At 43.0% G+C, this 487500-nt stretch overlaps 1 protein-coding gene across 5 annotated transcripts; it reads right to left on the bottom strand.

The window, feature by feature from the left end:
• Positions 1 to 168016: 168016 nt before the first annotated feature.
• On the bottom strand, positions 168017 to 486399 carry CLEC16A (C-type lectin domain containing 16A). Of its 5 annotated transcripts, none has more exons than XM_056536467.1 (24): positions 486164 to 486395; positions 470605 to 470733; positions 468664 to 468797; positions 465930 to 466078; positions 447593 to 447698; positions 429030 to 429153; positions 423507 to 423681; positions 413487 to 413540; positions 397706 to 397819; positions 379446 to 379674; positions 371717 to 371834; positions 370891 to 370991; positions 366039 to 366161; positions 359481 to 359590; positions 354720 to 354779; positions 349759 to 349809; positions 345513 to 345641; positions 324005 to 324125; positions 285630 to 285781; positions 284019 to 284223; positions 264074 to 264238; positions 197504 to 197659; positions 189345 to 189444; positions 169920 to 170055 (listed from the first exon to the last, which is right to left on the bottom strand). In XM_056536467.1, exons 1-23 carry the CDS (start codon positions 486238 to 486240, stop codon positions 189368 to 189370), a joined length of 2859 nt encoding a protein of 952 aa, XP_056392442.1. In that variant the 5' UTR covers positions 486241 to 486395; the 3' UTR covers positions 169920 to 170055; positions 189345 to 189367. The 5 variants fall into 5 exon arrangements, with proteins under 5 accessions (XP_056392438.1, XP_056392439.1, XP_056392440.1 ...); XM_056536468.1 differs by lacking the exon at positions 169920 to 170055 and adding an exon at positions 186782 to 186918; XM_056536463.1 differs by lacking the exon at positions 189345 to 189444 and having other exon boundaries at positions 168017 to 170055; positions 486164 to 486394.
• Positions 486400 to 487500: the final 1101 nt, after the last annotated feature.

Raw genomic sequence — 487500 nt, 5'->3', positions numbered from 1 at the left:
CCTTTAGCAAGAATGCACTCCTTTAAGGTAGTAAATGGTAAAGAGGTGAAGGGGGGAAATAAATATCATAAAAGTCCCTATTGTTTTTTTTTTATTTATTTTTATTACCAAACACAATTGACTTTATACAAACAACAGAATAACTCTGTAGACATAAAGCAGAATAACTCGTTAGACATAAGGCAATCTTGCTTGGTTAATCTTGACATCATTGTTGAAACATATGGACCATTTATAACTTAATAACAGTAGAAAAAAAATCTTTTTAAAGCTTTTTTTTCTACACATGAATGCATTTATTGTAAAGCCATTATTTTAGAACCTTACTTATGTTTTAAATCTTTGGATTTAAGATGTCACAGGGGGTTTATAACATACTGTATTGTATTGGACATTGTTCATCTAATTACTTCCAGGAACACTACACTGAAGGATTCTGACCTAATGTGACCCTTCTAACCGGGGATTCACTCCACTGGGAATTTATTCCTCAAAGATGTATGTTTAAAGGGAAGAGTATGGGGAGGAGTATTTTACTGGATGTCTTATCATCTTGACAAATTACCTCAAGTACAACAATGACCATATATATATTTTACTGACAAATTGGTGGTTTCTGCATTCTCAAAAGATGTACAGACTGGTTATATCTGCAGAGCATTTCCAGTCATGAAGGATATGAACATCAATGAACATTAACCATTGAAAAGTAAAAAAAAAAAACATCCAATCAACATAGATTTTACTTGGTATACGAAAAACATTACATTATTCATGCCTAAGTGTTGGGGTAGGTTTTCCTTTGTAGAGCCTATATTAATACATGCATATAAGCCAAATTGTAAATTGGAAGGTTCTATTTACTTTAAGGAGCATTTTAATGACAAAGATACAAACATAGTGTGCCAGAGTTCAGGATGTTTTATGACAGTTTATCTGTTGCCCAGTAATAGAGTAATGGCTACAAAAAGACAGGTTTTAGTGCCCAAGAAGCAATGACTTGACTTTTCTTATACACACGCCCATTGCTTTTATTGTTTCCATTTTTCTACTTCAGTATGTGATTACTCCATTGTATTTTCTGTATTGATGTGGTAAAGTGTTTATTTTCTGTAGTGCTGCGGGATACACAGCTTGGTTTTGGCATTAAAGGAGTATTCCAGGTTTTTGAAACTTTAAAGCTATGTGTCCCTGTTGTAACGTTATGTATGTTGTACACGTACATGTATTACCAGATAGTCTTCGAATTACTGTCGTCTTGATCTTCCCTGGCTTCCTATGTGACTCTGGATAACAGCTGATCACAGAGGACATGGGATCTTCTCATCTTCCCTGACAAGCCAGCCCTAATACATGTGCGGCCTATCTCTACATCCTGGTGTGCCTGCGATAAATGCGTCCCTGCTCTCTGCAGACTGTGCTGAGATCATGTGACAGCAGGGGACATGTAAAATACAGGGATTATTGGATGTACAGATGGGCCGAGCGTGTCATCAGGGGGCTGGCTTGTCAGGGAAGATAAGAAGAAGCCAAACCACTGTAAACAGCTATTGTCCCAGAAAAGGCTCAAGTTTACAGTAATTCCAAGAGCAGAAGAATGCAGAACCTATGGGGGCATGAAAATCCCCCCCAAAAATGATCCATCACAGACTGGTTATACATTCCCGTATACAACTGATAAGGATGACCATTATGATTTTGATTACTGATCAATATATATATATATATATATATATATTTTTTTTTTTTTTTTTTTTTTTTTTTTTTTAAATAGATATATGCTAATATGCTGCAGAAAAACACTATTTGCCTTTTGAGACATATCAGCTTTTGACTAAGATGAAGACCTTTGGATGAGGCCAGAAGACGCAAGATAAAGAAGAGGTTGGAAGTTGGAAGACAAAACATCTGAAGAAAGATAGACTGTGCAGAAGGATGAATACATCCTGAATTTTCTGGTAGAATAGTGAAATTCCAACATAAGTGACCTATGGCTAAGAAAGAAATGAATGCTTAATATGCTAATATATACAGACGCAATACTCAAATAACAAATCAAAATATAACATGATGATTTTGACGTGATAACTAACCTCTCCTTTTTGTCAAATGTAAAAACCAATGTTCCGTATAATAAACACAACTCCTTGGGACAGCTCCTTAGCCAGTATGCTGAGGAGATATATACCAACATTTTGTCTGGTGTTTATTCCTTGTGTCGACACTACACCGGCAGTCACGCACATTTTAAGGCCTAACCAGCAGCCAACCTTAACATTTGGTGTCAGAAGTGGGATCTGATCCCTGGACCACAATCGGGGGAAGAGCCAATTCTGGTGGACCGACACTCCCAGCCGTCCAGGGTGACCCAGAACTGTCCAAAATTTAGGAGCCCGATTAGCTCCACAAGAACACGGTAAGTCTGCTGATTTCTTTATGAAACTTTAGCTTATCTGTGTCCTTTGGGCAGTTTTGCGGGAGCTTGGGAGATGGCTTTTGTCGACCCTCTAGGACTAGCCCTTAGCGACAGGAAATCTCCCCGCTGTGTGGTCTCAATTTCACGGAGGCGTTTTAGTCGCAGGTGACTGACTGCTGCTGCTTAAATCTAAGTCCACAGTTTAGCAAATCGGGAGAAGTTGTGAGAAAACCAGTGAAATGTTCTTTTTGCCAACCTGAACATTGAAAATGCACTTCTTAGTAATCTTTCTGTTTGATTAATGATCTTTAAGAAATCTAGTAGACATTTTCGATTCGGAAAAATTTTTTGCTTGGATTTTTATTTTTTATTTTTTAATCTACTCAGTGGATACGGTCAAGGGAATTAAAAAGTGCCATAGATTTTGTATTATTTTTTTTTTATCTCTGGTATGTTGAGTGATCTGTATCCCTGATAACTTTGGTTTTTCTGTATGTCTGATAGATTGTATCAGTCAAGTAGCTTTTGTGGGTATCATACTGCTGGTAACTTTTGTGGTGTATAAAAGTTATCTGATATCAGTTGAACTGTACCAGTCCAGTATCTGTATCAGAGGATAACTTTTGCGTTAATCGTACTGCTGGTAACTTTTGTGGTGTATGTACCAGTTCATTATTTCTTTTTTGTATCCTTGATATCTTTTTAGTGTACTGCTGATACTTTTGTGTTGTACCTGAGCTAAAAATTGACTGTGTTATATTTTGTGATGTATCAGCCAGTATCTTTTTGTACCAGAAGATAACTTTGATTAGTATCAGGAGACAAATTTTTGTTGTACCTATACACACCCTTTTTGTTTGTGCTGAGTACCAATTTTTGTATGGCCGATACTCTGAGAGATCTTGTTAACAGGGTAATAAAAAACAAAAAAATAGCCTTCAAAAAATTCAAATCTGATGGGTCAGCTATAACATTTAAACAGTACAAAGAGCTTAATAAAATCTGTAAAAATGTAATAAAAACAGCAAAAAATCAAAACGAGAGGCAGGTGGCCAAAGAAAGCAAAACTAATCCTAAATATTTTTTCAGATATATAAATGCAAAAAAAAAACAAGGACAGAGCATGTAGGACCCCTTAATAATGATAATGGGGAGGTTGTCACGGGCGATCAAGAGAAGGCGGAGCTACTGAATGGGTTCTTTAGTTCTGTATACACTATGGAAAAAGGAGCTGACATTGGCCAGGTCAGTGCTGGTAACACATCATGTAATGTACTGAACTGGCTTAATGTAGAGATGGTACAAGGTAAGTTAAGTAATATAAATGTAAGCAAATCTTCAGGGCCAGATGGATTGCACCCAAGAGTTCTTAGAGAGGTAAGTTCAGTAATATCTGTACCCCTGTTTATGATATTTAGAGATTCACTGGTGTCTGGTATTGTGCCAAGGGACTGGCGTAAGGCGAATGTGGTGCCAATCTTCAAAAAGGGCTCTAGGTCTTCCCCAGGAAACTATAGACCGGTAAGTTTAACGTGCATTGTGGGTAAATTGTTTGAAGGACTTATAAGGGATTACATACAGGAATACATAGGGGATAATTGTATTATAAGTGATAACCAGCATGGGTTTACTAAAGATAGAAGTTGTCAAACCAATCTAATTTGCTTTTATGAAGAGGTGAGTAGAAGCCTTGACAGAGGAATGGCTGTGGATATAGTGTTTCTGGATTTTGCTAAGGCATTTGATACTGTCCCTCATAGACGTCTGACAGGTAAGTTAAGGTCTTTGGGTTTGGAAATTTTAGTTTGTAACTGGATTGAACACTGGCTTATGGATCGTACCCAGAGAGTGGTGGTCAATGATTCGTACTCTGATTGGTCCCCGGTAATTAGTGGTGTACCCAAAGGTTCAGTACTGGGCCCGCTGTTGTTTAATTTATTTATCAATGATATAGAGGATGGTATTAACAGCTCTGTTTCTATCTTTGCAGATGACACCAAGCTTTGTAGCACGGTACAGTCTATAGAGGATGTGCATAAGTTACAAGATGACTTGGATAGACTAAGTGTCTGGGCATCCACTTGGCAAATGAGGTTCAATGTGGATAAATGTAAAGTTATGCATCTGGGTACTAATAACCTGCATGCATCGTATGTCTTAGGGGGATTAAACTGGCAGAGTCACTGGTAGAGAAGGATCTGGGTGTACTTGTAGATCACAGACTACAGAATAGCATGCAATGTCAGGCTGCTGCTTCCAAGGCCGGCAGGATATTGTCATGTATAAAAAGAGGCATGGACTCAAGGGACAGGGACATAATACTCCCCCTTTATAAAGCATTGGTACGGCCTCACCTGGAATATGCTGTTCAGTTTTGGTCGCCTGTACATAAAAGGGACACTGTGGAGCTGGAAAGGGTGCAGAGACGCGCGACTAAACTAATATGGGGTATGGAACATCTTAGCTATGAGGAGCGATTAAAGGAGTTACAATTGTTAAGTCTTGAGAAGAGACGTTTAAGGGGGATATGATAAACGTATATAAGTATATTAATGGCCCATACAAAAAATATGGAGCAAAACTGTTCCAGGTTAAACCCCCCCAAAGGAGGAGGGGGCACTCCCTCCGTCTGGAGAAGAAAAAGTTTAGTCTCAAGGGGCGACACGCCTTCTTTACCATGAGAACTGTGAACTTATGGAACAGTCTACCTCAGGAACTGGTCACAGCAGGAAAAATTAACAGCTTTAAAACAGGATTAGATAAATTCCTGGAACAAAATAACATTAATGCTTATGAAGAAATATAAAATCCCATCCCTTCCCCAATATCGCGCCACACCCCTACCCCTTAATTCCCTGGTTGAACTTGATGGACATATGTCTTTTTTCGACCATACTAACTATGTAACTATGTAATTACACAGTCCTCACTACTCCCAAAAAATTTTAAACATTGAAATTGTTTAACTTTGTTAGATGTGAACAGTCTGCAATCATTATTTAAAAGCCAGACTTAGATGAAAAGGTAGAGCTGTATATAAATGTGTCCGTTAATTGAGCACTAATGTTTTATCTATGAAGAAATGGGTGACTGAGCTGTGCCAAGGGAAGGATGTATGAGTGTGCAAAGATGAAAAGTATGAAAAGTGTATACAAGTTTCAAAACTGTGTCTGTGTTGTAAACTAAGTTGTTGAGTAGGATTGATTGTCTCATTGTCTCCAAAAGAAATGTTCCTTGGTGGCTTTGGATATGGTAGTTTGAGTGGACAAATGGCTGTGTGCATTGTGTTGAGGAAGTTGGTGGGTTTGGTCAGGGAGTTGATGGTGTGTGCAAGTGGTGAGACAGGTGAGGTAGGAGCGGATTGTTGTAAGTAGCTTGATAGGATTAGAGAGAGAGAAACAAACTAGAGACTCAACGTTTTGATGGAAAAGCATTTGACGAATGAAGGAAAAGCATGTGGGAACTCCGGTGAAAAACATTTTTTTTTTTTTTTTTTAAATCAACTGTTGCCAGAAAGTTAAACAGATTTGTAAATAAATCAACTGGTGCCAGAAAGTTAAACAGATTTGTAAATTATTTCTATTAAAGAATCTTAATCCTTCCAGTACTTCTTAGCTGCTGAATGCTACAGAGGAAATTTTTTTCTTTTTGGAACACAGAGCTCTCTGCTGACATCATGACCACAGTGCTCTCTGCTGACATCTCTGTCCATTTTAAGAACTGTCCAGAGTATGAAAAAAATCCCCATAGAAAACATATGCTGCTCTGGACAGTTCCTAAAATGCAAGAGATGTCAGCAGAGAGCACTGTGGTCATGATGTCAGCGGAGAGCACTGTGTTCCAAAAAGAAAATAATTTCCTCTGTAGTATTCAGCAGCTAATAAGTACTGGAAGGATTAAGATTTTTTTATTTACAAATCTGTTTAACTTTCTGGCACCAGTTGATTAAAAAAAAAAAGTTTTCCACCTGAGTACCCCTTTAACCCTTTAAGGACCAAGGGCGTACAGGTACGCCTTTGCTCCCTGGTACTTAAGGATCAAGGGCGTACCTGTACACCCGTGGGAATTTCGGTCCCCGTGCCTGGCGGGGACCGGGTCGGGGTGACTGCTGATATCTATCCCCACATCTATCTATCAGACCCCCACATGTCGGCAAATTCACACTTGCGAATTCACAGTGAATTCACACTTGCGATTTGCGGCTATTCGGGGTCAAACGGGTCTATAGTGACCAGGTGACCCGGAAAATAAAGGGGATTGCGGATGTCCTAGACACCCACGATCCCCTTGAAGCAATAGGAGTGAGGTGGCAGAGGTGCCACCCCTCCTATCTCTGCTATTGGTGGTCTAGACGCGACCACCAGTAGCAGATCGGGGGCGGAGGGGTTTACTTTCGGTTTCCCCGTTCTGCCCACCCACAATAGGCGGGGCAGGACGGGGAAACCGACAGGGACCGGCGCCAAAGATCCACTTACCCATCGGCGACGGCAGCGGGCGACGATCAGCAGCGGGCGACGATCGGCGGAAGAAGAGGACGGCGACGCAGCTCCCTGGATCCGACAGAAGCCGGTGAGTTACTTAGCAACATCTGGAGGGCTACAGTCTGAGACCACGTGGTCTCTAAACTGTAACCCTCCAGATGTTGCAAAACTACAACTCCCAGAATGCCAAGAGAGCTGTTTAGGCATGCTGGGAGTTCCAGTTTTGCAACAGCTGGAGGTCTACAGTTTGAGACCACTGCACAGTGATCTCTATACAGTGCACCTCCAGATCTTGCAAAACTACAACTGATAGCATGCCCACACAGCAGTTTGCTGTCTGGGCATGCTGGGAGTTGTAGTTTTGCAACATCTGGAGGTCCACAGTTTGGAGACCACTGTGCAGTGGTCTCTAAACTGTAGCTCTCCAGATGTTGCAAAACTGCAACTCCCAGCATGCCTAAACAGCAAACAGCTGTCTCTGCATGCTGGGAGTTGTAGTTGCGTACCTCCAGCTGTTGCATAACTACATCTCCCAGCATGCCTTTCGGCGATCAGTACATGCTGGGAGTTGAAGTTTTGCAACAGCTGGAGGCACACTGGTTCGAAAATACTGAGTTAGGTAACAGAACCTAATTGAAAGTTTTCCAACCAGTGTGCCTCCAGCTGTTGCAAAAGTACAACTCCCAGCATGCACGGTCTGTCAGTACATGCTGGGAGTTGTAGTTTTGAAACAGCTGGAGGTTTGCCCCCCCATGTGAACGTACAGGGTACATTCACACTGGCTGTCTTACAGTAAGTTTACTACTTCAAGTATGAGCTGCGGCAAATTTTTCGCCGCAGCGCAAACTCCTAGCGGTAAATTCACTGTAAACCTCTGCCAGTGTGAACGTACCCTAAAAACACTACACTACACTACACTAACACATAATAAAGGGTAAAACACTACATATACACCCCCTTACACTGTCCCCCCAATAAAAAAAAAAAACGTATTGTACGGCAGTGTTTCCAAAACAGAGCCTCCAGCTGTTGCAAAACAACAACTCACAGCATTTCCGGACAGCCACTGACTGTCCAGGCATGCTGGGAGTTTAGCAACAGCTGGAGGCACCCTGTTTGTGAATTACTGGCATAGAATACCCCTATGTTCACCCCTGTGCAATCCCTAATTTAGTCCTCAAATGCGCATGGCGCTCTCTCAATTCAGAGCCCTGTCGTATTTCAAGGAAACAGTTTAGTGCCACATATGGGGTATCTCCGTACTCGGGAGAAATTGCACTACTAATTTTGGGGGCTTTTTTTCCTTTTACCCCTTATGAAAAAGAAAAGTTGGGGTCTACACCATCCTGTTAGTGTAAAAAAAAAAATTTTTTTACACTTACATGCTGGTGTTGTCCTTTACATTTTATTTTCACGATAGGTAAAAGGAAAAAAAGACCCCCAAAATTTGTAATGCAATTTACCCCATATGTGGGCGTAAAATGTTCTGCGGACGCACAACAAGGCTCAGGAGTGAGAGCACACCATGTACATTTGAGGCCTAAATTGGGGATTTGCACAGGGGTGGCTGATTTTACAGCGGTTCTGACATAAACCCAAAATAATTAATACCCACATGTGACCCCATTTTGGAAACGACACCCCTCACGGAACGTAACAAGGGGTATAGTGAGCCTTAACACCCCACAGGTGTTTGACAAATTTTCATTAAAGTTGGATGGGAAAATGGAAAAAAAAACATTTTTTCACTAAAATGCTGGTGTCACCCTAAATTTTGACAAGGGGAAAAAAAAAAGCCCCCCAAAATTTGTAACCCCATTTCTTCTGAGTAAGAACATACCCCATATGTGGATGTAAAGTGCTCTATGGGTGCACTACAATGCTCAGAAGAGAAGGAGCGCCATTAGGATTTTGAAGAGAAAATTTGTCCGGAATTGAAGGCCACTTGTGTTTACAAAGCCCACATGGTACCAGAACAATGAACCCCCCCCCCCACATGTGACCCCATTTTGGAAACTACACCCCTCATGTAATGTAATAAGGGGTACAGTGAGCATTTACGCCCCACAGATGTCTGACATATTTTTGTAACAGTGATCCGTGAAAATGAAAAATGTTATTTTCCATTTGCACAGCCACTGTTCCAAAGATCTGTCAAACGCCAGTGGGGCGTAAATGCTCACTGCACCACTTATTAAATTCTGTGAGGGGTGTAGTTTCCAAAATAGGGTCACATGTGGGGGGGTCCACTGTTCTGGCACCACGGGGGGCTTTGTAAATGCACATGGCCCCTGACTACCATTCCAAACGAATTCTCTTTCCAAAAGCTCAATGGTGCTCCTCCTCTTCTGAGCATTGTAGTTCGCCCGTAGTGCACTTCAGGCCAACTTATGGGGTACCTTCATACTTAGAAGAGATGGGGTTACAAATTTTGGGGGGTATTTTATGCTATTAACCCTTGCAAAAATGTGAAATTTTGGGGGGAAACACACATTTTAGTGAAAAAAATTTTTTTTTTACATATGCAAAAGTCGTGAAACACCTGTGGGGTATTAAGGCTCACTTTATTCCTTATTACGTTCCCCAAGGGGTCTAGTTTCCAAAATGGTATGTCATGTGTTTTTTTTTGCTGTTCTGGCACCATAGGGGCTTCCGAAATGCAACATGCCCCCCAAAAACCATTTCTGAAAAATGTACTCTCCAAAATCCCCTTGTCGCTCCTTCGCTTCTGAGCCCTCTACTGCGCCCGCCGAACACTTTACATAGACATATGAGGTATGTCCTTACTCGAGAGAAATTGGGCTACAAACATAAGCATACATTTTCTCCTTTTACCCCTTATAAATATTCAGAAATTGGGTTTACAAGAACATGCGAGTGTAAAAAATGAAGATTTTTCTCCTTCACTTTGCTGCTATTCCTGTGAAACACCTAAAGGGTTAAAACACTTACTAAATGTCAATTTGAATACTTTGGGGGTGCAGTTTTTATAATGTGGGGTATTTCTAATATGAAGACCCTTCAAATCCACTTCAAACCTGAACTGGTCCCTGAAAAATAGTGAGTTTGAAAATTTTGTGAAAAATTGGAAAATTGCTGCTGAACTTTGAAGCCCTCTGATGTCTTCCAAAAGTAAAAACATGTCAATTTTATGATTCAAACATAAAGTAGACATATTGGAAATGTGAATTACAAAAAATTATTTTGAATATCCATTTTCCTTACAAGCAGAGAGCTTCAAAGATTTTTCATCAAATTTGGGGATTTTTCACCAAGAAAGGATGCAAGTTACCACAAAATTTTACCACTATGTTAAAGTAGAATGTGTCACGAAAAAACAATCTCGGAATCAGAATGATAACTAAAAGCATTCCAGAGTTATTAATGTTTAAAGTGACAGTGGTCAGATGTGCAAAAAAACGCTCTGGTCCTAAGGTGTAAAATGGCCTGGTTCTATTGTGAAACTTAAGGGGTTAAGGCAGTTGAAAGTTTGACATATGCTGATGGTTGATGGACAAAAGTATTCATATACAGCAGTGTTATATACAGTATTCATATACAGTTATAAGCTAAAAGGCAAAGGGAAAAGTGACTGCATGTTTAAGAGGATAGGAAACAGGTTAAAGTGTTTATGTAAGTGATACTTTGGTACAAGAATGTACCATGGATCAATGAATGGAGATGAATGAATGGAGTGGTTTCCCCCAATGGTAGGGGTAAAAGTGAAGATGATGATGATGAGGAGAAGGAGGAGTGTTTATTGATATGGAATGCTGATGGTGTGGTAGCTCTCTAGGAAAGCTGTGTGTATGTAGTTACATGATGATGTTCATAGGATGGTTGTAATGATATAAAGTATGTTGCATATGTGTGATGTGTATTAATAAATCAGGAATATATGGAATATGACCAGTAAATATTTTCTCTGTGAAGCTGTTTGTTGTAATGGATCCTTTTTTAGATTGGTGTAGAGCAAAAGAAAAGTCCATGTGGTATTAATGGAACCTATTTGATGATATTTCATTAATTTCCTAATAAGTTTTGTTTTCACAGTTGCACAGGATGGATGCCAAAAAATGAAGTTTATCAGTAAATGCGATTAATTGTCTCATTATGTTACAGGAGTAACAAGAGAAGAAGTTTGGCCAAGAAAAATAAAATAAAATATAAAATAAATTTAAAAAAGCGATCACTATTTAATTGATAAGTATTCTTTTAAGCATGTAAATTCAACTAATGGTTTATCTGATTATAAACAATGCGCATTGAAGGTAATTTTTTTTCTTGATGTAAAGTAAGGCTGGGTTCACACTACGTTTTCTCCCATACGGGAGCGCATACGGCAGGGGGGAGCTAAAAGCTCGCGCTCCCGTATGTCACCGTATGCGCTCCTGTATGTCATTCATTTCAATGAGCCGACCGGAGTGAAACGTTCGGTCCGGTCGGCTCATTTTTGCGCCGTATGCGCTTTTACAACCGGACCTAAAACCGTGGTTGACCACAGTTTTAGGTCCGGTTGTAAAAGCGCATACGGCGCAAAAATGAGCCGACCGGACCGAACGTTTCACTCCGGTCGGCTCATTGAAATGAATGACATACGGGAGCGCATACGGTGACATACGGGAGCGCGAGCTTTTAGCTCCCCCCTGCCGTATGCGCTCCCGGATGGGAGAAAACGTAGTGTGAACCCCGCCTAACACAGAAATCCAGTCAGATACTAGACGTTCAAGGGTTGTTGAAGACTGACCAAACAGATTCAAAGAAGCGGTGACCAGTGACATAGAGGAGTGGGAGGAGAAAGGTGGGGCTTATAGGGAGAATGACAGCCGCCTCTCCTGAAACACAAAAAATACATTAGACTTGAAGGAAATATACATATATATATATATATATATATATATATATATATATATTTACTGTTTAAAATTGAGTGTGTTTATAGTACCTGCATACACAATGTGATATACCTATACATTCTACATTTCATTTATTTGAATAATATCAATTTTGGGTGGATAACTTTATAATGATAATTTAGTATAATCTAAAGATGCTGAAAAAGGGGAAAAAAAACTGGCTATACATTCACTTATACAACCTACATAACATGACCTCAGGGGCATATAGCTTAAAAGTTCCAAAAACCTGGAATTTCCCTTAACCCCTTAAGGACTGGGCCATTTTTCATTTTTGCACTTTCGTTATTACCTCCTCACCTTATAAAAATCATAACACTTTCAATTTTCCACCTACAGACCCCTATAAGGGCTTATTTTTTGCACCACCAATTTAAATTTGTAATGACATCAATCATTTTACCACAAAATCTACGGAAAACCAGAAAAAAAATATTTGTGGGACAAAATTGAAAAAAAAAAGCCATTTTGTAAATTCTGAGGGCCTTTGGGGTTCTCATTGGCAGACAGGGTCCCATGGGGTTCACTGCAGGGTCTCATGGGTAGCATCCTTAAAGGCACAATAATGAGAAAACACATGTACATACAAAATTAATTAAAAAAATATATTATCTGGCATTGTAACGCTCACATAATCGTTGTCACTATAAAACCTTGTGCTGACAAGCTGCCCGAGACAGCACCTGGGACACCACACCTGCTTGTCTTCAGTGCACAGAGCCCTGCTTGTCCTCAGTGCACACAGCCCTGCTTGTCCTCAGTATACAGAGCCCTGCTTGTCCTCAGTGTACAGAGCCCTGCTTATCCTCAGTGTACAGAGCCCTGCTTGTCCTCAGTGTACAGAGCCCTGCTTGTCCTCAGTGTACAGAGCCCTGCTTGTCCTCACTGCACAGAGCCCTGCTTGTCCTCACTGCACAGAGCCCTGCTTGTCCTCACTGCGCAGAGCTCTGCTTGTCCTCAGTGTACAGAGCCCTGCTTGTCCTCAGTGCACAGAGCCTTGCTTGTCCTCAGTATACAGAGCCCTGCTTGTCCTCACTGCACAGAGCCCTGCTTGTCCTCCGTGCACAGAACCCTGCTTGTCCTCAGTGCACAGAATCCTGATTGTCCTCTGTGCACTGAGGACAAGCAGGGTTCTGTGCAGTGAGGACAAGCAGGGCTCTGTATACTGAGGACAAGTAGGGCTCTGTGCACTGAGGACAAGCAGGGCTCTGTGCACTGAGGACAAGCAGGGCTCTGTAAACTGAGCCCTGCTTGTCCTCAGTGTACAGAGCCCTGATTGTCCTCAGTACACAGAGCCCTGCTTGTCCTCAGTGCACAGAGCCCTGCTTGTCCTCAGTGCACAGAGCCCTGCTTGTCCTCAGTGTACAGAGGCCTGCTTGTCCTCAGTGTACAGAGCCCTGCTTGTCCTCAGTGTACAGAGCCCTGCTTGTCCCCAGTGTACAGAGTCCTGCTTGTCCTCACTGCACAGAGCCCTGCTTGTCCTGCCCTTCCTGTATTTGGTCTCCTCACAGAGACACAAATGCAAAAGCAGCAGGACAAAAAAATACACTTTTTTTTTAACCAATGTATATTACAAATATACATATAATGTTATTTTCTACATTATATGTAAAGTCTTTGCTAATGACAGATGCACTTTAACCCCTTCCTGACCTATGACATACCAGTACCCAGGGCGTGGAAGTCAAGTTACAGTCTCAAATTAGAAGTTGAACCAGAAAGGTCTGCCCCCTGTTGCCGGGGGGACGGAAGTCAGGGATTCACCGCTGACGAACTTCCTGTCAGCAGCTATCTTGCCAAAGCCCAATATAAAAGGAGCAGCGCAGCTGAACCTCTGCAGTCTGCAGGAAGTTGGTGAGCAGAGCAAGATGGCAGAGGCACGAGAGACCACGAGGCCCGTGAGTCCCAAGATGGCGCCCAGCACCAGAAATTGGCAGCAGCCGTAGCTCAAGTGGACCAGCTGCAGAAGCTGTCGCTGGACAGAATGGAGGCATGTCTGAAGGTCCCGCTGCTGGAGGACAACGAGCAGTGGCCAGCGAATCCTGAGGGTGGAACTCCCACATCATCCAGAGGGGCATCACCAGTGAGACTGTCGCCTCATCATCGGTCCTGGGGGTCCTGGGCAGAGCTGCATACAGAAGAGTCTGACATAAGTACTCCGGCAGAAGTCGCCTTTTCTACTCCCACTAGTCAGTCTAGCCCAGAGTCCACCCCCCAGGCCTAGAAGTCCACAGTACGCCCATGATCACCCCCACTTCCCGAGTGGGTATTCAGCGATGAGCCGCAACTTATCTGGTACATGCACCATTACCTACTCCCTCTGCACAGAAAAGAGCATCCCCCAGTCCCAGCAGCAGTGTCCGAGAGGGCCATACAGGAGGCCCATAAGGCACCAAACATCTGGGACATGTATACATCCGGATGCTGGATCATCCGCAGCACGGAGAGCCACCCCTAGAATGGCGCAAAGCTACAGTGATCAGGTTTGACAAAGTCAGGGGGTTTGGCACACTCATGGACTGCCATCATGGTGGTACTATTCTGGTGAACCGAAGTGCAGTAAAAAGGGACTATGTCCCTACCCAGCTTCACTCTCTGGAGAGCGGGGAGATTGTGGAGTTTACACCGGTCCAGATTGAACGAGGCGAATGGGCGGCAGCTGTAACCAGGCCTAAGAATCCTACACAATCCTCCCCTTTGTGTACTTTACCTCTGAGGATTGGAATGCTGTTCCGTTTGGTTTGCTGTCCCCCAAGATGAAGGGCGAGAACAAGCAAATAGAAGAGTTCCTGCCAGAGGTTCCTGCGATGGCACCTCAGTACATATCAGGAGCCAGAAAGATGTCGGCAGATGTGCCCAGGCCTACTCCTAGCGTTAAGGAAGTTTGGCCTACCCAACAGGCACCAACCAAAGTGCCTCGGCCTACTCCTGCTGAGGAGGAGGTTTGGCCAGCCCAACAAGGCATCCACAATTTGTCCCCAGTGGCGCAAGCTGCTGCGGTCCAGATGGTGGTAACAGTGAGCCCCATCATCACTGATTCAAAGTTATCACAGGTGTCATGGAACACAAGAGTTAATCCCATGGAGGGGGCACAGTCCCATGGTCCCCTTTATATGTCTCAGCCCAGAAAGCACTCTGATAGGCGAGACTGTTATGGAAAGTTTCCTGGATAAAGTCACATGTCCATTTTTTTCCCCCCTACTATGAAGTCGCGAGACTAAAACAGTTTTTTCAGGTTCTATCATAATGTTCAAAAAATGCACCTGACGGATTTTCCAAGAACTACACCTGCAAAATACGTAAGCTTATGTGCCCAGTTTAGGCCAAGATCCTTTACTACAAACTCTTAAGTACCTGGAACTGTAGAGCGGTACTATAACTCATACCATAGAGTAATATATTGTTTTGTTGTCTATTGCACAAATGTATGTACTATCTGCTGTTGATAAGAAGTTGATTTGCTGGGGTCACATTGTAATAAAGTGTACATAAAATGTTACACAAATGTCTATAGTATCTAATGTTTTCTTATAGCTATGGCAGTCATGCAGGAGGTATCCTGTAAAAAAAGAAAAAAATATATATACAGTATATACCTCATTGCCATAAAATGCACTTGTTAGTTAGTTAGTGTACATAACACTTATGTACTGTTTATAATAGTCAATAGTAGAAACGTGCTATTACGTCAGGATTGTCTAGTCATGAAAAATGTTTATCTACTGCATAATTTCGTATACAGATAAAAAGTAGGTATAAGTACAACCGTATAGTAGTGGGTAACGTACATATTGCATTTTGTTTACAGGAAGTAGTGTACAGTACTAAGATGGGACTGTTAGCTTATAGCCATTATACCTATACTCAGTCCATATTAGTCTATAAGATGTGTCATGTCTAATGCTTATAGTTTCCTGTCCACTGTGCACAGGATTTTTCTGAATGGCCACAGAAAGTATCTGATAGCCTGAACCAGCATGTAAGGTGGAAACATTGTATATATGCTGTTGTTATGCACTCTAAAATATGTAAAGTCAGTGCAATTGTTAATCCATTGTTACGGGCAAAAGTAGCACAACAAGCTGATGGGCCCCATTAGCACAGGCATCTGGGTAGAAAGCATCAAGCAGCCCGATCCAACCCAATGCAGTTACAAGGACAATTACCCTACACAAACCATTTGTTGACTACACCCTGGTTCAAAAACCCTGTTTACAGGAGTATGTCAGGACATTAATTTGTAATTCCACATGAACTTGGTCCCTGGTACCAGCCCTGTGAAGGACATTGGCACAATGCCCCAGGAACTGTTTTGTTTATTCCTACTATTGCATGGCCTCCAGTGGTCTCTTCATGTCATCCGCCTTCCAGGACAATACATCAAGGACAGCTTCTTGTAAGAGGGGGAGTTTGTGGTGGCCCAGTACAAGAGATGTCATCCTGTACACATTCCCATCCTGTGTGGCAGCTACCCTTTCAGTGTTCCCCTGGGTCCACATCCCTCCTCAGGACTCTAAAGTGTTAAATGCTCTTATGTCATATGCTGGTTAATCTTTTAAGGCGTTTGTCTCTTTAAATATTGTTTCTAAGGCCTCTGTTACTAAGGAAGGTGCAAGTGAACAGGTGACTTGCTGGTGACCTATGAGATTCCTCCAAATTGCTCTCATATATAGCTGGGAGGAATCAGCTTAGTTGAGTTCTTAGCTGAGGTACAGTCAAGTGAAAACCTGAGAGTTGTCTGGCGTTCCTAAGGGGGAGACCAAGGCCTAAACACACAGCCACGCAGCTACTACCAGTAACCCCTGCAGGTGAAATTCAAAGCCTGGTGGTAAGTAGTGTTGAGCGGCAAAGGCCATATTCGAATTCGCGAATATTCGCGAATATATGGACGAATATTCGTCATATATTCGCGAATATTCGCATATTCGTTATATTCTCGTTTTATTTTCGCATATGCGTAAATTCGCGTATGCGAAAATTAACATATGTGAAAATTAGCATATAGAAAATTATCATACTCAAAAATTCGCATATGCGAATTTTCGCACGCCAGTCTCACACAGTAGTATTACAGCCTTCTTTACACCACACAAGCTGGAAGCAGAGAGGGATGATCACTGTGATGTGTACTGTGAAGAAAAAAAAAAACAAAAAAAAAAAAAAAAAAAAAACGAATATTCGTAATTACGAATATATAGCGCTCTATTCGCGAAATTCGCGAATTCGCGAATATGCGATATTCGCGAATAATATTCGAATTGCGAATATTCGCGAGCAACACTAGGGGTAAGCACAAATACAGGGGATCAGTCTAGTCATGATAGTCAAGTCTGTCAAGTCACTAAAGTCAGCGTGGATTGCACAAGTCAGTCCAAGTCCAAAACAAGTCCCAGTAAGCTAATAAGCTCCCTAAAGTTCACTGAGCATCTCCTTGGGCCTGAACGGAGCTGTAAAGGCTTTTAGATCTGTCTGCCTCAGTAAAGTGCCGTTATTCCGTAACCTTGCATCGGTGTGATTATTCACCCCGCACCTGGCCCAGGAGCCAGCGGCCATACCTCGGGTGGTGTAGAGGATAACCACGCCCTGGCATCATGAACACAAAGGGTTAATGCTATCTTCCCTAAGGGTTAATAACATCTGCCCTTCCAACACCCTCACCACATACCCTCACAGCATTTCCTATTTGGGGGCATTATTACCTAACTGGGGGCATTGCCTATGTGGGGGTAATATTACCTAACTTGGGGCATTACCTATGTGGGGGCATTATTACCTAACTGGGGGCATTATTACCTACAGTAACTGGGGGCATTATTACTCAATTGGGGGCATTACCCACCTGGGGGCATGACATACATGGGGGAACAATCTACTGGGGTCACCATATACTGATGGCATTACCTACCTGAGTGCGCAACCTATTGTCAAGTTGATTAAAATGATTCCAACAATGCAAAGGAGAATAAGACAAGGATGATTTATTCCGGCACAGGAGCAAAATCAACAAAGATGTAACACGCTACAGCATGGAGCAGGGGGAGAGTGGGGCAAGTGCAGAGACTGACAACGTTTCACGTCAAATGACGCTTCTTCCGTCATGGCCCCACTCTCCCCCTGCTCCATGCTGTAGCGTGTTACATCTTTGTTGATTTTGCTCCAGTGCCGGAATAAATCATCCTTGTTACAGAAGTCTTATGGGTGAGTTGCTGTGTCTTATTCTCCTTTGCATTGTTGGACTCATGTTACCTTCATTCATGACACTGAGCACCCCCCTCGACCTGTATTCATAAACCGCTACAGTACCTCTTGGCTAGCTACGCTACTTACTGAATGCTTTAAGCCTTGCAGTGCCTGGTCCATCTCCGTTGTTTTGCAATTTGATTAAAATGATTCTGACTGCCGATCAATATATATAGATTAATACTTATATGCCATTTCTAATGCTGAAAAAAGATATCTGTTACCTACTCTTAAACTATACACCATGTTCCTGGGCTTGCAATCTGCTCGTGACTAAGAAACCTTGGAATGACGCCAAAAGGCCCAAGATGAGGCGAACGAAGACAAAGTATTTGAGGAAGATACGGATCCGGGTTTTTACAGTCAAAGAGTGAAAAGAGCCGCATGAGTGAACTTTGGCCGAGAAAAAAATAGATGCCTAAAATATGCTAATCTATACAGAGATAAAGCTCAAATAACCAATCAAAATGTAACATGCTGATTTTGACGTCATAACTAAACCTCCTCCTTTGTCAAATGTAAAAACCAAATGTACCTCCTGAATTAAACAGAAACTCTTTAAGAACTCTCTGGGAACATTTTCTGAGTTTCCTGCTGAGGAAAGAGTTTTAATACCAACATCCTGTCTGGTGTGAATCTCTTGCGCCGGCCATATGCAGCAGCGGTCACTCACATTTTAATGCCTCACCTCAGGCCATCCCTGACACTATTAGGGACCACTACCTACTGGGGTCACTTTCTACTGGGGGCACTACTCAGCTGGGAGACACTACCTAATGGAGGCATTACCTGTCACCTATCTACTAGGGGCATTACCTACCACATACCAGGGGCATAAACTACCACCTACCTAATGGGAGCATTAACTAATATTGAAAGGAAAATTACTTACCCATCACCATCCAATCCCCCTACCCTTTCCCCCAACACACCAACCTACTCCCTAGGACACCAAGGGGAGCATTATTGGAGGCACTGAGAGTAGGGCATTGGGCGGGAGGGGCCCAGACCTAAAGCTGTGTAAGGGGCCCCAAAATTTCTGATGGCAGCCCTGCTCTTTATGAGACTTACTCGGCTGCACTCAGCAATCTCTTGGAGTAACATTGAGAAGGATCGGAGCAGTGGGCAAGCATGCGCCATGCTGGACCATTACTTGTATACAAGGGCCTTCTGTTCTTGTCAAAGGAGTTACATGTCCATATCAAGCAATCAGATCACTTCTTTTATTATGCAGAGGGCATTTCTCCTCTGTAAAGGTTTTGATAAAAATCCTATATGCCCTGGCCTGACCTCTATATGACAGAACTGGCACAATACTCACCCAGTACCAATCACCTAGCACCCTCTACATGCAGGAATCTCCACACAGCCTTTGCTTTTACACTGAAGAGATGGGCACCACACAAATATATGCTTATTATGCTAGAATACACAAGAATTGGCCCAAAAATTTTTGGGAAAAGGATGTGAGAGCGAAGACTTATAAATATCCAAAAATGGGAGGGCATAGAGTGGCAAACAGGATTGAAGCAGGAAAACTTTGCAAGCCGGCTGCGCCTCTACTGCGCAAAAGGCTAACTTTGCATACTAGCAAAGAACAGTATCATAGAGAAAAACAATGTAGCATATAACCACGGGAATCAGGGTCAAAGCTGATCGAAGGTGCTACCTACTATGAGGCTTATGGTCAGAGAGTTAAAGAGAGAATTCAACTGACATTCAACAATGAACACAGCAGAGACGCAGGCACACTAAAACACTAGGGAAAAAGAGGAAGGAGAAATACCAAAAAAGGGAGAAGAAAAAGAGAAGGGAGACCAGGGGAAAACTGAGCGCGCAAGTCATTGGATTGAACTTGGGGAAGGGAAAACCAGACGACCACGGTGCGTCGCAGGACAAAGGAACTTACGAGAAGAGCGAGGGAGGAGGAATGCCTCATGCCACCGAGGCGCACAAAGGCTAAGCGGCTGTGCAAAAGTGAACAGAAGAACAAAATTCTGACCACGGCAACCAGGTAAAGGAACAACAGTCCACAGCACACGGAGCCACTGTCATCAATTCTTCCATTCGTTGGACCATAGCAAACCATTCATCCAAGGTGGGGGAGATGGAGGAACATCAATGTTAAGGAATGACAGTTTTAGCCACCTAAAGATGGTACCAAAGTAGAGAGCATTTATACTTCAACACGGCCGAGGGGAACATGAATAATAGAACAGCACCCGGGTCTCAGGGGACTTTAGTCGCTATCTTGAGGTTGGAGAATGAGACCAGAGCAGGTCAGGTCCACCAAATATGCATCATCATGCCCTCAGCAGAACCACATTGCCAGCACAAGTTTCACACAGAGGGGTACCAGCGATGGAAAGCTGTCGGCACCCGTTACAATCAAGAAAAAACCTTTAAGCTAGTTGGACCTATTTTAGTAAGTATAACATGATTATACTCCGCACTATAACCCAGTGCATTGGGTTTAGTGCGGGTGAACAGCCTGTCAGTTAATAAATTACTCGCCATGCCCCCATTAATGAACTATACACTGTGCCCCCATTAATGATATGTATATATATATGTATATATATATATATAAAACTCAACGTGTGTGTGTATGTATATATGTATATATGTATGTATAAAAGTAAAAAATAGAAGATGAGCACTCGGCACTGGGGTCCTGCTAGTGGAGATGAGACATAATGAACAGGAGCCTGTACTGTACACTGGGCGGTGCAAAGCAGCAATAGACAAAAATGATGTAGATGTAGAGAGAAAAATGACAGCACAGCACTCACCCTTAATAGTGGTTTATTCAGATCAAACGGTGCACATGAAGTGATGATCCACAGTACAGTAGGTTCCGGGGGGAGAACAGGAAAGAGGACTCACGGGAGTCCTTGCAGCAACGTTTCGCGGCAAAAACCGCTTGGTCACGCCTTACAGACCAGTGTGCACGGCCAGGTAATATCCTCTTACCTGGCCGTGTCAGAACTACGCCACGATGATTGACACTTGTGCAGACCAATAGGGCGTAAGTGATGCGTTGCTGACTGTCCAACACATCTTCGAATGGAGAATACGGGTGTCACTGTGGGCACAATGCATGTAACTTCAGCTGTTCGCAATGCGAAAGACTGATGGGCGCACGGCGCTAGCCCGTAATCGGGCCACGGCATAGCGATGCCGCTATGTAACCGCAACAGTGATCGGGGATGACTGATGCCACAGTGGGCATGAGTATGTGACCCTCCAGCTGTTGCAAGTATGACGTGCAGCGCTCATCTGTGTAGGACAGTCAAGGCGTTAACGGGGCAGGTGTGGATACACGTGATAAAAATAGGTACATGTTCTCCACTAATATAAACTAACATATGAATAACTGCAAACACATGTAAAACAAATGTATACACTTATTGCTCTGAAGTAGCAGCTTCTGTGTAGGTCCCGTCCTGTAAGACAAAAAAGACAGGAAGGGGAAACAAGGGAGGCAGACAGCATAATAATGCTAGGACCTAATAAAGCAAACAAAAAACGGGGATCCGGGTCTGCAGAAAATATTAAGTTCATTTCTTTCGTTGAAACCTGCCGGGCTGATTGCGTTCCGTTTAGAAATCCACTTGGCTTCCTTTTTTAATAGAATTGTTTTCCTGTTTTGGCCCGAGCGTGCTGACTTAACAGTCTCTAGTCCGAAAAAAGACAGGACCGATGGATCGCCTGCATGAGAGTCCCTTACGTGTTCAGACATCCTTGGCACTCCAGTGCCCAACCTGGTGAGTCTGAAATGTTCTCTAAAGCGATCAAACATGGATCTGGTGGTAGACCCTATATAGTACATTTGGCAAGGGCATTCAATACAGTAGACAACATGATTTGTCCTGCAGGTGATAAAGTCCGTGACATGGACCTGATTACCTCCTATTTGATAATTCTTTCCTGGGAGAAGAAATTTACAGAAGGAACAACTTCCACATCTATGGTTCCCAATTGGACTGGACTCACTGAGCCAAGTTCTTTTTGGTTCTTGATGTGTCTTATAGGTGCTGTGCACTAAGACATTTTTGATGGTGGTTGTTTTACGGAATGCTACCACTGGTTTATTCTCAGCAATCTCTTTCAGGCCGGGATCCTCTTCAATTAAATGCCAATGCCTGTGGATCGAATGTCTGATCTCATTGGCCATAGGGCTATATTTGAAAGAGAAGGCAAACTTTTTATGTTCTTCCTGTGGTCTGGATTGTGTTTTGTTGAACAGGGAATTCCTGTCAACCTTTTTAGCTCTTTCCAAAGCCACGTCCAGGGCCTTTTTAGGATAGCCTCTTGTAATCAAGTGTGATTTTAATGTGTCAGTTTGTGACAAGAAATCATCTTCCCTGCTGTTTATCCTCCTGAGCCGGAGGAACTGACTGTAGGGGACCGCTTCTTTTGTATGTGGCGGATGGAAGGAGTCATAATGTAGGTAAAACAGTGGCGCTGAGGGCTTCCTATAACCTTTTGTGGAAACCGATCCATCTTGTAGGGACACCACCACATCTAAAAAGGAGAGTTCTGTTTCACTGTATGTTGACGTGAAAAACATATTCATTTTATTACAATAGTTTAGGTAGCTCACAAATTGTTGGAACTCTGTCTCAGACCCATGCCAGATTATAAAGTCATCACCCACGTATCTTTTATACATTTTTAAGTGTCTTAAGTAAGGGTTACTTTCTGAGTATATCATTCTGGCTTCTAAGAAAGCAAGGTAGATGTTCGCAAACGTGCCCATGGCCGTTCCGGTGCACTGCTTGTACCAGACCCCATCAAATTGAAAATAATTATTTATCAAGACGAAACTGAGTGCCTCCGTTATGAAATCTGTAACTTGTTCTGTCTTGCCGGAAGCCAACAGCTGGAGGGTCACATACTCATGCCCACTGTGGCATCAGTCATCCCCGATCACTGTTGCGGTTACATAGCGGCATCGCTATGCCGTGGCCCGATTACGGGCTAGCGCCGTGCGCCCATCAGTCTTTCGCATTGAGAACAGCTGGAGTTACATGCATTGTGCCCACAGTGACACCCGTATTCTCCATTCGCAGATGTGTTGGACAGTCAGCAACGCATCACTTACGCCCTATTGGTCTGCACAAGTGTCAATCATCGTGGCGTAGTTCTGACACGGCCAGGTAAGAGGATATTACCTGGCCGTGCACACTGGTCTGTAAGGCGTGACCAAGCGTTTTTTGCCGCGAAACGTTGCTGCAATGACTCCCGTGAGTCCTCTTTCCTGTTCTCCTCCCCCCCCGAAATCTACCGTACTGTGGATTACCACATCATGTGCACCGTTTGATCTGAATAAACCACTATTAAGGGTGAGTGCTGCGCTGTTATTTTTCTCTCTACATCTATATATGTATGTATGTTCCACAAAAACTTTCAAACGGCTAAAGATATTGACATGAAACTTGGCACACATGTTACTTATATGTCAACAACAAACATAGGATAGGAAATTTAACCCTCACTCACCCCCATTTGCCACGGGCGGGGCTTATGTTTAAAGTCCCATGCAAGTCAATTGGAAATTTATGTTACTGCATAACTTCCAAACGGCTGGAGATATTTCGATAATACTTGGTCACATGTTACTTATATGTCCACTTAAAATATAGGATAGTTAATTTAACCCTTAACTACCCCCATTTGTGAGGGTCAGGTTGTTTTTTTTAAAGTCCCATGCAAATCAATGGGAAATGTATGTTCCCATCTAATTTCCGTTAGGCTGGAGCTATTTCATTACCTGGTATACATATTACGAGTCAGGATATGAGGATGGGATGGGAGTTCGGGATAGGAGGACGGGATATGAAGACGGGATAGGAGGTCGGGTAGGAGGTCGGGTAGGAGGTCGGGTAGGAGGTCGGGTAGGAGGTTGGGATAGGATGTCGGGATAGGAGGTCGGGATAGGAGGACAAGATAGGAGGACGGGATATGAGGACGGGATAGGAGGTCTGGATAGGAGGTCGAGATAGGAGGACCGGATAGGAAGTCGGGATAGGAGGTCAAGATAGGAGGTCGAGATAGGAGGATGGGATAGGAGGTCGGGATAGGAGGACGGGATAGGAGGTCACGATAGGAGGTCGAGATAGGAGGATGGGATAGGAGGTCAAGATAGGAGGTCAAGATAGGAGGATGGGATAGGAGGTCGGGAAAGGAGGTCGGGATAGGAGGACGGGATAGGAGGTCGAGATAGGAGGTCGGGAGAGGAGGTCGGGATAGGATGTCAGGATAGGAGGTCAGGATAGGAGGTCGGGATAGCAGGACGGGATAGGAGGAAGTGATAGGAGGTCTGGATAGGAAGTTGGGATAGGAGGTCGAGATAGGAGGACGGGATAGGAGGTCTGGATAGGAGGTCAGGATAGGAGGTTGAGATAGGAGGTCAAGATAGGAGGTCGAGATATGAGGACGGGAAAGGAGGTTGGGATAGGAGGTCAAGATAGAAGGTCAAGATATGAGGACGGGAAAGGAGGTCGGGATAGGAGGACGGGATAGGAGGTTGAGATAGGAGGTCGAGATAGGAGGTCGGGATAGGAGGTCGGGATAGGAGGTCAGGATAGGAGGTCGGGATAGCAGGACGGGATAGGAGGATGGGATAGGAGGTCGGGATAGCAGGTCGAGATAGGACGACGGGATAGGAGGTCGAGGACAGGATAGCAGGACGGGATAGGAGGACGGGATAGGAGGTCGGCATAGGAGGTCGGGATAGGAGGTCGGGATAGGAGGACAGGATAGGAGGACGGTATAGGAGGTCGAGATAGGAGGTCGGGATGTGGGGTCGGGATATGACAACAATATATGAGGACGGGATAGGAGGTCGAGATAGGAGGTCGGGATGTGGGGTCGGGATATGACAACAATATATGAGTACTGCATATGAAGTCAAAAGCTTCCTCCTTTGTTTATTTTCCTCCAGAAAAAGGATTAGGAAGGAAAAACCAGGCAACACCGGGTACTCAGCGTGTATATATATACAATAGAATCTCCCAATAGCAGACACTCACGGGGGGAAAAAAGTGTCCGCTATTGAGAGATGGAAAAAAGGCTCAAAAACCTTTCTCAATGACGAATACTGTTCTGTACTCATTCCAGAGTGTAATTACCTATAAAACACAGGAAAAAAAGTGATATTACAGTAGAATCTCCCCTTATCACCACCTGTACTGTTTCCCACCAATGCCACTTCATTCTTCCCCCCTTGAACCTTTCTGTGACACCTTAGTCTCCTGTGCCAAACCATCCCTCCTTACCCCCTGTGCCACATCATTTCCCCTTATCCCCCATGTGCCATTTCATTCCCCCTTTATTACTCTCTGTGCAAATTCATCACCTCCTCTTTACCACCCCCTGTGCCATTTCTTCCCCCTGTGTTATTTCATTCCCCCTTTATCCCCCTGTGCCAACTCATCCTCCCTTACCCTTTGTACCATGTCACTTTTCCCTTCTCCCCCTGTTGTTCTGCGCTGCACTTACTGAGAGCAGCAGCGGCTGCGGGCACTGACAGGTGATGTTAGTGTAATGTCCCAGTACAGAACATAGTCCTGTACTACACTTAGGACCTGTCAGGTTGAGTCCCTCAGTGATCTGGGGGCTCTCCTGCAGTGTCTCCCCTGCTGTTAGTATAATGGTATTTATTGTAATAGGTATATAGTCAGTAGGCTAATGTATAAACAGCATAAAGGACCTTTGGAGGACTAATGTAATTGTCTAAAGGACCTTTGAGATGTCACATGTTATGTTTATGTTACCCAGAGAGTCACCAGCTTAACACATGACCCGCAGCTTTATCTATGGGCTTCTAGTTCAACCCCCCCCCCCCCCCCCCCCCCTTTATAAGAAAGGGAGGTGCTGCAATCTCTTTTTTCTCTTTTGGCTCTTTCTACTGGGGTACAGTCATGTCCAGATGTCTCAGTGCTAGTGTCCAGCTACCTGCAAGGCCTCAAATCTACCGTCACTTCCAGTAAGTCAAGTTTATGTCTGCTTCATTACCTACAGTCCAGTCAAGCCTAAAGTCAATGATCTAAAGTCCATTACAAGTATAATTGGTCCCAGCAAGCTGTGAGGTCCTTCTGTGTTCCTGGCCACCTCTCTGGGATTCTGGCCGAGCTGTAGAGACTATAACAACTGTCTGATCTCAGTAAAGCCTCCATTAAACAATAACCTGGTCGTGGACTCTCATTTCGCTGCCTAGCCATTGTGATAGCGGAGATATTATTGGGTGGTTCCTGATACCCAGAAACCACACTGGCGTCATGAACATTAGGGGTTTATAACACCTTGCCCCTGGAGTTAATACCATATGCCCCATCCACCTACACCGCTACACCCCGTGGCCCCGCCATTCACCGTGGCTCACCACATTAGGAGTGTCACTCGTCAGTGCCCGCAGCCACCACTGCGCACAGCCTCTCAATGAGTGCAGGGCAGCGGACATCAGGAGAATGTCAAACCAGCTGAGAGCCCCTGCACCTGAGCCTGCTGGCCAGGTAAAAAGAACAACAGGGGGAGAAGGGAATGGGGAAAAGTAATGTGGCACAAGGGGCGAGGGGGAGATAATTTGGCAAAGAGCACAGGTGGAATAAAGTGGAACAGAGGGATAAAGGGGGATGAAATGGCACGAGTAGGATAAAAGGGGAAAGAAATGGCGCAGGGGTGGCAAAGAGCGGTGAAGAATTTTCACAGAGGGTAATAAAGGAAAAATTTTATAGCACAGGGGGGGGGGTCAAGGGGAAATTATGTGGCACAGGGTGTTATAAAGGGGGATGAGTTGGCAAGGGGTGATCATGAGGGGGGGGGGCGAATGATGTGGCTGGCGGACGTACAGGAGCAAGAGACCACTGTTTAAACAGCAGCCTTCTGCTTCTGTGCTGGGGCTGCTGCAGGGGGCTGCAGTGGGGTATTTGCTCTACCCCCCTGATGGCAGCCCAGTGTACAAGGTAGGGCTGCACATAGGCCTGGTTGTCCTTTACTGGGAGCGTTTTGTTCCCTGTTGGGTGTGTTTTATCCTCAATTGGGAGTGTTTTGTCCTCTTTTGGGAATATTTTGTCCCTTAATGGGTGTGTCCGCGTCCGCTATTGGGAATTTCCCCTATTCAGAGGGTGCAAAAACATATACAGAAAGGCACATACAGTGCAAAGGTAATACACACACATACAAACAGACATTTAGACACATATACATGTAGAGGCATATATACACCATGAAATATATACAGTGGTCCCTCAACATATGATATTAATTGGTTCCAGGAGAACCATCATATGTTGAAACCATCATATGTCGAGTACATATGTCTATGTAAAAATGGTAATTGGTTCTGGGGCCTTGGAACCATTGTATGTTGAATACATATCTCTATGGGAAACTGCCAATTGGTTCTGGGATGACCATTGTATGTGGAGTGTATGGGGAGTGTTTAACAAACCAGGGTGCCTCCAGCTGTTTCACAACTACAACTCCCAGCATGCATGTACAGCCATTGACTGACTGGGCATGCTGGGAGTTATAGTTTTGCATCAGCTGGAGGCACACTGATAGGGAAACATTGATGTATGGGGTGTATAGTGTGTATATGTATTGTATGTAATGTGTGACATCGTATACTGTACAGTTCTTTAAATACCTTCAGGGGGGACAGAATGTCCTCCATTATGATCCTGCCGACTACAGCTCTATAGGAAAGGAAGGGGAGGGCAGCCTGCAGCTCATTGGATGCCTGCAGCAAGATGCTGCAGGCTATTGGCTATGGCGGCACTGGGGGGGCGGGGCTTACACAGAGCTCACAGTGGAAGCCTGTATGAGTTAGCAGGACAGCATGTGAGTAACAGGAGGCAGAACGGGGCACACGGGGACATTAAACAACTATCTGTCAGTTGGTGAAGTTGTCAGCGCTGTCAGATAGCTGTTTGTACGATGGCCCCAACACACAGCAGCATCATATGTCGAGGCTGCCTTCAACATACGATGGGCTCTGAGAGGCCATCATATGTTGAAATGATCATATGTCGAGGCCATCATAAGTCGAGGGGTCACTGTACAGGCAGATGTATCCAACAGCCTTATACATACAGGTACATATATACACTATATATACATATATATATATATATATATATATATTAACTGAGTACCCGGCATTGTTTTTCCTTCCTAATCCTTGTTGTGGAGGAAAATCAACAGAGGAAGCTTTTGACTTCGTATCCCGTCCTCATATATTGTTGTTATCTCCCAACCCCATATTCCGTCCTCATATCCCGACCTCCCATCCCGACCTCCCATCCTTAAGTGGACATATAAGTAACATGTGACCAAGTACTATCGAAATATCTCCAGCTGTTTGAAAGTTCTGCAGTAACATATATTTCCCATAGATTTGTATGGGACTTTAAACAAAAACCCCGACCCTGGCAAATGGGGGTGATTAACGGTTAAATTACCTTAACCTTCCTATGTTTATTGTTTACATATAAGTAACATGTGGCCAAGATTCATGTTAATATCTTTAGCAGTTTGGATGTGATGCTGGAACATACATACATACACACATACACACACACATACATACACACACGTTGAGTTTTATATATATACTAGCTTAATACCCGCTTAATACCCGGTTTTTCCTTCCTAATCCTTGTTGTGGAGGAAAATAAACAAAGGAGGAAGCTTTTGACTTCATATCCCGTCCTCATATATTGTTGTCAAATCCCAACCCCATATCTCGTCCTCATATCCCGACCTCCTATCCCGTCATCATATCTTGACCTCATATCCAGTCCTCATGTCCCGTCCTCATATCCCGACCTCTTATCTTTACCTACTATCTCGACCTCCCATCCTGACCTCCTATCCCGACCTCCTATCTCGACCTCCTATTCAGACCTCCTTTCCCGACCTCCTATCCCATCCTCCTATTCAGTCCATCTATCCCAACCTCTCATCTCTACCTCCTATCTCAACCTCCTATCCCGTCCTCCTATCCCGTCCTCCTATCCCGTCCTCCTATCCCGACCTCCTATCCCGTCCTCCTATCCTGGTCCTCCTATCCCGACCTCCTATCCCGTCCTCCTATCCCGTCCTCCTATCCCGTCCTCCTAACCCGACCTCCTATCCTGTCCTCCTATCCCGTCTTCCTATCCCGACCTCCTATCCCGTCCTCCTAACCCGACCTCCTATGCCGACCTCCTATCCTGTCCTCCCATCCCGTCCTCATATCCCGACCTCCTATCCCATCCTCCTATCCCGACCTCATATCCCGTCCTCATATCCCGACCTGTAATCCGTTTACCAGGTATTGAAATATCTCCAGCCGTACGGAAGTTTTGTGGGAACATACATTTCCCATTGATTTGCATGGGACTTTAAACAAAAACCCTGACACTCACAAATGGGGGAAGTTAAGGGTTAAATTAACTATCCTATATTTTAAGTGGACAGATAAGTAACATGTGACCAAGTATTATCGAAATATCTCCAGACGTTTGGAAGTTAGGCAGTAACATATATTTCCCATTGACTAGTATGGGACTTTAAACATAAACCCCGCCCCTGGGAAATGGGGTGAGTAAGGGTTAAATTACACATCCTATGTTTGTTGTTGACATATAAGCAACAAGTGTGCCAAGTTTCATGTTAATATCTTTAGCCGTTTGGACGTGATTCTGGAACATATACACACACACGTTGAGTTTTATATATATACTAGCTGAGTACCCGCCATTGCCCGGTTTTCCTTCCTAATCCTTGTTGGGGAGGAAAATAAACAAAGGAGGAAGCTTTTGACTTCATATCCCGTCCTCATATATTGTTGTCATATCCCAACCCCACATCCCGACCTCCTATCCTGTCCTCCTATCTCGACCTCCTGTCCCGACCTCCTATACCGTCCTCCTATCTAGACCTCCTATCTCGACCTCCTATCCCATCCTCCTATCCCGTACTCCTATCCAGTCCTCCTATCCTGTCCACCAATATTGAGCTCCTATTCCGACCTCCTATCCCGTCCTCCTTTCTCGACCTCCTATCTCAATCTCCTATCTCGACCTCCTATCCCGACCTCCTTTCACATCCTCCTTTCCCATCCTCATATCTCGACCTCCTATCCAGACCTCTTATCCCATCCTCATATCCCGTCCTCCTATCCTGTCCTCCTATCCTGACCTCCTACCTGACCTCCTATCCCGACCTCCTATCCTGGCCTCCCATCCCGACCTTCAATCCCGTCCTCATATCCCGACCCATACCTCCTATCCCGTCCTCCTATCTCGACCTCCTGTCCCGACCTCCTATACCGTCCTCCTATCCCGTCCTCCTATCCCAACCTCCTATCCAGTCCTCCTATCCCATCCTCCTATCCCGTCCTCCTTTCCCGTCCTCCTATCTCGACCTCCTATCCCATCCTCCTATCCCATCCTCCTATCCACACCTCCTATCCTGTCCTCCAATCTCGTGCTCCTATCCCGACCTCCAATCCCGTCCTCCTTTCTCGACCTCCTACCTCAACCTCCTATCCCGACCTCCTATCCCGTCCTCCTTTCCCATCCTCCTTTCCCGTCCTAATATCTCGACCTGCTATCCAGACCTCCTATCCCGTCCTCATATCCTGTCCTCATATCCCGTCCTCCTATCCCGACCTCCTACCTGACCTCCTATCCCGACCCGTAACGTGTACCAGGTATTGAAATATCTCCAGCCGTACGGAAATTATATGGGAACATACATTTCCCATTGATTTGCATGGGACTTTAAACAAAGACCCCGACCCTCACAAATGGGGGTAGTTAAGGGTTAAATTAACTATCCTATATTTTAAGTGGACATATAAGTAACATGTGACCAAGTATTATGGAAATATCTCAAGCCCTTTTGGAAGTTATGCAGTAACATATATTTCCCATTGACTTGCATGGGACTTTAAACGTAAGCCCCGCCCGTGGCAAATGGGGGTGAGTAAGGGTTAAATCACCTATCCTGTTTTTGTTATTGACATATAAGTAACATGTGTGCCAAGTTTTATGTTAATATCTTTAGCCGTTTGGACGTGATGCTGGAACATACACACATACAAACACACATACACACACACACATTGTTTTTTTATATATATAGATATATACACACATCACACAGACACACTGACATACATATACTCACATATACACAAAAATACTTACAGTAAGGGCCCATTCGTCTGTGCACAGGCTGGCGTTTCTGCCCGGGACAGACATGGTGGGGCTTTTCACTTCCTTCTCTGCTCCTGTCTCCTCCATGTGGAAAGGAATTGGCGCTCCCTTCGTGCTGGGAGCGCACTGCACTCTCCATTAAATGCACATACGAATCCCCAGCAACTGATCCTCTTACTGCACCTGTCACCCTGAGTCTGCAGCCTACTTTTGTGAGGGCATTAAAGGGGCAGGTGCAGTAAAAGGGCAGGGGTTTAAATGGGTACTCCGCCCCTAGACATGTTATCATGCTAACATGTCTGATAGCAGGGTCCAGCTGTTGGGGATCCCCGCGATCTCCGCCGCTGAACCCGAGTCATGCGATGTACAGAGCAAACTCTACTCCGTGCCGGATGACTGGCAACCACAGCCTCCATATCCCATCCATTCATGTCTATGGAAAGAGGTGTGACAGCTGTGTACTAGCCGTCACGACCCCTCCGATAGACATGAATGAAAGGGGCGTGGTGGGACATTACAAACATGGAAGCCCCAGGCTTCCGTGTAAAAACTGCAGCGGCCGGACCCCCCGCATCAGACATGTTATTACCTAGGATAGAGGCCGAGTACCCCTTTTTGAGATTATGTGTGCATGTCCTTGACATGGAGGGAGCACGTCAGTCAGCACTTCCTGTGTATAGAGGATAAGATGTTCTGTACCGGAGTACCCCTTAAATAGAACTATTTACTTAATGTACTAATGCCCTTCTTCGACTCCTCTCTAACTTACAGAGGCAGAGCAAGAGGAGAAGCAGTACCCCACCAAACTACCTTGGAAGCATGGACTTATACAATACATGATGATTTGATGTGGAAATTAAAACAGTGAGAGCAATTTAATGTTACAGGTGTGTGATGTCCCAACAAAGGACATGGTCCTGCACTACCCTTAGGCCCTGTCAGGTTGAGACCCTAAGTGACCTGGGGGCTCCTTTGCATGGTCTCCCCCTGTTGGTTTTATAAAGGTGTGTGTATCACTTTAATGCCCAGACAGGATCCCTATGTATAGGTAGTATAGAGGACCTGTGGGAGGTCTCAAGGACCTGTGTAAGCTGTCACGTTATATTATGCAGTCACATGATTTGTTGTCACATGTTCTCCTAGAGAGCACCACCTTAAACTATGACCCGCAGCTTGACCAATGGGCTTTAGTCCAGCCCCCCACAATATAATTGCCATTACAATTCTCTCTTTTATACCATCAAGTCTTTGCTGAGCACAGCAACCACCAGAGATCTCAGTGCAAGTGATAGCTACAAGTCATTCCATTAAGTTTTAGGTCTAGGTCTGCGGAAACTAGTCAAGTCCTGCATATAGTCAAGTCAAGTCTAATTTCAAGTCAAGTTAAATACAAGTATATTGGTCCAGCAAGCTGCGAGGTCCTATGGGTCCTAGCCACCTCTCTGGGAATTCTGGCCTCTGCTGTGAAGATAATTACACCTGTCTTCTACTCAGTAAAGCCTCCATTTGACCATAATTGGTTGTGGACTCTCATTTCACTTCTAGCAATTGGCATAGCGGAGAATCTGGGCGTGTGGTGTTCCGGAACCGAAAACCACACTGGCGTCACGAACACTAGGGGATAATACCATCCATCTCCGGGGTTAATACCTTCTGATCCCACCACTCACACCGCTATATCCGTGGTCCCGCCATTTCACCCGATGGTCCACCACAGGCGACACTTTTATTCTGGTTGAGTGTGGAAATAGTAGCAATGGAAGCAAAGTCACCATTGCTTAGATCATTTTTATTTCCACAGAAACATATGAAATCTGCAGCATAAAATCTGCAACTTCAAAATCTGCAACTTCAGATACTGTACGTGTGAATAGACCCTTGATCTCCTTCGGATCCATTCCTGGTGTTTGGCTAAGAAATTGTACAAAACTGAAAACATCCTTAGAACATGTTCACATGACAGAATTTCCATGCGGAATTCTGCTGAAGAATTCCGTCAGAAATGTAACCACAATTTCAAGCCCATTATGTTTAATGGGATTCCGCTGTCCCATTCACACAGCAGAATTTTCACAATGGACATTCTGCATCGGAAATTCCCCATTCCGCAAACTTTAAAGAAATTATTTTAATTTTTGTGGAATTGCAGGAGGAATCCTATTGAATTCAATGGGGCTTGAATTTCGGCAGAATCCTGTGTCTAGAGAACACAGAATTCCGTCACAATTCCCTTCAGCAAGCTTTGCTGAATAAAATATGTACTATATATACAGTAGTTCCCTGGAGCCAGCAGAACTATGACATACCAAGCTCCGCCACATCTGTAGCATAGCCAACCAATGAAAATAGTGCAACTGTTCAAGTGATATTCTCATCTTCAAGATCACATTCTAAGTCGTAGTTTATGCAAAGTTGTACGCTTTCGCAAATACATGTCATTTCTTTCTTCTTTTCCTCTCACAAATGTTTACACGTATGTCTTAGTTACCAACCCTTGCTCTGCATGCCAGGAAAGCAAGGGGGTGACCAGCAGTGATGAGCGGCAGGGGCCATATTCGAATTTGTGATATTTAGCGAATATATGGATGAATTTTCGTCCCTTGTTCGGGAAATTCGCATATTCGCTATGTTCGTTCTCTTTTTTTTTTTCATGTGAAAATTCGTAATGAAATTCGCATTGTGCGCATGCGTGGTTATATCTTTCACCTAAAAGAAGGGAGGGATCAATGTCCAGTCTGGAAGTGCCAATATTCACATAAATTTGCATAAAAAATGTGCATAAAAATAAATAAGTAAACGAATATTCGTCATTACGAATTGATATCACTATATTCTAAATATTCGCAAAATCGCGATGTGCTGTTTTCACGGTAAAAATTTGCATTTCGAATATTCGTGCTCAACACTAGTGACCAGCAGGTGTGCATTGGCTCCCCCGCCCGGGCACCTTATATGTTTACAAACATACGACAGCTCCATGGTACAATACATGCCATCCTTGAGCTCTGCCATGATACTGTAGGGTATGGGAAGTGACAGGGAATGGCAGGGACGAGTATGTGTGGGGCAGGGGTAGGGGAAGCAGTTCAGCACAGCAGCTGTGTCTGCTGAGAGATGCTGGCCTGCAATGAGCTCAAACAGCCCCGTGAGAAAACCCCCTTTAAAGGGGTACTCCGGCCCTGAGACATCCTCCATCCAAAGTATATGGGATAAGATGTCTCACCGCGGGGGTCCTGCCACTGGGGACCCCCGCAATCTTGCATTTGCCACCCACCTGTTTGAGCTGCACACCGCGGTGCCAGCTCACAAACAGCCGGGTGGCGACCACGGGGCCGGAGAATCGTAACATCAAGACTCCGCCCCCGTGTGACGTCACCCCCTTCTATGCAAGTCTATGGGAGGGGGCGTGACGGACGTCACGCCCCCTCCCATAGACTTGTATAGCGGGGTGTGACGTCACACGAGGGCGGAGTTGTGACGATTCTCCGACCCAGTGGTCGCCACCCGGCTGTTTGTGAGCTGGCACCGCGGCGTGCAGCTCAAACAGGTGGGTGGCAAATACAAGATTGCAGGGGCCCATATATTTTGGATGGGGGATAAGATGTCTCAGGGACGGAGTACCCCTTTAATGCTCCCTTTTTGATCTGACGCCGGCAAGCTGGATAACAAATATGCCGGGTGAATGGGATCAAGACCTCTAAAGAGGTTGTGTCGACTTTTTGGGCCCTTGCCCTTCTTTGTTTCGGCTGAAATACACACATGTACTGTATGCCCTTAGATATAATGACAGGCAGGCACCTGCAGGAATCTTAGATCTCCGTGCCAGGGCTTCTCCTTTATTGTAGATTTGATTAAAGGACTGGTCTTGACCTGCGAGTCTCAACCGTTGTTGACAGCAACATTGTTATACAAGACTGTGCCCAGAAGTGCGCACTGTGTATGTTTACTTCTATCAGCCACTAAAGAAGTTCTATTATTACACTGGCCTAGGTAACGGAAATTGGGCTTGAATGTGGTTTGGCAGGAAGAAATAAAAGCATTGCCATGTTTTTTCTAAGAAAAAGTGACAATATTACACATAGTACATAATGGAACTATACTTTGCTTCTGTACAGAGAATATGATGCAATAGGTTTGTGCCAACTTCTGTTTTCTCTAGAATGATATTTTATATTAGTCAATGATTTATCTTTCTGGTGACATATTTATATAGAAACCGATAAGCAAAATGTGAATGACACTTTTCAACTTCTTCCTGTGAACTACCATCACTGAATGTGTTTTAATGGAGGGGGAGGGGTGATCTGTAAGTACCCATACTTATACCCCTACAAAGTCATAATATTACGTTGTGTGATAAAAACTGTTGTGCGAAGACTGCTCTACAAAAAAAACCTGAAAATCCTATGGTACTACACGTTTTGTACTACCGGTGCCAGTGCCAAGATAAGCTGTTTCTTTGGACATCAGGTGAAGCAGCTTCAGTTTTTCCCCAGTACATTGTGTCGACTATACAGGATCTTGAAGAAGCTCCTGTCTTGAACATATAAATTATCTACAGCTTCCAGCAAGGACTTGCTTTAGCTGTGTTAGTTGTCTGCTTTTTCTTCTTTAAAGGGGTACTCTGTTGCTAGAAATCTTATCCCCTATCAAAAGGATAGGGGATAAGATGTCTGTTGTCTGATCGCGGGGTCACATCACGCCACGCCCCCTCCATTCATGTCTATGGGCCGTCACGCCCCTTCCCACGTCACAAGGGGACGCACGACCACGGCTGCCCAAACCCGGTGTTCTGAATATAATGTTCACAATGTTGGGTGTCTGCACGGAGATGCACGGAGAGGGTCCCAGCGGCTGGATCCCCATGATCAGACATCTTATCCCCTATCCTGGGGATAGGGGATAAGATGTCTAGCAAAGGAGTACCCCTTTAATCTCCGTTTTATTATTATTTTGGGTGGACATTTTCCATGCTTCAGAATCAACTACCAGTTTTCCTCAGAGGTCCAAAGGATAGGATAAGATGTATGATCACGGGGGTCCCGCCACTGAGGACCCCCGCAATCTGTCATTGCGCACCCACCTTTGTGAGCTCTCCCTCATGCCCCCTCCCATAGACTTGCATTGAGGGGGTGGGGCGTGACATCACAACTCCACCCCATGTGACTTAACGCCCCACACCCTCAATGCAAGTCTAGGGGAGGGGTCATGACGGATACTCCGGCCCTGTGGTCGTCACGCTACACACTTGGAGCTTCCAGCGTGGGACCCCCGCTACACACTCGGAGCCTCCAGCGGCGGGAACCCTGTGATCATACATCTTATCCCCTATTCTTTGGATAGGGGATAAGATGAATTAGGGCCAGAGTGCCCCTTTAAGATGCAATATTTCCAATATACAATTGTAATGATGCTGGATGTGGATCCACTAACCTGTGTGGCTGATGACATGGGCCGTATCTGGGAGCGGAGTCTAAGGTACCACTGGTCCAGAGCCCGCCGCAAGGCAGTATGGGCTTACTGCGACAGGCAACATCCAGGTTGCTACCCCGATACGACTCGACCACAGAAGTAGCTGGGCAAGGCGAAGTACAGTAGGATGAGGCAGAGACGAAGTTGGACTTAGCAGAAGGTCAAGGCAGGCGGCAAAGGTTCATAGTCAAATAATGTAGCAGAAGGGTCAGAACAAGGGCTAGGCAAACAGACAAAGGGTATGCTTAATCTCAAGCAAATGGCACTGAAGATCCAGCAGTGAAGAGTGGGAGGTGCAGGGACTTATAGAATAGTGTCAGGTGTTGCACATAATTATGGGCATACTGGCCCTTTAAATTTCAGAGCTCCTGTGCGCGTGCGCTCTAGGAGACGGGGACATGCATGCCAGAGCTGAGAGGCAGTGAAGGAGGCAGCAGAGAACCATGGTAAGTGACGGGCTGGGATTCGCATGCGGGCATGTCCCGCAATGCAAATCCCAGACCCGTGGACAGCAGGGGATAGCAAGACAATGCGCTCACGGCCAGCGTATGTGACCGGAACGCAATGTGTTACAACAATGGTCGCCCTGGAACCAATTAATATTGTAACTTGAGGGGAGACAGTAATCACTGCCAGAGGTGCTTCAGCTAGGTACTGAGTAAAAGGTCTGAATACTTATGTCAATGAAATATTTTACTTTTTTCTTTTCATAACATTAGTAAAAATGTCAAGCATTCTCTTTTCCCTTTGTCATTATGGGGTATTAGTGCAGAATAAAATGGAAAAATGTTTCCATTTTATTGTAGCACAAGGCCACAACATAATAAAATGTGAAAAGGTAAAGGGGGCTGAAGACTTTTCAAATGCATTGTAGGCAACAAAGTATTTTTAAGTTTAAAGAGGTATTCCAGTTTTTTTTTTTTTTTTTTTTACTATGCTACAGGGGCTGTAAAGTTAGTGTAGTTCATAATATAGTGTCTGTACCTGTGTGTGACGGTGCTCTCGCAATTCTTCTGTCATTTTTGCCCCGATGTTTATTTTTAGCAGCATACAAAAATGATGTCTCAGGTTGTTCCAGGTTGCAGTGTGACCCAAGACATTACATCACTAGTCAGGTGTTCAGAGGGAGCCTGTCTTCTGCAATGGGTGGAGCGACAGCTGGGTGGGAGGGAGACCATTCTTCAAGGAATTGTAGTTTTGCAACAGCTGTAGGCACCCTGGTTAGAAAACACTGTTCTATTGCATGGAAGGGATCACAGGTGTGTTTCAATGGGTGGGGTTGCTGATGTGTGGGAGGAAGAAAAGTGACCTCACACTTACAAACAAGGAATCATGGGACTTGTAGTTGGAGGGTGGAAACTTCAACAGGAAATAGCCAGTTCACAAAAAGATAGCCAAAGCCTTATGGTAATCTCACAAAATAGCCATTCAGCCCCAAGACAAGCGCATATCCTTCCTAAGCATTTCCATTACTGTCTGGCAGGTACGTACTAAAATCTCCTTATGGTGGATAACCACTTTAATAGTTTACATTGGTGTCTCTTGTGTGACAGGTACTAAATACTCCATATATATATATATATATATATATATATATATATATATATATAGCACAGGAGAATTAGAGCAGCACGTCCCACAATGATGTGATAGCGGTGCAGGCAGCGAGTGGAGCCCCGGTCAAGGCAATTCAGACATCTAGGAAGGATGCCGCAGCACACGGAAGGTTCAAAAGTGTAAACAGTGGTTTATTCCATGATAATACAAGTTAGCAACGTTTCTGCTGCCAGTGCAGCCTTTGTCAAGCAACAAAATGGTGACCATACAAAATATTTATATGCAAATGGACAAACAAATCAATCAAATCAATTAATGTGAATACAGTGTAAAAAATACATTTATAATATAGGGTAATTAAAACCACTATAATATACATATTGTACAAGTGCTCTGCAGTGATTTAAAATCAATATACATATGCAAGGACTGCAAATAAAGTTATAAACAGTATAACATTGTAAATAATCTTAACAAGGTTACATGTGTACCTAATGATTAGAAACGGGGGCTGAGTGGTCACATGTTCCCGACTCGTCTCCATGCAAACCGCCGTTGCTGTGGGTAACAGCAGAGCTGTGGTGTGTGTTGGTGATCGCAGGACGCCAGGAGCGGCCGCGCGGCTCCACCGTGTCAGCTGACCAGGGTGTCACGTGACCGCTCCTACGTCCGAGCATGCGTATTGAAGAAAATGAGCATTGTACTGCCATGGTGGTTAAGGGAAAAGAGGGGAAATCTAATCTATCTAGCTGAAGTCTATCAGGGCAAAAGATAAAGGATCCTATGTGTATATATAGTGAATAGAAAATCAAGTGTATAGGCATAATACCCTAAGTATATCATCAGGAGGAGGGGTATATATAAAAAAGAAAGGGCAAGTTGAAAATAAGTAGAAGATAAATACATGTAAAATAATAAATAAAGAAATATGCAAAAATGGGAAAAATACAAAAATAGAAAAATAAAAAAATAAAATAAAAAATAGAAAAATAAAAAAGTAATAATAATGTAAATAAAAAATAAAACAGAAAGATATAGAAAAATAAATAAAATGGATAAATAAATAAAAAGATATGGATATAAAGAGTATTTAAATAAAGAAAGCAAAATAAAAATAAATAAATAATTTTTTTAAAAAAGAATATAAGTATAAATAAAAATAGTTTTGATTTTGGACTGTAATCTAGCCCGGCTCCATACATGGTTAACACGCACATCGGGCTATAAAGGCCCAACACCTCAGTCGCCCGTGCTCACCCCAATATTATGGGGGAGTCACTCTGGGGTACCCAACGGCGTCAACCGTGAAATTTAGGTCCCCAGTATCAGGCCTATGGAGGTGGGAATCCACCAAGGGCAGCCCCGCATTCTTTTTCTCACACACTGAGCACGGGTATGTTAGTGATTACTGTTATCTATAATAAGTATGAAGTACTCCATATATATGGATTTATTCCTTGCGCAAGTAAGAGGATAATAAATGAAAACAAAAATAATAAAGATAACAAATATTTAAATAAGAAGAATAAAAAAATAAAAATTAATGAAATACAGAAGTAAAAATAATAATGATAAGCAAATAAAATAAAAAAGAATGAAAAGAATAAGCAAATGAAAAAAGGGAAATATAAGATAAAAAACATAATAAGTGTGTGAATGTGTGAAGGGATGAAGGAAAATTGTGTGGACTAAATGGAATGTGCTCCAGTTATTACTTCACCATGGCAGAATTAGTCACCAATCAAATCATTATACAGTTTATTCAGAAAGGCGGCAACTGACAAGCAGGGACATTGATGACCACCCTCTGCCCGCGTATATCTGTAAGACAAGATGCGATGAAAAAGAATTAGGAATAAAATTATGTCATAGTAAATATGATTATTACATACATAAAGGTCACCTTTCCTACTATGGGGTTACATCGAGATATTCTATCATCATAATTATGCATTATAAATTTGAGGTGTAATGCTAAAGTCAACATTAAGTCCTTTAGGCCGAAGTGCCTGTGTCTCAAAAATCCATTTGAGTTCCAGTTTTCTCAGTTTGTTAATGCGGTCGCCCCCCCTCTTTAATGGGGGGATATGGTCCACAAGAGCAAACTTGAGATCCCATTCCGAGTGGCCTTTTTCTGTGCAGTGTTTAGACACCGGTAAGTCTAGTCGTTTTTTGCGAACAGTATATCGATGGTGATTGATGCGAGTTTTAAAATCCCATGTGGTCTCACCAACATAGATGAGACCACATGGGCACACCAAAATATAAATAACAAATGAGGAGGTACATGTTAGATAGTGTTTTAAGTGATAAACCTTGCCATTGTACGGGTGTACAAATTTAGGTCCCTTCAACATCTGTGGACAATTAATGCATTGGCAACAAGGATAAGATCCTTTATTCTGTACTGTTAAGTATCGTTGTGTAGAAGGTTGTCTCGATATGTCTGTCTTCACAAGTCTATCCCTGAGGTTGCTAGACCTCCTGTAGGACATCAGAGGAGGGCCGGCAAACTCAGGGATATCTGGAAAACTATCTTGTAGAATTTTCCAATGCCGATTAATGGTTTTAGCAATCTGGCTGGAGTGTGATCCAAATGTGGTCACACATGCAACTCTAGAATTGGATGTCTGATTCCTGGATCTGTAAATAAGATCCTGTCGTTTCATGTCCATCACTTTTTTCTTACTTTCTCTCAATAGTCGTGGGGGGTAGCCACGTTGTAGGAAATTTTTTGTCATTTGATCTAATGCTGCTTCTGTTTCATCCTCTCGCTCAATGATGCGTCGTGCCCGCAGCATTTGGCTTGTTGGCAGAGCACGCACCATGGGGCGAGGATGATTACTTTTGTAATGTAATGTAGAGTTGGTATCAGTGGGTTTAACATAAAGATTCGTAATGAGCTTGTGGTCTTGAATAGATACGAGTGTATCCAAAAAATTTACAGAATAACGTGAATGTGTTAAAGTAAATTTAATGTGCTCATTAATGGAATTCAAAAAGTGATGGAAAGAAAGCAAAGAGTCCTCAGTGCCCTTCCAGACCAGGAAGACATCGTCTATGTACCTCCACCACCCCAGCAAATTGTCGGAGTGGTGGGACACATAGACGAGGTCCTCCTCCAGCACCGCCATGTACACGTTGGCATACGTAGGTGCCACGTTCGTGCCCATGGCGGTGCCGGTGGTCTGGAGGTAAAAGGTGTCGTTAAACATAAAATAGTTATTACATAGGATGGTGTACAGTAACTCAATAATAAACTCAACTTGTGCTGGTGAATAATCTGATGCTATCATGGACCTGACAGCCTGTACACCCCCATCATGTGGGATGGAGGTGTACAGGCTGACCACATCCAGAGTGGCCACGAAAGCCCCCTCAGGGACATGTATATCTGCAATTTTACTAAGAAAATCAGAAGTATCTCGCAAATAAGATTTTGCAGACATGGCATATGGTCGCAAAACCTGATCTGCAAAGATTGAAAGGTTGCTGGTAATAGAGCCCCGCCCGGACACAATGGGTCGTCCGGGGGGGTTCTCTAAAGACTTATGTATTTTAGGTAAGAGATATAGCATAGGTATGACAGGATGTTCTATGTATAAAAAGTTGTATAATGTTTTATCAATCAAGCATTGATTCAAAGCACGGTCCAGCATAATCTTAACACCGGCAGAAATGCGTTTGCCCTTGGTGGATTCCCACCTCCATAGGCCTGATACTGGGGACCTAAATTTCACGGTTGACGCCGTTGGGTACCCCAGAGTGACTCCCCCATAATATTGGGGTGAGCACGGGCGACTGAGGTGTTGGGCCTTTATAGCCCGATGTGCGTGTTAACCATGTATGGAGCCGGGCTAGATTACAGTCCAAAATCAAAACTATTTTTATTTATACTTATATTCTTTTTAAAAAAAATTATTTATTTATTTTTATTTTACTTTCTTTATTTAAATACTCTTTATATCCATATCTTTTTATTTATTTATCCATTTTATTTATTTTTCTATATCTTTCTGTTTTATTTTTTATTTACATTATTATTACTTTTTTATTTTTCTATTTTTTATTTTATTTTTTTATTTTTTTATTTTTCTATTTTTGTATTTTTCCCATTTTTGCATATTTCTTTATTTATTATTTTACATGTATTTATCTTCTACTTATTTTCAACTTGCCCTTTCTTTTTTATATATACCCCTCCTCCTGATGATATACTTAGGGTATTATGCCTATACACTTGATTTTCTATTCACTATATATACACATAGGATCCTTTATCTTTTGCCCTGATAGACTTCAGCTAGATAGATTAGATTTCCCCTCTTTTCCCTTAACCACCATGGCAGTACAATGCTCATTTTCTTCAATACGCATGCTCGGACGTAGGAGCGGTCACGTGACACCCTGGTCAGCTGACACGGTGGAGCCGCGCGGCCGCTCCTGGCGTCCTGCGATCACCAACACACACCACAGCTCTGCTGTTACCCACAGCAACGGCGGTTTGCATGGAGACGAGTCGGGAACATGTGACCACTCAGCCCCCGTTTCTAATCATTAGGTACACATGTAACCTTGTTAAGATTATTTACAATGTTATACTGTTTATAACTTTATTTGCAGTCCTTGCATATGTATATTGATTTTAAATCACTGCAGAGCACTTGTACAATATGTATATTATAGTGGTTTTAATTACCCTATATCATAAATGTATTTTTTACACTGTATTCACATTAATTGATTTGATTGATTTGTTTGTCCATTTGCATATAAATATTTTGTATGGTCACCATTTTGTTGCTTGACAAAGGCTGCACTGGCAGCAGAAACGTTGCTAACTTGTATTATCATGGAATAAACCACTGTTTACACTTTTGAACCTTCCGTGTGCTGCGGCATCCTTCCTAGATATATATATATATATATATATATATGAAAATTATGCTAATCTATGACAGTGCTGAAGATTTGAGAAACCTTAAAATATTTAGCATGGTGAAGACTAAAACTGAGGAATTTAAGAAAGTAATAAATAGTAACAGTGACTTCAAAGAGTGTGGACTTTCACATGACCTTTCTGACTTTTCAGGTTGAGATTCTGATAGGATTACCTCCTCAGGACACATTTATACATGGCAGCTTTGTTTTCATATCAGAACCCTGAATAGTCTGCAATACATTTGTGCGTATTAATATATGGATTTATTCTAGACCAAACAGTGGATAAAATATAATTTCTGCATAATGCCTTTAAATGGTCACGATTTCTTATGCTGTATGTCTAATTTAACAAAAAGACATCACAAGTTATATCCGTGCAGGAATGGCCTCCATCTGTCTTGGTTCTATAATGGTGTATGCATATTAAATGACAACAACTTAAATGTTATTGTGTGAAAATGGTTGTGGCTATATTTACATGCGTGTCATGGCTTTTGCTTTCCCAGGAGCCTTTGACTCATATGAAAATTCAGTTATGATCCTTCTAACCCATAATGCATACAAGGGGTTTCTGTTTTCACTACAGGACAGACAGAAATGGAAATGTTTGGCCTAAACAGTCAGGGTTTTTGTTCAAATGTTTTTTTCATTGTGGTATGGGGTGTGATGCAAAGGGCAGATGGAATTACCCTTGGGGCACATGGCATTAACCCCTTGTATTTGTGACGCCAGGGCGCGGTTTATCCTCAATACCACCTGAAGTTATACCGCTGGATCCTGGGCTAGGCACAGGGGCAATAATGACTCTGACACCAAGTTATGGACAACGGTAACTTTACTGAGGTTAGACAGGTGGAAAAGTCTACACCGTTCAGCCAGGGCTTAAGGAGGTGACCAGTGACTTGCTGAGACTTGTAGTAGATGGGGTCAATTTAATGCAGGCCACGTTGACTTGACAAATGGTGACTGTGACTGGCTTGACTGATGACTGATAATACTGAGACTGTGGCTTACTTGTGTCTGCAGACTGGACTTGAGGTCTCCCATGACTCTGGACACACACTAGGATTTGACTTGACTTCAGCAGGAAGCAAGAGAGCAAGTAAAGAGAGTGAGCCAGCTCCACCCAGGGGTTATATGGGGGAGACTAGCAGGGAGCCCATAGGCCACCCTTGTGTCATCTGGTCACTTATACCACCTGGGTACCAATCACATGACAAATCACATGGTAATCTCCTTAAAGTTATAACACCTCTTTACACATTTTATAATACAACAATTAGTGAAACATATGTTCATGGGAAAACAAGTGCAAAGGAGGCCCAGGGGACACTGCAGGAGTCTGCCTGACAGGGCAGCAAGGGTACGGGGTAACATCACATCATGTTCAGTAATATGCTAATTTTGCTCAGTAACATCTTAATTGTGGTTGTATAAATGCGTATACATGAAAAGCATTGATGTTTCCTAAGGTGTTCCCTGGCCAAACCGTGTAAGTATGCCAAAGTCAGAAGTGGATCCATAAGGGATGAGAAGTGTAAGTCCTTCCTTTATATGTCCTATTCCTTTTGAATACATTTCTGGCTTTGGCTCAAAAACTGCAGTGGTAGATATAAAAAAAACTGCCAGAAAAAAACCAAGTGGAAACTTAGCCTAAATGGGGTCATACCTAGTAAAATTGAGACTTGACTGGATGGGTGGAGACAACTTGAGCACTTTGAAGGGGTACTCCGCCCCTAGAAAACGTATTCCCTATCCAAAGAATAGGGGATAAGATGTCTGATCACGGGGTTTCACAGCTGGGAGCCCCACGATCTCTGTGCTGCACCCAGCATTCATTTAGACCGCTGGGTGCAGGCGGCGGGGTCGGGATGCCACGACCACGCCCCTCGTGACGTCACATCAGGCCCCCCTCAATGCAAGTCTGGGAGGGTATAACAGATTTGCTAATTATTCTATTTAAAAATCTTAATCCTTCCAGTACTTATCAGCTGCTGTATGCTCCAAAGGGAGGTGTGTAGTTCTTTCCAGTCTGACCACAGTGCTCTCTGCTGACATCCCTGTCCATGTCAGGAACTGTCCAGAGCAGGAGAGATTTGCTCTGGGGATTTGCTCCTGGACAGTTCCTGACACGGACAGAGGTAACAGCAGAAAGCATTGTGGTCAGACTGGAAAGAACTACACAACTTCTTCTTGAGAATACAGCATTGGATAAGTACTAGAAGGCTCTATAGGGGAACTCCAGTACTCAACTTCTTATCCCCTATCTACAGAACACTGTTACAGAACACCAATTCTCCTCATGCATAGAGCATAGGTGGTCAATACGCCCCTGTCTATGGGAGATCCAGAGATACAGGAGCATTGTGGGTGGAGGTGGTCGCTCGGTACAAGATTGTGGGGGGGACCCAGCAATCAGACCCTCCATAATATCCTGTGGATAGGAAATAAGAAGTTAAATATCAGAGTTCCCCTTTAAGATGTTAAAATGAAAGACATTTAAAAATCTGTTTAACTTTCTGATAGAAGTTAATTTGAAAACTATTTTTTTCCTCTAAAGTACCCTGTAAGTAAAATATCCAATTTACCATTGAAAAATCGGTTTTGTTGGTCATGTAATGCAGTGACCTCCCCCAGGTCAAATATTACATACATATATGTGTGTAAATAAAAGCAAATCATTTAAATTAATAAAGACAATGTAGGAATACAGACCTCTAGATATAAATATAAAGTTAAATAATTAGATTAAATAGCTAGTTGTACTAAAAACAAGTTTATTAACGTAATGGTAGATCAATAGATAAGTCCAAGCAGGGCCCTTGCTATGGTCTACATACTATTAAAACACTCTGTACGTGAATACATAAAATAAATAAATGAATGAATGGATAGATATCAGCAGTTACAGCCACCCACAGTCCTGTGTAAATTCAACAAGGTATTGTTAATCCAATAGGTGGGGTTCAACAAGGTATTGTTAATCCAATAGGTGGGGTTCAACAAGGTATTGTTATATCCAGTATTGCTATAGATAGTTAGTAACAGATTTGCAGTTGTTCTGTAACAAAGTTTGGTGCTCTGCTCCGCTCACCGCACCGCTGTGTGAAGATCTCCGGAAAGGGAAAGTGTCAGGGCAGACTTCGCTTCTGTGGACTGGCACGGCTAGGCGTCCGGCCTGGGATGGTATAGATGTCCGTATGAAGGTCTTACTGTGTCCGGAGTGGCACAACCCTGCATCCGGCCATTAACCACGTTGGAAGGCTTACAGTGGTCCGGTGGTGAGTGGGAGCGACGTCCTCGTGTATCAAGCACTGGCAGGCGCATGTCTGGGCGGTGGGCCTCAAACTGGGGGGTTCCAGCAGTTGAGAATGGTGGATGTAGGTTCACTCCCACTCACCACCGGACCGCTGCAAGCCTTCCACCGTGGTTAATGGACAGATGCAGAGTTGTGCCACTTCGGACACAGTAAGACCTTCATACGGACATCTATACCATCCCAGGCCGGCCGCCTAGCCGTGCCAGTCCACAGAAGCAAAGTCTGCCCTGACACTTTCACTTTCCGGAGATCTTCACACAGCGGTGCGGTGAGCGGTGCAGAGAACCAAACCTTGTTACAAAATTTGTTACAAAACAACTGCAAATCTGTTACTAAGTATCTATAACAATACTGGATATAACAATACCTTGTTGAACCCCACCTATTGGATTAACAATACCTTGTTGAACCCCACCTATTGGATTAACAATACCTTGTTGAACCCCACCTATTGGATTAACAATACCTTGTTGAATTTACACAGGACTGTGGGTGGCTGTAACTGCTGATTTCTATCCATTCATTCATTTATTTATTTTATGTATTCACGTACAGAGTGTTTTAATTGTATGTAGACCATAGCAAGGGCCCTGCTTGGACTTATCTATTGATATACCATTACGTTAATAAACTTGTTTTTAGTACAACTAGCTATTTAATCTAATTATTTAACTTTATATTTATATCTAGAGGTCTGTATTCCTACATTGTCTTTATTGTATTTGTTTTGGCACGAAGGGTACGTGAAACACAGCACCTCGATATATATATATATAACCTTTTTATACATATTATATAGTGCAAGCCCCCCTAATTCCTGTTTTTTAATCATTTAAATTAGAGAATCCTATTGGGCTTTCCCTATAAATAAATAAATATATATATATATATATATATATATATGTATATATATATATATATATTCACTCATGCCTATCCTATCACATACAGTCTGTAATGTGGACAGTTTGTATATATATATATATATATATATATATATATATATATATATACATGTAAAATGTGTATAGCTTTACCCTTTGCAAACATGTAGGGTGAAAAATACTAAAGTAAAACAAAAATATTCTCATACATGTGCAGCAACACATTAAAGGACATCTGCAGCAAAAAACAACTTATCCCCTATCCACAGGATAGGAGATAAGTGTTCAATCGTGGTGGTGGTGGGGGGGGGGGAGAACACTGGGACCCCCCGCGATCTCCTGCACAAGGCCACAGCTCTGCCGTGGCTCTCCCGTGCAGGAGGCGTGCCGGCCACAGCGTGACGTCGCAGCCGACACGCCTCCCCATGTAGTTCTATGGGAGAGGCGGGGTTGCAGCGTTCGTGCCTCCCTGCCTCTCCCATAGAACTGTATGGAGAGGGGGCATGAAAGGGGCGTACCATCGACCTCAGGTCGACGCTACGTGCATTAGCCGCTCACATAGAGCGGCAATATGGGGCCCTGTTTGGGAAATCACGGGAGGTCCCAGCATTCGGACCCCCCCCCCCCCCCCCCCCCACACACACACACACAATCAAACACTTATCCCCCTATCCTGTGGATAGGGATAAGTTGTTTTTTGCTACAGGTGTCCTTTAAAGAATAATGAATAATATTACATAGGTCTACCTGCTTTTGTGTATAGCACAAACAACAGAGTACAGTATAACCGATAACAAGGTTTGCAGATATACAAACAGCATGAATTGCACAATACACAATGTGAACTCTATGTACACTTGGATTACAACAGATTTGTTGTGGGCTAAACTAAGTACAGAATCTCAGGGGTCCTCTGGCTTTTACACTTTAACTTGTATTTTAGGATCTATCCTTAAAGTAGTCTCTGTTAGCAACAGCTAATGGTTCCCAAAGCACTCTGCCAAAGGAGAAGACAGATAGTGTTCTCTCAATATGGACAATGGTTGGAGAGGGACCTCAGCATGCACTGGCGTTTTAGGGTCTATTCACATGGCAGAATTTCCGCTTGCGGAATTCTGCCTCAAATTAAAGCCCATAGACTTCTATGGGATTCCGCAATCCCATTCACACTTCTGAATTTCAACAGAGATTGAAACGGGGGGAGGGGGGGGGACGGGCAAGGGCCCAAATGCCAAGTGGAGAGGCCAGGGGTTTCTTATGCCCACCCCTGTGACAATATTATTTTAAGCACTGGTCAGGTATACAACCTGCTTCTCACATAAATAGAAGAAAGATCTCTAGGAGAGAATTACAACAGGAAGCGATAAGAAAGAGCGCAGAAGAAATTGGTGAAGATGAATAAGAAAAGGGAGGAGAACCACTTTAGGAAAAGGTGCAAATATGCAATGGGTTCAGTAGGGTATAGAAAAAAGGAATAGCTGGAAAAAAAGATGACGGTCTTATATAGAAATGTATATAGTTTAGTTACATGGGCCAAGAGGGCAATTATTTATTGTGGCCCCTAAAAAACTTAGTAAAGTAAAAGCTTAAAATTTGAATACATATGTGATCTTAATGCCCTGCAAAGCCTTGAACAGTTCTTTTATTTAGTTTGAACAAGACCAAAAGAAACGTACGGTATGACATCACCCGCTGAAATGTTCCCTTAAACCAGGCTTAAATGACATCCCAGAACTAGATAGTCTTCACTAGTAATAAGTGCTAACAGATGAAGATGCAAGATTTTCAAAGGAAAATGGCATTTTCTATAAGGAACATTTATCACCTGTCCATACATGATAAATACATGATCACTAGGTCCCACTGATGACCTCCTCATCATACAAGTGGTTGTGTTAGATCATATATATATATATATATATATATATATATATATATATATATTTATTAACCTATTGTTTATTTTATGTATCTACTATCCTAATATTGATTTATTTTATTACTGTATTCCTTGTAGATAGCAATAAAATCATTTAGATATCCAATCATGTACTTTACTGCAAATTCCCAGAACAATTGCTCTTCTTATCAATTTGTTTCACTTTGAAACTAGAGAAGAGAAATGTTACTCATTTAGTGATCGTCCACGACTGTTGTATCAATGATTACCTGGTCCCGCTGAACTTAACTTCCTGGTCCAGTCTGGACATACAGAAAATGTATGTATTAAGAAGTGCAATGTTACGCTCTTTACAGACAATACAGATTAAATGTGTAAGGAGGCATGGAAATTGGGTCACATAAATCCTCTCAGATTAGTTTCTATGAAGAAACTGCTAGAAGGTCTGAGGGAGGAGTCTCCCAAGTCCAACCCTCTCTCCCCAGAGGGCTGGAGTCCATTAGTCTGGCCCTAGCTAGAGTAATGCTAGGCCTTGTTCAATTTTCCAGTTTCCAGTTACAGAAGAATAGGCTCATGAAGCTCCGAAACGCACCTGAACAAAAATTATATCAGCATCTTCTATACAAGGTGTCTTTCTACCCCCTGAAAGTCTAATCTACATGCCCAATAAGTGTATACTCATGGCAAGTTAAAGAAAACAACTTTACATTCTCCCTTAGATTCCATATAAAAGTAAAGGCACAAACCAGCATTTAACGGCGAATGCCAACACTGAAAAGTCTACACGCACTATACCATGCAGTGCTGGCAACAGGAAGTGAGGAAGGCACCAAACCGAGTGTGCAGTTTGGTCGAGGTAAGCAGCGGGACGCCCTGCACACCGCCGCTTGATGAACTATGTGATCAACACATCTAAGGAATTTTATGTACTATACAGTACATTCTCTTTTAGCTAATAATAGCAACAAGGGCCCTGTGGGTAGTTATATTACCATTTATTTTCATTAAGCTCTTTTTTATCCAGTTGTAATATTAATCCATGTCTTACCAGATTTTCTTTTTTATCATATAAACATTTCAATTACTTCTTGCTAATTATGTGTCAGGCGAAGCCTTAAGGACAGGTGTGTGGTCAATTTATGTCATTTGTTTACATTTCTCACTCTGGGTACAAGTGGTTGCACCAAGTACTCGGATGCCTTTGATTATACTGTACATCATTAATACCTATCCGTGAGCGGTCCGTACTTTGCAATTCAGTTTCCAGATAACTAGCAGTCAATCCAGGTACTGTTGCTAAAGTTCACCTACTGTAAGTCAGCTCTGAGTTGGCCACCATGTTCTATTTAGAAGATTTTACTCAAGATTGTCTCCAGTCCACACCAAGAGGGCAATTACTGTTGGAGTATTTTTTGTCCCATGTTTACTTTGCATCTGCTGTATTTTTTTATTTTTTTTTTAGGTCTGAGTGCGCAATGCTTTTTGTTTTTTTTGTTACCTTTGTGTGTTGCAGGAAGCAGTGTAGTTCTCTGTACCCCTCTGGAAATGTAGTTTGTTACAGCCCGATAAGGAGGAAGTGCATGAAACAAGTAAAATGCAAAGCAAAAATCCATGTGGAAGCGAAAGCCCAACAGACACGGAACAGCACATGACAGAGCCGAAGGTACGCAAACAAACATAAATAGATTATTCAAAAATAACGGTCCCCAATGGAGTACCCCTTTAAGTATCCTATTCCTGATCCAATAGGGAAAATCATCTAGCCAGAAGAGGGAATAGCTGAGCAAGTATTATCAGCACACAGGACCTGCAGCTAATGCCCAACAACGCAAATCAGGCTGATGTCCAACATTAACCCTTTAGATGCCACGATCAAAGTCTAAAACAGAAGAAAACTAATCCCAGATAGCTAAGTCAATGGTGGCATCCCGATCAGCTGAAAGGAAAGCAGGAGGTCTTTTACCTAGCTCCCTGCTGTCCGATCAGCGCTTCCAATGCTCCAGGAAGCTATGGCAGGCTGGAGCAATAGAGCACCGATAACACTGGTCTATGCTGTGCAATTGTATAGCATTGAACAGTGTATGCAATCTAATGATTGCTTGTAATAGTCCCCTATGAGGACAAAAAGAATTATAAAAAAAAGGTTAAAAAAAGGTTAAAAAAATTCGAATTAACCCCTTCCCCAATAAAAGTTTGAATTATCCAACTTTTCCTATAAATAAAATAATGTAAACAAAAATAAACATAAACGTTGCCCATACGTAAATGTCCGAACTATTTAAATATAAGCCAGTGGCGTACATGTAAAAAAAAAAAAATACCAAAGTTCAGAATTGCTATTTTTCGTCACTTCAAGTATCATAAAAATTTGAATGAAAAGCGATCAAAAAGTCCTATCACAACAAAAATGGCACTGGTAAAAACTACAGATCACAGCACAAGAATGAGCCCTCACACATCCCCGTTAGAGAAAGAGAGGTTAGAGAAACTCCATTGTTACTTTCCCTGGGCCACTGGGAAATTGGTCCCTTTGTCTGCACATATGACAGACTTGTATGTTTATATAGATTATATAAGGTGCAAAAGTGTCTACAAAGTTTTGAAAAATAGATGAAACATGTGGTGCAAGTCATGTAAGCCACTTTTTTGGTGCAAATAAAAAAGTGCAGTGGGTCTAGGCCAATCCAAGTCTAGTATTTGGGTCAGAATGCCAAAAGTCTGCAAAGCGTGCAATGCTTTAACTAGCACACAGACACATGGGCTACATATGATCCATGACTAAACAGGATGATCCCTCAGTCTGTTTTTTCAATATCTCTTTTGTGTATAACATTCTGGAAAGTGACTTCTATAAATGACCATATTACTAATCTTAATTGCATAAATACTTAATGTATGTTAGTATATGGTCCCAATATTCCTCTCATCTCCCCCATATCTTCCTTGTCCCCCTTCTCTTTCTGCCCATACTCCATTTTTAACTGGAATACTTCTTTGATTTGTAATGGTCATCTTTTGGTACTGACATTCTGCGTATTGTTCATTTTGACTTTTCGATAAACTTTAAAGTAAAACAAAAAAAATAAACCTACAACCGAAGAATGACATTGCATGTAGAACAGGGAGCGTACACTCAACATCGCTGAATACTTGCCTTTTGGGAAATCACCTAATGAATCGGTATCATTGTGACATTTTATTATATGTTGGAGTAAAACACAAACAACTGTAACACCACAGATACGAAACAGGAAAGTTATATGATTACTCGGTAAAAAAGGTGAATTCCAGAATAAGTTTAGACTTGAGACCTTTAATGGGTCACTTCATTATGGTTTTTAGCATTAGTCAGTGTTGTCTTTTATGGTAGATACTAGTAGTATGTAGAAGTGGTAGTGCTATCCGTGTACAGCTGGTCATACAATGCCAGGAGGACTAAGCAGCACTAGTTATTGCTGAGGTATTAGCTATCCGCTTATATCCCTACTATAACGGTGGCACCAGTTTTGCCATAGGATATCATTCCTTTCTATGAGAGAAGAGAAGCAAAGCCCTGTTGGACACTGCAAATACTATAACGTGTAACATGTCACATCATAGTACCCCCAAGACTATCACCATATACTGTGTCTCCTATTAAAATCACAGCTTGAGCACAGTGTTACATAGTTACATAGTTAGGACGGTCGAAAAAAGACATATGTCCATCAAGTTCAACCAGGGAATTAAGGGGTAGGGGTGTGGCGCGATATTGATGCAACAAAGGGGACCTATGGATGGAGGGTGAATCCAATATTATTAACATTTGACCGCTAAGCGGTCACTAAGACCCTAAATTTCCCACCCAATATAAAACTTAACGTTTAATGAGCCAAGATTAAAATAACCTCACACATATTGATCCATAGTGCATTGATTGGCATGACACTGCATGCTATAGTAAGTGAAATGAAAAGATAGATTGTGGCTGCAGTCCACAATCTATAGTGTGAGACAATTAAAAATCTAACACATTGCCCGCCCGCCCGACGTTTCGCCACAGGCTGTGGCTTTATCAAGGGCTAAGAGGCAAATGGCGCGATATTGGGGAAGGGATGGGATTTTATATTTCTTCATAAGCATTAATGTTATTTTGTTCCATGAATGTATCTAATCCTGTTTTAAAGCTGTTAATTGTTCCTGCTGTGACCAGTTCCTGAGGTAGACCGTTCCATAAATTCACAGTCCTCACGGTAAAGAAGGATTGTCGCCCCTTGAGACTAAACTTTTTCTTCTCCAGACGGAGGGAGTGCCCCCTCGTCCTTTGGGGGGGTTTAACCTGGAACAGTTTTTCTCCATATTTTTTGTATGGGCCATTAATATACTTATATACGTTTATCATATCCCCCCTTAAACGTCTCTTCTCAAGACTTAACAATTGTAACTCCTTTAATCGCTCCTCATAGCTAAGATGTTCCATGCCCCATATTAGTTTAGTCGCGCGTCTCTGCACCCTTTCCAGCTCCGCAGTGTCCCTTTTATGTACAGGCGACCAAAACTGAACAGCATATTCCAGGTGAGGCCGTATCAATGCTTTATAAAGGGGGAGTATTATGTCCCTGTCCCTTGAGTCCATGCCTCTTTTGATACATGACAATATCCTGCTGGCTTTGGAAGCAGCAGCCTGACATTGCCTGCTATTCTGTAGTCTGTGATCTACAAGTACACCCAGATCCTTCTCTACCAGTGACTCTGACAGTTTAATCCCCCCTAAGACATACGATGCATGCAGGTTATTAGTACCCAGATGCATAACTTTACATTTATCCACATTGAACCTCATTTGCCAAGTGGATGCCCAGACACTTAGTCTATCCAAGTCATCCTGTAACTTATGCACATCCTCTATAGACTGTACCGTGCTACAAAGCTTGGTGTCATCTGCAAAGATAGAAACAGAGCTGTTAATACCATCCTCTATATCATTGATAAATAAATTAAACAACAGCGGGCCCAGTACAGAACCTTGGGGTACACCACTAATAACCGGGGACCAATCAGAGTACGAATCATTGACCACCACTCTCTGGGTACAATCCATGAGCCAGTGTTCAATCCAGTTACAAACTAAAATTTCCAAACCCAAAGACCTTAACTTACCTGTCAGACGTCTGTGAGGGACAGTATCAAACGCTTTAGCAAAATCCAGAAACACTATATCCACAGCCATTCCTCTGTCAAGGCTTCTACTCACCTCTTCATAAAAGCAAATTAGATTGCAACTAAGAATCTCAGGGGATGTGGTAGACCTTTCAGGTAAAGTGTTCATCTATAAAAGAAGGAAGATGAGATCTAGACATTGGTATTTCCAACGTGAACATGGAGATGCAGAGTCTAAGAAAGAACCAGAAAAGTCATAATTTATAAGTCCTCCATTATAAGTATGACAACGAATTGAAGCGGATAAGAAGGGCGGCATGTTTTCCAGACCACGCTCTCACATTGGATACATCTTCTTGTATCATGTTCCCTTGTCACTTCTGTGCTTACCCAATAGGAGGGTCCTATTATTAACACATTGTCCTTCTACAGACAGGTTATTCGGCATTGTACACATGTTTAGGGCAAACTTGCACCTCCAAGTTGGTTTGTAAGATCATTGCCTGGATTTACTGAGCTTAATTCTGTGTACCCTAACTGTGACACTAAAGGTACCTTGATATGCTACTGGTTCTGGATCTTCTTGACCAGTGACTGCATAGGGGATAAGATGTCTGATTGTGAGGATCCCACCGCTGGGATCTCCCTGCTGCACCCAGCGTTCATTTGGATAGGGGATAAGATGTCTAGGGGCGGAGTACCCGTTTAAACTCGCTAAATGAATCACCTAAAAAATTTTGAACATAGTGTGAAATAGTACGCCATTAATCTTTGCAGTAAACCAATGATTAAAAGTGATTCTTCTATTTGAGGAACAGTGCCCCAAAAAAAAGAACAGGAACTTCAATGTTTGAGAGAAAATGAAACTGGTGTTTGATGGTATGGACATTCATCTTTACTAACACGCCAACCTTGTGGTCTCTTATAAATTCATTTTAATGTAACTTTCATTTTACTAGAAATGATAACAATGACCTACCAGAAACAACGCTTCTTACTAATGAAAGTATTACACACTGTGAAGGATGATTAGACCCCAAAACCTCTCCAAATAGCAGGTACCCTAAAGAAAGTCAATGTCTGGTGCTAACTAGTGTTTTATCAAGGATGGTTCTGGAATCCGCTGCTCCAGCGATTCACAGGAGAAAAGGAAGGAAGGCTTTTGCAGCGCCTCGAGGATCAGAAATTCGTTTCGGCAAGAAATACAAGAGTCCCACCTGTTGTGTTCTTATTGTGCAAACAGTGATACACCGACGCCCTGACACACTGTATGCGCGCAGATACATACATATGCACCACTTGTAAATATATATAAATATATTGCACCCACCTTTATTTATATATATTTATACAACTTTTTCTATTTTTTAGTATTTTTTTTACTGTTTTACCATAATTTACGGCACTTAGACAGCATCACCATCTCTGTTCCTGTTTTTTCCATATACATAACTAGTGTTTTAAACTTATAGTTACTTTTCTGGCTCGTATTGGCAGAATTAACAATACCAATGATAAACATTAATATAATCTAAATATTTTACCCACAAATAAAAGTTAGTAAAATGTTATATTTCAAGACAGTCCGTTAGTTAAGCAGGACTGTCAGGGAGTCTACTGAAAAAAGGAGTACTTTTATGAGAAAGTTGTTAGAGTACCTCGAGGAGGACCTACAAAGGGGGTCATACAGAAAGGGGACCCGAGAGCCACATAGCTACTAACTAGAGGGAGAGGCTGCGTGTCCAGTGGGCGACCTATACTGGTGGGCAGAGACAAGAGACACTGAGAGAGGCCTGGAAGCAGAAAAACCAGCATCACCTCTGCAGATCATGCAATGTCCCAAGAGGCACCCACAGAACACTAGCCTGCCTTAAAAGAGGATTCTGAAACCTACTCTATTGGATGAATTCCAGTATAACACCATATTTTCTGCAATAAGGAGTGATTTAAAGGGGTACTCCGGTGGAAAACTGTATTTTTTGTTTTTTAATCAACTGGTGCCAGAAAGTTAAACGGATTTGTAAATTAGGGAGAAAAAAATATGTGGATGTGTGCAGCTCACAACTATTACGCACCGAGGTCAAACAGGGCAAGCAACTATACCTTAATTGCTAAAAAAGGGAAACCAGAAAAATGCAATGTAGCCCGGACCTTCTAGGTGAGTATAAAATGGATATACAAGGATCGTGCTTCAATAATAATTATCATTTATTTATAAAAGTAAAATTTCATCACTTCTCACAGGGCCCTTGTGAGAAGAGCATACATAATAAAAAGGCAACCTAACAAGATATTAGACAATAGTATTAGAATTAGAATTAAAATTGGAATTCTACACTTGGCATAGAGTATAAAGTAATAGAATAAAATAGCAAAGTAAGAGCTGTACCATACAAATATGTTAGAAAATTGCTCTTCTAGATGTTTAGGGTAAATATGTCCCTTTTTTTTGGATACAGTGACAAACAGTCTGTATTGATAGTAATTGTTACCGGTCTGTCGATTGTAGCTCAGGCGGTGGATGTTGCTCCCGCAATAGCTAAGTGTCCGTAGTGTATACAGTCCACTGTGTGGTGCCTCCGATCATAAGCCTGGTCCAGTAGGGTCTAAGCGTGGTGGCAGTCGCTGTCGGATAAGGCGCTGGCAGGCGCCAAAGATCGTGATGGTGTCCGGGGACTGCTGGCGCTGGCGTGCGCTAAAGTTGATATTCCTCACCGCTTCATTAGTTGGAAAGCAGGACCATATACTGGAAGGCTGGAGGTTCACCTCGTGGTGCCGGCGTCTGACGTCAGAGCCGGGATGGTTATAGCAGAATAGTTGCACCGGGATGATTGCGCCGGGATGGATCTGAACCGCTGGACCGGGTGAACAGCAAAGCGTGAGCACAAATGGTGGTACAGTTCATAGAATGTAACCGGCCATAGAATTTAGGCACAGCTTTGATACTACTATGCCAGTAGATAAAGACTAGACGCGTTTCAGGGTTGTATGGTATAACCCTTTCCTCAGTAGTCAAGATGTCTACTGAGGAAAGGGTTATACCATACAACCTTGAAACGCGTCTAGTCTTTATCTACTGGCATAGTAGTATCAAAGCTGTGCCTAAATTCTATGGCCGGTTACATTCTATGAACTGTACCACCATTTGTGCTCACGCTTTGCTGTTCACCCGGTCCAGCGGTTCAGATCCATCCCGGCGCAATCATCCCGGTGCAACTATTCTGCTATAACCATCCCGGCTCTGACGTCAGACGCCGGCACCACGAGGTGAACCTCCAGCCTTCCAGTATATGGTCCTGCTTTCCAACTAATGAAGCGGTGAGGAATATCAACTTTAGCGCACGCCAGCGCCAGCAGTCCCCGGACACCATCACGATCTTTGGCGCCTGCCAGCGCCTTATCCGACAGCGACTGCCACCACGCTTAGACCCTACTGGACCAGGCTTATGATCGGAGGCACCACACAGTGGACTGTATACACTACGGACACTTAGCTATTGCGGGAGCAACATCCACCGCCTGAGCTACAATCGACAGACCGGTAACAATTACTATCAATACAGACTGTTTGTCACTGTATCCAAAAAAAAGGGACATATTTACCCTAAACATCTAGAAGAGCAATTTTCTAACATATTTGTATGGTACAGCTCTTACTTTGCTATTTTATTCTATTACTTTATACTCTATGCCAAGTGTAGAATTCCAATTTTAATTCTAATTCTAATACTATTGTCTAATATCTTGTTAGGTTGACTTTTTATTATGTATGCTCTTCTCACAAGGGCCCTGTGAGAAGTGATGAAATTTTACTTTTATAAATAAATGATAATTATTATTGAAGCACGATCCTTGTATATCCATTTTATACTCACCTAGAAGGTCCGGGCTACATTGCATTTTTCGGATTTGTAAATTAATTCTACAAAAAAAATCCTAATTCTTCTAGTACTTATTAGCTGCTGAATACTACAGAGGGAATTATTTTCTTTTTGGGACACAGTGCTCTCTGCTGACATCTCTGTCCATTTTATGAACTGTCCAGAGTAGAAGAAAATCCCCATAGAAAACATATACTGCTCTGGACAGTTCATAAAATGTATTCAATCGGTCTGGATTCAAAGAGAACGCCGGCTCCATGTGGCGCAGGATACAAAAGGAATGGAGATCAGATAAAATCGAGGTAATTTATTTCCCAAGATGCAACGCGTTTTGCTGCGGGAAAGCAGCTTCATCAGGCATGTTGATGCCTGATGAAGCTGCTTTCCCGCAGTGAAACATGTTGCATCTTGGGAAATAAATTACCTCGATCTTATCTGATCTCTATTCCTTTTGTATCCTGCTCCACGTGGAGCCGGTGTTCTCCTTGAAGCCAGACCGATTGAATACCTTGCCTAGCCGGAGGGCTGCAGATACACTACCTCTTGATGCGCTTACCATTGTTGTGTATCACGTTACACAACCACATTTGGTGAGCTGCTGTCTTATTTCACTTTTATACTGCTCACTACTGATAATCACACCAAGAAACGCTCTCCTTTTTCTCCTAAAATGGACAGAGATGTCAGCAGAGTGTTTAACTTTCTGGCACCAGTTGATTAAAAAAAAAAAATTGGAGGACCCCTTTAACATTGCTGGGATTTGTTGTTCTTTGATTAAGAAGTTAAGAAGCATGTTTCTGAAAAGATTCTACTGTTTTTATAGTAGTTAATGGCACCAATAGTTCCTGGAAACATACCAGGAACTATTCCATGGCAACTGGACCCTGAATGTTATTGTATTACTGTAGCCATTTTGAATTTTGAAATGTGTTAGGACGTGTGTGCTAGTTGTCACTTACAATATTGGAGTGTGTGTTCATCTGGGTCACAGTAATGTGTGTTTAGTAGAAATTGTTTCACAGCCCTTTGTTGAACCCACCATAGATTATTATACTAGGGCCCATTTTTACATTATAACCCCAGCCAGGCCTGGTTTATAGTCCCAATTCTTATCAATAAAGGCAAACAAGATTCTAATTGCATTCTACTTGTATGTATTGCACTTTTTCCATGTCTGTATTTCTTGTATATGACCTATCACCTTTCAACCTCTGCCATGTTGTTTTCCTTTTTCTGAGTAGAATCTGAGCTTAGGCAGAGGTTTCCTGAGGTTTCCTGAGAAGATACCTCTTCATTGATCCAGAACAGGATTTGTACCAAGTTGACAACTACCAAGACACCAAAATATACAAAGGGTGTGTTCCATGTCATATTACAGGTAATGTTTGATGCTGAGGATTTTTGATAAAATAAAATGCATCTAGAACATTTTTTGAAAAGACAATGGATTATGCCTATAGTTCAGAAACTGTGGCACTTTGACCCATCACTGTCTTACATAAAAAATGTTTATTCCATATTTGTCTGGAAGTGGTTCCATGAACATTAGATAGTATCAGATCCCTGTAGCAGCCTCCCCCCTGTAGGTAGTAGAAGCCCCCCCCCCCTGTAGGGAGTAACCGCATCCCTGTAGGTAGTTGTGGTAGCCCCTCCTGTAGATAGTGGCACCCCCCCCCCCCCTCCTTCATATAGGTGATGACAGCCCCCACCCCTGTAGGTAGTATTAGCACCTTATCATTCCCCTACAAGTGCCGGAAAGTTACTCTGGATCTTAATTATGATTGTTGACTATGATCTGACAACTTCACCATGCAGTCTTTCATCATAAACAGTGATGATGTTATTTGTCTTAGGTGCCAGTATCAAATGCCTAGTGACTTTTTACTCAATACCCCCAGGGTTTTTTTGGATGCCAGGTGGATCCACACCCTCAATGACTCTTTACCCTGGTGTTTTCAAAGTCTTGCAATGTCCCATATGAGTGAGCCACATAGTCATGGTTTACACGATTTAGGAAGTTATCAACAACTAAGTCATCATTGGATCAGATGGTTGCCCAATGATTAATAAACCTGCATTTAATCTATCTAGCTGAGCTTTAATATTAAAACCTCATTCACAATAAAGCAATAACATCATGAGCCCTAAACAATGTTCTTCCTAATATGACACAAATATGATTTTTGTAGTCAAATTGTTACATTAGATTTGTTTGCATTATATCTCCATATTGTGGTTCTCAGCTCTTTAAGTATAACATGTAACAAGAGGTTAAAATTCTTTCCTTGAGTTGAGTAACAAAATCAATGTATATCACAGACTTCCACCTTCATATGTTGTATTACCACCATGAAACACTATTAAATTATACTGCCATATGCACATCCTTGCATTAACATCCATAATAAATGAGGAAAGCCTAACCACTAAAACTACTTTATATGTTGTCACTGCTGCATATAGATTTTTGTTTCAATGTAAAATTGGTATGAATATAAAATGAAGAAGAAACATTGATTTCTGCTTCATGGAGTCATTGACAGTCACTTAGGAGAAAGTTTTCACAGTATTACAGTTTCTTACATACTATCTTATGTGTCATGAACAAATATTTGCCTCTCATATTTTCTTTGTTATTTATTATAATAAGCAAACATAATACGTTATATATTTTATTGCCATTATTATTGTTATTATTATTGATGATGATGATGTTGATAATGATTTGGTACAGCCTCTCTACTGAGAGAAGAGTCTCTCTTCCAGCCTCTGAGAGGAGAGGAAGCGTTGTGATGTTTTCAGAGGAGAATAGCTATGAACAGCTTGGGATGATGCCAGCTTTTGCTAAGAATTAAGAGCCAGCTGGAGATTGACGCTTGGTCCTGCTAAGATTTTCTGTCCCAGGCATTTCCTAACTAGTCCTTATCTATGAGTAGGTTTTAGAGAAGTGAGCAGTATTCCTGTTCCAACAACATTAAACACTGCATGGCTCCATAATTGCATGCAACCAATAAGAGCATCCGAAAACACCACCAGCCAGCCAAACACAGGTGTGACCTGGGAAAACTACAAATCACACCTACCCTAGTACACCCCCATATTAATTTCCCAGCCTATAAATAGTGAGGAGTCAGAGGGGCGTGGCTTGCTCATGGGGACGCATTTCTCCTCGGCTCCGCTCTCTGACCCGCTCTAACGGCACTATCTTGGATCCGGCACCATTCTATTGCAGCCCTCCTGATGCCTAAACGACAGCTTACCTCTAAGTACTCCGACAGCGGCTCCATCGAGCAATACTTCAGCAGGTAGCGGACAGCAGGACGCGATTCTCCTCACAGCGCTCGGCTGCGCGCTCATGTCCTCCTTCTCCTGCAATATTCTGCACCTCCCGTGGCTCCCGATCTGACGACACAGACGAGGAGGGTGAGTGGGACATAAAATCTTATTTGAAAGCTCTGCCTACCAAGAAGAACTTTGATAATTGTGTTCACAGACTGGAGGCGAGCTATAAGAGGGAAATGGATTCTTTTAAGGGGGACATGCGGCAGCTAGGCCAGCATATTGAGGACATTGAGAAGCAGCAAGACGCATTATGTGACCGGGTAGATTACCATCAGCAGGTTTTTTTCGAGGTGTGCCCCGACCCGAAAAAGGTTGGGAAACACTGCTTTAAAGGGGTACTCCGGTGGTCAACGTGTTTTTCCTTTTTTGACTTACCCTATTTGTTTTGTTTCATTTCTATTCTTGTTGTTTAGGCGACTCTATTTCCGTTCTTTGTTGTCTTTTTATCCCCCACTTTGTTTTCCTATCTTTGTTTCTTTTTCCTGCTTCTTGCTGTGCTGAACACTACAAATCCCAGCATGCCATATGCCTTGCTGGTTTGGGGCGGCTCCTTTTTTTTGTTTGTTTGTTCCGCCCTTTACCCATCCTACTATTTTCCCGGGTCAGCCCCCATATACACAGCACACTAATATAATCAGCCTTGGTTGGGATACACTGTCATACACACACAAAAGGGACTACAACTCCCAGCATGTGTCATTCAGGAGTCTTCAGTCTGTGGTATAACACCAGTATGCTGCCTCTGTAGTCTCCTGGGGGTTGTAGTCCATCACACCTCTGTAGGGCATACACCAGTGTTTCCCAACCAGGGTGCCTCCAGGTGTTGCAAAACTACAACTGCCAGCAGGCCTTCACAGCCTTTGGGCATGCTAGGAGTTGTAGTTTTGCAACAACTGGAGGCACACTTATTGGGAAACAATAGTGTAACATGATGTGTATGCTAAATAGGCTAGAACAGTGTTTCCCAACCATTGTACCTCCAGCTGTTGCAAATCTACAACTCCCAGCATGCCCAAAGTCTGTCAGGGCATGCTGGGAGTTGTAGTTTTGCAACAGCTGGAGGCACACTGGTTTGTAAACACTAGCATACACACACACACAACAGGGACTACAACTCCCAGCATGTGTCATTCAGGAGTCTCCCCTTCACATATAGGGGGAGATTTATCAAAACCTGTGCAGAGGAAAACTTGCCCAGTTGCCCATAGTAACAATCATCTTGCTGCTTTCATTTTTATGAAGGCCTGTGAAAAATGAAAGAAGCAATCTGATTGGTTGCTATGGGCAACTGGGCAAGTTTTCCTCTGCACAGGTTTTGATAAATCTCCCCCATAGAGATCATTCCCAGTATGAGATTTATTCCCCTGCAGTCCATACATCCCCAGCCCGTGCACCTTCTCATCCTCCCCTTCAGATAACACTCTTATCTTCTCTGTGTTCTTTCTCCTGTGCAGACCTGCGTCTTAGAATACAGAGCAGGGGGGAGGGGAGGAGCTGTGTACTCAGCTGGATGAGATGAGGGGGCGTGGCTTATTCCTCCATGCAGACAGAGAAAAAAGAAGTGCTATGACATCTTGTCCACCACAGACTCAGAACTGTGGACAACGGTAAAAGAAAACCCTCTGAACTACAGAACTTCCTGCCCAACAAACAGGTAAGAAAAAGACATACATGCTGCCAAAACATATAACACATGTATATTGCAAAAAATAAATAAACTTACAAAGAAGATGCCATATAGTCAAAAAAAATTAACCACCGGAGTACCCCTTTAAGCTATAGTGGCTAGTGAGACAGACTCTGGATGGCAATCCTCTAGCCATTCCATAGGCCTCCCTATTGTTCCATCAGCGCTTCCTCTGGGCTGATACAATTGCATCAGGGAACAATCAGCTGACTTTACAGATTTGTTTTTTTAGGGGGCATTATATGCATGCCAATATTTTTAGAAATGCTAAATGAGGCTTTATGCATGAGACACAATTTATAGTTATAAATAAATATGAGTATACAACCTATGTGGCACTGTTATTACAGGGAATTCTATGGTGGTGTTATATATATATGAGCTAGTAGCATTGAGGACAGCAGCATGATACAGAATTTGAGGCAATGGCTGATCCATATCGTATACATTTGTCTGATTTGCACAATGATGTGCTACTACTTTTGTATGTGAAACAATGAATACCCTTATCATTGTTCACTCCATACTCAATGCTTTAGTTTTACACAGTCCAAACTAGTAGTACTACAGGGGCTCCTGTAACAGGTATTACCCTGAATCTGTAATTGATCTACTAACTGGGACCCTCTCATTTTTGGAAAACAATGCTCCCCAGTTGGCTGCTTTGTGGTCCTATCGAGCCACAACGTAGAGTTGGCACATGCCTGTGGTTTTCTCTTTTAAAGTCTAAGGAAGTGATCGGCCCATATGTCTTCATAAACAACATAGACATCAGTGAAGAGTACCATGCACAAGCCTTACCATCTGTCTAATATGTGGCTGCAGAAAGAGTTCATGTGGGGCCCAAGTACAGGGGAGTATGGAAGCCCCACAAAATATTTTGGTCACTATCCACTTAGTTTACCTCTTTATGTTACAGTTTTATTAGGAAGGATTTTTGTTTTATGAAGCTGAAGAAATGAACAGATTTTCCAGTGAAGACTTCTCTCGTTCTCTCTCTCTCTCTCCTTCTCTCTGATTCTCTCTCTCTCTCGTTCTCTCTCTCTCTCGTTCTCTCTCTCTCTCTCGTTCTCTCTCTCTCTCTCTCGTTCTCTCTCTCTCTCGTTCTCTCTCTCTCTCGTTCTCTCTCTCTCTCTCCTTCTCTCTGATTCTCTCTCTCTCTCTCTCTCTCTCTCTCTCTCTCGTTCGCTCTCTCGTTCTCTCTCTCTCTCTAGTTTTATGAGGACTAGTAGGAATATCACCCTTTTTCTATTCAGAGATGGGAATCTGCCAAGTCCTTACAAAGGAACACAATGTTCTGACATCTCAGTAACAAGCCTGTTACTGTAATGTAAACATGTAGACTATTACATTTCACACATTATTCACATGAAGCAGAAAAGACAAGTTACCAGGAAAGCGCTGTCTGCTCACCCAATACTGAAGTATATATCGGAACAGATAAGAAAGTCAATCATTTACTAAGCAGGGGCTGCAGAGACCTCTCGGGTAAATCGACTGTGTATCATCTGTGCTACACGTTCTTTGACTCCCGAAAGAAGGGACCAGATGACTTAAAAGGCTCAAAATAATTTATTTACAAAACTTCTATATGCACCCCTCCCAATCCCCAATTGTCTCAGAACACAGACTTTAAAAGGATGAGGCTTATGCAAATATAGCTTAAAGTGGGCATTTCTCAGGCATTTTCAGGTTGTTCCTGCATGCCAATTGGTCTTTTTAAATTCCGGGATTTATTTAAGGGAGATATATACTGCATAAAATGTTATCCCCTATATGCAGTATCTCCTGCACAGGCCCCCTGCTCTCCCTGGTACCATTGGCCAACATGCCCCATCCATAGCCCAGCTATATCCAGCTCTCCCATACAGATATATAGAGGGGGCATTCAGCAGCCACTTTGTGCGGGGGGTAAGCCCAGGTGTCCCGGGCAGGAGATTGCCAAAAAAGCCAAGTCAGAAGCAGACATGCCATGTGTCGAAGCAGCTCTACAGGAGTCCTGCAGACAAGGGGCCCACTGCTACCTTCAAGGGAACCTGCCACAATGAAGAATGTTATGTCATATATTGGCATTGTGGTGTCCCGGTACCGTATTGTATACGTTACCTATATAGAGGTCCCCATAGTCAGAGTCCCTAGGATATCGGGGTCCCTCTTTTGTAGTTTTCCCCTTGTCACCTCTCACTTAGTCGATGACTATATAGCAGATCTTATTAATATTAATATAAGTATAAGTATAAATATGTATGTGGTATGCCTCTGGGGTAGTGGTAGTGTAGTCAGGGTTTTGCTTTAGTATATCAGGGGTTAAGGTTAACCCTATAGTTAGTGACGCAAGGCTGAGGGCTAGTATGCTGAGGTAATTCTCCGGCCTATCGCCGCCCTTCCCACTAACGATAGGTGCATGCATAAATGACTGAAGGTCCACAAGGTAGCTGAACTTGAACTTGGATAAACTTTACTTAAAGGCTTGCGGTACATCCAATGAACAGTAACAGTCTCATCAATACAGTCTCTATACACTTCAGTGACTGGCAGTTGTTGCGGACCTTGACTTGTTTTATAAGTCTCTGAATTTTAGGGTTAATTGCGAAGATCTGTCCGGATTTAGGGGATAGATAAGGTCCGGTGATCTTGCAGAGTGCTTAGGGATTGATACACTCACAGTTTGGTAATGATCAGCCGTTGCCGCAAGGCTCAGGCCTAAACTCACTGATGACAGCAGCGCAGATCCTTCTCTCATCAAAGCCCGGGAACAAAAGAGCGAGCTATGGCCGCCACTCCCTTATATGGGCAGGGCCGTTCTAATTGGTCCGAATATCTCTCACTCACTGTTACAAGGAATTGTGGGCGTAATACGTCATAGGGACCTCCAAAGGTCCTTAACCCCTTCAGCCATTTTACACCTTAGGACCCAGCCATTTTTTGCACATCTGACCACTGTCATTTTAAACATTAATAACTCTGGAATGCTTTTAGTTATCATTCTGATTCCGAGATTGTTTTTTCATTACATATTCTACTTTAACATAGTGGTAACATTTTTTGGTAACTTGCATCCTTTCTTGGTGAAAAATCCCCATATTTGATGAAAAATTAGAAAATTTAGCATTTTTCTAACTTTGAAGCTCTCTGCTTGTAAGGAAAATGGATATTCCAAATCATTTTTTTTATTCACATATACAATATGTCCACTTTATGTTTGCATCATAAAATTGACGTGTTTTTACTTTTGGAAGACACCAGAGGGCTTCAAAGTTCAGCATCAATTTTCCAATTTTTCACAAAATTTCCCAAATCACAATTTTTCAGGGACCAGTTCAGGTTTGAAGTGGATTTGAAGGGTCTTCATCTTAGAAATACCCCACAAATGACCCCATTATAAAAACTGCACCTCCCAAAGTATTCAAAATAACATTCAGTCAGCGTTTTTTACACTTGCATGTTCTTGTAGACCCACTTTTTGAATTTTTACAAGGGGTAAAAGGAGAAAAGGTATACTTATATTTGTAGCCCAATTTCTCTCGAGTAAGCACATACCTCATATGTCTATGTAAAGTGTTCGGCGGGCGCAGCAGAGGGCTCAGAAGCGAAGGAGCGACAAGGTGATTTTGGAGAGTACGTTTTTCTGAAATGGTTTTTGGGGGGCATGTTGCATTTAGGAAGCCCCTATGGTGCCAAAACAGAAAAAAAAAAAAAAAAAAACACATGCCATACCATTTTGGAAACTAGACCCCTTGAGGTACGTAACAAGGAATAAAGTGAGCCTTAATACCCCACAGGTGTTTCACGACTTTTGCATATGTAAAAATATTTTTTTAAATATTTCACTAAAATGTGTTTCCCCCCCCAAATTTCACATTTTTGCAAGGGTTAATAGCAGAAAATACCCCCAAAAATTTGTAACCCCATCTCTTCTGAGTATGGAGGTGCCCCATAAGTTGACCTGAAGGACACTACGGGCGAACTACAATGCTCAGAAGAGAAGGAGTCATATTTGGCTTTTTGAGAGCAAATTTTGCTCGGGGGCATGTCGCATTTAGGAAGCCCCTATGGTGCCAGGACAGCAAAAAATACCCACATGGCCTACCATTTTGGAAACTAGACCCCTTGAGGAACGTAACAAGGAATAAAGTGAGCCTTAATACCCCACAGGGGTTTCACGACTTTTGCATACGTAAAATAAATAAAAAACTAGACCCCTTGAGGAACGTAACAAGGGGTACAGTGAGCATTTACCCCCCCACTGGTGTCTGTCAGATCTTTGGAACAGTGGGCTGTACAAAATTTTAAATTTGCACAGTCCACTGTTCCAAAGACCTGTCAGACACCTGTGGGGTGTAAATTCTCACTGGACTCCTCATTACATTCCGTGAGGGGTGTAGTTTCCGAAATGGGGTCACATGTGTTTTGTTTTTTTTTTGCGTTTCTCAAAACCGCTGTAGCAATCAGCCACCCCTGTGCAAATCCCCTCAAATGTACATGGTGCACTCTCCCTTCTGGGCCTTGTTGTGCGCCCCCAGAGCACTTTGCGCCCACATATGGGGTATCTCCGTAGTCGGGAGAAATTGCATTACAAAATTTAGGGGGCTTTTTTCCCTTTTACCTCTTGTCAAAATGAAAAGTATAGGGCAACACCAGCATGTTAGTGTAAAAAATTAATTTTTTTACACTAACATGCTGGTGTAGACCCCAACTTCACCTTTTCATAAGGGGTGAAAGGAGAAAAAGCCCCCCAAAATTTGTAAATTTGTTAGGCAATTTCTCCCGAGTACGGAGATACTCCATATGTGGCCCTAAAATGTTGCCTTGAAATACGACAGGGCTCCGAAGTGAGAGCGCCATGCGCATTTGAGGCGTGAATTAGGGATTTGCATAGGGGTGGACATAGGGGTATTCTACGCCAGTGATTCCCAAACAGGGTGCCTCCAGCTGTTGCAAAACTCCCAGCATGCTTGGACAGTCAAAGGCTGTCCGGCAATACTGGGAGTTGTTGTTTTGCAACAGCTGGAGGCTCCATTTTGAAAACAGTGGCGTACCAGACGGTTTTCATTTTTATTGGGGAGGGGAGGGGGGCTGTGTAGGGGTATGTGTATATGTACTGTTTTTAATTTTTTATTTTATTTTGCGTTAGTGTAGTGTAGTGTTTTTAGGGTACAGTTACACGGGCGGGGGATTACAGCGAGTTTCCCGCTGCGAGTTTGAGCTGCCGCGCAAAATTTGCTGCATCGCAAACTTGCAGCCTGATACTCACTGTAAGCCCCTGCCCATGTGAATGTAACCTGTACATTCACAGGGGGGGGAATCTCCAGCTCTTGCAAAACTACAACTCCCAGCATGCACAGTCTATCAGTGCATGCTGGTATTTATAGTTTTGCAACAGCTGGAGGCACACAGGTTGTTAAACACCTTTAGAGCCAGATGTTGCCGAACTACAACTCCCAGCATGCTTGGAGTTGTAGTTTTGCAACATCTGGAGGACTACAGTTTGCAGACCACTAATACAGTGGTTCCCAATCTGTGCCCTTCCAGATGTTGCAAAACTACAACTCCCAGTATGCCAAAACTGTCCAGGCATGCTGGGAGTTGTAGTTCTGCAACATCTGAAGCGCCAGATGTTACAGAACTACAACTCCCAGCTAGGGTTGCCACCTTTCCCTCAGAAAAATACCGGTCATGGGTGTGGCTATGTGGGGGTGGAGCTACAAAAGGGGAGGGGCCGGATTGCACAGGGGCTGAGGGATCAGGGGTTTAAGAAATGGCATGGGGGATGGGAGGGGGGTTTAAGAAATGGCATAGGGGATTGGAGGGATACAATATATATGCGGGGGGAATTTTCCTATATCGCACAAAAAAAATTACATTTAGAGAATACCTACCAAAACCCTATTTATGCCAGCGGCGGCGGTAGTGGTGGTGCGCGACAGCAACGCTGGCTCTCTCTGATGATGAGTGACGTCCCCCTGCACAATGTCAGATAAACAGGCTAATCAGACAGTATCACACATGACAGGATTAGATACACAGGCTCAGCAGACAGTATCACACATGACAGGATTAGATACACAGGCTCAGCAGACAGTATCACACATGACAGGATTAGATACACAGGCTCAGCAGACAGTATCACACATGACAGGATTAAATACACAGGCTCAGCAGACAGTTTCACACATGACAGGATTAGATACAGAGCGCAGCAGACAGTATCGCACATGACAGGATTAGATACACAGGCTCATATCCCACATGACAGATTTGGATATAAAGGCTCAGCAGACAGTATCACACATGACAGGATTAGATACAGAGCGCAGCAGATAGTTTCACACATTAAAACATTAAATCAGTGTTTCCCAACCAGGGTGCCTTCAGCTATTGCAAAACTACAACTCCCAGCATGCCCGGACAGCCAAAGGCTGTCTGGGCATGCTGGGAGTAATAGTTTTGCAACAGCTGGAGGCACCCTGGTTGGGAAACACTGCATTAAATACACAATTTTGCAGAGAGGTCTCACCAGTCTGTTGTCTTCACTTTCTCCTTTCCCCGGGTGGCTCCAGGTTAAGGAATGTCCGGGGTGGAGGAGGAATGGGGTGGGCAATTATTTATCCCATGGGGCCACATGAGAAACTAAAAATATTGTGGAGGGCCGGGTAGTTTTTCCCCAGATTAGGAGCATAGTTGTCCCCCAGATCAGGCAGCATAGTTGTCCCCCAGATTAGGAGCATAGTTGTCCTCCAAATTAGGAGCATAGTTGTCCCCCAGATTAGGAGCATAGTTGTCCCCCAGATTAGGAGCATAGTTGTCCCCCAGATTAGGAGAATACTTGTACCCCAGTTGTCCCCCAGATTAGGAGCATAGTTGTACCTCAGTTGTCCCCCAGATTAGGAGGATAGATGTCCCCCAGATTAGGAGCATAGTTGTCCCCCAGATTAGGAGCATAGTTGTCCCCCAGATTAGGAGAATACTTGTACCCCAGTTGTCCCCCAGATTAGGAGAATACTTGTACCCCAGTTTTCCCCCAGATTAGGAGCATAGTTGTACCCCAGTTGTCCCCCAGATTAGGAGCATAGTTGTACCCCAGTTGTCCCCCAGATTAGGCAGCATAGTTGTCCCCCAGATTAGGCAGCATAGTTGTCCCCCAGATTAGGAGCATAGTTGTCCCCCAGATTAGGCAGCATAGTTGTCCCCCAGATTAGGCAGCATAGTTGTCCCCCAGATTAGGCAGCATAGTTGTCCCCCAGATTAGGCAGCATAGTTGTCCCCCAGATTAGGCAGCATAGTTGTCCCCCAGATTAGGCAGCATAGTTGTCCCCCAGATTAGGCAGCATCGTTGTCCCCCAGATTAGGCAGCATAGTTGTCCCCCAGATTAGGAGCATAGTTGTCCCCCAGATTAGGAGCATAGTTGTCCCCCAGATTAGGAGCATAGTTGTACCCCAGTTGTCCCCCAGATTAGGAGCATAGTTGTACCCCAGTTGTCCCCCAGATTAGGAGCATAGTTGTACCCCAGTTGTCCCCCAGATTAGGCAGCATAGTTGTCCCCCAGATTAGGCAGCATAGTTGTCCCCCAAATTAGGCAGCATAGTTGTCCCCCAGATTAGGAGCATAGTTGTCCCCCAGATTAGGAGCATAGTTGTCCCCCAGATTAGGCAGCATAGTTGTCCCCCAGATTAGGCAGCATAGTTGTCCCCCAGATTAGGAGCATAGTTGTCCCCCAGATTAGGAGCATAGTTGTACCCCAGTTGTCCCCCAGATTAGGAGCATAGTTGTACCCCAGTTGTCCCCCAGATTAGGAGCATAGTTGTACCCCAGTTGTCCCCCAGATTAGGCAGCATAGTTGTCCCCCAGATTAGGCAGCATAGTTGTCCCCCAGATTAGGCAGCATAGTTGTCCCCCAGATTAGGCAGCATAGTTGTCCCCCAGATTAGGCAGCATAGTTGTCCCCCAGATTAGGCAGCATAGTTGTCCCCCAGATTAGGCAGCATAGTTGTCCCCCAGATTAGGCAGCATAGTTGTCCCCCAGATTAGGCAGTTTACCAACCCCCCCCCCCCCCCCCTACACATACACACACACACACATATATACACAGACACATAGAGACACAGACACATAGAGACACAGACACATATATACACAGACACATATATACACAGACACATATATACACAGACACATATATACAGACACATATATACACAGACACATATATACACAGACACATATATACACAGACACATATATACACACAGACACATATATACAGACACATATATACACAGACACATATATACACAGACACGACACATATATACAGACACATATATACACAGACACATATATACACACAGACACATGTATACACAGACACATGTATACACAGACACATGTAAACACAGACACATGTAAACACAGACACATGTAAACACAGACACTCACCCGCCCTGCGCAGCAGAGGGAGACAGGATACACGGCCTCTCCCCTCCCTGCTCTGCCTATGGAGGGTTGTAAGACTGCACGGGGCAGAGAGAAGGCGGGGGAGGGGGAGAGAGGAGACAGGAGGTGCACGCCCCCTCCCCAGCACTGTACAGTCTCTTCCTGTCATCGCACGGAGCTCTCCCTGTCACAGGCTGGTGGTGTCAGACCTGGGCATTGTACGGCCGGTCATGAAAGCAGTGCTCTTCTGGGGATGCTGCTCCGTCCGCCCCTGTCAGGGAATGAAAAATACCGGCCATTGCATGGCCGGTATTTTTCATCCAAACTTACCGGCACAGCCCGGAATGTAGATGAAAATACCGGCTGTGCCGGTAAAATACCGGCAGGGTGGCAACCCTACTCCCAGCATGCCTGGACAATAAGGGCATGCTGAGGATGTGTAGTTTTGCAACATCTGGAAGGGCACAGTGGTCCCAAAGCTGCGGACCTCCAGATGTTGCAAAACTGCAACTCCCAGCATGCCCAGACGCCAAGGGCTGTCTGGGCATGCTGGGAGTTGTAGTTTACAGGGTCCCAATACAGCAATGCATGTCGCTTTACGGCCACGTGCATTGCTGTAAAGGGCCCGACCGCGGCTGAAGAGGAACTCACCTGTCGCCGCCGTCTTCATCGCCGGGATCCGGGTCTTCAGGGACGAGGTAAGTACCGGGGCCGGGCCCCAGCATTCCCCCGTCCCCCGCCGCGTCCTCCGGTCTTCCTCCCGTCCTCTCCGGACTTCCAGGGGCCGGGCAGGGCGGGAGGAAGTAACCCCCCCTGCGATTGGTCGGTTAGCTAACCGACGGATCGCAGGGGATAGGAGGAGGTGGCAGGCTTGCCACCTCGCTCCTATACTTAAGCATGGTCCTGGCTGTCTGTGACAACCAAGATCATGCAAAATTACCGGGCGGTCGGGTCCCAGAGACCCGATCAGCCCGGTATCGCCACAGATCGCAGGGGCGATTTCCCTCGCGATTTGCGACGATCGCCGACATGGGGGGCCTACATGGCCCCCCTCAGCGTTTGCCCTGGATGCCTGCTGAAGCATTTCAGCAGGCATCCGCTTCCCATCTCTGCCCGGCGAGCGGCAAGGACCGGAATACGCCATGACATACGCATACGTCATGGGTCTTTAAAGCCCAGGGTGCGGAGATGTATGCTTACGTCATGGGTCCTTAAGGGGTTAAGGGGGTATTCCAGGCAAAACCTTTTTTTATATATATATCAACTGGCTCTGGAAAGTTAAACAGATTTGTAAATTACTTCTATTAAAAAATCTTAATCCTTCCAATAGTTATTAGCTTCTGAAGTTTTCTGTCTAACTGCTCAATGATGATGTCACGTCCCGGGAGTTGTGCATCAGAGAGCAGTTAGACAGAAAACAACAACTCAACTTCAGAAGCTAATAACTATTGGAAGGATTAAGATTTTTTAATAGAAGTAATTTACAAATCTGTTTAATTTTCCGGAGCCAGTTGATATATAAAAAAAAGTTTTGGCCTGGAATACCCCTTTAAGCTAAAACCATAGAGTTTACCTGATCACGTGACCCGCAGGTCCTGCTACGCTCCGTACAGGTAATTAACCACTTATATACATTTGTACAATTACATTTATAGAAATCTTGAGTAAACTGTAAGATAACTAATATCTAGATGAGAGGTGACAAGGAGTGGACTAAATTAGGAGGACCCCGACGTCCTAGGGACTCTGGCTATGGGGACCTATATACAGGTACCATATAGGATGCGGTATCGGGACACCACAAACCCCCTTACTTAAGATAAGTCGACCTCGACGCCTGTCCCCTAAGGCAGAGGGACTAGGACTAGACTAGGATGATACTTGCAAGTTTGCTATACATCCTAAGTAAACATAGAACACATTTACATTCTCTGATACCCTTACTAGTATCTGAACTAGACAATAGAAATATATCTAGACATTGGTACTATCTAGACATTAATGCTATCTAGACATTAAGGAAGCTGTCTAACCTTTAGTTTCTAGCTTCTTAGAAATTTTATTAAACTTACTATACAATTAGGCAGCTGATATCTAGTTACAAGCTCCTAAGACATTTTTATTAGCTCTCTACACATTTTATGAGGCTAAACTAGACATTAGTACAGCTCAATATACTTTTAGCGTCAAGCTGACTAGACATTTTTATTATCTCACACATTTTATTCACCAACAATAAGTTACCTGTTAGTACACGAAAGTTATACTGGCTAGCCGGAAGCTAGGTCACAGTAAGGTTGGCTGCTAGGGTCTATCGGCTACACGCTACTTACCCCTAGAGCACTTCACATAACCTACCTAGGTTACTTTAAGAATTACGTGTTTAATTCTATATTCGCAAGAGCACCTACTGGCCAAGTAGAGCATCTCACACACGTAATACAGAGAAAAGAAGTATGAGTGTACCTAACAGTGGCAGGAATTGCGCATCAATATGCTACAATTCCTAACTGTTACTTGAATGTGAGAAATATTTTGGTGTATGAACTAGAGAAACTTGAGGTAGTACATTTAAGTCAGTAATCTAGAGTACTGAAAAGTTATAGGCAGAGCATTGAAGTGGGTTATCAAAGGCACTATGTGTGCAGGTACTAAATGTGAGTCCTGGTACCTTATGGGTTGTTTGCCCTGGGTAGTCCTTTGAGACCGCCGCAACACCACCTCCGAGTTGTCAGGAGTCCCTTCACTTGGAGATTCTTCAAGAATTTCAGTCCCCGAGGGACCAGCTGGAGGGCTGGAAACAGAAGCAACATCTTCGATTGGACTGGGGGGGTTCTCTGAAGACCAATGGAGTAGGGGCATCAAGAACTGGAGCAGTCACAGGAGCAGGACTGATGTTTGGTGTAGCAACCAATGGTGGTATACAGGGAGCAACAGCTATTGGCAACAGGCTAGGTGGAACGGCTACTGGGAACTGTCTGGGTGGAGCAACCAGTGGCGGCTGGCTGGATGGAGCTGGAAACGGTATACCCCAATACATGGTAGGCTGTTGAGATGGGAACAAAGGAACGTCCATAGTGGGATGGATCCCTTCTCCCGACACTGGCCTTGTTGGAGGTGGCGTAGAAGTAGCAGGAGGAGTAGAATGAGATGGGCCAAGCATATCTTCTTTCAGGCACACTTTTATCCTACTTCTGTGGACCACCTGTGGCTCGAACCCGTCTTTCTGTACCCCGTACACGTCCATTTCGGGATTAGGGACTGCAGTAATGGTGTATGGTTCCGTTTCCCACAATGAGTCCAATTTATGGGTTCTAGGGAATTTTTGGAGCCACACTTTATCTCCAAGCTGTAAGGGCTGAGCTGAAGCATGTCGATTATAATCTTTCTGCTGGCGCTCATGAACTTCACCCATTTTCTTTTCAACAATGTCTTTGGCTTCCTCAATTCTTCGTTGATTCTCTGACACCCAACCTTGGGAAACCTGAGGGGAATTGTTGAAAGGTGCCTGCAGCCCGAAGGTCCGATCCTTTGGCAATTGGCTGTGTCACCCCATCATCAGGAAAAAAAAGGCGTATACCCCGTAGAGCAGTGGACAGTGTTGTTGTAAATTTCTGGGAGTTCAGGCAACAGCTGAGGCCACTCTTCGTGCTTTGAGACAGAGACAGCTCTTAGCATTTGGATGAACACTTGATTGATCCTCTCGCAGAGCCCATTCCCTTGGGGATGGTAGGTAGTCGTCCTGAGCTTCTTGCTGTCATGCAACTGGCAAAGTTCTTGGAACAACTGGGCTTTAAAGGTGGTTCCCCGATCCGTGAGGACCGATTCGGGACAACCCCAGAAGTTGGATCCAATGACGATAGAAGAGCTGAGCAGCGGTCTTGGCGGTAAGGTCCTTGACAGGGACCATGACCACCCACTTGGAATAATGATCCACCATGGTTAGAGCATGACAATAGCCAGATCGAGTGGGGGCCAGCTTCACATGATCCAAGGCAACAATCTGTTTCGGCCTCTCCGTACAGATGGGATGTAAAGGGGCCCTTGCGTCCCTTCGGGATTCTTGATCACATTGCACACGGAGCATTCGGCACACCATTTCTCGATGTCTCCCCGCATCCCAATCCAGTAAAATCTCCTTCTGACGGTGGCCTCTGTCTTATGGACCCCGAAGTGTCCGGATTGATAATGATAGGCATTCAGGACCATGGCTGCATCTCTTCTGGGAACCACAATCTGGTGTATGCGGTCTCTTGAGACTGGGTCCAGGGAATTTCGTAGACCAACCCCTTGTGCAGCAACAGGCGATTCCTCTGTCGTCACAGCCGCTTAAATTCAAAGTCCCCTTGGGGCTTGTGCACCCGAGTGGGCACTTTCTTGTGGAGGCAATAGTCTAGGAAGTCCTCGATAACCCGGCTTTCATCCTGAAGTGTCTTCCATGTAGACAAATCTTCAGGGACTTCAGGGACTGGGAGATTCAGGTCCGTCACCCGCCTGGGCAGTTAGAGCACTCTGGCTCATGAACCTTCGGTAGAAGGGAGGCATTTCCACATCTTCCCACACATCTTCAGCAGGAGGTGCTTCTCCCGGGGCCCTGCGAGAAAGTACATCCGAATTAACATGGGTTTTTTCCGCTGCGGTACTTAATGTTGAAATCATAGTTAGCCAACCGAACTAGGCCCAGCGCTGTTCAAGAGCTCCCAACTTAGCAGTGTTCAAATGAGCCAAGGGGTTGTTATCAGTGTAGACCGTGAAGGGAGTAGTAGCCAGATAGTCTTTAAACTTCTCAGTAATGGCCCAGACCAGGGCCAGGAGCTCCAGTTTGAAGGAGCTATAATTGGCGTCATTCTTTTCAGCACCTCGGCTGGCATAGGCAATCACCCTTTCCTTGTCATCTTGCACCTGAGATAAGACTGCCCCCAGACCTTCGAAGCTAGCATCTGTGTATAAACGGAATGGCAGGCTGTAGTCAGGATACGCCAAAATGGGGGGTTCCGTGAGGAGGTACTTCAGGGCTCGAAAGGCAACTTCTTGTTCTTCAGCCTACTGTATGGGGAGCCTCCCATTATAATTGTCCCGGGCAGTCCCTCTCAGTAACTCGGTTAAGGGTCCAACAATTTGAGCAAAATGGGGGATGAAGCGTCGGTAATAACCAGCAAATCCCAGGAAACTTTGGATGTCCTGGGTGTAGGCCACTCTTTCACAGCACTCACTTTGTCTGGATCAGGTTGGACTCCTTGAGCACTGACGACATGTCCCAGATAGTGTACTTGTGGCTTTAGCAAGTGACATTTGGAAGGTTTAACCTTGAGTCCATGTTGGATACGGACTTGGAACACTTCTTTCAGGTGATCCAGGTGTTCCTGATATGTCCGAGAATAGACGATGACGTCATCTAAATACAACAGAACACTCTGGAAGTTAAGATGCCCCAAGCATCGCTCCATTAAGTGTTAGAAAGTAGCCTGTGCATTGCACAGTCCAAAGGGCATACTTTTGAACTCGAAGAGACCCATGGGGGTCACAAAGGGGGTCTTCTCTCGATCCTCTTCCGCCATTGGCACCTGCCAGTAACCACTCGTCAGATCCAGTGTGGAAAAGTAGGCGGCAGACCCCAATGCAGTCAAGGATTCCTCAATACGGGGGAGATGATAGGCATCCTTATGAGTTATGCGTTCAACTTCCGGTAGTCCACGCAGAAGCGGATAGTCCCATCTTTTTTCTTCACCAAGACCAAAGGTGCAGCCCAAGGACTCTGGCTTTCCTGGATGACTTCAGCTTCTTTCATCTCCACGAGCATTTTTTTTATGGTCTGATACATCCCAGGAGCCACAGGGTGATGTCTCTCCTTAATGGGTGGACTGTCCCCAGTGAGAATCCTATGTTTGATCATGGTGGTCCTGCCAAAGTCTGTGGGGAACTTGCTGAAAGCTTCTTGATATTTCTTAGCTACCTGGATGACTCCTTCCACCTGTTCCTTGGGGGTATCTTCGCCTCCTATTTGTAGTTGGCTCCACCAAGGTTCCGCAGGATTCTGGTCAGGTCCTCGTTGAACCACTTGTGACTTCGAGACCACATCTCTGACGTCTAAATGGTGAAGGGTAGCCCCCATGGTATACTTCGGTAGTCGGACGGCAACTTGAGAGAGATTAATAAGTCACACCGGAACTTTCCCATTACATACTGTTACCAGGCTTCTAGCGGCTCGCACCAAGGGGCAATCTTCCAGTAGGATGGATTCCAAGAGCGCTTAATAATCTTGATTTTTCACCCCGGGTCGGGCACGACACCAAATAACTGTCTCTGTCTGTGGCTGTAGACTAACGGCTCGTATATCTTGAATCTTTACACGACAGATTTCTCCTTGAGGATTCACGAACTTCTGTTCTGCTTGGAGGATTTTGAGGTGGTGTTGGGCAGCTCGCCGGCCTGGGGGTGACAAGTGAGGGAGAGATGCATGCAGTGCACAGATAATATCATCAAAAGAGTGCCTCATAATATTCATGCCTAAGGTGAAATCAGCAGCCCCTGCTCAATGTCCTGTTTAATGTCTTGTAGGTCAGCTGTCCAAGGGCTAGAAGGTGTTGGCAGGGCAGACTGAGAAGGGACAGGTGGCTGGGGCGAGGGTCCCGGAGATTCTGTAGCGGGAACACTAGCCTCCTCTGTCTGAGGTCTTGATTCTATCACTTTAACCGCTAGTCTCTTAAAAGCTGGGAAAGCCATGTCGGGATTTTGCACAGCCAGCATCCTAAGTTGGGCCTTGTCCCATTTGTTCAGTGCCCCTTCTATAAAACGGTCCATCAGCACTCGGTTGCCCTGATCGGGTGTGATGCCGTCCAACTTCTGTACCGCCTCTAATGCGCTCTGTAAAACTACTGCATATGCTCGGAGAGTCTCACCTGGCTTCTGACGCCATTCATATAGTCTGAGGCGTACCTCCGAGGGAGAATGAGATTCAAACACTTGAGAAAGTCCTTCAAAAATCTGTCCCACTGTGGCTTTATCAGCCGCCGGCCAGGTGCGAAGTTCGTCCAAGGCGGGTCCCTGGAGCTGTCCCAGAAGCAGCTGTATCTGTTGATGAGGGGGTAATGCATAAAATCCAAAGAGGCTGTAGAACTTTTCTTTAAAGTCTCTCAATGTAAAAGGGTCACCATTGTAGGTGAGAAGCACAGGATTCCCCAAGAAGACAGGTGCAGCAACAGGGGCTCCCAACACATAGAGAGAGACTGGAGGTGGACTTGCTGGGTCCTGCCCTGCCTGTGATGGAGGTCTTGCTGGAATCACAGGTAGAGCACTTTGTGAGGTAGAAAGTGTTGGTGAAGGCGGCAACACCCTTCTGACTTGGGGTGGAGACCCCATTGGTGGTGCCACTGGAGCATCGCCCCCTTGCTGTTCAGATGGGGACTGTGGGGCTGCAGGTTCAGACATCTCTGTATTTGGTATGCTGGCCCTTTAAATAGATCTTGAATTCCTAGGTCCCAAGGAGATACGCAGTTGTTCTCTAATCTGGAACTTGAGAGCGTAGATTTCAAATTTGAGAGCGGTGACTTGAAACTCAATAGCTTTAAATTGAAATTTGAGTGCGTTGATAGGCAGCTGTAGTGACTCTATATAGGACTTCAATTGGGCAATCTGGTGTCTCAGAGTCCCGTACTGTTCCGGCTCCTTACAGCTTCCAACCAGTTGTCGCACTCTGCGCCTTTTTCCGCGCTGAACTCTCTCTCTTTGTTGGTTTCCGGCACTAGACTCCAACAAAATGGCCGCCGCGGCACTGAGGGCTTCGGTGGACGGGGTCTCTGGATCACGTGCGCAGAGAGGCCCCGCGCCTCCCCCTTACTTTACATGCGCACTTCCTCCACACAGCACCGTGTGCGCAACCCCTTACTCCGGAGTATAAGTCACAGTACATGAATAAAGTTTGTTTTCTGGGGGGGGAGTACACTTTCACTAGTGGTGACTGTAGTAGGCACACACCCGAATCCTGTTCGTGCGACGCCAAAAAAGCTTTGTGGTATGACTCTGGGGTAGTGGTAGTGTAGTCAGGGTTTTGCTTTAGTATATCAGGGGTTAAGGTTAACCCTATAGTTCGTGATGCCAGGCTGAGGGCTAGTATGCTGAGGTAATTCTCCGGCCTATCGCCGCCCTTCCCAGTAACAGAAGGTGCATGCATAAAATGACTGAAGGTCCACAAGGTAGCTGAACTTGAACTTGGATAAACTTTACTTAAAGGCTTGCGGTACATCCGATGAACAGTAACAGTCTCATCAATACAGTCTCTATACACTTCAGTGACTGGCAGTTGTTGCGGACCTTGACTTGTTTTATAAGTCTCTGAATTTTAGGGTTAATTGCGAAGATCTGTCCGGATTTAGGGGATAGATAAGGTCCAGTGATCTTGCAGAGTGCTTAGGGATTGATACACTCACGGTTTGGTAATGATCAGCCGTTGCCGCAAGGCTCAGGCCTAAACTCATTGATGACAGCAGCGCAGATCCTTTTCTCATCAAAGCCCGGGAACAAGAGAGCGAGCTATGGCTGCCACTCCCTTATATGGGCAGGGGCAGGGCCGTTCTAATTGGTCCGAATATCTGTCACTCACTGTTACAAGGAATTGTGGGCGCAATACGTCATAGGGACCTCCAAAGGTCCTTAAGCAAAAACCATAGAGTTTACCTGATCACGTGACCCACAGGTCCTGCTACGCTCCGTACAGGTACTTAACCACTTATATACATTTGTACAATTGCATTTATAGAAATCCTGAGTAAACTGTAAGATAACTAATATTTAGATGAGAGGTGACAAGGGGTGGACTAAATAAGAAGGACCCCGAAGTCCTAGGGACTCTGGCTACGGGGACCTATATACAGGTACCGTATAGGATGCGGTATCGGGACACCACATGTATATATTTAGTTATCTACCTGTTCGGAGCGTAGCAGGACCTGCTGGTCACGTGATTAGGTTAAAACTCTATGGTTTTGCTACAGGACCTTTGGAGGTTCCCGTGACGTGTTCACCCACAATGCACTGTAACGGTGAGTGACAGTCGTTACGGACCAATCCAAAACGGCCGGCCCCTGCCCATATAAGGGACCCGCGCCATCTTGATCCCTCTCTGCGGTTGCTGACTCTGGAAGAAGTAGGACCTCCGCAGCTTACAAGACGATTTGCTAGGCCAAAGACTTGTGGCCTAGGCCTCTAACATAGCGGATGGACTAAGCAATTCCCCACTACTCATCGCAAGATCACTGAACCTCTGCTATACAATTCTTCAGAGCTAAATTGGGCTTATCTGATCCCAACCGACTGTCAATCGCTGCTCAAGCTATATGTAAAGAGACTTTTATCTGGACTGTTACTATTACTTCATGTACAGAGATTCCTCAGTAAAAGTTCCTGCAAGTTTTCAGTTAAAAGCGGTTGTCGACAATCCTTTATTTCTGCATCACCTATTGCTCTTGGGAAGGGTGGCAATAGGCCTGTCAAGAAACACAGAATTTATCCCTCACCCTGGCGTCACGAGTGACAAGGATTAACACGCCCTTAACTGTCCTGAACAGCAACACCCTAAATACCCTACACCCTCACAAGACAGTGTCCTCTCATCCGCCACCACAGCATCATATAGAGCAGAAAAAGCTGAGCAGATTGATATATAGTGCTGTGAAACAGTATTTGCCCCTTTCTTGATTTCTCATTTTTTTTGAACATAACCCAAGTAAACACCACATGTAATTTTCAAGTGATCATTCCATGTATTATGAGGGAAAAAAGCTATCAAAACCTTCATGGCGCCATGTGAAAAATTAATTGCCCCCTAAACCTATTAACTGGTTGTGCCTCCCTCCGCAGCAACAACTTCAACCAAGTGTTTGTCATAACTGCCAATGAGTCTTTCATGAACCTCCTTTTAGACTGCCAATGAGTCTTTCATAGGAGAATGAACCTCCTTTTAAAGGTTATGCCTTTGACTAGGCCACTCCATAGTGTGTTTGGGTCATACTCCTGTGGCAGAATCCAAATACCCTTCAGATTTTGGTTACAAACTGATGGTCAAACATTCTCCTTCAAGATTTTTTGGTACAGAATTAATGGTTCCATCTATCGCAGCAAGTCGTCCCGGTCCTGAAGAAGCAAAGCAGCCCCAGACCATCACATGACCACCACCAGATTTGACTGTTTGAATGATGTTTCTCTGAAATGCTGTGTTTCTTTTACCCTAGATATAATGGGACACACACCTTCCAAAAAGTTCAACTTTTTTCTCCACATAATTTTTCCCGAAAGTCTTTTTTGGTAAAAGTGAGATGAGCCTTTATGTTAATTTAGGTCTGCAGTGTTTTTTTTGCCTTGAAACACTGCAATGGACTTTTTGCCAGTACCTTTGTTATGGTTGGATTATGAACCTTAACTGAGGCAAGTGAGGCCTGCAGTTCTTTACATGTTGTTGTGACCTCTTGGATGAGTCTACTTTGCACTCTTAGGATGTTCACACTACTGAATCTCCATTGGCGGAATTGTGATCAGAAATTCCGCTTAGAGATTCCGTCTAGTGGCTGCCACCGAAATACTTTGTCAGTAGGACCGCACAGTCCTGCTTTGTCACCATTGATGACAATGCAGTTCAGCGGAATTATGCGTGGACTGCGTTTCCATCAATGGTGAGGGTGTTGATCCGTGCGGTCCTACCACCAAAATCAGCGACTGACAGAATCTTAGAGTGAGGTTCTGTCTGTCTGAAGTTTCAAAGTGTTAATAGGTCCATAGAAGGCTTATTCACACCAATGTTAAAGGGGTACTCCGGTGAAAACCTTTTTTCTTTTAAATCAACTGGTGGCAGAAAGTTAAACATATTTGTAAATTACTTCTATTAAAAAATCTTAATCCTTCCTGTACTTATTAGCTGCTGAATACCACAGAGGAAATTCTTTTCTTTTTGGAATGCTCTCTGATGACATCACGAGCACAGTTCTCTCTGCTGACGTTATTGTAAAAATAATAACGCATTATTTCTTGTTGTCCTTAGTGGGATTTGAACCCAAGGCCCCAGCACTGCAAGACAGCAGTGCTAACCACTGAGCCACCATGCTGCCCTTAGCATACATCTGCTATGCATGGTTGCTAAAATAGACAGAGATGTCAGCAGAGAGCACTGTTCCAAAGCGCTGTTCCAAAAAGAAAGGAATTTCCTCTGTAGCATTCAGCAGCTAATAAGTACTGGAAGGATTAAGATTTTTTAATAGAAGTAATTTACAAATATGCTTGTAGTAAGAAACAGCGTTCGGCACAGCCAACCATGCAGCCTGATATTCGCTCTTGATGGAACAGGTGTGTATGTATGTCGCTGCTTGTGGGGTGCTCAGCCAGGACAGAGTCATGAAACAAACATTTGAGAGAGCATGGAAAATAAGCGGCACTCACCACAGACAGCTAGCGACAACTTCTTTATTTCTTAGGCGTGCAGTAAAACATGCAGGTGCAGGGAGACAAGGACGCCGGGGAATCCGGCTGACTGGTCACAGCCGTATCGTGCTTCCGCACTTCGTCAGACCATCTCATCCACTGGGAGCTCACCAGGAAAATACCTGCCGGGCTCCACCCATGGGCGGTCATTTCTGTTACATATAAGTGCAAGTGCAAAAATACAAAAACGTAGAAAACGTATAAAAACATTTAAAAACAGAAACTTAGCCGGGATTCGTATCACTGCACTAAGGACAGGATTAAAGAAATATACTTAGATCTAGTTTATCGTTCAAGCCGAGGTCTCCTTGTGCGTTCGTGCGCATTATCCATCGGGCCTCGGCTTGAACTAGCAATTTGCGCCTGTCTGAACCGTCTATACTATCAATTCTTTCAATACCAAAGAATTTGAATGATTTTGGGTCCCCTGAATGCATATTAATTACATGATCGATCACTCTTGGTGATCCTTTCCTCGATTTAATCGAGTATAGATGTTCCCAAAATCTGTGGTGCATTGGTCTGGTAGTGCTACCGACGTAAAATCGGCCGCAATCGCACACCAGGCCATACACCACAAATTTCGTCTTGCAACAAAAGAGATCCCTGCACTTAATATCCACACCTCCAATTGTAATAACTTTTTCACAAATCAAAGAAGGACACCATTTGCATGCTCCACACCTATAATTTCCTTTTGGGCTGCTAGATTGTAACCAATTTGGCTTAGATTTACTAGAGGAAAATTTACTTTTTGTAAGAACATCCCCCAAATTTTTGGCCCGTTTAAATGTAACTAGGGGCATTTCTTCACTAAAGCTGGAAAGGACAGAGTCTTTTTGAATTAAATACCAGTGTTTTGATACAGCCTTTTTAATAGCTGCACTCATTGGACTGAATCTAAATGAGAAGGAGAAGCGATCCGGTCTCTCTCTTCTCGATCCAGGTCCATGCAACAGCATATTCCTATTTTGGCTTGATGCCCTTTTTAAAGCTGTATCCAAGACTGGTTTGGGGTACCCCCTGTCCTCCAACCTAGTGAGTAAATCTTTTGCTTGAACTTTAAAATTTTCTTCAGAACTATTAATTCTTCTTAATCTCAGTAGCTGCCCATAAGGAATGGCTGATTTTGTGTGGTCTGGATGGTAACTAGAATAATGTAATAATGAGTTACCAGCTGTTATTTTTCTGAAACCAGACGTGGATAAACCCTCATCATTTAAGGTTACCAACACGTCTAAAAATTCAAGTTGAGTAGAACTAGTTTTAAAGGTGAAACTAAGGTTCATATCATTGACAATATTCAGGAACTGGACGAAATTCTCAAAATCATCTGTAGAACTTGACCACACAACAAAGATATCGTCCACAAAGCGGACGTATCCCTTTATGTGGTTTAGAAAAGGATTAATTTCCGAGAAGACAAAGGTCTTCTCGAAGCATGCCACAAACAGATTGGCGAGGGTGCAGGCTACCGGAGTGCCCATGGCCACCCCGCCAATCTGTCTGTACCATACATCATCAAACATGAAAGTGTTATTCTCTAACACAAAGAGTAAAGCATCACAAATAAAGTTGATGCACTGACTACTTTTACTGGATTTACTCAATAATTTCCTAATCCACTGTACACTTAAATTCTGGGGAATATTAGTGTAAAGGGATTCAATATCAATAGAGGCTAAGATGCACCCTCTTTGCCAACTCATATTATTCAGGACCGATAGAAACTCATTAGTATCTTTAACTAGATCTAAGTATATTTAATCCTGTCCTTAGTGCAGTGATACGAATCCCGGCTAAGTTTCTGTTTTTAAATGTTTTTATACGTTTTCTACGTTTTTGTATTTTTGCACTTGCACTTATATGTAACAGAAATGACGGCCCATGGGTGGAGCCCGGCAGGTATTTACCTGGTGAGCTCCCAGTGGATGAGATGGTCTGACGAAGTGCGGAAGCACGATACGGCTGTGACCAGTCAGCCGGATTCCCCGGCGTCCTTGTCTCCCTGCACCTGCATGTTTTACTGCACGCCTAAGAAATAAAGAAGTTGTCGCTAGCTGTCTGTGGTGAGTGCCGCTTATTTTCCATGCTCTCTCAAATGTTTAATTTACAAATATGTTTAACTTTCTGCCACCAGTTGATTTAAAAGGAAAAAGGTTTTCACCGGAGTACCCCTTTAAGGTCACACAGCGGAATTCCTGAGCGCAATTCCACACGCAGCAATTCTGTAGTGTGAACATACCATAGCGTAATTATTGGTAGGCCAGCCACTCCTGGGAAGGTTCACCAATGTACCATATTTTTCCTATTGGTAGATCATGTCTTGCTCCTTAGTTCAATGAAGAACTGGAGCTTTAGAAATGGCTTTGTAACCTTTTTACAGACTAATAGATTTCAATAACTATGTTTTTCATCTATTCCAGAATTTCCTTGGATTGTAGTATGATGTCTTGGTGTTTTGAGATCTTTTGGCCTACTTCCCTTTGACAGACAGGTTTTATTTAACCCCTTAAGCACTCAGCCCATTTTGACCTTAAAGGGGTATTCCAGGAATTTTTTTTATTTGACTATGCTACAAGGGCTAGAAAGTTAGTGCAGTTAATAATATAGTGTCTGTACCTGTGTGTGATGGTTTTCCCACAATTCTGTGATTTTCACTCCAATATTTATTTTTAACAGCATACAAAATGACTGTTGTCTCAGATTTTTCCCAGCTTGCAATGCAACCGAGACCTGACTCACTAGGCAGCTGATGGCAGGGAACCTGTCTGCTTCAATGGGTGGAGGGATCGCTTGGTGGGAGAGAGATCAATCTGCAACAGCTGTAGGCACTCTGATTTGAATGGGTGCCGCTCATTTATGTTTCAATGGGTGGGGTGGCTGATGTGTGGGAGGGACGAAGATGTAATTGTGGGATTTGTAGTCAAAAAAAGAAAAGTCAAACAGGAAATACCAGTTCACAAACAGCTAGCGCAGATCCTTACTAAGCATGTCCATTACTGTCTGCCAGGTACGTACTAAAATCAACCTATGGTGGATAACCCCTTTAAGGAGCCAAGCCAGTTTTCGTTTTTGCACTTTCGTTTTTTCCTCCTTCCCTTCTAAAAATCATAACGCGTTCAATTTTGCACCTACAGACCCATATGAGGGCTTAATTTTTGCGTCACCAATTGTACTTTGTAATGACATCTATCATTTAATAACAAAATCTACTGCAAAACCACCAAAAATATATGAGGGCTACTGTTTTGCGCCGTGGTCTGTAGTTTTATTGGTACCATTTTTATTTTGATGGGACTTTTTAATCGCTTTTTATAATTTTTTTTATGGTATATGAAGTGATCTAAAATGCACAGTTTTGGACTTTGGTATTTTTTACATGTACGCCATCAATCATGTGGTTTAACTAACCTTAAATTTTTATAATTCCGGCATTTACACATGCAGCGATACCACATATGATTATTTTTATTTTGTATTACATAATTTTATTTTAAAAATGGGAAAAGGGTGGTGAGTTAAACTTTTATTAGGGAAGGGGTTAATTCACTTTTAGTAATTTTTTTTTCACTTTTGTAATTTTTTAGTCCCCATAGGAGGCTATAACATGCAAACTGTAGATTGCATACACTGTTCAATGATATGCCAGAGCATAGCATTGATCAGTGTTATTGGTGCTCTGCTGCTCTAGCCTGTCATCGCTGGCTAGAGTCTCAGAGCACCAATCGGACGGCGAGGAGGCAGGTAAGGGACCTCCCGATGTCCTCTCAGCTGATCAAGAAACGCAATGCCGCAAATGCCCTAATCAGCTGCCCTGAGCTAACCGGCACCGTTAACCCCACACTTTAGATGCTGCGATCAACTTTGATCGCGGTGTCTAAAGTGTTAATGCCCGGCATTAACCCTTTAAATGCTGCAATCAAAGTTGAGAGCCTAGATTGAATTTTAGAAACACCTGCTAGTCCCTTAATTTGCATAACATTATGCTTGTTCTTCTTGGTGTTACATTTTCAGTGTTGAGGCAAAAAAGTAATCAGCCAACAATTGTGCAAGTTCTCCCACTTAAAAAGATGAGAGGCATGTAATTGTCATCATAGGTATACCTCAACTATGAGAGACATAATGAGAAAAAAAAATTCATAAAATCACATTGTCTGATTTTTTAAGAATTTATTTGCAAATTGGGTGGAAAATAAGTATTTGGTCAATAACAAAAGTTCATCTCAATACTTTGTTATATACCCTTTGTTGCCAATGACAGGAGTCAAATGTTTTCTGTAAGTCTTCACAATGTTTTCACACACTGTTGCTGGTATTTTAGCCCATTCCTCCATGCAGATCTCCTCTAGAGCAGGGATGTTTTGGGGTTGTCGCAGGGCAACACGGACTTTCAACTCCCTCCAAAGGCTTTCTATGGGTTGGAGATCTGGAGACTTGCTATGCCACTCCAGAACCTTGAAATGCTTCTTACAATGCCACTCCTTGGTTGCCCGGGCGGTGTGTTTGGGGTAATTGTCATGCTGAAAGACCCAGCCACGTTTCATCTTCAAAGCCCTTGCTGATGGAAGGAGGTTTTCACTCCAAAACCGAAGTGAAACGCTGATACGTTTCAAGCATAAGCTCTTAGCCATGACTATATGCTCGCAACGCGTCTGCGTTTCACTTCGATTTTCACTTCGAGTGACATGTCACCATTCACATCCACCACGTATTTTTTTTTTTATTGGATGAAGTAAACGTTAAGTTTTATTGTATGTGCACTTTGGGAGCTGGATTTTCCTTTTGTTTTCTGCCTGAATGCTACGGGGATAGGCGGATCCCTGCATCCGTGCTTCCATAATACCATCTGTCTGTGTCTGGAGTCTCCAAGCGGTGAGATGATCTATTTCCCTTCTTTACCTGCTACACTTCAATGTAGTATGATGTGAGGAGGGGACATTTCCCCTTTTGATAGACTTTTCAGTTGGAAGGAATGTTGGTTGTTACACAATATATTCGCTGGAATGACATGTGCGTCGTGATTGCCTCGATAAATATATTGTCACCTGAAATGTCAATGTCATTGTGCAATAGAATGCATCCCCTATGTGACTGAAACTCACCATACAGCCCTGTGTAGTCCTATAGGTTACTATTCTACAGTGTACAGTCACCGCGTTAGTGCACTAAATTACACCTTATAGTTTGGTCACCAACAGGTTACTAGAGATAAATGACAAAGGCTTGGAGCATTGACCTCCAGGCTGAGGTTTATTTTGGTCCTTTAAATGGGCAGGAGCACTTTCAGAATATTTAGTCTAGACAATAATGTAGTAAATTTGAGTAGCCGTATTAGTCCATTGATGCAGATGCAGAGATTTGCTTTGGACTTGATAAAGGGAGGAATCCTGCAAGCTTGTCTAGCCGGATGAGGCTTTTATTTTTCAAGGGATGTTTGCAGGTATTACTGCCATTCACCATTGACCACAGCATTTATGGATAAAAGACCAGAATTTGAATAATCTCTGAACCCAGCCAGCTTCTGAACCTGTTCCATTACAGAATTATACATTTATGGCAGCTATCTTTTATTCCCTGGACATATCAATATATATTTATATGGTGCGGTAACAAAGGGGTTAAATATGCACCAGAAGAAATGTTCATAAACCAGAAAGACTCTGAGAATTATGCCATTTGGGGCTGAAAGGGTGCAGGGGTGGACTCACTGGCTGCTCCGTTCAGACGCGGTACAAAGGCCCGGCCGGGTAAAGGGCCCACTGCCGCCTCTACTGGGGATCCAGGACACTTGTCAGGCTCATGCAGCTCATGCGCATACAGCTGAAATCCTTCTCTCAGTGTGAGCCGCACCTGGCCTACATACCTGGCTGCCTAACTACCTACCCATATAATTGGATACCTAACTACTTACCTTGCTACATAACTACCTACCTACATATCTAGCTATGTAACTTCCTAACCACCTAACTATATACCTGAATACCTACCTACATATCTGGCTGCCTAACTACCTACATACTTGGCTACCTAACTACCTACCTACCTACCTACATGTCTGGATACCTACCTACCTGGCTAGCTACCTACCTACATATCTGGCTAACTAACTACATAGTTAGCATCAGGGCCTATAGATGGGGAGATTTTGTAGAGGAGGGGACGGCACTGGAAAAATACAGAGTGTTTGTCCTGCAGATGTTGAGAAATGAGTTTTGGATGGAAGAAGTCATCATGCCGGTTTGATCCGGACAGAGAAGAAAAGGAAAGAGGATGCCGCCGATCAAAAAGATGTCTGTGAGTTCCCTAGATGTAACTGTAATCACTTATATGGAGTATATATCATGTGTACAGCTGGTTTCTACCTCAATATATTCCTGCATATAATCAATTATATGGTATATAAATCCTGTGCACAGCTGATATCTACTGCCATATGGCCCTTTATATAATCACATATATGGTATACAGATCCTGTGCACATAACTCTACATGGTCCTGTCCATGATCACTTATATGATATATATATATATATATATATATATATATATCCGGGGTACAGCTGGTATCTAATTCTATATAGTCCTGTATACTGTATAATCACTTATATGGTATACAGATTATTTGCACAGCTGGTATCTACCTCTATATAATCCTGTGTGTAATAGTTTACATGGTATACAGATCCTGTGTACAGCTGGTATCTATTACTATAGGGGCACTGTATGGGGTAATACTGGTCTGTGTATAGAGGTTTTATTCAGTACAGTATGGTGGTATTTTCCAGTTATTGTGTGGTGGTATATATTTCCTCTTTGTATACTGGTATTATTGGTCATGGAAAATTATCATCCCTATGTTATCGTAGTGGGATAGAGGTGTGGCAGAGGTGTGGCCAGGGGTGAGTCTCTCAGGGGGCCCTGAGTGTTGTCAGTCCACATCTGAAAGATTGCATTATTACTTTTTAGGGAGGGGGGTTCAAAGACTGTATAACTACTATGTACAGGGCACAAATTGGGCATTTTTATTGTGGGGTGGGGATGAGGGGGCCAATATTACTGTGTTAGTGCATATAGGGACCATATTACTGTTTTAGAGGATTATTACTGAGTGGAACCTAAATGGGGACACTGTTACTTTTTCGGGACACTGAGACGATTCTTATTACTATGTAGGGCAGTGTTTCCAAACCTTTTTCGGGTCGGGGCACACCTCGAGAAAAAAAAAAATTCCGCGGGGCACCGCTACCGAGGTTGACGAGCAAAAAAAAAAAAAGGGAAAATGGTAAAAAACGCAATGCACTATATCTATTTATCAGTGGGTATGTAGTTTAAAGTGCTGCTTTATACAGCAACTCACCAATGACGTCTTCTCTAATTTGCAATGTTGCCTTCTCTTCTCCATCTGGTCCTGGCCATCATCACGATTTCTTCCACACACAATTCTTCACACGTGGACACGGGTGACAAAGGGGTTTAGAGGGGTGTAGAGGAGTGTACAGAGGGTATGTAGAGGAGTGTACATGGGTCACAGGGGTGTAGAGGAGCGTACAGAGGGGTGTAGAGGAGCGTACATGGGTGACAGGGGTGTAGAGGAGTGTACATGGGTGACAGGGATGTAGAGGAGTGTACAGAGGGGTGTAGAGGAGCGTACATGGGTGACAGGGGTGTAGAGGAGCGTACATGGGTAACAGGGGTGTAGAGGAGCGTACATGGGTGATAGGGGTGTAGAGGAGTTTACATGGGTGACGGGTGTAGAGGAGTGTACATGGGTGACAGGGGTGTAGAGGAGTGTACAGAGGGGTGTAGAGGAGCGGACAGAGGGGTGTAGAGGAGTGGACAGATGGGTGTAGAGGAGTGTACATGGGTGACAGGGGTGTAGAGGAGTGGACAGAGGGGTGTTGAGGAGCGTACATGGGTGACAGGGGTGTAGGAGTGGACAGAGGGGTGTAGAGGAGCGTACATGGGTGACAGGGGTGTAGAGGAGTGTACAGAGGGGTGTAGAGGAGCGTACATGGGTGACAGGCGTGTAGAGAAGTGTACAGAGGGGTGTAGAGGAGCATACATGGGTGACAGGGATGTAGAGGAGTGTACAGAGGGGTGTAGAGGAGCCTACATGGGTGACAGGGGTGTTGAGGAGTGTACAGAGTGGTGTAGAGGAGCGTACATGGATGACAGGGGTGTAGAGGAGTGTACAGAGGGGTGTAGAGGAGCGTACATGGGTGACAGGGGTGTAGAGAAGCGGACATGGGTGACAGGGGTGTAGAGGAGTGGACAGAGGGGTGTAGAGGAGTGGATAAAGGGGTGTAGAAGAGTGTACATGGGTGACAGGGGTGTAGAGGAGTGGACAGAGAGTTGTAGAGGAGCGGACAGAGGGGTGCAGAGGAGCGGACAGAGGGGTGCAGAGGAGCGGACATGGGTGACAGGGGTGTAGAGGAGTGTACAGAGGGGTGTAAAGGAGCGTACATGAGTGACAAAGGGGTGTCGAGGAGTGTACAGAGGGGTGTAGAGGAGTGTACATGGGTGACAGGGGAGTAGAGGTGTGCACAGAGGGGTATAGAGGAGTGGACAGAGGGGTGTAGAGGAGTAGACAGAGGGGTGTAGAGGAGCGTACATGGGTGACAGGGGTGTAGAGGAGTGTACAGAGGGGTGTAAAGGAGTGGACAGAGGTTCAGGGGTGTAGAGGAGTGTAGACATGGGTGACGGGGGGTGGACATGGGTGACGGGGGGGTGGACATGGGTGACGGGGGGGTGGACATGGGTGACGGGGGGTGTGGACATGGGTGAAGGGGGGGTGGACATGGGTGAAGGGGGGTGGACATGGGTGACAAGGGGGGGCAGACTGGGTGACAAGGAGGGGCGGACTGGGTGACAAGGGGGGGGAGGACTGGCTGACAAGGGGGGGGCAGACTGGGTGACAAGGGGGGGTGGACTGGGTGACAAGGGGGTGCTGACTGGGTGACAGGGGGGGCGGACTGGGTGACGGGGGGCAGACTGGGTGACAGAGGGGGGGCGGACTGTGTGACGTGGGGGGCGGACTGGGTGACGGGGGGGGCGGACTGGGTGAGGGGGGGGCGGACAGGGTGACGGGGGGGCGGACTGGGTGACGGGGGGAATTGGGTGACGGGGGGGCGGATTGGGCGACGGGTGGGGGCGGACTGGGTGACAGGGGGGCGGACTGGGTGATGTGGGGGGGCGGACTGGGTGACGGGGGGCGGACTGGGTGATGGGGGGCGGACTGGGTGACGCAGGGGGCGGACTAGGTGACGGGGGGGCGGACTGGGTGACGGGAGGGCAGACAGGGTGACAGGGGGGCAGACTTGGTGACAGGGGGGGAGGACTGGGTGACAGGGGGGGCAGACTGGGTGACAGGGGGGGCGGACTGGGTGACGGGGGGGCGAACTGGGTGACGGGGGGGCGGACTGGGTGACGGGGGGGTGGACATGGGTGACCGGGGGGGTGGACATGGGTGACAGGGGGGGTGGACATGGGTGACAGGGGGGGTGGACATGAGTGACAAGGGGGTATAGGGTGGAACCGGGTGATGGGGGGTTGGACAGGGTTGAGAATGGGTAACAGAGGGGTGGAAAGGGTATGGTACCTTAAGCAAGCCAGTCCGCGCAGCTTGCAGGTCCACGGCAGGCACGGGAGTCCGGCACAGGTGAAGATCGTTCCGCCTCAGGGACCCATTTTCGGCTCACTGCGTCGCAAGGTAGAAGGGGGACGCAGGGGACGCAGTGGGGAGGGGGACGCTGTGTGCGCAGTGCGCACGCAGGCTTCCCTTCCCCCTTGCGCCGCCAGTCATAAGCGCGCAGGCTGGGGCGGGATATTTAAAAAAAAAATAAAATCACAGCAAAATCCCGCGGCACTGCGGTTGGGAATCACTGATGTAGGGTAATAAAAGCACTTTTGCTATGTGGTGCACTACCATCCAGGTTACAATATGGGTACTATCTTTATTACTGTACATACTTTATTTATTCATACATTTCCTGAACCTTTTCTGAAAACATTGACATTTTTTATGTAATTGACTTGCAGTTAAAAAGTAGTCACATCTGCCATCCCTCACCCATTAGATTCTGTTAAGGAAGTTTCCTTACATATATTTGAAAGTTTATGTGAGGCCCCGTTCAGTAAACCGCAGATCTCCACAGTACTGCCTACAGTACTTACTGCTACCAAAACTATTCCACACTTTTTGCACATTCAGTGTAGCAGTGTCAGCGTATACTACATTTTTTTCAGCACACCCCACAGATGCTTCAATAGATCAGGGAAATTTGGAAGCCAAGTGTACACCCTTAAACCATTTGACATAATCCCCAACCAGCATGACAAGGTGCATTATACTGCTGAAAGGTGCCTCTGCCATTAAGGAATGCAGTAGCCATGACATGGTGTTCTCCATATGCAGGTAGGTGCTATGTGTCAAAGTAATATCTATGTAAATGCCAGGATCCAAGGTGTTCCAGCAGAACATTAACCAGGGCATCATACTGCTTCCATGGCTTGTCTTCTTGCCATAAAGCATCCTGGTGCCATCTTTTTTCCAAGATAAGTGACAAACATGGATCCAGCCATTCACATATTGTAAAAGAAAACGTGATTCAGACCAGTCCATATTTTTATATCTAGATAATCCTGCCAGACACTGTACCCTCTGAATATAATTATAACACACACTGTGCCCCCTTAAGACAACAGCTTCACACAATGTGCACCTTAATTATGATAATGCCAGACACTGCACCCTCTGAATACAATACTGCCATATACTGTAGAACCTGAAACTGTCCCCTCTTCTCAGAAATTCCTTATAAAATACACAATACCCCATCAAATTCAATACACACTGTGTCCCACAAATGAATTATGTACTATGTTTCCACAAAAAAATTATGATATAATGTGCCTGCACAAATAAATTAATTATATACTGTGCCCTCACAGATTAATTATATACTGTGCCCCCACAAATAAATAAATACTATGCCCTCACAAGTAAACTTATTATATACTGTGCCCCCACAAATAAATGAATTATATAAGGTGCCCACACAAATAAAGGAATTATATACAATGCCCACACAAATAAAGGAATTATATACAGTGCCCGCACAAATAAATTAATTATATACTATGCCCACACAAATACATTAATTATATACTATGCCCACACAAATAAATGAATTATATACTATGCCCACACAAATAAATTAATTATTTATGGTGCCCACACAAATAAACGAATTATATACGGTGCCCACAGAAATGAACTAATTATATACTGTGCCCACACAAATTAACTAATTATATACTGCGCCCACACAAATTAACTAATTATATACTGCGCCCACACAAATTAACTAATTATATACTGTGCCCACACAAATGAACTTATTATATACTGCGCCCACACAAATAAATTAATTATATACTATGCCTGCACAAATGTACTAATTATCTACTATGCCTGCACAAATGTACTAATTATATACTGTGCCCACACAAAAAAAAATCATGTTCTACTTTGCCCTTGTAAATGAAATAGTTATAAACTGCAGGGATTGTATCCAGCAATGGAACCAAATTGTGGATCCAGATTTTCTCGCTGGTTTACCGACACATAACCAAAATCTGTCCCCTTCCTATCCCAGCTCAGCACCACCTATTTCAGACAGCTCCTCCTTGGTGCCTGTGCATCACTGAAGGTATGCCGTATGCCTGATCCTGATATTCCGTGTATGACTTGTGCCTATTTCTCCACACCCTTCTACCTGATGCCTGTATACCACTGACTCTCCTCTGCTTGGCCTGGACCATTGACCTGGGAGCTGTAATACTTGCCACAACCCCTCTGCTTGTTCCTAACTATGCTGTCTTGGCGCCTGACCATGACTTAAAGGGATACTTCGCTGGAAAACATTATTTTTTTTTTTTAAATCAATAGGTGCCAGAAAGTTAAAGGTGTCAGCAGAGAGCACTGTGGTCAGACAGAAAAGAAATTCAAAAGAAAAGAACTTCCTGGGGAGTATACAGCAGCTGATAAGTACTGGAAGGATTAAGATTTTTAAATAGAAGTAATTTACAAATCTGTTTAACTTCCTGGACCAGTAGATTTAAAAAAAATAATAAATTCCAGTGGAGTACCCCTTTAACAATCTTGCACAGTATCTTATGGTAGGCCAGCTGCTACTCATACTGAGACCACTCTTGGGAAGCAACCTAGTACCATCTAGAACCGGTTGGGTAGCACAGGGGGTCCACACTTATTAACTTATTCCAGCTTTTTATTAGCTACTGAATTTATGATATAATGAATATCTGTTGCAGGGTTATAATAACATAACTGTCGGCAAGCAGCCAATGCAGGTGTTAGATGTTAGACGCTTGCAGAAAAAATAGCCCAAGGTTACTAATTTGTAAAGTAAAGTTAGGAAATTCCTAACTAGCTGGATATAAATGTGCCCAGTGTTGTCAGTTTTAGTAGATTTGACAAGGTTGGACAAGAACCTTACCTTACATGACATTTTCGGGAGAACAAAAATCCCCTAGACATCTGATTGCTGGGACCGCCCGGACCCCCTGCAATCTCCATGCAGCATCTGGCATTCTAAAAAGTATGTTTAGAACGCTGGGTTTCCGCAGTGAGAGATGTGACGTCATGTCTATGGGAGGGGGCATGACGTCCGGGGATAAGATGTGTAGGAGCGGAGTACCCCTTTAAGATATTGCTAGTGATGGAATCGCAAAGTACATCTATGTTACACCTACATAGCAGATCTAATGCACTAGTTGTATGCACAGAGCAAACAACACAGTTGTGCTAAAAAGTTTGTATACCCTTGAAGAATAAGAATATATTTACCATTTTTAACCCCTTCGCCAATCAGTGATTTTGGCCATGTTTGTAACTCCTGATCTTTTAACAGCCATAACCCTTTTATTTCTATGAAGGGGGAGGCTTATTTTACCGTAAAATGTACTGTGAAAAATCTGTAAGAAATGTTATACTGACTTCTTCAGTAAAGTTCCAGTTGCATCAAAACCTGCTTTGGACTCTCATTTAATATATTCCATTTATGGATTGGTTGTTGGCTGTGCCCTACACCATACAACCATATCCTGGCGTCACAAACACTAGGGGTTAACAACATCTTGCCCCAGGGGTTAATACCATCTGGCCCCACCACCTACACCGCTACACCCTGTGGTCCCGCCATACACCATGGTTCACCACAAATTTGGCATCCACAAACAGGATACGGGTGTGTGCCTTAACCACTCCATCAAGTCAAGTGAAGTCAGGCAATCCATTAACAGTATGCAGGGGTTTGCCATAGGCAAGTTGCCGCAAGTCCTCCCCCCCAAGTATGAACTGTGTCCAAGTCAAAATCGCAGGCCATTGCGAAAAATTGTGCTCCAGCTAAATGTACGGGACTGCGCTGAAAAAGTAGAGGGGGAGGTGAAAATTACAGTATTGTCGGTGGTAAAGAAATCTGCAAAAGTTGGATTTTCAATGTGCAAAGTTAGGCCGGAGGCCATGTTGCGCGCCAAAATGTCTACAGTACCTCCAAGAGTTAACTTGCTGGTCAAGAAGCGCGCCAAAGGTTCCCACCAGAGCCAGCATCCCACCCCCGGGCATGGAAATAATGTTGTGGTGTCCAGCCCAAAATGAAACTTGAAAGGTCCACCCCTTGTTGTCAGGGGGCGGCTGAAGAGGATGCACCGCTGACTCACTTGTCCAAGGCCCCGCTGATGACGTCCTTCCGGCTGGCGACCATCTTGTCGGAGACCACTATAAAAGGCGATGTGAAGCTCGACCTCTTCGATCTACAGGAAGTGCTGGCAGTGAGCAGTAACATGGCAGAGTCACAGCGATCCATGTGCACCGGGAGTCCCAAAATGGAGCCGGAGGATTGGATTATTGCCGCCGCGGCGAAGATGTTCCAGATGAGTTATCAGAGCGTCTGCATTGACTGTCCCACGGGCCAGACGACGCCTGCATGAAGGTGCCGCTACACGAGGATGAAGGTGAGTGGGCTGCAACTACAGTGGAGGAGAGACTGGAAGATTCCAGAGGGCCGTCGCCCTTGAGATTGTCGCTTCACCACCGCAGCTGGGGTTCCTGGGCTGAGATCCCGACAGAATAGTCTGATGTGAGTACCCTGGCTGAAGCAGATTTTTCTACTCCCTCCTCCACTTCCAGCCCTAAGCCAGCACCCCAGGCCCCACAGCCCACAGTACGCCCTCAGAGGGACTATCTTCACCCAGAAAAGCATTCTCTAAAGAGCGAGGAGATTTTTGAATACACTCCAGTGAAAAGCTTGCGAAGGGATTGAGCAGCTGCTGTCACCTGAGCCAAGAATCTTACTCAGATCCCATTTGCCTATTTCCCCTCCGAAGATTGGGACGCAGATCTTTCCGGTCTACTTTCTCCAAGTGTCAAAGGAGCAGTCGTCCAGGAGGAGTTTCCTGATCCACCAGCGATGGATCCCAAGTATCTACCACAACGTTCCAGTACAGATGTGCCCAGGCCTATTCCTGTGAGCAAGGAGGTTTGGCCTGACCATCGGGCACCAACTAATGAACCCAGGCCTACTCCAGCTGTAAAGGAGGTGTGGCCTAACCAACGGGTACCCACGAAAGTGCCTGGGCCTATTCCTGCAGTGGCGGAGATTTGGTCAGAAGAACAGGCACCAACCAGTAAACCCTCTGTGGCGCAAGCCGCTGCAGTACAGGTGGTGGTTACTGTCAGCTCCACCATCACCAATTCCAGATTGTCCCATTTATCCTGGGACACCTATATTGACCACTGGGAGAGAAAGAAAGCTCTCTAAGTAATTCTGTGTACAAGGATTGTACCTGCTATGGGTATATGACTAACTATCTCTGTACACAAGAACATTCTTATTGTTACAGGTTTACTACAACAAAGCAACGTTCTAGAAGAGTGCCTGACAGACTTTCGTCAAGCCAGTTTATCCTGCAACGTTTTTGTAAGTCTTGTGCCAGGCTACGGCCGTGATTCTAAGCAGAGACTCCATAGTGTGTTGGGACTACTGAGCAATACATGAACTTTAATGTACATATGGGTAAAGTAATGTATTTTGTGCACCCTTTTGCACTCAAGAATAAAAGGTGGACTTAAAATGACCGGACCAGTTATTATGTTAGCTGTACTTAACCCTCATGTCTACAGGTATCAAAAGTGTCCACCCTCTTGAGAAAGGGAAACCGAAACAATCGTAGGGGTCGGGGCTCTGCTGCTTATGATGGGTAAGGCAACTCTCTTTATCTCACTTAACCTTTAGTGTACTTGTAGTCTGCATGCATCCATGGATAGTGTCTGAGTACTACTATATATATTTAACATTGTGCAGTAATATTGTGATAATTATCACTAGTCCATACACACATGCACTTTCGGCATTTTTCTGTATACTCGGGCATTTTATTTAATGTATATCGCACTATTGGCATTTTGATAGGGGTTATTTATGGCATGGAGTGCAGCCTATAGGAACTGAGAGTATACATCTAGACTCATTACTTGTCCTAATATATTTTATTATCCCATCATATTTGTCAGTAACCCCATTTTCTGTACTATTACTTGACCTCAGTTCCACTTCCAATTTTTTTATGCGTCTTTTCACATTGTTTTTTAATATGATTTAATAAAACATGATTTTATTTGTCAAGGTGTTGTCTGAACTCTTCTTTTTCTCTGTATACATGACTTTGTGAGTTCCCCTGTATTCATGCAGGAATTAGTGTACCCCCGAATGTATGCCAGCAAGGCAAGGGGTTATTACACGCATTATTTGCTGGAACCTGTATTAATTAGGTATCAAAGGTTATGCCTAATAAAATGTAATAAAGTGTAAATGGTTTACTGTACATGTGTACAGGATTGTTTAAAGGTGTTCTAGTGATGCCACATAGGTGTTGCCCCAGCCTCACTGGGGAGATGAGAAAACCACCTTCACACTAACGCCTTGCACAGCCAGATATCTAGACTGACCTAAATAGTGTACACACATAAATTCAGTACACATAAGTCTTAATCACAAAAGTCATGTACATCAGTCACAAACTTCAGTCAAATGTACCTTGGGGACTGTAGCATTCTTATATCAGTCCACACCACTTTTAGTCACTAAAATGTCATATAACTAATGTAATTTCTTCTTGTCTTTGCATGCCCAGGGTACTTTACTGGCCAGAAGGTATTCCTGTAGCTAACCAAATGCACGTACAAAAGTAAGGTAACAGAATGTCAAATGTTATCTAGAGTAAAGTGTTCTAGGGGTAAGTGTGTAATGCCGATAGACCCTAGTAGCTAAGGCATTGGGCAGAAAGCCTCTGGCAACCCAATCTGCAAACAGTGTCTAACAGCAAAAATAAACAGTGGTATAATTTCAAAGTGTATGTATAAGCATTGCCGTCACAATACTTACCAAGTCTAATAGTCAGTCAAATGTCTGTCACACTCAGATATATTATATCAAATGTCGCAGTACTCAAGTGTGATGTCATAGTCATAATAGAATTTCAAATATAGTCCAGTGTCCTAAAATGTTTTAGTCAGTCAGAAATGTATAGTCAGTTATGTCTGTTATATGCATAGTCACTAGTTGTGCATAGTCCATAGTCATAAGTATAAGTCATGTTGTTATAGTCATAGGTATATTCATAAGATAATGAATCCTTATCTTAAGCAAGTCCTAGAGTTATTATTTTCATCAGATTTGCGGGGCATGTATGGACATTATGTACAGAGACTCTTATAACCAGTTCATCAGTTTTCATATTCGTTTGATCAGCCTGGAATTGGACGTTGTATGTAATGCTTCAGGACTGCATACGGCCCAGTGGCCATTTTGCTCCTCTCCCTAAGGGAACAGACGTCGAGGGCAACTTATAATAAGTAAGGGGGTTTGTCGTGTCTCGGTACAGAACATGGTTCTGTACAGTTCCTAAAGTCCCCTCAGGTAGAGTCCCTCAAGTCCACAGGGCTCTCCTGCAGGATTCTCCTAGGTCATTATTATGATTTCTATTGTACATTAATTCTGTATGTTTATTTTAGGTATTGTAGAGTGAATATAAGCTATGTGTAAAGGTTCTTAAGATGTTTAAACTGTATAGGACCTTCCTAAGGTCATTTGATATGGTCATGTGATCACCTAATACCCAGAGTTCCTTTGCACTGCTCTGTGTAGTACACACACTACTATACATGGGGGTATGTGCAGAGCATTGCACTCTAGTGTATGTACAGATGTGAATAGCAGTGGTAGTGCAGACTCAGAGGCCCTGGGTCACTGACCGATGCAATGCTCTGTACATACCTGGCCTATGGGGCTAACTTTTTGCACCGTGGTCTGTAGTTTTTTTTTTTACGTGTACGACATTGACTGTGCAATTTAATTAACATTTTTTAATAGTTCAGACATTTACGCACATGACGATACCACATACTTTTTTATTTTATTTTTTTACATTATTTTAGTGAAAAATGTTTTGCGTAAAGATTTTTACACATTTTTTTTATAGCTCCCATAGGGTATGTGCAAACTGCAGAGCATTGCACCCTAGGGTCTGTTGAAGGCCCTAGGGTGCAATGCTCTGCAGTCTGCACGTACCCCCACCTGTATAGGAATGCACACACACATACACATAGGGGGTATGTGCAGAGCATTGCACCCTTGTCTGTAGTACAGACTAGGGTGCAATGCTCACATACAGCAGCGTGCACCCGTGTATTGAGTTTAGGTGAGTGAATGTTAGGGTCCCATCCTATATGAGGCCACCTCCACGTGGTGGATGGGGGGACACGTTTTGATCAAAAAGTGCGCTAAGAGCCTCAATTTTGTTGATCAAGTGTGCTGCTGCCATTTTCTTTTTTAACATGTCTTGCACTTGCCACAGCAGCGTGCACCCGTGTATTGGGTTTAGGTGCTGGCTACATTTTTGTTTTATTTAGTTTTTGCTCTGCAATGTGGGGGGAGTGGCTCCCTCTGTAGCCGTTCATCCCCTCCCCCTTTTTCACAGGAGGTGGTTTTATGTTGTTAGTGGATCCAGCATGTCGCCCAGCCTGAGTTGAGTGAATGTTAGGGTCCCATACTATATGAGGCCACCTCCACGTGGTGGATGGGGGGACACGTTTTGATCAAAAAGTGTGCTAAGAGCCTCCATTTTGTTGACCAAGTGTGCTGCTGCCATTTTCTTTTATAACATGTATTGTAAAGTGAATATAAACTATGTGTAAAGGTTATTAGGATGTTTAAACTGTATAGGACCTTCCTAAGGTCATTTGATATGGTCATGTGATCACCTAATACCCAGAGTTCCTTTGCACTGCTCTGTGTAGTACAAACACTACTATACATGGGGTATGTGCAGAGCATTGCACTCTAGTGTATGTTCAGATGTGAATAGCAGTGGTAGTGCAGACTCAGAGGCCCTGGGTCACTGACCAACGCAATGCTCTGTACATACCTGGCCTATGGGCTAATATTTTGCGCCGTGGTCTGTAGTTTTTTTTTTTTACGTGTACGTCATTGACTGTGCAATTTAATAAACATTTTTTAATAGTTCAGACATTTACACACATGACGATACCACATACCTTTTTTATTTTATTTTTTTACATTATTTTAGTGAAAAATGTTTTGTGTAAAGATTTTTACACTTTTTTTTATAGCTCCCATACGGTATGTGCAAACTGCAGAGCATTGCATCCTAGGGTCTGTTGAAGGCCCTAGGGTGCAATGCTCTGCAGTCTGCACGTACCCCCACCTGTATAGGAATGCACACACACATACACTTAGGGGGTATGTGCAGAGCATTGCACCCTTGTCTGTAGTACAGACTAGGGTGCAATGCTCTTCACATACCCCCATCTGTATAGGAATTTACACTCACACTGCTATACACATGGGAAGGTATGTGCAGACTGCAGAGCATTGCACCCTAAGGTCTGTAGAAGACACTAGGGTGTGGTTTTATGGGGTTAAAATTTGGAATGTACTCTGAACTTGGTATATTGGGGTCAAATTACGGGAAATTAAAATAAAAAGGGAAAATTTTGTACTGCAAGGAAGTGTGATACTCCCTGAAGCAGTTTTTAATGCAGAGGCCCGGATGATCGGGGCAAGTGTCACATAGAGTTGTGGTGTCCTTCCATATCCTCCTCTTGTGACACACTCTGCATCTGCATCGATCCTGGCACCTATAACTTCAGTTCCTTAGCAATTCCAGCCTACTCTTTCCCGGTCACCAAAGATCAGGGCCTTTAGGACTTCTTCTTGAAACTGTAGGAATGTCCCTGTGTTGCCAGCGTGCTGGGACAGTACAAAAGAGTTATACATGGCAACCTGTACCAAGTAGACTGCAACTTTTTTGTACCATACCTGTGTTTTGGGCATGGCCATGTATGGCTTGAGGACTTGATCAGAAAGATTAACTCCCCCCATATACTGATTGTAGTCCAGAATACAATCAGGCTTGAGGACCGTTGTTGTGGTACCACGCACAGGGACAGGGGAGCTGCCGGTAACATGAATTGTGGTCAGCATAAAGACATCCCTCTTATCCTTACACCTAAACAGCAATAGGTTTTCATGGGTAAGGGCACAGGACTCACCTCTGGGCATAGGTGTCTGAACAAAATCTAGAGGGAGGCCTCTCTGGTTCTTCCGCACGGTCCCACAAGCGGACGTGGATCTGGCGGCAAGGGATGTGAACAGAGGGATGCTGGTATAAATGTTGTCCACGTAAAGGTGGCAACCCTTATCCAGCAATGGGTGCACAAGGTCCCAAACGATTTTCCCGCTAACACCCAGAGTGGGGGAACATTCTGGGGGTTCAATACGGGAATCTAGTCCCTCATATACTCTAAACTTGTAAGTGTACCCGGAGGTACTCTGACAAAGTTTGTAGAGCTTCACACCATACCTTGCCCACTTTGAGGGAATATACTGGTGGAAGATGAGTCTTTCCTTAAAACTGATAAGAGACTCATCTACCGACAGCTCCCTGAAGGGTACGTAGGCCTCCAAAATGTGGCCCCAAAGTGATCTATGACCGGCCTCACTTTGTAAAGCCGGTCATAGGCGGGATCACTTTGGGGAGGACATGCTGCATTAAGAAGCATGCATAGACGCGTGAAACTACTGGCGTAGCCTCTGAGTGCTTCACTTCCAGCCCGATGTCCTCCCGTTGCCCCGGACCGCCGGACGTCTAGACACCAGTGTTGCGGTGAGTGCATATTATCGTTTCTTGTGTTTATTGCATTGCCACTACAGCTTTATTACATGCACCCCACTGGTGTAAAGCTATTCACAGGATTCCCAGATACCTCCACTCATGTATCCTCACAGTGTTAACGGCATATAACGTGGTGCCCTCCTCTTCATTCCATTGCTTTATCTGAGTAAAATAAAAAGACTTGCACTCCAGCACTTCCAATGTGGGTCTCGTGCATGAGAACGGGTCAAAGCTGCGCATAGAGGTAATAGAAGGATATAACACTGTGTTATAAATTGGCATCATGGGCTCAAAGGCTTAAGTTGATAAGACACAGGTGTATAGGGCAAACAACCGTCACGCCGGCAACTAAGTCTGGCCCAACGTTTCGGGGGCACGCCCCTTTAGTCATGCAGACTGAAAGGGGCACGGAGCATGTTATTACCTATGCTGCTATGAAATACCGCTGCTAAACCTTATGTCCTGCGAGACAACGTACCTGAAATTACTTGAATAAACGTGAAAGAAAGTCTTTCTGCTAAACCGTGAGTCACTATCATTTATGTGTACACTCACCTGAACTTTAGTTGCCGGCGTGACCGTTGCTTGCCACTTGTGTCTTATCAAGTATTTCTGAACAGAGATACTGGAGCTCTGCTGTATGGGCTGTGTTCATACACATATGTTACGGATATAACTCGGTTATATGTTGCTTTAGACTCAAAGGCTTAAGAAAATATCCTGTAATACCCCTTTAAATAAGATAGGGTTTTTTGCTTGACCAGTCATATTTTTTTAAATCATTGCCAAAATGTCACAATTTTTGCCAGGGTGTGCAATCTGTATTCTTTGAATGTGACCTTCTGATAATTCCTTGTAAACACATCCTTGCATTGTTATACACCTAAGAATTTCCCATGGGTTTTTTTTTTTTTTCTCAACTTCTTGGAAAAGGATAATACAAATAAAGATTGTGTTAACTGTACTGGGCGTGTGTGGATTGTCAGGAGAGATGTGAGAGACAAACTTCTAGTAGTACCTGTGTGTTAACAATAGCTGCTGTCATACGTTTCGTTTACATTTATGGCCATTTCAAGGGAGGAATTTGTAAGTCATCATAACTGGGTGTAGAATCCTTGTAGTTATATAATAGTAAGAAAACAAAGATTTTTTTTAGATTACGGTATTTACTTAGCAGCTCTATATTGCTCTATTACTCCGGAACAGTCCTATTCTTGTCAATGGGCTGGGTACGTTGGGTTAGGCTGGAATGACAGACACAGTGCAGCTCTTGTCCATGAGTTGTTTCTGGACAAAATAAGTATGCTTTTTTCTTATCTTGTACCTTTTTTATTTCTTATATTCATTTTATTTTGCTCACTTGTAATGTTTGATGAATACAAATGAGTGAAGCTAGAAATGCAGGTCAAAAAGAAGGCTGATCTGGATTTAAGATTACCGTATGTCCAGGAGCAGGGACACCAGTCAGAGGTAGAAGTCCATGGTCCAGTATACTTAGAGACGAAGTACAGACCATTCTGTTAACACTTACTAATGAAGATGGAGTAAGTGGCAATGCATACAGCAGGGCATCTGTGGACACGTGCTGCAAATAGTAACTGAACAGCAAGCCATACTTTGTATGTTTTATTACTACCTTTGACAGGAGTCCTTGCTCTTGTAAATACTTTTGATTCACTGAAAACAAAACACAAACAATTCAGACAAATCCAAATTTTAGGAGACGTTTGAAATGACTTAATTTAATTAGAATCGATTAGCTCATCTCTAATAATGACCTAACGCATTTAAAGCGCTTACATGCACCATCTGAGCTGCAACATGTGATCATCTGAAAATGCTGACAACTTGCCTTATATAGATCATTCACCTTAGCACTAAAGCTACTATAAAAAAACATCCCCAGATCATTCTGAATACCAAAATAGTTTCTTCACTGTGTTCTTCAGAAATATTAGTTATGCTGAAATATGCTGGGTTATACTTCCTTAGTAATGTGATAACAAAAAAAAAAAACGATAGCCAAACATTATTCATGCAAAACTGTGGCAAATGTGAAAGAAAGGGGAAGTCCTCACTACATTTAGAGGATGTTCTCTCAGTGTAACAAATATCCAAATCACAGATGGGACACAAAGCAATGTTTAACCCCTTAGGTTAAGTTTCTACTATATATATATTTTTTTTTGGCCTGCAATTTTTGGTTTGAAAAAACGCAAGAAAAAACGCATACACACACTACATTTTTATTATTGTCAGCTACATTTTAAGGTCCCTGCCCGACCACATAAATTGATCCCTGTTTTAAAAATGTATAAAATGTTGTTATAAAAAAGATACATTTCGTTAGATACAATTTATTCCATCACTACTGTATCTTTTTTTTTTTATTGTACCCCCCACGAAAGTCCCCAAAAAATAAAAACCGTCTGCAAAAAACACCAAAGTTAAAACCCACATTTAGTTTTTCTTGGCGTTTTTTCACTCCCATAGACTTCTATGGGAGAAAAACGCCACGATTTTTGCCAGTGGCTCAACATGCTGCGATTTTGGAAAACCGTCAAGGAGCTGAAAAACGCCAAAAGTATAATAAAAAAAAACGCCAAAGGGAAAAACGCCAAGTGGAATAAGAATGTTGCTTGGAGTTGTACTTTTGCAACAGCTGGAGGCACACTGGTTGGAAAACCTTCAGTTAAGTTCTGTTATCTAACTCAGTATTTTCCAACCAGTGTGCCTCCAGCTGTTGCAAAACTACAACTCCCAGCATGTTCTGATTGCCAAAGGGTATTCTGGGAGATGTAGTTATGCAACCCCAATAACATAAAGGATGGAAATGTAAAGTGTATGTTCACAAATGCCAGAAGCCTAGCAAATAAAATGGGGGAGCTTGAGGCCTTGATACTGGAGGAACATATTGATATAGTTGGGGTCACTGAGACATGGCTGGACTCCTCGCATGACTGGGCCGTCAATCTGCAGGGGTTTACATTGTTTCGCAAGGATAGAATGAACAGAAAAGGTGGTGGAGTCTGTCTGTATGTAAGAAGTGGTATGAAAGTCAGTGTGAACGATGCCATAGTATGTGATGATTCTGAGGATGTGGAATCATTGTGGGTAGAATTACAAAAGGAGGGAAATACTGAAAAAATAGTATTTGGTGTAATCTACAGACCCCCTAATATCACTGAAGAGATAGAAGTTCAGCTTCATAAACAAATAGAGAGGGCCGCCCGGGCAGGTACAGTGGTAATAATGGGAGATTTTAACTATCCAGATATAGATTGGGGTCCGGGGTTGGCTAAAACTACAAAGGGGCGACAATTCCTAAATTTATTGCAGGATAATTTTATGGGCCAGTTTGTGGAGGACCCAACAAGAAGTGATGCCTTGTTGGATCTGATCATTTCCAACAACGCAGAGCTGGTTGGTAATGTAACTGTGCGGGAAAACCTTGGTAATAGCGACCACAATATAGTTACTTTTGACTTAAAATGTAGAAAACAAAGACAGGCGGGGAAGGCAAAAACATATAACTTTAAAAAGGCAAATTTCCCTGGGCTGAGGGCTGCACTACAGGACATAGACTGGGGGGAGGTGTTGTCAAATACTGATACAGAAGGTAAATGGGACATCTTTAAATCAACTCTAAATAACTATACAGCTAAATATATACCAAAGGGGAACAAATATAAACGATTAAAACTAAATCCTACATGGCTGACACATGATGTTAAAAGAGCAATAAACAACAAAAAAATAGCCTTCAAAAAATACAAATCTGATGGGTCAGCTATAACATTTAAACAGTACAAGGAGCTTAATAAAATCTGTAAAAATGTAATAAAAATAGCAAAAATTCAAAATGAGAGACAGGTGGCCAAAGAAAGCAAAACTAATCCTAAATATTTTTTTAGACATATAAATGCAAAAAAAACAAGGACAGAGCATGTAGGACCCCTTAATAGTGATAATGGGGAGGTTGTCACAGGCGATCAAGAGAAGGCGGAGCTACTGAATGGGTTCTTTAGTTCTGTATACACTATGGAAGAAGGAGCTGACATTGGCCAGGTCAGTGCTGGTAACACATCATGTAATGTACTGAACTGGCTTAATGTAGATATGGTACAAGGTAAGTTAAGTGATATAAATGTAAGCAAATCCCCAGGACCGGATGGACTACACCCAAGAGTTCTTAGAGAGGTAAGTTCAGTAATATCTGTACCCCTGTTCATGATTTTTAGAGATTCTCTGGTGTCTGGTATTGTGCCAAGGGACTGGCGCAAGGCGAATGTGGTGCTAATCTTCAAAAAGGGCTCTAGGTCATCGCCAGGCAATTATAGACCGGTAAGTCTAACGTGCATTGTGGATAAATTGTTTGAAGGACTTATAAGGGATTACATACAGGAATACATAGGGGATAATTGTATTATAAGTGATAGCCAGCATGGGTTTACTAAGGATAGAAGTTGTCAAACCAATCTAATTTGCTTTTATGAAGAGGTGAGTAGAAGCCTTGACAGAGGAATGGCTGTGGATATAGTGTTTCTGGATTTTGCTAAAGCATTTGATACTGTCCCTCATAGACGTCTGACAGGTAAGTTAAGGTCTTTGGGTCTGGAAATTTTAGTTTGTAACTGGATTGAACACTGGCTCATGGATCGTACCCAGAGAGTGGTGGTCAATGATTCGTACTCTGATTGGTCCCCGGTTATTAGTGGTGTACCCCAAGGTTCTGTACTGGGCCCGCTGTTGTTTAATTTATTTATTAATGATATAGAGGATGGTATTAACAGCTCTGTTTCTATCTTTGCAGATGACACCAAGCTTTGTAGCACAGTACAGTCTATAGAGGATGTGTATAGGTTACAAGATGACTTGGATAGACTAAGTGTCTGGGCATCCACTTGGCAAATGAGGTTCAATGTGGATAAATGTAAAGTTATGCATCTGGGTACTAATAACCTGCATGCATCGTATGTCTTAGGGGGGATTAAACTGGCAGAGTCACTGGTAGAGAAGGATCTGGGTGTACTTGTAGATCACAGACTACAGAATAGCATGCAATGTCAGGCTGCTGCTTCCAAAGCCGGCAGGATATTGTCATGTATAAAAAGAGGCATGGACTCAAGGGACAGGGACATAATACTCCCCCTTTATAAAGCATTGGTACGGCCTTACCTGGAATATGCTGTTCAGTTTTGGGCACCTGTCCATAAAAGGGACACTGCGGAGTTGGAAAGGGTGCAGAGACGCGCCACTAAACTAATATGGGGAATGGAACATCTTAGCTATGAGGAGCGATTAAAGGAGTTACAATTGTTTAGTCTTGAGAAGAGACGTTTGAGGGGGGATATGATAAACGTATATAAGTATATTAATGGCCCATACAAAAAATATGGAGAAAAACTGTTCCAGGTTAAACCCCCCCAAAGGACGAGGGGGCACTCCCTCCGTCTAGAGAAGAAAAAGTTTAGTCTCAAGGGGCGACACGCCTTCTTTACCATGAGAACTGTGAACTTATGGAACAGTCTACCTCAGGAACTGGTCACAGCAGGAACAATTAACAGCTTTAAAACAGGATTAGATACATTCCTGGAACAAAATAAGATTAATGCTTATGAAGAAATATAAAATCTCATCCCTTCCTCAATATCGCGCCGCACCCCTACCCCTTAATTCCCTGGTTGAACTTGATGGACATATGTCTTTTTTCGACCGTACTAACTATGTAACTATGTAACTATGTAACTATGTAACAGCTCGAGGTACGCAACTAAATCTCCCAGCATGACGAGACAGCCGTTTGCTGTTCATGCATGCTGGGAGTTGTAGTTTTGCAAGATTTAGAGGGCCACAGTTTAGAGATCACTGCACAGTGATCTCCAAACTGTAGCCCTCCAGCTGTTGCAAAACTACAAATCCCAGCATGCCCATACAGCAAACAGCTTAGAAACCATGGTTAAGAAACCACCGCACAGTGATCTCACAACTATGGCCCTCCAGATGTTGTAAAACTACAAATCTCAGCATGCCCAGACAGCAAACAGCTAAGAAACCACGGTTTAGAAACCACTGCACAGTGATCTCACAACTATGGCCCTCCAGATGTTGCAAAACTACAAATCACAGCATGCCCAGGCAGTAAACTGCTGTTTGGGCATGCTGGGAGTTGTAGTTTTGCAAGATCTAGAGGGCCACAGTTTAGAGATCACTGCACAGTGATCTCCAAACTGTAGGTCTCCAGCTGTTGCAAAACTACAAATCCCAGCATGCCCATACAGCAAACAGCTGTCTGGGCATGCTGGGAGTTGTAGTTTTGCAACCTCTGGAGGGTTACAGTTTAGAGACCATTGTATAGTGGTCTCAAACTGTAGCCCTCCAGATTTTGCTAAGCAACTCACCGGCTTCCATAGTCTGCACCAGGGAACCAGCCGCACGTCACCGCTGCCCGCCAATGGTAAGTGACCTCCGGCACCTGTCACAGGACGGTTCCCCCGATCTGCCCGCACTACTGTGGGTGGGCAGAACGGGGGAACCAAACTTTAACCCCCCCCCCCCCGATCTGCTATTGGTCGATCGCTTCTGACGAGCAATAGCAGGATAGGAGGGATTCCCCTTATTTTCCGGGTCACCAGAGACCCGTATGACCCAGAATCGCCGCAGATCACCGGAGGACCCCCCTAGGCAATATACCGGGATGCCTGCTGAACGATATCAGCAGGCATCCCAGTCCAGTCCCTGCCCAGTGAGCGGCGGGGACTGGAAGAACGTAAGGCATACCTATACGCCCTGAGTCCTTAAGGACTTGGAAACGGGGGCATATGGATACGCTCTGCGTCCTTAAGGGGTTGATAGCTGAACATTCTGGATACATGAAATCTGATGACACCTGAATTCTTGATTTTTTTTTTTTTTGTGCATTCATTTTTAGTCCTGGCTTTTTTAAATCCATAACTCTTCAGATTGTCAATACATTGTCTATCTATAGGGTTTGTTGTTTGTAGGACTAATTGTACTTTGTACTGACATCACTTATTTTAACATAAAAGGAACAGTGAAGCAAAAAAAAATATTTGTGGGGTGAAATTAAAAAGAATACGTCATTATGCAACTTTTAGAGTGTTTAGTTTCTATGCAGTGCACTTTATGGTAAAGTAAGGCTGGGTTCACTCTGCGATTCTACTGTACAGGAGCCAGATATGGCTGGGGGGAGCGAAAACCGGGCACTCCAGTATCCCAGCCAGACCCGGCCCGTCTCTAATTCATTTCAATGAGCTGACCGGAGTCAAACGGTGACCCTGGTCGGCTCATTTTTGCCCCGTATTTGGTTTTGTGACCGAACCTACCACATACCACGGTTTTAGGTCCGGTCAGAAAACCAGATACAAAGTATATTCCTCTGAAAAGTCCATGAAGGCGGAAAATATGTCGGAAAAATTGATCTGACAACTGAGGAGCAGAAGGAAGTCCAGGCAGAAGTACAAAATGAGCCATCTTAGAGAAACAATCAACGACCACCCAAATGACCGGCCAACAGGAGGAGGACAGCAAATCAATGATGAAATCCATGGCAATGTGGGTCCACAGAGACTCAGGGATGGGTAGAGGCTGTAGGAGACCCGCCGGTTTGCTACAAGGCGTCTTGTCACAAGCACATATTGCGCAGGAATGGACATATTCAGCAACATCTCACTCCAGGTTCGGCCATCAGTAATGACTGGTGATGAGCAAAGTAGACTTCTGTATTCCTGGGTGACCGGTCAATAAGGAAGAATGTCCCCAGTTTAGAACCTTAATACTAAGGCGAGTTGGTACAAAAGTCTTTCCCAGAGGAACTTGCTGAAAACTGACTGGTGCTGCCTAAACCAATCGATCTGGAGGCACCATATGACGAGGTAAAGGTTCCTGACCCACCACATTGGAAGCTCAAGAGAGGGCATCGGCTCTGACGTTCTTGTGTGCAGGTCGAAAATGAATGAGAAATTTAAACTGGTAAAAGCAAAGTGACCACATGGCCTGCAGGGGGTTCAGACCTTGTGCGGACTGTAAGTAAAGAAGATTTTTATGGTCCGTATAGAAATTGATAGGATGAATTGTTCCCTCCAACAAGTGAGGCCATTCTTCCAGAGCGAGCTTAATAGCCAAGAGTTCCCAATCTCCAATGGTGTAATTCCTCTCAGCAGGAGAAAATGTTTAAGAGAAGAAGGCGCAAGTCACTGCTTTGCTATTGGAGGATTTTTGAGTCAAAACTGCTCTGGCTCCTACAGAAGAGACCACCACTTCAAGGTAGAATGACTTGTCCAGGTGCAGAGGCAAATGCCAACTTCAAACGAGAAAAAGCTTCCTCCGCAGTAGGCGGCCTGGACTTTGGATTGGCACCTTTCTTAGTAAGAGCCACAATCGGAGCTACCAGGGTGGAGGAATGCGGAATGAACTGCCGATAATAGTTGGCAAAGCCAAGGAAGCGTTGAATAACCCGCAGACCAGGCCAGGTTAGAACAGAAGATAGCTCATCAGAATCCATCCGAAGGCTTTGGTTAGAGACAATATAGCTGAGGAATGGCAAAGACGACTTCTCGGAGAGACATTTCTTGAGCTTGGCGTAGAGGCGGTTGCTCCGAAGGCATTGCAGGTCCTGATGCACATGAGTGTGCTGAACTTCCAAGTAGGGCGAGAAGACCAAGATGTCATCCAGATACACCACCACGCAAGTGTAAAGGAGATCTCGGAAAATGTCATTGAAAAATTCTTGAAAAATGGCCGGGGCATTACAGAGACCAAAAGGCATGACAAGGTACTCATAATGTCCATCACAGGTATTAAAAGCAGTCTTCCACTCGTCTCCTTCCCGGATTCTAATAAGGTTATAAGTCCAACTTTGTTAAAATCATGGCTCCCCGCAGGCGATCAAATAGTTCCGAGATCAGTGGGAGAGGGTACCGGTTCTTGATGGTGATCTTATTATGTCCCCAGTAATCTATAAGAGAGAACCGTCCTTCTTTTCCACAAATAAGAAACTGGCTCCGGCAGGAGAAATAGACTTTCGAATGAAGCCCCTCTGTAGGTTCTCGCTAATGCATTCAGACATGGCCTGCGTCTCAGGACCCAACAAAGGATAGATTCTTCCCCGAGGGGGTGAGGAACCTGGCAGAAGATAAATTGGACAATTGTAGGGTCGATGAGGAGGAAGACTCTCTGCATGCTTCTTGCAAAACACATCAGCGAAGTCTTGGTACAGGGTAGGCAGACTCGGCAGAGAGGGACAAGGAATAGGATGCTTCAGTTGAATAGTCAACAGACAGCGGTTCCGGCCATCCCGTCCCCAACAGGAGACTTCTCCGGAGTGCCAATCAAGAACCGGGGCGTGGCATTGCAGCCAAGGCAGACCAAGGGGAACCCAGGAAGAACAATGAGGAAGCACACAAAACTTAATCCACTCCTTGTGCATTGCACCCACTTGCATCTTCAGAGGTTCAGTGATAAACTTCCCAGTGGAATTTAGGCACTCCCCGTTGATAGTAGAGATGTACAGAGGCTTAGCAAACTGTGTGAGTGGAAGAAGATATTTATGGACCAGAGAGGCAAGTCCAAGTTCCCTGCTGAACCAGAGGGATGAGGAACCAGAGGAGGAGAAGAGCCGGACAGGCATGTATAAGCGAGGAGAGGGAGTATTCACACTTAGAGACGCCTCTCCCACGTGCCATAGGTGCGTGCATTTCCTGGTCGCTGAGGCTGAAGAGGGCAGTTATTGCAAAAATGCTCCGGGCTGGCACAGTACAGGCACAGATTCTCTTCCCGTCGGCGTGACCTCTCGAGGAGACAGATGAGCTCGATCTACCTGCATGGGCTCTTCAGCAGAAGGCAAAGAAGTAGGCAGAGCTGGCAACTGAAACACCAGAGCCAAACGGGGAAGACAACGTTCTTGACGGAGCTCCTTTTGTCTCACAGCAAATGCACATCAATGCAAGTAGTCAGCAGAATCAATTCAGACAGGGAAGATGGTGGTTCCCATGTGGTGAGGGCATCCTTTACCCTGCTAGAAATCCCTTCTTGAAGGTGGCACACAGGGCAGCATCATTCCAATCCAATTCGGAAGCTAGAGTACGGAATTGGACCGCGTAGTCACCAACAGAGGAATCCCCTTGACGGAGGTTTCTGCCATGGAAAAATGTGCTGGCTCCTCGAAGACACTGTGGAATTCCAAAAGAAAAGCTTGCAGATTGGTCTTCACTGGATCACCTTTGTCACAGAGAGGAGTAGCCCAGGCCAACGCCTTACTGGAAAGAAGGCTCACCACGAAAGCCACTTTTGCACTTTCAGAGGAAACTGATCAGACATGAGTTCCATGTGCATAGAGCACTGATTAATGAAGCCTCTGCAAAATTTAAGGTCCCCTTCATACTTGGTTGGCAGCGACAGGCGAAACTTGGGACCAAGGGATGCCCCAGAAGTTGCTATCCCCAGAGGAGCCCCTGTAGTGGATTGCCATGGTTGTTGCTGCTGCTGCTGTACGGAAAGGAGCAGCTGCATCATGGTGGACAGCTGATTCAGCTGCTGAGCCTGTTGAGCCAGCTGTTGTGACTGCTGAGCCACAATTGAGGGACATCCTCGACACTAGGCAGTGGTACCTTGGTGGAATCCATGGCCGGATCTTACTGTTACGACTGTAGGTTATCCGCTAACTTGTGAGGATGATGACGAGGGCCGTACCAGGGAGCGGAGTGTAAGGTGCCGCTGGTTTTCACCAGAGCCCGCCGCAAAGCGTGATGGACTTTCTGCGGCAGGCAGCACACAGGTCATTACCCCTGATGCCACTTGTCCACACAGGCTGCCAAGGTGTAACGTGGCACTGGAAGGATAAGGTAACACGTAGTCAGGACTGGCAGGAGGTAGTCAGGGCTGGCAGCACAGTAGCAAGGTCAGGTCACGTAGCAAGAGGTCAGAGGGCAGGTGGCACAGGAGCATAGTCAGGATACGTAGCAATAGGGTCAGATACATGGCAAGGCAAGACACAAACTAAATGCCTTCTCTAAGCTGATAAGGCACAAAGATCCGGCAAGGGTAAAAAGGAAGTGCTTGTACTTATAGGGTCATGGAGCTACAAGAACCAATTAAATGTGTTCTTTCCCTTTAAATTTCCCTGAGCCGACACGCGCGTGCCCTAGGAGGCAAGCAGGAAGCACGCGGGGACGACGGGGGAGGTAAGAAGCAGAGGGCTGAACCCGATCGCATCGCGGGATGCGAATCGCAGTACGGACCTGCCAGGCAGTGGAGGAGGAGTGCATTGGACGCCAGCATGTCTGACTGCGGCACCACTCCTAACAAATGTCATTCACCATGCTGTTTAATTAACATTATATTTTACTAGTCTGGACATTTCCACACATGGGGATATTACATATGTTTAGGTTTATTTTAGTTTACATTATTTTATTTGAAAAATAGGAAAAGAGGAGTGATTCATACTTTTATTGGGGGAAGTTATTCACATTTACCATTTCATTTTTTATTATTTTCTACACTTTTTGTTAGTCCCCATAGATGACTATAACCTGCAATCATTGGATTTCTAACACTATCCCATGCTGTGCTATTGCACAGAATTGATCAGAATTATCTACTGCTCTACCCTGCGAAGGCAGGCTGGAGCAGCAGAGAACAGATCAGATGGTACAGAGGCAAGTAGGAACCCTCCAGCCATCATGTAAGCTGACTGGGACCCTGCACTTACTTTGCAGTTGTCCCATCAGCAACACCCACACACAGTGACCAGCTTTAGGTCCCTTTAGGGATCTAAAAGGTTAATAGCCTAGCAGAAATTATCACCGCTGCGGTACTGAGCAGGATGATGTCACAATCTTGCTATAATGTCAGTCACCCCTTCCCAAGATGTTCGCGCACATTTGGGTTTAGGGTTAGGGCTTGGACTTCACCAAAGATAAACAATATCCTAAAACAAATGCCTTCCAACTTACTCATATATACATTTTCAGTTTGAGTGAGATCTAGAAAATGCTAGCCATGATAATCCTTAACACTCTTTGGCAAGATGCATTATCATCCTGAAAAATGACTTCACTTGTTATCACCAAATATATTTTTTCATAGAATAAGAAAAGCGCCCAAAATGTCCACAACTACCTGTGCATGGACTTTTAAGGTAACAATTGTTCTTTACCCAACATGTTATCCCACATCATAAATGATGAGGACAGGTGATTAATTCATTTAGACGCTATATGTTTCGCAAGTACAGCATCAGACAAATATTCCATCATCTCTTTATCCAGGCAGACTGGTGATTGATCACTGAATATCACTTTCATCCCCACTCCATGATTGTTCTCTATGTTTAGGTGTTAGGGCTCGTTTTGTTTTACTTCACAAACACCAACTCTTTCACTTTGAAGTCTTCCTTGGTCTACATGTATGTTTTCCCTGTATAACCTTCCCAATTCATTTATACTTGCACCAGTTCTTACAAACAGCTGACTGGGAACAACCAACTTCTGCCACACTCTAAAATAAAGGAAAACATTTCAAATGAACTGGTATCAGATGCCATTTACAATCTGTATAATCTTGTAGCCTTCTAGTATTTCTAAACTGCTGTATGCTCCAGAAGAATTTGTGTAGTTCTTTCCAGTCTGACCACAGTGCTCTCTGCTGCCAACTGATTTTGTGTTAAGAGCTGTCCAGAGTTTGAACAAATGCCCATAGCAAACCTCTACTGCTTCAGACAATTCCTGAGACAGACAGAGGTGTCAGCAGAGAGCACGGTGTCAAATTGGAAAGAACCACACAACTTCCTCCGGAGCATAAAGTAGCTAATAAATACTGAAAGGCTTAAGATTATGCTTAAATAGACGTAATTTACAAATCGGTCGATTTGAACATTTTTTCCCCCCTCCCGAGTACCCATTTAAAGGAATTTTACAATTCTTTCCCCTGTTTCAATTAACATCTCTTTTGTTGAAGCCATGGTTTCTTTTAGTGAGCTTAGATTCGACCTCAGTAAAGTCGTTAGGCATTTTTTTCTTTTATGTGAAGACTAATTTGCCTTGTATACTTATGCCAGGATTTTTTTTATATATGTAATTATTTTTACTTTATACTTGATCTGAAAAAAAAAATGTCATTAATTACAACAATTTCCTTTCATTAGTTTGAAGAATGGTTTCATGAAGCCAGAATGTTCAGCTATTAAACTTTGCTCTGTGTCATATTTGTGTATTTGCTATAAAATAAAATGGCCACCATCTTAGTAGGGTATTCCATGATAGTTTTGCCAGGGGTTTGTACAGACTACCAAGGATCAAGTGTAGCACCATTTTTGAAAGTACACAGTCTGGTTTATCTAATCCAGTAAATACCCTTTAAAAATAGAACAAAGGCTCTTGAGTAATATGAATTAACTTACTAACTATTGGAAAAACAACATATCTATATGAATACTCATCGAATGTAAACAGTCATCAATATGCAACATATTGAAAGTAGCTGCAATTATCTGGAAACTACCCAAGATTACATCTATTCCATAGAACTGAATACATAATGTCAGTGGTTTACAGTTACGATCGTATCAGTCATATATTTTAAGAAATCTTAAAGGCTATTTCTGCATTTGTCATTGTTATATTTTTATACAATAACTTTAAGGCTTCGTTCACCCTTTTTATTTTTTTAATTCAAATAGTCCAGAAATGCTCCCAATGCACATAATAAACATGTCCATAGCCAATGTTGGACAAATGATTTGTTTATTATGCTTTCTCGGGCAAAGGGACACAGTGAAAAATGTGACATGAGGGTACATTTTTATAACGAGAGTCAACATATATGTAGCAACAGTAAACAAATGCATACTTCAGAAAAGCAGAATGCATAAAACTAGGTATTAACATACAGAAGAGGCTATGCTGGTTGTATAAAACGTGAAAAGTCCAGATTAGATGATCATACAGTCTTTTTTTTTTTTTTTTTTTTTTTAACATAGCACAACTTTTTATAGAGAATTCATGCATGAGTTTTCTCACCAACTAACTTCTTACCATCTGCATAATGAGTACATCAGCCCCATTTGTACAATGCTGACTTACCGAGCATGTCCATCTTTTAGTAATATGGTGTTAGAATATATAATTCTGTGTTAAACGTTAATGTATCTTTGTAGAGTTAAATGATAAACTCCTGGCTGTCTGAAAGAGGAGGAGGTAACATGGTAGGCAGTGAGCTTTGAAGCCCCCTCTAGTGGTAGCTTCAGGCAGCAAGCGATTTATCACTTAACAGGGTAATCTAGGGAACTACAGTACACTTATCCTTTATCTACTGGGTAGGTAATAAGTGCCTGATCGCGAAAAGTCTGACTGCCGGGGCCCACTGCGATCTCCAAAATGTGGCCAGGCTACTCATCTGTCCTCTGAGAAGAGCATCCCCAACCTTACACGAGCAGCCATGTGACAGGAGCATGACTGAGACCAGGGTTGGGCTGAATACATCAACCATCGCTCGGCCAATCACTAGCTAAATCCAGACAGAAAAGGAGAGCACAGGAAACTGGGAGCAGCGTTACTGAAGGCTGTGGGGGAGCATGGAAGGTATATAAATTTTTTTTTTTTTATAACAGAAAGCCTGTGCATCTTTAGAAAAAAAAAAAGAAGAAATCTTTCCACAGTGCCCCATTAGCTAGTCATTGATCAGTGGCTCACTTGGTGACGCAGTTTGGGATTATTCGCATGTCCCTTTCCCTCTTCCACCTTGCATCCCCATTTTCTTTCGTTTCATTGTGACTACACTTCTGTATTATAATTTTTATATTAAAGGAATCGGCCACTTCATTTGTAAACCGATTTATGTTAAAGGAGTACTCTGCTCCTAGACATCTTATCCCCTATCCAAAGGATAGGGGATAAGATGTGTGATCGCGGGGGTCCCACCGCTCTGGACCCCTGCGATCTCGCACAGGCATCCACTGTACAGAGCGAACTTTGCTTTGTGCCGGATGACTAGCGATGGGGGGCAGAGGCTCGTGACACCACGGACACGCCCCGTTTGTGACATTACGACCACGGCCGTGACGTCACGAGCCTCCAGTGCTGCACCCGATGCTCTAAAAGAACGCTGGGTGCAGTATCTTATCCTTTGGATAGGGGATAAGATGTCTAGGGGCTGAGTACCCATTTAATGCGGGCCAATGCTTTTCTGTAGTCACCTTGCTTCACTAGCCTTCCACTAGCCATCTCCTGACACGACTTTCCACTTTGGTAGTATGGCTTTACTTTGGGGTGTTTCCTTCATTGGCAATTTGAAGTATTGTGCAATTTGTATTGTCTTCATCTCCACATTTGTACCTATCTTTATGATATGGTCACTAATCACATTCTATGAATTAAACCCTTTATTTTTATCTATTGTCATTGTCTTGTACTCATGATTTTTAAACCTTTCATGTCTCAAAAAGCTATGTAAAATTTATAAAACATTTGATATGAGAATGACCCTTTCCTACTATTTATTTCCCTCAAAATTTTATGTATGTTTGTTATTAATAAAAAAAAGTGGTTACAAAAATAATATATATACATTTTCAAAATATTTGTTATTATTCTAAGTAAAACAGATCAGACATCTTCCCTCTTGAAAATGATTGGTTTAAAGGGGTATTTCAGGAAAAAACTTTTTTACATATATCAACTGGCTCCAGAAACAGATTTGTAAATTTTTCTATTAAAAAATCTTTATCCTTTCAGTACTTATGAGCTTCTGAAGTTAAGGTTGTTCTTTTCTGTCTAAGTGCTCTCTGATGACACCTGTCTCGGGAACCGCCCAGTTCAGAAGAGGTTTGCTATTGGGATTTGCTTCTAAACTGGGTGTTTCCCGAGACAGGTGTCATCAGAGAGGACATAGACAGAAAAGAACAACCTTAACTTCAGAAGCTCATAAGTACTGAAAGGATTAAGATTTTTTTAATAGAAGTAATTTACAAATCTGTTTAACTTTCTGGAGCCAGTTGATATAAAGTTTTTTCCTGGATAACCCCTTTAAGTTACCATTTTATTGGAGATGTGTTATCTCTTTAGAAAACCAAGTCTAGGACCTATTAGTGTCAGACCCCCAAAATTATTTTATTCTTCTTCTGATTTTGATATATTATTATGTATGGCATCTTTGAAAAGAATATTATAAAAATGTAATAATGGGAAATCCCTTTTAATCCCTTTATTTTGGCATTTTTTTTCCTCCTAACCTTCAAAAGATCATAACTCTTTAATATTTTCATCCCCAGACCCAAATGAGGGCTTGCTTTTTGTGCGACCAGTTGTCCCTTATAATGACATCACTAATGTATTGCACAACCCACAAAATATTATTTGTGTGGGGAAATTGAAAAAAACCCTGCAATTTTGCAAATTTTGGAAGGTTTGGTTTTCAGGCTGTACTCTTTACAGTAAAACGGACATGTTTTCTTTATTCTGTGGGTCTATACGATTAAAATGATACCCATGATTACATACTTTTCTATTATTTTACCTCTTAAAAAAAAATCTCAAACTTTGTAACCAAATTAGTACGTTTAAAATTCCTCAATTTTGATGACCTATAACTTTAAAAAAAATTTCATATACGTGGCTGTATGAGGGCTGTAACGGTCCGAACTGGAGACTGGAGGTGGATCCACTGGACCAGAGGAGTGATGGCGTGAGCCGTACCCAGGGAACGGAATCTAAGGAGCTACTAGTCTTCACCAGGGCCCGCCGCAAAGCGGGATGGTCTTACTGCGGCAGGTAGCCCCCAGCTGGACCGCTCGAACAGACACTTCTCGATCTTAGCGTACAGCAAATTCTTTCTAAGGCGCGAAAGAACTAGACAAACATGGACCCGATGTTGATCCAGGTTGGTGGAGAAGATGAGGATGTCGTCAAGGTATACAACCACGCAGGTGTAGAGCAAGTCTCTAAAAATGTAATTGACAAATTCTTGGAATACCACAGGCGCGTTGCAAAGACCGAATGGCATCACCCGGAATTCAAAATGGCCATCCCGTGTGTTGAAAGCGGTCTTCCACTCGTCACCCTCTCGGATTCGGATCAGGTTGTAAGCTCCACGCAGGTCCAACTTGGTGAAAATCCTAGCCCCACGGAGACGGTCAAATAGCTCAGAGATCAAGGGGAGAGGATAACGATTCTTGATGGTAATCTTGTTTAGACCTCTGTAGTCTATGCAAGGACAGAGGGTGCCGTCCTTTTTGGTAACAAAGAAAAACCCAGCCCCAGCAGGAGAGGAAGATTTTCTTATAAAACCTCTCTGTAGATTTTCCCGAATGTAATCCGACATGGCAAGAGTCTCTGGTGGTGAGAGTGGGTAGATTCTACCCCGGGGTGGAGTAGTCACAGGCACCAAGTCGACAGGACAATCGTAGGGTCTATCCGGTGGAAGAACCTCTGCTTGCTTCTTGCAAAAAACATCAGCAAAGCAGTGGTAAGGCTCCGGAAGACCAGGTGGCGGAGGAACAGCGGGGTGTTGCTTGATAAAAACAGACTTGAGGCAACGGCCGGAGCAAGAGGAACCCCACCTCAGGATCTCTCTGGAGGACCAATCCAGGATGGGACAGTGACGCTGAAGCAATGGCAAGCCCAGGAGGAGTTCTGAGGAGCAGTATGGAAGGACCAAGAACTCCAAAGTCTCTGTATGCGAAAATCCGATATCCATCTGTAATGGCAAAGTGCGGTACTGCACAGTGGCAGAAAGTCTCTCACCGTTGACAGTAGAAATGAAACATGGCTTGGGCAAATGAACCACAGGGATCTGACACTTGTCAACCAGAGAGGCGTGGATGAAATTGCCGGCAGATCCGGAATGCGGTAGCAGAGAAGGTGGACTTGGCAGGTACGGTGAGCTGTACCGATAATGTAAGATGTGGAGAGGAGGAATTCACACCTAGCAACGCCTCTCCCACGTTCACTAGGTGCGTAGGGAAAATGCTCGGTACTGGCGCAGTACAGACACAGATTCTCATTTCTTCGACGACTCCGTTCTTGAGTGGTCAAGCGAGACCGATCCACCTGCATGGCCTCCACGGCGGGAGGCCCAGAGAAGGGTTGCGGTGGACACTGAAAAACCGGAGCCAGTTGAGGATAACGTCTTGGACGAGCTTTCTCCTTTTCATGTAGCAGTCCCTCTTTTCTCTCGAGGAAACGCTTGTCAATCCTAGTGGCCAGCAGTATACATTCACTAAGGGTAGATGGCATCACACGTGCCGCCAGGACATCCTTGATTTCACTGCATAGTCCCTTCTTAAACGTGGCACATAGAGTATCATCATTCCAATTCAACTCGGATTCAAGAGTACGGAATTGGATGGCGTAATCACCCACGGTAGAACCTCCTTGGGTCAGGTTCAGGAAAGCAGTCTCTGCAAAGGACACCCGGGCAGGTTCCTCGAATACACTGCGGAACTCTTGGCAAAAATTCCAGACGGAGATAGTGGCTGGATCAGAGCGGTCCCACAAAGGTGTAGCCCAGGCCAGGGCCTTCCCTGTTAACAGATTGAGAATGAAGGCCACCTTGGCACGTTCAGACGGGAACTGGTCGGCCATTAATTCAAGGTGGAGTGAGCATTGCGACAGGAACCCACGGCACTGCTTCGGATCTCCGCCATACTTGTCGGGCAAGGACAAGCGGATTCTGGAAGAGGAGACGGCTGCTGGCTGAGGTGGAGCAGCCGGCATAGGCGGAGGAGACGGCTGTTGCTGGACAGGCAGGAGCTGCTGCACCATGGCGGTCAACTGAGCCAGCTGTTGACCTTGCTGGGTGATCTGCTGCGTCTGTTGAGCCACTACGGTAGTGAGATCCGCAAGGCTAGGAGGAGGTACCTCAGTGGGTTCCATGGCCGGATCTTACTGTAACGGTCCGGACTGGAGACTGGAGGTGGATCCACTGGACCAGAGGAGTGATGGCGTGGGCCATACCCAGGGAACGGAATCTAAGGAGCTACTGGTCTTCACCAAGGCCTGCCGCAAAGCGGGATGGTCTTGCTGCGGCAGGCAGCCCCCAGGTCATTCCACCAGATAGCGACTCAACCCCTTTGGTTGCTGAGATATGCGCAGTACAGGAGGAACAGGCAGAAGCGAAGTCAGAAATAGCAAAGGTCAGGGCAAGCGGCACAGGATCAGAAGCGGTAGTCACTAGCAACAGGTCTAGGCAGGCGGCACGGGTTCAGAGGCGGTGGTCACAGGCAAGGGTCAGCAACAAGCAGGGAACACTTTAATGATATGGAACGCTTTCACTAGGCACGAGGCACAAGGCACAAAGATCCGGGGAGGGCAGGAAGGGGCTGGAGACCTTTATTGGAACAGTGAGGGCCAGGCACATCAATGGTGTGCTGGCCCTTTAAATCTCATGAAGCCGGCACGCGCGCGCGCGCGCCCTAAGGAGCGGGGCTGCGTGCGCCGGGAGGCAGAGGCAGCGCATGAGGACGGGGCCGCGGGTAAGTGGACACGGGATGCGGCGTGTGTGTGGGGACCGGCCGCCACACTAACCGCATCCCCGACGGAGGAGACAACGTAGACCGGGGCAGAGACAGCGAGCGCTCCGATCCAGAGGAGGGGACCGGAGCGCTCACTGTTACAAGTGCTTATTTTTTGCACTGTGATCTTTACTTTTTATTGATACCACATTTTCGTATATATATGAAACTTTTAAATCACTTTTAATGAATTTTCTTTGTAATAAAATGTGACAAAAAAGCATCAATTTTTAATTTTTTTTGTATTTTTTTATGTTTACGCCGTTCACTATAATGGATAATGAACATTATATTTTGGACATTTAGGCATGCGGTGATATCAAATATGCTTATTATTTTTTTTAAGCTTTTTGGGGGTAAAAAAGGAAAAAGGGACGATTTACACTTTTTAAGTCCCCATAGGGGACTATTTATTGCAATCATTTGATTGCTAATACTGCTCAGTGTTATGTATATGCATAGCACTGAACAGTGTTATCTGCTATCTTCTGTTCTGGTCTACTCGCTCTCAGACCTAAGCAGAAGACCCCTGGAGATGGTCGGAGGCAGGAGGCAGGAGGCAGGAGGGGACCTCCGTCCGCCATTTCAGATGATCAGATCCACGGGGAAGCGCCAAGGGCGATCCGATCATCCAAAATAATGCCCACATTGCTGCAGATGCTGTGATCTGTATTGATCACGGCATCTGAGGGGTTAATGGTGGACATCAGCACGATCGCTGATGTCCGCCATTATAGGTGGGTCCCTGGCTGCTGATAGCAGCTGGGACCTGCCGTGCATTATGCGAACACAGATTCGGTGCTTGCATCATGTACATAATGTAAATATACGTCATCGTGCTTTAAGTACTAGTGACATTAGGGGTTAATATACATTTCCATCGTTTGCAACTTTTTACTACTGTAGATGTACAGTGTATGGGTTATAGAAACTTATTGTGGGCTTGACTGGTTTTCTAGTATTCATTAAGTTTTCAAGTAGGAGGGAATGTAACAACTGTATATAACCACATCATTAGATTGGTCACAATAACAAGAGATGAGCGTAGGAGGCGGTGACATGTCCAGTCATGTGTATGAGTCAATCACTGCAATGTCTTGGCGATTGAAGAGTAAAACTAATACCTTGGAAGCCACCGACAGATTATGAGATTAGTATTCTTCTACTCTACGGGGAGTTAAGAAAATGCATCATTGTATTGTACAAGACATAGGAAATAATATGCTCCTCAAAATTAATATTGCAAAAAGTCTTGGAATTAATAGAAATCAAAGGATTGATAGGGAGTACTGAGGTTAACTGTCGGGCACTGTACCCAGAGTGCCTATAGATAGACAATTAATGTAAGGACCATAATCCTCAAGTTCTCTCTCGTGGGATGTGTGTGTGGGGGGGGGGAGGGAATGGAAATGGAGGGGTGGGAATGGGTAGAGGGATGTGGGCAGGAGAGGGAAGATGAAAGAAAAGAAAGAGGAATAAGATCGCTTGGCCACTAAGAAAGGGTGCAAAGATTATTTATTATAAATTATGGAATGGGTTAGTGGGTAGTAGTGACTGCATTGCCCTTGCGGCCAAATTCCCACTATCAAATAGACTTGGAGTAAATATATATATAATGATATTACACTACAAGTACAAATAACATACAATAAAACTATAAAAATGTAACAACATGTCCCCTTTAAAAAATAAAAATAAGCATTTTATAAAAACAATATCATTTCATAAATATCCAGACAGTCTTAAAAAGTGCTCAGTGCTTGTGGGGCAACCTGTAAAGAAAGTCTAGAGATGCTACATGTGTAGCAGTTGCTCTTATTGTGTTCCTGTGGGGAAAAAAATACTAGATACAGTCCCAATAGTTCAGCAGTAAATATAGAGTGCTACTATATAGCAATTTGTACTTATTGTATTCCTGTGGAGAAAAGTCCTATTCTCCTATGCAAGAGGATAGGGCAAGAAGCATGATATTGTTCTGCGATGTAATCCTGTGAAAGGTGTAATGATATAATCATATGGAGGGGCATTTACTAATCTTTTACTATGTAGTCTGGTTTTTACCCTGTTTTTTTCTACTTCATTTTTGACTATGTGCGACAAATTTACTAAATTGTTGCACAGCGTTAATAAATTTGGCACACATAGGCAAAAGTGGGAAATTTACTTCATGTAGTGGAAAAAATAGTCTGTTCCTTTTTCCTGCTGTCTGAATAGGTTTGGCTGCTAGGTTTCCCTCTGGATCTTTTGTTTTTGAGTTTTTTTTTTTTTAGCTTTTTCAGCACATCTAAATAATTCAATAACTAAATTGTAGTCATGGCTCAGAATAGTGGTAAACGGCGTTTAGTGTGTGTGTGTTTATTACATTTTTTTAACACAGTTTTTTCTCCCTAAATGTACTTACTCTTTTTTTTTTTTTTTTTTTGTTACTTCTACAGATCCGTGTATCCTGTGGACTCCTTCGGATTCGGTGGACTACTTCGACGACCAGCGTTTTTCTTTGCTTGATGTTAATAAAATGGTTAACGAGGGTTTGTGGGGGAGTGTTTTTTTGTAATAAATTTTTTTTTAAACCTGTTGTGTTTTTTTTTTTTTTTACTTTACTAGACAGGCTTAGTAGTGGAAGCTGTCTTATAGACGGAGTACAATACTAAGCCGGGCTTAGCATTAGCCACAAAAACATCTAGCGCTAACCCCTAATTATTACCCCGGTACCCAACACCACAGGGGTGCCGGGAAGAGCCGGTACCAACAGGCCCTGGGCCTAGGTAGTAACAGGCTGGCGTTATTTAATCTGGGGAGGGCCAGTAACAATGGTCCTCGCCCACCCTGGTAACGTAAGGCTGTTACTGTTTGGTTGGTATTTGGCTGAGAATAAAAATAGGGGGGACCCTATGTGTTTTTTTTTTAAATATTTAAATATTTATTTAAAAAAAAACGCATAGGGTCCCCCCCCCCCCTATTTTCATAGTTACTGGCCCTCCCCAGCCTAAATAACGCCAGCCTGTTACCGACTAGGCCCAGGAGCGCCATTTTTGACGCTCCAGGCCTGTTGGTACTGGCTCTTCCCGGCACCCCTGTGGCATTGGGTACCGGGGTTAATAATTGGGGGTTAGCGCTAGCTGTTTTTGTGGCTAACACTAAGCCCAGCTTAGTAATGGACTCCGTCTATAAGACAGCTTCCACTACTAAGCCTGTCTAGTAAAGTAAGGAAAAAACACAACAGGTTTTAAAAATTTTTTATTACAAAAACACTCCCCCACAAGCCCTCCATTTTATTAACCCCTTAAGGACTCAGCCCATTTGGCCTTAAGGACTCAGACAATTAAATTTTTACCTTTTCATTTTTTCCTCCTCGCCTTCTAAAAATCATAACTCTTTTATATTTTCATCCACAGACTAGTATGAGTGCTTGTTTTTTGCGCGACCAGTTGTCCTTTGTAATGACATAACTCATTATATCATAAAATGTATGGCGCAACCAAAAAACACTATTTTTGTGGGGAAATTAAAAAGAAAAACGCAATTTTGCTAATTTTGGAAGGTTTTGTTTTCACGCCGTACAATTTACGGTAAAAATGATGTGTGTTCTTAATTCTGAGGGTCAATACGATTAAAATGATACACATTATTACATACTTTTCTATTATTGTTGTGCTTAAAAAAAATCACAAACTTTTTAACCAAATTAGTCCGTTTATAATCCCTTTATTTTCATGACCTATAACTTTTTTATTTTTCCGTATAAGCGGCGTTGTGAGGGCTCATTTTTTGCGCCATGATCTGTACTTTTTTTTATGCCACATTTGCATATAAAAAACTTTTAATACATTTTTTATAATTTTTTTTTTATAAAATGTATTAAAAAAGTAGCAATTTTGGACTTTTTTTTTTTTTTTTTTACGTTCACGCCGTTCACCGTACAGGATCATTAACATTTTATTTTAATAGTTTGGACATTTACGCACGCGACAATACCAAATATGTCTATAAAATTTATTTTTTATGCTTTTTGGGGGTAAAATAGGAAAAAACGGACGTTTTACTTTTTTATTAGGGGAGGGGATTTTTCACTTTTTTTTTTTTACTTTAACTTTTACATTTTACATTTTAACATTTTTTTTTACACTTGAATAGTCCCCATAGGGGACTATTCATAGCAATACCATGATTGCTCATACTGATCTGTTCTATGTATAGGACATAGAACAGATCAGTGTTATCGGTCATCTTCTGTTCTGGTCTGCTCGATCACAGACCAGAGCAGAAGACGCCGGGAGCCGGAAGCAGGAAGGTGAGGGGACCTCCGTGCGGCGTTCTGAATGATCGGATCCCCGCAGCAGTGCTGCGGGCGATCCGATCGTTCATTTAAATCGAGCACTGCCGCAGATGCCGGGATCTGTATTGATCCCGGCACCTGAGGGGTTAATGGCGGACGCCCGCGAGATCGCGGGCGTCGGCCATTGCCGGCGGGTCCCTGGCTGCGATCAGCAGCCGGGATCAGCCGCACATGACACGGGCATCGCTCCGATGCCCGCGGTTATGCACGGGACGTAAATGTACGTCCTGGTGCGTTAAGTACCACCGCACCAGGACGTACATTTACGTCCTGCATCCTTAAGGGGTTAAAATCAAACAAAGAAAAACGCTGGTCATCGAAGTAGTCCACCGAATCCGAAGTAGTCCACAGGATACACGAATCTGAAATGAGAAGAAAAAAAAATGGGTTAGTACATTTATTATCACCTGCTCACACATCTCCCGCCCCGCACGACTACAACTGCCAGCATGCCCTTACAGTAAGGACATGCTGGGAGTTGTAGTTGTGTGGTGCAGGAGTTGTGTGGGCAAGTGATAAGCTTGTCCCCTGCCCCCAGTTGCAGGACTAAAACTCCCAGCATGCCCTTACAGTAAGGTGGGACGGAGGCCGGGCACAGTGTTTCCCAACCTGGGAGTTGTAGTCTTGCAACATCTGTAGGCACCCTGGTTGGGAAAACACTGTTTTAGGCAGGGTTTCCCAACCAGGGTACCTCCAGATGTTGCAAAACTACAATTCCCTGCATGCCTGGACAGCCAAAGGCTGTGTCCTGCCCGCGCTGCTCAGCTCCCGCTGCTACAAGACTACAACTCCCAGCGTGTCCTCACTGTAAGGGCATGCTGGGACTTGTAGTCTTGCAACAGCAGACAGATGGAAGTTGTGTGGCGCTGGCAGGTGAGAGGGGTGGGATGTAAATCACTGTAGTGTCCCGGTAGCGCAGTGAAGGTATCGGGGAGAAAGTATGTCGGAGCCCGGGCGGCAGTAGCTTTTCCTGCTCCATGTTGGAGCTGGAGTAAATTTAGTCAATTTTTACGGCCGTTGCGACAGTTTATTGCGCAACTGCGACTGTCTCAGTTAATAAATTCCTGACCACTGCAAGTCAAAAATGCAAACTAGCGTAAATCAAGCGGAAAAAAATATTTGACTTTCTAACTCTTACTAGAGAAAGTCGCAAGAAAAATAGGGTAGGCGCAATTGCGACAATTTTGCGCCAAAAATAGTCAGAAAAAAATGACTAAACCCCTTAGTAAATGCCCCTCATGGGGACTATGACATCGCTCACCCGTCCTGTAGTGTGGTTCGTTCCTGCTCGATCTGCGGCGCTACAAGCTGTACGAGGCGGCTGCCTGTAAGGTCAGACCATCTCTTCCAGCGAGCGTACGCGGAGAGTGGAGGGCTCTGTTCTCTCCTTGTGGAGGAGAGGCGTGTTTTTTGTGACGGGAAGCAAAAGCCAGCTCGTTCTGATAGTGTAGCAGATCCTCGGCTATCTGGATATGATGCTGGTGATCTGGGGATGTCGGGTTCTCAGGCTGTATGCTACTGAAGAAAGGGAAAGATCCCTGAAACACGTCTAACTATCAGAGTGAGCCAGCATTTGCTTCACGCCGCAACACACATGGAAGGCTTCAGAGAACACAATCCCTCCACTCTCCGTGTACACTCGCTGGGAGAGACAGTCTGCCCTTACAGGCAGCCGCCTCGTACAGCTTGTAGCGCCATGGATCGAGAACAAGAGAAGGAAGGAACGGACCACACTACAGGACGGGTGAGCGGTGACATAGTCCCCATATCATTACACCTCTCCCAGGATTACATCGCAGAACAATATCATGCTGCTTGCCCTATCCTCTTGCATAGGAGAACACAGCATTGTTTTGGAACTGTACAGAGGACTTTTCTCGACAGGAATACAATAAGTACAAATTGCTATATAGTAGCACTCTATATTTACTGCTGAACTATTGGGACTGTATCTAGTATTTTTTTCCCACAGGAACACAATAAGAACAACTGCTACACATGTAGCATCTCTAGACTTTCTTTACAGGTTGCCCCACAAGCACTGATCACTTTTTAAGACTGTCTGGATATTTATGAAATGATATTTATGGACATTTATCAACGGCTTTAGTCAGGTTTTCTTTACTATAATTGTCGCAAAATTGTCGCAACTGCGACTACGCGATTTTTCGTGCGACATTTTGACTGGAAAGCGAGAAAAGCAAGTTTTCCAAAAATGAACTACGTAGTAAAAAATTTTAAAATGGACTACGGGTAGTCAGGTATTTATTAACTGCGACAGTCGCAACTGCGCAAAAAAAAGTCTCAACAGCGTTAAAAATTGACTAAATTTACTCCAGCTCAAACATGGAGCAGAAAAAGCTACTACCAAAGTAAAAAAGAAAAAATTGCTTACGTGAAAGAAAATTATTAACAGGCTGAAACCAGTTGATAAATAAGTCGCACGTAAGCAAAAAAAAAGTAAGGAAAAAATTACTAAAAAAAAAAGAATACATAAGCAAACATGGATAAATGTCCCTCATTGTTTTTATAGAATGCTTTTTTTTTTTTTTTTTTTTTTTTTTAAAGGGGACATGTTTTTACATATTTATAGTTTTATAGTGTGTTATTTGTACTTGTAGTGTAATATCATTATATATATTTACTCCAAGTCTATTTGATGGTGGGAATTTGGCCACAAGGGAAATGCAGTCACTACTACCCACTAACCCATTCCATAGTTTATAATAAATAGTCTTCTCACCCTTTCTTAGTGGCCAAGCGATCTCTTATTCCTCTTTATTTTCTTTCATCTTCCCTCTCCTGCCCACATCCCTCTACCCATTCCCACCCCTCCATTTCCATTCCCTCCCCCCCCCCATCCCATGAGAGAGAACTTGAGGACTGTCACCCCTATGGTCATTACACAGATTGATAGATGTGTTAATGATATTCAAGAGATGAAAAAAAGAAAAAAATACATATTTAAAACACCTCGATTTACACAGAAATACACACAGTAACATGGTATTGATTAGATTATTAATGGTTGTCTGGGGAATTTTATGCCATGTTGAATCTCTGTATCATAAAGGGGGCATTCCGGCTTTATACATTTTATCCCCTATCTAAAGTACAGGGTGGGCCATTTATATGGATACACCTTAATAAAATGGGAATGGTTGGTGATATTAACTTCCTGTTTGTGGCACATTAGTATATGTGAGGGGGGAAACTTTTCAAGATGGGTGGTGACCATGGCGGCCATTTTCAAGTCGGACATTTTGAATCCAACTTTAGTTTTTTCAATAGAAAGAGGGTCATGTGACACATCAAACTTATCGGGAATTTCACAAGAAAACAATGATGTGCTTGGTTTTAACGTAACTTTATTCTTTCATGAGTTATTTACAAGTTTCTGACCACTTATAAAATGTGTTCAATGTGCTGCCCATTGTGTTGGATTGTTAATGCAACCCTCTTCTCCCACTCTTCACACACTGATAGCAACACCGCAGGAGAAATGCTAGCACAGGCTTCCAGTATCCATAGTTTCAGGTGCTGCAGAATGGGCAAAACAAAAATTGGAACAGGACCCTCAGTTTACTTAGATTTTGTTCAGTGACGAGGCAAACTTTTATGTGCATGGTGAAGTTAACAAACAAAACCACCGCTATTGGTCTGACACTAACCCACATTGGATAGATCCCTCCAAGACTGTTGGAACACAAACATTGATGGTATGGTGTGTTATATGGGGTACAAAGATAGTGGGGCCATTCTTCATCAATAGAAACTTCAAGGCCACTGGATATGTGAAATTGCTACATGATGATGTGTTTCCCTCTTTATGCACTGAAGCTGCCACGTTCCCCGAGTTTTTCCAGCAAGATGGTGACCACCACATTATGGGTGTCAGGTTCGAGCATTCCTAGATGAACAGTTTCCTGGAAAGTGGATTGGTCATCGTGGGCAAGTTGAAGGGCCCCCGAGGTCTCCCGATCTGACCCCCTTAGACTTTTATCTTTGGGGTCATCTGAAGGCAATTGTCTATGCTGTGAAGATACGAAATGTGCAGCACCTGAAACTACGGATACTGGAAGCCTGTGCTAGCATTTCTCCTGCGGTGTTGCTATCAGTGTGTGAAGAGTGGGAGAAGAGGGTTGCATTGACAATCAAACACAATGGGCAGCACATTGAGCACATTTTATAAGTGGTCAGAAACTTGTAAATAACTCATGAAAGAATAAAGTTATGTTAAAACCAAGAACATCATTGCTTTTCTTGTGAAATTCCCAATAAGTTTGATGTGTCACATGACCCTCTTCCTATTGAAAAAACAAAAGTTGGATTCAAAATGGCTGACTTCAAAATGGCCACCATGGTCACCACCCATCTTGAAAAGTCTCCACCCTCACATATACTAATGTGCCACAAACAGGAAGTTAATATCACCAACCATTCCCATTTTATTAAGGTGTATTCATATAAATGGCCCACCCTGTATAGTGGATAAGATGTATGATGGCAGAGGTCCCGCTGCTGAGGACACGGCCATGCCCCCTAGTGATGTCACACCATGCCCCTCCATTCATGTCTATGGGAGGGGGCGTGACAGCAGTCACGCCCCCCTTCCATAGACCTGAATGGAGGGTCGTGACGTCACTAGGGAGCTTGGCCATGATGTTACGTCCTCGAGGCAGCGCCTAGCACAGAATGTCGGAGGCTGCACAGAGATCGCGGGAGTCCCCAGCGGCGGGACCCCCGCGATCATACATTTTATCCCCTATACTTTGGATAGGGAATAAGATGTATAAAGTTGCAATACCCATTTGAGCTGTTAGTGTACCTATATGGGTTCGGCTCTTATACATTATGCCACCTGACATGATAATCACACATGTAGGATCTCAGTGACAGTCCTTAGTAAAGGCCTCTTCATGGCATTGCGCACATAGTCTTCAAACCAATCTCCAGCTATCATTGCATCTGAGATCAAATCAGGACTCATCGCTGAAGAGGACAGACCTTCATTCAGGCCTCCTTTAACGTTTTGCTCTGCACCATGATATTAGGTCACACCTGTGGCTGGATATCTGACTTAAAGCCCAATATCGTGGGTTAAAACAAAGAGGCTTGTTTACCACTAAAGCCGCTCCCAGATGCCACAGGTTGGAGCTAGGTGCTACTTCCAAGTTTTGCATAACCTTACAGCTTGCCCTTCTTGGTGTTGCACTTTAATGTTGAGAATTATAACGTTATAGGACAAAGGTAGCCACCTGACTCTTTTAATAAACTATTTGTGATTTGTACCACTAAAAATAACACTTAAAGGAGTTGTCCAAGATTAGACAGACATGATTGCTTACTTACCTAAACAGAATACTTGTCCACAGGTTGTGTATAATATCATACACAACCTGTGAACATGTTGTGGTGGTTTGTACAGAGGAAAGCACCTATGGTATTCTAGTTGGGCACAATCCCTAACATTTGGTTGCAAAAGGTGGTTGTAAATGACAACCTTAAAAGGGGTTCTCTCCACCATAAGGTGATTTTAGTAAATACCTGCCAGACCGTATGGACATGCTTAGGAAGGATCTGTGCTTGTCTTGGGGCTAAATGGCTATGTTGTTAGATTACCATAACGCTGTAGCTATCTTTTTGTGAACTGGGTATTTCCTGTTGGAGTTCGTTCTCTTAAACTACACATTCCGTAGTTCCTTGTTTGTAAGTGTGAGGCCACTTTCTCCCTCTCCCACATCAGCCAGCCCACTCATTGAAACACAAATGAGTTTCATTAATTCATTTCAAAAGACCAGTGTTTTTTAACCATAGTGCCTACAGCGCAGCTGTTGTAAAATGATCTCTCTCCCAGTAAGACCTGAGTAATTTTGTATGCTGTTAAAAATAATTATTGGGGTGAAAATCACTGAAGAATTGCAAGACCAAAATTGTACAGACACTATATTATGAACTACACTAACTTTACAGCCCCTGCAGCATAGTCAAATAAATAAAAATTACTAGAATACCCCTTTACATTTGTTACATCTACGTTACAAAGTTACATAGTTCATAAGGTTGAAAAAAAGAACAGAGCCCACGTTCAATATATATTCCTATTGTGTCTCTACTTTGTTGATCCAGAAGAAGACAAAAAAAACCCTTGTGATGCTGATACCAATTGCCCCATAACAGACCATAAATGACAAACTACCAGAGTCTGTTCCATGATGGGAGTAGTAGGAGGAGGGATGGCTCCTGCCTGGGAAGCGGGCAACATTGATCGCCATTCCCTGGCCGGCTGGCTCCAGTAAAAATACATTACTTTACTGTCATTTCAAATTCCACGTCGAGAGCTGTGATTGGCCAGTCCGTGCTGGCCAATCAGGGTTCCCGGCGAGGAATATGAAGTTACAGCTCAGAGACATTCTATTCTGCATCACTGGCCGGCTGGGGAGCAGAGCTTGTCGTCTGCTTCCCTGGTTTTATAAGTTAGGATTGCAGCGGGTCTCAGGAGTAAGACCTGATCCGATCAGACCCTAAGCTCCACTACTACTACCCCCAACATGGAACAGACTCTGTTCCATGATGGGAGTAGTAGTACAAACAGGGCCGGTTTTAGGCTTAGCGTGGCCCTAAGCAAAATCAAAAGAGGGGCCCCAAAAGTCGTAATTGTGCACTAACCAGATTTGCACATTTTTGGTCACTTCAAATATCTAAAAAGCAATAAAAAATTTCCAGCAAAACAAAAATTCCCCCACATTAGGCAGTAAGGTTCCCCCACAGTAGGTTGGCATTACAGTTCCCCCACATTAGGTGCAGTACAGTTCCTCCACATTAGGTTGGCAGTATAGTTCCCCCACATTAGGCGCAGTATAGTTTCCCACATTAGGTGCAGTTTAGTTCCCCCACATTAGGTGCAGTATAGCTCCCCACATTAGGTGCAGTACAGTTCCCCCACATTAGGCGCAGTACAGTTCCCCACATTACTGCACCTAATGTGGGGAACTGTATTGCACCTAATGTGGGGGGAACTATACTGCACCTAATATGGGAGCTATACTGCACCTAATGTGGGGGAACTGTACTGCACCTAATGTGGGGGAACTGTACTGCACCTAATGTGGGGGAACTGTACTGCACCTAATGTGGGGAACTGTACTGCACCTACAGTTCCTCACATTAGGTGCAGTACAGTTCCCCATATTAGGTGCAGTACAGTTCCCCATATTAGGTGCAGTATAGCTCCCCATATTAGGTGCAGTATAGTTCCCCCACATTAGGTGCAGTATAGTTCCCCCACATTAGGTGCAGTACAGTTCCCCCACATTAGGTGCAGTACAGTTCCCCCACATTAGGTGCAGTACAGTTCCCCCACATTAGGTGCAGTATAGCTCCTCACATTAGGTACAGTACAGTTCCCCCACATTAGGTGCCGTACAGTTCTCCACATTACTGCACCTAATGTGGGGAACTGTATTGCACCTAATGTGGGGGGAACTATACTGCATCTAATATGGGGAGCTATACTGCACCTAATGTGGGGGAACTGTACTGCACCTAATGTGGGGGAACTGTACTGCACCTAATGTGGGGGAACTGTACTGCACCTAATGTGGGGAACTGTACTGCACCTACAGTTCCTCACATTAGGTGCAGTACAGTTCCCCATATTAGGTGCAGTACAGTTCCCCATATTAGGTGCAGTATAGCTCCCCATATTAGGTGCAGTATAGTTCCCCCACATTAGGTGCAGTATAGTTCCCCCACATTAGGTGCAGTACAGTTCCCCCACATTAGGTGCAGTACAGTTCCCCCACATTAGGTGCAGTACAGTTCCCCCACATTAGGTGCAGTATAGCTCCTCACATTAGGTACAGTACAGTTCCCCCACATTAGGTGCCGTACAGTTCTCCACATTACTGCACCTAATGTGGGGAACTGTATTGCACCTAATGTGGGGGGAACTATACTGCATCTAATATGGGGAGCTATACTGCACCTAAAGTGGGGGAACTGTACTGCACCTAATGTGGGGAACTGTACTGCACCTACAGTTCCCCCCATTAGGTGCAGTACAGTTCCCCCACATTAGGTGCAGTATAGCTTCCCATATTAGGTGCAGTTTAGTTCCCCCACATTATGTGCAGTATAGCTCCCCACATTAGGTGCAGTATAGCTCCCCACATTAGGTGCAGTATAGCTCCCCACATTAGGTGCAGTACAGTTCCCCCACATTAGGTGCTGTACAGTTCCCCCACATTAGGTACAGTATAGCTCCCCATATTAGGTGCAGTATAGTTCCCCGACATTAGGTGCAGTATAGTTCCCCGACATTAGGTGCAGTATAGTTCCCCACATTAGGTGCAGTATAGTTCTCCACAGACATACATCCTTCAGCCATATACAGTGTATAGCTGGAGGCTGTATGTCTGTGTACTGCCCCACTTCAGTGTTCCGACCACCGGTCCAGGGTCAAAATATACTGCTATGGCCTAAAGACCATAGCAGTAGGTCCCGGGACCAGAGGAGTGGTGGTCGGAACACCGAAGATGACGTGCTGCCAGCTGGTGATGGTGACTTACCATGCTGGCGCGCGTCCTCTTTGATCCTCCGCTCCTCCGTTGCTATGGGCGCACGCACGGGACATCAGTGACGTCCCTGCAGGCACTACCTCCTGGCGGCCCCTGCGTTTTTAAAGTTAACACGGGGGCCGACGCAGAAAGGTAACAGAGACATGCTTGTGTCCCGAACAGATCTTTCGGGACACAGGGATGTCCAGAGTGTGATGGGGGTCCAGAATGTGATGGGGGCCCCCTCCAGCCGCAGATCCCCCCCTGGGCTTGATAAGGCCTATGCTGGGGGATGGGGGCCCTAAGCAATTGCCTGGTTTGCCCCGCCCTAATGCCGGCCCTTAGTAAAAGTGCTACTGCAGAGTCACCACAGCTGCCTGCAGACTCCTGCAGCAGGGGGAACTACTACTCCCATTATAGAACAGACTCCGTTCCAGACTAAGGGAGTCTGCAGGTGGCTGTGGGATGGCTTTTTCACTATTATAAAAATCATATACGGTTTTTATATTATGCAATTTTGCATACGGTTTTGTCAGTTTTTTTTCCCGTTTTCTATTTCAACACCGCAAAAAAAAATTATCACACAGTTAGCACTAACTACTGTGTAACTCAAACCTATGATCCTGCGGCAACACATCCCAACACTTACACTGTTTTCCGACTAATTTGAGGGGGGAAAAAATTGTTCACATACTAAAAATGTAGAAAAGTAAGCTGTGGATTTCTCTGGAACCAACCTACCCCACATTGCAAATAATCTGTGCTAATGGAATTGTAAAACAGTGTTTCTCAAGCGCAATCCTCAAGACCTTCCAACAGGTCATGTTTTCTGGATTTCCTTAGTCTTTCACAGGTTGATATAATTCTGGTGAATCAGACATGACCACAGTTATATCACCTGTGAAAGACTAATGAAATCCTGAAAACATGACCTGTTGGGGGGTCTTGAGAAACACTGTTGTAAAAGAAAATCAGCCACTTAGTGCTATAAATCAGCTGACAGACAGCTGAGGAAGGATCATACTGAAATGCTTCCTACAAGCTGTAAAACTACTATTATGATGAAATAAACCACATTGTTTTCACCCTATACAAGTGCCAAGACCTAAAAATATGAATAAATATAGTGGGGATCAAAAGTTTGGGCACCCCAGGTAAAAATTTGTATTAATGTGCATAAAGAAGCCAAGGAAAGACAGAAAATTCTCCAAAAGGCATCAAATTACAGATTAGACATTCTTATAATATGTCAACAAAAGTTAGATTTTATTTCCATCATTTACACTTTCAAAATAACAGAAAACAAAAAAATGGTGTCTGCAAAAGTTTGGGCACCCTGCAGAATTTATAGCATGCACTGCCCCCTTTGCAAAGCGGAGACCTGCCAGTGTTATGGATTGTTCTCAATCATAATCTGAGAAGACCAAGTGATGTCAATCTCAAAGGTTTTAAAATCCCAGACTCATCTGACCTTGCCCCAACAATCAGCATCATGAGTTCTTCTAAGCAGTTATCTAGAAATCTGAAACTGAAAATAGTTGACGCTCACAAAGCTGGAGAAGGCTATAAGAACATAGCAAAACATTTTCAGATGTCAATATCCTCTGTTCGAAATATAATTAAAAAATGGCAGTCATCGGGAACAGTGGAAGTTAAAGCAAGATCTGAAAGACCATGAAAAATATCACAGCTCGCAGGATTGTGAGAAAAACAATTCAAAACCCATGTTTGACTGCACAATCCCTCCAGAAAGATCTGGCAGACACTGGAGTTGTGGTACACTATTCCACTATAAAGAGATACTTGTACAAATATAGTCTTCATGGCAGAGTCATCAGAAGAAAACCTCTTCTACGTCCTAAAAAAAAAATCGTCCTACGTCCTAAAAAATCAGAGTTTGAACTTTGCAAATGAACATATAGACAAGCCTGATGCATTTTGGAAACAAGTTCTGTGGACCAATGAGGTTAAAATTGAACTTTTTGGCCGGAATGAGCAAAGGTACATTTGGAGAAGAAGGGGAACAGAATTTAATGAAAAGAACCTCTGTCCAACTGTTAAGCATGGGGGTGGATCAATCATGCTTTGGGGTTGTATTGCAGCCAGTGGCACAGGGAACATCTCACGAGTAGAAGGAAAAATGGATTCAATAAAATTTCAGCAAATTTTGGATGCTAATTTGATGCCATCTGTGAAAAAGCTGAAGTTAAAGAGAGGATGGCTTCTACAAATGGATAATGATCCTAAACACACCTCAAAATCCATGGGGGATTACATCAAGAGGCATAAACTGAAGGTTTTGCCATGGCCTTCACAATCTCCTGACCTCAACATAATTGAAAATCTATGGACAAACCTTAACCCCTTAAGGACCAGGCCATTTTACACCTCAGGACCAGAGCGTTTTTTGCACATCTGACCACTGTCACTTTAAACATTAATAACTCTGGAATGCTTTTAGTTATCATTCTGATTCCAAGATTGTTTTTTCGTGACATATTCTACTTTAACATAGCGGTAAAATTTTATGGTAACTTGCATCCTTTCTTGGTGAAAAATCCCAAAATTTTATGAAAAATTTGAAAAATTAGCATTTTTCTAACTTTGAAGCTCTCTGCTTGTAAGGAAAATGGATATTCCAAATAAAACAAATTTTTATTCACAAATACAATATATCTACTTTATGTTTGCATCATAAAATTTACGTGTTTTTACTTTTGGAAGACACCAGAGGGCTTCAAAGTTCAGCAGCAATTTTCCAATTTTTCACAAAATTTTCAAACTCACTATTTTTCAGGGACCAGTTCAGGTTTGAAGTGGATTTGAAGGGTCTTCCCATTAGAAATACCCCACAAATGACCCCATTATAAAAACTGCACCCCCCAAAGTATTCAAAATGACATTCAGTCAGCGTTTTAACCCTTTAGGTGTTTCACAGGAATAGCAGCAAAGTGAAGGAGAAAATTCACAATCTTCATTTTTTACACTCACATGTTCTTGTAGACCCAATTTTTTTATTTTTACAAGGGGTAAAAGGAGAAAATGTATACTTGTATTTGTAGCCCAATTTCTCTCGAGTAAGGACATACCTCATATGTCTATGTAAATTGTTCGGCGGGCGCAGTAGAGGGCTCAGAAGGGAAAGAGCGACAAGGGGATTTTGGAGAGTACGTTTTTCTGAAATGGTTTATGGGGGGCATGTTGCATTTAGGAAGCCCCTATGGTGCCAGAACAGCAAAAAACCCTCACATGGCATACCATTTTGGAAACTAGACCCCTTGAGGAACGTAACAAGGAATTAAGTGAGCCTTAATACCCCACAGGGGTTTCACGACTTTTGCATATATAAAAAAAAATAAAAAATTTTTCACTAAAATGTGTGTTTACCCCCAAATTTCACAATTTTGCAAGGGTTAATAGCAGAAAAGACCCCCCAAAATTTGTAACCCCATCTCTTCTGAGTATGGAAATACCCCATGTGTGGACGTCAAGTGCTCTGCTGGCGCACTACAATGATCAGAAGAGAAGGAGCGCCATTGAGCTTTTGGGAAAAAAATTTTTGGAATGGAAGTCAGGGGCCATGTGCGTTTACAAAGCCCCCCGTGGTGCCAGAACAGTGGAACCCCCCACATGTGACCCTATTTTGGAAACTACACCCCTCACAGAATTTAATAAGGGGTGCAGTGAGTATTTACACCGCACTGGCGTTTGACAGATCTTTGGAACAGTGGGCTGTGCAAATTAAAAATAAAATTTTTCATTTTCACGGACCACTGTTCCAAAAATCTGTCAGACACCTGTGGGGCGTAAATGCTCACTGTACCCCTTATTACATTCCGTGAGGGGTGTAGTTTCCAAAATGGGGTCACATGTGGGTATTTTTTTGGGGGGGGGTTATGTCAGAACCGCTGTAAAATCAGCCACCCCTGTGCAAATCACCAATTTAGACCTCAAATGTACATGGTGCGCTCTCACTCCTGAGCCTTGTTATGCGCCCACAGAGCATTTTACACCCACATATGGGGTATTTCTGTACTCAGGAGAAATTGTGTTACAAATTTTGGGGTCTTTTTTTCCTTTTAACGCTTGTGAAAATAAAAAGTAAAGGGCAACACCGGCATGTTAGTGTAATTTTTTTTTTTTTTTACACTAACAGGCTGGTGTAGCCCCAACTTTTCCTTTTCCTAAGGGGTAAAAGTAGAAAAAGCCCCCCAAAATTAGTAGTGCAATTTCTCACGAGTACGGAGATACCCCATATGTGGCCCTAAACTGTTGCCTTGAAATACGACAGGGCTCCAAAGTGAGAGAGCGCCATACGCATTTGAGGACTAAATTAGGGATTGCACAGGGGTGGACATAGGGGTATTCTATGTCAGTGATTCCCAAACAGGGTGCCTCCAGCTGTTGCTAAATTCCCAGCATGCCTGGACAGTCAGTGGCTGTCCGGAAATGCTGGGAGTTGTTGTTTTGCAACAGCTGGAGGCTCCTTTTGGAAACACTGCCATACAATACGTTTTTCATTTTTATTAGGAGGACAGTGTAAGGGGGTGTATATGTAGTGTTTTACTCTTTATTAGGTGTTAGCGTAGTGTAGTGTTTTTAGGGTACATTCGCACTGGCGGGTTACGGTGAGTTTCTCGCTAGAAGTTTGAGCTACGGCGAAAAATTTGCCGCAACCCAAACTTGAAGCAGGAAACTTACTGTAAGCCTGCGCGTGTGAATGTACCCTGTACGTTCACATGGGGGGGGGGGGGGGCAAACCTCCAGCTGTTTCAAAACTACAACTCCCAGCATGTACTGACAGACCGTGCATGCTGGGAGTTGTACTTTTGCAACAGCTGGAGGCACACTGGTTGGAAAACCTTCAGTTAGGTTCTGTTACCTCACTCAGTATTTTCTAAGCAGTGTGCCTCCAGCTGTTGCAAAACTACAACTCCCAGCATGTACTGATCGCCGAAGGGCATGCTGGGAGATGTAGTTATGCAATAGCTGGAGGTACGCAACTACAACTCCCAGCATGCCGAGACAGCTGATTGCTGTTTGGACATGCTGGGATTTGCAGTTTGCATCTGGAAGGCTACAGTTTTAGAGACTACTGCAAAGTGATCTCCAAACTGTGGTCCTCCAGCTGTTGCAAAACTACAATTCCCAGCATGCTCTGACAGCAAACAGTTGTTTGAGCATGCTAGGAGTTGTAGTTTTGCAAGATCTGGAAGGCTACAGTTTAGGGACCACTATATAGTGGTCTCAAACTGTAGCCCTCCAGCTGTTGCAAAACTACATATTCCAGCATGCCCAAACAGCTGTCTGGGCATGCTGGGAGTTGTAGTTTTGCAACATCTGGAGGGCTACAGTTAGAGACCACTGTATAATGGTCTCAAACTGTACCCTCCAGATGTTGCTAGGCAACTCACCGGCTTCCGTCGGATCCAGCCGCACGTCATCGCCGCCCGCCGATCTCCGTCGCCTGCAGCCTCCGACGCCCGCCCGGATCGGTAAGTGGATCTTCGGCGCCGGTCCCCGTCATTTCCCCGTCCTGCCCTGCCTATTGTGGGAGGGCAGGACGGGGAAAACGAAAGTAAACCCCCCGCCCCCAATCTGCTATTGGTGGTCGTGTCTAGACCACCAATAGCAGGGATAGGAGGGGTGGCACCCGTGCCACCTCACTCCTATCGCTTCAGGGGGATCGTGGGTGTCTTAGACACCCGCGATCCCCCTTACATTCCGGGTCACCGGGTCACTATAGACCCGTAATGACCCGGAATCGCGCAAATCGCAAGTGTGAATTCACTTGCGATTTGCCGCGATCGCCGACATGGGGGGGTCTGATGACCCCCCTGGGCATTTGCACGGGATGCCTGCTGAATGATTTCAGCAGGCATCCCGCTCCGATCCCCGCCCGGCGCACGGCGGGGACTAAAACTGCCCATGACGTAAATGTACGTCCCTGGTCCTTAAGACCCAGAGTGTCGGGACGTACCGTTACGTCATGGGTCCTGTAGGGGTTAAAAGAGCAGTATGTGACAGACAGCCCAGAAATCTCAAAGAACTGGAAGACTTTTGTAAGGAAGAATGGGGAAAGATACCTCAAACAAGAATTGAAAGACTCTTGGCTGGCTACAAAAAGCGTTTACAAGTTGTGATACTTGCCAAAGGGGGCAGTACAAGATATTAACTCTGCAGGGTACCTGTTTTCTGTTACTTTGAAGTGTAAATGATGGAAATAAATCTAACTTTTGTTGACATATTATAAGAATGTCTTGTCTGTAATTTGATGAGTTTTGGAGATTTTTCCATCTTTCCTTGGCTTCTTTATGCAAATTAATACAAATTTTTACCTGGGGTGCCCAAACTTTTGATCCCCACTGTACTGGCGCAACCAAGTATAAAAGAATCTGCATTTATTGGAAAAAAATTTAATATTGCACAAAACCCGAAAGGAGGAGCGTATCCCTCAGGATTCTTGAATGACGCTGTGTGTCTTTTTCACATGCAGCTAAAAAAGAATATATATATATATATGTCTAGGATAGTTGTATAGTTGTATGAGGCACTGTATAGAAAGATGCGATTAGGGTACGTTGTACCTACCTATATCTGCTAGACTTGATTGTGCTCTCAATCTGTTTCTTGTGTGTAGAGCGTATATGATGCTATATATAGATAATATGCATCTACAGACAAACAGATGAACAAGTATTAGTACTATTGTATGTTTGTGATGAAGAACTAAACAATAGGAGGGTGTTCACAATGTCTTACCCTGGTGTCTTGTAAATTCCATAAATCTATTGAAAATCCAGGTTCTATATATACCACAGGTGCAATAGATTTTTCAACTTCCGATGAGTTGTTCCCTTTCTATAACAGATACAGAGTTCTTTTTAGATATTGTGTATATACAGGGTGGGCCATTTCTATGGATACACCTTAATAAAATGGGAATGGTTGGTGATATTAACTTCCTGTTTGTGGCACATTAGTATATGTGAGGGGAGAAACTTTTCAAGATGGGTGGTGACCATGGTGGCCATTTTGAAGTCGGCCATTTTGAATCCAACTTTTGTTTTTTCAATAGGAAGAGGGTCATGTGACACATCAAAGTTATTGGGAATTTCACAAGAAAAACAATGATGTGCTTGGTTTTAACGTAACTTTATTCTTTAGTTATTTACAAGTTTCTGACCACTTATAAAATGTGTTCAATGTGCTGCCCATTGTGTTCGATTGTCAATGCAACCCTCTTCTCCCACTCTTCACACACTGATAGCAACACCGCAGGAGAAATGCTAGCACAGGCTTCACAGCATAGACAATTGCCTTCAGATGATCCCAAAGATAAAAGTCTAAGGGGGTCAGATCGGGAGACCTTGGGGGCCATTCAACTGGCCCACGACGACCAATCCACTTTCCAGGAAACTGTTCATCTAGGAATGCTCGGACCTGACACATTTGGTGCCCATCGCTGTACAAGATCACACAATTTGAATCAAGATAAAAGTCAAGAAAACACATGGTTATTAAAGGTTATTAAAGATTTATAAAAAATAAAAACTCAACAAAATCCATATTTCAACAACTTAAAGGGGTACTTTGCCCCTAGACATTTTATCCTCTATCCAAAGGATAGGGGATAAGATTTTAGATCGCCGCGGTCCCGCTGCTGGGGACCCCGGGGATCGCTGCTGCAACACCCCGCTATCATTACTGCGTAGAGCGAGATCGCTCTGCACGTAATGATGGGCAATGCAGGGGCCGGAGCATCGTTACGTCACGGCTCCGCCCCTCGTGACATCACGGCCCGCCCCCGTCAATACAAGTCTATGGGAAGGGGGAGTTGCGGTCTTCACACCCCCTGCCATAGACTTGCATTAAGGGGACGGCCCGTGATGTCATGAGGGGCGGAGCCATGACGTCACGCTGCTCCGGCCCCTGTATCGCCCGTCATTACGCACAGAGCGAACTCGCTCTGTGCAGTAATGATGGCAGGGTGCTGCAGCGGCGATCCCGGGGTCCCAGCAGCGGGACCGCGGCGATCTAACATCTTATCCCCTATCCTTTGGATAGGGGATAAGATGCCAGGGGCGGAGTACCCCTTTAAGCATAGCGGAACCAAAAGCTATTAAAACACTGCAGACTAACAACAACATAATTTTAAGACTGGCAGACAAAAGGAGACAGTACAGTGGTGTTAAATTATGATCAGTATCATAACGAGTGTATGCGGTTGCTAGAGGATACCCGCACTTATAAAAAAATGAATAAAAACCCTACGGATCAATATAAAAAAGAGCTGAAAGACCTACTAAAAATAGAACTTAATAAAGGAATAACTAAAAAGGAGGAGGAATTTTTAATGGTGGAAGACCCCAAAATCCTAAAATCCATAAAGACATGCAGGACCTGCCCAGAAAACAGATGTGCGATAAATTGACCGTTAAACATCATATGCCCAAAACTATGTGAATGTAATGCTGCAAGAATGCGTGGTAAAATTACCTGCATACTTAAAAGACATCACACATATCCTGGAGATATTAAATAAAATATCGTGATTATGCGGCACGATAAGGGAAGAGCGGCGGCCAAATTTTTTCTAAATTAATTAAATTAAAGGTATTTAGGATATTCTACACCACAATTATTTTAAATATATCAGGAGTTTTTTATTCAGACATGGGGTATGGCGATGGGGACCACATTCGCACCAAGTTATATTAATTTATATGTGGGACATTGGGAAAATTCAGTTATAGAATCCTGAAGGTAGGCTTGGTGCGAATTTGGTCCTATGGAAGTGTTTTATAGACAATATGTTGTTTTTATTTGGAAAGGAGGAGGAGAACTTTTAAATGTATTTTAGTAAATAAAGATAGCAATACCTTTATCAGGAAAACCAGCTGCCACCTACCAAGTTGGCTGGCAAACATTCTCCATAGTCAATTTATTCGAGCACGCTATAATTGCACCAAAGTGGAGGAATATGAACAAGAAGCAAACAATCTAAAGAAAAATTCCAAAACAGAGGATATGAAGAAGAACCACGTAATCAAATCAGTATGGGGGTGGCTACAATAGAAAGGGAAACACTAATCAAGAATAAAAATAAGGAGGAAAAAGAAGAAAAAATCTAACTACCTATTATAACAACATATTCAAGCCAAAGCTATCTACTCAAATGAATAGTCAGAAAACATTATGACATCCTGAAAAATGATAAAACAATAGGAGAAAAAATACCGAATGAACCATCATTTATAAAAAAAAAAAAAATAATGAATTTGGGGAAACTAATAGCACCCACAATAAAAGCTAAAAATAATCCTAACCAAAATAACATGTGTATCTTATCACCTCACAAGCAATTAAAAGGTTTTTTTTCCCTGCAGCAAATGCAAAACTGTCTGTACATTATAGGGAAAAACATGAATCCACCATGAAAGGCCCCATTTTTTGTGGGATAGAGAAAATTACACCACATTGGCGAGGTGGAAATTATATTGCCCGCATATTTGAGTTTAATACTGGAGCCCTACATGGCCTCAATACTGATTTAGAAATTTTTGGCTTCTTGGAAGATTAATATCAAAAGCGAAGCCTCTGGCCACAGCAATATAAGCAAGTGTATTTCAATACAGATGTGCAAAGAAACGTGGTAAAAAGAAACACTTACCGGAATGGGGCGGATAATGGAGATGTCACTCAAAATCTGCAATGCCTGTAAAAGAACGGAGAATCCAGGATGCACCCATCCCAGAAGAAGGAGGCAGATACTGCCTTTGAAACGCGTCAGAAGCTTTTTGGACAATTCACACTCCCAAAGTGACGTCACTAACGGCGACCAACTCGCCAAACGTGCAACGCAGAGAAGCCAGGTACGGTGGAGACACCACCGGCCAGGACAGTCTAGAGACTGGCTCCACCAAAGCAGTGCTCATTCTGACCAGACCCGCAAGGATCCGGATCCCTGTTCCCCACCACAGAAACACACTCAGCCTACCAAGGTAAATTACCTAACATCTGGATATAAGAAGGGTACTGTTCATATCAATATTATATATACACACAATATCTAAAAAGAGCTCTGTATCTGTTATAGAAAGGGAACAACTCATCGGACTTAAAGGGGTACTCCGGTGCTTACACATCTTATCCCCTATCCAAAGGATAGGTGATAAGATGCCTGATCGCGGGAGTCCCGCAGCTGGGGACGCCCGCGATCATGCACGCGGCACCCTGTTTGTTATCAGTCCCCGGAGCGTGTTCGCTCCGGGTCTGATTACGGTCGACCGCAGAGTCGGCGACGTGTGATGTCAAGCCTACGCCCCCCTGTGACATCGCGCTCCGCCCCTCAATGCAAGCCTACGGGAGGGGGCGTGATAGGTATCACGCCCCCTCCCATAGGCTTGCATTGAGGGGCGGAGCGTGACATCACACGGGGGCGTCACGTCACACGCCGCCGCCTCTGCGGTCGAGCGTAATCAGACCCAGAGCGAACACACTCCGGGGACTGATTACAAACGGGGTGCCGCGTGCATGATCGCGGGCGTCCCCGGCTGCGGGACTCCCGCGATCAGGCATCTTATCCCCTATCCTTGGAATAGGGGATAAGATGTGTAAGCACCGGAGTACCCCTTTAAATGTTGAAAAATCAATTACACCTGTGGTATATATAGAACCTGGCTTTTCAATACATTTATGGAATTTACAAGACACCAGGGTAAGACATTGTGAACACCCTCCTATTGTTTAGTGCTTCATCACAAACATACAATAGTACTAATACTTGTTCATCTGTTTGTCTGTAGATGCATATTATCTATATACAGTAATCCCCCGACCTACGATGGCCCGACATATGATAAAATCGACATACGATGGCCTCTCAGAGGCCATCGCATGTCGATGTCAGCATCGACATACGATGCTTTTATATGTCGGGGCCATCGCATTAACTGCTATCTGACAGCGCAAAATGCTTAAGCTGCTGTCGGATAGCAGTTTAAGCATCCCGGGCAGGTTCGCTCACCTATTCCCGCTGCTCCGGGTCCACTTCGCGATCCTCCGGTGTCTTGCGCATCTTCTCCAGGGTCCAGACCTCACTTTCCGGCGTCGTTATTACGTCACTACGCACGCCGCGCCGCCACAGCAGCGTAATAACGTCACCAGAAAGCGAGGCCCGGACCCTGCAGAAGATGCGCAAGACACCGGAGGATCGCGAAGAAGAAACCGGAGCAGCGGGACAGAATCGGGAGCCCCTGGAACAGCATCGGGAGCGGTGAGGACCTGGTCCGGAGCGGCGGGGACAGGTGAGTACAGCTTCCTATACTTTACATTGCACGGATCCCTCAACATACGATGGATTCGACAAACGATGGGTCGTTTGGAACGAATTACCATCGTATGTTGAGGGACCACTGTATAGTATCATATACGCTCTACACACAAGAAACAGATTGAGAGCACAATCAAGTCTAGCAGATATAGGTAGGTACAATGTACCCTAATCGCATCTTTCTATACAGTACCTCATACCTTCGTATACAGCAAACTATCCTAGACATATATATATATATATATATATATATATATATACATATATTCTTTTTTAGCTGCATGTGAAAAAGACACACAGCGTCATTCAAGAATCCTGAGGGATACACTCCTCCTTTCTGTTTTTGTGCAATATTACATTTTTTCCAATAAATACAGTTTCTTTTATACCTGGTTGCACCAGTATTTATTTATTCATATATATGGGATAATAGGGACCCATAACTATACAAGGCAGCAACAAGCACCTGTATATGAAAGTGTGTATGCAGTGGATGCGCTCTTACATAAATAGGTGTACAAATACATATATATATATATATATATATATATAGCTTTCTGATATACCGGTATTTACGGGTTACCCACACCAGGGGAGCGCTAGTAAAACATTCTATTACACAAGTGCCAAGACCTGGTTTTGTGCGGAGGTGTCGGTCACCACAGTACTCTGACCATAAATGAATTAGACTTTATCAATCAACTCAAGGAATTTCTCCCCACTAACAAGAGAGAGGGGATCTGATAAATCATTTTGCTCCCTTCCCGCTTCAGGAAGCTCTATTCCCAAAGGTCCAGTTCTTGATTTGCTGGGTTGTCCAGTGAAAATCTTATCCCCTATCCATAGGGGTGAGTGCAATGGTTAGACACCCCATGATCTCCAGATCCCTGCACTCAGATAGAGCGTGTATTTAGTATAGTGCAGTCTATGGAAGATGTTCATAACAAGCCAACTTGGATACAATGTTTGGGCACCACGTGGATTAGTCAACCCCCCTTTTTTTTTTCTTCTCTTAACATCAGCTGTGACAGAAAAAAGGGTCTGTCTACCTTTCTCTGTTTAAAAGGGGTACTCCGCCTCTAGACATTTTATCCCCTATCCAAAGGATAGGGGATAAGATGTCTGATCACGGGGGACCCCCACAATCTCCCCGCTGCACCTGGCATTCGTTTAGAGCGTTGTGTGCAGTGCTGGAGGCTCGCGACGTCACGGCCACGCCCCCTCAATGCAAGTCCCTTCCACAGACTTGCATTGAGGGGACATGACTTGTGACATCACAAGCATGGGGCGTGACAGTGATGTCACAAGCCTCCACCCCACATTGCCAGTCATCAAGGACGAAGTTTGCTCCGTGCACTGGATGTCTGGGGTGTCGCAGCTGAGATCGCTGGGGTCCCCAGCGGTGAGACCCCCGGGATCAGACATCTTATCCCCTATCCTTCAGATAGGAGATAAGATGTCTAGGGGCGGAGTACTCCTTTAATAGGTATGGCGGCCCCTTTCTCTTTTACAGTTGATTTGTAGAAATAGAAGGTCCAGTGCTCTCATGGCAGCTGTTCTAAATTCTAATCTGGTAGTGGAAAACAATACATCTAATACATAATATTCAAGGTGTATGAAATTGATTCTGCAGAAGAGTGATGGGGCCTAATATTGGATACAGAGTTTTCAGTTTTAGTCTTTAAACAAGCTTGCTCTGAATGAGAAATGAGAAAACCACTGAAAGCAAGAAACGGCAGATTTCTAAGGAAGGTGCAACATTTCCAATGTAATCTGTTATTCTAGCACCTGTCATTATCAAGATTGCCAGATAAGTGTACAGGGAAGTGATTGTGCTCCATTATCTACATTATTTGTCAGATTACTTCAGATATACAGTATATAAAGGCACCAGTTTAAGGTACCTCATCTATAACAGCCATATGCACAGCACCAGTCACCATACAATGGCACCCAGAAATGAGGATTGTACTGATCCATCCTTTATACACAACTTTCTTTATTAAATACAGATCCCTTGAATGTTTCATGAAATGAATATACAGTGATCCCTCAACTTACAATGGCCTCAACTGGAGATGAGCGAACTTACAGTAAATTTGATTCGTCACGAACTTCTCGGCTCGGCAGTTGATATCTTTTCCTGCATAAATGAGTTCAGCCTTCAGGTGCTCCGGTGGGCTGGAAAAGGTGGATACATTCCTAGGAAAGAGTCTCCTAGGACTGTATCCACCTTTTCCAGCCCACGGGAGCACCTGAAAGCTGAACTAATTTATGCAGGAAAAGTCATCAACTGCCGAGCCGAGAAGTTCGTGACGAATCGAATTTACTGTAAGTTCGCTCATCTCTAGCCTCAACATGCAATAGTTTCAACATACAATGGTCTTTTCTGGACCATTGTAAGTTCAAACCAGACTCAACATACAATGTACAGACTTTCCAGATTTGTGAAATGTGTCAATGGCTGGAAGAACTGACCAATCAGAATGGGCATTTAACTAGTAAAACCCCTCTATTCCTGAAGCGTATGCACTGACTGATGTCTGGTAGCGCCCCCTACAGTACAGGGAGGTATTACATGTTCTGTACACTTTACCTGTACCAGGGTTAGCTGCTCCTTTGGACACCAGGTGAGGGCGACTCCATGTTACTTTTTTAGGACATTGCATGTACTGTACAGGACCCTGAGAAAGATCCTGTCCTCTACATAGACCAGTGTTTCCCAAGCAGGGTGCCCCCAGCTGTTGCAAAACTACAACTCCCATCATGCCCGGACAGCCTTTGGCTGTCCGGGCATGCTGGGAGTTGTAGTTTTGCAACAGCTGGAGGCTCCCTGCTTGGGAAACACTGACATAGACAGTGATTACAGCTCCCAGCAGACCTTTCTTACTTTTATATGTAAGGATTTGCTTTATCTGTATTAGTTATCTACTTATTTTTCTTTAAATTTTCACTTTTTCCTATTTTTGGATGACATTTTGGTGCCTTTAGAACCAATCACCAGGTTTCCATAGAGTTATGGTTTCAACATACAATGGTTTCAACATACAATGGTCGTCCTGGAACCAATTCATATTGTAACTCGAGGGACCCCTGTACATTACTGAGATAAATTAGCCAAGGGAACCTACGTTCTTTGCACACCATGTGCATGCAAACAAAAGAACACACAGTCTGAAAATATACTTTTTTCTAATGTTTTCTAATGGATATATATATTATTGCAAAAGATAAAGGTATAAAATGTATAGACTTAAAACAAAAAAAAACCACAACAAATCATGAGACCAAACAATACATCAGCACTAAAGAGGTTGTATGCTTTTGGTTTTTATTTCAGTAAACAGCCCCGCTCTTGTCTACTACCTGTGCCTGGTATTTCAGCTCCACTCCATTCAATGGAATGCATTTAAAGGGGTACTCCGGTGGAAAACTAATTTTATAAAAATCAAATGGTGCCACAAAGTTAAACAGATTTGTAAATTACTTCTGTTAGGAAATCTTAATCCTTCCTGCCATTATCAGCTGCTGTATGCTCCAGAGGAAGTTGTATTTCTTACTGGAGTTCTTTTCAGTCTATACACAGTGCTCTCTGCTGACACCTCTGTCCAGATCAGGAACTGTCCAGAGAAGGAGGTTTGCTATGGGGATTTGCTTGTACTCTGGACAGTTCCTAGCATAGATAGAGGTGTCGGCAGAGAGCACTGTGGAGCATACAACAGCTGATAAGTACTGGAAGGATTAAGATTTTTAAATCAAAGTAATTGACAAATATTTTTAACCTTCTGACGCCAGTTGATTAAAAGAAATTCGTTTTCCACTGGAGTACCCCTTTAAGGTTAGGGTTACACGTGTCGTATCTTCCTGCTGCATATTTTCCTACCCATTAAAGTCAATGGGTAGGAAAATATGCAGCAAAATAAGGAACGTGCGCACCGACCCTTAAAGCTATGGACATTTTGCCATTGAAAAATGACTGATCTTTTAATGGTCAGTTTGAATCTTACATACAAAAGGCTCAAAAGCTCTTGACCTGGCCTCTCTTCTTGCCAAACTGACATTGGGTGTATGGAGAGAGTGCTGCACACTGGAAAGGACAGTTTCTGAGGCAACCCTTCCATTGTCCGAAGCATAAAAGGCCCTTTAGAAAGGCTAACAGACTGCAGATCTTCGTTATCTTCATCCAGTAAAAGAGCCTTAACCTCCACGGTTCCCAATAAATAATAAAGCACCCATGCATGATACTTTTTGGTCATCGCTGGATGGTCGCCTCCGCATTCTCCTGCCAAGAGTGCAGTTGAATCTTAAAGGGGTATTCCGGCTTTAGACAGTTTATCCCCTATCCAAAGGAGAAGTGACGTAATGCCACGCCTCCTCCCGTCATGTCACGTTACGTCACATAATGTGGGTGCTGCAGGGAGATCACAGGGGGTCCCAGTGGCTGGCCCCCCCGTGATCAGACATCTTATCCCCTATCCTTTGGATAGGGGATAAAATGTCTAAAGCCGGAATACCTATTTAAGTCATATTAGTTGGAACAGTATGCATCAATGACCCCTTTAAGACAAGATTCATCTATAGTGGTCTTTCTAAAGTAGTTCAGTAAAAAAAAAAAAAATTATACATTAAAAGGTACCTAATTGTGCTCCTGGTGGCAGCATATGTCCTAAATTTTTACATGTACTTTTGATCACATGACTTGCCCAGAGACTATCGCCATAAAAAGAAGGATTTGCCAGAAGTCCCATAGATTTGCACGGGACTTCCACCAAATAGTCTTGGAAAAAGTCACATGATCAAGAGTGGCCGTGGGAGCAAGATTAGAGGTGCCCTTAAAAATGTTAAAAATCACATTAAATTTAAGACTGCAAACCTCGTTCATTTTCAAATCCCAATATGCAGTTTACAACATGCTCCTAGTTTCAGACTTAAAGGGGTACTCCACCCCTGGCATCTTATCCCCTATCCAAAGGATAGGAGATAAGATGTCAGATCGCTGGGGTCCCGCTGCTGGGGACCCCGGGATCCCCGCTGCGGCACCCCTCTGTCATTACGGCACAGAGCAAGTTCGCTCTGTGCGTAATGACTGGCGATACAGGGGCCGGAGCAGCGTGATGTCATGGCTTCGCCACTCATGACATCACGGCCCGCCCCCTTAATGCAAGTCTATGGCAGGGGGCGTGACGACCCATAGACTTGTATTGATGGGGGCGGGCTGTGACGTCACGAGGGGCGGAGCCGTGACATAACGATGCTCCGGCCGCTGTATTGCCAGTCATTACGTGCAGAGCGATCTCGCTCTGCGCAGTAACGATAGGTGGGTGCTGCAGCGGCGATCCCCGGGGTCCCCAGCAGCGGGACCCCGGTGATCTGACATCTTATCCCCTATCCTTTGGATAGGGGATAAGATGTCTAGGGGCGGAGTACCCCTTTAACTCATATACCTCTTAGTAATACCTTTGGGATGGGATTTTTGTGTATTCAGGATTCTGTTGACTTCACTAGCTTTCATATACAGTGATCCCTTAAATTACAATGGCCTCATATTACAATAGTTTCAACATACAAGGGTCTTCTCTGGACCATTGTAACTTTAAACTAAACTCAGCATACAATGCCACAGACAGTCCAGATCTGTGAAACATGTCATGGCAGGAAGAACCGACCAATCAGAATGGGCATTTTACCGGGAAACTTCTGTATTACTGAAGTGCATGCACTGACTGGCTGTCTGGGAGGTACTACATGCTATCTACCTGTGGCAGGGCTAGCTGCTTCTTTGGACACCAGGTGAGGGTGGCTTTATTTTGCTTTTTTGGATATTGTGTGCACGGTAGACGACCATGAAGAAGTTCCTGTCCTCTACATAGACAGTGATTTACAGCTTCCAGCAGCTCTTTCTTACTTTTATATGCAAGGACTTGCTTTATCTGTATTACCTATTTTCTTATTTTCTTTATTCTTCTACTTTTCTTACTAGGTTTCCATTGAGTTATGAGCTCAACATACAAATGGTCATCCTGGAACCAGTTATTAACTTGAAGGACCACTGTACAAGCACAGATTTAATCCTTTATTGAATTCCAATTTTACAACCCATAAGATTTTTTCTAGTTTTCCCCTATGCTAAGAGGTGTGCCCCTTGCTGCAGTTTGACATACGTGCTCCCCTTATCCTCTATACTTCCTGTATGATCCTTCCCCTTTAAGACTGTATTCTGTGCAATTTCATCCCCCATCTTTAGCTTATGTGATCTTTGCCTCTCACCACATTCTGCTGTCTACATCCCCCCCTATCCCCTGCCTACACAGAGAAAGAAGGGGCACAGCAAAGAACCAGGGGTCAGCAGCATGCCTTTAGATTTACATAAGAAGCAGCAGAGCATTCAATCATGTGAAGGAGTTACACAACCGCATCAAAATGACAAGAAAGTTTGAATAAAGACTATTAAGAAAGTTATTTAATTGTGCATTTAGGAAATAATAAAACAAATAAAAAATACAGTGATCCCTCAATTTACAATGGCCTCCGGTTACAATACTTTCAACATACAATGGTCTTTTTTTGGACCATTGTAATTTGAAACCAGACTCAACATACAATGCTATGAACAGTCCAGATCTGTAAAACGTGTCAATGGCTGGAAGATCTGACCAATGAGAATGGGCATTCACTGGTAAAACCCCTGTATTACTGAAGTGCATGCATTGAATTCCTGTCTGGTAGCGCCTCCTACAGTACAGGGAGGTATTACATGTTCTGTACTCTTTACCTGTGCCAGGGTTAGCTGCTCCTTTGTACACCAGGTGGGAGCAGATCCATTTTGCTTTTTTATGACATTGCGTGTTCTGTACAGGACCCTGAAGAAGCTCCTGTCCTCTACATAGACAGTGATTTACAGCTACCAGCAGCTCTTGCTTTATTTGTATTCGATATCTACTTATTTTTCTTTATCATATCACAGAAAAAAAAATAAGTTATATGTTATTCAGTACCTCATCTTGACCATGTACATATAACTTTTATGTATCTAGCTTCTGTATTTCTATTAAAATCATCTTATATCAGATCACACTGAATTTTCCTCTTCTCACAGGAGGGGGCGTGTCCCTCTCTTGCCCTCACTGTACATGACTAAACTTCCTCCCTCACTGTGTGTCACTGAGCTGTCAGCTGTCCTCCTTATGTAATCTCCTTAAAGGAGTAGTCCAGCGTGCACTTTTCTTATTTTATCCGGTTCGGGCTGCAAAAAAAAAAAAAGAAAACAAACATTCTCTTGCCTGCCTATGCTCCCCCGGAGCTCCGGTACAGGTGTTCGGTCGCCGGGCTGTTTGCTTCTTACTTCCTGTTAGCACGGCATGTCACACAGAGCTGTGACATGTTACGTGCCGGGCTAACAGGAAGTAAGAAGGAAACAACCCGGCGACTGAACACCTGTATCAGAGCTCCGGGAGAGCATAGGCAGGCAAGAGAAAGTTTTTATTTTTTTTTATTTTTTGCAGCCCGGACCGGATAAAATAAGAAAAGTGCGCACTGGACTACTCCTTTAATACTGGGCTGGCACACTGTAACAAACCCCCTCTCCATCTCCTTACTACTAGGTTACATGTTTCTGTATAAGGCTGAACATGCTGTCACTTCTGCTCCTTCTCCTCTATGCTATGGATGGATCTGTGCACTGAATCCTTCTCCTTGATGCTGCTGAGAGCTGGGGAGGTGTGAGGGGGTGTGGCCTCCTCTCAGCCAATCACAGCAGCTCACACACTGCCAGCTCTCCCCAGCTCTCTGTGTTTGGAGATCTTCACACAGGGAGCGCACACATAAAACCTCCCCCTCACTATTCCGACGGAGATGCTGATGTTTCTAGCATCGGAAAGACCATAGTAACAGGTGGGGGACATTTTATGAGGACCTCTAGTGGACACTTTTATAGGAGCAGTTTTCTAAGGGAAACTGTGGGGAAAAAAAATAATGAAATAGTATTAGAGATACACTTATTTTCTATGGGTCTATTATTATTTTTAAATAAAAAGTTTTGGTGATAGTGGCCATTTAAACCAATTAGCAGGTTTCCATAGAATTCTGTTTTCACCATACAATGCAATCGCCCTGGAATCAATTAATATTGTGACTTAAGGGACCACTGAATTGGAAAGATGTCCATAGTCTTTTAGTACATGCCTTTTGGAACATTGATCAGATAAAAATTGTGAGACCATTAATACTGATCATTTAAATAACACACAATACTTGATAACCTTCTGGCTCTCTGAGGAACCAGAGCTTAGATGCAAAAGATACTTCTTAAACCCCTTAAGCCCCTGGATGAAGGCAGGAGAGGTCTGCGTGCTACAAAGCCTCCACTCAGTTCTAATCCTGCCTTGAGAAAACTATAAAGTAAATAGACACCAGTACCATTCTGTTCCAAACACTTGGCTGCTCACAAATGCAAAATAAATGTTATTAATGAAAGGTTTATTTTTACGCTAAGGTGGAGAGCCCTCCTCAACTCAAATCTCAGGTTACCTGACAGATCTTCCTAGCAGATCTGAAAAAATACCAATTCATATAGCAAACATTATTGTGTGCAGTGCCCATAACAAATCTGTCCCTGGTTGTAACATACACAAAGAAGTTTTATTACAATGATATTGTATCAGCAACTTTTTTTTCTTTTATGAGAGATTAGAAATTCTAAAGAAGTGGCCTGAAGCTCAAAATGCATCTCTTTGGGTAATACAGTAGTAGAAAGGCAACATGTTGGCCTTCCGAAAGTCTAGCCTATGATACACAACTTTATTTTCTAATGTTTTTGCCCTTACTTAGTTAGAAAGTAACAATCCAGCATCCTATCTAATGGTTGTGACACAAATGGAGAGTTCAGAAACATTTTAGGGTGCCGGTGGATTGGGGGTCCAATGAAAACACTGGGAACCTGACTTGACCCACTGGGAACCTGACTTACCCTGTTTCCCCGAAAATACACCCTACCCCGAAAATAAGCCCTAGCTGTATTATCGGGGCAGGCTGCAATATAAGCCCTACCCCGAAAATAAGACCTAGGCCAGGGCTCTTCAACCTGCGGACCTCCAGATGTTGCAAAACTACAACTCCCAGCATGCCCGGACAGCCGTTGGCTGTCCGGGTATGCTGGGAGTTGTAGTTTTGCAACATCTGGAGGTCTGCAGGTTGAAGACCACTGACCTAGGCAATGCCCGGGCTGCAAATATTAAAAAACAAACTTTAACTTACCTTTGTCCTCCGTTGCTAAGGAACCGGCCTCACTGTCCTCCGCTGCTCTTGCTGCTTCCTGGTGTTGTGATGTCTCAGAGCCTTCAGCCTATCACCGGCCGCAGCAATGTCCCGCCTCTGCCGATGATAGGCTGAGCGCATTGTCATGTAAGGAGTCGGCCGGCTTCTTACATGACAGTCGGCTCAGCCTATCATCGGCCGAGGCGGGACATTGCTGCGGCCGGTGATAGGCTGAAGGCTCTGTGACGTTCCCATCCCCAGGACCGCAGCAAGAACAGCAGAGGGACCATGAGGCCGGTTCCTTAGCAACGCGGGAACGGAGGACGAAGGTAAGTTAGTTTTTTATATTTGCAGCCCGGGCATAGGAATACAAAGTACAGCGCAGCGGCTGATAATTATTTGGCAGGGGGGAGAGAACGGTGACATACGATTAGTCCCCCGATGTGGGGTGCAGCGCTGGGCTGATTAATCGGTGGGGGGGGGGGGGGATGTTGGGGGGCAGAGCTGTACCCATCACATGATAATGATGGGGGGGGGGAGTAAATACCGTTAAATGTTGTTCAATGTACATACCGCACCATAAATAAGCCCTACCCTGAAAATAAGCCCTAGTGTGTTTTTGGTGACTAAAATTAATATAAGACTCGGTCTTATTTTCGGACAAACACGGTATTTGTGCCAAGAGCATATCCCTGGTTCACAGTCACGACCATATCTGCAGAGAATTTTGTTGAATACTGAATTCAGAAAGTGGGTGAAGCAGTGATGCAGATGGGATGGAATATTATCATTGCAAGGTGAGGCAAGACTACAATGGAGGGGAAGCTGCATTCTAAAATCTCACAAAATAAAGGTGGAGGGTGCTGAAAGATGGAGATGCTGAGATATGTAATGGGATTCTGCATAAAGGCAGTTGTCTGATACTGTATGATGTAGGCGGTATGCTGAGTGATTAGACTGGATGATGGAAGGTTATGGCTTTTGTGTCACATGACAGAAGGCAATACCCAATGAAGGATGGACAGTTGTATGATGGGATGTCACATGAGAAAAAGGCTGGGGCTGTTCATGAATCAGGATCCAAGTTAGCAGTAAAATGGTTTAGAATGTCATTTCCAGCAAACTTGAGTCACAAGATCTAATAGTTTTATTTTCTTGCATTAAACAAAAAATACAAGATTAAAAGAACAAAAGTAGAGAAACGCACAATTAAATAAAATGATAATTTACTTACCCATTATTAAGTTATCATAACCTAAAAAACTCCCCACAGTCGCATGTGTAAAAACTATATATGCAGTAATCTGGATGTAAATAGGCTCAAGGATTAAAGCTGAACTTGTTGGCGCCTTCATTTCTACATATGGTGAAGAATGTGGTTATATGTCCCTCTGCAATATTTCTGAAACAAATATCCATGAGTCTGTGTATATATAGACTATAAAATATACTTTCTGGTGGGAAAAGTGCGCACCTACTGAGACATTTCATATTCTGGGACACAGTGCTTTGTATCTGCCACACACTGACAAGCTACATTCTGTTAGATGGTGGTTGACACAGCATATCTTCTGACTATGAAGACTTAAATGGTCACTGTTGTTTTAAACAACTTTCCTTTATCTTAAAGCCCATGTGATTAGTAACATATTCGTAAAGCACTCCATTTAACAAAAATGACTCCTTACCCTAGAAAACTAAAGTCCTGATGTCTTGGCCACAAGGTGTCTCGATTCCCTAAAATCTGCTGTTTACTGCCTGTTGTTAGGCTCAGTCCATCTCTAGTAACAGACAGACCAGGATGGAACACAGGAAGTGGGGACAGGGCGTAGCTAGTGCTATGTGTAGGAGAAAGAGAGCAGGGGCTCTAGTGATGGAAAGTCCGGATCTCTAAAGTGAATTGGTTGATTTCAAGTCAGTCATTAAATTGAACCTATTAATTGTTTCATCAATCACAGTGGCAGCACTGGCAGGTGACACTGACTCTTAGACCCTAGTTCCAGACCCCCAGCACTGTAGACATCCTGCCATGTCACCTTCCACAGCAGCAGTAACCCCCCCCCCCCCCCCCTGAGGCAAGTGCTTGTTACCCATCTGTATCACTCTGGGTATAGAATTGGGAGCCTGGTGAGTGACTTTTTACACTGATGCTAATTATGGGATTCGGGAGTCCCGCCAAAGTGCTGAACCAGTCAACAGCCGCATACATTGGTCTCCCTGGCGCCACCTTGTCAGTGCTGAGTGCTCTCCATCTCCTAAGTCAGTCTTGAGTCAGATGGAGTATCCTCGTCCCCGCTAGTGTACTGTTTACTGTACTGAGGACTTGCTGCGCCCTGAGTACCAGCAATCCAATCTCTGATCCCATCTGTCTCCTCCAGATGATCCACACTTTTCGTGAAAAATAAATCAAGGGGTTTTCTTTCATCTCAGCAACAGCTCAGAGATTAGTGTAACCTCTTTCTTACTGTGCTGCTGTTTCTTTCATTTCTGCTCATATAGCACACCTCGCAAAGCCAGTGTATCAGTAACTCCTTCTCCCCCATATGTCATCTATAGTACTGTATTGTAAATCCTCCTCCAGCACAGTGTCAGCTTGTTCAGTTCAGTGCATTTTCACCAGCACTTAGTCGGCATAGCACTAAGGACTAGGTGCTGTAACTGGCCAGACAAATAAGGTAAAGAAAGAACATGTGTGTACTACTGGCATACAGTCACAGTTCTGGTTCTGCTCCCTAAAATGGTAAGAATGGGAAATAGTTGTGCACCCTGGAGGGGACTCTCAGGGAAGTTATACATTTTAACTATAAAGTCCAAGAAAACAGGACCTAAAAACCCCAAATTTAGAGAGGCAATATGCACTGAATGCAAACAGTATAAAGCTTTGTATATCAAGAAGCTGTATTATAGCATTTAGTACTGTGTAAAAAAAAAAGTTAACATAACAAATAATATGTAGTAAATACATAGATTTATTGATCAACTACCAAGATACCAACTACCAGTTGGTATTTATCTCTTTGCCAAACAGAATTTCACTTTTCAATATGCTTGTTTTTTCTTTGGTCCTGTCATAATGTGTGGTTGCTATCTGCCTTTAGGGAGAGTGAGCCTAGCCTTGGTTGGTCCCATAACCTTTTGCTATTGGGTGGCAAGAACCTGTGGAGGATTTTTATAGTGAAACTGGATTATTAGCAAACATATGGACGGAGTATTGCTCAAAGGAAATAAAAAGGGCAATAAACACTTTCTGTCAATACCTACTCTTATACAAAGTGTCCCAATCAGATACTGATCTATGATCCATAAGGCCCCCTCTCCTCTAGGCAGGTCACTGTAAGCTACCATAGGGTTTTACCAAACGATCATTCCTTGGCAGACACAATCATAGACATTGTGATACAAGTGACATATGGGCAGTGCTCTTGACGAACAAAGTAACTTGGAACTAAAACAGTATTTACTAAAAGTATAAAATAATCTGGGGGCGCATGCGCGCGGCTTACCGGAAGAGACGTGGGTGATGTAAGCTCCGCGCCAGTCTCACCTATCTAAGCCCTATTCAGCGCCCTAAAGGCTCCACACGCTGTGGCTTCAGTGCGAACTGGACCTGGTCATGCCCAGGAGGCAGCGGTCACGAAATAAGAACCTCTCTCAGCGTCTTTCTCAGTCCATTCCGGACTTTTTCAGAGCCTCCCCGAAACCCAATATGGCGGCGGCGGCGGCATCCTCCCCACACCGCTCTGATATGGCGTCCGATGAAGAGGGGGAGCCGGACCTGGCGCAGATGTCCCCGGCAGATATGTTCCGCCAGATCAAGCAAATGTTCCAGTCGGAGCTCAGAAAAGCTGTCTCAGACTTCGCAGCGCAACTTCAAGATCTGGGCCAGAGAGTCTCCGACAACGAAAACAAATTGGACGACTTAACGGAGGCCGCGGAGTCTGACCGTCGGGATATCGATCTACATGCGGCCAAGCTTGATGCTATCGACCTCAAACTTGAGGATCTGGAGAACCGCTCCCGCAGAGCCAACATTCGCATTCGGGGACTACCTGAGTCGGAGACTAACCTGAAATCTGCGGTCGATGCGATGTTCCAGGCCCTACTGCCGCAATACGAGCCTGAGCTTCTCCGTATGGATCGTGTCCACAGAGCCCTAGGTCGCCCGAGATCTTCTGAACTGCCGAGGGACGTGGTCCTCCGTCTGCACTACCCGGAGGTGAGAGATCCCCTGCTCTTCGCTGCCCGCAACCTGACAGCGCTACCTGGCATGCCCGCTGAAGTGCGCCTCTACTCGGACTTATCCCCGTCCACGCTAGAACGGCGCAGGACATTCCGCCACATCACGCTGGCCCTGGTCCGGGAGGGGGTGAAGTATAAATGGGGATTTCCATTCTCCCTCATCTGCCAACTTAAGGGGCGCCCCTACCAATTTCGCTCCCTGTCTGGGGCCCAAACTGCCCTCACTAAAGAGGGTATCCCCTGGACTGCCCCAGAACAGCCTCCTGCGACCGACTTGCCTCGAAGGGGCCCCCGACCCTCCAAGTCCTGGACCAGTGTCCCCTCGGCCCAGCGTAAATCACAGCGATGCCTGGGGATGGCCCCGGAAGGTTGACTCACCGTTGCAAGTGACCCCCTCTCACCTGGCACCCTGAAGCCACCGACCCTAGAAGGGCTGGTGTGACCGGACTGATGTGTCCTTCGTTTGGTTCGAGAGATGGAAGTAAGCGGAGCCGCTATATTATACGGCTTCGCTTTCCAGTTTGACTTTTTTCTGTTTGTTCAATGTTTTGTTTGTGGTTTGATGTTGTTCGTTTTTGTTAGTCAGTGGGTCCATGTGTTCTATGGTTGTTCTGTCTCTGCGTGTTTGTCCCGTCTCCGCATTGCCTGGTCTTCCGTCTTATGTGTAAGATAATTTCCCATAATGTCAGGGGATTTAATTCCCCCCCCAAACGGAGGAAAGCTTTCATCGATTATAGATGCTACCGCCCTGATATAATTTGCATTCAGGAGACTCACTTCTCCCAGTCCTCCTGCCCTAGCTTCCTCCATTCCCAGTACTCCCGGTTATATGTCTCCTCTTTTGTCTCCAAAAGCAGGGGAGTACTGATTTGTTTGAAAAATACGTTGCCATTCGAGGTGACCCGCGTTCATACAGACTCCGAAGGCAGGTATGTCTTGCTGTTGGGCACCCTGTACGGTAAGCAGATCTGTCTACTTAACTCTTATGCTCCTAACTCTTCTCCTATTTCATTCTTTCTTTCTCTCTGCTCTTTACTCCTATCATACTCTTATGATGTTCTGGTGTGGGCGGGCGATTTTAATTTTGTCTACGATGGCCTCTTGGATAGGTCCTCCCCTAGTCCCTTAGGTCGATCTAGAGCGTTGCAGAAAAGGTTGGTCTCGGCCTTCCATTCACTTCAACTCGCGGATGCATGGAGGGAGCACAATGGTCAGTCGAGGGGGTATTCTTACTATTCATCCTCCCAGAAAAATTACACTCGCATAGACTGGCTACTTCTCAACACCTCTACTTTACCGTGCCTCCTGTACGCGAGACACATTGCCTCTCCCTGGTCTGACCATGAGATGGTATGTGTAGAGCTGGATCTCATAGGTGGTCCTACCACACCTTTTACCTGGAGACTTAACGAGTCTATGTTGACTAACCAGACAGTTAAACGTTCTCTTACAGCAGATCTCACATCCTACTTCTCCACCAATGCCACCCCGAATTCAAACCCGATTTGGGTATGGTCTGCCCACAAAGCCTTCATTAGGGGACGGCTCATATCGCTAGCTTCATACATGAAAAGAGGTCGCTCCCACCTTCAACATACGCTACACAACAAGCTTTCTCGACTCACCCTGGCTCACCAGCGTGCCCCCTCTCTTTATCTCCACAATGCTATCCGGGATACCAGGTTGCGCCTGGATGCTGTCCTGTCCACCGGAGTGGAAAAAGCGCTTAGGTGGACTAAGGCCACATACTACCGCTATGCCAATAAGCCGGATAGGTTGCTTGCCAATATGCTCCGCAGCAAACAACGGCTTAATTATGTTCACACCATTCAGTTGCACCCTGGTTCCCGGTCTTCCCACCCCGACAAGATTTACCAGACTTTTCACTCTTACTACTCTAAACTTTATTCTATCCCTGACCAGTCGCCTACCTTTACTCCCAGTCTGAACTCTTTTCTTGACTCTACCTCCCTCCCCTCTCTCACTGACCCCGAGAGGGATCTCCTTAATTCTCCAATTTCACACGAAGATGTATCAGATACAATTGCGTCCCTGAAATTGGGAAAAGCCCCTGGCCCAGATGGCCTGTCTGCAATGTACTATAAGAAATTCTCTCCTATTCTAGTTCCCCACCTAGTTAACCTTTATAATAACCTCTTTCAGGCTCCCTCTTTACCCCCTGAATACTTAGATGCCCTTATAACGGTGATCCCCAAACCCCAGAAGGACCCATCCCTGGTCTCAAATTACCGCCCAATCTCCTTAATTAACCTGGATACGAAGATATTAACGTCTATCCTGGGACGCAGACTGAACACTATATTGCCCCGTGTTATTCACGCTGACCAAGTGGGCTTTATACCGGGGAGACAAGCGGCGGACAATATTAGAAAGGTGCTGGGGGTAGTACACTGGGCTTCCTCCACTTCTACTCCTGTTATGCTATTGGCCTTAGACATAGAAAAGGCCTTCGACTCAGTTCTCTGGCCATACCTTTGGGGGGTCCTCTCTAAAATGGGGTTCACTGGGCCGTTTGTACACCTTCTGCACCTGCTGTACTCTAATCCTACGGCTTTTCTCAAACTCCCTACCTCCTCCCCTTCCCCGATTTTTATTAAGAGGGGCACTCGCCAGGGATGCCCGTTGTCCCCTGCTCTCTTCGCCCTGGCGATGGAGCCCCTGGCGAGATCCCTACGAGCCTCCCCCACTGTACTGGGGGTCACGATTAAGGACTCTATCCATAAACTTTGTTTGTTTGCCGATGACCTCCTTCTATCCCTGACACACCCCCTATCATCTCTACCTAACCTGTTTCGCCTACTCACAGACTTCTCGTCTTGCTCGGGTCTCCGGATTAGTCCATCTAAGTCTGAAACACTCTATATACATGTTCCCCTCCATACACAAAAGTTGATCTCCCTTAACTTTAACTTTCCCCCTCCAATGCCTGCCCTGTCCTATCTAGGTGTTCGTATAACCCCGGCGGTTGCTTCCCTCTATGGTGCGAACTACCCGCCCCTATACAAATCTATTCGACATGATATCCGCACTTGGGACAGGCCATACTTATCATGGATCGGAAGAATAAACACGGTTAAAATGGTGATTCTGCCTAAACTACTATACCTGTTTCGCACTCTTCCGGTTCCGGTCTCGACTGCGGATCTCAGGTCCCTTCAGTCCGATGTCTTTAGATTTATATGGAAATCCAGGACCCCCCGCATAGCACGTAATGTAATGTACCTTCATAAGCGTTTAGGTGGTATGTCCGTTCCCAACTTTCAAAAATACTATTATGCTGCCAGACTAGGACAGATGGCCTGGTTCCTGACGGATGGCGATACCCCCATCTGGGTTCACCTCGAATCCTCTCTCATCTCTCCCCACTCCTTCTCTTCTCTAATGTGGTCTACTCAACCTGTCACTAAATACGTCCCTTACTCTGCTCTTCTCACTCTTCATTCCCTCTCCCTTTGGCGACTGGTCCGCTTTCGCTTTCACCTACAATCTTGCCCTCCTCCCCTCCTGCCCTTCCTCTGTAACCCTTTTTTTCCACCCGGTCTTGCTCATTCCTCATTCCGTTGGTGGACTTCACAGTCCCTGATTACTGCCCATCAATTCCATACTCGAGGGGTTCTGATGACAAAGGAAGTGTTTGCTCTACAATTTCGCCCCCCACCCTCAGAACTCTTCCGAATGCATCAGATCTTTTCATTCCTACACTCTAATTTCCCTGCACGCACCATACCACAGTTGACTAGGTTTGAACGTCTTATGCAATATAGTCCTTCTAGACGAGGACTTCTAGCCATAATATATGGAATACTAAATTCTCCCCCACCCGACACTAAACTGTCGTTCATGACCCAATGGGAGGCTGACTTCCATATGGAACTGTCTCTGGAAGACTGGAGGGAATGTTGCGATACCTTGAGTAGAGGGAGCTGGCAAGTGTCCCTTACTGAGACGTCACTGAAAATATTACATAGGACGTATTATGTTCCCACGAGAATACATTCCATCTTCCCCTGTGCCTCTCCCTTATGTTTTAGGGGCTGCGCAGATAGGGGAACCATGCTTCATATGTGGTGGACCTGTCCTCTCGTCAGAACATTCTGGACATCTGTTCTTTCTATTCTTCGTTCTGTTCTCTCTTTTCGCTGTCCCCTCCAACCTGCTTTTTGCCTCCTTAGCAGACGGCCGCGCAGGATGCCCAACAGCCAATTTAGACTAGCGCAATTCATACTGCTGGCTGCGCGGATCCATATAGCAACATGCTGGAAAAGCCCAGTCCTGTCTATTGATAGAGTAATTGATAGAGTTAATAATATTCTGATCTTTGAAAAAATTAACGCGGTTCGCGCCGACATAATGGCCTCCTACGAGAGAGTCTGGTCTCCTTGGATATCATCCTCCTATTGCCCGGAGATTCGCCATACTTTGTCTCTAACGTAATCACTGACAACACCCGTTCTGTTTTATTACCCTGCTGTCTGTTTTCATCCACACATGTCTGACCCATGGACTTGTTTATCCCCCTATTCCCTTTTATTCATTTGATTTTACCTTTTTGTTGATTCGGGCTGCGTCCCGATACTTTTGCTTTACTTTGGTATTGCTACCTTTATGCCTATTACAATAAAATTGGTTGTTTGATACTAAAAGTATAAAATAATCTAAGGCCTTGTTCCCATCACGTTTTGAGTCTCCATGTGATGTAAACACCAGAAAAAGTATGCATTAAGTGGAACAGTGCAGCATCTACCACTATAAGCATACAATGGGATATATTGCCTCTGTTGTTGGAAGTATAACTTTCAAAATGTGTGGGAAAATACTGTTACACGATCATCATGTGCGGGTAGAAAAACCACAACTGTATGCAGTAACAATGGCTGTATTGTGCAGCCACTGGTCACCAAATATATGTGTTTTGTCCACATGCAATGACTGTAATATAGTAAGGGGGAGCCCCTTCCATCAAAGGTAAATACAAGTTTAGCGCTGGGGAGCTAGGAGAGATAAAACGTTTGTAACAATAACACATTCACAAGAATCTTACTCTTTTCCACTAGCCCTAGTAACCTAGACTATGACTTTACACTGATAATACTAATATTGTCTTAATGAAAAGCCCTCGGAATTCATCTATATACAGTGTACCTGATTCATTATATGTACAGCATCTTTGACTTAAATGCTAGCTATAAGCCAGAAAAAATGTGATAGCCAGAAAAATAATACTCTATCCAAAAATTATCATAAGATGTATGATCGCAGGGGTCCCGCCGCGTGGGACCCGCGCAATCTTGGTGCAGCCCCCGGCATTCTGTGCCGGGCGCTGCCTCCGAGATGGGGATTTGACCTCATGGCTACGCCCCAAATGATGCCACGCCCCCTCCCATAGACATGAATGGAGGGGCATGATGTCACTAGGGGGCGTGGCCATGACATCACTTCCCCGTCTCGGAGGCCGCGCCTGGCACAGAACGCCGGGGGCTGCACCGAGATCACGGGGGTCCCCAGCAGCGGGGACCCCTGCAATCAAACATCTTATCCCCTATCTTTAGGATAAGGGATAAGTTGTATAAAGCCGGAATACCCCTTTAAAGGGGCTGTCCAAGAAAGATACAAATTAAACTATTTTCAGCAAATGTTATAAAATAAAATGAACATCCGTGGGCCGAAGCCCTGGTTGTATCTGCTTATCATGGTTAACTTCTTCTGCCGTGATGAAGTGACATAAGTCCATGTGACCACTGCAGCCATTCACTGACCTCAACAATGATGCCAGAATTTGATTGGCTGCAGCAGTCATGTTGGTGTATGTGACATCATCACTGCAGAAAACAATCTACATCTGGGACCACCAGAGTGTTGATGCTGGAGCAATGGAGTATTGAAGAGATAAGTCACCTTTATTATTGTATCTTATAACATTTACTGCAGTTAGTTATATTTATTAACTCTTGGACAACCCTTTTATTTATTGTCGGGCTTGTATCTATAGTAACTATATTACTGTACACTAAAAACCATAGAATTGAAATGAAGGAGGTGTTAGAACAAGCAACAAATAGCAATGAATGTACAAACATACTCTACAGACAACTGTAGAGACATAAAACTGAATAAACTTTAATTAGCTTTGCCTCCATTGTGTCTAATGTATATACTGTATTCCATGAGTTATTTTAGATGCAAAAATAATGTAATGCACCAGAGCACATGAAAGCTGCTACAAGATGGTTGTTATTGGCAGCAGTGAAAAAGCTACTTAGATATGTCAAAAAAGTCATAGGTGTGGGGTATAGTTAGCGCAGTGATCCCCAACCTGTGGCTCTCCAGCATTTGCGGAAATATAGCATTATTATAGCCATTATGCACTGGCACGCTGGCAGCTGTAGTGGCATATAGAGAGACACAAGTTGGTGATTGCTGGCCTAAAGAATATGGATATTTATTTCCCATTTAAACTGGTAAGATGTCTTCACATGGCCAGCCATTCTCCATTGAAGTCATTTGAGAGCATTTCTGTAGCAAGCACATACTTCAAGAAGAGTGACCACTATTAACCAGAAGCACCTATACCTCCACCTTTCGATCGCTCTTGACTTGTCCCTTAAGATATTCACTGGAAAGCCCTAAAGACAGCAGAACTTACTCTCTTTGCACTAATAGCTAACCTATTGAAGCTGCTGCAGGTGTCATACAAACAGATGGCAGCTAGTGCTGGGCGGTATGACCAAAACTGGATATCACAGTTTTTTTCCAAATTATGGCAGTTTCATGGTATTTAACTGTATATATTTTTTTCACTCATTCCCAATATCCCGGGCTGGGAAACTAATCATATATGACCCGCAGGCGTCATTGCTCTGCTTCTCCTCCTCCCCCCCCCCCCCCCCGAATGAATTATCAGCCGCAGCGCTCTGTCCCTCATATGTTACCCACAGTCGTTACTTCTCCTCCTGTGAGTGCTGCACATCCTCCCCAGGTCGGGAAATAAATTATTTGGAGAACGGAAGCTGTCACCTCCCCCTGCAAGCGCTGAAAGCCAGTGAGCCGCGGGCGCTGCAGAGCTTCTGATCCCTATCCCTTCTGATCAGAACAAAAGCCCTGCGCTTGCAGAAGCAGGGCTTCTGTTCTGATCAGAAGGTACAGGGATCAGAAGCTCTGCAATGCCCACGGCTCACTGGCTTTCAGTGCTTGCAGGGGAGGTGACAGCTTCCGTTCTCCAATCAGAACAGAAGTCCTGCGCCCACGGCTCACAAATCATTCATTTCCCGACATGGGGAGGATGTGCCCGACCAGTATATGCAAAAATTGATATCGTAAACAGAAAACACACCGGTATTCGGCATGAACAGTTATACCGCCCAGCACTAATGGCAGCTAAAAAAAAATGAAAAATTAGAAAACAGACAAAAACTCCCCCCCAAAAAAAACTGCTAAAAGATATAAATAATATCGGCACTGGCAGAGCAAATAAATTGTCTACAGTGCCAAACAGTGCAAAGATTTTTTTCTGTCTCCCATAAGTTAAATGCCATCAAAAAAGTGATTCCAATTTTGCCTTACGAAGAGACACTTCAGTTTACAAGGTGGAACACAAAATAACAGGGTTGTGAATGGGTTCTTTTTCACAATTTAAAGGGGTATTCTGGCATTAGTCTAAAAACTAGAAATCAGAAAATATATATATATGTGTGTGTGTGTGTACAGATACATACTTAAGGGAAAATCCTATTTAAGGCTGTAAGGGCACTCTTACATGTTGCAGTACCAGCCTGCCGCGGCAACAGCGTTTCTAAGTTGCAGGCAGCAACTGGACCTGCTACTGCTTAGTGCGCCAGGTCCAGGTGCCATTTACGATTAAAGGGGTATTCCGGGCTTATACATCTTATCCCCTATCCAAAGGATAGGGTATAAGATGTATGATCGCAGGGGCCCTGCCGCTAAAGAGACCCCCGTGATCTCGGTGCAGCCCCGGCATTCTGTGCCGGGCGCTGCTTCCGAGACGGGGACTTGACGTCACACTATGCCCCCTCCTTTCACGTCTATAGGAGTGTGACGGCCGTCTCACCCCCTCCCATAGACATGAATGGAAGGGACGTGGCGTGACATCACGTCCCCATCGGCAGGACCCCTGTGATCATACCTCTTATCCCCTATCCTTTGGATAGGGGATATGTATAAACCTGGAATACCCCTTTAAGAATCGAATGCGGCAGCTGCAGGACGATACCGCCACATGGAAGAGTGCCCTTATATTTTTCTTTCTATGTGACAATAGTCTGAACAGCTGTGGGTATGAAGTACACATCACATTGGAGCAGGTACACTAGGGGGCTGCTGATCTGCCTAATCCCCTATGTGTGAATATGAATGTAATTTAAGGTCAGCTGCATTTGCAATATGAGAGATCCTAACCCCCTTGCAACAGGAAATAAAAACTACATTTTGGGCCACAATTTAGTGAGTAATTATATTGAAAACTACTGAAAAAAACAGTTGTAATCTGTACCACATATTTTTCATAGACACCGGAATACCCCTTTAAGTATTATATGTCCTCCTTAGTTGCTTAAATCAAATAGTTGAAAGCAACATGAGACCGATGTGTGCAGCATATACAGTAGCAGGACAGTAGCTCTTTTTCCATGGATGTGCGCATTGAATGTTCAGAGACAGCTCGGAGGTGACAATGTTTCCATGGTTCTAGGGTTTTATCCATTAGTAATTCTCAGCCTTCGAGAACCCATCAGATTGAGTCCCAGTTTCCAATATAACATTGCTGACAATATGGCTTTACACTTTACATAGTAAAAATAGAAGTGAATTGGTTTTCATTCTTAATGCCCATCTTGTTCTTCTGCTGTACTGACATCAGCCGTGTCAGTCACGCTGAGCTCAGCATTTTCATCTCCTTTCTGGACCTCATCTCCAGGTTCTGTTGAAGCTTCCACGATAAAGCTAAATGTATGAATACTCTGCGGATCAACAGGCGGGACCAATGTAAGAGATTCCACGCTGAGTGCATCAGTATTATCATCAGATATTAGGGAGATGGTTGGCTGGGGTGCTGGAGTCAGGCTGGGAGCCAAGTTGGTAATTTCGCCGTCTGCCTTTAGCAATGAACTTTTCCGAGTTCTAGATCCAGTGTACTGAGTCTCATCGCCTGACTCCATCTGACTGTAAATGGTCACTGAAGGTTGGTCAGGAGTGGGAGAATCATCTGGTAAAATAAGAATACAATTATCAAAAAATTAAAAGATATGTGGCTTAATTTTAAACTCAGTAAAGTGAATGTATGAAGAAACAATGAAGCAACAACAATCGGTAAAATAAAAACATGAACAGTCTACAAAAGGGAAGAAAAACAACAAAAAGATTATACACAAGACTCTGTTCACACTATCATAACGGGTTCCATTCATACAAAGCCTTGATAGCTGTGTCAGGTCCATTTACCAATTTAGTTCTGCCTCATAAGAAAGAACCTGAATCAGCAGGATCTTCTTAGAGAGAACTAGTACCCCCCCCCCCCCCCCAGAGCTGTATCAACTACATATTTTTGGGGGGCAAGAACCCCTAAACAGCTGTCTGCAGATAGGAGTTTGGGTTTGTGAATATAGAGAGTCATATAGAAAGGAATCCATAGGTTAGACAATAACCAACGTACAAGTGTCACTATAGAGATAGTTTTATTCACCTTTAACACATAGAACAGAGGTCCCCAACCCAGTCTTGAAAGACCACCAACAGTCCAGGATGTGAATTTTTCCCTGTTCTGCTGAATGTTGGTGAGCCTTGAGAGCTGGATTGGACACCACTGGCATATAGAATTGTTTACATTCAAATGGATTCTGGTGAATTCAGACTGTGATTGGTTGACTGGGGTTAAGGACTTTTTTAGCCACAAGAATAGTAATGCAGACTGCACTATTCTTAAATACTATATACCCATATAAAAAAACTGACTGAATTTATTAACACACTGTAAACAGAGTCTAATATACCGTATATACTCGAGTATAAGCCGACCCGAGTATAAGCCGAGACCCCTAATTTCAACCCAAAATCCCAGGAAAAGTTATTGACTCGAGTATAAGCCTAGGGTGGGAAATACCTCATCCCCCCCTGTCATCATCCAGACCCGTCATTAACATCCTCATCATCATCCCCTTGTCATCATCCCACACATCCCCCCTTCATCATCCCCTTATCATCCCACACATCCCCCTTCATCATCCCCTTGTCATCATCCCACACATCCCCCCTTCATCATCCCCTTATCATCCCACACATCCCCCTTCATCATCCCCTTGTCATCATCCCACACATCCCCCCCTATCATCCCCTTATCATCCCGCACATCCCCCCTTCATCATCCCCTTATCATCCCACACATCCCCCCTTCATCATCCCCTTGTAATCATCCCCCCCCCCTTCATCATCCCCACCCCCCTTCATCATCCCCACACCCCCCCTTCATCATCCTCTTCTCATCATTCGCCCTCAGTGGTCTTCAACCTGCGGACCTCCAGAGGTTTCAAAACTACAACTCCCAGCAAGCCCGGGCAGCCATCGGCTGTCCGGGCTTGCTGGGAGTTGTAGTTTTGAAACCTCCGGAGGTCCGCAGGTTGAAGACCACTGCGGCCTTCAACATCATCCAGCCCCCTCTCACCCCCTTTAGTTCTGAGTACTCACCTCCGCTCGGCGCTGGTCCGGTCCTGCAGGGCTGTCCGGTGAGGAGGTGGTCCGGGCTGCTATCTTCACCGGGGGCGCCTCTTCTCCGCGCTTCCGGCCCGGAATAGATGCGTTGCCTTGACAATGACGCAAATGACGCACCTCTGCGTCGTTGTCACGGCAACGTGACTATTCTGAGGCCGGGCCCGAAGCGCTTAGAAGAGGCCTCCCCGGTGAAGATAGCAGCCCGGAACCACTATCCCACCGGACCACCTCCTCACCGGACAGTCCTGCAGGACCGGACCAGCGCCGAGCGGAGGTGAGTACTCAGAACTAAAGGGGGTGAGAGGGGGCTGGATGATGTTGAAGGCCGCAGTGGTCTTCAACCTGCGGACCTCCGGAGGTTTCAAAACTACAACTCCCAGCAAGCCCGGACAGCCGATGGCTGCCCGGGCTTGCTGGGAGTTGTAGTTTTGAAACCTCTGGAGGTCCGCAGGTTGAAGACCACTGCGGGTGGGGGAGTTCACTCGAGTATAAGCCGAGGGGGGTGTTTTCAGCACGAAAAATCGTGCTGAAAAACTCGGCTTATACTCGAGTATATACGGTAGTCAAAACTAGAGATCGGTAAGCTGTGCCCAGCAAACCTCCGAACTTTGTTGGTAAAAGCAGTTCCCCAGCTAGCCTGGCAATAATTATAGCAAAAGGGATGGCGTACTGACGCCAAAATGCATGATAGGATGAGGAAATAACACTGAGATGACGTCAGGGTAGCCCTGCATACCTTAAGGCTAGCATGACCCCAGGTTAGCCAATCATGAAGGTAGGTTTAAGAGACTGATAAAACCCTATGCACTACAGTGCAGCTGCCATTTTGAAGAAAAAAGGCTGAGCAGAGAGCAGTGCTCAGAGGAACTCACTGTATGACTACTGATCCTCGAAAGCCTTCACAAATACAATACAAAGCAAATCGAGAAAAGTACTGTGCAGTGGGCTTACATTAGACGGACCGAGACAGCACAGACACACAACAGGACACCTTTCCAGCAACCCAGCGCATTGCAAGTGCTGCAACTGGGAACTGTGAGTGGACCTGAGGAAGGCATCAGTGGATGCCGAAACGCATTGTCCCTGCTACACCAATAAAGTTTTTATTGTTACTGTGCTACTCGAGTCCTCCTTTTCCGACCGAATACGGAGCAGCGCCTCGCCGAACCGTTCCTTGCTCTCTATCGGGCACCACCCTTGGTAGCCCGATACCGGCAAAAGTGCAGCAGGCAGCAACCTCAATTATCTCCATCCCTCTCAAGCATGGCACAGTCCAACGCAGCTAACTTTGAGGTTGGTATATCACCTGGGTGTGGTGTAGGTTACACACCAGCGGATATACCTAATCAGGGAGCGCCCCTGTGTTTTTCACCCCTTCTCCTAAGCTTCTGACATTCGACAGTGACCTGTCACCTGCATTACAGTGTCCAGTTGCTGCACTACAAATTCCAGCAGTGTGACTACAGAACAAGCCCATGAAAGCAAAATATAATATAAAGCAAGCCAAGCAATGCACTGTGCAGTAAGCTGACCTCAGACAGGGACCTGTCACCTGCATTACTGTGTCCAGTAGCGGCACTACAAATCCCACCAGTGTGATTGCAGAACGAGCTCATAGAAAGCACAATACAATACAAAACTATACAAACAATACAAAACTAGCTGCCAAGTGACCTGTATTTTCAGTGTTTCATCAAACATAGAGCATTTCTACCTGATTTTTACATAAATACACATTAACCCCTTAAGGACCCAGGGTTTTTCCTCCTTACCTTTAAAACATCATAATTCTTTCAATGTTGCACCTAAAAATCCATATGATGACTTATTTTTTGCGCCACCAATTCTACTTCGTAATGACATCAGTCATTTTAGCCAAAATTCTACAGCAAAACGGAAAAAAATAATAGTTGTGCGACAAAATTGAAGAAAAAAAAACATGCCATTTTCAAATTTTGGGGGCTTCCGTTTCTATGCAGTACATTTTTCGGTAAAAATTACACCTTCTCTTTATTCTGTAGGTCCATACAATTAAAATGATACCCTATTTATATAAGTTTGATTTTGTCGTACTTCTGGATAAAATCATAACTACATACAGGAAAATGTATACGTTTACAATGGCCATTTTCTGACCCCTATAACTTTTTTATTTTTCCGCAAGCGGTATTAATCTGACTTTTTGATCACTTTTTTATAAATTTTTTCATGATATAAAAAGTGACAAAAAATACGCTATTTTGGACTTTGGAATTTTGACTGACATTGACCATGCGGTTTAATTAGCGATATATTTTTATAATTCGGACATTTCCGCATGCGGCAATACCACATATGTTTATTTGTATTTTTATTTACACTTTTTTTTTAATGGAAAAAGGGAGGTGATTCAAACTTTTAGGGAAGGGGTTAAATGATCTTTATTAACTTTTTTTTTTTTCACTTTTTTTTCCCCAATGTTATAGCCCCCATAGGGGGCTATAAAACTGCACACACTGATCTTTTACATTGAACATTTTTTATCTGATTCAATAACATTGATCAATGATTCTGATGCTTGACTGCTCATGCCTGGATCTCGGGCACGGAGCAGTCATTCGGTGATCGGACATGCAGGAGGAAGGTAGGGACCGAACAGCCCACTGAGCAAGCCAGGCGTAGTTTACTTTCACTATGCGACGATCAACTTTGAACGCTGCATCTAAAGGGTTAACCTTTATTTTCTGGGTTTAATAAAAAAAAAAAAATATATATATATATATAAAAACTAGCGTTTATAGCTGGATTAAACATTCTAGTGTTAAAGGGGTAATCCGCCCCTAGACATCTTATCCCCTTTCCAAAGGATAGGGGATAAGATGTCAGATCTCTGTGGTCCCGCTGCTGGGAACCCAGGGATCGTCGCTTCAGCACCCCGCTATCATTACTGCGCAGAGCGAGATCGCTCTGCACGTAATGACGGGCAATACAGGGGCCGGAGCATCGTTACGTCACGGCTCCGCCCCTCGTGATGTCACGGCCCGCCCCGTCAATACAAGTCTATGGGAGGGGGCGTGGCGGTCGTCACGCCCCCTGCCATAGACTTGCATTAAGGGGACGGGCCGTGATGTCATGAGGGGCGGAGCCATGATGTCACGCTGCTCCGGCCCCTGTATCGCCCGTCATTACAGACAGAGCGAACTCGCTCTGTGCAGTAATGATGGCGGGGTGCCGCAGCGCCGATCCCCGGCGTCCCCAGCAGCGGGACCGCGGCGATCTAACATCTTATCCCCTATCCTTTGGATAGGGGATAAGATGCCAGGGGCGGAGTACCCCTTTAATAGTCAAAGTTGACGGCCAGTTTTTAACCCCTTAACGACCACGGATGTAAATGTACGTCCTGGTTTGGCGGGACTTCCCGCACCAGGACGTACATTTACGTCCTGTGTATGCCCGCGAGCATTGGAAGGGTGCTCGCGTCATACACGGCAGGTTCCAGCTGCTAGCTGCAGCCGGGGACCCGCCAGTAATGGCCAACATCCACGATCGGGCGGATGTCCGCCATTATTAACCCCTCCGATGCCGTGATCAATACAGATCACGGCATCTGCGGCATTGCGGTACTTTGGATGATCTGATCGCCCGCAGCGCTGCCGCGGGGATCCGATCATCCAACATGACAGCCGGAGGTGCCCTTACCTAGCTCCGGCTGTCTCCCAGGGTCTTCTGCTCTGGTCTGCAATCGAGCAGACCAGAGCAGAAGATCACAAATAATACTGAGCAGTGCTGTGTCCTATGCATAGCACTGCACAGTATTAGCAATCAAAGGATTGCTATAGATAGTCCCCTATGGGGACATAAAAAGTGTAAAAAAAAAAGTTGAAAAATGTAAAAGTAAAAAAAGTGAAAAATCCCCTCCCCCAATAAAAATTAAAATTGTCAGTTTTTCCCATTTTACCCCCAAAAAAGCGTAATTTAAAAAAAAAAAAAAACATATTTGGTATCGCCGCGTGCGTAAATGTTCGAACTATCAAAATATAATGTTAATGATCCCGTACGGTGAATGGCGTAAGCGTAAAAACTTTAAAAAGTCCACAAATCGTATTGACCCACAGAATAAAGAACACCTATCATTTTTACCGTAAAGTGTACAGTGTGAAAACAAAACCCTCCAAAATTTCCTCGATAAAAATTTTTTTTTGGGGTTCGCCGTACATTTTATGGTAAAATGAGAGGTTTCATTACAAAGTACAATTGGTCATGCAAAAAACAAGCCCTTATATGGGTCTGTACATGGAAATATAAAGTTATGGATTTTAGAAGGCAAGGAGGAAAAAATGAAAATGCAAAAATAAAACTGGCCTGGTCCTTGACGTGAAAATGGGCTTGGTCATTAAGGGGTTAAATCACAAATGTGAGTCATATCACATATCACCTCAAAACATTAACAACCACCAAAACGTTTTCAATTAAAAAGTAAAAAAAAAATAAAAAAAAACTGGTACAGGAACAGTTGGACATTGTCCATGTCTTCCAGGGGTTGTGTGGTTTCGGAGGATAATACAGTCATTGTGGATGGCTAGTTCTCGGTCATTTCTGGAGGAGGAAGAGTCTGATGATATGATGTTAAGAAAGGTATCCGTGGATTCCTCATCGTCTACAGTTACGTGGTGCGGTGAAAATATCCTTCCTAGATGGCCTGTTTTATTATCTCTGTCTGTGCATACCCCCTTGTCCCCCATCACTAGTGCTGAGCAGAAGATTAGAAATAGCCAGGACGAGGAGTTGTGTCACAGTCAGCCTTTAGAGTGTTGCAAATGTTGCGGAGTTAGAAACAGTGGTCGAGCATAGCACTAGTGGTGGTGAGATTGAAAGGCATCAAGGTGAATAAGATCTGAGGAGGAGCAAGGAACCCATGATGGGGGCCATAAGGAGTTTAATGACGATATCAGCAATGAAGAGCAGAGCCAAAGTAGGGCCAGAGCATCTGTTAAATGCTCTAAACATAGGCCTGTTGGTCTGATCAGCTCTGGAGCAGGTGACCGAAATGCTGCTGCATCTGTAGGCTTAAGAAAAAAGCCATTTAGAGGAGGGGCACAGTTGGGTGTCGTGTACCTAACTCTTTATGGTATCCTGCCACGTTAAAATTCTTTTGTATCTTACCAGATGCAGAAAGCCAGTCACAGTGGAGTCTCTGCAGAAAGAAAGTAAAGCAGAACCAAGGTCCCAGTTTAGGAATTAGGGCTCTACGTAAGCAAATGGACCTGCATCACAAGGCCTGGTTATTATAAGTCCACCAATGCCTGCTGTCCACTGGCTACAACTAGAACTAGTGTCTCACCCCTTCTGATCGCTGGCTAGTACAACTACAACCTGTTCAATACTGCTTGCTGTCTGCTGGCTACTACTACTACAACCAGTTCACCACTACCTGCTGTCCTGTGACTACTATAACTACCACCAGTTCACCACTCTGCTGCTACTACCAGCCAGGCCTACACAAACACAACCCAACCATGATCCCAAAAAAGGGATAATTTTTTTCAGCTTTTTATACAAAAGCAATTTCTTCTTCACCATTTCTAGAAAACAATCCTGTTGCAACTTCCGTAAATAATTTTTGGATAACCCCTGACCCCAATTAAAGAATAAGTCTCGTAGTAAAAAAGGTATCTCCTATCAGGGATAACCGACTGCTCGGGCACCCAGCGATCTCCTGTATGGAGCCCCGGCTCTTCCACAGAGTGGAGCAACATGACCCTCGCCCCCTCCATATAGCTCTATGGAAGAGCCAAAAATTGCCGAACGGCTCGCCCATAGAGGTATATGGAGGGGGCGGGCAGCCCTCGCTTCAAGCGGGGCGTGACACGCCACTTTGGGGGAAAGCCATACAGGAGATTGCGGGGGCCCCTCATTTTTTACCATGAGATATGTCCTTTAAAGGGATATTTTTTCCGCCTTTAGACTCCCAAAAAGGAGATAATTTTTTGGGAATGTTTGGAAAAAGCTATTGCTTCTTTTTTACTTCTTAGCCACAAAACTAGTTGCAATTGCCAAAAAAGGGAATTTTTTTCAATGTTAACAAAAGCTATTTCTTCTTCTTCTTCACAATTTTGAGACAGCAATCCTGTTGCAACTCTGCAAACAGAAAGTAAGGCATAGCCAGGGCCTGAGCTTAGGAATCCCGACAGGCCATCACAAGGCCGGGCTACAGCTATCACTAGTCCACCATGCCTGCTGTCTGCTGGCTACAGATGAGGTTAGTTTACAAATACCTGCTGTGCGCTGACTACGGCTAACACTAGTCCATTACAAATTTTACTTTATTGATTGTTCAGAAACCACAAAAGGATATGTTTATACTAAGGCTATCCGTTTTGTTTCAAATATGTTCATTTATAGATTTACCAACAGGTTTTATTCTAGCATAGGAGCAACCTGAATGTTGACTGTGTGTGATATAAAAATAAATAACTGTACCCTACATAGGCTACATCCTTCCCCCTCACCACCCCGACATGGAGCCTACAAGCTGACTAGGAAAAATGACAGCAAACAGAACAAATAAAATATTCAAAACATTTTCATGTTCATTGGCAACCAAAAGTCTTAATATGTATTAGGCTGCACCTTGCAGTGTAACACAGTTAATTTCATAAACTCTCTTATGGGTACGTCCACGAGCTTACTGTAGGATTACTGCTTTCACCGATGACAGAGATACTCATCACATGCCATCCACTGGCATCAACATATCTAGTCTATATACTTTAACTAGTCAAGCAAACCGCCCTTTTTACTTTCAAGTAATCTCCATGGGCTTGTTAAATGAGAAATCATTTAACACCACACATCATATAAATCTAGTAATTATTTTATTGAGCCGCAATATAAAATTCCTGCCACTTTGGCTGATGCAGGGGAAGTATATTCTCTGATCTCCAAAGGCAAAATGCTGGAGGCTATATAGTGTCTTCTTTGTTTAATGAAGAGTCCTCTCTAGATTTTTAGAGAGCTATGAAGGTGTTTTTAGAATGTAATAAGCGACCCTAGTACAACCCTACTCAATAGCTAGTGTCAGGATAGCAGATTGTCAGGAGAAAGCATAACATAAAAGACAAAATGCATTTAAGGCTCTGTTCCCAGTTATGGGGTATACAATGAGTTTTTGAAGTCCTGTATATGCTACACATATGCAACTCTATGTCTATACAGATATACTGGGATATATACATTGCTTATGTGACCTAAAGGTATAGTTTACAATGCTTTTTAAAAGATAAAGTATACGGGTCAGACATGCCAAAATGACACATTTTTAAAATATGATTACATTTGGGTTAATAATGGTAATCTAAAGGCATGTAATAATATATACACTGCTGAGCCCTAACATTAAAACCACCTTTCTAATTGGTCCCCTTGTGCTCCCTGATGGTATCATGTGGTATCTGTCACCAAGACGCTAGCAGGAGATAAATTGCATTGTGGGACCTCTATGGATCACATGCTCATTGTAGGCACTTTGACAGTGGACAAGGCTTTGGTTGGTTCCCAAGACTGGTCTGAAGCCTCAAACAGTACACTGAGATGCACTGTTCTAAATCATAGCCAGTTCTGACACTTTTTTGTTAGCATTTTGCGCCACAGTATCTCTATTGTGGGATCAACTAGATGGGAAATCCTTTTCTGCCTTTAAGCATCAATGAGCCTTGGACACCCATGACCCTGTTGCTGGTTCAAAGGATATTCCTCCATTTGGTAGGTACTAACCACTACATGCTGGGAATACCCCACACAACTGGCCATTAAGGAAATTCTCTGATCTAGTTGTCTAGATTTTAAGATTTAGCAAGGTCCCTCGCATCCCTATAAAATTCATGCTTCCAACATGTTCACTAATAACTGACCGATCACTGGCTGCGTAATATATCCCACCCTAAAAGGCGCCATTGTAAGGACATATTCAATGTTATCCTCTTCACCTTTCTGTGGTTTTAATGTTAAGGCTGATCAGTGTACAGTGTGAAACAACTTTGTTTACTTCTAAATGCACCATAAAAAAAAAAAAAAAAAAAAAAAACTAAGCAAAACAAACACCACTTTAAGAATTTTTTTTTTTTTTTTGAAGACTTTAAAAAGCCATATTAATTATGTGCAGCCATGGACATTGGACTCTTTGATCTTTGTTTCTGCTGAAGTACACTGTAAACTAAATAGCTTTTGGCATAGTACTTAAGTCACACACAAGACAATAGCTGCAAGATAGCATTTCCAAGTACATTGGACTATTTTAGGCTTCCTGTGAATATAACCTGCCTTATCTACCTTTTTCTAGGTACTGCAACCATACATCTATAATAAACTCTCTATTCAATGGGTATCAGTATTTTTAAATACCTTTTGACATGCTACCCAGACATTTTAGATGCAAGCATAATGTAAAGCACCAGAGCCCATTAAAGTTGCTGCTATGGGCAGCAGTAAAAAAAGCTATTCAGACATGTCAAAAAAGTAATAGTTGGGGTATAGTTCAAAGTAGTGATCCCCACCCAACCTGTGGCTCTTGGTATTTACAATAACATAGCTCCCAGAATAGATTATTGAAGGTGGTGTCTGGTAGTAGACTCTTTGTCCGGTACTAAAGGTGGTGTCTAGTAGTAGACTCTTTGTCCGGTACTAAAGGTGGTGTTTAGTAGTAGAACTCTTTGTCAGGTATTGAAGGTGGTGTCTAGTAGTAGACTCTTTGTCCGGTACTAAAGGTGGTGTCTAGTAGTAGAACTCTTTGTCTGGTATTGAAGGTGGTGTCTAGTAGTAGACTCTTTGTCTGGTATTGAAGGTGGTGTCTAGTAGTAGAACTCTTTGTCCGGTACTGAAGGTGGTGTCTAGTAGCAGAACTCTTTGTCTGGTATTGAAGGCGATGTCTAGTAGTAGACTCTTTGTCTGGTATTGAAGGTGGTGTCTAGTAGTAGACTCTTTGGGGGAGATTTATCAAAACCTGTCCAGAAGAAAAGTTGCCCAGTTGCCCATAGCAACCAATCAGATCGCTTCTTTCATTTTTAACAAGGCCTCTGCAAAATGAAAGAAGCCATCTGATTGGTTGCTATGGGCAACTGGGCAACTTTTCCTTTGCACAGGTTTTGATAAATCTCCCCCTTTGTCTAGTAGTAGAACTCTTTGTCCAGTACTGAAGGTGGTGTCTAGTAGTAGACTCTTTGTCAGGTATTGAACTCTTTGTCTGGTATTGAAGGTGGTGTCTAGTAGTAGAACTCTTTGGTATTGAAGGTGGTGTCTAGTAGTAGATTCTAGGGAGGAGATTTCTCACTGAATTTAAAGTTTTTCCCTTTTTTTGGGCCTATGCCAGGCACACAAAATGTTGCACATGCACCTAAGCACTTTTTTGCGATTTTTGTGGGTACGCAGAGAGTATCAAACAGCCTTACCTAAGAGACTTTCAGTTTTCATTTTGCAGTGGTCACGAATGTCACACAGAGGCATTTAAAAAGGCGCAAACCCCTCCAAAAGGTTGCAAACCTAGGCAAGGTCAGAACTACCCTACAAATCTGCCTTTGGAGAGCACTCTTAAAAAGTCTCTTAAAATGGTGTTCTGAATCTATTGTTTTTTGCTTATGTGCACCAAATTTATCAAACATCCCCTGATAGCATGATAAATGTACAAAAGCAAAAACCAAAGCAAAAAAAATAAAAAATTCAAAACTCACTTACCAAAGACAACAATGATAAATCTCCCCCTATTTCCGGTATTAAAGGTGGTGTCTAGTAGTAGACACTTTGGTTGTTTTTGGCAACTGCACCACTGTACCTCTATACAGGTTTTGATAAATCTCCCCCAATCATATTGATTCTTTCATTTTTAAAAAGGTCTCTAAAACAAACAATCTGGTTGGTTTCTATGGGCAACTGCACCACTCTTCCTCTACACAGGTTTTGATATATCTCTCCCTTTGTCATATATTGCAGTTTATTTCATTAAACTGAAAAAATGGAAATGCTAATTATTTTAATTTTTTTATTTATTTTTACATCAAATTAAGAGATTATATATAGTGCAGGGTTCAGCCATCTGTCCAAGTGTTTGCCAGCTGAATGTTGGTGGCCCAGCAGTCATGGGAACCCTGGAGAGAAGGCAGAAGCAATGTGTACTGTTTTGTCTTCTCTGTTTTCCCATACACAGCTATTAATAAATACTGTGTACAGGAAAGAGTCCGTGGCAGCACCATTGCTTTTGTAGATCACAGTGGTGACAAGATTGCTGGGATTCTGGTAGTGGGAAGCTATTGTTAGAATTAAGTGGACCCAGCTCTGCGTAAAGCATCTCTAATACTGGGTTGAGTTCCACAGCAGTAAGGTAACAAAAATAAATTAAGAAGTTTTCCCAGTGGTCTTTTGTTAAAAGACCACCCCCCCCCCCCCTTAAGGACCAAGCATTTTTCTGTTTTTACACTTTCGTTTTTTCCTCATTACCTTTTAAAAATCATAACCCTTTAAATGTTGCACCTAAAAATCCATATGATGGCTTATTTTTTGCGCCACCAATTCTACTTTGTAATGATATCAGTCATTTTACACAAAAATTTACGGCGAAACAACAAACATTTAAGAAAAAACGCCATTTTGTAAATTTTGGGGGCTTCTGTTTCTATGCAGTACATTTTTCGGTAAAAATTACAATTTATCTCTATTCTGTAGGTCCATACGATTAAAATGATACCCTACTTATGTAGGTTTGATTTCGTCGTACTTCTGGAAAAAATCATAACTACATGCACGAAAATTTATACATTTAAAATTGTCCTCTTCTGACCCCTATAACTTTTTTATTTTTCCGAGTACAGGGTGGTTTGAGGGCTAATTTTTTGCGCCGTGATCTGAAGTTTTAATCGGTACCATTTTTATTTTGATCGGACTTCTTGATAGCTTTTTATTCCTTTTTTTATGGTATGAAAAGTGACCAAAAATACGCAATTTTGGACTTTGGAATTTTTTTGCGTGTAGGCCAGTTCGGACATTTACGCACGCGGCGATACCACATGTGTATTTTAATTATGGTTACATATGTTTAATATGGAATTTGGGAAAAGGGGGGTGATTTAAACTTTTAATAAGGAAGGGGTTAATGTGTGTGTTTTGAAACTTTTTTTTTTTTTTTTTTACACTTTTAGTCACCTTAGGGGACTTTTAGGAGGAATCATTAGATTCCTCATACAGATCATTGTGGTTTCATAAAACCACAATTATCTGTGTGCTCTGCGTTCGATTGTTAAAGCCTGGCCCTGCCTGGCTGTACCATTCAGAGCCCCCGAGCCACCGCAGCAGGAGAGGTAAGCCCTCAGGCTACCTCAGTAGTGGATCGCCCCCCCCGACGGGATACAGGCCCCTTTAGACGCCATTGTCAACTTTGACAGCAACGAACTAAAGGTTTAGTAGCCAGCCGCGGCGATCGCTGCATGTCTGCTATTAACGCCGGCCCCCAGCTACAAGAATCGGCTGGGGGCCGGCCGTTATGACGCGGGCTCGAGTCGGGATCCCGTGTCATACCCCGGTAACGCCCATTGGACGAGCATAGACGTCCATGGTCGTTATCAGGTTAAGTCGATAAAAATAAGAGAAAAAACAGCAAAATACACAAAAAATAACCTCCTCCCCCCACCCCCCCCAAAAAAACAGCCTCACACAAATAATGTACTATTAAGGGTGACGCTATGATTACCAGAATAATACATGTAAAAAATATTTACATATTTCTCATAATTATTTCAAACACTGAGCCTAAAGATTCTCCCTAGTTAGTTGCATTGTATTAAACTGGAAAACATCTTTCCTTTCGTAATTATTGCAGACATAAATTTAAAGCGTACCCGTCAGATCCAACAAAAAACATTTCTTTTTAATATATCGCTCAGTACCTAATCCTGACCATGTACATCAAATTTTTATGTGTATAGCACCTTTTTATTATTTTTTATTACACTTTTAAATTGGCTCACTAGTCTGAATTCCTCTGAAAGTGAGGGGGCGTGGCCTCACTGTGCAGGTCTCCGCCCCCTCCCTCAGTATGCTGTCTGCTCCCATCTCCCCTAGCATTAGCAAAACTACAACTCCCAGCTTGTCCTCACTGACAGTAGCGGGACACAAGCTGACAGTGGGAGGATTTTTCCTCCAGGTGTGAACCCTGTGATCACAGCTGTCAATCAACCAAGTGTGTCCATGACATAGGTGATGACGCATGGACACAGCAGGACTAGTATGTGTCCAAGCAGGAAGGGGGGGGGGGCAGTTGTTTGACTGGCTTTTTCATTATGAAATACTGAAAATTTTCTAATAAAAGCAATTGCAAAACCTATTGGTTATACATGCTTTACAACATATCAAAAGTTTTTGCACAGTGCCCATTTAAGTACGGTACAGTACAAGGGACTTCTTATTGGAACATCTTTCTGCATGCATACTGGGATGTTTTTTTTCCCCCCTCAGACCCAAGAATGGCTGATTTGCAAATTGCATATTAGCATTTGATGAGGCCCAAAAAAGATTGACAACACACTTCTAAAAGACATAGTCTGAAAAATAGTCCAAATATAAATAACAGCTCAAAAACTTTTTTGAAATGCCAGAAAAAAAAAATTAGAAAAATTGAGACTCATTTTGCTTGTAAAATTAGATGTTTCTTTTAGGCTCAGAAGGAGTGGGGGACATATATCAAAACCTGTGCAGAGGAAAAGTTGCCCAGTTGCCCATAGCAACCAATCAGATCGCTTCTTTCATTTTGAAAAGGGCCTTTGAGAAATAAAAGAAGCAATCTGATTGGTTTCTATGGGCAACTGGTCAACTTTTCCTCTACACAGTTTTTGATAAATCTCCCCCGGTGTGTGCACATAGCCAAAGCTAAACTGTAGTCCTCTAGGCCCAAAAGATCTATGGCCTGAAATGGTTAAATAAAAGATTATGTATTACTAGACTATCCTGCTAAAAGCTACAAACCTGCAAGTAGTTAAAGGCATATCAAATATTATATTCAGGATATATAAAATATTATATTCAGGGCATGGGTAATTCTGCAATACTTTGTCTTTACTCTGTGAGTAAAGACTGAATGGGCTCTAGAAAGTGTCCAACAGATCCCTTTAAATGTCTCTAAACACCCTCTAATGATGCTTCTTTCTATACTTGGTCAACACGTACATTTTCTCGGAAAGTAAACCACAGCATCACACCCTGGTCATATCAAAATAGTCCATGACCACAAGCTTTTTAAGTGGAAGTATAGGTCTGCATGTGGTTAATCAATGAGAATGAAATAGAGAAGTAGCAATTTCCTAACACAGAATTATTATTGAACTTGATCACTAGGAGTGTGAGCGTTCTCATAGGGGCTGCAGGGAGAGTTACATCTTGGCTGTAACCTTATGAATTGGTTAGCACTTTTCTGTATTTTGTAGTCTGTTGAGCATAGACTGCGGACAAACAGCCTATGTCTGCTAATGGGTGGGACTTAAAGGGTTCCTCACATGATGGTGGCAGGAGATCTGTTAAAAATTCACTGCAACTTCTGAGCCCGTGACTTGCTCCAAGACTATTGCGATCAGGAGAAGGATTTGCCGGAAGACAATAGACTTGCAAGTCCCATAGTCTTGAAGCAAGTCTTAGGCACATAAGTTTATTTTTCAAAGTCTTTCATCTATAGCAGGGGTCTCAAACTGGTGCAGATGTTGCAAAACGTCAACTCCCATCATGCCTGGACATGTCCAGACAGCCATTGGCTGCAACTAACGGCTGTCGGGCATGCTGGGAGTTGAATTTTTTGCAACATCTGGAGGGCCACCAGTTTGAGACCCCTGATCTATAGGATTAAATGAAGGGTTCTCATATGCCATGCTTTTATAAGTTTGGACGCTGCTGACTACGACTACATTGTTATAGGATTCAGATTTTGTAAGTCTTCATTGACAGTCAGCTGGTTGCTGGGTTTACTCCTAATTTTCTTTACTATCTTTCTATGTAATTCAGGAAATTTTATGTTTCTTTCTCCTGAGATACTGATATACTTACCTCTGTAGTTCACAAATTGTGGGCTGTTTTATTTTTGGATATATGCATAATAATTGGCTCTGGGTCTTTTTGTTCCTCTGATTCTGTTTATTCATAGACATATATTGGCATTTTGACATTGGTGGAGGTTGACTGGATTGAGCCATGTATATTCATTATTCTGGCATGGAGCCCACGCTTTTAGCCTCATATATGTCATATGTATGTATTTATGTACTGATAATTGTTGTAGTTGCCATTAGTTACAGACTGTATTAGGTCAAGTAAGGTTTCTCACTATATACTTACTGTCAGTTTATATTAGATCTGATTGAAATATTTCCCTTTACTTTGCATTTATTCAATGTAGGGAGATGTTCTTTGTGAGGCTATGTGCAGCTTAAGAGCTATGGCGCAGGCAGCGTGATCTGTGATAATAGCCGATGGAGATGAATTGCGCAAGCGCCATTATATTGATTGAATAGAGTTGGAGTGCAAATACAGAGCAGCTAGAGGAGTTGACCAGGACGGCTATAGATGACATCCTATGTTTACATCCAATGGACTGATCCGGAGGTGTTTAGAGAGGAGCATAATTACTGTGTATATTATCCTCTACTATATTACTGTTGAGTATTGGTAGAGGTAGAGTGCCCCAATATGGCACAAGTCTATAAATTACCCAGCTGACAGATACAGGCAGCCATTGCCCGTTACCCTCCTGAAGACGTTGCCATTCAAACAAAACATATAGCGGGGGCATGTGTGCCATGTTTTTAACAAACATAGGATGTTGGGCTGATGTCCAATGTTATCCGCATATACATGTGAATCACATCATACCTGAATTTTTTAATAGTGTAACAGACATTAAATATGTAAATTGAGCTGGCAAAGGGGGACATCTCAGGACCTACTGCCCATATTTAGGTAAGTGACTCCTCGTTTGACTCCTGATTACCCACACTATAACCCAGTGTATTGGGTTTAGTGTGGGTGAACAGGCTGACAGCTTTCCTTTAAATATATATTTTATATTTACGTTTAAATAATCAGTCAAATGAATTCTTCCAATCATTAATACTACAAGCTTTTTTTGCAACCGTTTTTTTTTTTTGCTTTATTATATTTTATCCTATGAAAAGGTTTGCTATTTTAGCACTTTTTATTAATTACTGGACTCACTGAACAGACAGCCCCGTGGTCCTTTCTATCTTCATAGGGCTGACTGAAAAGCTACCTGGTGTCTGATCAGTTCACTTAGAAACCCACTGGCCCAATGGGGTGGAGGGCTTGCATTGTTGGAGGGTCGGGATGTGCAGCAGCAATGTTTGTCCTATGGTTAAAGAGGCCCAGATTAAAATATTTCCTTTAACAAAAGTAGAAAAAGTATCTATGATACCTGAGGTCTAATACTTCCCTCAGTACAAAACACCCTGTTCACTAGAATATCTGGTGAAATATTCAGAACAATAATGACACAAGTCAATACATCATGTGGCACCAAAAGAGGTAAAAGGTTACATTTTAGCTGAGAATGATTAAGTTACAAGCATGGTCTATCAATTAAAGATATATAGATATAAGATAGACAGATAGACAGACAGACATCCCGTTATTAGTGGCATATCTGACAGCTTAATAATGGAAATACTGTCCCAAAACTGCAGCTACAGTACATTTTTATTAACATAATATCCTTTCCTAGTTCATAAAAAAGGATCGGTAACTGCAACAAAGTAATATAAATAAAAGATAATATCTTTTCCATCCTGACAGTCACTGTTATGATCTCATTTCCTAGTACGTAATCAGTACCAGTGACATTAAAGAGAATTTATTTTTCAGAGAATGGCATACCGTATATACTCGAGTATAAGCAGAGTTTTTCAGCACGATTTTTTGTGCTGAAAACACCCCCCTCGGCTTATACTCGAGTGAACTCTCCGCCCTCAGTGGTCTTCAAGCTGCGGACCTCCAGATGTTTCAAAACTACAACTCTCAGCAAGCCCGGGCAGCCATCGGCTGTCCGGGCTTGCTGGGAGTTGTAGTTTTGAAACCTCTGGAGGTCCGCAGGTTGAAGACCACTGCGGCCTTCGACATCATCCAGACCCCCCACCCCCTTTAGTTTAGTACTCACCTCCGCTCGGCGGGACGTTAGGGTGCGCTGGTCTGGTGCTGCAGGACTGTCTGGTGGGGAGGTCGCCCGGTGGGATAGTCGTTCCGGGGGCCTCTTCTCTGCGCTTCGGGCCCGGCCCCGGAATAGTCACGTTGCCTTGACGACGATGCACAGGGACCTTCATTAGCAACATCCCTCTGCGTCGTCGTCGTCGTCAAGGCAACGCCTCTATTCCGGGCCCGAAGCGCGGAGAAGAGGCCCCCCGGTGAAGATGGACAGCCTGGAACCACTATCCCACCGGACGACCTCCCCACCGGACAGTCCTGCAGCACCGGACCAGCGCACCCTAACGTCCCGCCGAGCGGAGGTGAGTACAGAACTAAAGGGGGTGAGAGGGGGGGCTGGATGATGTCGAAGGCCGCAGTGGTCTTCAACCTGCGGACCTCCAGATGTTTCAAAACTACAACTCCCAGCAAGCCCGGACAGCCGATGGCTGGGAATTGTAGTTTTGAAACATCTGGAGGTCCGCAGGTTGAAGACCACTGTATCAGACATTGACAAGCGGTGATGATGAAGGGGGGGGGGGGGGGGCTGATGACATGTGGTGATGATGACAAGGGGATGATGAAAGGGGGGATATGGGATGATGACAAGGGGATGATGAAGGTGGGGGTCGGATGATGACAAGGGGATGATGAAGGGGGGGTGGGATGATATCAAGGGGATGATGAAGGGGGGGTGGGATGATATCAAGGGAATGATGAAGGGGGGGTGGGATAATGACAAGGGGATGATGAAGGTGGGGTGTGGGATGATGACAAGGGGATGATGAAGGTGGGGTGTGGGATGATGACAAGGGGATGATGACAGGCGGTGATGATGAAGGGGGGATGATGACAGGGTGATGATGATGAGGGTGTTAATGACGGGGGTCTGGATGATGACAGGGGGGATGATGTATTTCCCACCCTAGGCTTATACTCGAGTCAATAACTTTTCCTGGGATTTTGGGGTGAAATTAGGGGCCTCGGCTTATATTCGGGTCGGCTTATACTCGAGTATATACTGTATTTAAATCAGTTTGTTTTTATTAGAAACCGTTTTATAGTTTGGTGTTTTTTTTTTTAATTATACATACAAAATAAATCTTGAAATATCACCCTTTTTACATTGCCACAGCTGGCACAAAACACCTGTTTTCTGCAGCTCACTTCACAGCTTTGCTGTGTAGACTAGGACAGAATCAGCAGAGGGTGTGGATTTAATTACAGCTCTATACACTGATGGTCTAGATGTAGTAGGATATAATCAAAAAGTTCTGTATGAATCTACCCTGTCATTCCCCAGATATATCACCAATTGACTTTTCTTTACTCATTAATTCCCATCCATTGCAGCTGCCATAAAACACAGACATTCTGCTGCACCGTCAATACAGACAATACAGAAATTAGGTAAAACCAGTCTACAATAGAAACTACTAAGTGATGAATGAAAGTTTTAATAACAGATAACTAAGCAATGCATAAGTAGAATTTTTAATAGCTTGACTGAAAATGGCAACTCCAGGGGACAATTATATTTGCTGGCAATATCAATGGATATGCTTCATGGAATGGGCTGAAGATAAGCTAGAGACTCACTGAGGCAGGTGCAGCTCGAGGGCCTAAACCCAATGTCCTCCGTGACTGTCTGCCTCCGATAGACTAAAGACTCGCCGTCTTCCTTTCCTGCCAGATCTTACTAGAGGGAAACACAGTGACAGGTCATAAGAGGATTTAACAGTGGAACATAGGAGAGAACACAAAGGAGTGAAGACAGAGGTTAGGAGACACATTGAACAGCAGCATTCACATAGACAATGAAGCAAGTACATGCTAGATATTGAGACAAAAGCTGAAGAATTTAGAGGTTAGTTATGAGAATAAGTAAATCCTTACCTTCTTACCACAGGAAATAATCCTACCTTACAATGTAGTTATATAAAGCCTACCTATGGGTCATCTCAACTCATTTATTTCAGTGGTACAATTACTGGAGGCCATCTTACTAAATACTATTTATATATAAAACTTAAAGAGGTACTCCGACATCTCTGTCCATTTTAGGATCTGTCCAGAGCAGCATATGTTTGCCATGGGGATTTTCTCATACTCTGTCAGAAGAGAGCACTGTGCTCGAGATGTCAGCAGAGAGCTCTGTGTTCCAAAAAGAAAATAATTTCCTCTGTAGTATTCAACAGATAATAAGTACTGGAAGGATTAAGATTTTTTTTAATAGAAGTAATTTACAAAGCATGTGTGCAAGCTCCGTCTAGATGTGGCTGCAGATCGTCCACATATTATCTTTTTCATTCATGTCTATGCTGGGATTTTTTGTTCTGTATCAAAAAACAGAAAAACAAGGTTAAATTCCGCTCCCTGTCTGTCTCCAAGTTGGGTGTGGTTCTGCAGCTCAGTTCCATTGAAGTGAATGGAGCCAAGATGTAAAACCACATCCAACCTGGAGACAGAGGTGGAGCTGTTTTTGAAAGAAATTAGCTGTGTTTTTTTTAATTCCTGGATAACCACTTTAAAGGGGACCTCTCACTAAGAAAACATCGTTTATCTACATGTAGAATGTTATAAAACAAAAGGAGCTGAGCAGATTGATATATAGTTGTGTTTGAAAAAATGTCAGTCTAGCAAGTAGCTGGTTGAATAAAATCCCAGCTAACTCTATGGTCAGAAGTGCAGTGGGAATGTGTATGACTGACAGCCTTATTTGTATGAGCATGCACACAGAGATAGCTGTGGGTTACTAAGTAGAACCACCCACTGGACTCCTAAGCTATGAAAGAGAAGGGGTTTAAATGATAATATGATGCGTTCTATGGAATCTCTTCCCACAAACCTATATATCAATCTGCTCAGATTTTATTGCTCTGTAACATGGTGTCAACAGATCAGATTGCAGTTTCAATGTGATGGGTTCTTTTTAAAAATAAGGCAATTGGCAGCAATGTAAAGCTTGTTTTTCTCTTGTACCAACCGCCTTAACATATTCTCCCATTTTTTTCCATCTTTGACGTCCTGATAGTTTGACCTCTGCTATGGCAGGACCCTGGTCCTGCGCAGGACTATCCTGGTTCACGCACTAAAGGATGATGTTTTTTACGCCTATCTATATTTAAAAGGGTTGTCCAGTGCTGAAAAACGTATCCCCTATCCTAAGTATAGGGGATAAGTTTCAGATCGCGGGGGGGGGGGGGGGGGGGGGGGGGGGGGGGGTCTGAGCGCTGGGGCCACCCCGCGATCTCCTGTATGGGGCCCCGGCTTGCTGGCCAGATAGTGGGTGTTGACCAGCGCACAGAGCGGTGGCCAACACGCCGCCTCAATACAGTGCTATGGCAGAGCCGGAGATTGCTGAAGGCAGCGCTTCGGCTCTGCCATAGAGTTGAATTGAGGGTGTGTGTCAGCCGCCGCTTCGTGCAGTGGTCAACACGCCCCCTTCCCGCAGGCTGTTGGGGCCCCGTACAGGAGATCGTGGGACCCTCCGCGATCTGAAACTTATCCCCTATACTTAGGATAGGGGTAACGTTTTTCAGCACTGGATATCGCTTAAGACCTCATAATCTCTTTCATTCGTTTCCTTGCCTAAACTTACCTCTTTTCAGTGTCTAAGTGGTATGGCAACCATCATCTCCCCACCTACAATGATCAGCTGCGGTTTCCCACTCTTTCCCCTAATAACGCTAAATTTAGTTACATGCTCAAATGGAAACAAGATCTGGGAGAGACCCCTTCCATCTCTACCTGGAAGGTGATCTGGTAACATGGGGCTAAAATCTTGTCTGTGTCTCCTATACAAGGAGATTAAATGTTATTTTTGCATGGTATCATACGCCCTCCTTTCTTGGTAAATGTTACCCTGCCTTTCCGGGTACCTGCTGGTGATGTGGAGGTGCCCCAGGTACTCTCCTTCATGTGTTATTGTGGGTTATTGGAACATAGTCTGGTAAATTATACGGTCAGTTCCTGCTATTGTCCTCCTCACTCTATTTTTCTATTTCCTTTTTTATGTCGCTGTAGAACCTCCAGGGAGGGGTTGCCAGGATGTTCCTCCACATGCTGAAAATGCCAAAATGCCTTATTTCCCTATATTGGAAACTCATGTCACCCCTTCTTCCCTTGACTACTTTTCCAGACTTCGGGATGTACGCACTATGGAGTGTATGACTGCCAGCCTGAATAACACTATGAATTGTGTATGCAATAGAAGAAAAGCAAATCCTTGGCACTGCTGTAGTCTCTTAATTGGTGTCCCACTGTTAGTAGCGTGCGGTAGTATGTACTACTGATGTGTAGTATCCTGCATGTTGGCGTGCTCACGTATAAAGTAGGATAATCAATTCACAAATACAAGATAAGAAGAACGGAGCACTCACCCAGGATATTGCAGTTAAAACGTCTTGTCTTTATTCAAGCATACATCAGATACCGGAGTGATAAGGGAGAGCGGACAGGTGCTGTGGCGTGGGGGGTAGGGCAACGGACCGTATTCGCGCAAAAGTGCGCTTCCTCAGGCCACTAGGGACTGAGGACCGTATTCGTGCAAAAGTGCGCTTCCTCAGGCCCCAAGGGGCCTGAGGAAGCGAACTTTTGCTCGAATACGGTCCGTTGCCCAACCCCCCACGCCACAGCACCTGTCCGCTCTCCCGTATCGCTCCGGTACCTGATGTACGCTTGAATAAAGACAAGACGTTTTAACTGCAATATCCTGGTTGAGTGCTCCGTCCTTCTTATCTTGTATTTGTGAACACTATGAATTGTTTTGCCTTTTTTCTTCTCTCCCTTTTCTTTTATATCTTCTCAAGTTGCAGGTATACAGGTGAAACTCGAAAAATTTGAATATCGTGCAATGGTCATTTATTTCAGTAATGCAACTTAAAATGTTAAACTAATATAGAAAGGGACTCATTACATGCAAAGCAAGATAATTCAAGCTGTGATTTGTCATAATTGTGATGACTATGGCTTATAGCTCATGAAAACCCCAAAGCCCCCCCCCCCCCAATTACTATGATTTGGGGAGCACCGTCATCTGCTGGTGTTGGTCACTGTGCTTCATTAAGTCTAGGGTCATCGCATCCGTCTACCAGGAGATTGTGGAGCACTTCATGCTTCCTTTCCTTTTAAGTTGCATTAATGAAATACAATGGACTTTTGCCCGATATTCTAATTTTTCGAGTTTCACCTGTACTCTCAGTTGTTATTACCTTTTTGCCTTGCTACAAGCGCTACACCTTTTTTTCCTGGGCAATACCTCATTGTGAATGCTTGTGTTAGTCTGTTGCTTAGACTTGTAGTCTTGCTATGTGATTACTTCCTGTAGCCATTACCGTTGTCTGTTTTTTGTATGTTTGATAGCTTCATCTGCTTTCATGGCGGTGGATCATTGGTTCCCTATCATCTTTTTTATCAGTGCAATTACTGTAACCCTGCTTTGAGTTGTTCTTTTACTGTGTTACTTTTATGTTTTAGAAGAAGATAAATAATTTAAAAAAATAAATAAAAAATGACACTATAACAAAAGATGGAAATTCACTTTAAGTGCAGTGAAAGGGTAGTTGTTATAAAGAGACTTGAGGATAATTAAAAAGCATCATTTCCATGGCTACATTTAAGCAAAGACTACAATATATTAAAAAAAATGTCAGCGTTTTCCAACCAGGGTGCCTCCTGCTGTTGCAAAACTACAATTCGGTGTCGGTGCGGGAGGCGGGGCATTATCGGCAAGGTAATTGTCGATACCGAAAATGCCCAAAAACGTGATTATCGGCCGATAATATCGGCCATACCGATAATCGGTCGATCCCTACCAGGTGGGGGCAGCTCCATCTTACTTTTTTGGGACATTGGGGGAGATTTTCAAAAACTGCTGTAATTTCTGTTCCAGCGATATTATTCGCACCTTTTTTTTTTCTCCTCACATTTTCAAAGGTCTTTTGGGCTGCTTTGAAAATATGTGAAAATTCATTTTCACGGCCCTTTTTTTTTTTCACACCAAATTTTTTTTTGTTGCAGCCGTATTGGATTTTTTTTTTGCGCCAAAATTGCTGAGTTTGGCACCAAAATTTGCAATTTTTGCGCCAAATTTTACATCCCAGAAAATTCTGGCGGAAACATCTAACAAAATATTCCATGGTTACTAGTGCCCAGACAAGCGATAACTGTATAAATAAAACATTTCGGAGCTTAAATGTGATTGCAGGTGCAGTAACCAAGATTTTTTTTTATTTTTTATTTATAAAATTTTCCAATAAAAAAATGTTCTTTGTTTAATAATTGCTTAAATAACACCTTTTCCCAAATAAACAAAAAAAAAAAACAATAAAACTACAACCATTACTGTGAAATTGGTGTGAAATTTTTTATGTAAACTGGACTTTAACCCCTTTGAAAATATTATGTAAAGCAGACAATATACGTGGATACGCCCACTTTTACAAAACTGACATGAACAGTGTAAACCGCGGCACAAAGCTCTTTGAAAATGTGGTCGATATCACATTTTGCACCAAAAAAAATAATCTATTTTTCTATCTTTGAGAATCTCCCCCATTGTGTGTTCTGTACAGGACCCTGATGAAGATTTTTCAGCTCCCAGCAGCTCTTTCTTAAAGGGGTACTCTTTCTTAAAGTTTTTTTTTTTTAACTCAACTGGTGCCAGAAAGTTAAACAGATTTGTAAATTACTTCTATTAAAAAATCTTAATCCTCCCAGTACTTATTAGCTGCTGAATACTACAGAGGAAAATATTTTCTTTTTGGAACACAGAGCTCTCTGCTGACTTCATGACCACAGTGCTCTCTGCTGACATCTTTGTCCATTTAAAGAACTGTCCAGAGTAGGAGAAAATCCCCATAGCAAACATATGCTGCTCTGGACAGTTCCTAAAATGGACAGAGATGTCAGCAGAGAGCACTGTGGTCATGATGTCAGCAGAGAGCACTGTGTTCCAAAAAGAAAAGATTTTCCTCTGTAGTATTCAGCAGCTAATAAGTACTGTAGGGATTCTGATTTTTTAATAGAAGTAATTTACAAATCTGTTTAACTTTCTGGCACCAGTTGATTTAAAAAAAAACAAACAAAAAAAAAAAACTTTTCAACCGGAGTACCCCTTTCATTTTATATGTAAGGACTTGCTTTATCTATATTAGTTATCTAATTATATTTCTTTAATCCTCAATTCCTATTTTTGGATGACATTTTGGTGCTTCAGAACCAATTACCAGGTTTCCATAGAATTATGGTTTCAACATACAATGTATTTTTTCATCTCTACCTTTAACATCCTAATGCTTCTGACTTCTAGATAAAGGTAAAGTGTAAACTTTACTTTAATGGCAGAATCGGTGACCCTATGGTCCTGGGGCTATAAAAAGTTCAGTGAGAAAAAATGATGTTATTGTTGGAACAGGGTACTCGCTGCTGAATACAAGGAAGGAAGCATGTGTGTTCATTTTAGCAGGATACTGTTTTATCTTTAATATTTGAAATGAGGTTGGCAGCAGGAGAAGGCACAGGGACAGATAGGCAACCATAACAAGTGAACACCAGCATTTGAGGGTTGGCAGCACTTAACAGAAAGGATATTCATCTACACTGGTTCTTGTCTTATTGGAAATTGTAGCCTTTTTCCAGCCACACAAATACATTCGCTTTAAAAGTCTTTCAATGAGTATGTGTTTCTGTTTCCTAAGAAAAAAGTGTCCTCACAACAAGGGGCAAAGGTCACAGTTGTTCCAGAATAACAACACAGGAATTCTGATCACGGTGTATTTTCTGATCAGTTTGGTGACATGTTCTGTTCAGTCAGGTTTTCATTGACCAAGCCTTTTATTTGACAATTTCTTGTAAAATACCAGCAGTTTCTAGATTGATTTATGCAGTTTAAGCCAAAACAAGGAATGTATTATATAAAAAAAAAAAGAGAAGTAAAACTTGTAATTTATACAGATCTAGAACCCACCATCATGCGGCATGACATCATGGTACCACAGTACTGTGGACCTTGCATCTGTCTGGGACTGTGTAGGTGTGATCCATACAGGTGTACTAGAGAAGTGCTGCATATGTTGCAATGTGCATCACCAATAAGCTGAACATGGCCTGAACCTGTAATCCATGTTGTGTTTGCAAACAATGGTGCTTTCCCATAGCTATGTACCACCCCGATAGTATGGAAAATATATACTGTACTGTTAAGCTGCTCGTGCACATGGTGGTGTGTGCTGTGCAGTCATTGGACAGAATACATAAACCACTACATGTACAGATACTTGTATGGTTATATTGGCATGGGGTGTTTTTGATGTTGATTCTATTTACTGTAAAGAAGTGTACCAAAATGCACTCAAATGATGGTTCACCCACACTAAACCCAATACACAAGATTATAGTGTGGATGAACTGAATAACAATGAGGTATCACTTACCCCAACCTGTTGTCCGGTTCCTGAAATATCTAATGTATTTGCCTCCATTGCTAATAGCTGGCTATTAGCAATGGAGGCTGATACAATGAGTCTATCTCCGGAAGCAGACTGCAGATCCAGGTAAGCGATACCTCGTTGTAATCCCGTTCACCCGCACTATAACCCTGTGTATTTGGGTTTAGTGCAGGTGAACCGGCTGTCAGTTTCCCTCAACAGCATGTAAAAGTCTTTGAACTCTATGTTACAAATCAGCTGTAGAATTGTTATACAATAAATGCATCGGATTTCAGGCCACTTGTGCAGTAGCCACTTTCTGCTGCATAGTTGGAAACAATGGCAAACATATATATACTATCCAGCCTTGTGGGGTCTGGAGATAGACCTCAACAGCCCCTACAGGAACAGCCACACTATGGCAACTAAGTGCCATTTTTGCATTTCCGGTCTAGATTCTCCTTTTTGATGTGCATGTGATGTGGCTTTGCTCACAATTTACAGATTTTTCTGGATTTGCTGCCAAATTCATGTTTATGGTTGCAGAAGATCTCTGGCATCTACTTTGGAAGAAAAGCAACTCAACAGGGTTTTCGGCATAGGATTTTCATGGCACTTGGCCTATTCTAACAGACATATTTATGGTAAGATTTTTTTTTTTTTACATTTCAGGAAAATAAAACACCAAACAATGCAGGTTGTGTTGTGAAGTCAAGCACAAATCTAATAATTCTGCAACAAAATACAAGACCAATTCTGACTTCCAAAACAGACTTAGTCTGTAGGAACAGATTACAAAAATGTATTATTCGAAATAAGTAAAGAAAGGCAAAGTAAGAAACGGTCCTCAGCCATCTTCCTATTGGAGTCATTTTACTGTTGCTTTTAATGTACTATTAAATGTCTGTTAAAAGTGCATTCCCATCCACTGGCAATTCTCATTCCAATAAGTAAATGCTGGGATTGATTGTCATGCCAGGGCTAATTGCCTGACAGAATTAATGGGGTTTGTAAAAGTGAATGGAGCAAATCTAGTCCTAAGTGCCAGATTCAGCTTAATGGAAGGGAACAGTTTTTTTTTATGATTCTTACAATATTTAAATGTTACTGATGGAAAATAAAAGATGGCGGGAGGAGCAAGCTATGCCATGTACATCCTGTGAAATATTATTTTACATCTTGTAATTACTATACTATGGACAGGACAATAACGATAACCATTTGTATTCTAGCTCAGATATGCCCCATCATTAGAATCAGACACCCATTCATTCTGAGACAGACTTGGGCACAATGTAAATATAAAATAATAGCACAGAATTATTTTACCTGATGGACTCTGAATCGTAGATGGAGTAGATGATAAACTGGCTGTGACAGAATCACAATGTCCAGTGCTTCCGCTGGAGCTGCCACTTGAGGGGGGTGATGGAGAAGATGCTGGTGATGCGCTGTGCTGGTTTATGCATTGGGCTACGGCAAAACCTGTGGAATGTTAGACATGCATTACTATGGTGCCATAAAATATATGCTATCTAAAGGAGAAAAATGTTTTACTCTAATCTGTACCATTCCAAATAAGGACCCTAAAGATGAGTTTTTGATACTAATGTTCAAAGGAAGCGTTTTACCAAAAAAGCAAATACAGTGAAATGTCTCCAAAAGATCACCTATTTGAGAGGACCACCCCTTATCCAGACCAGATTTATTGTGAAGGATTTTCTGTCCACCATACATTATTCATTGTAGTCATTTTCTTTGAGAAGACAAAGTGTGTTTACTGTTTATTTTCATTCCATGCTCTTTTGGCATATACATGTGCAGTACACAGAAGCAAATTTGGTAATAACACATTTTAAAAACATTTAAAAAAAATTATGAAAAATATTAAAGGGTACCTCTCATCAAATAAACTTTTGATATATTTTAGATTAATGAATGTTGAATAACTTTCCAGTAGCATGTTAATGAAACATATGCTTCTTTCTATTGTATTTTTCCCGGTCAGTCCTGGCAGCAAGCATTTCTGACTCATGCTGGAGTCCTAAACACTCAGAGCTGCCAGCCTGCTTTGTTCACAGCCAAACAGGCTGTGAACAAAGCAGGCTGGCAGCTCTGAGTGTTCTCCTTTGGGAACAAAGCAGACTGGCAGCTCGTAGTGTTTAGGACTCCAGCATGAGTCTGAAATGCTTGCTGCCAGGACTGGTAGGGAGACCCCTAGTGGTCATTTCTTCAAAGTGGAAAATTAAATAGAAAGAAGCATATTTTTTAATAACATGCAATTGTAAAGTTATTCTGCATACATTAATCTATAATATATCAAAAGTTTTTTTGATGAGAGGTACCCTTTAAATTAAACTAGTGTGCAGGAACAAAGAGTTCACGTATACAAAAAATTAAGGAAATTATTAAATTTATACTTAGAGGCAATCTGTATGCTCTATATCATGCTCAGAGCTCAAGTGTCAAGGCGATGCTGTCAAGCTGCAGAATGCATGCCTCCTCCCTCCCCCACTCCTCCCTACTTGACAAACAGGGTTCAGTAATGGAAAGCATGCAGAGGGGTGAGGGAGCAAGATGTGCATGCTGCAGCTGAGCACAGCCTTTTTGACAGAAACTTGGAAGGAGAAAACAATTTTAAAGCCCTGCAAACAACCCTCAACTAAGAAACAGGTATCATTTGTTTTATCTCCTTGAAAGCTATCTGTCCATGTCAATGGCTCTGGACAGTATATAGAGTTGACAGACTACCTAGAATCCCTTGGTCCTGCAGCCTATATTGGCCTTTGGGATGTGTAGATTTTTATTTTTATATCCCTACCTTCCGAAAATAATGTACTTTTTAGTTGACCTAACTGAGGGCTTGCTTTTGGTATTTTTTTACCATAGTGTATACAAAGCAATATAACTACAAGTTGACTACAAGTCAATACATTTACAGAGATACTAACATTTAGTGTCAAGGAGGTGTTAGTAAGCTGCAGCATACATGCTTGCTCGCTCCCTCACCCCTCCCTGCATGATTGATGTATAGAGCTCAGTGGTGGAAGCCGAGCAGAGAGGGGTGGGAAAGTATGGAGGTATGCATGGCTTAAATGATTTTTCTGCAGTCAACCAGGTATTTGTAACTGGGTTATGCAAATGGTCTCCTTCCTCTAGGACATTCACAAGCCCTAACAAGGCACTTGGACATGGGATGTCTTCATGACACAGCATCTTTATTCTAATCAACCAAATAACAATCCTCTTTGTTCTTGATCTACCAACAATCAATATGTATAAGCTAATTTACACCATCAAGGAAGGTGCAAAGTTTAAATAGGTATCCAAATTTCTCATCTCTAATAAGATGGTGTCTCAGAACACATCCAACAAACTTTAAAAACTATTTAAGCCTCTAAGGGGCAACCTTTAAAGTAATGTGGAGTCTTACCATTTGTCTAAAATATTATATACTGTTGTAGAATAAGAATAATAAAAGTATTTACTAGCATTAGATGCCATGTGTGTATGAAGGGATTCCACTAAAGAGCCCTGGTGAACTGAAATAAACACCTTGATCAACTGTCCCTACTGAGTATTGGAAACTTGCAAAAGTTGTGAAATTATTATATTTCATTTGCAGTACATAAAGGCTCCTTTAAATTTCCTGCTTGATCTATTTACCCAACACAAAAAAAAAAAAAAAAAAAAAAAAAAAGCATAGTGATGTTATGGGTCCATAAAAGTGCTGGATAGGAAATGCGTACACTGCCCTCTTTTTTATTGGCACTTCCTAATGAAACTACCTTGTAAAAAAGCAATCAACAGACTAGAAGCATCTGCTCATCAGAAGTAAGTGGTTTATAGAATCTACCTTTAAAGAAGCTTTCAGTAAGACCTGTGCTAAGCAGGAAAAGGGATAACAGGAACCATCATTCTTTAAAAGTTTGTTCCCATCCGCAGTAAACTTTCAGCTAAAGATTTACTGGACTTAGGCTGGGTTCACACCACGTTTTGTACTTACGGTTCCGTATACGGCTGGGGGGGCAGGGGGAAATCGCGGCGCCCGCACTCAGCCGTATTCGGGAACCGTATTTAATGCATGTCTATGAGCCGACCGGAGTGAACCGCAGCCTACGGTTGGCTGCGTTTTCGGCCGTATGCGGTTTCCCGACCCCAGGCAGAAACGTGGTCGACCGCGTTTTTGCCTACTGTCGGGAAACGGCATATGGCCGAAAACGCAGCCAACCGTAGGCTGCGGTTCACTCCGGTCGGCTCATAGACATGCATTAAATACGGTTCCCGAATACGGCTGAGTGCGGGCGTCGCGACTCCCCCCTGCCCCCCCAGCCGTATACGGAACCGTAAGTACAAAACGTGGTGTGAACCCAGCCTTAGTGAAGTGCTGCATCTTCAGTAGTGCCAGAAGTGTGCAAAGCTTGATCAGTGCTCCATTTAGCTGGGGGGGGGGGGGGGGGGGGGCGCACACCTGTTGTTGTGATCAATGGGGGTTCCCCACACTGATCAGACTCTTGATCATGTGCAAGAAGAACGGAACTGCATAATACATATGAGCATGCCTACACAAAAGTTTCAGATGGTTACCAGACAGACCCATAAAATGATACTTCTGGAGAAAACAGAAGAGGCATTCAACCTTAAAGTTTCACAACTGTTTTACTACTTTGGAGCTGATCAGTCACTATGGCCAGGGGACGAATATCTAGGCTTTATTACTTACACTTCTCCTTTTAAACGCATTTCCTCTAGAGATGAGCGAACTCACAGTAAATTTGATTCGTCACGAACTTCTCGGCTCGGCAGTTGATGACTTTTCCTGCGTAAATTAGTTCAGCTTTCCGGTGCTCCAGTGGGCTGGAAAAGGTGGATACAGTCCTAGGAAAGAGTCTCCTAGGACTGTATCCATCTTTTCCAGCCCACGGGAGCACCTGAAAGCTGAACTAATTTATGCAGGAAAAGTCATCAACTGCAGAGCCAAGAAGTACGTGACGAATCGAATTTACTGTAAGTTCGCTCATCTCTAATTTCCTCCAAAGCAAAATCTGTTTTTTGCAATAGCTCCCCACTCTGGCTAATAATGTGTTACCTGAGCAAAGTGTTGTGAGTGGGGGGAACCGCTCCACTACACCTAAATGCAGGAAAAAGGTATATTTAAAAGGCACTGTCCAAAGCACATAGGGGGGTATTTATCAAAGGATTTATGTGTTTTTTTTTTTCACGTAACTTTGGCGCAATACTTTGGCGCTGTGTCTTTTTGCGCCAAAGTTTGGCGCATCTTCTCCACTGTCATTTTTTACAACTTTCTCAAAATCACAAGGTCCAGTGTGTGATTTTAACTTTAGTCAGTAATTCATCATTTGCGCCAATTGATCTTTGGCGCAATTTTGGTGCAAATCCCCGCTAAGAAATTATGCACATGGAAAACACACTTAGCAATGTCAGAAAATGTAAAGGCGTCAAAATACATCAAAAATATTTTTTTGGGTGAAAGCAGCGACGCCTCCAGGGCTGCGCAATACTATCCTGCGACATAGTTGTCTCTGAGGAACCTTCACCCTCCGTTGAGCCAGCATTGGACATGGCCGCACAGGTTCAGGAAAGGTAAGCACTAAAGCAGTGGTCTCCAACCTGCGGACCTCCAGATGTTGCAAAACTACAACTCCCAGCATGCCCGGACAGCCAACGGCTGTCCGGGCATGCTGGGAATTGTAGTTTTGCAACTTCTGGAGGTCCGCAGGTTGAAGACCACTGCACTAAAGTAACAAAAAAATTTAAAAACTACCCAAGTTGAAAATAAAATCCATTTCACATGGTGACTATAAACCCCACAAAAGATAATAACTCATGTCGCCTGCTGATATACTGCAGGAGGGACTCCGAAATGGCTGCACAAGGGGTAAAATACGCGTCCTCTGTGGTGGTAAGTTCTGTGTAAAAGGCGCTGTGAACAGCTGATTTCAACATTTGAGCCAAAATTGCACCAAATGCTAAATTTGGTGCATGTCCACAAAAACCAAAGTGAAAAAAAAAAGGGTAAAAAAAACTTTCAACAGACAAAATTGATAAATACCCCACATAATCCCTTTATAATTGTCCTGAATGTGTTTTTTTTTTGTCATTTGGAGACAATTATCAGAGTGAAAAAAGGCCGGCAAGACATTGACATTTTCCACTACTTTTGAAGTGGTCCAGTAACAGGTATACACACATAACGTGCCAAAAAAAATGTACGTAGCAAGTCAAGTGCTGGACACCCTGCTCCTGTACACTGAGTGGTGATACAAACAGTGCTCTCTGTATCATCGCTCAGTTAACATGGCAAAGTAAATGTATACCCAGCCCGGTGAACATAGTGGGAGGCAATGCACACTGTACTGTTTGAATTAGGGATCGACCGATATCGGTTTTTTAGGGCCGATACGGATAATCGGTGCAGGTTAGGGCCGATAGCCGATAACTTATGCAGATATTCCGGTATAAGTTATCGGCTATTTAACCCCCTGCGACACCGCTGCAGATCATTGATTTAAAGCGGGCGCTTTAAATCAATGATCTGCAGTGGCTTTTGCGGGGCCATAGGCCGCCGCCGCCACCCGCTTCTCTCCCCTACCTGTCAGGGTGGTCCGGGCCATCCTTCCTTCCTTCCTGTAGTGTCCGGGGGCGTTCGGGGTGAAGAGTGAACCGGTCCGGGCTGTCCTTCTCCGGTGGTCATCTTCTCCACTCCGGGCAGGCTCCGGCCTAGTACGCTGCATAGACGCCGCTGCGCAGTGACGCCCGTGCGCAGCGACGCACCTGACGTCATGGCGTAGCGGCGTCTATGCAGTGTACTAGGCCGGAGCCTGCCCGGAGTGGAGAAGATGACCACCGGAGAAGGACAGCCCGGACCGGTTCACTCTTCACCCCGAACGCCCCCGGACACTACAGGAAGGAAGGATGGATGGCCCGGACCACCCCCATTACGGGTAAGTTTAATTTTTTTATTGACTCGAAGGATGGGGGAGGGGCCCGACCGGTATAGCGGTATGGGCAAAAATCTATACCGGTATACCGCCCACGGTGGGGGGAGCGACGCGGTGCGGTGGGTCGGGGGTGCGGTGCGGCGGGTCGGGGGGGTTGCGGTCGCGGTGCGGGCGGTGCGGGGGACGGGGCATTATCGGCTTATCGGCAAGGTAATTGCCGATACCGATAATGCCCAAAATCGTGATTAGCGCCCGATAATATCGGCCATACCGATAATCGGTCGATCCCTAGTTTCAATAGGGGCTTACTGCACAGTATATTCACTGCAAATGTACTGTAGTGAGCAGTACAGTGTGTGGATCACCAATCATCGCACAGTGTGTGGATCAAATCACTACCATGATATCACCGCCATGCACAAGATGGCATCCGCTAAATCTGTAAATCAAATTGTAACATTTTTAGGGGACTAACTACCTGTCCTCATCCCTCCCATTCGCATCTACCATAAAAACAAGCGAAAAGCAACCTTTTTTTTTGTACTTTACATTGTGGTGTTCTTTCATTATTACTAGAGATGAGCGAACTTACAGTAAATTCGATTCGTCACGAACTTCTCGGCTCGGCAGTTGATGAATTATCCTGCGTAAATTAGTTCAGCTTTCAGGTGCTCCGGTGGGCTGGAAAAGGTGGATACAGTCCTAGGAAAGAGTATCCACCTTTTCCAGCCCACCGGAGCACCTGAAAGCTGAACTAATTTATGCAGGAAAAGCCATCAACTGCCGAGTCGAGAAGTTCGTGACGAATCAAATTTACTGTAAGTTCGCTCATCTCTAATTATTACTCTTACAAATGCTTGAATAAATTGACTAGATGTTACCGACCCCTTGTCATGTAATGACATAATAAATTGACAAGTGATATATATATAGACTAATACAAAGTTCTAGAAATGTTTTATTACGGCCAAAATAATTATTTACTAGAACAGACATGTCAGGAGAGGTGACTCGCTGACAACCAAATTACCGTATTTTTCACCCTATAGGACGCACCGGCATATAAGACGCACCAAATTTTAAAGGTGCAAAATCTAGAAAAAAAAGATTCTGAACCCAACAGTGATCTTCAACCAACAGACCTCCAGATGTTGCAAAACTACAACTCCCAGCATGCCCGGACAGCCGTTGGCTGTCCGGGCATGCTGGGAGTTGTAGTTTTGCAACATCTGGAGGTCTGCAGGTTGAAGAACACTGGTATAGGAGGTAATATTCACGTGTTCCCGCCGCTCCGGACCCGTCACCGCTGCCCTGGATGTCGCTACATCGCTGTCGCCGCGTCCCCGCGGTGTCCCCGACTCTTCGGACATCTTCTTCCCCAGGATCCACGCTCTCCGTCATCACGTCGCTACGCACGCCACTCCTGCATGCGCGACGACATGATGATGTCGAAGGAGAGCGCCGGCCATGCAGGGGATCCCAGCACGGAGTAGACACCGAGGAGGCAGGTAAGGTCCCTCCCTGTGTCCTGTAAGCTGTTCGGGACGCCGTGATCTCACTGCGGCGGTCCCGAACAGCCCGACTGAACAGCCGGGTTAGTGTCACTTTCCCTTCAGATGCGGCGGTCAGCTTTGATCGCCGCATCTGAAGGGTTAATTACAGGGCATCACCGCGATCGGTGATGTCCTGTATTAGTCGCAGGTCCCGGCCGTTGATGGTCGCCACGATAGGGGTGTATTCGCCATATAAGAAGCACCAACTTTCCCCCCCTTTTTGGGGAACAAAAAGTGCATGTTACACGGCGAAAAATACGGCAGCTATTAAAGCCTTGTTCACACTGTCCAGTTTTGGTATAGTTTTCTATTGTTTTTAGTTTCGTAAGCAAAAACCAGGAGTAGATCCTTAACAAAAAAAGCATAAAAAAAGACATATTTATGATCAAATTCCAGTAATGGCTACAGAAACACACATGGAAACTATACAGAGTGAAAAAGGGATTAAAGGTGGAGTGTTACATTTTATTCACAGCAGATGGATTTCTTAGGAATCAGGTTTTCTGTGGAATTTTGGACAGCCATTTTTTTGCTTCGATATCTACTACTATCGAGTAGTGATAAAACATAAATAACTAAAATAATCCATGCCTGGGGAAATTCCATCAATACATTAATAGACATATAAGGAGATAAAAGAATTGTCAACAGTTCGAGAAATACATAGATGTCAACAGTTCAAGAGTGTATGCGGAATGTCAGAGGAGGGACAAGCTGTTCTGCAGAAGCGTATGTGCCTGCAGCAAGAACCATGAGCGGGGCCGGTCTGGGATTTATTTACAGTCTTCATATATTGAACAGAAGAAAATGTTCAATAAACAATGCAGAAAATAGAAAGACTCCTGCACTCACCGCAACCAAAGATGTCTCACGGCTACAACTTGGAATACTCCATGGATGGGAGGGCAGTTCAGGCATGGAGTACTCATAGGCAACTTCCGGCGGTTTCATGCCGGAAGAAGCGCATCATACTCCGCGAAACCGCCAGCAGTTGCCCCTGAGCGCCCCACGCCAGACCTGCCATCTTGTCCATGGAGTATTCCAAGTTGGAGCCATGAGACATCTTTGGTTGCAGTGAGTGCAGGATTCTTTCTATTTTCTGCATTGTTTATTGCCTAATAGCTGTATTACTGGGATTTATCCTAGTACCTCCAAGAGTCTCACTATTCTGAGAGCCCACATTACTAGCCCGTGTCTCCCCAGCTGTTGTTCATTGGATTGTAGGTAGCAGTGCCGCTCTGTGTCTCTACTGGGTAGAATAAAATGTTCTTTTCAGCCAGGGTAAAACATGATTAACATTGTTTTACATAAGACTAATGTGTGACGGGACGCTGGATACAATCAAATAATGGTCTAAGCAATGACTTGAGTATTTTGCACATAAGCTGCACTGGTCTACTTACCAGAACCAGAAGACCATCTGGTAAGCCCAACGTCTTCTATAACAATGGGCCTCTACTGCAATTGGGCCTCACAGATGAAGCAGAAGTGGACTTTAGAGACAATCACTTTTCCCATTAGGTTCTATTTATACGATAAAGATCTAACAGTATCTGGCTGGGAGGAGGTGATATAAATTGCTGTGGATAAAATAATGTGGTATACAAGAATTTTGTATACCGTACTTAAAGGGATATTCCTATATCAGCTTGTAGATGCTGTAGAACCGTGGCCCTTGCATCAACTCCCCCCCCGCCCGATCATCTAGGCAAGTGTAATGTTGCATACAGTAGAGTTACCACCAGGTGCTATATTTCACACAGAATATTTTCCACACATCCGCAACAATTCTGCATTCATTTGGGTGGTTTCTGGCTGGTGCAGATTTCGTGCAGAATCGGTGAAGAATCTGCATGCAGAAATTCTAACGTGGGGAGTCTATTGAAGTCTATCAGGCTTTAATTTGATGCGGAATCCTTGTGGAATTCGTCATGTGGAAATTCTACTGTATGAATACGGCCTAAATGTGTACAATGGCTGGAGGTGAGCAGCAATGCTTCACACCTCACTCATTACAGTTGCTGGGAGCTTTTAAACAGTTCATAAGTGAGTTTTAAGGCATAAAGTGCTATATGCTTTGCCTCTTAGTGAGCAAGAGTGGGGTGGGGGGGGGGACATTTCATGTATGTACATTCCATGCCGTGCTACACCGATAGCATAACCTACCTCACAAAAACAGCAGCTACATTTGTACTTCATTAGATTAAAGGTTTGTTTAAAGGGCCAAAAACAGCCCCACCCCTGTCCTCAGTGTGTGTTATTACAACTTGGCTATATCCACTTCAATGGAACTGAGCTGCAATACCACACAGAACCTGAGGACAGATGTGGGCTTTTATTTATTTTATTTTTAAATAAAGAAATCAGCTCTGTTCTAATAATCCTGGATAACTCATCTAAGCAGCAGGTCCCATGCAATTTGCAATTGGCTAAGTACCCTGACCAAATTCTATAAAAAATATTGATAATAGGGTAACCATGGGCAAGCACACTATTGAGCAAAAAAGAAAAAAAAGTGGCAAAAATGAATTTTGTATACAGGTGATATAGGTATTGCACATCATGTAATGCTAATCTGCATTAATGGGAAACGGGCATCTTCAAAAAGGTAGTGTGCCGAGACCCCACCGATCCTTTTATTTGTCTCTCCGAGCATGTGGCGTATGGTTCTCCAGAAAGTCTTTCATCAGCAGATTACAATTAGGGGTCAAGTGACTGGAAATACGTGTTTCTGCAGTGTTGCTCAATTTAACCAGGATGCTGTCATGATGTGACATTCTGAAGCATTTTCCATAGAGAAAAGTATTTTTTTTAATGAGTGCTGGCCATTGCAGGATTTCTATTTGGACTGGTGTACGGGCTGTGCACTAAGCCCAGGTGAGCTGACCAATCCTGAACTGTTCATTACAACTGATGTTATTGGGAGCTGCGCAAACAACATCTATCATCAGAATACCCCTTAGGCTAGAGTCTGCTGTATTTTGCTGCATATTCACCGCTGCATATTTTCCTACCCATTGAAGTCAATGGGCAGCAAAATCAGCAGCGGATTTTGCTTCCGTTGACTTCAATTGTTAGAAAAATATGCAGCAGCAAACACGCAGCGACCGATATTGTTTTTTTAGGGCCGATACAGATAATCTGTCAACTTTGAGGCCGATAGCCAATAATTTATACCGATATTCCAAGTATAAGTAATCGGCTATTTCTCTCCCAATGACGACCCCCCCCCCACCGAAGCCACTGCAGATCAAGTCAATGGAAGCAAATACGCAGCAAAATACGGCATGTGTGACACCACCTTTACTCTACAAACCTCAAGTTTTCATGTGAAATATGATGGGTTAATTTCACACACAAGTCCATGCAGATCTATGGAACATTTTCCTTTAAAGTATCAAGTAACAACTTAGCGGAAATGCATAGATGGAAACATAAGAAACAAAAAGTCAGTCTTTGATGGGCTGCAGATATTACTACTGTGGGAATTAACTACGTGATTTATCATGTCTGTGATATGTCAATTCTCTTTCATTTACACTAAGAATGAACTGTAAATTAAGACTGATTACATTGTATAGCCGCGAAAACACAATCCTTAAAAATTACATCTGGGTCAATGTGACTTATTCTTAGCTTATTTAGAACTCAAATGAACAGTGTATCATGACCAAGCCTCAATCACATGGGTGCTTATCTCCACATTCTGTCCCACATTTTTAGAGCTTTTAGCAGATTAGATACAGATATCTGCAGAGGGCAGAAGAAAGACTTTTTCTTTGAAAAATATTTTCCTCCTTCCTACCGGCATTTAGTCCTTATAATGAAGCTTGTAGAGGAAAATTCAAGTGGAAAAAATGCCACAAAAAGAGCATGTACTCCTATGCATCATGCAGGACAAAAGAAAATGGGACATTTTTTCTAGCCAAAAAATAAAGGAATGCAAAGTTATTTCTGAAGGAACTCAACTGATACACTTTTTCCCAATTTTTTCTCATTGGCCGAACATGATGGACACTTGTCTTTTTTTTTTTAACCTCATCAACTGTAATGATAAGGTTCACTAGCCTTTTTCTCCTGCACTGTGGGTGTTTACTTAAAGGGGTATTCCAGGCAAAAACTTTTTTTTATATATCAACTGGCTCCGGAAAGTTAAACAGATTTGTAAATTACTTCTATTAAAAAATCGTAATCCTTCCAATAGTTACTAGCTTCTGAAGTTGAGTTTCTGCTTTCTGTCTAATAACTATTGGAAGGATTAAGATTTTTTAATAGAAGTAATTTACAAATCTGTTTAACTTTCCGGAGCCAGTTGATATATAAAAAAAAGTTTTTGCCTGGAATACCCCTTTAATATGCTCTGTAAAAGACAACTGCTTGTGTACTACTAGTTCAGAAAGATTTTATCTATACTTTTATTATATCCGGGTGATTCTACAGCGTCTACTTACTTTTTGGACCACTGTTTATCAAGAAATTGTCATAAAAGTTATTTTAGCTACAGTCATGGCCGTAAATGTTGGCACCCCTGAAAATTTTCAAGGAAATTAAGTATTTCTCACAGAAAAGGATTTCAGTAACACATGTTTTGCTATACACATTTTTATTCCCTTTGTGTGTATTGGAACTAAACCAAAAAAGGGAGGAAAAAAAGCAAATTGGACATAATGTCACACCAAACTCCAAAAATGGGCTGGACAACATTATTTGCACTCTTTCAAAATTGTGGAAAAATAAGAATGTTTCCAGCATGTGATGCCCCTTTAAACTCACCAGGGGCAAGTAACAGGTGTGGGCAATATAAAAAAAGACACCTGAAAGCAGATAAAAAGGAGAGAAGTTCACTTAGTCTTTGCATTATGTGTCTGTGTGTGTCACACAAAGCATGGACAACAGAAAGAGGAGAAGAGAACTGTCTGAGGACTGGAGAACCAAAATTGTGGAAAATTATGAACAGACTCAATCTTACAAGTCCATCTCCGGAAATCTAGATTTGCCTTTGCCCACAGTGCGTAACATTATCAAGAAGTTTGCAACCTATGGCACTGTAGCTAATCTCCCTGGGCGTAGATGGAAGAGAAAAATTTATGAAAGGTGTCAACACAGTATAGTCCAGATGGGGGATAAGCAAAGATATTCAAGCTGTCCTGCAGGCTCAGGGAGCATCAGTGTCAGCGCAAACTTTCTGTCGACATTTAAATGAAATGAAACGTTATATCAGGAGACCCAGGAGGACCCCACTGCTGACACAGACATAAAAAAGCAAGACTACATTTTGCCAAAATGAACTTGAGTAAGCCAAAATCCTTCTGGGAAAACGTCTTGTGGACAGATGAGACCAAGATAGAGCTTTTTGGTAAAGCACATTATTCTACTGTTTACCGAAAACGGAATGAGGCCTACAAGGAAAAGAACACAGTACCTACAGTGAAATAAGGTGGAGGTTCAATGATGTTTCGGGGTTGTTTTGCTGCCTCTGGCACTGGGTGCCTTGAATGTGTACAAGACATCATGAAATATGAGGATTACCAACAGATTTTGGGTCGCACTGTACAGCCCAGTGTCAGAAAGCTGGGTTTGCATCCGATATCTTGGATCTTCCAGAAGGACAATGTCAAAAAGCATCCAGAAATGGATGGCAACAAAGCGCTGGAGAGTTCTGAAGTGGCCAGCAATGAGTCCAGATCTAAATCCCATTTGTGGCCATCCAATAAGAGAGACCTAGAGCAGTTTGCAAAGGAAGAGTGGTCCAACATTCCGGCTGAGAGGTGTAAGAAGCTTATTGATGGTTATAGGAAGACACTGATTTCAGTAATTTTTTCCAAAGGGTGTGCAACCAAATATTCACTTAGTCTTTAAAGGGGTACTCCACCCCTGGCATCTTATCCCCTTATCCAAAGGATAGGGGATAAGATGTTAGATCGCCGCGGTCCCGCTGCTGGGGACCCCGGGGATCGCCGCTGCGCACCCCGCCATCATTACTGCACAGAGCGAGTTCACTCTGTGCGTAATGACGGGCGATACAGGGGCCGGAGCAGCGTGACATCATGGCTCCGCCCCTCATGACATCACAGCCCGTCCCCTTAATGCAAGTCTATGGCAGGGGGCGTGACGACCGCCATGCCCCCTCCCATAGACTTGTATTGACGGGGGGCGGGCCGTGACGTAACGATGCTCCGGCCCCTGTATTGCCCGTCATTACATGCAGAGTGATCTCGCTCTGCGCAGTAATGATAGCGGGGTGCTGCAGCGATCCCCGGGGTCCCCAGCAGCGGGACCCCGGCGATCTGACATCTTATCCCCTATCCTTTGGATAGGGGATAAGATGTCTAGGGGCGGAGTACCCCTTTAAGGGTGCCAATAATTTTGTCCAGCCCATTTTTGGAGTTTGGTGTGACATTATGTCCAATTTGCTTTTTTCCCTCCCTTTTTTTGGTTTAGTTCCAATACACACAAAGGGAATAAACATGTGTATAGCAAAACATGTGTTACTGCAATCTTTTTCTGTAAGAAATACTTCAGTTTCTAGAAAAATTTCAGGGGTGTCAACATTTACGGCCATGACTGTAAGTGCAGCTCTAGGACTATAATTCAACTATATGTAAATGGCAAATTATAAAACATGAAAAAGGATAGAAATGGGAGTCTCCCCATCTGATAACACATATAACAGCACTTAGGAAATCTTACTGTGGTCGCTTTCCTGCATTTCCTAAACAGTCATGATTTTTAGCTTGTTTCCATTGTATAATATTGTGCAAAAAGTGGGATTGTATCCCAGCAAACAGAACAAAAAGGGAACATTTTACAAAAATCTCTTTTTTTGGCAAAATATTCAGATGAAAACACTTTTTCCAAAATTAAACCATCTGTCAAAATCATGTTACACCACAGATTGGAAAATCTGAAATGCTTGACAATTCTTTCTTGTGTCAACATAGCCTCATGCTTATAATTCACAATTCATTCCTCTATAAACAGTCAAACATCCGTTTTAAAGGGGAACTCCAGTGGAATTTTTTTTTGTTTCAAATCAACTGGTGTAAGAAAGTTAAACAGATTAGTAAATCACTTCTATTTAAAAATCTTAACCCTTCTAGTACTTATCAGCTGTTGTATAATACAGATATACTACAGGGAAATTTGTGAAGTTCTTTCCAGACCGACACCAGTGCTCTCTGCTGACCCCTCTGTCCATGTCAGGAACTGTCCAGAGCAGGAGAGGTTTTCTATAGGGATATGCTTCTAATCTGGACAGTTCCTGACACTAACAGGGGTGTCAGCAGAGAGCATTGTTGTCAGACAGAAAAGAAATTCACAAATTTCTCTGTTTTATAAAGCAGCTAATATGTACTTAAAGCATCAACATTTTTTTATAGAAGTGATTTACTAATATGTTTAACTTTCAGGCACCAGTTAATTTGAAAACATTTGTTTTCTACTTGTTTTTTTACCGGAGTTCCCCTTTAACATGCAGTCCTTACTAACTATTCCCTGGACATTGTTTTGGTTGGGGAGAAAATATGATTATTCTGGAAGCCACTCTGGGTTTGGCATTGACTACATGCTATAATAATGTGCCAACAAAAAACATTGGTAACATTGTAGGTCAGAGATGGATCTGAGCATTTTATTTATTGTTATTCAACATTTTTTGTTTCAGTAGAACAAATTGCTGTGTGTAAAGCAGACACACATATTGGGCAGACTAGATTGGATGAAAATTGGGCAGACTAGATGGGAGGAATATTAGGCAGACTAGATGGGAGGAATATTAGGCAGACTAGATGGGAGGAATATTAGGCAGACTAGATGGGAGGAATATTAGGCAGACTAGATGGGAGGAATATTAGGCAGACTAGATGGGAGGAATATTAGGCAGACTAGATGGGAGGAATATTAGGCAGACTAGATGGGAGGAATATTAGGCAGACTAGATGGGAGGAATATTAGGCAGACTAGATGGGAGGAATATTAGGCAGACTAGATGGGAGGAATATTAGGCAGACTAGATGGGAGGAATATTAGGCAGACTAGATGGGAGGAATATTAGGCAGACTAGATGGGAGGAATATTAGGCAGACTAGATGGGAGGAATATTAGGCAGACTAGATGGGAGGAATATTAGGCAGACTAGATGGGAGGAATATTAGGCAGACTAGATGGGAGGAATATTAGGCAGACTAGATGGGAGGAATATTAGGCAGACTAGATGGGAGGAATATTAGGCAGACTAGATGGGAGGAATATTGGGCAGACTAGATGGGAGGAATATTGGGCAGACTAGATGGGAGGAATATTGGGCAGACTAGATGGGAGGAATATTGGGCAGACTAGATGGGAGGAATATTGGGCAGACTAGATGGGAGGAATATTGGGCAGACTAGATGGGCGGAATATTGGGCAGACTAGATGGGCGGAATATTGGGCAGACTAGATGGGCGGAATATTGGGCAGACTAGATGGGAGGAATATTGGGCAGACTAGATGGGAGGAATATTAGGCAGACTAGATGGGAGGAATATTAGGCAGACTAGATGGGAGGAATATTAGGCAGACTAGATGGGAGGAATATTAGGCAGACTAGATGGGAGGAATATTAGGCAGACTAGATGGGAGGAATATTAGGCAGACTAGATGGGAGGAATATTAGGCAGACTAGATGGGAGGAATATTAGGCAGACTAGATGGGAGGAATATTAGGCAGACTAGATGGGAGGAATATTAGGCAGACTTGATGGGAGGAATATTGGGCAGACTAGATGGGAGGAATATTAGGCAGACTAGATGGGAGGAATATTGGGCAGACTAGATGGGAGGAATATTGGGCAGACTAGATGGGAGGAATATTGGGCAGACTAGATGGGAGGAATATTGGGCAGACTAGATGGGAGGAATATTGGGCAGACTAGATGGGAGGAATATTAGGCAGACTAGATGGGAGGAATATTAGGCAGACTAGATGGGAGGAATATTAGGCAGACTAGATGGGAGGAATATTAGGCAGACTAGATGGGAGGAATATTAGGCAGACTAGATGGGAGGAATATTAGGCAGACTAGATGGGAGGAATATTAGGCAGACTAGATGGGAGGAATATTAGGCAGACTAGATGGGAGGAATATTAGGCAGACTAGATGGGAGGAATATTAGGCAGACTAGATGGGAGGAATATTAGGCAGACTAGATGGGAGGAATATTAGGCAGACTAGATGGGAGGAATATTAGGCAGACTAGATGGGAGGAATATTAGGCAGACTAGATGGGAGGAATATTAGGCAGACTAGATGGGATGTATAGTTCTTGTCTGCCAACACATTCGATGTTTCTATGTTGCTATGTTTAAAACGATCACTTTTACAGTAAATTTGGGTGACTTGTGTTGCCATGGAGCCACATCAAAACTCACACATACAGGACAAGGCGCACAAGTGCCATTCATGCATCCCTCATACTAGAAACAAGCTACGCACACAGAAAAGATGCACTACTTACAGACGGACAACATATATAATGATGCATAAGTGCAATTCATGCGTCACTTGAAGTATTGATGGCCATTTCAATTAATACTCCCTTTCTTTAGTTGCTTCTGCTCCCTATTCTTACTGTAGCAGACACGACCTTTCCTCTCCTTGGGGCCCCCTATTCACCTGCACCTTTACAGGTGTTATGTCTGGCCCTGCCTGGTAGAAAGAATGCTGGTCAAATTGGAGGCCAATTAATATATCTGTCAATATGTACTATAACACGGGGATGAATTGTATGCTCTAATAAGTTATATAATGGGTACAACAAGGCCAACTAAAGAGCCATATGGAAAGTGCTCCTTAGTTCTGGGTATGTTATGTGATCCTATCCACAGCTGCAAACCAGCTGAGAGAATTCATATGATACACTTTGTTACACCAAAGGCCAAGGAAGAACTTTCTTATTTTTTTCTGTTTCCATTTTGCAACTTAAAGGGGTACTACCGTGGAAAACTTTTTTTTTTTAAATCAACTGGTGCCAGAAAGTTAAACAGATTTGTAAATCACTTCTATTAAAACATCTTAATCCTTCCAGTACTTTTTATGGGCTGTATACTAAAGAGAAATCCAAAAAAGAAATGCATTTCCTGTGATGTCCTGACCACAGTACTCTCTGCTGACCTCTGCTGTCCATTTTAGGAACTGGAGAAAATCCCCATAGCAAACATATGCTTCTCTGGACAGTTCCTTAAATGGACAGCAGAGGTCAGCAGAGAGCCCTGTGGTCAGGACATCATAGGAAATGCACTTCTTTTTGGATTTCTCTTTAGTATATAGCCCCTAAAAAGTACTGGAAGGATTAAGATTTTTTAATAGAAGTGATTTACAAATCTGTTTAACTTTCTGGCACCAGCTGATTTAAAAAAAAAAAAAAAAAAAAAAAGGTTTCCACGGTAGTACCCCTTTAAGAAAACCTTTCCGGAAATTTGGAAGCCACAAGATTTTGTCCCCTGTGTTTTTAAGGAAATTTTTAAAAAAAAATTAGAATTGTTTTTATTTTTTATTTTTAATAGTCAGCCAGACTCATAGGCAAATGTTAGCTGTAAAGGGAAAGAACATTAAATGATACATAGATAAATGTCAATTAAAGCTGATCGGAGATTACAGAAACTATCAAGTACTGTGATACCAACAAATAGAGCCCAGTCACAAGCAAATGAAAAACTTTTTTTTAGCCCTGCAGCGCCCCTAGGGACAGAAATGCACACAGCTCTTCTTTAAAAATAGCATTTTCAGTATTTGAATAGTATTCCAGTATTTGCTGGTGTTCTGGTGAGACTGGAGAACTCACAAAGATGTTATATACTTTGAATACCATGTTATAAACAGACTAATTATCATTATAACATAATATATTCCATATTCAATTTTTTTACATTTTCCCAGAAAAACAAAACAAAACAAAAAACTGTTTTGGAAAAAAAAAAAAAAAGGGGGAAAATAATTTCCCCCCCAGCCCTTCCCATCTCTCGGCATGATCACATACCTTAGGATACGTTCACACGAGTGGATCCCCAGCGCGTATTATGCTGCGGATCCACTCCTGAAGGACCGCTGTATGCTGCCTTTACAGGTGCCTGCTCGGATCGGCAATACGCTGCTACAAGCAGACACACTGAAGCGATGTGCGAGTCGCGACACATGCGCGGTGTACTCGCACACATCGCGGCCGCTCCCCCATGCTCTATGAGCTAGGCCAAGAGCTGCCGGGATGTGCGAGTATACTGCGCGTGCGCACGGCAACTCACACATCGCAGTGTGTCTGTAGTAATATGTGCTGGGGATCCGCTCGTGTGAACGTACCCTTATTGTAGCATCTCGATTTACCCCAAACCTCCCCGGAATTGTCAATAAAACATTGGATGCCTTGTGGTGACTAAAACGTGAGGGGGGTGTGCATATTTAGTGTCCGGGGCATGCATTCAGTGCTGGCCGTGCTTAGACACAGTTCAATATCTACTGTTTGGTTGCGACTGATGGGACGTCACCTGTATAGCCAAGGAATATTCTGTACAGTTAGCTCTTTGTCAAGAAATATTTATGTTGTATTTTGTGTCTGTATTTAGTGTTTTTCCTGGAGTGTTCCTTTAACCTTGGTAAATGTAATGTTGAGAAACTAAACCAAACTTTTTATCTACCTAGGATGAGTAACATATTGTAGTAAAATAAATTCTGCCATTTACTATAGTTGACATTCTGTCCTCATGAAACATCGATATGTCGCAATGATGGGTATAAGATCAGTGCAATTATGATCAAAGGTTAAATGGTCATCTGACATCTGACAAACCGTAAAAAAATAAAACAAAAAAAATATGTGATCAGCATTCCACCTCCTCCCCCCCCCCAAGGAATCTGTACATACCACTACATTGTGTTTTCAGCAATTTCCACAATGTCCTCTTTAATGTAGTCATTTAGGAAACTGTGGCAACATTGCAACATATTGGTGACAAAGCTAAAAAGCACTGAAATGGGCCAGAGGTGGGGAAAAGATCTTGCAAAAGTGGTTTTAAAGAATTGCCGTATTTTTCGCCGTATAAGACGCACTTTTTCTTCCCCAAAACTGGGGGGAAAAAGTCGGTGCGTCTTATACGGCGAATACACCCCTATCGCGGCGGTCCCTGCGGCCATCAATGGCCGGCACCCGCGGCTAATACAGGACATCCCCGATCGCAGTGATGCCCTGTATTAACCCTTCAGACGCGGCGATCAAAGCTGACCGCCGCGTCTGAAGGGAAAGTGACACTAACCCGGCTGTTCAGTCGGGCTGTTCGGGACCGCCGCGGTGAAATCCGCGGCGGTCCCGAACAGCCCGACTGAATAGCCGGGTTAGTGCTTACAGGACACCGGGAGGGACCTTACCTGCCTCCTCGGTGTCTTCTCCGTTCAGGGATCCCCTGTATGGCCGTCATCACGTCGTTGCGTCGGCGACGGAGAGCGAGGTTACCCGGCCGGCAGCAGAGACGTTCCGGAGCGACGGGGACACGGCGACAGCGATGGAGCGACATCCAGGGCAGCGGTGACGGATCCGGAGCGGCTGGGACACGTGAGTATTACCTCCTATGCAGTGGTCTTCAATCTGCGGACCTCCAGATGTTGCAATACTACAATTCCCAGCATGCCCGGACAGCCAGCGGCTGTCCGGGCATGCTGGGAGTTGTAGTTTTGCAACATCTGGAGGATCTGCAGGTTGAAGACCACTATTGGGTTAAAAATCTTTATTTTTTTTAGATTTTGCACCTATAAATTGGGTGCGTCTTATACGCCGGTGCGTCCTACAGGGCGAAAAATACGGTAAATACATCCCTCTGCACAAAATCATTAGGCTACAGTAACAGTCCAATAAATAGAATAATCGGACACGGTTGTGCTGGCAAGGAAATTCACATGTCTGCTCATTGTTTGGGGAGTAGAACATTTGAGCAAATATATAATGAAGAAAGGTAACATGACATAATAAATAAAATTTTGCACCTATGTTTCACCCAAACACAAGAGGTAAAGGTTTCCACTAACAGTGGGTTTTAACATAAGACCTCACGCACATGGCACAGAGGCTGAATGGGTCCTATTGAACCTCAGCTGGATGCTTCTGGGGCTTTTGTGTTCCAAAGGTCATGTGACTGCTGTAAAGCATATCTGTAGTTTGGGTAAAATGGCTACCTTCATGGTCAGGGACAGTAAAGACAATCAAAATATAAAAAGAAAATAAAAAGCAAATGTTTCATACAAATAAAATTTCTACATATTTTTGGCAGATTTTTCAGTGACACACACTTTACGTTTTTCATCAAATATTTTTTTTATACATTCCTTAACATTGAAATTGCAACACCATATAGGAAAAGTCATAGGGAAATTACTGGATAAATGAACTTGTTAATGATATGTAAATCATAATGAAAAAGAAGCAAAAATATTTTAAACATGTTTATTTATTCAGTATTGGGTATGAGCACCACATGCTAAAATACACGCACCTACATGCCTTGGTATGCTATCAAAGAGGTTATGAGTGGCTGTCTGAGGAATGTTGTGCCATGCTGAATGCATTTGGGCATGCAAAGCTTCAAGATGCTGCTGCTGGCACCTACCTTGCAATTGGCACCAAATGATGTCCCATATGTGCTTGCTTAGAGCTAAATCCGAAGATGCTGTACACTATGGTAGCACATTTTGGCCATGCAGGATGCTTACAGAAGCACAAGACACATGTTGCCAGGCATTGTCAAATTAAAGAATGGCTCCTGTTGTACTTAAAGAGAAATGGTTCCAGAGCTAAAGCAATGTAAATGTTAATGTATATGGAAGGATGACTAGAGGGGTCCAGCATGCTTCTCCAGCATTATGTCATGGCATAGCAGACTGGAGCATGTGCTATGTTGCTACTGGCCAGAAGAGTAAGGGAGTAAGTGCCTGTGTGTGCACTACTGGCAAACAGTCCAGCTCTAGTGCTGCCCCTTGAAATACAGAAAAAGAGAAATAGCTGTGCTCTTAGGCTCAATAACAGCAGGGAGAGCACTAAAATCACCTTGTCACAACTATGAAAGGTTAATGTAACCATGAAGGTTATAAAACGACAGGTATGCTAGATATAATACAGGAACATACAGGGCATATGGGCAGTGTACACAGGTACTTGTCATCAGGTTTATGGTGCCTGGACTACAGGCAGCATGAAACAGGGATAGGCTCCCTTATTCCAACCATGTATGATTTGACAAGTGAAGCCACTTTAAAGGATAACGTCATAACTGCAAAATAGTGATGCCCTAATATAAAGTTACAATAGAGTCAACTAAAACCCGGATAAGGTCATTCTCCAGCTTTAAGGAAACCCTGCCCTGAAAGCGAATACTATAACATTTCATATAATTGCTATTCAAAGGCTTTTTGTGCCAGTGAAAACATGTTTAAAGCGCACTGTTGTTCTGCGTCATGGACTGGTGAGTAACACCTGTAAGCCGGATGACCAAGAAACAAATGACTTTGCTTTTTAATCTAGTTTTCCAATTTTATAATGATAAATATAATTTGTGGACTGAAAAAGCAAAAAAAAAAAAAAAAAAATTAATAAAAAAAACACACAGAAGTGTTTAAGATGTCCGTAGCCCCATCTGCATATACGGAAGCTCTAATTCTTCATTCACACTGTTTTTTAATACAGAAATCCAGTACTCGGGTTCTTTTCACACATTGAAACATTGCTGCTTGCTACATATAGTATGGAGATATATTGATATATTGTTAGTGTAGGAATCCGCAACGTATAACATGCTTTAGGATTCTCTGCATTGTTAACATAGCTGTTTGCATAGTTCCCATATTTCCAGTGATTATCTCAGATTAGTGATATTAGTACAGAATGTGCTGGTTGGAGTGCAGATCACCGGAGTGCATTACTATGTTTATTCCTATACACACTACAGTGGCTGGCACAATTCAGGAGCATCAGACATACTGACTTCACCATATAGACAGAACAATTCATTCCAAATCAAAAAGGGTACCGTGAATCTTACATCACAGAAACTTTCCTGACTAAAGATCCTGAATAGAAAATAAGGCTTGCATGCCAACCACATAGGGGGAGACTTTTCAAAACCTGTGCAGAGGAAAACTTGCCCAGTTGCCCATAGCAAACAATCCGATCGCTTCTTCCATTTTTAGAAAGGCCTGTGAAAAAGAAAGAAGAGATCTGATTGGCTCCTAAGGGCAACTGGACAACTTTTCCTCTGCACAGGTTTTAAAAATATCCCCCATTGTGCATATACCAGGTTTCAGGAAGCCTATATTCTATCCAATGAAAGCTGTGTGAGATATGGAAAATCTTGAAATGGTTAAATCCCTGGCAACAATTAGCTTGTTAGCGACTTTTGGTAATTCCCATTAACCGGCCTGAATTTTTATGTGATGAAAGGCAGGTTAGGTAGTGAGGACTTTCATCCCCTTCCTGGGCCACTTCAGGTTTTTAGAGTAGCCCAGAGCAGCACAGGTCGCTGTATATATTTGTTGTCCTCTTGTCCCCTGATGAGCCTATGTATCCACATTAGGCGAAACGCGTTGGTAGAAGAGGCTAACATCTGTATTTATTGTCTCTATGTTTCCTGTTCCTATCCACACTTAGTTTAGGAGCCCCTCTAGATAGGTAGGGCTCAGAGTGTAGGCACTCACTTGTACCCTTACCCCTTTCCCATTGTTCGTTAACACTTTTTGTAATATTTTTTATAACTAAAGCATTGTTTGATATCTAGGCCTTATTGGTGATTTTCGCTCATGATATATATTATTTATTTTCACCAAGGGATATCTCTATCAATCTTTTTTTTTAAAACAAATTTTATTGAATTTTCATTGTTATAAACAAACATCACACATTGATGGTTAAGTGCGGAATATCATCGAATAAGAGCCATAAGAACATTCAATAAATTACAAACCAAAAACTGTAAACTCCACACAGCTAATGGAGAACCCAAGTGGAAATGCGCGGCAGTATCACAATATTCATTCGCCTCGCTCAAATTAGGCGTGCCATGCTCGTAGTATGCGAGAAGTCAAGGTCAAGAGGTAAGTCGTAATGGACCCAGTGAATCACTCAAAACCCCAAGACAGTACCAGTCTGTCGAGCTAAAGGGCTTAACTATGTCCTCTATTTCAGCTGGTGTGTAGTGTGCAACAATAAAATCTTGCCATTTGGCGAAATATTTTGCTGTGTTTGTGCTCATGTGTCGTTCAGTATCAAGCCTATCTATCCCACATAACAGTTTAAGTTGCGATATGACCATGGAGATGGTGGGAACAGAAGGGGAGAGCCAGGTTGCGAAGATACACCTCAGTGCCACTAAGAGGACAATGTGAACTAGTTGGGGTGTTTTGGTGGGGCCTTGGTCGGTCAAGTCAGGTGGTCTAAACTGGTGAAACAATAGGGCTCTTGGTGTATGTGGTAGTGACATTTCCCATTTCTCTCTGATATATGATATAATCATTTGCCAATATCTTTCTGTATGGGGGCACGTCCAAACTCCATGCCACATATTCGTCAAAGGGGTAGCACATTTAGGGCAGGCCGTGATACGATCGGGGAAATCCGGGGAAGGCAGTATGTTAAACCCATATAAGGCTTTGTGCGCCATTTTGTAGTAGGTTTCACGCCATCTCTCATTGATAATGCATTTACGGATGATATTCCACCCATTCAAGATACATTCCGAAATATCGTCTCCTGGTACCCATGAGGTCCACGCTGAAAAAATAGAAGAGGGTGTAAATTTCAGTAGTACTTTCCTAAGGGATGTGTATATCATGGAGATGGACAATTTACGGGGTTCCGGACCAATAAGATAGTCTAGTTCGTTCTTTGTGGCCTCTTTGGACAGGTTACGCAATCGACTAGAGAAGAAAGAGCATATCTGTTGTATAGGGAATGCATGAGACGGGGGAAGGTTGTGTAGGGAAATCAGTGTGGTTGGTCGGAGCCATCGTTTCTGAGTAACGTCCATAAAGTGCCCGGCCTTCGTGAGGCCCCTGTCCGACCAAAGGCCAAGCACCCCAGGAGGAAGTCTCGGGGGAAACTCTGGATGTTTCGCCAGTGGTAGATGTTTGGATAAGAGGTAAGGCAGCCCATATAACTTCCTGACCTCCTTCCAAGATGCCACCGTATCCCTCAGCAGTACAGAGCGTTTCACTATGGAGGGGAGTTTAGAGTATGCAGTATGTAAGAGGACTGCTAGGTTCCATGGGGCCGCCAATTCACTCTCTAAACCGTAAAGAGCATGGTAAGAGGATCCATGTATCCAGTCATTAACAAATCGAAAAAGACATGATAGATTGTATCCTCTTACATTGGGAAAATTCAGTCCCCCATCAGACCTATTGAGCATCAGTTTGTTTAGTGCGATTCTGGGCCTCTTCCCCGCCCAGATAAATTTGGTGAATGCTGAGTTTAAGCCTTTCACGTCAGTATGTTTTAACAGAAGTGGTAGGGTTTGCAGGGGGTATAGGAGACGCGCAAAGCTAACCATTTTAATGAGTGCACATCTCCCCATAAAGTTCAGGGGGAGTTTTTCCCATTTACGTAATTCAGCTTTAATCTTGGAGAAGAGGGGAGTATAGTTTAAACTATATATGGTGTCGGGCGTTCTCCCTATTTTGATACCTAGGTAGGTGATGGAGGAGTCAGCAATGCGGACTCCCATACCTGATATTTCTGGAAGCTACTGGTGACGGAAAGGACCTAGGGGTAAAAGTTCCGATTTAGACACATTTATTTTGTAACCCGAGAACGCCCCAAATGTTCTCAGATGTTCAAGAATGCGTCCTAGGGAAGCAGTCGGGCCATCAAGGAACAATAAAATATCATCTGCGAACATTGTCAATTTTACTTCATTCTTCCCCACCTTAATGCCAGGATAAATATTTTCAGACAGTAGGGAGAGCGCCAGGGGTTCTAACGCTAAATTAAAGAGTAGGGGAGAGAGTGGGCAACCCTGTCTGGTGCCCTTAAAGAGAGGGAAGGGTGTGGATAGGATACCAGGCGTGTGTATTCTAGCCATGGGGTTTGCATAAATCCCCGAAATGTAATTCCTAAATGACCCTTGAATACCAATTGCATCCAGCACCAGTCCCAGCCAATCCCATTTTACATTATCGAATGCTTTTTCAGCATCCAAAGTGAGCAAGGCAGGAGCTTCACCCCTCTGGGGCTGATGCTGTAGGCGATCTAAAACCGCCATAACCGTTCTCAAATTCATGGTAGCTGATCTGTTCCTAATAAAGCCCACTTGATGGGAACCGATTAAAGCTGGCATGAATCGAGAAAGACGGTCAGCTAAAATTTTTGATAGAATCTTGATGTCTTGGTTAATTAGAGATATCGGACGATAGGAACCTGGGTCAGTTAGGTCCTTACCCGGTTTAGGTAAAACTTTTATGTGTGCAAGAGAGGCTTCTGTGGGTAACGATCCCGTAGACATGAATACCTGAAACATATCCCTTAAGACTGGGGCAATCTGCTCTGATAGGGCTTTATAAAATTCGCCTGAATACCCGTCAGGGCCCGGGGCCTTCCCGTTATGGAGATGACCGATAACTCCCTGTATTTCCTCCACCGACACCGGTGCATTAAGAATCTCCCTCTGTTCTTCCGTCAGTGTGGGAAGTTGGACCCGTTTCAAGAAGGCCCCACCCACCGAAAGGTCAGAGGGAGAGTTTTCATAAAGCGAGCTATAATAGGAGGACAGCAATTTGTTAATGGAGTGAGGGTTTTTGTGCGTGACTCCCGAGGAGTCTTTAAGTGCTGTTATGTGAGGGGTGGGTATCTTTCCCCTAGCTATACGGGCTAGTAGACGTCCCGATTTGTTACCGTGTCTAAAGAGATCTACCTCAAAGTGGGACCTCCCTAGGCGTTCCCTTCTATCCCACCATAATTCAAAATTGGCTCTAGCCGATTTCCATTCCTCCCGGTTCTGAATAGTAGGGTGGGCTACGAAGGTGGCATAGACATCCCTTAGTCGAGCACTGGCTGCATTCAAATTTTTCAGAGAGGTGCGTTTTAGGTGGGCCACGTGTGCCATCAACTTTCCCCTTAATACTGCCTTCCCCGATTCCCAGAACAGAGTTGGGTCTGAGCGGTGTTCCCCATTATATACGGTATATTCTAACCACCAACCCCTAAGTAATTCGAGGAAGGTATCATCCTTGGCCAGCAGTGAGGGGTAACGCCAAAGAATATCTGTCCCTTTGGGGTAGGAGGGCAAGAGCCGTAGACAGAGAGGGGCATGGTCTGACAACGCCAGTTCTCCAATGTCTACTGAGCTAACTTTATGGTAAAGTTCCGGAGATGTCAGTAGATAGTCTATACGAGACCAGGAAGAGTGAGCATTGGAGAAATGGGTGAATTCCCTATCGTCCGGGTGGGACATTCTCCACACATCTAGCAGTCCCAATTGGTCCAAGAAAGGGGGCAATACACAGTCCCTGCTACGTATGGGGATTGCTTGAGATGTCGGGCCCTTTCTGTCCACTAGGGGATCGAGGACTGTGTTAAAGTCGCCCCCCACTATTTTGTTCGTCGTGTTATCGTCATGAATTCTGTCCGCTAGAGCGTGAAAAAAGGACTTATTTTCCCCATTGGGACCGTATATGTTATAAATGCTAAAGATCTCTCCATTGTGGTCAAATTGTAAATGTGAGACCCTGCCTTCATCATCAGTGTCGTGTGATATAAGACCAAATGCAAAAGATTTGTGGATCAAGGTGACCACTCCTGCTTTCCCATCCTGGGCCTGAGAACCAAACACCTGCCCCACCCATTGCTGCTGTAACCTAAAGAAATCTGAGCCAGCTAGGTGGGTTTCTTGGAGGAGGACAATGTCCGGGTGGAATCTTTTCAAGTATCGTATAAAAAGTCTTCGTTTTTGGGGGGAGCGAAGACCCTTTACATTCCACGATATTATGTTAGGCATGGTAAATCAAGACAATCTAGACAATCCCTCATGGAGGGCCGTGCAGATATTATATGTGTAAGTAGATGTGAAAGGGCGCAGCAGCAATGGGGGCATACCAAACATGACCCTGAATAAGTAATACCGTGTAAAGTATCTGTAAGGCAGGATAGGTGCCCGATAATAAACTGGGCAGTAGTTTTCACTAGAGGTTCCGAGCTGTGGGAAAGAACAAACAAAACAAAAACAGTATACAAGCAAATAACAGTTAACCATCTTGTAGAATATCCTAGAAAGTGTTGCTAATTTAGCAACACCTTCCTTTTGGATGATGGACTTCCTTTTTTCGGCCGACATAGGCATCAAAGTAATATCACACATTTCTGGATGCCCATGCTCCCCCCCCCTCCCCCCGACCCCTTCTAAGATGGTCGAGTCCCTCAGTCAGGCAGGGGAAAGGCCAACCCTGCCGTGCGGCCGTGAAACATTACAGCACCAGAGCCGGGTTGGAATATGGCAACACTGGAAACCTTCTGTATAACAGCGCCATACAGGCGAGGAAGATAAAAATAAAGAGAAAACCTGGACGTCCAGTTCATCATTCCCGTAGTCCCAGCAGAAGGCTCAAAGGCAAGAAGGTGAAGTCATCAGGAACAAGGAACAGCTGTGGTCAGTCAGGTGAAGATCGCCTGTCGCTGTCATAGCCACGACCTGGAGAGCGATGACGCCTACGTCGGTGTCTTTGGCTTGCGGAGAATTGCGATTCTCTAGGTGCTGAGCGGGAACGATGATTCCTCCTTGGTGACCTTGAACGACGAGTGGGCGTCCGAGCCGGTGGACGGGAAGATGACGTGGAGGAAGAGGACAGCAGCTGGTCCATTGATGAAGATGCTTCCTCTGGAGTCTTGAAAGTGGTAGTAGAGCCGTCAGGATGGAACACCCTCAGGGTGGCTGGATACTGCAGTTGGAATCTATATTTCGCCTGAAATAGCTTAGTGCAAACAGTGCTGAAGGCCCTCCTTCGTTTCGCCACTTCTACCGAGAAGTCCTCAAAAATCAACAGGCGCATACCATGAATTTCCAGGGGTTGTGTCAGACGGCGGTACGCCCTCAGAATATCAACTTTGTCGTTATAATCCAGTAGTCGCAGAATGACTTGACGGGGGCGGGCCTCCGGAGTGGAAGATGGTCGGTTAGGCTGGGGGTGTGAAGATGGGCCAATTCTGTGGGCTCGTTCCACCCTGCAGGGATGAGACAGGCCAAGCGACTTAGGAAGATCTCGCTCACAAAAGCGTTGCAGGTCAAGAGGTGCTACTGTCTCCTTAACCCCCACTATACGTAAATTATTGCGCCTAGAGCGATTTTCTAGGTCTTCCATTTTCTCGCCAATGCGGGTCATCTCTAGTTCCATGTCCTGTAGGCGTTTAGCTGCAGCCGTGTCGGTATCCTCCAATTGGGAGGTTCTGTGCTCCAGTTCTGACAGGCGGCCAGTATGTTCCTGTACTTCTAGTTTTAGGTTTTGGAGAGTTGCTTTTAGGACCTCCTCCACTATATTTCGTATAGTTGGGGTAATACGCAACGCCATTTCATTCGCCAGGTGCTGGTAGTCTATGGAAAAGGCCGGCCCTGGGGAAAGTTGAGGGGTTGCAATAGTAATCCCGGGGAGTGTGGGGCCCACGGTGGCAGTGTGTGGTCCCAAGTGTGGGTCAGCTGGCAGGCTGACTTCCATTGCGGTTACCTCAGAGTTTAATCGCCCCTCCGTTCGTGGTGGCCGTGATGTCTCCCCCGATGCGGTCGCCGCCATTACTGCAGAGTCGGGCTGCGCAATTTCTGGGACTGCAGGTGGTGCCGGTTGTTGGGAGCCGCCATGCGGTGTCGCCCCATCAGTCCCCGGCATCTCCACGCGGGTATCATTCATTAGTGGCAGTGTGGGGACTCCCGAAGCGGGTCGCAGCTTCTGTCCCGCTGCCGCCGCCATGACAGGTGCGCTTTGCGGCGTGTGCTGGGGAGGCGCGGGCTGCGATGTACCGGAGGAGCCGCCACGTTGGAGGTACCTGTCCATCCCCTCGGTCTGGCTGAGGTGTCGGGTGGTGTTCGGGGACTTCTGAAGCCCGTTAGTGCAGCGGTACCGAGCTGGTATGAGCCGGGGGTGGAGGAGCACAGGCGCTCGCCGTCTACATCAGGCCGCGCCGGAACCGGAAGTCTCTCTCTATCAATCTTTGGGTTGAGAAAACCAATTATCTATATTTTCTCTTGAGTTTTGGTTTTTAAAACTTAGTAAGAGTCAGACTGCAGGCAAGGCTGTGAGGAACCTGTAGCACTGATAAGAGTTTGAATCACAAGGCAGCCTCAGAAGGGACACTGTGACTTCTGTAAGTAACACATTTTTTGAATGTTTTGTAGGGTGGCTAGTAGTAAGCCACCAGTATTGGTGGGATAGACAGCCAGGATTTATTTTGTGTGTCGAAGGCTGTAATGTGCCCCTGTCTCTGACTGCTATTTGCCTGGCTCTATCTAATATTCTTCACTATTCATACACATTTAGTTTGAGACCTATGGACAATCCCTAATATTGGGGAGTTTACTGTTTTCTTGACAAATGTCACTGGAATAAAGTATAAGGCTAAGCTGATGATTGTCATAATTAAATCTAAATGTTTAGCACTTCTCTGGAACCTTTGCCTTAGGATTACAGGAAGAATCACTTCAGCTGTCTCTAGTAGCACACTTGTTCATTCTGCCTAAAGAAAATAACTTTCTTCGAGGAAATATGAGTAATTAAGAACTCCTATAAACCATAAAAGTTTGACAGGGTATGAAATTGAATAACATGTGAGGAAGAAAAAAAAAATGCTGCCTTCTTCTTATATAGCTATACATCCTAAAGTGGAACTACAGTGCAGAAAACATACAAAATGTATTCTGTTCTACAGGGTGTAAAATGATAACAAAAAACTGTAGTACTGTATTATCAACTCATAATGTGTTCCATTAAAGTCTATGGAGAAAGGAGCCATCAGTGCATACACTGTAATCTAAAGGATAGTGGATAAGATGAAGGTCTGAACTTCGGTCTAACAGAGGGGTTTGATTTTGTTTCTTTTGAAGTTGATTTATTTAAAGCTATACATAAAATTAATTAGCAAATCAAAATTAATTAGCAAATCTTCTGTACCTTCTGATTGTAATACACCTTGTTACATAGGCCCTCTAGGTTTTATTCCCGTGAAGGGATTTAATACCGATGATATGGGATTTACGAGGATGTTAGCTGATCTAGCGTCAGATGAGACTTTTCAGGCTCCTCCTAGTAGGGATTCCACCCCCTTTACGGGTGGAGTTCCTTCTACATTTCGCCTGAAAGGGAACAACAGCAAACAGTCTGAGTATGAGGAACAAGCAGGGCAGCTGCTTGAACGCTTTAGACAACGACAATATCCGAATCACATCTTGGCAAAAGCCTACAGGAGAGCAGCCATTAAAAATAGAGAAAGATTACTTATGGAAACAAGGAACAAAAAGAAATCTCAACTAACAGAAGAACAAAATAGAAGATTTATGTTTGCCTTTAAAAACAGCCCTTTGAATAATGTAATCAAATCAGCCATTACTAAAAACTGGCACTTGCTACTGGCAGACCCCGACATTGTGAACACAGCCCGGAATAGACCCATAGTGACTTTTAGAAAAAACAAGACTATAGCAGACCTGTTGAAGGGTCAGAAGATGGACAGTCATGCACACCCCAAGGAGACTTGGCTTTCTGGTATTACCCCGAAAGGGAACAAGAAATGTGGTTTCTGCCCTCAATGCCCTTATAATGTGAATGCGACGTCTATTAAATTGGGTAGTTTCTATTTTGAACTGAGATGCCTTATTACCTGCCGGACCACGTTTGTTGTCTAGCTCTTAACATGCAGTTGCAAATTTTTTTATATCGGGAAAACAACTCCAAGACCGTGTACAAGAACACTTATATTCGGTTCGTAAAGGAGGCGGGTCACCAAGATTTGTGCAGCACATGCAAACTGTACATGGAGGAGATTGTACATCCTTGAAATTTGGAGGTCTTGAAACTGTCCCATGTCATCCCTCTGAAGGAGATAGACGACGTCTGCTCCTGCGCGCTGAGGCGCGATGGATATTACGGCTTGACGCTCAGGGACCGTTAGGGTTAAATGACAAACTTGATTTTTCTCCCTTTCTTTAATTATCTTTTTTTCTGAGCAGTTTAAGGGTTATTAGTATGAATGTACTTAATCTGTGGTTGCTTCCTTTTTCATGTGTTTTATCACTTTTGAGTTCATTCCATTAAGTCCGGTGAGAGTTCACCTGGTATCACGTGACTCACCAGCTGCACCTTTATCACTCGCACAGCGCGATGACGTTAACGAGGCTGGATGAAGGGCATTCCTATGCGTGAAACCGCCGACAGTCGCCTCTGAGCGCTCCACTTTCCGAGATCTCCGTGTCCGAGCCATGACCCGAGATGGGGGCAGGAGTACCTGGATTATAGCGGTGAGTGCAGGGCACCTTTGTCCTTTGTTTATTACTATTCTGTGTTCCATTAGTCTATGGAGAAAGGAGCCACGGAGTGAAGTTCGCTCCATGCACCGAATGACAGGGGTGCTGCAGCAGAGATCACTGGGGTCCCCAGCGGCAGGACCCCTGTGATATAACATCTTATCCCCTATCCTTTGGAAGGGGGATAAGATGTTTACAGTGGAGTACCCTTTAAAGCTTCTTTTCCATAGACTTCAATAAAACACATTATAAGATAAAAACCATATTGCGTCTTTGGCCAAAAAAAGGATAGACTGGGAGTTTTTGAGATCAACTCTCCAGCAGCTAGGCATCGGCCCTCTGACGCTTCAACGTATCATGGCCTTATACACAAACCCCCAAGCTCAAATCCGATTAAATTGTCAATTGTCCACCCCATCTGTAATGGTACTAGACATGGATGTCCCCTATCCCCTCTCCTTTATGTTGTCTGTATGGAACACTTGCTCACAGCTATACGCAATAATCCTGATATTAAGGGACTTTCCATGTCTCCTAACCATTACAAATGCTATGCGTTCACAGATGATGTTCTCCAGTACATCTCTTCTCCTATCACCTCTCTCCCTTCTCCACTATCGATTCTCCGACAATTTCCGGATTATAGTAATTAAAACTAAACCCCTCCAAAAGAGAAGCACTGAATATCACTCTTCCCCCTCAAACTGTACACTTACTTAAAATGTTTTATCCCTTTAAGTGGCAAACGTAATCCCTCAAATACCTAGGGATTTATGTGCCCGCAGTTCTTTCTGACTCCTATCATATCAATTGCCCTCCTCTTTTACATATGTTGAAAGCTGACTTAGCAAGATGGGAGCATAAGGATTTTTCGTGGCTCGGTCGGGTTAACGTTTTTAAAATGTATGTGCTGCCACGTCTATTATATCTCTTTGCATGTGTTCCTGTTCACATTCCACGTTCCTTTTTCAAGGAGATTGCCATGCTTCAATCTAGATTTGTCTGGGCCCAAAAACACTCCCGATTGGCATGACACATCCTGCATAGACAAAAGAGGGAAAGAGGCTTGGCCCTACCTAACTGCTTCTTATACTATCTGGCTGTGATCCTCTCCTGGGTCTTGGATTGCTTCCCTGGCAGGGAATACAAACAACGGGTATCCTTTGAGAATAACGTTTCTGGTATAGACCCCAGATTCTTGTTATTGACCAAATGTTCTCCTTCCTTCTCTCGTAACTCTGACATTGTTCCCCCAATAATAGACTCTATATCTAAGGCAAATACTTGTTATCTGCCACATCTGTCTTTGTTTTCTCCCAATGGTCCAATGATCCCCCTATTCGGTAACGCTGCCTTTCCCCCTGCATTATCCACACCAACATTTCTATCTCATTCCTGGGAGGAAGGGATTACACTACACTCACTCCTCACTAGCTCTGGCCTGAAACCTCTCCCTGACATTCTGGGAGATTCTCCGTATTCCATACTACATGGCTTCCAATATCGACAACTACTTAATTTCAATACCATTACTATTCTATACTCATAAATGGGACCTCGACCTGCATCACAATTTTACGAGCTTTGAACGCCTTTGTGCTTCCTCTACTCGCGTACCCCATGCAATCAGTGTTTAATATGCCCTTCTCATGGATGTTGATTCCCTAAAGCCTCTTCCGTTTCGCTCTTCATGGGAGACAGAGATAGGTTGCTCTCTCTCTGATGAAGAACGGTCACATGCCTCTGCTTTCTGTCACTGTTCCTCTGTCTCCTGAAAAGCGCAGGAAACAAATTATAAAATTATGACCAGATGGTATAGGGAATCAGCACTACTACATCGTATTTACCTGACGGTTCCAGATACATGGTGGCGCTGTGGATGTTCGGGCGGGACCATGACACACATCTGGCTGACCTGCACGAAACTTGACTCCTTTTGGACCAATATTTTAGATCTCATCAAATGCTTGGTCTCCCTAGACTCTTATTCTCAATTCTACCTCATTCTACCCCCAGCTCAGTTTCACGACTGGTCCATTTTTTGCCGATAGCGGCTAGATTGGTCATACCGTGCAAGTGGAAATCTGAAAGTCCTCCCTCTTTCTCAGACTGGCTTACTGAGATCTCTCACATATGCCATATGGAGGAGCTCTTAGCGGATTCTATACGTCACATAGAGAGATCTCAGTCTATATGGGCACCATGACTGGCCTTCATGTCCTCCCAGAGTTTGAGAGCTTACATTCAGATAATCACTAACCGCCCAACTGTTTTACATTAAAATCAGCTGCCTATCATTTCTTACCCTCCCTTCTGTTATATATGAAATCAACTGCAGTGATCGGAAGTAACGGAGGAGCTTGATCAGTCGGTAAGAACGTTTTTTCTCCCTGCCTGCATATCTCTCTCTTTCTTACTATTACTATCATTATTAATCAACTTTTCCCCTCTTCTCCCCCACCCCCCTTATTCTCTATATCTCTCTAGTCATCTCCCTTTACTGTTTCTTCCTTCCCTGATTAGACTGTTTATACAGAGGTTTACCTGAATGGAGATATGATAGTGGATCCAGGGTCCTTACCCGATTTATCCCATTTCTTTTAAATACACTTCTGGCTTTAGCTGGCTGGCTTTAGCACTGCAGTGGCAATTTTAAGTAAAAAATAAGAATGTATTTAAAAGTAATGAGAAAAATTTAGGAAGGAATCCGAAAACCGCCCACTCTGAGATCTGTATGTAGCCCCGACTCTCACCTCTGCATGCAGGGTCAGGGTTCCTATAAGTTGTTATAAAATCCGTAACCTATTTAAAGACTACAGTGTGATCCTATAATCTTATGTTACTTCGCTCTATCACACAGACATGTCAAACATTTGATTGGTGTCTGGTTAAGTGCCTTTAGTAAACTATTTGCATGCACCTTTAGTAAACTATAGTAAACTATGCCGGCTTTGCAAGGTTCTTCTTAATAAGAAGACTCGAGCGCCCAACAACCAGGAAGCAAAAGAAAACACTATGCAGCGGTCACGTGATATAATCACATGACCAAACCAAAGACACATGACAAGTCAGCAGACAGAAAATAACCAATGAATCAAAGGGGCGTAACAAAAAAGGAAAAAGAGACAAACAATGGGCGTAATAAGTAAATTAGGAGCGCGAAACAAGGGCGGATTCAAAAAAGAAAGTGGGACGGGGCAAAAAAAAAAAAAACGACCACTAAATGACGCATGCAGCCGAAATACATGATGGGAAATGTAGTTTTAGGGAAACACAGAACAGGAAGAAGGTAAGAAAAAGAAACAAACAGGATGCAAAGACAACAGATGAAAAAAAAGGCACAAACAAATCGAGTCTAAGGTAATAAAACTAAAAAACTACAAAACAACACCAAATACACCACAGAAAAAAAGAAAACTAAAGGAGTACCCCTTTAACATTGGATGATTTACAGTACTGTGTTTGTGATGTATGTGAACAGGATGGCTTACAGATGTGTGCAGTATACAACAGCTCCTATAATTTTGACATTTTACCTGGCAACACATTAATCCAGGGATTTATTTGTTGATCCAGGAGTTTATCCTGATTACCATAGTGGGCTCTGTCATGGGGCAATTGGAATCAGCCTTCTTCTGGATCAACACAGTAGGGTTTAGGTTGAACTGTATGGACTATTGTCATTTTTTCAACCTTACAAACTATGTTACTATGTTACATCTGGGCTTATAGTTGCTTTTTCAACTTTTTGAGTTGAGACAGTTAGTCAAGACTGAACAAACAGAGGAATGTCACAGTGCAATGGCTCCACTAAAGTGCATGGCATGATGAAGATCAAGAAAGGTCATTGATAACCCTACAAGCAGCAGTCATTAATACTTAGGAAGCCCTTTTATAAAAAGTACTGACAGCTTTCCAAAGTCTAAAGGGCATCATGAGATCACATGGCCTTACAGTAGAGAAACGGATGTAGACTGTGATGAGGTCAGCTCTTGGCAGGATTATAGGTACAGTTCAATGTGTAATAGTACAGAATGAAAGCTTTGCCTGGTAATTGTTAAATGAAACCATAACAGCCTATTACAGAGAACCCAGGAAGCCCATTGTAATGCAATTCTGTGTAACTAATGCGACCTCATCACACAAGCATTTGAGATCACATCTTTATCAAGAGAGTCTAAAGTTAACACCTCCAGGCAGACAAATTACACAAAACCTGCAAGCGATTCTAGATAAAACGCATGTATGTGCAGATCTATATTTCAGGTAAAAAAGGTATTGCTGTACCAGTAACTTAACCACAGCTTGTGAGACCTCCAGAGCAGGTAAAAACAAATTTAAAAGGGGTACTCCGGTGGAAAACTTTTTTTTCCTTAAATCAACTGTTGCCAGAAAGTTAAACAGATTTGTAAATTACATCTATTAAAAATTCTTAATCCTTCCAGTACTTATTAGTGGCTGTATACTACAGAGGAAATTCTTTACTTTTTGGATTTATTTTCTGTCACGGCCACAGTGCTCTCTGCTGACACCTCTGTCCATTTTGGGGAATGTCCAGAGCAGCATATGTTTTCTATGGGGATTTTCTCCTGCTCCGGACAGTTCCTGACATGGACATAGGTGTCAGCAGAGAGCACTGTGGTTGTGACAGAAAAGAAATTAAAAAAAATTTTCTCTGTGGTATACAGCCACTAATAAGTAAGAATTTTTTATAGCCATCATTTACAAATCTATTTAACTTTCTGGCATCAGTTGATTTAAAAAAAAAATAAGTTTTCCACCGGAGTACCTTTTTAAATACTAAAAGTCAGTGTTTCCCAACCAGGGTGCCTCCAGTTGTTTCAAAACAACAACTCCCAACATGCCTGGACTGGCAAGGGCTGTCCGGGCATGCTGGTAGTTGTAGTTTCACAACAGCTGAAGGCACCTTGGTAGAAAAACACTGAGCTAAGTAAAAGGGCGCAGGGAGAAAATGTGACAGAGGAATGTGACAGAGGAGGGGGGGGGATGTGACAGGGGGAGGGGGGAATGTGACAGGGGGAGGGGGGAATGTGACAGGGGGAGGGGGGAATGTGACAGGGGGAGGGGGGAATGTGACAGGGGGAGGGGGGGGATGTGACATAGGGAGGAAATGTGATGGGAGAAGATGTGACCATGAGGGGAGCATGTGACAGGGGGAGATAGGAATTAAATGGGGAGATGTGAAATGAGCGGTGTATATATGTGTCAGGAAGAGAATAATTTAAAAAAACTTAAAAAAAATATTTTTTAATATCAACTGGTGCCAGAACATAAAAACAGATTTGTAACTTACTTCTATTTACAAATCTACCCCTTGTTTAAAGGGGTACTCCGGTGAAAAACAATGTTTTTTAAATCAACTGGTGCCAGAATGTTAAACAGATTTGTAAATTGCTTGTATTTAAAAATCTTAACCCTTCAAGTACTTATCAGCTGCTGTATACTACAGAGGAAGTTCTTTTTCTTTTCTTTCTGACCACAGTGCTCTCTGCTGACACCTGTCTGTCTCAAGAACTGTCAAGAGTAGGAGCAAATCCCCATAGCAAACCTCTCCTGCTCTGGACAGTTCCTGACATGGACAGAGGTGTCAGCAGAGAGCACTGTGCTCAGACAGAAAGGGAAGTCAAAAAGAAAAGAAATTCCTCTGTAGTATACAGCAGCTGATAAGTACTTGAAGGGTTAAGATTTTTAAATACAAGCAATTTACAAATCTGTTTAACATTCTGGCACCAGTTGATTTAAAAAACATTGTTTTTCACCGGAGTACTCCTTTAAACAAGGTTCACAAGGTCTAAAGTTTTAGACTAGGGTGTGAAATATTTTTACTGAACCACTTTATGGAGTGTCTTTGCGGTACAAGTTTGCATATTTGTAGTCATCCACAGTCCACGATACCTTTTCCATTTAGTCAGGGTCCAGAATGATGCACGGGTAATGAACTTGCTCAACAGTACTCTTCTTTTTTCCATAGGAAATGTCACAACCTGAACTCAAACCTCAGTAACTCGGTGACTACAACGAGTTAGCTGACCTACCCTACTCTGCATAAAGAGGGGATGACTTACCTAACGTAGAGCTGGATACTGACAGCTGCAAACAACAATTCACTTTTCAATATAAACCAATAAAGCAGTGGTCTCCAATATGTAGACTGCTAGATGTTGCAAAACTACATCTACCTGCATGCTGAGAGTTGTAGTTTTGCAACATCTAGAGTTCCACAGATTGGGGACCACTACATTACATTACTTGTACAGCTTAGTAAAAAAAATTCATGAGATGGATAAATGTAACTTCACAATTTCCTTAAAATTTCATCTCAGTAAGTATCCTTTCATTTTGACATTGTACCTGGCTACGCGCACGGTTGAATCCCATCAAAGGATTCTATTAAATTAAGGATTAACCTTTAATTTTTCTCACCGCAGAGGATGTGTTCACATATAAATGTTTTTAATTACAACTGTTGAATACAAAGCCAGGAACAGACCATAAATGAAGGACATGTTATGATGAAATAGATAAATAAGAGAATGGATGAGATACGATCGTAGAAGAGCCGGGATTCAAGTGAAGTAGAAAGGAAAAGGTAATATATTTTTTTCTTAAATTTAATAAAACATTTTTTGGGGGAGGGGAATTTGAGGGAATTAAACGATTATTAAGCATGGTATATGGGAAATATAAACTTTCATGGATGTTCTTTTGTACTTACTTGGTGGTCATGTGGCTGGCAGTGAGACTGCATGTAGGGACCACATCATGTCCAAATCTTTCATTAATAATTTTCTTCTATTTAAAGGGAAACTGACAGCCAGATCACCAACACTAAATCCAATACACAGGGTTACAGTGTAGGGGATACACAGATACACGGTCCTGTTCTGGAGATACCAATTGCCTAAGCCTCCATTGCTAATAGCTGGCATTGTGCAATGGAAGTCAGGTCCCGCCTCTATTGTGCAAAGTTAGCTTTTAACAATGGAGGGTAATATAACAGGTATCTCCAGAACAGAACTGTGGACCCAAGTAAGGGACACCTCGTTGTAATCCATTACACCCGCACTGTAATCCCATGTATTGGGTTTAGTTTGGTTAACCGGCTGTCAGTTTCCCTTTAAGATGCACATGTGGTATAGGGTGAAAAAAAAAATGCATGAAAATGCAACATCAAATAATGGCTAAGTGTGAACAAGGTGTTACAGTACGCAACCAGTGCACACAAGCAATATATTCTAAATCGGAATAACAATGTACAGTTTGCTGTATTCTTTTTTCACAGAAGTATATTCTACTGTGTTTCTTAAGAAATCCCTAGCAGTAACTGTAGACAACGTTTGCTCTCTGACACCACACTAATATTTCAAAGCAATGAAAACCAAAATAAAAAGTAAAGACAAGACTCCAGAAGCCATGAACCTGATATAAGTTTACAGCAGGTGACATCTACCATAATAAAGAACATGACAACGATGTAGTATCAAAAATAGACACCTGATCAGAGCAAAATGATGAGAAATGTGCTCCATTGGCAATCACTGAGCATCACGTATAAGGCATTATGATATATTACAGAATACAGCATTCATAATACCTGGAAATATTTGTTAGCTTTCCCACAAATTGTGTCATTAAATTCTTAAATTCATGCACCCTACAACACTCTCTCATAAATCTCCTCTTCTCATTGACTCTACAAAACTTTTTTTTAATCTTTTGTGGAGGTGAAAGCATTATTTTAGACACAAAACTAAATCAGATGGAGTTGTGGGCTTGGATAATCCATTTTTATGTCTTAATAAGGCATCTGGTCATAATATGGAAATAACTTGGGGCGACCCAGTCAAATACTGTAGGTTTCTCACTGATCAATGGTGTCATATCAATAGGTCATCTCTGTGATGGATAGCCGAGATGGCTGTGCCACATGAAAAGTTTATCTTTGGGGTGAAGAGAAGGGGGTTCCTTGAGAAGACCTCCCTGTATTACATAAAGAACTGTATAGAAAACAAAAGGAAAAGGGCACACATGGTATAGCGCAGATGGTATATAAGTCATATTACACAAAATTGGGCACACCACCACCTTCACAGTCATGTACACTTGCTTTGGACAGGGATAGCAGCCTGTCGTTCCAGGTCTTGCAGGGCAGACTGGTTACAACTGAAACGGATGAGGGGGCACTCCCTCCGTCTGGAGAAGAAAAGGTTTAGTCTCAAGGGGCGACACGCCTTCTTTACCATGAGAACTGTGAACTTATGGAACAGTCTACCTCAGGAACTGGTCACAGCAGGAAAAATTAACAGCTTTAAAACAGGATTGGATACATTCCTGGAACAAAATAACATTAATGCTTATGAAGAAATATAAAATCCCATCCCTTCCCCAATATTGCGCCACACCCCTACCCCTTAATTCCCTGATTGAACTTGATGGACATGTGTCTTTTTTCGACCGTACTAACTATGAAACAAATGGGGTAAAACCACTGAAGAAAAAATGGTGTCAGTTTTTCTTTGGTAGTTCCACAAGCGCATTTTATATTACATTAGCTCTTTTGGGTTGCAGGGATTGGGATTTACAAGGAAAAGCTCTCTAAGCTGATAGAATGTGGGGTTTTGGCTTGGGCTGAGCCTTTTCATGGTCTTGGACTCACAGGGTAACATTTCCATAGGCTAAAAATAGACTACTAGTTCCTGCTAACGCAAATAGATAAAGGGTAATAAAAGTAGTATTAATAGTAAAAAGCACATGTTGTAAATGACTTCAATGAGGGAAAGTTTTTTCCAGGGGTTTATAGATGTCCTTTTGCCTCAATGCCCAAGAATGCTGACCAGTATATAATCCAGTTTGCACATCGTATGCATAATTCATTATCTTTGACACAAGGCACTTCGCTTGATCGATAAGGTGGCTTTTCTGTACATGTACAGCTCCAATATTTTGACAGGAAACTAACAGAGTTAACAAGCACAATGATTGACAGAGAAGTCAGTCAGGCACGTGACTTCGAGGAAAGGAATGCAGTTACAATCATATAGCGAAGCCTCAAGTAACATCTATAAATAAGTATCATATATCCTGAAAGTAAACATCTTAACTTAGCTTCCTTACAATTTACTGCTCAAAATAATCCTATAATGGTTTATTGGTTTAGACTTGTTGAGAGGGTAAATAGGAGAGGGTAGATTCCAGGTGCAAAAAACACCCCACTATCGCGGAACTTTAGTAGGAGCTCAAACAGTGCAATGCCACTTTATTAGAGCCACCTGTCCTTCCATGCTAAAAAGCATACTTGTATCGAAATTACAGCCACATCCAGTAATTCAAGAACTTGAAATGGCTTCTCGTGCAATGGTTTTGAAAGTATACAGAAAGTGCAGTAATCGAAAAAAAAAAAAAAAACACAGGCAAATTAACTGGACACAAGGCTGGCGCTCCAATGAGTCCAAATAACCAAGTTGATCTTTCACTGTTGCAGTTTTTCTATGGTAAAATGAGACTTTGGGCAGGACAACGCATCATGCCGAAAGGGTTGTATAGTGACGGACTGGTTCCAGGCACATGACAGTTTTCATTGCTTCCCAGATTTTAATCCTATAGGGCAGAGTTGCCCAATCCAGTCCTCAAGGCCCACCAACAGTCCAGGATTAGATTTTTTAACAATTTTTCCCTGCATTTACTGTGCGGCACAGTATAGGAGGCAGGTGGCCCAGCAGTCCAAGAGACGCTAGTGTAAGGTGCCTAGGAATATGCAGACGTGTCCATATTTTGGCTGAGGTTGTGGGCTAGCAGCATTTGTACATAGTTAGAAAGAGGCAAATAGGTAAGGGCAGGTAGCACAGGCTTTTCAAGCAGGTCAAGGGCCAACAAAAGAGAGGAAAACATTGGAGCAGGCAGAAACAAACTCAAAGAAACAAACAACTCAGAATATGGACCACTAGCACAAACACGTTCACTAGAACACTACGAAACCCTGCTACTCTGGCAAGTAGTGAAGAGTGAAGCTGCCTGATATAGCCAGAGATGAACCGTGATTGAAAGGTAGAATTTGGGTGTACACATATCCTACGAGTAGTCAGAGAAAAAGCAGTGGCAAGAGGATTTGCTGCAGCATGGCAAATAGACACAGAAACTCTGTGACTGGGTCCGGCGGGCAGAGCAGCAAGCTGGCATTTCACACACATTGCAGGGAGCTTCAAAAAGGATGGTGCAAAAATATAGCCTTGGTATTCATGAAAGAAAGAACATAACACAACCCAACATGAAAAGACAGACACTATATATCCACATTGTATCTATACACTGTAAATGTTCAAAGTGATTTCCATTGGTAACACTGTAGAGGTCTAGGAGGTAGTTTAGTTCGGTCCAGACATGCCAGCATATTCTTAGATAAGGTCTACACTGTTTCAATGATGCATTGCCTCAGGTCATTCAGATCCTGTAGCTGGGAGGAGGGGGGAGGGGCAGATAAAATGAATTCCTAATGAAGCTCCACAGAAATAAATTGCAGGTTATTAAATCTGGTGATCATGGAGCCCAGCGCAACATTGGTGAATTGCTGATTCATACCCTGCGGATCCAACGTTTCGGTACAGTTTCATTCAGGCATTGGCAAACATCCACGTGGAAATGTGGAGGTGCACCATCCTGCTGACTATGTTAGGCAGAGAAAGATCCTTTAACATGTCAAGGTAGGATTAGCCAGTGACATTATCTTCTGGAAGAAAGAAGGGACCATAGACTTTGCTCATTGTAAAGGTGCATGATTTTTCTGAACCCCAAATTCTAACATTATAGCAATTGGCCTTCCCACTGGGGTGAAAATTAGCCTCATCACTGAGCACCAGGCTGTTTGCAAGTCAAAAGGTATTGGCTTGTTGTCTGGTTTTAGCTCCTAAAGAAGATGTGATATACCAATACTTACTGTGTTGTGATTGGTTGCTATGGGCAACTAAGCCAGTTTTGCATTGATTTTAAGTCTATGGCCATCTACCAGTAGCTTTAAATACAGGACTTTTTTTTTTTTTTTGCACAATACTTTTTGATTCACCCTGAATAAGGGATTTTTTTTCTATGGGATTTGATAGAAATGCTGGCTTTGCATTAAAAAAATAAAGAGATTTGCTCTAGGCTCTGGTCATGTGTGAGTAATATAGACATAGACATGAAAATGCCTATAATATGTCCGTTTGCTGGTCTGTGTGCTGAAAGCCTAAGATGCAGCCTATGCCTTTAAACACCCCATAATGGTTAGGTCTTCATCAGGCAGCCATGTCCCAGACAACCTTAGATGTAAAGGAGAACTCCAGAATATAAAAATTGTCCCCATACTGCCGGCAGTAAAAAAATAAAGATGTACATACCTTCCTTCGCTTCCCCGAAGAAGAATTTTGTGTCTTGAAGCTTTCTCGGGACTTCGCTGCGGCCGATGATTGGCTGAGCGCAGTATGACTCGTCGACCCCCAGCAACCAGGAAGAGGATCGTGGCGGAGACCGGAGACGGTTACCAGAGGCCCCCGGGGAGCTAAGGAAGGTATGTACATCTTTATTTTTTTATGGGGGACAATTTTAATATTCTGGAGTTCTCCTTTAATGCAATAAAAAAGTGCCCTGGGGACATAAGATACAATACTTTTTCTAAGTAGCCTGGCTATAGACCTAAAGCACAAAATGAAACATAGCATATTATCACAGAATTAACCCCTCAAATACATGCCCATTATTCAGAGCATCCAACACAGCTACAGATTCTCCATTCAATCTAAGTTGCAGTAGGTTTTAGTTCAGGGAGATTTGTGCAAATAGAGTATCACTGCAAAATACATATATGTACCTCTAGTGTGGCCAGACAAACTAATTCACAGGGAAATTATACACTAACAACCTAGGCAAAGCCAACCAACTCTAGATCTCACAACAGAGATAAAAACAGGAAAAAAACGTACCACCCACCTACTCTGATGCAAACTAGGGCTGAGTGGTACAAAGGAAGATATAGAACATGCTCAAATTGGTACAAAATGTTACAGATTGCTCCACAATCTGGAGACTTACAATACCATTTCTGGACTTCGCATTAATGTAACTAAAGGGAAGAAAGTGGGAGAAGGGGTGGAGAACTGGAGGGAGGGCCTAGGAAAAAAGGGGAGGACCTAGGTAGTTTGGCCCCTACCTGTTTGCCCTATTCAAACCCTGATCCCAGGCAGAGTGTGACATCCTAAAAGGGCGGCGCCACACAGGAACCTATCCCTGGGGTCACTGCACTACCCTGTATAAACACAAATAGGAGGCTCTCTATCTCACTTGTGAATGGTTATCTAAATAAAGACGAACAGGAGAAGGGAAAAAGAGGCCTAATGCCTGGCACCAAAGATGATCCCACAAAAAAGTGAGTACAGTGACCCCTCGACTTATGATGGCCCCGACATATGATCATTTCAACATATGATTGCCTCTCAGAGCCCATCGTATGTTGAAGGCAGCATCGACATATGATGCTGCTGTGTGTCGGGGCCATCGTACAAACAGCTATCTGACAGCGCTGACAACTTCACCAACTGACAGATAGTTGTTTAATGTCCCCGTGTGCCCCGTTCTGCCTCCTGTTACTCACATGCTGTCCTGCTACCTCACGCAGGCTTCCACTGTGAGCTCCGTGTAAGCCCCGCCCCCCCAGTGCAGCCATAGCCAATAGCCTGCAGCATCTTGCTGCAGGCATCCAATGAGCTGCTGGCTGCCCTCCCCTTCCTTTCCTATAGAGCTGTAGTCGGCAGGATGGTAATGGAGGACATTCTGTCCCCCCTGAAGGTATTTAAAGAACTGTACAGTACTGTATGTGATGTCACACATCACATACAATACATATACACACTATACACCCCATACATCAATGTTTCCCTATCAGTGTGCCTCCAGCTGTTGCAAAACTATAACTCCCAGCATGCCCAGACAGTCCGTGGCTGTACATGCATGCTGGGAGTTGTAGTTGTGCAACAGCTGGGGGCACCCTGGTTTGTTAAACACTCCCCATACGCTCCACATACAATGGTCATCCCAGAACCAATTAGCAGTTTCCCATAGAGATATGTATTCAACATACAATGGTTCCAAGGCCCCAGAACCAATTACCATTTTTACATAGACATATGTACTCGACATATAATGGTTTCAACATATGATGGTTCCCCTGGAACCAATTAATATCATATGTTGAGGGACCACTGTATTCACATGTATATATCACTAACTCCTAGACTAGATTATTGTGAGTTTTCACATGTATATATCACTAACTTCTCCACCGTAGATCATCTTGTAGCAAAAAATAGGGCAAAGATACAAAACTACAACACTATTGGAGGAGAGCAAATATGCAGTACATAGGATGTACCTGAAAGATAAGGGATCACAGGTACTTAGCTGGACTCCGATATGTTGAGCAGAAAGTGTTGCATTTCGACTAGTGATGAGCGGAATTTGCGATATTTCACGAATATATAGAAGAATATTCGTCCTTAAGTCGCGAATTTTGCGTATTCGTTATATATTTGCATATGTGAACATTCGCATATTCGAAGAAGAAAACAGTGAGGGGGTGGGCAACTTTACTACTTGGTTGCTAGGGATGTTGTTGATAACCTCTGACAAGTGTATTTGCATCATTTTAGTTGGCCTACAAGTGAAAAGAAGGAATATGCGAATATGCGCATATGTGAATATGCGACAAAAAGGTGAATATTTGTAATTTCAAATATATACCGAATATATTTGCGAATTTGCAATAAAAATTTGAAATGCGAATAGTCGCTCGCGCCCAACACTAATTTCAACACGTTTTCTGCCCCAGTCATCAGGGGACGATGAGAGGCAAAGATAATTCCATGTGGATGCTCATGGAGGCTGGTGTAGGGTGCAAATGGAAAGCCAGTTGGAGGAATTGCATTGCATTGACGTTTTCACACAATTGTGATCCATAGTACTGATTTCTCGGGTACATCTTATATACTATATATGTGCTCTCTCCCCATTGTTTTGTATCTTTGTCCTATGTATTGCATTGGCATTTTCACACAATTGTGATTCAGTTTACTTTTCTTTTAAGTATATCTTGTAAACTACATACAGTCATAGCCGTAAATGTTAGCACCCCTGAAATTGTTCAAGAAAAGGAAGTATTTCTCACAGAAAAGGATTGCAGTAACACATTTTGCTATACACATATTTATTTTCTTTGTGTGTATTGGAACTAAACCAAAAAAGGGAGGAAAAAAAGCAAATTGGACATAATGTCACACCAAACTCCAAAAATGGGCTGGACAAAATTATTGGCACCCTTAATTTAATATTTGGTTGCAAAAAAATAAGTGAAATCAGTGGCTTCCTATAACCATCAATAAGCTTCTTACACCTCTCAGCCGAAATATTGGACCACTATTCCTTTGCAAACTGCTCCAGGTCTCTTTTATTGGAAGGGTGCCTTTTCCCAACAGCAATTTTAAGATCTCTCCACAGGTGTTCAAGATTTCATGATGCCTTGCATACATTCAAGGCACCCAGTGACAGAGAAAGCAAAACACCACAAAACATCATTGAACCTCCACTATATTTCACTGTAGGTACTGTGTTCTTTTCCTTGTAGGCCTCATTCTGTTTTCGGTAAACAGTAGAATGATGTGCGTTAGCAAAAAGCTCTATATTGTTCTCATCCTTCCACAGGACGTTTTCCCAGAAGGATTTTGTCTTACTCAAGTTCATTTTGGCAAAATGTAGTCTTGCTTTTTTATGTCTCTGTGTCAGCAGTGGGGTCCTCCTGGGTCTCCTGCCATGGCGTTTCATTTTATTTAAATATCGACTGATAGTTCGCGCTGACACTGATGCTCCCTGAGCCTGTAGGACAGCTTGAATATCTTTGGAACTTGTTTGGGGCTGCTTATCCACCATCCGGACTAACCTGCATTGACACCTTTTATTTCTAGGAGTTAAAAATAAATACATGTGAATACACACCTTTTTTTTTTTTTGGGGGGGGGGGGGGGGGGGGGGGATCATCTTTGGTGCCAGGCCTTACACCACCTTTTCCCTTCTCCTGTCCATCTTTATTTAGATAGCAATTCACTAGTGAGATAGAGAGCCTCCTATTTGTGTTTATTCAGGGGTGGTACAGTGACACCAGGGATAGGTTCCTGTTCCGGGGGCCGTCCTTTTTAAGGATGTCAGACTCCACCTAGGATCAGGGGTAGAATAGGGCCAAGGTGTTAGGGCCAGCAGGTAGGGGCAAAACTACCTAGGCCCTCCTCCACCCCTTCTCCCCCTATCTTCTCTTTAGTTACCTTTATATTTCTGGACTTAGCATTAATGTAAGTCTCCAGATTGGGGATCAATCTGTACCATTTTGTACCAATTTGAGCATGTTTTATATCTTCCTTCCTACCACCCAGCCCTAGTGCGCATCAGAGTAGGTGGGTGGTACGTTTTTGAATCTGTTATTATCTCTGCTGTTACAGTTTAGTGTTCTCTGTGATATGGTATGTGCAAATGCCTTTCCAAACATCCTATGAGACTTTCATGCCATCATTTGGATAAAAGGTTTGAAAGGAAACAAACAGTACAGTGAAGGAAAGAGTTTTTTTTTATTGTGTTTTTCAAATTTCTTTTCTTAGAAATATCATGTTAAGTTTTTCTAACCTTTGTGTCATATTTGTATGGCAGAAAAAAAGAGTGCCAGATTTGATGAAGTGAACATGTGCGAGGGCCGACCATTTTGCCTGACATTCTTTGAACTATTAAAATTAAATACAAATTAACATAAAATGCAAATTAACATTGCAACTGACATTAACTGAGAGTAATGTATTCATCTCAATTGGAAAAAAAAAACTTGCCTGCATTACATGAGGGTAATTTTTTTGTGCTATGATCTGTATTTTTTTCTGTACAATTTCTGTTTAGAAGAGGGATGTAAATGACTTTTTATAAAAATAAAAATAAATTCTCATATATGAAGTGACCAACAATCTGCAATTCTGTATTCTGGTATTTTTTTTACATTTACACCATTAGCCATATGGTTTAACTAGCCTTATATTTTAAAAGATTGGACATTTACGATCGCAATTATACCAAATATTTCTATTATTTTTATTTTTATTTTTAAATGGGAAAAGGGACAGGATTTCAACTTATGAGAAGGGGGGCTTATTCACATTTATTAACACTTTTTACTGTTTTGTACTACAACCTCAAGAATGCAAGGCAACAATTTTCTACAACCCCCAGTATGCAAAGAAACAAAGTGTTTGTAGCACCTTCTTGCCTTGCGTGTTGGAGGTTGTGAGCGTGTAATGCTTTTTACATACTGAGGGTTGTAGTACCAGTCCCTTACCATATTAGAGTCTGTAGTACAAACACCAATATGCACCAAGAACTACAACCCTTATTAATGAAAGAGACAAAGCACTACAATCCCCAGTATGGAAAGAGAGCACTACAACCCCCAGTATGGAAAGAGACAGAGCACTACAACCCCTAGAAGGGAAAGAGACAGAGCACTAGAAACCCCAGTATGTAAAAATACAAAGGCAGAGGTAAAAAAAATGAAGGGCCGCTCTCTGGGAACATAGTCGGAGGAAAGAAGGGGCCCAACTCACCATCCCGTCTTGGGTTTCATCATGGACCGCCGGGGGATTCCAGCAGAGCAAAACAAAAACTACCTGCAGGGAAAAGGATGAGTGGGATATATGCAGTGTGCAGCTCGCTTTCCCCTTTTCCGCATCTCCAAGGGTACGGAACTGTGGATGCGACGTAAACAGGAAAAAAATGGGGATTTTGGGTGGAGCACTTCTGCTTGCAAAGAACAGGACTCAACAGCCACGGTTGCACAGGACAAAAAGATTTATTGAAATGAAAATGATAGTCCTATCATTTTCATTTCAATAAATCCTTTTGTCCTGTGCAACCGTGGCTGTTGAGTTCGGTTCTTTGCAAGCAGAAGCGCTCCACAGAAAATCCCCTGTTTTTAACTGTTTACTTCAGTATGTAAAGAGACAGAGCACTTTAAGGCCTAGTATGTAAAGAGACAGATGTTGTAGTGCTTTGCCCCTTTGCATACTGGAGGGGACAGACTAACATTATTACCAGTGCAGACAGGAAACGGTGATAGTAGACTCTACACTCCACAGAGGCAGACAGGCGCGTACTCCTCCGCACATCCCGCTGCTGGGGTCACTTGCCTGTGTGCGGCACACACTTAGCGACCCATGCAGCCTCTGCACCGGCATTTACGGGCCCGGGAGGTGGCTGCAGGCTCCCTCTGTATAGTTTATTCGCCCCTTCTCAGTTTCAGCAGCTGCCATTAACCCCTTAACGACGCAGGACTTATATTTACGTCCTGCGCTGGCTCCCGCGATATGAAGCGGGGTCGCGCTGCGACCCTGCATCACATCGCGTCGGTCCCGGCGCTCATCAATGGCCGGGACCCGCGGCTAATACCACACATCGCCGATTGCGGCAATATGCGGTATTAACCCTTTAGAAGCGGCGGTCAAAGCTGACTGCCGTTTCTAAAGTGAAGGTGAAACTATCCCGGCTAGTCAGTCGGGCTGTTCGGGACCGCCGCGGTGAAATCGCGGCGTCCCGAACAGCTTACAGGACACCGGGAGGGCCCTTAACTGCCTCCTCGGTGTCCGATCGACGAATGACTGCTCCGTGCCCGAGATCCAGGCAGGAGTAGTCAAGCGCCGATAACACTGATCACAGGCGTGTTAATACATGCCTGTGATCTGTGTAAAAGATCAGTGTATGTAATGTTATAGGTCCCTATGGGACCTATAACACTGCAAAAAAAATGTAAAAAAAAGTGTTAATAAAGGTCATTTAACCCCTTCCCTAATAAAAGTTTGAATCACCCCCCTTTTCCCATAAAAAAAAAACTGTGTAAATAAAAAAAAAAACATATGTGGTATCGCCGCGTGTGTAAGTGTCCGAACTATAAAAATATATAATTAATTAAGCCGCACGGTCAATGCCGTATGCGCAAAAAAATTCCAAAGTCCAAAAAAAGCTTATTTTTGGTCACTTTTTATACCATTAAAAAATGAATTAAAAGTTATCAAAAAGTCCGATCAAAACAAAAATTGAACCGATAAAAACTTCAGATCACGGCGCAAAAAATGAGTCCTCATACCGCCCTGTACGTGAAAAAATTTATAGGGGTCAGAAATTACATTTTTAAACGTATACATTTTCCTGCATGTAGTTATGATTTTTTTCCAGAAGTGCGACAAAATCAAACCTATATAAGTAGGGTATTATTTTAACCGTATGGACCTACAGAATAATGATAAGGTGTCATTTATACCAAAATATGCACTGCATAGAAACGGAAGCCCCCAAAATGTACAAAATGGCGTTTTTTGTTCGATTTTGTCGCACAATGATTTTTTTTTTTGATTTCACCGTGAATTTTTGGTAAAATGACTAATGTCACTGCAAAGTAGAATTGGTGATGCAAAAAATAAGCCATAATATGGATTTTTAGGTGGAAAATTGAAAGGGTTATGATTTTTAAAAGGTAAGGAGGAAAAAACGAAAGTGCAAATACTGAAAAACCCTTAGTCCTTAAGGGGTTAAAGAGCCTAGGAATCTTAGACTCCTGGGGGGGGGGGGGGGCACCTGTACAGTCGCGGGATTGCAGAGAGAGATCCCAGGGGGGCTGTATGAACTACATTTGTTCAACTTATGTATGGGGCCTTATCAGCATAGAACACAAGCCACAGTTGGCCTGCGGGCTGGACTTTGGACATGCCTGTTGTAAGAGGTTGAAAAAACTTGGCTGCCTCCTTCATGGGGTCACAATGCCATACCAGATATTTATGGATATCAGTGGCACCATTTCGGAAAGAAGGCAACCCTATATTTCGTATTACAAAGGCAGTGCCCCCTTCCAGATATGGCCATGTAAAGCAACCATGGAACCGACGGTCTGGAGCAATGATCAACTTCTAGTGTGTTTGAGGCAGCATATTGTAAATTCTAAAAGGAGCCCAAGGCTTTTTCCAGTTAATGTTAAACTGTGATAGTGATGACATAAACAAGATGCTCATGAGTAGGTCATTTCCTCATAGATGCCATTTTTCCACTTAGCAGTAAATCGGTTGGTGAGAAACTGTAGTTAAGTGAGGAAATAAAATGCAGCGATGAACAGTAAAACCCACTTACAAAATACTGGTAGCTAAAGTTCACATGAAAAACATGATACGCTACTTTTGGGGAGTGTATGGGTCACAATGCAGTGTGATGAGACAATGATCACATAGCAGGAAGGAAACTTCTATTGGGATATAAACTTTGATATATGTTCAAATATTTAATAACCTGCCCAAAAATACTGATAGAACCTTTAGCTTTCCATTTTAGCTAATGATAGCAAAAAAAGTTATGACCGCTAGAATTTTTTATTTTGTGTGTAAGGCTGGGCAAGACCTTGTGTTTTGCAGTAATATTGGATACATATATTGTATTGAATATTTTTGTTATCCTCTGGGGAGAAAATGCAAACACAATTTTTACAATTGTTACATGCTGATTGCAACAGAAAGTGCTTTCTTCCTCTGTCATATCCCTTAATGTACATGGTGTGGTCACTACTGTGTGAGGCATGTGTGGTAGCCCTTGGGGGTGTATGGTAGTTGGGGTGTTGTTTCGGTAAATGAGGGGTTAATGTTAACCCTATAGTTCGTGACGCCAGGCTGAGGGCTAGTATGCTGAGGTAATTCTCCGGCCTATCGCCGCCCTTCCCAGTTACGATAGGTGCATATATAAAAATGACTGAAGGTCCACAAGGTACTTGGACGTGAACAAACTTTACTGAAAGGCTTGCGGTACATCCAATGCATAATAACAGTCTCAGGAATACAGTCTCTATATAGTGCAATGACTGACAGTTGTTGCAGACCTTGACTTTTAGATACAGTCTCTGAATTTAAGGAATATTTGCAGATCTGTCCGGATTTAGAGGTTAGATAAGGTCCGGTGATCATGCAGAGTGCTTAGGGATTAATACACTCTCAATTTAGAATCCATCAGCCGTTGCCGCAAGGCTCGGGCCTAACTCACTGTGGGAGATAGCTGTATAGATCCTTCCTCGTCAGGAGCACAGGAGCAAAAAGATGCTTACTGCTTGACTGCACAGGAACAAAAGAGAGATTAATGACTGCAGCTCCCTTATATGGGCAGGGGCTGAGCCGTTTTGGATTGGTCCAATCAGCTGTCACTCACTGTTACAAAGCATGGTGGGTGATCACCTGACTTCCTCCCAAAGGTCCTTGAACCATAAACCATAGAGTTTTCCCAATCACGTGACCCGCAGGTCCTGCTACGCTGTATACAGGTAATTAACTATTTATAGACATTGACACCATCATATTTACATGCATCCTAAATAAACTATTAGCTAAATAACTATCTAGATGAGAGGTGACCAGGGGTGAACTAGACAATGGGGACCTCGACGTCCTAGGGACTCTGGCTAAGGGGACCCACACGCAGGTACCGGATAGGATACGGTACCGGGACACAAAACGTTAGGGGTTAAACTGCCAGAAACAGACCTGTCTCTTTTCCTGGCAGTTGCAGCAGGGTTATAGCTGGTTGGTCGCATGGGCACAAGGGCCTGAGCAATCAGACTGAGCTCTGCTTGGGCTAAACTGCGTTGACCATGGCATATATGGTCATAAACTATATTTGTGTGTTTGGGGTGGGTGGGGGGCTGCGGGGTGTTATTCAACATAAGTGATAAAGTGCAACACAAGGCAGCGGCTGTGTTTCTCTTTTTGTGTTGCACATTAGTGATAAAGTGATACATGCCCCATTCACTTTTAATGGGACCTACGAAACAAACTACGAGTACTGAACTCGGCTATCTTTAAAAGTCCTACAGAGAGTGCTGCTGTTTAAAGGGGTTATCCAGGAAAAAACGTTTTTTATATATATTTAAACATATTTGTAAATTACTTCTATTAAAAAATATGAATCCTTTCAGTACTTACGAGCTGCTGAAGTTGAGTTGTTCTTTTCTGTCTAAGTGCTCTCTGATGACACCTGTCTCGGGAACTGTCCAGAGTAGAAGCAAATCCCCATAGCAAACCTCTTGTGCAGAGATGTCAGCAGGGAGCACTGTTGCCAGACAGAAAAGAACAACTCAACTTCAGCAGCTGATAATTATTGGAATGATTAAGATTTTTTAATAGAAAGTAATTTACAAAATTTGTTTTACTTTCTGGAGCCAGTTGATATAAAAAAAAAAAAAAATGTTTTTTTCTGGAATACCCCTTTAAGTTGCTCAAGGAACAGGAGTTTCCTGTGGTGATCAAGGAATGGAATCACCAATCGTATACCCATTACTGTACTTGTCCTAAGGATAGGTGAGAAGTTCAAAGCTTTGGATAATGCCTTAAAGGAGAACTAAAAAAAAAAAACAAAGATGTACATACCTTCCTTCACTCCCCCGGGGCCTCTGGTAATCAGCTCCGGTCTCTGCCGCAATCCTCTTCCTGGTTGCCAGTGGTCGGCGAGTCATACTGCACACAGCCAATCACCGGCCGCAGTGAAGTCCCGACTCGGCAGGCGATAGGCTGAGCGGCAGTGTGAGAATGCTTCAAAACACAAAATTCTTCACTACACCGGCACCTGCTGCCGGGGCCCAAAACGTCACACTGCTACTCAGCCTATCACCGGCCGAGCCGGGACTTCACTGCGGCCGGTGATTGGCTGAGTGCAGTATGACTCGCCGACCACCAGCAACCAGGAAGAGGATCGCGGCAGAGACCGGAGCGGGTTACCGTAGGCCCCGGGGGAGCAAAGTGGTATGAACATCTTTATTTTTTTTACTGCCGGCAGTATGGAGGACAGTTTTTCTATTCTGGATTTCTCCTTTAACATAAACGTTCAGAATGCCGGGGTGCCGGCCCAGAGATAGTAGGGGGTCCAAGCCCCGATCAGACATCTTATTTCCTATACTTTGGATAGGGAATAAGATGTCTAGGGGCGGAGTACCCCTTAAAGACTTTATTTGGAGTTGAGAAAAGAGTGTAGCACCGAAATCTACACCATTTCCATAGAACTTGACCTAACATGTTAAAGGCATCCACATAAACTATACTAAAAAAGATGTGACCACCTTTATCTAGTACAGTCTATTTCTGGCCTATGGTCTAAGTAAGGCATTGTTCATATCATGCATGAGGCTTTCTTTTCACATAATATGTTGGGAGAAAAAAGGATACCGACGTGTACCTGTCCAGTGGAAAAGGCAAAGGATACCGGCGATGTGTACATGCCCAGTGGATGCTGTAAAGATAACTCTTTTTGGGACTCATTGGATTCATGAATCTCTATGGAAATGTTTGCCAATACTGTTTTACAACAGCTGGAGGCACACTGGTTGGGAAACACTGCGCTATGGATATGGTTAGTGTATGGGCTGGGAACTTTCTGTGTGCATATTTTAAGTAACCTAAGATAACATAAGCGAGACAGATATTTTGAGGTATATTACGAATTTTATGAATAATGTCTAAAAAAACAAAAAAAAAAAAGAGTTATTACATTTGTGAGCAAAATAATATTTTCTGTTCTAGTTCTCCCACCAGGAACGCTCAAATGCCTAAATCCAGCTTTTCTCATTTTTCCTGTTTACCATCAAAGTACAAAATAGGATCTAAACCATTTAATTAATTAAAATATTACAAAGTCATAAAAAAATATTTTAAAGCATGGTTCCAGGAAAGTGAAGGGATCAGGGGCAGCTGGGTGTTTTAAATATACAATAACAATAAATCATGGGTCGAAAACCAACATTATTATCGGAAGTTTAAAAAAAAAAAAAAAATCAATGGGAAAGTAAAGATTTCTTAGCCACAATATCTAACAGAGAAGCTAATTTCTAATTAACTTGACCCTGGAGAATTTAAGACAGGCACTATTAACCGGTCATTTTGGTTTACAAGCCATAATGTTTGGTAGCTGGATACTGAAAAGAAACTATTTTAATATAGATATTTGGCTTGGTTAACATACAGCTCAACAGGACTGGATTGGACTATTCCTTTAATTTAATATCACTAACATTAATAACATCTATGTAGACTCTCACCACACGTGATTCATACTTCTAGCATAGTGTATGACTTGGATCATCTAAGAGAATTCTGGCATTTGACTATGCTATGATCTGGAAAAGATTGCCGTGTTGATTTATCTAGATCGGCACTCCAGACGATTGTGCATTGAAGGGGGGTCTCTTGTGCTGGCAGACAAAGCTTGTGACCACTGACTGCCCATATTGAATAATACAATGCTGCTGTACTCTTCTGTGGCCAATGAGTGCCCTCCTAGGGTCTGGGTGTGACTGTAACCTCTGCAATAGTTAAAAATGTCATTTTCATCTGTAATTCTTTGGAACCATGAATAAGTAACAAACCCACCCAAAATACTTTACGTATTAAAGGATCTGCGGTATATGACCCAATTCTGATTTACGACACACAGAATCATAACATATTTGACAGAACAGTCAAGGGCAAACTAAGTTAACAACCTGGTACATAGTCTTTTATCTATAGTATAGATAGAGGTCTCCAAACTGTGGACCTTCAGAGGTTTTAAAATTACAACTCCCAGCATGCCCGGAAAGCAGTTGTAGTTTTGCAACATCTGGAGGTCCACAGTTTGGAGAAGACTAGTAAAGACTGTTAAGAAGCATCAGAAAAATAGAACAATATTGTTCCTACTAGAGCTAATCTGTCAAGTTCTCTATTATCATCCCAAATGTCAAAAATAAAAATATTGGGACCAATTTATTAATACTGTCTTAAATAAATGTAGGTAGAGGAGCTAGGCTAAAGATGCACCAAAGTGAACACTGTTTGACAGATCTGGTGTATCTCGGTGCAAGGTGGAAACGTTTTGCTTTTTCATGCTGCCTCTTGGGCGATGAAGTGGGGCAAGTAAGTCTGGGAAATAGGGGCCATCTACTGTACAACTATAGGGGCACAGAGAGGGGAGCCTACAACTATGGGGGCACAGAGAGCGCTCTAATATTGTTGAAGCAATACACATGGGGGTTGTTTTTTTGTGGGGTGGGCATTGTGCTGGAAAAAAGAACCTAAAATGTTTGTCAGGCAGGTTCTGCAGAAATAAGTCTTGGCTAGGAGTAATCTTCAAGGCAGTCTGAGCCGGATAGAAAAGGAAAAATGTATGTAAAGGGTGTCCCGTTTTATTTTTTTTTCATAAAGGGGTACTCCACCCCTAGAAATCTTATCCCCTATCCAAAGGATAGGGGATAAGATGTCTGATTGCGGGGGTCCCACCGATGGGTACCCCTGTGATCAACCTGCTGCCCCCGGCGTTCGTTTAAAGCGTCGGGTGCAGCGCTGGAGGCTCGTGACGTCACAGGTATGCTACGCTTGTGCTGTCACGGCCACGCCCCCTCAATGCAAGTCGATGGGAGGGGGAGTGGCCGTGATGTCCCCAGCGGGGCTGGCCCCTGATGTCCCGAGCCTCCGACCTGCATCGCCAGTCATCCGGCACGGAGGATATCTGGGGTACCACAGCCCAGCGGCGGGACCCTGCCATCAGACATCTTATCTGCTATCCTTAGGATAGGGGATAAGATGTCTAGGGGCGGAGTACTCCTTTAATAATCTGGTGACCCTGGTCGTGGGGGGGGGGGGGGGGGCTGGGGAGATTTCATAAGGGGAGTAATAAGGAAGTTATATAAATTATATTTTCTCAGTTTTATTATAGACCTCTTTTTCAGGCATAGAAGCTTTTCAAGAACATTCCAAGTACAGGGCCTGAGGGGTATCAATTCAAGGTTTTTCTTAAAGTTCTTTGAATCCTTGTTTCATGCACTGCTACTTTAGGTTTGTGAAAGGCATAGTACAGTGTATATATTTTACAGGAAATGTTTTTTTCCCATTACCCATCAGACTACTCCAAATCACTTATTTGTAAATAGGTTAATTCTCTGACATTTATGGATCTAATAATGTAATAAAGTGGACAAAAAAAATATTAAGTTATACTTCAAATATACAAACCACAAATAAAATTTGCTTTGGCGAGAACAATCCAAGATCTTTTACATATTGTTTATATAGCGTCAACGTATTATGCTGTGTTGTACACATTCTTATCACAAATTAAATTGGTCTTTTAAGTGTTTTCCTTCTTATATACAAGAAAAGTCAGTCTCAGACATACCGTAACTACTATAAAAAGCCCGACAAATGGATGTCTTATCTATGGAAATCATGCAGCAATTACAGATTACCCTATGGCGGTAACAAAACATCAGCAATGCATTAGCAAGCAGTACATAGTTGTAGCGGCCCGTATAGAAGACCAAAGGTCAAGGAAGTGTATCCACTGGAAATGGATTACTGCTTGTGACCACAGATAGCTTTTATTTTCTTATATTAGGCTATGAATAAACCATTCCTATATAGAGACATTGGCAATCACCATCGGATTGTCTCATAGGGACTGTGGTTTAGGAAAATGAAACTTTTAATAGATAACATTGTTCAGAGACCGCAAGTTGATCATCCTCCATAAACTTCTGTTATTGCGACAAGGAGAAAAATATATCAATGCTGTAATATAAAAAAAGGAAGGATTTAATCTTATGGCAACATTCAAACCCTTCATAGCTGTGCATTGAGTAAAACTAGTAAGAACTTTTCCAGTAAACTAACATCTAGCTGTCCTCTTGCACAATTTAACCTCCAATGCAATCTGACAGGCATGACGCAAACACGAGCATCTTCGATTACTATACATACTGTATATACTCGAGTATAAGCCGAGTTTTTCAGAACGATTTTTCGTGCTGAAAGCGCCCCCCTCGGCTTATACTCGAATGAACGTTCCACCTGTCAATTCCTTCTCAGTGGTCTTCAACCTGCGGACCTCCAGATGTTGCAAAACTACAACTCCCAGCATGCCCGGACAGCCGTCGGCTGTCCGAGCATGCTGGGAGTTGTAATTTTGAAACCTCTGGAGGTCCGCAGGTTGAAGACCACTGCGGCCTTCGTCATCATCCAGACCCCCCCCCCCCTTTAGTTTTCTACTCCCCTCCCCTCGGTGGGAAGGAAGGGTGAGCTGGTCCGGGCCATCTATGCTGCAGGGACCGTCCGGTGGGGAGGGTTAGTTGTTCCGGGCTGTCCATTTTCACCGGGCCTGCCCCGGACTAGTGACGTTGCCTTGACGGCGACGCACAGGGACGTTCATGCGCGTCCCTGTGCATCGTCGTCAAGGCAACGTCACTAGTCCGGGCAGGCCCGGAGCGCGGAGAAGAGGGCCCCCCGGTGAAAATGGACAGCCTGGAACGACTAACCCTCCCACCGGACGCCCCCTGCAGCATAGATGGCTCAGACCAGCTCACCCTTCCATCCCACCGAGGGGAGGTGAGTAGAAAACAAAAGGGGAGGTCTGGATGATGACGAAGGCCACAGTGGTCTTCAACCTGCGGGCTGTCCGGGCATGCTGGGAGTTGTAGTTTTGCAACATCTGGAGGTCCGCAGGTTGAAGACCACTGATGTAGGGATTGATAGACGTGATGATGAAGGGAGGGGGGGGGGATGATGACGGGGGTCTGGATGACGACATGGGGGGATGATGTATTTCCCACCCTAGGCTTATAGTCGAGTCAATAATTTTTCCTGGGTTATTGGGGTGAAATTAGGGGCCTCGGCTTATACTCGAGTATATTGAAACAAAAAATAAATAAATAAATAAATATATATATATCTATATGGTAATAACAATATGCTGCACAAAGACCAGGCACGCACATACAAATACACATAACTGAAATTGCAGTGCATGTGCATGTATTTAGAACCATGAGAAATCGAATTCTAGAAGGAATCTCTATTGTTTTCTGTAACTTCTCTATCTGAAAACTCCCTGTGTCACACTTCTGGAAAATATCTAAGAAAATGAATGGCTCCATAAAGTCTGAATGTCCCGTAATTGTTTTCCTTTAAAAAAATGAAATTTACAGTATAAATAAAGCTTTTCTCCGAATGTTCCTCCCAAAAATAAACAGCAAAGTATCCACACGTGGTAAAACAGATACTTCTAGTTATCATTCATTTTAATGGTTAACCCAGAGCAGGGCGCTCTGAAGAGCGACAGAAGTGGAAATGCGAGCCAGCTCTTTACTGCTGGGAAATCACTGGGATGTTGGGTAATTAAGAGTAGATGCAAAGATCATCGGAAACAAATGGTAACAATAATTAAAAAGTCCCACAAGCCCATAAATGAAGGTTAAAGAGCCACAGAATAAACTCCGGCAAAGTTCTTACCAAGAAAGCAAACATGCAAAACAAGTTATCATATTCTGTAATGGTAAGGCCACACACAGCTGATGTACAGACCCAAACCACACTAGCATAGGTTTATTATTGGGCGACATGGCCAATAAGTCGGTATATCTTGTTGTATATCTATCAACTTTAAAAGTTCAAATGTAGTCTACTATTGGCTACCTATGGTCTGTTTCAAGTATGTTTCTATTTTTGGAGACTCAAAAGCATAGTCTACTAAGTGTAGTTGAATATATACCAGTGATATGGCCTAAAAAATATCATATAAATGGGGCCTAAGAGGCGAGTCAAAACCATGCGCACTGTTGGGGGTTTTCAGCTGTCGACCTCTGAGGCTTTACATGGCCTAATCCTAAAATCTCTTACTGTTATTACTTTACAAAGAACAAAAAGTATATATATATCACTAAAACATGATTCTATACACTGTATATTGTGCAATTTGATATATTAGTTTGGTTATGTATGTGATCCTAGATAATTGTTCTCATTACAAAACAGGACTGTACACAGAATAATTTATGGAAGGTGTAAAAAGCAAGATATTAGCTTATATAAGGACAACTTATTCTGTGGCACTGAATATATAGGTAACAATCAGTCCTTAATTTCAGTGCAACTTAAATAAAATGTCCCCATCTTAGATGCACATACGTGAGAGAGCCTCTAAAAACTCCATATAAACATTAAAGGGGTATTCCAGGGAAAAACTTTTTTATATATATCAACTGGCTCCAGAAAGTTAAACAGATTTGTAAATTACTTCTATTAAAAAATCTTAATCCTTTCAGTACTTATGAGCTTCTGAAGTTAGGGTTGTTCTTTTCTGTCTAAGTGCTCTCTGATGACACCTGTCTCGGGAAACGCCCAGTTTAGAAGAGGTTTGCTATGGGGATTTGCTTCTAAACTGGGCGGTTCCCGAGACACGTGTCATCAGAGAGCACTTAGACAGAAAAGAACAACCCTAACTTCAGAAGCTCATAAGTACTGAAAGGATTAAGATTTTTTTAATAGAAGTAATTTACAAATCTGTTTAACTTTGTGGAGCCAGTTGATATATAACAAAAAGTTTTTTCCTGGATAACCCCTTTAAAGCGACTGTACACTTTTAAGAGCAGTCAGCCTCTTTTTTAGTTGGCCAACAGGTATTTATTTTAGATTTATATATAAGAGAGGAGATTAGTGCTCTGGATGTGCCATAAAATGTAACCTTTACTAGTTATTAATTAAAATCTATAATTAGTATTCGTGATAAAGTGATTGTAGTGCTCAATGGCAGTAATACAAAACAGAAAACCGTAGGCGCACTGACCATGTTTGGCTGGGCCCAGCCACCCTAGTCGTGCAAATAAGATAAATGTAAAAACGTTGCAAGTATTTATCAATAGTACCACCAACGCGTTTCTACCACCAGTGTTGGTGGCATCATCAGGGAGGTACAACGAAAATATAATTATAAAGTAGTTCACATATAGAATAATAACCAAAAGGACCTGCAGGTAAAGTGCCCCAATGCCATACAAATATGTCTATGCGGGTATGTACATGTAATGCAAAAGTCCTATGGGAGAAGAGATGCACATTCCCCAATGGTTACTGTGTCACAGATAATAGCCTAATAGATAGAATCTGCAAATAAAATGCCCCAACACCATGCAATTGTATTTAGGCGAGTATAGACATGTAATGCATAATAGTAGAGTTCTATGGGGAAAAATACACATTCCAAGGCTATTATGTCCTAATTCAGGTGCAGGAATCCGGGGTTCTGTAGATTCACAGTGAGGATCGGGAGGTAACCTTGGTCAGTGCGCCTATGGTTTACTGTTTTGTATTACTGCCATTGAGCGCTACAATCACTTTATCACGAATACGAATTATAGATTTTAATTAATAACTAGTAAAGGTTACGTTTTATGGCACATCCGGAGCACTAATCTCCTCTCCTGTATATGATTTACAGTGGAGATCAAAAGTTTGGGCACCCCAGGTAAACATTTGTATTAATATGCATAAAGAAGCCAAGGAAAGATGGAAAAATCTCCAAAAGGCATCAAATTACAGATTAGACATTCTTATATGTCAACAAAAGTTAGATTTTATTTCCATCATTTACACTTTCAAAATAACAGAAAACAAAAAAAATGGCGTCTGCAAAAGTTTGGGCACCCTGCAGAGTTAATGTCTTGTACTGCCCCCTTTGGCAAGTATCACAGCTTGTAAACGCTTTTTGTAGCCAGCCAAGAGTCTTTCAATTCTTGTTTGAGGTATCTTTGCCCATTCTTCCTTACAAAAGTCTTCCAGTTCTTTGAGATTTCTGGGCTGTCTGTCACACACTGCTCTTTTAAGGTCTATCCATAGATTTTCAATTATGTTGAGGTCAGAAGATTGTGAAGGCCATGGCAAAACCTTCAGTTTACGCCTCTTGATGTAATCCCCCTTGGATTTCGTGGTGTGTTTAGGATCATTATCCATTTGTAGAAGCCATCCTCTCTTTAACTTCAGCTTTTTCACAGATGGCATCAAGTTAGCATCCCAAAAATGTTTTATTGAATCCATTTTTCCTTCTACTTGTGAGATGTTCCCTGTGCCACTGGCTGCAATACAACCCCAAAGCATGATTGAGCCACCCCCATGCTTAACAGTTGGACAGAGGTTCTTTTCATTTAATTCTGTTCCCCTTCTTCTCCAAATGTACCTTTGCTCATTCCGGCCAAAAAGTTCAATTTTAACCTCATCGGTCCAAAGAACTTGTTTTCAAAATGCATCAGGCTTGTCTATATGTTCATTTGCAAAGTTCAAATGCTGATTTTTCTGGTGATGACCTAGAAGAGGTTTTCTTCTGATGACTCTTCCATGAAGACCATATTTGTACAAGTATCTCTTTATAGTGGAATAGTGTACCACAACTCCAGTGTCTGCTAGATCTTTCTGGAAAGATTGTGCAGTAAAAAGTGGGTTTTGAATTGTTTTCTCACAATCCTGCGAGCTGTTCTGTCTGATATTTTTCTTGGTCTTCCAGATCTTACTATAACTTCAACTGCTCCTGAAGACTGCCATTTCTTAATTACATTCCGAACAGAGGATATTGACATCTGAAAACGTTTTGCTATCTTCTTATAGCCTTCTCCAGCTTTGTGAGCATCAACTATTTTCAGTTTCAGATTTCTAGACAACTATTTAGAAGAATCCATGTTGCTGATTGTTGGGGCAAGGTCAGATGAGTCTGGGCATTTAAAACCTTTGAGATTGACATCACCTGGTCTTCCCAGATGATGATTGAGAACAATCCATGACACTGGCAGGTATCAGCTTTTCAAAGGGGGCAGTGCATGCTATAAATTCTGCAGGGTGCCCAAACTTTTGCAGATGCCATTTTCTTGTTTTCTGTTATTTTGAAAGTGTAAATGATGGAAATAAAATCTAACTTTTGTTGACATATTATAAGAATGTCTAATCTGTAATTTGATGCCTTTTGGAGATTTTTCCAACTTTTCTTGGCTTCTTTATGCACATTAATACAAATTTTTACCTGGGGTGCCCAAACTTTTGATCCCCACTGTATGCTGGATGACAATATTGCTACCAGGTGGCTTACGTAGGACCACATACTTTTCACTACGTTTATAGTTTCTATTTTAGATTTACCCATAGATATAAATGTTCAGCTTGGAGGGACGTTATTGTGTTCTCAATGGAGGGATTGGGGCATGCCACCACCAGACAGTTTTGGCTTCTCTCTCTAAGAAGAATAGGGCCAAGCTGAAATAATCTGTCAGGGGAGAGTTGAGAGGACCCTATTCTCTTTATAAAATTGACTAGCCCTGCTAAAGTCAGTGATTCCGACTGACTTTTGACTAACCTTCATAGGGACTTTTACCTATGGTGAGATTTGAACCCAGGACCCCAGCACTGCAAGACAAAAAAACTTGACATTAAAGTATTGTTTTATTACCAATACTTAATCATCAGAAATGGAACACACAATAGTCAAAAGTTGCCCCAGCCCTTTCCTACCTTTTCACTCTTCTTACACATTAATCTCATCTAGATATGTCCTAGTCTTTTGTCCCACATGACTACCTATATACCTATATGGGTTTTCTACATAGCCTTTGTGGGGAACTACAATATAGCGCATCCTTAAAAAGTACCTGTCACCAAATAAACTTTTCTAAACTAACTCAGGTTATGTTCCCTAACTACTCCTAACACCCCTCCCACCCTTAAAAAAATGTCAGAGCTTTAAAGGGGTACTCCGCCCCTAGACATCTTATCCCCTATCCAAACATACCACATATGTTTATTTTGATTGACACAGTTTTTTTGTTTAAATGGGAAAAGGGGGGGGGGGTGATCAAACTTTTATTAGGGAAGGGGTTAAATGATCTTTATTCACTTTTTTTTCATTTTTTTTTGCAGTGTTATAGCTCTCATAGGGGGCTATAACACTGCACACAGTGATCTTTTACATTGATCAATGGTTTTTCATAGGAAACCATTGATCAATGATTCTGCCGCTTTACTGCTCAAGCCTGGATCTCAGGCACTGAGCAGTCATTCGGCGATCGGACAGCGAGGAGGAAGGTAGGGGCCCTCCTGCTGTCCTGTAAGCTGTTCGGGATGCCACGATTCCGAACAGCCCCCTGAGCTAACCGGCAAGGTCTTACCTTCACTTTAGACGAGGTGTTCAACTATGAACGCCGCGTCTAAAGGGTTAATAGCGCACGGCACCGCAATCAGTGCCGTGCGCTATTAGCCACAGGTCCCGGCCGTTGTTAGAGGCCAGGCCCGACCCGCTATGACCCGAGGGCCATACGATGGCCCCGTGTTATAGAAAGGGAGTGGGCGGAGGGCGTATAGGTATCCCCTCCGTCCCCAACAGGTTAAAAAGCTCTGTATCATACCTTTATTCTTGCTCACATAGTAAAATCTTCTAGCAGGAGAAAGTGGGTGTTTTCCCGCAGGCCTAACATCACTGAAGCCTGCTGGGGGACCATTTCCACCCTCAAATGGTTGCAGTGCTGTGATAAATAAAAGACCTCAGGCTCTGTGCATCTTTCAGTGAGGCTCTTTGGATATTTCAGTGAGGCTCTGTGCAGCTTTCAGTGAGGCTCTGTGCAGCTGTCAATCAAGCTCAGTGCAGAGAAACACTTTGAGTTTGGACTCCGGCCAGGCCGGGAGGAGACCAAACTCACTGTATTAATTGTGGCAGGGAACAGAACCGCGCCACCTAGAGGCTGTTTTGTTCTATTACATTTTTATCATATTTCTGTTGATAATTTTAAAAGCAAGTGAATGAGAAAGTGTCTAGTTCTGCTAATTACACAAGGAAAACTATATTAAAAGTTTTTATTTGGTGACTCTTTAAGTCTTGGTCCTCATATTGTGTTGTGTTACTAGCGGTTAAGGTGGACACTTACTCATACACCATTTATAGTGACTGATAGGCACAGCATAAACAATGCCTTTAACAAAATTTCACATAAATTGTCAGTTTGGGAAATCTGATCCACAATCAGGTTGTAATATGAATGATAAAAAGGTATCCATAGTACAGTCATGTGAAAACGGTATAAGACTATGTTGTGATGACAGTTGTGTATTGTTTCAGTGACTCCTCTGTTATTGGGTAGTCTTAACATTTATAGAGCCAGCAAAACATTTGTTTATTTGTCCAGGGGTTATTGTCAGCTGTTTCGGTTTCTAATTTGTGTACAAATAAATGAGATCTTCTGGCACCACAGAGATGCTCAGAATTCCAGCAGACACTTAAATGGGTATTTCGTCATTGTTATTAATTTCTCCAGAAACACTGGTAGTGAAAAATGTCAGACACGAGGAGGGTCATCTTACACCACATTCTTGGACATGTGCCAGTCCTTTAGTTTGACGTAATTATTTAAACGTAACATCTCATTGACTCCAGTCTGATAATACAGAAGTAAACAACTGCAGATACATATGTACAGCAGATCATAATAAAGCAGCTTTACACTACAACACAACTAAAACAGAAACCTACATGACTGTCTATAGAACAACAGACAAAGGCTGCAAGAAAATGCGATTCCCATATTAGCTAACTGATGTTATGCAATTCTGTAATACAACAGTGTAAGATAACCAAAGGAAAAAATAACTAACTTTATTGTCTCTTATAAACAATTTGTAGCGCCTTGCTTTTAGCCTGACAATACTGTTCTACACTTAATAGCTCCCAGAATTAAGCTGTTGTCATAGATTACAAAAAGAGTGCAACACTTGCCTACAGGTTATTTGTAGTATTGCAGCTCAAGCCCATTCATTTCAATAGGTGAGCTGCAAAAAATACAGAAAGGGAAATTTACTGAAGTCCAGCATTTTAGCTAAATATGTTGGAGTAAGTTGCAACAAACGTATGAAGGGTTTCAGGTCTCTTAATGGGGTACTCCGCCCCTAGACATCTTATTCCCTATCCAAAGGATAGGGAGTAAGATGTCAGATCGCCGCGGTCCCGCTGCTGGGGAGCCCTGGGATCCTTGCTGCGGCACCCCGCTATCATTACAGCACAGAACGAGTTCGCTCTGTGCGGAATGACGGGCGATAAGGGGGATGGAGCAGCGTGACGTCATGGCTCCGCCCCTCGTGACATCACGGCCCATCCCCTTAAAGCAAGTCTATGGGAGGGGGCATGACGACCGCCACGCCCCCTCCCATAGACTTGTATTGAAAGGGGCGGGCAGTGACGTCACGAGGGGCGGAGCCGTGACATAACGATGCTCCAGCCCCTGTACTGCCCGTCATTACGTGCAGAGCGAACTCGCTCTGTGCTGTAATGAGAGCGCGGTGCCGCAGCGGGGATCCCAGGGCTCCCCAGCAGCGGCTCCCCGGCAATCTGACATCTTATACCCTATCCTTTGGATAGGGGATAAGATGTCTAGGGGCGGAGTACCCCTTTAAGAAGTCAGTGGCATCTGTGAATTTTCACACAGTGGGATCGGAACAGAGTCCTAGTCAGAAGATAGCTGTCTGGTGAGAGAAGCATCAGCCCACATGTAAGGCATAGATTCTTACTGCCACAGGCAATTTTTTCCCCCCCCAGAGTGGTCCTTTAATATTGACAGGAAAGCTGTGTGTTCTTTACTTATAAACTGGTATAGTGGCTCCTATATCATGGGATATATAAAATACACTCTTCATGATTTTCTTTTTATATTAAAAACTCTATACAATAGAATAGTCCCAATAAGCCTACAACTGAATAAAGTACTAGAACTCCAGTAAAATTAAAAGGTTCTTCAGTAAAATTACAAAAGGGTGCTACAAAGGTTACACCAGTGATGCAGAAGTTCAGAATACATGGACGATGTACATACTGGATATGATGAAGCTTGTATATTAATAATAGGAGAGCCCAAATAAAGAGGAGAAAAAAAGTGGAACTACAAGTACATTTCAGTCCAACGTTGTTCTTTTGGCCATACCTGGTACCTTGTCAACTGACGCAAAGACAGAGCGTTGCACGGCAACGTCACTCCCAACACGGCGAGATTGTTCATAAAACCGAAAGGGCAGATGCTGAGCTGATGAGGAGCTATGTCCAAAACCCATCACTTCTTTAGATGGCTGGACTGGTAGATCTAAGAGAGCTGGAAAAAGGCGAGAGAAATGGCAATTACCAGCTTTGCCTTACTAATGGTTCATCACTACTTCATAATTCATTTAAAGGGGTAATTTGGAGAAAGAAAAAAAATATATTTTTTTATTTTAGAATGCTCAGAGTAACAGCAGAACATTAAAAAACCATGAACTCCCCTACCAATCATCCACCATCATTCTATTGTGTCTGTGCCAGTCCTGCTGGTCAGAGCTTACTGTTCTCAATGCATAGGAAGTTCTGGCTCAGCCAATCACTGGCTAAGGTGGATCACTACTATGGCCAGTGACTGGCTGAGTGAGCATTTCCTATAAGCTGGTATAGAGAAAAGGAAGCTCTGAGCAGTGGGACAGGCATAGTTGGAACAGCACTGAAAAGAGATCAGCAGAAGGTGCACATAAATGGTTATTCAAAAAGGATGGTTATAGCCTTGGTATTTATAACCAAGAGATAATGAAAAGACACAATAAATTCAAGTTCTGTCTACACACTACAAACGCACAATGTCATTTCCATTGGTAGCACGACAGACGTCTAGGTAGTAGTCCAGTTCTGCCCTGAGGAGTGCAAGCATGTCCTTGGATATGTACTCCACTACCTTAAGGGTTAGTAATAGAGGGGTAATAGGGGAGTGGTAATAGAGAAAAGATCAGATTGAATGCAGCTAGGCGCGTTCAAGTGAAAAAAAAATTCAGAACCCTGACAAACATCCCTTACCTTTGTATTACAGTCGATATTATTAAAAGATGGTTGCATTAGTGTGTTTTATAAAAAAAAAATATATATGACCATGTAACGTTTTCTGGTCATCTGCTTGCTTTTAATGATTCATCATAGACATTAGATATTTCTGGTAGCATGGTCCTCCATTCAGAACCCACAAAACGTAAGCATTTAAAGGAGTCTATGGTTTTAAAAGAGCTTTTTTTTTTTGTTAATCCATTAGAGTACCTGCCTGATGGCTCAATCTCCAGTTCCTTACTTTCTTCAAACTGATAGATCGAAGATCATTTATGACCAGAATAAAGGGCAATTTAAAAGGTTACTTTAAAAGATCATTCAGAGGAGGAAAGAGGTGCTGGAGACGTGAGGTGTCAGGCTGCTCCTCTGATGGTTTTTACTCCTAAAAAGACAGAGTAGCTTGCAGGTTATGTAAAACATGCAGACTAGGGACAATAAACTGAATACCATAATAAAGAGAATTTTTTTTGCACCACAATAAGTACAAGGCATAAAAAACAAGTTGCCCTCAATGGTGTCCATAGCCTTATATGAATATGATAATTGGTGTAACTTGTTTTGGCAAAATTGGTTAAAACAAGACCTTGCAAACATGCAATCTCATGCAAAATGTATAAGCAATGATAATCGCTGTCATTAAATGTGTACTGACTTTGCATGTATTTCTTATAAACCCAGGCCACTGGCCAAATTTTAATAAAAGTGAAACAATTATTAATAAAAGCAAGTAAGGTTACAATTTCGAAGTGACTTCTCCAAATCATAAAAAAAAATCTGAACAAGTGGGAAACCACACAACTTACAGTAAACCAAGAATATATAATATAATACATATATATATATATATATATATATATATACATATAAATATAACAAAGTATACAGCCAGCACATAAGATAAACTTTTTCTTTTTGACCATGGACTTTATTTTTGTTCTGGTCGCTAAGTATAGGTCTTTGACACACAATTTCTGATAATCCTGGACACGTTAGTAGAGAACTCTTATTGCCAGGTACATTAAAGGGGTACTCTGCCCCTAGACATTGATAAGATGTCAGATCGCCGCGGTCCTGCTGCTGGGGACCCCCGGGATTGCCGCTGCGGCACCCCGCTGTCATTACTTCACAGAGAGAGTTCGCTCTTTGCGTAATGACGGGCAATACAGGGGCCGGCGCAGCGTGACGTCATGGCTCTGCCCCTCGTGACATCATGGCCCGCCCCCTTAATACAAGTCTATGGCAGGGGCATCACGACCGCCACGCCCCCTCCCATAAACTCGTATTGAGGGGGGAGGGCCGTGAAGTCACAAGGGGCGGGGGCGTAACGTAACGATGCTCCGGCCCCTGTATTGCCCGTCATTACGTGCAGAGCAAACTCGCTCTGTGCAGTAATGAAAGCGGGGTGCTGCAGCAGTGATCCCCGGGGTCCCCAGCAGCAGGACCACGGCGATCTGACATCTTATCCCCTATCCTTTGGATAGGGGATAAGATGTCTAGGGGCGGAGTACCCCTTTAAGAGTCCTTCTTAAGCCATTGAAGCCTTAAAGGGGTTGTCTGGGAAGCAGGAAAGGTCCTTTCTTTTCCGCTTCCCATTACCTACTTTTGCACCTGGCCCAGTCTCATAAATCTACCAAGACAGGGAAGTATATCTGAGCCAGTTACTATCTCATGCAGGCAAAAAAAAAACACTCCCGCAAAGAATGACCAATAGCTGCAGGATACTGCCAATCTTGTGGATACATCATACAACTATTTGACATTAGTGATAGTAGTGACTAGCACCCGCTACCCTATTGTCTTTGAAGGGGTACTCCACTAGCCAGCATTCGGAAGTAAATGTTACGAACACTGTTTTCGTGCTGCGGGGGTCAGCCACGCCCCTCGTGACATCACGGCCTTGCCACCTCAATGCTAGTCTATGGGAGAGGGCATGACGGCTGTCACGCCCCCTCCCATAGACTAGCATTGAGGGGTCAAGGCCGTGATGTCACGAGGGGCGTGCCCTACCCCCTCAGTGCGAAAACAGCATTCGAAACATTTACTTCCAAACGCTGGCCAGTGGAGTACCCCTTTCAAGGTATACTTACAAGAAGGGTCAGAGGACAGAAGTAAGTACCAGGGAGCAGAACACGTAGGACCCTTTCTTTTCCCCATACAACCCCTTATAGGGGTTGAATAGGCTCTCGCAGCATTCTATAGTTACAATCTGCATAATATTAAGTAACTTTGTATATCACTTTGCTCTCTGAACTCACCCCCCTCTCTCATCTCTTTCTTCACCCCTTCACTCTTGATGGACTTGTATTGGCAGCATTTAACTGATCTATTAATTAATTGCTAGTCTGTTTTGTAAACACAGGACAGTACTGAACAGATTGTTTTCTCTAATGAGATATATTACAAAAGTTTGCAAAGTTTGTTGAAACAAAGATGATTCAAATCCACCACATTTTCTTGGTAAATATGTTGGAATTTTTGGAAAATGTCGGGAACACACCCCCTTTCCCCGAGGGCCACATATGTTTTTCGGGTTCTCTCAGTAAAATGGGGAGTTGGTCAGGTTTTTTTTTCAATTCTGGCGCAAATTCTGGCAAAGACATCAGAATCTGGCGCACAACCCAACAAAACAGGTTGGGTTTACAATAGTAAATCAAGGCCTGTGTGTAAATATTTATTGGCCATTGTTCATATAGTGTCATTGTGTGCTGCAGGGCTGTACACAGATTGTAATACCCATAGCCTAAATTCCCCATGTAACACTAGGGCTAATTTCTTAGGAAGCCAATTAAAGGGGTTCTCCGGTGCTTACACATCTTATCCCCTATCCAAAGGATAGGGGATAAGATGCCTGATCGCGGGAGTCCTGCCGCTGGGGATAGCTATCACGACCCCTCCCGTAGGCTTGCATTGAGGGGCGGAGCGTGACATCACACGGGGGCGGAGGCGTGACGTCACACGCCGCCGGCCCGGTGGTCACACGTAATCAGACCCAGAGCGAACACGCTCCGGGGACTGATTACAAACGGGGTGCCGCGTGCAAGATCACGGGGGTCCCCCGCGAACAGGCATCTTATCCCCTATCCTTTGGATAGGGGATAAGATGTGTAAGCACCGGAGAACCCCTTTAATCTATCAATATGTTTATTAAGTGCTGAAAGAGTCATCTGAACACTTGGCTCATGTGGTGATCTCCAAGGTTCTTCACTATTAACAATGTATCTATGTAGATGACTAATATGACTTAATACATAAAATGTCAGACAATAGGTTTAGACAGAAATTTCAGATGGTAACACAGATTAAATAGGCACCGTCAGAATCAAAAACTCTCTATATGTTGTAGATTGTGGAAAAACAATAACCTTTCTAAAATACTTAATTTAAAAATATATACCTACACATTTTTTTTTATTTTTATTTTTTACAGAAATCCTGGTATGATGATCATCTTGGTCCCAGCAGGAGCACAGGCTACAACAAACTTCAGAAAGGGAGGGCAGAACAAGCACTACTCTGTGCTCACGACTGTCCTGTCTATCAGACTGCAGTATGAATCTAAATTATATAAAAAGTTTTTGTTGACAACAGAAACACTTTAAAGGAAAATAAACTTTCAAAATGTGTCTCATGTGCCAGGCAAAAACACGATTATAATTTGTCTGGTTGACAGTGTTGTAAAAACAGGAACCATTTAAAAAAAAAATTGCATGTTTCTTAACATGAGAGTCCAGGTTATAGTGATCCTGGTAACAGTGAAGTCACTGAGGTTTTGTTTGTTTTTTGTTTACAGGTTATAGTGCTTCTGTTTACAGAGAAATCACTGAAGTTTTGTTTGTTTAGGTATTTCCAAGTCATTCGGCACGGCATGATCTGCACTGTGATAACTACCGATGTGGTAGTGTTCCTGGGTTAATCCTACCCACAATTTTGTCTGCTTGGACTAGGAAAATACCTATATATATATATATATATATATATATATATATATATATATATACATATATATACATATATACACATATATATATATATATATATATATATATATAAGCTATACTTACCTACCTCTGGTCCACCTTTTTTATTTTTATTTTTTTTTTAAAGCTAGAACACAACTTTAATGTGATCAAACAATTGCAATGTAAAGCATAGTAGATGGGAAGAATTTCCATCACTCATTAGACAGAAGGGGTATTTGCCAGTTAAATTACCACCACGCAGCAGTTATGGACAGGGCCGGCTCTGCCCCCCTCTTGATGAGGGCTCCGCTCTGCCAGCTGCAATAAAGTTAGTCAGCATCCGAAGCACCCACCCATCCGAAGCACCCACCCATCCGAAGCGCCTGCCCATGAAGCAAAACCCCCACCTGTACTATATAATCAGCATTTTTCAGCCTGCAAGAGGAGAGCAGCGCTATCTCCGAGGCAGACGGAACGATCACTAAGGTCAGGTCCATCTAACATCCTGACATTGCGGAGCCAATGGGCGGGGTCAAAGGGCGGCAAAATAAGCTTTTGCCTAGGGTGGCAAAAATCCTTGCACTAGGCCTGGTTATGGATGATAGAAATGATGATAGAAACTAAAAAGCATCAAGGCAGCAAATACAAAATATGTAGCAGGTACCTATGGGATAATGGCTTAAAGTGGTTGTCCATCATTGACGACACATTGCCAGTAATTCTGAGGATCCAACCACAGAAATTTGGCCATAATGCAAAGCTCAACATAGCACCTGGTCTGGAGCAGTGATGTGTCATATTGGAACAGAGCCCATTCAAGCGAACAGAGTTGTACTGCGGGTTTCTGAAATAAAGTGAAGCTTCCCAGGAGAGAACAGGTATACTGTACCTAGTGCTGCAATCTCTTTGTTGTAGGGATCAAGGTTGCAGTGGTCTGACTGCCACCAATTTAACATGATTATTGTATTATAGCAAACCTAACATAAAACTGCTGTTAGCAAAACATTGTGATGGGAAATGTACATATGTCCAGAACAATGCATCCAACTAGGTACAGTGGGGAAAAAAAGTATTCAGTCAGCCACCAATTATGCAATTTCTCCCACTTAAAAAGATGAGAGAGGCCTGTAAATTTTCATCATAGGTATACCTCAACTATGAGAGACATAATGAGAAAAAAAATCCATAAAATCTCATTGTCTGATTTTTAAAGAATTTATTTGCAAATCATGGTGGAAAATAAGTATTTGGTCACCTACAAACAAGCAAGATTTCTGGCTCTCACAGACCTGTAACAACTTCTTTAAGAGTCTCCTCTGTCCTCCACTCACTACATGTATTAATGACACTTGTTTGAGGTTGTGGACAGGTGTCTTTTGTACTGATAACAAGTTAAAACAGTCACACTCCAAACTCCACTATGGCCAAGACCAAAGAGCTGTCAAAGGACCTGCACCAGGCTGGGAAGACTGAACTTGTAATAGGCAAACAGCTTGGTGTGAATAAATCAACTGTGGGAGCAATTATGAGAAAATGGAAGACATCCAAGACCACTGATAATCTCCCTCGATCTGGGGCTCCACGCAAAATCTCACCCCATAGTTTCAAAATGATCACAAGAACGGTAAGCAAAAATCCCAGAACCACACGGGGGGACCTAGTGAATGACCTGCAGATATCTGGGACTAAAGTAGCAAAGGCTACCATCAGTAACACACTACACCTCCAGGGACTCAAATCATGCAGTGCCATAAGTGTCCCCCTGCTTAAAGGAGAACTACGGGATTGAAAATGTTATCCCCTATCCTAAGAATAGGGGATAAGTTTCAGATCGCGGGGGGTCCGACCGCTGGGGCCCCCCACGATCTCCCGTACGGGGCATGGCTCTCTGCATAGAGAGCACGTGTCGACCACCGCATGAGGTGGCGGCTGACACGCGCCCTCCATTTACTGCTATGGGAGACCCCAAGCGCTGCCTTCGGCAATTTCCGGCTCTCCCATAGCAGTGTATGGAGGGGGCGTGTCGGCCACTGCTTCGTGCGGTGGTCAACACGCCCTCTCTAACCAGAGAACCGGGGCCCCGTACGGGAGATCGCGGGGGGCCCCAGAGGTCGGACCCGCGCGATCTGAAACTTATCCCCTATCCTTAGGATAGGGGATACATTTTTCAATCCCGTAGTTCTCCTTTAAGCCAGTACATGTTCGGGCCCATCGGAAGTTTGCTAGAGAGCATTTGGATCATCCAGAAGAGTATTGGGAGAATGTCATATGGTCAGATGAAACTAAAGAACAACTTTTTTGCTAACTCGTCGTGTTTGGAGGAGAAAGAATGCTGTGTTGCATCCAAAGAACACCATACCTACTGTGAAGCATGGGGGTGGAAACATCATGCTTTGGGAATTTTTTTCTGCTAAGGGACCGGGACGACTGATCCATGTAAAGGAAAGAATTAATGGGCCATGTATTGTGAGATTTTCAGTGAAAACCTTCTTCCACCAGCAAGGGCATTGAAGATGAAACGTGGCTGGGTCTTTCAGCATGACAATGATCCCAAACACACCACCAGGGCAATGAAGGAGTGGCTTAGTAAGAACCATTTCAAGGTCCTGGAGTGGCCAGCCAGTCTCCAGATCTAAACCCCATAGAAAACCTTTGGAGGTAGTTGAAAGTCTGTGTTGCCCAGTGACAGCCCCAAAACATCACTGCTCTAGAGGAGATCTGCATGGAGGAATGGGCCAAAATACCAGCAACAGTGTGTGAAAACCCTATGAAGACTTACAGAAAATGTTTGACCTCTGTAATTGCCAACAAAGGGTATATAACAAAGTATTGAGATGAACTTTTGTTATTGACCAAATACTTATTTTCCACCATAATTTGCAAATAAATTCTTAAAAAATCAGACAATGTGATTTTATAGATTTTTTTCTCATTATGTCTCTCATAGTTGAGGTATACCTATGATGAAAATTACAGACCTCTCATCTTGTTATGTGGGAGAACTTGCAAAATTGGTGGCTGACTGAATACTTTTTTTCCCCACTTTCCATCAATTTGTATAACTCTGCAGCCCTTCACCTAGGGCATACAGTCATGGCTGTAAATGTTGGCACCCTTGAAATTTTTCAAGAAAATTAAGTATTTCTCACAGAAAAGGATTGCAGTTTATTCACATGTTTATTCATGTTTGTGTGTATTGGAACTAAATGGGAGGAAACAAAGCAAATTGGACATAATGTCACACCATACTCCAAAAATGGTCTGGACAAAATTATTGGCACCCTTCCAAAATTGTGGATAAAATGAGATTGTTTCAAGCATGTGATGCTCCTTTAAACTCACCTGGGGCAAGTAACAGGTGTGGGCAATAGTAAAATCATACCTGAAAGTAGATAAAAAAGGAGAGAAGTTCACTCAGTCTTTGCATTGTGTGTGTGTGTGCGCCACACTAAGCATGGACAACAGAAAGAGAAGAAGAGAACTGTCTGAGGACTTGAGAACCAAAAGTGTGGAAAAATATCAACAATCTCAAGGTTATAAGTACATCTCCAGAGATCAAGATTTGCCTTATCTACAGAGCGCAACATTTTCAAGAAGTTTGCAACCCATGGGACTGTAGATAATCTCCCTGGGCATGGACGGGAGAGAAAAATAGATGAAAGGTGTCAATGCAGGATCATTCGGATGGTGGATAAGCAGCCCCAAACAAGTTCCAAAGATATTCAAGCTGTCCTGCAGGCTCAGGGAGCATCAGTTTCAGCCCGAACTATCCATCGACATTTAAATGAAACAAAACGTTATGGCAGGAGACCCAGTAGGACCCCACTGCTGACACAGAGACATAAAAAAGCAAGACTACATTTTGCCAAAATGAACTTGAGTAAGCCAAAATCCTTCTGGGAAAACATCTTGTGGGACCAAATGAGACCAAGATAGAGCTATTTGGTAAAGCACATCATTCTACTGTTTAAACTGAATGAGGCCTACAAAGAAAAGAACACAGTACCTACAGTGAAATATGGTGGAGGTTCAAAGATGTTTTGTGGTGTTTTGCTGCCTCTGGCACTGGGTGCCTTGAATGTGTGCAAGGCATCATGAAATCTGAGGATTACCAATGGATTTTGGGTTGCACTGTACAGCCCAGTGTCAGAAAGCTGGGTTTGCGTCCGAGATCTTGGGTCTTCCAGCAGGACAATGATCCCAAACATACGTCAAAAAGCACCCAGAAATGGATGGCAACATAGTGCTGGAGAGTTCTGAAGTGGCCATCAATGAGTCCAGATCTAAATCCCATTGAACAACTGTGGAGAGATCTTCAAATTTCTGTTGGGAAAAGGCCCTTCCAATAAGAGAGACCTGGAGCAGTTTGCAAAGGAAGAGTGGTCCAACATTCTGGCTGAGAGGAGTAAAAAACTTATTGATGGTTATAGGAATTGACTGATTTCAGTTATTTTTTCCAAAGGGTGTGCAACCAAATATTAAGTTAAATGTGGCAATAATTTTGTCCAGCCCATTTTTGGAGTTTGGTGTGACATTATGTCTATTTAGCTTTTTTTCCTGCCCTTTTTAGTTTAGTTCCAATACACACAAAGGGAATAAAAATGTGTATAGCAAAACAGGTGTTACTGCAATCCTTTTCTGTGAGAAACACTTCATTTTCTTGAAAAATTTCAGCGGTGCCAACATTTACGCCCATTCCTGTATGACATTACAGAGCCATTTCAATACTGAGCTGTTTGCTTAGTTTTATGTACAGTCCCTTTAAGGAATCAGCACTTTCCAGTCCATGCTTTTACAGGTATTCTGACAGCATCTCCCAATGCACCTGATTTAAGGCTTTCATGACACATTTAATATTTTGAGCTTTTACAGAACCATTACAATTATGAGACACTACCTCTGTGACAGACAATATATGGGCTACTATAACTTAAGTTATTACAGCTCTATAAAAATGTGCAGTTATTGGACATTTGACGATTCCTAATAATTGATGAGCAGCCAATCAATACAGATAAAACCAATAAACTGGGGACATTTTTCCTCCAATCTTTCAGAATGATATAATTCTTAGAATATGTGAAAAGTGACTGTTAAACCAAATCAGTAAATCCATTTAATAGTAACATCCCAGATCCAGGTCACCTGTACAGGCGCTTAGGCTTTCTTTCGGACTATTTGTATGGCCATACTATGACCATTATTAACACAAATTGCTGTGGCTCTGTGGTGTGATTTTTGGCTGCAAAGTTTAAAACAAGTTGAAAAAAGTTGTTCAGATGATATAAACATTCTAGCCAAAAATCGTACCGCAAAACTGCGAAAAATAAACATAAAAAATGTGTGCAGGTTTAATGTGCAACAAAAAGATTTTGAAATTCAGCATGTGTAAAAGTGCCCATAACCCCTTAAAGGGGTACTCCGCTCTAAACATCTTATCCACTATCAGCAGAGACCGCGGGGGTCCCCAGCAGCGGGAGCCCCGCAAACTAACACCTTGTCCCCTATCCTTTGGATAGGGGAAAAGATTAGAGATGAGCGAACTTACAGTAAATTCGATTCGTCACAAACTTCTCGGCTCGGTAGTTGATAACTTATCCTGCATAAATTAGTTCAGCTTTCAGGTGCTCCGGTGGGCTGGAAAAGGTGGATACAGTCTTGGAAAGAGTCTCCTAGGACTGTATCCACCTTTTCCAGCCCACGGGAGCACCTGAAAGCTGAACTAATTTATGCAGGATAAGACATCAACTGCCGAGCCGAGAAGTTCGTGACGAATCAAATTTACTGTAAGTTCACTCCTCTCTAGAAAAGATGTTTAGGCCAATTTTCGTTTTTGCACTTTTTTTTTCTCCTCCCCTTCTAAAAATAAAAACTCTTTCAATTTTACACCTACAGACCCATATAAGGGCTTGTTTTTCTTATTACTTATTTTATACCAAAAAACGATTTGTGGGGTGAAATTAAAAAAAAAATGACATTTTGTAACTTTTGGGGGCTTCCGTTTCTACGCAGTGCACTTTCTGGTAAGAATGACACCTTCTCTATATTCTAGTCCATACAGTTACAAGGATACCCAAATTATGTAGGCTTTATTAAATTTTACTACTTAAAAAAAAATTATAACTACATGCACCAAAATTGGTTTGTTTAAAATAGTTCTATTCTGACTCCTATAAAGTTTTAATTTTTTCGCATACGGGGCTATATGAGGGCTCATTTTTTGCACCATGGTCTGTAGTTTTTATCAGTATCATTTTTTTTTTGATGGGACTTTTTGATTGATTTTTATAAAATTTTTATGGTATATGAAGTGACCAAGAATTCACAATTGGACTGTGGTATTTTTTTTACATGTACGCCATCGACCGTGCACTTTAACTAACCTTATATTTTAATAGTTCGGACATTTAAGCACGCGGCGGCACCACATATGATTATTTTTTTATTACATTAATTTTATTTAAAAAAATGGAAAAAGGGGGATTCAAACCTTTATTAGGAAGGGGTTAATTCATTATTATTAACTTTTTTTTTTTTTTACACATTTTTTTTGTCCCCATAGGGACGTCCAGATCTATTTACTATTTAACCACATTCTAATTTGATCTAAAGGGTTAAAAGGGGTAGTCCCTTCTCTGCTCTTCTGGGTTTGCAGCAGCCAGAGGTGGTTGGAAAAGCAGTTAAGGGTACATTCCCACACAACGTATTTGCTGCGTATTTGCTGCTGCGTATTTTATTTTCTCTGTTGAAGTCAATGGGTAGGAAAATACGCAGCACCAAATACACAGCAAATACGCAGCAAAATACACCGTGTGGGAATGTACTCTTAAGCAGGGAAGTTTAGCAATTTGTGTAGCTCCAATTGACTTTAATGGGAGCTGCATGCTATACTGTTTATATAAACTCCCCAAGTTACACAAACAGCGTAGCTCGTGGGGCTAGAGTCCTGAGCAATGCCTATAGGTGTGGTGTTTTGGTGTGCTGTGTATTCCAAAAGAAACAACAAATTGACACCTATATACATCACCGGAAACCCACACTGTAGATAATTACTTTCACTAGGCCAATTATGTATACATGCAGAAATGCAAAAGGGCATAGTGATGCATAGGATGCACAGATAATAATAGCACATAGTATAAGTAAAGTGCTAAGACACTATCTAAAGTGCCATATGCCAACAAAAAGGCAAGCTCAGTAAAGACAAACAAAAAGCAATATATAAAGGTTTTGTATCGGCATAGGGTCCAGCATGACACTACTCCAGCGTACGTTTCGACACTCACACCTACGTCAGTCCTAGTCAAAAAAGTGTTGACGTGGCGTCCTCCCCAACCATGCACTCATCCATAACTTTGTATATAGGGTTTGTATATGCTACTTTTTGTTTGTGTCCTCTGAACTCACATTTTTATTCTAACATTTTACCAATAAAAGATATATAAATAACATTTTACCAATATATCTATATCTCTCCCAGGGCGAAGGACATCCCGAAACGTGCATTGGGGTGGAGTCACTCCAGCTTACCATTGTACACTGTTGCACTTTATTGGTATGTATGCATTACCTGGTTGTTATAGCATGGATTTAGTGGGTGAATGTTCCACTGGTAGATATATACACTACATGTGAATACTTACATTGGGCACTTTTTGATTTATGTTAATGACGTGTGTCAGCGCGGAGTGGCGCCCTTTTTCTCCATCCAGTGGAGTTTCTTTCTCCCTTGTTTGTGTATTGAATTTTACATATATTTAATGTATATAAATATATTTATTTTATATTCTAATAATTGACCCCGTCCTCTCTTTGGGTATACAAGTGTGCATTGGAGTACACAATAGGCCATATGTTGCTATATGTTATGCACAAGCAGTTATACATTGATAACTATTAGCGCATTTGCCTTTTTGGTATATATATATATAGCTGAGTACCGGGCGTTGCCAGGTTTTTCCTTCCTAATCCTTGTTGGGGAGGAAAATAAACAAAGGAGGAAGCTTTTGACTTCATATCCTGTCCTCATATCCTGTCCTCATATCCCAACCTCATATTCTGTCCTCTTATCCCGACCTCCTATCCCGAACTCTTATCCTGTCCTCCTATGCCGTCGTCCTATCCTGTCCTCCTCTGCCGACCTCCTATCCCGACCCCCTATCCCGACCCCCTATCCCGACCTCCTATCTCGTCCTCCTATCTCGTCCTCCTATCCCGTCCTCCTATCCCGTCCTCCTATCTCGTCCTCCTATCTCGTCCTCCTATCCCGTCCTCCTATCCCGTCCTCCTATCCCGTCCTCCTATCTCGTCCTCCTATCCCGTCCTCCTATCCCGACCTCCTATCTCGTCCTACACTACACTACACTAACACCTAATAAAGAGTAAAACACTACATATACACCCCCTTACACTGTCCCCCCCAATAAAAATGAAAAACGTATTGTATGGCAGTGTTTCCAAAACGGAGCCTCCAGCTGTTGCAAAACAACAACTCCCAGCATTTCCGGATAGCCACTGACTGTCCAGGCATGCTGGGAATTTAGCAAGAGCTGGAGGCACCCTGTTTGGGAATCACTGGCGTAGAATACCCCTATGTCCACCCCTATGGAATTCCTAATTTAGTCCTCAAATGCGCATGGCGCTCTCTCACTTTGGAGCCCTGTCATATTTCAAGGAAACAGTTTAGGGCCACATATGGGGTATCTCCATACTCGGGAGAAATTGCACTACAAATTTTGGGGGGCTTTTTCTCCTTTTACCCCTTATGAAAAGGAAAAGTTGGGGCTACACCAGCTTGTTAGTGTAAAAAAAAAAAAATTTTACACTAACATGCTGGTGTTGCCCTTTACTTTTTATTTTCACAAGCGTTAAAAGGAAAAAAAGACCCCCAAAATTTGTAACACAATTTCTCCTGAGTACAGAAATACCCCAGATGTGGTCGTAAAATGCTCTGCGGGCGCACAACAAGGCTCAGGAGTGAGAGCGCACCATGTACATTTGAGGTCTAAATTGGTGATTTGCACAGGGGTGGCTGATTTTACAGCGGTTCTGACATAAATGCAAAAAAATAAATACCCACATGTGATCCCATTTTGGAAACTACACCCCTCACGTAATGTAATAAGGGGTACAGTGAGCATTTACGCCTCACAGGTGTCTGACAGATTTTTGGAACAGTGGTCCGTGAAAATGAAACATTTTATTTTTCATTTGCACAGCCCACTGTTCCAAAGATATGTCAAACGCCAGTGGGGTGTAAATACTCACTGCACCTCTTATTAAATTCTGTGAGGGGTGTAGTTTCCAAAATAGGGTCACATGTGGGGGGTTCCACTGTTCTGGTACCACGGGGGGGGGGGCTTTGTAAACGCACATGGCCCCTGACTTCCATTCCAAACAATTTTTTTCCCAAAAGCTCAATGGCGCTCCTTCTCTTCTGAGCATTGTAGTGCACTTGACGTCCACACATGGGGTATTTGCATACTCAGAAGAGATGGGGTTACAAATTTTAGGGGGTCTTTTCTGCTATTAACCCTTGCAAAAATGTGAAGTTTGGGGGGAAACACATTTTAGTGGAAAAAAAAAAATATTTTTTTTACATATGCAAAAGTCGTGAAACACCTGTGGGGTATTAAGGCTCACTTAATTCCTTGTTACTGTTACGCCGAGCGCTCCGGGTCCCTGCTCCTCCCCGGAGCGCTCGCAGCGTTCTCTCATTCGCAGCGCCCCGGTCAGACCTGCTGACCGGGTGCGCTGCGATATTACTCCCAGCCGGGATGCGATTCGCGATGCGGGACGCGCCCGCCTTTGATGCGCATCTCGGCTCCCGTACCTTACCCGTTCCCCGTCTGTGTTGTCCCGGCGCGCGCGGCCCCGCTCCTTAGGGCGCGCGCGTGCCGGGTCTCTGCCATTTAAAGGCCCGCTGCGCCACTGATTGGCGCAGCAGGCCTAATCAGTATTCTCACCTGTGCACTCCCTACTTATACCTCACTTCCCCTGCACTCCCTCGCCGGATCTTGTTGCCATTGTGCCAGTGAAAGCGTTCCCTTGTGTGTTCCTAGCCTGTGTTCCAGACCTCCTGCCTTTGCCCCTGACTACGATCCTTGCTGCCTGCCCTGATCTTCTGCTACGTCCGACCTTGCTCTTGTCTACTCCCTTGTACCGCGCCTATCTTCAGCAGTCAGAGAGGTTGAGCCGTTGCTGGTGGATACGACCTGGTTGATAGAAAAGTAGAACAATGTCCAGCACAAAGCACGATGCAAGAAGAAATTTATTGTAGATACACACAGCAAACAGCAACACGGATCATGGAGTAGAGTGACGCGTCACTCTACTCCATGATCCGTGTTGCTGTTTGCTGTGTGTATCTACAATAAATTTCTTCTTGCATCGTGCTTTGTGCTGGACATTGTTCTACTTTTCTATTGTTCGTCCTCGTGGTGTCCGCACGAGTCCGTGCACTGAGGCGGCGGTGGAGAGCTGGACGATCTTTCTATTCCTATACGACCTGGTTGCTACCGCCGCTGCAAGACCATCCCGCTTTGCGGCGGGCTCTGGTGAATACCAGTAGCAACTTAGAACCGGTCCACCAGCACGGTCCACGCCAATCCCTCTCTGGCACAGAGGATCCACCTCCAGCCAGCCGAATCGTGACAGTTACGTTCCTCAAGGGGTCTAGTTTCCAAAATGGTATGGCATGTGTTTTTTTTTTTTGCTGTTCTGGCACCATAGGGGCTTCCTAAATGCAACATGCCCCCCAAAAACCATTTCAGAAAAACGTACTCTCCAAAATCCCCTTGTCGCTCCTTCGCTTCTGAGCCCTCTACTGCGCCCGCCGAACAATTTACATAGACATATGAGGTATGTGCTTACTCGAGAGAAATTGGGCTACAAATATAAGTATAAATTTTCTCTTTTTACCCCTTGTAAAAATTCAAAAATTGGGTCTACAAGAACATGCAAGTGTAAAAAATGAAGATTGTGAATTTTCTCCTTCACTTTGCTGCTATTCCTGTGAAACACCTAAAGGGTTAAAATGCTGACAATGTCATTTTGAATACTTTGGGGGGTGCAGTTTTTATAATGGCATCATTTGTGGGGTATTTCTAATATGAAGACCCTTCAAATCCACTTCAAACCTGAACTGGTCCCTGAAAAATAGTGAGTTTGAAAATTTTGTGAAAAATTGGAAAACTGCTGCTGAACTTTGAAGCCCTCTGGTGTCTTCCAAAAGTAAAAACACATCAATTTTATGATGCAAACATAAAGTAGACATATTGTATATGTGAATCAATTTTTTTTTTTATTTGGAATATCCATTTTCCTTACAAGCAGAGAGCTTCAAAGTTAGAAAAATGCAACATTTTCAAATTTTTCATGACATTTTGGGATTGTTCACCAAGAAAGCATGCAAGTTACCATAAATTTTTACCACTATGTTAAAGTAGAATATGTCACAAAAAAACTATCTCGGAATCAGAATGATAACTAAAAGCATCCCAGAGTTATTAATGTTTAAAGTGACAGTGGTCAGATGTGCAAAAAACGCTCTGGTCCTAGGGTGTAAAATGGCCTGGTCCTTAAGGGGTTAAACAAAACCCCCGACCCTCACAAATGGGGGTAGCTAAGGGTTAAATTAACTATCCTATATTTTAAGTGGACATATAAGTAACATGTGACCAAGTATTATCGAAATATCTCCAGCCATACGGAAGTTATGCAGTAACATATATTTCCCATAGACTTGTATAGGACTTGTATAGGACTTTAAACAAAAACCCCGCCCCTGGCAAATGGGGGTGAGTAAGGGTTAAATCCCCTATCCTATGTTTGTTGTTGGCATATAAGTAACATGTGTGCTAAGTTTCATGTTAATATCTTTAGCCGTTTGGAAGTTTTTGTGCAACATACACACACACATACATACATACACACACACACACATACATACACACACATACACACACATACACATTGAGTTATATATATATATATATATATATATATATATATACACACATACACATCATAGTACGGTGCAGAGGACAGAGGCTACTTTAGTATAGAGACTGTTTGACAAATACTCTGTACTATACTCTGTGCTTGTGTTTTCTGTTCGCACAAGTGGTATAGCAGAAACATTAAAAACATGCAATTTTTGGCAAAATCACAATTAAAACAGTTTTGTTAGGAACAGTTCTAGGAATGTGTTCACAGGACTGTTTATATGGAAAAGTATTCAGTACATTTTTACCCGTGTACCACAGCAGTCTAAACACACGTAAAACTATATGTATCTACTATTTTTAAGGATAATCCCCAGTTAAATACCAGGAAACAAACTTTGGACCAGTCTGTCTGTTCCTATTGCCACCTCTTTGGCTCAGATTTGTGTTCTGAGAGCAAACAGAGAATTGTGTCATGAGTATACAAATAGCACAGAAATACATGGAAAAGAATGTCCGCTAGTCTCTACTCAGGAGGTGCTGTAATATTCCTGTGTAATGAAAAGTTTGTGAACCCTTTCAGAATGATCTATTTTCTTTCTTTCTGTGAGTGGCAGTAGTATGTGAACCTTAAGGATTAGCAGATACATTAGAGTCAGGTTAATAATCAGGAGTGAGAGTATCATGGTACGAACAAACGGACCGGTGGCGTAGCTATAGAGGTTGCAAGGGTCGCAATCGTGACCAGGCACTTCACTATGCTATATGCTGCAGCAACCCGTTCCGGGCCCGCCGCTGGTGTTTGGGTAGGGGGGCCCAAGAAATGCATTGAGCCCAGACATTGGTCACTGGCACATTGGCAATGCATCACACTGCTTTTCGGCCTATCACCAGCCGAGGTGGGACAATGCTTTGTGACGCACTGACCACGGCCATACCATGAAGAAGATGGAAGCAGAGGAGATTTCTCCTTTAGGGTAGGGTCACATGTAACATATATGCTGTGGATTTGATGCTGTGTATTTCAGTGCTAACTAGAGATTAGCGAACTTACAGTAAATTCGATTCGTCCCAAACTTCTCGGCTCGGCGGTTGCTGTCTTTTCCTGCGTAAATTAGTTGAGCTTTCAGGTGCTCCGGTGGGCTGGAAAAGGTGGATACAGTCCTAGGAAAGAGTCTCCTAGGACTGTATCCACCTTTTCCAGCCCACGGGAGCACCTGAAAGCTGAACTAATTTATGCAGGATAAGTCATCAACTGCAGAGCCGAGAAGTTTGTGACGAATCGAATTTACTGTAAGTTCGCTCATCTCTAGTGCTAACAAAATCTATCTTAAAAATAGGAGTGTTTCTTATTACTTCCATAGACTTTGCTAGTACAGGAATACGCAGCGTCAAATACGCATTGTATATGCTGCATGTGACCTTACCCTTAAAGGAGTATTTCGGCTTCACCAAGATCGTGGGGGTCCTCAGCAGCGGGACCCCTGCGATCATACATCTTATCTCTTATACTTTGGATAGAGGATAAGATGTATAAGGCCGGAATACCCCTTTAAAAGTGTTATCCAAAAAAATACAACAAAACAAATAACACAGCTGCTTTAAGAAACATGACGTGCTTTGTAATCAGTTTGTGAGCGGTTCAGTTTCACTGAGGTGAATGGAGCAGAGTTATAATACCACACAAAACCTGAGGACAAAAAACAAAAACAAAAAACAGGCTACTAGAATATATTTTCCATTGACTTAGACTATTTAAAAAATTTGTATTTTCAGTTAAAAAACAAAAACAAAAAATACTGTGACATGAGTCTTATTTAACCCTAGGAAACCCTTGACAACAAATGTATGTCATGGTGCCCTGATACTTATCACTCCGCAGGTCTCAGCTTTTATCAGCAGCGGGTCCACACCACTAATGGGGATCACACGGATGCGTGCCATTAACCATTTAGATGCCGTGGTTAACGCTGATCATGGCAACTAATGCAGTGGGGATACTACTTACTCCACCTGTAGTGCGATTGAGAGGGTATGATGAGTGAAGATGGTGGCCGGAGGTTCCCCTACCTCCATGCCGATCTACGGGAAACTTTTTGTATGGTCTGCCATCTGTCAGGCTATACAAGTAAATCACCGATATTACTGACCAGTGCTATGCCAATGCATTATGCATGCCAAAAAATGAAATCACACTCTTTTTCTATTTTTCAGTACTTTTGAGCTTCTGAAGTTAAGGTTGTTCTTTTCTGTCTAAGTGCTCTCTGATGACACGTGTCTCGGGAAACGCCCAGTTTAGAAGCAAATCCCCATAGAAAACCTCTTCTAAACTCGGCTGGTTCCCGAGACACGTGCCATCAGAGAGCACTTAGACAGAAAAGAACAACCTTAACTTCAGAAGCTCATAAGTACTGAAAGGATTAAAAAAAAATTATAGAAGTAATTTACTTTCTGAAGCCAGTTGATATATAAAAAAATGTTTTTTCCTGGATAACCCCTTTAAATAAATAAACAAACATTTGGTATCGCCACGTGCAGAAATGTCTGAACTATTAAAATATAATGTTGATGATCACGTACGGTGAATGGCTGAAACATGAAAAAAAAAAAATTGCTGATTTTTGGTCACACCATATGCCTAGGGGTGGAGCCGTGACGTCACTATGCTCTGTCCCTGTGATCGCTAGTAATCAGACCTAGAGCGAGCACGCGGTGTGATCACGGGGGTCCCCAGCGGCAGAACCCTCGCGGTCAGGCATCTTATCCCCTATCCTTTGGATAGGGGATAAGATGTCTTAGCGCCGGAGTACCCCTTTAAAGGATTGAAAGTGTAGTCTGGGTACAACTATTTAATTTATTTTTTTACACATTATAGCCAATGGGCTAAATGTATGGTGTACTGGCTAGACAAGTATCATTATATCATCACAATGGCTACACTACCCATCTTGCTATTTAAAGGGGATTTCCAATAGAAATAGTGGCCACAGCTCCTAACCCTAAACCCGGACATGGCACTTTCATCAGTCTGAATATGTGATAAAATGTCGACAAGCAACATATGAATTTATGGGAATAAAACTTTAAAAGTGACAAGAGTGACTGCTGTAAATGTATTGGCACCTACCAGAGATTCTCTGCATTTTCATTCGTCGAGCTTGAATACGCCCTTTTGCAAGTCTTTGTTTTGCTATGATACAACGGATATGGTCAGAGAAGATAAACGTAGCCTGAAGAATGGGAAATGGTTTAGAGTGTGGAGTTGATGCTGGTTTGTGGATAGTTATATTCAAAGCTCTGCTGTCATCCTCTACACCAGTTACTTGCATATCCTAGAAAAAATAAATAAAAATGATACGGCATTAACAGATATGGCAATACAAACCTGATCAGATTTATGCCTCTGTCTATATTATGCCTTTTTCTATGATCGGCAGTAAAAACCAAGAAAAACAGTAGGGCACCAGGTCTGAATGTTTTTTCTACCCCTTACTACCAAAAACTCCTTCCTACTTTATTGTCTCCTCTAAAAATCCTATATAACAGCCTCTTCGAGGGCTAGAAATTGCCGGCTAAATTATATTCCAATAAGATCAAGGGTCTCTTCAAACCTGATAGGAACCCCTGACAAGTATAGGTTTCAATGGCCTTACATTAGATGCCCTTAAAGGGATACTCCACTGCCCCAGCATTCGGAACATTTTGTTCCAAACGCTGGGTGCGGGCTGAGGGGGTCATTAAGTCACGGCCACGCCCCTCATGATGACACGCCACACCCCCTCAATGCAAGTCTATGGGAGGAGGGAGGCAGCCGCCATGCCCCTTCCGATAGACTTGCATTGAGGGGGCGTGGCCGTGACATCATGACGCCCGCACCCAGTGTTCAGAACAAAATGTTCAGAACGCTGAGGCAGTGAAGTACCCCTTTAAACTTCTATATAACCAGCACTCTGCCTAGGTGAAGTTATCCAGATCCCCTATTTAAAGGACACTGGTCCCTGGGATGATCAATGATGTGTTGGGGACAGATTTCCCATTGAAACCTTCTGTCTTTCTGCTGGCAATAGGTTCCCAGGCACAAGATATAAAACCCAAAACTTGATTCAATTTATTGTCCTAGCAGCTAAAACCCATATTGCTATACGGTGGAAGACAAGACCTCCTTACTCAGTCGAGGTGGTCGAATAGTCTCTCTTATAATGCTGTAAGAAAAGATAAATGTCCCCCTCTTAGACACAAGGGAGCGCTTTAAGGCTTTGTGGCTTCTGTGTTCCACCAGATTTTTGGTCTTTCACTCATCATCCGAATGACACCCCTTGGGAAATAGTTGTCCAGTTACTTCCTATCCTCATGTGTATTTGGTTTTGTATTTAATTAAAAAAGCATAGTTCTTTTTTTTTTTTTTATAGGTCCTTGTTCCTGTTTGTTCATTATTATTTTGTTATTGACTGTACTGTGGGTTTCTTTAACTAGTAGTACGGGACTCCTAACCCTCCCCCCCCAAAAGGGTTGATCCTGATGCGGCTGGCATTGTGTATGTTTTCTTGTGTTAAATTTATTAAAAAACCTTTAAAACTAAAGAAAAGAACTTAACCAAAATGGACAATCATGTTCAGTACATCTAGACATCAGACCAACGCGGTCCAGTTTTCCAATACAGTGGTTATATCAGGTTACAAAATACTGCAATGTGTATGGAAAAGCTCTAAAGATGCAATGTTACAATCGTATTGCTGACCTGTAATAAACCAGCAAACTTCACAACTCCCCAACCAAGTCTTTTACTGTCTGGTTCCACCAGGCTCATCTGATAGATGTCCACAGCCAGGAATCTCTGAACTTGGTCTCCATCCTTTGTTATTACCGTACACGCTATTAAATCACTGTTATCTAAAGAAAAAAAGAGAGCATCGGTTATTCAATGATAAAGAGCCATGGTTGTTTATTGGATTGCAGTTTATGATAGTTTTAGCCATTTTTCCACAGAAGTCGGAGAGTAACAGGAGAATCTGGAATAACAAGGAATGAGTCGGGGGTATCTGAGACCCCACCAGACCAGATACACAAAGATACACTAAGCCTCTGATCAGACACGTGGCATAATAAAGTACAGATAAACATAAGAAAGACACTTAACAACAAGGTGTACCAGGCACTGCTCTATATAATACTATAGTCCCGTAAGGTAGCTCTATGTGGCTGTAGGTGCAGGTAGCAGCTTGCTGTGTCCTCGGGTGCTGACATGTAAAGCACAATTTCAGATAATACTGTATAGCAAGACGGAAATAAGTCGCACTCACCCGGACTTCAGCTTCACCATTAGGAGTTTATTTCCAAAAATATGGCTGCAAGCATGTGAAAGCATACAATTCCATGGCGGGGAGCGAGAGCCGGCAAGGCACTCAGACGCGGGGCACACCACTGATAGGCTACCAGTTTCTCATCACTGCGGACGCTTCTTCCGGCCCTGGGCAAGGCACTCAGACGCGGGGCACACCACTGATAAGCTACTAGTTTCTCATCACTGCGGACGCTTCTTCCGGCCCTGGGCAAGGCACTCAGACGCGGGGCACACCACTGATGGGCTACTAGCTTCTCATCACTGCGGACGCTTCTTCCGGCCCTGGGCAAGGCACTCAGACGCGGGGCACACCACTGATAGGCTACTAGTTTCTCATCACTGCGGACGCTTCTTCCGGCCCTGGGCAAGGCACTCAGACGCGGGGCACACCACTGATGGGCTACTAGTTTCTCATCACTGCGGACGCTTCTTCCGGCCCTGGGCAAGGCACTCAGACGCGGGGCACACCACTGATGGGCTACTAGTTTCTCATCACTGCGGACGCTTCTTCCGGCCCTGGGCAAGGCACTCAGACGCGGGGCACACCACTGATAGGCTACTAGTTTCTCATCACTGCGGACGCTTCTTCCGGCCCTGGGCAAGGCACTCAGACGCGGGGCACACCACTGATAGGCTACTAGTTTCTCATCACTGCGGACGCTTCTTCCGGCCCTGGGCAAGGCACTCAGACGCGGGGCACACCACTGATAGGCTACTAGTTTCTCATCACTGCGGACGCTTCTTCCGGCCCTGGGCAAGGCACTCAGACGCGGGGCACACCACTGATAGGCTACTAGTTTCTCATCACTGCGGACGCTTCTTCCGGCCCTCGGCAAGGCACTCAGACGCGGGGCACACCACTGATGGGCTACTAGTTTCTCATCACTGCGGACGCTTCTTCCGGCCCTGGGCCGGAAGAAGCGTCTGCAGTGATGAGAAACTAGTAGCTTATCAGTGGTGTGCCCCGCGTCTGAGTGCCTTGCCGGCTCTCGCTCCCCGCCATGGAATTGTATGCTTTCACATGCTTGCAGCCATATTTTTGGAAATAAACTCCTAATGGTGAAGCTGAAGTCCGGGTGAGTGCGACTTATTTCCGTCTTGCTATACAGTTTAAACATAAGAAAGAATAGACTACAGATAGCAGCTTACTCACCTATGTAATAATAAAAAAAATTTTAAAAAAGTTCCTGCCCTTGCAGCCATGAAAATGCAAAGTATAAAAAGGGCCAGGTAATACAATTAACAAACAATTTATGACAGCCATTAACCAAAAAAATAAATAAATAATGCACCCAGATAGAAATGTTGGATTGGTGCAAAACTCGGTTTGCAGTCTCAGATACGTATATGATTACAGGTGTGGTCAAATAAGACATTGGGTCATGCGTTCCCCCTGCTGCTGCCCTATAAAAAAAAATAACATAAAAATAAAAATGGTCTTAGAGGCTACTTTTGGGTAGTATACCTCTTAGGCTATGTTCAAAATGCCGGCTGTCTCCGACAGCGTGTAGCCCGTTATTTTAGGATCGAGAAGAGCCGGAGAGAAAAAATGATGCTTGCACCGTCTTGCCATCACACCCCTAGTGATACAAAGGACACAGCTCTTGATATGTGCAGGACATGTGTTGCCTTTCATGGCAGGGCTTCAGGATTACACAAAGCATGGGTTTATCAGGAAATTCTAAACTAGACTGTAACATTTTCCTGGCTTGCTCGGCCACCAAATTCCTCTCCAATTGAGCATTTAAATTAAGTATTTATGTTAAAGGGGTTATCCAGGAAAAATCTTTTTTGTATATATCAACTGGCTCCAGAAAGTTAAACAGATTTGTAAATTACTTAAAAAATCTTAATCCTTTCAGTACTTATGAGCTTCTGAAGTTAAGGTTGTTCCTTTCTGTCTAAGTCCTCTCTGATGACACCTGTATCGGGAAACGCCCAGTTTAGAAGCAAATCCCCATAGCAAACCTCTTCTAAACTGGGAGTTTCCCGAGACATGTGTCATCAGAGAGCACTTAGACAGAAAAGAACAACCTTGACTTCAGAAGCTCATAAGTACTGAAAGGATTAAGATTTTTTAATAGAAATAATTTACAAATCTGTTTAACTTTCTGGAGCCAGTTGATAAATATAAAAAAGTTTTTTCCTGGAATACTCCTTTAACAGTACAACATTTTTTTTTCTAGTTTACTATCTACAGTATATTTTAAAATAAATTTGAAATCCTGCAGTTTCCCTTCTAGTCACTAGGTCTACAACTAAGCTGAGACTTTCCCATCAGTGCTCTTCTCACTCTACAGTAAAAGGAGTCACCAGTAGATAGATAACAGAGGTACACACAATAGATGTTGCTTACTGATCATCACTCCCTCCTTTTTGAATGACCTCTACAAACGTTACTGAGCATGCTCAGACCTCTTTCCACATTTATACGAATGGGACAGGCCCTGCCTATTGTTGCCCATGACAATAGGGCTTGCTGTTAAGAAGACACTCCATAATAAGAAAAATTTAATAACAACCAGAAAATAAAAACATATTAGAAAAAAAGAATATTTCAGTAAAAAAATAAAAATAAAAAAATAAATCTAATTGCTGCATTCCCTTTTAGTCATCAGCTTTGGCACCCTACGTAGTGCTAGATCTACAGGTCCAGCTGTGAGATTAATATGTGAGCAAATGTGCTGCAGGATGCCATATGGAGTTAGAAATAGTTAAAGCCTTATGCTGGTACTTATGGCGGAACATCCTCCCCCTCAAAATCTGCATAGCATATTTGCATCTCAGTCAACTCATGTGAACCTAAAAGTTATTATCATGGAAATATTCGTGTTCAGTTCTGCTTAGCAACTTAATGCTATGTCAGCTATCAATTATTTGGATGAATTCCTGGTTAATTTCAAGCACCTCAGAGCGGAGCACAGGAAATACATTAGTAACATGCAATCCTGTGTATGCTGTAAATACTGCTGGAGCGCTGCCTGCTGTATCCTAAGCGTGGAGGTCTACTTCACAGCCCATTTACTGTAATTGCTTTGGTGGCTTAGAGGGATCAATAATGATAATTAAAAGCTTCAGTGTAAACCACCAATTGTAGCTCGCAGTTTGTGCAGAAGAAGCGGCCCAAGTGCTCGGAAACCTCTCTTCCTCTGGAAGAAACCTTAAGAATGCTTAAAGCATAACACACAAGCAATATATATATATATATATATATATATAAATCTATCTATCTTAAAAAGGACATTGCAAGAGCTGATCTAAAAAACAAAAACAAGGGAGGAGCGCTCCATGGTGTAGTATGGTCAGTACAAAGGAATCTGTGTAGTATAGGTGAGGGATACGCTAACCCCAAAAGGGTTTGTACCCCATACCCAACCATAGCAAAGCACATAAAGATGTTTGTCGTTCTGCAGCACTTCCACCCGACAAATATAGAATATGGTATGAACTTGCTTCGATGAGAGATGGATAATCACGGGGCTGAACAGACCAGACAAGGGATAAAAGCAAACACAAGTTTTATTTATCCAAGATGCAACGCGTTTCGCAGCACAGCAGCATGTTCCTACTGCCCTTAATGGACTAGTATAATTGGTCAGCCTCTATCTAGCCCAAAACGACCTACAATGATTTGAAAATTGTTTTTTATACTAGGCAGCCCCTTTAGGCTGGGTTCACGTTGCAGTCATGGGGTGGTAGTGTGCCACGCAGCCAAAAACCATACAGCAAGTCACATGCACATTACAGCAAATTGCTGGGGCTTTTAAACAAAGTAGAGGCAACTCACATGAATCCTATGTGCTTCACCTGAACCGGTCCTGAAACAGCAGCAACTCGTGGAACCCATGAGCAGCTCCAACGTGAGAGATTACCTTAAAGGGGTACTCCACTATAAAAAAAAAAAAATTTTTAAATCAACTGATGCCAGAAAGTTAAACAGATTTGTAAATTACTTCGATTTAAAAATCTTAATCCTTCCAGTACTTATCAGCTGCTGTATACTACAGAGGAAGTTCTTTTATTTTGGAATTTCCCTTCTGCCTGACCACCGTGCTCTCTGGTGACACCTCTGTGCATGTCAGGAACGGTCCAGAGTAGGAGAGGTTTGCTATGGGGATTTACTTCTACTCTGGACCTAAAATGGACGGAGGTGTCAGCAGAGAGCACTGTGGTCAGACAGAAAAGAAATGCAAAAATAAAAACTTCCTGCGGAATATACAGCAGCTGATAAGTACTAGAAGCATTAAGATTTTTTTAATAGAAGTAATTTACAAATCTGTTTAACTTCCTGGCACCAGTTGATTTAAAAAATTTTTTTCCAGCGGAATACCCCTTTAAAGTTCCCACAGTACAACACAAAGTATTATATTAACATTTAAGAAAAATACTTGTTGGTTCTTCTTGATCTACTTTATGGCCTCTTTACAATGAAACCGAAGAGTTAGGATGCATTCACACGGCCGTCTAGACCCGTCCAGTTCTCCCGTCAAAAATTAAAACGTGCTTTAAAAAAAAAAAGGACAATAACGGATGCAAACGGATGTTATCCGTTTGTATCCGTTATTGTTCAGTTAATAAGCATGCTCAGAAGTAAAAACGGATCAAAAAACTGATTGAAAAAAACGGATGCAAACGGATGCCATTAAAGGTTCATCCATTTTCCAAAGACATCAATGTTAAATTTACTGTATCCGTTTTTTTCTTCCATTTTTTGACGGGAGAAAAAATACTGCATGCACCGTCTTTTCTGCCATAAAAAAACGGAAATGAGCGCAGGCGGGTGCAAACGGATGTGAAAGGTTTGTAAAAAAATCCCATTGATATCAACCGTTTGTAATCCGTTTACAAGCAGAAACAACGGAATCTAAACGGGGGGGGGGGGGGGGGGAACTGGGACAGACGGCCGTGTGAACGCACCTTTAGATTGAACGCAAACTCCTTTGCTAAAAGCAGAAAAGAAATGAGCCTTGGGGTAAAGGATTTCAGGTGAAATACGGTGAAAGTGTTTAGCTTTGTGAACTTCACATAAATACGTCTAGTGAACAAGACTGCAGGGGAAGGTGAAAGAAGCATGCATCATGTCAGGGAACTACAGGACGGTATTAAAAAGCTCTGAAGAAATCACAGGTTTCCTTCTATTCCAAAGAACTGTGTGTTTGTTACAGAAAGAAAAAGAATACATGTCGCCCGAGGCAGCAAACCTCCAGCCAGACAATGGCTTAGCTGTGTGCGATGCTTCTGGAGAACACCTAACAAATTAGATATCTCTGCCAAGTGGAATTGCTTAAAAGGAACCTGTCATCAGATATTACATACATATATATATATATATATATCCATTGGTAAAAGGCAATATTGTGTAATGCAGCAATGAAGAAGGTAAATGGCACTCACCAGTATCGTGGTATAACAAACGTGTTTATTCCATAAAGTGCTGCATAGTTACAGGCAAGGCAATGGAGGACTCGGACGCCGTCCACGTAGCGGTGATAGCTATTTTGTGCGCAAAGCGCACTTCCTCAGACCACAGAGTGGTCTGAGGAAGTGCGCTTTGCGCACGAAATAGCTATCACCGCTACGTAGACGGCGTCCGAGTCCTCCTTTGCCTTGCCTGTAACTATGCTGCACTTTATGGAATAAACACGTTTGTTATACCACGATACTGGTGAGTGCCATTTACCTTCTTCATTGCTGCATTCATATAGACTGTTTTCCAAGAATTGAGCACCCCAGTCCGGATTCACTGCAGTTGCCATCCCCAACACAGGTGTATATGAACTTGCCATAAAGCCACATTTATGCAGTGCTGTGCCGAACGCTATTCCTGTATTACCGTATTAATATTGTGTAATATCAGCTTGCTTTAGGGTCGGCAGCGATAGTGAATATACCAAGTTTGAAAGTTGTCCCAGATCATATGGAAATCTGGTCTATGAAGTCTATGGGCTGTTGTTCTTTCTCAGGTGCTTCACTGTGCTTTGGGCTGTATTCATGCCTTCTCTGGTAGGATTGACAGCCTGTACACCTCCGACATCATTGCTCTGCTCTGAAATCTGGCACAGGCCCACAAGCAGTGCTATCCCTGTAAATAAAGCTGCTTCTGGGCTTGCAAGACTTCAATGTGCAGAACGGCGACGTTAAAGGAAAACTGTCACATATTTTCTCCCGCACTATCCACAGGTATTGGTGGATAGTGCGGGAGACGCTGATTAAAACGAGCCCTACCTTGGTCTGATCCGTGCCGCCATTTGCCCGCAACTGTAGTTTTAATCTCTGTGTATATCCGGCTGTAACTGGCAAAGGCGGGGCTTCTGCGAGCTAACGGACACTGAGGTCAGCGCCGCTCATGAATATTCATCCCTCCTGTTCTCCCTCTCTTCGCCGCTCCTAACCAGAGGGAGGGATGAATATTCATGAGTGGCGCGAGCGGCGCTGACGTCAGTGTCCGTTAGCCCGCAGAAGCCCCGCCTTTGCCAGTTACAGCAGGATATATACAGAGATTAAAACTACAATTGCGGGCGAACGGCGGCGCGGATCAGACCAAGAGGTAGAGCTCGTTTTAATCAGCGTCTCCCGCACTATCCACCAATACCTGTGGATAGTGCGGGAGAATATATGTGACAGTTTTCCTTTAAAAGGTGCCAGCACTGTCAATTTATACCTGTACATTAAACTTTCCTATCTATACAGGTGGCTTACTACCAGCCACCCAACAAAACAGTCATCAAAATGTGCTACTCACACAAGGCATAATGGGGGGTATTTATCAATTTTGCCTGTTGACAGTTTCTTTTTACCCTTTTTTTTCACTTTGGTTTTCGTGGACATGCACCAAATTTATCATTTGGTGCAATTTTGGCTCAAATGTTGAAATCAGCTGTTCACAGCGCCTTTTACACAGAACTTACCACCACAGAGGACGCGTATTTTACCCTGTAGAGCAGCCATTTCGGAGTCCCTTCCTGCAGTATATCAGCAAGCGACATTAGTTATTTTCTTTTGTGGGGTTAATAGCCACCATGTGACATGGATTTTTTTTTCAACTTGAGTGTTTATTTTTTTGGTTGCTTTAGTGCAGTGGTCTTCAACCTGCGGACCTCCAGAAGTTGCAAAACTACAATTCCCAGCATGCCCGGACAGCCGTTGGCTGTCCGGGCATGCTGGGAGTTGTAGTTTTGCAACATCTGGAGGTCCGCAGGTTGGAGACCACTGCTTTAGTGCTTACCTTTCCTGAACCTGTGTGGCTATGTCCAATGCTGGCTCAACGGAGGGGGAAGGTTCCTCAGAGACAACAATGTCGCAGGATAGTATTGAGCAGCCCTGGAGGCGTCACTGCTTTCACAAAAAAAAATGTTTAATATATTTTGACGCCTTTACATTTTCTGACATTGCTAAGTGTGTTTTCCATGTGCAAAATTTCTTGGCGGTGATTTGCGCCAAAAAAAACAAAACCTAAAGGCGCAAAATTGCGCCAAAGATCGATTGGCGCAAATGATGAATTACTGACAAAAGTTAAAATCACACACATGACCGTGTGATTTTGATAAAGTTGTAAAAATGACAGTGGAGAAAATGCGCCAAACTTTAGCGCAAAAAGACACAGCGCCAAAGTATTGCGCCAAAGTTATGTGAAAAAAAAAACCACATAAATCCTTTGATAAATACCCCCCAATGTCCACTTTGAGGCTGCAAAATCTCAGGACTCCAATTCCCATCAAAATTTCAGGTTCCTCATAGCCTCGGCCTGGTCACACCTTGTTTTGAAGCCCAGAAACCAACTGTCTTCAGCATCAGTGCTTGGGCCACACTGAAAACCTGGACTGGCTAAGAAGGTAACGACCCCACTACCAACTTTTATTTCACAAAAATTCAAGCCCAAAACAGACTAAGGCTGGGTTCACATCACGTTTTTGCCATACTGTTTTCAATCCGTTTTTCTAAAGAAAACCGTATGGCAAAAAAACAGATGGAACAGTATGGGAAAAAGTAAGCCGTATGCGTTTTTAAACAGTATACTGTTTTTAAAAGTGCATACAGTTCCGTCAGTTTTTTATAAAAAAAAAAAAAAACATACGTTTTAGAAAATTTTGTCCATTTTTAATGGGAGGAGTCTTGGGTGGGGACATTAGGATTCAAATGCGCATGTGCAAAGTAAAACCGTATACGTTTTTCCCGTATGGAACTGTATACATGTTTCCCATTGACGTCCATGTTAAAAAAAAAAACGTAAGCGGTTGCAGTATGGCTTTTAAACCGGAGTAAAAACCGTTGTTGACCACGATTTTGTCTCCGGTTTAAAAACCGTACTGCGACCGCATACGTTTTTTTTTTTTTAACATGGACGTCAAGGGGAAACGCACATGTATACGGTTCCATACGGGAAAACCGTATACGTTTTTACTTTGCACATGCGCATTTGAATCCTAAAGTCCCCACCCAAGACCCCTCCCATTAAAAATGGACAAAATTTTCAAAAACGTATGGGTTTTTTTTTTTTAGAAAAACGGACGGAACTGTATGCACTTTTAAAAACAGTATACTGTTTAAAAACGCATACGGTTTACTTTTTCCCATACTGTTCCATCCGTTTTTTTGCCATACGGTTTTCTTTAGAAAAACGGATTGAAAACAGTATGGCAAAAACGTGATGTGAACCCAGCCTTAGTCCTTAGCAGCTATGGTCTGCTAGGGATTCAACTATTCCTGGATTCCTTATATCTCACACAGCTTTCCATGAATGAGATATGCGCCACCTAAAACGTGGTTGTTACATATAACAGGTACTTTGGGAAATCTAGCGATTACCAACCAACATTCTACCACTGTCTCAAACTTTTTTAACAGTATCAGTTATAACAAAACACATCGAAACATAAAAGATGTAAAAAGAGCTGAACTTGTTTATTGAGAGGAGATGTAAGTTCTTGTCATGAAGACAAAAGGCGACAGTCACACATTGGTTTTTACGCCATATTATTTAACAAAAAATGTTTGAAACTGCAGATAGATTTTCTGCCTTTATTTAGTATTTAGGGCTTTTTCGTTTTTTTCTTGTGCCGTATTTCCAATCCTCATTTCGGGGCTGTAGCAAAAGCTATAGCCTTAAAATGCCTGTTCGCGATTCGGAAACAATTTGGGCACTTTTCGTCTCGAAATGCAGGTCATATTACAGCCATATGGCTGGTCAAACCTTTCCCCACGTTATTACAGCTAATCAATGGGGTTTTATAGGACACACCTATTGTCAATTTTTTTTTTCTTACTTAAAGGGGTACTCCGGTGAAATTTTTTTTTTTTTTATTATCAACTGGTGCCAGAAAGTTAAACAGATTTGTATATTACTTCTATTAAAAAAAATCTTAATCCTTCCTGTACTTATCAGCTGCTGAATACTACAGCGGAAATTCTTTTCTTTTTGAAACACAGAGCTGTCTGCTAACATCACTAGCACAGTGCTCTCTGCTGACATCTCTGTCCATTTTAGGAACTGTCCTGAGTAAAAGGAAATCCCCATAGGAAACATATGCTGTTCTGGACAGTTCCTAAAACGGACAGAGATGTCAGCAGAGAGCTCTGTGTTTCAAAAAGAAAAGAATTTCCGCTGTAGTATTCAGCAGCTAATAAGTACAGGAAGGATTAAGATTTGTTAATAGAAGTAATTTACAAATCTGTTTAACTTTCTGGCACCAGTTGATTTAAATAAAAAAGTTTTTCACCGGAGTACCCCTTTAACCGGTATCCGTCTCCATTTTTAACCAATAGTTCACATCCTATAGGACACCACAAGGTTCCTGCAATACCAAATGTTTGAGTAGCCAGTAACTAGACGTACACATTTATGAGGCACTGCTGAAGGAAACCTTTATTGAACTATGCAATTCCAACAGTTACGCTGGGTCCCACATGGCTCTTCTTATAGATCGCCTGGAGTATTCTTCTCGGAAGAACCCACACTGTGTGCAAGAATCATTGACACCAAGATCAATAGCCCTGCCTGACAAATGTAACAATGAACCCTTGTTAGAAGAATAACTCTCGACTTCTACATGATGAAATTGTTAATGACAACAGGAAAAGGAGGCTGCTAAAAAACTATTGCGTCCTCTGTGATGCACATGAATAACTTAGCCTAACATCCCGACAAGTAATATCACACGTAAACTTACCTATATACTCGCACACACTACCAGACACTTTACTTGGTTTTTTCCACAGTTCATATTTCGACTGTGAAGTCAGATCTATATTATTCAGTACATGGAGCCTTCTGCTTAAATGTGTGACTTCCTATAATGTCTATACATGAGGCTACAGAGTGATGTCCATAGCAGACTAGATGTTCTGTGCTATTGTGCTGTCTCCTCTACAATTAACACTTAAAGCATTCCAAACTGTACAGCGCAGGTATGCTGAAAAGTGACAAACATGTTAAAGGGGTACTCCGCTGCTAGACTTCTGGATAGGGGATAAGATGTCTGATTGTGGGGGTCCCACTACTGGCATCCCCCCCCCCCCCCCCCCCTGTGATCTCATGCAGCAGTGGTTCCTGCTGCAGTGGTCGTGACGTCACGAACACGCCTCCTCCAAAAGACCTGAATGGAGAGGGTGTGGCAGGACGACACAAGGGGGCGTGGTCGTGATGTCACCATCACGGCCTCCAGCTCCAAGTGTTCTGAACAAAATGTTCAGAACACTGGAGCACCAGCGTACCCTTTTAAAAAAGCTGTTTGAGACATTTAAAGGGGTACTTCGGTGGAAAACTTTATATATATATATATATATATATATATATATATATATATATATATAAATATATATATATATATAAATATATATATATATATATATATATATATATATATATATATATATATCTCACACAGTATATATATAAATCAACTGGTGCCAGAAAGTTAAACAGATTTGTAAATTACTTCTATTAAAAAATCTTAATCCTTCCAATACTTATCAGCTGCTGTATGATACAGAGGAAGTTGTTTTCTTTTGGGATTTCTTTTCTGTCACAACCATAGTGCTCTGTCAATGTCAGGAACTGTCCAGAGCAGGAGAAAATCCCCATAGCAAATGTATACTGCTCTGGACAGTTCCTAAAATGAACACAGGTATCAGCAAAGAGCACTGTGGTTGTGAGAGAAAAGAAATCCCAAAAGAAAATAATTTCCTCTGTAGTATACAGCTGCTAATAAGTACTGGAAGGATTACGATTTTTTTAACAGAAGTAATTTACAAATCTGTTTCACTTTCTGGCAGCTCTGCTGGTTATTTTTGGAAACACAAGACTAACTGTTTAGCTGAGGTTTTGTAGTGGGAGAGGAAAGCTAAGTTCTCACAGGTTCTTGGGCTTTTTTGGGCTAAAATAAGCCTAAAAAAATGGGTTTTCCCAGTTGGATTTTTTTGAAATTCATAGGAAAATGCCCCCCACACACTTTAATTTTATAGCTACAATTGTTGAGACTGTAAAATTAAGTACAAACGAACGATGATCCAGCACTTGCAAAAACGAATCTCACCGAAGAAGAGTGCATGCGCTCGAAACGTGTCTGATGATATGGTTGGTCTTATCTGTATCCTGTGATCTCCAATAAAGCTGTTCGTTTTTGCAAGTGCTGGATCATCGTTCGTTTGTTCTTCAGTGGAGTGTCCTGCCAGGCACAGATCCGAGCACTGTTACGAGGTGGTGAGCTGGAGGACTTTGTTCTTTCTAAAATTAAGTGTCAAACTTTTTTGGGGGAGGGGTGTTTTATATGCCAAAATATGGAATAATTCTGAATCTAAAAAAAAAAAAAAAAAGTCCAAATAAAAACAGCCATTGTTTGGGCTCGAGCATGCTGGATTTTACCACCCAACCCTACGGTTCAGGGAGAGATCGGCTGGTGCCAGAGCTGTCTGGCTGCATCTTACCCTTCCCCATAGAAAAAAAACATGAACATTTGGTTGTGTAATGCGTTCATGTGTATGGGGAGGTCAGGAGAGATAAATGTCACACAAAAAAATTTGTCCAACTGGTACTGAAAGTGGCCACTTTAGGTCAGTAGTGAATAGGGCAGAGTCCTACATGTACGGTGATCCGGACCTACCGCAGATTAAAGGGGTACTCTGGTGAAAACCTTTTTTTCTTTTAAATCAAGTGGCGGCGGAAAGTTAAAAATATTTGTAAATTACTTCTATTAAAAAATCTTAATCCTTCCAGTACTTATTAGCTGCTGAATGCTACAGAGGAAATTCCTTTCTTTTTGGAACACTGATGACATCATGAGCACAGTGCTCTCTGCTGACATCTCTGTCCATTTTAGCAACCTTGCATAGCAGATGTATGCTAAGGGCAGCATGGTGGCTCAGTGGTTAGCACTGCTGCCTTGCAGTACAGGGGACTTGGGTTCAAATCCCACTAAGGACAACAATAAACAAAGTGCTATTATTATTATAATAATAACGTCAGCAGAGTGAACTGTGCTCGTGATGTCATCAGAGAGCATTCCAAAAAGAAAAGAATTTCCTCTGTAGTATTCAGCAGCTAATAAGTACAGGAAGGATTAAGATTTTTTTAATAGAAGTAATTTACAAATATGTTTAACTTTCTGCCACCAGTCGATTTAAAAGAAAAAAGGTTTTCACCGGAGTACCCCTTTAAAACACCAGATTTAAACTAGATCCACTGCACTTTACATCCCATCCGATGTCCTACAGGCAGATTAATAAACATTGCATGTAACAATTGAAGCCAAACAGAAGTGAAACGATGCTGGATCACTGAACATTAATGAATGCAGCCCCCACATTTTCATTCCGTATGTAGGCTCTAGTAGGGTTTTACTGTAAAAGGACCCTGCACATTTCTGGTCTGGCATTCTGTGGAACACCTGACTCATCTTTGTACAAAGGAAGATGCTGATTTAACTCGGTACACATGAGGGGGTGATCCATAAATAGTATCTGTTTACAGCTTACAAAACCTTAAAGGGGAACTCTGGTGGAAAAAAAAAAAAAAAGTTTTTAAAACAACTGGTACAAGAAAGCTAAACCGATTTGTAGATCCCCTATTAACAGAGCACCTGGCTCTGCTCCTGGGATCTGTATACAATGTGGGGGCTGCGGCCTCTAGGTAGTATGTTAACTAGAGATGAGCGAACTTACAGTAAATTCGATTCGTCACGAACTTCTCGGCTCGGCAGTTGATGACTTTATCCTGCGTAAATTAGTTCAGCTTTCCGGTGCTCCGGTGAGCTGGAAAAGGTGGATACAGTCCTAGGAGACTCTTTCCTAGGACTGTATCCACCTTTTCCAGCCCACCGGAGCACCTGAAAGCTGAACTAATTTACGCAGGATAAGTCATCAACTGCCGAGCCGAGAAGTTCGTGACGAATCGAATTTACTGTAAGTTCGCTACATCTCTAATGTTAACACTTAATGCAGACTTACGGTGGTGCACACGCTAGGAAAGCTCCATATAACATATATCCAATAAAGACCGAAGAAAAAAGGAGCGGTTCACTCACCAATCCGTTGCTTGTGCTCTTTATTAGGTGGAGTAGTTACACAGGCAGTATACAGTCAGATGGAAACGGCAGGGCAAGAGGAGTTACGGAGCCCCGTACGGGGCTCCGTAACTCCTCTTGCCCAGCTGTTTCCATCTGACTGTATACTGCCTATGTGACTACTCCACTTAATAAAGAGCACAAGCAACGGATTGGTGAGTGAACCGCTCCTTCTTTCTTAGGTCTTTATTGGATATAGACTTGTAGATCACTTCTATTTAAAAATCTTAACCCTTCCACTACTTATCAGCTGCTGTATACTACCGAGAAGTTTGTGAAGTTCTTTCCAGCCCCACCACAGTGCTCTCTGCTGACACCACTGTCCATGTCAGGAACTGTCCAGAGCAGGAGAGGGTTTTCTATGGGGATATGCTTCTAATCTGGACAGTTCCTGACACGGACAGAGGTGTCAGCAGAGATCACTGTTGTAAGAAAAGAAATTCACAAATTTCTCTGTTTTATACAGCAGCTGATAAGTACTGGAAGGATTAAAACATTTTTTATAGAAGTGATTTACAAATCTGTTTAATTTTCTGGCACCAGTTGATTTGAAAACATTTGTTTTCTACTTGTTTCCACCGGAGTTCCCCTTTAAGTGGCAAGAAAACTAATATATCTCTTTCACGTGGGGTCTAGTATTCTGCACATTCATAATCACTAGCAATAGAATGACCTTTTTGTGCTTTCCTCATATATGGTCTTCATATAAAATGAAAACGTTAAAAATATTTCTGCATGTACATTTTATGTTGATACAAAGTTGATTTATGTTGATTTATGCACTATATGTTGATACAAAGTACAGCTTAGGTCAATATTATTGGCAACCTTAAAGGGGTACTCCGCCCCTGGCATCTTATCCCCTATCCAAAGGATAGGGGATAAGATGTTAGATCGCTGCGGTCCCGCTGCTGGGGACCCCAGGGATCACCGCTGCAGCACCCCGCTATCATTACTGCAAAGAGCGAGTTCGCTCTGTGCGTAATGACGGGCGATACAGGGGCCTGGAGCAGCGTGATGTCATGGCTCCGCCCCTCATGACATCACGGCCCGTCCCCTTAATGCAAGTCTATGGCAGGGGGCGTGACGGCCACCACACCCCCTCCCATAGACTTGTATTGACGGGGGCGGGTCGTGACATCAAGAGGGGCGGAGCCGTGACGTAACGATGCTCCGGCCCCTGTATTGCCCGTCATTACGTGCAGAGCGATTTCGCTCTGTGCTGTAATGACAGTGGGGTGCTGCAGCAGCGATCCCCGGGGTCCCCAGCAGCAGGACCGCGGCGATCTGACATCTTATCCCCTAACCTTTGGATAGGGGATAAGATGTCTAGGGGCGGAGTACCCCTTTAAAGGGGTACTCCGGTGGAAAACTTCTTTTTTTTAAATCAACTGGTGCCAGAAAGTTAAGCAGATTTGTAAATTACTTTTATTGAAAAAAAAAAATATCTTAATCTTTCAAGTCCTTAGTAGCTGCTGAATACTACAGAGGAAATTCTTTTATTTTTGGATTTCTTTTCTGTATGTCCACACTGCTCTCCGCTGACACCTCTGTCCACATCAGGAACTGTCCAGAGCAGGAGAAAATCCCCATAGCAAACATATGCTGCTCTGGACAGTTCCAAAAATGGACAGAGATGTCAGCAGAGAGCACTGTGGTCAGACAGAAAAGAAAGCCAAAAAGACAAGTATTTCCCCTTTAAATGTTCAGTATTTAGTATAGACCAACCAATATCTTCAGACATAAATTTATATGTGCCAGAGTTGACATCTAAAATATTTGAGGTCATTTCTAAAAAGAAATAAAGATTTTATACCCACATTTGCTTTAATAATAAGCATTGTGTTTTTTTTTTTGTTTTTTTTACACAGTGCCGTCGTCAAACAGTGGGTTCTCCTTGAGAATACACATTTTTCCTTTTCCACCTACATTGCTATTCTGGTTGCCCACAAACAGTGTCCATCCTTGGACTTTAAATCCTTCCTTCTCTAGGACCTTCTACCATTTTTGATAGATTTGATACTATTTTTTGAAAAATAAAGTGTAAGATTTCTTATAGACTTGATTTTTTTTTAAATCAATTGGTGCCAGAAAGTTAAAAAGATTTGTAAATGACCTCTATTAAAAAATCTTTACCCTTCCAGTACATATTAGCAGCTGTATGCTATAGAGCAAATTATTTTCTTTTTGAATTTCTTTCTTGTTTTGTCCACAGTGCTCTCTGCTGACACCTCTGTCCGTGTCAGGAACTGTCCAGAGAATCATAGGTTTGCAATGGGGATTTTCTCCTGCTCTGGACATTTCCTGATACAGGCATCAGGTGTCAGCAGAGAGCACTGTGGACAAGAAAAAAAGAAAATAATTTCCTCTGTTCCATACAGCTGCTAAAAAGTACTGGAAGGGTAAATATTTTTTAATAGAAGTCATTTACAAATCTGTTTAACTTTCTGGCACCAGTTGATTTAAAAAAAAAAGTTTTCCACCAGAGTACCCCTTTAAGGAAAAAACAAAAGCATAGTCTACCAAGCATAGTCACAAGCAGAATAGCTTTATATGTGGACGACCTGTTGCTATTTATTCAGGATCTAGTGGTAGCAGTCCCCAAAATTATTGAAGAAGTATTTTCAAAATTTGGATATTACTCTCGTTTAGAGATTATTTGGGATAAATCCTTCATTTTACCTGTGAATCATTCTCTTGAGGAAGGAGAGGTACAAATGAAAATAGAAGGTAAAGATGAAGGTATGGATTACTTGGCATTAAGATCACAGTTGACCCATGTAGGTACAATCTTTACAACTTAAAGGTGGAAAACTTTTTTTTTTTTTTAAATCAACTGGTGTCAGAAAGTTAAACAGAATTGTAAATTAGAAAAAGAACTCCGTCCGGCAGCAAGGTATGGGTTAAAAGGCTTGTCTTTATTAAATTCACAGCAGGTCACATACAGAAAAGATGGTCTGACGCATTTCGCCCTTTACAGGGCTTAATCGTAGACTAACACATCTTACAACAAACATGGTTAAAATACTGTGCGATCTGGTCACATGACCATTCGCCTCATCACATTTAAAATACATGGAAAAGCTGGATAACACATGGATCGGATTCCACTCACATATTTGTTTCAGTGACGATCCTCTAGGTGATCGTTCACACATTCGTTTGCGGTTTTCTGCAACAAAGATTTCTACTAAGACGCAATTCACACTGCAGACGTCCTTTGTTGGTTAAATGCCTGAAACCATCTATTTATTCCTATACTGTGGTGGATATTCCTTCCATATGTACTATTATATAACTTTAGAGAAAAGCGGTATATTAAAGTTAAACATTTTATATTACACAGTATGAACGGTAATGGAAAATATAATGGGGGGGATAAATGAACTGATGTTATTGCATTGATTAAATTCCTATATGTTATTGTAACCTGTATTATTATTACATTATTAGTACTGTTATATAAATTATTATTTTTATTTTATGTTTTTGTTTTTTAATTTTTTACATTTCTAATAATTATTATTAATTTTTATATATATTATTAATCATTAATTATTATATCATATTTATTCTATTTGTATTATTATCATTACTGCTTATAATATTGATGAGTCTCTTTATTTTATAATATATTATCAACAATATTATATTTGCTGAGGTTACATGGAATATAATCATTCGTACCGGACATCAATAATCAGGGACAAGTGATTATAAGATCTAATCTCTTATTAAGTCCCTGTGGATGTCTGGTTACTAGTAGAAACATCCAATACGTTTCTCGATTATACAAAGGCCTTTTTAGATCTCCTCCCCCTTACTCCTAGTTGTACCTTTTCTACACCTGTTACTCTTAAGTAACTAGCATCTCCTGCATGACTTTCTCTGAAATGCCTGGACAGCATGGACACACTAGATACATTGTTTTTAATATCCGCCACATGTTTGCGAAACCTGGTTTTCAGTGTATTACCTGTACATCCAGTATATTGTAATCTGCAAGAGATACATGTGGCCACATAGATTATTGATTTCGAGTTACAGTTAATATGATCTTTAATAATATATTCCTTGCCCGTATGGCATGATGTGATCTTATTAGACTGTTCTATAAAGTTACATGTAATGCATCTGGTGTGTCCACACTTCCAACACCCTGTTGTCTCCAGCCAAGTTCCCCTATTTTTTCTGGGGTTAGATTGGTTAGGAAACAAACTCTGTGACAACGTAGATCCCAAAGTCGGACCCCGGCGGGACACTGTCATAATTCCATCTTGCACAATATTTTTTAGAATGGGATCTGTTTCAAGTACTGGGATGTATTTATCAATAATACCTCTAATTTGAATGAATTGTACGCTATAGGGGGTAACGAAATATGGTTTTCTCATACCTTCTTTTCTGTTTTTTAATTGTGTTCTCCTGTTTTCTCTGCCAGAGTAAGTTGTTTGAACATTCCTATCCATATTGTCATTCATACTGTGTAATATAAAATGTTTAACTTTAATATACCGCTTTTCTCTAAAGTTATATAATAGTACATATGGAAGGAATATCCACCACATTATAGGAATAAATAGATGGTTTCAGGCATTTAACCAACAAAGGACGTCTGCAGTGTGAATTGCGTCTTAGTAGAAATCTTTGCTGCAGAAAACCGCAAACGAATGTGTGAACGATCACCTAGAGGATTGTCACTGAAACAAATATGTGAGTGGAATCTGATCCATGTGTTATCCAGCTTTTCCATGTATTTTAAAAGTGATGATGCGAATGGTCATGTGACCGGATCGCACAGTATTTTAACCATGTTTGTTGTAAGATGTGTTAGTCTACAATTAAGCTCTGTAAAGGGCGAAACGCGTCACACCATCTTTTCTGTATGTGACCTGCTGTGTATTTAACCCATACCTTGGTGCCGGATGGAGTTCTTTTCCAGTACAAGGATTTGCCGAGAGCGGTGCCGGCAGTCCGCTGCACAGGTGCAAGTGATTTCCAGCGCTGGTGTGAGCGGTATCCAGATTCTCTTTGCCTTGAGAATTGTAAATTACTTCTATTAAAAATTAATCTTAATCCTTCCAGTACTTAGCTGCTGAATACTACAGAGGAAAATTATTTTCTTTTTGGAAAGCAGAGCTCTCTGCTGACATCACGAGCACAGTGCTCTCTGCTGACATCGCAGTCCATTTTAGGAACTGTCCAAAGCAGCATGTTTACTATGGGGATTTTCTTTTATTCTGGACAGTTCCTAAAATGGACAGAGATGTCAGCAGAGAGCACTGTGCTCGTGAGGTCAGCAGAGAGCTGTGTGTTCTAAAAAGAAAATAATTTCCTCTGTAGTATTCAGCAGCTAATAAGTACTGGAAGGATTAAGATTTTTTAATAGAAGTAATTTACAAATCATAAACAGATTTGTAAATGACTTCTATTAAGTCAGTTGATAATAAAAAAAAAAAAAAAAATAAAGTTTTACACCGGAGTACCCGTTTAAAGCCATTAGTCACTAGGCTGGAGAAGAAAATTGCATTTGGCTGAGACTTTGTAGACGGACTATAGAATGGCCATGGTTAAGATAGTTGTTCTCCCGCAGGCTCTGTTCCTCCTCAATGCTACTCTGGTCAAAAAAGAAAATTCCTATCCAAATTGACATTGAGAAACATCAGATGGCTTTGACAACAAATATGTTGCCCATCAATCTGCTCATCACCAAAGCTCATAATAATAACTGGCGTCAGCAGAAAATAAGGAGCAAGAACAAAGGAGGAATTAGCCAAGATGCTCTGTGCTAGTAAATGGGATTTCCAAATAACCCAAACAGATTAAGTGTAATAGCACATAATGTAACGGGGAGGGACCAAGCTTGAAAATGTACAACGTGCATAGACGGATTAAACCTTCGAGCTCAGTTCAGCAAACTGGTGATATTGAGAACTGTGACAAACTTTGTTTCTAACAACTTATTTTATATGGACATCTGACAACCACATTTGTTGAATGCAATGCCCATGTGCAAGTCTGCGTATTCAGATTAGAGTACATATTCGGGAGCAGTTCGGGAAAGACTTTGTACTCTGCATAACCTTGCTATTTATTTGCAATCCATAAAAACAAACATTTTATAATGTTTTGATCATAATGACCGTTATCAGAATCCGATATCTAGATGGGCAGGGGAAGACGGCAGAAGTCACTATGGTAAGAAAGCTAAGTAGGTGATCTATAGTCAGTTTTTAACAGCATTTGGTGATATGCTTTACAGCAGGCCCCATGGACATAGACACAATGAACATGTGCAGACCTTATTCTTTGTACGGGGGATGTTTTTAAGAATGCTCTCTGACCTGCGCAGAAGTTATTCTACAGGGGAGGAGAGGCTGAGCTGCTATTGTCTCATCTATCTACAGATGACACCTTTGCTGTAATGTTGTACAGATCACTTCCCAGCAACCTCCTTATTATCACAGAGAGAACAGGAAGTCTCAACTTAGTTTTAAGCCTAGGAGCCAGATCGAAAACTTCAATATTTCAGAATTGCTTGATAATATAGATAGCAACATGGAAAATTAGAAAAACATCAAAAAAATATTACTTAGGCTGAGAAAGACAAGGCAGGCGCGAAAGCTGGGATGTCAGGGGTTAAAGACACGGTGTGGAGCGCGGAACAGCGCAGAGGTGATGGATGCGTGTACTTCAGGGGGTGCTACTCTGAAGTTCAGACCTTGTAAATGCAATATGCAAGTAGGAAAAAAGTAGATTGCACTCACCCACTAGTGAAGTTAAAACGTCTTCTTTATTGGAACATCGTTAAAACAAGGTAGAGAGATGCGGTCAGCGTCAGCTGACTGACCGGCCGAGGCAACGCTCCTTTCGCGGTTCAGCCCGCTTTCTCAAGCCTTTTTTTCTACTTGCATATTGCATCCAAAAAATATGTTTGACATAAAAACTTGATTTAAACAATAGGTCACTTCCCAGTGATCGATTGTGTTTAAGTGTTATGAAGTAAAACACTATTATAAAAACTTCCTAGATGACATTAAGGGTTATCTAGGAATAGAAAACCAGAGCTCATTTCTTTCAAAAACAGCTCCATGTTTGTCCCCAGGTTGTGTGTGGTATTACAACTTGGCTCCATTCACTTCAAAGAAACGGAGCTGCAGAACCACACCCAACCTGGAGACAGACTGAGCGGATTTTGAAAGAAATAAGCTCTGTTTTTCTATTCCTGGATAACCCCTTTAAAAGCTACTGTATTTTTTTTTTTTTTTTTTTTTGAGTACCCACACCAGACAAAAAGAAAAAAACACTTAAAAATTGTATGTGAAGGAAGGCTAAGGGATCTGCTACAGATCTGCAATTGCAAATTACCGTATTTTTCGCCGTATAAGACGCACTTTTTCTTTCCCAAAACTGGGGGTAAAAAGTCGGTGCGTCTTATAAGGCGAATACACCCCTATCGTGGCGGTCCCTGCGGCCATCAACGGCTGGGACCCGTGGCTAATACAGGACATCACCGATCGCGGTAATGCCCTGTATTAACCCTTCAGACGCGGCGATCAAAGCTGACCGCCGCATCTGAAGGGAAAGTTACACTGACTCGGCTGTTCAGTCGGGATGTTCGGGACCGCCGCTATTTCACCGCGGCGGTCCCGAACAGCCCGACTGAATAGCCGGGTTAGTGCTTACAGGACACCGGGAGGGACCTTACCTGCCTCCTCGGTGTCTTCTCCGTTCAGGGATCCCCTGTATGGCCGGCGCTCTCCTTCCTCGTCATCACGTCATCGCGTATGTGCGTCAGCGTGCGTAACGACAGGGCGAAAAATACGGTATACAACTCCAAATCAACAATATATTTATTGTGTGAATGCGCTCTGAATATCAAACACAGCCTAAACAAGAAGGATCTGCTGCAGATTTGAAGTTGTAAAAATCCGGTGTGTGGGAAAGGATCCCTAAATAGGCTTTCAGACATGTAAACATTGATGTCTTATCAGTATAATAAGGCACGCACCACTGTTTTATCCTATCAATGTAAAGGCGCTGCAATATTACGGTATATGGAATTCACAAAGAATTGTAAATTTATCTGTTTTGATCTTTTATGTTCTTACAAATGTTCTAATTTTATGACCGAGAAGGTAGTTAAAACGTTATCTAAAATAGTACAGGCCGTTGTCATAAGATTGGTAACAGTTACCTAGAAGGCGTAGAGAAAGCCTACAGGACGCCCACTTTATAACGGTCAGATACCACAGGCATGAGTGTACTTTCATGTTATATGTGTAAATCTGTATTAATAGAATATGCAAAATGTGGAGGATTCTGACAGTTTTACACACTGTGCAGGAATCTATTACTTGACGAAAGTTTTTTTTTAGAGTGATTTTCATCTTTTAGAAAACTAGCATAAAAAATGAATATTTTAAAAGCTATACAACTAAAGGGGTTATCCCAAGATTATAAATTATGCCCTATATACAGGATAGAGGATAAGAGTCTGATCATTGAGCCTCCAAGTGGAGCGACAGCCTGTGCACTGCCACTCCATTCAACTATATGGACTAAGCACAGGGGGGGGGGGGGGGGGGGGGCTTTGATTTACACATTGGCCCTCATTTACTATTCTAAACCCGACCTCTTTTGTCGGGTTTTTTTGTCGCATCTTTGTCTGCGCCATGTCGCAGACATCATGCGCCAGTCTGCGACACGATGCGACATTTTTTCCCCGACGGACCCGATTTGGATTCTCCCAAACCAGATAAAGGGGCGTAACCCGACATTTCTGAGCTTTCCCACGTATTTATAAAGGTTTCCAACCCGAATTTGTTGAATTGTTGTGGATTTTTTCCCGACAGCTCAGAGGAGTTGGAAACCAAAACCAACAAAACCCACGTGCGACAAACAGGATGCAACATAATAATAAATACCAGGGGAAAAAAGCAGTCGGGTAAGAAAGCAACATAGACTTACAACCCGATTTTCTTAGTAAATGAGGGCCATTGTCCCCATGGCAAAGCTGAACAAGGCAAGAGGAAGGGTTACCTTAGCAGCATATAAACTGCAGTCTTCAGGTCTGTTAAACCGCTAGGCTGGTTAAAGGGGTTATCCACCATAAGGTGATTTTAGTACTTACCTGCCAGAACTGGGTATTTCCTGTTGGATTTTGTTCTTTAAACTACACATCCCACAGTCCCATGCTTGAAAGTTTGAGGTCACTTTCCTTCCTCCCACATATCAGCCACTTCACTTATGGAATCCCAGTGTTTCTAACCAGGGGGTCTACAGCTGTTACAAAATTAAAGCAGGACAGGCTCCCTCTGATCACCTGACTAGTGATGTCAGGTCTCGCCGCACTGCAACCTGGGAAATCCCGAGACATGAGTACATTTTGTATGCTGTTAAAAATAAATATTAAGGCGATAATCACAGAAGAATTGTGAGACCACAGTCACCCACAGGTACAGACACTATATTATGAACTGCACTAGCTTTACAGCCGCTGTAGCATAGTCGAATAAAAAAAAAGGATCCTGGAATACCCAGCTTTAATAGTTTTCTTGTGAGTTACATTATGTTTTCTTCTCAATTCATTCTAAATCACAGAATTCTGCAAGACCAAAGTACAGAGGATTGTGGGAGCTCAGATCACAGGTCTCATCTCAGAGAGAATTACAATAACGTGAAAAAACTTTGCCTTTCCAAGAAAAGAAAAAAATCAACCTTTTTAATTATTTTTTATATAAATGTAGAAAATTTAAAAACTAAATTTTAAATCTAAACAAAAACAATGGAAGTTAAAAGTTGAAATATGAATTAAGTAGAAAGATTTTATGTTACCACAAATGAAACTTAAAAAAAATGTGGCAATATGTGATGCAACCAAGGACAAGAAGGATGGAATGTGTTCCTTTTCCTGAAGTCTTCTGGTAAAGTCTATTTATTACAGTACAAGTAAACATCCAGTTTTGTGCAATAGGAAGCAGACATGACTGATATACTGGTACATGGTTCAGTATGCTAGGAATTAAAAAGAAACGTTGTATCCCACAGGATTACCAATATTGTCCAAGGAGGAAGTTTTTCTGCTTGTTTAGTTTAAAAAAAAAAAGGAAGCATACAACGTATTCACACTGTGGTTTCCATCTGGAGGAAGATTCACAAGGAAATATGTAAAGTAATAATCACCAAAAGGTTTATTCTATGGCCATTAATATTGTTAAAGGGAGTCTTTCAAATGTATATAATTCTCAAAGCTGCAGACACGGGCAGATAAAATAAATGATGCCTGTCTCTAAACTGATGGCTCTTTGAAAAGTTAGAAAATAGCAGAGTAGTGGAGGCCAGGCTGAGCTGCAGCATGCTTGCCTCCTCCCTTCCCCACCCCTTCTTGCCCTGCATGATTGATGCTCAGCATTGCAATCTACTCACCCACCTTCTTCCTCAGCCAGAGCTTCTCTTAAAAGCCTCAAAATTTTAAAACTTAGATGTGGCAGTAGTTAAAGGGGTACTTATTTATTTATTTTTTTAATTAACTGGTGCCAGAAAGTTAACCAGATTTGTAAATTACTTCGATTAAAAAAAATCTTAATCCTTTCAGTACTTATTAGCTGCTGAACACTACTGAGGAAATTGTTTCTTTTGGGAACACAGAGCTCTCTGCTGACATCATGACCACAGTGCTCTCTGCTGACATCTCTGTCCATTTTAAGAACTGTACAGAGTAGGAGAAAATCCCCATAACAAACATATGCTGCTCTGGACAGTTCCTAAAATGGACAGAGATGTCAGCAGAGAGCACTGTGGTCCTGATGTCAGCAGAGAGCTCCGTGTTCCAAAAAGAAAACCATTTCCTCTGTAGTATACAGACCCTAAAAATCATTTTTTAATAGAAGTAATTTACAAATCTGTTTAATTTTCTGGCACCAGATGCAGTGCTTGTTTAAAAAAGTTTTCCACGGTAGTACCCCTTTAACTACAATATTCTCATCCCTACAGCATCTTAATCAGAATAAAACCCATGTTTGATACTTTAACCCTGAAGAGTTAGAATTGGCTTTCTGGACCCTCTGAAGTGTCACTATGAAATTTAACATAGGGCAGGGAGAAGTGTTGAGGTGAGGGGTCAAACAGGGGATTGCCTGGCAAAAACAGGACTAAGCAGGTAGAGGAGATGAACACAATACGGTATTAGCTGAACTATTAAAACCCCTAGCTTATATGTCTCACAAAAGTAAAGTTTAATGGTGTATGGAACTTACACTTAGATTTTTGTAGAGGTTTGCACAAGTAACAGACAGATAACTAGTGGTTGGTTAGCAGCAACAAAAAACTAAGTCTTACAGCAAATTAAAAAAAAGTAGATCAGGCTTCACTTCTACAAATCTCACCCAATCAGAGCGTACCACAATTACTCCCTATCCTAGGAGTGAAGAAAATAAACTAAAATAATATATAAGTGGAGCTCAAGCATCAATGGACAAAATAATGATATCTTGTAAATTTATTAAAAATGCATATAAACCAGTCAGCATATCATACTTGGCTAACACCCACAGGGCCCTAGTGGGTGCAGCTCACAACAATGCCAAAAAATAATAGTATAAAAGGTATGTACACTTATATCTGAAAAGCTCAATAATATAAAATCTAACTAGCATACAATAAAATCTATATAGTCTTTTATACAATAAAATTGATACTGCCCATCAAAAACACATGAAACTCGCTGCCTTTATGTAAACACTTTATTTTCCATACAGTCTGGGAATAGTTATTGGAGTTACACCAATAATTTTGTATAGCAGTTTTACATGCCCATAAGTTCATATGGTGATAAGCACTAGAACGATTGTGCAGATGCTGTTCTAATACAAACATGACTCAAACAAGACCCATATTTGTATTAGAACAGCATCTGCACAATCATTCTAGTGCTTATCATATGAACTTATGGGCATGTAAAACTGCTATACAAAATTAATGGTGTAACTGTATGGAAAAGAAAGTGTTTAAATAAAGGCAGCGAGTTTCATGTGTTTTTGAGGGGCAGTATCAATTTTAAGTATTGATTGTAATTGAAAGACTGCTAGTTAAATTTTATATTATTGAGTTTTTGTTTTTTTTAGATATAAGTGTACATACCTTTTATACTATTATTTTTTGGCATTTTTGTGAGCTGCACCCACTAGGGCCCTGTAGCTGTTAGCCCAATCTGATATGCTGATTGGTTTATATGCATTTTTAATACATTTACAAGATATACAATTATTTTATCCATTGATCCTTGAGCTCCACTTGTATATTATTTTACTTTAAAATCTTACAGCAACCTTGGCTTTCCCAGTTGCCCTTTGCTACTTCTGCCCCTCAGATGTACCTTGAGGCACAGCAGCTAAATTCACACAGGGGGGTTTCTTCTAACAACTCTAGCATCTCTTCCACCCACCACAGCCCTAACATTTGGTGACTGCAGCCCCTCTTACACAGTGTAGGAAGGGGCCTTTGCCTCTAGGTTAAATCGTCATACAGGGTCTCTTGTTGCCACAAAGCAATTCATAATCCATCCATTTGTACTGCTGGACATCCAATGTCTCCACTTCTAGCATTAAACAACTTTCATTTCGTTACTGCAGTTCAATGAACTGAATGGAACCTAGGATGCAGTAACCCAGGACACATGATGCATGGAACCTTCCGCTTTAGGCTCCATTCACAGTGCACTGCAGGCACCATGGCTATGGTGAACAGCTGATCACTTTGAACATGAAGTTTGACCTACAGACATGTTATAGAACAGATGAAGCTAGGCAGATTAATATACCTAATTGTGGAAAAAAAGAATTAGTGTAAGTTTAATCACATTTTATTTTAATTACAGCTTATTCTGGTCAAGATTTTTTACCAATTTCTCACACCAATCACTGGAGCACAAAATTGCCTAACAACTCCCGTTTTCTGTAACTAGCAGGTTACGTAAGTAAGATCACCCTTACTTCTAGAGGGCAGGCTGCTGTGTTAATTTTAATTTTCTGGTCTCTGAAGAAGGGTTCATGACTTCCTAGAGATTATAAAAGTCTATTGGCAAGTCTTTGACCATCAAAGGGAACCAGTCATTACTTTTATGCTGCTTTACCACACATCCTTTAGGCGGTTCCTAGGGGCTTCTCTCTGCACCCAAAGCCTTGAATGATAGATCTCTCTCTCTCTGTTTAAGTACAGTGAAAGATCTACCAGACCTGATGACCTGTTGCTCAGCTGTTTGAAAAGGATGCAGTGCTTGTTTAAGTGCTTTAGCCTCTTTGACGTTTACTGCTGGCCTGTCCAGCGTTAATTTTGACTTAATTTTAAGACATATTTAGTCTGAATTGTTCTAGTTTCAGTCTAGGTTTAGTTGAAATGCTTAAACAAACTGATTGTATACTCTTCAAGTAAATAGTGAGTTCGCTCCGGGACCGATTACCGGCGACTACAGGGCGGGCGGCGTGTGACGTCATGAACATGCTCCGGGGACTGATTACAAATGGGGTGCCGCGTGCAAGATCACGGGGGTCCCCAGCGACGGGACTCCCGCGATCAGGCATCTTATCGCCTATCCTTTGGATAGGGGATAAGATGTCTAAGCACAGGAGTACCCCTTTAACCCCTTAACGACGCAGGACGTATATTTACGTCCTGCGCCAGCTCCCGCGATATGAAGCGGGATCGCGCCGCGATCCCGCATCATATCGCGTGGGTCCCGGCGCTAATCAACGGCCGGGACCCGCGGCTAATACCACACATCGCCGATCGCGGCGATGTGCGGTATTAACCCTTTAGAAGCGGCGGTCAAAGCTGACCGCCGCTTCTAAAGTGAAACTGAAAGTATCCCGGCTGCTCAGTCGGGCTGTTCGGGACCGCCGCGGTGAAATCGCGGCGTCCCGAACAGCTGATCGGACACCGGGAGGGCTCTTACCTGCCTCCTCGGTGTCCGATCGACGAATGACTGCTCCGTGCCTGAGATCCAGGCAGGAGCAGTAAAGCGTCGATAATGCTGATCACAGGCGTGTTAATACACGCCTGTGATCAGGATGAGAGATCAGTGTGTGCAGTGTTATAGGTCCCTATGGGACCTATAACACTGCAAAAAAAAAGTAAAAAAAAAGTGTTAATAAAGGTAATTTAACCCCTTCCCTAATAAAAGTTTGAATCACCCCCCTTTTCCCATAAGAAAAATAAAACAGTGTAAAAAAAAATAAAAATAAACATATGTGGTATCGCCGCGTGCGTAAATGTCCGAACTATAAAAATATATCATTAATTAAGCCGTACGGTCAATGGCGTATGCGCAAAAAAATTCCAAAGTCCAAAAAAGCGTATTTTGGTAACTTTTTATAACATTAAAAAATGAATAAAAAGTGATCAAAAATCAGATCAAAACAAAAATCATACCAATAAAAACTTCAGATCACGGCGCAAAAAATGAGTCCTCATACCGCCCTGTACGTGGAAAAATAAAAAAGTTATAGGGGTCAGAAGATGACATTTTTAAACGTATACATTTTCCTGCATGTAGTTATGATTTTTTCCAGAAGTGCGACAAAATCAAACCTATATAAGTAGGGTATCATTTTAACCGTATGGACCTACAGAATAATGATAAGGTGTAATTTTTACCGAACTATGCACTGCGTAGAAACGGAAGCCCCCAAAAGTTACAAAATGGCGTTTTTTTTCGATTTTGTCGCACAATGATTTTTTTTTCCGTTTCGCCGTGCATTTTTGGGTAAAATGACTAATGTCACTGGAAAGTAGAATTGGCGACGCAAAAAATAAGCCATAATATGGATTTTTAGGTGGAAAATTGAAAGGGTTATGATTTTTTAAAGGTAAGGAGGAAAAAACGAAAGCGCAAAAACAGAAAAACCCTGAGTCCTTAAGGGGTTAAAAATCAGACAATGTGATCTTATGGATTTTTTTTTCTCATTCTGTCTCTCATAGTTGAGGTATACCTATGATGAAAATTACAGGTCTCTCTCATCATTTTATGTGGGAGAACATGCACAATTGGTGGCTGACTAAATACTTTTTTGCCCCACTGTATATACACATCCACTGAAGTAAGAAGAATAGATGGAGCACTCACCAGGTATCCGTGAGTGCTCCATCTATTCTTACGGCTTCTGGAGGCTGGAAGAAGCACCTGTTTGGTGACAATGGTCCTCACCTCTCCCCGCTATCCGCCTATTCCATGTCTCCCCGCTTTTTATCGTTTTGATATACAGGGTGAGCATTTATATGGATACACCTTAATAAAATGGGAATGGTTGGTGATATTAACTTCCTGTTTGTGGCACATTAGTATATGTGAGGGGGGAAATTTTCAAGATGGGTGGTGACCATGGTGGCCATTTTGAAGTCGGTCATTTTGAATCCAACTTTTGTTTTTTCAATAGGAAGAGGGTCATGTGACACATTAAACTTATTGGGAATTTCACAAGAAAAACAATGATGTGATTGGTTTTAATGTAACTTTATTCTTTCATTAGTTATTTACAAGTTTCTGACCACTTATAAAATGTGTTCAATGTGCTGCCCATTGTGTTGGATTGTCAATGCAACCCTCTTCTCCCACTCTTCACACACTGATAGCAACACCGCAGGAGAAATGCTAGCACAGGCTTCCAGTATCCGTAGTTTCAGGTGTTGCACATCTCGTATCTTCACAGCATAGACAATTGCTTTCAGATGACCCCAAAGATAAAAGTCTAAGGGGGTCAGATCGGGAGACCTTGGGGGCCATTCAACTGGCCCACGACGACCAATCCACTTTCCAGGAAACTGTTCATCTAGGAAAGCTTGGACCTGACACCCATAATGTGGTGGTCACCATCTTGCTGGGAAAACTCAGGGAACGTTCCAGCTTCAGTGCATAAAGAGGGAAACACATCATCACGTAGCAATTTCGCATATCCAGTGGCCTTGAGGTTTCCATTGATGAAGAATGGCCCCACTATCTTTGTACCCCATGTACCACACCATACCATCAATTTTTGTGTTCCAACAGTCTTGGAGAATCTGTAGAGAAAAGAAAAGAAAGGACCGACGGACGGCGCCTCGTGTATTTACCCTCAATAGATCGGGTGGTGGGTGGGGGGGGAACCCCACGGGGCTTATAGATGGCCGCTCACCTTGAGATCTATGCAAAAAAGCATATCACCCACGATATAATCTGGGTACTGTAGTACGAGTCGCTGCTATGCCGATGGGTTGCAGGAGGAAACAAGTCGTCCTGGGAGTCAATATTAGAAGTAGAGCAGGAAAAAACCCTCAGGTATGGCGCTGCAGACTCTTGTAGACAGATGAGGCGGATGCCAAAGGTAATAGGAAAGTCCTCAGCAGGACATTTTATTAAAAAAACAATAAAATGGACAAGATTACGCGTTTCGGGAGGATCCCTCCCTTCCTCAGATCAGGATCCTGATCTGAGGAAGGGAGGGATCCTCCCGAAACGCGTAATCTTGTCCATTTTATTGTTTTTTTAATAAAATGTCCTGCTGAGGACTTTCCTATTACCTTTGGCATCCGCCTCATCTGTCTACAAGAGTCTGCAGCGCCATACCTGAGGGTTTTTTCCTGCTCTACTTCTAAAACAGTCTTGGAGGGATGTATCCAATGTGGGTTAGTGTCAGACCAATAGCGGTGGTTTTGTTTGTAAACTTCACCATTCACATAAAAGTTTGCCTCATCACTGAACAAAATCTTCTGCTTAAACTGAGGGTCCTGTTCCAATTTTTGTTTTGCCCATTCTGCAGCACCTGAAACTACAGATACTGGAAGCCTGTGCTAGCATTTCTCCTGCGGTGTTGCTATCAGTGTGAAGAATGGGAGAAGAGGGTTGCATTGACAATCCAACACAATGGGCAGCACATTGAACACATTTTATAAGTGGTCAGAAACTTGTAAATAACTCATGAAAGAATAAAGTTACATTAAAACCAAGCACATCATTGTATTTCTTGTGAAATTCCCAATAAGTTTGATGTGTCACATGAGCCTCTTCCTATTGAAAAAACAAAAGTTGGATTCAAAATGGCCGACTTCAAAGTGTCCCCCCTCACATATACTAATGTGCCACAAACAGGAAGTTAATATCACCAATCATTCCCATTTTATTAAGGTGTATCCATATAAATGGCCCATCCTGTAGAATAAATTGAAGCTTTTATATAGTTACCCAGTGAGTGCTCCACCGATTAGTTTTTATTTATATCAGCTGAAGTAAAAAGATGACAAACATGATTAGTCTCTGAAACCTACACTGCCATGTTTTTCTGTAGCAGTGGCGCAAGGAACTGCAGTATTTTAAAATAGCAGAATAGGGGGGGGGGGGTCCTTGAGGCTATCAATTTTAAATGACCAGAGAACCCCTATAATATATTAAGTCATTAAATTCCCTTTTACCATTACTGCTAAAACAAGAATCCCAGTTATTTATTGTTGTTATTAGGCTTAGACGGTCACTGCAGAATCTGTCCCTCATACTATTGTCGGAATAACGACATTTGTTTTCGTTGCACTGACCAAGTTAGGCAATGGTAGTTAATCATTACGGAGGGGCTTGGACAGTGAACAGCAAAACACATTTTTTCTTTAGTTAACCTCCTTTAGTTCAAATCTCAGCTTTTGTAACCACAGATATATTGGCAATTCTGAGAATGTATACAGGTCAATGTCCTCAGGACAAAGGGCTCTAGGGTTCACAACTAAATGCGTCACCACCTCTACAACAACATTCTTTTCATTTCCTTTTACATTTCATTAAAGGGGTACTCTGGTGGAAAACTTTTTTTAAATTTTTTTTTTTAAATCATCTGGTGCCAGAAAGTTAAACAGACTTGTAAATTACTTGTAATGAAAAATCATAATCCTTCCAGTACTTATCAGCTGCTGTATAATACAGAGGAAGTTCTTTTTTTGGGGGGTTTCTTGTCTGTCACGACCACGGTGCTCTCTGCTAACACCTCTGTTCATGTCAGGAACTATGACCAGTTCATACAGCATGCAGGCATCCCAGCAGCTTATTATTTTGGTTATTGTAGTCACTATAGCTCTTTTTTTGTATTTGGCTCTTTGTGCACATTATGTGATCTTGTTTTCACTGTACAGACTCATATTATGTGATTTGGTTTTTATTGCATATACTTAGAGGAATATTGTGGATAGCAGTCTTTAATGGTTTTTTTGATGTCAGTGCTGCTGATTATTTCATTTACATAGGACTGGGGCTCCTTCTCCTCCCCCCTTAAGGGTCATTATACCCTGCACAGGGTTTAGTGTAGTAGGATTACATTCCTCCACTTTGATGTGTATATTTTTAAGGTTTTTAAATTGTCTTGTGCTTGCTTTGTGTCTAATAAAAATGTATTGACTTTACATTTAAATATATCGTTGTGGGTGTGCATCCTTCTATAGTTGCTGCCTTTATCTCTTGTTTGACCTCAGGACAAAGAGTTCTAGGGTTCACAACTAAATGTGTCACCGCCTCTACTACAACACAGTGCTCTCTGCTGACACCTCTGTCCAAGTCAAGAACTGTCCAGAGCAGGAACAATTCCCCATAACAAACCTCTCCTGCTCTGGACAGTTCCTGACATGGACAGAGGTGTCAGCAGAGAGCACTGTGGCCAGACTGGAAAAAAATTCAAAAAGAAAAGAACTTCCTCTGTATTATACAGCAGCTGATAATCCTTCCAGTATTTAAGATTTTTAAATAGAAGTAGTTTACAAATGTGTTTAACTTTCTGGCACAAGTTGATTTAAAAATAAAAAAAATAAATGTTTTCCACCGGAGCACCCCTTTAATGTATCTGAACAGTGCTGTCCCAGCTTATTTTATTTTGATTTGGTTTTATTAGCTTTTGGAGAAGGGGAAAGGTAAGAAGCCAAACACTGACTACTGAGGTTGGTAGCCAATGAGGACCCTCTAATTTTACGAACTATGAATTACTTTAGATTCACAACTGAAGTACCCAACTTACTTGGATACATTCAAATTAATAGTGTTAAATTCTTATTCCATGTTTCTTTCATTATAATTTCTATGAGACTATTATTCATAGATATCATATCAGAATATTACACATTGTTTCATTGTTCTTAAACATTCAAATACGTTTTTCTATTACTTTGTTAATTGATAAATTCCTAATAAAAATCACTACAAAAGCAAATTTATAAGAAAACCTGCAGAACATCAGACATGGCCTCCTTATTCTCCACCATTTCCCCAGACCAACACAGTCACCCGCTATAAATCAGAACTGCAGAAAAAAGGTACTGCCGACACATCACTACTTCATCTTGTCGTGTTGCATCAGGACACAGCCACAGGTGCCTCATTGCCAAGTATAGCAGAGAGGAAACAGCGTCTCCATGCCAGAGGTTTTCTTTAAAGCTATAAGGTGAATGTGTATTTATATTCAAGAATCCATTCAATTGTCTTTTCTAAATTTAGAATGTGCTGTTCCAACAGAAATCCTGATTTCTATCATTTGATTTACCTGATTGAATTAGTTTCAGTAAACTGCATACCGTATTGTATTAAATTGAGTTAGCTACAGACATACTGCCAGTAAATTCTTAATATGGGAGCTGCCTGAAGAAACTCTGTTAAAGGGGTTATCCAGGAAAAAATCTTTTTTTTTTTTTTTTTTTTTTTTTTTTTTATATATATCAACTGGCTCCAGAAAGTTAAACAGATTTGTAAATGACTTCTATTAAAAAAATATTAATCCTTTCAGTACTTATGAGCTGCTGAAGTTGAGTTGTTCTTTTCTGTCTCTTTTGCTCTCTTTTGACACCTGTCTCGGGAACTGTCCAGAGTAGAAGCAAATCCCCATAGCAAACCTCTTCTACTCTGTGCAGTTCCCGAGACAAGCAGAGATGTCAGCAGAGAGCACTATGGACAGACAAAAAAGAACAACTCAACTTCAGCAGCTGATAATTATTGGAAGGATTAAGATTTTTTTAATAGAAGTAATTTACAAATCTGATTAACTTTCTGGAGCCAGATGATATAAAAAATGTTTTTTTCCTGGATAACCCCTTTAATTGATCATGACCGGCTATCTGGGATCAATTAAAATTGATCAGTAGGATCTCATTACACCAATCAGGTTGAGCACAATTGAGCAGTTCTCCCTCAATAGCTAAAACACAGATATTTCAGCAGGTCTCCTGATAATAAAAAGATGATTTTAGAAGTTTACTGTTTGCTTTTATTCCCTCGTACCTATCCAACAGTGCGAGGGAGCTGTTAGATTCCCTTTAAAGGGAATGTATTTAATGTAACTTTAATGTAGTACATGCTATGTGACTGACATGGCACATCTTATCTAGTCATGCCACTTTTCCATACACCACCTCTTCATTGGCTCACAGCTGTAGCAGCTGCCAACTGTATTAGTGGCATGCTATGCTGCTTTCGTGGCATGCTTTGCTACTAGCATAGTGTGCATCACAGAATGGGAAACTATTGGGCTGGCAGTATTCTTCTATGGCTGCACAAAGCAGAACCAAATCCAGGGACTCTTGAGCCCCGCTGCACTCATGACAGTATTAAAGGAGTACTCCGCTGTTCAGCGTTTGGAACAAACTGTTCCGAACGCTGGAGCCGGGAGCTTGTGACGTCATAGCCCCGCCCCCTCATGACGTCACACCCCTGCCCACTCATGACGTCACACCCCGTCCTGTGAATAAATGGCTGGAAATTTCCACCTAGAAAAAGGCGGTCAGAAAATGTTCCCGACTTGTAAATCTGAATCCTTATAGTAAATAGAGAGGAATCCCACAAGTCTGAAACAGCATTTCACACTAGTAAAAACCCAACACTTTTAGTAAATGAGGCCCAATGTGTCAAAGCAATACTATATTCTGCATTCATTTTACAGACATAATACTGTTATTGAAAAATGGCCGTGCTGGTATGACAAATGGAAGAGAGAACTAACCTGGAAATTGGCGCCACTAGCATAATGGGCTGTATGCTTTTATATAAATAATGGCCCAACAAACACTAATTAAAGATAATATTCTTATAGATAAACTATCATAGGTTATTCTAGAAAAACAGAGAGTTCCTGCTTCTGCCAAAAGAACAGTATACTGTACTGTGCAGTTCTCAAGAACTACATCCCACAAAGCTCTTTGTTTCAACAGAAATGCTTCAAGGCCTTTGCTTTGTACTGGATACTGTAAAGTATGTTTAGCTTTGAAATAATTGTGAGTAATAGAGAAAGAAGCTTTAGGGGCATTTTCCTATGTTATAAAATGATAGCATATTGCTAGGATACACCACCACTTTTTGATCAGTGTGGGTCTGACCTCTGTGACCCCCATTGATCCAAAGAATGAAGAATCTGTGTTGCTGGTTTAGCGCGGTGGCCACTTCACTGTTGCTCCCTGCACAGTGGCGCCATGGTCAACCCCTGTGCAGGTAAGTGCAGCACAGCTCAGTACAAGTGAATGCTGCTGACTGGATTTCTCTGTACAACTGCCTGGTCGGGAGGGCGGCTGGGCAACAAAAAGTTTACACTTTGTTTGTTTTACTGTTAAAGGCATACTCCGCTGCTCAGCATTTGGAACAAACTGTTCCGAACGTTGGAGCCGGCGCCAGGAGCTCATGATGTCATAGCCCACCCTCTAAATGCAAATCTATGGGAGGGGGCATGACTGCTTTCACACCCCCACTTTCATTGAGGGGGCGGGGCATGACTATGACGTCACAAGCTCCCGGCGTCTGCGCCAGCATTCGGAACAGTTTGTTTCAAATGCTGAGCAGCAGAGTATCCCTTTAAGATCATTCCAAGATGACCAGCACCAGATTAGGTAACAGAACGCTTCTGCTTTTCTCTACCAAAAATTCATGGAGAGACCAAGCAAATGAGTATATCCAACCGATCATTTATTACTGTGTTTTATTTTGCAATGTAGAGCCTTCCTTACGAAATGTGGTGCTGCAGCGATCTGATATCCTCCTGACCTCTTTTGAATTGTGCCTAATTTGCACAACTCCAAAAGGTTAGAGTATGTCCGGTAAGACCCTTTGGCCCTCATACAACCTGACTATAACATACAAGGAATGGACAGTTTATTGTAAGGATCTTAGGGGGCTAGAAGTGCGTCCTCTGAGGACCTCATAAGCTGGCCATACATTTCTGTTAGCTTTCATCCAAACACTCATTTGTCCAGCTGCTATCTTTTGCCTGATCCCCATATAGCGATGCACCGGTTGAGCAAGCATGCATTCTGAATAGAGAAATTTCCAGGAATTTCCAGCTCCTTATGGTGGCGGCTTATCTCCCTAGAAATGAAATTACCAAGTATCTGCAGTCAAAGGAGAGTTGTAATGTCCCCATACACATTAGATAGGCATCTGATCCTGACAAAACCGATCAGTACAGTCGGCTGGATGACCAGCCTAAATTTTAGATAAATAATTGCAAATCACCTTGATATTCTTTTCTTAGATTGGCGGGTCTATTACCCTGCATAGAACTGAGGTACAGTAACAGACTTCAATAACACCTACATTAGCTTGCTTACTTGAAGGAATCAGACCAAAGACTTAAAGGGTACCTCTCATCAAATAACCTTTTGATATATTTTAGATTAATGAATGTTGAATAACTTTTCAATAGCATGTTAATGAAAAATATGCTTCTTTCTATTGTATTTTTCCCGATCAGTCCTGTCAGCAAGCATTTCTGACTGATGCTGGAGTCCTAAACACTCAGAGCTGCCAGCCTGCTTTGTTCACAGCCAAACAGGCTGTGAACAAAGCAGGCTGGCAGCTCTGAGTGTTCTCCTTTGTGAACAAAGCAGACTGGCAGCTGGTAGTGTTTAGGACTCCAGCATGAGTCTGAAATGCTTGCTGCCAGGACTGGTAGGGAGACCCCTAGTGGTCATTTCTTCAAAGTGGAAAATTAAATAGAAAGAAGCATATTTTTTTAATAACATGCAATTGTAAAGTTATTCTGCATACATTAATCTATAATATATCAAAAGTTTTTTTGCTGAGAGGTACCCTTTAATAAACTTCAGACTCTGAAGACCCAGGGTGCTGATAATTTATTTTCTCCAGGAGAAGAGATATTAACCGATGCTTACTGTAAGAATAAAGAGATGGTGGGTGCATACCCATAGGAAACTGTAATCAAATTACATAGTTCAACACAATCTACCAAGGCATGTTCTTAAAACACCTAAAGTGAGAAAGAGTGTGGGAAATGCTGCAAGCACTAGAACAAATGGCTCTGAAATGATGAGGTATACAAAAGTAATTGTTAGGAACACAAATTATTATGTTGATTAAAGTCAATTCTCTTTTCATTTAATTTCTTATGACATGAATGAAGAGACTACACTGGCACTGAAAAGTTCATTAAGTGTACCTGTCATTTGCAAAAACATTTTTTATATAATGTAGTTAATAACGCTATATGTATATTTGTAATATACTTTGGTTAAAAAAAAGTGTATATTTTTGGGTGAAAAATGCTGTCTGGTGAATGCAGCTACTGCCTGTGACAAAATACAGGAAGTGTGGGTGGGACAAGCAGGGCTCTGTGCAGGCTCCTGGCTTGTCAGTCAGCCTGATGTGTGAGCCGGGGGCGTGCCCAAGAGCCTCAGTGCACAGAAAGGCACCTGCTTGTCCCACCAATACTTCCTGTATTTTGTCTCGGCACAGAGACAAATAGCTGCAGGGACAAGACAGCATTTTTCCCCAAAAAATTTACACTTTTTTTTTTTTTACCATATTATTATAAATCTACATTATATATAAAGTTTTTGCAGATAACAGTAACCATGTAAATACATGCAGACCAAAGGGCTGCCAAACCGTCCTATATAAGCATCCACAGGAAAGAGATCACGATCACAGCATGGTCAGAAATCCAATTAATTGTGAAAGCTGCTTTATATATATCACCATAATTTGTAACATTTCGGCAGGTAAACAACCTTTTTCAAGCATGCTTGATTTATTAACAAAGCAGTCTACCTGCTGTAAAGTTGCATGTTATGGTGATATATAAAGCGGCTTAAAGTTTCCATTGGATTCCTGACCATGCTGTGATCTCTTTCATGTTGATGATCATTTCCTATGAATACAGCTTCCTTTATCCTATGACTGAACACAATGACTCCTTATAGATTATTCACACCCAAGGTACTCACTGAGATCAAGTACATCATCTGTCTTAATCAGGTCCTCCTCCCGGGTCAAAGGAAGCTGAGTCTCTGGTTCTTTCCGCAATTGTAACGACAGCGCCCTTAACATGAAAAAGACTCGAATTGCCTGTAATGAAAGACAAACATTACATGGCATGATAAAATTGTGAATCAGTGTTCTTGTCAGGCCTCAGATTATTCTACATATTTAGAAATGGTGTGCTTTGGCTAATAGCATTGTCTACATACCGTATTTTTCGCCGTATAAGACGCACTTTTTCTTCCCCAAAACTGGGGGGGGGGGGAAAGTTGGTGCGTCTTATACGGCGAATACACATTAAAACCCTGTCCTATCGTGGCGGTCCCTGCGGCCATCAACGGCCGGGACCCGTGACTAATACAGGACATCACCGAGATCGCGGTGATGCCCTGTATTAACCCTTCAGACGCGGCGATCAAAGCTGACCGCCACATCTGAAGCGAAAGTGACACTAACCCGGCTGCCCAGTCGGGCTGTTCGGGACCGCCGTGGTGAAATCGCGGCGTCCCGAACAGCTTACAGGACACTGGGAGGGACCTTACCTGCCTCCTCGGTGTCTGCTCCGTGCCGGGATCCTCTGCATGGCCGGCGCTCTCCTTCGTCGTCATCACGTCGTCACGCATGCTGTCACCCAATAGGAGCGGCGTGAATAGAGACGTGATGGCGGCGACGGACAGCGAGGATACCGGGCAGCAGAGACGTTCCGGAGCGACGGGGACGAGGCGACAGCGATGGAGGGCGACATCCAGGGCAGCGGTGACGGGTCCGGAGCGGCGGGGACACGTGAGTATTACCTCCTATACCAGCGGTCTTCAACCTGCGGACCTCCAGATGTTGCAAAACTACAACTCCTGGCATGCCCGGACAGCCAACGGCTGTCCGGGCATGTTGGGAGTTGTAGTTTTGCAACATCTGGAGGTCCGCTGGTTGAAGATCACTGTGACCTATACTTTACATTGTATTCTAGATTTTCCTCCTTTAAAATTGGGTGCGTCTTATATGCCGGAGCGTCCTATCTGGCGAAAAATATGGTACATAGAAATCAGCAATCTTTCAATAATTTTTAAGTGCAATGAAGGACATCTGCAAAGCTTATCTAATAACATTTCTGTGCTCTAGATTTCTCAGAAACACCTATTTTATGACCACAGATGTCCAATAAATGGTGTGAAGGCTAATAGTATCGGCTGAATTATCTTAGTACCCGTAGAGAGCTCACAGTACTGCTATACTTGTGTTACTAGAAAAAACAATAAAAATACATGATTTACTGTGAAAGACTTAAATTAATGTTATAAATAACAATGACAATGGATAGAACATAGTACAATCATTTCGATGTAGAAGGAAAAAGCATTGAAAATCCCTCAAACTCACCAACGGCCATAGCCATTCCTGTTTTCAACTCTAGCAAAGTTTGTATTCCTACTTTACTGGTGGGCATTTAAAGGGGTACTCCGGAGGAAAGCAATTTTTTCCAAATCAACTGGTGCCAGAAAGATATACAGATTTGTAAATTACTTCTGTTAAAAAAAAACCTTAATTCTTCCAGAAGTTGGGTAGTTCTTTTCTATCTGCTCCTACTCTGGACAGTTCCTGATATGGACAGAGGTGTCAGCTGAGAGCACTGTGGTCAGACAGAAAAGAACAACTCAACATCCTCTGTAGCTTACAGCAGCTGTTAAGTACTGGAAGGATTACATTTTTTTAATAGAAATAAATTACAAAACTGTTTAACTTTTTGGAGACAGTTGATATGAAAAAATTAGATTTCCACCGGAGTACCCCTTTAATGCTTGGTTCATATTGGTGTCAAGCACCGTTCAGATGACTGGAGTTGAGTGGAGAAAAACACTATAGGTAAGTTCTTTTCTCCATTTAACAGAGACCAGACAGAAACCCAACAGAGCTCATTTAAAGTCAATGGGGACTGCTGGTGTCCAATGTTTATCACTAAAACGGACTCTGTGATGGAGCTCCGGCACATATGTGAACTTAACCTTAAAGGGGTACTCCGCTGAAAACATCCAATCCCCTATCCCCGCGATCTCAGGGCCGGCAGAGGCGGTGTCCAGAACATAAAAGCTTGGAGTTTCCGCATTCGTGTCTTCACACCAAGCCCCCTCCGTTCATGTCTATGGAAGGGGACAGGTCGCTAGTACGAAGCCGTCACACTCCTCTTCCCATAAACATGAATGGAGGGGGCGTGTGGGCTGTGTTCGCCAGTCATCAGACACGGAGTTCAGTTCGCTCCGTGCCCCGAATGACAGGGGTGCCACAGCGGAGATTGTGGGGGTCCCTATCCTTTAGAAAGTTGATAAGCAGAGTTTTCAGCAGAGTACCCCTTTAAATGGATTCATTAGGATAGATGATTTCATAGGTGAGTGCTACATTTTTTTCTTCTAATTTTTGTAGTTCTAAGCCAAGCTAGCTTTCATTATTAGTGCTGAGGTTTTGGAACCACAGCACTGATGCCACCTGCTTTGTTTGATACAGACAATAAAACACAATATCAAGATCCATTTTTTAAGAAGAAAAACCAAAACCAAAATAAATAGCAGAAGTAGATCCTTAACCGCTTAAGTTCTAGGAGACAAGTTTTTTTTCCCATCCACAGACTCATACGAGAGCTTGTTTTTTTTCTCTTTTTCCCGCAATCAACTGTACTTTGTAATGACACCATTCATATTACCATAAAATTTACAGAACAACAAATAAATATTATTTGTGTGGTAAAATTAAAAAGAAAACCACAATTTTGTAAATTGGGGGTTAATTTCACTTTAAAGTGTACCTTTTGTTAGCAAAAACTTTTTAGAAAATGAAATAATACCATTATATGTACACTTGTAATATGCATTGGTAAAACAATGTGTATATTTATGGGTGAAAAAATGCTCTCCCTGCAGCTATTGCCTGTGTGTCTCTGTGAGGAGACCAAATAAGGGAAGTGAGGGCAGGACAAGCGAGGCTCTGTGCACTGAGGGCAAGTAGGGCTGCTTGTCCTCAGTGCACAGAGCCCTGCTTGTCCTCATTGAACAGAGCCCTGCTTGTCCTCATTGCACAGAGCCCTGCTTGTCCTCATTGCACAGAGCCCTGCTTGTCCTCATTGCACAGAGCCCTGCTTGTCCTCAGTGTACAGAGCCCCGCTTGTCCTCAGTGTACAGAGCCCCGCTTGTCCTCAGTGCACAGAGCCCCGCTTGTTCTCAGTGTACAGAGCCCCGCTTGTCCTCAGTGTACAGAGCCCTGCTTGTCCTCAGTGTACAGAGCCCTGCTTGTCCTCAGTGTACAGAGCCCCGATTGTCCTCAGTGTACAGAGCCCCGATTGTCCTCAGTGCACAGAGCCCCGCTTGTCCTCAGTGTACAGAGCCCTGCTTGTCCTCACTGCACAGAGCCCTGCTTGTCCTCACTGCACAGAGCCCTGCTTGTCCTCAGTGCACAGAGCCCTGCTTGTCCTCACTGCACAGAGCCCTGCTTGTCCTCACTGCACAGAGCCCTGCTTGTCCTCAGTGCACAGAGCCCTGCTTGTCCTCACTGCACAGAGCCCTGCTTGTCCTCACTGCACAGAGCCCTGCTTGTCCTCAGTATACAGAGCCCTGCTTGTCCTCAGTGCACAGAGCCCTGCTTGTCCTCAGTGCACAGAGCCCTGCTTGTCCTCACTGCACAGAGCCCTGCTTGTCCTCAGTGTACAGAGCCCCGCTTGTCCTCCGTGAACAGAGCCCCGCTTGTCCTCCGTGAACAGAGCCCTGCTTGTCCTCCGTGAACAGAGCCCCACTTGTCTTCAGTGTACAGAGCCCTGCTTGTCCTCAGTGAACAGAGCCCCGCTTGTCCTCAGTGAACAGAGCCCCGCTTGTCCTCAGTGATGACCTCCCTCCCTCATTTCCTGTGTGTAGAGATGAGACCAAGAAGTGGTTATCAGTGGGTATCTGAGGAGCATTGCAAGGAATTGGGACAGGTGAATAATAATAATTCTATTTTTACCCAGTCTGACCCATTTAAAAAACATATCATGCTGGATAATTCATTTAATTGCTCTTTTTAAACATGCTTGGACTAAAATAATAAAAAAAAAAATGTAATCACAAAAAAGATTTCCATCTTAATTGAAATTCCGTTTAGTCCAGTATTTGAAGAAAGCACTGAAAACAGGCAATATTTTATCTATATTTCACTTAACTCTAGTTTTTAGAGTATATTTCCTTTATTTTCAAAGAAAGAGAAATAAAAAAAACAAGTAGTTCTATATACACTGTAAAGAGTGTTTAGCCTTGAAATGGATATATATTACGCACAGTTGTAGCAAGTGCTTTGTATCGGAAAAGACAATGAGATAACTCTTTTCTAACAGCCCCTGGTCTTAGTTAATTCAATAGCAAGCCAATTGTGCTTTGACAGAAGTAAAAATTAGCCACATTTTCTGGAACAGTCGATTTTCTAGTACTTCCAGAAACATCAGTATTTGTTTCCCCCTGTTTTCCAGATTCAATTCTGCGTGTCATTGAAAAGCACTTTACGGTAAAACACAGAATAAATTAAAATATGTTTAACCTTCTGGAACAAAGTGACTGGATTCATGGTGTATAACTTGATATGAGTGAGCAATTTAAAGCGCTTTCCAACACCGAATCAGTGAAGTAATATGAAGTTTACAGGAAAGAAAATTAGGAGCAAGGGCTCATTCGTAAAACACGTCCAAGATGTCAAGCGTTAAAAAAAGCTTGTTGTAGATTCCAATGTGATATCATCAGTTAATATACAGTGGTCCCTCAAGTTACAATATTAATTGGTTCCAGGACGGCCATTGTATGTTGAGACCATTGTATGTTGAGACCAGAACTCTATGGAAACCTGGTAATTGGTTCTGAAGCCACCAAAATGTCATCCAAAAATAGGAAAATGTGAGGATTAAAGAAAAATAAGTAGATAACTAATATAGATAAAGCAAATCCTTACATATAAAAGTAAGAAAGATCTGCTGGGAGCTGTAAATCTCTGTCTGTTAGTATTTCCCAACCAGGGTGTCTCAAGCTGTTGCAAAACTACAACTCCCAGCATGCCCGGACAGCCTTCGGCTGTCCGGGCATGCTGGGAGTTGTAGTTTTGCAACAGCTGGAGGCACCCTGGTTGGGAAATGCTGGTCTATGTAGAGGACAGGAGCTTCTTCAGGATTTTGTACAGAATACACAATGTCCTAAAAAAGTAACATGGAGTCGTCCTCACCTGGTGTTAAAAGGAGCAGCTAACCCTGGCACAGGTAAAGAGTACTGAACATGTAGTACTTCCCTGTACTGTAGGGGGCGCTAACAGCCAGTCAGTGCATACACTTCAGTAATACAGGGGTTTTACCAGTAAAATGTCCATTCTGATTGGTCAGTTCTTCCGGGTATTGACACATTTCACAGATCTGGACTGTCCGTAGCATTGTATGCTGAGTCTGGTTTCAAGTTACAATGGTCCAGAAAAGACCATTGTATGTTGAAACTATTGTATGTTGAGGCCATTGTAAGTTGAGGGATCACTGTATACATTTTCATTAGGTAAACAAAATCTTAAAGGTGTTTTCCAGGAATTACTGTAGTTATTGAAGGCCTATTGTACATAGGCCATCAATCACTAAGTCCCGGAAAAATCTCCTTAAGGGTGCGTTCCCACCTGGCGAATTTCACGCTGCGCAAAATTTACGGCAGCGGGAAATACGCTGCGTATTCCTTGCTCACTATACACACAGGGCTTTTCGGCGGCAGCCCTATGTGTGCAGTGAGTTTTGGAGGCGGAGCCGCGTGTCACAGTCATGCCGGCACACGGCCCCGCCTCCAAAACGCACTGCACACATAGGGCTGCCGCCGAAAAGCCCTGTGTGTATAGTGAGCAAGGAATACGCAGTGTATTTCCCGCTGCTGACATAAATTTTGCACAGAGTATACGCCAGGTGGGAATGCACCCTTAGCGTACATTCACACGCTAGTAGCGAGTTACGCTACCATTGATTTAAATGGGTCCGCGGACAGTCTGCAAATCTGACACTATTGCGGACTGTCTGTGGACCCATTCAAATCAATGGTAGTGTAACTCGCAGCAGGTTTCCCGCAGCGTGAAACCCGCTGCTAGTAATAGCGTGTGAACGCAAAAGGGTACTTTCACACGCACGGATTTTTTAGCGGGTTTTCCGCTGCATATTTGAAAGTGGGCGGGCTCTTCTCGGCTGTCCGCAGCAGATTTTCCGCGGCAGAATGTACACTGTGGAAAATCCGCCGCAAGCCCCATTGAAGTCAGTAGGGACTGTGGCGGATTTTCCACAGCATAAATTCCTCCGCAGAAAATCTGCTGCGGACAGCCAAGAAGAGCCCGCCCACTTTCAAATACGCAGTGGAAAACCCACTAAAAAATCTGCGCGTGTGAACGTACCCTTAGGGTAGAGTTACACGTGTCGTATTTTGCTGGGTATTTGCTGCTGCATATTGTCCTATCCACTGAAGTCACTGGGTAGGAAAATACACAGATGATTTTGCAACCCATTAACTTCAATGGGTAGAAAAAAATGCAGCAAAATACGTCACGCGTGACCCTACTCTTAGGGTGTATTCACACGTACAGTGTCCTGCGATTTGAAGCTGCAGATTTTATGATGCAGAGTTCAATGTAAACTTAATGATTGAACACCGATTGAAATCTGCCACTTCAAATCCTGCACATCAAATATGTACCCTAATGTACCTTAATGGTACGTTCACACGTACAGGATCTGCTGCATATGACATTGAAGTTAAAGAGTACCTGTCACCAAACTAAACTTTTAATACATTATTTCTTATGTAATTATAAGACACTTTGCTATTTACCTGCTGTTAAAATTCTCAACCTTTATAGGTTTTTAATATGATTGAAATAACATCCACTAGGTGGCTCTGTTCTGTTCCCTGCACAAGTCAAACAGTTATTTTGGTCTCCTCCTGGCCTGGCAGGAGACCGAACTGAGGAAGTGCGTGCAGCTCTCACAGGCTTCAGCTCTCACAGGCTTCAGTGACTGCTGGGGAACGCTCACTTTCTCCTGCTGGGAGCTCACACAATGTAAGCAAGAAAAAGGTATGATTCACAGCTTATTAAAGCTCATAATTATTATTATTTTATTTTTTTCAAGAGGAAGGGGTGTTAGGAGTAGTTTGGGAATATAATCTGAGTTAGTTTAGAAAATATGGTTTGATGACAGGTACTCTTTAATGGATAGTAAAATCAGCTGCACAAAATATGCAGCAAAAATATGTAGCAGATGCTAAAGGCCCTAAGGGTATGTTCACAAGTGCGTATTTTGTACGCTGTAGCCGATTTTGCTACCCACTGAATTCAATGGGCAGTAAAATCTGCAGCAAAAATATGCATGTGTGAACATACCCTTAGAGTAGGGTCCCACGTAACGGATCCGCGGCGTATTTTACACTGCGGATCCGCCAGTGACCCGACCCATGGTGTGCCTCCAGCTTTGGCCAATCACCCCCCCACCTCCCTGGCCTGCTCGCAGCGGCAACCCACCACTCCTAGCAGCCATACAGGGGCCTGCGAGTCTCCGAGTGCACTAGCAGTGTGCTCAGACATTGTGGAGCAGCCGCACAATGTGGGGTACCTATACTGCCATCCTAATGTGGGGGAACTATGCTGAAAACCTAATGTGGTGGGAACTATGCTGACAACCTAATGTGGGGCAACTATGCTGACAACCTAATGTGGGGCAACTATGCTGACAACCTAATGTGGGGCAACTATGCTGACAACCTAATGTGGGGCAACTATGCTGACAACCTAATGTGGGGCAACTATGCTGACAACCTAATGTGGGGCAACTATGCTGACAACCTAATGTGGGGCAACTATGCTGACAACCTAATGTGGGGCAACTATGCTGACAACCTAATGTGGGGCAACTATGCTGACAACCTAATGTGGGGCAACTATGCTGACAACCTAATGTGGGGCAACTATGCTGACAACCTAATGTGGGGCAACTATGCTGACAACCTAATGTGGGGCAACTATGCTGACAACCTAATGTGGGGCAACTATGCTGACAACCTAATGTGGGGCAACTATGCTGACAACCTAATGTGGGGCAACTATGCTGACAACCTAATGTGGGGCAACTATGCTGACAACCTAATGTGGGGCAACTATGCTGACAACCTAATGTTGGTAGTAACTTGAAGGGTCGTCTTATACGGCGAGTATATCCCAAACTCTGTATTTTAACTGTAAAAGTTGGGGGTCGTCTTATACACCCAGTCGTCTTATACGCCGGAAAATAAAGTACTAAAAGAGAAAGTTATCAAGCGGAAACCACAATATAAGCTTTTCTGCATAAAGGAGCCGCTCGCTTTTAAAGTAAGTGACCTTCCTATATACAGTAGAAGGGAGGGGTTTCCAGGAACTGAACATAAAAACATTCTGATAAAAGCAGATTTTCACTTCACACCTTTCAATTCAATGCAATCTATTTTTCTTCTTTCTTTTTTTCTTTTTTTTGTAACCTATCAACACAGTCAAGCACTATGAAGAAATTACTGAAAAAGACAGGAAAAGGGGTTTATATATATCACTGGATCTATTTTACATGTATCTGTAAAGGATACAGAGCTCAATTCTTGCTTAGAAAATTGCAAAACAATTACCCATGAAAGATGACCAAACCTTCTGGTTAAATGATCTTCTGAAAAGCTTTTCCAGTAGGCCACACAGATCAGTTTTACTGTGACTGCAGTTTTGCTTACTAATATTATTAACATTTTATAGTAAAAGGGTCAGCACACTAAAAGGCTAGGCTAGGTGACAAATGTTTGATCGCTGGGGGGAAACTCATAATCAAGAAAACAGTGGTCCCCAAGTGCTCATCGTGAATGGAGGGTAGTAGACCTACGTGACAACCACTCTATTCACTGTCTATAGCACTGAAAGTGATAACCAAGTGTGATACTGGACTATCCCAATTATTCCTGTTTACTGTAAATGGCAGGGTGGTCATGAAGGAGCAATAACGTTCTATTCACAAAGGGCACCTAGGGCAGTGCTGTTCTCTTGATCGTGGGGATCACCTATCCAGTAGAAGAATCACCTTAATACTTAAAGGAGTAGTGTAGTGAAAGAGAACTTTTCCTCTATCCAAAGGATTAGGGATAAGTTATAGATCATGGGGGTCCGATCTCCTGAACGGGGCCCGGCAGTCTGCTGGAAAGGGGCCTGCTGACCCCCACACACAGCACGGCCGACACGCCCCCTCCATGTATCCCATATAGATACATGGAGGGGACGTGTCGGCCAATTCCAGCAGACTGCCGGGCTCAAATCTCCCCAAGTTCCTGTCCCTGTACCCTAATAAACACTTTTTTTTATTTTATGCGATCCACATCCTCCTGAATGATCAAAACCTGTGCAAAGAAAAGTTGCCCAGTTGCCCATAGAAACCAATCAGCTCGCTTCTTTCATTTTTAACAAGGCCTCTGCAAAATGAATGAAGCAATCTGATTGGTTGCTATGGGCAACTTTTCCTTTGCACAGGTTTTGATAAATCTCCCCAATGTGTTTTGAAAGGAACACCCCTTTCTTTGTTAGCACCTGAGGAAAAAAGGGGTGTTCCTTGCAATACCGATCCCAGGACATCAGTCCGGGTATAGGCAGCAGCTGCACTTACCAATACAAGTGTGGTGCCCCAGCCCAACACGTAAAGGTGAGCAGATTGTCTCTCATTTTTTTGTTCCCTGAGCTAGGCCGAGAGCAGCTGCGATGTGTGCAAGTATACTGCACATGTGCACGGCAACTCACACATCGCATTGTGTCTGCTCGTAGCGGCGGACTGCCGCTATGAGAGGGCACAGATGGAGGTGCAATGTAGGGGTCCATCATCGGCGGATCCGCAGCTTAAAGGGGTATTCCAGGAAAAACTTGACCATATATATAATTTTTATATATATATATATCTCAACTTGCTCCAGAAAGTAAAACATATTTGTAAATTACTTCTATTAAAAAAATCTTAATGCTTCCAATAATTATCAGCTACTGAAGTTGAGTTGTTATTTTCTGTCTGGCAACAGTGCTCTCTGCTGACATCTCTGCTTGTCTCGGGAACTGCACAGAGTAGAAGAGGTTTGCTATGGGGATTTGCTTCTACTCTGGACAGTTCCCGAGACAGGTGTCATCAGAGAGCACTTATATAGAAAAGAACAACTCAAGAAGCTCATAAGTACTGAAAGGATTAAGATTTTTTAATAGAAGTAAATTACAAATCTGCTTAACTTTCTGGAGCCAGTTGATATAGATAACCCCTTTAAAATAAGCTGCGGATCTGTCCGTGTGAACGAACGCGGCCGAAGGTTGTAATACACTAGGAGTCCCAAATTTGTTCTTTACTTTCATTCATTGAAAGTGACAATTTAAAGTTGAACTAAAGTATTTACTAAGAAGTATTATTTTGGCAGTACATAGGTCCTGCCTAATCTGTTAAAGGGGTATTCCGGCTTTAGACATTTGATCCCCTTGTGATGTCACGTCATGAAGGGAGGGGGCGTGACATCACCAGGGGGGTGTGGCATTACGTCACGTCTCCAGTCCAGAAAACTTCAGGTTTCCGATAAATATTCCGATAAACATAATGCGGGTGCTGCAGGGAGATTGCTGGGGTCCCAGCAGCGGGCCCCCCGCGATCAGACATATTATCCACTATCCTTTGGATAAGGAATAAAATGTCTAAATCCGGAATACCCCTTTTAAGGATATAAGCAGCAAGGGACTCAGTATTACACCAGAATAAAATATTAATAAAATAAGGGAAGTCGCTTCTACTGGTATGAATTATGATGAATTGTGTTTGCATAGAGGGTAGGACAACAAGATGTATTCTTTATACCATAAAAGGTACACACTTAAACTACCTATTTACACCCTGGTTACATTTTAGTCTTTCCGCATCATACAAATATTTAGTACTTCTGAATTTCCAAAGAACCATACTGAAGAAAATGCTGGTAATTTTCATAATCAGATGCAAAGTACAGTGGTCCCTCAAGTTACAATATTAATTGGTTCCAGGACGACCATTGTATGTTGAAACCATTGTATGTTGAGACCAGAACTCTATGGAAACCTGGTAATTGGTTCTAAAGGCACCAAAATGTCACCCAAAAATAGGAAAAAGTGAGGAATAAAGAAAAATAAGTAGATAACTAATATAGATAAAGCAAATCCTTACATATAAAAGTAAAAAAGATCTGCTGGGAGCTGTAATCACTGTGTATGTCAGTGTTTCCCAAGCATGGAGCCCCCAGCTGTTGCAAAACTACAACTCCTAGCATGCCCGGACAGCCGAAGGCTGTCCGTGCATGCTGGGAGTTGTAGTTTTGCAACAGCTGGGGGCACCCTGCTTGGGAAACACTGGTCTATGTAGAGGACAGGAGCTTCTTCAGGGTCCTGTACAGTACACGCAGTGTACTAAAAAAGTAACATGGAGTCGCCCTTAACTGGTGTCCAGTTAACCCTGGTACAGGTAAAGTGTACAGAACATGTAATACCTTCCTGTACTGTAGGGGGCGCTACTAGACATCAGTCAGTGCATACGCTTCAGTAATACAGGGGTTTTACCAGTGAATGCCTATTCTGATTGGTCAGTTCTTCCAGCGATTGACACGTTTCGCAGATCTGGACTGTCTGTTTTGTATGTTGAGTCTGGTTTTAACTTACAATGGTCCAGAAAAGACCATTGTATGTTGAAACTATTGCATGTTGAGGCCATTGTAAGTTGAGGGATCACTGTATATTTACAGCAAGCAGCTGTTACAGTGTATTAAGCTTTCAACACACAAAAAATATTATTGGATGCTTTATAACTTTAGGCATTTTAGCCCCAATAAAATGGGAAGTGGTTTTGATACCTATCTGACCAGACCTATTGGTCCGTTTCCTGAATACAATGACCTCACTAATTTATCAGACTGGAGGCCTATATTAACTACAAATGGCTTTCATAAGTCTTCCCCCCCTTTTTTATTTCCCTCCAGTTTATCCAAAGCCATGTCTCATGGATCATTACTGATTCGGAAAACGACACAGAACAGCCACCTGCAGATGGCACTAGAGAGACAGGTTTTTTAGTCTTTGGAAGAAGAGAACGTTTGCATACTTTTCCCAAGAAGTATTGCCTTAAAAGGAGAATGTAAAAAACAAAAAAAACGAAACACAATACTTCTTTAAAGATCTCTGCAAAGAGAATCTCCACCTTTCATGGAGTCATCTCAACTCAATAAAGTTCTCATGGATTAGATAAGTGTTCCATAACCTAAGGCCCACAAGTTGTTACAAAACTTCAACTCTCATCATGCCTTCACAACTTCCAGCATACTGGGAGTTGTAATTTTTTTGCAACAGCTATAGAGCCACTGAAAGGGACCAGTTACACTGAAGATGACATTCCTTCTGTAGGCAGTGGGTAACAGAGCAGTAAGAGCATAAGCATAAGGCAAGGTTCACATTGCCATTTGGGTCCGATCGGCTTTTTTTTTTTTCCTTCACCCGGTCGGATGCAAACGGATTTCCTTGAAACAGGTCGGATGAAAACGGCTACTGCCTGGGATCTGGTAATTTTAACCGATTGCAGTCTAAGGACGAGCCGGCTCGTCCTGAGACAGTAAGCGGTGTATGACGCAGGCTCCTGAGCCCACGCCATACCGGCCAGCCCCCAGATGATTCCTGTAGCTGGGGGTCGCCGTTAATAGCCGATCTGCGACGATCGCTACGGCCGGCTATTAACTCTTTAGATATAGCCGGCTATTAACCTTTTTGATCTGTGTGCCCTGTGCTTTGTTGATAAAGCAGAGGTAAGTCCTCCGGCTACCTCAGCAGGGAATCGCGCTGGGGGGGGGGGGGGGCGATCCACCCCACAGGACCACCAGGGATGGTTTAAATGTCCTTTTAGACGCCACTGTCAACTTTTGCCATAAATTTTGAGGTGAAATGATTATAATGACATCAAAGAACAAATTGTGGCGCAAAAAAACAAATAAATAAATAAATAAATAAAAGAAGCCTTCATATGGGTCTGTATGTGCAAAATTGTAAGCGTTATGATTTTTAGAAGGTGATGAGGAAAAAAGGAAGTGCAAAAACAGGAAAACCCTGCGTCGTTAAGGGGTTAAAAGAGTTTAGCGGAGAGAGAAAAAATTGAGCTTGCACTATTTTTTTTCTCCACTAAACTTGACGGAACTGCCGACGGAGCTCCACCTAACGGAGCCCAACAGGCAGTGTGAACGAGCCCTTATTCAGCTGGAAAAGATTTTGGGGAAAATGGGAAATTTATTGATTTAAATTTTTGCTCACTGTGTGGCTTAGGAGTCCAGTGGGCGGTCCAAATCAGTGACTGACAGCCTTCTATGTACCTTCACAGTCTACAAAGAATTGATTAGGTCTGCCTACTAGACTCCTAAGCTTGTATGGAGCAGGAATCAATAACTGTATGGTATCTTTTCACCAGAAATCCATATAACAATCTGCTCAGTATCTCTAGCTGAATATTTTACTGATCAGAAATAAGACTTCACTCCACTAAACTCCAGTCTAGACTAAACTATGGTAGTCAGGCCGCAGAATTCCGTTATAAACACAGTTATAGTAAGTATGACACGACACTACAACTTTAGTGGCAGTTCTATTGATCCCATATGTGGAACCCAATTCAAGAATATTGGGTCTGGCCCAGTGACCTACCCGGTAAGACATCTGCTTTGGTAACTTTCCTACACAAACCACTGGACCGTGGTGTGATCCAAACAATTATCTCACGGCACTGTGAATTATTGTGTTAGTGATGGTTAGAAGTACGCACAGCTGCTTCCTATAAGAGGACTGGATACAGCACATAATAATACAGAAATGAGGCGTCAGGACAACAACACTTTATATCAGTAGTCTCAAACTGTGGCCCTCCAGAGGCTGCAAAACTTAAAATCCCAGCATGCCCGGACAGCCGTTGGCTGTCCGGGCATGCTGGGAGTTGAAGTTTTGCAACATCTGGAGGGCCACAGTTTGAGACCACAGCTTTATATTAACAGCAATTGTCTCCGTTCTTCTCGTTGCACATTCCAGCGAACCAAAAGAGGACATAATGATTTCTGAAGTGATTTCGACCGACATGTGCACAAGAGGATTCTAGGAAATGGTCTGCGAGCGACCAGCGGGGAGGGAGCCTCTCGTGTCAGAGAGAAAAGAATAACTGGCAATAATGCAGTCAGATGTGTTTTCCTAGAAAGGTCATGTATTTTCCAGCAAGAAGCTCAACCTGGACACCATACTGATAAAATCGAAAAATATAACAACAGATATAATCATAAATTAGTTTAAATATGTACATAAATCACCCGTGTGTAGCAAAGCTTGTGTATAGTAGAGACCAAAGAAAAGTCCATATAGTCTGAATGCGCTGATATACATGCAGAAATTATTATGTGATTAAATGGACACTGTCAGATACAAAAACTTTTTACATGTTGTACATGTTGGCAAAACATTTACCTTACTAATATACTTCATTAGAAATTTCATTTTTATTTAAATCATGGCTTATAAAATCATGGCTTTCTCCAAGCTGGAGCACAGGCATGGACAAAGTCCAGTAAGTGAGGGTGGGCTAGCACTCCTCTGTGCTCTCTCCTGTCTGATAGTATTCCTCTGTGCTCTCTCCTGTCTGATAGCACTCCTCTGTGCTCTCTCCTGTCTGATAGCACTCCTCTGGGCTCTCTTCTGTTTGATAGCACTCCTCTGGGCTCTCTCCTGTCTGATAGGACTCCTCTGTGCTCTCTCCTGTCTGATAGCACTCCTCTGTGCTGTCTCCTCTCTGATAGCACTCCTCTGTGCTCTCCCCTGTCTGTTTGTATTCCACTGTGCTCTCTCCTGTCTGACGGGACTCCTCTGTGCTCTCTCCTGTCTGATAGGACTCCTCTGTGCTCTCTCCTGTCTGATAGCACTCCTCTGTGCCCTCTCCTGTCTGATAGCACTCCTCTGTGCCCTCTCCTGTCTGATAGCACTCCTCTGTGCTCTCTCCTGTCTGATAGCACTCCTCTGCGCTCTCTCCTGTCTGATAGCACTCCTCTGCACTCTCTCCTGTCTGATAGCACTCCTCTGTGCCCTCTCCTTTCTGATGGTACTCCTCTGTGCTCTCTCCTGCAATCATACAGGAGAGAGCACAGAGGAGTGCTACCAGACAGGAGAGAGCACAGAGGAGTACTATCAGACAGGAGAGAGCACAGAGGAGTGCTACCAGACAGGAGAGAGCACAGAGTAGTGCAATAATACAGGAGAGTATACAAAAAAGAAGGTTGCAGCAGCACTCGGTCAAAAGATGGAGTTTTTGCTCAAAAGGTGTCCCCCATCCACCACGCAGAGGTGGCCTCATTTTGGATTGGACGCTAACACTCATTTCACTCACCTCTGCTGTGCACATAGCCTCTGATTGGGTGACATGCTGGATCCACTATCAATTTAAAAAATCTCCTGAGAATGACAGATGAGAGCACAGAGGAGTGCTATCAGACAGGAGAGGGCACAGAGGAGTCCTATCAGACAGGAAAGAGCACAGAGTAGTCCTATCAGACAAGAGAGAGAACAGAGGAGTCCAATCAGAGAGGAGAGAGCACAGAGGAGTGCCATCAGACAGGAGAGAGCACAGAGGAGTGCCATCAGACAGGAGAGAGCACAGAGGAGTGCTATCAGACACTTACAGTAACCTCAAAAAGGCGGCATTAAAAACTGCTTAGCATGTGTTCCAAAACCGTGAGAATATGAATGACCTATAAGTCTCCACGCGTCTTTATGACGCTCTCCACGAGCATAAATATTATCTTTATGGAACCACAAAAAGCCCCTATGGAGCTAGCCAACATCCTGCTCTGTACTCAGGAACAATAACCCCCAAAAAGTTGTCTACAGAATGAATGAGTTATCTGGCTTGGTTTACATTCCCAGTCAGGTCCTAAGGCTTCTTACAGGAGTCAAACAGGGAAAGCTACTTTCAAAAGGTGGCATCAGAGAGCTGCTTTGCACCCAAGCACCTAATATAATGTACCTCTTTCCATTCTCTTTTCAGCCAGTCAGTGCATATGGACATCATATAGGGGGATTCTACAAACAGTGGATTTTGCTCTAAGAGACTCATAGCAGTCAGACCGTAGCTGTCACATCAGTTGCACTCAGTATATGGGGTAGTCTAGAAAATATAAAAAGTGTTGGCTTCTTACTTTTTATGGACTTTTTTGGTATAGCTTTCTAACAGCAGGAGTGTCTCCTATTTCTAGCAGAGTGTTAGCAATGTATACTTGGTTATCCTCCATTCAACAATGGATGAGAGATGGTGGAATGTTTTTACTATTCATTTTTATGAGAAGTAACCATACATGCATGGGCACCTCTACTTGGGATGCCGTACTTGAGTAAGTACTAGGGGTCCCACCAGTATAAATCAGACAAGTAAATGTGCTTTTGAAGATTTAAACATTTAAAGAGAGGAGGAAAATAATGAACCTAAATGAAAACCTTTTTTGCACTAGTTCTCCGACCATTACTGAACTTAAAGACACAGGCAATAAAATAAAGGAGAAGTCAAACTTCCTCACAAAGTCCCCGTCAATTAAGTTATTACACAATCATGTTAAAAATGACATTTAAACATCAAGATGCATGGGTTATAACTAAAACTAAATGATATATGAAAATGGAAACTGCCATGTCCTATAGGTCTGTACCAACTTTAAAGTGTACCTGTCGCTAGCAAAAACTTTATATATAATGTAGATAACATTATATATATATTTGTAATATACATTAGTTAAAAAATGTGTATATATTTTTGGGTAACGATGCTGTCCCTTCCACTACTGCCTGTGTGTCTCTGTGCAGAGACAAAATACAGGAAGTGTGGGAAACAAGTAGGGCTCTGTGCATCTGTGCAGGCTCCTGGCTTATCAATCATCCTGCTGTGTGAGCCGGAAGTGTGTCATTGAGCCTCACTGCACAGAGCCCTGCTTGTCCTCAGTGTACAGAGAGCCCTGCTTGTCCTCAGTGTACAGAGAGCCCTGCTTGTCCTCAGTGTACACAGAGCCTTGCTTGTCCTCAGTGTACACAGAGCCCTGCTTGTCCTCAGTGTACACAGAGCCCTGCTTGTCCTCAGTGTACACAGAGCCCTGCTTGTCCTCAGTGTACACAGAGCCCTGCTTGTCCTCAGTGTACACAGAGCCCTGCTTGTCCTCAGTGTACACAGAGCCCTGCTTGTCCTCAGTGTACACAGAGCCCTGCTTGTCCTCAGTGTACACAGAGCCCTGCTTGTCCTCAGTGTACACAGAGCCCTGCTTGTCCTCAGTGTACACAGAGCCCTGCTTGTCCTCAGTGTACACAGAGCCCTGCTTGTCCTCAGTGTACACAGAGCCCTGCTTGTCCTCAGTGTACACAGAGCCCTGCTTGTCCTCAGTGCGCACAGAGCCCTGCTTGTCCTCAGTGCACAGAGCCCTGCTTCTCCTCAGTGCACAGAGCCCTGCTTCTCCTCAGTGCACAGAGCCCTGCTTCTCCTCAGTGCACAGAGCCCTGCTTCTCCTCAGTGCACAGAGCCCTGCTTCTCCTCAGTGCACAGAGCCCTGCATGTCTACCCACACTTCCTGTATTTGGTCTCCTCATAGACACACACATGCAATAGCTCTGGGGACAAAAGTACGCACATTTTTTAACCAATGTATATTACAAACATACATATAATGTTATTTTCTACATTATATAAAAAGTTTTTGCTAATGTCAGGTACTATTTAGTGTTCAATATATTGGCTGATATGTGATATGTGACTGATGTCTGTGTCTTGCAACATACAGATGTGTATTAAATCTACAGAACAGAAATTCAAAACACATGGAAAATGCATTGGTAAATTACAAAGCAGCAACAAATATAGAATGTGTTGAGTCAAATCGAAGACAACATGTGCAGTAATTTCCCCCCAGAGATGTAAAATTTCCGAAAATGTTGAAGAAATGGGAAAAAAATGTTAATTTTTTTCTGTTAAAAATGGAAATTTTTGGAAAAGAAAGCAGAGTGGCCCACCTGAGATGATAGAAACTCCTCAACTACAGTAATACTACCAAGATGGAGCCCAGCCCTGACCAAACATTATGAGTACAATTTATTTTTCTGTTTTTGCATGTCTCTCATAAATTCTTCAAAGTATCAAGGGAAGTCGGTAGCTGTGGCATAAAGTTTGGCACATGGACATTTGAAGACATGCCAAACTAGTAAAGAGGCTGGCACCACAGCATTATTAGAACTGCATTAAGAGTAAGCTGGTCTTAAAGGGGTACTCCACTAGAAAACATTTTATTATTTATTTTTATTTTTTAAATCCACTGGTGCTAGAAAATTAAACAGATTTGTAAATTATTTCTATTAAAAATCTTAATCCAGTATTAATCAGTTGCTGTATGATTCACAGAAAGTTTATTTTTTAATTTCCTTTCTGTCTGACCACAGTGCTCTCTGCTGACACCTCTGTCCATTTTAGAACATCTATTCACAGGACAATTTACAGTCTTTATTTTATCCCAAGCCGGCACGCTATTGTTGCTATACCGCTATACTGTTGCTATATTTTCTTGCAGGGAAATTGCTACTGTGTTCATTTGTTTCCATATTCTCTGCAGGGATATTTTTTTGCAGGGATACATCAATCTTTTACTGCTGTTGCATTTTATTGTTGTTGTATCCCTTTGCAGGAATATATCATACAACATTGTATATCAATAATTTACTTGATCCACTAGATGTGAGCATCATTTCTACTCCCCGTGGCTTATTTAATATTTGTGATAGAAACTAATGTTGTTACTATTATAAAAGAATTTTAATTAATCACACACAGCCGTAGGGCCCTACGGCTGTGACTTTTAGGATATTTAGCTGTTATCTATATTAAATAATCTAACCTTAATTGGTCTGGAAGTCTATTATATTGTTTTTCATTTGAACCATCCATCCATCATACACTTTTTTTTTCCTTGAGTGATATAGCTGAGGACTGAGTCCCCTATTTTTCTATAAATTTTTTTATAAAAAAAAAAAAAAGTGGAGTTCCCCTTTAAAACATTCTGCTTGTTTGATAAAACTGTGTAAACACAACAGCAGATTACAAGTAATATGAGCCCTGGTAAGTCTAAAACTAACGCCATTATTAAGGGATCACCAATTAAGCAACTAAAAATTTTTTTTTTTTTACTGCCCAGACCTTATTTCTTTCACTTCTGTGAAAACAAGAAAGTGATAACCATTTTAGGCAGACACAATGGTTAGATACACAACAATGCTTGCACATGCACCAAATATAAACATGATGGGGGAGATTTATCAAAACCTGTGCAGAGGAAAAGTTGTCCAGTTGCCTATAGCAACCAATCGGATCGCTTCTTTCATTTTGTAGAGGCCTTGTTAAAAATGAAAGAAGCGATCTGATTGGTTGCTATGGGCAACTGGGCAACTTTTCCCCTGCACAGGTTTTGATAAATCTCCCCCTGTATCCACACTGTAAAATTATGGGGGAGATTTATCATAAACTGTGTAGAGAAAGAGTGGTACAGTTGCCCATAGCAACCAGATTCCTTATTTTATATTGAAAAGGGCCTTTGAAAAATGAAAGAGGAGCTCTGATTGGTTGCTATGGGCAACTGCTTCTCTTTTCCACTACACAGGTTTTGATAAATCTTTCCAATGTGTGCTCCGTGAGAGTAAAAAACTGGTCAAAATAAAGAAATTACTAGACACATGGGGGAATTTATCAAGACCTGTGTAGAGGAGTGGGGCAGTTGTCCATAGCAACCAATCAGATTGCTTTCATTTTTCAAAATAAATGAAATATGATCTGTTGCTATGGGCAACTGCATCACTCCTCTACACAGGTCTTGATAAATCTCCCCCTTGGTTCCCAGTGTTTTGCTTTCTATATTGAACATAATTCCACATACACAAAACAAGCGGAACAAAGGTTTCTCAGAACTCCCGCCATATTGCTATGTAATGTGAATGATTTTAACTGTAATTCAGGTGAATTTTGCTGTAGTACTTCCTTAAGTGACATTTGATACCTTAAAAAGGAATACCCCAGACACAAGTTGCTCTCTTAGAAAAACCCTGTACTATCCTAAGGAAAAAACAACACAATGCAGACCAATGGATCCTCATGGTTACAGACTAAAAACAATACATTTGTAGTCTGATCCTGCAAATATACTCTTTTCTATCAAAAAAAAAAAAAGTCAATGGTTAGCAAGATATAGTGGACAGATGGAAAGTAGTAAGACTCCAAGGTTCAACTACACAAGGTTTGCTGTTTGTTTTCAGAGATATAAATAGGTCTGCCTAGGGGGTGTAGACACAAAACTAGGGATCGACTGATTATCGGTATGGCCGATATTATCGGCCGATAATCACGATTTTGGGCATTATCGGTATCGGCAATTACCTTGCCGATAAGCCGATAATGCCTCGCCCCCCGCACCGCCACCACCCCTCGTAGTGCTGATCGGTATACCGGTATGGATTTTTGCCCATACCGCTATAACGGTCGGGCCCCTCCCTATACCGGTCGGGCCCCTCCCCCACCCTCCGAGTCAATAAAATTTTTTTTAACTTACCCGTAATGGGGGTGGTCCGGGCCATCCATCCTTCCTGTAGTGTCCGGCGGCATTCCGGGTGGAGGGTGAACCGGTCCGGTCTGTCCTTTTCCGGGGGTCCTCTTCTCCACTCCGGGCAGGCTCCGGCCTAGTACGTTGCATAGACGCCGCTACGCTGTGACATCAGGTGCGCTGCGCACGGGTGTCACTGCGCAGCGGCGTCTATGCAGCGTACTAGGCCGGAGCCTGCCCGGAGTGGATAAGATGACCCCCGGAGAAGAAGGACAGCCCGGACCGGTTCACCCTCCACCTGGAATGCCGCCGGACACTACAGGAAGGATGGATGGCCCGGACCACCCTGACAGGTAGGGGGAGAGAAGCGAGTGGCTGCAGCGGCGGCCTATGGCACCGCAAAAGCCACTGCAGTGCATTGATTTAAAGCGCCCGCTTTAAATCAATGCTCTGCAGCGGTGTTGAGGGGGGATAAATAGCCGATAACTTACACCGGAATATCGGTATAAGTTATCGGCTTTCGGCCCTAACCTCCACCGATTATCGGTATCGGCCCTAAAAAACAGATATCGGTCGATCCCTACACAAAACTATAGGAAGTTTTAAGAGAATGTGAAACACTGCATCATTTTTTATTTTTAGATGCCCACTGCATTAATCCCACTGATTAATGCAAAAAAAAAAAAAAAAACACATATGGACAATACAAACGCCATATCCTTTCAAAATATGGTTAAATACTGAATGAACAAATAGTAGGAAAATGCTATTCAAGGAACATAGGAAAGCTACTTACTCTGCGTGTTCTTTCAACATCCCCACAAGGTAGACGCTTGACAAAATCAATACCAGTAAGAGGAGTTCCAGTTGGAGGAAGCAAAATGGATTCATCCATCATTAAGTATTCTACATTTAATGGCTTGCTCTAGAAAGGCAAGAGGAGAAAAAATATAACAAATATCATCAAACTACAGCAATCAGATTGAGAAAGTTCAGCTCAGGTACAGCTCTACGTTCTGTATCAAACAAACATGAGTGTGTGGCACATATAGAAAAATTCATGCAACATGTGTAGTTCGCAGATCACAAGACCAGGTACACATGAACTTCCACCCGAACTTCGGGCAGGCCACAGTGGCAGTGAAGTATGGGAAGAGCAGAGGGGGCAGGAGGCGGAAGGGAAATTTAAAGTAGGAAAAGTGAGCCTCCAAGCTACCCAACTGGGAGCCATGTAGAGGTAACCCAGCCATCTACACTCAGGCCACAACTTTTTAACTCATTACCCTAACCGATATGGACCTGGCTTAAGGACAGGAAACCTACTCCAGGCTTAAGGACAGGAAACCACTGAAGCATAGAAGAAAGGCTCTTCCTTTTGTACTCTAGGTTTCCTGTCCCTAGGGGAGGAGTCCATCTCTCCGGTGGTACCATTATGACAAGGGGGAACATGTTTGACTAGATAAACCCATCCCCATATTACAACAAATCTAACAACAAGCATTGGGGACGGATCACTGCTGTGGCCAGTGTTTGGCTGTGCATGAGTTTGGAAGGGATAAGCTGTGGGGATCCAGGTACTGATGGAACGGCAGCAGCAGAGGGTCATGCAGGTGAGTAGTTAGTTTTTTTTTTTTGTCTATTAGTTATTCCAGTGTTGCTCGTTTAATTTATATATATATATTTATATATATATTTAGAAAATCTGCTATGTGAGCCAATAAACCACTATTTTTTTCACGTATTTGAGGAGTGCTGCGCTTTTTCTACATATATATATACATACATACATATATATACACACACACACACATAAATGCTGGATGACCCCTTTCAAGAAAAGTATGCAAAGCATTTTTTATATACTCTTGTGGCTTTTCTAGAGAGCTAAAATTCATGGGATTTCTGTTCCTTTAACCTCTTCAGGATGCCGGCATCCCGAGTCCTTAGGGACGTGGGGCGTATGTATACGCCCGTGGGAATTACGGTCCCCGCCGCTAGCCGGTTGGGGACCGGACCGGGATGCCTGCTGAAATCATTCAGCAGGCATCACCCCCCATGTCGGCGATCACAGAAAATCGCATGTCAATTCAGACCTGCAATTTTCTGCTATTCCGGGCTGATCGGGTCTCTGGTGACCCGATCACCCGGAAAACAGGGATGATCGGAGCTGTCAGTGACAGCCCCGATCATCCTGAGGGGTAGGAGTGAGGTCGCAGTACTGCAATCTCCTCCTATCCCCTGCCATTGGTCAGAACTGATTCTGACCAATGGCAGCGCAGAACCCCCCGTTGTGCCCACCCCTGGATGTCGGGCAGAACGGGAGGAGAAGATGGAGGCCGGTACCTAGCCAGAAGATGGCGTGGCGACCGCAGATCATCGCTGGAGACAGGAGCAGGTAGGGAAAATGACGGTCGGGGGGGGGGGGAGAAGGGGGCAGTAAGCGATATTTACTGCTGCCCTTCCTAGTGGGTGCCAAACTGTAGTTTTGCAACATCTGGAGGGTCACAGTTTGGAGACCACTGTCACAGTGGTGCCCAAACGGTAGCCCTCCAGATGTTGCCAAACTACAACTCTCAGCATGCCTAGACTGCCCAGGCATGCTGGGAGTTGTAGTTCTGTAACATCTCTCCCTTCAGATTTTGCAATTTTCAGGAAATGTTTGAAAATTGCTGCTCTACTTTGAAGCCCTCTAATTTTTTCAAAAAGTAGAAATATGTCCATTTTATGATGCCAACATAAAGTGGACATATTGTATTTGTGAATAAAAAAAATTTTTTTTTGGCAATATCCATTTTCCTTACAAGCAGAATGCTTGAAAAATGCTAGAAAAATTAAAAAATGTCATGAAATTTTGGGATTTTTCACCAAAAAAGGATGCAAGTAACGATGAAAATTTAACACCAAATGTAGAATGTAGAATGTATTGGTATTGGTATGAATTTGGTATTGGTATTGGTAGTAGAATGTGTCACAAAAAAAACTCTCTCAGAATCAGAATATTAGGTAAAAGCGTTTTAGAGTTATCAATGCTTAAAGCTACGGTGGTCAGAATTGCGAAAAAGGGCTGCGTCCTTAAGGGGTTAAGTCCTTTTTCAAGTTCACTTTAAAAGCAATTGTGATAAATACTTTAAGTTATTGTCCGGTAGACATAATTTCAAATTAAAAAAAATATGTCTGGGACACATTAAAAACACACAAAAGAAAAAAAATCATATTCAACTATCCTAGTATTCCACAGCTGCTGTTCCTACCCAAGCCTCCTGATCCTCGCTCATCACCACCATTTCCTTAGGAGTCATCTCAACAGATACTGCCCTCTCTGTCAATTGCTGGCTGAGACAGGACACCACTGCGGCCAGGGATTGGCTGAGTTGGCCATTCCTGCTGACCGATCTCGTAACAAAAACCAGGAAGCAGCAGTGACTAGTGGGAACTAAAAGGCAGCTGTAGGGGATCGGTGTAGGAAAGTATGACTTTTTTTTTATTTTAAGGTGGGACTAATGTACACATTGCCACAAATACAAACAATTGTTAATGGTAAAGGCTCACACATTATCCTCACAGTCTTGTATTTATTGTATTAACATTCCTAAAGTTACAATTCCAGTTGGATTCAATGCAATGAATGCGCCTAGGATTGGATTTAAAGAGGACCTGTGGCATCTGTGGCTGACCTGCCTGTTTTACCAAATTATTGTATTCCCCCATGAAAGAACAATTCTGAAATATCTTTTCTTTAAATTCACAAAAAAAGGGTTGCAGCAGGACTCTTGATCAAAAGTTGAGGCTCTCGGCACATATTTTGATCAAAACATGTCCCCTATCCACCACGCAGAGGTGGCCTCACTTTGGATGAGACCTTGACATGCTCACTCTACCGACCTTTGCTGGGCATATAGCATCCTCCACCTGCCTATTTGGTTGTTGTGCTGGCTAGCTCTGTGTTTATTACATTATGTGCAAGGGGATGTGACAACCATGCACTCCCCCCTTTCCACAGGTAGTTTTTAAACTGATGAGGTCACCTCTGCATGGTGGATGGGGAACATGTTTTGACGAAAAAAACATGCGGACAGCCGCAACTTTTTTGATCTCGAGTGCTCCTGCAACCTTCTTTTGTGTTTGCCATAGCGGCATGCACCCATGTGTTTGGTTGTTGTGCTGGCTATCTCTGCAATTGTTTTCTTATAGTTCTGTGTAGTGCCATGTCTCTGTTATTGGGGAATTAAGGACACCTGCCCAGAATCTAGTTTAGGCTGCAGGAAGTGTCGGCTACGCGTGACCTCTGACCCGTCACAGTGCAGGCTTAATAACATCACTCATCGGATCCTGCACTGTGAAGGAGGAAGGACGTGGCCGTACTAGAGATTGCTGCGTTGGACCACAGATGAGTTTTTTTTTTAAAATATTTTCTCACACTGGCACAACGGGGGGGGGGGGGGGGGGCGGGTTGGGGACATATCTGGCTACTGGAGGGAGGGTTTCTATCTAGGGCTATGCCTACCAAGGTGGTGGTTGCGGGTGGGACAGTTGGCTAACTGCCTACCTACCTTCTGTACATACCCAGCGAACTATCTACCTTACTGCCCAGCTACCTACATACCTACCTAGCTACCTATACACCTGCCTAGCTACTTACTTACCTGGTGACCTACATAGCTGGCCACCTACCTAACTTGTGACCTACATACCTACTGACATACTTATCTACTTGGAGGGGTGGAATCGATCTACTTGCCTAATAATGTATTTACCTATTAGGGAGGACTACCTACCTGAGGACATACTTGCCAATGGATAAAAGGATGACCATGAGATCCTCAGAATTGACTATATACACAAATTACTCATTTGTCTTTTAAAAAGTTTTTCTGTGCAAAAGGGATTTTTTTAATAACCACTGATGGTATCTGATGCTGTTTTGAACAAGTGATATAAAGGCCTACCAAAATGGTCAGACGCTACATCACAGGTTAGGAAAAGGAGCCCACACTTGGATATATAAAAACTAAAGGGATGTCTAAGGACAAGAGAACACTCACCATCATACTCCTGTACTCATCCTCAAACATGTCCAGAAAAATCTCCTCTCCCTACATGGAAGACAAAAACTAAAAGTCAGTCTTGTTTATTTGCAAATACCACATTAGATTATCTCCATACATGCAAAAAAAGTATTTTTTAGATGGAAAAATATTCTATTTATTTCAGATGTTACATCCAGAGCCAAAGCTGTCACTACAGAGAGCAGGAACTAACTAGAAATATGGAAACTGCTGCTGGCTTTTTGGGCTAAAATGTTAAACATAGTGTTCCTAGATAAAGAAACTTAAAAAAAAAAATGGTAAGAAAAACAAAAGGTATATTAGCTCATTGGTTTATTTGAAATTTCCTGGAAATTAAATGAACACAGACTAACACAAACCAACAGCCAGATGGTTTCATGATAGTTTATTCAATTGTTTATCTTTCTAGAGTTTATTGCCATGTTAAATTCATGGGAACAATCTGATTTTGAAAACAAGTTAGCAATGTTATTGCTCACAACTCATATATATATATATATATATATATATATATATATATATATATATATATATATATATATATATATATATATTTATATTTATATACGGTATATATATTGCCTTTTACAAAAGAAAGATAATGAATGTTAAAAGACAAATTAATGAAGGGTGTGCAACCAAATATTAAGTTAAGGGTGCCAATAATTTTGTCCAGCCCATTTTTGGAGTTTGGTGTGACATTATGTCCAATTTGCTTTTTCTCCTCCCTTTTTTGGTTTAGTTCCAATACATACAAATTGGACATAATGTCACACCAAACTCCAAAAATGGGCTGGACAATATTATTGGCACCCTTAACTTAATATTTGGTTGCACACCCTTTGGAAAAAATAACTGAAATCAGTCAATTCCTATAACAATTAATACGTTTCTTACACCTCTCAGCCGGAATGTTGGACCATTCTTCCTTTGTAAACTGTTCCAGGTCTCTCTTAGGCTGGGTTCACACTACGATTTGTAACTACGGTTCCCGTATACGGCTGGGAGGAGGGGGGGCGGGGCTTAATCGTGGCGCCCGCACTCAGCCGTATTCGGGAACCGTATTTAATGCATGTCTATGAGCCGACCGGAGTGAACCGCAGCCTCCAGGCGGCTGCGTTTTGGGCCGTATGCGGTTTCCCGACCGCAGGCAAAAACGTGGTCGACCGCGTTTTTGCCTACGGTCGGGAAACCGCATATGGCCGAAAAAGCAGCCGACCGGAGACTGCGGTTCACTCCGGTCGGCTCATAGACATGCATTAAATACGGTTCCCGAATACGGGAACCGTAGTTACAAATCGTAGTGTGAACCCAGCCTTAGGGTGCATTCACACCACATTTTGAAATACAGTTCCTGTACACGTTTTCCATGTGAAAACCGCATGGAACTGTATTGAAAACCGTATGACAAAAGATGCATCAGGTTGTGTCCGTTTTGCATCCTGTACGGTTTTGTCAGTTTTTTTCCCGTACCTAAAACCATAGCCTACCACGTTTTCGGTCTAGGTGAAAAATGTATTAAACCGTATCGGTTTTTTTTTAACATGGAAGTCAATGGGAACCGTAGAGAACTGTATGTGCATACGTTTCCATACGTTTTTCACCATATGGTTTTTGACTTTGCACAGTTTTTTTTCTTAGAATTTCAATCAAACAAGTGAAACTTTATTCATAATGGAGTGAAAAGTTAAAAACGTATACGTTTTTTTCTTAAAAAACGGATGCAACCGGACATCATTTTTAAAACCGTATACGGGTTAAAATTTGGACACAAGTTTTGATACAGTTTAGTCCGATTTTGAGGAATCAGTTTTTCATCAAACACCTGATACAGGAACTGTATTGCAAAAACGTGGTGTGAATGCACCCTTATTGGAAGGGTGCCTTTTCCCAACAGCAATTTTAAGATCTCTCCACAGGTGTTCAATGGGATTTAGATCTGGACACATTGCTGGCCACTTCAGAACTCTCCAGCACTTTGTTGCCATCCTTTTCTGGGTGCTTTTTGATGTATTTTTGGGGTCATTGTCCTGCTGGAAGACCCAAGATCTCGGAAACAAACCCAGCTTTCTGACACTGGGCTGTACAGTGTCACCCAAAATCCGTTGATAATCCTCAGATTTCATGATGTCTTGCACACATTCAAGGCACCAAGTACCAGAGGCAGCAAAACAACCCCAAAACATCATTGAATCTCCACCATATTTCACTGTAGGTACTGTGTTCTTTTCTTTATAGGCTTCATTCTGTTTTCGGTAAACAGTATAATGACGTGCTTCTCAAAAAAGCTCTATCTTGTTCTCATTTGTCCACAAGATGTTTTCCCTGAAGGATTTTGGCTTATTTAAGTTCACATTGGCAAAATGTAATCTTGCTTTTTTATGTCTCTGTGTCAGCAGTGGGGTCCTCCTGGGTCTCCTACCATTTATAATTTAAATGACAACGGATAGTTTGCGCTGACACTGATGCTCCCTGAGCCTGCAAGACAGCTTGAATATCTTTGGAACTTGTTTGGGGCTGCTTATCCACCATCCAGACTATCTTGCGTTGACACCTTTCATCAATTTTTCTCTTCCATCCACGCCCAGGGAGATTAGCTAAAGTGCATGGGCTGCAAACTTCTTGATAATGTTGCGCACTGTGGACAAAGACAAATCTAGATCTCTGGAGATGGACTAGTAACCTTGAGAATGTTGATATTTTTCCACAATTTTGGTTCTCAAATCCTCAGGTAGTTCTCTTCTCCTCTTTCTGTTGTCAATGCTTAGTGTGGCACACACAGACACATAATGCAAAGGCTAAGTGAACTTCTCTTCTTTTTATCTGCTTTCCGTTGTGATTTTTATATTGCCCACACCTGTTACTTGCCCCAGGTGAGTTTAAAGGAGCATCACATGTTTGAAACAATATTATTTTTCCACAATTTTGAAAGGGTGCCAATAATTTTGTCCAGCTCATTTTTGGAGTTTGATGTGACATTATGTCCAATTTGCTTTTTTTCCTCCTCTTTTGGTTTAATTCCAATACACACAAAGGGAATAAACATGTGTTTAGCAAAACATGTGTTACTGCAATCCTTTTCTGTGAGAAATACTTAATTTTCTTGAAAAATTTCAGGGGTGCCAACATTTACAGCCATGACTGTATTTGTTGCTTCTGTGATGATGGGAATAAGAACGCTGACCCATGTTATCCTCATTGTCAACACTGGTACTCAACAATGGTAAAGTATCAAAAAACAGATGCTGGTCCCTTCAGACCCTCTCTCCCTATTTTCACTTTTTTGTCATGTTGCGGCTTTGTGCATAAATTAATAAGTAAATAAAATAAAAAGGTTTCCCTTATCATTTGGCACCCCATAATGACAAAGCAAAAACAGAATTTTAGAAATATTTGTTAATTTTGTTGAAAAAGAAAAACTAAAATATTGCATTGACATAAGTATTCAGACCCTTTCCTCAGTACCTAGCTGAGGTTAGATGGGGACTGTCGGCTGAAGTCATTTTCAGGTCTCTCTAGAGATGTTTGGTTAAGTTCAAATCAGGGCTGGGCCACTCAAGAACATAGACATGCCCCTAAGCCAATCCTGTGTTGTCTTGGCTGTGTACTTAGGGCCACTGCCCCAGATTTATCAAAATGTGTGGGAGAAAAACTGGAGAGATTTTGCCCATAATAACCAATCAAAGTTCAGCTTTTACTTTACTAGAGTTTGTTAAGATATGAAAGCTGAGCTGTGATTGGTTGTTATGGGCAAATTTCCAGTTCTTCTCTCACATGTTTTCATAAATCAGGGCCATTGTCTTTTTGGAAGATGAACTTAGGCCCAGTCTGAGGTCCAGAACATTCTGGATCAGGTTTTCAACATAAATATCTCTGTTCTTTGCTCCATTCTGCTTTTTCATAACCTTGAACAGTCTCCGTGTCCCAGCCACTGAAAAACACCCCCACAGCATGATGCTACCACCACCATGCTTCATTGTAGGGATGGTATTAAGGCAGGTCACGAAGAGAGCCTGGTAAATCCAGTCAAGACACTAAGAATTGAGGCCAAAATGTCCAATCTTGGTTTCATCAGATTAGTCTTTTCGTATCACAGTCTGAGAGTCATTAAGCAGCTTTTTTACAAATTGTCTTTTACTGAGGATAGAATTCTTTTTGGCTCCAGATTGGTAAAGTGCTGCAGTGATGGTTGACCTTCTAGATGTTTCTCCCATCTGCACACAGGAGCCCAGCAAGAATGACCACTGGGTTCTTTGTCACCTCTCTGACCTAGGATCTTCTCTCTTGTTTACTTAGATTGGTAGGGCGGTCAGCTCTAGGAAGAATCCTTCTCCTACTTAAGAAATATGGATCTTGGGAGCTTTTGGTGCTTTGGACTCTTTCAGATTTGTGGCTCCACTCATTTATCTCTCAAAGCTCAGAGTTCTTTTGCCCACCCCATAGCTTGGTTTTTGATCTGATATAGATGGTCAGCTGTGAGACCCTATATACACAGGGGTGTGTCTTGCCAAATTCTAATAAAGGTGTAGAAACATCTCATACATTTCAAGTGTAATATCAAAGAGTACATGCAAAATTTAAGATTTTATTTATTTGCTTAACAAAAATGTCTAAAATTCACATTCTCATTATTGGGTGCTGAATGCAGAATGAGGGGAAAATATATATATTTTAGCTCAAGGCCGTCACAAAACAAAAAGTGAAAAAAGTAAAAGGGTCTGAAAACTTTCTAACTGCATTGCCCCTGCTGCTGGGGAACTCAAGTAACTTCCTGTTAGTATGACATTGGGCTATTTTATACTGCATGTTGGATTAGCTTGATTTCTAAGGGATATCAGGTTCTGGATTGGTGGAATCTCAGACTAAATTTTCCAACCTAGGCAAATTTTAAATAACATATTTTCTACAGTAAAATGATAAAACAAAAATAATTTTACCTGATAATATTTTACCTTATGGAAGTGACGTAGAAGATGAACACTTTCTTCTCTCGCACCCTAAATAAACAAAGCGAAGTTGAACAATAACTATACATACACACAGTTTTTCGGTTTTGTTTCTTTGTATGGGAAATTCTACAGATATTTCCACAAAGAAGAATCTACAGCAGTTCTTCCATAACAGCCTAGATTCCTCTGGCTTTAATAAAAAGTAAATCAAACCTCACTCAACCATTTTAGGAATATGTAGGAGAAAAAAGACTGGTATTACCGTTCTCAAGCTAAATCCTGTAAATGTGTGCATATGTGTTATTGAGAATGGTTAGGGCAATGAGCGCTAAAGAAATTAGTTTAAAATTATTTATATTTATTATTTCATAAAAAATGCACATACATCAGTGCTTTATGTGTGGTGTCTGCAGGGCCCATGCTGATCACCCACAAATCACTGTACAATAAAAGTTTTTAAATAAAATCTAAAAGATATAGTGCAAAATATCTACGCTGCTGGCTATGAGCCTGTATACTGTGGAGCTGTACGTGTTTGCCACAATGAGTATATATTATGGAGTTTGTTAGTATACCATGTGTACAGCATTTGTTTTGCTGTTGTATGTGGCTATTGCTGTTAGTATATTTAAATATAGAGGTAAAATATGTAAAAAAAAATATGTAGAATATAAACCTCTTTTGTTGTATCAGCATTCAGGATGACAATTATAACTTATAACATATAGCTCCTTCTGGGTAAACAATTTGCTGACACTATATAAGTCCTGGTGTCTGCAAAAATGGAAGATGCCTTGGAGGTTGCCTAATAACATGTGTGCCCACTAATTCTGTAAATAAGGAAAGTCATATGGCATTGTATGCCAACTCCAGAAATGCTGTGGAGTAAAAGGACAGTAAATTCCTGTCTGCTGTAGAGGTTATTGCATTGGCGCTATGCGCCTTTCCTTAGGAGTACGGATAGAAAGTTTATGCATATATTTATTGTGATGGGTGTGCGCTGCTCGCCCGATGTGCTAGTCCTTATGCATATGGAAGAAAAGTTATGCTATGCATACAGTTATAGGTGTGCGCTGCTCACGTTGTTCACCCGATGCGCTGATCTTTACGAGTGTGGAATAAAAGTTATGCTATGTATACAGTTCGTGTAATAGGTGTGCGCTGCTCACCCGATGGAGATCCTACGTAGCTCTGACACTTACCCGTCATAAGCTCAAGCCGGTAGATGATGATGTTTACGGATGATGATCGCTCTCTGACTTATATGGAAAATTCAATTGTGCTTCTTGATAGATATAAGCGGCTATGTGCCAGGTTACTCAGTACACCACCATATCAGGAGCACATAGCTGCTTATATCTATCAAGAAGCACAATTGAATTTCCATATAAGTCAGAGAGAGCGATCATCATCTGTAAACGTCATCATCTACTTCCACGACTGACCAATACCTGACCTCTCCCTCCCTAGGCCTGCCGTGATCTTACCACGGCCAGCCAGACAGCGAGGAGGAGACCAGCTTGAGCTTACGACGGGTAAGTGTGAGAGCCACATGGGATCTGCATCGGGTGAGCAGCGCACACCTATTACACGAACTGCATGCATAGCATAACTTTAATTCCACACTTGTAAAGATCAGCGCATCGGGTGAACAGCGAGAGCAGCGCACACCTAATAACTTTTCTTCCGTATGCATAAGGACTAGCGCATTGTGTGAGCAGCGGGCGAGAAGCGCACACACATCACACTAAATATATGCATAAACTTTCTATCCGTAAGGAACGGCGCATGTAATAACCTCTACAGAAGACAGAAATTTACTGTCCTTTTACTCCATAGTATTTCTTGAGTTGGCATACAATGCCATATGACTTTCCTTATTTACAGGCTTAGTGTACCTTAGTGTGCACACACATTATTAACCCCTTAAGGACTCAGCGTTTTTCCATTTTTTCCTCATCACCTTCTAAAAATCATAACGCTTTCAATTTTGCACCTAAAAATCCATATGATGGCTTATTTTTTGCGCCACCAATTCTACTTTGCAGTGACATTAGTCATTTTACCAAAAGATCCAGGGCGAAACGGAAAAAAAAATCATTGTGCGACAAAATTGAAGGAAAAATTTCATTTTGTAACTTTTGGGGGCTTCCGTTTCTGTGCAGTGCATTTTTTGGTAAAAATAACACCTTATACGGTTAAAATGATACCCTACTTATATAGGTTGGATATTGTCGTACTTCGGAAAAAAATCATAACTACATGCAGGAAAATTTATATGTTAAAAATTCTTATCTTCTAACCCTTATAACTTTTTTATTTTTCTGCGTATGGGGCGGTATGAGGACTCTTTTTGCGCCGTGTTCTGAAGTTTTTATCGGTACCATTTTTGTATTGATCTGACTTTTTGATCGCTTTTTATTCATTTTTTCATTATATAAAAAGTGACCAAAAATACACTATTTTGGACTTTGGAATTTTTTTGAACGCACGTCATTGACCGTGCAATTAAATTAACAATATATTTTTATAGTTCGGACATTTTTGCATGCGGCGATACCACATATGTTTATTTTTATTTACACAGTTTTTTTTTTATGGGAAAAGGGGGGGTGACTTAAACTTTTAATAGGGAAGGGGTTAACTTTTTTTTCACTTTTTTTTGCAGTGTTATAGCTCCCATAGGGAGCTATAGCACTGCACACACTGATCTTCTATGCTGATCCCGGCAAAGCCATAGCTTTTCACGGATCAGTGAGATAGGGGCTTGATTGCTCAAGCCTGTAGCTCAGGCTTGGAGCAATCAATCGACGATCGGACGCTGTGGAGAGAGGTAAGGAGACCTCCGCCTGCGTCTCAGCTGATCGTAACATCACGATTTTATCGCGATGTCCCGATCAGCCCGACTGAGCTGCCGGGAAGCGTTTATTTTCGTTTTCAACTTTGATCGCCGCGTCTGAAGGGTTAACAGCGTGCAGCACAAAGATCGGTGCTGCACGCTGTTAGCCAAGGGTCCCGGCTATCGTTAGCAGACGGGGCCAATCGCATGTGATGGGTACGCCCTAAGTCCTTAAGAGGTTAAGCAACCTCAAAGCCATCTTCCTTTTTGCAGACACCAGGACTTATATCATGTCAGCAAATTGTTTACCCAGAAGGAGCTACAGTGGTCCCTCAACATACGATGGTAATTCGTTCCAAACGACCCATCGTTTGTCGAATCCATCATATGTTGAGGGACCCGTGCAATGTAAAGTATAGGAAGCTGTACTCACCTGTCCCCGCCACTCCGGACCAGGTCCTCACCGCTCCCGATGCTGTTCCAGGGGCTCCCGATGCTGTCCCGCTGTTCCGGTGTCTTCTTCGCGATCCTCCGGCTTCTTCCTCATCTTCTGCAGGGTCCGGGCCTCGCTTTCTGGTGACGTTATTACGCTGCTGCGCCGGCGTGGCGTGCGTAGTGACGTAATAACGACGCCGGAAAGCAAAGCCCGGACCCTGGAGAAGATGCGCAAGACACCGGAGGATCGCGAAGTGGACCCGGAGCAGCGGGAATAGGTAAGCGAACCTGCCAGGGATGCTTAAACTGCTATCCGACAGCAGCTTAAGCATTTTGCGCTGTCGGATAGCAGTTAATGCGATGGCCCCGACATATAAAAGCATCGTATGTCTCTGAGAGGCCATCGTATGTCGATTTTATAAGCTATAATTGTCATCCTGAATGCTGATACAACAAAAGAGGTTTATATACTACATATTTTTACATATTTTACCTGTATATTTAAGTTTGCCAACCACCAGTAGCCACATATAACTGCAAAACAAACGCTGTACACTTGGTATACTAACAAACTCCACAATATATACTCATTGCGGCAAACACATACAGCTCAACAGTATACAGACTGTTAGACAGCGGTGTATATATTTTGCACTATATCTTTTAGATTTTATTTAAAAACTTTTATTGTACAGGTCTTTATGGGTGATCAGCATGGGCCCTGCAGACACCACACATAAAGCACTGATGTATGTTCCTTTTTTTATGAAATAATAAATATAAATAATTTTAAACTCATTGTCCTAACCATTCTCACTAACACATATGCACACATTTACAGGATGTAATACCCTTCTTTTTCTCCTACAATTTATGAGGTTGTATTAGGTACACAACCTTATACCTGTACTCGCTAAAAACCTGCTTCCAACATCTGTTGAGCCACCCCTTTTCCCCTTTTAGATTAATCTTAGGAATATCATTAAAGTCACTTGCAAAGCAGATATTCAAGTTTAGAATCTGTCTGCAATGTAAAGGCTGTGTGGAACCGGCACCCAAGAGGTTGAATCTGCATGTTTGCAGTCTCAAAAGGGAACACTGTAACCTGTGTGAATAATTTGGTGACTGTTGTATAGGTTGGCTAGTAGTAAGCCACCTGAATAGACAGGCATGATATCTGTACCACCTGGTAGGATTTATTTTTGTGTTTATGCTTAGGCTGTATTTCTATTGTTTCGGAAAAAGAAATAAAGGAAAAGCCCTGTTTAAACATTACCTCCTTATCCCTATCTCCGACTGCTAGTTTGCCTCTGTTGGATTGGTTCAACAGAGCTAATCTCCCACAGGTGGCAAATTATTTGCAGACATCTCTAACAAGCCCAATAACAACCAAGGATTGCTGAAATGTATCAGCATTTTCTAGTAGTGTGTGCCCAGCTGCACACAAAGCCTATATGAACTGTGGGAGCACTTACCTCTAAACAAGCTAGGTGGACATCTTTTATGATACATTCGCCATCAATCAAAACTAAATGCTTCAGGAGAATACATGCAAGCTCCAGGGTGGCCAAACGGACTTTTCCATCTGCAAGAAGAAACAAAAAACTGGGTTGTATGTACTGGATTTATTCTCGTTTGTATTATATATTTACAGCTTAGTAAACAGTACAGTAGGTATATATCTAAATGGATATAGGTGTCAGAAACCATAGGACAACTTTAGGCCACAGGTTTTAATGAAATAGTTGTCTCTTTCTTTAACAAACCGCCGATAAGGTTTGGTTGAATCTTCTTGGGTGTCAGTGGGTAAACTTTTAAATGGGTAGACTAGAAGGGTAATATTTTTATCTTTATGCATATAAAATATCCTGAATAAGAGTTGTTATGTGTTATCATGTTACCAGCCTCCCTCCCCACAAGCATCTACTCTGAGGTCCGAACCAGATGTGGGCAAGGGGTCAAAATCCAGATCCTAAGTTTCCATTCTAAAAGTAACTTCATATGCAGATTAAAAAATTTGGGTCAATAAGCAATAAATAAAAAGCAATGGGGGTTTCTGAACAGAAAATGTACCTATATGTGTGTAAATGCTTACAAGGTAATGTTACATAGTTACAGTTACATAGTTCATAAGGTTGAAAAAAGACCAGAGTTCATCAAGTTCAACCTATATCCCTAATGAGTCCATACTGAGTTGATCCAAAGGAAGGCAAAAAACCCTCATACTAGAGGTAGAAATTCCTTCCTGACTCCAAATATGGCATCAGAATAAATCACTGGATCAACGTTCTGTCCCTATAAATCTAGTATACATAACCAGTGATGTTATTCTACAAAAATCCATCCATTTACAGAGTTCACCATGACCACCTCCTCAGGCAGAGAATTCCACAGTCTCACTGCTCTTACAGTAAAGAACCCCCGTCTGTGCTGGTGTAGAAACCTTCTTACCTGAAGACGGAGAGGATGCCCCCTTGTTATAGATACAGTCCTGGGTATAAATAGATCATGGGAGAGATCTCTGTACTGTCCACTGATATATTTATACATAGTTATTTGGTCTCCCCTAAGCCTTCTTATGTCTAAACTAAATAACCCTAATTCTGATAATCTTTCTGGGTACTGTAGTCCTCCCATTCCCCGTATTACTCTGGTTGCCCGTCTTTGAACCCTCTCCAGCTCCACTATATCTTTTTTGTGCACTGGTGCAGAGTACCATTAATAACCACCCTCTGTTTCCTATCATTGAGCCAGTTACTTACCCACTTGCACACCTTCTCCCCCAGCCCAATCCCTCTCATTTTATTTTAGAAAAATCGACATCCAGAGATTGCCTCTGGTCCAGTCCGGAGCTCACCTCCTCATAAAAGCTGATCAGGTTAGTTTGACAGGACCGATCCCTCATAAATCCATGCTGATATGGGGTCATACATTTATTTTTATCAAGAAACTCTAAAATAGCATCTCTTATAAAACTCTCAAACAATTTACATACAACCGAGGTTAAACTAACAGGTCTATAATTCCCGGGGTCACATTTTAACCCCTTTTTAAATATTGGCACCACATTTGCCATGCGCCAGTCCTGGGGAACAGTCCCTGTTACTATAGAGTCCCTGAATATTAAAAATAGGGGCCTGTCTATTACATTACTTAATTCCTTTAGAACACAGGGGTGAATGCCATCTGGATCTGGTGATTTGTCTATTTAGATTTTTTGTAGGCCGCACTGTACTTCTTCCTTGGTTAGAGAGGTGACCTGTACTGGGGAGTTTACCTTATCTCGCTGTACTTCACCTGGCATTTCATTTTCCTCGGTGAATACAGTGGAGAAGAATTTGTATAATATATTTGCTTTTTCCTGATCCCCGTTTATAATTTCTTCCTAATTTTTTAAAGGGCCTACACTTTCATTTTAACCTTTTTGCTATATATATAGTTAAAAAACATTTTGGGGTTAGTTTTACTCTTTGGCAATGAGTCTGTCTCTATTTTTGTGGCTTTTATCAGTTTTTAACATTTTACATTTTTCTCTATAGCTTTTTAATGTTTCTTCACTGCCGTCCTGTTTTAGTAGTTTAAATGCTTTAGGTTTGTCATTTATTGCCCCCTTAACATTTTTATTCATTCATATTGGTTTTCTTTTATTCCTGCCCTTTTTTATTCCCATAAGGTATATACCTCTTACAGTGAGAATTTTAAATATTCTTAAAAGCCTCCCATTTAGTGTCCGTATTCATGTTTTTGAGGACATTATCCAATTTTATATTGTGAAGGGATTCTCTGAGTTGATCAAACTTTGCCTTCCTAAAGTTAATAGTTTTTGTGGCCCCTCGAGAGATTCCCTTATTGAAGAACAAGTTATAATGTATTATATTATGATCACTATTTCCTAGGTGTCCTTCTACTTGTACATTAGTTACTCTGTCAGGTCTGTTGGTTAATGTGAAGTCTAGCAGGGCGCCCCCTCTGGTCAGACCCTGCACCATTTGGGACAGATAATTGTCATTAGCTATAGTCAGAAACCTGTTTCCTTTATGAGATTCACAGGTCTCAGTCTGCCAGTTTATATCAGAATAGTTAACCCCTTAACGACCACGGACGTATATTTACATCCGTGGCTGGCTCCCACGATATGATGCGCGGTCAGGCGGTGACTGCATGTTATATCGGGTCGGTTCCGGCATGTAACTGAATGCGGTGCCGCGCGCTATTAAACTTTTAGATGCGGCGTTCAAAGTTGACCGCCGTGTCAAAAACGAAAGTAAAATCTTCCCAGCTGCTCAGTGGGGCTGATCGGAACCACCGCAGTGAAAATGGGGTGTCCCGATCAGCTAGGACGCGAGCGGAGGGTCACTTACCTTCCTCCGGTATGTCCGATCGGCGAATAGCTCAAAGCCTGAGATTCATGCTTGAGCAGTCGACTGCCGAAAACACTGATCAATGCATAGCTATGGCTTTGCAGTAAACAGTGCTGGCAATCACTATGGGGGCTATAACATTGCAAAAAAAAAGTGTAAAAAAAAAAAGTTTATAAATGTGATTTAACTCTTTCCCTAATAAAATTGCAAATCACCCCCTTTTCCCATAAAAAAAAAAATATGTAAATAAAAATAAATATAAACATATGTGGTATTGCCGCGTGCGTAAATGTTCACACTATAAAAAAAAATCATTAATTAAACCTCAGGGTAAATGGCGTACGCAAAAAAAAAAAAAAGTTCCAAAGTCCAAAATAGGGTATTTTTGGTCACTTTTTATATCATGAAAAAATGATCAAATCAAAAAGTCCGATCAATACAAAAATGGTACCAATAAAAACTTCAGATCACGGCGCAAAAAATTAGCCCTCATACAGCCCCATACACAGAAAAATAAAAAAGTTATAGGGGTCAGAAGATGACAATTTTAAACGTATAAATTTTCCTGCATGTAGTTATGATTTTCTCCAGAAGTACGACAAAATCAAACCTATATAAGTAGGGCATCATTTTAAACGTATGGACCCACAGAATAAAGATAAGGTGTCATTTTTACCTAAAAATGCACTGCGTAGAAACGGAAGCCCTTACAAAATGGCATATTTTCTTCAATTTCGTCGCATAATGATTTTTTTCCCGTTTCGCCGTAGATATTTTGGTAAAATGACTGATGTCACTGCAAAGTAGAATTAGTGGTGCAAAAAATAATCCATCATATGGATTTTTAGGAGCAAAATTGAAAGGGTTATGATTTTTAAAAGGTGAGGAGGAAAAAACGAAAGTGCAAAAACGGAAAAACGCGTGGTCCTTAAGGGGTTAAAGTCCCCCATTATTATCACTATGTCCCCAAAGCTTTTATTTTGTCCTGTACAGCGCCTTTGTTTTGATGCTGCAGGTGCTTGATTATCTGCAGGACAACATTCTCATCAGTCCCATCTTCCCCTATCCCAGACATTGCCTTTATTTACAGCTGCATGCTTATCCATTGCAGGTGTAAGTTATCACTGTAAATACTTTGTGTCTGCTCAGTTAGGCTCTATTCACATCACATTTCGGGACATCTGCTGCACTGTACGTCAGCAAAAAGGTCAAAAAGGACACAGACATAAAGCCATATGTGCCTCCCGGGTGGGCCCTTTGGCTTTAATTGGCCGAACATAGTGAGAGTAATTCGCACACAGAAAGAGTAATTATTCTGGAAATGGAGCAAATATGGTCAGTTAGACTAGGATTGGCCCATTAAAATTACTAGGCCTGCCTGAGACACATGAGGCTGCATGTCAGCATCCCTTTGTCTACTCCAAACGTTCCTCCGGGTGGGGGTTGGATAAATTAGGTGCTGGGAGTCTTCCGGTAGGAACTTTTTATTTTCCCATGATGAAGCAGAACCTCTGCGAAACGTGTTGCATTATGGGAAAATAAAAAATTGTTCTTACCAGAAGACTCCCAGCACCTGATTTATTCAGCCCCTACCTAAAGGAAAGTTTGGAGCAAGCTGTTTGAGGCTAGTAGTGGCTGCAGGGATCTTCCTTTGTCTAAGCTCTATCCAAAATTGTACTTTGGTTGTACAACATTACCCGGTAAGCACACATTGCACTTAACGTTTATCGGTTATCCGAGGATAATATACCACTTTCTGTACTTCTATTCTAACAGCATCCCTTTGTGGCATCTTGCTGACAGTGCTAGTGCAGAAATGTGATGTGAACAGTGACTTATTCTGTTGCTCATTGACTCTGCATTATCCGCTGCACAACATGTAAAACATGATCCCATCAAAAGAGAAAAGAATAAAAGAGGAGGGGAGGACAATCACCTTTCAAAAGTATACCGTATATACTCGAGTATAAGCCGAGTTTTTCAGCACGATTTTTCGTGCTGAAAACACCCCCCTCGGCTTATACTCGAGTGAACTCCCCCACCCGCAGTGGTCTTCAACCTGCGGACCTCCAGAGGTTTCAAAACTACAACTCCCAGCAAGCCCGGGCAGCCATCGGCTGTCCGGGCTTGCTGGGAGTTGTAGTTTTGAAACCTCCGGAGGTCCGCAGGTTGAAGACCACTGCGGCCTTCGACATCATCCAGCCCCCTCTCACCCCCCTTTAGTTCTGTACAGTACTCACCTCCGCTCGGCGCTGGTCCGGTGCTGCAGGACTGTCCGGTGAGGAGGTCGTCCGGTGGGATAGTGGTTCCGGGCTGCTATCTTCACCGGGGAGGCCTTCTAAGCGCTTCAGGCCCGGCCTCAGAATAGTCACGTTGCCTTGACAACGACGCAGAGGTGCGTTCATTACCAACGTACTTCTGCGTCATTGTCAAGGCAACGCCTCTATTCCGGGCCGGAAGCGCGGAGAAGAGGCGCCCCCGGTGAAGATAGCAGCCCGGAACCACTATCCCACCGGACCACCTCCTCACCGGACAGTCCTGCAGCACCGGACCAGCACAGAGCGGAGGTGAGTACTGTACAGAACTAAAGGGGGGTGAGAGGGGGCTGGATGATGTCGAAGGCCGCAGTGGTCTTCAACCTGCGGACCTCCGGAGGTTTCAAAACTACAACTCCCAGCAAGCCCGGACAGCCGATGGCTGCCCGGGCTTGCTGGGAGTTGTAGTTTTGAAACCTCTGGAGGTCCGCAGGTTGAAGACCACTGAGGGCGAATGATGAGATGAGGATGATGAAGGGGGGGGGGGGGGATGATGAAGGGGGGTGGGGATGATGAAGGGGGGGGATGATTACAAGGGGATGATGAAGGGGGGATGTGTGGGATGATGACAAGGGGATGATGAAGGGGGGATGTGTGGGATGATGACAAGGGGATGATGAAGGGGGGATGTGTGGGATGATTACAAGGGGATGATGAAGGGGGGATGTGTGGGATGATGACAAGGGGATGATGAAGGGGGGATGTGTGGGATGATGACAAGGGGATGATGAAGGGGGGATGTGTGGGATGATGACAAGGGGATGATGAAGGGGGGATGTGTGGGATGATGACAAGGGGATGATGAAGGGGGGATGTGTGGGATGATGACAAGGGGATGATGAAGGGGGGATGTGTGGGATGATGACAAGGGGATGATGAAGGGGGGATGTGTGGGATGATGACAAGGGGATGATGAAGGGGGGATGTGTGGGATGATGACAAGGGGATGATGAAGGGGGGATGTGTGGGATGATGACAAGGGGATGATGAAGGGGGGATGTGTGGGATGATGACAAGGGGATGATGATGAGGATGTTAATGACGGGTCTGGATGATGACAGGGGGGGATGATGTATTTCCCACCCTAGGCTTATACTCGAGTCAATAACTTTTCCTGGGATTTTGGGTTGAAATTAGGGGTCTCGGCTTATACTCGGGTCGGCTTATACTCGAGTATATACGGTAAGCCATCAAACAATTATGAAGAAAATGCTATGAGCATGGTCATGTGACTGCATGTGTGAGTGATATATATGATATAGCTTATGAAGGCCTTTCAGCTGCAGGCAAAACTTTTCTGAACAATTTCTGAAACATTTCTGAACAATTTTAAAGATTGAAAACCTCTTTGCCTTACCAGGGTGTGCTGCTTGACTCATTATTCTAATTAATCTCTCTACTAACACATGGTTGTAGGAACGGCTGTCTTTAGCTGGCTTCAATGACAGCTGGATTTTTTCCAATTTTTCTGGATTTATTCCTATCAACAAAAAGAAAGACAATATTACCATTAAGGGTGTTCTATTTAACATTAGAAGTAGCACTGTTAGCTTTCATTGTGAAAATCTAGTTTGCACATAGTGTTTAAAAATTTATCGAACATTATTATTATTTTTTTATTTCCTCTGTAAATATTAGGGAACTGCAGCTCTGAAAAATAATAGGAAGTATAAATTCAGTTAAAGGGGTTTTCCAGGAATATTAATTTCTTATTGAGGGAATATCACTAGGACATGCCAATCACACCAGATCAGTGGGGTGCTGAGTACCTGGGACCTCAATGATCAGCTGTTACCCAAACCATGGTGAATATATACACAGTGAAAGGAGACAGAAGATGGCAGCTTCTAACATTGTGTAGTAGGTTCTGGGTTACTGCAGCTCATCTCTTAACTTATATTGGAGCTTTGCTGCACTACCCAGTATGGCCACTAAACAATGTATGGAGCTGCCTGAGTCCTGCTCTGCCCACTGTGTATTGTGGGAGCTGCAGTTCTGGCAAACAGCTGATCATTGGGAGTGTTGGGTGTCAGCAACCAATTGATCAGATATTTATGGCCTTTCCTGGGGGAAGGCTTACAATACAAAGTCCCGGAAAACCACTTTAATAATACACAAGTTTCTCCAAATACAGAAAAAAAACTCTAGAAAATCTGGCTAAAAATGTTTATATTTTTGTCCCTGCAGCTATTGTCGGTGTATCTCCGTGAGGAGACAAAATACAGGAAGTGGGGGTGGACAAGCGGGGCTCTGTGCACCGAGGACAAGCGGGGCTCTGTGCACCGAGGACAAGCGGGGCTCTGTGCACAGAGGACAAGGGGGGCTCTGTGCACCGAGGACAAGGGGGGCTCTGTGCACCGAGGACAAGGGGGGCTCTGTGCACCGAGGACAAGGGGGGCTCTGTGCACCGAGGACAAGGGGGGCTCTGTGCACCGAGGACAAGGGGGGCTCTGTGCACCGAGGACAAGCGGGGCTCTGTGCACCGAGGACAAGCAGAGCTGTGGTATGCTCTCGGCTCACACAACAGGATGATTGACAAGCCAGGAGCCTGCACAGAACCCTGCTTTTTCTTTCCTCACTTCCTGTATTTGGACTCCACACATAGACACACAGGCAATAGCTGCAGGGACAGCATTTTTTCACCCAAAAATATACACATTTTTTAATCAATGTTTATTAAAAATATACATATAATGGTATTATCTACATTTTATAAAAAGTTTTTGCTAACGACATGTACCCTTCAAAATGGTACCAGTGTATATCACCGTATTAGGGAGATATTCTTCACTACTGGAAGACAATACTTCAGGGAGAATTTTGAGCAAGTTTTTTTCAGATAGATCATTCTATCTTTTTTCATGTAAATTTTTTATTAGTGTGAAAGAAAAAAAAACTCAATATGCCAATATGCTATGGTATTGTAGCAAGGTATAGTACTGCTAAAAATACTTCTATTAGTATGTCATCAAGGAGGTAAAACTTGGTGTTCTGAAAAAACATAAGGTATAGAAACATGTTAAACTCCACTGGAAAACATTTTTTCTTTTTTTTTTTATATCTACTGGTGCCAGAAAGTTAAACAGATTAGTAAATTACTTCTATTTAAAAATCTTAATCCTTCCAGTAATTATCAGCTGCTATATGCTCCACAGGAAGATATCTTCTTTTTTAATTTATTTTCTGTCTGACCACAGTGCTCTCTGCTGACACCTCTGTGCATTTTAGGAACTGTACAGAGTAGGAGCAAATCCCCATAGCAAACCTATCCTGCTCTGGACAGTTCCTAAAATGGACAGATGTGTCAGCAGAGAGTACTGTGGCCAGACAGAAAGGAAATGAAAAAAGAAAATAACTTCCTGTGGTGTATATAGCAGCTGATAAGTACTGGAAGGATTAATATTTTTAAAAAGAAGTCATTTACAAATCTGTTTAACTTTCTGACACAAGTTGATTAAAAAAAAATGTTTTCCAGTGGAGTACCCCTTTAAAAAGGTAGTCTAACACCAGCTCCACACACATTAAAAAACTATCTACAAGAAATGATCATACAACTGGCCATACCTTTGTAATATTTCAAAGCTTCTCAGGGGTCAAGAAAAACTGATTTTAAACAATATGCAAATCAGCTAGTCAGTGCACAAGGGTTGTTGCTTTACCTCTCAGTGCACCACTATGGCAAGCCTGAACACGCCCCTCTCATCTTTATACTGTACTGTTGAAAAAGGAGTGTAGAACACCCCGAAACGCATTCAGTGCTGACTTCTCCCACTGTGGAACAAGTACAGTACATGCCAGTATCTCACTGTAAGCACAAACTAGGCTGTTCTATTACTGAACATTTTTGCAACTGCTGCTGATTATTCTCTAGCTGCCACTTGAGGAGTTTTTGTCTACAACAGTCAAAGAATCAGTGCTCCACTTCGCCATCAGTGAATCAGTACTCCACTATGGCCATCAGTGAATCTGTGCTCCACTATGGCCATCAGTGAATCAGTACTCCACTACGACTGTCAGAAAATCAATGCTCCACTATGGCCATCAGTGAATCAGTACTCCACTACGACTGTCAGAAAATCAGTGCTCCACTACGGCCATCAGTGAATCAGTACTCCACTACGACTGTCAGAAAATCAGTGCTCCACTATGGCCATCAGTGAATCAGTACTCCACTACGGCCATCAGAGAATCAGTGCTCCACTACGGCCATCAGAGAATCAGTGCTCCACTTCGCCATCAGTGAATCCGTGCTCCACTATGGCCATCAGTGAATCAGTACTCCACTACGACTGTCAGAAAATCAGTGCTCCACTATGGCCATCAGTGAATCAGTACTCCACTACGGCTGTCAGAAAATCAGTGCTCCACTACGGCCATCAGTGAATCAGTGCTCCACTACAGCCATCAGAGAATCAGTGCTCCACTACAGCCATCAGAGAATCAGTGCTCCACTACAGCCATCAGAGAATCAGTGCTCCACTACAGCCATCAGAGAATCAGTGCTCCACTACGGCCATCAGAGAATCAGTGCTCCACTACAGCCATCAGAGAATCAGTGCTCCACTACGGCCATCAGAGAATCAGTGCTCCACTACGGCCATCAGAGAATCAGTGCTCCACTACGGCCATCAGAGAATCAGTGCTCCACTAAGGCCATCAGAGAATAAGTGCTCCACTAAGGCCATCAGAGAATAAGTGCTCCACTAAGGCCATCAGAGAATCAGTGCTCCACTAAGGCCATCAGAGAATCAGTGCTCCACTAAGGCCATCAGAGAATCAGTGCTCCACTAAGGCCATCAGAGAATCAGTGCTCCACTAAGGCCATCAGAGAATCAGTGCTCCACTACGGCCATCAGAGAATCAGTGCTCCACTAAGGCCATCAGAGAATCAGTGCTCCACTACGGCCATCAGAGAATCAGTGCTCCACTACAGCCATCAGAGAATCAGTGCTCCACTACGGCCATCAGAGAATCAGTGCTCCACTACAGCCATCAGAGAATCAGTACTCCACTACGGCCATCAGAGAATCAGTGTGCTGCTCTGCACAATAGTCCGAGGACCACAGGTCATCGCAGCTCCTAGTAACCTGACCCTGTATGTGCAAACTGCAGGGCTTAGCTGCAATTCACCTGAGAGGAACATCACGCACCACAAGGCTCCATGATGCCGGGCCTGGATGTGAGTATCTCTGTTATACAGGAACAAATGCCTGTTGACCAGAGTGCCTGGGAATTAGGTAAACGCGGACATTATAGACTACAGCTATTGCTGAGATTAGTTTTGTTACATTACTTCTACGTGAAATTAAAACAAAAGAACAAAAGACTGCATCTTGCAATATTGTAGCTAGCTTGTTACACAAGGACGACATACAAATACCACATATGTGGTTTTTCTAGCAACAAATCTTTCCCTTTTTTCTCCATAATAATGAATGGATTTCATATGTGGGCTTGAGTTTTATTATTATTATTATACCTGCCAAGAGGAATGTCCCCTCCTCTCTAGTGGATTGAATTGCAGTGAGCAGCATTACCAAAGGGCTATAAAAAACATTCAGAGAAGGCTGAAAACATCTCAGACATAATGCCTCCATAATGCAACGCTGTCCCATTTTATAAAGTAACAAATGCAGTGTAAATCAGCAAAAAAGCCACACATTTTTGCGCAAATGAGCTTTGCACAATATTTTTAGACTTATGTTCACCAAAAAACTAGGGTACAGGCCATAATGAATCTGCCTCATTGTGTTTAGAAGTGTACATGTCATAAAAAGAAAAAAAATATTTGATATTCTCAAGTCATGTCAAAAGTTTTGATTGATTGGGGTCCAAACCCTGACCGATTGCTAGAACAAGTGGGAAGAGAAGCAAGTGACTGAGCGCTTCTTTTCCTGTTCGCGGCCTATGGGACAGAAATAATTCCATAGACATGCATTATGTCACCATCTTGGTCACGTGGTACAGAGCCGGGAGAGAATGTGCATAGCATGCATTTCTTTCAGCTCTATGAATTGATCAGTCGGGATCCGATGCTCAGACCCCGACAGATCAAAACGTTTGATATGTTTCAGAGACATATCAGAAGTTTTTCTAATGACAGCGCCCAGGAGTTAATTCATATTTATTATTTACATTCTATACAGAGTGATTTATAGCATGACGGTAAAAGGACAATGAATTGTACCATTTTTATTAACTTCACTTACCATTATTATGAGACATAGCATAAAGAAGACACAAGACAAACAGAGTATAGTAGTCAAGGTCTGTGCACTCCAGCGTGCTGTAAACCATGTCCAAGAAAGGCCTATGGAAGACACATGGGTTAAATATTCTCAATAAGACAATGTTTTTACAGCAAAGAGACCTACAAATCTTGAATTAAATCTGGTGCAAAATGCAAACGCTGCACAAATCTTACACCTAAAAGGATTATTGATGTGTAACTGTTAGATCAGTGGGGTCCAACCAATTAAACCTTCATCGATTACCAAAACGATTCGCTTTTCTTGGAGAAAACTGACAGCTAGATCACTTTCAGAGCGCTCAGATTGTCTTCTCTGTTACTTACCAGTTTTCTGATAAGATCAGTTCTGGCATCAGAAAACTTAAAATGAACTGATTCCATTGATTTTAATGAGCCAGTTTTTGTATTGGTTTATGTCAGTTTGCATCCATTCTGTTTTTTTTTCTTTTTATAGGATAAATAAAAATAAAAGTAGAATGCGCTATTTTTGTGTTAATTTGGATGGAATGCAAAGCTCAGTGACCCTCAGTAACAAAGAGCACTGCACAAGTGATACAACACTTCATGTGTACATCATGCATTTCTCAACCGTACAGCCTGAGGAGGGCATTATGGGTAAGTCTATACATTTTTGTCTATTTGCAAGCATGGGAACTTCTCTCTTAGCTTAAAATATTAGTTATTCTCTTATTCATACCTATTTGTTTATGGATGGAGGCTTACTCTACAGATGTTTCTTTAAGGTGAACCTGTCTGGTGCCGGCAGTAGTTAGCGGTTTTCTTACCTGCTCTGGCCAGCCTGAGTCCCAGCAGCAGCACTCTTCTCCTCATCTGTTGTGTTTTCTTCATGCAAAATTAGCTTTTCTGCTGCTTTTGATCGTTCCATAATCACCATTTCTATTTCTAGATGATACAATGGGGCACCAGAAGAATCAATGCACTGTCTGCACCATTTACATATTTAGTTTTACAATTCATACTAATCCAGTGTATAGGGAGAGAAGCATCACTCAAGCTGGCCGGGCAGGGAGTAGCTGCCGGGACCAACACTAAGGACTATGCTCAAGCGTCTCAGAGTAATTGTGTCCCGCAATCGCGATGCCTGCACCAGTTTTATGCTGCCTGTAGTTTGGGCATAAAGCTGATGACAGGTTTCCTTGAAAGACCGAATATTGGGGGAGCTTCATCAAAACTAGTACAGCACAAAAGTAGAGTAATTAGATAAAGTAGGGCTTTTTACACTCTCTACAGGGACCTCACTGGTAAGAACATGTTGATGCCTGGGTCTCACCATCACCATGAGGCCTGCATATTTTTATTTTTTTAAACCCTACTGCTTTAGTTTATTAAAAAAAAAAGCACAAAAGCAGTCAAAGATTGGAGCAACCATTAAAAGGCTTCTGTGCCCCTCAACAACAACTGGGGCAACTAAAAATCAGAGAAGCCCTGTCTTATAGTACTTTAATTTTTATAGGTACTTTAGAAAATAAAAGAGACAGACTGATTAACAGGAAAAACTAATCTACTTTTTTATCCTAATCGGTCGAACCAAACCTGGAGTTAACCTTGTTCTAGCAATCTATATTAGGGTAGACATTCATCTGAAGTCCTGAGATATTTTATAGAATATATGAAGAAAAACTCCAACTCTACAATTTTTTGGCATAATGTCAGTGTTCACACCTTTCTTCCATCCCACCACTCGCTTCTGAGCAAGACAGCTCAGCTGATATCAGTCAGCCCCTTCCTTACTGGGCCCTGGCTATTTAAAGGGAACCCATCATCAGATTTTACTTTATGTAACCACTGGCAACAGGTTATATAGGGTAAAATCAGCTTGCTCACCATGTCCCGTTGTCTTTAGTACCAGCAGCAGTGAAAAATGAAGTTTAAAAGTTGTCCTGTGCTGTATGTTAATCAGGTCTATTAGTCCACAGGGGAGGTAGTCACTGTGCTCCGGGCTGTAATCACACCTACTCCAGCGTAACTGACAGCGCAGGCACCTACGACATCACTGCTCTGCTCTGAAATCTTGCGCAGGCCCAGAGGTAGCACTATCTCTGTGGATGAAGTTGCTTCTGGGCTCACAAAACTTCAGTGTGCCGAGCATTCACGTAGGAGGTACCCAGGCTGTCAATCATGCTTATATAGGCATGATTATACCCTGGAGCACAGTGACTACCTCAGAAAGAAGAACGGCCGGGGTCTACTTAGACCTGGTTAGCATACAGCGCAGGACAACTTTCAAATTAATTTTCTTATGCTATATAACCTGTTGACAATGGTTTTATAGGGTAAAATCGATATCCGGTTCCCTTTAAGCTGCAGCAGTTCAGTCTGCCGCAACCCTTTCATGGTCTCTGATCTCCAAGAGCATTCCTACCGGTCCTGTTTTTTGTTCTGTGTATGACCCTTGCCTGGCTGACATGCTCGCTAGTTCTATGTTGCTTACTTTCTGGTATCATGACTTTAGCTGTTCCTGAGTACCCACTTTGCCTCCTGGCCCCTGACTGTGTGTGTGACCAAGTCCCTGGCTCTGGCTTTTGTTTATTATATTTAACAATTTAAACAAAGGTGATTTGCACTGCATTATCATCTCCATCTGGTTTTGTGGTTTCTGACACAAAGAAAGGCCATGAAAAGCGAGAGGTCTCATCAAGTTTTGATGAAAAAAGGAAAGATCATAAAATGAAAAAAAGAATTTCCAACACTTTGGCATTCCTTTGTGAGGTTATCATGTAAATATGAGGCATTCAATAGGTATCCATATATGGTGGGATTACCTGTTCCTTTTAATACCTGTGGCAGTAATAGTGCACAATATATGGTTTAAAGTAGGCAGCACAGGGTGCGGTCCAATTTTTTTGGCTAGAAAATTGGTGTGTATTCATGTAATATATAATGTACTATATTTTTTTAATATTACATATTTTTTGTAATATATTTTTTACCAGCAAGCTTATATGGAATAGAACAGGAATCTAAAATAGGGAAGGATCTTATTTTCTTTAGGGGTAAATTCTAATATACACAACCACACAGGTGTGGATGCACCTGTGTAAATGTATGCAAGCACGTTGTTTCCATTGTCGTGTATAAATACACACTGCTCAACAAAAATAAAGGGAACACTAAGATAACACATCCTAGATCTGAATGAATGAACTAATCTTTTAAAATACTTTCATCTTTACATAGTTGAATGTGCTGACAACAAAATCAAACAAAAATGATTAATGGTAATCAAATGTATCAAACCATGGAGGTCTGGATATGGAGTCACACTCAAAATCAAAGTGGAAAACCACACTACAGGCTGATCCAACTTTATGTAATGTCCTTAAAACAAGTCACAATGAGGCTCAGTAGTGTGTGTAGCCTCCACGTGCCCGTATGACCTCCCTACAATGCCTGGGCATGCTTCTGATGAGGTGGTGGTTGGTCTCCGGAGGGATGTCCTCCCAGACCTGGACTAAAGCATCAGCCGTGGTGCAACGTGGCGTTGGTGGATGGAGCGAGACATGATGTCCCAGATGTGCTCAATCGGATTCAGGTCTGGGGAATGGGGGGGGGGGGGCAGTTCATAGCATCAATCCCTTCCTTTTGCAGGAACTGCTGACACACTCCAGACACATGAGGTCTAGCATGGTCTTGCATTCGGAGAAACCCAGGGCCAACCGTACCAGCATATGTTCTCACAAGGGGTCTGAGGATCTCATCTCGGTAACTAATGGCAGTAATGCTACCTCTGCTACCTCACACCATTACTGACCCACCGCCAAACCAATCATGCTGGAGGATGCTGTGGGAAGCAGAATGTTCTCCACAGTGTCTCCAGACTCTGTCACGTTTGTCACATGTGCTCAGTGAGAACCTGCTTTTATCAGTGAAGAGCACAGGGCGCAAGTGGTGAATTTGCCAATCTTGGTGTTCTCTGGCAAAAGCCGAACGTCCTGTGCGGTGTTGATGCTGTAAGCACAACCTCTTCCTGTGGACGTTGGGCCATCATACCACCCTCATGGAGTCTGTTTCTGACCGTTTGAGTGGACACACGTACATTTGTGGCCTGCTGGAGGCCATTTTGCAGGGCTCTGGCAGTGTGCCTCCTTGCACAAAGACAGAGGTAGCAGTCCTGCTGCTGGGTTGTTGCCCTCCTACAGCCCCCTCCACATCTCCTGATGTACTGGCCTGTCTCCTGGTAGCGCCACCATGCTCTGGACACCATGCAGACAGACACAGCAAACCATTTTGCCACAGCTTGCATTAATGTGCCATCCTGGATGAGCTGCACTACCTGAGCCACTTATGTAGGTTGTAGACTCCGTCTCATGCTACCACTAGAGTGAAAGCACCGCCAGCATTCAAAAGTGACCAAAACATCAGCCAAGAAGCATAGGAACCACCACATGCAGAACCACTCCTTTATTGGGAGGTGTCTTGCTAATAGCCTATAATTTCCACCTGTTGTCTGTTCCATTTGCACAACAGCATGTGAAATTGATTGTCAATCAGTGTTGCTTCCTGAGTGGACAGTGTGATTTCACAGAAGTGTGATTTACTTGGAGTTACATTGTGTTGTTTAAGTGTTCCCTTTATTTTTTTGAGCAGAGTACAATCAATTCAGAAACACTCACTCCCCCTCCCCCCATTTGTTTAACTGTGACCTTGTACTAAAATAAAAATCACATTTCCCCCCCCCCATGAATCTGCTCTCAATACCCAATAATAATTTGAAAACAGAAATTTTTGAAATGTTTGCAACTGTATTAAAAAGGTAAAACTAAAATTTGGCATGGCCATAAGTATTCAGACCCTTTGCTATGATACTTAAAATGTAGTTCTTGGGGACATCCATTTCTCTTAATCATATCAGATGTTTCTACACCGTGATTGGAGTCACCTGGAAAAAAGAACCCCCCCCCGTCTATATGATATGTCACAATGCATATCAGAGCAAAAACTTAGCCATGAAGGGGAAAGAACTGCTCAAAGAGTTCAGACACAGGATTGCGTGGAAGCAGAAATCTGGAAAAGGGTACAAAATAATTTTTGCTGCACTATAAGTTTGCAAAAAAGCACCTAAAGTACTCTCAGGATGTGAGAAACTAGATTCTCTGAAACAAAGATTGAACTTGTGGCCTTGAATCTAAGTGTTATTTCTGGCCAAAACAAGGCACTGCTCATCACCTGCCCAATATAATTCCTAAAGTGAAGCCTGGTTGTGGCAATATCGTGCTGTAGGGGTGTTTTTCAGTGGCTGGGACTGGGAGACTGGTCAGGCTTGAGGGAAAGCTGAATGGAGCAAAATATAGAGATATTATAAAACCCAATCCAAAGTGCTCTGGACCTAAGACTGGGGCAAAAGTTTGCTTGTCAACAAGGCAATTACCCATAGCACACAGTCAGACAACACAGGAGTGGCTTTGGGATAACTCTGTGAATGCCTGTGAGTGGCCCAGCCAGAGTACCATTTCTGGGCTCTGAACCCAAACGAACATTTCTTGAGAGACCTGAAAATGGCTTCCACCGACGTTCCCACCTAATCTCATGGAGAGGATCTGCAGAAAAGAATAGCTGAAAACCCCAAATCCAGGTGTGTAATCCTTGTGGCATCATACATGAGAAGAATGGAGGCTGTAATCCCTGCCACAGGGGCTTCAGCTAGGTACTGAGGAAAGGGTCTGAATACTTAGGTCAATGCAATATTTTAATTTTTCTTTTTTTACAAATTAGCAAAGGTTTTTACATTCTGTTTTCACTTTGTCCTTATGGGGTATTGAGTGCAGAATGTTTTAGGGAAACTTGAAGGACATTACCATAACACAAATGTGAAATAAAGTAAAATGGTCTGAAGACTTTCTGTATGTACTGTACATATGTAGGTCTGTAAATATAAGTTATATAAATGCTATGTGCACCTCTAGCATTTGGTCTGATTTACATGTTCTTGTGAGTATCCTAAGGGGTTAAAAATCGATTTATATGAAGTATTAAATGCTTCAAGGCTGAAACATTCTGGAAAAGGAGCCAGTCTACCTTGACCTTGGTCTTTAGGTTTTCAAGTAACTGTACCGCCGATCATTACTTGCAGAGCGAACTTGCTCTGTGCTGTAATGATAGCGCGGTGCCGCAGCGGGGATCCCGGGGGTCCCCAGCAGCGGCACCGCGGCGATCTGACATCTTATCCCCTATCCTTTGGATAGGGGATAAGATGTCTAGGGGCAGAATACCCCTTTAAGTACAAGTAAAGAATTCTGGGCAGGATCCATCAGAAAGGGGAGGCGCTTGAGACCACAACGTTTTCTATGTTTTTCCCTTCTTCAGTGCGCTGTCTAATCCAGATCCCGAGAGAGAACAGATCTAGGACTTGTCGGTCCTAGCAAATTACTTTAACACTCTAATTTGAGATATACAGTGGGGCAAAAAAAAGTATTAAGTCAGCCATCAATTGTGCAAGTTCTCCCACTTAAAAAGATGAGAGAGGCCTGTAATTATCATCACAGGTATACCTCAACTATCAGAGACATAATGAGAAAATAATCCATAAAATCACATTGTCAAATGTTTAAAGAATTTATTTGCAAATTATGGTGGAAAATAAGTATTTGGTCACCTACAAACAAGCAAGATTTCTGGCTCTCACAGACCTGTAACAACTTCTTTAAGAGTCTCCTCTGTCCTACACTCATTACCTGTATTAAAGGAACCTTTTTGAACTTGTTATCAGTATAAAAGACACCTGTTCACAACCTCAAACAGTCACCTCAAACTGGGACCAAAGTAAAATAAAGTAATACAGGCTACCATCAGTAACACACTACGCTGCAAGGGACTCAAATCATGCAGTGCCAGACGTGTCCCCCTGCTTAAACCAGCACATGTCCAGGCCTGTCTGAAGTTTGCTAGAGAACATTTGGATGATCCAGAAGAGGATTGGGAGAATGTCATAAGGTCAAATGAAACCAAAGTAGAACTTTTTGGTAAAAACTCAACTCGTCGTGTGTGGAGGAGAAAGAGCACCATACCTACTGTAAAGCATGGGGATAGAAACATCATGCTTTGGGGCTGTTTTACAGCAAAGGGACCAGGACGACTGATCCGTGTTAAGGAAAGAATGAATGGGGCCATGTATCATGAGATTTTGAGTGAAAACCTCCTTCCATCGGCAAGGGTATTGAAGATGAAACGTGGCTGGGTCTTTCAGCATGACAATGATCCCAAACACACTGCCATGGCAATGAAGTATAAGATTATATTAAAATAAGTATATTGAAATAAGAAGCATTTCAAGGTCCTGGAGTGGTCTAGCTAGTCTCCAGATCTCAACCCCATAGAAAACCTTTGTAGGGAGTTGAAAGACCAGCGACAGCCCCAAAATATCACTGCTCTAGAGGAGATCTGCATTGAGGATTGGGCCAAAATACAAGCAAGTGTGTGTGAAAACCTTGTGAAGATTTACAGAAAGCGTTTGACCTCTGTCATTGCCAACAAAGGGTATATGCAGAGATCTGTAGCCAAGGCCACAGTAAAAAAATTCAGGTGCAGTGAGGCGCTCTCTTCGAGATGGCTAGTCAGCCGTTCAGTCAGATGAGTTTGACCAGGTTTAGGGGTATAATAATAATAAACTGTTTTATTAAAGCATAAAATCAGGATTATCGGACCATGCGTTTCAAGGGGCGGGACCACCTCTTCATCAGGTATGGACCTGATGGAGAGGGTCCTGCCCCTTGAAACAAAGTTGTCCGATAATGCTGATTTTATTCTTTAATAAAACAGTTTATTATTATTATACCCCCTAAACCGGGTCCTTGTTATCTGACTTAACAGCTGACTAGCCATCTTGAAGAGAGCGCCTCACTGCACCTGCATTTTTTACCGTGGCCTTGGCTACAGATCTCTGCATTCTGAAGACTGTCCGGGTGGCTTCCAGGACGGGGAGGTGACGGCAGCACTATTGGAATTTCCATTATGGCTTTTGCCGCAAGTGCTACATGGATTTGTGCTCAAAATACAACACCTAAGGGAGAGCAAGATTTTTTTTCTGACGGCAAACACATTGTTGCTAGGAGTAACGGCACATTGCTGCACTTTGCATTTCTGTTTCCCTTTTCTCTCATATTCTGCATATAACAAAGGGTATATAAGAGATGAACTTTTGTTATTGACCAAAATACTTATTTTCCATCATAATTTGCAAATAAATTCTTTAAAAACCAGACAATTTTTTAAGATTTTTTTTTCTCATTATGTCTCTCATAGATGAGGTATACCTATGATGGAAATTACAGGCCTCGCTCATATTTTTAAGTGGGAGAAGTTGAACAATTGGTGGTTGACTAAACACTTTTTTGCCCCACTGTAATTCTCATCTATGATTTTCATGATCTGAAAGTTTGGATCATCCCCTAAAATAATAATTAATAAACAAATAAAAATACCACAACAACAAACAGTAATCACAGCCAAGTAGTTTCATCCAGCAGAATGTAAAATCCCAGAATTGGGTCTTCTCACCTTCAGTTTCTCCAATTGTTTTCACTCCTTTTGGACCAATCTCTCCTGATTTTGCCTTATCTGGGTCTTCGTGGCCATCGTCGGTAGGCTTGTCTTCCTCCTCCTCTTCACCAACATTTTTGTAGTTTGGCCTTTTCTGTAACTTCTTTTTCCCTCTCTGCCGGTTGATCTCAAGGGATTTCTCTAGACTCTCTTGAGGCTTTATGAAACATCTAATACTGGATTCTCCCTAAATTCCAATACAAAATGTAATTCACTAAAATGAAAATACGTTACTTCAGAACTATACACAACCTATAACATTAAATGGGTTTTCTTGTCAAAACCTATCAAAAGAATAGACCACTATTATCAGATAATTGGGGTGTTAAGACTCGGCACTTAGCTCTGGTGACTCCGTATAGTAAAGTGCATTGGAAATAAGGAACAATACAGGCACAAGCAATAACCTTAGAACATTACATGATATGGAGCGACTTCATAATACCACAAGCAGCAAAAAAAAAAAGAACTTCACACATATTTTAGGCACTGTGGGGGGTTTGAGATATCACGTGTTAAAAACATAGTTCATTTACCAAAGTCACTTATGACTTTCCTGTATGTGTCACTTTGTTGTTACCGTATTTTTCCACGTATAAGACGGACTTTTTCTTCCCCAAAACTGGGGGGGAAAAGTTGGTGCGTCTTATATGGCGAATACACACCTATCGGGTCGGTCCCTGCGGCCATCAACGGCCGGGACCCGCGGCTAATACAGGACATCACCGATCGCGGTGATGCCCTGTATTAACCCTTCAGACGCGGCGATCAAAGCTGACCGCCGCGTCTGAAGCAAAAGTCGGGCTGTTCGGGACCGCCGCGGTGAAATCGCGGCACCCCGAACAGCTCACAGGACACCGGGAGGGACCTTACCTGCCTCCTCGGTGTCTGCTCCGTGCCGGGATTCCCTGCATGGCGGCGATCTCCTTTGACGTCATCACGTCGTCCTGTCATCCAATAGGAGCGGCGTGCGTAGCGACATGATGACAGCGACGTGATGACGGCGACGGAGAGCATGGATCCCAGGGAAGAAGACGTCGGGAGCGTCGGGGACACCCCGGGGACGCGGCGGCAGTGATGGAGCGACATCCAGGGCAGCGGTGACTGGTCTGAAGCGGCGGGGACACATGAGTACTATCTCCTATCCAGTGGTCTTCAACCTGCGGACCTCCAGATGTTGCAAAACTACAACTCCCAGCATGCCCGGACAGCCGTTGGCTGTCCGGGCATGCTGGGAGTTGTAGTTTTGCAACATCTGGAGGTCCGCAGGTTGAAGATCACTGTTGGGTGCAGAATCTTTTTTTTTTCTAGATTTTGCACCTTTAAAATTGGGTGCGTCTTATATGCCGGTGCGTCCTATAGGGCGAAAAATACGGTAATAATCAGCTTCGTCTAAGCAGTAGACCCTCTCATTCTTTCCATAGTACACATTAAACCAAATTTACTATGAATATCGGTAACTCAAACCAGGTCAGATGGTGAGAATGATATACAGAGAGAGGAAAATAGACATAATATAAAAAAAGAAAACACATTCAAGAGATCTAAATTTAGGTTTACTATGTTAAATAACAAGAGGGTGCTATTGATGCTGTTTATATTGTGGGAAGTAGCAGAAATTACAACAGCAGATATTACTCCTGGACATTCACTGTGTCATAACATGGTAACAACAGGGCAACCTGATTGGGGCCACATTACCAAATACTTTTGATCATCAGACTATTGTAGAAAAGAACAATAACTATGTAAGAGTAGAGTACACAGTGCAGCTATGGCGCGCAGATGCTTCCCCAAATGCGGTGGTCAATGGATGCCTGATTTTACCAGTAAAATCTCTGTATAACTGGCAAAGCCAGATGACCAATAGCCACTGAATGAGCGAGGGGATTTGTCCACATGGACATATACACCAGTGACTTCCTGCAGGGTGCCCTGGGGATAACATCAGGAGAGCAGGGAGAGAGCACAGAGAAAACAGTGCAAACCAGTACGTAATTGACGGATTAAAAGGGATTATCCAGGAATAGAAAAACAGAGCTAATTTCTTTCAAAAACCGCACTCCCTCTGTCTCCGGGTTGGGTGTGGTTCTGCAGCTCAGTTCCATTGAAGTGAATGGAGCAAAGTTGTAATACCACACATAACCTGGGGACAAACGTGGAGCTGTTTCTTTCTATTCCTGGATAACCCTTTAATACAGTTTTTTAACCCACTCAACGTAACTGTTAGAGATCTTTGTTTTTGGAGGTCGAGTTACATTTTTGCAACTGTATCATTTTCAGATCCAACTCTTTCATTAACTTCTGTTTATGGTGGTGGGAGAAGCAACAACTTGCCTGTCAGGAAATTACATGACTGAAATGGGTATTCCAGGAAAAAACTTTTTTTTTACATATCAACTGGATCCAGAAAGCTAGACAGATTTGTAAATTACTTCTCTTAAAAAATCTTAATCCTTTCAATAATTATCATCTGCTGAAGTTGAGTTGTTGTTGGCAACAGTGCTCTCTGCTGACAACTCTGCTTGTCTCGGGAACTGCACAGAGTAGAAGAGGTTTGCAATGAGGATTTGCTTCTAAACTTGGCGGTTCCCGAGACAACTGTCATCAGAGAGCACTTAGACAGAAAACAACAACTCAACTTCAGCAGCTCATAAGTACTGAAAGGATTAAGATTTTTTAATAGATGTAATTTACAAATCTGTTTAACTTTCTGGAGCCAGTTAATATATATAAAAAAGTTTTTTTCCTGGATAACCCCTTGATGTAATCCCTCAGGCCCTGACTTTAGAGTTTTTTTTATTTTTTATTAACCTCTTCAAGACGCAGGGCATATGGATACGCCCTGCATTTTGAGTCCTTAAGGACACAGGGCGTATCCATACGCCCGTGGGAATTCCGGTCCCCACCGCTAGCCGGTTGGGGACCGGAGCCGGATGCCTGCTGAAATCATTCAGTCATTATGCCCCCCCCCCCCCATGTTGGCGATGGCCGCAGATCGCTGGACAATTCAGTCCAGCGATCTGCGGCGATTCCGGGTCAATCGGGTCTCCAGTGACCCGGAATTACTGGCTGATCGGGCCGTCTCTGACGGCCCCGAACAGCCAGAGCCAGCAGGGATGAGGTGGAACTGGTGCCACCTCACGATCGCCCTGATTCGTCGACCGGTTTACCGGCCGACCAATCAGGGCACCTGCTGCGGGTGTCACTCCCGCAACCCGCTCCGCCCCTCTTCCGGAGGACGTGAGCGGGTGCGGGACGTGGACCCCGGCAGCTGGGAACCCCGGCGTCCCTGTTGGGATCGGGGCCCCAGGAGCGACGGCGGCGAGGGACTGACCTGTATCCCGGAGCAGCAGTAGGAGGCGAGTGACAGCCTTCTGCTGTTGCTTAGCAAAAGCTCCCAGCATGCAAAAAGAGCATACTGGGAGCTGTAGTTATGCAAGGAGGCAGACCACCACAACTCCCAGCATTCCCTTATGGGCATGCTGGGGACTTATAGTTTTGCAACAGCTGGAGGCACATTTTTTTCTACGGAAAAGTGTACCTTCAGCTGTTGTATAACTACAACTCCCAGCTTGCACAAACAGCTAAAGTGCATGCTGGGAGTTGTAGTGGTGCATCTTCTGGTAGCATAACTACAACTCCCAGCATGCCCATTGGCTGTTGGTGACTGCTGAGAGTTGTAGTTTTGCAACAGCTGAAGGCACACTGGTTGTGAAACTCAGTTTTTTTTTACTCCTAACCGTATATGCTGGGAGTTGTAGTTTTGCAACAGCTGGAGGCACACTGGTTGTGAAACACTGAGTTAGGTCACAAACTCAGTGATACATAACCAGTGTGTCTACAGCTGTTGCAAAACTAAAACTCTCAACATGTACAGTCTGTCAGCGCATGCTGGGAGTTGTAGTTTTGCAACAGCTGGATGTCCCCCCCCCCCTCCCCAATGTGAACGTACAGGGTACACTCACATGGGCGGAGGTTTACAGTAAGTATCCGGCTGCAAGTTTGAGCTGCAGCAAATTTTCTGCCGCAGCTCAAACTGCCAGCGAGAAACTACTGTGAACCCCTGACCGTGCGACTGTACCCTAAAAACACTACACTACACTACCACAAAATAAAATAATAAAGTAAAAAACACGACATATACACATACCCCTACACAGCCCCCCTCCCCTCCCCAATAAAAATGAAAAACGTCTGGTACGCCACTGTTTCCAAAACGGAGCCTCCAGCTTTTGCAAAACAATTACTCCCAGTATTACCAGACAGCCACTGACTGTCCAGGCATGCTGGGAGTTTTACAACAGCTGGAGGCACCCTGTTTGGGAATCACTGGCGCAGAATACCCCTATGTCAACCCCTATGCATGTCCCTAATTTAGGCCTCAAATGCGCATGGCGCTCTCACTTTGGAGCCCTGTCGTATTTCAAGGCAACAGTTTAGGGTCACATATGGGGTATCGCCGTACTCGGGAGAAATTGTGTTACAAATTTTGGGGGGTATTTTCTGCTTTTACCCTTTTTAAAAAAGTAAAATTTTTGGGAAAACAAGCATTTTAGGTAAAAAAAAATATATATTTTTTTTTACATATGCAAAAGTGGTGAAACACCTGTGGGGTATAAAGGTTCACTTAGCCCCTTGTTACGTTCACCGAGGGGTCTAGTTTCCAAAATAGTATGCCATGTGTTTTTTTTTTTCCTGTCCTGGCACCATAGGGGCTTCCTAAATGCGACATGCCCCCCCGAGCAAAATTTGGTCTCAAAAAGCCAAATATGACTCTTTCTCTTCTGAGCATTGTAGTTCGCCCGTAGTGCACTTCAGGCCAACTTATGGGGTACCTCCATACTCAGAAGAGATGGGGTTACAAACTTTGGGGGGTATTTTCTGCTATTAACCCTTGCAAAAATGTGAAATTTGGGGGGGAAACATTTTTGTGAAATTATTTTTTTTTTTTTTACATATGCTAAAGTCGTGAAACACCTGTGGGGTATTAAGGCTCACTTTATTCCTTGTTACGTTCCTCAAGGGGTCTAGTTTCAAAAATTGCATGCCATGTGTTTTTTTTTTTTTTTTTTTTTGCTGTTCTGGCACATAGGGGCTTCCTAAATGCAACATGCCCCCCAAAAACCATTTCAGAAAAACGTACTCTCCAAAATCCCCTTGTCGCGCCTTCGCTTCTGAGCCCTCGACTGCGCCCGTCGAACACTTTACATAGACATATGAGGTATGTCCTTACTCAAGCGAAATTGGGCTACAAATATAAGTATACATTTTCTCCTTTTACCCCTTATAAAAATTCAAAAATTGGGTCTACAAAAACATGCGAGTGTAAAAAAATGAAGATTGTGAATTTTCTCCTTCACTTTGCTGCTATTCCTGTGAAACACCTAAAGGGTTAAAACGCTGACTGAATGTCATGAATACTTTGGGGGGTGTAGTTTTTATAATGGGGTATAATGAAAAATAGTGAGTTTGGAAATTTTGTGAAAAATTGGAAAATTGCTGCTGAACTTTGAAGCCCTCTGATGTCTTCCAAAAGTAAAAACACGTCAATTTTTTTGATTCAAACATAAAGTAGACATATTGTATATGTGAATAAAAAAATTTTTTTGGGGGAATATCCATTTTCCTTACAAGCAGAGAGCTTCAAAGTTAGAAAAATGCAAAATTTTCAAATTTTTCATCAAATTTGGGGATTTTTCACCAAGAAAGGATGCAAGTTACCACTATGTTAAAGTAGAATATGTCATGAAAAAAACAATCTCGGAATCAGATTGATAACTAAAAGCATTCCAGAGTTATTAATGTTTAAAGTGACAGTGGTCAGAATTGTAAAAAACGGCCGAGTCCTTAAGGTGAAAAGGGGCTAAGTTCTTAAAGGGTTAAAGAAGCAATCTGATTGGTTGCTATGGGCAACTTTTGAGCCACACAGGTTTTGATACATTTCCCCCACTATATTTGTTTTCCTGTTGCAAATATGATTTCTAATGTAATATACATCTATTACATGTTTTGGCCCATAACACAGTGTGTACCTTTATTTTAGGGGGAAACTCACTTCAAATCTCATCTCCTGAACAGATACACCTTTTACTGTTTATTGGTTAGTATTTAGTTGTGTTTCTAATTTCAAAAGGGATCACTTTTTTTTGCATATACAGTCATGGCTGTAAATGTTGGCACCCCTGAAGTTTTTCAAGAAAATGAAGTATTTCTCACAGAAAAGGATTGCAGTAACAGGTTTTACTATACAAATGTTTATTCTCTTTGTGTGTTTTGAAACTAAACAAAAAAATGGAGGGAAAAAAGCAAATTGGACCTAATATCACCAAACTCCAAAAATGGGCTGGACAAAATTATTGGCACCCTTTCAAAATTGCGGAAAAATAATATTGTTTCAAGCATGTTGTTAGGATTCGGCAGGTTGGATGTGGATCCTCTGTGTCAGCGAGGGATTGGCGTGGACCGTACCGGTGGACCGGTTCTAAGCTGCTACTGGTATTCACCAGAGCCCGCCGCAAAGCGGGATGGTCTTGCTGCGGCGGTAGCAACCAGGTCGTATCCTCCGGTAACGGCTCAACCTCGCTGACTGCTGAGAAGGCATGGGACAGAAGGACTAGACAGAGGCAAGGTCAGACGTAGCAGAAGGTCAGGGCAGGCGGCAAGGTTCGTAGTCAATGGTAACGGCAGAAGGTCAGGAAACACTGGTATGGCAATCACAGGAAACGCTTTCACTAGGCACAAGGGCAATAAGATCCGGCAATGCAGGGAAGGGGAAGTGATGTTATAAAGGCGTGGAGCATGTGGGAGTTAATTACAGTGATTGGGCCAGGCACCAATCAGTGGTGCACTGGCCCTTTAAATCTTAGAGAGCTGGCGCTTGCCCTAGAGAGCAGAGCCGCGCGCGCCAGGACGTGACAGCCGGGGACCGGGACAGTAAGTAGCTTGGGATGCGATTCGCGAGCGGGCGCGTCCCGCTATGCGAATCGCATCCCCGCCGGCAGTGTCAGTGCAGCGCTCCCGGTCAGCGGGTCTGACCAGGGCGCTACAGAGAGGAGAACACTGCGAGCGCTCCTGGGAGGAGCAGGGACCCGGAGCGCTCGGCGTAACACATGTGATGCTCTTTTAAACTCACCTGGGGCAAGTAACAGGTGTGGGCAATATAAAAATCACACCTGAAAGCAGATAAAAAGGAGAGAAGTTCACTTAGTCTTTGCATTGTGTGCCACACTCAGCATGGACAACAGAAAGAGGAGAAGAGAACTGTCTGAGGACTTGAGAACCAAAATTGTGGAAAAATATCAACACAATCTCAAGGTTACAAGTCCATCTCCAGAGAGCTAGATTTGCCTTTGCAGAAGTTTGCAACCCATGGCACTGTAGCTAATCTCCCTGGGCATGGACGGAAGAGAAAAATTGATGAACGGTGACAACGCAGGATAGTCCAGATGGTGGATAAGCAGCCCCAAACAAGTTCCAAAGATATTCAAGCTGTCCTGCAGGCTCAGGGAGCATCAGTGTCAGCGCAAACTATTCGTTGACATTTAAATTAAATTAAAAACGCTGTATCAGGAGACCCAGGAGGACCCCACTGCTGACACAGAGACATAAAAAAGCAAGACTACATTTTGCCAAAATGAATTTTAGTAAGCCAAAATCCTTCTGGGAAAACATCTTGTGGAATGATGAGACCGAGATAGAGCTTTTTGGTAAAGCACATTATTCTACTGTTTACCAAAATCGTAAAGAGGCCTACAAAGAAAAGAACACAGTACCTACAGTGAAATATGGTGGAGGTTCAATGATGTTTTGGGGTTATTTTGATGCCTCTGGCACTGGTGCTTTGAATGTGTGCAAGGCATCATGAAATCTGAGGATTTCCAACAGATTTTGGGTCACACTGTACAGCCCAGTGTCAGAAAGCTGGGTTTGCGTCCGAGATTGGGTCTTCCAGCAGGACAATGACCCCAAACATACGTCAAAAAGCCCCCAGAAATGGATGGCAACAAAGCGCTGGAGAGTTCTGAAGTGGCCATCAATGAGTCCAGATCTAAATCCCATTGAATATCTATGGAGAGATCTTAAAATTGCTGTTGGGAAAAGGCCCCTTCCAATAAGAGAGACCTGGAGCAGTTTGCAAAGGAAGAGTGGTCCAACATTCCGGCTGAGAGGTGTGAGAAGCTTATTGATGGTTACAGGAAGCAACTGATTTCAGTTATTTTTTCAAAAGATTGTGCAACCAAATATTAAGTTAAGGGTGCCAATAATGTTGTCCAGACCATTTTTGGAGTTTGGTGTGACATTATGTGTAATTAGCTTTTTTTTTCCTTCCTTTTCGGTTTAGCTCCAATACACACAAAGGGGATAAACATGTGCATAGCAAAACATGTGTTACTGCAATCCTTTTTCTGTGAGAAACACTTCATTTTCTTGAAAAATGTCTTGGGTGTCAACATTTACAGCCATGACTTTATATAGATACAAAACATTTACTTTTATATTAGTGAATGGTGATTACGGTATTTTCAGTTTTGTTAAAATCTGGTCTAAAATAAAATTTTAAAGACTTGTTTATCTCCAAGATAATTTTAATTTGACTAATGGAAATCTTCTGAGTTCTCGCCATATCCAGCTGCTATCTGAGTTCACGCCATATCTAGAAGTTTTGGTTTGAGCATACACAGGACTGCTAGTAAGTCAAAGCTGTACCAGTAAAATCTACATCTTACGGGAAAGAGAAAGTAGGTTATAAGATCGACAAACTCAGGGCAGGTAGAACCAAACCACATCATATTGTACAGGAAGCAGATGGGAACCTTTCTCACCCAACAGGAAGGAACAAAGAAGAAACCTACAATAAAATGAAATTCATGCTTAGGTGAACAGCTTGCACCTTACAAAATATAAAGAGTGGTTATGTCTCACAATCATGACAGGTTACAGATGACACAGCATCCACAGAAAATGACAATCTGGTTCATCTCTAACCTTAGACGTCTGGTGTATTGTATTCACTTGGCAAACAAACGGAGGCCCAGGTTTCCAGGAAATGTACAATTAAATTTTAGGTTTTCTCAGAAGTATAACCACAAGGTGTACCTATAATGTTATCTTATCAAGGGCAATACATTATCACTGATCTTTTTACCTTTGTGTCTTACAGGCATTGAAGACGGGAAGCAAAAGAGATCTTATTTCCAAATAAACTTGTACAAAACAGAAGACCAGCTCAAGAAGATAAAATAGTAAGAAGTAAGACCATATTGTAAAAGAAAAATATTTACAGATGTAGTAGTGCTCAGATTGTCACCTACCAAAACTCCTTGTGACATTACCATGCAGTATTTGGCATTTGACACAGGATTACATATAACCGTACTATGTTAATGCAAATATATATACTGGAACATTACAGTTCAAATTTAACTTGTGTTGTCACATCTATACTACATAAAGTGTGGTAAAATAAAGTATAAAATCCTACCCGGCCAACAGTATGTGGACAGTTGAAACAACTATCACCATTGAAACTAAAAGGCTTTCCGCCACTATGTTCCAGAGCACAGGATACACTTGAAGCCTGGCCTTCAAGTGTACCTGCCAGATCCCACAAAAAAAAGAAAAATAATATGTTACTCAGTATCTATTCCTTATCATTTACATCTAGTTTTTATGCCTCTATCACCAATATTTAATATCAAAATTCCTCTTTTCATTAGCTCACAGTGTTAGAAATCCTCTCAGGGGAAGGGGGGCGTGTCCCTCTCATGTGGTGGTGGTGGGAGGTGATTGGTCTGTCTGCTCATGTAGCCTTCATCTCTGGTCTATGACTCATGGACAAGCCTGATGCTGCTTCAGGACTGGTTATTGTCCAATGAGGTATGGGGACCACTAGTGATAGCATCTACAGGAGCCTTTTTTTTTTATTAAATATTAAAAAAAAATAAACAAACAACCATATTACAAAAGGTCCTTAATTTTCATCGCTAACAACATATAAAAAATGTTTGGATCTGACAGTGCCCATTTAAGTTCCTCCTAAGGCTATGTTCACATGGCTCAAAGGAAAACTGTCAGCTTGCTCGAACCCCCCCCCCCCCACCCCGTACTAACCAGCAGTACTGGCACAGGCAGCGTTAACTGACACTCTGACGTCACCGCCGCTGGCCGCAGGGCTGCCCAGCTCATCAATATTCCTCCCCTCCCTCCAAAGGTTTTTGCGGATTCCGCTTGGGAATGCTTTACCGTCTATGAGATGGTGAATTTCCGAGCAATCCGAACGCTGGCATGTTTTGTCTGTGGAATGTATGCATGATACATAGCCTAAAAGTGACTGATAGGTTTAGCAAACTTTCTTAGCCAAAGTCAGCAATCAATTTTTTTATGGACAAGGAGGAAACTGATTTGCTGAAAAAAATCCTACAAAGTTGGAAATACACTGGAGATTAAAATTAGAGAACAATTTATAAACACTTGATTTTTTTTCAGAAATAATGTAATCTACATTGATCATCATTTGAAGGATTTTTTTGTAATGGGTACAACATGCAATTACAACAATGTTTTACAAAATAACCAAAGTATATCAACATAAAACCTTTATTTTTCAAAAAACTTGACCATAATTAGTGAACAGCAATGTATGTAGAACAGAGAAAGATTGTAAGCACATTTTCTGAAGGTTACAACAGTCACTGAATAGTAGGAAGTGTACAGGCCTTTGCTTTGAATGACTTCAGCACATCTGCGCCCCCCACAGGACATCACTAGTCCCTAACACTGCTCTGGTGGGATTTTGGTCCACTCTTCTTCCAGTCTCTTCCACAGTTCTGTGACTGTTGTGGGTTTCTTGGCCATAACTTTGTCACCAAGGATTTTCCAGAGTTTTTCTATTGGGTTTAGATCAAGACTCTGGGCGGCCATTTCATTGTTTCAATGTTTTCAGTTTCAAGGAACTGTTTTACTTGATTTGCTGTGTTATAGGGGGCATTATCCTGCATGAAAATTGCTGCTGATTGAGTGATGAATGCAAGGACGGAACCATGTGTTGTTGAAGAAGCTTCTGATACACACTTGCATTCACTCTGTCATGTAGCTATATCAGAGGTCCAACTCCTGCTGCAGAAAACATACTCCAAACCATGACACTTCCTCCTCCACCTTTCACTGACTTCTTTACACACTTTGGGTTCAGTCTTTCCCCAGTTTTTTGACGAACATAATGTTTCCCATCAGAACCAAATAAATTAAACTTTCTTTGATCACTAAAATGAACTCTGGACCACTTCTCCTCTGTCCACACAACATGCTCCTCAGCAAAGGTGAGTCTAGCCTTTTGATTCTTTCTGCTAATTAGAGGTTTGGTCACTGCAGAGTGGGCTTTCAGTCCAAATGCTCTTAAACATAGAGACACTATCATGAGACAGATCCTTACCCTGTTCAGTGCTGAGCTGGCGAGCAATTCCAGCTGCAGTGTTGAAACGATTACCCATGGAGATTCTCCACATTATCTGTTCATCTCTTGCATTTGTCTTTCGAGGCTGACCAGCGTTCTTGGGGGACTTGAATGAGTTTGTGATGTTGTAAAGATGCAATATTCTAGAAATCACAGACTTGGAACCACCAACTTCTCTTGATATTGCTGATAGGGTCACCCCTTTGGACTTCACATCAGCAGTATGAAATATGCTGTGGATGTACTCCGTGTGACACTACCCTAACAGGACATTTCCACTCCTGGATATTCACATTATCAAGTAAAGCATACTAGTGTGCAGTTAACCCCTGGTACATCATGGGTCGACTGAGGGGAATATGACATGGGCCCGCGGGTCGGGTCCACATCAAAAACGGAAGATCCCCACTGCTATCAGCAGCTGACATCTGCCGGTAATGATGGACATCGGAGCTGACTCCAATGTCCATCATTTAAATGTTTATATGCCACAATCAATAGCGATCACAGAATTTAAACATTAAATGCTGTTAATCCCTGGTGTCTAGGGAACCCATCTGTAGAGCAGGATAGTCTTGCTATGGGGATTTGCTCGTGCTTTGGACAGTTCCTGACATGGACAGAGGTGTCAGCATAGAGCACTGTGGACAGAAAGAAAAAATTCAAAAAGAAAAAAACTTAAGTATAAATACCGTATTTATCGGCGTATAACACGCACTTTTTAGGCTAAAATTTTTAGCCTAAAGTCTGTGTGCGTGTTATACGCAGATACACCCCCAGGAAAGGCAGGGGGAGAGAGGCCGTCGCTGCCCACTTCTCTCCCCCTGCCTTTCCTGGGGTCTAGAGCGCTGCTGTCGGCCCTTCTCACCCCCTGGTTATCGGCGCCGCTGCCCGTTCTGTCCCCCTGACTATCGGTGCCGGCGCCGACAGCCAGGAGGAGAGAAGGGGCAGCGGCACCCATTGCCGGCGCCGCTGCCCCGTTGTCTCCCCCCAGCCCCGGTGGCATAATTACCTGAGTCGGGTCCGCACTGCTGCAGGCCTCCGGCATGCGTCCCGGCGTCGTTGCTATGCGCTGAACGGCGCGGCGCATGACGTCAGTGCGCCGCGTCGTGCATAGCAACGACGCTGGGGACGCACGACGGAGGCCTGCAGCAGCGCGGACCCGACTCAGGTAATTATGCCACCGGGGATGGGGGGAGGCAACGGGGCAGCGGCGCTGGCAATGGGTGCCGCTGCCCCTTCTCTCCCCCTGGCTGTCGGCGCCGCTTCTCTCCCCCTGGCTATCGGCGCCGACACCGATAGTCAGGGGGACAGAACGGGCAGCGGCGCCGATAACCAGGGGGTGAAAAGGGCCGACAGCAGCGCTCTAGACCCCAGGAAAGGCAGGGGGAGAGAAGCGGGCAGCGACGGCCTCTCTCCCCCTGCCTTTCCTGGGGGTATATCAGGGTATACACGCGCACACACGCAACCTCATTTTACCATGGATATTTGGGTAAAAAACTTTTTTTACCCAAATATCCTTGGTAAAATGAGGGTGTGTGTTATAGGCCGGTGCGTGGTATACCCCGATAAATACGGTATATCAGGGGGCAGTACAGACATCTCTCCCATGATCTATTTATACCCAGGACTGTATCTATAACAAGGGGGCATCTATAACAAGAAGGTTTCTACACCAGCACAGATGGGAGTTCTTTACTGTAAGAGCAGTGAGACTGTGGAAATCTCTCCCGGAGGAGGTGGTCATGGTGAACTTTGTAAAAGAATATAAAAGGGATCTGGATGCATTTCTGGAGAATAATAACATCGCTGGTTATGGATTCTAGATTTATAGGGACAGAATGTTGATCCAGGGATTTATTCTGACTGCCATATTTGGAGTCAGGAAGGAATTTTTACCTCTAGTATGAGTTTTTTTTTTTGCCTTCCTCTGGATCAATTTAACTCAGAAGGGACTTATTAGGGTTATAGGTTGAACTTTATGGACTCTAGTCTTTTTTCAACCTTATGAACCTTATGTTACTATGTTCCTGTGGAGCATACAGCAGCTAATAAGTACTGGAAGGATTAAAACATTTTAATAGAAGTAATTTACAAATCTGTTTAACTTTATGGCACCAGTTAATTAAAAAATAAATAAATAAAAAATAAAAAAAGTTTTCCACCAAAGTATCCCTTTAAGTATGTCACAGTTGGAGGAACTGGTTATTTAAAATAAATAAAATACATAAATAAAATAAATAAATTGATGGGATAATGCATGTTGTGCCTGCAGCTGTTTAAATGTGGGGAATGCAGAAGCCTTAGTAATTTGTTTAAGAAATAGTAGTCCACTATCTTCTCACAGCTGGAAAATTTTAGAACGTTTAGGGTTCCGCCATAAATATTTATTTTTTTGTAAAAAAATTGAATAAATAAAAAAACTTTAGTCTTGTTCCACACCTTGACCATAAGAGAAGGTGTAGGCAAAGTCTTCCCTGACCAATGTGTAATTTCCACCTTCAGTGCTGTAATAGGTAACCGATAGCATGAAGCCACCAAGCTCTTAAAATATTGAAGCTGTGAGGCTAAGCTAAAAATATATACTGTATAGTGATTAGTATTTTATTATAGGCAATGACTGGTTTTATTCTAGTGTCTGCCTACTTTTACTGCTTTTATTATAGTTCAACCAACTATTATTTGTAGATTAACCCTAAAGGGCCATTAACAAAGGAAGATGTAAACTAATGCCTGCCAAAAATTTGATTGGCCATGTTGGATTTTTTCAGCCATGGTCGATGTATGGTATGAGCGGGCAAATTCGGCCAATCATTTCAACTTTGTGCAAATCCACTGTGATTTTATTTATTTTTTATTTATTCTTTTTAACCACAAAAATCTGCCAGTTTAGTCTAGTCTAGTGTTTTCCAACCAGTGTAATTCCGGCTGTTGCAAAACAACAAATCCCAGCATGGTTGGAGTTGTAATTTTGCAACAGCTGAAGGCACACTAGTTGAAAAACACTGGTTTAATATGTTGCTAATGTAATCGGTTCATGAACCGTCTCACGGATGACTGATCGGCCACATTGTGTGCAGCCAGCTATAGATGCTGAATAACTGAGAACAGGAATATAGCAGGTATCTCCTCACACCCCTCCTTCTAAATGTGAGAGTAGGCGGAATCATGCTGCATATATTTTTGGGGTGGCTGGTGGGTACTTGTTATAATGCTTCCTTATTTAGATTTAACCCCATATATAATGGCTGCAGCAATGACAAGACTGTGGCGCATAAAAGCTCCAATCCGTTTTCTGTCCTTGCTCCCCGGAGTCACCATTGATTAATTGAAAAGATTTTCTACAAGAAATAAAGGGAAAGCAAGAGGAGGCAACAAGCCAAAACTAGATTGATGATTTGGCACAGATAAAAGTTTTCACAGGATGTGGAAAAAAAAAAAAAAAAGATTCCATTTTTTTTAACCCTTTAACCCCTTAAGGACGCAGGGTTTTTCAGTTTTTGCACTTTCGTTTTTTCCTCCTTACCTTTTGAAAATCATAACCCTTTCAATTTTCCACCTAAAAATCCATATTATGGCTTATTTTTTGCGTCACCAATTCTACTTTGCAGTGACAGTCATTTTACCCAAAAATTCACGGCGAAGCGGAAAAAAAAATAATTGTGCGACAAAATCGAAGAAAAAACGCCATTTTGTAACTTTTGGTGGCTTCCGTTTCTACGTAGTACATATTTCAGTAAAAATTACATGCAGGAAAATTTATACATTTAAAAATGTCATTTCTGACCCCTATAACTTTTTATTTTTCCACTTACAGGGCGGTATGAGGGCTAATTTTTTGCGTCGTGATCTGAAGTTTTTATCGGTAGCATTTTTGTTTTGATCGGACTTTTTGATCACTTTTTAATGGTATAAAAAGTGACCAAAATTACGCTTTTTTGGACTTTGGGATTTTTTTTCATGTACGCCATTAACCGTGTGGTTTAATTAATGGTATATTATTATAGTTCGGACATTTATGCATGCGGCGATACCACATATGTTTATTTTTATTTACACTGTTTTATTTTTTTTTTTATGGGAAAAGGGGGGTGATTGAAACTTTTATTAGGGAAGGGGTTAAATGACCTTTATGAACACATTTTTTTTACTTTTTTTTTTTGCAGTGTTACAGGTAGCACTGCACACACTGATCTCCTATGCTTATCACTGTGATCAGTGTTATCAGCGCTTGACTGCTCCTGCCTGGATCTCAGGCACGGAGCAGTCATTTGCCGATCGGACACTGAGGAGGCAGGTAAGGTCCCTCCCGGTGTCCTGTAAGCTGTTCGGGATGCCGCGATTTCACCGCGGCGGTCCCGAACAGCCCGACTGAGCAGCCGGGTCACTTTCACTTCAGACGCGGCGGTCAGCTTTGATCGCAGCGTCTGAAGGGTTAATACAGGGCATCACCGCAATCGGTGATTTCCTGTATTAGCCGCAGGTCCCGGCCATTGATAGCCGCTGGGACCGACCCGATATGCCGCGGGGACTCCGTGTGACCCCTCAGCATATCGCGGGAGGCGGCGGAGGACGGAAATATACATCCTTCATCATTAAGGGGTTAAGGACAGAGTGTTTTTCTATTTTCATTTTTTCCTCCTTACATTTTAAAAATCATAACCCTTTCAATTTTGCACCTAAAAATCCATATGATGGCTTTTTTTTTTTGGCACCACCAATTCTACTTTGTAATGACATCAGTCATTACAAAATTGAAGAAAAAAACACCATTTTGTAACTTTTGGGGGCTTCCATTTCTACGCAGTACATTTTCTTGTAAAAGTGACACCTAATCTTTATTCTGTAGGTCCATACGATTAAAATGATACCCTACTTATATAGATTGGATTTTATCGTACTTCATCTTCTGACTCCTAAAACATTTTTATTTTTCCGCATACAGGGCAGCATGAGGGCTCATTTTTTGTGCTGTGATCTCAAGTCTTTACCATTACCATTTTTGTATTGATCAGACTTTTTTGATTGCTTTTTATAACATTTTTCATAAAATAAAAAAAGTGACCAAAAATATGCTATTTTGGACTTTGGAATTTTTTGGCGCAACGCCATTGACCGTGCGGTTTAATTAATTATATATTTTAATAGTTTGGACATTTACGCAAGCGGCGATACCACATGTTTATTTTTATTATGGTTCCATATTTTAATAAGGAAGGGGTTAGTGATTTGTTTAGTTTTTTTAACACTTTTAGTCCCCTTAGGGGACTTTTAGGAGGAATGATTAGATTCCTCATACAGATCACTGTGGTTTCATAGAACCACATTGATCTGTGTGCTCTGCGCTCGATTGATAAAGTCTGGCCCTGCGGCGGTCGAAAGGGTTAAAAGCCATCCCTGGCAATCGCAGCATGTCGGCTATTAACGCCAGCCCCCAGCTACAGGAATCAGCTGGGGGCCGGACGGTATGACTGACGGTATCCTTTTAGTGTTATTCTGTTGACCATGCCACAGACAGAAAAATATTACGATTTGAAAGAACCAAGGTTAAAGAAACTGTAGATTAACCGGTTGCCGTCTAATGACAAGCCGGCTCGTCCTGAGACGGAAACCATTGTACGGCGTGGGCTCCCAACTCAAGCCCACGCCATACAGCGGTTGCCGTCTCAGGACGAGTCGGTCGTCCTTAGACGGCAACGGGTTAATCTACAGTTTCTTTAGCCTTGGTTCTTTTCGAAAAGTAATATTTTTCTTTCTGTGGCATGGTCAACAGAATAACACTAAAAGGATATGCACTGGATATGGTATTGTTAAAGTGTACTTCTAGTTGTTTTATTTACTTATTTGTTTAAATTACTTAAAATTAGAACCCATTGTCCTCCACTCACAAAAATAAATTAATGAATGATCAATGGTGGAATAGTTTTTTGTCACCAAGCACTGTAAAAGAAAATTGCAACAAACATTGGCAGAAATACTCTTTTCCTTTACAACCTAAAATAAATAACAAAAACAAGCCCTCATATATGTATGTAAATTAGACTTGAATTAGAACAATAGGACAATGCCGTAGATCAAAAAAACCTCTGCACCCCTGACCTAAATAGGGGGTAACAATTATGCTCCCCAAATCTAAACAATTTGCCCTGTTGGGCTAATGTGTGCCTAATTCAGGAATAAGCTATCATTAGGCTATGTTCTGGAAATTCTGCCGAAATTTACTGTACATTCAAATTCAATGGGATTCCACTGTCCAATTCACACAAGACCGGCCTTATATTTTGCAGAATTCAGTGGCAGAATTCCAATGAAGTCAATGGGGCTTAAATTTTGGAGGAATTCTGTGTTCTGAGTCATTCAGATTCATTTTAATTTCTATTTAATCTGTAGAACAAAAATACATCTCAGTCATTTCCCAGCACTGCGCTGCTGATCATGCCCATAATACACTCCTGGCATTCTATAGTAAGTTTGGCCTCTGATTCTTTAATAAGCATTTTTTACATTTACTGTAAAGTATGTGGAGTAAAGTGAAATGGGAGGATTAAACTACAAATGGAGGAAAACAAATTCACCCAGCGTACTGCAAAGATTTCCTGTACACGACCATGAAAAGGCATTTTGGGAGGATATTGTAAAAGTCAGGTCAATGACCCCAAGACAAAAATAAAACCTGCATCACATTCGGTCCCAGCACTGTACTTTATTAAGAAAGCAAATGGTCTTTACAACTGTTTAAAGGAGTACTAAGGATTCCACTTACGGAACTCCGTTGAACATCATGTTCTGGCTTAGATGAGAACATAGAGAGGTCGCCATTCAAGATGACATCTGCCAGCGAGTCAACCAAAGGTGCGTAATGGATTGTTAAAAACACCTACGTAGGAAAAATAAGGAAATGTTTAAAACATTAATGTCAGCACAGTGTCTTAAAATACAGAGTACTAACAAATGGATCATACACAATGCTTCAAAGTAGCTAGACAAAGGACATAAACATTATTTAAAATACATAACACCCTATACTCGTAAAATGGAAGACTGTAAAAGGGGGTCACATCAACAAATCAGCATTGCAGTCCCTTCTTTCTAAGGATCAAAGGGAGGTTTCCAGAGGTGGGAACCCAACCGGTGAAAAATGAGGGCATATCCAGACAATTGTTCAGGAAAACCTTTTTATGCTGTTTGGACAACTGTACTTTGAAAGTATGAAGACTGCTGATCTCCTGTAAATGAAGTCAACCATACAGTCCAGTATCTAAATAGTTTCAGAACGGTTGGCAAGGTCCCTTTTTAACCAAATTACTACTTCTATAACTCTCTACCATCCCAAAAACAGGTTAATCTTTGGTTGTGAAACTGCTACGTGGATGAGGTGAATTGAATACTGGTTCTGCATGGATCAGATGTGGCTGTGCTTAAAGGAGTACTCCGGTGGAAAAAAATGTTTTAAATAAACTGTTGCCAGAAAGTTAAACATTTGCAAATTACTTCTATTAAAAAATCTTAATTGTTTTAGTACTTTTTAGCAGCTGTATGCTACAGAGGAAATTCTTTACGTATTGAATTTCTTTTTTGTGTTGTCCACAGTGCTCTCTGCTGACACCTTTGTGCGTGTCAGGAACTGTCCAGAGCAGCATAGGTTTGCTATGGGGATTTTCTCCTCCTCTGGACAGTTCCTGATACGGGCATTAGGTGTCAGCAGAGAGCACTGTGGACAACACAAAAAAGAAATAAAAAAAATAAGGATTTTCCTCTGTAGCAAACAGGTGCTAAAAAGTACTGAAAGGATTAAGATTTTTTTAATAGAAGTAATTTACAAATCTGTTTAACTTTCTGGCACCAGTTCTTTAAAAAATAACTAAATAAATAAATACATAAAAATAAAAAAAGTTTTCCACCGCAGTACCCCTTTAACATCAATTGTTCTTTTTTTTTTTTATCTGACTGTAGGAGCAAAAATGGATTTGCATGTCATGTTGCCAGCTGTTCGTGTTTAAGGAAGTCCTTGTAATGTTTTCAAAGTCATGGATTTTTTCAGAGGAAATCTTTCACAGCCAGAGCTCTGAAAACAAAGAATAGTGAACAACATAGCACCACAAGCTAAACTGTTTACGTAACAGAAACTCAATAAAAGGTCTATGGTAGTTACACAAGCCGCTTCACTATTTTCCGGATTCTAGTCACCACAACAATGGGAGTTGCAACTAGCAGAGAAGTATGGCATACCCTGTGGATATGCCATAAAAGTTTGACATGGGAATACCTCACTAAGACACCAAGGTAGAAAAATTGTATTTAAGAGTGAAAACACTTAAAGTGATACATATGTATGTCACCTTTTTAGAATAAACTGTTTTAGGTGTGTGTACACATGGGGAATAGCACTATTTTTGGTTATTTGATACCTTGTATATGGCATTTGTTACCAGTTTTCACCTCTGTGGGGTCCATCTGATTTTCAGCTGTGCCTGGAGTTGGTGGGTGTAGACTAGCTGCTATGAAGTTTTCCATAAAGTGCAGACACAGAAGAGGGGACTTGCACACCCTAAGCAGCAGCAGTGCATGGAGGATATTATAGAGCAGACCTGATCGATTTAGGCTGTGAATTTGGCAATGGCTTGCGTTATAACACTCAGAACAACTTATAGCCTCTTTGTGTGTGCTTCCCTCTCTGTCTCACTTCTCCCTTTTTCATCTCTATACAGGGTGGGCCATTTATATGGATACACCTTAATAAAATGGGAATGGTTGGTGATATTATCTTCCTGTTTGTGGCACATTAGTATATGTAAGGGGGGAAACTTTTCAAGATGGGTGGTGACCATGGCGGCCATTTTGAAGTCGGCCATTTTGAACCAAACTTTAGTTTTTTCAATAGGAAGAGGGTCATGTGACACATCAAGCTTATTGGCAATTTCACATGAAAAACAATGATGTGCTTGGTTTTAACGTAACTTTATTCTTTCATTATTTATTTACAAGTTTCTGACCACTTGTAAAATGTGTTCAATGTGCTGCCCATTGTGTTGAATTGTCAATAAAACCCTCTTCTCCCACTCTTCACACATCGATAGCAACACCGCAGGAGAAATGCTAGCACAGGCTTCCAGTATCCGCAGTTTCAGGTGCTGCAGAATGGGCAAAACAAAAATTGGAACAGGACCCTCAGTTTACGCAGAAGATTTTGTTCAGTGATGAGGCAAACTTTTATGTGAATGGTGAAGTTAACAAACAAAATCACCGCTATTAGTCTGACACTAAGCCACATTGGATACATCCCTCCAAGAATGTTTGCACACAAAAATTGATGGTATGGTGTGGTATATGGGGTACAAAGATAGTGGGGCCATTCTTCATCAATGGAAACCTCAAGGCCACTGGATATGCAAAATTGCTACATGATTATGTGTTTCCCTCTTTATGCACTGAAGCTGGCACGTTCCCTGAGTTTTTCCAGCAAGATGATGAACCACCACATTATGGGTGTCAGGTCCGAGAATTCCTAGATGAACAGTTTCCTGGAAAGTGGATTGGTCGTCGTGGGCCAGTTGAATGGCCTCCAAGGTCTCCCGATCTGACCCCCTTAGACTTTTATCTTTGGGGTCTTCTGAAGGCAATTGTCTATGCTGTGAAGATACGAGATGTGCAGCACCTGAAACTACGGATACTAGAAGCCTGTGCTAGCATTTCTCCTGCAGTGTTGCTATCAGTGTGTGAAGAGTGGGAGAAGAGGGTTGCATTGACAATCCAACACAATGGGCAGCACATTGAACACATTTTATAAGTGTTCAGAAACTTGTAAATAACTCATGAAATAATAAATATACGTTGATACCAAGCACATCATTGTTTTTCTTGTGAAATTGCCAATACGTTTGATGTGTCACATGACCCTCTTCCTATTGAAAAAACAAAAGTTGGATTAAAAATGGCCGACTTCAAAATGGCCACCATGGTCACCACCCATCTTGAAAAGTTTCCCCCCTCACATATACTAAAGTGCCACAAACAGGAAGTTAATATCACCAATCATTCCCATTTTATTAAGGTGTATGCATATAAATGGCCCTCCCTGTAGAATTGCATGAGTAGCATGTAACATGATCCCTTAGTTAAATTATCTCAAGGTGGAGGTGATCAGTTTTTCTAGAGTGAATGAGGAGATAAGGAGGGAAGAGAGGGAGAGGATAAAAATATGAGAGATGGAGAATGAGGCATTTTTCTACAATAAGATTTTTTTTTTAATATTTGCTTGTTAAAAATGTTACTGGTCATTTGAAAATATAACACATTGGCTACCTGTGGCAACTCCTAGAAGGAGCTAGCTACTTGCTGCTATATTTATTATACTGAACTCGATCCATCCAGATTGAGGGGGGGGGGGGGGGTTCTTAGAACACCAAAAATGATCTATATCAGAATCAAATAACCACCTAAGCTATATTGATGCTATCTGAGGAAGCACACTGGGATTACTTTTACTTTTAACAGAAAAATTATTGTAGGGTAATGTGTACAGTTTAAAATCAGAAGAAAGAAAATGCCGAGCGCAGTGTCTCAGACGAATGGTTTCATTTTATTATGGAGTCACATGGAACACAGGTTTTGGGCAAAAGGTGATGTGTTTCGACTAGTTAATCTAGCCTTAGTCATACAAATGGTACACTGATAAAAAATCATATTTGTCAGAAACCGAACTGATATCAGCACACACCTGTGTGCTGGGTCAGTTCTGCACCGGCAGAGCCCCATTCAATAAGTGCAAATGGTCTAATTGATATAAACATGTTCAGACACCGCAATAACGTAGTTCAACAAACTCTTTTACAATAGAACTTAGAAATTGCACACTGGACTCCGATTTTGCCCAAGAAACTGATAATATTGGGGAATGTTTACGCAGCAGGAGTTATCCATCTTGGCATATTGAACGGGGGAGATATATAGCATTGAATAAGAACCATGAAAGCATGATAGGCACAAACTCCCATTAGCAACATGTCAATTGATTGGATGCCCTGATTGTTCTTTCTACCAAATACAGTAATGAATTCAGCAGGATCTGTAGTATCATTCATAAATATTTACAAATTGTTTCTTCTGATCCTGCATTTTCTGAGGTATTCAAAGTTGGGTATCTATGTGTATCAAGGACAGCTCCCACTATCAACCAGTCTTTTTTTTTTTTAGACAGGGATGGTAGAAAGCCAACGGGTTGAATTACCGTGGATCCTTTAAATGTGGCCACTCAATGTATTTGTTGTGGCATAATGGTTAATTCAACGTCAGTGACATATATGGCCAATCGTCAGTAGTTTCTGATCAGACAATACATCATTTGTAATACACGTAATGTTGTGTACGTGTTCACATGTCGCGATTTTGAGGTGCAATATGTAAAGTGTACATCTCACCCATTAAAGTATGTATTCGCAAACATCTTTCGGATGTACCTCACTTTAACTCGCGACATGTTTCCATGGTATCCAAACACTGCACTTAGAAACATAATGGTGATACATCTAAGTTGTCTCAACAAGGTTTGGAAAGTGTTAAACCACCATTGCGGGTAGGTGATCTCAAACAGAAACTCTTGGTCCGTGAGGTCTACTGGATTCTAAAATTAGAAAGTCACTTTCCTAGGGGCATGAACAGAAGATTGGATACAATTGTCATGACCGAATGGGGTGGAAAGGGAGAGTGAGCCCTAAGCTGTCCCTAGAAACACTTTCCCTGCCTACTTGCTCGATCACTTGGAGCCGGTCCCTCCCTGCTCTAAAGTGCACCGGGAGTAATACAAATAATATACATAGTCGGTCACAGCCCAGAAACAGAACGAGAAAACTACCAGACAACCAGATAAACCAGACAGAATATAAACTTACAAACAGGGCATCATGCAGTGTACTAACAAACAGTTCATAAACCAGAATCCAGATAAAAGGCAGAAACGATTAAAGGAACAAGACTAAACACTGCTAAACACCAAACTGATCAGGAACATAGAACACTGCTCACACTGGGACACAGAACAGAAACAAACTGGCCAGCGGGCAAACTCCACCGTGTGATCAGGATGCTGACCTAGTAGGAAACAGAAATATAATACATAGAACACTAGACTAAAAACTGGATGAGTCAGAATTGACTCCAGGATACCAAAACAGGAAATATAACATACAAAGCACGGAAACAAGCAAGACTCACAGTGTGAACACAGACTAAGCAGAACGGACATACATAATCCTAAAAACCGCATATGTACATAAAACCAAGCAGATTAAAAGCCATCATAAACAGGATTATTAAACCATGGTTAAAACTCAGATATTAACAAACATAGTCTAAAACAGAAATGGTCAGAGTAGCACTAATGCTCAAATGCCCAAAAAAACAGCACAGAGTGCAGGAGAGCTCGGATTTAAATAGCCACACTTGAGTTGCAATTGGCTCAGAGCATTAACTATTCCTCAGCCAGGGAGAATAGCAAAGAAAACTGATAATACATAAAACCAAAGTCTTAACATGGCCTAAAACAGAAAAATGCATACACACAAAAACAGACATTACAACAATTTTATATAATTGAAAAATATTTGTTTATTTAATAACAACTACCAGTTTCTAATTCATACACCGTGAACTGTTCATTTCCCAATCAGTTTAACATTTCGTGTAATAAAAGAGTAGCGTCCTCTTGTTTATGAATGGTTCTAAACAATTCTGGTACTTCATTAACTGTATCTTTCATTCCTTCATTCATGTCTTTGTTGTATTAGGCATCTGACATGCAATAGTTTTTCCATAGAATTTCAATTTATAAAATTAATGATATTCATGCATGTTATTATACGGTGTTACGCACCTGTATGCTGCGCTGTCACAAACTGGATGTGGATCCTTCACCTGTGTGGCTGATGACTCGAACCGTATCGGGGAGCGGAGTCTAAGGTGCTGCTGGTCTTCACCAGAGCCCGCCGCAAAGCACGATGGATTTGCAGCGGCAGGCGGCACCCAGGTCGCAACCCCCAACACGGCACGACCACACAGGTAACTGGGCAAGGCGAGGTACAGGAGGATGAGGCAGAGGCATAGTCAACATAGCAGAAGGTCAAGGCAGGCGGCAAAGGTTCGGAGTCTTAAACGTAGCAGGAAGGTATGGAACACGGGTATGACAAAAGCAGGCTATGGGAACGCTTTCTCTTAGGCAATGAGCACTGAAGATCCGGCAGGGGTGTGTGTGAGGTGCAAACAATTTATAATGTGCTGTTCAGGTGCATACTAATTATGGGCGCACTGGCCCTTTAAATCTCAAAGCACCGGCGCGCGCGTCCTAAGGGACGGGGCCCCGCGCACCGAGGCTGAGAGGAAGAAGCAGGAGCGGAGCAAGGTAATGGACGGGCCGGGACTCGCATGCGGGCGCAAATCCCGGCCCCGCCGGGAGACGGGGACACCGGGACTCTGCGCTCCCGGCAGATGCTTGTGGCCGGAGCGCAGAGGGTAACATCCGGTACATGTAGGTAATAGTTCATAATTTTTATTATATCCATATTCTTTTTTTACCTTTTACCTACTTAAAGCCCACATGTTAATGTGTTTTTTTTTTATGTAAACATCATTGTAAAAGAGTTCTTTGAACTACGTTATTGCAGTGTCTTAACATGTGTATATCAATTAAACCATTTGAATTTTTTGAATGGGGCTGTGCCGATGCGGAACTGACCCAGCACACAGGTGTGTGCTGACGTCAGTTCAGTTTCTGATAAATAGGACTTTTTTTTTAGCAGTGTATCATTTGTATGACTAGGCTAGATCAACTAGCCAAAATGAGTCACCTTTTACCTGAAACCTGTGTTCCATGATAAAGTGAAACTGTTCACCTGAGATGCTTTGCTGGGCATTTTCTTTCTTCTGCATTGTCTCCACCATGTGTCCGCACCAGCCCGGGCTACAGCAGACTAGAGGGTGAGCTGGACTGTTTCTTTTTACACAGTTTAAAATCAGCACCTATGCCTTTCTCCAGAATAGAAGAAAATGATTTATACCACAGGAGTCAACTGATTTATTTGGAATTATAAAGTAGTAACATTTATTTAAGGAGCTGTAAATGTCAGGATCTATCTACTAACAGTGACAGCAGAAGGACACAATGACATATAAATAATTCCGGATGGAGAAAGGAGGTAAGGTGTACAGTGCAGACAGCTATCTGAGGCAACGGTGAAAAATGAAGATTTACCATCCTAATATATCCTGTGTCACATATTCAAGTACCTTCCAGCCAAGGACAGAATAAGGACACCGCCAGCAGTTTATTTATTTTATTTCCGATTCTCGTGAATGCAATTTAAAAGGGTTTAGGGTGGCCTCCAAGTGCATTATTAAGCGGATCTCCAGAAATGCCCTAATTTGCTAGCGAGCAGAGCTCTTTCAGAGGTTTATAAGGTCAATTCATGTAGAAACTTAAATGCTTATAGGGCGTCAGGACAAAGCACATTTATTTATTTTAAGGCAAGGCTATGAACGGGATGGGCTCCAAATGCTGAAAGCCATTCCAGTAATTCAAAGATCAATAAAGTCCCATGTGCTAAGGGTTAGGGAGCAAGGATGAATAATGAATATTATATACCTGAATTTGGTATGGCACAGTTTATTTCAGATAAGCAGTGTATACAAGGACTATACGTAAAACTGTGGGTATGTAAAATGACACAGGAGGGTGAACTCTTTAATTCAGCATTTTAAAACTGTTGAACTGGTTTACATAGGGACACTATGGTTATAACACTAAAGAGTGTGGTTGAGAAACAAATCAACTATTTCAGCAAAGAAAAAACACATTTAGTGCAGGGTACTGTTTATTAACCCCTTAAACCCACCCAGAGGGAACCTTTGGGGAGATTTATGAAAACCATTGCAGAGGAAAAGTTGACCAGTTGCCCATAGAAACCAATCAGATAGTTTCTTTCATTTTTCAGAGGCCTTTGTAAAAAAGAAAGAAGCGATCTGATTGGTTGCTATGATCAACTGGTCAACTTTTCCTCTGCAAAGGTTTTAAAAATCTCATCAATTAAGTGGTCAGGTCAGAACTAATACAGCACAGGACCTCAATCCAATAACGTCACATAGGACATCGGATAAATTAAATGACAGCAGTTTTATTGTCCGCACACATTAACGAGCTTCTGGCCCGGATCGGGCCCTTCGTCAGGAAAAGTGCGTGAGCCCAGAAACGCGTTCATGTGTGATAACAATAAAACTGCTGTAATTTCATCTATCCGATGCCCAATTTGGCAATATGGCACAATTTTTGCACACACTGGGGAGATTCTCAAAAACTACTGTAATTTCTATTCCAGCGATATTATTCACACCTTTTTTTTTTCTCCTCACATTTTCAAAGGTCTTTTGTGCAGCTTTGAAAATATGAAAATATGTGAAAATTAATTTTTGCACCACCTTTGTCAAAATTTGGCAGCAAAATTGCCATTTTTTGGGGGGTCTAAATTTTACATCCCAGAAGATTCTGCTGCTAATGAAATATTCCATGTTTACTAGTGCCCAGACAAAAGATATCTGTATAACTAAAACATTTCTAGCTTAAATGTGAGTGCAGGTGCAGTGACCAAGAAAAAAATAAAAAATATATATACCGTATTTATCGGCATATAAAACGCACCCCCATTTTAACAGGAAAATTTAAGTAAAAAATAAAATAAAATGTAAAATAAATGACTTTGACTAAATGCCACACCATCCCCCCAACTTCGTTTTCTTCTGCACCTCAGTTTGGTCCCGCCCCTCCAGTGCCACATCATTCCTTCACTTTTATCAGTCCCTGTGACACATTTACCCCTCTCATCACCACCCCACATGTCTCATCATCCCCCCCATGTCTCATCATTACCCCCTGTCATAGACCACCACTAGCCATACAGAAATTAAGCCTTTAGTGCCTCCCTCACCATCGTTTTCCCCTGTCTCATCATCCCCCATCCTGTCTCATCATCCCCCCCGTCTCATCATGCCCCCATCATTCCCCCCTCATCATCCCCCACCGTCTCATCATGCCCCCATAATTCCCCCCCTCATCATTTCCCCGTCTCATCATCCCCCCACCCTGTCTCATCATGTCCCCATCATTCCCCCCCTCATCATTTCCCCGTCTCATCATGCCCCCATAATTTCCCCCCTCATCATTCCCCCCTGTCTCATCATCCCCCCACCCTCTCTCATCATGTCCCCCATCATTCCCCCCTCATCATCCTCCCACCCTGTCTCATCATGTCCCCCATCATGTTCCTCCCAGTGATCTTTAACCTGCGGACCTCCAGATGTTGCTAAACTACAACTCCCAGCATGCACGGAAAGCCAACGGCTTTCGGCGGCGAAATGAAAAGTGACGTCACTGATGCCGCGCAGAGAAGCCGGTAGAGGACGTCACTCATCTGCTTCACTGACCGCAGCCAGGTAAGGAAAATAAACAAAACTATGAAAAGCAGCAAAAGGGGGAATGATGAGGGAGGGGGGAGGTAGGGAAAATGAAAAGTAAAGCTGTTCCTTGTTTTCTCCCGCACTATCCACAGGTACTGGTGGATAGTGCGGGAGATGCTGATTAAAAGGTAGGGCAGATCCGGACAAGGTAGGGCTACCTGTGGATAGTGCGGGAGAAAACAAGTGACAGTTTTCCTTTATAGCAGAGCGGGAAAGAGACACCGCTTAAAGTGGCCGCGGCCGTGCTGCTAATACTTAACAAGCAGCCGCTGCTGCGGCCACTTTAAATCAGTGACCAGAAGATTTATCGGCGTATAACACGCAGACGGGCTTTTTGCATTAACCCCCTAAGGACGCAGGGTTTTTCAGTTTTTGCGCTTTCGTTTTTACCCCCTTACCTTTTAAAAATCATAACCCTTTCAATTTTCCACCTAAAAATCCACATTATGGATTATTTTTTGCGTCACCAATTCTACTTTGCAGGGACATTAGTCATTTTACCAAAAAATTCACGGCGAAACGGAAAAAAAAAATCATTGTGCGACAAAATCGAACATTTTGTAACTTTTGGGGGCTTCCGTTTCTACGCAGTGCCTATTTCGGTAAAAATGACACCTTATTATTCTGTAGGTCCATACGGTTAAAATGATACCCTACTTATACAGGTTTGATTTTGTGGTACTTCTGGAAAAAATCATAACTACATGCAGGAAAATTTATACGTTTAAAAATGTCATCTTCTGACCCCTATAACTTTTACAATTACAATTTTTGTTTTGATCAGACTTTTTGATTACTTTTTATTAATTTTTTAATTGTATAAAAAGTGACCAAAAATAAGCTTTTTTGGACTTTGGAATTTTTTTTACGTGTACGCCATTGACCGTGCGGTTTAATTAACGATATATTTTTATAGTTCGGACATTTACGCACGCGGCGATACCACATATGTTTATTTTTATCTACACTGTTTTTTTTGTTTTTTAATGGGAAAAGGGGGGTGATTATTATTAGGGAAGGGGTTAAATGACCTTTATTAACACTTTTTTTTTTGCAGTGTTATAGGTCCCATAGGTACCTATAACACTGCACACACTGATCTCTCATGCTGTTCACTGGCGTGTATTAACACGCCTGTGATCAGTGTTATCGGCGCTTGACTGCTCCTGCCTTGATCTCAGGCACGGAGCAGTCATTCGTCGATCAGACACCGAGGAGGCATGCAAGGGCCCTCCCGATGCCCTGTAAGCAGTTCGGGACGCCGCAATTTCACCGCAGCGGTCCCGAACAGCCCGACTGAGCAGCAAGGTTACTTTCACTTTAGACGCGGTGGTCAGCTTTGATCGCCGCGTCTGAAGGGTTAATACAGGGCATCACCGCGATCGCTATCGTTGATAGCCGCCGGGACCGACCCGATATGCCACGGGGACACGGCGTGACCCAGCGACATATCACGGGAGCCGGCGGAGGACGTAAATATACGTCCTTCGTCGTTAAGGGGTTAAATTTAAGTTTTAAAAGTGTGTGTTATACGCCGATAAATACGGTATATATATTTTTTTTTAAATAACATTTTTCAATAATAATTATTTCTTTTTTTAATAATTCCTTAAATAACACCTTTTCCCAAAAAAACTAAGAAAAAAAAACTTCAACCATTTCTGTGATTCACTATCAAAAAGCTGGTATGAATTTTTTTTTATGTAAACTGGACTCTCACCCCATTAAAAATATAATGTAAAGCAGGCAATATACGTGGACACGCCCACTTTTACAAACCGGACGTGAACAGTGTAAACTGCGGAACAAAGCTCTTTTTTTTTGGCTCTTGTTTTTAATTTTTTGGCTCAAAATTCTTTGAGAATCTCCTCCACTGTATACATTTTGTACATCTTACATGTTTTCAAAAATATGTGAATGAACAGAGCCAAAGACACGTTTCCATTTTCTTTATGATCGTATATGGAATTTTTTCTCTATGAACCAGTAGGGAGAGCCCCTAAATATCCCAGTGTACCCAGCCCTTAATTTCAATGGCTACCATGTAATACTACACCTGGCTGGCAGCCACTACCTCTCCAGCAATTACGGCGGTCTACCAGGGGCTTTTATAAACCAGAGTGCAGAGATGAGATGACCAGCAAGGATTGCTTCATGAAATCACTCCATAAAAATATATACTACAATTCAAAGGTAAAATAAAAAGCAAGCTATTGTGATTTTTCAACCATCTCCTTGTTATACGATTATATTACCTTACCTATAAAAGCCTCATATTTGACTTCTAGTATTGACCTAGGTGTGTCAAGTGCATGTTAATAAAATAGGATGTTTACCCAAAGCCACAGGAGGAACTTGGCATGTGATCTGGTTGAAGTGCTTGAAGTTCTGCGCTAAACGTGTTTAAACAGAACAGATTACACTGAATGTGGGAGATTTACCAAAACCTGTCCAGAGGAAAAGTTGCTGTGTTGCTCATAGCAACCAATCAGATTGCTTCTTTCATTTTTAAAAAGGCCTGTGAAAAATGAAAGAAGCGCTCTGATTGGTTGCTATGGGCAACTCAGCAATTTTTCCTCTGGACAGGTTTTGGTAAATCTCCCCCAATGTCCTTAAAAGGGTACTCACATTTAGTTCCGAATGATGTGTGCGTGGGGTAGGCCATGCCCCATGTGACATTAGGCTACGCCGTCACGCCCCCTCCCATAGACTTGCATTGAGCAGGCATGGGGAGTGGACATCACGAGGGGGAGTGGACGATCCCTGCAGAGCGCACACAGCGTTCGGAACGAAATATTCCGAACACTGGCCAGTGGAGTACCCCTTCAACCTTGGGGGGTGCAACGGCTTCAGAAAGTTTTCAGACCCTTTTTCACAAAGTGAAAACCGAATTTTAGAATTGTTTTCACAAGGACAGAAGTATTCAGACCCTTTACTATGAAACTTGAAATTCAGCTCTGGCTCCTCCCATTTCTCTTGATCACCTTGATTGGAGTAACCTGTGGTTAAGTCAGATGATTGGACAGGATTTGGAAAAACACAGCCCTGTTTATAAAAGGCCTTATGACTGGCAATCTATATTAGAGAAGGATTGAGTGTGTTTTTGGGACCTCCCCATTGTTCTTGAGGAGATAAGCCACCACCTGACACATGAATGCTTAGCTAAGACGAGCATTCATGTGTGGGGAGGATATCAGAGAAATAGCAGATGGTCTATGAGCATTTGGCTGACAGCTATCTTATGAATATGGTAAACGTAACATTTTTTTTTCATGAACCTGTGAAATATTACTTTGATGGTCCGATAATGGTCACGGGATGAGGAGGAGATTTTTACTGTCTTTTATTGCACATGTTTCAGTAGTTATTAGACACAGCCTGAAAATGTTTGCAGTATAAATCACCAAGCTCTTGTAATAATGCCTAACTGAATACTACCCAAATAATCAATAGTAATTGCTATACTACTTAAATAATCAATAGTTAAGAAGAACCTGCCAACTACAGAAAAGAAATACAACAGACAACCCCTAAGGCTTTATATAAACACAGTATTTTGGGCTATTTTTTGAACCATAAAGTGGATGTTTTGCAGCTTAACCCATTGAGGACAAAGCCCAATTCCTTTGTTGCAGTAATGTTTTTTCTTCCTCACCATAACTTATATTTCCATCTACTGACCCATTTTAGGACTTGTTTTCTGCTCAACCAATTGTACTTTGTAATGATACTTTTCATTTTACAATAAAATATTTGGCACAACAAAAAAATATTGTTTGTGGGTAGAAATTAAAAATAAAACCGCAATTTTATTTCATTTATACACAGTGCACTATATGGTAAAAATGACATGCTCTCTCTATGCTGTAGGTCAATATGATTAAAAAACAGTACCCATATGTAGATGCTTTTTTTTTGTATTGTACAGCTTTTAAAAAAAGTCAAACTTTTTAAACAAAATAAGTAAGCTTAAAGTAACCTTATTCAGACCACTACAACCTTTGATCAGTACCCCTTTTGCACATATGACTTTTTGATCAGTTTTTATTTTTTATTTTTCTTGAATAAGATGTGACCAAAAATCAGCAATGATACTTTTGATACTTTTTCAGGTTAACGTCATTCACCATAGGTGATCATAAACATTGTGTTTTAACCCTTGCAGGACGCCGGGCAGGAGCTTAATGCGCGTCATAGCCGGGATCCTTGGCTAATGCCGGAGATCAACAATCGGGATGATGTCTGGCATTAAAAATGTAAAGAAATCCGATCCCAGCAGCTTAGTGGAACTGATCGGGACACTCACAGTACAATCGCAGGGTCTCGATCAGCTGAGAGGACGGGCAGAGGGTCCCTACCTGCCTTCGGCCCGTCCTATCTGTGCGCCAATGCTGCAGAAAGCCCTGGCAACCTGTAGCAATGAAGCGCTGTTAACAACGATCAATGTTGTGCTATGGCACAGTAATATTGTTCAGTGAATGCAATCAAAAGATTGCATGTAACATTCCCCTAAGGTGACTAAAAAATAGTGCATAAAAAAAGTTTTACATTTTTTAATGAATGTAAATAAGCCCCTTTGCTAATAAAAGGGAAATAACCCAATTTTATAAAATTATATAAACAAATATAAACATAAACTTAAGTGTTATCGCTGCATGCGTAATTATCTGAATTTTTAAAATACAATGTTAAATAAACTACACAATCAATTGTAAACATGTTAAAAAATACCAAATCCAGAATTTCTTATTATTGGCCATTTAATCCAGCATACATTTTTTTTTTTTTATAAAAAGCAATCAAAAAGTCCCATGAAAACAAAAATGGCGCAAAAACTACAGATCATGGTGCAAAAAATTAGGCCGTTATACATCCCCAGAGGTCCAAAGATGACAATTTTAAGCATACTAATTTGTGTACAAAAAGTTATAACTTTTTTAAACTAGTAAAATAAAACAAAGTAATAAAAAAAAAAAAAAAGATATCCCATTCTGTCTAGAATGAAAAAATAAACCTTTACTTTACCTTCTATGCGCCCCCAGTGCCTCCAGTATCCTGCTTCTGGCCTCTGGTGCGATCCTCTTCCTGGTGTCACAGGTCAATCAGTCACAGTGCAGCTCAGTGAATCACTGCCCGCAGAGGTGTCCCCCCTCTGTCAGTGATTGGTTGAGTGGCAATGGGACATGGCCCAAGCACCAGGAAGAAGAACAGGGCCAAAGCTCAATGTCACATTACCGCTCAGCCAATCACTGCCCAATGCAGGACATCTCTGCGGTGAGCGGTTGACTGATCTGCAGCGTGACAGATCGACCCCCATAACTAAGAAGAGGATCGTACTGGAGCCAATAACAGAGGCAACAGGGAAGCATGGGAGGTAATTAAAGGTTTATTTTACTTTTATACCAGACAAAATAGGCATATACTCTACTATTGGATAGCCCCTTTAATAAAACGGCTAAAACAAATGCCTTTAAAAAAAAACTATATGGGAACATAGCGTAAAGTGAATGGATTAGGCCGCAAATTTTGTCAATACTGTGATACGTGCACAATGTGGTTTATTTTCAAATTTAAAGGAAATCTGAATATTCATGGTTGCTGGTCATGTGAATGCTTGCACTTACTGAGCGTTCATGTGAACAGCGTCCATGAATATTCAAATTCACCCGGTGGCCCACCTCCTGTGCGCAATCCGCTGAAGATAGAAGCGGACCTTCAGAGGGACACCACGCCAGACTGAAGGTACGTATTTAACTCCTTGATCCCGCATCGGTCTCCTTTTCACCCACACTATAACCCAGTGTTTTGGGTTTAGTGTGGGTGAACCAGATGACCGTTTTCCATTAAATCGAGGGATGGTGCATTATATGGTTTATGTACTATCAGCAAAAAGGCCATTAAAATAGATGAGAAGTCTAACTAATGATAAATTACATACTGGGAAAACCAGTCTTATCCATAGCTGAAGCACAAGAAACTGAAAAAATGATAAACCCCCTCATTGAGCTGTTACATTTTCCATCTTAGTAGCTAATATAAGAACTTACCTGGGATAACAGGTACAAGGAAACTTGAGGACTTATTTGTGGACGGTCTGCTGCCTAAAGGTAACAAAATCAAGAGAAAGGTAGTAAATATTTCTAAATACGGTAATAATAAGAACATAACTTAAAGCGTAACTCCGATGCTGGTCTGGTGGCAGGATGTCTGTTAAAATCTTCTGGCCACTTCCAAGCTCAAGACTTGCACTTGACTAAAGCAAATCAGCACACAGATTAGTTGAAAGTCCCATTTACTTGCATGGGACTTCTGGCACATCCATTTCAAGATTGCTTAAGCAGCAGGAAAGTATTGGGTTACAAAGCTTCAAAGAGGTTTAAACAGATATTCTGTCACTGGACCAGCATCGAGTTATGTTTTAATTTTAACTCTAGAAAATAGCAGGCTGCATTAATATAAGCATCTCTTCAATACAGTGAATAGTGATATTCAGGGATTTAAAAGATGTACTCCAGTAGAAAACTATTTTTTACTTAACCTCTGTATGCTTCACAGGAAGTTATTTTCTTTTTAAATGTATTTTCTGTCTGACCACAGTGCTCTCTGCTGACACCTCAGTTCGTATCAGGAACTGTCCAGAGGAGGTGAGGTTTACTATAGGGATTTGCTTGTACTCTTCACAGTTCCTGATACGGACAGAGATGTCAGCAGAGAGTGCTGTGGTCAGATTGAAAAGAACTCCAGAAAGAAACACAACTTCCTCTGGAGCATACAGAAGCTGATAAGTACTGGAAGGATTAACATTTTTAAATAGAAGTAATTTACAAATCTGGATAACTTTCTGGCACCAGTTGATTTGAAAAATTTGTTTTCCACCGGAGTACCCCTTGAATGGCAATTATTATTAACCCCTTAAGGACGCAGGACGTAAATGTACGTCCTGGTGCGGTGGTACTTAACGCACCAGGACGTACATTTAAGTCCTGTACATAACCACGGGCATCGGAGCGATGCCCGTGTTATGCGCGGCTGATCCCGGCTGCTGTTCGCAGCCAAGGACCCGCCAGCAATGGCCGGCGCCCGCGATCTCGCGGGCGTCCGCCATTAACCCCTCAGATGCCGGGATCAATACAGATCCCGGCATCTGCGGCAGTACGCAATTACAATGAATGATCTGATGGCCCGCAGCGCTGCTGCGAGGATCAGATCATTCAGAACGCCGCAAGGAGGTCCCCTAACCTGCCTCTGTCCGGCTCCCGGCATCTTCTGCTCTGGTCTGAGATCGAGCAGACCAGAGCAGGAGATGACCGATAACACTGATCTGTTCTATGTCCTATACATAGAACAGATCAGTATTAGCAATCATGGTATTGCTATGAACAGTCCCCTATGGGGACTATTCAAGTGTAAAAAAAAAATGTAAAAAAATGTAAAATTTAAAGTTAAAAAAAAAAGTGAAAAATCCCCTCCCCCAATAAAAAAGTAAAACGTACGTTTTTTTCCTATTTTACCCCCAAGAAGCATAAAAAAAAAATTTAAGAGACATATTTGGTATCGCCGCGTGCGTAAATGTCCGAACTATTAAAATAAAATGTTAATGATCCCGTACAGTGAACGGCGTGAACGTAAAAAAAAAATTAAAAGTCCAAAATTGCTACTTTTTTAATACATTTTATTAAAAAAAATATATAAAAAATGTATTAAAAGTTTATTATAGGCAAATGTGGTATCAAAAATAAGTACAGATCATGGCACAAAAAATGAGCCCTCATACCGCCGCTTATACGGAAAAATGAAAAAGTTATATCAAAATAAAGGGATTATAAACGTACTAATATGGTTAAAAAGTTTGTGATTTTTTTTAAGCACAACAATAATATAAAAGTATGTAATAATGGGTATCATTTTAATCGTATTGACCATAAGAATAAAGAACACCCGTCATTTTTACCGTAAATTGTACGGCGTGAAAACGAAACCTTCCAAAATTTGCAAAATTGCGTTTTTCTTTTTAATTTCCCCACAAAAATAGTGTTTTTGGTCGCGCCATACATTTTATGATATAACGAGTGATGTCATTACAAAGGACAACTGGTCATGCAAAAAACAAGCCCTCATACTAGTCTGGTGATGAAAATATAAAAGAGTTATGATTTTTAGAAGGCGAGGAGGAAAAAGCGAAAACGTAAACATTTTATTGTCTGAGTCCTTAAGGCCAAAATGGGCTGAGTCCTTAAGGGGTTAAATGAGATATACTAATACAGTGTAAGCCTCAAATAACTGGAGAACATGAACCGCTTCCTTTTAGTCTAATTTTGGTGATGGGCAGAACAAGTATATTTTTTTATTCTTAAAGTAAAATCTGTTTCTCGGAGCCTCATAGGGGGACACAGGAACCGTGAGTATATGCTGCTTGTCACTAAGAGGCGACACTAGGCAAAAAAAGAAGTTGGCTCCTCCCAGCAGAATATACCTGCCCACTGACTCTGAGCTAAATCAGCTTAGTCCCAAAGCAGTAGGAGAAAGCCAAAAAGAGAAAAACAACATTGTCCGAGGAACAACCCAGACAAAAAAAATACAACTGAGCCCCTCACCGAGAGACAACCAACCAAAACTTGGAAACCAACAACAGCTGATAGGTGGGTGCTGTGTACCCCAATGAGGCTCCAAGAAATAGATTTTACAGGAAGTATAAAAAACTCTACTTTTCTCTGTCGCCTCATTGGGGGACACAGGAACCGTGGGGTGTCCTAAAGCAGTCTCTGGGGTGGGAAGAACAAAATCCCAGCAAGAAGAAGTCAGGCGGAGGACTGAGCCACCGCCGCCTGCAAAACCTTGTAACCAGGACTCGCATTGGCAGATGCAAACGTGTGCACCTGATAGAACTTGGCAAAAGTGAACACGGACGACCAAGTGGTCGCCTTGAATAGCAGAAGCCCTGTTCCAGACTGCCCAAGAGGCCCCCACGGAGTGGGAAGAATGAGCTGTAACTCGAAAGGGCGGGACCTTCCCTTTACAGCAATACGCTTCTGAAATGGCCGACCGGATCCACCTGGAGATGGTCGCCTTAGAAGCAGGAAACCCCCTACGCAGACCATCGGAATCACAAACAGCGAGTCACAGCGCCGAAAAGAAGAAGTGACCGACAAATAGGCCTTGAAGACCCGAACCAAGTCCAACTTATGGAGAGAGCATTCCAGAGGACGGGAAGGGTCGGGACAAAAAAGGAGGGGAGAATGATGTCCTCATTCAGGTGGAACCACCTTTGGCAGAAAGGAAGGGACCAGACGGAGCACAGCTTTATTCAGGTGAAGTATAAGAAAGGGAGAATGGCAGGAAAAGGCAGCCAACTCAAAGACCCTCCAAATAGAGGTAATGGCCACGAGGAAGGCTACCTTCCAAGAAAGGAAACGAAGAGAGACAACACCAAATTTAAGTCCCAAGGAAGAGTGGGAGACCTGTAAGGAGGAGTCTCATGGGCCAACCCTTGTAAAAAGGTACGGATGTGAGAGTCGGACACCAAAGGGGGGTTGGAAAAGAACAGAGAGAGTGTGGACACTTGACCCTTCAAGGAACTGAGTGCCAGATGCGTTTCCAAACCAGCCTGCAGGAAAGACAGGAGGTTAGGGAGAGAAAAAAACAAAAAAACTGTGGGAGACAGAGATCGGGTCCCACACCAGCGAAAGTAAGCCCGCCAGGTACGATGATAAATCCTGGCCGAAAAGGTCTTCCGGGCGCGAAGCATAGGGCGAATGATTTGGGCAGAAAACTCCTTGGCCTTCAACACTGCGGTTTCAACCCCCAAACCGTTAAATGCAGCGGAAGTGAATTCGGGTGAAAAAGGGGGCCCTGAGAGAGAAGATCGAGATGATCGGGAAGACGCACTGGAACGTTGCGAGGAGGTGGATGACGCACACCGCGGCCAATCCGGGGCTATGAGAATCGCAGAGACGCTTTCCGCCTTGAGCTTCCGGATCACCCTGGTAAGAAGAGGAAGCGGAGGGAATAGATACGAAGGGAGAAGTCGGACCAAGGGATCACAAGCGTGTCCGCGGCAAGGGCCAGAGGGTCCCTGGATCTGGCTACAAAGTTGGGAACCTGATGGTTCCAGCGGGACGCAAACAGGTCCACGTCCGGAGTCCCCCAATGGGTGCATATGGTTGCAAACACCTCCGGATGGAGAGACCACTCTCCAGAGTTGGCTGTTGTGCGACTGAGAAAGTCCGCCTTCGAATTGTCCACTCCCGAAATGTGGACTGCCGAAATCGAGGGAACTGGGCACTCCGCCCAGGCAAAAATCCTGGCCACTTCCGCCATCGCCACGGCACTGAGGGTGCCCCCCTGGTGATTTATGTATGTATTTGTCCGTTTGGATTCGAAAACCAAAAAGGACCGAAAGAAAGACTCCCAATGCCGAAGGCATAGGAAAATTGCCCTCAGTTCCAGAACATTGATTGGGAGACGGAACTCCTTGGAGGACCATCAGCCCAGGTTCATCCAGACCTGGTACACTCCTCCCCAGCCCAGGAGACTGACATCGGTCGTCAAGACCCGCCACTGGAGGGGGAGGAAGAAACGACCCTCCCAGAGAAGAGGGGACTGAAGCCACCAGAGCAGGGAGTGGCAAACTCGAGGGGACAACCAGATGGGACAAAGAAGAGAAAGGGGAGACTTGTCCCATTGGGATAGGATAGCTAGTTGCAGGGGACGATACCTGAACTGGGCAAAGGGAACTGCCTCCATGGACACTACCATCCTGCCCAGGACCATCATGCAGATTCTGATCGAGACTGGAGTCGCGCGGTGGAGGAGACTAACTCCCTTGCTCAACGCGTGTCTCTTGGCCCCGGAAGCCGAATCCTGGCTGCCGCAGTGTCGAAGTGTAGTCCCAGGAAAACCAGGGACTGGGAGGGAGAGAGATTGGATTTGGCCTGGTTGACAATCCAGCGGAACTGCTCCAGGGTTTGAAGAGTGATGTGGAAACTTTGCAGGTTCTCCGACAGAGGGAACCTTCACCATCAGGTCGTTCAGATAAGGAAGCACAGAAACTCCCCAAGAGCGGAGGATGGCGATCACTGCCACGAGGATCTTGGTGAAGATACGAGGAGCCGTGGCCAGCCCAAAGGGCAGAGCCACAAACTGAAAGTGACTGGCAGGAACCGCAAACCGTAGAAAGCAGATGGGGACATGCAGGTAAGAATCTTGAGGACAGGAACTCGCCTGGGTCCATGGAAACGATTACTGATCTCAGAGATTCCATGCGAAAATGTCGCAGACAAAAGTGGCGATTGAGTAGTTTGAGATCCAGTATGGGACGAACCCTGCCTTCCTTTTTGGGGACCACAAAAAGATTGGAGTAGAACTCCTGAAAAACACCGAGAAGGAACCGGCACAGTCACGCCTTGGGAAAGCAGGTTTTGGAGGGTGGACAAAAAAGGGACAGACGACCACCCACCTGAGGAGACGCCCCGGGTGGGGGGCGCCCTCAGGCAGAGGAAGGCTTGGAGGAATTGGACTTAGAGGAAAAGCGGCCCAACTGGGCACCAGAATTCCAGGGGGCGCCTTACGGTCCTGAGAAGCCGAGGCTTTGTCCGTTCGGGTTGAGGCGAACCGAAATGGACGAAAGGAAGAGACCTTACGAGGTGAACCAGTATGCCTAAAACGGTATTGCGGCAACAAAAAAAACTTTTGCCGCCCGTGGCCTCAGAAATGATTTCATCCAATCCCTTAACAAATAACCAGACTCCTGAGAAAGGAAGTTCCATAAGAGAGTGCTTGAAAGCGGCGTCCGCATTCCATGCTTTGTCCCACATGACCAGGTTACCAGAAGCAAAGGTCGCACAGTAGGATGATTCCAGGGCTGCCAGAAAGTAAACCCTGGCGAAGCTGGGAATCCCAAGCCGAGAGAGCACTGGACATCCAGGTAGATGCAAACGCTGGTAAAAGCTGCTTCCACACCGCATCCAGGAGTTCATCAAACTCAACATGAGAACTGAAGACCAGGGGGGGGGGGGGGGGAGTCTCTCCCTGCAGAAAGAGACTTCTGGAACTGCCTCGGAAGATCCAGGGTCCCGCAAGTGAAAGGGGTCTCTGACAGCTGATACCAGACTGTCCACCAAGTCCGACGTACGGGACATTTCCTCTGAGTCCGAAGGCGGGTCCGACTCTGTGTCATCAAGTTCTTCAGGAGACTTGGAACGGACCGTATGATCCCTGGAGTGGGATGAGGTGGACCTGGAACCCCGTGGAGGAGACCCTGAGCGGCTCCTGGAGGAACAGCTGTGGGAGAGAGGCTGCGGCAAGCAGGAGAGCTGGAGGAAGAGCTGCACCTTTGAGGGGAGGCCAAGCACTTCTTTCTCGGGCGCTTGTGAGGAGAGCGCCTGGAGGAGCAAAGCTGGGAAACCGCCAAAGTGTCCTGGACAGATGGCTGCAAGGAAGGGGGGGGATTGGACGATGGGAGCGATACTCACTGAGGCTGATATACTCACTCAAGGCGTCTTCAGCCAGTATGGTGCCATGCTGCGTCATGCCAGGCCACAAAAGGCAGGGCAAGCAGGGGCCAGAGGGGGACCCGGACACAGGGTTGACCACTTGAAACTAATCGTTGACGAGGGGGTTAACGGAACATGCCTTATGTGCCGTGCCCCTACTTCACAGTGGGAGACCAGGCAGCACTATGGTCCTGTCCTCCCAACCTATGAAAATAAAAAGGAGAAAAAAATCTAACTGGAGCTAAATTTAAAAGAAAAAGACCAGGTCTGGAGAGCTCCAGACCTGTGTTTGCCTCCTACTGACACTAAACTAAAACTGATTAGCTCAGAGTCAGTGGGTAGGTATATCCTGCTGGGAGGAGCAGACTTCTTTTTTTGCCTAGTGTCGCCTCCTAGTGGCAAGCCGCACAAACAAATGGTTCCTTTGTCCCCCAATGTAGGCGACCGAGAAAATTTTGCCTTTTACACTATTCTTCAATATAACATTTTTTTTATTTTTTTTTTATCAAACAAAACCCTAACCTTCTGTTACTTCCACTAATGCATGTAGAGGGTTTATGTAAAAAATGTGTACACACATATGCAGCAAATACGCACATCTACTGTTTTATGTGTACAGTACATCAAATATGTATTTATGTTAAAAAAAGAAAAATAAAATATGAGTAAAAGTATACTTTTTATAATTTTCCTATTAGTCTTTTAGGGTGCATTCACACCACATTTCAGAGATCAGGCTGAGAAATGTCAAAACCGTCCGCTGCTGTATCCCAGCCAGACCGGCGCAGAATCTCATTCATTTAAATGTGCCGACCGGAGTCAGATACTGACTCCGTTCGGCTCATTTTTGCCCCGTATCTGTTTTTGTGGCCGGACTCAAAACAGCGGTATACCAAATATACAAAAATGGGTATGGGGCAAAAATGAGCCGACCGTAGTCACTATCTGACTCTGGCTGGCGCATTTAAATGAATGAGATTTGGTGGGATACGGCAGCAGCCGGTTTTGAAATTTCCCAACCAGATCTCTGAAACGTGGTGTGAATGCACTCTTACCTGTAAAGAAAGCTGTAAAATTCAAAAATCCTGTTGAGGCTACATTCAAATCACGACTTTATGACATATTGTTTTGCATCAGTTTTTTTTATGCAGAACGTATGCCTTAAAAATTGACAAAACTATGCAAATGTGTGCTCTGAAATGAAACTGCATACGGTTTTAAACCATATGCGGTTTGAATTCAGAGGTCCGGTTGAATCAGTTTTTGTAAAAAATAAAAACTTACTTTTTTTTGGTTAACACTTTAGTGCAATAAAGTTCCAATTGTTTTATTGAAATTCAAAGGAAAGTAGGTGTGGTTTGCTATGTGCAAGAAAAAAAACGTATCCCAAAAAACGTATAGCCCTGTAGACAGATCCGCTTTTTATTTACTTCAATGTTAAAAAAAAAAACGTATACAGTGGATATACGGTTTTTAAACAGAACACAAAACAGTAGTAGACTGGGGTTGTGTGTACGGCAAAAAATGCACAGAACCGTACAAGTACAAAAACGTACACAATCCGATAAATCTTGTAGCATATGTTTTTGTATTGGAGGTCAATGGTTTGCTATATGGTTGCATACAGTTTTCTATTACAAAACAGTATACGGGAACCAATGAGAATGCACCCTAAGGGTCTATTCATATGTACAGTATTCGGTGGAGATTTGATGTACAGGATTTGAAGCGGTGTTCAGTCATTCAGTTTACATGGGAAACTGCAGCATAAACTCCTGTGCATCAAATCTGCGCAGAATACTGTACGTGTGAATAGACCATAAAAGTTTTTTTTTCCCTCTTCAGCCTTTGAGCCCACATAAAAAAGTTTAATATGTTTTTCAGGCAGTATGTAAAATACACAATCATGGATAGCAAAATCATGACATAAACAGTACCTTACTTGTCCTACATTTACTTATTTTAGGAAAAGGAAAAAAAAACAACGAATCAAATTTTTTACAGGAAGATGAGGTCACCAGGAAATGTGTGTCGCACAGATTATTTGTTTCCAAAGAACCAATAAATAAGCCACAATTACTATGAATTACAGGGTTACCTAGAAACATAGACTACTGTTAGCAGGAGAAGACCACCTGGTCCATCTAGTCTGCCCCTATATGATTCCCTTTATTTTTATTTTAGGATAGATATATGTTTACGCCAGGCATGCTTACTTTCACTTAAAGGGGTACTCCGGCGCTAAGACAACTTATCCCCTATCCAAAGGATTCCACACCCCCGCCCCGTGTGATGTCACGCTCCGCCCCCTCACTGCAAGCCTATGGGAGGGGGCGTGACAGAATGACGCCCCCTCCCCTAGGCTTGCATTGAGGGGGCAGAGCGTGATGTCACACAGGGCGGGGCCGTGACATCACAATGCTCCGGCCTCCTTTGGATAGGGGATAAGATGTCTTAGTGCCGAAGTACCCCTTTAATGCAGATTTATGGACCACATGTTCTGGAAGTTTGTTCCAAGCAACTACTACTCTTTCTGTACAATAATAAGTTCTCATGTTGCTCCTTATTTTTCCCCCAGCTCAGTGTTCAGGTTCCTAATAAAAACTTTGTTTAGTCTTTTAATATATTTTAAGGTTTCCATCATGTCCTCCCTTTCCATACTTTCCTTCAGACTAAACAGATTTAGGGTTTTTCAACATAAGTTGATTTTAGTACTTACCTGGCAGACACTAATGGACATGCTTAGGAAGGATCTGCGCTTGTCTTGGGGCTAAATGGCTATGTTGTGAGATTACCATAACACTGTGGCTAGCTGTGACCCTACCCATGGAGTGCAAATCAAGTGGATGGGGAATCTTGCCAAAAGAGAAATGTGAAATTAGAATTGTGCCCCCCACTGAGATCACACAGCTACATGTATTGTGTAGCCCTGGCATCAAACAGATGATCTGTGACTACACAACACCATGCTATCAATTCTGGCAGCTTCCTCAGCAGTTTCATACTTGTTCTGCTCACAAGAGTTGAAAAGATCCATCAAATCACTAAAAGGCTTAGCTACAAACGTGTTCGGACAGGACGTACAAAACAATTGTCACTCTGTCAGTGAACGCACCTGCATGTACACCTGTTCGCACATAATGTTGGTGGAATAAAACGCAACTTGAAAAATAGTGGTGAGTGCCATCTATCTATTCTTTCTTTTTATAGTTGGAAGATTTGAAACTCTTGAGCACCCCACGAAGTTTACCCGCCAATGTGCATGTACCCAAATCCCAGCTAGTCCAGTCCAGGGACTAATTGTCAAGAAGTGGTTGTGCCAGTCATATATTTTTTTTTTTGTGGATACAATTTTAGCAGTGAAAGGCTTTGCCGTCAGGGCATGCAGAGTGTTGTAGTTCTGAAATAGTTAACATATTGTTGGGACTACTGCTCTAAGGGTGTGTGTTCTTTGATGTGCATGGGAATTCTAGTTGGTGTGTGCCCCAGTGTAGCACTTCAGTCACCACACAGTCATAGAACTTCATCACTAATGGAGCAAACTGATCCTGGTTATGTAGGAAGCAAAATATTTACCTGGTCCTGGTTCACAAGTGAATAGACATAGAGGGGCAGCAGTAGTCTGTTTAGTAGATGGTCTGTTAACACATCATTGAGAAACTCGCAGTTGATGATGAGAATGTCATTGAGATAGTTCAGATGATCCAGGTGCTGAGATACTAAGTTACTGAGGCTTCCCCGGTTCTTGTGTCTGGAATACCAATGGATAGGACACATTAGCATATAGGAATGGGTTATTTCTCCTAGGTAAAACTCTATGCATTGTATTCACATGTGTAATGCACATTCTCCTTAACATAATACTCTATAAATAAAATAAAAAAAATAGGTAAGGTTTCCTGTATGAAGTCTCACCACTATGACCATGCATATCATAAAGTTGAGCTGTGTGTGCTCATTGTCATACACTTTCCCCTAATAAGTATGGGATGACAGTTCTGATCTCCCAGGAACGTGCTCCAATGAGGTTATAACGCCAAATGACACTCCAGACGCAGCCCGGCATCCTGCACTGCCATGCTTTTCCATTAAAGAATGTGGTCTATTAATTTAGCCAAATTACAATCAGGTTAATGGATTGATTGAGAATATGGATTCCGCTATCACTCCAATCACTCAAGCACAACAAGCAGGGCTTCAATTAGTACATGAAGAGGCTGCTGAGGGGCCCGTGACCCTAAGGAAGCTGTGAATAATTCATGCCATACAATTACAAGACAGTCATACCATCATTCAGAATGCAGAAGATTAAAGACATCGAGGCTTAAGCACTTGTTTATAAAGGGAAAAAAATCAACACAGCAGCGAGAATGATCTAAATCCTGGCAAAAGCCCAGGCGACTGGATGAGTCTTCACAGGGGGTTCTCATTGATAAATCTTCGTTCTGCAACTCGGCAATTTTGAGAATGTTAATGATCAATCCAGCGTCCATAAACAACACTGCTCGCAATAAAAGTGCTGGGAGGGAAAATGTGCCAAGCCAGCGTTTCCATAGGCTGCAAATTGTAAGCCTCGCACTTTACTGTTACTTATGGCTGTTTGATGGTGCACACTGTTAGGAAACCACTAAATCCTGATACAATTCATTCTCAGAGGTCTGGAGAAAAGCACTGCCCATAAACACCAAGGTACGGGTAGGCTACCAATAGAGATGGGCAAATCCATTGAGAAATAACTAAATTATCAGAAGGAGGGTTAGGAGCCCTAACCCCACAACAATTCTAACTTAGGCTACAGTTACATTGTCTTAGTGTTAAAGAGCGGTAGAAAATACAAAACAAAGAAAAAGCGGTGCGCACCTAGTGCAGCTCGTCAGATCATAAGGTGAAAAGGCAAGCAAGATAAGGAAGGCACCTTACCAAGGGTTGTTATGTTGAGGGCACAACACCTGTATGTGTATGTAGGAGAAAAGAATGGGTTCCGCAGCTCCAGGTTCCCTCCGGGTTCACAGTCAGGTCACCGGTATTAAAATGAACATCACAGGGTACCTGTGTAGAGAAAAGTGGGAACATCTAGTTCGGGCACAGGAATCAAGGAGGACCGGACCAATGGTGAAATAGCAATGGTACTTTATTGTTAAAACATGCAACGCACAGGATAAGCGTTTGTATCCCGGACCGAGCTCTTCATCAGGCACAACTAAAAGCTTCCACGAGGTGCTCCTCTCACCGGTCCTGTACACCGCCACTTGCTGTTGTCTCTAAAGGTGTTCTGACAAACACCTGTAGAGACAACAGCGAGCGGTGGCAGACAGGACCGATGTGAGAAGCACCTCGTGGAAGCTTTTAGTTGTGCCTGATGAAGAGCTCGGTCCGGGATACAAATGCTTATCCTGTGCGTTGCATGTTTTAACAATAAAATACAATTTCTATTTCACCACTGTTCCGGTCCTCCTGGATTCCTGCACCCAAATTAGATGTTACCACTTTTCTCTGCACACGTACCCTGTGGTGTTCACAGTGTTAAAGAGCTAAGATACAGCTGAATAAAGTTCTTGGAGACCACACAAACTCCACTTTGGGGCAATCTGCGCACTTTCGATTTTGACCAAATAATTTTGGCCTGAATCAAATATGACAGTAGATTATACTGAATTGTGTCTGAAACTAAATTTAGACAAATCTCCTGATGACTAGCTACAAGCAAGGACAGTAGATTATACTGAATTGTGTCTGAAACTAAATTTAGACAAATCTCCTGATGACTAGCTACAAGCAAGAAAGAACATTAACACATACCTGTCAGATCCCACTCAAAAAATGAATATGTTACTCAGTACCTTATCCTAATTTTTATGCCTCTATCACCTATATTTGTTATAAAAATAACTCTTTTCATTAGCTCACAGTGTTAGAACACCTATCTGGGGAAGGAGACATGGCCCTCCCTTGTGGTGGTGGGAGGTGATTGGTCTGTCTGCTCATGCAGCCTTGTCCATTACTCATGGACAAGCCTGATGCTGCTGCAGTACTCATTAGTGTCCCAGTAGGTATGGGGACCCCTAGTGGTGGGATTTCAGGAGCAGTTTTCTTTATTAAATATTCCAAAAACTTTAAAAACAACCATATTACAAAATGTTGTTAATTTTCAACAGTTACAATACTTTTTTGATCTGACAGTGCACATTTAAAGCATAAAGTTCAATACTTTGATATTCAGCATAGGAAGATGCAGGGCACGTTGGGTGGTGCGGTTGCTAAGACAACTGCACCATGCTTGGAGAAGTTCTGTGCACAAATCCCCTTCATTGGAAAAGGCTTCTTTGCTGAAAGTGGTACGGTTTCCTCGGCAACTGTATTGCCCAGCGCGGCCTGCATCTCCCCAAGCTGGAGCTGAGAATGCAAGGGATCAAAGTATTGGACTTACACTTTCAGATTCACTTTAATAGGCAATGTAATTTAAACAAACTTTGCATAGCTCAATAGTACAAGCGGATATATGAAACTTTGTAATATATCTTATAAGACAAACAGGGTGAATTCCACTCTGAAAATAAGCTCAGATTTGTCCTGTGCCTGCAAGACAAGCCAAGTCTATGAACGGGGAGGAGGGAGCTCAGGCAACCCGCTCTGGGAGAACTGAAAATCACAGATGAAGCCTGCAGAGCAGGAATCAGCTAAAAAATAACATATGTTAGTTATATAATGGCCAAAAATAGTGCTGCTTCTCACGTACACATACAGGGAATGTTGTAGAGCAAGATTGATATATATAGATTTGTGAGACAATATTTGTAGGACATTTACATTATCCAAATCCCTGCCCCTTCTATGTGTAAGAGTCCAGTCGGTGGTCCTGCACAGTGATTAACAGCGTCTCAGTATGCCCCCTAATAAATTGAAGGTTGTCAGTCACAGGTAAACATCACCTACTGGATTCCTAAGCAAAGAAAAAGCTGAGATTGGAATGAATAATTGTGAAACTGTATCTATTTCTGTAAAACTATGTACTATTCTCATCAGCTTCTACTTTATAACTTGCAGCTTATAGACCACATAGCATTTCCAAGATGACAGGTTTCCTTTAGGGAAAAGCTACAACATGTAAATATAAACTGAAAGAATTCTTAATGAATAATTAGATTGGGAAATCCAGTTTAACCAGTTTTGACTGGCAATGAAACGTTGGCAGTCCCAGAGAAAAATATTGAACTACACACGATTTTAGAAAACACTATTCATAGACGTGGCAGGTGTAAACAAGATATGACCCCACCTTACAGGGGGTTTGCCCACTTAGTAAATGCAAGTCTAATTTACGGGAAATTTAATATCACTTGTATTTACAACTAGCAGAGTACCTGGTGTTGCCCGGTCTTTTGACCTAAACCTTGTGGGAGAGAGAAGGCAACATATGAGGGTCCATGTCCTCACATTCAGTCACACTTACCAGGAGATGACCAGCGGAGCTTGTGGAGTAAGATAGCAGAAGTCCCATAGACTTGCATGGGATTTAGTACAAAACGTATGTATAGATTGGAAATAATTTAAAGTAGAAAGAAATCATAGAAATTTCTATTTCATACCCCAAAATCCAATTCTGGACTTGAATTTTTTAAACGTTTATATTATTGTTTTTTTTTTTTTCAAAGGTTTTGAAAAATGGGACAAGGGGGCGATTAAAATTTTTATTAAGGGAGGGGCTTATTAACATTTATTACAACATTTTTCATTATTTTATTCCCTATTATTTAGTCCCCATACGAGACATAGGATTACATGCTATCTATCATGCAAACACTGTTTGAGGTTGTGCCATAGCATAGCATACATCAGTGCGATCGGCGCTCTGTTTATATAGACTGCCAGTATTCTCAGAGCAGCAATCCGACAGCACAAAGAAGGGTGCGGATATTTTACCAACATTTCCGTGCAGACTCTGCAGAAAGAATAGACAAGTCTATTTTTTCTCCGGAATCAGGATTTCTGCCGTGTGCACAGTGCAGCAGAATCCCATTGAAATGCGACTCTGTTGCAGCAGAATGTTCGTGTGGAATTTTTGTGCAGAATTTCGCATGGAAATTCCATTGTGTGAACATGACCTAAGTGACCTTCGGCCGTTTTCTTACCTGATCGGAAATCTGTGATTACACTTCGGAGATCCCAATGAGCCCCCCTAACGGAATGGAATGTGTATTTTGTCAGTTTTAGATCCAGTCATTGGCTTTGATTGCAGGATCTAAAGGGATGATCGCTGATGTCCGGTAATATCAGAGAGTCCTGGCTGCTGAAAGCTCCTGAACTCGCTTCAAAGTCCTGTAGTGGGTGCAGGATTTAAACCCTCTAGGGGTTAAAGGGGGAATGATGTCTGACAGACATCTGTTAGAGCCATCCATGTAAAAAGGCAAAGCAAAAGCGATCCTAACAGAACCAAATGGAAGCTATTGATTTTAAAACACCACTATTATGGAACGCTGGGTTCTTAATGTACAGGAATTCTACAGATTACCAGGAGCACCTAGTACAGCGGGCACACAAGAAACTGGACTGCTGTTTGGAAGACAGCCATGGACTGACAGGGAACTCTTCTTCGAGTGCTGATCACACGACCAAATGTTCTATGGAAGCAGTGAGCAGCACCTTCAAACTACAGTTCAGGGGGTGCAGTAAAGCGGGCACTCTACCCTGGATGTTAAGAGATGCCTGTATTTAGATTGTTCCTGTGATATAAGTAATGTTGACTAGTGGCTTTGAGAGGTTATATTTCAGGATGACAAGTCTTTGTTACAGTATTAAGACCAGGAGGGGAACCATTGATGCGCAAGGTAGGGGAGATATGAAAGTTGAATAGATTATTTTAAAGTATATAAAACCTACTAAAAGCTTTGAAAACACCTGTATAAAGTTATTATTATGCAAGATTTCTATGTAAAATATGAGCTTTTCCGCCATGGCTATAGGACATTAGAGACAATACATACTATTAAATGCAAATAAATGTCTGGGTTCAGTAAACACTTTAAAACCGAATAGGAGCACAATATTAGTGCAGTTCTAAAATATTTTATATATATTATACAATTTTTACAATATACTTACTCTTCATCTGTCTGGACGCACTTATCAAGCTCAATGACATGAATTCCAATGAACCAAACCAGATTGGAAAAGTATGGTACAGCGGTTTTATCTCTAATGTAGTGTAACATGGGCTGGTTGTTAACTAAAAATAACGATAAAAAAAAAAAAAAGAAACAGGTTAAAATACGAGATTAGCACAAAGCAATGCATTTAGTAAATATAAGTTTAATGATACAACAAGCCAATGTCCTTGAAAAGGTCGGTGTCCATTAAGCTAACATAGGGTAAAGCCTGTATATTTGTATACTCAGCAGTGTATATAATGATTATAGCTTATGCCGTAAATGTGTAACAATATTTCCTTTTTTTTATTCCCTCCCTCCACGGCAAGCAGTGAGCCTGTAAATCTGTGTTTAGTAATGAGGCTATTACTGGTAATGAAACAAAGTAAACAGCACAAACTATGGGCAAAGAGAGCACCAGCGTGTAACAGATACCTAATATGTACTAAAGACTGAACATGTGTATAAATATAAGCTGCATTCACTGCCTTTTACATAACACGAGCCATCATTAACCCCATAAGGAATTAGCCAATTTAGATTTTTGCATTTTTTCTTTCTTGCCATCTTTGAGCCTTGGCGCCCGCATACACAACAAAAATAGACAGAAGCAGACACCTACATACATTGTGTAGAGGCTATGCTGGATTATTGTATAGCTCAGCTTCCATTCACTTCTATAGGAGCTGAGCTACAATAACCCAGCACAGCCATTTTACAATGTATGGAGTTCACTGCTTCTGTTTTTTTTATTTTATGGTATATGTGGGTGATGTGGCTCTGCCGAATGGCAGTGGTACCCAGTGTGTGACCATGCTGTCCAGACATAATGAGAGATGTAGTTTTGAGATATCTGGAGATCCACAGCTTGGAGATCACTGCTTTAGAGGATTAGAAGGGTATTCTGCTGCCCCAGCTTGGAGCGGCGGCGGGGGTTGTGAGGTCACAGCCACGACCCTCGTGAGGTCACGTCACGCCCCCTCAATGCAAGTCTATGGGAGGGGGCGTGGTAGCAGCCACGCCCCCTCCCATAGACTTGCATTGAGGGGGCGTGACGTGACCTCACGAGGGGCGTGGCCGTGGCCTCATGACCCCAGCATCCAGCGTTCTAAACAAATGTCGGGTATTGCATAGAGATTGTGGGGGGCCAGCGGTGGGGGCCCAGCAGTGGGACCCCCATGATCAGACATCTTATGCCCTAACCTTTGGATAGGGGATAAGATGTCTAGGGTGGAGTACCCCTTTAACAATGTAATGGACAGCAGGGTACGAGATTTATAGTGGACCAGTGGTGGACAATGTAAATGTGGGCATCAGTGATGGAAAAAAAATGAAAGAATCTGGCCAAAATGCATCGGCCAATCACAAAATTCATGGCGTTTGGCTGCTGCATTTCTGGCTGCGTACCGCTGCGCGTTTTCACCCTGAAATATTTCCTACCTCACATGTGCTCACTCCCAACCTACTAGGTTCAATTATCAATTGCAAAGGTGGAAAAGCACTTTATGCGAGCTATATCCTGGGAGAAGGTCATGTGATCCTGTATAAGCCATGTGACACCCACCACCAATTTGTTAAAAGTCATGCAAGCTTACTAATCCAAACACATGCATAGGTAAAGAAATGGTAAATGGTCAGCAAACTTACATGATACTGCGGTATGGCACACAGGGATCACCAGTGAAGAGAAGGCAAGAAACAGAAAAGAATTATGATCAGAACCTGGGTCAGGAAAGCATCAGTAGTTCCTAGCAGAGCTTCTTCACATTTACCACATTTATTTATTAAAAACACACAAAAAAAATAGAACAAGTGCCAAAAAGCGGAGAAGAAAAATAAAACTTTCCCAATGAAAATTGTGTTGTTTTTTTTCAGTGTGATAAATATGAATGAGCCCTGGAATGTTCAAATGAAAAAACTGTAGGCAGCACATAAACAATAGTATTCTGGATACAAAGACAGCGAGGGAGATTAATCATATCATTTAGAGCTTTTTTTCCTTACTCCAGGTGCACAAAATGTTGCACGTGCGCCTAAGCACTTTTTTTTGCGACTTTTGTGGGTACGCAGAAAGTACTAAACTGCCTTACCTAAGCAGTTTTTTACTTTGCAGTGGTCATGAATTTATGAAGTGTAAATGTCGCACATAAGCATTAAAGGGGTACTCGGCCCCTAGACATCTTGGGGGGAATTCATCAATTGTTGTCTAGTATGTGTAAAAGTTGCTTTTGATCTTACCTTCCAGAGCCAAATTCACGCCACTTGATGAATTTACCGACTCCTACGCCCATGGTAGCCGCTTAGAGTGCTTTACAGGGCTGAAGTAAATGAGTGTGGGTTTGTGTCTAAAAGACTGCCGCTGCGACTTTTTTGGTAGTTTACTTTCAAATTTGATCAAAAGCAAAAGTCTCACAAAAGTCGCATGGGAAGTGACAGACTTTTTGTGCGACAATTTTAGATTAAAATAGGTTCTAAATAGCTTGATGAATTCCCCTCCTTAAACCCCTATGCAAAGGATCACACGCCCTCTCCCACAGACATGAAAGCTGTCACGCCCTCTCCCATAGACATGAAAGCTGTCACGCCCTCTCCCATAGACATGAAAGCTGTCACGCCCTCTCCCATAGACATGAAAGCTGTCACGCCCTCTCCCATAGACATGAAAGCTGTCACGCCCTCTCTCATAGACATGCAAGCTGTCACGCCCTCTCCCATAGATTTGTACTGAGGGGCCATGGCAGTGCCGCCACGAGGGGGCATGGCCGTGATGTCACAAGAGCAATGGCAGATGCCGCAGCGCGAAAACCACGTTCAAAACATTTAGCTCCACGCTGGCCAGTGGAGTACCCCTTTAAGGGTAGGTTCACACTGACAAATATGTGTGAGGAATTTGCTCTGAACAAATCCATCTCAGAAATGACAGTTTTTTCCGCGCTGAATTCTGCACAGAAATCAGTGCGGAGTTCAGCGCGGCATAGGAGACATTGTAAAAAAAAAAAAAAAGTGGCACGAATTCCGTGGAAATTCCACGGGAATTCTGCGCAATTTCCATGCGGAAGTGTGGCGGCCTGAAAAAAAAAATTTACATTGACTTCTATGGAGTTGCGACGCGAATTCTGCATGAAGAAAGAACATGTTCATTCTTAATGCGGAAAGAACTTCAGTGACAGAATTCCGCTAGCAGAAATTCCTCAGTGTGAACTGAGGAGCAGAATTTTCATTACATACTATGGGGTATTCACTGCTGAATGATTTGGAGAGGAATAAGCGAGCAGAATTACTCGCGGAAATTTCTCTCCAAACCCTCAGTGTGAACATACCCTAACAGAGCCAGACACAAAGCATATGTGAACCCAGCCTTAGTTATAGCCAATTCACTTGTTTCTATTTTACAAAAAAAAATCATCTTTCCCATGCTCATTCATCTTTCCCATGCAACTGAAAAACCTATCATAGTGGATATAAAAGCAGGCAATACATAGGAAAGCTGGCAACCCCTTCCAACTTCCTAAGAAGCAGTTGTAAAGAAACTCTGTGTTGCGTTCCCTTCAAAACCCAGCCGCAGAGCTCCTGCCTAATTCACATTATATTATCACCATGTCTAATGTTACAGATATAGTGAAGCTGCAGCCCGGTTCTGGTCCCTCTCTGTACAAGTCTGACAGGTCACATTACACTTGTCACCTCTCCCTCCTCTGGCTGCACGAAAACTGCAGATCCTGCTGGGATAACAATCAATAGATATAGACGGAAGGCAGCTTGTCACTTGTCTGGGTAATATATTCAAGTTCTGTTATCTACATCTCTTTCTATCGGCAGGGAGAAAGTAAAGGGCTGCAGTAATTTAGTTATCCCTCTTCTCTGTCTCAAACTAAATGGACAATGCAGCCTGCAACAGAATGAATCTATCAAACAACATAGAGCACTAATTATAATTTTTTTTTTTAATTATTATTATTTTTTATAAAAAGACTAATAATTTGAGTTTATACACCGAAGAGGTCTTTAAGAACAACTAAATGTTATCTTTTAAAATACAGTGGTCCCTCAACATACGATGGTAATCCATTCCAAATGAACCATCGTTTGTTGAAACCATCGTATGTTGAGGGATCCGTGCAATCTAAAGTATAGGACAGTGGTCTACAACCTGGGGACCTCCAGATGTTGCAAAACTACAACACCCAGCATGTCCGGACAGCCGTTGGCTGTCCAAGCATGCTGGGTGTTGTAGTTTTGCAACATCTGGAGGTCCGCAGGTTGTAGACCACTGTTAGAGAAAGTTGTACTCACCTGTCCCCGCCGCTCCGGACCGTCACCGCTGCCCGGGATGTCGCCGCGTCCCCGAGGTGTCCCCGACGCTCCGGCAAGGCCTCTGCTTCCCCGGCAACCGCACTCTCCGTCGCACGCCGCTCCTATTGGATGACGGGACGGTGATGACAACGATGGAGAGCGCCGATGATACAGGGGATCCCGAAAAGGACGCACCGGAGCCCCGAGGACAGGTAAGAGACATCACCGGAGCTCACGAGGCACCGTAAACGGCTATCCGGTGGTAGCTGAAGCAGTCTGCACTGCCGGATAGCCGTTTATGCGATGGCCCCGACATATAAAAGCATCGTATGTTGATGCTGCCTTCAACATGCGATGGCCTCTGAGAGGCAATCGCATGTTAAAATTATATGTGGGGGCCATCGTAGGTCGGGGGGTCACTGTAGTAGTATACATTAATTGTAAAAATATGTAACTTCTCAGGCCATTAATGAACATGCAATAAAACTTTTTTTATTACTCTTAATAAATAAATAGATGATAAAATATGAAGCGATCTTTCATGCCCCAATCCAAGACCTCCTGAGCACATCCTGTCCTTGCATAACATATGAAACAAACCAAGTGAGCTTGTTCCATACTACAGTATTGTATGACCCTGAGGACAATAGTTCTCTTGGTCGTAGAGACGAAAATTGTACTTATTGCTTTTTTTCTTTGTGAATTTGTAAAACGAAGTAAACGTGACAATATATTTTCATTTTTTTTTTTTGGCAGATACTCAAAACCGAACCTAAAAACCAAAATCCAAACTACAATCACAGGATTCTTTAAAAAGGAACACAACCTTACTGCGGCTCACTTGTGCCATCTAGTGGTGACTGCTCGGGTTGCAATCTGCACACTAACCCCCATAAATGGAAAAAAGTTTGCGAAAGAGTACCAAAATCAGTCTCCTAGGATCACTATACCCATGTGGTGGATGAGAAAGAATTTTGTTTTTGCGAAATGAATCTACACCCCAGCATAGCTAGTTTTGGCTGTTACTTTACATTTTGCAGCTTTTTAAATAGTTTTCAACTCCAAAACAAATAAGAGAGGTTAATTTGGAATTTACATTGTAGGCCCCACTGGGGTTAGGGTACGGTGTAAGTTACATTGGTGCAATGGAAATAAAGATATTATTATTATTTTTTTTCTAACTATATTAAATATGTTGAGTATTAAATATGTGTAGAGTAGTGCGAGCAATGCACACTATTAATTCGGAGCCTTAGACTACTATTGGCAGATGACTTAAGACACGATAAATCCAAAAGCTAGAACACCATCACTCTTGTTTCTGTAAATAAGAAGGTGCATTTATTTCTAAACATAAGGCAGAGCAGGTAACACAGGCTCGCATACAATTACGACTATAGCTACTAATCTATCTGCATTGTATTTGCTGCAGAAAGTATGAAATGTGATGCATTTCCAAGATTTGTTTCATTTGCTACTTCTATAGCAACATTGTATTTCGAAAAGTGATATTTAAATTGTCACTGTCATTTAAAAATAAACACAATGACATCTTAAAAACGTATCACAAGTTTTGATCTGTGAGGGTAAAGGTATGGAGACCCCCACCAATCACTACATGTAAAAAAAAAAAAAAGTGACTCTGCTCCCTTTTTTTAGGCCATCATCTAGATATCGGTTTATAACCTGTGACCGTCAAGATTATTTGGAAGGTTAAAGCTCAAAATGAGATGGAAAACAGAATAATAAAAAGAACATTGGTGTGTAGAGTATTCACCACGATGACTTATGACAAATGAGTGACAGGATGACTAGTCTAAAGTAAGCAGCACAGAATACCGGGGGCACAGAATACCGGGGGCACAGAATACCGGGGGCACAGAATACCACCGGCACAGAATACCGGGGGCACAGAATACCGGGGGCACAGAATACCGGGGGCACAGAATATCACCGGCACAGAATACCGGGGGCACAGAATACCGGGGGCACAGAATACCGGGGGCACAGAATACCGGGGGCACAGAATACCGGGGGCACAGAATACCGGGGGCACAGAATACCGGGGGCACAGAATACCGGGGGCACAGAATACCGGGGGCACAGAATACCGGGGGCACAGAATACCGGGGGCACAGAATACCGGGGGCACAGAATACCGGGGGCACAGAATACCGGGGGCACAGAATATCACCGGCACAGAATATCACCGGCACAGAATATCACCGGCACAGAATACCGGGGGCACAGAATACCGGGGGCACAGAATACCGGGGGCACAGAATACCGGGGGCACAGAATACCGGGGGCACAGAATACCGGGGGCACAGAATACCGGGGGCACAGAATACCACCGGCACAGAATACCACCGGCACAGAATACCACCGGCACAGAATACCACCGGCACAGAATACCGGGAGCACAGAATACCGGGGGCACAGAATACCGGGGGCACAGAATACCGGGGGCACAGAATACCGGGGGCACAGAATACCGGGGGCACAGAATACCGGGGGCACAGAATACCGGGGGCACAGAATACCGGGGGCACAGAATACCACCAGCACAGAATAGCACCAGCACAGAATGCCGGGGACACAGAATACCACCAGCACAGAATACCGGGGGCACAGAATACCACCAGCACAGAATACTGGGGGCACAGAATACCACCGGCACAGAATACTGGGGGCACAGAATACCACCGGCACAGAATACCGGGAACACAGAATACCACCAGCACAGAATACCAGGGGCACAGAATACCGGGGGCACAGATTACCGGGGGCACAGAATACCACCAGCACAGAATACCACCAGCACAGAATGCCGGGGACACAGAATACCACCAGCACAGAATACCACCAGCACAGAATACCGGGGGCACAGAATACTGGGGGCACAGAATACCACCAGCACAGAATACTGGGGGCACAGAATACCACCAGCACAGAATACTGGGGGCACAGAATACCACCAGCACAGAATACTGGGGGCACAAAATACCACCAGCACAGAATACCGGGGGCACAGAGTACCACCAGCACAGAATACCGGGGACACAGAATACCACCAGCACAGAATACCGGGGGCACAAAATACCACCAGCACAGAATACCGGGGGCACAGAATACCACCAGCACAGAATACCACCAGCACAGAATACCGGGGACACAGAATACCACCAGCACAGAATGCCGGGGGCACAGAATACCAAAAGCACAGAATACCACCAGCACAGAATACTGGGGGCACAGAGTACCACCAGCACAGAATACTGGGGGCACAGAATACCACCAGCACAGAATACCGGGGACACAGAATACCACCAGCACAGAATACCGGGGGCACAAAATACCACCAGCACAGAATACCACCAGCACAGAATGCCGGGGGCACAGAATACCGGGTGCACAGAATACCACCAGCACAGAATACCACCAGCACAGAATACCGGGGACACAGAATACCACCAGCACAGAATGCCGGGGGCACAGAATACCGGGTGCACAGAATACCACCAGCACAGAATACCACCAGCACAGAATACCACCAGCACAGAATACCGGGGGCACAGAATACCACCAGCACAGAATACTGGGTGCACAGAATACTGGGGGCACAGAATACCACCAGCACAGAATACCGGGGGCACAGAATACCACCAGCACAGAATACTGGGTGCACAGAATACTGGGTGCACAGAATACCACCAGCACAGAATGCCGGGGACACAGAATACCACCAGCACAGAATGCCGGGGACACAGAATACCACCAGCACAGAATACCGGGGGCACAGAATACCACCAGCACAGAATACTGGGGGCACAGAATACTGGGGGCACAGAATACCACCAGCACAGAATACCACCAGCACAGAATACCACCAGCACAGAATACCACCAGCACAGAATACCACCAGCACAGAATACCGGGGGCTACAATATTGCAAAAATAGTTAAAGGGGTATTCTGGGCAAAAACATCTTATCCACTATCGAAAGGATAGGGGATAAGATGTCTGGTCGCGGGGGGCCCGCCGCTAGGGCCCCCCGCGATGTCCGTGCAGCAGCCCACATTATATGCGTAGCCGCGTCTGCAGTTTCGGAAACAATCGGGCTTCCGAGATGGGGACGTGAAGTGACGCCACGCCCCCTCCATTCATGTCTATAGGAGAGGGAGTTGCGGCTGTTACGCCCTCCTCCCAGAAATCAATGTATCCTTTCCATAGGGGATAAGATATTTTTGGCCGGAATACCCCTTTAATAGTATGAGTCAAGCCTCCAATAGATTCTGTGTTAGGCTGCTTTCACACTATGAGCATTCATCTGTTATTAAACGTCCGTTTTCTGTGTGATGACGGATGAAATAACGGGTGCTAACGGCTGTATAAATACCCATTATAACATCCCTCATGTATGGCCGTAACACCTCTGCCTACAGACTCCCACAGTTGGGACTACTACTACTCCCATCATGGAACAGACTTCTTTCCATGATAGGAGCAGTAATTTCCTGGCTGCTGGAGACTGCAGACAGCTGGGGAGGCTACATCAGTGTTTGTACTACTACCCCCATCATGGAACAGACTCTGTTCCATGATGGGGGTTGTAGTACAGGGGCTGAGGGATTGACCGCTCCGGGTTTCACTTCTGAGACCCGATGCTATTAGAAGTTATTAACCCCTTAAGGACCCGGGCTTTTTCATTTTTTTCAATTTTTTTCAATTTTTCCTCCTTAACTTTAAAAAATCATAACTCTTTAAAATTTTCACCAAAAATTCTATATGATGGCTTATTTTTTGCATCACTAATTCTACTTTGTAATGATATTAGTCATTTTACCCAAAAATCTACGGTGAAACGGGAAAAAAAAAATCAATGAGCGACGAAATTGATGAAAAAAAACACTATTTTGTAAGTTTTGGGGGCTTCCGTTTTTATGCAGTACATTTTACGGCAAAAATGATACCTTTTCTTTATTCTGTAGGTCCATACGGTTAAAATGATACCCTACTTATATAGGTTTGATTTTGTATCACTTCAGAAAAAAATCATAACTACATGCAGGAAAATTTATAAGTTTAAAATGGTAATCTTCTGACCCCTATAACTTTTTTATTCTTCCACGTACAGGGCGGTATGAGGGCTCGTGTTTTGCGCCGTGATCTGAAGTTTTTAACGGTACGATTTTTGTTTCACTTTTTTGTGGTCTAAAAAGTGATCAAAAATGCGCTATTTTGGACTTTGGAATTTTTTTGCGCGTACACCATTGAACGTGCGGTTTAAAAAGAGGTATATTTTTATAACTCGGACATTTCCGCATGCGGCGATACCACATGTTTATTATTATTTACACTGCGTTTTTTTTTTTTTGGGAAATGCCGGGTGATTCAAACTTTTATTAGGGGAAGGGATAATTGAAAGGGTTAATGATTTTTTTTACACTTTTTTAATGCAATATTATAGCTCCTATAGGGGGCTATAATATTGCATTAACTGATCTTTTACTCTGATTGATCCATCTCCATAGGAATGGATCAATCAGTGTTTTCGGCGATTGAATGCTCAAGCCTGGATCTCAGGCTTGAAGCATTCATTAGGCGATCGGACAGCACAGGAGAAGGTAAGAAGACCTCCTCCTGTGCTACAGCTGTTCGGGATGCTGCGATTATACCGCGGCGATCCCGAACAGCTCCCTGAGCTAGCCAGGCACTTTTACTTTCGTTTTTAGCCGCGCGGCTCAGTTTTGAGCGCGCGGCTAAAGGGTTAATAGCACGTGGCATCGCGATCAGTGCCGCACGCTATTAGAGGCGGGTCCCGGCTTCACTATGATGCCGGGCCCGCCGCGATATGATGCGGGGTCACCGTGTGACCCCGCGTTATATCGCAGGACCGGGACCCAGGACGTACCCATACGTCCTGGGTCCTTAAGGGGTTAAGCAGGGGAGAGGCGGCAAACTCCGCAACCCTGCGATGTATCGTGTGTTTTAACTTTCATTTTAAAATCCCCTGCGGGGAGCCCTAAATGGCTGGAACCGAGAAGCCAATCAGGGGTCTCTATGCGGGAGATTTAAAAATGAACATTGTGAGTAGCAGGGGGGGGCCATATCTATATTAAAAGCGCTTTGGGGGGCAAGATATATAGCGCTGCGGGGGGGGGGGGGGGGGGGGGGCAGACATATAGCCTATATATCTAGCTCCCGAGTGCATTTATAATATGCCCCCTGCAGCGCATATAATATATAAATATATACCCCCCCCACCGGCACACTAATAAATATATACCCCCCCACTGGAGCATTAATAAATATATACCCCCGCAGTGCAAGTATAATGTACCCTCGCAGTGCAGCCATCTATAAACATGTCACCGCAGCGCTATATGTGAAAAGTATTCTAGCTGCAGGAGTATATGTATATAGATGCGCTGGGGGGCAGACATATAGCATTAGCTGCCCCCCCACACCGCTTCTATATACATATGCCGGCACAATGTATGAAAAGTATTTCTATCAGCAGCATCGGGCCGGCCGATGCTGCTGCTAGAATACTTTTCACATAAAGCACTGCGGTGACATATGTATATAGATGGCTGGGCTGTGAGGGTACATTATACTTGCGCTGCAGGGGGCACATTATACTTGCGCTGCGGGGGTATATATTTATTAATGCGCCAGTGGGGAGTATATATATTTATTAATGCGCCAGTGGCGGGTATATATTTATTAATGCGCTGGTGGGGGGGGTTTATTTATAAATGCGCTGTAGGGGGCATATTATCAATGCGCTGGGGGGCTAGATATATAGGCTATATGTCTACGATCAATTCCTCAGCCCCTGTACTACAACCCCCATCATGGAACAGACTCTGTTCCATAATGGGGATAGTAGTACAAACACTAATGTAGCCCTTCCCAGCTGTCTGCAGTCTCCCGCAGCCAGGAAATTACTGCTCCCATCATGGAATCAAGTCTGTTCGATGATGGGAGTGATAGTAGTTCCTCAGCACTGCAGGAGTCTGCTGATGTCCCCTCTTCAAAGCATGCTCAAAAGTAATAACTGATATTGTACACCAGGTGCAAATGGATGACAAAGGCTCATCCATCAGCCACAGACTTCAATGTTAAAAAATGGTGAATTATACTCACCGATAATTGTATTACCTGGAAGTCTCCATGACAGCACCCGGAGATTGCACCTGCCTAATTGGGACAGGAAAAACACCTGAGAGCTTAAAACCCCACCCCTTCCTCTCCATTCCCAGTGTATTATAAAGAACACCGAGTAGAAAGGAAAAGTGATCACCGAATGACCAAACCAGAAAGAAAAACCAAAGGGTGGGTATTCTGGGTGCTGTCATGGAGACTTCCAGGAAATACAATTATCGGTGAGTATAATTCACCATTTCCCAAGTCGTCTCCATGACAGCACCCGGAGATAATACCAAAGAATAGTATTCAGGGAGGGACCACAGCACTCAAGACTTTGCGTCTAAACGCCATGTCCTGATTAGAAAGAACATCTAATCTATAATGCTAGGAAATGTATGTCAATTTTTCCAAGTGGCTGTACGACAAATCTGCTCCACAGAAGCAGATGCTCTCTCTGCCCATGAAGAAGAGACTGCACGGGCAGAATGAGCCTTTAATTCAAGAGGGGATTTTTTCCCTTTGCTGAATAGGCGTCTGAGATAACCATACGGATCCATCTCGCAATAGAACTCTTGGAAGCCTTTTTCCCTTTGTGAGGACCCGCAAACTGGAGAAAAAGGTTTTTGTCTTTCCTCCAGGGACGGGAGGACTCAACATACTGTAATACTGCTCTCCTAAACAGTTGAATGATCTTTCTTGATCATTCTTAGGAGCTGAGCAGAAGGAAGGAATAACAATATCCTGGGATCTATGAAATGATGAAGATAATTTTGGTACAAAATTAGGGTCTAATTTGAGAATGATTCTATCATCTAGGACTATAAAAATAGGCTGTAAAGTAGAGAGACCCCGAATATCCCTGACTCTACGTGCAGATGTTATTGCTACCAAAAGTACAGTTTTTAAGGTAAGTAATTTGATAGAGATGGACTCTATTGGCTCAAAGGGAGCTTCAGTAAGGGCCTCAAGGACTACATTAAGGTTCCACGGAGGGTAAGATTTGTAATCCTAGGACTAAGTTTCTCAGAGGCTTCAACCCCTTAAGTACTCAGGGTTTTTCCGTTTTTGCACTTTCCTCCTTACCTTTTAAAAATCATAACCCTTTCAATTTTCCACCTAAAAATCCATATTATGGCTTATTTTTTGCGTCACCAATTCTACTTTCCAGTGACATTAGTCATTTTACCCAAAAATTCACGGCAAAACAGAAAAAAAAAAATCATTGTGCGACAAAATCGAAGAAAAAATGCCATTTTGTAACTTTTGGGGGCTTCCGTTTCTACGCAGTGCATATTTCTGTAAAAATGACCCCTTATTATTCTGTAGGTCCATACGGTTAAAATGATACCCTACTTATATAGGTTTGATTTTGTCGCACTTCTGGAAAAAATCATAACTACATGCAGGAAAATGTATACGTTTAAAATTGTCAACTTCTGACCCCTATAACTTTTTATTCTTCCACGTACAGGGCGGTATGAGGGCTCGTGTTTTGCGCTGTGATCTGAAGTTTTTAACGGTATGATTTTAGTTTTGATCCGACTTTTTGATCGCTTTTTATTCATTTTTAATGGTATAAAAAGTGACCAAAATACGCTTTTTGGGACTTTGGAATTTTTTTGCGCGTACGCCATTGACCGTGCGGTTTAATTAATTATATATTTTTATACTTCAGACATTTACGCACGCGGCGATACCACATATGTTTATTTACTTTTTTATTTACACTTATTTTCTTATGGGAAAAGGGGGGTGATTCAAACTTTTATTAGGGAAGGGGTTAAATGACCTTTATTAACACTTTTTTTTTACTTTTTTTTTTGCAGTGATATAGGTCCCATAGGGACCTATAACACTGCACGCACTGATCTCTCATCCTGATCACTGGCATGTATTAACACGCCTGTGATCAGTGTTATCGGAGCTTGACTGCTCCTGCCTGGATCTCAGGCACGGAGCAGTTATTTGCTCCCGGTGTCCTGTAAGCTGTTCGGGACGCCGCGATTTCACCACGGCAGTCCCCAACAGCCCGACTGACTAGCCGGGATACTTTCACTTTCGCTTTAGAAGCGGCGGTCAGCTTTGACCGCCGCTTCTAAAGGGTTAATACCGCACATTGCCGTAATCGGCGATGTGTGGTATTAGCCGCGGGTCCCGGCCGTTGATGAGCGCAGGGACCGACGAAATGTGATGCGGGGTCGCAGCGCGACCCCGTTCATATCGCGGGAGCCGGCGCAGGATGTAAATATACATCCTGCGTCGTTAAGGGGTTAATAAACCTAGACACCCAACAATCATCTCCTAATTTAATTTGGAAAAGAGCACTGAGGGCTGAAACCTGCACCTTTAAAGGTGTTCGGAGAAAGACCTAAGTCAAAACCATCTTGCATTAAGTATCTGAGGAATGTTAGGGGATTCAAGTGAAAAGGAAGACCCACACCAGAAAACATATTTTTCCCCAAACCTTAGAATAACTTTTACAGGTGGAAGACTTGCAACTGGCTAGTAGGGTGTTAATTACTCTTTCAGAGAAACCCTTTCTTTCTAGTAGGAGATTCTCAGTTTCCAGGCCACTAAGCTGAGGGTATGAACCTGACTGTGCTGGACTGGACCTTGGGTTAGTAGATCTGGACGAGGAGGAAACCGTATTGGATCTTCCACACTCTGATTTTAGAAGAGGAAACTAACTTCTTTTGGGCCAAAAGGGGGTATGAGGATTAACGTGCAAGAGTGGATCATCAGCTTGTGTAGTACTCTGGGTATTAGGACTATTGGGGGAAGGCTGAAAGATCATCCCAGGCTGAAAGATCATTTCTGAACTAGAGCATCCACTGCCACTGGAGAGTCTCTGGGATTCAGAGAGAAGAAACTGCTCACTTTGCGCTTCTTCCTGCTGGCAAACAGGTCTATCTGGGGTAGACCCCAGGCGTTGACTATTGACGAAAAAGCCCAGTCGGCTAGCGTCTATTCCCTCGTATCTATAAAGTGTAGCCTTAGAAAGTCTGCTCTGATGTTCCATATCCCCCTGAGATGGAAAGTACATTCTGTTCTGCTGAACAGAATATTTGACCTGACACCTACTGTAGGGCTGAGTGGCGAGGCCCCCCTTGATGACGAATGAACGTCACTGCGGTTTGTGTTGTCTGAGTAAATGAGGATGTGTCTGTCTTTGCAATAAAGTTCCAAGTCCTGTAGAGCCATCCAGATGGCTAACAACTCTTTCAAATTCCCTGACCTGTTCGCTAGAGCGGGACTCCATCTCCCTTGTACCGAAAGCTTTTCTGAGTGGACTCCCTAACCCTGAGTGCTGGCAACCGTGGTAATGATCCTGGGGTCTGTTTGATGCCAGTGTACACCCTTTACAAGATTTTGGAGGGAAAGCCACCATCTTAGCTGGGTCTTTAATTCCGATGGAAGAGAAATATTTGTCTAAGGAGGTTTGCTTTTTGTCCGATACCCCTAGAATCCACTTCTGGAGGGGTCTGGAGTGGTACTGAGCCCAAGCTACCGTCGGGATTGAAGATGTTAACAACCCTAGGACCGACCTGTCAAATCTTAGAGTACAACTTTTGAGAGTAAGAAGTAGATGAATCTGATCCTGTATCTTTTGGATCTTTTCTCTGACAAGAGAGGACTGTTGGGCTACTGAATCCAAGAGGATTCCTAAAAAGACCTTCCTGCAACTTGGTAGCAAGTCGGATTTGACTAGGTTCAAGATCCAGCCGAGATCCTGAAGGGCCTGAGCCGTTCTTTTTATATGTTCTTTTAGGTAAAGAACAGAGTCCGCCACAATCAATATGTCATCCAATAAGGTATTACCAGAATCTTCTCTTTTCTGAAACTGCCACCACCTTCGCTATCACTTTTGTAAAAATGCGTTGGGCCGAGGAAAGCCCAAAGGGCAGACAACAAATTGAAAATGGTGAACTCTTCCGTCCCACTGGATGGCGAATCTTAGAAGGGGTCTATGTGGATAGGGAGGTGGTAATACATGTACCCGAGATCTATTGTGGTTATGACTGCACTGTCTTTTATGAGATGAATGGCTGACCTCACGGTCTCCATCCTGAATTTCCTGTACGTAACTAATCTGTTTAAGGGTTTCAGATTGATGATAGTCCTGAATTTCCCCTTTGGCTTCTTGATTAGAAACAGATGGGAATAATGACCTGAACCTCTCTGGTTTCTTGGGACCTCTATGACCGCCCCTAAACTCAATAGATTATGGACCCCCTGAATGATTAGGGCTAGGGAACCTGGGGATTTGGTTATCACAAATCTTTGGGGAGGGGGAAGAGAAGAACTCTACCCTGTAACCCTCTTGGATTATGTAGACTATCCAAGGGTTGGGAATCATAGACTCCCAAATGTGGGCGAAGGATGACAATCTCGCCCCTACCGGAATGGCGTCATTGTTTACCTCCACCAGCTCTAGACTGGTTGGGGTTAAATAAGAAGCCTCTCCCTCTACCTCCTTTTCCATAGGAACAACGGCCTGTTTTACCCTTACCTCTATAGGGCTGATTAGTTTGAAAAAAGAGGCGAAAGGGGGTCTTTTTTTGGTTGATCTTTCTCTTTGGGAAAACCTTTTTTATTGTCCGAGGCTTTAGCCAGGATATTATCTAAGTCAGCTCCAAAAACAAATGGTCCATGAAATGGAAGGACGGCAAATTTATTTATATTTTTTAAAGTTTCTGAGTTGCCCATAGCAACCAGATTTTTAAGTTTCTGAGTTGCCCATAGCAACCAGATTTTTAAGTTTCTGAGTTGCCCATAGCAACCTGATTTTTAAGTTTCTGAGTTACCCATAGCACGAAGATTTTTAAATTTCTGATCTGCCCATAGCAACCAGATTTTTAAGTTTGAGTTGCCCATAGCAATCAGATTTTTTGATTGGATCTTTTGATATCCAGACGGGACCGCCTGACTTAAAGAAGAGGATTTAAAAGCCTGGATTTCAGACTGAATCATAGATCTAATATCTTTCATAATCAGGAGTTTCCTCCGAGACTAAATTGGCAACACATTTTTTACATAACGGTTTTTTGAAGACAACTGAGGATCCTTATTACAGATTACACATTTTCTACAGAAATCAAAGGAGTATCCTTTTCTCCCTAAATATAAAAGGGAGGAAAGGATCAGACAGTAATTCTGAAGGTAGGCCAGGGTATAAACTCTATAGGCCCTCATTACTCACGGTTACTCTGATCTGCACGGGTTCAACCTCAGCGGCCATGACCGGTGTAGACATCCTGGAAAAACAACTGTAGCAGCAGAATTTGCTTCGGCTGTGACAGATCGCACAATATATTCTGTGGTGGGTAACAGGACGTGCCAACTGCAGTGCTGTAGCTGGTCCCTGCGGCGTTAGCAGCGTCGTGCTTCGGTATCGGAGTGGTTTCTCTATAGAGCTTACTCCTTTAGAGTAAGCATCCTTTCAATTTCTCATGTTTCTGTATACATGGGGATTTTTTAAATCACCGCTTCTCTTTCGGCCAGGTGTGACGTTTAGACGCCATACATGAGGCCGGATGTGCGCTCCGGAGGACTCCTACGTCACCGGAAGTGACATTTTACCATCGAGTTCTCCGGTTTAGCGATGCTGCCGCTCCCCGGTCGGCACGGGACCAGAAGGCAGGACCTGAGAACCGCGGTCCGTCCCCTATCGCGTCTTCCCTGCATAAGCCCTCCTGGGTGCCGCAAGGGGAGACAGAAAAAAGAAAAATCATCTTCATCTCGGATGGGAACCGCCGGCATAAAATAGGTATTTAGCAGAAGAGAGCACTCCTGCACTCTCAGAGGTTCCTTCCCTAATCGGGACAGGAAAAACACTGGGAATGGAGAGGAAGGGGGTAGGGTTTTAAACTCTCAGGTGTTTTTCCTGTCCCAATTAGGCAGGTGCAATCTCCGGGTGCTGTCATGGAGACGACTTGGGAATGTTCATTTACCCGTTTCTTGTGACGGGCGAAAAATTAGTGCATGGCAAGTTATTTCTCCTGTCACAACTAACGGCCATTATTCATGACGGGCTATAACAGTTCTTAACGGATAATTTAAAAAATCCCATAGACTTGAATGGGATTGTGCAACGGCCGTTTAACATGGGTTTTATGACGGACGTTTGTAACGGATTACCGTATTTATCGGCGTATAACACGCACTTTTTAGGCTAAAATTTTTAGGCCAAAGTCTATGTGCGTGTTATACGCTGATACACCCCCAGGAAAGGCAGGGGGAGAGAGGCCGTCGCTGCCCGCTTCTCTCCCCCTGCCTTTCCTGGGGTCTAGAGCCCTGCTGCCGGCCCTTCTCTCCCGCTGGATATCGGCGCCGCTGCCCGTTCTGTCCCCCTGACTATCGGTGCCGGCGCCCCATTGCCAGCGCCGATAGCCAGGGGGAGAGAAGCGGCGCCGACAGCCAGGGGGAGAGAAGGGGCAGCGGCACCCATTGCCGGTGCCGCTGCCCCGTCAGTGCGCCGCGCCGTGCAGTGCATAGCAATGACGCAGGGGACGCACGCCGGAGGCCTGAAGCAGCGGGGACCCGACCCCGGCAACAGGTAATTATGCCACCGGGGATGGGGGGAGGCAACGGGGCAGCGGCGCCGGCAATGGGTGCCGCTGCCCCTTCTCTCCCCCCGGCACCGATAGTCAAGGGGACAGAACGGGCAGCGGCACCGATAGCCAGGGGGAGAGAAGGGCCGGCAGCAGGGCTCTAGACCCCAGGAAAGGCAGGGGAGAGAAGCGGGCAGCGACGGCCTCTCTCCCCCTGCCTTTCCTGGGGGTGTATCGGGGTATACACGCGCACCCTCATTTTACCATGGATATTTGGGTAAAAAAACTTTTTTTACCCAAATATCCTTGGTAAAATGAGGGTGCGTGTTATAGGCCGGTGCGTGGTATACCCAGATAAATACGGTAATTTTTATAGTGTGAAAGCAGCCTTAGATGTGTTGTGACCTTGTGTCATTTAGTGATCATCATTTCCTCCCAAAATACTTGCATAGAAACTCTACATCGGCTAATCCCCATTTATACCAACTGAGCCCTCGCCACCCGATTAAAGTATTCTTACCTTTATAAATATTTAACGTGATGTTTCTCACTGCAACTCTGACCATGTGTTCAGGATGGTTAAAGAATTTAATGGCTTCTGTGTACAGAGCAAAATCATTGGTGTGCTGGAAGGAAAAAAGCAGGAAGTATTATTATTCTTAGTAGTAGTATAGCATAAATTGTGTGTACAAAAAGTGTTTATTTAAAGGGTTATTCCGGACAAATACATCTTATCCCCTATCCAAAGGATAGGGGATAATACGTGTTATCGGGGCTGTCACGCCCCCTCCCATAGACATGAATGGAGGGGCTGTGGCGTATTGGCACAAGGGGGCGTGGCATGACATCACGTTTCCAGTCCCAGAAATACAGAAGTTTCCGAGACTGGAAAAGCAGCCACGCATAGAATGCAGGTGCTGTACAGAGATTGTGGGGGTCCCAGAGGCAGTACCCAAAGCTTACATTTTATGTCCACCTTCACAATTAAATATTTTAGGACACGTGCACATCATTTTTTTTTTTTTTTAAATCTTCATTTTAGGGATGAAATAAGAGTGTTTATTTTTTTTTTTTTTTTTTTTTTTTTTTTTTTTTTTTTTATTAAAGTTGAAATTGCAGACATGGTTTCAGGCATTTTTGTATTTGGGAGGTTTTTACCCAACATTTTTTTTAGCTGTATTGTCAAACTTGTTTTGGTTATAGCAATCTCCAAATATTCACGAAAAATTCGAAATCTGAATTCTTCAGCGACCAGTTCAGTTTGAAGTGAATTTGAAGGGCCTTTCTGTAAGAAATCCACCATAAATGAACCCCTTAAGCTGTATTCGAAAGGACATTCAGAAAGTTTGTTAACCCTTTAGGTGTTACACAGGAATTGAAGCAAAGTGGAGGAGAAAACTCAAAATCTCTATTGGTTCTTGTAGCTTTTATTTATTTATTTATTTTTTTTTACAAGAGTTAAAAGGAGAAAAAGCCCCCCAAAATTTGTAAACCAATTTCTCCCAAGTATGGAAATACCTCATATGTGGATGTAAAGTACTCTGTGGGTGCACTACAGGGCTCAGAAGTGAAGGAGCAACATTGGGCTCTTGGAGAGAGAATTTTTCTGAAATGATTTTTGGGGAAGCCAGTCACACTTAGTAAGCCCCCATGGTGCCAGAACAGCAAAAAAATAAAAAATAAAAATAAATAAAAAAAATAAAAATAAAAAACACATGGCACACTATTTGGGAAACTACACCCCTCAAGGAATGTAACAAGGGGTCCAGTGAGCCTTTACACCCCACAGGTGTTTAACGAACTTCTGTTAAAGTTGGACATGAAAATGAAAAATTTGATTTTTTTCACTAAAATGCTGGTGTTACCACAAATTTTTCATTTTCACAAGGGGTAATAGGAGAAAAATCCCCCAAAATTTGTAATCCCATTTCTTCTGAGCATGGAAATACCCCATATGTGGAGGTAAAGTGCTCACTGGTGGGGAAACACTGAGTTAGGTAATAGATCCCAACTCTGTGCTTCCCAACCAGTGTGCAGCCAGCTGTTGCAAAACTACAACTCCCAGCATGCATGGACAGCCAGGGCATGCTGGGAGTTGTAATTATGCAACAGCTGGAGGAACACAACTACAACTCCCAGCATGCCCTTTGGCTGTCAATGCTGGGAGCTGTACTTATGCAGAAGCAGCAGCATGAAGCATACAGCCTTTACCTCCTGCTGCCAATCGCTGCGGCCGCCCACCAACAACAGGTGCCCCCTCTGCCGCAGGACACTAACAGGCACCCGCTCTCGCTCTCCGGACTGAGAGCAGAACTGGTGCCATAAGTGACATCGCCCAGCAGGAACTCTGATTGATCGTCCGCTTCTGGCCACCCTTTACCACCTCACTCCTGCTGGTAAAGGGTGATTGATGGCTGTCTACACAGATCACCCTTATTGGCCACTGAAATGCTCAGTTTGCCGGGTTGGCAGATGATGAGGATGCCATTTCAGAGCTAGCAGTACTGCAGCAGGACTCTGCCTCTGACTGACTGCCAAGGGGGGGGGGGGGGGGGTTCTGCTCCAGTAAGGAAGAAGGGAGGGAGGAGTGCAGGTCTGGCCAGACAAGTACTGTTAGTGGGGGACTCAATTATTAGGGGGACAGACAGGGCGATCTGTCACAAAGACCGGGATCACCGAACAGTGTGTTGTCTTCCTGGCGCTCCAGTTCGGCACATCGCGGATCGCGTTGACAGTCTACTGGGTGGGGCTGGAGAGGACACAGCAGTCATGGTACATATTGGCACCAATGACAAAGTAAGAGGTAGCTGGAGTGTCCTTAAAAATGATTTCAGGGACTTAGGCCGCAAGCTTAAGGCAAGGACCTCCAAGGTAGTATTTTCTGAAATATTACCTGTACCACGAGCCACACCAGAGAGGCAGCGGGAGATTAGGGAGGTAAACAAGGCGCTCAGAAGCTGGTGTAGAAAGGAGGGGTTTGGGTTCATGGAGAACTGGGTCGACTTCGCTGTCGGTTACCGGCTCTACCGTAGGGATGGGCTGCACCTCAATGGGGAGGGTGCAGCTGTGCTTGGGGAGAAGATGGCTAGAAGGGTGGAGGAGTGTTTAAACTAGGGATTAGGGGGGGGGGGGGGAGAACCTACAACATAGAGGGGGAAGATAGTGTAGAGAGAGAGGGGGGACTTATTAATGTACTTGAGGATGGGGTGGAGGGAGGGGTTAGAATAGTTAATAGGGATGACATCATAGGGGAAAAAAAAAACATACACCATTGAATTGCATGTTGACTAATGCCAGAAGTCTGACAAATAAAACTGACAAACTGACAAACTGGAGTTGAGGAGGATTATAACATTGTGGGTATAACAGAGACTTGGTTGGACCATAGCTGCGACTGAGCGGTCATCATACAGGGTTATAGTCTGTTCAGGAAGAATCCGACAAAACGGAAAGGGGGAGGAGTTTGTCTTTATGTAAAGTCCAGTCTGAAGGCCGCACTGCGGAAGGATATATGAGAGGGAAACGATAATGTGGAGTCATTATGGGTAGAAATATATGGAGAGAAAAAAAAAATTCTGATAGGGGTTTGCTATAACCCCTTAAGGACCAAGGACGTACAGGTACGTCCTTGGTCCTGCTCCCGTGATATAACGCGGGGTTACACGGTAACCCCGCATCATATCACGGCGGGCCCGGCATCATAGTTAAGCCGGGACCCGCCGCTAATAGCGCGCGGCGCCGTGCGCTATTAACCCTTTAGCCGCGCGCTCAGAGCTGAGCCACGCGGCTAAAAGTGAAAGTAAAAACTGCTGGTTAACTCAGTGGGCTGTTCGGGATAGCCGCGGCGAAATAGCGCCATCCCGAACAGCTTACAGGACAGCGGGAGGGTCCCTACCTGCCTCCTCGCTGTCCGATCGCCGAATGACTGCTCAGTGCCTGAGATCCAGACATGAGCAGTCAAGCGGCAGAATCATCGATCACTGGTTTCCTATGAGAAACCAGTGATCAATGATAAAGATCAGTGTGTGCAGTGTTATAGGTCCCTATGGGAGCTATAACACTGCAAAAAAAAAAGTGAATAAAGATCATTTAACCCCTCCCCTATTAAAAGTTTGAAGCACCCCCCTTTTCCCATAAAAAAAAACCAGTGTAAATAAAAATAAACATATATAGTATCACCGCGTGCGGAAATGTCCGAATTATAAAAATATATCGTTAATTAAACCGCTCGGTCAATGGCGTACACGCAAAAAAATTTCAAAGTCCAAAATAGTGCATTAAGTGCATTAAGTCCTATCAATGCAAAAATGGTACCGTTAAAAACTTCAAATCACGGCGCAAAAAATTAGCCCTCATACCGCCCCATACGCGGAAAAATAAAAAAGTTATAGGGGTCAGAAGATGACAATTTTAAACGTATTAATTTTCCTGCATGTAGTTATGATTTTTTCCAGAAGTCCGACAAAATCAAACCTATATAAGTAGCGTATCATTTTAATCGTATGGACCTACAGTATAAAGAGAATGTGTCATTTTTACCAAAAAATGTACTACGTAGAAACGGAAGCCCCCAAAAGTTACAAAACAGCATTTTTTTTTTCAATTTTGTCGCACAATGATTTTTTTTTCCGTTTCACCGTAGATTTTTGGGCAAAATGACTAACGTCATTACAAAGTAGAATTGGTGGCGCAAAAAATAAGCAATAATATGGATTTTTAGGTGCAAAATTTAAAGAGTTATGATTTTTTAAAGGCAAGGAGCAAAAAATGAAAATGGAAAAACCCCCGGTCCTTAAGGGGATAAGCCACCAAACATAATGGAAGAGCCAGAAGATCAATTATTGAGGCAAATAAACAGGGCAGCAAATCAGAATGAGGTGATAATAATGGGGACTTCAACTATCCTGATATAAACTGGGAGACTGAGTCCTGTGAATTTCATAAAGGAAACAGGTTTCTAACTATAGCTAAAGCCAATTATCTGTCCCCAATAGCGCAGGGCCCGACCAGAGGGGGCGCCCTACTAGACTATATATTAACCAACAGACCTGACAGAGTAACTAATGTGCAAGTAGAAGGAAACCTAGGAAATAGTGATCATAATATAATACATTATAACTTGTTCTTCAATAAGGGAATCTCTCGAGGGGCCACAAAAACAATTAGCTTTAGGAAGGCAAAGTTCGATCAGCTCAATAGAAGCCTGTAACAATATAAAATGGGATAATGTCCTCAAAAACATGAATACGGACACTAAATGGGAGGCTTTTAAAAATATCTTAAATTCTCAATGTAAGATGTATATACCTTATGGGAATAAAAGGGTCAGAAATAAAAGAAAACCAATATGGATGAATAAAAATGGTAAGGGGGCAATAAATGACAAAAATAAAGCATTTAAACTACAAAAACAGGATGGCAGTGAAGAATCATTAAAAAGCTATAGAGAAAAATGTAAAATATGTCTTTAACTATATAAATAGAAAAAATGTCAAAAATGAAAGTGTAGGCCCTTTAAAAAATTATGAGGAAGAAATTATAAACGGGGATCAGGAAAAAGCAAATATATTAAACAAATTCTTCTCCACTGTATTTACCGAGGAAAATGAAATGCCAGGTGAAATACAGCGAGATAAGGTAAACTCCCCAGTACAGGTCACCTGTCTGACCCAGGAAGAAGTACAGTGCCACCTATAAAAAAATCAAAATAGACAAATCACCAGGTCCAGATGGCATTCACCCCCATGTTCTAAAAGGAATTAAGTAATAGACAGACCCCTATTTTTAATATTCAGGGACTCTATAGTAACAGGGACTGTTCCCCAGGACTGGTGCATGGCAAATGTGGTGCCAATATTTAAAAAGGGGTCAAAAAGTGACCCTGGGAAGAATTATAGACCTGTCAGTTTAACCTCGGTTGTATGCAAATTGTTTGAGGGTTTTCTAAGAGATGCTATTTTGGAGTATATTGATAAAAATAAATGCATGACCCCATATCAGCATGGCTTTATGAGGGATCGGACCTGTCAAACTAACCTGATCAGCTTTTATGAGGAGGTGAGCTCCAGCCTGGACCAGGGGCAATCGCTGGATGTCGTATTTCTGGATTTTTCCAAAGCATTTCATAAGGTTCCACATAAAAGGTTGGTGCATAAAATGAGAATGACTGGGCTGGGGGAGAATGTGTGTAAGTGGGTAAGTAACTGGCTCAGGGATAGGAAACAGAGGGTGGTTATTAATGGTAGTTATTCTGATTGGGTGACTGTAACTAGTGGGGTACCACAGGGGTCCGTCTTGCGTCCTGTCCTATTTAATATATTTTTTAATGACCTTGTAAAGGGGTTAAATAGCAAAGTAGCAATCTTTGCAGATGATACCAAACTCTGTAAAGCGGTAAACACTATAGAGGACAGTGCACTGTTACAAATGGATCTGGATAGGTTGGAGGTTTGGGCTGGGAAGTGGCAGATGAGGTTCAACACTGATAAATGTAAGGTAATGCACATGGGGAAGAAAAATCTGGGCTGGGATTATGTATTAAATGGAAGAACACTTGGGACGACTGACATGGAAAAGGACTTGGGAGTCTTAGTTAACAGTAAATTTAGCTGTAGTGACCAGTGTCAGGCAGCTGCTGCCAAGGCAAATACAATTATGGGGTGCATCAATAGGGGCATAGATGCCCACGACAAAGAAATAATTCTACCGCTGTACAAATCACTATTCAGACCACACATGGAATACTGTGTACAGTACTGGGCACCAGTGTACAAGAAAGATATAGTGGAGCTGGAGAGGGTTCAAAGACGGGCAACCAGAGTAATACGGGGAATGGGAGGACTTCAGGACCCGGAGAGATTATCAGAATTAGGGTTATTTAGTTTAGACAAAAGAAGGCTTAGGGGAGATCAAATAACCATGTATAAATATATCAGGGGACCGTGCAGAGATCCCTCCCATGATCTATTTATACCCAGGACTGTATCTATAACAAGGGGGCATCTTCTACGTTTAGAGGAAAGAAGGTTTCTACACCAGCACAGACGGAGGTTCTTTAAAGAGCACCTGTCATCAACTAAACTTTCCCTAATCCCCCTGCCCATCTGTCCCTTACTGTAACTAAGCCTATCCCTGTGTTTATTGTGGGTGTAAACCACATGTAAATACCTTTATATATTCAGCTTCGGCAGCTCAGGAGCGCTCTTTCACAGAGGAGCGGAAGGAGGCGTGTCCCGGCAGGCGTGACGTCACATGAAGCCAGGCTGGGACTGCTGCTTAAGCCCTCTTCTTGTATTCTGCGCTCCCTCCCAAGAGCGCGAATACAAGCACTGTACAGGGGAAGTATGTATGAGGTGAGATTTCCGAACCCGTGAGAAAACCGAACCGCTCCTCCCCTCAGCTCTTCGAAGTTTTCCGAGCTAGAGCGAGGAGGAGCGAGGGCAGAGCCCGAGCTCGCAGCACGTCTGCAGTATATAATTAAGCCACGCCCCATTAGGTTCGGAAATCTTACATGTAGGATGCAGCTCTACATTACACAGGCAGACACAGCAGGGGGAGAGCGAGGACTACACAGCCCCTCCCCCCTGCTGTGTCTGCACAGGAGTAAGACATCATCTACCACGGGAGGGGGAAAGGAAAACACAGAGCGGGGGGAGGGGAGAGAAGATGTAGGTGTACAGCTCCTTCACATCCCCCTGCTCTGTCTTGGAGGAGGTAAATCTGCACGGTCAGAATAAGTCACAGCAGGGGAGAGAGGACGTACATGACAGCTCCCTTATGACTATGTGTGATGGAGGATACATGACAGCTCCCTAATGACTGCTATGTGTGATGGAGGATATACTGCACAGCTCCCTAATGACTGCTATGTGTGATGGAGGATATACTGCACAGCTCCCTAATGACTGCTATGTGTGATGGAGGATACATGACAGCTCCCTAATGACTGCTATGTGTGATGGAGGACATACATGACAGCTCCCTAATGATTGCTATGTGTGATGAGGATACATGACAGCTCCCTAATGACTGCTATGTGTGATGGAGGATACTGCACAGCTCCCTAATGACTACTATGTGTGATGGAGGATACATGACAGCTCCCTAATGACTGCTATGTGTGATGGAGGATACATGACAGCTCCCTAATGACTGCTATGTGTGATGGAGGATACTGCACATCTCCCTAATGACTGATGTGTGATGGAGGATACTGCACAGCTCCCTAATGACTGCTATGTGTGATGGAGGATACTGCACAGCTCCCTAATGACTGCTATGTGTGATGGAGAATATATTGCACAGCTCCCTAATGACTGCTATGTGTGATGGAGGATATACTGCACAGCTCCCTAATGACTGCTATGTGTGATGGAGGACATACATGACAGCTCCCTAATGACTGCTATGTGTGATGGAGGACATACATGACAGCTCCCTAATGACTGCTATGTGTGATGGAGGATACATGACAGCTCCCTAATGACTGCTATGTGTGATGGAGGACATACATGACAGCTCCCTAATGACTGCTATGTGTGATGGAGGGCATACATGACAGCTCCCTAATGACTGCTATGTGTGATGGAGGATACATTACAGCTCCCTAATGACTGCTATGTGTGATGGAGGATACATGACAGCTCCCTAATGACTGCTATGTGTGATGGAGGATATACTGCACAGCTCCCTAATGACTGCTATGTGTGATGGAGGACATACATGACAGCTCCCTAATGACTGCTATGTGTGATGGAGGATATACTGCACAGCTCCCTAATGACTGCTATGTGTGATGGAGGACATACATGACAGCTCCCTAATGACTGCTGTGTGTGATGGAGGATACTGCACAGCTCCCTAATGACTGCTATGTGTGATGGAGAATACATGACAGCTCCCTAATGACTGCTATGTGTGATGGAGGATACTGCACAGCTCCCTAATGACTGCTATGTGTGATGGAGGATATACTGCACAGCTCCCTAATGACTGCTATGTGTGATGGAGGATACATGACAGCTCCCTAATGACTGCTATGTGTGATGGAGGATACATGACAGCTCCCTAATGACTGCTATGTGTGATGGAGGATATACTGCACAGCTCCCTAATGACTGCTATGCGTGATGGAGGATATACTGCACAGCTCCCTAATGACTGCTATGTGTGATGGAGGATACATGACAGCTCCCTAATGACTGCTATGTGTGATGGAGGACATACATGACAGCTCCCTAATGACTGCTATGTGTGATGGAGGATACATGACAGCTCCCTAATGACTGCTATGTGTGATGAGGATACATGACAGCTCCCTAATGACTGCTATGTGTGATGGAGGACATACATGACAGCTCCCTAATGACTGCTATGTGTGATGCAGGACATACATGACAGCTCCCTAATGACTGCTATGTGTGATGGAGGATACTGCACAGCTCCCTAATGACTGCTATGTGTGATGAGGATACATGACAGCTCCCTAATGACTGCTATGTGTGATGGAGGATATACTGCACAGCTCCCTAATGACTGCTAAGTGTGACGAGGATACATGACAGCTCCCTAATGACTGCTATGTGTGATGGAGGATACATGACAGCTTCCTAATGACTGCTATGTGTGATGGAGGACATACATGACAGCTCCCTAATGATTGCTATGTGTGATGAGGATACATGACAGCTCCCTAATGACTGCTATGTGTGATGGAGGATACTGCACAGCTCCCTAATGACTGCTATGTGTGATGGAGGATATACTGCACGGGCTGGGGATGGGGGGCGATTTCTGTGTGTGAGGAGACATACTACACAGACTGGGGATGTATAGACTGCAGGGGAATAAATATCATACTGGGGATGATGTCTATGTGAGGGGACTCCTGAATGAATGAATGGCACATGCTGGGAGTTGTAGTCCCCGTTATAGGTGTATGCTAGTGGGGAATGCTGGGAGTTGTAGCCCCTGTTATGTGTGTGTGTATGCTAGTGGTTCCCAACCAGGCAATGCTGGGAGTTGTAGTCCCTGTCATGTGTGTGTGTATGCTAGTGGTTCCCAACCAGGGAATGCTGGGAGTTGTAGTTTTGCAACACTTGGAGGCACCCTGGTTGGGAAACACTGGTATATGCCCTGTATCGGTGTGGTGAACTACAACTCTCAGGAGACTACAGAGGCAGCATGCTGGTGTTCTACCATAGACTGAAGACTCCTGAATGACACATGCTGGGAGTTGTAGTCCCTCTTGTGTGTGTAGGCCAGTGTTTTCCAACCAGGGCTGAGTTATATTAGTTTGCTGTGTATAACGCTGTATGTATATTATATATATATATATATATATATATATATATATATATATATATATATTAGTGTGCTGTGTATAACGCTGGGTATATATATATATATATATATTAGTGTGCTGTGTATAACGCAGGTTTCCTCGGGCTGCAAGGGGAACTGCACGGGCTGGCTTCTGCTTTTTCATGGGGTGTTCATTAGCCCCATAAAGAGGACATAGAAATGCATGGGGTTTGTACAGGACATGAACATCACTGTATGAACCCTGTGCATTTCTAGGTCAGCGTTCATACAGGGAAGCAGAGATGCACGGGGTTCATACAGGGAAGCAGAGATGCATGGGGTTCAAACAGGGAAGCAGAGATGCACGGGGTTTGTACAGTGGTCTCTAAATTGTGGCCATTAAGATCTTGCATAACTACAACTCCCAGCATGCACGAACAGCAAATGGCTTTCAGGGCATGCTGAGAGTTGTATATGCGTACCTCCAGCTGTTGCATCTCTACAACTCCCAATATGCCCTTCGGCTATCAGTTCATGCTGCAAGTTGTAGTTTTGCGACAGCTGGAGGCACACTGGTGGGTAAGCACTCAGTTAGGTTCTGTTACTCATAGTTATCACTGTGTTAGGCTGGGTTCACACCACGTTTTGTTAAATACGGTTCCCGTATACGGCTGGGGGGGGGGCTTAATCGCAGCGCCCGCACTCAGCCGTATTCGGCAATCGTATTTAATATATGTCTATGAGCCGACCGGAGTGAACAGCAACCTCCGGTCGGCTTAGTTTTCGGCCGTATGCGGTTTCCCTACCGTAGGCAAAAACGCGGTCGACCACGTTTTTGCCTGCGGTCAGGAAACCGCATACGTCCGAAAACAAAGCCGACCGGAGGCTGCGGTTCACTCCGGTCGGCTCATAGACATGTATTAAATACGGTTCCCGAATACGGCTGAGTGCGGGCGCCGCGATTAAGCCCCGCCCCCCCTCCTCCCAGCCGTATACGGGAGACGTATTTAACAAAACGTGGTGTGAACCCAGCCTTATCTGTGGTGTTACAAAGGACTGCAGGTCACATAGACTACATTATCTGTACTCAGTTATTGAAAGGTTGTATCAGGGCATGCTGTGAGTTGTAGTTAGTGAAAGCCTGCTCTAGAGTTCTCCTTTATTATTGTTTTATTCTCTTTCTTTCTTATCGCCTTCTTCTCGTTCTCAGTCTCCTCAAGGTTGTGTTCCTAATAAGTTACATTTCCTGTAACTAAAGTTGCTTGCTAAAGAATTTCACTATCTGCTAATTGGCGCTATGTACCCTGGGAAGAAGTGTGTAAAATCAAAACAATTATATCACCTTTTAGATGTGTCCACATTTTTATTGGTCAATGTAAAGACGCTTTTTGCTCATGGCCACATTTTAATTGGTCAATGTAAATACACCCTTTTGCCCTTTTTATACTGATGCTTAATGCAATAAAGTTAGAGTGTGTTCGCCATACTTGTCTGTTATCTTTTCCTATGAGGGATACACTCTCCTGGTACCAGAGAAGGTGACACAAACCAAGGTAGAACTAAGGCACTATATGCCAGGGGTATATAGTGAGGAGATGCAGATCCTTTCAGTTATCACTGTTATCTGTGCTGTTACATAGGACTGCAGGTCACATCTACTACATAAGATGCTTTTTGGCTGGTCGCGTGTGGAAGTTCTGGTGGCCAGGGGTGGAGGGTTGGGATGGGGGCGCCAAAATGGAGCTCCGCTTGTGTAGGCAGAATTCCTTGCAGCGGCCCTGGCTGTCTGGCATCATTATATGACAGTGGTGCCCAAACTGTGGCCCTCCAGATGTTGCAAAACTAAAACTCCCAGCAGGCCCGGACACCCATGCTGGGAGTTGTAGTTTTTCAAGATCTGGAGGGCCACAGTTTGGACACCACTGTTATATGGGCATTTATATCAATTATGTGAACTTTTTTCAGTTCATCCCCTGCCCCCTAAAATGTCTGTGCATGTCCATGATCATTACTCATTTCTCAAAGATTATTATTTTTTATTACTTATAGTTAAAAAAATAAGAGCTCGATCAGAGCCAACAAAAGTAGTGCCGCACTCTCTCCTCAGACCATCAGCGCTGCACTAAAAAGTCAATGCTGATTGCTGGACAAATATAATGTGAGGGTCGGGAGAAGAACCAGGGGAAGGAGCTATTACAGTGACAGAAGTAAGATGACACCACAGAGCAGGGAGAGGATACAATGTATAAGATAACAGGTGCTGAGTGGCGGGGGAGGTGGTGTAGGCTTGTAGCTCACAGTGATGCTCATGCATGATTGACAGGCACTGAACTTCCTAGGAAAAGACCAGACCCTCAGCATTAGTCCTAAGAGCTGTACATTTACTATGAAAAGTATAGGATGCTGCTTGCAGACCAGGGATAGAAGAGTGACCTCTAGTGGCCAAAAGTATAAAATGAAAAAACTGGTATAAATCTTAATATTTTTAAATGAAGATATATTACAATATGTCTTCATTAATGATTAGGAACAACCTATTAAAAGTTTTTGTTGATGACAGGTGCTCTTTAATGTAATTCTCTGTCTGAGGAGGTGGTCATGGTGAACTCTGTAAAAGAGTTCAAAAAGGGGCTTGATGGATTTATGGAGAATAATAACATCACTTGTTCTGTATACTAGATTTATAGGGACAGAAGGTTGATACAGGGATTTATTCTGATGCCATATTTGGAGTCGGGAAGGAACCTTTACCTGTAGTATGTGGGTTTTCTGCCTTCCTCTGGATCAACTCAGTAGGGACTCGTTAGGGTTATAGGTTGAACTTGATGGACTCTGATCTTTTTTCAAACTTATGAACTATGTAACATCTGGAGGGCCACAGTTTAAGACCACTGCATTAGATTTTCCTCAGCAGATTTCATTTGGATGACAGTATTCACACACCTGAGATTCCAAGGATCGGATTTAAAGGGGTACTCCGGTGCTTAGACATTTTATCCCCTATTCAAGGATAGGGGATAAGATGTCTGATCGCAGGAGTCCCGCTGCTGGGGACCCCCGGGATCATGCACGCGGCACCCCGTTTGTAATCAGTCCTCGGAGCGTGTTCCATCCGGGTCTGATCACGGACGACCACAAGGCCGGCGGCATGTGACGTCACGCTCCAACCCTCAATGCGAGCCCACGGGAGGGGGCGGATAGCTGTCACACCCCCTCCCATAGGTTTGCATTGAGGGGCGGAGCGTGACGTCACACGTCACCGGCCTTGTGGTCGTCCGTAATCAGACTGATTACAAACGGGGTGCCGCGTGCATGATCCCGGGGGTCCCCAGCGGCGGGACTCCCGCGATCAGGCATCATATCCCCTATCCTTTGGATAGGGGATAAGATGTCTAAGCACCGGAGAACCCCTTTAAGTCAGCCAGGTCTTTCGATAATGTGAAGATAACATTCTTACTAAGAGTGGCAACATAAATGAGAGGAATGTTGGTCAAACAAGAAGTTTTTGTTATGCCTAACAAAGTAATCCGTATGGGACACCAACTCTCTCTCTCTCTGCCAGCAGATGATGTGGAAGACATAGATCGGCCTAACTTAACCCCTTAAGGACCAGGGGTTTTTCCACTTTCATTTTTTCCTACTTACCTTTAAAAAATCAAAACTCTTTCAATTTTGCACCTAAAAATCCATATGATGGCTTATTTTTTGCACCAGCAATTCTACTTTGTAAAAATGTCAGTCATTTTACCCAAAAATCTACGAAACGGCAAAATTGAAGAAAAAACACGATTTTGTAAAATTTTGGGGGCTTCCGTTTCTACACAGTACATATTTCGGTAAAAATGACACCTAATCTCTATTCTGTAGGTCCACGATTAAAATGATCCCCTACTTATATAGGTTTGATTTTGTCGTACTTCTGGAAAAAATCATAACTACATGCAGGAAAATGTATACGTTTAAAATTGTCATCTTCTGACCCCTATAACTTTTTTATTTTTTCGCGTACGGTGCATTATGACGGCTCATTTTTTACGCCGTGATCTGAAGTTTTTAGTTTTTGTTTTGATCTGACTTTTTGATCGCTTTTTATAAATTTTTTCATGATATAAAAAGTGACCAAAAATACGCTATTTTGGAATTTAGAATTTTTTGGGGAATACGCCATTGACCGTGCGGTTTAATTAACGATATATTTTTATAATTCGGACATTTTCGCACACGGCGATAGGGGTGTGAATCGCCAAGAATTTGGCGATACGATTCGAATCGCGATACCAGTGTGGCGATTCAATATATCCCGATATATATCGCGATACCGTCTAGGTGACAATACATCGCGATATATCCCGATTCTGTCTAAAAAACAATGTCTTTTACACTTTTATTAAAACTTTATTTTTATTTTATTTTTTTATACACTTTATTAGTCTTTTAGGAATCATTAGATTCCTCAGACAGCTGAATAGAGTTCTATTGAACTCCATTGATCTGCGATCCATTGATAGAGCCTGGTCCAGCCAGGCTCTATCAATGACAGAGCCACGGAGAGCAGGGAAGCAGAGGTAAGCCCTCCGGCTACCTCCATTGTGGATCGCTCGCTCGCGATCGCGCTGCGGGGGGGCGATCCACCCCACTAGCCCACCAGGGAGCATTCACAAATCCCTTTAGACGCCGCTGTCAGCTTTGACAGCTGTGATTTAAAGGGTTAATAGCCAGCCGCGGCGATCGACGAATGCTGGCTATTAGCATCAGCCCCCGGCTACTGAGAACAGCCGGGGGCTGCAGAGTATGGAGCGGGCACGAGTCAGGAGCCCACTCCATACACACTGGAGAGCACCGCATGCTGGATATTAGCGGCGGTGATGCATCAGCGGCCCCCGGATACTGAAATCAACCGGGGGCCGCAGAGTATGGAGCGGGCACGAGTCGGAGCCCGCTCCATAAACCCAGAGCGACGCTGCGTCAGATCCGGCTGACAAAATGTGGAACTTGTATCTCCTGATGCCCGGGACATGCTGTTTGGGCGTAAGAAGATACAAATTCCACATCACTAAAAGAATTGATTCAAAAATATTTTGAATCGATTCAGTATTGGCAAGTGAAAAATCGCGATAATCGCGCAAAGAGATTTTTTCTTACATCCCTACATGGCGATACCACATGTTTATTTTTATTTAAACAGTTTTAGTTTTTTGTTTTTTATGGGAAAAGGGGGGTGATTCAAACTTTTATTAGGAAAGGGGTTAAATGATTTTTATTCTTTTTTTCCCCACTTTTGCCCCATTTTTTGCCCCATAGGGGGCTATAACACTGCACACACTGATCTTTTACATTGATAAATGATTCTGCCGCTTGACTGCTCATGCCTGGATCTCAGGCACTGAGCAGTCATTCGGCGATTGGACACCAGAAGGCTGGTAAGGAGACCCTCCTCGTGTCCTACAGCTGTTCGGGATGCCCCGATTTCTCTGGGGCAGTCCCAAACAGCCCCCTGAGCTAGCCGGGGGTAGTTTAGTTTAACTTTAGATGCGGCGATCAACTTTGAACACCACGTCTAAAGGGTTAATAGTGCGCGGCACCACGATCAGTGCCATGTGCTATTAACCACGGGTCCCGGCTGTTGATAGAGCCCGGGCCCGACCTGCTATGACGTGTGGCCCCGCGTTATAGAAAGGGAAAGGAACCAGGACGTACAGGTACGCCCTTGGTCCTTAACAGGTTAATGTCTATATGAAGCTTAGCATACCTGTCAGATCCCACAAAAGAACGAAACTGTTATATGTTACTTGGTACCTCATCCTGATCATGTACATGTAATTTTTATGTTTAGATCACCTATATTTTACTAAAAAAATTGCATATTAATGCTGCTCAATGTCTTTTTAATTTCACCAAAGGGAGGGGTCGTGCCCTTCTCTTGCCTGAACTATGATGACTCCTCCCCTCCCTCACTCTGCTAACTCACTGCTCTGGGGGAGCCAGCCTGGCAGCCCTGCTCTGTAACCCTTTCCTCTCTGATTTTATGCTAAACACACACACCATGATTATTGGAGATTGCCTGTACTCTACCACCAAATACAATATGGTGAGTGGATACCTTACATCTTCCTATGTCATTCATGTTTATCATACATTTGCAATCCCGTAATACTGGGACTTGTGTTTGGATAACTCTTTTTTGCAGCAGTGTGGCCTTCAGCTGTGTGCCTACAGCTTTTGCCCATTTACGATTCCCAGCATGCCCAGACATCCTTTGACTGTCCAGGCATGCTTGGAGTTGTAGTTTTGCAACAGCTGGAGACACATGTTTGGTAAAACTGTGTTACAGCAGTGTTGCTACAGGCTGTGTTCCTCCTGCAGCCTTGTCAATCAGCCATCTCGTGTCCATGACCCTTGGACACTATCATGCTTCTGTAGCACTCTGTAGCACTCCGAGTGTCCGAGGAAGTATGGGGACCCCTTGTGGTGGGATTTTCAAAGGCAATTTTCTTTAATAAAATGTGATTTAAAAAAAAAAAAAAAAGAAGTATATTAGAAAAACTATAGTTCTGCCAAGATGTACAACATATAAAGTTTTTACATCTGACAGTGCCCATTTAAGCTTATACTGGGTTTATACTAGGTGACTGATAAAACTTAAAAAGTAAGGGCTCATTCACATTGCCTCTGGGCTCAGTTATAAAGAGCTCTGTCTGCAAGTCCGTTGGAATTCCACTAAACTCTGGTAAATTACCAGATCCCCAACGGACCCCATTTAAGTCAGTGGGATCCATCGGGACCCGGTGGTAACCTGGTGAAGTCCATTGTGCTCCAACCTGTTTTTGGGACCGTTCGGGACAGAGCACAACAGCAATGTGAACTTTGACATGTTGTTTAGACAGTCAAAAGTCATGATCGCACCGGGTCCTAGGAGTTTTAAGTGCGTAGTAACATGTCCCTCTCTCCCCGTCTGTCAGTCATATCTGACCTTTTCTCTCCATAAGTCTAAGGAGAGAAAAGGTTGGATCTTTCTGCAGGCCAAGGAGTGAAGTGTGCACTTCCCCGGCTTATAACTAGCAATTGCAGAGTGGCTCAGTAGTGGGACCCAGTGCAATCAAAGCTTTTAACATAACTGGGTAACATATCTAAAGTTGTTGTTTTTTTAAATTTTTTTTTATTTATATATTTTTTTAATGACAGTAATGCTTTAAAGTTGAAGCCATTGATGAATAAAATAAACTATACAGAGAGCAGGGATGAATGAAGAACACGTTTATATGAAATCTCGATGCTGTGGATTACGTTAGGTTCCCTTTTTTTTTTCTTTTTTGGCTCTCCAATTGAACTAAACAGAGGGCAGTGGTGGGAGTTTTTCAGTCAGTCACCCACTGAATCCAAAGACAACAAACTTAAAACCTAAACATGGCCAGACTGGAGAATACAGATAAAGTGAGATATCTGTTGCCCAACAGCAATTAACAGGATGAAATATTTGTAAAAAGAAAAAAACAAAGCAAATCAAATCTGCGTGTATAAATGGACATCTAGAAAGGATGATGGGTGTTCATTTCAGTTCTTGAGCCAACGTTGCAGAAAAGTAGCGCTTACTGCCATCATGTGATGGTACTTCAGAGCACACTACTATACTGAAGCTGACCACACACACAATATTTTGTTTTGTCAGAAAGTGAAAGACAGCTTATGGGATACTTGATGGAAGCTTATGGGATATTGCATGAACTGTAATGAATGCAGCAATAACCCTATCTATAACTGAGTATGTCATTAAAGGGGTACTCCGGCCCGAATACATCTTATCTCTATGGGAGGGGATGTGACAGCCGTCCCCAGCGGTGGGACCCCCGCGATCAGACATCTTATCCACTATCCTTTGGATAGGGGATAAGATGTCTGATCGCGGGGGTCCCGCTGCTGGGGACGGCCGCCACGTCCCCTCCCATAGACTTCCATTGAGGGGGGAGGGACGTGATGTCACACGGGGCGGAGTCATGAAGGATTCTATTGTGGCACTTGTAATCTGCTGCAGGCATCCCCCATTGTATGCATTTTTATGCTGGGGATCGCCCATAGCAAAGGACTGCAAGGGCAGGATCTGCTCCTCCAGCATAAATGCACAATTGCATTTGGGGTTGAGCACCTCCAGCCATTTGAAACCCCGTCTTTGTTGTTGTTTACCTAAGGCGATATTTAGCGAAAAAAGCAGATGAGGTGGCACTCGTCGTTTTCAGTAAAAACTGTTTATGTAAAGCCAGCAAGCACCTCCAGAGATTGAAAACCTATTCTTTACTTAGAAACTGTGCGGATCATGATCTTGAGCTCGACACATAAAAAAGACATGTAAAGCATCTGCATAACCTAGTGAGTAACATAGAAACATTTTTTTTGTTTTCTGGGATATGACAGGTATGCGTTAAAGCTGATCTCCTGCTGGCAAACAAGGTGGAATACTAGCAATCCCATTTATGTACATAACATTACTTAGATGTAGGAACTACCCTTCAGGGATTTACTGGTAGGTGTGGGGAGGTGTTCATGTACTACAGTGTTCTCACCTCATTGTAGAAGAAATGGACAGTATGGCTGTTGAGTTTCACAGAAAGCGTCTTTAGGAAGCAGATGTAATATCCCATGATCTCCTCATCAGAAAAGTCAAACTTGTGAACAATGATGGAATTTACATGATTATTAGACAGCAAATAATCTGGTGGGAGAAAGACAAGGACAATATATAAGAGATATACATTGCAGTGTCCAAGATTATCAAAATCACAGAATTCACAGGTGAGCTACACCCCTTAGACCAGTGTTTCCCAACCAAGGTGCCTACAGCTGTTGTAAAACTACAACCCCCAGCATGCCCGTACAGCCTTCCTAGTTTTGCAAAACCTGGAGGCACCCTAGTTATGAAACACTGGTCTATATAGAGAGTCATCCTGTGAAGCCGGAGCACTGAAGCGTACATACTTAAGTAAAAAAAAAAAAATTAAAATAAATGATATCCGGTTCAACCATAAGGTTAGCCAAAGAGGGTATGGCATGATAAAATTAGTGCAACTCACTGTTAGACATTTTAGGTGTCTTAGGCTTGGTTCACACTAAGTTTTTGCCCCCATTAATCATATCTGTCGGCATCCTGCAAAAAACGGGATGCTGACATATACTGTTAACGGGAGCAGCAAACTCCATTTACTTCTATAGCTGAGCAGAGTCACCTAACACATCTGCTATTTTAGGTGGACTCAAAAAAGTCCCAAAAGGAGTCACGAGGTGTCTCTGTTCGGCCATAAATGAGAATGGGTCTGCTGTTCCCATTTACAGTATACGTTCGTTTTCAGCGGAATGCTGACGGATACAATAAATGGGAGCAGAAATACAGTGTGGACCTATCACTGCTGTACATTTACTTCTCAACATAAAAATTGCAACATTCCAGGAGTGTTTGGAGTTGTAGTTTTGCAACAGCTGGAGGCACCCTGGACAGCAGAACATACCGGCGCTAGCACTGCTCGGAAATGCGCCATCTCGTAGACGGCAATGCATTTTCCGCAGAAAGAATAAACATGACTATTCTTTCAGCTGACACCGGTATTTGAATTTCTGCGCCAAAGGTTTCTGGCCTGGAAATTCTGCTACTTGAACAGCGCAGTAGAATCCCATTGAAATCAATGGACTCTGTTGCTCTGGAATTCCGCATGGAAATTCCATTGTATGAACACAGCCTCAGCATGAGGTCCAATTTTTCAGCGAACATTTTGACTTGCTTCACGCACCATAATGTGTGCCAAAAAACACACACAGTAGGCTCCCCTTTGTTTTTAATGGGAACAGGCACCATTTAAACATTTAACTTTTGTTGGTGTAAGATATGTCACTTAATCCTAGTATATTCCACACAGAAAGTAGGTAGAGGAATGCCCTTTGTGGATTAGTCTCCATGTATGGATCTCGGCTGTGTAAATGATAAAAATACAAAATAGAGTCAAGAGAGACAAATTAGTTGCAGAAATTCCATGCAATCCTCAGTATTGGAAAAATATGCAATGTGCACAACAAAATAACATGAATGCTTATGCAGAATTATAAAACTATATCCCCTCCCCTTATCCCCTTACACCCTTCACTTCAATTCCCTGGTTGGACTTGATGGACGTATGTCTTTTTTCAACCATACTAACTATGTAACTATGTAACATACCCTTAGCAGGAGATTTATCAAAATCTGTGCAAAGAAAAAGTTACCCAGTTGCCCATAGCAACCAATCAGATTGCTTCTTTAATTTTGCAGAGGTCTTGTTAAAAATGAAAGAAGTGATCTGATTGGTTACTATGGGCAACTTTTCCTCTAGACAGGTTTTGATAAATCTCTCCCTTAATGTTTAGTAATTTAACACTACCCGTATTTATCGGGGGTCGGCCTATAACACGCACCCTCATTTTTCCAAGGAAATTTTGGTAAAAAAGTTTTTTTTTACCAAAATATCCTTGGAAAAATGAGGGTGCGTGTGTGTGCAGGTGTACCTCGATAAACTGTTTCTGGCGGCTTCTGCAGTTCAATGATTTAAAGCTTTAAATCATTGACGTGCAGTGGCTTCTGTGGGGCCAGAGTGCCGCTGCTCTATTCCCACCCCGTCACCGGTTTTATAGTTAAATATCCTGCCGCCACGGCCCAATTCCATCCCCGTTCCCGGTTTTATAGTTAAATATCCCGCAGCCGTCACTGCCCAATTCCCTCCCCGTCCCCGGTTTTATAGTTACATGTGCCCTGGGGACTGCTGTCCTTCATGCTCCGGCGGCCTCCTGACCTGTCACTGTGCGCCACGCACTGACTGACAAGTGATGTTGTGCTGAGGACGTCACTCGTCACTACGCAGCGCACAGTGACAGATCAGGAGACCGCCGGAGCATGAAGGACCGCAGTCCCCAGGGCACATGTAACTATAACACCGAGGACGGGGAGGGAATTGGGCAGTGGCGGCGGGATATTTAACTATAAAACCGGGGACAAGGAGGGAATCTGGCAGTGGCAGCGGCGGGACATATAGCTATAAAACCGGGGACGGGGAGGGAATAGGGCAGTGGCAGTGGGTACTCTGGCCAGGCAGAATGATGTTGCATTTCCCATTCAGCAACTACTGTTCGTGTGTGTAGCTTACTTTTAAGAATCAGAAAACTCCATTATCTCCAGTATATACTCCCGACTTCACATTCTACATATAGTAAGTCAGATAGTATTTGTATTACATTGTGCACTGTGTATCATCTTGCATTGTCAGAAGAGTAACTTACATAAAGAGGTTTCATGATTTATATTCTCAAACAGCATGTTCAGTGTCTGAAGAAGCTGCCCGCAGACGTAACGGCCGGATTTCTGTCGAAGTATGTTTAGGAAGAAGACAAACATGTTTTTCTCCAGAAAGAAGCTGTAACATAAGAGTTCACACAAAACCCAGAAAAGTCAAACTTTAGTATTAACTCAAATAGAACACAAGGTGTTGCAGATTTAAAGAGTACCTTACACCAAATAAAACTTAATATTTAGTGTTCCTTGTGTAATCAGCAGACACTTTCCCATTCACTTGCTTTTAAAATTATCAACATAAATATGATGAAAATGTAATAGAAAAAACGGCCACTAGGTGGCTCTGTTCTGTTCCCTGCCACAATTAATACAGTGAGTTCGGTCTCCTCCTGGCCTGGTAGGAGTCCGAACTCAAGGAGTGTTTCTCTGCACTGAGCTTGATTGTCAGCTGCACAGAAAGTGAAAGCTCCACAGATTCTCACAGAAAGCTGCACAGACTGACAGCTGCAGGAGAGCCTCAATGATAGCAACAAAGACTGAAACATGCACAGAGCTTGAGGTCTTCTATTTATCACAATGCTGCAACAATGAGCAACAGGCTTCAGTGATGTCATGCCTGCTGGGAAACACCCACTTTCTCCTGCAGGGAAATTGCACTATGTGAGCAAGAATAAAGATATGATAAACAGCTTTTTAAAGCTCTTAAAGGAGTACTCTGGTGCAGAGTACTCCTGCTCCGTCCTGCCCGGGCTGCAAAAAAAATGAAAATAAACCATCTCTCACCTTCCTGGGTTCCCGCGGAGCGCCACTAGAGCTAATCAGTCCTCCGGTCCATCTTCTTCATACTACCGTGTGTAACGAAGCATCACATGGCGCTCGACCCATAATAGGCTGAGCGCCATTTTCATTTATTTTTTAAGCCCGGGCAGAACGGAGCAGGAGTACTCTGCACCAGAGTACTCCTTTAAAAAGTTTTTAAGGGCAGAAGGGGTGTTCGGAGTAGTTAGGGATCATTGCCTGAGGTAGTTGAGAGCAGTTTATTTGGCGACAGGTACTTTTTAATAGGGATCGACCGATACTGATTTTTTAGGGCCGATACCGATAATCTGTGACCTTTCAGGCCGATAGCTGATAACTTATACCGATATTCCGGTATAAGTTAACGGCTATTTACATATCGTAAAGCAAGGTAATTGCCGATACCGATAATGTCCAAAATCGTGAATATCGGCCGATAATATCTGCCAAACCGGTCCCTACTTTTTTTTATAAATATTCTACTGAGTTGGAAAGGAGTTACCCAGCTTTATAAAATAAATGGCTTATCCTCAGGATATGAACCAACATTATATTGGCCCCTTCAAACAGCTGATCAGTGGGGGTGCTGGATGTCGAACACTGACCAATCTAATATTCATGGCAAATGCAAGAAAGAGTTTGAAGAGCTGGCGCTACCACACCATGTGTACACTCCCTAACTCTAACAGTGAAACAAACACTTTGTTGGGGCATAAAAGGGTAAGCAGCATAAGGCTTAAGTTCCTGATGGGATCGACTTTGTTAGGGATGCTACCCTGTGCACAGGATTTTAGGATTATGGTAAGTTTAATAAGAACAAATATTTTTCTGATCCCCCATTGTAACATCACCGAACTGGATACGCCCACCCTGAAACCTACATTACAGACACAGCAGATGGAGTAAGACTGTTCCCATGTACTTTTGGCGCTGTTGTCCATATAGGCATTATTTTCGATATTCCTCTACAGTGGTTTACATTTAATTTATGTGGCATATTTAAATTGTGTATCTAATGATAAATTTTATGATATCTCCCCTTGCCTGCAATTTTGAATTACTTCAGTGGGTATTTCTTGCATTAAGTTAGACGCCTTTGCATTGGAGGATTGTTCACAGGGTGCACTTACTCAAACACTGAGCTGTCATTCTGGTCTCCCCAGATAAGGATCTCTGTGATGGAACGAATGGTTTCAACCAGCAAATTGCGGTTGAGGTCTGTAACTGTGGTGTTCTTTGTTAAAACATGGTACATGTACCTAGAAAACAATGAAAGAGCAGTTAGTAAATAGTGAAACCATCAGCATCTCCATTTTTTCTGTCTCCATTTTATATTGTGTTGTATTTATTTACATTGATCAGTGTTATCGGCGCTCCACTACTACAGGCAGGTGAGGCTTAAAGGACTGAATGGACAGGGGCAAGTAGGACACCTCCACTTGTCCTCTTGGCTGATCGGGCCCAATAATTTTTCCACAGTGATCCCAATCAGCTCCCTGAGCTAGCCAGCAATGATTTTTTCCCATTTTAGATGCTGAAATCAAAAAGTTAGTTGGAAATGTGAAAGGGTCATGTGTGAACACAGAGGTGTTTTCTTAGACTTTCATATCTTAAAGAAAGTCCTGATAAGCTAAATGAGGACACAGTAGTCTGGCAAGCAAGGAGGTCCCTTCATTGTTTACCAGGCACATTGTTGGGTGGCTGAGCATGGTAGTGCAGCTCTCTATAGAGTCCCATTTAAGTCAACATCCGCAATACCAGGCACAGCCACTACCAATCATACAGCGCTGTGCCTGGTGAAGGGACAGCAGTGAAGGGACAGGAGTGCTTGCTGATGCACCCTATTTATTCAAATGATACAGGGAGCTGGACCTGCCAATGAATGAATATTAAAGGCCTATCCTTAAAATAGATTATCAATATTAAAGGGGTAATCCCACAAACAAAAATGTATCCCCAACGTGTTTTATTCCATGAAGTGCAACATAGTAACAGGCAAGGCAAGGGAGGAATCGGACGCCGTCCACGCAGCGGTGATAGCTATTTTGTGCGCTTTGCACAAGAAACAGCTATCACTGCTGCGTGGAAGGCGTCCGAGTCCTCCATTGCCTTGCCTATTACTATGTTGCACTTCATGGAATAAAACACGTTTGTTATACTACGAGACTGGTGAGTGCCATTCATCTTTTCAATTGCTGCATTCTTATAGACTGTCTTCCAAGAATTGAGCACCCCAGTCCGGATCTACTGCAGTTGCCACCTTTGATACAGGTGTACACGAACTTGCCATATAGCCACATTTATGTAGTGCAGTGCCGAACGCTATCTCTATACTGCCGTAAAAAATGTATCCCCCATGTACAGAAAGGGGGAAAACCAGCTGATCACCGTAGGTCCAATTGCTGGGACTCACACTGATCATGAGAACATGGGTTAAAATGTGCTTTAGAATAAGTGTACATATGGGGCTTCCAAATGCTTGTGCTTAGTTCATTCCAGGGGACATTTCCCCTCCATCCTTGTAAATGGATGGAGCACATTGTGCATGAACAGCCAGTACTCCATTCATTCATTAGGGGCTTCCAAAGTTTATTCAGGGCTTTTTAATGTCTAAAAGCTTCTTTGAGACTAAATCTCCATTCCCCTCAAGTTTTGTCAGCTTGGATGGTACCGTCAGTGGACAGGCATTTTCCGGTCCGGTGTTGTCTTGGGTGCTTAGGTTCATTGTCTGGTAAGAAAGCAAACCTCAGGCACAATCTGCGGCCTTAAAGGACAAGTATCATGTAAAAAAAAAAAAAAAAAACACGTATCCCCTATCCTTCTGATAAGCACTATGGATCAGGTTTTCATTAATAATATCTCTGTACTTTGGTCTATTTAGTTTTACCTCATACCTGACAAGTCACCCTGTTCTAGCTGCTAAAAAACGTCCACACAGCATGATTAAACTTTAGGTGGCCTTTCAAAGGCCTTTATTGAGGAGAAGCTTTTTTTTTTTTTTATCACTCTGTCATAAAGCCCAAATTTGTGAAGGCTGCACTCACGGTTGACCTTCTGAAAGTTTCTCAAATCTGCACACAAGATCTGTGGAGCTCAGCCAGAGAAATCATTATGTTCTCGGTCACCTCTCTTACCAAGGCCTTTCTCCTCCCAATTACTTCATTTCATTGGGTGGCTTGCTCCCGGAAGAGTCCAGGTTGATCCACACTTCTTCCATGTAAGAATTATGGAGGCTGCTGTGGTCTTGGGAACTTACAGTGCAGCAGAAATTGTTTTATACACTTCTCCCGATCTGTACCTTTAAACAATGCTGACACTGAGCTCTACAGGCAGGTCTTTTCCCCCTTATAGCTTGGTTTTGATATGACAAAATATCACAGCTACAAGGGAGACCGCTCAGATGATATGAAGAGATCTGTGCAGTATGGCTAATAAAGTTATAATAGTATGTTGCTTTATTATACTTTTTGACATCATAGACAGGTCGTATCTTTCGGACAACCCCTCTAACTAAAAGGTGACTCAAGGTGTAAAAATATCTCAAAGATGATCAAGAGGAATAGGAGACCCCCCAATAAATTTCAAGGGTCAAAAAAGAGTCTGAATACCTATGTCCAAGCAAAATTTTTGTTTTTACATTTTTAATAAATCAGCAACAACTTCTAAAATTCTACTTTCACCTTCTCATTATGGGGTACTGAGTGGAGAATGGGGGGGGGGGGTAAGATATATATTTTTTCAACATTTTAGCACAAGGTCACAATATGTGACAAAAGTGTGAAAAAAGTGAAAGGGTCTGAAAACTTTCCGACAGCATCGTACTGTATACATACAGTAATATAATTTATGTTTTGCTTTCTGCATCCTATACGATAGTGGCGGCTCCAACAAATAATTTTTTATCACCACTTTAGTGTTTTTTCCAAGGTCAGTAGACGTGTACATTACTATCTGAACCTTCATGTTGGAGTGACGTTCTGGTTGTGACGTGTCATGTAAACATTGACAGTATACACTATGAGAAGCAGCAAATGGCTTACAGAACATAATGACACAGAACATAGGCTGTGTGTAAGCTATAATAAAGCTCAATGATAGGTGGACTGAAGACATCTGCTAAGAAAGTGCCAATAAAAGCATGAATGAACCACCCAGACAGGTTCTTTGCGTTTCAGATTCCTAATCCCAATACAAACCTACTACTTCTCACGGCTGAGTGTTTTTAACAATTGTTCCCAGTCTAGAGCCACTACTTGACTAATGTAAAAGTTACCTGCTTGGAACATTAAGGGCTCATTTATGCTCGGACAGCTTGGAAATGCGCCACCCAAACCTGGTGGCTCGGCTGTTGATTACTTTAGTCTGCATAAATTAGTTCAACTTTCAAAGTGCTCTGGTTGCCTAAAAAAACTGGACACAGTCCTAGTAGACTAAGACTGTCATTCCGGACTTTTCCAGGCAACCAGTGCTAACTAAAGTAATCAATCGCCGAGCTGCCAGGTTCAGGTTTGGACACACTTACTGTAAGTTTGGTCAACTCTACCCAAAACCATGTCAAAATTGGCAGCAGAAAATACTGTGTATGGCTAAGTTCGAATTAGTGTTGTGCACTGTTCCATTCGCCATTCGCTAGTAGTATTTTTTTCACACTAAAGCCCCATAACTTAGACTCAGCAACGGAGCTCCTCACATAGCAGAGTGCAACGTTGAGGTGAACGAGGCCTATGCCTTGTATTTTTGTTGATCCACAATTGATTTTTTTTCTGTGGAAAAATGCGAACGTGAAAAATGTGAGGGTGTCTTATTTTTATTAAGTATGGTACAACAATACAGAGACCCACAGACTGTTGCTGGTTGGTGCTGGGTGAGAGAGACCCACAGTGCTGAGTAAAATGGCAGCCACAGCTGTATTCTTCCCCCTGAGGACCCATAAAGCAGAACTTTCTGTTCCTCACTTCACTGAGAAGACTTTTACTTTCACTTTCACTTTCTGTCTCCCTGTATGCTGGAGCTGGCAGTGCAAACAGAAGGATCGGGACCTGACCGGAGGAGACGACCTTGTTGATGGGGCTGCGAGCACCTCTCCGGGCACATCCGAGATAGCAGCTGTCACGATGGGGCAGATGAGAAGAGCTGCCCATCTTCTTTACCGCTCCGCGTCGTTGTGCTTAGCCACACCTACCACTGTGTCTTATTTTCGGGGTATGGCCTATATTATGCCAATGCATAGAAATTCTGCTACAGCTTATCTTATGGGTATGTATTATTTTCGGGGGAAACACGGTAGTACTGGTGCTTTCTAGCACTGGTTTCCTAGGTTTAAATACAAGAGTTACAATTTGCCTCGGACATAAGCACCCTCCCTTGACAAAAAGAACAAGTTTTTCTCTGTGTCAGTCCCACTGCTGGCTAGGGCTAAAATTTCAGAACAAAATCAGGACTGTATATTGTCCAAATACTATATGTAAACCATGCCTGAGGGTATGCTCACACAGTGAAATGTCTTGATATGTCCCGATATGTTATTCGGCTGTGGCAGAGTCTTATTGATTTCAATGGGAATCTGCTGCACTGTGCACAAGGCAGAATTTCCCCGGCAGAAATCCCGATTCTGGCGTCCGCAAAAAGAATATAGACTTGTCTACTCTTTTTGCGGATTTCGCTATAAAATGCATTGCTGTCTAGGAGACAGCACATTTCCAAATGATCCTAGCGCCCGCCGGATTATTCAAGTGTGCCAAATGTCCACCCATGTTTTCCAGGCAGACATTCCGCACATTTTACACCATGTGAACAAGGCCTGAATGTGTCAGCTGCAGACTACACAATGTGGACACTTGCACCAACCCGCTCCAAGCATTCCTGTAGTGGTTACAAATGTAATTAAAATACCTAGGGCTATGTTTACATCTTCATTATGGCTTCTATTTATAACACTGGCCACAACGCAGTGCTGGTTCCATCATGGCATGCAAACAATCAGTACCCCATGCAGTGGTTCCCAACCAGTGTGCCTTTAGCTGGTACAAAACTACAACTTCCAGCATGCCCGGACAGCCAAAGGATGCTGTAAATTTTTGTTTTGAACAGCTGTAAACACACTGATCCCATGTCATGTTTTCCGAGAAACCATTTGTAGTTTGAAATGTACTCAAAAAATTACAAAAGTACTTAAACCATCCACAAAATGGAAAAAAATAAAATAAAATGATAAAATATATTTTGTTTAGGGTTTTTCCACAGTGAATGTTATGATAAAAAATGGCACACTCTTTATTCTGCAGTTATAATTATTTTATTTCCCTTTTCTGACCCTATTAACTTTTTTATTTCCCTGTAAACCAGGCTGTATGTGGGCTCTTTTTAGTAACATAGGGGGAGATTTATCAAAACCTGTGTAGAGGAAGAGTGGTGCAATTGCCCATAGCAACCAATCAGATCGCTTCTTTCATTTTTCACAGGCCTCTTTAAAAATGAAAGAAGCGATCTGATTGGTTGTTATGGGCAACTGCACCACTCTTCCTCTACACAGGTTTTGATAAATCTCCCCCATAGTTCCTAAGGTTGGCAGCAGCTGCCCGACACTAAATTTACTGTTAACTAAGACTCCTAAATCCTTTTCCACATCAGTCGTCCCAAGTGTGCTCTCATTTAATACATAATCCCAGCCCGGATTTTTCCTTCCCATATGCACTACCTTACATTTATCAGTGTTGAACCTCATCTGCCACTTCCCAGCCCAAACCTTCGACCTATCCAGATCCATTTGTAACAGTGCACTGTCCTCTATAGCATTCACCGCTTTACAGAGTTTAGTATCATCTGCAAAGATTGCTACTTTACTATTCAAAGTCTCTACAAGAACAGGACTCAATACTGACCCCTGTGGTCCCCACTAGTAACAGTCACCCAATCAGAATAAGTACCATTAATAACCACCTTCTGTTTCCTATCGATAAGCCAGTTACTTACCCACTTATTCAAATTTCCCCCCAGCCCAATCCCTCTCAATTTGTGCACAAACCTTTTATGTGGCACCGTATCAAATGCATTGGAAAAATCCAGGTATACGACATCCAGCGATTGCCCCTGGTCCAGTCTGGAGCTCACCTCCTCATAAAAGCTGATCAGGTAAGTTTGACAGGACAGATCTTGCAGCTTTTATCTGTTTTTCACATATTTTACATTTTTCTCTATAGCTTTTTGATGATTCTTCACTGCCGTCCTGTTTTAGTAGTTTAAATGCTTTATTTTTGTCATTTATTGCCACCTTTTTTATTCATCCATATTGGTTTTCTTTTATTCCTGACCCTTTTTATTCCCATAAGGTATATACATCTTACAGTGAGAATTTAAAATATTCTTAAAAATCTCCCATTTTTTTTGAGGACATTATCCCATTTTATATTGTTAAGTGCTTCTCTGAGTTGATCAAACTTTGCCTTTCTAAAGTTCATTGTTTTTGTGGCCACTCGCGAGGTTCCCTTATTGAAGAACAAGTTATAATGTATTATATTATGATCCCTATTTCCCAGGTGTCCTTTTACCTGCACATTAATTACTCTGTCAGATAAGTTGGTTAATATTGAGTCTAGTAGGGCGCCCCCTCTGGTCGGGCCCTGCACCATTTGGGACAGATAATTGTTTTTAGTTATAGTCAGAAACCTGTTTCCTTTATGAGATTCACAGGTCTCAGTCTCCCAGTTTATATCAGGATAGTTAAAGTCCCCCATTAGTATGATATCATTTTGATTTGCTGCCTTGTTTATTTGCCTCAGTAATTGATCTTCTGCCTCTTCCATTATGTTTGGTGGCTTATAGCAAACCCCTATCACAATTCTTTTATTTTTATCTCCATATATTTCTACCCATAATGACTCCACATTATCATTTCCTTCCCATATATCCCACAGTGCGGCCTTCAGATTCAATTTCCCACCGGAGCACCTGAAAGCTGAACTAATTTATCCAGGCTAAAGTCAGCAAACGGCGAGCTGAGAAGTTTGTGACGAATCAAATTACTAGAAGTTTGCTCATCTCTAGTTATAATTCTCCTCAGACATCAACCACTCCAATTCGTCAGTTTTATAGGTCAGACTTCTGGCATTAGTCAACATGCAATTCTATGGTGTATGTTTTTTCTTCCTATGAAGCCTATCCCTATTAATTATTCTAACCCCTCCCTCTGCTCTACCCCCAGGTACATTAATAAGTCCCCCCCTCTCTGTCTACACTTCCCCTAGTTTAAACACTCCTCCACCCTTCTAACCATCTTCTCCCCAAGCACAGCTGCACCCTCCCCATTGAGGTGCAGCCCGTCCCTACAGTAGAGCCGGTATCTGACAGTGAAGTCAGCCCAGTTCTCCATGAACCCAAACCCTTCCTTCCTACACCAGCTTCTGAGCCACTTGTTTACCTTCCTGATCTCCCGCTGCCTCTCTGGTGTGGCTCATGGTACAGATAATATTTCAGAAAATACTACCTTGGATGTCCTTGCCTTAAGCTTTCGGCCTAAGTCGATGAAATCATTTTTAAGGACACTCCACCTACCTCTTACTTTGTCATTGGTGCCAATATGTACCATGACTGCTGGGTCTTCTCCAGCCCCACCCAACAACCTGTCAATCCGATCCGCGATGTGCCGAACTGGAGAGCCAGGAAGACAACACACTGTTCGGCGATCCCGGTCTTTGTGACAAATCGCCCTGTCTGTCCCCCTTATAATTGAGTCCCCCACTACCAGTACCTGTCTGGCCTGCATTCCTCCTTCCCTCCTTACTGGAGCAGACACCCCCCTGGCGGTCAGAGGCAGAGTCCTGCTGCAGTACTGCTAGCTCTAAAAAAATGGCATCCCCCCCTCATCTGCCAACCGGGCAAACTTGTTGGTGTGTGCTAGATCAGAACTAGCCTCCCTGACACTTTCCCCTCTACCCCGTTTTCTAACTGTAACCCAGCTAGCTGCCTGACTATCCTGCATCTCCGTCCCACTATACTAGTCCTGCTGTGTCCATGCGTCATCACCTATGTCATGGACACACTTCCTTGATTTCCTGCGCTCACAGCTAGAGGAAAAATCCTCCCACTGTCAGCTTGTGTCCCGCTACTGTCAGTGAGGACAAGCTGGGAGTTGTAGTTTTGCTAATGCTAGGGGAGATGTGAGCAGACAGCATACTGAGGGAGGGGGCAGAGACCTGCACAGTGAGGCCACGCCCCCTCCCTTTGAGAGGAATTCAGACTTGTGAGCTAAATTAAAAGTGTAATAAAAAAAAATAAAGGTGCTAGACACAAAAATTAGATGTACATGGTCAGGATTAGGTACTGAGTGATATAGTTAAAAAAAACATAATTTTGTTGGATCTGACGGGAACGCTTTAATGCAGAATATAAAATTTGACATAAAAACATTAAATATTGTTTGGTATTTTGTTTTGCATCTTTTACCACGCAGGATTGTAAACATTATTTTTATCATTAACCCTTTAAGGACATAGCGTTTTTCCACTTTCGTTTTTTCCTCCTTAACTTTTAAAAATCATAACCCTTTCAATTTTGCACCTAAAAATCTATACCATGCCTTATTTTTTGCGCCACCAATTCTACTTTGTAATGACAAAATGGAAGAAAAAAACGCTATTTTGTAAATTTTGAGGGCTTCTGTTTCTACGCAGTACATTTTTTATTAAAAATGACACCTTATCTTTATTCTGTAGGTCCACCCGATTAAAATGATCCCCTACTTATATACCGTATTTATCGGCGTATAACACGCACTTTTTAGGCTAAAATTTTTAGCCCAAAGTCTATGTGCGTGTTATACGCCGATACACCCCCAGGAAAGGCAGGGGGAGAGAGGCCGTCGCTGCCCGCTTCTCTCCCCCTGCCTTTCCTGGGGTCTAGAGCGCTGCTGCCGGCCCTTCTCTCCCCCTGGCTATCGGCGCGGCTGCCTGTTCTGTCCCCCTGACTATCGGTGCCGGCGCCCCATTGCGGGCGCCGATAGCCAGGGGGAGAGAAGCGGCGCCGACAGCCAGGGGGAGAGAAGGGGCAGCGGCACCCATTGCCGGCGCCGCTGCCCCGTTGCCTCCCCCCCATCCCCGGTGGCATAATTAACTGGGTCGGGTCCGCGCTGCTGCAGGCCTCCGGTGTGCGTCCCCGGCGTCGTTGCATGACGTCAGTGCGCCGCGCCGTGCATAGCAACGATGCAGGGGACGCGCGCCGGAGGCCTGCAGCAGCGCGGACCCGACTCAGGTAATTATGCCACCGAGGATGGCGGGAGGCAACGGGACAGCGGCGCCGGCAATGGGTGCCGCTGCCCCTTCTCTCCCCCTGGCTGTCGGCGCCGCTTCTCTCCCCCTGGCTATCGGCGCCGGCAATGGGGCGCCGGCACCGATAGTCAGGGGGACAGAACGGGCAGCGGTGCCGATAGCCAGGGGGAGAGAAGGGCCGGCAGCAGGGCTCTAGACCCCAGGAAAGGCAGGGGGAGAGAAGCGGGCAGCGACGGCCTCTCTCCCCCTGCCTTTCCTGGGGGTATATCGGGGTATACACGCGCACACACGCACCCTCATTTTACCATGGATATTTGGGTAAAAAACTTTTTTTACCCAAATATCCTTGGTAAAATGAGGGTGCGTGTTATAGGCCGGTGCGTGGTATACCCCGATAAATACGGTAGTTTTGATTTTTTCTTACTTCTGAAAAAAATCATAACTACATGCAGGAAAATTTATACATTTAAAATTGTCATCTTCTGACCCCTATAACTTTTTTATTGTTCCATGTACGGGGCGATATGAGGGCTCATTTTTTGCGACGTGATCTGAAGTTTTTATCAGTACCATTTTTGTTGTGATCGGACGTTTTGATCGCTTTTTATAAATTTTTACTGTTATGCTATTTTGGACTTTGCGCGCCATTGACTATGCAGTTTAATTAAAGGGGTATTCCAGGACAAAACTTTTTTTTATATATATCAACTGGCTCCGGAAAGATAAACAGATTTGTAAATTACTTCTATTAAAAAATCTTAATCCTTCCAATAGTTATTAGCTTCTGAAGTTGAGTTGTTGTTTTCTGTCTAACTGCTCTCTGATGACTCACGTCCCGGGAGCTGTGCAGTTTCTATGGGGATATTCTCCCATCATGCACAGCTCCTGGGACGTGACATCATCATTGAGCAGTTAGACAGAAAACTTCAGAAGCTAATAACTATTGGAAGGATTAAGATTTTTTAATAGAAGTAATTTATAAATCTGTTTAACTTTCCGGAGCCAGTTGATATATATATATATATAAAGGTTTTGCCTGGAATATCCCTTTAATTATATATTTTTATAGTTTGGACATTTATGCATGTGGCAATACCACATGTTTATTTTTATTTACACAGTTTTTTTCTATGGGAAAAGGGGGGTGATTCAAACTTTTATTAGGGCAGGGGGGGTAAATGATCTTTATACATTTTTTTGTTCACTTATTTTTTTTTTTGCAGTGTTATAGCTCCCATAGGGGGCTATACCACTGCTCACACTGATCTTTTACACAATTCACTGCAAAGCTATAGCTTTGCATTGATCAGTGTTATCGGCGGTTGATTGCTCAAGCCTGGATTTCAGGCTTGCAGCAATCAATCACCGTTCGGACACGCAGGAGGCAGGTAAGGCACCCTCCTGCTGCATCCCTGAGCTGCCGGGATGCTTTAACTTTTAGACGCGGCAATCAACTTTGCCGGCACCATGCAGGTATGATGCGAGCTCAGCTCCAGAGCTCGCTTCATAACCCTCCTGTGCCGCAGCGACGGGTATACCCGTCGTTCTGCGGCAAGGGCTTAATCATTATTTTAATAGGTCAGAGAATTACACATGCAGTAATACCAAATTTGTTTTTTTTTTTGTTTAAAAAATGCAGAGATTGCTATTTATTGCAGCATTTAAATGGTTAAGTGACTGTCCGCATCAAAATTTTTGCCCACGACTGTACAGCTTCCCTACAGGTCCATCTATGGTAACAGACAACAAACCATGTGTAGTCTGATCCTGTAGTCATATTTGCCATGCACCTAAGGGACAGATGGATGGCAATAAAACTGTAGGATCAGGCTGCACAGGGATTGTTTTCTGTTAGGCTCAGGGGTGGAGCCTGAGTCAGACGAAATTTTGGGTACCTGGAGTCGGAGTCGGCAAACAGTGTACCGACTCCGACTTCTACTAAATTTAGATTGGAATGTCCCAATTCACAAAAAGTTATAATTAATGACTTCTCTACTGTAAGAATAAAGACCAATGCATGCAGGGCCTCACGTAACCACAAAACAAACATGTTAAGTGACCGTGAAGAAGCTTTTCATGTGCTTTACTATATGGCACGCAACGCACAATTAGGAGCGGCAATACTTATACTTTCCATGGTGTTGTGTCCTGCTGTTACAGGGAACCCATGGGTAACCTAGCCTCTCAATGATAAGGGATTAAGTAAATATGTTTTTTGCAGAACTAGAGACACTTGTATAAGTGAAGGGAATGGACGGTCAATAGTTCAAGACTGAAGCTGTAAACCATTGGAAAAACTGCTGTCATTCAGCTAAGGCTATAAAAACTTGTAAACTCTGATTGTTAGCTTAAACTTTAAACTTGGCTATGGGATTCTACTAGGGAAATCATGTTTTATAATAAATGCCCCTTCCTGGATCCCCCCACTGCCCTATCTTCAGCAGCAGATCAGCATACAAAAAGGAGAAGGCAGCAGCCTCTGCCCAACTACCTCTCTCTGCTAGAAGAGCTTAGAAGAACTTGGTGGGCTTAAACTGTTCAATACAGTAGACTGTTGGCTTCCCAGCCAGTATTCCTGTGGTAATGACATGTATGTTGAAATCCAATAAAGAAGGAATTCAAGTGCACCCACCACATAAACTGCTTCCTCCTTACTTTATTTCTGGTCACAAAAAGACATAATGCAGGGAGACGACATATAGGGGGTGTGCGTGGGCACACTAGGGCTGGGCGGTATGACCAAATATGTGTATCACGGTATTTTTGTAACTTATGGCGGTTTCACGGTATATAACGGCCTGAACTACAACTCTCAGCATGCTGGGAGTTGTAGGTTTGCAACATCTGGAGGTCCGCAGGTTGAAGACCACTGGTATAGAGTGTCAGCGTTGGCGGCCGCAACAAACAAGAGGACAAGGAGGGCAGCGATTACGGGTGACATGTGAGTATTTACCCTGACAGGGACAGCGTTGGGCTGAAAATTTTTTTTTTTTTTTTTTATATGATCAGTTCCCAGCGGTTTACTATGGATTTAGGTCCGGTCACAAAACCGCATACGGGTCAAAAATGAGCCGACCGAAGTCACCGTTTGACTCCGGTCGGCACATTAAAGTCTGGCTGGGGTATGGGAGAGCCCGGTTTCCCCCAGCCGGATCTGGCACCCGTAACGTAAAAAGGAGGTGTGAATGCAGCCTTACCCTGGAAACAGTACTGTATAGCGGCTGTTACACTACAATAAGACTGCATCCTGTAAAACACATTTATTGGCTGTGTCTGGAAACAGCTGGAAACAAGCTGGTTCGGAAAACACTGCAATTGACAAATGTTGTCAGAGCGCGACTCTTCCTCGATAAATTATGTTGGGGGAAAGCAGCATCAAGCATGTTTTGTAATCCCCAAAAAAACAAAACCAGAGGAGCCTGTACAGAGGAGATGTCCCATGGTATATAACGGTATTCCCCCCCCCCCCCCCAATCATGTGACCCGCGAGCGCTGTTCTGCTTCTAACACCCCCCCCCCCCCCAATTAATTATCAGCCCAGTGCTGCGCTGTCCCCATCGGGGAACTAATCACATGTCACCCGCAGGTGCTGCCTTCCTCGTCCTCCTGTTTGTTGCCGGTCGCCGGCGCTGGAACTCTGTACTGTACGCTGTATCCCTATGCCCCGGTTGCAAAAGATAAATAAAATAAACTTTAACTCACATCCCGTAGGTCCGGTACCGGCCTCACCTGCTTCCTGGGGACGTGAACGTCGGAGAGCAATCAGCCTATCACCGGCCGCAGCGATGTTCCTCCTCGGCTGGCGATAGGTTGAGCGCACTTACATGACAGGCGGAACATCGCTGCTGCCGGTGATAGGCTGACGGCTCTCACGGGGGAAAGAGAGTTAAAGTTTATTTTGTTTATCTTTTGCATCCCCGGCATAGGGATACAGCGTACAGTGCAGAGTTCCAGCGCCGGCGGCCCGCAACAAACAGGAGGACGAGGGGGGCAGCACCTGCGGGTGACATGTGATTAATGACAGCGCAGCGCTGGGCTGATAATTCATTCATTCCCAAGGGGGAGGGGCCCAACTGGTATTGCGGTATGGGAAAAACTCATATCGTGTAGGACAAAAATTTCCCCCACTTTCCCTACGCTCTTACGCTAAGGCCTCTTCATTGTTCGCTCTGTTATCAGGAGTGATCAAGGACCTGTCACACAATGAAGTCTTTTCCCTGCACAGCAGGTCCTTTCCCAAAAAGGTCCTGCACCACTGAGTCTATTCACATGGGCGGAATTTCCGCACCAATTCCATTTCCACTTCCTTGGGTGGTTTCAGGCTTTTGCGGAATTGCTGCAGAATTTGTGAACAAAATTCTACATGCAGAAATTCAGAAGAGTTTAACCCCATAGAAGTCTATTAGGCTTCCATTTGAGGCGGAATTCCGCCAGTGTGAATAGTCCCTAAGGCTAGGTTCACACTACGGAAAATTTCTGCCTGGAGAGTCCTAGTCCTGAATCAGTCGGCGCTAGGACCGCGCGGACACTGCAGTCTCCAATAGACTGCAATGTGTCCCGCGAGTATTTCCTCCTGAAAAATGAGAAACGCCATTCTTCAGGCGGAAATTTTCAAGCGGATTTTCTGTTCACAAATTCCGCTTCACAAATTCCAAAGTGTGAATTTGTGAATGGAAACCCATTCACTACACTATACATTTTAGTAAGCGGAATTTCCGTCTGCAATTTCAAAGCGGAATTGCAGGCGGAAATTCCGTAGTGTGAACCTAGTCTAAGGCTGGGTTCACACTACGTTTTCTCCCATACGGGAGCGCATACGGCAGGGGGGAGCTAAAAGCTCGCGCTCCCGTATGTCACCGTATGCGCTCCCGTATGTCATTCATTTCAATGAGCCGACCGGAGTGAAACGTTCGGTCGGCTCATTTTTGCGCCATATGCGCTTTTACAACCGGACCTAAAACCATGGTTGACCACAGTTTTAGGTCCGGTTGTAAAAGCGCATACGGCGCAAAAATGAGCCGACGGGACCGAACGTTTCACTCTGGTCGGCTCATTGAAATTAATGACATACGGGAGCGCATACGGTGACATACGGGAGCGCGAGCTTTTAGCTCCCCCCTGCCGTATGCGCTCCCGTATGGGACAAAACGTAGTGTGAACCCAGCCTAACAGAGCGGAGGATGTAGACACCTCAGCACGGGAGCGTAGGAAAAGGGAGTGGGATTTTTTATTATTTTCTTTCGGGAAGGTTTCCCTACCTACTGAGGGTTTTCAACTAATTGGGGGGGGAAGTCACCTACCAACTGGTGGCTGCTACCCAGCAGGTGTGTGGGGGAGGGGGTTACCCATCTAGAGGCTTATACCTAATAGGGCGATTCCCAACCTATTTACTTACAGTTTCCACCTGTCTTGACAAGAGAGCGGCAACAGGGAACACTTGGTATCATGGGGCTATGGGAATGTCAAGGTCCTCCACAGGATACAGATATATTATAGTTAGAGATGAGCGAACTTACAGTAAATTCGATTCGTCACGAACTTCTCGGCTCGGCAGTTGATGACTTTTCCTGCGTAAATTAGTTCAGCTTTCCGGAGCTCCGGTGGGCTGGAAAAGGTGGATACATTCGTAGGAAAGAGTCTCATAGGACTGTATCCACCTTTTTCAGACCATGGGAGCCCCGGAAAGCTGAACTAATTTATGCAGGAAAAGTCATCAACTGCCGAGCCGAGAAGTTCGTGAGGAATCGAATTTACTATAAGTTCGCTCATCTCTAATTATAGTGTAGCCAATCCCTCTCATACCATTCCATTAGGATGCGCTACAGGTCTATTCCCCTACACTGAATGCTTCTCGACAAGTATACGTTTCCTTACTGCGGCACTATATGGCGACACACATTTGTATGGTGACCCATAGTATAGTGTTTTCCCAACTACTGTGCCTCCAGCTGTTGCAAAACTACAATTCCCAGCATGCCCGGACAGCCAAATGCAGGTCGCCCCAGGGTCTCTAGACCAGTGGTCTTCAACCTACGAACCTCCAGATGTTGCAAAACTACAACTCCCAGCATGCCCGGACAGCCGTTGGCTGTCCGGGCATGCTGGGGGTTGTAGTTTTGCAACATCTGGAGGTCCGCAGGTTGGAGACCACTGCTCTAGACATTAGTGCCAATTAGGCTGATGCACCACAGAGCCCAGAAATCTTCCAGTCTGACAGCCCTGATCCATATGTGCAGTATAATGTCCATAAACTCAGGTACCGAACACCCTGAAGCTGAGTGACCCCCCCCTGCCCTCAGCACTGTGATGTCATCATGTCGTCATCAGCAGCAGAGGTTACGTCACAGCGGGTTGAACTATGTGACAGATAAGGACTGGGGGGGGGGGTGACCTGTTCTTGCCTGTGACCTCCCGAGCTCACACTTACTTCAGCCGGTCCAGGGAGTGGACGCTGGAGGAGGACCGCCCGGAGCCGCTCACCCAGCTCTTCGACCTCCCGAACATTGTTGAGCCGGTCAGTTCATCGTCCAAACCCGAAAACGATGACCCTCTCCACTGCCACAACTCCCCTCCCCCCTGCCGGGGAAACAGCAGATAAAACTACGACGAGCACCCTGCCAGGAGCGCTGCTGGGGAATGTAGTTTTACGCCCCCTACAGAATGATGTTCCTCAGCGTCTAAACAACTACGAATCCCGGCATGCACAGCGACATTGACTGACTTGTGACGACAGCTGTGGCCGGGAAGTAGAAGCTTCCTTCTGACGAGCGGCGTGTTGTGGTTGTCACTGCAGCTCCTAGCGCACTGATCGCACTACCTGCTGTGTCGTCTGCGATTACTGATGCGATCTGATCGTCTTAGTCAGAGAAATGCTACAACACACAGACAGGAGCCAGATATCATACAGAGGGTGTCCTGCTGCACGTTCTCTCCGCTATAACTGTGAGAACTCTATGGCTCCCTACCGTCATTTTCCCTACCTACACATTGTGTCGGATTTATCTCACCATTTTAAGAACACAGCCAATTTTAGTTTTGCCTGTTTATTTTTTTCCCCTTTGCCTTCTAAAAATCATAACTTTTATATTTCCATCCACAGATCTATATGATCGCTTGTTTTCTGCGTGAATTATACTTTGTAATGACATCACTCATTTTACAGTGAACCCCCCCCCCCCCAAAAAAAAAAATATTGTTTGTGTGGAAAGAAAACCGTAATTTTGTTAATTTTGGAGAGTTTTGTTTTCACGCTGTACATTTTGTGGTAAAATTGCCATTTTCTTTATTCTGTGGGTCAATACGATTAAAATGATACCCATGTTAAGATACTTTTCCCCCTCTTCTTCTCTTCTAGCGGGCACCCACGTGGCATCCACGGACACATCGTCATCATCAACACCTTCACCGCTATCTGACACCTCAAGAAAGGAAGCAGCAGCGGGTACAACATCATCATCACACCGTACGTCCATGTGTGTAATGCTGCCTGACTTAGACATATCCCTGTTAACTACATCCTCTGGCAATAATGGTTGCGCATCACTCATGTCTTCAAACTGATGTGTAAATAACTCCTCTGATGGATCAAGTAAAGCTGCTGTGGTGCTAGTGTTGGTGGTGGCGGCAGGCGGGCAAGTGGTAGCATGAGAGGTGCCCGAAGCTAAGCTAGAGGAGGAGAAGGACGGTGCGTCAAGGTTCCGAGCGGAAGCTTTAGTAGTAACTTGGGTGTCTTGTGATAGCCAGTCAACTAAGTCCTCAGAACTC

Source organism: Hyla sarda, chromosome 8 (genome assembly GCF_029499605.1).
Source record: "Hyla sarda isolate aHylSar1 chromosome 8, aHylSar1.hap1, whole genome shotgun sequence".
NCBI classification, from domain to species: domain Eukaryota; kingdom Metazoa; phylum Chordata; class Amphibia; order Anura; family Hylidae; genus Hyla; species Hyla sarda.
This window is presented reverse-complemented; position numbering and strand designations above follow the sequence as displayed.

What these genes read in the sequence shown, in the direction of transcription:
- CLEC16A (XM_056536463.1), bottom strand. Translation starts at nt 486,240, where the DNA reads ATGTTCGGGAGGTCGAAGAGCTGGGTGAGCGGCTCCGGGCGGTCCTCC. An exon ending in ATGATGTTCAACGGAGTTCC is followed by an intron (nt 379,675 to 397,705) that starts GTAAGTGGAATC and finishes ATTGGAATTTAG; the next exon opens with GGAGAATCCAGTATTAGATG. An exon ending in AGTTTGCTGGTTTATTACAG is followed by an intron (nt 284,224 to 285,629) that starts GTCAGCAATACG and finishes TATTTTTTCTAG; the next exon opens with GATATGCAAGTAACTGGTGT.